The sequence below is a fragment of the Caloenas nicobarica genome, chromosome 5, assembly GCF_036013445.1.
Source record: "Caloenas nicobarica isolate bCalNic1 chromosome 5, bCalNic1.hap1, whole genome shotgun sequence".
NCBI classification, from domain to species: Eukaryota; Metazoa; Chordata; class Aves; order Columbiformes; family Columbidae; genus Caloenas; species Caloenas nicobarica.
The window spans coordinates 63897270-64473985 of NC_088249.1; the positions used below are offsets into that span (position 1 = coordinate 63897270).

The window sequence follows — 576716 nt, forward strand, 5'->3', positions numbered from 1 at the left end:
AATGTATTAGATTCCATTTGTTGGTAGCAGATGGAAACTGCCTGTTTCTCGTCAGTTTAACTCGTGCTGGTGAACTAGGAGAATGCAGTACAGGAGTGAAATATCGTTTAGGAATATATGAGTTGAAACAGTCTCTGTATTATCAAGCCACCAGAACAAAAACTGGAAAGAAACAACAAATATTAATGGGATACAATATTTAAATAATTATAAATCATCATGTTGCAGGGCATAGTCACCCTGAGCTTAAGCCAGAATTTTCTTATTGAGCCTGCTGTTCAGAATTTTTAGTTAGAATTTCTTGTACCTCTTCCATTCTGTTCAGTGCGAGGTAACTCACATTGACCACTACATACACAGGCCATAAAACTACAAGAACTGTTGGTTTGGTTCAGTAAATAATATGTTTTTCCTCTCTGGCAGCAAATGCTTCCAGAGCATATGGAGTGAAATGGCAAAAAAAAGACAAGTGGAAAAAAATTCAGCCAAAAATCTGTAGCAAGTATCAGTTCTTCCCTTTCTATGAGATAAATTTATCATGGAAAATTCTCATGTCTCTTTTTGTAGACCATGAGACAGCAGGTAGGAATTATTAAGATGAAATGTTTAATAGCTTCTTCCTCTATTAAGATCCTTCGTAACCATCTACAGTAGGTGACAGTGCCTAATGACTATCATTCCCAGTGGAGTTTTGAACCAAGAATTTACTTAATATGTTAACCAGTGAACCCACACTTCAGATTATACTTGCTTTGCTGAACCACACTTAGTAAGAAACCTAAAAGGTTGTACCGCTCATGACATTTTTATTATGTATTTTCCCTTTTTCAGTTCTCTCTTTTTCTTCTGAGCTTAAATATGCCATGAATTCACGCTTTTCCCCTGTGTGTCAGGATCTGGATGCTGGCCCTTTCACTGCTGCTGGCTTTCAGAATGTAGCTGCAACTGTTTATACTTCAGTATGTTTCTTTTCCCTCTTCTGCCAGAGTTCAGATTTGCTCAGCCTTGTCCAGATACCGAGTTAAAGTGACAATGAATTCACAACTTGGGTTTGACGAGCTTCACATTCAAGATCCAATAATTAGATAATCCTGTGATTAAACCTCCAAAGGGATTCCACCTAGTTGAGTGCCTTATGAACTGGAAAGATTGGACAAACTCAGTAGGAGATGTGATTTTCCTTCAGAAGGAAGATAGTCTTACCCTACCCTTCCCTTTGTACATAGCAGCCTCTAATTGCAAAATAATGATCTTCACCTTTCCTTCCCGTCTAACAGAGTTGAGACCCACATGCCCCATTTTCTTGCCCAGTTTAGGTGTCTGTGATTAATGAGGTATATACATGGGCAGCGCTCTTCAGCCATCCTCTTGAATCTGGATTATTGTGTGGAAATTAACTCAAGATTCACTGGGCCAGTAAGATAATGGGAGAACGAATGTATCTTCATGAGTAGGGCACTACAGGATAGATGGATATCTTGAATTCTGCTCCAAGGATTCATATTTTATTCAATGCTGTTTCATCATCTCCCCTTTCAACTCTGTTTTAAAAGGAACAGAATAGTCCCTGCTTAGCTATATCAAAGACAGGTCACAGACCCCTTCTTTCAGGAAAGGGCTAAAAGCTGTGGATCTGCAGTAGATAAAAGCATTTTTCTGCAAAATGTGAAGCACACAGTAGGTCAGGGTCACATTTCAAAACCATCTTTGTGCTTAGTGTTTCCTAAAACAGCTGCTTTCAAAAAGTGCCTCCTCCCCGCCTTCCCCCACGGCACAGAGTAAATTCTTGAAATACATTTCTCAGGAGCGTGAGGAGGCCCAAGGAAAGATCTTTGACTCTACCTTTCCCTTTTTCCTCTGCCTTTCCCTCAGGTAACCGTGTGAAAAGTGTACACTAGTTACTGTGGGCTAATCATTCTGGAGGAAGAAGGCATGCAGAGGACCCAAAGCTCCAGAGCGCCCTATCCTTGTGGCAGCAGTTGGGTGAGGATGGTCGGTCTGTCCTGCCCTTCTCCAGCCTGCCTGGCTCTGCACTGGCTGCACCACCACTGGCAGATCTCTACTGACCCGGTGAGGTAAGGTAGCAATGAAGCCAGGCTGTGAGAAAACAGTTTACACAAGGAGAAGACAATTTTCCAAGAAATCTCTGCATGAATAGGGACAAAAGGCCTGAGGTTAGTGATGGAAGGCCATGTGAGTCCTCAAGTTTGGCAGGAGCTTAGGTCTCTGAGTCGCCAGGTGGTCAACAAGAGCTGGAGACAAGAAGAAGGGCCGAATTACCTTGAGAACAGCCATAATCCTAGTGCTTAGCCATAGGACCACGTGTGCATTTTAAGAGTCTTTGGATGCCCATTTTGAGGTACTTCACCTCCTTGTGCACTGCCTGTGGAGCAGTGGCATCTTGGGCAGATAATCTGGAGACCTTTGGGAGAGCTGGACACTTGCAAGCACAAGTTTGACCGTGGAGTGCCTGACTTGCAGGTGCTTGCTCTCCTTGTTAGACCTGGCTTTGATACCGTGCAAGAAGAAAAGAGAGCTGAAGGTAAACCAGAAGAAACCAGCACTACTTTAGTAGCACACGTTTTCATTGTCGATGTGCCATCTAATGCTGGTTGCTCTTCAACTGCTGGTTGCTCTTCAACTTCTGGTTACTTTCTTCAGGTTTTTCTTTTCCCTGAAACTCTTCGGGCACTGCGCAGGGCTCATCCTCCTAAAAAAACCCAATCACGGTACGCTGTACTTGTGGTTTGTGATGGAGAGCAATCTTTTTCTAGATTTTTTCCAAACCAGCCCTCCCAAAATTAGATTTTCTGCCAGCTTGCAGAGAGGATAAGGCTAATACGTCACCTTCGACCTGAGAGCTGACCTACATCTTTTAAGTAAGCGAAGAATATCCATTTAATTGACTTTAGTGGTGTGTTGGCTCTGGGTGCACTGCAAAGCACTATGGGCAGTGGGAGAAAATAAGTTGTAATAGTTCAACTGACATTCACGTGTGACTGTGTAGGTCATCAGGATATTTAAATGAAAACTGAGTGACTTGAAGTGTGATAAATGAGAAAAGGTTATTTCATTGAGCAAATTCCAGCTTCACTGTGCTTTGACTTTAAATAGTTACGGTAGGAAAGAGTGTAAGGTAAAAGACAGCGAAGGGCAAAACTGCAGCTTTCTTCTAATTTACTTTGTAACCCAAAATACTTGGCTTATCACATGAAACAATGCAAGGGGATGTGAAGGCCTTGCAACATTTTTATGATACTACCGAAGATATTTTCTCATATATTTTCTCCGTATACGTGAAGGTCCTCTGACAGAAATGCAAATATATAAATTCAAATATTGATATAGATACAAGCGTAGTGATAATGAAAGTAGCTGTCAGGACTACACTGCTTTCAAAAGCTGGTAGAACTGTGGAAAGACATTTTGGTGATGACAATCAAATCCCATCTGTCTTTTTACATAGGGCTGGAGAACAGTCTGAAGTGCTATAATTTATCTACTTGTATCACTGGAGAAGAGTGTTGGAACATGTTGCATCTGTTTGTGTGAGCTGCGCTTGTTCTTCAGTTTTGCTCCCTTGTCGGTTCTTCCTTTTATACCGGAGGTCAGGAAAGAGGAAGGACAGTGGGAAAAGAAAATAGACATTTCTAACTTCTTAGAGTCAGTGCCTGGGAAAAGAAACATACAATATATAGGATCTTTTTTGTCTGAATATATGTATTCGTAAAGATTTGAAGAACGTTTGAGTTTCTTGTATCCCAGTTTCCATGCAGGCATAATGTCTTTCAAATTTGATGAAGACATCTTCGTGGTGTAAATAAAAATACATGAAATAAAATCATGTGAAATACACGATCCTATTACTCATAGTGTGTGGATAATGACCTGAATGAGAGAACATCAGCTCTGAAATCTGCTGTGCTTCATTCATTATTTTTTTTGTGTCAGGTTTTTTACTTTTTGGGCCAGCTTTTCCTTTTAATGTGCTGCATTTCAAGTATTCCATCAAGTATCATGTAGTGAATGCCTTTCAGTTTTAGTTTTGCATTTTTATTCACTTGCTTTCTTTCTGTCTATTTATAATTTCTCTTTTATCAGAAAAGCAAATGCTTGACCTCTTTTCTTACCCTAATTACTAACCTTTTTTGAAACTAAAATCGTAAAAGGGCGGCCAGATTTTATGATCCTTCATGAATATTTGGTGTGAAACTCAGATAACAATGGCAAGATCAAAATGCAGTTTTAACGTATTTCCAATGTATTTTGAGCATATCCTTGATCCTGTCATCTGGTACTGCAGTTGTCTCCGATGAGCAGAAGCATGTCATGTCATGCTTTAAATAATATATTGCCTGTTCCTCTGCTTCGTTTCTTTTCTGTACATGGACGTGGCCTCTGAAACACTTAATTCTAGTTCAGACTTACTTACAAAGGCCTTGTAGGACTTGTAGTGCTGCTGTACCTCGGGTAACATAATCTTATCTGACTCATGGAACCGAGAGAGAGAAATACCCCTCAGGTCATCTGGGTTTTCTCACAGTGACTACAGTATTGTCTTCTTATTTTGAAGGAGTTTTTTCTTTCAGGTATTACATTTGCCAAACAAGAGTGCCTCTAAGCCTTCCTTTCGGAGATTACTCTGTAAATTCATGCAATTTACAATTAGGATTTTTTCTCATATCCGGCCTAAATTTTTTTCCCATTTCAACTACAAACGTTTATTATGCCAAGTTTTAGTTTTTCTTTTCAGTAGGTATAAATCCACCCATATATTAACAGTGATTTCCCTGATGACCCCTCCTTTACTCTTTCCCTGAATCTGATGAATTGGCAGCATTTTGGGCCATCGTTTCCTGCATTTTGAGCAGCCCCAGGGCAGATTTCATCCTGATGGCTCCCTTGGCCCCTCTCAGGACTTGATTCAATCCAGACAGACGCTTGTTTTACACAGTCGTATTTTATACTTTTGAACCTGAGTCCAGCCCAGGTCTTAATTAGCAATGACATATTCCCTGAACTCTTGGTCGGTGAGCAGAAGATAAACAACTCTTGGTTGGTGAGCAGAAGATAAACAGCAGTTGCAGCGTTCTTGGCCGGCAATCATGCCCTCAATGCCTCTGCTCGATGCGCAGCCCTCGTCTCTAAGCTGCTTACGCTCATGTCCATCTGCTGAGATGGCAAAGCGCCTCCTCACAAGTTGTTTGGACTCTCGCCTTGAGGGCAGAGGTGCCAGGCGATGATCAGCAGCCCGCACGACAACGCGAGCGCCGTTTCTTCTAAAAGAGCAGCTCCTTGAAGCAATTACTGTATTACAGGCTGCTGCCGCGGGCCTTTTGGAGCATGATGACACCTGTTGAAAATTATGTGCCAAGAAAAGAATAGATGAACCACGCCGGAGAGCGGGCCAAGCGGCGCAGCGGCATTTTTAGCTGCCAAGGAGACAGGTTGCGTTGCCGCAGGGGTATGAAAACTCATCAGTAGTTCTCAGGGTGTCAAAAGAAGATCTCAGCAGGCCAAAACGGCCTGGAGGCACATCCGAAACAGACAGTGTGGTGGCCCCAAGTAGCAACCGAAGCAAAATAACAGGAATAGAACCTGCGTGAGAGTTTTCCTCACAGAATCGCTGATTTAATCAAGAAAAACCAGGATGGCTTTGTGTTACCCTCTTCAAAGAAAAAGAGAAGATCCTGACTTTATTCTTCGCGCTGAATAAACACCTGTGATACGGGCTATAAAGGCAGAGATACAGTAGGAAAAGAAGGTAAAATTCATTTTTCGTAGGCGTAATTAGAGTGATGGGACTCAGTATAGCGCCATAGAACTACTTTGCTAACAGAAAAATCAAAGGACAAGGAGGAAATTCTAAGCCTTGCTCTATGCAAGTGCAATAGAGAGGTGAGCGCTGGACAAGCCCCATGGAAGGCAAATCCATTTTCAATCCCAGGAATCCTGAACCTCCCCTCAGTTTAGGGCACAGGAGCAATTCTGCCAGCTGGGGTTACTAAACCCACTTTGCTTTTGTCTTGAGATGTTTTCAGCCACTGGTTTTGGGAAGGACTCCAGAAGCAGCTGTGACCTGTTCTGCCAGCCTCCTGCTATCCAAAGCTCACGTCTTTAAAAAATGAGCTATGATTTTTTTGACCAAAACTGATTTTGGGGAAATGAAGTTTCAACAGCTTTTATAAGCGTTGTTCTAGTTAGCTCATGTCAAAAACAAAAAGCTGTTATTAAAAATATTTTAGGAGATTTTAAACTCAAAATTACTTTTTGGTTTTGTTTAACTGAATTATCAGACCATTTTTCTTTATTTTTTAAACTGCATTGCAAAACATTTTAAATTGAATAAATTTTGCCCTGGCTAGTAATTTGTAGAATTCTAATTATCTAAAAAGTTCATGAAATACTCATCCGAGAGAGTCTTGAAACAACATTTCATTTTTGTTTTTCTTATGCAGCAGAGAACTAAAAATCAGTTGTAACTGTGCTGCTCAGCGTTAGCCTTGAGGTAATTTTAAATCTCCTTTGAGTTGCTGGAGTGGACAAAAGGAGTCGTGAAAACCTCTCTGTGTTTCCAAGGAAGTACAATGAGCTGAAAGGCTGTTACCAGCCTGCTCTGGTTTATATGCAGCTGTCACATTCTGTCTTGGGTCCCTTTGCAGTCAGTGGGAATTCTGCCATTAACTTCATTAGGACCAAGATTTGCCCTAAGCCCCAGCTGATATTTTGTGTACACCAGTGCAGTGATTCTATTTTCTGCCAGCTGATCATTTTGAGTGCCAGATTAAGAGATTTTTGGCAAAGACTGGTGAACAAAGGCTGCTTATTCCTTATTATGGGCAAGTTTTGTTTTTGAAACAGGTAATCGTTTGCCTTTGGATTTGTACTGCAGGGCTGAGTTCAGAAACTAGTCTCTTGTGTCTGATCCATGATGAATGCTAGAGCCTTGGATCCTTGACACCTGCACTTAAAGTCATAAATGGCAAGAAAACTGTGAGTATGTAGATAATATAATTTGAACACAGATTGGACTTCATGTGAACCTTTCCCTCTAATTGGAAGGAAATACAAAATGACCTCCATAGCAAAAGAATATTGAACACCAAGTAAATAACCCATTGCATTTCTTCTGCGTGCTGTCCAAAAGACTCTGGATTGATATTTCAACATCATGTCACAGTTTCATTGACTGTAGAACTAGCTCATATATTCATCAGGAAGCATCTTAGTCTGGAATTGTTTCAGCTGGAAAGCAGAATTTACCCTACTCACTACACAGTTTTACAGTACATTAGTCGGAAATTGTTTTGAGAAAAACAATGTGAATAATTACTGCTCTACAGTGAAATGCTAGCTAGCATCTTTGTTCTGCCCTTAGATCCACATGTATAAGTCTCAGTGATAGCAATATAACTTCTTGATGCAGAAATAAGGATAAGGTTTGGTTAATGATGGTTTCTTCTTACACAAGGTAGGTATTCCTGCAGGTATTTTGGCCGCCCATGTCTTATGGTAGTACAGCTGACACACGTGTTGGTACAGAAGGAGTCATCGCTCTTATGACTAGCATCAGTATTCTTCTGTCTCTCTTGGGTAGTTGAAAACAGAAGATTGTTGTATTCTGAATAAAGTGAATCTAATCCAAAAGATAGACTTGGAGAAGGAGAAAACACTTTAGGTTCTTCATTCTACAATTTTCTGTATTAAAACCAAATGCAACTTTCATTGAAGGCAATAAGACCAATTGCATTGCTTATGTTGGAAAGAAGATCAGGCTTTAGCGTTTCTACTGAGACCAACCAAAGGTATAATTTGAGGGTCACTGTGACAATGTCAGGTAGTTATGGTCTACTAAAACTTCAGAAAAGCATAGAAAACATAACAGCAGCCATAGTCAGATCCATGCAATGCAGCATCTTGTCTCTGACAGCAGCCAACAGTGCGTGTCCAGGGCAGCTGGTGATACTTCACAGGATCTTCTCCAGTATTAAAGGAGAAACTCAAACTCCAGAACACAGAGAATCAAAAGAGTAACTATTTTCAGTCTCTTATTTCCTAGTTTGAGTTTGAAATAGCAGAAGACATGACAGCTCCATATTCCATTACCACTAGCAGCGAGTTCAAACCCTGAGCCAGGGTAAAATGATGTGCAAAGCATGTACCACACTCTCCATTGCGTGAAAAGACTCTGCTGAAATGCTTCAAAGTTTAGCAGGAAATTAGATTCGGATTAAAAGGCCCTTTAAACCAACAAACAGAAGCATTCCCCGCATGCCTGCAATCCTTTTCAAACATGCCTGACAATGCATTCCTCCTAATTTCATATTTGTGTTTGTTTTACTGTATGAAATCCTGATTTCATACATTAATGAAATGCCACAGCCCAGCATTTTACCCTGAGGAAAAAATATTTGCCATTAAAAAGAATGTTCATAAAAATGTTACTTCCTCATGTTTTGAAGGATCCTTGCTAATTAATCAGCTCCATTACTGGAAGAGTTAGTTCTATTTAAAATTAGACCTGATATCAAGACCTCTCTTGTTTGCCAGCTTTTCCACAATTTACTTGGAACCATTAGGCCTGAGAATGAGACAGACATTACAACCTTTCTCTTGAGTCACAGGGCCTTTTAGCTGTAAAAAAAGCTGAAAGCAAAGAATGTGAAAAACCGATGGCTTCTCAGCGGAAGAAAAACAGGGAGGAGGAAGAATGTAAAGGATGTTTCAGCAGTGACGATACTAATCGCTTGGTCCCTACTTCCCTACTGAGCCGAGCAAGTTGCTGAAATAAGCAAGTGTAGATCACCCCCATGGTTTTTTTTTTTTGATGTCTGTAGGGTGGAATTTAGATGTCCAGGTCTAAGAAGCAGTCTGTGTAACTCATTTTCCAATACCCTTAAAGCCCTAGAAATACCTACTACTTTCTGAACTGGAGCATTTTTGAGATTTTTAACATTTTTAACTCACGTGTTTGCAGAAATCAAAGAGAGAGGTGGATGCCTGGAACGCCTGCCTTGCTCTGCTGTGGCCCAAAACCAAAGTGCAAAGGTTCCCAATTCTGTTTTCAGGCTCTGAGTGGGATGCAGAAGTGTCCTTCAGGTACAAGGTTTGCTTCAAGGTTGACTTATTGTTTACTGCTTTCTGTCAGAGTGGGAGCCGTATACTTTACCCGAATTAGAAGCTTGCTCACAGTGTAGTTTCACTTTTCTTTAGCTGGTGACTGGGCAATTTAAAATACACAAACTATTGTGGGAACAAAATGCAAGCCTTTTGATTTTCTTCCTACTGCTGACTGACCTGTCTTCTAATCTGTGTTTGGTTTGGTCCTCTGAAGCTCGAATTTATGGCCTCACAGTAGTTTGTCTTCTGTGGAAAGGATCAAGTAGGGTTGTTCCTTCTCATGCATTAGCCAGTGATTGTGTGCTCGGTGTGGCAGCAGATATTGACTGAAGTCCCCCCTCTTGAAACTGTAAGTGTACTCAGGTTTCTTGTCACCTGGATAAATGCTTTGTGCTATTATTGTGGTTTTTTATGAAGTTGACTGTATGAAAATTGTAACTCTAGGATTTGAATTACTCTGGATTCAGTGACTTGAAGTATTTCTACATGAATGACTTAGCTCAGGAATTTTTAAAGCAAATCCCCCAAAAATCTCTTGTTTTACCATGTTGTCTTTTGTATCATTCAGTAATTTCTGAACACACAGACCAGTTTCCTTTCTGATGAAATTAAAGAGGTAAATGTATTAATATTCAATAATTACACCTAATGTACTGTAGTTGTTAATGGGTATTCAGGTTAGAGTTCCTCTTGAAACTTGTGTAGTGTGGATGTCAGTTGCCCAGCGAGAATTATTTTGCTCTACAGATATGTTCTTGTTGTGTTGCACAGCTTTTAAATCCAGAAATAGCCTTATGCTGAGCTTTGACCCTCTTCTCCTTCATTTCTATTGAAGAAACCTGGGGAGGAGGCAGGAAAGAAAATAGGAGAAAGCAGTAAAATATGGAAATAGGAAACAGATAGGACTTGAGTGGACAAAAAAGTGCTGCTGACTGAGGTAAAGGCATGACCACCTTACACAACATGGAGAAGAGAGAGAAATAGAAAGAGAAATAGGAAAATTATTCCCTCTTTCCATTAAATGGATTTTAAGTCCTATAAAAAATACGTGGTTAAATATAACGGGTTTGGTCCAATTCAAAAGGAGAATTGGTTAAAGCTGGGCAAACATACTTTGTAATGCAGCATTCACAGATGTGATTAGGGAAGAGGAGCATTCAGCTCTGAAGGACTTTGATTAATGAGAAAACCTGATTGGATTCTGGGGTAGGAAGTGTCTTCCTGGTGAACAAGCAATAGCTTGGAATCAGCTGCAATTACTGCAAAAACAGCCTGGAGAATTAGTACTGAGCTTAAGTAAGTAAATAAATAAATAAAGTTAGAAAACCAAAAATATGCTAAATGAGCCATATTTGTAAGTAATCAAAGTTTTATGGCTCTTTTAGCTTTATTAAGGTAAATATGTAAAGGCAGAATAATTTTTCAAACATACCCCTCCTAAACATCATTAGAGATTTTTTTTTTCACTATTCAGAAAGAATGAGAAAAGCAGTGGGACTCTTGGGAAGGAAATCTGTGAGAGGTTTGTGCTGTTAGTGCAAGGAGACCTCCAGAAAGGAGCTTTACTGGGCAATTACTGAGGAGTCCGGGGAGGCAGGTAAACAACCTGGGCTACTTATGGAAACAGCATTATAGAACATTTTTCTAGTAGATATCCTTACTCTACCGGCTATGCATAAGTTACATGGAAATATTCAATAATGCTCTTAGTTGTAGATGCTGATAAAGCCAACACATAGATGGCTGGTGCTAATATCTGAAGTGTGTGTTTTCGCTGAAGCTCAAGGATCAATTTTCTGTCCCGTTTGAAGGGCTGTGTGTGGCCAGAATGTGTGATTGCTCTGGCAGGAAGGAAGAACAATAGCTAGTTACACTGTCTTCCTTTTCTTAAAGCAACTCCAAAACATTTTTTTTCCTTGGGAAAATAAATTTAGGGTTCTGTTAAAAATATTAGAGTAGAGTATCTGGCCACATGTCTTTTCATCTTTGCCACCTTGGTGTACTTGGCTTTATCATGTTTCTCTTATCCTGTGTGTCTTCCTACCCAAACTTAGAGACATATTTTTGTGAGATACGACTGAATGTGATGCTTGTGCTGTCAGAAAAGGCAGTTATTCCTATTTCTGAACAGACAATAGGATGCTAGTGTAAAGGAAGAAGAGGTGAAGATAATTGATTTGTCCAAAGGAAGGACATTATGTTATCAAAGTGTATCCAGCAGTAAAAACCTACTGGGTGACACCATTTCATCTACAGAGTGACACTGTTCTTACTGCCTTCTTATGTCCCTAAAAAATAAACACAAGTAATATACTGGATACACATAGGGTGGCTGTGCTTGTAAAAATGAAAAACATAGTCAGCAACAATTAAGTTGGAATAGCAGCCATCAACACAGCATCTTCATAACAAAAGCTAATGAAATAGTTAAATTCTAATAAAGATTGCATAACAGACCATAAAATATAATCCCAATTCTCTACGCTCTGAAAAGACCAAGAATGATGATATTATTAAAGAACATCTGTCAGAGGCTTAACAAGTCTGGATCCTTTTTAGTTACTCATTAAAGCCCTGTAAAATCTTAGAGAGTTTAGGAAGAAAAAACAAACTAATCCTGCGCAAATTAAAGCAGCGAGTGCTAGTATGAGGAGATTTATACCCTTTAATGCAGCAGTTACTGGGAGAACAACAAAAAGTCACCGCTTTGGGTGTTTGGGTGGAGTAGTTTAGGTAAAACTTGCTAAATAATTGTAGTAGAAAACTGTTGTTATGTGGGTTCTTCTGGAATTCAGGTGCTCCTCACTCACTGTCAGACTTTTGCTAAGTTATTTAACCTGACTGTGCTCACCCAAACTATGCCCATAGTAAAACTCCATCTCTTAGTCTTTATCTGCAGCCTCCAATCCACAAGATCTCATCAGAACCGAATCTGAATCATCCCTGGCATTTGGACTGAATGAGAACACCACGTTCTCTGCCTTTTGAGAGGGACAGACACCGTCCTGAATTGAAAAAGCTTTTTATCTAGAGAATGCTGTAGATGTCTGCATTGTAATTTTGCGTGAGAGCAGATTAAGGCAGCTAACAAGGTGATTTTTGCAATTCATCAATGCTGGCCAAAAGGGAAGAAACTAAATGTGTTCTTTAACTGTAAAAGCATAGGCTGCTACCCAGTGAATTAAAAGTTCTGCTAGTTTGGGCTGCAAAATGAATTATCCTGGTAAGTAGGAAGATGAATAATTTATTCTTAATAGAAGTGCTCAGGGAAGGAATTTTCTGAACCTTGACTTGCACTTCAAGAAACCCAGTTTTTCATCCCATTAGGAAATAGTTATGAGTCAATAATCTTGTTTCTGCATCTGGTATTAATTCAAAATAAGCTAATTTGGAGGCCAATAAGTAATATCCATTTTTCATTTGCTTCAGGTGAATTTGGAAAATATTAGAGGACAAATTTTTTTTAAAAGCCCTTAGATTAGTTATATGGTAAAGCATGAACGATGGGGTTTTTGTTGTTGTCGTTGTTTCTTTTCCTCTGTGCCCTGCAATTCTGATGCTACGTACCTAAAGAGCAGGCAGACGCTGTCAGAACCAGGATAGGGATTGATCAGGCAAGATCTTAAAGATGTTCCAGAAAAACAAATTTGATTATAATCCTTGTCATCCTCTGCCTCCCTTTTAATTGCTACATTTTAACTTAATTTCTTGGAAATCTGAGGAAAATCTGTGTGTAGCAGCTTTATTCTTGACCTCCCTGTATAGCTCGCTTGTTCCCATGTTGTGAAATGCATATATTTATGTGTACATATGAAACAAACCCGTTTTTTCTTATCTTCCTTTCCAAGTCTTTACCTCACATCAGCCTCAGCTGCGCTCTAGAAATAATATATATTAGTCAATTGCTGCAGTTGAATCAGCAGGGAGAGTATATCTAGGTTTAGAGGTGTGTTGGAACAGTGAATTTGTATTTCTTTGACAGGCTGGCAAATAAAAAGGTGTGGAGAAAATGGAATTTAGGACATACAGCAATGTTAATGTAGGTTCTATTTGAAAAACTAAGCTTTCCGAATGTTCCTTCGAGTGCCGTAATTAATAGTAGCTTACATTTCTATAGCACTTTTCGTCCTGAAGCACTTTCATGCATACACACAATGCCTGCAGGAACTATCAGCTGTCTCTGGAATGAAGAGGTAGTTGAGGACCTTCCGGGAGCGCCGAGGAGATATTTTCATTCTGGAATTTCAGCCCTAATATAAAGGGCTGTGACTTTTTTTACTTAAAGGGAGTGCTTGTGAAAACTTGGTGCTTAATGGGGGCTCAAATGGGAAGGATTTTGCTAATGTTATTTATTCTCTTAGCTTAGGTAAGTCAGCGGGGAGAATCTCAGCCAAATATTGGTGCGCAATACTTCTTCATTCTGCAGAGAACAAAGGACTGGGTAAATATTGCAATAAACATTCTGGCTTATGTTTCTGTAAAAACTCAGGTAGTGTTTAGCCCAGAAGGTCAGCAAAATGGCCATGCGTTAACTGCATGACTTCGTGTGTGTTTTGGCTAATGAGGCTGATGAACACAACAGGAGGAAGAAGAGAGGAAAACAAACTTCACTATGCGAAAATATCAAGCGTTGAGTACACAAAGGCAGTGTATTGCTGGAAAACTTTACTGGCACATAAGAATCAAGACCCAACAGTTAAATTTTGAGAGCCATAAGAACACCCGACTAAAGGGACAAATGTGTTATTGAGTCTCATTGTCTCTACTAAAAGACAGCAGCAGATAAGATGTTAAGTCTGGAAAGGTCTTACTTGTATGTAACAAGGAAAAATGTACTTGCCATCACCTTAAACGAGTTAGATTTTCAGCAGGAGAGCGTAACCCTGAAAATCAGGCACAGAAGGGGAGGAGGAGAGGGAAAAAGAGACATTCTAGTTCCCTTGCGAGGGTTTAGCAACAGCATGGAACATATTAGGTGAAATACTCAGATAACTGTTGGTGGCACTAGCATTTATTCCTTGCTAGTTTCAACGAAAATTTGTAAGGCTCAGTTTGCTTTTGGCAGAGTTTCTGGCATTTACCAAAACTGCAAGGGTGTTGTACAAAACCCTCAGTGAAACACCATTCTGGCAGCAGTGTTGCATAGCCCACCTCTTTCAGAAAGACTCATAAACTGCGATCCCAAAAAGAGGCATGAAAAGATTTATTTTGTGACTTTTCAGACTCTTTATATGTTCTCAGATAAACATTTGCACTAGGAACTATGAGTGAATAGATCAGATATAGCAAAGCGGTCAGTTATCTCAAGAATTCACAAAGCTGTATGCTCTGATTGTTGGAAGGTGACAACATAGTCTTGCAGATCTGCTCTGCCTCTTTTTTTTCTTACGTGGGACTAGGAAAAACATAAAGCAACAGGGACAATTTCTAGGAGGATGATGAAAGGGAACAATAGCTTTTAATTTTATTGTGGCAAAAATCCTTGCCTTGACCTTGTCATCGCTGAAGTTTTAGCCTGCTGTTCTTTCACCTTGATTGATGCCTTCTCTGTGCTGGTAATGTAACTAGTGAACTTTCAGTTCTCTCTAACCTTCTGATAGAAAAATTTTCATGATAAAGTTTCAGGATTATTTATCTATGTTTCACTTGCAAGCTTTACACTGAAGATTGTTGTACTCCTTTTGAGGTAGTCTTGGGCAGCCTTCTTAAAGTTTGGCAGTCTAAAAAAAAAATAATCTGAAAAACAGATGAGTTTGTTCTTCGGGCGTTTTTTATTCCTCTCCTGGGTGTTGTTTAATTACATTATTCATCTCAGTACAAGTCATAACAGAAGATCTCTGATCTTTTAGGAGTAAACAACAACCAAGAGGCAAGTGATTTATGCATGCACAGATCACTGTAGGTGGTAATTTGTAGTTAGTGATTTTATAATTTGTGAGCAGGAATACCTGAAAGTATAGTCACAATGCAGATCAAGTGAGAGGAGTTTTCCTATGCCAGAGAAATCACAGCATATAGAAAATGTACCAAGATTGATCCTTTAAATTGCCGTAAATTCTATTACGTTTCAGGGAAGATAATGACATCATGAAATCGGGTTAGATACAGCACTGGAAGAGATAGCGATCTTATCACTGGAGCCTGAATGGTTTTATTTAAACCCATTTATCATTCTCATTAAAATCACTGTAATGAGAAAGAAGCTCTGTTCTATTTATAATCTTTCTTGACAGAGTGCAGCATACAGCGTGTTAGAAGGAAAGCAGCAAAGCACAATACTGAACCTGTTGTCATACTGAACCTGTTGTCACTGTTGCTTATTGAAAGAAAAAAGAGAAAAGCATTGGGGTGCTGCAGTGAATGTGTGTTTTAGGTCTGCGTGCAGCACAGTTCATCCATCCAGCGTAGGTGGAGATGAAAATCGTGGGGCGTGGATCGATAACTGACAAAATAAAGGGTTAAATGTATGACTAGATGAAGTTGCAATCTTTCCTCCCTCTCATTAACTCTTCTAAGAGTGTCATGCTGGTGTGAAAAGTGTGAAGTAGGGAGCACTGGAGGATGAAATCTCTCCTGTACAGAAAAAGACAACAAATCCTGCGGAGGGAATGTAGAGTTTTAAATTTTGTCAACTCAGGGGCAAGCCAACTCTACAGCATGATCCGAATAGCTTGCTTTCCCGTTCAAATAAGTCCAACTCTCACTTCAGCATAACCAAATGCGATGTTGTGCAGCTAGAAACAGTGAATGTAGGTCAAATTTTCAGACTGAGAGACTGTGTTCAAGATGGTATTGCCTCTGGAAAAGATTTTTGGGTCACCCTGCGTAATCAAAGAACCGTGAACTCCCTGTGCAAGGCTCTGGCTATGAGAACACACGTGTTGAGAGGGTTTATGAAGAAGGAACATTCCTTTGCGAATTAGGAAGTTATATTATGTGTGCGTATGGCATTAGTGAAATGACCGTTGGGCTGTTGTGTAGAGTTCAGTTGTCCAGAAGGATACAAAAGTTGCTTCCGTGAAGCCTAAAAAAGCACGGTCTGTCTATCAAAGAGAACTTTAAAAGGTGACTTGATCATGTCTGTGTGTTGCTTGGGAAGGAGTTTAACTGATTGCAAGCGCAGCGTAGTCTCGTGGCTAAAAGTTGATGTCAGACAAAACTCCGGTAGCAATTATGCTGACATTTGTAAATGAGTTTATAAACATAAAGCAATTATAAGACTTTATTAAAAGATTGGTGATTTTCTAGTGGTTTGCAGTCTCGATGAATCAGTGATGCTTTTGAAAATATACACTTCTTATCTAGAAATTAGCATAAGGGGCAGTTATATGTCATGCATTATGCAAGAACATAGATTATTTGAGTGCTAGTAGGTGGTCTCTTGTCTTCAAAATGTCTGTCATTAAATTTACTACATCTGCAAGGACCAATTGTAGGTGCAAGATGGTATAATATCATCATATAAAATCAGTGCTTCTACTGACATTAAGGACTGGTGGGAAATCTTTGTGCGTGAAATGGACACCTACCTATTTAAAGCGCAATGAAAATCTGGCAGTGCCTTTTCGCGTTAGGCCGCTGAATGGTTATCTGATTCTGTGTCTAAGAACTCTCGAATGGAAAGTTTTCCTGCTAAGTGCTTAGAGCACTTGGGGAAATTGGCACAAAATGTCATATGTGTTATAAAGACAAATAGACTGGAACATACTATTGTACTGTTTTAGGCTGCAGAGTAATAATAACAGTAGGAACTTGAGGAACAGAGCCGCAGGAACACGAGTTGGAGTCATTCAGCCATCCCAGAGAAAAACTTTAGGCCAGTTGCATATTTATTGAACATGACTTTGTCCAGGTTAAGAGAGTTTCCAGTTCCTGAGAAATCTGTATTTGCTGGAGAATAGCTCAGAAGTCAATATCTACCCTTCTACATGCCTTGAGTTACCTTGTGCCTTCCGAGGACACGCATTTCAATGTCAATACGATATTTGTTGCTTTGCTTTGGAAGAGATCTGCAAGAAATGATTACCTGTGTGATTTCATCTAAATATAATGCAAATATCCATTTAAAATACTGGGAGGAAGTGTAATAGAAAATACTTTACCTTGGACATTTATAATTTTATTCTGTCAAGAAAGGTTCATGTGTGTGCATATAAGTGAAGAAGAAATTTCCCTGGTACCATGGCAACAATCTCTCCTTATTTTATAGACTGAAATCTTGTAGTTTTTTTCATTGTAGTAGAGTAATTTTGTTTCTCTCTTTTTTTTTTTCATTTTTTGGGGGAGTTGGGAACAGTAGTTTCTCTGGGCTAATTCTGCTCACCCCACTCTCTACTGTGTGGACATCTCAGTTTCCTTCATGTATATCAGGTAACCCTGGACAGAGTTTGACAGGCCTATCTATGAGATAGACTTAAATGAAAAGAATTCAAAACCAGAAGCATTGAATTTAATCTGTCTCCTATACATGGATCTTGCTTTTTTGAATTTTCCCTTAAGATAATTAATATATTAAAATATACAGAAGAAAAGCAAAGGAGAGATAAAGGCTAAACCTAGCTCTAGGTTGCTGAAAGTCAAGGGTCAAGTGGAAAGAAAAAGAACTTTATAGTGGATGGTATTTCTGTCATGTAAAATATTCTGCTTATTAAATCATTAATTTAGAAATGCAGAGAGCCCAAAGCAAGATGTTACAAGTATAGAATCTGGCAATAGTACCAATAATATCGAAGGCCTGGTGCAATAAACATCCCGATAGAAAACAAAGAGTGGTTAGTTGCTATTCCAGCTTTCTAAAAATTTCCCGGAATTCTCCTTTATCAAAGAGTGTGTATCTCAATTTCCCAATACTAAGGAAATTTAGTAATGATTCAAAGTGGAAGTTTTCTAATAAGAATATACTCTTTCCTTCAATTTTAGGCATGTTACATAATGCCGTTATAATTCTTTCTATTTATACACAACTGCCTATTCCTCCACTGGAGAAACTGGGCTCCTAATTCAAAATTATTCCTACTCTTGTTCATTTACGTTTTTGCAGTCTGAACTGGAGTCAGAAAGGCAAGAAATGACTGTTCCTTTTGACATGACTTCTAATATCTTGCTAATTCAGCTGCCGTATACATGTTATCTAGAGGTTTACATGCTTTCTCAGATTAAATTTCTGAATACATTACCAGTTTTAGTTTCCAGCGTCATTGGCTGCCCCACCACATTTGCAGCACTTGATGAGCTGATGGTACAGAAAGAGGATGAGATGGCTGGAAAAAGATGTAGCTTTGCTAGGAGAGGTTTATACAGAATTCATTTAGGCTTCGTAAGTGAAAGGCTAATCTCACTCAGTCAGGGAGCTGTGTAAAGCTTAAAATTTCTTAAAATATCTGCTTATTCTTGCCAGTAGATTCGAAGTGGGAGAGAATAAGCATAAGATAGAGATCAGGCTGAAAAATAGCTATGGGGAGAAAGCCATTAAGAATGGATGAAGCGCAGAAAAACAGCTGCTGAGAAACCAGCCAGCCTCATAAACATTTCCACAGTTTACAAGGAATCCTGCCTGATAAAATTAAATAAAATAATAAAATAATATTTCCCCTGCAAATTATAAACTACATGCATTTCTTTGAGTGAGGGCCTTAAAATCTGCTATGGATTATAACCCAAGCCACCTGTACATTACGGCTGAAGGCAGACATATATGTTTAGGGTCCCTGCAGTCCTGGGCAGAGAAAAGGATGCACCGCCGAGACACCAGGAAGTTTTCCACTTGGAGAGTAACAAAAATGTTTTCTAATTAGAGTTGAAAACCTCGCTCCAAAAGGGTCATTATTTATGGTGAAAGTCACCCATGTGCAAAGGGCCGATGCACCGCTAGAGTCCCAATGCGAAGCTTTGATGGGATTTAAGTTGTTGGATAGGCCTTGTGAATTTTCAGGTAAACATATTGAGCATCCGCTGCACAAATCCAATGTCGGAGAAGGAACCAGGCTGATTGAACTGAATAAAATAATGCGTTCTCAGCTATTGTTCCTGATTTTTCAAGTGCAGCCTTGTACAAATAAGATAACAGCCGGATATTGGCTTGAGGCCATTTCCAATAATGTCTCTGTCAAAAAGAGTATCCATATCACATTATGGTGAAATATGCTCATTTTCATTTTCAAACATTAATTTCTTCCCATACGTGGTTGAATTTAGGAAACAATGCTCTAAGTCAGCATCAAAATGTCTGTGCAAATAGTAATCCAGTATCGCTCCATTCGTAAATTACTCGATTTGGATTAAGACCTGTGCTTTCCAATTGCTTGTGACAATACACTAATTAATAGATTGAATGCCTCCTGCTTGATAAAGTATTTTGAAATGTAATGATTATATATATTTAGTCAATTCTTCGACTGCATCATGCTTTAGCTTGATTAAAATTAATTTGTGGGAAGAAACTGAGTGGGTTTTAATTATCTTGCATTGTGGCTATTACCTAGAGTATATTCTGTAACAGTAATTCACAAACAATGCATGAAGTAGGGGCTGGGACATTGACTTGGTTGCTTCTCTCACTATGACCTACCTATGTTGCTTTATTTCAGGAAACAAAACTTGTTTTCATTTATAGTATTGATTTTTCTCTGTTGATAAAGGTGTCTAAGAACAGATATTTTTTCTTAAAATTTTTCATTAGCAATTAATTTTTGCTGTCTTCAAGTGAAAAATGTGATGCTACCCAGCGGTTGGAGTTCTGTTCTGGGAATGATGATCATACAGATCTATTTCAGCTTGTCTGTGGACACTTAAGTCACGTTATTTAAGATAAATTTTTTAAATGTCTTCTGTTGCTGAGTGCCTAACAAGAGACTTGCAGGATTAACAGATTTTTGGAGCTATTAAGAACAGCCACTCATTTACTCTGGCTACGGCAGCAAGTGATGCAGACCGCAGGCTGCAGCTCTGTGGAACATGCGGGATGAATTTCAGGAGGTTTTCCTTCATGATGGTCTAATTCTGGGTCTCGTGGAAGGAATGGATGTGGGTCTGTGTTCCTAGGTGTTCTGGATTTATTTCCACTTGAAGAAGGACCAATTCATGCAGTGCAAACCCACAGTGCGGTGAGAATGAAAGGGCAGCAAATGGGGTTGCTTAACAGATTGACATCAAATCTGCTCTCCTGATGTACACTAAAATGCTAATGCAGAGTTGCCCTATGTGGGACATGTTTTGCACAAATAAAAAGAGTATTAGTGCAGTACAGCATACTTTTGGTAGCAGAAAAAGCTACTATCTCTTTAGGTTTAGTGGTGAAGGCCTTTATTGCCTTTATTTTGGTGTTCAAGGTCTCTTTCTTATAAGGTCGTTACCTTAGAATGGCAAAATGTTTAAAACCAGGCAGCATTTTCATCAGACTAACAGTCGGACTTAGAAAGCAGACACTTTTTTTTTTTTTTCTTGGCATATAGTCCTTTATCAGGTCACATTTGGAGATGTAAGAATTCAACCCTAGGGACCTAGGTTTCTGGTAAATACCGTACACTGGTAGTTTTCATTGTTTTAAAGTGGATTTGTTGGTGCCAATTATTGCTTAAAGGGGGTGCAAAAGCACTTCAGATTGCACCCGGGGCACGAGGGAAGCATTTTGAAGACATGGGTCTAAACACCTCGAGACAGAAGGGCTTCCTACAGAAAAAAATTTTGTTGAGCAAAATACTGTAGTTTTGAGCAGCATCTCTGTGTCTTGAAATATTCTGTCATTTTGTTGAGGAAAATACTGTAGTTTTGAGCAGCATCTCTATGTCTTCAGCAAGAATGTGAGTAGCCCAAAATATTCTGTGTTTTTATTGTTTGTAACAAATGATAGCGTCACATGTTTACCAAATCACTGTAATTTAAATGAACGATGAATCTCGTTTAATGCATCCTTCACCTCAGAGTAAACCTGGAGCCTTCTTAATCAGCAGAAGATTATGTTACCCTAAGGTTATTTTGAATAGATGTTTATGGTATGTCAACGCGCTGTACAAACCAATCAATGAAAACAAATGTGATGCTGTATATATTAAAAAAAAAAAAAGCAGAGAACACATAACTAGTATTTGCAAGTAATCCCATTCAAGAATATACAAAGAAATTGCAAGTCTCAGTTTTCCTGTATAGTTGCAATTAGCTCAGATGTATAAAACTGAATTGTGGCTCTGAATTACCGTAAGCTTAGGCGAAAAAGGGCATATTAAGGAGAAGCAGCATAAGGAATGAAAATTGGGGAGAAATAAGGAAGTTGCATGTGGATATAAAAGAGAACTTAGGGAACCATGTCTGATAATGAGTGAAGATATAACTAATCTTAATAAGGAAAGAGAAGGTTACTGGTAAATCTGACTTGCTCACTTCCAGTACATTTAAATTAGGGTAAGAATGAGAAGTAGCAGGGGGCATAGGGAGTGGAAAAAAACAAAACCACACCACCACCACCACTTTTAATTAATAAAATAATCTGGCAAGATGGGTGGGTGAATTACAGAGTACCCTTGCATTAATGTTAGAAAAAGTTGCCTAGAGGTATAAAATGAGCACGGTAGGATTAAGATGAAATATGCTGAATGAGTAAGTCTCTCGATGTCCTGTGTGGTTTGTTGAGGCGAACAGAATACTACTCATGTACGAAAAGCAGTTTGGAATAAATGTCTGACCAAAATATAGATCAGATAGCAAAAAGGTTTGTCAGCTGAAATTCTATAGTCCTAATTTACCCAAAGAGATGAGCTCCCTATAAACATTAGTTCTCTTGGCAATGTTTGATTATCTTTGATCAATAACTAAACCTTGTCTATACAAGTAGGAGGTTTAAAGTATTTTTCAGCTATGTAGTTCTAGTCAAAATTATAACTACTGTACTTTGACCTTCATTCAGTTTGTTTTAAGATGGAAGTTTTGGATCTTGAAGGTATTTCTATTTCAGTAACCTCTGAAAACATCAAAATAACTAAGTCTACAATCCACAATATATCAGTGGAACAGTTCCAGTGTCCACAGTTAGCAATAGAAATGGTCATATTGTGTTTGTTCTGTAGAACTTTAAAAATAATATATTGTTTGCCTTATAATTCTTAATATGGAGACGTGCAATTCAGGCGTTCATCCTGACTTTATTAGTCTTAGATTTTTGAATTTTGGACTTCTATAATCTCTATTTGAATAATGGAAAAGATGTCTCCAAAAAGAGTTTGCCTTTTGTCTATATTAATTATTATTTAAATTACAGTATTACATTTTATATTATTCATTATAGGGACATGTGAAAAAGAGACCACTTCGTCTTGAGAGCTTGCATATTGGGATTTATTTCTGGGTTCAGTAAATGCTGTTACATTATCAACTTCGCGCATACCATTCCTCATGAGAAAATATATAATACCTTTTATTGCTGTGAGACACTCGGAGTGCTCCAAAGTATGATGCATTGTGCCAATGTGTAGTATATTTATTACTTAAAGTGTAGGAAACCTTATATCAAAAGAAAATCTAAACTGTGCAAAAGTTCACAGACACAAGCCAAGAAAAAAAGCAAGCTCTTACTGCAAGTGGTGAGTATTCAAGAGCGCCTGGATGTCAGAGCCTTGGCTATTTCTTACCAGTCTTCTTAAATCATGTCGATAGAGTTTGACATATTCTATAAGATGTACTCAAATGCATGGTGTTATTGCTTGTACTATAACAGGTAAACAGGATAACACGGTGCTCTCATCTACTAGCGAACATGAAGCTCGTGACATTTTTCAGGCTGTTACACAGGAAGAAAATTACTTGTGTCCTCATGTCCCCCTCCTACAGAACAGATTTATTTAAACATAAATCTTTTCTGCAAATTTCCATCTTGACTTAATATCCTTCTGATGCTGCATTTTCTGTAGAAAAGGGAATCAAGCAGTCATTCTTAATTCTTAAAATTTGATAAAGATGGAAATAGTGATTCATTACTGTTCGGCTCCGTATCAGCCCTTGAGTTTGGTAGTTTTCCAGTATTCCAGTGAAGTTAAAGACAAGGGAAATCAAAGAAAGTCCTTGATCGTGTTCCAGAATATCACAGTTATTCTCAGCTTGGCATTCATTGAAATATTACTGGCATGAATTCATTGCCTGAAGATGCAACTTGCAAGTGGAAATGGGTCAAGGAAGACCCACACTTGATTTGCCAAAGGACTGCTTTGATGAAAAGACAGAAAATGCATTTGATTAATCTTTCATTTCCCCAATGTCAATTCAAGTCCATTACACAAGAGTAAGTGATTAGAGGAAAAAAAAAAAAGGCCTAACAGCTTTCAGTGTTTCTGCTGAGCTCAAGAAATGTCTATATTCTGCTGAATGGTACTAACTTTTGGAGACTTTCCATCCACTGAAGACTGTTTCGAAAGCGCTTTGACTTTTGTAATAATTTCTTGTTCCTAGCTTGTTGCCATTCTTCAGGCACATATCCATATTTAGATTACACACACCATACAATATAATAATCAATGTGATATTTAAAAATGCTAAGCAAATAGTTTTCTTGATTTCTGCAGTATTGGCCTGTACCATTACTGTGAGTTGTGGCATCTTCCAGTTACATAAAGCATTTTCTAACCAAGGATATAAAGGAACTATGCAGTTATTGTGATTTATGGTGCACTCATCCAAATTGCATCAACTCAGCTACGACAGTTCAAAGTATTAATGACAAATAACCACAGATGACTAAATGAGAAGTTAATAAGTATATTATTGTTGATGAAGAATGTGTAAATTATTGGCTAAGGAAAAAAAAGGGTTACAACAAAGTGACTACTATATTTGTACATATTATCAACTGAAACTGTTAGTCATCACGAGCAGGGAACAGGCGTGGAGGGCAACAGCATTTGGTAATGAGTCTAATAGAGAGAGGAATAGTCAATACAAAGCTGGAATGGGCAATAAAGTTTGGAATAGCTTTGATTGACTTGGAACATGGGCATACTAAGCGTTTTGGCGTTGAGAAGTGGAAGCTAATGAGCCTTTGGAAAAAAAAAGGATGGGAAATTTATTCTTAAAGGCCATATGTTGTGAAAGTTTGAGTAGGAGTAGAATGTAGCATGGTGGTGGATAAAACTAAATACTGGCACTGTGCTTGAGAGTGCTATAAAGAAAATCGAAAGAATGCAAGTGCAAATTTCAGAAGATACTGGAACAATTTCAGCTCTGGTGTGAGAAGGTGAAACTCCCACAATGAACAGTTCTCTGGTACAACGTGACACACTTTGGCTAAATACAGGACAAGAAGACTTGGGAAAAATTTCAGGACACATGGGAGTCTGTAATGTTACAAAACTTACCAGCATGTGTCTATACGAAGACTTCTATTTTTTCTGTTTTACTTCTGATTCATCAACATTTCATGAGAAATTCTTGGCCCGGACTGTGCAATTCATTAATTCACAGATCACATAACTTATGCATGGGCATCCATTCTCTGAGCAGAACATAAATTTTAGTATCAGTTTCTTTCAAAGGAATGCTTTGAGCAAGCTTTTAATGTGCTCTGTGTAATTTCAGAATTGTTGCCATGATTATTCATACTGCTGGGCTTACTATAATATTTAATGAAAGCAATTAAAAAGAAAAAAAAAAAGAGGTACAGTCTTTTCTGGTTTTCACACAAAGACCTTTTCACTACCATAAATTCTGCAAGGTCTGAAGATAGAATAAGTCGTTTTGGGAAGCACACGCTTTATTCTTTCTTTCATTTTTTTCCTCTAGCACTTGAGAAAACTCCGTTCCCGTACAGCACTTTTTAAAAATGTTGGGAACCATATTCTGCATCTAGCTCAGATGGTCTGATTTGTTCTGGCTTCTGTTCATGTCATTTCTCCATGGTTACAGCTACATGACTGTAAGTGTCAAAAGTTCAAAAGCACTCAAAGGACAAAATGCTGCTTCTGTCACTATTTGATAACAATTTGGGCCATAATCTTTAAAATATTCAACTTCAGTTACTATTTTGGCTACTGAGAGGTATAGGGAAGAAAAGGAAAGAGGGTTTTCCAAAAATGAGTAAGGCAGCAGAACTGCCATGGAACTCCATGGGAAAAGACAAATATACTCTCTTATTTCTGAGGTATTATCCCTGTTAAGTATCAGAAAACCATAAATAAAGGTAACATTGGAGCTTCCCAAAAGGACTGCAGCTTTCTATCATCTTCGATATTTTATGTCTTATCTTTGTATTCATATTTCCTTTCACTGATATGAGGTCATTGCCAAAAGTAATTAGATTTTTATCTACCATTAGTTCCATATAATGCTCCTTTTTAATTTAGTGGAGCCTGTGGTCATTAAAGATATACAGAACTCTCTCAGCCTTGTTCTGCGTTTTCCTCACTTTGATATGTTGTTAATATCTGAACACAAAGACATGAAACTGAGAATACAAATTAAAAAAAAAAAAAATCAAAGTTCTCATTGCTGATTGTTTCCAAGCCATGTTGTCACTTTGTTTAATTTCCATTCTGTTTTAGGTAAAAAGGTCTTGTACTGGACTATTTGTGAATATTGGTATAAAGTAACATCAAAGAAATATGTTATGTATACTGGAGAGTTTCTGTAAACCTTTAAAGTTGCTCTTTATTGATATACTACAGGTACAAGTATTAGTTGCAAATAATAGTACAAATTCCTGTTAATACTTTTTTTTTTTTTATCCCTGAAGTCAATCTCTTCTAGTGGTTATCTATTCTGACCCTAAAAGATCTTATGACTCTTTGATCCTCATAGTTTTGAAGGAGCAGCTCACAAGAAAGAACATTCTGGTGTTGCCCTGCGTTCGGACTTCTGTACTGGCCAAGTCTGCACAGAGGTGTCTTGAAGCAGTGGAGACCAACCTGGAGTCAAGCTGCCAGGTCAACCTGCACAAATCTGGCTCTTTGCCTTATCTCGTGTTGTACATTTAGACCATCCTAAAGCAGATAATAGTCAGCTGTTAATGATCTGTATTTTTAGCTCTGCAGATGTTTAGTAACATCTTAAAAGATCAAATACATATGAAATTATTTAAAATATAAGAAAAAAATAGTCTGCAACCCCAATAGCATAGATTCAGTTGATATGATGTTGGGCCATTTGCAAGCAGTTTAATTCTAGGTATGTGAAAAATAAAAATGGCCATTGGCTTGAGTAGCTTGTGCTTCAACAAAGCCCAAGCAGGAGATATAACTGCTCAGGACTTGACTTCTTTCCGTTTGCATCCTCACAGCACTGGTGACAATCACCAGGATTTAATCTCCAGTGTTGGCCCAGTTAGGAAGCAAAAGACTTTAATTAACAGATGGATGGAAAGGCCTGAATTAGGTTTTGTTTTCCTTAAATGCATAGATCAGCAAGCGTCATAATTTCCGTAATAAGGCCAAGACATTTTAAGGAAATCGTAACAATTTTTCTCATCTTTGTGCATATCAGTTTTTGCATACAAATATAATTTGCAGAAGGATAGACTTGACAATATTCCAACATAACTTCAGAACAGGGGAGACTACAAGCAAACATACACCAACGATGCAAGCAAGTACACCAGGACTTTCTGGTTCCTTCAGAAATGAATCACGCTTTGATACTATGTGCGGTTTTCAAAACCGCTCTGATTTATTTGAAAAGCCACATTTACCCTTGGAGCAGCAATGCGATACCTCAAAGCCTTCTTTGTGTAACTTTCCCTGTAATTTAGACCATAGGCATACTTCATGCATTGACCATGCTTCCAGACAGCCCACCGCAGATACTTTTCAGTTTTTATATTTATGTAGGATGCCACAGTCATATTTTTTACAGGGAAGTAGCTCAAAGACAATTGTAAAATCAGGCTGCCCGCTAGGTGGCAAAGAGAGACAGTGATTTGCAATGTATTTCTGCACATGGGAAAAAGAGGGTGAAAAGCAGCCAGCTAAAGAGCCAGGTTTACAGAGATATATTGTGTTTTACTGGTCTGGACTTTCAGAGTGAGAAGACTGAATAAGTGTGATTCTGAAAGACTGGAAGGAGCAGATTGATTAAGGCAGTCTAGACTAGTGAAGAAAGCTATCTGCATGTAAGGAAAATGATCTAATTTCAGTTTGTCCTTTTTAGTAACCTACTTGAAAGGTATTTACTTCTCCAACTAATTTCTTACAAATTGTAATATTCAGTGTAGAGGACCATGATGTTGTGGTCAGCTCAGCTGAACTGCTGAAGCAATAAGCTGTTTTAAAAAGCAATCTTTGTAATGACGGAATTCCACTAGCCACACTACAGAATATTTGAAATACGGGCTATCTCAACCGCAGCTGTTAGAGTTATCATAGAAATCCATTGCTGCAGGTAAAGCCATATATAATTTGTGCATTTACAGCCCACAGCTGCAAGGTACTTCCTTGACCTTTCAGGGTCATACCCCAAGAATGTGAAGTGGAGCCTTTCATAATGGAAACAATTGAAGAATTTTGGGGGATTTTTTCTTTTTTTTTTTAGTGTTTTTCTATACCAGCTCAAGGCTCAGCAGAGCTTTCCGTGGGTTTGGATATAAGGTGATTGTGACATAATATTTATTATAAAACAGCAGCTATATCGAGCAGTTCAAATTTCTTGTCAGCATTCTTTTTGTTGCACTGTTGAAATGAATTCTTTTCAGGTTTATAAAGAATTCTAACTTTCCCGTAGAATGAAAAGAATGAAAGAGCTTCATTTGTTGAATGTTAACAAAGCACTGCTATTGATTTTGTTAAAACTGTATGATTTTTTGCAAAATTCAGCTTGTGTTTCGTGTATTCTTCCTCTTTGTAAGGTAATAGTGAAGCTCAAGAAACTTTATTATAGGAAATGGGAGAAAACCTTATATTTAGTTTACCTGTACTTTCTATTGTGAAATTATTTTTGCTTAGTTTGAAGAGCTCTAATATCTCAATGAATTATAACAAGAGCTTGAAATTTGGAAGGGCCAAATAATCCTGACACAGAGCTAGTCTTTTTGTTCAGAAAAAAAATTGCTGTGCTTCTCAGGAAAAATTCTGAGGCAGTAAAAAAAAGTGGTTGCACCTCAGTTACTTAAGAATATTAGGCTCATGTTTATAAACTTATTACATAGAGAATGAGAATAGAACATGGTGGGAACAGATCATGGAGAAAGAGAAAAGTAGTCTTAAAAGAAGGTATTTCCAGTGAAAAGAGATGATGAAGTTTGCTTTATGTCTTTCATGGTGTGGCACAGGAATAGGTAGTTCTTCTCACTGTCTATTGAGGGAATTTCTGTGCTAGGAAGTTTAAAGAAGTGTATTTGATGAGGATCTTGGAAGAACAAAGCTGAAAGTACTTTTTTTTTGTAGGAAAAAGGTTGAGAGTTCAAGTGTAAGGAAACTAGTAACAAGAGTGACAGAGGGGGAGAAAAAAGGACTATGAAGATAAAGAATATAGAGGATGACAGTAAGACCTGAAAGCTGAAACGTTCAAGTCACTAGGTCTACATATAACTTTTCAGATAAATATGAGGAGTTTATTACTGATACAGGAAGTGCCAGGAAGCCTTGAAGACACTCAGATAAGTCAAGGTGAGAGCATGACTTGATGGAAATTGAAGTGCTGCAATTTGAACAAAATAAGGAAAATAAGTAGCAAAGGCAAGAGGCTTCAGCGTTTGACACACAAGCTCGATTATAGACTGTGTATGTGGAAGAAGAGGAAGAAACTGCTTTTAGAACCATCGAGGAAAAAAATTAAAATGTTTATTTGATAGAAACCGTGCCTATGCAGGATGAAAAAGTCAAGGACAAAATTTCACTGTGCCTGAAGAAGAAATTGCCTGCTGAAAAACACTCCCATACATTATGCAGAATTAGCACAATGGCTTTAATCCTGTTGTGACAAAGAAAATGTAGTTTATTACAAAGAGGATTGTTTTGGAAAGGCAGTCTCAGGTTTTTTCTACATAGGAGAGAAAATGTTCTCTTGGCTTCCCACTGGTATCTGAGCATCCAATAGAAGTGAACTAATCAAAGAGAAACTCTAAAATAGCAAGAATAAAGCTTGTGTGAAAACTCATTGTTCTGTATAAAATACAGTAAGTTGGGTTTTTTTGAGGAATAACTATAGAACCCTATTAAAAGTGTATCATCCAACTGGATTCATCAGTATTAGATTCAGTAGATTTTATTCCAAAAGGGTACCTTGAAGAAAAAAATCTTCCCCGAAATATGAAAATATGAACTGCATAATTCACACTTACTCAAAGCTTTCTTATATCTGGGAAAACAATTTTTCTTCATTTAAAAGCAAAATCTTTGATTATTTTACAGGCCTTTTCACCTGTTTCCACAGGGGTTGGTTATTTCACTGATGACCACTTTGTCAGTCAAGATTTGGCGGAAAAACCATTTTCCCTATAATGTGTTTCTTCAGTAGAGAAATTTAAAATGCACAGCCTATTCTCTACTCTCTTCTAATGAGGAGATAATCTGAAAAAGTCCAGAAGGATACTTAGGAGCATGGTTCTGGAATTTTAGATATGCTTTGAATGCTGATTTCTCCTCATGGTGCAGCAGCTCACTGGAGAGCTAAATATTCAGGCCAGTGCAGTCAACATAACAAACATCTAGAGGATAAGTAAGGTCCAAATCTTTGGCTGACTGAATACTTACAGAAACCCAGTGAAATCACATTCCAATTTGATTTCACTTAAACTAGGTGAATTGAACTGTGTTTTAAAGTAGGTCGGCAAAGAAACATTTCACGATTGCCAAAGGGTCCTCGGGAAAGCCGAGCGTGCCAATGCTTTTGAGATAAAGCGAATAATTACTGGAAGATGTCTGATGGTACTTTCTACCTCCAATTTAGTTTTATCGTATGACTAGAACTGTAACTCAGAGGGCTCTTAAAAGCTACTGGAGTGATCTAAAAGTTTTCTCTGAAAATGTTCAGTTGACAGAATCCACTGATATAGCTCCAGGTAACGTACAGTATTACAGACATCCTGATAAGTGTTAAAAAATATTGAAGAGGACATTTTAGAAAAACAATAAAATGATAAAGAATCCCCCCAAAGCATTGTTTCTAGGTAATATCTATGTGTCACTTAAACATCTATACTCAGCTTACAGTAGAGCTCTGGCTGCAAAAGTCCCATTGATCTCCGTGGTACAAATTCTAAAATACTGTTACAGATTATATATGTGTGTGTGTAATGTTATATTTCTATATACTTATATAAATATATTTATATTTTAAAATGGTGATGACATGCTTGCCCTTACAAGACTAACTACATAAATTGAATCCCTTAAAACCTAACCATCATTGAATGAGTTTTAAACCAGCTAGCAAAGGAGCTTTCTGGATTGTTAATATTGATTTTTTCTATACATATTGGAAAAACACAGACATTTCGAGGATTAGAATCAAGCTAGTACTGTGACAGGTTTTTTTTGTTTAAGTTAATGGACAGCCATCTCACAATCTGATCTCTGACGAAATAATGGATGGATTGATACAGGACTCTATAGAGACTTAAAGGACAGTTATTACTAATAACTAATTGAAGCACAAAATTTTGTAAGAAAAGGCTTTTTAGTCAGGCAGAGAAGTCCAGGAAAAACAAAAGGCTAAAAGTCAAGAGAGTGAATGTTGAGAATGTTATTCTGCGTATATTTTAAATGGTGAGGATAATTTAAAATAGGAGCAGTTTACAAAGAGTTCTGATGTATTTTTTCATCACTGCAAAATCGTAAAAATAACACTGGTTATATTTCTGAAATAAAATGTCTTGTTCAAACTCAACTGTTGGACTCTGAAGCTGGAATTAATGCATGAAAATCAGCTAGTGCTAAACAAGAGGTTAGAGTACATAGTTAAAATGAGTTTTTCTAGACTTAAAAGGCTGTGATGTGTGAAAGAGAAACATTGCAATACCTAATGGTGAACTCAGTGAATCAGTCCCCCTTGTACTCTTATAAGTACATATTTATAGTAAGCAACAGTTCTGGCTTCAGCCTCACATTAATTTATTTTCATGACAATTCTTTTATGTTGGAATAAGTTAAATGGTGAAACTCTGTGTTTGAAGTGCAATGCTCAAAATGTGTGTATGGTAAAAAAAAAAAAAAGCAGCCTGGTGGTCTTTGACATTTTATGTTTAATTTGCAGTGAGAATCCAACTTTTTATTATAGTTGCTACTAAAACAGTGATTTTGTAGACAGCTGAGCCAAATTCCGTTCTGTCAAAAAGGGCAATTTCAGATTTGCACTGCAAAATTGTTATTTGTAGTGGTGCAAGAAGTACAATGAGCACAGGCTGATTTTCAGATCTTGGGGATTTTGTATGCTGGAGATGACATTTAGAAAAATCATTTGTTTTGCAAGCCTATCGGATTTGATGTAGTGTCACTGGGGGGAGAACAAAACACGGAGCTCTATGAAGTAATTTCTTTTCTTACTTGAAACGCATTTTAAAGCTCAAACTTTGCTTTGTTGTGCTGTTGAAGTGCTACTGCCGTTCAACTGATGCTGTTTACTGTCAGAGCAATAGTCAAAGGCAAAAAGACGCCGGTGTCCCCAGCGTGTGCTTCGTCATTCTTCCGTCCTGGCAGTGCTGAGCGGCTCGGTGTCTTCTCTTCTTCATCCCTGAGCCTGCTGGGTTGCACAGGTTGGACATCTCAGCGCCCATCTCATCCAGAGAAGGCACTTGATGAAATCTGTTGGAAAAGCTCTGCTGAAAGCGTGTCTGGATGGTGCAGGGATCAGAGCATTTCTGCTGTGTGCCAGAGACCCAGTTTGATTTTGCTGAACTGGGTTGTAGCCCATATCTCCAGTCACCCAAGAGAGTGTCCTCCCTCTCACAGCGTGGGGTGTTCTGGGTTCTTCTCAGTCTCAGACGACTGAGCACAAGTCTGATGAGGAGCAGCTGAGGGATCTGGGGGCTCAGCCTGGAGAAAAGGAGATTGAGGGGAGACCTTATTGCTGTCTACAACCATCTGAAAGAAGGCTGGAGCATGGAGGGGGTTGGTCTCTTCTCTCAAGTGGCAAGTGATAGCACAAGAGGAAATGGTCTCAAGTTGCACCAGCGGAGGTTTAGCTTGAATGTTAGGAAAAAATTCTTCACAGAAAGGGTTGTCAGGCATTGGAACAGGCTGCCCAGGGAAGTGGTGGAGTCACCATCCCTGGAGGGGTTTAAAAGATGTATAGATGAGGTTCTCAGGGAGATGGTTTAGTGTCAGAGTTAGGTTATGGTTCTTAGGGACATGGTTTAGTGCCAGAGTTAAGATAACGGTTGGACTCCATGATCTTGATGTCTTTTCCAACCAAAATGATTCTGTGATTCTATGACTGTTCATACCTATTACTGGCTTGGGACTCTCTCTTTACTTAGGGACTAACCCGAGTCAATTGCCCTTCCTGGCTTTAAGAAAGAGAAAGAAATCTCACATGACTTTATGTTCTTAAGTCCTAAAGCTGATTTATGTCCTACACAGCATGCATAAAGAGCATGTACAGGGCTGCAATTGTCATTTTTGGGTCATCCTTGCACAGGTGCAGAGGTGCATTGTGCCCTGAGCGTGTAGCATCACACTTGGCTCAAGCCCCTCATTTTGAAGTCCTCGCTCTTTCCATGCGTGGTGGAAGGAGGACTAAATACTTTACTCTTTGGTCTGGATTTCAGCTAGTGTAATGGCAATCCCAGCATGAGTCCTGGTGCAAACCTAGTCCTTTAGCCTGTGTGTGCTTTTATCTGTTAAAAGTTGTGACCTGTTATATAAATGCACAGAGGAGCATTTTGGAAGAAAGATAGAAACATAGAACATCTTGAGTTGGAAGTGACCCGTAAGGATCCTTGCAGGAGCATAACTGTAACTTTACATAACTTTACATAACAGTAAAAGATTTCAGTTTGCTTTAAATCATCTTATCTTTTTAATTATGACATTAAATAGGAGCAATCAATGCAGGGTTAAGAAAGTGTGCAGAGCAAGTAGGTATGAAAGCTGTTGCACAATGCATCTGCTGAATCTCCTGTGACCCAAGGCTTCGGATTTTGGGTTTTGGCACTGGATTCCAACAGGTCTTTTGCTTTATTCAGTTATTTCATTCATTTATTTATTGTTACATCATAAGATACACATTATAACCAGCAGACCATAACATTTGCACATAAAACATTATGGTATGTCATGAAAACATTTACAACTAATTAGTTTAAAGCAATAGACTACCATAATTATCATCTACTAAATAATTAGTATTAATTACTTAGAGGTTTAATTAGTTTGCTTCTGAAGTACTTTGAAGATGCAAAGCAAAGAGTAACTGCCATGTATCATGACCTGTGTTTCCTTCCAACTGAATATAACATATTGTCTAAAATGTGTCATCTTGTTTATGCAAACTTGTACTTCATTAGGCTGGCATGTGGCAGCATTATTGACTGGGTCTAAAAGGATTTTGTTTCTATGAAACCCATCAGAAAAGTGGGTCCTTTCACCCCTCTAAATGAGCAATCGCAGCTCTCCTATGGGGAGATCTGAGACTCAGAGGAGAACGCAATTAAGATTCATCATGCGTAGGGAGTGAAATTCATCCCCATGCATTGATCTGTGATATATTTTTATATGCATACTAGCATTAAGAATCTAATTACTAGGTACTGAGAGCAAAATTCACCCCTGGAAGAATTAACTCTAACCAGTTCAAAGGTGCTGTTTAAGAATCCCTGTAGCACTTGTGACTCTCAGAAGCCCCACATTAAAGTTCCTGATTTTCTGAAGTACCAAATGCCAAGATGTCTTAATGATCTTAGTGGGAACAGTGGTTGCTTTTCAAAGACTCTGAATCCAGGGCCCTTTGAGGCAGGAGGGACACAGACAGCTTTGCAAAGGCTCTGAATTTATCTAGTATGAAACAGAAATTCGGGTATGTGAGATATTCGTTGGCTTGTCGGTGCTTCTTAGCAGGTATGCAAGACTGTGCAGAACTGAAGTAACTGCTTAACCGTCATTTTCTTTAGTATTCCTTGAATATAAGAAAGCAGAATGATGGGCTTAGACATCTGCGAAGGTTTGTATGCTGACCTCTAATCTGAAAGCAGTAGTCTTCTGAAAAGTGAAAATAATCTGACTCGTCTCTTCCACAAATGGAGAAAAAAAATCTAGTAATTAAATCTCATTGTCCATGGTGGCAAATTTACTGCATTAATATTAAAGGATGATTAATGGAGTTATAAATCTCTAAACCCGAGGACTGATAAGGAAAATCATGTGATAAACCCATCACGTCAGCAGCACTGGCAGACAGCGTTATATCTGGATATTGCAACAGGCTTGATCAGTTTACTGTCAAGAGACAGAGGCCAACTGCATTATATTCTTAGATATGAAGGGTCAGCATGCGACCTTCAGCTCTTTTAAGTATTTTTAGAGCAATTATGTTAATACTTGTTCTTAAGCACCGAAACCCTCCCTGACAGTTTCATTTATTCCTTCTAAAATTATGTCAAAGTGCGCCTTTTGTATATTAACTACAGACAAGTGATGAGCTATTCAGCGGGATCTTAAAGCTCAGTGAAGAAGAGGTGTAATCATCTGAATGTGAGGTCTGTATTATAACGCCTACAATCCTTAAATATTCCCTATTTCCTTCAGTTCTTTGCTGAAGGAGATTAAAAGCACACAGGAGAGTGTGCTGCATATGGCCCACAGTTAACATAAGATGTTTCTAACTTCACTGAATTATATATCAGTTGCAACAGTGTCATTTTGTTGTTTTTTGTTTGTTTGTGAGTTGGTTTTGGTTTTATTTGTTTGTTTCCAAATGAAAGCATACTCTTCATTCACTGGGAGTTCTGATTATACTTATGGACTTATAACTCTGAGGAATTCATTAAAAATGTTTGTAGCCCTTTGAAGTTCCATGTGTTCTACCATACAGAATTACTAATCCATACATTTATTCTTCGCTCTTTCCTAGTTTCAAGAAAGGTTGGTTATTCAATCTGGAGGTTTATAAAGACCGTAGACTGAGATGATAAATCGCGTGACATAGCTATCGAAAAATAAATGCCGAATATCTGACATAAATAATATGTGAGCAGTCACAGTATAAATTCTATGTAGCTAAACCATGTACAACGTACTTTTAAAGTAATTAATACATTAGAATCATAGAATGGTTTGGGTTGGAAGAGACTTTTACAGGTCAACTAGTCCAACCCACCTGCAATGAGCAGGGACATCTTCAGCTAGGTCAGATTGGTTAGATTAGTGGACATCTGCTTCGGTTTGCAGTTTTCTCCTCTGTACAAGCATTTGCAATGCCTTTGTTTGAACCAACTGTTAAAAGCACAGCTGGTTTGAAAACTTGACTTGCACCTTTTTCCCCAATTCTGCTGCCCATTCTTCCAGGATCAGCCCAGCTTGGCAAGAGTTTCCTTCTCCTTCTCCTCAAACAGGCTTGGATCTGGAAGGTCTCTGGCTCAGGTGAGGGGAAACAGGAAAAAAATCCCTACCAGCAACTTGTTCTGACATCTGTCTCATTTTCCTATTGCTCTCCAAAATCCTCCTGCAGTTAGGCTTGGGTAAATCCCCACCCTGACCTTGAGTCCGTAGGAATCTCCTCTTCATCCTGCTTCCTACCACCCCCCACCTATTCTGATTTAAATCTGGAAGCTGCCAGATGATTTTTAAAGAGCAGATCTCCCCTCTAAATGGTAGACCGTCTTACCCCTAAAGGGAGAAATCACAGCTGGAGGCACTTACGTTCATTACAGTTTCTCATGTGCCTGTTCTTGGAGCACTTCCACCTTTTTGTTTCAAATGATAGATACTTGTCGAGTTTAGACAAATTCTAAGGCCTCTGTTCCAATGGCAGCAGCAGCATGTACAGAATTAGTCTCCCACTAATTAACACGTTTGTTGGCATTTTCTGCAGTGAGATCCAGAAGTGAATAGAGCTGAAGATGAATACGTTCCACCCTTTTCAGAATAGCTGTTTCTGGCCAAGGCTGGTTTGCTGTAGTGGGAAAGAAAACTGGTCCAGGTTCTGCCTCTGGTGTAACGATCCTCTGAGTAAAATAAATAATCTGTCTTCAAGACCATCAGTTTGATGTCATCAGTAAGCATTTCATTTGCTTTTATAACAGGTAATAAAGAAGGAAATTATTTCTAGTAATAGCAAATTCCCTGCTATCTGAAGCATTACAGGTTTTTCAGTGCGAGTGATAACAAAGAAACCTGGCGGACAATGGTTTTCCCTGGCTGCTTCTGCTGAGGAGGCAAAGATACGGCACATTGTATCTTTGAGTCACATAACTGCTGAATGTAAATCAGCATTACTGCCTCATTCGTCAGCATGATATCTTTAATTGTGGAGCTGGAAGATTAATTTACAATGCCTGGAAAATCACCCGATTTTAAGAGAAGCATTTGTATTAAATGATCAACGTGGCAATGAAAAAGTGATTGTACATAACCCTTAAATCTTATTTTGATCCAAGAAAAAAAGCAAAGACTATAGCCATGAATAACAACTATTTTTATTCCTATAGGCTCTTGGATCCATTAAGATTATCATGATATTTAAGTGTTACAACATTGTACCTGTCGTCAAGTGCATTAATATTTATTTTTGCTGACTGAACAAACAAAAATGGTAGTATATTAGATACTAAGTTGTATTAAGAGCTGGATAGTATTCTTTTCTTTGTTGCCCACAGTCTTACAAACCTAGAAGCTTTGTTCTTAACTCTTGAACTGTTATTGAAATGTCTCTTTTCCTTTTGTGAATCCCTAATAGAAACAGGAAAAAATCTCAATATGGATCAACAGGTCGGACTTTCTTTTGATAATTAGTTGCAGTGACATGTTCCTTCTGTCTGGTCCTGTCCATAACAACATCTCCAGGATGTATGTTTTACTGCGATTAAAACGTATAAAAATAGTAACTGTGTCCACATATGACAGGAGATGAGCATGAGGAAATATTTTCCTTATTTTCTCCCTTGTAGAAAGCAGAACAGATATCAGGATTCACCTGAAAGCCTCTTTCATATCGCTGATGTTTATTTAGTCATTCAAGCATACATTGTTGTCCCTCTTTCATTTCATCTGATCTGAAATCCTGGAAGAGTGGACAGAAACAAAACACAATTTCTACCAAATAAAATGAAGCAGAGGGAGGAAGGCAGAGTGAGGTTGTGTGAGTAAAAGGCCATGAAACCAATTGTAATCAAAGATGGCACAACCTCCTCTGGCTGTTCAGTTTCTTATTAGCTGAATATTTTACTACTATTGGGAAAAAAACCAACACCACAGACTAGATGTACATCTACTGTCTTTTGAGAACTGGCTGAAGTGACTTTATCCTGATGGGTGATCCTTTCCAAACTGAAGCACAGGAGGGTTCCACCTGAACATCAGGAAACACTTTTTTACTGTGGGGGTGACCGAGCACTGGAACAGGTTGCCCAGGGAGGTCATGGAGTCTCCAGTCTTGGTGATATTCAAAAGCCATCTGGACATGGTCCTGGGCAAGCAGCTGTAGGTGGCCTTGCTTGGGGAGGCAGAGTAGACCAGATGATCTCTGGGGGTCTGTTCCAACCTCTGCCTTTCTCTGATTCTGTGATGTCTTTAATAAACTTGGCACCCTACATGGATGTTCATACAGCAGCAACAGCTATTATTTATTTCATTTGCAGCTTCTTATTGAGAAAATTAATACGTTGTTTGTAGCTGATCCTTGCTCATCAAAGAGTCTGTTAAGAATATTAAGCATATTGTTTCAGGAGGTACGGAGTAGAAAGAAACAGCTGCACAAGAGCAGTAGCTCTTGATGAGACCATCCTTCCACTTATCTGCTGGATGTCTTCATCAGATGGCAGTACGGTGTGACATCTTTCCTTGGCACATTGCTAACACAGTATTTTAGCATTCATTCTTCACTTTTAAGCCTTCCACTGATAGGGAGGCTCCTGACGACAGCTTAAAAGTTCTTAGAAGTTTCAGAATCACTTTCATCACATACTGAATAAATGGCACCAGAAAGATCACGCTTGTGTTGTCACCTGCAAGTTGTCATTTCACATGGATGGAGTATGTTAACAGTGAGGATAACATGGTCCTAGTGGGTGGTACGCAGGACAACATCTTTTTTTTCTCCGTTGATTGCCAAATGCTATAAACACAAAAGGATTTTTGGTGTTTTTCATTATGTCCCTGAAGCATGTAGAAAAAGGATTTCCAACAAGTTTTACCTTCCAGCTTAGATAACTATCTTAATTGACTTGCTTTCTCTAGTTGACTCAACATTTTTCCCCTTTTTGGGTACTAGAAAAGGGGCTTTCCAGGAATTTGCAAAGAATCCATAATGGATGCTGAATGATTGTTCAAAGCCTTTTAGCATTATTTTTGGGTTGGAATTATGCCATACAAATTGCAATGAGTTGTTACCTGGGGAATTTTAAGCTCAGCTCATAGAAACTGTTTTTCAAACTGTACTATCAGTATGTTTGGATCTTAACATTAAACTACTTATAAGATAGGAAAAGCACAGAAAGAACTGGAAACCGAATTACTTTCTATTTTGTGTTGACATTTTTCTTGATTATTCTTTGCTGTAGACACTAGATACACATGTAATTTTCCCAGTGTCATCTCTGTTTTCTCTTCTATGTTTGGCCCTTGAAGGCTGTTAGATCAGGGAAAGCTTAAGTTTTCTCATCATTCAAATTGCAGAACACGTGGAAAGCGAATCAGGTTGAATTGCTGGTTGGCCAGTTAACTGACTTATGTTTTAGTGTAGTAGATCTCGGTTTGCACTTTGTTTTTTTGTTCAGTTGTAAACTACTCTTTTTTCTGTACTAGTTCAGGATTTTATAGATCGGTGGTCGGCTCTAATCAATTCTTACCACATTTTCTCATGTCTTTCAGTCACCACTTAGCCATGTTTTGTACACTAATTTTGCTTAGTTGCCCTTTATAACTCAGTCCTCCTAGCTGTAGATATCCTTGAGACAGAAGACTGGAATGTGGCAGGCTCTAAAAGAAATTATTTTAACTTTTAAAAAATGCTATTTGGCTCAGTAGTGCCTGTCTCAATTTTCTCCCATCACTACCCAGAGTCCGTAAGCCAGGCACATGCACTTTTAATACCTCCTCCAAATTCTGAAATCATACAGCTCCCATTTAAATTTTATTTCAGTATTTTCCTACTACGGATTCTAGGCATCCTGAGTAACACCGGCTTCATTGCGTAAGCTTGTTGCGCACATCTGCCTTGCATTGTGTGCCTGATAAGTGTTTTATTTGGTCTCATTATCCTGTGCACGTTCTATGTGTCTTGTCTTTTTTCAGATGGAATTTTTGTTTTATTTGACTTGCTCTGCAGAAGTTTTTAGGGGTTTTTTATTTTACCTGGCATGTGTAGAGTTTAACAATTATTACAATATAAAGCCAGATTCTGTGTGTCCCAAAAAATATTTTATCTTATGTGTCTGTTAACTATATTCTTACATGTGTATATTAATATATATAAGCACTAAAATGATGTTCTAGGTAGTGCAAGCATTTGGTCTAAACAGTTACTTTTACACTGTAGCTGCAAAGAGAGTTCTCTGACAGGATTTAAGAGAATGAATCCTTCACTATTCCTAACCCTAAAATAATATTAAAACAATATACATATATTTATAACATTGCCGAAAGCCTTTTATAGAAGGTTCTAATATTTTTTTGAATGTTTAGGGATTTCCTTCATCTAATAATATGAATAATGTTTCCATGAGTCATAATTTGCCTTGGAAGAAATTCTAGCTGGTGACAGTCCTATCTAGACAAATAAATGAAATATTGAGGTGATCCTCATACGTATTCTTCTAGGAATGAATCACATGCCTGTCCTTTCCTCCAATTGCTTTTCCTGTGCTTTTCTAGAGTAAATATGTATATATAATGCAAACCAAACAATTATCACCAGATAATCCCATTTCTACAAGGCTCCACATTTTTGTTTGAAACTTTCATTGGAAACATGCCAGACTTTTTCGTTATTATGATTATTTCCACATTTAGGACATAGTCTCTATGTAGAGTAGATCTATCTATTAAATATACAGAAAAAAGATTTTATTACCTGAACATTAATAGAATGAGGAACTTTGAAACAAAAGGAGCATTAGCAAAATTATGGCTATAATTTACTGGAGGAGGGCTAACCTTTGAAAATTATGTTGTTATTCACTGTAGTAAAATAAATTATGGTTGCCTTTGACAATTAGAGGGGATATCTTGAGTTACTAAGAATTCTCATATCATTTGACGTTACAAAACTCTCTTCTCCCACTGCAAGATATGAATGCAATTTCCATGACCATCACTGGGAATTACTGTGGGCTGCCATGTCAGAATAAGATCAGGTATGTCCACTGCCAAAATTATATTGTAGCTGTGCTGTAATACATCTGCAATGTCTGAACAGGTACCATAAACTCTGATATACCAGGAGAACCCCGCTAAACTTTTCAGAAAAATAGCTAGATCCTAGATGGACAGAAAAGCTGGAAAGTCTACCTGCTGTCTGAAATACACTTTTTGTTTAAAAGCAAATTTACTTTTCCCCGTTCCAGCCGATTATAGTGCATTATATGGACTGATACAGACTTAACACGAACTTGAGCTGTAAGGTATGGTCCCCACTGGGGCTAAGGAATTGCCCCAAATCATCCGCGCCATTAAACTGTTCATGTGTTTTCCAGCAGAGGTGTCTTGGACCACCCAACTTCAGATGGCGAAAATGCTGCTTTAGAAGAATTAAGAAAGAGTAGTAAACTTTTTATCTTTGCGCACTGTAAATAATTGCAGCTTAAATGCATTTTCTTGAGTGTTTGCACACTCTCTGGATTTGCATTTTTACCTCAATAAAATCTATCACTTAGACCTAGCAAGCATTTGTTCTGCTTTGCATCACCTATAAACCGCATTGACTGATTTTCAGTATTCTCTATTGCAACCAATATAATTTTACATACTATAAATCAGGATGGAATTGTCTTTATGTCTGTCTACAGCTGTAATATTTCCTACTGTTTGTCACCTACAGTACAATTATTTTATCCAGGGCTTCTGTAGATTTACTCATTCTAGGGTCACAAAAACGAGTTCTGCGTAGTGGAAAGCATATTACCTGGATGATGCACAGGAATCTTTTCCCCACGCCACTCAGAAAAGCACAAGTTTCTCTCTGTGGTATTGTTTGATGCTGGTCAGGTAGTATGCTAAAAAATAATGCTTAGATAATTTCCAATTACATCACTAATGTTGAAGTAGTATCATGTATATGATGTTTAGTAATTCATTGAAATTTTCGTCTTATTTTTTTCATGGAGATTAGTATTTATCATCCAGAATATTTTTAATTGCTGTGACATATTGCCACCGTTTTGTTGTTTACTTTTTAAATTTCAGGCACTGTGCCCCGCATTCTTCTGTTTACTTCAGTTCTGCCATCTTAAATCCAGCAAGTGAAAGAGTAGACCAAGGATAACTTATGAAACTATGTAAAAATCTTACATTTTTGTTTTAAGAAAATTAATTTCTGTGTGCAGTTTGGCATCTTTGCGACAGTTATAGGAAACCAAAAAAACCTGCATGCTTTACTGAAGTGCTTAAGCTGTCGTGTGTGCTACTTTATGTTATAGGTCCTTTGATAGTAATGTCACATGGAAATCATCTTTTAGTCATTTCGATGGGTAGATCCAGATTCTCTGTACACTTGATCCATGAAGATCTACATGAAGCCAACGTTGTGAATCGCTATGGGGGAATCACTGAGTGCACACAGACTTTTTCTGATGTTATCTCTTGAGTGTTGCAAGGAAGTTACAGAAACACAGTGTCCTGCAGTTACGTTTTCTGTTGCTATAATTGTCACAACCAGCAATAAAAAAAATTATTAACATTGTCTGCCATTGAGCAGTGATGCGTAATGTTCCAAAAGGCTTTCTAGAGAACCTGCTTAGCAGGTAGGAACAATTCTTTTTAGCTTGACTATGGATTTGTAACACGAATACCACCTTTCTACAGTTTATGCAAGCAAGTTTTCTAAATTCCTATTGAAAAGAGCAAGGGAATGTGTTTTGCAGGCAAACCAGACTTCATCTTACCACTGTTGCCCTGGTGAAATATTTTCAGTAAATCACAGTCTCTGTGCCATCCTTGGATCTTGTGCAATTTCAGCGGCCACTGCAGTATAATGTACATTGATTTCTAGTTGGTATTCAGACAGAGAGAAAGCTGTTTAATCATTTGGTTTCTGACTTGTTAATAAAAAATCTGTCTTCTTTAATAAGTTTATTTTAGATAAAACTACAGTCTCTGCCACAATTTGACATACTTTCTTATGTTTTTTAAAGTAACAAATGATGCTGAGGATGAGACAATATCACTGTAATTTCTTCTTACCAAGCGAATGCCTTTGTGATTTGCAGTGCTGTTCAGCATACAGAGAATGAAAGCTATTTAATCATTCTCCATATGAATTGTAAATAAAGTTTTACAGTTGTCCCACATGGACAGAAATGAAAGAAGAAAAAGGAGAGAGAGACCTTTGCTCATTGTAAGGAAACCTTTTCTAATAGTGCAGAATGACATGTCTCTTCTAGAAGGTGAACATCTTTAACATCACTAACAGTTTTCCACCCCATCACATCTCATTGATATTCTGCTTCATTGGTGTCTCATGATAGAAAATTTATTAATATGCAGAGATAATTTTGTTGGATTGGGAAAAAAAAAAAACCAAGTCTAATAATATAATTACTGATGTTATATGATGAGAAATCACTAATATGATTAGAAGTGTCTGACAGATTGTCGTAAGCGATTTGATAAAGTCTACCTGGATTTGGAAGAGTGAATTGATCCACGTCCCAGCTACTGTAGGGAATAAGGAATGGAGGAAGCAGCAGGGTTGGACTCCAATTAGAAGAGCATAAATCGGTTTGTTTTAATGATTCTGCGGCAGGTTTGCACTTTGTAGCCAGACTGTTCTCTGCATTAAGGATGCTCCTCCAATTTAGCACTTGATTCCATAACAATGATTATGATCTATAAGTATAGGTAAGACTTTGTCAATAAGATAATGAATTATATTTTGAAGTATTCTCGGTTAAAGTTCTCAGCAACCTTTACTGATCCACATTTCATTGTGTATAGAAGAAAATTTAGTCTGTAGAGCCAGATAAATCCCAGTGTAAACCTGGGAGATCTACAGTGAAATTGTGGGACAGCAACTGGTTCAACTAAGAGGAGTTTCAGACAAAAGGTATTTAAAAGATTTGTTCAGTGCGAAGGCATAGGAATGCTATTGTTTTAGATGTTCAACACGCATCAGCTGAATGGACCAGAATTCTTCAGGCACGTCTAAGAATAATTTTTGAGCAAAGCAGCTGCGAGTGTGTGAGCGAATAGCTTCCCAGAGGTACCTTGTGCTCAGGTCCTACTCTGTATGATGTGCAACGGCTTGACTGAACATGCAGAATTTTCTAGATTTTGTGAAATCTCACTGGGAGTGTATTTCTGCTGCTATTGTCATGTAAGTGACAAAATAGTTGCTTAGAAATGTCTTAACGTATTTTATATTTATAACTTGAGGAAGATGCTGGCACTCTATAAACATATTTTGTGTTTCTCAGCTGGAAATTTATAACACAGTATGCTTGGCATTGTGGAAAGTTTGTCAGATATGTGTAACAAAGTTGTGATAGAAATCAATTAAAGGAGAACCAGATTTCACAGTATCTGTTGCTAACAGGTCAGAGAGAGGCATATTAACAGGGGAAAAGACAAAACTGAATATCAGAATAATACAGCAAGGGAAGAAATTAGATACTGTTCTCTATAAAAGGCTGGATAACTGAATAGAATTATTTTCTTTATGTTCTCAGAGCAGATTAAGAATATTTTTTGTCAAATTGAAATTATGTCAAGCTAGTTCAGTTCAAAGTAAGATAATGTGATTTCTGATCCCTTCAGCCCCTACCCAGCAGTTCAGTGAAAGGTTCACAGACCTGTTGACCACAATATTTAGTAATATATTTTTCTCAAGAAAGATTAAGAAAATGGTATATGTTCCTTTGTTGTTGTTGTTATTTGTTTTATTTTACTGTGCTTTTATGCACTTAAGCTCATCATCTGCTTCTTAGTGATAAACAAAATAGTGCCAAGGCACGGTTTGGGACTGTTTTCCACAGCTGCTAAATTATACTCAGAGTTTTTGGCACAGTCTTGTCTTGTGACAACGAGGAATCTCCCAGACAATTACCAGACTCAGTCTGAGGATGAACATGAGTTAGGAACTACCCACAACAGGTAGTTTGGCTGCAAACTTTCTGTTTTGGAAGGTAAGAAAAATTAACTATACAGACATGAGACATACTATGCCAGAGAGGTTCTTGTCCATTTTATTTACTAGCGTAAATGAGGCAACATTACATATGAGATTCTAACCAGGAGTAGAACAGCGCAGCTTCTTGTAGGCGTCCAAAGGTCATGACTGAAAAGTTGTCTTCTCTGAAGATCAAAAATAAACTTCAAAATAACTGTTTTTTGAAAGCAAAATATTTCAAAAGGCAGCCTTTTGCACCTCTGTGGTGCTTTTTTTTTCCCACCTTGGTTTAAGTTTCTGGTACTGCATTGATGCAACCTTATAATTGTGGGCTTACTTATATTAATTATGGAGTAGCTACCAATTATGACATAATATGCATATAGTATACAGAAAAAATAGTATTATGCAAAAAAATCATCCACAATCGTGTTTTGGACATCTGTTTAAGAGATGCTCGTCATTGATAAAACCCTCTCCTCTGCAGAGGGTGAATGTAGAGTTTCACTTAAAGCTCATTTGTGCATCCTGTCTACAAAGAAGAGTGGATTTCAGACATCTGATTGAAGAACCCTCTCTTATTTCAGAATTGTGAAATCTGAGAGATATAATGCCTATTACAGTCCTTTATTTAAACATTCACCTCACTCAATTGGTCTGGTTGCAATTGTAAGAGGTAAGTAAAAATCACTAGATTTATTTTTCTCTGGCCTCTCCTCTTACTATTGCGTAACTGTTGTTAAATTGCAAATAATGAAAAGTCTCTACTTGTGTTTTCCACCAGCTAGTGTTGATTCCACTGTGACTTGATCACAGATAAGTGGTTATTTGGACTTAGTGGACATGACCCTAGCTTAACAATCAAACTGAAAATAAGCCAGTGTTTTTCCTGCCAAATCGAGATGAAAGAGAAAGGGTCAGAGAGTCTCTGAGCTTTGGAATGATTCTGCTTTCTTCTCAAATGTTACAGTTTGCATCTTAACACTCCCGGTTTGGTGGCCCATGAAGGAAAAGCCCCTTCACAGTTGGAAAACAGTGTAACATCAGTAAGCAAGGACCCAAACTTGCAAGTGAAAATAAAAATTTGCATGCTAGTCCTGGAGACCTCGGAGCTTATTTCCTTCCAAACCAGAAATAGTTATAAGAAATCAGACTATTTAGTTAAACTTCTGCTGAGAACATGTGTTGATTAATGATTGCAAATGTTTGCAAATATTATACTGAGGAAATAAGACAGAACTGTGACGAGCAATTATTTTGCTAAAAAATGGTAGTTTATATCATTGTGAGATATGTGTAATAACTGTGGAGCATATCCTCACCTAGAGACAAACTTCATGCACTGCAGATTAGGGGACAAGAAAGAAAAAAGGTGTTTTCAAGATACTTAAAAAATTTCTTAATCCTTGGAACGTCTTCAGCCTGTGGGAGTTCTGTCAGGAATCCCTTGAGTCAAGCATTTTGAAATGCATGACAGATTGTAAAGCCATGCAAAGGTTTCGTGCCCATTCAATAAAACCTGAGGATTAATTCCTTTCATGTTTCCTGCAGAAGCACATCTTTTAGAATTAATATCGTCAGAGGCAGGTATCTGTTTCCTTCCATCCTACAGCCATGCCTGGCTCTGTCTTCTTGAGGACATCTTTACAGGTATTGGAAAGTTGCTCTTCAGTCCTTCAGCAATTGGCTCTTCTGGAGGTTGAACAAGCCCTGTTCCTCAGTCTCTCCTCATACTGCTCCAGCCTTGTGAATATCCTCATGGCCCTCTGCTGAATTTTCTTCACTTTGTTGACCTCTTCGCTGCATTGGGAGGCCCAAAACTGGGTAGAGCATGCTAGATGCAGCCTAAAATGTTCCAAGTGAAGGGAGATAATCACTTCCCTTGATCTACCCATTGTGCCTGGGATGCTGTTGGCTTTCTTTGCTGCTTACATGGAGCCCCAGGTCCTTTCCAGCAGAAATGCTGCCCAGCCAGTCAGTACGCAGCCTATTTTGTCATTGCAAGATGTTATTTTTTCTCAGTTGCAGGACTTTGCCTTTATCCTTGCTGAATTTCATTATGTTCCTGTTGGCCTGTTCCTCCAACATGTTGAGGTCCTTCTGAATGGCAGCCCTGCCCACCCTGCTGTTGAGAGTTATCAGCTGGTCCCCCCATTTATAGTCATCTGCGACTTTGCTGAGCTCCAGCATCTCTTCCTCATCCTTGGAGGAGGCGAGTGAGCATCAACAAAGATGTTACACAGGAAAGGTCCCAATACAGTCCCCAGAGGTACCACTTTGTCACACTATAGACCCCTGCCAGGTGCTCTACCCCATCCAGGTAGAAAATGGCCATTAACTTCTGCCCTCTGAACCCAGCCAGCCAGTGGTTTTACTCTTCTAATTGTTCACCTGTACAGATCGTAGTGTCCTAACTGGGCTACAAGAATATAGGGGGAGACAGTGTCAAAACTCTTGCTAGAGTCAAGGCAAATGACAACGACAGCTCTTCCCTTGTCCACAAATCTACCCATTTATTTTTAGAGGGCAGTCAGGTTGGTCAGGCATTATTTACACTTGGTAAACCCATGCTGGCTGTTCCTGATCACCTCCTTCCCCTTGATGTGCCTAGAAATGTGCTACCGTGATACGCTGCCTTTATTCAACACCATCAATTCAGAAATTCTTTATAAAAAACAAAAATGAGGCATATGTTTACAAAATCTGTATGTCATGTGTTTTATATCATTTTATAGCAAAATATATCTATTATCCCTCATTTTTTTGATACTTCAGTAATGCAGGTACTTTATGGATTATATTTTCTGATCCAGTAGTCAGCAATAATTAAATTGAAGCAGGTATAATGTGCCACTTCTCACTATCAAAGCTTTATCATTTTGGTGCCTGGAAATCTCATATACGGGCTTTCATATCGAACAAGCAGATGCCTTCGTGCTGGAGACAGGGTGAGAGTTTGCACTGAAATCCTAGGGGTGTATATGGGTGTCCTACTTAGTGCCAGCTGGCTTCTGAATGATATTTACCTAAGCTCTCTTTTTTATTGATATTTTCCAGACAGCAAACATAACTGAAAGTCCCATCCCTGTGACTCCAAGATATTGTGGGTGATTGTCGATGTGATGCAGAAATTCTCTGTACCTCACTGCTTCACAGTTTTTGAAGTACAATACAAATTCTGTGGGCTTTGGGGTGTGTAATTTCAGTCTCCAGTTTTTGAAATTAATTTCCACCATTGCAAGAGAAAGGAAGCAGTATTTTTCTCACTGTCTTCCTCAATTAGTATGAAAACATGGTTTATTCCATTGAGGTTGTGACCAAGTAACTCCAGAAAAATTTAATGATCCTTCTCAGGACAAGTCAACCAGTGAGTAAATCCAGATGGTAATTTAGCACAATTTCAGGGATGTTTTGATTTACAGTGGCTGGAACAGTTCCTTGTTGCAAGTTCTGCGGCAATTACATTTTCCTTTTCATGACATATTCCTTCACTGCAATTTTGTTTTCCAAATATGATCATTTTCCACCACATGGGAGACAGTGAGCTCTAAAACATGGATTTCCCAGTGGTTTTCATTGTCCAAGGGGCAACCATGAGCCATCACAAGGCTCCATAAAGAATCCAGCCTTTAGTGGCAGAAATTCAGTCTTCAGTATTTGCTTCTGCACAGATATTGATGGTGGATGAGAGGTCTAAAATATACTTCTGAAACAAGACAGACAGGCTTATTGCTTTTTTCCTAAATCACATATTAAGATAATTGTGGCATGTATCCATCCATATGCTGTCTGAAATGAGGCGAGGAAGGACACTGAATGTGAGTACTTTGGCAATTTTGTTTTGAGATTTACACTTAATAGACCTGTGTGTGACACAATTGCTTTTTTTATGTAGTTAAAAATAAAACCTGTATATCTCAGATTTACATATACCTGTTTTCTGTAGAACATAATCTACTGGTATGTCCTGCCAGAGTATTTAAGATACATCACTTTTGCCTCTTCCAATGGCCTGGATTTATGTTTGCCATATATCCTTTACAAATATTAATTGGTGCTACTCCAGGGATGAATTTGGCTGCTCGGTAGTGAAACAAGCCAGTTGTTCATCTGGATGGATGTGCTTCCTTGAACACTGGCCAATGCCTAATGTCTGAAAGGCAAATGAAACTTATCCTCGTAAAGCTGTTTAACAGTATCACAGGTTTGTGGGGAAAAAATAATATATTTTCCTATGCCCATTAGTGTTACGGATGACTTTTTCAGATGCAAAATAGAAGCATATATTTTCAAGCAAAATACAAGGTGAGAGCAATTGTTCTGAACTAAATCCTTTCTGAGTGAAAGGATTTTTCCGAGTTAAAGAGCCGAGGTTTTGGTCATTGAGCTCCGGCTCTAATCCCAGCCTCAACAGTAACCGCAGCTGCAGCTTGTGGCCAATCCCAAAATAAAATACGAGATAGGGCACTAGGCAATGTCCAAGTCATTCTTCTTCCTGTGTATGCACGTAGAAGTTAACCAAATTTTGCTTTTAAGTTCTGTTTGGTTTTCCAAACCTTAACCCTGACCATAATTATAACTCAATGAAGTTCTCTGAGGAAAAGGAACAAGTCTAACATTATTTATAATCCCTAAAGAGATGTCTTTTGAAAAACCCAAACATAAACTTGATTCTTGATCATTTAGGTCCCTATAACTTAATTATACCCATGAGACTGATTCCTACAGTAAACAATAACATTAGGAATTGGTTACTGCTGACATCGCCCTCTTCACAATTTTGTGGACTAAGCAGTTTCCAGTCGTGTAGAGGACTTCTGATATCTTATGTTTTCAAATTCTAATTATGATCCCGACCTTAATTTTCATCTTAAATATCGCAAGGGTATCATTCTTTAGGTTAAAATGGAAAGTAAGATATTGGAATCTCTTTGACTCCAATTGTCCGACTCACTGCTGAATTTTCAGGATCCATCTGTTGTATTGTTTAAATTTTAGCTTCCACTGTCTGTAACACTATCTGGGATTTTATCTTCAGACAAGGAACCGATACTTAGACTAAAATACATGGTTTAATATGCAGAGAAAAAAAAAAATACAGTGTGTTAGCACCAGGCCTTTTCCTAATTTGTTAACTGTGTTCAGGACAAAAGCTTTACCTTTCCCAAACTTCTTTTTCAGCCCTATTCTATCCCAAATCTAAACAGATCAAAATCAACAGTGAAATAGAGAATAGGGTACTGAAGGTTACACCTACTGTCTTCCTAGTGTTTCAGCCTGTTGCGTCCAGTCATTGTTACACTGAAGTCCTAAACTTTAACCTCTACCTTGATTTTGACTTCAAATATAGCCAGGTCTGGGCAAGCAGTAGAATAAAAAAGGAGTTACTAGAAATTGTCGATAAGAGACTTCTTTCTAATTTTCCAGGTTTTGTAAAAATCAAGCTATTAAGATTAGCTGTTGTCTTTCATCTCCAAGACTTTACTCTCACAAAACTGAAATTCCAACCTTAAAATGGCCGGGGAAGTACAACGGGGGGAAATTTCATACAGTGGGGGAAATATTTCCAATCTATTAACATCATCAATTTTCCTTATTTTGTGGCACATGTAGAATCTAAACATGTAGAATCTAAACAGCTGCTGAAGATACAGTTTTCTAAACTGTGGCCAACCCTAACCCTAGATAAAACATGCTGCTAGTTTGTCTGTGCAAAAGGAGACACAACTCAATAAAGCTGCCAGTACACAGGAGTTTATATTAAATGAAACTATTACTTCATTGGTATTTATTTTCCTAACGTCTCGCTGCTGACCGGCTGTATGGTCATTACTGAATTGACTCCAAGCAAGGACCGTCCTGGGACAAAGAGATTAAATAGTTGGTTTTCTGGATCATACGCACCTGGGGATGGAGGAACAGAAGACCTTTGTTTTAGTGGACCAGGTGTGGCCAGCTGCCGTATTTCAGTGGCCTCCATGAGGATATATTCACACTGACCCAAGCCCGACCTCAGGACCATGCCCCAGTTGCCCTCGTCATGTTTTGATTCTTTTTGTTCAGATTTGTGATACAAAAAGTACATCCTGCATATAAATAAGAGCATTTGGTTTTTCTATAATGTGGGACTAGTGGCTCTTTCTCAGCTGAAAATGACTCAAGAATACTCCCCTTCCCAGATCAGTTAAAAAAAAAATAGATTTACAACCAAACAAATGGGAAACACCTGAGGACAATGAGTTCTCAGCAGGGGAGCTACTAACTACCAGCACTCCCAGCTGATTCTAATGCTGCCTCCTGTCTAGTTACAGCCTCCGCTAATGATCTCCCCTTTTGTTTCAGCAGAAAGTCAAATAGGTGAGCTTCAGTCTGTTGGATACAGCACTCTGGATGGAGTGGTGGCTCATCAGCCTGCTATACAAAGAAGTCAAGCTTTAGGAGAGTCCTTTTGTTCCTGAGGTACGTTTAATTGTGCTTACTGTGGGTCAGGGCTGCTGATGTTAAGGCAAGTTTGACTATTTGAATAGTTTGCTTGTTAAGCATCAAGCAGGAAGAGAGTCTTGAAGTGCATTGTTATTGTTCCATAATGTACTTACAGAAAATGGAACAGCTTTGTTATATGCTGAGAAGCTGGGGGCATATGGAAGAGTGGATTATTTCCAGCTCTATGGTTTCCCAATATATTTTTGGCCCCACCTGGTTTCCAGAAGGGACCAGAAACAAATGTGATATTCTCTGAAAGAAGGCAGAAAGCAAAGGTTTGTTAACAGTTGTTGGTCTCTGTGTATGTGTTGGTTGATGTTACAGCTGCTATTCTGTTATATTTAGCAGTAATTGGGCAGGCGACCTCTGAAAATTAGAAATGGGAGTTGTTATAACTACTCTAGCTGAGGCTGTAGCACGTTTCTGCTGTCTTTGGTATACAGATGAGTCAATAATGTGTTATTTGGTGGCAGCTGGAAAGGATTTGTGTTCCTAAAATCTTTGGGATTATGAATATAGCAATGATTATGATAGAGGACAGAGATCCTGTCCTTTATGTTTATCGATGTTGACTTACGTATGTTTATTATTCACATTGTGGTATTACCTGTGTATCCTAGCTCTTAAGACCTACTCAGGTGATACCATAGAACATATCAAAATACAATCCTTGCCTCAAAGAGCCTAAAAGCTAAGTAATTCAATGTAGTAGTGATGGAATGCATTCCTTTGGAGAATGCAGTGTATTTTTCTCATCTTATGTGCCTATCTTAAGTGAAAAAACTTCGTGTTACAACACTGCAGCTTATGAACTTTCTTTTTGTAGCTAGTGATTCACATAAATGCTAACATGCAGTAAAAGGAAAAACTTCTTAAGTTCAAACTGTGATTTTTTTTTTTTTTTCCTATTTCATTCTTTCTGCTGTGTAGACCATATTATGAGATGCTTGATGAGGCACAGGGCAAATTTGGAGTGTGCAGCAGCCCCCCCATCAGGGCAGACTACAAAGATCCTCCTCTTTGAAAGGCCCCTGCCCAATTCATGTTTAGAATAAACAGAGCAGTTGAAAGATTGGTATGAAAATAGCGCTGTGGCTGCTTCAATTATGATGCAAAGAGTGATGACAGAGATGACTCTCCTGCAAGAGCAGCAGAATTTGGTATTGTCCCTTTTGATGCATAAAATGCACGCAAAACTGTTTGAAGAGTGCAAGTTGATTAGTAAAAGGAAATTTGCAGTAATTGTAGTGAAATGAAAAAAGGCAAGAGCATTGGAAAGAATATGTTTAATTGCATGTAATTACTTGATGTATGTTTCAATTGGCAAGAAAGGCAAAGGAGCATACTAGACAGTGTTGGTGTGGCAATTACCCTAAGATGATTTTCTCAAATGACTGAACTTTGCATGTTGATTTTAAACTTAAAAAAATACACAAAACCACACACACGCAAAAAACAACAAGCACAATACAAAATCTATTGTGAGGTCTTTCTAGCTACAACTAAAAATGGCACTTTGAAATTTTTTGTTGTGACCAAAGTTCTCCACCACGTCCTTCATCACATGCATTTGTATGTGTAGACAAAATGAACTTTCTTTTCTGGTGTTGCTCTGTAAGCAGGTTAGGTAGAATACAAGTTTAACAAAATTTTAACTGTCAGTGTATAAGTAGAATATTGCATGTTGTTATTTTATGTCACAGGCGTTTACACGTGCAAGTGCTCTAAGATTGAGCTGCTCATTTGAACAAGTTTCTGACATATCAGGTTTGCTGTCTGTGTTAAAATTACAGTCTGGTTTGAAATTAAAAAAAAATGGATGTATGGCAGAGGGAAAAGTAGAAGCAAACTAGAGGTGAGGCAAGGTTCTTAGCACTAAGTTGAATTCGTCTCTAAAATGTAATTGGATTATGCTAAATAATTAATAAATTGGAGGTCGCATACCATCTATGATTTTAATCTGTGTTCCCCATAAGTAATAAAGTTTAGGGGTGGAATAACTTTTTTTTAATGACTTCTTATACTGAAGAAATTCATATGAACACTTTCCATTTTGGATTTAGGGGTGATGCAGAGGCATACCTCTACCAGTGACAAGCAAACATGTGGACTCTGTGATCCCAAGGGTCTTCCCCAGCCTAAATGATTCTATCATATGATCTATCATCTGTCATTCTGTATTCATAAGAAGGACATTGAAGTACTGGAGAGGGTGCAGAGGAGGCAATGAAGCTGGTGAGGGGCCTGGAGCATGAGTCTGAGGAGCAGCTGAGGGAACTGGGGCTGTTCAGCCTGGAGAACAGGAGCTGAGGGGAGACCTTATCGCTGTTTACAACTACCTGAAAGGAGGTTGTAGTATGGAGGGTGTTGGTCTCTTCTTCCAAGTAACAAGTGATAAGACAAGATGAAATGGCCTCAAGTTGCACCAGGGGAGGTTGAGATTGGATATTAGGAAACATTTCTTCATGGAAAGGGTTGTCAGGCATTGGAACAGGCTGCCCCGGGGCAGTGGTGGAGTCACCATCCCTGTAGATGTTTGAAACGCGTTTAGATGAGGTTCTTAGGGACAGGGTTTAGTGCTAGAGTTAGGTTAGGTGATGACTGGACTCCATGATCCTGAGGGTCTCTTCCAACTGAAATAATTCTATGATTTTGTGATTTGGAGGGTCACAGGAATGCCCATTCTGATTTATGGGGGCATTTTTTTCTTTCTTCCTGATACCATCTAATAATCACATTATATGTTTCTAAGATGGTAAAGAAAATGTACAGAACTACTATATGGAGAAGGTGGAATCTAAACGTAGGTAGGTGGGTGGTTGCCTAAGTATGGATCTCGGCTTGTGTACGATCAGGAGACTTTGCTGGGGAACTAGACTAGCTGAGCTGGACCCATTGGGGAACTTAATAAGCAATATATGCATTTTCCCTTCTCTGCAGCAAAATAACATCTTGAGCTTTTTAAAGAGGTGAGGAGAGTTTCTACCAGCTGTGTAGCAGAGCCCTGGGGCAATACTGGTTGATGCCACCAGACTGGGCCTCTGCAGCATGCAGTGGACTGCTTAAATATACATTTATCAGAATTTGGCCCAGTATTTTATGTAAAGGTTCATCTATCACTTATCATTGGTTTGGAGAAGAATGCTCTGTAAACATCTAAGAGTTTGTATGTTTGAAGGAGCACATGGAACTCCAGTATGTTTTTTCATTGCCTTAGCTGACCTGGGAAATATTCCAATTAAAAAAAAAAAATATATATATATGTAATATAACTGGTGGTGATATATGTGTGGGTTTTTTTTCCCCTTACAATTGCTGTCTTATTTTCTAGGGAAGCCTTATCTCATCTGAATATGACACTCCAAAAAATATAAAGGGACAGGGAGGAGATCCAACAGCTAAATGCACTTCCGAAGCACCTGCTGTGCAGGTAAGTTTTCAAAATGAGCATTTTTCTTTCAGCCAGCCTGTGAGTAGGTGCAGATCAAAACCGTCACAGTGTCATTAAGTATCTTTCTCGTCTTCTAAAAGGATGAAATATCTCAAATTGATACAACTGAAGAGGAGTTGATTGATATGCAAGCTTTGAATGGAAACTGGATGGTCAAGTGTGTTAATTCTCACATATATGTTCATATGGTACATATGTGATGATTGGTTTGGTTTGATTTATTTTCTTCTGTAGCATGCTGTTCAGCTCACACATGCTCCTGAGTACCACTGTGACCTCCTTTCTGCTCTAAGTCACTAATTTGGCTGTAGATAAATAGCTGAGAGTGAGTTGTGAGTGAGGGAACTGCAGCAGCATCATGTAAGCTGTGAGAGAACATGCTACTGGGATCCTGCCCTGTTGGGCTGTTCCTTCTCCTGTCATAGCAAGACAGGCTCCACAAGGAGCTTTGAAGGGTGAAATTTTACAGTATAAAAAAAAAAAAAGGTGTAAAACCCATCCATCAGCCTTCAGTAATAAATAGGAATTTGGAATGGACATCTGATCAAGGTGATTTTTCACCATCTGGTCCTATAGTTTTCATAAAAATTGATCTGTTTGCATTGTTATGGACAAAGTGTTGACTTCAGAAACTGAGCTGCATTTCTGAAATTCCTCAGTGAAAGTGCCTTTGCCCTGAGGTAACAGGCTCAAGTTCCAAGATTTTATTAAAATAATAAACAACTAAGTAAGAATTAAATGTCAATGATGCTAAATTACTGCAGCTTTGCAAGGCTGATTAAGAGCAGATCAAATCAGCTTCCTACCATGGCGTTCAAAATTGTTACTGTAAAAAAACACTATGAAATTTCAGAAAAATGTCTTGTTTCAGTGTGAAAGCTCAGTTCTTTCTTAACCTTTCATAAACAATGTGGAAGGAATGGTTGTTTTCCATTTAACTAGGGCTCTTATTGATAATCCACTAAGAAGTGGGACATCAGCCCTGCTGGCAAAATAAATGAATGAGTCGTTATCGGGGATTGATGGTTAACTTATCTATTTAATGATATATTGGAGAAGTTAAATGATTTTTTTTTTTTTCAGTTTACCAGGTCATACTTTCTTGTTATGTATTGCTACTGTTTAAAAAGCTATTATGTATGCTTATCTTTTAATATGTAACAGTGTTGAGATTACAAAGATTTGATAGATTAGTGATTCCCATATCATAACAGCTTCTGATAATGCTTCATCTTCACTCTGGAGGCTTCCAATAAGGAAAAGACAAATGTGGGAATTTGAGACTTCCCTGCTAAGAAGTGTTGGTAATAACAACATGCTTCAACGAGCTGATGCTCATGCAATATTCGCACAGTAGTGAAGCTGTTCTTGTACAACTTCAAACTGACATCTGTCTCCAGGATTCTTTGACACATATAACTGCAGTTTCTGTGCCGCTAGACCCAAGCGATGGAGATTTATGGAAACCTTGGGTTCCCTGGGTACCCCCTGGGAGGTGATGCGCTGGTCTGGTGTAAGGAACTGATCACAAAGAAATAATCAGTGAACTAAATACTGTACTTCTTTTTCTGCTCTGTGTGTGAGATCATCTTGGTAGCTTTTAAAGGAGTATAGTTATCTTCTCTGTAGTTGTGAACTTTAAAAAAAAAAAATTCCACCTTCTTATGCCTCAAAAAACCTCTTCCTTCTTTAAGCCCAAGGCAGACACTTGTGCTTTCTGGATTCAGTAAAAAAGGTTGATTCTCCTGTGACTGTCAGGTCTTTGGCTGCTATGTCTGTACTCTTGAGATACCTGCTGTTGCAATTGATCTCCAAATTGAAATAATAACGGGAAAAAGCTAGATAAGGACAGAGGAAATGGATACTATCCTTCTGAGGAAAGAACTGAACTTGTAAATGAACTTGGGTCTGTTCCTCAGCATCTTTTAGAAACTTATCAACATATCCATTCTTAATCATGGTTACAACTCCTCTGCTGGGCAAGAAAATTAGGGGTGAATTCGAAATGGCAAATATTGAGGAGCCAGTCCAAGACTTTTAACATGAATACAGAATTCCTTATCTATCAGAATGAGTTTCCTTTATTACGATACTATTAAAGTTTTTTCAGGCTTACTAATATAAGTTTATTTCAGTATGAAATATTAGCTATGTTCTAGTCAAGTTTTGTTTGGAAAATTACCCCCTGTTGTACCAGTGTTAGAACAGGCTCACTGGTGGAATGTACTTCTGTGGATGTGTGTTTTCTTCAGGTCTTAATCTGGTGCATTATTTGTTTGTGGTGAGGGTTATCAAAGATGGGCATGTAACTGATAGCACTTTCCAGCTCAAATACAAATAACATAAGTGTGTTCCTAGAAAAATATAAAAGTGACTTTAAAAAAAAAAAAAAGGCAAAGCTCTTCTGAGCTGCATCTCTGTAGCCTTTTTTATTTCACTGTGATAGAACTCCATGCAGCTGAGTGAGGAAATATTCTCTAGTTAAGAGTGTAATGGAGTAGAATCTGGCTTATTTGGGGCTGCACAAAAAAGTGAGGATAAATCAGGGAACTAACAAGACCAGGAGTAAAGATAACTTTCCAGATCCCGGAGTGCCAGTGCTGGAAAGTTTATGGTCGTGGAATTTCGAGCCAGAACTTAGAGGTTTAGATAGTTTGGATACATTTCAGATCAGCAGAGTCTGCTTGGCATACTGTCTATTCCTATGGCAGCATTTAGTTTTTTGAGAGTGTTATACACAAGAAATAAAAGGGCCTGTGTTGGGAAACCTCAGCAGCTTTATTTTAGCATTTCCAAGAGGAAGACCCACCACTACTGTTCCCTATATCCATGGGTCAGTGTCTGTGCTGAAAATGGTTTAGAAGGATGTACAAATTAAAGATCTGTTTTCCATAGGCTGTCGGTGTCAGCTCAGCTACTGGCTGCTTTTAATATATACATTATTACAAACAGTGTGTTTGTGGTAGTGAACTCTAGAGACTTGATTATTTATCTCTCTGGCTTCTCTTTTTTTTTTCCTCTTCTTGTTGCTCTGAGATCAGCAGTTAAACTATGGGGCACGCAGCTCCCGGAGCCCGCGGAAGGCATTCTATTAGTGGAAGTTCAGCAATTATACTCTATCATGAGACCTGGAGTGGTTTATTTGTGGCGGTTGTCTTAGGAAGGCGCTCACTGGAGGATCTGCATGTTCTCACAGACTTACAAGGAAAATGTTTGCTAGCTGGGCCAAAAAACCCACAGGTACACTGCATGTGAGCAGAATTTTTGAACAGGCAGTGCAACTTGCTGTAATTGCATTTCTTTTTGTCTATGATCAGGAGAATTTATCTGCGAGGGTGTTTACCCAGTGTTTTGGGTGAGCAGACCTACTCTAAGATCCCACTTCTTTTCTTATCTTTGCTGGGACTCATCCAGCATTGAGTCCTTAGCGCTGCATTGATGTGAGAACGATTATCACAAGGTAGCACGAAGGTATTGTGAAACTCGTGATCTCTTGCCTTCCTACTCCCTCCTCTTTTCCCTGGTCCGTAAAAGTCTTTAGCCACAACAGCACTTCCATTCCGTTCATGTCCTAAGAAGCATCATAAGTGTTAGTTGTGGGCTGGTAGTGCTGAAGCAGTTGACCATGGCGTTATTAGATGACCCTTGACGTTCCTCAACTAACTGAGAAGTTAGAGATGGTGAATTTCCCATGTGTTGCCAGGTAAAATGCAAAATCACTTTTGGGAATTACTGCAAAGCCTTCCACAAAATCCATTACTTAAAGGCAGAGACAAAAATGTAGGTAGCGGTGACTGACTTCCAGCTGAGATGATTTTGCAAGGCTGGTGCTGGGGAGGAGGCAGGAGTTCAACCCCCTGACTGCACTGAAAGCAGCTCTGAGCAGCTCCTGGACCAGGAGAGAAGATCTTGCTGCTTGTTAAGCCCCTGAAAGGTGGATCTGACTCTCCGTGTGAATATAAAAGCATGAAGCACATGGTCTTTTGAGAAACTGATAGCTGGATGTTTGTTGGTTCTTTCGAAATGACTTCTAGTGCCAAGGATGTTCTATATGGAATGGCACTAGTGATATAAATAGGAGCGGATTAATTGCATATTGTGAATGAGGAAGGATTGTGGTGTTCAAAAATGGTTTCTGTTTGGCTATTAGGCTGCAAATATGCTAATTTTTCTACCTTTGGTTGACTTCGAGGTGGTGATGCCACTTAAAAATGTTTTCTCAATTCTGAAGCTAGTACTGTGGTTAGCTGGCTAACCTTTTGAGTCTCTTTAATCGGTTTTAACATATATCCTAGCCTTGGTCTTCTATCCCTAGGAGGAGCTGGTGGTTCTGTGAAATCAAAATCAATATTGTAATGTTATTCCCTTATTAACATTTTTTCCTGATATATGAAGTTGCTTTTTAATTTCTTTTAGTCCCTCAGTGGCATAAGGGAGAAAATTATTTTTAAATAAATAGATCTGGGCTGAGGCTCTAATGCCTGTCCTTTTTCTGCTAGACTCAATTGCTTTCATACTTATTTTTACATTCTCTTTTCATGAAGAGGCACTGGTCTTGTAAAGCGTGTCCTTCCCATAAGATTCTCATCAGTGAGGAATTATATTAAAGTAATGAGGCAGAAATTAGCTGGAATTCAAGAGTTATAAAAAGGGAAATTGCCAAAAATGAGGAGGTTTTCTCTGAACACAAGTATCTCAATACAGTGTTCATATAATAGCAATAAAATACAATCTAGTGATGATAAATCTGCAGAAGGAAATTATATTTGGATATATTTCCCATTTTCTTACTGTAATAGAGGAAATTGCAAGAAATTCATCGCTGTCATCACAAAATGATTCTTTCTGTTTATGATTGCTCTGCTCACTATTACTAAAAATTAAAATTGGTTTACTGAAAAAGCCTGCTATGAACTAGTCACAGCTCACTCATCTCCAAAATAACACTGTTGCATATCCTGAATCTTGGAGATGTGTGTGGGAAGGTGGAGCAGTGCAGTGAGAATATCTGCTGCTCGTCTGCTCCATCTCCTCATTTTCACATGGAAATAATATCAGACAGAGTTCCTTCCTCTTCCCTTTCCCCTGCAAACAACTCCGATAATCACAGTGATATCAACCCTGCATCAAAGCATAGAATCTTCGTAATGACTGGCTCCGTGGATATTTAAAATGTGTGAGCTAGCTCTGTCTATTCTTTACAGAAGCAGCAGAGAGAGGTTGTTTATCCAGCCATTCTTCATCTTATTCAAATTCTACTGCAAGGAAAAAAAAGAGCTTGATGAGTAGCTCAAAATTCAGCTACCAAAATCCTTGCCTTGCAAACTAAATGGTCATACTTCTACCTCCCTTGTGTTATCTGTAATGGACACTTGCCTTGCTGCATATTGCAGGAACAAATGCTCATCAAAACACTTATAAAGCTTTCATTTTTAATATTTATTATTTACATTTTCTTACACAAGTGTTTTCTGGAAATAACTGTGGATCTTCCATTAATGAAACCAAAACATAAATACATGATTTATCTGCCCAGTTGCAATTGGCCATCGGAGGAGGAAGGGTCTGTGTTTAAGCACCAAAAGAAATTGGGAAATATTAAAGTCAAAGCCAACTCCAAATTTTCTCCCTGTGAGAACATAAAGACGACACATTTCTACACCTGTGACACATAAACTATTGTATGATTACAGCTCTCAGATGTGCACCTACCCGTACCCATACCACAAGATGCCATCGGGACACTCACTGTGACATCTGGTTTCCCTTGGAATTAATCTTAGGCCCTTGGAGAGGCAGAGAGTCGTGATGAAACTGATATCATAATGTAGATATCACAGATATCTTGGTGTGGATGATTAAGAGATGGTGCCTACATCTGCAGGGCACCTCATGAGTCAATTCATGGTATCAATTTTCACAACTAGAGGGCAATTTATTTTTCTTGCAAATTATTAGTCAGATTGGAGTCTCATTTGGGCCTCATTAAATTAGAGCTGTATATACCAAATAAAGAAGTTCAATCATTTGCATATACATGGAGATGGAGCAGTTCATAATTCTTGGGTTTTAATTGTCTGAAGAGGTATTGTAATGAAAAACGAATAAGAGGAGTGAAAGGAGTTAAACTACCGATTTCTAATCTTGGATTTCTTGTAACAGGTGACTAAATTAGATTGTCTAACTTAGGTGTGGTACTGTAAAGCTACAAACGTGTGTGCAGTACATTGCCCACCTAGTAAGTTTAACAAAAGCTCTGCACACCATTTCCCAAAAGCCCATAATTTAGTCAAATGAAAGCCTTTTTTTTGTCTCCGTAATGCTATGCTAATGTTCCTCAGTAGGGACTACCATGATGACAAATTGGAACTCTTTAAATTTTCAGTTATTTAGGTTAAAACGTTGCCCAGAAAAATCTCTGCTCTTTCCTTATAATGTAGAAAGTATTATTTTTATTCTCATCACAACAAAAATGAGTGAAGTAACTTACTCAAGCTACTGAACAGATAATGGTAAATTATTAAATAGAAACCATTCTTGGATAGACACAGGAAATAGAAAATTTTGGACCAAGCAGCAACTATTTAGAGGAAACAATTTGGCAACTCCAGTTACAGTAACTACCGCTACCCTATTATAGCAAATTTATGGAAGATGAATTTTCATGCCCACTCACAGGGCTGCACATAAGTAGGGCCACTGCTTAAACAGAGTGATTTACAGGTAAAATGATGGATGTGGTTGGAACAGGGCTGCATTTCTGAATCTATTAAAATACTGTGTATTTTATTTTGTACTTCCAAATTGTTTTGTTAAAATATGGTATTACAGCATGAGTGCCAGTGGCACATCCATATCATTTTTGCTCATGTTGAACAGTTCCGTATAAACATTAATGAGGAAACTATTTTGCTCACACCAAATCCTGGCCCTTTACTCTAGAATTTGATTTCCAGCACAGCTGGGTGTCAGATTCAGTGTAGTTGTCCGCACAAATCATTGTGAGAATGCGGCCGTTGTGACTTCTGCAGAGAACTTCATTCCTGATGTACCTGTATGTGTGTCTGCACACTCACCTGTGTCTGTACACTCACAGTAGCTATGTGTAGGTGAATGTGTGTATGTACATATGTATAAAATATACATAAATGTTTACAAATAACTTCTTTTAATCTGCATCTCTCCAGATGTACCTGAATGCATATGGGCAGTATGTGTGAATCTACAGCATATGTGTATTTATCCTTACGCACATGTGGCAGGTTCCGTAAGGATCTCTAAAACATGTGGTTGTACTGGGGTACAAGTGTCACACTCCTAGGAGCACAATCTCAATTTCACTGTTTGCACTCTTTGATATATTTTTTTAGTAACTTAAAGTGGAAGAAATTTAATTCCTGTATGTTGCCTTTTGACATAGCTGTGTCCTATCACAGGGAGTGAGTAAAGAGAAATATGGGGGAAGAAGCAGCCTTGCTGCCCTGAAGGGACAAGGAGGAGGAAACCTTGAGCAGCTACTCTGTGGCCCTCTGGCCATGTTTAGCAGCTGGAGCGAGGGACATGGACCTGGAAGATGCTTCTCCCCACGGGGCAGCATCCTCGAGCATCTGTGAGTGGGGATGCAGGGATGAGTCGGCCTCAGAGTGGATGAGATGGTGAAGAATCTGATGTGAAGACCTAGCAATGATGTGCCTAGGGAAGATGCTGCTGAATAAAGTCTTAACAGTTCACTTGTTTGTTGCTTCTCCACTGTTTAAAAACTTATGTTTAAAGTAAACAAATATTATTTTATTCTTTAATCTCACCCCGTACAAAATCTTGTGATTAGTTAGGGACATGGAGCATATCCTTCAGATGAGGAATTCTTGCAGCTTCATAGTGGACCATTTTTTTTCAGACCCCACAATGCTAATGTTAACATAGTTCATTTCTGTGCAATGATGTCTGACTTACAGATTCATAACACAGTAAAACAAGTGTGTTCTAGTGATCAGCAGTGGATAGAAAATTCCCTTGGCAAGCAGTAAGATAAGGCAGAGAGCACTTGAAAAGAAACGTGGGCCTGAAACAGCTTGTGTTAATAGTGGGTTTCGTACCTTTACAAATAGCAGTGGTAGTTGAAGAACATAAGCATTCTGTAGGTAGAAATAATATCATTTAGTAAGATTTTATTTTATGTGAATAAGCGTAATTGCAAAGTACATATGCCTATGTATATGTAGATAGATTCATTTTAAGACTAAAATAATTTCCAAAAGCAACAAGTGGCACTTCTATTATACTGACTGACATTTCATTATTTAAATGCTTAATGTGCATTTTGCTTTTGGATAATTAGTTGTCAGTTTGCAAAAGCAATTACACTTTAAATGTTACCACAGTTTTTCCAAAGGGAAACTTAGTTTTGTTTTTGTTGTGTGTGATTTTTTTTTTTTTTTTTTTTTTTTTTTTTTAAATCTTGTGGCTGTGTTGGTATTCAGATCTAAGTAACGACTTGCACAAAATGCATTTTCCTCAGAGGGATGTGTTTTGGCAAACAGCGATAACGCATGGGCAGGATTCGTGTGTCCCAGAAAAGATAAATAAGGATTTATAATCAAGTTAACACATGCTGCCATGCCAAGTACAAAGTAGTGGTTCTTCATCTGATTTAACCCCATATTCCATGGACACATTTCTTACATACCTGCAGAACTTCCCTCTCTATTTTATGGATGCAAACAGTATTGTTTAGGTCCTTGCACAGTGGTTTATCCCTCGAGACATGAAAGTTTCCTCCCATCCCCACCGCCTTGGCCGATTATATTTCTTCAAATTATTATTTCATCTGTTTCATTCCTAGAGAAGATTATTTTTTTTTTACCCTTCAATGCAGCTTTATACATACAGTTCCCCTAAAAGATGTAACCATAAATAAGGGGAGTTAAAACTATCTTGTTAACATTTAGATAACAATAAGCATTTTTTGCTCTGTAGACGGGTATGCGGGCCCAATCAAAACATAGTGGAGCTGTGGACCCAGCTAAAAGTGTAGGGAACTACCTGAGAATTTACTCATAATGGTCTTGGAAAGGCACAAAGGTGAAGCAGCACCACAAGCTTTGTGTTGAAATGCTTTCCTGTGACACATCTTGGTTGCCCCTGAGGAGGGCTTGGTGCACACAGCTGGCAAGCGTAGGAAAATATGCAAAATACGGCAAATGCAGCGTTCAGTCTGGCATCTGATGAAGTTGTGTGTAGGAATGGATTTCCACATCTAGCATTTGGTTTTTTTTCCCTGAGATTTCAGAAGTGATTCTGTACCACAGTGGGACAAAACTGAGGCTTTTTAAAGCTTTCTGTGAGAAACAGGATGGAAAGAATACCTGGTGGTAAAGACATTCACCTATCCTGTCAGATATCCAAGTCAAAGTCACGTTCAAGTTGGACTTGAATTTGGCTTTTTTGATACAGTTATGCTTTTATCTGTCTCGAAGCTTTTCCATTTACTGCAAATTGATATTTCTTGAGAGAGCCCAAGTGAGATTGATAACAGCACTTACAGGAGAGGTCTAATACGAACATTCAGTTCCTGCATTCTTCCAGGTATAGATCTCAGGACTATCCTAATAATCATATGGATTTTATAGTATTTCAAAAAGCCATCAGTTAAATGGGTCTCTGCCCATCGTACTCTTTTCACTTATCGCAGAAGCTGAGTGGCAGGCAGTAGGTTTTGAACCTCCTTCTGTGCCCCAGACCAGAAAATGGAAGTTTGCCAATTAAGATCGTTTTGGTTTTGATGAATAAACTACCTGGCAGCATTGAGGCAGGCTGGTGCTGTGTGCTATTGTATCACCAGGCAAAGTGCAGCGACATTCTTAATGTCTGGATTTGTCAGGATTTTGTGTTTCTTTCTCATTGGAAAGGTGGCAGCATTAGCACCGTGTACACAGTTGGCAGTGCTGAAGGATGAACAGCTGGTTTGTTGCTCCTAGATTTTGCTTGGAAACACGTTCCCTGAGGACCTGGTTATGCAGTCGAATCTTTCTGGGCAGAGCTTTGGGCTTCTTTCAGAAGTATATGCCTGAAATCTAAAATGAAACCTCATGGTTAGGTTTTGTTGCAGGATTTGGAGTCCTCCCCTCCTGTTTTCTTATGACATCTGTAAGGGAGATGATAGGAAAGCAAGGAAACATCTAAACCATTCTTAATTACTGTGTTTACTGCCTCTGCAAATGATGGTCTTAGCTACGTTCCCACTTTATAAATGACATATGTAATTGGGTTAAACAGTCACACACACAACATTTGTTGGTCAATTACCTCTTAAATTATGTACATTTCTATAATTAGAAAATGCAATTTTTCTCCCACAGATAGCTTTTTTTCTAAATATGTACTTAGTATATCTGAAATTATTACTTGTATTTGTACACAAAAGCTAAATTGAAAAGAGTTTCCCTAGTAAGTGTGTATGATTCTATAATGAGCAAGACAACTTTATTTCTGTATGTATGGGATGTTTTCAGAATTACAGACTGAGGAATCAATGGGTGCACAATTCCTAGACAAGAAAAACCTGAAAACCAAATGTGTTCACTCAGTCAACAACAAAATCTGCATATTTATTAAAAGAGCACAGAATGGATGTTATAAAGTTAATATTATCCTAAGGCTCAATTATTTGTGAATTTACTACAATTCCAGTAAGCATGTTGAATTGTCCAGGAAAATGCATTCTTGCATGACACCTTTAGATATGCATAACATGGAATCTCATTTTACAAAAATAATTGAACTCTACCCTGAAAACATTAACTAAAGACGTTAATATTTTCGCATTTGTTTTCCCCAAAAAAACAAGATGAAAACTTATCTGACAACAGCATGTATGATGTGTATGATCACTAGCTACTCTGTGGATCTTTGGAAATGTCCTTGAAAAATTTACTGAGTGAGGGTTCGGCTTCTTTGCCTGTGTAAAAGCTGACATTCCTCCATTAGCATTGCCGTGCTTACACTGATTTGTACCCGATAATTTAGTATTGGGTTCTTATTGTGAACAACACTGATGAATTCATCCCTACTGTGAACAGCATTTAAACATGTGCTCAACCTCATACACATTTGAATGTTTTGTCCCAAGTTCGCATTCCAGCATGAATCATAACAAACAGCAGTATGAATTGGCAAATAATATTTTTACTTCTTAAACATTAATAATTTTTTCCATAATTTCCCTTTATAATTATAATTGAGTTGGCAACTTGAATGTCCAAGCCATTTGAAGAAAATATTAGGTATTTTATTTCTTTTCCATTTCAGTGCAATTTGTCAGATTTACACAAGTATCTGCGTTACTGTATGGGGCAGAGGATCACCAAGGGAAGGGAAGTTTGCAAATCATTTTGTACAAGCAGGAATCTGAAAATAAAATCAAATGCTATTTGTTATTACAGGTTGTCTCTTTGCCATGAGCCACGTACTATGGTACACAGTACCATAGAATACATTCATAGTACTATGGTACATGTACCGTAGAAATACAATAATGAATACTATAATTCTCTATTACATAAAATGTTAGAAAAGCTACAGGATGGAGCTCCTGACAGATTGTGCCAGCATTATGCCAGATTATTTTGAGAAACACAGAGAGTTTTTGCTGTACAGTCTATGCTCAAGTCTATCAACGTGCTGTGTCTAATGCATGATTTATTTAGTCTTTCAAAACCGTCCCTTCCCAGTCTCTTAATCACTTACATCAGCACGTGCACATCATCTGGAGAAAGCTTCATTCACATTCAGTTTGCTCGGTAGTCTTTGTGTTCTGTTTCTGTATTTTCTTCATGGTTTTCCTCATCCCTGTCTCTCCTTGGCATCTTTGATAAAGGTCGGACTCATCTATTTTAGAGGCTGTGAACAGGAGCATAATGTCTTAAGTGTTTGCCAGTTGTTTAAAACTCATTCTTATCAAGTCATGCAGTGTCATTATCCCCCTATCCTTCCTGTCTAGTATATTAAGTTTTTATGGAGAGAAAAGAGAAGATACAACGAATTAGTCTTAGCAGTCAATCTCTACTTACTTAATTGCAAATTAAAATTTATTTTATTGTAGTGCTGTAGGTAAAAGTCTTGTGTCTCTAAATTACGATGTCTTGACAGTTATTTCAGTGAAACGAATATCTGAGTAGCCTAACTTTCGTTATTTTTACACCAGGGAAACATGCTTGAGTTACAAGGAGTTACTAACATGTTCTTGTTTAACATAGATCTGAAAAGCTGCTATGTAAGTTTGAAGTATTTGGATTCACTTTATTTTCTCCATACCTTTCCTGCTGGCTTCCTGGCCGTACTGTATTTCTTTCTGTCAAAATGGGTGATGTGGTCATTCCACTGAGGCTACAATTTCCCTCGAGGGATAGAAGATCGTGGTGTTAAATCTGCCCTTGAGTTTACTCCTACCCTGCTAACTGGTGTACCTTTAAATTAGATTTCTATTTTCTTTCTTTTAAAAACAATGTGTTCCAAGGGTCTCCCATACCCATCCCTACTGGAAGGCTGTGTTGTAATCTGACTACACCAAAAATTAAGAAGCTTCTAATTTCTCATTGAATTTAATTATGAATGCTCTGTATCTATTTACATTTGAACTTATAGAAATATATTTAAGCAAGTAAAGATATTACCCCTCAGCCTCCACTTGCATTGACTTGTCAGATCAGTCTTTTTTTAGGTTCTGCTCCCAAGTAGGTTTTCAATTGCTTCTCCCATCTAAGTAGGCATTCATACTCAATTCAGTTTATCTCTTTGTAAAGCAGCATTTCTAGGTTGAATACCATGAGTGCCTGAGTTTGTACTAATGTTTCCAGTACCACTGTAGAGTCTATTTTCTTTACCACAGGAATACCAGTGGTGTAAAAGTAATAAGTAAGACATGCTATTCTAAAAGGACAGTACTTCATGCTCAGTCTCTACAGCCACTTTTGCTTTTCTATTACAGAGTTTTACAGCATGATATATTAATTCTCTTGAAGACTGACAATACCTCTTACCTGCTTATTGTCTGCAAATTCTGTTAGGTCATTCCTACTTCTTGTTTCAGGACCAAGAATGAAAATTTACAGTCTTACAAATCCAGTACTTAAGGTCTTCAATTGCAGTCAGATATTCCCCTTTCAGCTCTACCCGCCGTATTTCTTCGTGTTTATTTTTAGTTCTATTTCCAATCCCTAACGTGTCTGACCTTGTGTGGCACTGTAAAATAGTGATCTGGAAAACTATAGTGTCATTAGTCTGACCTCAAGAGAATGCTAGAATTTAAGAGATCTTGAAGGAAGAGAGAATGAAAGCAGTTATGGGCTTGTTATAATTGCTGTAGTTGAAGGATATGCACCAGACAAGTTGTAATTACAGAAACAGAGATAAAGAAAAAAGGGTAGAAAATGAACCAAGGATTTGGCAAAGATAGATTTTGTCTGAATAATCAAACAGCTTTAAGTATGCTAACTGATTTTCTAAGAAATGAAGTAGATTAAATCTATCTGGACTTCAAAAGTTTTACGACTCCTCTGTCTAGAAAATCAATTGTCATTTCGAAGTCTGCTGCTGTGAAACCCACAAAGAAAGGAGGATAAAGCTGCTTTCTGCTTCCACCCTGCCTCAGTAGTGGTGGAAGAAGGAAACGACCCCGGTTTCTGGCCTCCTTCTTCTGGAGAGGAAGGTTGTGTCGCTTGTCACTGCCACTTTAGACGTGTATAGGACTGAGAATCCATGTTAATTATTTCTGGTTACGAGCGCAATTCTTCTATCCCAGGAGGACTGCTGTGAACATTTTAGGGTAATAGATATAACAGTTAATCCAAAGGACTAACTTAGTAAATAATTTCTTGTTGCAAGGCGTTCAGTCATATTCATGACAGAAAGGATCTACTTTGTACAGGGTGGGGAGACAAAAACAAAAAAAAACCAACCAACTGCTATTCCTTTACCTTTCTGTGCTTGTCCTAATCTTTTCTTATTTCAGTGTTAGTCCTTTCTTCTGTTCAAGGAGGCAGAGTTGCATAGCTGATGTCCCGAGCCCTCCTTCACTGACTAATCTCATTTAAAATGATCCTATTAATGAATCATAATCAAAGAAATAGTGACTGAGAGAGGACCGCAGGAGCCAGCTCGTCCTTACACAGCTGTACACAAACTATTAATGATGTTGTCTCTCTAGTTTTTTGGTTTGTTTCAAATCTTCTGGTGGTAGAACTCCTCTCCCTTCTCAGTGAAATATTTAAATTTTTACCTGTGTTTACAGGTTTACAGTTAGGAAGACCTTATTTTAACGTGTTATCCAAGTGTCTGAGTCTATTTGTATCGATCACTTTTGGCCTCGTCCAGCTGAATATGGAGAACAGTTTATTCCCTTCCTCCTTGTGGTAACCTTTTAATAGTTGGTGCTGTCTCCTCAGCTGTCAAGAGTCTACACTAGACTGAGGGATTTTCCCATTTGTCCATGTGTATGTTCCATCTCTTCTAGAATTTTGATTATTTTTGGTGCTCTTCCATGGATTTTCTTAAATTGATTCCCACATCTTTTAAAGTGAGATGTCCCAGTCTTGACCCAGGACTCCAGGTGAGGCCTTCTCAGTATCGTGTAGAGGGGCCACTTTGGCTGTCTTTATTTATAATGCTACTTTTGTGCCATGTCAGAAGAATTATGCTTTTCTCAAGCACAATGCTACTGAAAATAAGTAAATAAAATACAGCTTGGTTACTATGGGACTTTCTCCTGAGCTTTCACAAAGATTTACAAATACCACGCTAGCAAAAAATGACTAACATGAAATTGCGTAGCTCAAATCCTTCAGACTTACCAAGGACTTCAAACCCTGTTGGCAAATGCTGCTTACACGGTCCCAGCAATTTATTACTGACAATAAAACCATAGAGAGGCTTAATGCAGTGTCAGACCTCAGTAGACTAAATGAAAATTAATTGGCCTAGCATTTCCCTACCTACAAATCCTTGATCAGCATTGTTGTCAATAATTCTATTTGCTTGGCATTAAAATGCAAAAAATCCATGAGGTATCATAACAATATAGCGTAACTTCCCACTAGCAAATAAAATTAAATCATTTTAGTACAGGAAAATAAGAGAGCAAATACAGAAGTTGTGATGGGGAAGTGAAATACACCGTTTTACAAAAGGTATTGAGTAAATATATCTACTGTGTTCACTCCCTGTTTACCAGCACGTCTCCCCGTTATGGTGGCTGCGGATGTAGTAATAAGTAGAAATTGTCCGAATGACTTATAGGCAGAAACAAAGAGGAAAAAATGCATTCAAGAAAAGTTAGAAAGTTAGTACTTTTTTGAGAAGTGTTCCAAAGGTTTTGAAAATCTACTTCTACTCAGAAGTCGACAACAATACCTTATCTAGGAGTGGCTGTAAATTTTCCTTGTACTATCAGGTGTTGTACTGGCCTAAGAGGACAATTTCTCCCCATCCAAGTTATATTTGTAACAAACTGTACTGGCCACAGAATTCTTGCAACTTAAAAATTCTTTTCTGTTTTATCCTTTCACCAGTTCTCCACTTCGGAGAATAAAAGTTCACCCAACTGTTGGGTGCATTACAGCTCGTGTGGCTCTTTGCTTGGCCGTCCCCATCTTTCCTCTGAGAAGCAGCATTAGCTTTCCAATAGAAGACAATGAAAGCGGTAAAACCAAGGACTGTCAAGAGCAGTGTGACAGACAGATGAGTTTTTACATGGGAGTTTGCCTGTGGGAGTTGGAATGAATAAAGTTTAGCAAAAAGAAAGCCGGCTGGAGGATCCGGGCTGGCAGGTTGCTGGCAAATCCCTCTAGAACTCATTTATTAAACTCTTGGGGCTTATTAATTTTGTCTTCCTCACAGACACAATGTTGTAAATGTGGAGGAACTTAAGGGAGTTGCTGAGAAATGGTATCTAGATGGTTCAACAAAACGTCTGAGTCACCATTGTGACCTTCTCAAAAAGTTCCCCATCTGCAGATTTCCCATCTAAGCAGCCAGAACCCTGGACACAGAGGACTTTGCAGGACATTTAACGGTAGTGCCTCCCCCCATCATTGTTCCCTGGAACCTTTACAGAGGAGAAGATAACAGTAGGTTTTAAACTCATCCTCTTAGATTAACCCCAATGCACAGAGAATATCTGACTTCAATGGGCTCAGCACATTCTGCTTGATGAGGGGATGATGTCAATTGCTTCTTGGGCTACTGGAGTAATAAGACGATAGTTTTTAAATAGCCCAGTGCTCCAAACTACGCTTAAATAATTCAAAACAGAATAAACCTATTAAACAATGTTTCAGTATGAACCAGGCTTGGGTATAGCTAACTTCCTTAAGCATATATGAATTACTAAAATATGTCTGTCTCTTAGAAGAAGCAGGCATTAGGCTGTTTGCAAATGTGTGCATTTAACTGGGAGTTTCTTGTTATTTCTTGCCGATGTTCTTTGTAGGTTGCGATGTTTTTGCTATTTTAAGAGCATTGATTGAATGGGTCTCCCTTGCCAGCCATGCACCAAGGATGTCAGAGAGAGGGGAACGTGTAATGAAAATCTAGTATTATCCTCGGGAACGCTGTGTGAGGAAAGCAGCTGCTCTCCGGGTAAAAACATTAATCCCGGGGACGCACAGAGGATGTGCCGACACTAACCACGGGTCACAGAGACAAACTAAATCCTTGGACAGTGCTCGTATCAGGCGTTACTGCATCACCGGGTTTCATTTTACAACTAGGTTTGTAATCGTATTAAAAAAAGACAAAATATCTGTCTGTAGTGAACCTACTAACTCAAGTCTATTCTGTAATAAGTTTGTGTCAGAAAATGACAGGTGCAGTTTTACAAGATGTTGAGCCCGCTCCTAGCATGGTTTATGGCTTTGTCTCACTGTAATCAAAATTGAATATATTGATGTGTTCATCAGCATTACACAGAAGAGCTGGGCTCCACTGAAATGCAGTTTCAATCTCACCTCACTTTTGATAGATTGGGTTTGTTTGTGAATAATTCTATTTGTTATCCCGACTCCTTAATAAACACTGCATCTTCATTCACAGCCTCTTAATCTTTCATGCGATTGCATCTTGATGTGATTCTTCAGCCTTGTTCATTATTATGTTTTATTGTATCTGCTGGATTGTATGTGGACTGGAAATAAGACAAACTCTGAGCAAGTTTCAGATAATCCTTTGCTATCCAGTCTAAAACTTTGGACAGTAGCTTGAAATACATAAGATCTTGTTGTACTCTTCTCATAGTTAAGCTGAGGTAAATCCTTATGGTGTAAATAAAATGCAGAGAATTACTACCAGGCAGATAGAATAATATAACCTCAGAAATTAGAATTTGTTTCCGAGTTCATTGTCTAGCAGTTACAAGTATTCCTCATATGGAAAAAGCATTTATTCTATGTTACTTTAATAACTTGCAAGACCCTCTGCAGGGAGTTCATATACTCACTTCATATTAGAATTCTCAAAATCTTGCAGTATAGTAATATGCTCATATTCTTCCCTAAAACTAGATTAAGTAAATAAAACTTAATACTTTTTTCTTATATATTTCTTTGGCAAAGTTGTAATGCTGGTAGACTTGCTTGTTTTGTTTGTTCTACCCTTGCTGTGTAATTCTGATGAATAAATCACTAAATGTGTGATAGCATCTATTTACTCTGAATGGCAACATTTCATCCAGACAGGAAAGGACTATTCTTGGGTGTTTTTTTTTCTTTTCCTACTGTCTGAAAAGAAATTAATCGCATTGTGTGTTGCCATTATAGAAGTATGTAAAATTACACATCACAATAAAGTAGTGGTGCATTTTCTAGTCTCAGTGTGAAGGTATTTAGCTTCTAGTTTGCAAGTAAATTGCTTTTCTCACTTTTGTTGTAGAGTGCCAGGATTGTAACAATTCTGTCAAAATGAGGCCTTTAATTACTGCACCTTTGCGATGATCGGTTATTAGTGTCCACAACATTCGTGACAGATTACATGAGAAATTCAATAGAATAAAAAGTTTAATCATCACTAAAATGTGAATGAAATAGATTCCAAATTTGATGGACCTGTCATAGGAAAAAAGTTATTAACTTGATTTTTATAGCTTTTACTTGTCCTTATGTTCTTACTGTACCAGTGACAAATGTATCTGGCGTAACAACTGCTATTCTACAGGAATATAAAGGGGAAAAGCAAGGTCTGGTCTGAAGTCTATTTAATTTATAGCAGTGCAAGTGAAGTCAGGGAGTCCAGAGGAACTCACTGTCTTACAACTCTGTGCAAGTTTCTATGACATGTATCTGGTTTCGTTCCTTACAATGAAGCACATCCATTTTTATTTTTAAAATAAAGGCTAAACTGTATATGACGCCAGATATACAATGAATAGCAATGTTAATGAATTTTTCTTTTTTCCTCTGCTTATGATTTGGCCAGAAGCAGATATAATTGCATTATATGAAAGTACCGCTCACAATATTTGAACAATTCTTGATCTGTTGAAAAAGGCCTTTTATAAATATTTGATACTTTTTTTGGGGATGTGTAGTAGGGTTATACTCTGATCGCAGATTTGTACAAGTGTTGGATTCTGCAAACAACTAATGTTATGAATTTTAATTTCCTATGAATATAACCATCAATTCTGTAATGCAGTAAAATACCCCTGAAACCTGCTGATTTTTTAAGCAAACAGAAATACTGTTCTTTCCTTTGGAAGGACAACTCTGGTTTAATGGCACCTGTAAGAAAGCATGAGATACTTTGCCCCCATCTTTCACTTGTCCTTTAGTTTTCATATCTAGTAAAAGGTCTGAAAAGGAGAACAGCTGCAGTTTCTAGTAAGTAAATTGTCTGTGGTGAAATTCTGGTTTATGCTGAGTAAAGGAATTTGTTCTTGCAACGTATTTACTTTTTCCCTTGTCATGGATTCTAGTAGAAATTTTCACCCAGAAGTTTATTATATAGAAGAATCTCTTTAAGGGAAGCAACAGGAAAGCAATGGCAGAACAACTGGCTGTTACATTTTCAGAGTGTGTTACTGTACAGATGTAAAGTACTACAAAACAAGTATGCTTAAGTCTATTAAAATGCCAAAAAATCCATCTGAAAAGCCAGAAGAAACCCAAATTCTTCCTTCGTTTTCAGGCTACATGTTCTACAGGAGACAAAGTTATCAAAAGTTTCTGAATAGTGAAAAGTTGTGATGTTTCAGGTGGGGCTTACTGTACTAGTGAGATATACAGAGGAAATTTTTGGGAGCCTGAGGACAGAACAGATTATTAGAAGGGAGAAAGCTCTAATTTTGCAGAAATGGACCTACCAGCTGGTTTGGTAGACTGGCTAGGATTCCTGCTGCATGAAAATTTTACAGACATTGCCTCCAGGATTACAGAAAAATCAGGAGAACTTTGACGAAATGCTGGACTAAGCAGAGGGTGATTGATATCCACAGACGGCCACTAACCCATCTCCTTGCAAAAGCAGCACAAGTTTCCCTGGAAAGGACAGAAGAGTGGCTAAAAATTGAAGTTTTAATGTTTTACTGCCAATGATTTACTTAATTTATGTTCACCATGACTTTTATTCATGCCCCAAGGATCTAGGAGGTTTGTAAACATCCTAGAAAAGAAATCACTGGTACCTGGTGACTGAAGCAGTTAGAGTGAAGTCAAACTAATGAGGCCAGTAAAATGTAAACTCTGGTAGTGAGGGTATAAATAAAAGCAAGTGCATTCGTGCAATCCATTCACAAATTGCAGGTTATCTGCACATAGTCATGCTTGGAAGATGGATCACTCCATAATCATTGATAACGGTAAAGCTAATACTATGAAACTGGCCACACTGGGTTTTTTTTATTCCTCCTCGCACTTGTAAGGTGCGAGACTGAGTATTGTCTGCTCTAAGGTTTCTTCTCAAGGTTATTTTCTCACTCTGTATCTAGGTCAGGATCAGAAAAAAAAATGGGGGGTCTTTTGGAGTCAGTTGGGTCTGGGTAGTGTCAGAAGTGCCTTCCAACCATCTGAATTTCCATTTCTGAACAGCTCCTTGGTGTTCTTCATTTTGCTGGTCTGTTCCTGGCATTGGAATTGAAGGTACTGGATGACTGATTGTGCCAAAATAACTTTGCGATAGTGTATGTAATGTCTTCTCCATTTAACACAGGGTCAAATTCTATGTGTTTATAAGGCTCCTTGACCTCTTTTTGACTATTTAGTAGCTCACAAGACTCAAAACTGACACTAGCAGCGAGCAGACAATATGGAGTAGGCAAATGATGAATGAAGTAACTGAAAAGTGCAGGGAATAGAGGGGAAAGGTACATAAGTGTTATCGTTTAACTCGGCAAGCAGCTAAACACCACACAGCCGTTCGCTTACTCCAACCCCTCACCCCACCGAGGGATGGGGGAGAGAATCGGAAAAAAAAAGGTAAAACTCATCAGTTGAGATAAAGATAGTTTAATAGGACAGAAAAGGAAGGGAAAATAAAAAATACACAAAACTAGTGATGCATAATGCAGTTGCTCATCACCTTTGGTCAGTTGCGGTCAGTTGTCCCAGTCGTGTCCCCTCCCAGCTGCTTGTACACCCCTGGCCTCCTCACTGGCAGGGCAGGATGAGAAACTGAAAAGTCCTTGACTTGGTGTGAGCGCTGCTCAGCGACAACTAAACCATCAGTGGGTTATCAACGTTATTTCTACCCTAAATTCAAACCCCAGTACTACACCAGCTACTAGGAAGAAAATTAACTCCACCCCAGTTGAAAACAGGACAGTAAGCGGCAGTATATGGAGGGTAAATGATCTGTGGGAACACCATGGGAAGACTTTTTGTATTTCATTGGAATAATTCAGTATGGCAAAATTTCACATATGTGTCTTGTAAGAGTGTTGATATACAACAAAAGCTACTCTTACTGAAAAGAGCACTGACTCATCTAAGTAGGACTATTCACATAAGCAAGATTTATCCACTATCTCCTCCTTTCTTTGAATAGTAATATTGTACAGTATTAAGTAAATGTCAGCTGATGATACTTTTGTGGCTCCTTTAGGTAAATATTTCATGATTTAGTCTAGATTCTGCACCTTTTCTTGCAGGGTTCATATATATATTATTATTTTTTTTAGCTTTGTTGCTTCATGCTACTGCTAGCTTCTTCTGTGTTCTCTTTTTTACATTATGTCCAAAGAAAATACTAATTCATTTAGGAAAATTGCCTGTACAAGCAGACTTTGATGGCAATAGCTGTGAAAATAGTTGCATTCGCTGGGAGAAGCACTCTGCAAATCGCCGGACTATTTCAGCAAAACTCACGTAGCATCTCGGTGAGCAAAATGATAGGGTTCAATTTTCCTGTGTTTCCAGCGCTGAAGCACGTAGACTACCTAATTTGAACCTTTAGATAATTAATAACAGCCTTATATCATTAATGACTATATGCATGTTTCAGTGCTACTTTCTCTTTTTAAACTGTTGGCCGTCTTTAATTAATACAGGTACAGCAGAGAGCACTTTGCTGGCATTTGACTAATCCGCACCGAGCTGCAGTGATTTGCTGGGTAAATTACATCTTCTGAGGTTCTAGAGTTTATGTTAGGACATAGTAGCACTTGGTAACAATTGATGCCCCAGTTTTGAGTTCCAGTATCTATATGATAGGGGCAGGATTGTTCTCTTTAATAGACCTGGGGTATTACTACTAAAATAAATGCTTTTCTTCTGTGAATAAGCAGCAATAAGTGCAGATTTTCAGTAATGGTAACTGGGTGACTGAAAATGGTAGTGTATTTGTTTGATTTGTGACTCTAATGGGTAATTGTGTGATCAAGTGTCAGATTTTATCTGTATCTCGGTCCCAGAGATAGTTCTAAGGAATACACGGAATAAACAGAAGCACAAGTTTGAGGAATGTGTGGTCTCTGTTGCTTCGCTTTGGCCAGATTAACAAATTGAGAGAGAATGCTCAAGTAACTCTGGTAGTTTAGACTTGCTCATAAAGCTTTTTTCTTTAAACTTCCATCGTAGTGACCAGTCTCTTGGGTTTTCTACCTCCTTTTCCTTATTGAAGACTAACATAGAAGTCCAGGCTTCTATTCTTTCCATTTTTCTCAAAGGCATCACTGAAATTAAGTGGCCTCAGCTCAGCTGAAACTAGTGGAATTACTGCCACAAGTCTTCTTAATGGGTTGTGTCTGTGCCGTGTACCTCATTCCGCAGATTCACCTTTTCTGAGTAATTTGATGCCATGCAATACATCATTGCTGGTTTACACTGGCACTTTCTTATTAATGTCCAATTTAAGAAAGATCCACACTTGGAGAACTTATCCTTTCCTTTATGACATAATTATAAACAAACCAGTTAGTGCAGAAAAGAACGTATTTTTTTCCCATCTGGAGCTGAGGTGTTGAGGCTGCTGGACTGTTCCTTGTTGGGCTTTAGGCTTAAAAAGCAAATCCAAAGTAAGCTGAGGCATTTTTCAAAATTTATTCTCTTTAAATTAAAAATAAGCATCCCAATACTTAATTTAACATTACGTTTTTGATTAAATTAATAGTTGTCTTTGACTATGTCTTGTAGATTCATGTTCCTAGTAAGCATGACTAAGTTAAATTCTCTGTTAGATGAATACCAGTGGCTTCAATTAATTTTATGCATTTGTAGCTTTGCTTAATTGTATTTTAAGGCTAGGCTATTTAAAGAAACATCAGGGAATTTAAAATTTGAGGTCCTTGATTTTGCCCCCTTTTAAAAATCTATCATACTCTAAACACTTGACTTCAGGCTTTGTACACATGTTCTTGTTTCAAGTTATTAGCCACAAGTAGATAAAAATGAAATTGATATTCTCATCTAGTTCACTGAGCAATTGTTTCATTGCAAAGACACAAATGTTAACCTTCCACAATCTGAGCACTACATACCATTAAACTCTTAGAGCAGTGATTGTTGTTGCTCGCTATCCCTCTTCAGATGCATATAGAGATAGCTTTTTTTTTTTTCCTGGATGACAGGACCAAATGACCTTTTTGATCAACAAAGCCCTCAAGATCCTTCCTCAGTTTCTACAGAAAAAGCTGTACTTTTACTAGCTCTTGTGCTTTTCTTCCCTGTTAAACTTTTTTTCCCTCCCTATAATTAAGGTAAAAGGGAAAAAAACCCAAATCAAACTGAACCAAAAAAACCCCCCGAAACCCCAACAAATCGAACCAAAACCCAACCCTACCTGCAAGTCAGCTACATTGCTACATTCACTTAAGAACATCAATTCCTTCTTGCCTGTTTGGCACACGTGGCTTTGAAACGAGATCTGCGAACTCTGCACTGCACTTGCGTTGCACTTCTACAAACCTCAACAAACACTGCCACACATAACAGAATACCCAGTAAAACAAATTAATTTACCATCTGGAACAAACAGTGAGTTTACACTAATATTTAGGGTCAGACTCGAGCTCACCCTCAATGTTTCCATGCCAGGTAGTGCAGCAGATTTAGTCTTTGGACTAAGGCCAGCCCAGCCAGGCCAGCCTGTGCAAAGCAGCAGCCGGGATCTGCGATTTGCTGCTTTCCCCTTTAGAGACTATGCAGTGTTGGAAGAGAGAAGCAGAAAACTGGGATCAGTCCGTCCCATCCCTGTTTGAGATGTAAATGCGGACGTGCTTCAGAAAAGGATGGGTGAGAGAGGAAACTGATTCAGAGCTTGACCTCCTGTCTAAAAATTAAATAGAGTTTTACAGCCCTGAGAGAGCAAAGTGCCTTAAGGTAAAACTTGGGGATTTAGAGTATTACAGGAAGGCAGATAGGACTTGAATAAGGTTTCATAATGAAGCTTAAGGTCAACATAGTCCAACATGGATCCTTCCTTGAAAGTGTCAAATCTCGTGTAAGCTCCTTTTCTTGCTATTCTTGACTCCATATCCAGACATATGAAAGATATAGCTGGCTATGATTCTTCTGGAACTGAGTAACATTAAAATACAAAGGAAAATAATCTCAAAAAAAAAAGTATTTTCTTTCTTCAGTGAAAACTAATGGTATACAAATTGTACAGAAAGTATTTAAAAGCTTATAAGAAAATCAATAAAGGTCAATTAAATAGAGTTTTGGTAGAGGCTTTTGTCCGTATGGGTTGTGGTAACTATATGCTTAAGACAGGGAAGTTTCAATGAATTTTAATTGCTGTAATTGACCATCCATTGTTCAAGAATCTTAGATAACAGACGTCCCTTCTGTTAAATTCTCTTTATTTTGTTCTGGACTAAGGTTGTAAGGTACTTTGTTAATTAAAGATAGTGGCCAAGCATGATGCTTAAGGATGATACTGCCAATGACATTCTGTATTCTAAAGAACCGGACTAAGGCTTTTAACCAACTGCTCTCTAAATTCTGTGGCCAGTTGTTAGGTACTGAGTTATAATAGGGTAGAAGACAGACCTTGTCTGCAAATCTGGACAGTAGCCTTGCATAAAAATCCAGACTGAGAGTGACCTTGCCTGTTAGAAGCAAAACTGTTGTCTAACCTGGGTAGGTTATATTTTGCCCTTTCTATTATTTCTTGGTAATCCTCTTGAAATACATGTCACTCAGCTCCTAAAATAATTCTCTTTATCTATGTTGATACTTCTGCCTCCAAATTGCTTTGCTGGCTTCTTTAGGTAAGTCCTACTCGATAGTAGACTTATTGCCAGGTTCATATTCCTTATCCCTCAGCGTGGAGGCTCAGAACAGCTTGATCAGTTTTCACCTTGAACCTTTTTCCTCCTTTATTCCTTTGCCATGGTTGGCGCATACCTGGGAGTGGTTTGCTGTCTTATTACACCAGTCCCTGACATTCATCTCATTTAATGTCCTCAAGATTCAGTTCTGCCAGCTGCCCCAAAGCAGACCCAGGCGGAATCTCCCATTGAGGTTAGTGTCAGTAATGCCATCTCATTTCATGTGTTTACAGCTTCAAGTACAATTAGCTTTCAATCTTGACTGGCACCTTTGGGCACCACAGAACACATATAATGTGCAATAAGTGAGAGGGTGGATATTTCTTCTTTTTTTTATCTTCATACCTCTTGCACTGCTGTCACAGCATGATCATGAGCTAATGAGAAACACTAGATGACAAAATCCAATTTAGTTTTTTTCCCAACAGAAAAGAGATGCTGCTTTCATAAAAGCTCTATAAATTACCTTTAAATCTTAGTACATTTAATTTATAAGACAGCTGTGAATGGCCCAGTACCCAGCCTATGCATACAGCAGTATACAATACAAAATATATATGACCTTATTAGTCACTCCATATGGCTAAAAATCAGTGTTGTATCACGGGATGTTATTTGAGAATGATCTGAAAACACTGTATTCTGCACTGTAGTATATTCCAGTGGTTTCTTTCTAGAGTCAGTTTTGTGGCAAATGTGACCTAATGTGACTACAAGACATAATAGATCTTCATGCAAAATTAAGAGCTTAACAGTTGGGGTTTTTTCTTTTTTCTTTCTTTCTTATTCTTCCTGTCTGTTTTGGAATTTCGTTTAGCTAAAAACTTCTCAGGACTCATGGAGATGCTCTTGCTTTCTCTCTCTGGAAGTCTGTATTAATCCTGTTTGCTTCCTTTAGCCTTTTGAAAGTTCTTGTAATTTTTTGTCTTTAATTGCTTTTTGGTTTTGTAAGTTCTGTAGCTTTACCATAACAGCCTGGTGGTATGATTGCTCTGCTTGCAAGTATGAGCCATCTACTGTCTGTGAACTGAGATATTTACCAGGGAGAAGACTGAATCCTTCGGAGAGTTGAGTTCTATAATAAAACAAAAGCTCTGTGATAAAAGTAACTGCCATGCATCTTTCAATAGGTCAGCTGTTCTCAGTTCACTAATATATCTTTGCTGATAACTTCTGAAACACTGTAGCCCTCTAAGGCACATCAAAGAGCTCACAAATCAGCCTTCCAGTTTTAAATGTTTCCTCTTTTTTGCCACAAAGGAGAACTTGCCTCTATTTTTTTCTCTAAAATTTGTCTGAAATTGCATTTGCATGCAGGCTGGTGTGAGATTGTTTTCTGTAAAAGCTAAACTGAAGTTCTTTCGTGAATCTTTGTTGAGGGAATTATGCAATTTAAATCCGTCGGAAGAATTGGCTTTTAGAGAGGAAGAAATGCTTGAAAACAGTATGTACATGTTACGTATGCTAATAATATGTGCACACTGACATGTAATGAACAACTGCTCTATAACTGCTATTGGACTGTCAAAGCAAGATTGCACGATACTTTGAAATATAATGCATGAAAGTCAGGAGTTGTGGGTAGTGGTTTTGTTTTGCTTTAGTTTGGTTTGGTTTTTCTCAGGTTGGTTGTTCATGTGTTGATGTGGGTTTCGATGTTTTGTTGTGGGGGTTTTTTGTGTGTGGGTTTTTTTGTTTTTCCATTTTTGTTTGGTTTTTGGTTGGTTGGTTTTGGGCAGGACATGTAATCACTTAATGAAGTGATATACTAATAAATTTTAATAAATCTTTCAAAATAATGATCTCAGCTGAGCCAGAGTTAGTTCTGCTTAAGGAGATTGCTGATTGTCACCACCATATGAAGAAATGGAAGCTGTTAGAAACAACCTACCCCCTAAGAGCAGAAAGAAGAAAACACCCGTTAAACACAGCTCAAAAATTTCAGTTTATAGGAGTTAGAAGTTATGTCCTTGTGGCCCAGAAGATAGAGAAAGGACAGCCCCATTTTGGAGGGGATGTAAGGTCAGGACAAAAAACTGCATCAGCTCTATCAGCCAATGTCCACAGGTGTTGATGGGGCTTAGAGCTGTTGTTCATAGAAACATTTTGGTTTAACCCTGATTTCAAGTGCCTGTCCAATGTCTAGGGTTCTATTAAAACCATGCATACTGCCTAAAAAAAAAAAGGAGCCTGCCAAGGTATTGGACTATTTAAATAGACTATTAGCATATGCCTGATGTCAAGGGGAATTTAAACAACAGCAGCAGGATTACCTGTGCCAGTCAGACCAGGCCGCACCGTATTGGGTTGAGGGGATGCCGTTTTGATTTTTGTTCTTGGGTGGGTTTTTTGTCTTGTTTGGTTTTTTTACTGCTCTTCCAAAGCTTCCATTTATTCACTAAAATCTAATCTGGAGAGACAGAGGCAGTGGCAGAAAATAGAGTTTTTGTTCTATTAAAAAAAGAGCACAGTAACACATTTCTATACGGTTTTGTGATTTGTGTATGTCAGGCATGCACTCTGTTGCAAACTGTTTCTGGTATTAACCACTATAGGATTCAAGCTATATTTGTTTTGTCACACAGACATATTCCTGCTATTAACTTTTGGATAACACCAGTGCCTCATCTAATGAAAAATAATGGCTTAAACAAAGGACTCAGTAGCTTGTTTCTAGAAGAATCCAACTGAAGGAGAGAAGCTCCTTATGTTGACCAGTATTTTCTGCCTTGCTCTGTTTCAGTGTATTCAGTCCTTTTGTAAGGATGTATGAGGGAAAAAATTTGTATGAATACCATTTTTTTAAAACTCCTATAGTCTCTAAGGATCTGAGCATTTGATATGGTTGATTATAACATTCTATTGGATAAATCAACCTCCTAGGGTTTGATGGTTCAGCTCTGAAATGGATCACTACAAATGCAAATCTAATATGCTAAAGAGACAAGTGTCTTTTCAGGGACTTTTCCATTTATTTTCTTTTAAAACAGCAGAACTGGTGAAATTACTACGTGTCATTTTGTCTAATATTTCTGCATTTGTGTATTTTTTTTAATGTTGATTCTGTGCTGTGATATGTTTCTGCTTGTCAATTGAATAAGTGCCCGTGTACTGATGATTCTATGAAGAGAAGCGGGGTGGAGGGAAGGATGGAAACACCCATTAAAAACTAGCCAAGGAATTCCCTGTTTATTCCTTCCATTCTAAAAATGCAGTTATTTTGGAAGTGAGACTGTTCACCGTTGCTTAAAAATGCTGAAGCTGAAAGATCCGGAGACTGAAATTCTCTGTCTGTGAAATCAGTAAGGTCAGCAGCAGCAGTGGTGGTTTCCCTCGTGTTGTTCTGCTAATACACCTTAATCTGTCCTGGGGGACCTGAGCTAATCCTGGTTTTTCTGTTGAGGCTGACAGCCGGGATTTCAGTTGCTCCCAGTGCTCTCCTGGTTTCCCTCCCTCATCTTGCTACAATAAAGACATTAGAAAGACAACAGTCATTAAGTTTCGTCATAAATACTTTTCTAGATCTATAGATACCTCTGTGAAGTAGCTAATCCCAATCTTGATCTGTGCTTGTAGCAGGAGGCACGTTGAGTTGCTGGACTCGGTGGCTTTGGGGCTTCTCTAATTTATGCAAAGTCATTTCAAGCCTCAGCCTGTTGAGAACTCGCAGAATCTTTATTTGCTGTGCTGCTGATTTGCCCTCGTCATCGAGGCGAAGGCTTTAGATCTAGGAGCAGTGTGTTCACTCCCTTCAAAGTTTTTTCAAGAGATGCCCCCTAAAACCTTGGTTTCTTGGTGATCTCCTTGCTTTGTGAAAACGATTTATTCATTTGGGTTTTTTGATTAATTTTGACCCTAGTGGCTGTTAGGCATGTACATATGAAAAAGCCTTCTCTCTTAGCCATTGTCTGTGTGAACATCATTTCATTTAAAAAATTCTCAATAAATGTTTGGCATTCAGTGTATTCTATTGCAATCTTTCTCATTATTATGACTATTGACTCCTTCAAACTTCAAGAGACTTGTAGGAAATAACTTTTTTCTACAAAAGCTGTGTTCGTTCTTTCCTGTTATATCATGTCTATCCCTATGTCTAATAAATACATTTTTACTTATTACCTTCTGTTCCTCTGGAACTGAAGGCCATTTAAGTGACGATTTACATACCAGAGGTTGTTCCTTGGAAGTTTCATATTCGTGTTTGTAAGACAAAAACCTTGTAGTAGTTGAGGGGATTTTTTCCTTGTTCGTTTTGTTGATTTTTCATCTTAAACCGTTTCCACAAATAGTTCCTGTTTACGACACCTCTTTTACTGAAGTATCTTTGAAGTCTGGGATGAGGAATCTCACTGATGCCTTTAGTGAACACTAGTGCAATAAATTAATTTCACTTTTCTGCTTTTACATTATTTTTGAGTGCACCTTTTATGCAATTGATGTTCCAATTGCCCCAGCTGGGAGATTTGCTTTTTCTGAAGGGTTGTGAGAGAAGGTGGGTGTAAAGTGAAGGGGATGCAGCTGTTTACGCTTTGTGCCATTTTGTGCTTTGCTGCTCAACATCTTTTTCATCTGACATATCTGGGTCCATTTTTAATCATTTAAGTTTTTTTTTCATTTTAACATTATTGTTAATGATTGAAGTGCTCTTCAATTATCCAATATAAGTGTTTTATCTTGGGTTTGGTCCTGTTTTACTCATTTCTGAGATAAGATATATTAATACATCAATATAAGCTCATGAAATCCCATGACCTACTCCATGCTGCTGTATTTTACCCTTTAGCTGTTGATTTTATTTTTATTGTAAGTACCTCATTTTTATGTAGCTCTGCTTTTTAAAGGTAGCCCTTAGTTTTAAAGGTAGCTTTTTCTTCTCTTTCCAGAAAAAAAAAAAAATATATATACATATATTTATATAGTCATTATTGCAGAATGACTTTTGTAAGTTATACCCTACAAGAAGCTTCTGTGTGCACTGTACTGGCTGTACACAATTCAACAGGGATTGCTCTTCTTCCTATGGGTTCTCTGGTTGCAGAGTATTAAAAAGTCGTCAAACAAATGTTGAAGAAAAATTCTTTCTGATGTGTAAAAACCATACATTACACATTAATATCTGAAGTGATATTCATGCAGTTTACCTGGAGGTGTATTTACTGCCTGCATACCTTCTTTAATGTTCCTTTGCATTTTCTCATTACTGTCCCATTCTGTTTAGGTATTTTAGTACCACAAAATTTCTGAGTTGGGCACTGATTGGCAATCCTCACATGTGCACTATATTTTAATACATTCACTTATTTACATTACTTGAGAATAACTATTCTTTAACTTTTGTTTGTCTTTCTCCTCTGTCAGCGTGATCTATGCTTTCAGTTATACCTGGGGTTTTTTTTCCTGACATTATACTCCTTTTTATCATAAACCTTCCACTAAATTCCTGGTGTACTTTTTCCATTAGTATCTGTTTAAGGAATCTTCTTGTTACTGCACCTTTTAGACTTCGAACATTTGTATTAGGTATGCTTGGTCTTGGCTAAGCTCCCTATTTCTTGCATGTCTTGCTAATTACAATTTCTGAAGAAGGATTCTTCTTTGTTTCCTACCTCACTTGGCTTATTACATTTGCCTTTTTTTTTTTTCTGAGATGGAGTTTTTATTACTTAATTACTAGAAAAATACCTCATCTGAACCTACATTCTTCATCTATTAGCCCTTCCAGTCTCTCTCATCTTCCACCTTATAAAAAAAGTAAAACCAAAAATCTTCTATAAGCTTTTAAATGCTGATGCTCTGATCCAGTTTTGGCAACCTGCTCCTTTTGTTTTGCTTTTTTTCGGTTATATACTTTTATATATTTGATCTACTAGTACTGGAGTGGGAAAGTACTACATCTATTAAACCTAGCTGATAAAACTTGATGCCTGATATTTCAGAATTCATGGGGGGGTGTGAGTATTGCCATGTGCAGCATTAGTAGCAAATTAATCTCACTAGGAATAGGATAAATTCTTATATGCTAAGGTATCCACTTGTAACTTCTTTGTACTGCTGGGAATCGGAAAATTAATAAACTTTAACATTGGGCCTGATGGTGACTCTGGGTCCTAATAATTCAGCTTTTTAGATCTAGGTCACTAATAGTAGCACCCTTGCTTGCCAATGTGTTGGGACAATCTGTAACCTGATTCATTTTCATCCTCAGCTGGATGAAGTATAGCTTAACTTCAAACAGAGAAGCACTGATTTACAGCAGGCAGAAGTAGCTATGTATTTAAAATATATTTTGAATACTGAGGTTTTCATAACTCAATGCCTGAATTTTTTCAGGCCTCCTTGAATGCGCAGAGCCTATAAAAATTCAGGATCATACAGATTGCAGTATCAGAGAAAATCATCCCGGCTGCCTGCTCATTCATTTATTCAACTGTATTAATCCAAAACACGCAAGGATGACCATATAGATGCAATAAGGACACTTATTTTTCAAGGCTATATCCTGCCTGGTCTTTCTCAGATATTTTCTGACAGTTGCTTGCACTGTCCATAAATTTAGAAACCCAGCAGCTCCTGATGTCTGTTCTGAGCCTCTGTTGGAGTGTGTCTGTATCGCTGCCCTCTCCCAATGAATCTCAGTTTCTTGCTTTGAGTCATTATAAAGGATGTTTTCTTGAGTAATTATGTGGACACCTGAAAAAAAAAGGAGGGAGTATTCTTATAGTGTATTGTGTAACTATGTTCTGCCTCAACTTTGTGCTACAGCGAGCTAGCTAGCTTAGGACATGAGACAATGATAGGAAAAAAACAAACAAAAAAACCCCACCAAACAGAGGAGGAACTAAAGGAAAGTGAACACAAACCAAAACGGGTGCGGAAGTAAACCTAAGAAAAAAAAAAAAAAGGATTTCTTTTGAGGAAGAGCAAAAAAGGAGAAAATACAGGTCAGAAAGATGGGACAGATGAGACTTGTAGATCTGTCACTTTCATAGCTGAATTTCCCATAAACTTCCATTGAAATCCGATTAGCTCTGCAGGGAGCAATCCGAGTGGGAAGGCATTAGGTGTAACTGAACTTGTGATAAATCCTCCTGCAGCCAGGCATTAGTCAGAAATATACTGATCTAATAACAAGTCATGATTACAGTTTAATCCTGACTGGTACTTTCTGAATTACAGATAAAATGGATCGTTTAGTGTTGACTTTTACAAATCCCCAAGGTAACAGTATGGGGTCCTCATTAACTAAAGTAATTATTCAATTTGAGGCTGAAGCTGTATAACTGCATGCTTTTTATGGGACTGGGAGTATTAATATTGTTGCAGAGGTGTATGTGAATTACTTCTAAATCGGGTACTAGTGTGGGATCTGGACTATATCTCTTTTGATTCACTCTGGTTAGGATCTGTCATTTTCATGGCACAGCAAAAGATAAGAAGCCCATTTGCTTGAAAATGCAGATTTAATTGCTCAATTGTCTCTCACGTAAAGTATTTTTGAACCAAGTTTCACAGTTTTCTCATAAAACTCTGTTTTCAATTTTTTTTCCCAAAAATAGGCATTTTCTGGAAGATATAAGATAAAACAATTCTCATTGTGTGACTTCACATAATTTTAAGCAGCCTTGAAGATTTAACTGAATTTACTTTGTGCTATAAACAGACATTATTGTTGAACATTTCCTGCACATATATGTTTGATTTCTGCAAGGGTTGCATGCGATATATTTTCTCAGATCATGAAGACACTTAGCATTAAACTTATTAGTAGAAAGATTAACCTGACGCCAACATCTCTTTGGTGAAACTGCAAAAAATGGTGCTTGTTTAGTACCTGCTTATCTGGCGATATACCTTAAATGATATATAACTAGGATTATTACAGATACATGTTTCTTATTCCAAAGCTTAATGTATTCTTTGTCAGCATTGTAATACCCAAGTCATTTTCATTATCGGATGACCAAATAATAGATCCCTAATATGAGTATCTTTGGGAATATTTCTCATGTACATATAAGCAAAAGTTTTCAGACCTGATCTATAGTGGGATATGAAAATAAACAAGACATTAACAGTTTTAAAGCAAAGTACCGTTTTGCGGGTATTTTTATGTTTCAGCTTTCTGAATTTCTTTAAATATCAATCACTTTCAGGTTGAAAGTATCCTAATATATTTCATGTCTCTTTTTTTCTCTTCCCTGAAATGTCTTTAAGTTTTCCCCAAAACTCTCTCAGTATCTCAGAAAATAGGGATTTATGATGAGGTGGATGTCTGACTTCATTTTTAAAAGGGAATGATTTCTGGGGCAAAGAGGTGAAGAAATCTGTCTTCAGGTAATAATTCTCATTAGTTTCAGAAGAAAAAGCACCAACATGGAAAAGGAGTGGAGTTTGGGGACCGGCTGATGGACGGAGCTGGTAGTTCTCTCTGCAGCTCAGTTTTGAATCGGGAAAGAGAAGTTAGTGAGTCTTCGGGGGAAGGAGACCAGAAGTGAGGAAATCAAGGTGTAAAAAGATGAGGGAGAAAGAGGAATCTGATGTGGTGCGGGTGCTGAAACACAGCCAAGAAAAGCCTTGAACAGTCAGTTTGAGTTCAGCACTCAGTTAGGGTTATATAAATGTAACAAAAAAATACCTTTCCAATTCATTCCTGCAAAAAAATAAACATCTTGTAAACCCGTTTAGTGCTGTAAGAACCTCTCATGAGATCCTAATTAATTTGGTGAGGCCATACCTCGAATCCTGGGTTCAGTTTTGGGCCACTCACTATAGGAAAGCCCTTGAGATGCTGGAGCAAGTTGAGAGAAGGGAACGGAGCTGGTGAGGGGTCTGGAGCACAAGTGTGATGGGAGCGGCTGAGAGACCTGGGGGGTTCAGCTGGGGAACAGGAGCTGAGGGGAGACCTTCTGATCTCTGAACTGCCCCAAAGGAGCTTGGAGCATGGAGGGGGTTGGTCTCTTCTGCCAAGTAACAAGTGATAGGACAAGAGGAAATGGCCTCAAGTTGCACCAGGGGAGGTTTAGATTGGATATTAGGAAACATTTCTTCATGGAAAGGGTTGTGAAGGATTGGAACAGGCTGCCCAGGGAAGTGTTGGAGTCACCATCCTTGGAGGTGTTTAAAAGGCAATAGATGATGCTCTTAGGGATGTGGTTTAGTGCTAGATTTAGGTTATGGTTGGACTCGATCTTAATGGTCTCTTCAAACCAAAATGATTCTATGATTCTGTATTACTGGCAAGGTGGGAGGAGAGGAGGTCCAGCCACAAGGTGCAGGAGCCATCTGGGATTTACCAAACCTCCCTAACCTGGCAGGAGAGGTGTGAGGACCTGAGGTCACCCATCTGTGTTTCTGCTGCCATCTAGAACGGGAGAGCCTGGAGGGTGGCAGCTGGGAGATGGGTCTGGCTTATAGGACCATGAGAGCAGCGAGGGCTGGACATGATCAAAGAACCAGATGTTTCTTTCCAGCTTTGCCCCTGAGGGTCAGCTGCTGAAGACCTGCTCTGGGGAAAGGGGAGAGCCTTGGGTCATCTGCACCCAGGATGTGCCATATTCCCAGGAGGTTCACTGGTTTCTTTGGTCCAACCTGGTGCCTGGGAACCGACTGACATGCAGACATCGAATCTGGTCCATGGGATCAGTGTGTCGGAGGAAAACCAGGCCAATAGTCCAAGGGGGTCCAGACCTGGTGAGGGATCAGCTGCACTCCTGGCTCATGTCAGTTTGACAGCAGAATTACACTGGCCTCAGTAAAGTAAATCCTAATTTTAAATTGTGTAACTGAAAATTGAATGGCATCTAGTGCTGTGTTAAGTGTAGGCATGGGGTTTTTTTGTTATCCATACAGACATATAAGTGTTTATTTACTTATTTATTATAATAAGTGCATAAAATATCACTTACAAGACAATCTCTGATTTAATTTCCTAGTGGTGGTGGCTTTCCTGCTGTCTTATAAGGTAGTCTGTTTTCAACATAAACACTGTTTAATAACAGAATGTTTAAACTAAGAATACATACAGTCATTCCAGCTTCTGTCCTTTTCAGTGTTAAGCAACAAATTGTTTTTTAAGATGTACATGGCAATGATTGTGTTGCTACAAATATAGGACTGGATAGAAACCATAAAGCATTTTTTTAAGGTACATGTTCATCTGAAAATCTCTTTGGTGAATAAAAACAAAGCAAAGGGACCTTGAGTCTCCCTCATATTGAGGTGATTCATATGTTGCACACTTTGACACATTTGTCACTGTCTGATAAAATGACCCTATGTATCCCAGAAAAGATTTATTTTCAGACTTTTTTTTCGTAGTCATAGTTCTGAAAGATTGAAAAACCCCGAAGTGCTGAGAATTATAACACATTAGCCTAACTGCTGAGCAAAATTGAACATTTTTTTCCAGTATGAAGTAACCAGGATTCTGATTTTGTGCAATGATTTACCTTCACTTGCAGTGTGGCCTGTTGCAAAATTGCCGTAATAAGAGTTGCAAATATTTGTCAAGCAGAAGGGAGGAATTAAGAAATAAAAGCCTGTTTAGGAAAACCCAGTGTAGAAACATGTAGATGCTGGAGGTCAGATAAGCTGCGCCTGAATGTTCCACCAAGTTCAGGTGCTCAATCAAATAGCAGCAGATTGTACCACGTCTCTGGAAAACCAGCTGCTCTGTAGCATTACTCAAGGAAACCCATTTACGTGTGAAGGCATCATAAACATTACTCCAGCTATGGGCTTCTAGTGATATCATCTCTCCTTTAGTAACCAGGGGTAATCTCTTTTAAAGAAAAACCCGGCTGTCAGATGTTTCTTTTGGCAACAAAATAAATACTCATTATGTGGGGTTTGTCTGAAACTCATCCTTCTGCTGTAGCAGTGGCTTTATCCTATAGCTTTTTTTTAAGACTCTTCCAGCAATATTTTAAGGAATTTTATAATAGGAAACGATTTTGGTATTTTCTTATAAACAGAATTATTTTAAGTAATGTTGTTTTTTTTTTTTTAATGAAGCAAATAGTAAAAGAGTCGCTGTAAGAACAGGCGTGCTCCTGTTAATTTCCAAGGCAGTGGATTTGAGTTGTCTTCTGAAGTTGTCATGCTATGTATATTCCTATCTATAGATCCAGCATAAAGAAATAATAATAATTTAGATTAGACATGTAACTTTTAGACAGCTAAAACTGAGCCTGACTTTTAATCGTTATTTTAAAGAGTTGTCATTGTTGTTGAGAACCCTTGATTGCTTTGTAATTGCATGTGATAGAAATCTATTTAAATCAACCTCTTTTTGTATTCTTGTTTCAGAACCTGAAGAGCTGCTATTTGTCAATCCTTTTCACTGTCAGTGTTTGTATAAATTCTTTTATACCCAAATTGATACCGTCAGAGGAAGGTAGCTGGCAAGCTCATTGGTTTGGGGATGTTAAAACTTGATATCAAGAGGAAGTTCAGAGAGTTTTAGGGAAGAGAGAATCCACTGAGGGTTTTTGTGTACGTAGAGATGATCTCTTGAAGTGGAAATAATGAAGGTACTTGTATCCTGGATCCTGGGCTAGAGGATCCTTTGTTCTGAAGCGCTATGGCCATATTTTTGTTTTTAATGAAGTTTCACCTCGTGAACATAAGAATTGACAGCTCTGGACATGACTCTCAGTCCAGTAAAGACAATAAAGTGAAGGCCTGGATTTTTCGCCTGAGAGAACTAATTTCTAGGGGATGCGGTGAGGCCAATTCTTGCCAGATTCATATGGAAATAAACCACATGGGAGGGCTCCATTGCTTTTGGGTATATCTATTTTGCTTTTTAGTCATAAACTGCCCTCTGAGGAGCACTCTTCATAGTTCTCCTGCCTGCAACCTCTGTATATCCCATTTTCAAATAGCTGAGCTTGTCAAGGCATTTGTGGAAAGCACAGAAAAATGTGTGGAAAATGTCTGGGTTGGCGATTAATTTGTTTCACCTTTGTTTGGAACCACAGATCGAAGGCTTCTGTAATTTTCACTGATAGAAATAATTTGCTAGTACAGAGATCCATCTAATACAATCAAGTTGGTGCTTCACCGTATGCGTTTGCACACGCCGGTACAGACGTATCCCCATACCCAGGACACAGGCATGGATTTTATTCTTTCCTGTTTTCACTAAAGTGTTTGGAGACTGAAATTATGGAGGGGTTTTTGTCTTCCTTGTTTATAGAGAGATGTTAAAAATGTTAATGGAACTCTGTGCTTTGTAGACATCTTTTTAATACATTGTTAAGAAAACAACCAGTGCAGATTGTTGAAATGACAGTTTCAAAACCTGATTTTATTCTATATGTCTACAGTTTGCAAGCATAAAATAGAAACAAGTTTAACAAGTAGGACTTTAATTCAGCTACAAACATTAGTGGTTTTAAATGCTGTTGATGACCTAATAGCCAAATATGCAGAGTTCCTAAATCCCTGAGTTTCCTTCAAAAATCCTTGCTTTCATAGTACTTGTTCATAAAAAATAGTGGCTACATCCCTGAAACCAATGGTCTTGATAAGCCTAGGTTGCAAATAAAGTTTATCTTCATGGACTTTCAAGCTAAGTTTTAAAATATCCATAGGTTTCTGTTGTTTACTTGGAGGTTATTAGAGGACTGTCTTTAAGCTTCTGATTTTTCTGACTCTCTCACCAGTTCAGTAGATGTGCTTCCATCACCTCCACTTAGTGAGACTGTCCTTGGGTCATCTGGTTCAGTGTATTGTATACAAGGTAAAAGAATATATAAGGTATTAGTGTGCCTGTCAGAGAGAAGTCAACAACAGTACAAAAGCAGAGGTAGTTATGAAAAGACTCCGTGCTGCTCTTAACCTGCCACCATCGCCACATTTGAAATTGCTCCTATGAAAAGCACCATTAGCAGGGTTTTCAAAGGCAAAACTCTGCTTAAAAGGGTTCCTTAGGTCCCTTAAGGCAAAAATCTTAAGCAAAAGACAGCCGAGTGAACAGAGACCTGATAATGAATATCCAATATGCTGAATAAACAATAATCTGTTGTATTCAAAATTATTCTTAGAATTGTTAGCTAAGATACTTTAAACATCCAACAGTAATGCTCACTGCAGATAAAACACTGCAATGTCTGGTACTGATGGTTTTTAAGGTCTTTTCTAAAGTCTTTGCTTGTACAACAAGTGCTCATAGGTGGCTCTTAGCGAAAGAGTTCGTATCATCGTCTCGGTAATTTCCAAACAGGTAGTTCCATTCCGGATTTTTTCCCAGAAAAAAAAAAAAAGGTATTGGCCACAAACAACTTGTCTGCACTGTTCCAGTATTAAATATTTGTATGTTCTTGTCTTGTCCACAACCGAAAATATTCATTCGAAACCTCACCACTTTCCTAGCAGTCAGTTTCCCTGGTAACAAAGCCAAAGATATAAGTTTCTGCTGCAAATTTAGACCGGGGTAAGTATGGAGCCATATTACTGACTGAATTCGAGGCTATATTCTGATGCACCTGGAAACAGAACTGGTATTAGTAACATGGCATGATCTCTTATTTAAAGCTTTTTTTCACCTGAAGTAGCTAATCCATGACCAGTGAGCCAAATGAAACACTAACCTGCTCCATGCCTCCTTTTGCCTTCGGACCCCTGGGTCTCTCCCCTGTCAAATGAGTAAAACGCATGAAAAAAGAAAAAACATTCAAAGGTTTGGTTTTGTTCCTGGACTGCTGCCATGTCTGTCCCAGGATAAGGCCTTTTAGCACGTCTGTTAGAGAGTATGTGTCTGTTCTTCTGATTAGGATACATAAGGTGAGACTTTTTTCTCAGAAGTATCCTAATTCCCTTCCACGTTTCCCCTAGAGAGCCAATCCCCACATAATCCTATTAAAATTAGAGTTATAAGGCACATCTACCAACGAGACTTAACCAAGTTTCAGTGAGGGTTACAGTCCCAAAATTTGAGACCAGCCGATTATGTCCTCTTGCCTTGTTACCCCACCACCTGGATGTTCACCCTGGCTTCAGGCGTGCCCATCAACTAACCTTGCCATGTGTCAATTTTTTAATTGCCTTTATTTAATTCCCTGTCCCTTCCATGCGTAGCAGGCAGCCCTTCGTTTCCTACCCTCCACACTCCCAGCTCTGACTTAGAGGAACAGTGCTTCAGTTCTTCATTTTATGACTCTTTACTTGCTTTTTCGCATGCTTTTGTAAGCAGTGGCATACTATTTGGCTTCTTGTCAGCAGTTGCTGAATTGAAGTCGCTCTATTCAATCCAGAGTGCTCAAGAGAGAATAGCCAAATAATAAAACAGCACATGATCTATGCCTAGCAATTGAATTTGCTCACTTCAGCTTGTAATCTGTAGCTGCTTTTGCATGATGCTGCTAATTCAGACATCGGCACTACTTGAGCTTTGTTTCATGGCTTTTTGATAGGCCAGCTATTTGGAGTTTATAGAATTACTTAAACCAATTTTGTTGTACAAATGTTCAAGTCATATCTTGACTCAACACTGCACTGAATGGAAGCCAAAATTAGAAACACTTGTAATTACAGTACCATCGTTGTCATCTAAATCACTGCCCATCCGAATGGATGCAGGCTGAAGTGCAGGATGTGCAGGTATGCAGAGAGACAGTTTCAGACTCCGCAAATTCAAGCATTTCTGCATATTTCTGTATCAGCTACACTCTACTTGATAAAGTTTAAAGTTTACTCAAAGCGTTACTTTGCTTTAAAGAACATGCAATAACTGAGAGAAGTACCCAGGCCTGACACATGTGTGAGATGCTGCCGCACTCTCAAGGCACCAAGCCAAGGCCAGAACAGCTGCCACAGCATCTCCTGCCCTGCCTCTTCCCCTGCTTGCCAAAATTCGGCTTGCATGAGTGCCAACATCTGGTGCAAACCACACTGTACTCTGGATCTCTGCCTGGCCACCACCTGGAAGAAAGACTGCAGATGAAAGCCTGGAATTGAAAGGCATTTGATTTTGTGAGCTGTAGGGAACGTAACATTTCTGTTTGCGTCTGCTGCTCTGTGTATTTCACATTAGATCATAAACTGAGAGGACTGTACGTGTCTAAAACTAAACTAGCTACTTAATGATGAAACGTTATAAATTAAACAGCAGCTAGCAGTCAAACCTAATGGCAGCAGATGGACTTCATGATGCCTATTCCAAACGGTTTGCTAGTGTGTTACTCCCTCCAAATTCCACTGTGGTTGTGACCTCTTTGTTTTAAATACAAGCACAGTTGCTTTCTTTTTCCTAATATTTACTTGGTTGCTTTACCCAGAGGATTCTATTGTGAGGGATTGCAAAGGCTTATGTGCCTGCTGGACCACTGTGTCCTCTCTGGCTTCATTCTCCTCCAATGTGCTGGTTTTTGAGCGAGTGTCCAGCTTCTCATCTCTAGTCTCAAATTTGATGAAGGATTTTCTCAGTGCTATGACCATATTTCTTCTCTGGGAGGTTTCTCACTTGTCCTTTCTAGTCGCATTGACGTTGCCATGTGCCCCGTGGTGCTAATCCCCTCATCATCCAGAGCTGGCCCCCTCCTGTCTGTTAGTCAGGATCCTCTACAACAGAGTAGGTAATAATAAAAAACAGGTACTGACATGCAGCTGTTATTTAACCTATTGACAAGTATGAACTGTGAACTCCACAGCTGTTACACCAGCTTCACTGTTTGGTTTGGGGTTTGGGTTGGGTTGTGTTGTTGTTGATGGAAGTTTTTTTGTTTGTGGGGTTTTTTTGTTTGTTTGGTTGGGTGTTTGGTTTTATTTTTTGTTGTTTGAGGATTTTTGGGGGGTCTTTGGGTTTTTTGCCTTTTTTTTTGTTATTTTTTCTTTTTTGTTACATGATTGGGGGTGAGTTTGTGTGTTTTCTTTGGGGGGGTGTTCTTTGTTTTTTGTTGTTGACCCACTCGATGGCTAGGATTTTTGTAAGCTTGCTTGTTGTGTCTCTGTCCCTGTGTTAGCTGTCTGTCCCTTAGCAGCAGCATTCAGTTATGGTTGGTACTTGCAGCTTCTTGAGCATGACGGTCCCTCAGCTGTTGTCCATGAACTGCTGTTCTACACCTGCCTCTGGCCATACACTGTCCTGCTGTGCTTAGGACTCCTGTCCTTGGCTACTGATCTGTGAATCCATTTGACAGATGGGTCTTGGTGTCTCCTAGCCTGTGATGCCTTCTGTAGTGGGCTGTGTCAGGCTACCGTGGTCTCCATCACATCTTGCAATATGCCTCTGTAGTCATTCTGCCACACTGCTACAAGAGGTTTACTCCTCCTTGGAAGCAGGGTCTTTACTAGGTCCATGCGTCATGAACCTCGGTTGCTTGTGTCCCTCAGTGATGCTGGGTGGGAGTTTTTCCTGGCTGTCACATTCTGTATTGTCCTTAGTACCAACCCTGCTCTCCTGTTACTCTGTGGGCGAAAAAGGGAGGAGAGCTGGGAGAGGACTTCACGTTTGTACTCGCTGTTTGAATTCTGCTCCTGGGAAGTGGGCTTGTTACCTGAGCTCAGTATGGTGGGTCTCCTGTATCTTACAAATGGGATTTGGAGTATTTCTATTTATTACATTTATTGTCAAATCCAAATCTAGGTGGCCTGAACACTTCCTTGTCTCTGTGCTCAAGTTGCGCCAGGGAAGGTTCAGATTGGACATTAGGAAACATTTCTTCACAGAAAGGGTTGTGAAGCACTGGAACAGGCTGCCCAGGGAAGTGGTGGAGTCACCATCCCTGGAGGGGTTTAAAAGATGCGTAGATGAAGCTCTTAGGGACACGATTTAGTGCTAGATTTAGGTTGTGGTTGGATTTGATCTTAAGGGTCTCTTCCAACCAAAATGTTTCTATGATTCTATGTAAGTTGAAGAGACTGTTAGTAATAAATGCAAAGCACGTGGAATCAGACAGAAAATGGACAATCTGAATTTGAGTGCTAGTTTTCCATCTTACAAAATAGACTAATACCATGTAGTTTCTTGTCAAACTATCCCCTGGGCTTTATGGGGTCATTCCTGGGCAGTGAAGGAGCTTTACTCTTTGTACATAATCTGCTGTTCCTTACATGTGCCGGAAGAAATCAGACATGCTATTCCAGAATATCCCAAGAAAATGTTGAAGTCCAATATTAGACTGCACTGGTGAACAATTTCCTCTGGCAGTCTGAACAATAGTGCATGCCCCTTAAAATCTCAATTTGTCTCATGGATGAGAATAGTGCAAATTGAATCATCAAATAGAAAGGCAAACCCTCCAAAGACTATACTATTCTTATTCTGTGAGGAGACCAAACTCCTTCATAACCAGCTAATGAGGAGTTATCTCTCAAGCGGGTCACTTCAGTTAATGCCACACCATGGACAACTCCAAAGCAGATCAGATACTGAGAGAGAGAGAGTTAATTTGTGTAGCAATTCACTTTGCAAGGCTCTGAAGTAAATAGTACATTAACACTGGTTTTATAAAAGCAAAAAAAACCCAACAAAACCTCACACTATTATTATAGAAATGATTTTGCTAAAATAAATCAAAGCGTAAGAAAATTTAGATAGGATTAAGCATGAGAAAGTGCTATGCCATTTTAAAATGATTTGGTACAACACAGAAAAAAATAACACTGAGATTATTTCTCATGTTCTTGTAAAAAGTAGATCCACTTCTGTGAGCATCAGACTTGAAACATTCTGAGAGCATCTGATGTAATCAAAGGGATGGAAATGGTTTACTGGCATTTGCAAGTAGATGCTGTACTTTCCTCATTTACAAAATCTTCTCAGATGTTGTACTTCAAACCGTCTCTGGATATTTGATTCTGTGAACGGCTGCTGAACATTCAGATTGATTGCTTCTCCTCCACATACTGTTGAAGAGTTCATTTAAGCCTCTGATGTCTGGCGTGGTTTATATTTGAGCGCCATCCCGAGCCTGTGTTCAAGCCCAAAGCCATTCTGTAGATTCAACATCCATCTGTGCTGCTCAGGCCTAAAGCTGCGCTCAGCAGCAGACTTAGGAGACCTCGAGGGCCCAGAAGAACATGTGAAGAGCCCTAAGTGAAGGTCTTCAGGGTGTAGAGGAGCTGGATGGGGCCTGGCTGAATCCTTCACCGAGTGCCTAGTGCATGGTCTGTGTCCTCCTTAGCAGCAGCTATAAGAAGCAGCACTGTGCCTCTGGACAAAATATTATGGTTGGGCAAGCATGCTCAGCAGCCCACATGTATAGAAAATGTAGATTTTTTTCAATAGCCCATCAGAGGCAGCGTGCAACAGGCGTTACTGCCGCTCGGTCCTTGCTGAGCTCACCTGGCCCGGGTCTTCATGCTGCTTTGCTATTCAGTCAGCTCAGCACTTTAAAAACTGTAAAATAGTTCCCAGTACTTTTCCAAAATCTTCATGCTGGCATGAAGGTTTCTTTTAAAAGTAGTTTTAAAATATATATATATCTCTTTTTTTTTTTTTTTACTGTTTGTTTTTCCTTAGTTTTAAAGGCAATGATGCAACATTTAATAAAAGGGCTGCTTGACAAGACACAGTAAAGAACTTCTTCAGCCCCAGCCCGTTGGTGCTTGGCAGTAATATGCAAAGCTGGGTTTGGTTTAATGTTAGAGCAGAACAGAAGCCCCTGTAACTTTCCTAGAGACTGGCTTGACAATTACCTGTGGCTTGTAATAATATCTCCAGAGCAGTCATGTAAAGGTACCAGTCTAGATATAAATCTATATAAACAATGAGGCGGCTAGCATAATCACAGAGTGGCTGGGGTTGGAAGGGACCAAGGAGATCATCCAGTCCAACCCACCTGCTAAAGCAGGGTCACCAGAGCAGATCACACAGGAAGGTGTCCAGGCAGGTCTTGAATGTCTCCAGAGCAGGAGACTCCACAACCTCTCTGGGCAGCCTATTCCAGGCTCTGACACCTCAAAGTAAAGAAGTTTCTCCTCATATTCAGATGGAACCTCCTGTGCTTCAGTCTGTGCCCATTACCCCTCATCCTATTGTTGGGCATCACTGAAAGGGGCCTGGTCCCATCCTCTTGACATCCACCCAGGAGATATTTATAAACATTGATGAGATCCACTCTCAGCTTCTTTTCTCCAGGCTGAACAGACCCAGCTCTCTCAGTCTTTCCTCATAAGAAAGATGCTCCAGACCCCTAATAATATATATATATATATTTTTTTAATAAGACAGGCTGTTTCAAAAAGACAGACCAAATTTCAAAGACATTATTTCAAATTCGGTCCATCTTTTTGAAACACCCTGTATATAATTTCCGTTTTTCTTGTCACAAAGTCTCATCTTAGATGAAGGAAGAAGCTGGATTTTCTGCCAAGATAAGCTGAAACGCAGCAAGACCTCAGTGTCCGTGCTGCCCAATTGCTGGAAGGGCTTGGCTCAGCCGTGCTGGCTGGAAATCCTCTGCCCAGAGAAGACGAGCCCAGTTTGGCTTTTGTACTGGTGCCTGCTGGACCAGAGAGTTGCCACCCCTTGGGCATTGCTGCCACGCATCAAGAAAACCATCCAAGAGGCTGGAGCTTCTGTGGTGGAACATATGTGATTATAGGTAACAGGAGTGCGGGCTGTAGGGGGCTGTAAAAAGACTAAGAAGACTTAGAGACCCCAGGTCCACACAATTTCACATTGTAGTTCTTTTTTTTAGTTTTATTTTTATTTGTGAGGAATAAGTAAATGTATTAGAAATTGCAAAATTCTTATTCTTCTTTCTGTATCAATAATAGTGCCAGCTTAATAGAAATAATTGGAGAGAGATCTACCCTTCCCACCAATGCCTTCTAGCTAGTACTTTTTTTCACAAGAGTAGTTTTTCTTATTTTTCTTAAAAAAAAAAAAACCAAAACACCACCAAACCAGAATCAAATCAAGATAGAGTGATTAGAATAGTTTTCATTGACTCTTGAAAAACCATAAAGGCCATCATTATTTTTAGCCAAAATATCATTTTTGTCTTGAATAATAGTGATAAAAAGCAGAGATTTGCCTGGTTATTTTAATGGTTGTGGTGCTTTGGTGTGTGGCTGGATGGGGCATTTTAGACACTGCTGAAATGGTTCTGGCAGATGACACAAAACTACAGTTTTGAAGTCCTTCCTTCACTTTTTCCTATTTTCGTGTGAAAGATTCTTCAAATCTTATAATGAGCTAAAATATTTGCTTACTAGATAATCATTCGGAAATCAATTTTACATTATATAAAATGTAACTAAAAATGTAAATCAATAAAACGCAATAGCGGATCACCATTTTACAACTTTAAGAGCCAACTAATCAGTATCAAATAAACGCAGCAATTTTTAATGCATTCGGTATCATTGCAGAGGTTCTCAGTCAGGGCACATTAATTTTCACATTAGAGATGGGCTGTTGGAGAAAATGTAACATTTTAAATGTAGAAATGTTTTCTTTCAAGGAAGTGAGGTAAATTCAGAATTTTTACCTGACTTGAAGTTAGGTTACTTCAAAAGTTGTGTTTTGTACCAGCACATTTCAATACAGGAAAACTCTTACCCTGTTTGTGGAGATCTCCTGTTCATAGCCACGTACAGTCAAATTCTTGAATTCTTTTGCCTAAAGCTGTTTTCCATTGCTAAATAGGTAGATCTTAAGGTGGATATTCTAGCAAGTCTTTCAGCATATCTTTAAGATGTATCTTCTACAAAATGTCCTTATGTCCTGTGCTTTGCTGAGAGTTCTCAGTGCCTTTATTTGGCCACTTATTTAAATGCCTGATCCAGAGCACATTGATGTTACTTATATCTTTTTTTTTTTTTTTCCTAAACTTCAGACTGTTCTACTGCAGTTTCATGCAATCCTGGTAGCAACTTAAAATCCATTATTGCTTCATTTTTTGACTGTCAGCACTACGAATTTGTTCTCTGATGCAGGCATGTAAGAGCACAGAGCAAAATATTCACAAACATACTTCTAAATTCATTTAAGCCTCTTCTCTGCAAGCAGCTCCCTTCACAGCTGTGTTTAAAGATTTTTAGTTATTTTAGTCCAGTAGCAGGAATGGCTCTCAGACAGAGCTCCATTGCATCAGATACTGAATAAATACAAAGACACATTTTGGTCCCCAAAATACATAGTGTACAGTAAGTCTACATGAAGAAGTCAGGTAGGACTAGATTGATGCCCTGATGGGTTTTTCCAGTGATCTTGCAGTAAGGTGATGGGTGCCTTTTCTGGATAGAAAGTGGTGTGAAATGCAGTGAAATGATCTCCCTGCCGGCATATTTAGACACATGCTCAAAATGCAGAACAGAGTTCAAAAAGTGATGTTGATATTGTTCCACCGGTCTGGAACCCAAAATCCAGATATTTGAGATATGAAGAAGTGATGTGTCTTCATTTTCCTGGTTTGGTTTGGTGTTTTCCTTTTCATTTCTGGTTCTGAAAACACCTTGTCTAAATATCTCACTAGCTTTAGAATTACCTCCAAAAATCTACTACCACTCTTTAACAAGAGAGAAAATTCTGCTATTTTTCTGTGGTGTAATTGCTCTTCCCAATGAAGCCTGAATAAAGCCCGAATTTGGAATAATGTTGATACATTGGCTCACTTAGAAAAGCATTGTTAGCAGCTGATTGCTTATATAATCTCCTTGGCAATTTTTTACATTTACATTGTCCTTATTTTGTTACAATAAAAGAACATAGGGGTTTTTACTTCAATTGGGTCCATTAATTTTCGTAAGTCATTTCGACAGCAGAGTATTTAAGCAACCTCCTATGCAGTTTCAATGAGACGCTATTTCTAAAGGACCTAAATTGAGTGCTTTTAGTCTGAGGCTTAAGGCTTTTATTAGAAGCAGGCCACGTTATCCGTGAAAGATTAATGCCCATATGAACAAGAAGGGGTAATGTAATCAGGAATAGTGGTCTTATATCATCATAAAAAATGTGGCTTACTAAAAAAATCACAGTAAAAAAGATTTGGAGGTTTGAGCAAACCCTCATCACTGGTTCTTTTATCGTTATCAACAAATTAAAACTAATTATCTTCTAATCACGGAAGAACATATTCTGATGTTCTACTCAGTTTGTGGTGATTATAAAGGCAGGTGCGGAGCAACGGGAATGCTCAACTAACATGTGTGAAAGATGTGAATGACTAGAATTAGTTCTGTACGTTGTGCGAATTTTCTTTCGGGTTTTCTGATCAGTATGGAAGTAGGAGGATTTATACTTCTTTTTTTTCCAAAGCTGCTCTATTCAGAGAAGTATGTTTTAGTGATTTGTAGACACATGGCATTTCAGCCAAGCAATTTGAAGATGTATTCAAGCTGGATGCACTTCCCTGAAATTCTAGGAACTCTAATGATAGAGAAGGTAAAGAGCAACTCCAAAATCCCTCATGCCCATTCAACTTCCTTTTGTTAAATTTTCTAATATTATGTTGGAGAATGAAGGAGCCTTTGAAACAGCCAAAGAAGCAAAAAATCCAAGTGAAAACTTTGATTGCAGTTTACTGCAAAGTCTCGCTCTAATCAGTGTGCTTTTGATTTTGCTCTACATGGTATATAATATTTTGCTGAATATTTACTTTTTTTCTTTTTTCCTGTATGAATGGTGAATATTCTCACTGTCATACATGGGTATTATGGAACTTGGTTCTCACTCATTTTGGTTAATAATCATGTCAGTTTTGTTTTGATTTCTTTTCCAGTGAGACTATTCATTCAAGAAAGTTCAGCTTTTCTGGTCAAACAATATCTTCTTGGCTCCCAAGTATAAGCAAGGAAACTAGTTCCTAGGGGAAAAAGAATTCCAAAGAACAGATTAAAAAACAAATCAAAACATAAAAAACACAACACAAAAGCAAACAAACAAACACAAACCACCTTGCTAACCCGATCATTAATTATAACAAAATAACGTCAGTAAATATTGTGTTAAAGAAATATGTAAGAGATGCAATTTTGGAAACTTAAAGGAACGGGAAAGTCCTAATGCTGAATATTTTAAGAGGTTGAGACATGTTAGCACGTGGCTGGCCAAGTGCCAAGCCATGAGTAGAGGAGGGTGTCGTTGCACCTGTAGATGGAAACCCCAGAACAGATTTGAGCCGGTGTCAGAGGAGCCCTGCTCCAGGCCAGAGTGCATCTCTGATGGGGTGTTCAACAATATAAGGCGTTTGACTCCAGCTACAGTCAATAGATGTAATAATGGGTGCATTTATTTTTTTTCCTGCCTGTTTCTAAGCAGTTTGATGTAACTCTTCTATTAGTCAGCTCTAAGTATGGAGATGAAGAGTTCCTTCTTCCTACAATCCTTTGCTTAGGCTTTCTTTGCGTTATTCATCCCCTGATACATCTTTCTGACTAAGTTAAACTAAAAATTTTTACTTGTAAAGCCATACATTATGGACATCTTACTAAACAGTCTACAAAAATGAATTTTCTCCAGTGTTACCTGGGTATATTTCTAATTTTTTTTTTTTTAGAATACTAACAATCTTTTGATTTTACATTTGCAAAGCTTCTAGCATAACAGAATTGTGCTATATGACTTGGACTTCTAAATATTTCTCGAGGTCCACACTCCTTCCAGAGAGAGAGATTCTTAGCAGATCATCTGGCATTTTTACGAGTCAAGCTCTCACTTTACATCAAAGCACATTTGTGCTATTTGTGCAATGCCAAGCATTAGAGCTGAAGAGATGCCTGGATTCTGCCAGGAGCTGAGGAAGGTGCCAGAAAGATGCCTTGGTGTAGGACCCTCTCTCACCTCCATATAGGAGATATGTTGGGAGTGAACTTAGTTGGCTGAACCAACTCCATTGGTCCTCCAACATCATCTCCACCCTGCAGATCTTTTCTTAAATAGTCTAAACTTATGGCCAGCTATGCAAAGACCAGCTCTGGTAATCCCGTCTTTCCCAGAATTTCGTGGAGCCTAGTGCAAAAGAGAAATTATCTTACTATTTTATTTTTTGTGTTCTTTGCCCCCATACTGCATTATTTAGGCATAGCAACATTTCATGATTTTTTTAATATCCTTATTGATCATTAAATACCCTCTGAGGGTAGTCTAGTCCAACCCCTTGATCAAAGCAGGACCAACTTTGAAATTAGAGCAGGTTGCACAGGGCCACGTCTTGGCCAGATTTTAATTATCTCCAGTGGCAGAGTGGACAACCAGGTCTTCACCACTCTGATCATGAAAATATTTTGCCTTATATCTGGTTGGATTCCCTGTCCTATAACTTGTGGACATTACCTCTTGTCTCTTCACTGTGTGCCTCTGAGAAGAGTCTGGCACTGCCTTCTCTCTGTAATCTTCCTTCTGGCAGCGGAAGACTGGAATTAAATACCATCTTACCCTTTTCTGCTCAAGGCCAAGCAAATCCAGCTCTCTCATTGTACCTTGTGTGCTCCAGCCACCTAACTACCCTCATGGGTATGTTGGATATGTTTTGCTTGTACTGGGACAGTCAGCCAATGTACTGTCCTAACTGGATAATATTTTGCTTGTACTTTTCATTATTTCATTTCATAGCATTCTTGTCAGTCTGTTCCTCCAGACAAGGTAAACATCATCCAGTCTTCTCTTCCTGTTTCATCACTGAAGTCAATCAGATCAGTCAAGCACAAATTGCCCTTTGTAAATCCATGCTGGTTGTCCCCAGTTACCTTCTCGTCTGACAGGCCTGTGGTTCACTTGATCTTCCTCCTTATCTTTTTTATACATTAACCTTTTTTGTTGTTGTTGTTGTTGTTTTCCCGAGTCATCAGGACCCTTCCAATCTTTAAAATGTGGAACTTGTGAAAAAAAGTGTTTAGTCTTTACTGAACAATGTGCGATTTCAGGCAGAGTAACTGGGTGAATGTCTTATTAATAACTCAAGTGACCATCTAGGTGCAGGATAACTGTGTTATCTATTCCATGAGGAGCACACATACAGGAGCCCAACATCAGATATTCTGTGTACTGAACATGTGGAATTGAGTGAAATGTGTAGAGTTTGGCCTGATGTTTTCCGTTGTTACTTCCACTGACTTTTGTACTTCTACTTGGATTTCAAGTACTCAGACGTTTTGTGAATCAACTGCAAGACCTTTTGTGAGGTTACGAGGATTTCCTAACATCTGAAATGTCATGCAGAAGCACCAACTTTGGCAATGCTGACTTAAGGAAAAAAGGAGGGAGAATAGCGCGGATTCTGTGTCACAGCTGAAATCCACCAAAGAGAGATTCTTCTCTTTTCAGTTTAAATTTCATGCGGCTTTATGATTGTTTTGACTTTTTATGTCTTGGCACTGCTGTAAGTAGCAGATTTAGTTAATGCCAGACACTTGATAAGTTATGATATTCTCAGCATGCCAAATCCCTGTTAAATCCACGTATTTTAAGCTCTTTTGTAATTTTAAAATTCTCAATCAACAGCACACAATGCGATTACCAACAGACTCTAGTTGTTTTTTTGAAAATAAACAATTATATTTGATAAGATATAATATTGTTATAGTATATTATATATATACACTATATATGCTTCATTTTGTGTCTGGTAATGATAAAAATAAAAATTTAAAAAAAATCCCCAAACCACAATCATGATTGAGATTAGTTGTCAGGCAATTATGTACTTAAGTAATTAAAACTATTATCCATTACATCGAATGCTCTAAAAATTGTCTCATAATTGATGTCAGTTTTGTCCAGAGAGTAGGTTTTGTCTCCAGTGGAAAAAAAAAATATTATTCCCAGATTTTAAAATTAAGTGCCTGGCTTTTACTGCATCCTCTTCTTCCCTCAGCACGGCTTCCCACCCCCGCAAGCAAGTACGCAAATCCTGAGTGGCTCAAAAATAAATTCTGTGCTTTTAAATAAATGTAACTTGAAATGTAGCAAAGCATTTTCAGATCATGCTTCCCAGATCCTATCCCTGTGTACTATTATAAAAAGCACAATGATATCATTTTCTTGAAAACAATAGCAGCGGTGAACAAGAATTTGCATAAACAAATGCGGTTGAGAAATGAGAAACGAGGTTGAATGTCAGCATACAAATGCAAATTTTGACCAAGAAATCAATTTCTTCTTTGTATTCATATGAAACATATCAAAAGCAGAAAGGTGCTCAATACCACTTGCAAACAGAAAAACATTGGTAGCCAATTTAGTTTTTGAGACACTGAGATGACACTGTTGTGTCAATGGTTTAGAAATGCCATCTGGGGCTGGAACCTGCATTCACATTGTCTTTTCAGAGGACTTGCACTCAAAAGCTTTTGCTAATTGGTTTTATTAATATGCTGTCTCTTTATATTCCATCCCTAACTGAGGAGACCCACCTTTCTCCAACCCACCTTACCTGGCGTTGTGCTGTTTTAATCATGCTGTATTTAATCATGGTTCATTAGGAACACAGAATCCAAACTCGAGTGAACAATGAAACCCCCAAAGATGTGAAATGCGACAGAGAATAGTGGAGTCAGTAGCAAAGTTTCCCTGTCTTCTATACTCTTAATGTTCTTCCAGGCAGATGCCATAGGGCTTGTAGTACCAACTGTGTGGGTGAAAATTTCATGTCCACAGTATTATGCAGAAGACTACTGGGACAGTCCTTCCTCGCTTGAAGCCAGTAACTCTCATGTGTAGCACTAAATATGTGTTAATAAGGTCATTACTTACCTTCAATGATTTGCTTTAATATACTTGTTTTAAAAAGAAAAAAGTAGAAAAGGACCAAAACCGTGGAAACCGTTCACTTGTGAGAATATGTTTGTTGAAGATGTTTGTTGAAGGTGTGAATAAAATTATGAAGGTTTCCTTAGCTTTTGATTTTCATGAAGGTCAAAAAAAATTTCCCCTACTTCTGTATACTAAAACTTCATAGGAATTTTGATTTCCACATGGCTTCATTTGATGTTTTGTGAGATCGATATGTCTGGATATTAGGATAGTTTATTGAAAGACAAGTGGAGCGTGCTACTGCTCTATCACCAGCAAGGGACCATCGTTCTGGTTTAATCAGTTAAACTTGGCTCGTCATAACTTCGTTTAAATGAACATTAAGGGAATGGCCTCCCTTTTAAATAGTGCAGCATGCAGACAACTTGGGATTTCAGTTTCTTCTCATTAAAAAAATCATTAGTGGCAAAATAATCTTGCCATGTTATCATAAACACATACTATTAGCAGATATATATTTATATATTTATATTAAAAAATCTGATAATAGCTTATGATGAGATAATTTTGGCTAGTGCTCTTGAACAGTGTCCATCTGATCTTTCATTACCTTTTTCATAGACTCTAACAACCACTCAACCAAGTATCAGCCCCCACCTTACAAAATTACATGAATTAAATTAAAATTTACATTTTCTAGTATTTCTTTTTCAAGGTTCTTGCTTTCCAAACTTATCCATCCTGCATTCCTTAGAACTGTAGTGTAGATTAAACAGCCTGCAAGCAGCCCTTATCTCCAAGGAGTCTGAATGGCTGAGTAATCTAACTGGACAGTTAAGGATTTTCTGTCTAAGATGACTGATGTTAATTTTAATAATCCTAGACTTTTTTTCCCTTAATGTTTCAGAGAGTTGTTAGCAGAGTTCAGCCTTTTTTTTTTTCCCCTCTCCATTAGGAATAACGCTATATACCTGCTGACCCTTGGGGTAAGGAGTCGCCTTGCTTGAAAAAAGATGTGATGATAGTAATATAAATGTAGAGCCATGATTTGGCATAAGGACTGTTGCTTTTAATGGCATATCTTTGGTACTGTATTATCTGTGTTCCAGTTGATCATGTATTCTATTCAAATTCCTAAAGATAATTTAAAAAATAAATAAACAATTATACACTACACTTTATATACAAGATAAATTTGAATTTTGTAGACTGGTCACTGCTGTGAAACATGAGATCCAGAACCAACGTGTTCTTAAGGTCATGAACTACATTCATTTGTAGTCACTATAAGTTTATATTCATCTGCCTAAAGAAAAGTGGTTTCATTTTCTTCAACCTGAGTAACAGACAAAAGTACTTCTAACAACTTTAATTAGTTATAGAATTGATATTCCTTGGGATCTTTTTTAGGATGAGATTCACTTCATTACATTCCGGAAACTGGCTTAGGTTTCATCCTATTATTCCTGGTCTGTAGAATAATTCAGGTGAAAAACCACACTTTATTTCCAAGCAGGGAACAGTAAGTGTCCCTTTTAGGACAGTGCAGGCACAAGGTTCTGCCTGTGGCCATTCATCCCACTTTTTGGGTGATAGTATTAGGTGCAAATTTATTACAGGCTATTCCTTTTTTTAAAAGACAAACCAAAAAACCAATCAAACAACAAAAACCAAACCAACCAACCAAAAAACCCCACAAAAAACCAAAACACAACCACAGAAAAACCCACATAGTCCTACAATTACAATTGAAAGAGAGTTTATTCAAAAATTGCATAGCCCTAACAATAATTCTCTGATTCTGGACCATATTGGGCCTGTTCATTCAGTAATGACTTTGGTATTTTTCTAGTTGTATCAGTTACTATTGGATCAATTCGTCCATTTTAAGTAGTCAGCCTTCAAACACAGAAATATGTGATTTTGGAAGACCAAATTAGTTTGTAGATTGGTTCACACATCAAAATTGATAGTTGAATTCAGACTGCAGAGTCTTCTGTATTATTTATTCATGTTTTCAGTAAGTACCCAGCAAGACTCTAGGCCCTGAGTGTGTAAACTTATAAAATGAATTAACTTGATTTAAGACCTGGAGAGGAAAATAAAGTACAAATTGTCATATCCACACACAATAAATTTTCCTCCACGTACAAACCTACATGTATATATAGGGATATGACCTGCACATAAATATTGCCGGCTTTTATGCTACAATATATTATCATTTATGTCATGAGGAGCTAACGCTTTATTCTTAACAATATATGTCCCCATTATGTTATTTTTTAAGATTCATTTTACGTTTCTTTTTGCTTGGTTTGAAGCCTGAAATTATGTTTTTATGGGGATATCCTTAGTAGTTATACAGAAGTCACAAACAAGACGTGTACGTGATCCAGGTCTAGAACTACTGGGTTTAGTAGCGCTAAGGATCGTAGTATTAGAAGCCAAAGTTTTCTCCAGCATGTTTTAACCTTGACATTCAGCAAGTAGAAATGAGAGTAATGTGTCACACAATCCTCTTTAGCCTTGTATCTTTTTCAAACCCAGAGTTGAAATTACACTTTTTTCGTATCAATTTGTTCTACTACAAATGGAATTAATTTGATTGTAATTTTAATTTACTTTGTAGAAGAAAGTTGCACTTCTTAATCACATATAGTAAAAACTCATTAGCTAAGAATGAGGTTTTAGCTAAGGATGAATTAGTTAAGAATACACTTGATTCCGTCATTGAGAAAGAAAATGTTCTTGGTGTCTCTCACACCTGTAAGTGTATTTTCTAACTCCTCATTTCGTCTCTAATTACGTCTTGATTGTGGGGTAAATTCTCTAAGCTGCATTGGAAGGAAAATCATTGTCTTTTTATGCTCTCTGTGGGGAATTCATTCCACTTGTTTACTGATGTGTGTGGCAGAATGAATAAAATGATTCCTAATTAGCATATATGAAATAATCATTGGTCTATCTGGAGTCATAATTAATGCATTAGGAAGAATTTACTGAGTGTCAAGGAGAAAGACATTAGCATAAATGAGCTTATTTTAGATGGGCTGCAATTGAGAGACTACTTTCCGGTGAGAATGTTTACCAAAATTAAGCAATAATAACATATCAATTTACTAAGAACCATTAGCGCGCGTGATCTGAACTATTAGCTTCCGCAAAGAAGCTCTGCTCTGAGCACCTTGCTAGCCAAAAGATTTTGTCGGCATCCTAATAAAAGTCACAGCAGCACCAAAGGGAGTGGGGATGAGGAGTGAGAGTTTGTGAATGCACAGAGAGACTTTATTTAATGTGCTCATGGACCCTGAGAAAAGCAGATGCTGCAGGATCCTATTATCATCCTACTCAGTAGGTCTGAGGTTTTATTGATTAAAGCAAGTTCCAACTGAGAGTGTAACCTGTAGACAATAGCAAAATGAAGATTATCCTTACACAGGCAAAGGTGTTTAAATAACTTTAATTTCTATATTGATACTCTGTGAGTGGGGAAGCGACAAACTGCTACACACTGTAACTATTTTAATTCCTTTTTTCCTTAGTCAGTCACAAGGCATCTGATAGCCTGAAAGTAGATTTCGATCTTTAGAGGAATAAATGCTCTACCCAGGAAAGAGGTGAGATTCAGTAGACTTAAAAACAGGTTTAGGCTTGTAGGACTTCAGTTTTTAGGACTTACATCTAACATCTTCTAGCAGAGTCATCATTATACTTAATGTTGAAAAGATGTGATGGCAGATAGAGCCTGGCAGTGGGTCTGTAAGCCGTTGGCTTTGGCCTAACTTGAAGCGCAAGGAACTGACTGAAAACTGTTAAACCTGACTTGTCTGACTCTAATGAGAGTCACTTCAGCCAAACTAGTGTCAAGTTAGTAGAAGTGGCCTTCAGTATTGCACTTGCTACAAGAAATGGTGAGCCATTACAGGATTATAAATTTACAGTGGTCCATCAACAATCATAACCACGGTCATTAATTCATGTGGGGAAAGCATCAGTCCGATTGGTATCTCCTTTGCTGTCACCAGCTTCTGTACCACTTTCCCTGTGTGTTTTCAGTAAGACAAATCACTGCTACGTACTTTAAATCTTTACAGCGGTTTTTGCTTCATATTCTTTGCTGTTGACATTTAAGTGACACACCACAGATCGCCAGTATATCGGCAAGGCTACTGATGGTAAGAAACCCACAAAACACAACTCTCTGTATAGAAAGCAGAGTCTTTTTACAGCTAAATTAGAACAGAGAAGTGTTTTGTCAGTCGTCATAATGTTTGTGCTTCATTAAGTGCTATGCAAGACAACTGATAACATAGGAAAATGTGTCTTTTGGTTGATGAGGTCTTTGTTGTTATAGTCAGAACACCCAGTTTATTGATTCTCTGGGGTATTGACTTTTGAAAATGAATTGAAAAGTGGCATTATTGAGGGGGACTCAAGAAGGAAGAAGGCAGTCTTAATAATGCACCGCGGTTCAGATGAATGCAGCCATTCAGATTATTGAACAAATCAGTACAAAGTGTAAGGAAAAAAAAAAACAAGACAGGGAAACTGTCAGAGTCACAGTACTGGTAAAGAAAACCTATTTAGGCTTCCTCGCTGCCACCTTTATTGCCTTCATAGACATAATATATTTAGCAATAACAATCTTCCCTGACCTTTTTTCTAATCAAGTTGTGAGTCTTTATACTGGGGAAAAGTGACTGTGATATTCCATTCCGTTCATGCCCCTTCTGGAGGAGATACCATATCTACCAGCACGTCAGAAGCTCTATTTCCAGCCATTGTAACCGTGCGGTTAAAAACCACCATCTACAGTGCTGACATTTTGGCCCGGTGATAAATGTTGTAGCAAAATAAGACTATTTCCTCCAAAAAGGTCAAAGCCAAGGGAATCGATTAACATAGCACCTGCTTAAGGAGGAAAGTTGGTGTGTTAGAATAAAAAACTGCTTTCAGTTTTCTTTTGTCCTTCCATATGAGATTATTTTCTGCTTCCACAAAGTAAAGGAGGAAGAATGCAAAGAAATCCCCTTAGGCTTCATCCTGCCCACCTCCGTAACTGATAAGTCCCAGAAAAACCATGAGTTATAGTCCTTCATATCAGTTGGTCTTGGTCCTGTTCTGCAACAAGGCCAACACGCTTATTCATTTGCAGTGTCTACATAAACTGCTTCCTTAAAATATCTTTAAGAGATTAATACATATAGAAGAAGGATTACAGAGAGCCCTAATAACCAAGAGAAGGGTGATGGCCCTCAGAAAAGCTTGCTTTGTTCTTGCCTTCCCCTCTCCTCTTCCCATCTTGGCCAAACAGCTCTTTTCCATCAGTCTCACTTCTGAAGGACACGCTGGGATTATCATGGAGGGGGAGTTCTCCTGCCTCACTTTTGCTACTAAAATTTAAGAATTCATCCTCTGGTCTTGCTCACCTTGAATGTTTGCAATTCAGTAAATCACTGTCAGGTTATGAATTTTTAGGCACCATCTTCCAGATTTGTGGATGCAGCCTAACTCCAGGTACTTGGCATGAGAATCAAAATGTGCTGTTGTACATTTCTGTTTCACACTGGCTTTCTTTTTAATTGTCGTTTTCAGACACTGCTATTGCTGGGCTTCTTCTTAATAGTATTTCCTTTCTTTAATGAGTTCTGATGTATTTTTCTGAGAATCTTTCACTTTGCTGCCAAAAGCTAGGATGACAGGTATGGAGAATTATCCTCAGAAAATGTAAGACTTTTACAATTAAAAAAAAAAAAAAATTCTATTCAGAGTAGTGGAGATGTCATGCCTTGCTTGTGGGAGACTGTTATGGATTCTGTGTAAGATTTTCCTGTCCCAAGAGGAGCTTTAACAAATCTCGTCACTACTGGTGTTCTGTATTCAGAGTGATACCCTGATCCTCTCTGCACCGCATCTCTGACCACCAGTCCCCCTCCTTTTGGTAACGAGAACATCGCTTTGGTAATTCTGCTTTCTCCTCATCTCTATTCTCTCCTGACCTCTGCTCATTTGATCAGAAGATGTCATGTAAAAGGCGGCAAACTTTTTATTTTAGGAGAGAACTAGGACATGATTTTGTGTAGTCTATGCATGACAGAGATGGTGAATGAAGGATTCTTAGTGGTGGAAGAAAGCAGCAACACAGGCAGCCACAAACCGTTGTCTATCCGATACAAAGCAAGTAAATACCTTTTCAAACAGTGACTGAATTTACCGCTGGCATGAAGTCAACTCGAAGGAGGTGCAGCTTTTGGCCCTGGTGATGGTATCTCTCTTAAAGATGTATGTATTTCTGCTAATCTGACTTCAAACCCCAGCATTCTCATTTGATTTCACATTCACCGTGTAATTGCAAAATAAGAATGAAGATGCTTTTTATAATGTAATTCATAAAGCAGCTTATGGCCTTTCATAATTAAAATGGCTAAATGGTAACAGCTCGCTGCACTTTGAAATGCATACTAAGCTAACCAGAAATTTATCACTGAGCGTAGTTTCTATGAGACTGTGGAAACTTTGGAAATATTTGATAAGGTTGCAACCTACATTACTCCAGGAGGTGCATAAAATTAGCAGTAATTATTACATGAGAGTTGTATCACTGTATCATCATAAATGGCATATTAGATCTGGCAAAAAGCCTTTCAGATTATTATAAGCAAATTGGATTGGTTCTGCATTTTGTTCTCTGGCTTGCAACCGCTTTTATCTGTATGCATGTGATCTTGAACTTCCAGGCTGTTTTTCTTAAAGAAATTCAACAGTGATTTGACTCACATGCTTTATTTTTAACAGAGGCCTAACCGTATATGCAAGTGATGTGAGAAAATTTGCATGATTGACCAGAGCTTCCTCCAGCCCATCAAATTCACTTCTCTCCTGCCCAGCTAGAAAGACAGAGAAGACACAAAAGCTTTGCTGCTGTGACTAATTAATTAGGAACCATGTAAATGTCTGCAAACTGAAACTTAGGAGCCTACTTACCATGAGTCAGACTCATCCTGAAGTGTCAATCTTTGGAGCGTATTTTCAATGTATAATATAGCTTTATTTAACACAATTAAATGTGTAATTAATCACCTAAAGTAATTATTTTTCCTATCCCAGTATGAAACTGGAGAAGCTGGGGCATTGACTTAATCAAGCTACAGTGTACCCAGAAATCAGGACCTGCTGTTTCTCAGCCTGGCGTTCCTGAGATGCTACGTACCATTCTTCTCCTTCCCGACAGGACACCATACGGCATCTCCTGTAGCTTTGTACATCACTTACACATAAACAGCAGCAGATAATATAGTTCTCCATGGTCTGCCACCGTGTCAGGGCTTTCCATGAGGTTCACCCGTCCTTCCAGAGGCTGTCAACACCACGTTCCCATCTGTGGGTCTCTGTTCCAGTTTTTACAGGCAGCTGCATTAGTCTTTTTTGAGACACGAAGATTCACAGAGCAGCTGTACTATTAAATCCTGAATAGTGTCATTCTGAACGCGTGCTTTTTTTTTTTTCTTTTTTAATTAAGCCCATTTTCATGGAAATGGGAGGTTTTGTTCATGGAAAACAAATAAATGGTGTATTCCCCCCCCTTCCACCCCCTTCAGTGTGCTGTCACGATTCATGAAAATTCTTCTTCTTCTTCCCCCCCTCCCAGTTAATGGACTCTAATTATCATGCATATGAGGGATGTGAACTTCCAGCATAAATGGGTGGATACTGCCAATAAAAATCCTACACTGCTTTCAGCGAATGCTGTGCATGTGTCACCTCCCCATATCATTAATTTTCGAGCGCTGAGATTGCAGTAATTTCTGCTCATAAGTGGCATGTTGATGTGTTTATTACTCCGCAGTTGAGTTCAGGGCTGTTTCTCACATCTTTTTGCAGTGCTCATCACCACCTCAGTAGCTATAGACTAACAAAGCTTGGGCCCTGTCTAAGACCCAAAGTAGCTGATGCCTGGGGAATTGTTGATATCAGCCTGCTGTTCAAACAAACTTTCTCTGTTGCTAGTTCTTCAAGCAGTCACAGTCTTTCAGACCTTAATATGAGGGCCGTACCATGGAATTTGAGCTTCATATTACGCATTTTTAAGGATTATCCTGTTTCAAACAGTGATTCCTGATTGTTTAATTGCATGTTCTTCGGGAAATACTGCAGGCATATCGCTGTCTGAGAGCTCCAGGTGTTCTCATAAATGTGACAGAGCAGATACTGATCCTAAAAAACAATGTGGCGAGGCGCAAAGAGGGATTATTCTGTCTCCCTTATAACCCTCCACGAGCTTCCCAACTCTTCAATGCGTCATCTGTGTTCATCTCCCAGTAAGTGTTGGCCGCTTTTGAGCCAGCATGAGTTCTGTGCAGGCCCTGGGTGTGCAGGACTTTGTAACTGCTGCAATGCCACGTTGCTTTCTGCTAGATCCTTCCTGCTGCAGACATCTCTCTGCTGGCATCGGCAGGAGAACCTGGCCTATCTCCATTGCTACCATATGGCAACCGGTTGATACACAGATGCCTCGTAGTCCATGCTGCAATAGGGTGGCGGACTCCTCTGTCAGCCCTCCACGTTAGCACATATTGAAAATTTGGAATGCTTGGAAACATTGACTCTGAAGGATGCTTAACCTAGATTTGCGAGGGCTGCTCTTAAGTCTAAACTGCTGTCTGGAGGGCCCGGGACACTCCAGGGCAGAGCCCCTCTGGTAGCGTAACCCTCTGTGGGTGGCGGGGGGGACGGTCCCTGCTTGCCTCTGCCAGGGCCTGTTGAGATAGGACAAGGAGTGGTGGTTTTAAACTAATGGAGAGGAGATTCAGGCTGGACATGAGGAAGAAATTTTTTACAATGAGGGTGGTAAAACATGGGCCCAGGTTGCCCAGAGAGGTGGTGGATGCCCCATCCCTGGAGACATCCCAGGCCAGGCTGGACGGGGCTTTGAGCAACCTGAGCTGGTGAAGGTGTCCCTGCCAATGGCAGGGGGATTGGACTAGATGAGCTTTGAAGGTCCCTTCCAACCCAAACCATTCCATGATTCTATCAGAGCAGGCAGAGTGCAGGCTGTTCCCCAGACACCCATCGGGATGTCCGTCAGGCAGATCATGGAGCACGTTGTGCCCGCGAACAGACCTTGAGCTTTCCCGAGGTGTAACCGTTGATTTCCGAGGCAATGTATTAACCCTGCACTTCGTTGTTAATGATCAAAACAAAAAGAGCTAAGGCCTGCAACTGAGACATCTGAAAGGAAACCTAAGCAGCACATTATGTTTCAGAGCTTCATGCTGTGGCTTTCATTGGGATTTTATTGGAGTTTGAATTGCTAGTAAAAGAAGAATCACAGAATGGGAAGTGGAGTCAGGCACCAATGCTGGAGTACAGTTCTCACAAATGAATTTTATTGTTGGATATTCAAACAGGACCAATCTGAAAAGTACCAGAAGATCATTACCATTCACAGATTGTTGATAGCATCTTGGTTTTAGACACTGATTCTGAACGATCCTTCCCCAGTAAATTGTAAGGAACTTCTTTTACTGCTCCAGAAGACTTAAGGACAGAGGCAGCTTTGCCAGGACCTGAGCAGAATTTTGCAGGGACCCAGGTGATGCCAGCCTCAGGGTTGTGCCAATAAAACCATAATGACATTCTTTAGGACTGTATACCTCTCCTGAATGGCTCCTAGTCTGATGGTTTTAGGGTACAAAGCTGTTTCAATGGTAGTGGATGGGATAGGAGCACTTTAAAAGCAGTATTTCCCATCTTGATGCTTGTCTAAGTTTGAGATTTCTAGACATAGCAGACAATCTCAAAAGTTTACCATTTTCCTCTATTATGATTACACATTTCCATTCTGGGATTCTCTACACACACAAAGGGAAAATTATTTCACTCACAATTTAAAGAGCTGAAAAAAAGTACAACTAAGTTCGGATCATTTTGTAAGCCAAATTAAGTAATTTAGATACACAAGCAAACATATATGCATCTTTATGATACACAAAAAACCTTTGAAAGAGCCAAATTATATGATGATGTTATGAGCGGCCTGTACGGTGTAACCGTTTTGATTCTGGAAGTTCTGTACTCAGGGTGGTACTCCAATATTATCTCATGACACCTAAAATGAACTCAGGAGTCTCTAAAACTATTTAGCAAGCAATGACTGCCTTGAAAATGAGGATGAGAGATGGTGGTTAACAGTGGACAATTCTGATTTTTGTTACTGTTATGTACGAGTCATTCCCACTCAACTAATGAGTCAGGTGGCTCTCAGCATGCCTGAAAATTAGTCATCAAGTGTTATTTCTTTTCCAGTTAGAATGAACACATTTGTGGGATTTCTGGGAAAATGGGATTTTAAAATGAGATGTAGCAAAGAAGCAATAGAACAACCATATTTGTGTACCTTCTTGTGAGCCCAGAAACCCATAAAATGTTGTGCCTGACTCTAGGATTAAGCAATTAAGTTATTTTGCAATACTTTTATGATAGTCAGAAAACTTTAACCTATGCTTATGAATGCGAGTCAAATTATTGGTGAGGTCTTGAGGTGCTTGAATAAATCACGCTATTTTGTAGCTTTTGGGAACCAAGAATAGAAATGTGTTTGGCTTCTGTCCTCTCCTCCCAAACAGCCTCTTTGCTTCCCCACCTCCTCCCTCATCCCCAACGCCACAAGACTGAGGCAGATGAAGGCTTGGGTCTTTGTAAATACTCCTTGCATCATCTCGAAGTCAAGATTATTCGATATCTTATTGCATACAAGAAGTATGACTTCAGTTCTGCCTTCATATCCTAGGTCTACCGCAATAAAAATGGTCCGCTTACATTTCACATGGCATCAGGAGAAAACACAAGAGCAAAAAGGTTGAGTCTTACTTTCTATCTGTCTTCCCTCTCAAAGAATCAGAGAGTATATCAGGTTTATGAAAATGCTGGATGGAAGAAGAGAAAGAAGGGCTGATACTCCAAATAATGGCATGTGAAACACTGTGAGGTTTTTGAGTGGCGGCCTCTTCTGCACAAAGTGTTGTGAGGTTTCTGAGATAGGTGAAGAAAGATGAGAAATAACAGGTTTGTAAGGAAATTACCTGTGTAATCTGTGCAGACATAAATGCCATCTAAACCAAATCCAAATTTATAACATGGTTTGAATCACAATTTCCTCTGTAGAATTTATGTATTTCATATTTAAAATGAAGTATTGTTTAGCTATCCTCTTTAGAGCTTACTTAAATAATTTATATGGAGTAGTCCAAAATTAAAACCTTGCTGTCCTGATCCTCCGTGGTTTGGAAAGAATGGAATTCATTCTTCCTTTTCGTTCTTATTTTCAGAAGGTTGTCTAAATCTGAGAAGTGAGAACAAGGGGATCTGAATGCCGTCCTTGATTTTGCCGATGATGTATTGTACTTCTTTGGAAACTTACTCTATTCTGTGCCTCAGTTTCACCATTAACAGTGGGTTCAGTGCTTCTGTACTTCATATTGTGGATAGTGATAGTTTATTAATATTTACTATCACCTCGTGAATTTTAGGTAGAAGGCTGTATTCAGATACAAAACATTACTTGTCTACAATTATTATTTCCATGCCAAAGCTCTACAAATAAGCTTGGCAAAGCCGAATCGCTGTGTTGTGCACCCAGCTTTAGTTGGTACTGCATGTCACTGTAGAGAAAAAATTGCACTTCTTGTTCTTCCTCCTACAGAACTTCTGATAAACATTTCAAATGGCAGTGGTGTAATTATCTTTGATTAGTGACTGTGCTAACTTTAAAATAAAAAAAGTAAAGTAGATGTTGATTACCGAGCACTAATGTAGTGCTTTCATGCACAGCTATAATTCTACTCATGAATATACATTAATCTTATGCATCGGTTGTTATCTTTATCTACAATCAGAAGACACTAACCAGTGCAGCTTCGTTCTGGTTTATGGAATGTAAAGGAAACGTAGCAATGACCACAGTGCAGGATATTTCTGGATGATATAAAATCCTCAGATGTCTTTGGAGCCTTGCTGTTTTGGAATGAACCCTGCATATTTTTCCACAATCAAAATGTTTCGGAATAAAATCTTGCAAAAGGTCACAACCAGAATAACACTGAGAGAGACGAGAGCGCAAGCGCATGCGGAAACAGAGGCTGGAAGGAGCAATGCTGGGAAATTGCGTGTGATGGGGGAATCAAGCAGTGATTCCTGTATGGTACATGAATGCTTAACAGGGAAAAATATCTCCTAGGGTAATCTGGGGAGGGGGAAAAACTGACCTACAGGTGAAAATAAAGTGCTTGGGTTAGGATTTGTATCGTCTAATGCTGATATATGTTATTATCAACATCTGAACTAATTGTCTAAATTTGTTTTCTAGTCAGAGGAAAGAAAAAAGCTACTTATGGGGCATGACTCAGTTCTTCTTGGAGTGAATATGTAAATACAAGCAGATGAGTTGTGCTCTAGAAATTCTTAAATCTGCCCTCTGACTCTCACGTGGGGACATCTAATTCTTGCTCTCAGAGTCCTCCCGAGCTCCAACTCCAACATTATTACTGTGGTTGTTCTGAAGTTAAAAAATAGCAATTAAAATCAGCATGTTTCAAATAAAACCTTGAGTGACAACAGGTTCTAGAGAGCTTCTGCTCTGCTGCCATTTTTGAGTCTTTCACTGTAACCCGTCTCAGCACTGTGCAGGCTTAAGTGCTGGGCTTGAAATCGCTGCTGCCGCTGCTAATTTCCAGATCAGGGATAATTGTTGCATCCAGCGTGCCGGGGGCTCTCGAGGGACACAAGTGCTGTGGGGCTCAAAAACCCAGAAGAGCTCGTTGCCATAGTAGCCTCCCATGGAGCGTTTGCTCCTTTGGTTGCTTTTCTGATACATCTCAATCTTGTGCTGTGTCAAAGTTAGTTTTTATTCTGTAGTGGGCTGTATCACATTTGATTGAACCTGTCAGATCTCCCTAATCAGTTTTTTAAACATCAGTTTTCTTATGCAATGTGTTAGGGCAATCTAAATGCTTGAATCTAATTGGAAAGGTGCTTTTTTTTTTTCTTTTACCATCAGTACAGAAGGTAAGAACAAGAGCTGAGTGAAAACCAGTCCAGGAAGTGTGTAGTCAGCAGATTAAGGGGTCTGTTCTGAGTCTTCATTTTCCACTCTCATTACTCTGACTGACCTTTGGCAAAGCAAAGCAGATGCGTGGGCTGTATTTCCAACCCAAATTTTTTCGACAGCTGTGCAGCAGACTCTGAGACGGCAATTGATGGTAGCACTGTACAACTTAAGCGTGCCTGTGAACTGCAGGAACTGCGCGACGGCTCCCCTGGGTTTTCTAAAGCAGATCTCAAAGTTTCATACACGCATTCTGTGTTTTCCTGCGGAGCTGAATCTGACAAAATGTTCTTTGCGGTGACGGTGCTTAAGTGCTCATGGTTGCAGGAGGGACACAGACACAGAGGGTCTCCTCTCCTTCAAAGAATGATGCAGAAAGGTGTTTGCATTTCACAGCCTATTGCTTCACTACACAACTCAGTCCGATTTAGTTGTTGTATACAAGAAATGGTCGTTCCCATCACTCCGAAAGAGTAAATTTCTTTTCATATGGGTGTTCCTTGTGTCTTTCACATTGAAGTGCAAAACGTCTTGTTATTGCTGCCCCAAAAGGTACTGTGAGTAATTCTTATTGAAAGTAGAGCGAGGGGAAAATATGGTTTCAAAGCAAGTTCTGCTAGTTGGTCTGTGAAAATGTCGATTAAAAGGTATTCACAAGAAGAGCAGAGTGATTCCTTTACTGGCATGATTTGGCGCCTTGTTTTTAAGCAGACTCGGTGTTTTCCAGGGAGAAATAAGATTGTTTTGTACTTGTCTTTAAAAAGGGCTAGACCAAGAAAATAAAGAGGTAAAACACAGTGGCTCAAGGTTGCTGACTGCATGTGTTTAATCTGTCAAGATAAGCCCAGGAAGCACTCGGCTCTGATTTTTCTTTCGGTAATTTTACACCTATTTGATAACTCTGAATGCAGTAATAAGACTCCTATTTTAAATGAATATGAGATGAGTTTCAAGCCTTATTCACAATTCTGACTTCACAGCTCAGACCTGTCGCTACTAAAAGATTGAAGAAATGTACAAGAATGATTCATTCCTAAGAATAAAAGCCCACAATGAAACCCCAAGGCAGTAGGTTTCTAGGATGCTTGAGCCTTGCCCACCGTACCAGATTATCTTTGAATTCAGAAAAAATTGCCTTTTTTCTTTTCCGCGTGACATCCAAGATACAGCTTTTCATGGTCAGAGAACTGCTAAAGCTCATCCAGTGAGTCTCTTTTTTAACATTTTGGTAGATAGGAGGGAGCAAAGGGAATCTGTTGCTTTTGTGACATTCTCAGTTTGTTAAACTAGATTTGCAGTTATATCTGGCCGCGTTTTTAGATGTCTTTATTCTTCCCGGGCTTCCAATTTGAGCCAGTGACTGAAGGCAGCAAAATGCTGGTTTTACAGCAATGACAAGAGAGCTGAGTTCAGCTAGTTTTTCATTTAAAATTATCCTACTCCCCCAAACTGGATTTACATTAGGCTTGAATCCATTCTGAATAAGAGTCTTGACCTTTCTGAGTTTATCATGCTGTGGGATGGATGGATTTTCTCAAATTCATTGCATTATACATGTAAAAAGAATAAGGTTCAGGTGCTTTGTTGGAGTTACTGTTTCTGGCAATGTACCTTTAAACTACTCCTTATCTGATTTGATATTCCCATGGACAACGTATTTCCTTTGCCTGCAAAATACAGTTGTACCCATGCAGCTATTTTTAAATATCTTGTAAAACCAAGCGGAATTTTTCTTCCTTCTTCTCATTAACTGAATTCAGTGAGTAATTGTTGATATATTCTACATTGTGGCAACATGCCTGTAACGATGAGGTTATGACACTAGCTCAGCTGGATTTAATAGAATGCTTTACGGTCAGTGGCTTTGAAATCAGGACCATAGTGAAAATAAAGAAGGTTAAAACCAATTGGACTTTTTTTTACCCAGTTGCCTTAGTAAAGGCTGATATGCACATTGCAGGCACTGACATAGAGCTCTGCAAAGCCTAACCCCTTGACCTTGATTCTATAGGTGCAGCAGACTTTTGGACTCAAGAAAATAGAGCATATTTGTTTGACTATGCAGAACCGAGTGTGTTACCCCCCAGGGCTCTAGAGAAAGACCTGCTTTTTTGTATGCCAAAACCAGAACTGAATTATTGTGTTCTCTAGCATATGGCATGTCAGGTTTTCTCACGTAACAATTAGTGCAAAGGGATAAAAATATGAACGCAAAGGTTGCAGGTTCATAAATTGGTGTTTTAAAGTGTATCACTTAATCATATGTTCAGTGTTAGACCAAAGGTATATATATTAATATATCTGAATGCGATTTGACTTGTAACGTTGAACAAAGCCTGGTTATTTCTGAGGCAGAGAGACAAAACTCATAACATAATTGCACTTGCCAAACAAATGTGCTATTATTTGATGTTCATTTAGAGCAAGCCTTCCTGAATAAGCAAGTAGAATATTTACACATTCAAGCCTCTGTGTCTAATTGTGTTTGTGCGCGTAGTTACATATTGCAATTACTGTTCATTGACGCTATGCATGCATTTTTTAAAATCTAACTTCATAAATTCATATCTTTAATCTTATCGCCTCTCACAGATGTATCTGAGACTGGTGTATATATGTAGATGAAATGACTTCTAACTAAAGGTGGCACAGAACCACCAGTTACATACTGGTTTCTCTTCAAGAAAGGGTCATTTAGTAAATGAATAAACCAAGAGAAAAGTTGCAGGAGGAAGTGACATAAAGAATGTTAATGTAAAGAATGAGGAGGAGAGATTGAGCCTCAAAGTTTGGGGTGGGTTTTGGTAGTAGCTGAGGTTTTTCTTTAGGTAATTTTCTTTGGTAATTCATTAAGCTTCGAACCTCAGGTGACCCTGAATCTCACCACACAAAACATGCTGACGCCTTCCTTGTGGCGTTAAAAAAAAAATAATTCCCTTTAAAAATTAGGTCTCTTTTGACTTACCCATAATGGAGTTTTAGGCAGTACATAACTAATCTTTGTGCCATAAATTTTTCCCCAAGTGAGTAGGGTTGGATTTTGATTTAGAAGCACAAATCACTTCACAGTTACAGTTTAGGGACTGTACAGAATAGTATTTGGAATACAAAATATTGAATAAAAAATATATTACTGCCTGGTAAGGTATAGTAAGGCAGTGTACCCTTTAAAATGGCATTAGTCAAGATAAGTTAAACTGTTGAAAATATACTTTTATTCCAGTACTTAAAACTAATCAAGTATGTAAATTAAAGATGGAGGAGATAACTGATTTGAAATCTGAAAAACTGCAAAGTCACCAGCAACCAGGACAGGACATGGAATTCTTAACTAAAAATGAGCTATTAAAATTTGGAAAGCATAGGCTCTGGACAGGCCAAAAGACTAAATGAAAAGCCTTGATGCCAAGTTGTAGCAGATGAAAATGACCTCACCAAAAGTCTTCAAGCTTCCTTTTTTACTTCTTTTCTTAACATATGTATGGCTATGATAATATATATAAGTATCCAAGGAATGTTAGTGTTTGTGACCTCTTTTGAAAGTTATCAATCCTTAGTCACAGATCTACATGAACAAAAAGTCTTAATTTCTATTCACATTGGTTTTAGGGTTAGAGAAGGAGAATTTCAAGTGAAAAAAAAGATTTCTTGTCACCTACTGACTTCCCCTTTTGTGACTAAAAATCTTCCTTGGATATCTGTATTTGTTTATATTACGCTTCTGGAAAGATCTAAATTTTTCATTTGTTTCCGCCAGTGGGGCTATTTGAATCACGATGTGAAAATTCCTTGATGTCTTTCCAGAATCGAGTTGCAAAGAATAGTCAAAAAGGTAATCAGTAGAGCTAGTTAGGGAAAGAGTTTCTGTGATGTGCTTCATGGAACTATGGCAAAACCAGCCAAAATTAGAAAATTACTGAAAAACCATCAGCAAGTGGCCTCTTTGATCCCTTTCCATCAGGATATGTGCCAATACAACAACAACCTGTGTTCACTTTCCTACAGCATCTGTTTGCATAATATTGGGGTACATGTTGTAGTATTTATCAAAACATATGATATATTAAATAAATTTCAAAAATGTGTCTCTCTAGACAGGAGTCCCCAAATCACTTTGCATAATCGTTCTAAACGAGTCTAGAAATACAGAGAAAGTCTCTGTTGGTGCGTGGGGAACCACCTCATCAGTGTTCAGCAACACACAGATCCCAATTACAAGAGAAACCCCCGTTAACTCCTTTTGATGTACACACAAAGGAAACCACAGTGCCGCAGAAACCGTTGCCTGTAATCATGGCTAGTGAATTTTCTGGTAACTGCAGAATGCACAGAGCTTGACTGGTTTTTTTTAAAAGGCTAAATTCAAAATACAGATTCTCCAAAGCCTTCTCAGAACCTGACTAGTTAATCCTGCAGAGTCCTACTTGTCCGCCAACTAGGATACCTCAGTACGCGTCCACCGAACCAACGTGTCTTTTCTTTAGTGAGCAGCATGGTGCTTAATCTCCAGCAGGATTCAGAAATGAAATTTTCCCTTCCCCATAACACCTGCAAAGGCTGATCAAATGAATACTCTTAGAACAGAAAGCCAGGTGAGATTTCGTGCTGAACACAGGGGAAAGGAAGAGAAAACGTGCTGTGTATTTCCCTTCTTTTTTTACTTACCACCTGGTGTTTATAGCTTCTACTCAGAGGATAAGAAACTGAGCTTCAAATCCTCCTATTGTTTGTTTAAAGCAGGAGTCTGCTTCTAGAAGCATGCGCTTGCACGGTCCGAGATAAAGTTCTTAAAATTGCTGCTATCAAAGCCGTCCTGCGGCCTTTCCCTTCATAGGAGGTGAAACTTAAGCCCGTCTCCTTAGGATTCCCTGCCAAGAGTTTAGATAATTGAGAGTGCCAGCTTCTCTGGATTAACGCAATTTTAGCACTTGTGTCGGGAAGATTATGGCGCAGACAATAGCGAGGCATTTAGGGGTAGGTGTGGTTAAGCTGTGCCTAGCTCTCTTTCGCAGACCTACTCACTGAGATTGCTTTAGTCCCCCATGGGTAAAAATTCAGTCGGTGTCTCAAAGATTTGAACTTATGCAACAGCTTTTCAGTAGAAAATATAGAAAAATGTTTCCAGTATAAATTAGAGGTTGAAAAATGAAACTGCTTAGGACAGGGTGGCGAACACACCTGTTTGTGCATAAATTTTCTATCTTGATTGTGAGAATTGGGATGTCTGTAGCATGTGATCTCCTCAAAAGAGGTGGAGCTGTCACAGCTGTTCAAGACCTGATCCTCTCCTGTTTAAGATGAAGAATGCAGTTGGCTCCTGCATGGCCACTTCTGCTCAGCTCCGGCTCTGGCACATCCTCAGAGAACTGCAGGACCATAAGGATGCATCTAGATTATTCTCTTTCTCAGCTGGCAAGAAAGATAAAGCTTTAAAGGAAATTAAGCATACCATAGTAATCAAAAGTGGGTAAGATGCATATATATATTAAGTAAAAGGTATTAGCTCATTGTTTAGTAGATCCAATAAAGCAAATGTATTCCTAGATGTTTCATGGTATTATGGCACGTGTTTCATGGTACTCAATATGAGAGTATGGCTTCTAAGCATTGTCAGGAATGAGAACCAAGTCCTACCTCGTTGTCATGTTAACTTTTTGATTAAGACTGAAATTAGATATTTGGATGAGCCTCTATTTTAGTAAAGTCCTTTGCTACAAAGGCTTCCCTCTTCCTCCTTTTTTATAATAGATCTCAGGAGTTCATGAGCAAAAGACAGAATTCTTTCCATGGGATCAATGAGCACCTGTTGAGTTCTGTTGTTATGGTGGACATCAGATAGTATATCCAACAACGAATACGGTTTAATTTTAATCATTCAAGAATATTTTGTGCTGTTTGTAGTAGAATATCAGTCGTCACCCAGATAGTGTTTATAATGGTCACAAAAACAGGATCATAATTTCCTTTCCATCCACATCCATTTACAGACATATTCAAGATACTGTAACATGCCCTAAATAATTCACATCTCTTTTAATTTTAGAGCCCATAGTAAACTTTGTATTTTTATTTAGTATATGTAGATTTTATTGGTTTAAAAACTTATGAGGAGAGATGTTTTCTGTTGTGTTTAGGGCAAGGCACCTTGTTTAATTTTTAAGAAATGGTCTAGACTCTTTATATAACTATCCAGCTTTGGGCTGAACAGCTTCCAGAAACATCAACGTCTTGCAGCATTTTAATGCCTCCAGTAGCTTTGAGTGTACCCAGTTGCTCTGCAAATCAAGTCATGGTTATGAATCATAAGACTCTCAAGAACTTTGCCATGGAAACTTGTCCCTTCCACTTCACCCTGTCTAATTTACGGTGAATAGCACTTACCTAGTTCACATAACTGCCAAAATGCCTAATTCATTAATTAATCCACCCTGTTAGCGCTTTCAGAAGCCTGCGATATGTTCATTATTAGTTTAAGCCTTTTTTGTATTCTACTGCTGGAGACTGAAGTGTCCTCATATATTTTGGTCATCTTCTCTGATAAACTCGAGAGAACTTTGTAGTTTATTCCTGGAGTTTGTTTTCTCTGGGAATCAGTAGGTAGGACTACACAGGGATGTCTCTCATTTCACCAGATATATGAAATGTCCCAGGGGATGATGTGAGATGGTTTGGTTTACCATCCTAAGTGAGTAACTCTTAACTATACTGCTATTTTTCAAGAGGTTTAAACAATGTTGTGTCTCATCGCCCCCATATCCAAGCAAAGATTTTGAAGAGATCATGTAGTAAAGGCTGCATGTATTAAAATGTAACCAACTTTTTTTCCCAGTGAAAGTTTTGTTATAGCCAATGAAAACTCTGCCACAGAATGCTACTCTAGATTTTATCACCAAATGGAAAAACTGTTCTGTTGATGCATATTATACGTTTTAGCCAACTGTAATTATTGCACTCCAGAAAGAGCCTGAAGTCTAACAGAGAAAGGGCCCTCCCAGTCTTTTCTTGGCTGTAACGTGAATTCTGTAGCCTAGCACAGGTAGGCTGCCTAGGATAGACAGCAATTGCAGTGGTGGGTTTTTAATAAACATGATAAACATGTTCTACTAGAAAGGTCTATGGTCTGCAAGACACGCTAGAATCTAGTGATGGAAAATAATAGGTTTCTGGTTACGGGCATCCCTGTCTGAATTCAAGCTGGAATCCTGCAGATGACTGTCTCCTGCTACCCATCACCTGTCTCAAAGGAAATCTTTAGGTGAAGAAATAAAGAGAGAAATAATAACAGACGTAATTGCTCTGGTCTTAATATGTCAAGAAAATAAGATTGTCAAGAATGTTGAAACAGCAGAGCTACTTTTGCTGAAATATTGTCAGGGCAAATTGCAGCATTAGCAACTAATTAACAGTTGAATATTGACAGTTCAGTAACTACTGTGTGACCCATCCCTATCATTTTGCAGGGCAGCTTTTTGCAAGCAGAGTGAGGTAGAGGTTAATACTGTACATTGACAATGAAAAGGAAAAAAGATACGAACAGGAAAATCCTCTTGGACTTCCTTATGGCAGCTCATTTCGAGTTTTTAAAGGGCCTGAAAGAGGAACTCCTTTAGAGAAGAAAGTACCAATCTGCACAGATGCAGGTTCTGATGTACAACAGCTTCCTTGGCCTGATGCTTTGAAGTTAAATGTTTAAGCCACCATAACCCTAGAAAGAGAATTAGCATTATTTTAATTCTCAGGATGGTGAGATAGTATTAATTTTCCATTTTTAAAAAAGTTTATAATATTAGAAAAGTCAAGGAGAATATATCACGTTATCCCCTTTGAGGCCTTCTGCATTACAGCTGTTTTCCTCACTAGTGGATTTTATGATGTATTTGGGCACACAAATAGAGTCAGGAACATAGGGGAGAATGTGGAAGGGGACTACTGCTCTCAAACATCATTTATACATCTAAAATCTACTATAACCTTTACAAAGAATTTGTAGTATCAGAAGAGGAAAATTTTCCCAGTTTGGGTCTACATTCCCTGCCAGAAAACACATGTATGGCTTGGGCTATGCAGGAAAAGGAATGTACCCCAACTGAAACTGTGAACAATGTTCGTTTGCATTTATAATTGTAAGGTGAAACAGATGGTGACAACGTAGTTGAATGTGAACAGTCCATTGAAAGAAACTAAACTGACAATCTATTCTTCTATAGAAAGTGGTCTATGCACCATTTGAACAAATTGAAAGTAGCCTTCATGCTATTGAATCCGCTGGAATTGCCTTACGCTCTGAGTTACGTGGGGCTTACAGGATTTTGCAGAGTCTAAGCTGTTTCATTTTGGTAGCTGTGAATGCTGCAGAGCTGGGGAAGAAGTCTCACAAGTTAATAAAAAAATCCATAACCATTCTACTCTCTGACTCATTTCGCTGTAGAAAAACTTTGAGGGAGATATCTGATGAGATTAGCGACGTTAACAAAAATGTCATGTCTTCAGTTTTAAGCCCAAGGCCAGACTGCTCTTATCAATAGGTTCCAGATCTGCAAGGCAAGGCAGCAGCCCAGATCAAAACAAGCTCCAGCAAAAGATCGTTCTCCACTTTGGTTAATGTAATGTGTTTACACTCAGCATTTTAAAAGCAGGTGGCCAAGTGTCTTTGTGTTGCACGGCATGTGGAATGACAGTAGGCTGGTTTGGTTGTCGCATGACAGATTTTTATTCAGAGTTTCCGTGCATGATGTGAGCAGCAGGTGAAGCACTGAGGGTGCTCCCGGCAGCCCCGATTCCCGAGCCAGCCCTGCAGAGAACGGGCCCAGCTCTGCTGGACAAAGTGAGAAGAAAACTGTACTTGCAGGGCCAGTGTGCACCATAAAAAACTAAATTGCATTGAGCAGAAGATACCTGAGATAGACACTAAAATCTTAAGGAGAGGCTGCGGCTTAATAAATAATTGTATTCTATTAGATTCAATTATTCTAATTCTATCCTATTCTTATTCTGTTTTAGTCTATTTGATTCTATTCATCTATTTGATTATTCTATTAGATTATTCTATTTGATTCAATTTTCCTATTCTATTTGATTATTCTATTCTATTCTTCTATTTTATTTGATTATTTCTATTCTATTCTATTCTACGGAGTTCCTGGGATGTCATTTGCTGCCACTGCACTACAGCAGCTGGTTTTGTTAAACTTCCATGTGCGTGTTCTTTTCCTGTGATAAATTTGCTGAATGCACAGTAGTTTGTGTTTTTTAAAATTTATTTCTCTTTTCATGCCATTATGCCTTTCTCTGATCAGGGATAGGAACTCTTCCTTTTGCTGTGATTCCACAGTAGCTGTTTCTGTGTCTGGGATTCCTCTCCAGCATGAGGTTAAGTGTATAAGTGGCAACTGTCCCTCCTCAAAAAGGAGAGAGAACCACCAATTGCCCTTCTACCCGTGTACCACAATATCCCTTTCAGTCAGCAGCAGAGATTTGAATCCTGTTGTCCTATACTAAAACTGAATGTCCCCCCCAAGACGTTACATGTGATTTTGAGTGGAGATCCTTATCAGTGTCTCCTTTACAAATTTCTGAGTATTTAAGCAAGTAGCCACTTGGAGCTTACTGCAAATCCAGAGCTAGGGAAGTAATTTCTATTTTTCACATACAAAAATTGGAAGCGAACAGAGAAGAAAAATCCTCTCTCTAACTAAGAATTGTGCCTCTGTGTCTTACAAATGCAACCAATAATGTATAAGATTAAAAGAGGGGATGAGTTGGAGACAGAAACCTGTTGTTTCAGTCTTAATCAATTTATACTTCAGAGCTTTCTCTTTCCTCTATTTCTAGGGGAGTGTTGAATATTTGCAAAAATACACTAAGGTTTCAAAACCAAGATGGAAAGCTTTTCCTAAATCACAGCTCAAAAAGTGTGAACGTGTTGGCATATCCAGCTGTTTTCTAGTCCCGGATAATTAATCCTTCCTTCGAAATGGCTGGCAAAGGTCTAAGATTACTGTTCTTTAAATAATATATAGCATATTCTTAAAGAACTGTGAGGACTTGTATAAATTTTGCATACTGCATTCATTTAGCCTATTAAATTGCATTTAGCAGTGGTCAACAACTGAAGTATATAGCACTTTGCATATATATATTTTTTTAAGAATATAACGAATCCGATATTCTTCCTCTTGACACTTTTGATTCTGAGTTAAAAGGAAGTAGGATCAAGCCCCAGGAATGTAGTTGTTTGTTTTGTACTGTGTGCTTAAAAAAAAGGATGACATTCATAGCTGGTCTGTGTGTACCATGAAAACTACCTGTTAACAAACCTTGTCGGAGCCTAAACAGATACAAAAGATAACATTCCTGTATTTTGCAAATATACGTGTGCGTGGTTGTGTGTGTAAGTACAATTTTCTTCAGGCTCTTTCTTTTATCTTGAATACGAAAATGACTGTGTTGCTCGACTGATAAGGTGAAATGCTGTTCTAAAATTCCCATGCAGAGGTTTCGATAAGGATATCTCTCAAGAATAAACATACCTTTTTTAGCCATTGGGTTTAATAAACATTGGGAAAACATTGGCTTGTTTGCCTGTAGCACATTCTAAGTCTGCATAAAGAAAAGGAAGCTTAACTTATCGTAATTTCAGTTTCTTGACTTAAAAAAAAAAATACTGTGAAATGTAACACAAGGGCTTGTTGTGAGGACTTTCTTTAAGAAGGAAAGGAAACCCTACTGACTAGTATGATGTGTTGTAAATGCTTTTTTGTCATTTGAAGAGCTTTTCTATAGGTATTTCAAACACAGATTGCCCTGCAAACCTGCCAAGTTGTGTTTTTTAAAGAAACAAAAGCACTAGAAACAAGAGAAGCTTTCAGACATTTATTTGTTGTGGTGCTGTTACACACACAGCTCTGCGTGTTACAATAGGGGAAGAATGTTAACAGAAATGCAATAAAAATGGAAATTAAATAAAAACAAGATTAGATCTCTTTAATAATTGCAAAGCCTGGGTCCCTTCAATCCCCGGAGCCAAAGTAAGGATAGGAAAAGGCAAGTCCTTCAATTATTCATGGATACACATCAGCAGCGAGCAATTATTGCCTTTGGTTATGAGGATTCAGTTGGCATTGAGCACTCAAACCAGATGTCTTTTTCAAAAAGAATCTATACAACTTTGACAAGACATTAGCACCCACCCCGAATTATCTCCTTAGCAGATCCAAGCTGTCATCCAGGAGAACATTTCCTATTATAGCTGTGATCAAAATAAAATGCAGTGAGTTATAGTTGTGTTGATGTGGAATAGTGGTCCCTATACACATATACCTCCTCTTTGTGATGGTTTAATCATAATTTCATTGCAACAAGGCATCTTTTTAGGAGAAAACTCCATTTGTCCCTCCCTACTGTGGAGGTCTGATTCAGTCTTCTTCTCTCCTATAAACTGGATAAGTTTAAGGAGGCCCAATGTTTCAGACTGCTCAGAAAAACATGTAAATATCTTTAAATTGCCACAAAGAGTATTCCATAAATACATGAAAGGAGAGAAAAACAAAAAACCTCTCTGCTTATTGAGAGCGATAACAAAAGAAATTAGGTTCGGTTAGTCATTTAAATTCTCCAGTATGTTTTTCTTTCCAATGTCTTCACAGGAGATTTGCATTTCTTCCTATCTCAGAGTAGCTTATCTGTCTCTCTAAGCTTTTGTTTTCACCCTCTGTTTTCTTTATGTCCAATTTTAGTGTGCTTTGACACTCCTTTTCAAATAAAAATGTAAAACATTGGATTAATGAATTAGATGAAGTGTTCACCTTACTATCTGCTCCTGTCTGTTGTGAATTTAAAACTTTATGGGGAATATAGGATTAAATAGATATTTTAATGAAGTTTATACAGAATCCTTCGTTCTTCAGAAGCTGCTCTATAAAGTCCAGCAGGACAAATCTGCCAGGTGGTCTGAGCAAGGTGCTCCCACTTAAGACTGTGGAGATGACCTTAAATTCCCAAACTTATTATGTACCTTAAATTCCCAAACTTTGTAGACAAACATGCAAATGTGTTGTGTGTGTTTTACTGCCTCTAGAGACAAATATCAATTTGGTTCTCTTCACTTTGCCATTTCCAAGTCAGGCCACTTCCAGAGGACAGAAAAGTACATTTTAATATATTCTAACCTGGGGCATGAGGACCCAAATATAATGGCCTCTCCTCTTCTCCTCTCCTCTTCTCTTCTCCCCTCCTCTTCTCTTCTCCCCTGCCCTCCTCTCCTCCTTCTTCCTCTCCTCCCCCTTCCCTTCCCTTCCCTTCCCTTCCCTTCCCTTCCCTTCCCTTCCCTTCCCTTCCCTTCCCTTCCCTTCCCTTCCCTTCCCTTCCCTTCCCTTCCCTTCCCTTCCCTTCCCTTCCCTTCCCTTCCCTTCCCTTCCCTTCCCTTCCCTTCCCTTCCCTTCCCTTCCCTTCCCTTCCCTTCCCTTCCCTTCCCTTCCCTTCTTCTCCTTTTTCCTCTCTTCCTTCTTTCTCTCCTCTCCTCCTTTTTCCTCTCTTCCTTCTTTCTCTCCTCTCCTCCTTTTTCCTCTCTTCCTTCTTCCTCTCCTCTCCTCCTCCTCCAATGCTACTGAAATATTAAGGTAGGATGTTGAGCTTATAGGTTAAGTTACTGCTTTGTAGAGCAGAAGAATACACCTCAGTCAAAAGGATTGCCTGTTTTCAGGCATGTAAGGTTTATCTCTCTCATCCAAAATCATAAGGTTATAGACAAGTGCTAAAGATTGTGCTTATAAAACTGTTGGAAAATCAATCTTATTTCGATAGATATATCATTTGGTATAAGTGATTTTTCTTGTAGTCTTGCTTAGGACCACAAGGAGCACAATTTCAGCCAGCCAAAGCAGATATCTCAGCACCTTCAGAGCGTCTGATGGTTTGCATCATGCTGAGTGAAATGGAAAATTGCTACTGCTAAACTAGAAGTCTATAATTCTGTCTAGAGTTTTAAGATTGACTAATGAAAAGGGTGACAGGTCACAAATAGCTTGTACTGTCAGTTAAATGACACCCAAAATAGACCAGATATGTTATTGCTGGTTCTTCTGTAATCCCTGTGGACTTTTTCAAGGAAGTTTAATTAATACCTCTGGTAAACACAGGGCCTGGCAAAGGTCATTTGAAATATTTACTTTTGTTAATAACTATATTGCAAGGGATGCATGTTCAATATATTCTGCCTGTATTATTTCAGAAAAATGTCATTTGGGCTTTGGGGATAGACTGCTGCCTCATTAATGTTAGTGAGAAGGGAAGGATTGGTTTTCCTGGAGACCTGAAGCAGAACAATGCATTTTTTCCTCCCCAGTCCAAAATAGCAGATCTTTAAACCATAAGAAATTTGAATATACAGTATTAACATGCACACTGCCAGAATTTGGTTAGTAAACTCTCTCAAAAAAAGGAAAAAAAAAAAAAAAAGACACCAGTGCAATAAACAATATCGATCAAAGGTTATAATCAGACTCCCTGAGAAAAAGGTGTAGTTAACAGGTCTGGAGTCCCACTTCTCAGAGAATGCAAATCTGCTGGATTAACAAAGTCAAATCAGTGTTGTACGTGCCCCAGGAAATCTATACACGTGGACAGCCCAGTAATCAAACAGCTTATAGCCCATATTCCTTATAGCCCTTATTCCTTCTGCCTCAAGCCATTATTTGTTACCTTGGAGAGAATCAGCACAAAGATCGGTTCCTCCTGCACAGATTTCCCAAGTATTAATACATCCTCTCTGCAGCTTGTTTCTACCCCTGTGCTCTGGTACAACAAAGGTAAAAGCACTTTTTTTTTTCTTTTTCTTTTGTCTTTTAGAGTATATCCTTTCAAACAATAACTGAGCATCCAAGAAAGCAACACTTTGCATTTGAAATATAAATCTGCAGGGGAGGGAAATAAAAGACAGCAACAAATTAAATCCTCCTCTTCTCTAGAAAAGAATACTGCTTTTGTCTTAGTGAACATCCTTTATCATTCAGATACGCTGCTGCAGCACTCAGCCGTGCCAAACATCTATTCAAAGGGAATTCCTTTTGATTTTTCCTTTTATTCCATACCTCATACAATGTTCCAAGACAGCAATCATTATCTAAATGATTATTCAGCTGGATAGTCCCACCATTATCTTAATTGTTCACCCAACCTTGCTGCAGTCCTTGCAACCACCACTGCTTATTTCAAAACCCCGTTTTCAGCTACTGGGTGGAAATAAAAAGCTTTAACCTTGGGGTAGAAACAGTGAAGGAAAAATATTATATTAAATGTTTAAAAGGTTATTTAAAAGAGAGAACAGAGGAGCAAATGATGTGGTTATTAGTAACTATCTTCAATCAATTTTAACACTGAATGAACAGATACTATAAGATACTGATATCTATGCATATTATCAAGCTAAAGTTTTGGAATCTTTTACCGGAGATCTTCCCTAAGTTTGTAGGAAAGGATATTTCTATTATATATATGTGTTTTATTTGTCTATTTGGGTATTGCTGATTGTTTTAAACATGTCTTTCATGAAAGGATCATCTGTTAAAAGGAGTATAGTGCTCCTGACAACTTTTAAATTGTGAGTTAACAGCATATATTGATGAAAAAAAAAAATCCCCCTGCAAGTGCATCTTCACCAATTCATAGAAAATAAAATGTGGGGCGAAGGAAAAATCTAAGCAAAGACTGGGCAATATGCAGAAAATTGGAACCAGTGGGATTATCTGATTAAAAAAGCTTTACTGCTGTAACTATTTCTTGTGAGGGGGTTAGGTCTGCTGTTTCTCATCACTCATCATGTGCCAACACTACTATATTCCTCTAAATGTTTCCCTTTATGTTCTTCCAGTTTATAGATTGCCTTAGTGAAGAAACACAAGGGAGGTGACAGCAGGGTGGAAGGTTTTTTCCTTCTCAGATTTACTTAGCAACAGCTTCAGCAAACAGCAGTCGGTGCAAGTTTACCTACTTGATTCTGCTGAAGTCGGAGCCTCTGATACCTTCTCCTGCATGCACATACACGGCACTCCTAGCAGGACTGCAAAAATGAAAATGTAGTTATTCTGCCTTTCCCGAGGGAGTGTAAGGACAGGGCTACAGGTCCAGGCCACTTCATTCTTACTGGTGAGGGGAACCCAGAAATGGGGGTGTCTGGAGCATCTTCCCACCAAGCTGAGCAGCCCCTTCGAAAGCAAAGAACAGAGAATCTCTGAAGCTGTTTTCTCTCCCAGCAGATGATGATTTACTCCTGAGTAAAGAATACTTATAGAGGGAAGGTCACCTTTGCATCCCTCTCACATCACGGGCTGGATGAGACCGAGCCAGGCACGAGGGCTGTGCCCAAACCCCTGTCCTGTCAGGTGGTTCTTCTGCTCCATTCCCAACTCCTACCTTACTTTCTGAACAACTCCATAGAAAACAATGACTTAAAAGTGGGTGACATCTCTGCATAACATTTTGTCATTTTTCACTAATTTTCTGTCTCTACTTTTCTAATCACTGCCAATGCTCTCTTCAGGTCTCAATTGCTCGATTTTTTATCTAAGCCTACACAAGCCATTTCTATTTCATTTTCCCATTATTTCTTAGCTAAAAATGTTCCAATTATTTTGTCTTTAGTTAAAAGACTTCGCTGCTTCAAATTCACCCTGGGCAACTTCATTATTTTCCTTTCCAGCTATCTATCCTGTGTCAATTATGGGACCATTTTTTTTTGCTGTGTTACCAAAGCAATGATATTCCAGTCCAGTTTTCTAATACAGTGATAACGGTGTTCGACTCACCATTTTTTTTTCAACTGCTCATGGATTTCAATCTAATTTGTGAAATTCATTTGTGTTTTAAATGTAATGAAGTGGAAATGTGGTGATGTTTTAAATGACTGGAGGACATGGATACAGGCATCATTGCCACCGTGTTAACTTTGACCTCACTTTGCATGTTGACCAAGCTGTCTACTGTAAAAAAGGCTCAATAAGTGGCTGATTTTTATTGATACATGTGCCTAGTTAGAGGCATCTCTAAGGCACTTGGCAGCAGAGACTCAAAGAGCTGACCTTGATATAAGAATATTGTACCTCATTACAGCGAGAATAACACTGACAATAAACACCTATTTTGTAGGTGCTTATTTCCCACCGTATTTTGTAATCCTTTAAGTTTACAATGCATAAGTTATTATTAGAAACATAGCAAAATAACAGCTTCAAATGTTTTGGAGGTACTTAGATCTGGAGCAGAAACCAATATTTGCCTGTAATAATTGCCTCTAATTGAAGTTCAGTCTTAATTTCCTTGAAATTTCAAGAAATCTTTTAATCTGGAGCCAAAATGGTAGTTTTTCAGATTCCCCTGTGGTTTTCACTGTAAGGTGCTTTGCTGCAGTGGGACGAATGATGCTGATTCATGTTCCTTGGTCTGCGTGATGTAATCAAATTCTCATTCTTTCTGTAGGAGCTGTTTACTGCAGTTAACAAGGTAGAGCAAGGTGGCGTCTTTGGGGACGGGAATAGGGGAAGGAGACCCAGCCTGTGACTGCTGAGCCCTGGAGCCTTCCCCTGTCGGAGGATGCAGCTCCTGGGGATAGATGTGACTCCCACCTGCCCGTACGTAGACACAATTTCTAAACCACTGGGGTGCTCAGAGAGTTGGAAGTCTATGTGAACTAAATATTTAAAATATTACTTTTTTTTTTTTTTTTTTTTTTAATTTAGAAATTCAACGATTTCCTAAAAATGCTGCTAAAACCTAATGCAAGGGCTGTACATTTCATATAAATTACACTTGTTTTTTCCAACCTTTAGAAGGATATATCACCTTTACTTCAAATACTATACTATAAATATTCTAAGATAGAATTAAGCTGTCGCAGGTGTCTGGCCTGTTTTCACTTTGCTTGAGAGATCCTTTTTGAACAGTGTTCAGAAGGGGGACTTATCCCAAGGCAAAAGGAAAAACAAATTAAGGGAAAAGAACTGCATTTCGGTCCTTGTGACCCCGTTGGGCTGACAAACGCCCGAAGCAGAAGCATGGCCTTCAGTTTTCCTTGGTGGCTCCAGCAGATCTGACAACACCCATTCCTCTCTGTCAGAAATTTCATAGCCTGCTTTGAAAGCACAAGAACTTTGTCTACGGCCAATAAAGCCACAAAGGAGGCCTTTATTTCAAGCTGTTAGAGGTTTGGATTTCTACCGAAAACACAAATAAGTGTGTGTCCTTTGGTGGCACATGCTGTTTGGAATTTGTACCACACACACTGCTGCTATCCAATACGTCTCTTTTCAGATAATTGGAAAACGTTACCCAATCTGTTAATTAAATTCCAGTGGGGTATGAATTAGAACACAGCCGTACCTGCCTCACACATTTTTGTTTCCTTCACAGCAGCTCTTTGTAAAATGGTACATGCCAGGAGTCTCTATTACTACCCTTTTTTTTTTTTTTTCTTTTCTTTCCCCCTTCCTTACCTTGCCTCCTTACCTAGTCATTCAGTGCATCTCACAGAGTCTTTCATAGCTTAATAAAATAAATGCTTCGCTAGCGTGTTTCATAGTAACGTACATACATAGGCTTTGTGCTTCCTACGAGCCACCACTATTAATTTACATCAGGAAACAATCTTGCTTCAAAAATACATGATAAGACAAAGTCATTGCTCAAAGTCACTGCAGCCTGAGTAGTCATATTAAGAATTGTCTAATAGTGAGTGCTCTGGAAAATAAGGAATTTAAGTATCATTATCCGTTTGATGCAAGTGACTAGTGAAAGAATGGTATATCTTGATTAAGTGTAGAAACTGGTGATGGAGCCTGACATCCTTGATGAATTATGTTCAGTCACAGAATGCGCAGTTTCACATGTGAGAGGGACACAAACCGCAGCTCTCAGCTCATGGCTGCAACCAGACCACCAGCCCTGAAGGTGGTTCTTCTGAGGTCTTCGTGGAGAGAGAGAGAGAGAGAGAGAGAGATAAAATACAGATATATACATATATCTCAGGGCTCAGTCTTGTGAACATATCAAAGCTTTCCTTTCCAACAGTCTTTCTGTTGCTGATTCACTGATTCCCTTCCTGAGCTACTTCTCTCTTCTTTACTGCAAACCAGTTCCAAGAAGGTTTAGCTCAGAATCTACCAAAGTTGCTCTCTTATTATTTTAAATGACCAACAGGAGATAATCAGCTCATGCTAAAATAATCTCTCACTGAGAAACGTGGAATAATTTAGGAGAGAGTTGAAGATCCTGTCGTTATGCATATCTGGGGGAGTCTGTATTTGAATAATGCCAATTAAAAGTGCTCTTAGAACTAGATGAAATAGGAATAACTTTTGAGGCCTGTGTTGCTTTCTAATTATAGCCTGCTCAGAACTCGCAGTCCCGTGGCACCCGGCACTAACAGGGGTTAGAAATGGCACACACTTCCTAGATGACTTTCACTGAATATTTATTTCTGTCGTGTTGAATTTCTAGTGGTTCCGTAAGCCTGCGTTTGACTGCTCCATCAATGGGTGGCCAGCGTTTCCTCTAGGAATTAGTTCTGTACACTCATACATTTTTTTTTTGTCAGAAAGGTTTTCTGCTATGAAACCAATGCTGGATTTTGATACCATTTTGTTGTTTCTAATCTTCTCTCTTTGATGTCTGCATTTTTAGCTGTTGCTATCTCATTTAGACTTCACTTAGTTTAGCCCTTTATCATTTAATAACTCATGGCTCCCAACAGGTTTTGTTGCTCTTTGACTAAACGCCAAAGTTCCAGTAGCAGCTTTACTGATGCAGAAGTGCCAGAGAAGAACTAGCTATTTTTTTGAGTTGGAGATACCATGGTGAGACTGAATTTTCCACATATTAAAATACTCTTGATAGATCTGAAAGACATTGCACCTCCATAAGAAAATTCTTCTGAAGTCATATGAAGGTAGGGGCAAAGATGGGTGTTGTCCATGTTATTGGAGTCATCATCACCAATTCTCATCCTTCGGGATGTTTTACCAGAAGCAGAGCCTTGGGCAGCCTTTGGGGTGTTCAAAAACCACGTCAAAGACGTAGCAAGGAAGGGAACCAGCTCTATCAGCTCTCCTTCACTTCCTTCTGATGCAGCGGTTGGTACTTGCTCAATATTGCTTTGAATATTCCCACTTCAGTCAAAGAATACCTTGAAATAAGAGAGTTGCACTCTACTTCTTCAGTGAATGCATTTCTTTTCACAAGGCAAAGTAGCTACAACTTCCCTACAAGCAACCCACTGAATTTGCTTTTATCTTCTACCACTGCTGCTTTCCAGGCTTCTTCCTTCAGCCTTGCAAGTTCCTTAGGGCCTTATCTGAGGAACTCATTTTAAGCCCCAGCTCCTGCAAGCTGAGATACCGACACAGACTAAGCCCAGAGTCCCGCAGGAGCAGCCAGCATTCCCTAAACATTAAATTTCAATAAGATGAGAACTCTCTATCCAGAGCATATGTCACATCATCTACTTGGCTTTATCTGTTGAATAAGCACAAATCAGCAGGGAACATCATAGTACATTTAGGGGGATCCACTGTCTTCTCATCTCATTTCCGGCTGACGTGGGTGTCTGTCTGTACAGGCAGGGATGGAGCAGCCCTGCTAAGCTCCAGAAGACAAAGGGCTGTTTTGCTGTGTGGTGGTAGTGAGTCAATAGGACAATTGCAAGTGACGTTTGTTCTTCAATGCTTGTTATTCCAGAAACAACTTAAGCTGCTGGAAATGGCTCTGCAACTGCAGGATTTCAGGCATTTCCCCCCAGCACAAACTACACGTGGACACACGGAGTTCATCTGGCTTGGAGCATCGGTGTGAAGGTGGCATAACCGCATGGATTTTGCGGCGATATCCCGTGGTGACAGGCAGGTTGCTGGGAGCTGGACACGACTCCTGTTCTCCTGCAGATCAGGTAGGTGTTCGGTTTCAGTTCTAGTGCTTTTTCTTCCATGAGTACATGGTTGTCTTGGATGTTTTACTATCAAGTTCTAGCAAAAAAAAAAAAAAACAAACCATACGAATAAGATGCCAGAGAAAAGCAGAACATTCATAATTTAAGGATAAATAATAATGTTGCTAGAGGGTAAAAGCACTATGGAAGTTATTAACTACAGTGGTAATGTCTATTTAAAATGGTAATGAAAAGCAGTCTGCTCTATAACCAGACTACTAAATCAAGGCCCAGGGTAAATTTTCAATCAAAGCAACACCACTGGTATTACCTAGCTTGCCCAGAGTTTACCCAAGAACCTGGTATTTTCCTTTCCTGCATATTGCATTCTGAAGAAGGTCTGGCAGACTCACAGAGTTGATGGGCACCACCTGATGCTCTGCTCTGACCATTGGTTTTGTTGGAGTCACACTGTGCCCCCCTTTTCTGCTGAGATACAGCTCAGGTCACGTACCTTCTCTTGACTGTGCTTAGAGCTTTCTGAGGGAAAAAGGTGCGGCAGCTGTGCCCAGGTACATCCTTGGGTCTCTCTGCTTTAAGTCACTCAGCAAGTTCCTCCGGTTCTCTTACATTACACAATTCTTTATGCCCTTCATTCAGTTTTCTTTTTCGCCAGTTTGTGTTATCATCCTCCTTTTGCCTTCTGTTCCCATCCATTATTTTGTTGGCTACTTAAAATGCACAGATATTGGTATTGTGCCCAGGGAAAATGGAACAAAACCAGCCCTGCTCAGACATGAACAGGGAACCAGTGGCCTGTAGAGAAGCCTGGGAGGAAATGATTTACATAGAACAGGCAGATTAATGAAATTAAGAAACTGATCTCACTGGGAGAAGGACAGTGAAGACCCCTTAACAGTTGCAGAGATCTCAGCTGATGCTAAATAAAAAGACATAATTAGTATTTCTCCTCACACATCCATGTCATCTCCAGAAATGCAAGACACTAAACCCTTGATTAAGTTATAAAAATGAGAGTCTCTGCTGAGTGTTATACAAAGACATAAAGCAGACTTAGTGCTGGGGAGAGTGTCGAACACATTTATTTTATTCCATTGTTATTTATTTCAAAAATCACTCTCCCTCCAGCTGCTTCCCTTCCATTCATTCACCACTATTTTAACGCTCTGTGTGTATTTTCAACTTCATTGTGAGGTGAAAGCAAATGCCTGATATTTTCTTAAAATACTGAGAGTGAGGTCAGGAAAAACAGAGAAGAACTAGTACTAATAATTTTAGGAAGGATGATTTTTCCCAGCCATCTAACTCCTTAACCATGCTCTGTTTAACAAACGGCTCTCTAGACTTCATCACCTACTGTGCAAATAAGAATGCAAATACTCATACAGGTGTCATAGAGGGTCTTATTCTAAACAGGGGAAATCACGGCAGGTATTTGCAATCTATGTAATGATACAGGCCCTGAAAAATTCAATTTAAAATGCACCTACCTCAGTGTAGGAATCTATGCAAAGCCAACAAAAAATCAAGAGTTCTATGGACTATTATAATAATAAGTACAAACTGCCCCATATGTAACCAAGCTCATACGGAACTGCAATAGCAGCTGCCAGTACAGCTCAGACACACACATTTGGTTGCTAGACCTCCTCTGTAGCACAGAATTCAAAAGACATTTTTCAACCATAAGAAGAAAATCAAAGCCTGCTGTGTTGAGATCTCCTTGTCTTTAGCCAGAATTTAGCAGATATGTTGGAGATGACTCGATTCCAGTGAAACTGTCAGTGTAGGGATGCAGAGCAAACACAAGTCGTCTTTTACTGCCTCAAGGCACTAACGGCTGCAGCAAGGAGAATAAGGTCCGTGTGGAAGGATAAAATTGTTCGATCAGTTCAGAAACATTTTTCAGGAGCCTAAAACTCAGAAGCCAGGGAGCAAAAATTATTTTTTTTTTTAATCAACCAAAATGTGCTTAGCCTGGCTTTGGTTTTTAAAGAAATGAGTAAGTTGTCAATATTGAGTCAGCTCAGTACTGCAACCAAGACAGTGAGTGTGATTCTTCCCCCTTCAATTAGCCACAGCATGTTCATTAGTGTCAGCTGAGACAGCTGGGCCTACAAACTCTAAATCCCATGAGGAACTGCTGCTTAAGTTAGTTTAATGCTGAACTAATTAACTGTAGGCGGTAAATAACCCATGAAGTAATGCAATGATTTAGATCACATTTAACACCACAGCAATCCTAACACCCATGGTCATGTTGGTCAGATCAGAGTAGAGGGTGATTCTGGGTTTGGTATCTATTGGCATCCACAGTCATTGGGATAACTTGACTATTTAGATGACGATGTTCTCCTTGCCCACCCACATCCCTTCAGCTGAAACCCTACAGCACAAAGGCAAAGTCTGATGTCCCGATTAGAACCCAGCAGCTCACATAAACGGGATCTTAGCGCTCATCCAACAAATAAATCCCACCTTCTGCTTGCCTCCTACTTTCACCTTTCCACACTGTTCTCCACCTTCAATCCCTGAAATCCAAGCTCCTCCACCTCCCCCTTTCACTTTGGGCCAGCACATTTCCCACGGTGGGAATACGACCATGTACTGAGATCCATCTGGAGCACAGCAGCTCTGCAACCCCCTAGATGGGAAGAAAACAGCCCCCCCCAAAGGAGGGAGCCATCGCTGGTGCTGTGCTAATGAAGGGCTGTAGCTGATTTCATTGTAATGCTTAAACAAAAGCAGAAAAGGTACATAACCACGAGCCTGAGGGAACAGAGCTGCTTCATAGAAATAAAGGGAGGAGATGAATAGGTGAGACAGTCTCTCATTACCAGACATGACTTCACCTATCGGCCTTCCTCTTGCCTCACAGCAATGACACTGGCCTTCTTTCACAGCAATTCATGCATTTCAAAGGGCCAGCAGCACAAAAGGAATCTAAAAATAGGTTAAAGCCTGAAACTGAAGAGCAGCTGTTTCATTAGCAACAAGAGAAGCAGAAGAGGAAAGAATTGTAGGAGAGAGCTCCCTAAGTGTGCCAAATGACTGGTATTTTATGCTGTCTAACAGAAATTCTAGTATCTAGACACATTTGAGATGTGCAATAACTGATACAGGTAGGACCTGCCATGTTTGTGCTCTTGTTTTTACACTGAGGAAGATCACTGGGAATCAGGGTCTTAGGACATGAACACATATCAGCACTCTGTATGATCAGATATCCCACAGGACCATCTTGCACTGGTAGAGGAAGCTCGCAGAAGCTCAAATGACAGCAGGAGGTCACCAGATGGGGAAAGATCCCAGTAAAAGAGAGACAGAGCCTGCTGGGAGCTGTATCAGTGCTGTGCTCTGACACAACAGCTGGACTGACACTTGCAACTCAGGTTTATGAAGTACCAGTTGCACAAGGTAGATTCTCTGCATCCCACCCATCCTTGGACATCTGCACTTCTCCTCTAGAGAAGAAATCCATTCCATGCAGATCAATGTTCACCCTTTATCCAAAGACTCTGCAATTCATCCAAATGCTGATCACAACCTTGAAAGCACCTGTACAGGCCACATTCTTCAACTATCTCAGAATGATGACCTGAAAGCAGAATATAAATGGTGAGCAGAACAAAGTGAGATTCAGCATGCTCAGTCCAGCCAGGATTCTCTGTGTTATCTGGGAAGAAAGCACGTGGAATCCCATCCTATGTGTGAGTACACAGATATTCCAATTCAGAGTAGTTACTAGATTCAGTAAGACTGACTTTAGGAATGAGAGCTCTCAGACCTTGTGATTATACCATCACTAAACACTGGTATGAACAATTAAAAAAAAAAAAATCAAACCCCAAAACAAGCAGAATTTTAGGCCACTGACAACTGTGTGGTGTGAGAAAGGATGAAACAAGTTAAAGCTAAATCTTTCAGATTACAGAGCAAGGAGAGAAGCTGGAGAACACATGGGGACTACGTTGCTCTTAGACTAGGACCAACAATACTCTTGACAGTACAAAATGACCAGAGCCATCTCAAGCATTTGGCTGCCAAAGTCACACCTGAAGAAATGCTGCTATCTGGGAAGAGCAAAGCACAGGACAGCTTTCTGCACCGCTTTTCTCTCACTGTTTGCCTTGGCTTTAGCCTTGGAAGATACCTGGTGCTTTCAAGACCTTGGCAGACAGGGGTAGAACTGATCCAAGTAAATCAATTAAGAGGTCCACATCTGAGCTACTTGGATTAGACTCTTTAAAGCTAATGGACATCGTACAATTCATCATGCACTAAAACAGACAGCTAGAATAGGACAGGTGAGTCATGCCTAAAAATATCTAATCACCTCCATTAACTAATCAGGGAAGCCTAGAGTGCCCAGTTCAGCTGCAGATGTGTATACATTGCCGGGTTTCTGAGGTGGGGAGAAGTGAATCCCACCCCAGGTTCCTGTCAGTCACGCAGCAGCAGGAACAACCCCTTCTTTTCCAACACTGCCTGCATATCAGCTGGGGAAGATACTTGTTTTATGCTTTGCTGCCTTTCTCTGGCTGCCTCCCCCCCCAGACACTTGAGTGCAAAGCCCAAGAATGTGCCAGTCAAGGCTGAGAGCACACACAGCTCCTTCCTTTTTTAAGGTATGAGGTATACATCACTCCCGCAGATCAGAGGTACTGAAAACCGAGGCTTTCTGCCCTGGCTCTGCATCCACACCACCGCAGAAGAGCAAAGCACCATATGTCAGATGAATGGGATAAATCCCTGGCCAGCCAATGGCATGCGGTGCTGCCTGTTGTTCCTGACAGCCCCCTCCTGCTGCTAATGAAGAATCAGCCCCGCAGTCGGCTCCTGGGGCTGAGGCTTTAACGCGATCCAGTGAGGAGGAGCCGTAGTGAGAGAGATGGTTACCTTGTGATTATCTTCAAGGTAGGTGGGGAAGAAGAGAGAGGGTCCTGGTGTATCAGGCCAGGAGGGTTTAAAGATAAAACTCTCTGGCGGTGGCCTGCAGGGATCATTATTTGCAGGAAAGTCACCTTTGGGGCTGGGAATCACATAGTGCTCTAGGAAAGAAGAGCTTTTATAACCGAGAAGAAAAGGCTTTCCCTCGCAGGGCCTGACAATATCAGCGGGAAGACTTGCATGTGTCTGAAAGCTTCATTTATGCATGTTGTTAGCATCACCTCCAGAGAGGCTGCAGCGGGGGACAGAATTCTGCTGCCAAGAAAGGATGGGAAAACGGTTTGGGCAGCACAGCCCAACCCGGAAACCATACGTGACTTCTGTGCCAATTCCAAAAATAACAGCGTTTTTTTCATCAAATCTTCTTCCCACATCCCCCTAATATCACAGCGTATTTCTCATGATCAGTGCTGCTCCATGACTACACTGGTACCCAAGATCTGTTTTCTCCATGGCAGACCATGACTTCCCAGATCAGGATACACTGAGCGCTACTGGGAAAGCCCTCGGTTCACTCTCTGGGTTGCCCAACCCAAATCCTTTTCTTCAGGCATGAGATCTGTGATATTCTTGCTGTGTTAAGATTTTTTATCTTGAGTTATTATGAGCAGTTAGGATGCCTTCTCAGCACTGCTAGACAACTGGCTGTCAGGGAACATATACAGCAGCCTTCCAGTACCTAAAGGGGGCCTACAAGAAAGCTGCAGAGGGACTTTTTACAAGGGCATGTAGTGATAGGAGAAGGGGTGATGGCTTTAGACTGAAAGAGGGTAGATTTAGATTAGATGTAAGGAAGAAATTGTTCACCATGAGGGTGGTGAGACCCTGGAACAGGCTGCTCAGAGAAGTTCTTGATGTCCCATCCCTGGAAGTGTTCAAGGGCAGGTTGGACAGGGCTTTGAGCAACCTGATCTGATAGAAGATGTTCCTGCCCATGGCAGGGGGGTTGAAACTACATGATCTCTAAGGTCCCCTCCAACCCAAACCATTCTATGATATACATCTATGGACTGTTTCCCTGTTCCCCGTCTCTGGACCATTCATCTCACCTGAGATAACCCTCTGCAGAGCATCTCCCAGCACAGTGCTGAACTCACCACAGTAAATCCTGATGCTGGCCAGCTGTCCTCTGCTAGTGTGCAGGAACGAAGGAACAACACTCCCTGTTTATGCTCCAAGGGAATTGTGGGCATGATCGTGGATATTTCCACTTCTAAGTACCCATTTGTACATATACTTAATATAAAGCATTTAGTCAAAGCTAATTTGGAGTTATCAATAACTTACCGTTGCAAAAATGGATGCCTTTTGGGTGACTATGCCAATGAGTGCTGTGCAGATTCTTGGTAATTAGCCCTACAAATACCATCATTAAACTTTAAACTAATATAAAGGAAATGTGCAACTGAGCATGCTAATAATAGCACCAGCCAGTTTCTTGTACTGAATGTCTCCATAAAGATATTCTTTATACACCTTTGGCACAACTGGGACCTTGCATAATTAAATTTGATTTCACTTTCTTACAAGTCTAAGCAGAACTGGAGATTTCTTAATTAGTTACAATTATTCTTTTCAGAAATGTGTTCTATTTAGTATAATCTTGTATTCATCTAGCCAAACACCATATGTATTTATTATTATTATTATCTCCTACTGATAGCTTTTTAGCTGAGACATTTTGACCGAGATAAATAACTACATGCCTCCCAACCAGAACTCTTTGTGTGGCATCTGCTTTGGGTGGTAAAATAATTTACTAAGTGAAAAATAGCAGTTTATGGAGATAAGATAATTTGCCATTCCACCATTTTAAGTAGAGATAAAAATGCAGGCTGATTATCATCTAAATCTAACATTTCCACACCCTACCTCACCAAAAGCTGCTAATAAAGTGGCCTGGAGAGAACTTCCATTCTCTTTAATGAAACTTCCTCACCTAATTGTTTTTCCCTTCTGCTAGAAGACAGCAGAAAAGTGGGCTACGGTTTTCTCTCCATGGCGTCTCGGGGGGGAGATGCAAATATTGCCAGGCTAGTACCACCCACCCCCAAGAAGCCCACCCCAGTATCAGTAAAAGACGTTTACTGGTCTGTGTGGGTGCGACGCTCGGCGAGATGCCCCAACCGCAACCCACACCTGTGTGCTACCTGCGGTCCTGGAGCCGTGCGGTGCCAATTACAAGAGCAACAAGGCAAAAAATACTTCTGTTTTGCGCACAATTGTGCCCCGAGCTGAAAAAGCCCAGATGCGATCTCTCACAGAGTTCACTCAAGCAAGAGGCAGAGGCTGAATTACCAGCTAAAATGGAAATAAATGAAAAGCGGTAAATTTGAGGACAAAACACCGGAACTTATTTACTTCTCAGGAAATTAATGAGCCTCATGAGCTCATAGGTTGCCGAGCAAATTAAATAAACATCTTTCCCTTTTAAAATCTGGGGAATTGCAGCAAGTAGAATTGACTTTGTGCTTGTCTTCCCTCTAATTCACTACAGGTACCAATCTGGTGAAATATAGAAGGGAAATGGCTGGACAAATCTATAAACAACATTAAACAAAGGAGCTGGAGCAGGTCAGGGAGTAGTACATAACTTTACATATTATGTAAGTTATTTTGCCATAGTGATGCTTACCATTTCTTTAGTGCTTTCTACTCACAGATGTAGGACACAGTTTGCCTTTGGAGGTGATTCTATCACACATGAGGCTTTGAAAAGATCCACCAGCAAGTTAAAAGTAATTGAATTTAGAAAAGCATTTGTACTTACCAAATATACTGCAGGGTCTCAGCGCTTTCTAGGTCAATGCTGTATCTGACTTAGTTTGGAGTTTTCTCAACACCAACCACTCAGAAATCCTAAGTATAACACCAACATCATGTTACTTACATAGATAATTAGATCATTTTATTTACTTGCAGATTTTTATGAGTACATGTTGTTTATTCTCTATGCTTTCCACATTTTTTTTTCTGGACAGGAGCATTAGAAATTTACTTGGGGGTTAGGGGTAAAAGAAACTGAAATTTTAGGTTACTGTGTTTCAGGACATCAAGAAGCGTACCAAGCCCTTCCCCCATTTTTTTTAGGTTAATGAAACAATTGCAGCCATTGACAACTATTTGAAAACTACCAATTACATTGATTTTGGTAGGCTTAGTCTCAGTCTCTTTCATCAAGAAATATACTTGACAAAATTGGTTTCAACAATTCAAAAAGTTTAAATGTTGAAATATAGTGTCTATCATGATACTTCTAGATGAACACACTTGAAAGACAACCCCCCGACTGTACAAAAATTATTTTGGTACCAAAAGTTACTGGTTTATGGAATATGGTAGAATCCAGTCCACAAATTTTAATATGCCAATGTCAAATAGAACAGATTAAACCAGGGGTTTCATGTTCAGCATATAAAGCTCTCTTCTAGGTCACTGACAGCAACCCTCCGTCATAAAGCAGTAATGAGCTTTATAGTTTCATTAAAATATTACTTCTTGTTGTGTATATTAAGGATGATTTCTTATCCTGTTCTCTTTATCTGTTTGTATTTGGTGCAGCTATTTCATTATTGATGTCAAGAAGCAATTCAAAATTTAATGATTAATTTTCATGTAAATCTTTCTTGTTTAAATAATTGATGGGAAAGATGAGCATAAGCATTTGCAGTCAGCAATTGTTATTCCTTCTGCCTTTTCTGATCTTTGCAGCAGTCCTCTCCATCAAGCCCCCTAGAGAACACACCCTTGGGGGGAAATGGCTTGAATTACCCAGCCTTGTATCATTCCAGATGGGGAATTACCTTAATACAAATCTCTGCTCTGTCCTCCAAAATCTATACGTTCATCCTGCCTCCCATATGGCTGAGTACCTGAATTTGCATAAAGTCCTCAATCTTCTGCATCATGAGGAGCCTGGAAAGCCACAGACAGCTGATCCTGCAGCTGGCCTCTTTGGCCAAATGTCTGTCTAAAATCGCTCGCATTTAGTAAACGAGGCAAAAGGCCGGGCAGCAAAATGCTATTGCCCCACAGCATCATCTGTGCTCAACAGTCAGGATGGAGTCGTGTTCCATTCCTTTGCAAAGATCTTCCTCTGCTGGGTTCATGGATGTTGTTTCTGGAGACCCCAAACTACTACCGTAGCACTGAAAACTCCATCCAAACTCTTCCAACTCTGCTTTTCATTATTCAGTAAATCATCTTTACGTATGTGGCCCAAGCCCATCAATAAATCTCTGATGGCCCCTTAAGCCCCAAGGGAGAAAATATCTGGATCTACCAGGGCATCTCCTGGGAGACAAACAGAGCCTCTTCCATGGTTTTAATACAGCTTGCATTATATGATTTTCACAGCAATTAATGTATTTAATAAAGTCATAGAATGACCTCCTTTCAGAGTGTTCAAGTTTAAAATTTCATTAAAATCTGAAGAAAATACTCTGGACTAGAAAACAGACTATTCTGCGCAAGATAAGTTAGCGGCTTCCTCCTACTCTGCCCTGCTAACATTTCAATATATAAGTATTTTCTTTTCAAGTTAAATAGAATTGTAAGCTGTTACAGGGAATAAATGCTATAAAGATAGAAATCTCTACTGCCATTTACATGACGAGTTAAAAAAAAGTAACCATCTTTTCATGCTTGGGGGTATTTTTCCCTCAGAAGTCACTTTTTAATCTGATTTAAATCCAATTAAGTCCGAACATCTAAAACGAAGAGCAAGTTTTTGAATTTATGTATAACTGATTTAACTAATCACTGTCTTACTGCAGAGGTACTAAGCAAACAAACTATGAAAAATAAATGTGAAATTAGATCCAAATCATAAGACAGCCTTGATTTTGTTTTTAAAATAAATAAATAACCATTCTGCACAGAGCACGGGCCTCTGTTTGCTACCAGCAAGTCAAAGCTGCAGTTACTAGATTGGAAAACTAATGGTGAATAATGATTTTATAGTTGGGAAAAAAAAAAACCCACCACAACCAAAACCAAACCAACAACAACAACAACAAACCACCAAAAAAAAACCCAAACCAAAGCATTTTTTTACCTTCCCATTTAGGACAGAAGGCACTTATATTCCTCGATAAACCCTTCTCCAGACAGTCTGAGGACGCTGCAGCCACTGGGGAAACCCCGCTGCTCCAACAGCTCTCCCCTCGTTTTGGCTGGTGACACATGTAGCACTTGGCTTCTTCAATTTCATGGAATCACAGAACCATTTAGGTTGGAAGAGACCCTTAAGGTCATCGAGTCCAACCATAATCTAACTCTGGCACTAAACCATGTCACTAAGAACCTTCATCTACACATCTTTTAAACCACTCCAGGGATGGTGACTCCACCACTGCCCCTGGCAGCCTCTTCCAACGCCTGACAACCCCTTCTGGGAAGAAATGTTTCCTGATGCCCAATCTAAACCTTCCCTGGTGCAACTTGAGGCCATTTCCTCTCATCCTATCACTTGTTACTTGAGAGGAGAGACCAGCACTCTCCATGCTCCAACCTCCTTTCAGACAGTTGTAGAAGACAGCGAGAAGGTCTCCCCTTGTACACCGTCATTAACCAAGAGTTCTGGGACCTTGCTGGCCGGTTGCTCCCAGCCTGGGAGGTGTCCCACCAGTCCCACCATCCCTCGCACCCTCCTTCCTCCCCTCAAAGGAGCAGACGGGCACCGGGGCTGGAGACGTGGCTCTGACATGATGGGCATCCACATGCCCCACGGCTCCCTGACCCATACGAAATATCCGCCAACGCCTGAGCAACACATCTCATCATCGAGCCACCTCCCGAGCAGGCTGCAAGTGCTGCAGAGGGGGTTCGTTAGGGAGAAGGGTTTGAAGGACAGGTAGGAAGCTCAACGCTTCCATGTCTGTGTCTAGGAGCTTCTGTTTTTCCTCATTTGCCAGCACGGACACTGAACACTAACCGCATCGGGCTCTAGCCAGCCTCACACCGCCATTTCCAGGTAACCCACACTTTACTCTGACTTCCTCGTATATCAAGCAACTTTGGTAATCCAGGAATATTTCAGAAACATGTCTGAGACCCAGAAATCTCAGTTCCTGCCACGTCTTATCTATAAGTTGAAGAAAGAATGTGTTACTGTCATCACAACTGCAGCACGCCACACCTTACAGAATACCATAATTGTGTAGCTACAGGATAATGGAACAACTTTTAAAGCTCCCTGTCACCAAATATCTTCCATTAAAGTTGCTGTCTGCTTCATACGTGGAAGCCACTATCTCATCGGTGGGATGACATGGAAATGCTGCCAGACACCGTGCAGCTCAATGCCTGATAAAGCAGCTTTCTCCGTGTGGGTCACAAGCTCCATAGCTGCAGGCAGAGCTCCTCCCAAACTGGCGATTACAAATAAATCTGTGCATCCAGCTTTCTTGAAGTAATCTCGCTGACATTTTTCCTTCCCCTCTCACAGATGCTCACGTACATTGGAACTGGGCTCCCGGAGATTGCATCTGGAAAAGCACTGTGCAGAAGCAGCTCTATCCTGAAATACCTGTCAGCTGCCTATCAAAGTTCACGTCCAGCTACAAATTCAGCTTGCAACAGCTCAGAAACCCTGCAGCTATTCAACCTGGGCCGTAAGAGTAAAGATGGCAAGCCCAAAATGACAGCTCTTAACTCATTGCCTCATTCCTTTCAATGAAATAAAGTTTTTTCTCCTCCTCTTTTGAACTATGTAACAGATTATGAAGCTTTCAGAGAGCAGAAAGTGGGAAAACTCACATCCATGCCTTGGAGTTACGTCTTAGTTGTGCATACAGGGAAAGAAACGTACTCAGACTGTTTCTTAAACCGTGGCACAATTCTGCGCATCCAGCTTGGTGCTGTGGCAACAGGCAGCAGTCAGCTTGTGCTGTGATTTGCCACTGATTTTTCTCAAGGTTTAAGGGAAAGGATTGCTCAGCTAGAGTTTGTCTTAATTTTTTTATGATACTTGTTTTGATTATCCAAAATCTACCACAGGTTAAAAAAAGCCTTCAAGGATTTTTAAGCTGCTTGAAGATTCTCCCGTTCAGTCCATAACATATAAATGTTGCAATTTCTCATCTTGTTTGCAATCCCTACCTAATAACCCTTGGCACTGAAGAGGATTAAGCAACAGGATGATTTTTACAAATCATATCACACTTGCCAAGCATTAACCAAATGCCATTAAAGGGCCCAGCATCTGAGTTGAATTTGCAGGTGTTTCTCTTCCTCTATAAACAGTATTGAGGAGCCCACAGGCAACAGCAGAAATGCAAGAGGCTGATATGCAAACAAACCCCAGGTTTGCTCCCAGTGTTTGTCAGAGCTGGTTTTTAGTCCTGGACCTCTGCAGCACAGGAATCAGCCAGCCATATGAAATTGGATTCCTAAATTGCCACGGTGCACTGTAAGCTCCAGCGTTGCTATTTTACCTGGTATCTGTAGGTATGTTATACTCCAGTTAGCCCAGGTGTCGCGAGGGAACACATTTCTGTCCTTCTTTCCTTTAAGGCTGATACACTGGGAGACTTTTTTTTTTTCTGGGTAATTTCTTCCTCTAAATATTGACAGCCAGGAAAACTGAAAGAAAAACAAACCATCAAGAGATGTGAACAGTTTCCTCTCCGTTCTGGAAAAAGGTGACTTAGTTAAAAGGTAATAAAAAGTGATGGATTTGTGAGAGAGGAAAATTAGCTATGATATATTTTAAAGCACTTTTGATATATTTATTAAAAGTCAAGATGTGCTTCAAAAGAAATCCTAGTGCACTCTCAAAAATTGCATGGTTTAAAAAAGATGCACTTAAGAAACGAACCAACCGTTTTTTTAAAAAAAAATATACATATTTGGATGTATCATTTTGGTACCAATAGTAGAGAACGTTTTGCTGCAGCATTCTAATTAGCACAACTAGATCTATAAACTTGAGCACTCCAGCCTTAGAACAATAGGGAGAGACGGGTTTATGCACAAAGCATTTTTACAGTATTTATTATAGAACAGCTCTCCCTCACCTGCCTATACTGCAGTCACCGTAGGAAATGCAGAGAAAGGAAAACAGGATGGACATTGCTGATGGCGTTGCTCCTTACTGATGAGGTGGCATTCATTATCATCCCCTGCATAATTGGATTTAGGTATGTAACCATTTTAAATATGGCATAAAGTGTCAATTAAGTTCTATTTCCCACTTATAGGCCCATAAACAGAATAAAGAAAGCCAATGCAGGGGGAGGAGGAGCAGGGGAGTGAGGCAGGGAAGGAGGAAAGCACAAGTTCGGAATTGCTTGAGCCTGCATTTGATTAAGAAAAACAAGGTATGGCAATTCACAGACACACAAACATGCTCCTATTATTCAAGGCTCAGCAAATCTCCCAGAGGACAGTTTAACAGCCACTATCTAACTTGTCCAGATGAAGTCCTTTTTCCTAATCCCCAGTCCTCCTGAACTTTAATCCACCGCTATTTAAATTTGTCATAAAATCTTTTATTTGCCTTGCCATGTTATTACCCAATCAGTAAGTATATTATGTCCTAATAACTTGTACGAGTTCACTTTGCTACGTGAGTCGAGGATAGGTTACTGTGCCTCCTGAGCCAGCCGTAAATAACAACACCGTGTTTAAAAACTAAAGAATTCGTGCAGCAAGATCAGAAGACCCCGGTCCTCATCCTAGATTAGTATCACGAAAAGACAGATCCTTTCTTCTTTGGCAAAGCAATGTTCTTTTTCTCTTCTCCCCACTATTTACTCAGTGCCACATTAACCCCTTCACTGCCTGCACCAGGCAGAAGGAGCCATTTACCTCTCAGACGTGCACTGGGATAACACCGCGCAACAAGTCGACTCGCAGGCTGGGTCAGAATCCAGCAAGTTGGAGACGCTGACCTGCAAAAGAGGCAACAATCAGAAACTGAATTAAATTGATAGTGAAAAACCTATTAGCGTTCCCAGATCTGCTGCAGTTTAGGTGCACAACTCACGGCAGGTGTGCGTCACTGACTTGCGAGAAGTCTGTTTTCTGAGAAGAACAACAGTTTGAGTGAAAACAACCTTGTCAAGAGATAATGGTCTCCCTTCCCCCGGCCTGAACCAAGCAGCTATTAAAAGCTACCAGAATATAACAGGCAAATATTTACTGCATGTTTATTTAAATGTGCTACACAGTCATCTTGAATTATAATATCACTCCTGCTTCTAGCTGCATTTTTAACCTTCTAGAATTTTCTTCAAGAGAATAAATCAGGCAGGGAAACAATACTGACCCTAATACTTCTCTGTATGCTCAGTGGCTGCTAAATATCCTGTCACCTCTTGAGTTCTGCTAAAATAGAACATGTTCAGTATTTTACTAAACTAACTGTATGTATTGAAAGTAAACGGTAAAACAACAGGACTCTGACTGCATCTGATATTAGGAGAACTGTGAACTTTTGATTTGAAGTTTTTTGACAGAGACAGAAGTTATAAATATCAGCAAGTGTTCTGCAGCCCTTCACTAATGTTCCCCCAGTGCAGTTTGTTTACTGCTTCGAGATACTAGACAGCCATATATTTTATTTTCCTTGCTAGTAGCCAATTTGCAAGAAAGCAAGTAATATAAAAATAGCTGTTTACTCTGTAACAAGAAGTATAGTACATTATCACTCAACATTGATGTTGTTAGAGGATAGCAAATCAATAATCAGTTCTTATTCAGTAACTTTGTAAACCATCTGCTTCTATCATTGCAAAGCATGTTCTGCTGCAGCAAAGCCTTTACGGCCATACTAACAAACAATTTCCTTTATAAAAACTCTAAGACAATGTTGTATCAAAAGCTTTCTAATTGCCTTACCATTAAGTAAGCGAAACAGTTCGGTTATCCAGAAATTCTGCATAAAGAGATGAATTGTAACTCCCTGTGAAAGTTCATCCCCATCAGAAAATGTTTTCTTTACCTTTCAAACTCAGAGTTTGTGATTAGATGATCTATTACATTATTATTTGATCCTATATGGCAATTTTATTATTACCATTTACCATCTGATCGCAGTGGGCCCAAGACGTGCACCGACCTCCTCGCTCCAAAGAGTTCCCTCTCTGCACAGCTCTGTCCGGAGGTGACTGCTCGGCTCACCCACGTGCCTCAATTTAGGCACCCAGGACTACTTGTAGCGGCCTCAAAGGTACCGTCTGCTCCTCACTAACCATCTAGGGAGCTCAGCACTCATTTCAAGGTACTGTTTTGTTAAGTATCTAACATCTGAACAACTTGGGAACAAATATACGGTCACTGCAAAGCCTCGGGCATCCCACAGAATATTTAAGAAATGTTCTACCAGGGATGAATGTGGGATGGGGAGGGCAGATCTGCAAGCAGAACTTAATTTGGAGCTGCCAGCCTCCAGTAATCACTTTTAAGCTGCCAATAGTCATTGGTTTCCTCAGCGAGTTGACTGCTTGTTAGAAAGCAATGAACAATGTAGAGACTCGCAATCCCAGTCCTGCTCTGTTTTACTTACAGCCCTTTTCTTCACCAATAAATCTTGCCTTTCCATCCCCAACCAGGCAGAGCCAGCCCCACTTTCACCACACGCATCCCCGGCAACTAAACCTCAGGCTCCATAAATTTTACAAAGCCAGAGTTTTTGCCTCCTTATCTTCTGTAAATAATTCTGCGCGCAGATACAAATTAGAATACAGAAACACCTTGTTCCAGCCTCCTGCTCCCATGGTGCAGCCGTGGAGGAGCTGAGGGCACCCCCGGGCCGTGCCCACCCCCAGAGCATCCTCCCCAGGACGGGGAAGCCGCAGCTCCAGGACCCAAACTCCTGCTCCTGGACCTTCTCCCAGGGGCCAGGGTCAGCAGCCACTTGCCACAACCCAGCCAGAAGGTGTTGTCGGGGTTTATTCCCAAATAAAACCACAGCATCCAAAGCTGAAATGGTTTTAAACCTCGAGTGCCCACATTCTAAAGACAAAGGAAAAAAAAAATCTAATAATTTTTTAGTGTATTGACTCCTTTGGACTACTTTTTTTGGTCTCCTTGGCTTAGGAGTCTTTCCTATAAATCACTTCCACATTTAGTGTCACCAGCTTCATGAATACATTTGTCTTTGCTAAAAGCATCATTGCCTGTGTGTATATTACCCGGCTCTTCAAGCCATGTGTTTCTCTTGCACACTCCTCTTGGAATTTAAACTGCCCAATGACACCGTATTTCCAACATTAAATAATATTAGTTTGAATTGCTTGATTTCAGCTCCACTTTTCTCTCACGCAGAAAGCCAAAGGAATGTTTGTAACCTAGAATATTCAGTGATGTCCCATTACACATTTGATAACAGCTTTCCAGTTTGTGAACTGTTACCTCTTCTTTGCGTCTGGTGCTAGCCCGAGCTTAACAAACCAGTTATTTTTGCTATAGGCAGTACTCTCATGTCATAAAAAATGCAGAAATCTCATTCTGGAGTCACTGCTCACTTTGACATAATGCTTTATTTTCCTTTGGGTTCTCTCCTTTCCATTTGCAAGCTTTGGGGTGATGATTTCTCTTGCCTCAGTTACTGAACACCACCCCATATAGAGAGAAAATTCCATTAACCGGGATCTTTTTTACTACACTACTCTGAAATTCTTTTGTCCACCTCTAAACTATCTTCGTTTAAGCTCCCAAACCTCTTCTTATTTTTAAGCTATCGCAAATCATTTAGCTAATTTAAATTAAGACGTAATAAGCACACAACCCAGTCACACATCATGACTTTTTAAATTTAATGTTTTGCTGATCAATTTATTTCACTTTGCTTACACTTGCTGAAAGATACTTTTTAGATAGGATGTATTTTCTGAGTTGAAAATGCTTCAGCATGCACTTTTCTGATATGCCACGGAGCAGTTAGACCACACCATGACTTACCGGCAGGCTGCTACGTGACTAGTTTTTCTCCATTAAAGCCAGTACTATGAATTTGGCACTGCTACTATACTATGACATTCCCGTTATGAACTAAAATTGCTAAATGTATACACTGTTGTATTTGTCTGCTCGGTGACAAAGATTTAACGTGTTTATCTTTAGGCTCTTTTTCTTACTGTCTGGGGTTTTGGGGGAGGGTTTTCCCTCACAGGTTGTTGGGGTTTTTTTTTTATTTTTGCTTACACTTGGGCACAAGAGTTGGTCATAAATTCAGAGTACAAACACTGAAAGGAAAGTAGGTCAGCACAAGCACCATGTTTCACTCCTTCCCAAACACAGACCCATCTCCAGCATCAGCTGCCTCCCAAAAGCTCTCAAACTCCCATAAAGGGTATTAGATATCTCTAGCCCATTATTCTCAAGGAAAGCTCAGATGCATATTCAATCTTGGCAACATTGAGCTTGGGCTGGACCAGAAACATCAATCAGAAATTTGAGTTACTTGGGCATCTGCCTTTCCAGTGGCCTCTGTGGCCCAGGACAGGTTGGAGTCTTACCAACAGTAATAAGACAAGTTCAGCAGTGAAACCTCCCAGATCACTGAAAAATGTATACATTTTTCAAAACACTAAAGCTTATATCTTAATTTTAGCACAGCTGGTGCATGATTTTTGAGCACCTGTGACCGGCATTTCTCATTCCTACCCTTGTAGTGGATCAACTCACCTGAAATAGATGGCATACATTTATTTTCACTTGAAATAGTATTACTTAATCTAAACAAGCTTGCTCTGTAAATAGTATCTCAAACATCGACAGGTGACACAGAATGAGATGGCTACTCAGAGGTGAAAGGGTCATCAGGGATAATTTCTTTTTCCCCTGTTTTAGAGGATATATATGTGCACACCATAATCCCATATAGCTGAACAATAATGCTTTAATTCGGGAAGAGAAATAGCTTTGAACTCCCACTGAGCAATAGCTAGAGAATGAAAACCTTCATCTCAATGCCTCTGAATTTTGCAGGCATACCAAACTGCGGCCAACATTCACGATTTACACCGTCCTGCCTGTCCCTAAATACGTTCTGGTGATGTCTGAAGTTCTGTTAGGGTTTGATGTGAGACTGCTATAACATCAATAACAGGCTCACCTATCCCCCTTCTATGGGTCTATCAACGTGGCTTCAGGTACAGACATATTCTTGGTTTACAAAATGCATTTTTGGAGACTGCCGGGGCAGTTCTGAGAACTCCAGGCAGAAAGGACACAGAACACACCATGCTCAGGGACAGCCTGGAGTAATTCAAATGGCAGACGTATAGATCCCTGGTTCCCTGAGAGAGTAAATATTTATGCAAGAGGTCATCAGAAAAAATCTGGGGTGCTATACCTGCAAGTTAGGTAATTGATTTGGTCTGGCTTCCTTCAATATTAACAATGTTTGAGACCGAGGTCCAGACCACACTTTAATTATAGCTATGACTAGAATTAAAAAGAGTGACATCTGAATGAAAACAAAGCAGTTATGGTTCCAAATTTCCTCTTACTATAGGCATGAAAACAAATATTTATTTTACTTACTTTTCCTGTTACCTGCTCAGTCCCTGGTTCAGATTGTAGGACGGTAGTGACGGGGGGCGCACTCAGGGAGCAGCAAAAAAACTGAGAAAACTGAAGAATAAACTGTAAAGAAGAGAACAGTCACATCACTAATTAGCCCAGTGAGGTAAGGATTGCTTTGTCACGCTCCCACCATTCCATCCAGTCTCAGATCCTCCATCCGGGCCTGGGAAGCTCCTCCTTCACCATCCCACACCCTAAGAAAAACAGATCATTCCTGACATTCCTGACATTTCCAAGGCACCAGCAGAAGACCTCTCTGGTCCCAGTACATCATGCCAGCAGCAACCACCTCCTCCCACCGCCGCACTTGCGAGCAGCGGTTGCTCATGCACAAGAGAAAGTGCAAAGCAGCAGCTAAATAGCATTTTGTCTCGCCGGTTTAATCTCTTTCCAAAGACTTGCTGTGCCGTGCCAGTAGAAAAAAAAAAGAAAAATATGGCAACCACACAAAAGGTATTTGCTTCTGATTTTGAGAAAGTGCTGGTGGTGTTTCTGTGGTAGTTTCTAACTACTGTTCTTGCATGAAAACCCATTCATTGGGATGACTTTGTGCAGTAGTTACCTAGTTCTCAAAGCTGCCTTCTACGCAAATCACAGAATAAATATGTGGCTAGTAAGTGAACTAATCAGCTTATGATTTAATATAAATGTGAGGGAATGGCAAAACCTGTGGTCAGGCTGAAAAAAATCACCTCTACAGCTGCAAATGTACGTTTAAAATACATATTCCCTTTCCCTTAACCTTTATCTTAACAGGTAAGAGTTTACCCTTAAAGTTAGTGCTTACCTGAACATACTTCACTGATTCTCTAATCCTAATTTCATAGACATTACGTAAAGAAATGCTTGCTTTGAGTGTAGAGCCACAACAGTAGCCAAGCCTGCACGTTCGAGCACCTGGATGAGAATTTTGCATACTATTCAGGTAGGAAAACAAATCTGCATATGTAATACTGAAGTGAAAGGGAATCTGTCAAACTAGTATATAGAAGCACTGGATTAAATCAAATACATTTGCAATTCTGGTGACAGAAAAAGTAGATTTAGAGTTACAGTACAGGTACATACAAGAAAGAAGCTTGAATTGCTCCAGATCCTGTTGTAGCTACTTCAGTCTCAAAGAGAATATGATAAGCCTTGCTTCCAAACACCGCTCAACGCCAATCAAACCACTTAAATAAAACAATCTCACGTACAAATGGAGGGAGGAAAATAATTCAAGTGTGAGGCACTGCTGAAGCAAAAGATTTGGCTCCCAGTCAGGAATCCGCTCATCAGAATTCAGTGCATCCCTCTCACTGTGTCGCTGAAGTAACAGTAAAGGATTTAAATGACACATATATCGTTTTGGGGGCCCATGGTTTTTTTTGACTGGCTATAATTTTTGACATCACGTGCCCATGTGTTATGGATCTCCCAGTGACGGCTTTATTAAAAAAACCCCTGAATCTGACCCTTTTTATCAGTTCATTAATATATATCCTTCTCAGGTATACCTAAACCTGTGTACTTGGGACTGTCCGCTGGCAGCAAGAAATAATCCTGTTAGCACCTACAAGTAATATTTGCAGATCACAAGCAACACCAGCACTTCACTAACACCTCTCTGAGGTGAATGACAAGCTGAAACAGAATTATTGCTGATTTCTACCAGTAAGAAAGAACTGAATATAATGCATTCAGACACCCCAGGCTGGATTTTTTTTTTTTTTTAATTTATACCACTATGAGTCTACCTTACACCAGTTTAAATTTCAATGAGCGCTGAAGATCTACCTTAGGAGGAACAGTAGCTTGTTGGCAGGTACATATTTCTGATGGCAGGATATGTTCCTCAAACAATTATGTCTTATCACAACACTCACTTAAAATTTTACATCGAACTGTATCATGGGGCCCTTTTAAAACCCTCTCATTAATGATGATTATGTAAGTACCATTAGATGTGAGACATTCCCATATTGCTCGTAGGAGTTATGATTTAATTCTATTACAAGCTACTCCACCATTTGTATAATCACTCCTGACACGTTACCTTTTGTTTTGTAAAACACTATTGCCTGTCGTAGAGGAAAAACAAAAAAAAAAGCCAACACCTAAACCAAAACCAAACTATTGTCATTGCAATCTGATTGAAAAGATGTTATTAATTAAATGATGTACACAGTTATACCTGAAAACTCACTGACAGCTCTTGGGAGAAGGATATATTACTGGAAGACAGTTGTTATTTAGGTCTCTGAGGCAACACAGAGACACTAATAAATCTTCCGCACACGTTCCTGTGAATCGGGCAGATATTATTCAGCATTTGTGGGGAACAGTTTGGATTTTCTTTGACCTGTAATAGTGATGAGCGTGGCTGAGTGTGGTCTGTGACTCCAGGAGCCACTAAAAAGTAACACGCGCACTTGCTTTATCTCAGTAGGTGAGTTGGCAAATACACAGGGAGCAGAACTAAGAAGTTGCTTCCCTCACAAGACACAACACAATGTCCTGGTTTAGTACCTAGGCTGAGCTTTTTGCCAAAAGGAGGAGGCAAAGACATTTTATCAGAGCTGGAATTTTCATTTTCCGTTTCTCACTCATTTATTTTTTGTCATCAGAAGCGTTCCACACAGGGAAAATATTCCTTTAGAGAACAAATAAGTAGAAACAGCTGCAAAATTCCAACTGCCTATAGCAACAGTTTTGACCAAGTCCCTTAAGTAGCAGAAAGTTTCCTTTCATAGAAGTTACACTGGTAGTCCTCCTCACGTTAATACTATTGTTCTTATCTTCTAATCAGAGAGAAGATCCATTGCACGAAAAAGAGAAAAATTTTCAGAAATTATTATAATAAACTTGGTTAAAATCTTTTTTTTTTTCAGCATTTTCAACTGTAGTTTTATAGGAAATAGGGAATTTCATCAAGAAAGAAGTTTTGAAAGTTCTTACCTTGGTCATTGAGGAACACGGTGAGTTAAATTTTCCTCCTCGGTGCGCTCTTTGAGCTGGGGCTGCGGCTTCCAAGTACTTTGAAGGTAAATGTGATATGACCAGAGATCAAATTGCTTCGTAAGGAAAAGTTCATCACAGTCAGGGTACCTGCTTAAAACGCAACATAAATAAACAGGTCTGCGTCAAAATTTTGACTTCGAATAAACAATTCAAGCCGTATCACTCTGGAGATAATGACACATAATGCGGTATAAAATTAATTAATCTGCATTTGAGTTCTGGAAAATAATTGGTCTGTGCAGTGGAAAAATGTGAACTTCTGTGTTCCTGTTGAATATGATCCTGACAAGGTCTGGGACTTCCAAAAAGCATCCTGGGAAAGGTAAATCAGAAAATAATGATTTTCGGACCCTGCCCTGCATTTAACCCATTCACAGAGCTTCGGAAATTGGTGTGCATGACAGACTGGAATATATTATTTTTGTCCAAGTATAAATGAAGTGTTTCTTACAACTCTGATGCTACACCTCTGAGCAAACACTCTTTCTCCTTTTAGCAACATCAGGAGTTCAAGTCTGGAAAGGACAGTGATTAGTGTTTTAAAACTCTTCTAATAAAACTAAGGGAAAGCAATCTGTACATAGGAGTTTATTTAGATGCCCACAAGTTTTAAATCATTCCCCTTTATATCTCAGCCCACTGGATATCTCATCCAACTGAATTACCATTGGGTTTTACAATGATATACAAAATGAGCTGACATTATGATTTACAAACATCCTTTGAGTATCATATAAAACACAACTGTTTCCCTTATTGTACAATCATTAGGGCAATGCAAATATAGTCAATACATTAGTAGCTGAAAATGATGGGGCATTTTAAGAAAATAAATTTAGCTTTACCACACAAACCTGTTCGATAAAACAAATCCTGTTTAAAAAATGGGAATAAAGTTATCTGAATGATTACAAGGAATTTTTATATCGTTTTGCCACTGTCCCTTTATAAGAAACATAATAGTACTTCATTTAAAAGACGACTAATTTTTTCACTGTATAGTCACACTTCATTCTTATTAATCAGTTTCACATTTTCTGCATGAAACTATGAAAAACTCACAAATGTAGACTTTCCAAACTGCAGCCACTATACTTATTTCTGCACTCTTTTCATATGTGTGTTTAATTAAATTAACAAAAAGCAAAAAAACTACACGAATGAGCAGAACAAAACACAACAGCGCGTTAAAAGTTGACATTTAAGCTGTAGATGCCACCGTTGTAGAAATATGTTCTTGTTCTAATGCCACAAACCTTCTAGCCGCATGAAAAATAGACATTAGCTGAAGAGAATCTAAACCCTAACCTCGATTTAGAGCTAAGAGTTTTGATTTGTATTTATGTCTAAACTTAGGTACTAAACAACACTGTGCGCGTGGGAAATTTAAAACTAAAGATTTTTTTAATGTCGTAAAATCTGAAAGGAGAAAAATCTGTTTCTGAGTTGTTAATTGGGTAATACAAGTTACCAACTGTTAAGGTCTCGTGTCCCGCGTGTCGCTGGTGCTTCTGCAGTAACTGAGACTGGCAGATATCGCTATTATACTGTAAATACAAAAAAAAAAAGCAAAATTTCTGAACTTATCAATGATGTAACAACTGAAAGCAAATTCTAACCTCGACAATTTAAATTATACCACCTCGAGGGCCTCTCGCTGTTTTATTACTGCACAATCCAGAGGGATTATAAACCCTTTTCCAACACTTGCAGTTTCTCTTGCAAAACAGAATGCTGACAATGACCGGTGATTCTTTCCTGACTATGTGTTGAATTTGCAGCGGAATGTGTTTTTAGTTCCATTTCTCACTATAGGAGTCTTCCTGCTGCTCCACATGTTTGGAGAAGAAAGTGCTTTTTTTGCCATTTCGCTAAGTTCATGGCATTTAATTTCATAAATTTTTAAGACAGACTTATTTTGATTACTTCCAGTCTGTCCAATCAAATATACCTTTGAATGCTTTAGAATGTCGGACAGCTGTGAAATATAAGTACTATGTAATTTGACTGTACATACATACATATTTTCATAAATACATCTGACAGGGACCTTGGAACTAAGTATGTGATATCATGGGACAAAACCACAACAGGCTGTCTTATTTGTAAAATCTAGATTCAAAGTAAGAAGAGCTGAATTCTATCATGTCGTCAATACACAAATTAAAACAAAAATACAGCATTAGTTTACCCATGAGATAAGTTAAACATGTTTGCAAACGTCTCGACAGGAAAAGTGTGTCATTTACAACACTGGAAACTTTAAACAACCATTGACTTCTATGCGCTGTACTGTAAGTCACCCGGACACGGCTAGCAAGGATGAGCATAGTGAAAGGTCCCAAAGGCAACTCCCAAACATCTTCCTCATGCGGAGACTTTGGTAATTGTCTGTTGTATAAAACGCCAACGCATAACGGCTTCATTTCAGGTGTTCGCTTCATCAGTTTTCCTCCCTCGGCACAGTCCAGTCTGACTACGTCAGTTGTTGGTGAGACACTCTAGATCCACCGAGCAGCAGACGTTCCCGTTCTGCAGGGACAAACAATCGGGTGTCAGTCACCTCCGCACAACAGGGCACAAAGAGCAAAGGGCTCGGTGGCACGCAGAAGTAGATACATCTCTGACACATCTACCGCATACAAAAGTCTGCTTAAGCCAAGGTGTCCTCATCAGTCACAACTCTGGTGGCTTTTTGAGGAGGCTCTTTGCCAAATAACACCGAACTGGCCCGAACCACACATGAACTAGAAACTTGGATGGGAAAGACTCAGCGCTCCCCACAATAAAATACAGCACAACTATGGCAACAGAGATTATTTTATTTTTTCTCCCATACAAGAAAGTTAATGGAGTGAGTTTTGATGTGATCCATGGGGGGAAACTTTCTGTTCGTCTGAAATAAGCAGAGAGTTCAGATTCTGAATTCATGGCAGATATGTATGAGGGGTGGGAAATACATGGCTTTGGAGTTTAATCCATTGTTAAATATGTTTGTGCTACAACCAGTCAAACTATCTTGTGTATTTAAAACTACAGCAACCACCAAAACCCCAAATGAGAATTTTTTTCCTTTTTTTTTAAATCCAACAAAAACAACAGGAAAAACTCCGAAGAACAGCAGAAAAGCTACCTTCAATAATTTAAAGCCCTGGAGCAACAGCTTGGTTTCCCACAGTGATCAGAAGAACATTTTATGAAATCCAACACAACATCTTCATAATTCTGATATTAGCGCAGTGGGGACATCGCTGCACGGAGCAGACAGGCTGCACTTCTGCGTTAAAGCCATCGCTTCAAACACATCTCGAGGAGATCGGGGAACAGAAACCGTGACGTTCCCTTCCCGCTTGTGTTGTGGGAGTGCCTTCATCTCTGAGCTGCAACGAGCTTCTACTTGTGTACTCGCTGGTGAAACTTTTATTAGTGTTTTTGCCTCTGCTTACCAGCTCTATAAAACACATGACATTAGGCAATTGTTAAAATATTAGCCTAGATTCATACTGAGAATGCCTGAAGGGCTCTCCGGCAGAATGTCTGAAAGTCGCACTAGGATATTACATATTTGTGCTCAACATCTTCAACAAGCACAGAATGGTTTTGTTTCTACCCTGCGAAACACAAAAGCTGTGGGTTTTCTGTAGGCTCCTGCCCTTGGGTCTCATTTAGTTCCCCAAAATCTGAATGTGAGTTTCTGAGGGTGGAAAGTGACCCTGATTTTATGCAGCAACACACATTTCCATTACCATTCCCTTGCCCAGCGTACCTTGCATTTGCAGGTTGTACAAGGAGATCCCACCATTGTCCATACAGCGCCGCTAAGTCTTGTGATTCCATAACCATCTAGACAGGTTTTCCTGATGTCGTAGGTGATGTTGTCAGCCAGACAGGGGTCGGCGACGCAGTGGGGACAGCACTCCCCGTCTGAGATGGCTGTGTACTCGCAGTTCAGCTTCGGGCACAGAAGAGGCCAACAATCCACCTCTCCTTCCTGTAAAAATTGAAGCAAAGCTCATTGAATTTGTTGCCATTTATTAACTACCATGAAACTTCACATCCTGTTGAACAGAAAAGTTTTATCTTGCCAAAAATGAAATAAATTTAATGGATCAACTCTCAGTTCGGTTGATCATATAAATGCACTTTTGAGTACTGAGATAAAGTTTCCTAAACTAAACTATCCCAAACTATCATTTGCTTGTTTCTTGGCTAAATAACAACACGGTCATCATCGTAGCAGGGGAACTTGAGTTCTGTGGGGTTTTTAAAGGCAGCATTAAATCCTGGGTTCCAATATTCACCATAAACTGTAATTTTTGCAGTCATTGCCTTGCAGACTCATGTACTCTTTCTACGCATGGTCACATAAACATCTCTGCGGGATCGCAGCAACAGTTTAAATAGAAAATTAACACTGCAGATAGACGTAGGTTGGTATGTTTGAGAAGCACTGGACATTGATCTAACAAGCAACAGCCAAAATTGATTTTACTGTCAACTCCTAAAGGAATTGTTAGAGCTATACCAGTTATGTTCCATTGAGTCGTTTTATTTTATTATTTAGCTTTGTAAAAAAAAAGCAGTTTAGTAGACAGAAACATGGAGAATAGAGGATCATCAGGTCACTTCTGTAGAGTATTGCTCTGTGTGTCTAAACTCAACCTGTGAAGGGCGCCGATAACTTGTATTAATGCTACTCTGTGAGCACTTCGGGTGCTGGTAACATCACCCACTGCACAGAACCTCACATGCAGAACTGATTCAGGGCATCACTGGTTTTTAGCATTGTATGTTAACCAAATCATAAAATTAGGCAAAGAACTGCTAGCCACAAACACAGCATCCCTTGTAAAACATGTCACACCTAATACTGCTGGCTGCAAATGTTTCTTGCTGTTCTTTTGCAAACACTAAAAAAAAAATCTTAGGAGAATACGAAATACAATACTTACTTCTGTATGTTATGGATAATTATCTCTTCACAGTAACTTAGCTTTGAATGTAATTTGTTTCCTGATGCTCAGACACCTCTTGATTAATATCATATATAAAGACGATGTTACACAGACAGCTATAAATGGAAAACTGATAATTTTAATGAAGTTCATTGCTGCACTAATTAGTATATCTGTGCAAAACTTAAAGCTTTAGGGAAATAATCTACAGTGCCTAACGAGAAAATAAATGTTCTTTATTTTGCATGTTTGTCTAGTAATTTCATTTTCTTCACCCTTCTTTTTTGGTTAATTTTTGCTAATTCACCACGTGGCACTGGCACCCCATTTTTCCAGCATTTGCTGAATGAAAAAATAATAATTGTATTGTCTGTTTGGGTAAGACAGGTACATCAGGTGATGTAATTAAAAGCTGAAACTCCTCCAACCAAATCTATTGGAAGGTAAAAAAAATTTTTTTAGGTCACTTAAAGATCAGACGACCTTATAAAAGTTCTCAGAAGTAGACTAATGCTAAAGTTAATATAGTGTCAAGGCTTCTATGCTTTTGTCAAGCTTTTCATTTTGCTCATTAGACCTACTTATTCAGCAGCAAGAGGAAAACTGATGGTGTGGCTTTCAGTTCTCTGGTGCTCTGCGAGTGCTTTATCATCATCCCCAGTCTGAAAAGCAGGTGAAGAGAGAGCCAAGAGTCTGCTTCCAGGTACACTTTGCTAAAAACCATAATCCTTATTATTCTCGCTCCTTTCCGAAACACTTTCCCCATACCAGGCAGCGGCACTGCTGGCAGCTGTAGGTCCAGTTGTCCCCGCTGCGGTAGAGCTTGTGCCCAGTCTGGTCGAGGCACTGGCTGGTGACACGGGTGTCGCACTCGGGGCAGCAGAAGAGGTCGGCGCTGGGGTTCTCGCAGTCGCAGGCCGTCCTCCGGCAGAAAATCCTCCCGTCCTGCGAGGACACATTGCCCTGATGTCAGCCACGAACTGCCAGACAGCAGCCCGGATAAGGTCACAGGTTATGTGTATATATATATGTGTATGTATAACTATCAAAAGGTACATCTTTCACATCTTACCGGCTACATCAACAAACTCTTCAAGCAGTTGCCACTCTGATACATGTAGTATTTATTTAGCACTATTTTAACTGACTGTATCACTGTGAAGAAAATAACTCGAATAAATAAATTAAAGTTATGAAGGTAGTCTCTTTAACTTCATATGACCACAATATAGCAAAATCACAGTAGCACTGATCATTCTTCACCCTCAATTCACCACTGGTTCTGTTCCACATCTGGACCTACAGTACAGCAGCTTAAAGCTAAATGGACTTACTATCATCCGTTATAATTCACTTCATGTATTAAAGAGGGCCTGTATTCCACAGGTTCTCCAAAATATGATTTTGCTAAATATTTGCTTACAATATTGGATGGCTCATTTTGTTAAAGACCATTAAACAGAACTGTTTGAGATAAACAAAGAATTGCTTCTGCACGTGAAGGGAAAATAATATATTCTCTTTGCATCACAGCAAAACAAATTGATTCTAATTCCAGTTATGAAAATTGGACAGATGATCATGTTTGAAATTACATCTCTTACTGTAGGTGAGCCAACATACTGATATGCCAGAGAGAACTGAAATTACAGTTAACAATGAGGAGATTATTGAAAAATTTTGACATTCATTTCTGTTGCATTCAGTGTGTTATTGGACTAGTCCTTATTCAAGCAAAGCATCTCCTGCAGCCAGTTTGAAGGTAGAGCTGTGACAGGAATGAAGCCATATTCTGCTTTGGATCACAACTGTACAATTCCTAAACCAACTCCACTCATTTCACTGCAGTTTTTCCACATTCTTATCCTAACTTTGTTCTGAGTCTATAAACTTGTACCTGATGTAAGGAGGAAAAGTTTTTTTCATTGCTGCCAAATAATGGACAACTTATCAAAGCACAGGAATTTATTTCCTCTTGATCCTTTTAAAAAGTGATTACTAAAGAGTGACAGCAGCCCAGGATGTCTTTTCTGCAGGCAGACAAAATAGCCATCACCACAGCATGTAGCACAGCAGGTTGTTTTGTTTGCATTTTGATGCAGGAATCAGTGTTTGGCTGTTTTTAAGCAGAGCCTGGCTTGGCAACAAGGCAACACGTACAAAATCAGCATCAGGGAATCGCAATACCCACGTCAGTCAGTGTCACTGATGCATTTCATCATAGTTTTGAATTTATGAGAATATCACTTTCTGTTGTAAGAATAACTAAAATGATTTCTTATGCTTAACGAGGAAAGCTGAAGAGAACACAGAATTACAGAAACGTAGAACACATGCTAGGTTAACATAGATCTGAACTGCTTTTGCCAACCACAGGGCATAAGACTAGACTGCCCTGCAGTATTTGTTCAGTTTTGTATCACATTAAGATAACTAAGGATTCTCTGCTCATGGCTAGTTTTCTACTCCAGCTGTGGGAGAAGGAATAGACAAGCTTTATTTCTTTACTCAGCAGTTTGAGTAAATCCTAAGATAAGGAAGATTGGGTTGGAAGGGACCTTCAAACTCACCCAGTGGCACCCTTGCCACGAGCAGGGACATCTTCACCAGCTCAGGTTGCTCAGAGCCCCATCCAGCCTGGCCTGGGATGTCTCCAGGGATGGAGCATCCAGCACCCTCATTGTAAAAAACTCCTCCTTCATTGCTAGCCTGACGGTGAATTATGACTAAATCTCCATTCTGGCGGGTGTTTCCCACAACCATCGTCCACCCTGTGCTGCGGACAGACATCAGCGGCAGCTCGGCACAAAAGCTCTGCCAGGCTGAGCAGCTCCAGGCACCTGGGTTGTGCCAGGGTGGCCGGGCAACTCGACACCCTCGACAATGCCAGCCTCTCTCCTTCCCATAATGGAGGTCTGATTAATAATAGCTATCAATAACCTGTCTGCCTCGTTCCAGTTCAGCTTCCAAGCTTTCAAGATTAGTCTTCAAATTCTCCCTTCAGCTGGTGACAATGCTGGTAGTTCTGTGCTTCTCTGAGCTCCCGTGCTCTTGCCTCTGGGGAGCAGCTAACCTTTTACGTTGCCTTTACCCTCTGTATTTCAGAACATTGACAAAGCCTGATGATTTTGCCCGAGACATTTTGGTAACCATAATACACTGATACTCTACTCTTTAGCAACTGTGTTTTATCTACAACCTCATTAGTTCCATGCCTTTCAAAAGACATTTTTATCCCTACACTGCAGTGACACAAAGCCTCTTAAGCTACATCTCACTTGCATCTTTGCAGTTCTGTAGTAGAATTGAGAAATATAGAGAAAACTGGGAAATATACAGAAAGCAACTTATTTCCTTTCAGTGGGTAATCACGTACAGCACCTTAGTAGTACCTCTCCATCCCCCCCTTCCTCACTGAATCAGTTCTACATGCTTCCTATAAATCAGCGGTAAGAACACAAAATTCTTCTTACCAAAGAAAAAACTGACGCACATGGAATTGCTGTAAATGGTGAGTCAAGTTTCCACAAGCCCCAAGGCCAATTTGGACAGAAATCACACCCTGCAGAAACCAAACCACCCAACCGTTCTCACCGTCAGGAACACGCTTCACCTCGGCACATCCCCCCATTGCCTGGGCTGTGCTTATCCCCGGGCTTTTTTCATACAGGGACTGGAGCAGTGTCTTTAAAATTAGAGGACAGACTCAAAAGCCCAGATATCGCCAGACTGTACAGCCAGGCTTAGTTTTTGCATGGGAGAGAGAAACAGCTTCCAGCTCCCCATCAAATTTTTACCAGTCTTGTGTATTAAATCCACAGTGGTTCAGGAAGATTCCTGTAGAAGATACATCAAGTATATTTAAGGTACTGTATTAATTTATAGTTGTGAGAACTTGTTTTCAGAAACTTTACATTTACTCAGATGAACGAGGATGGTTTGAAGAGACTGAGTCTGATGAAACACTGAAATAATCCCCTGTGCTTCCATAATGACACTTTGTTTCATTATGTAAATGAGTAGTATAATTTCTCATACTCCATAGTATCATACTCCACAAAGAACAAGTTTCAAAAGTTAAGGTATTTCATTTCCCTTACACCACATTTTAAGTTAAAACATATTCAAGACGGGGCCTATGTGTTTCAGCCACTGCACATAATACATCCACCGGGCCTTTCCTAAAATAACCACAACAAAAGAAAAGCCAAAAGAAAACACATCATTTCAAATCTGAAATGGTGATTTTTGAGTAGGATCATTTCAAAGCTTGAGTAAGGAGTATACAGAATGATTTGGTTACACTCTGCCCTTTTCCTCACTAAAATGCGAGGCGGCCGCAGAAAGGTCGCGCGGGGCCGGCTCCCCGTGCGGCTGCAGCAAAGGGAGAGTCCTGCCCCGGGTTTGAGCAGCAGCCTGGTGTACAAAGGTTATCGCAATTTATAAAATAGGCTTCAATAACATATTTCAACAAACACCGAGTGAAGACTTTACATCCTGCCTGGGATATAATAGAGAAGGAGGTCTCCCTGTTTTCCCTGACAAGAATTTGGCTTTTGAAACAAGGCAGTGACTGGAGAGAAATTAAATGTGTTGCTAATTCACAGGGGAAAAAAACTGGAAAGTGACGTAGATATAAAAGAAGAGTCATAGCAACAAACAGTGTCAGGCCTGGTTTAAAATATCTAAGTACTAGTTAATCATTTTGTATATTTTCATATATTAATAAGAACATCCAACATAAGAAATAAGTGCAATGAGAAACGGCAAATAAAGCAAATCACAAGCAATCTCAAATGGGACTACTAATAGTCGTAATTCTGCAAAGGTAGACCATATATTCTTCACGTATATTAAACTGTTTATTCTATTGACTGGAAATCCTTTCATAAGCCAGCCAGTTCCCCAAGATTACAATAAAAGCTTGATATATATTCAGTGGAGTTGCACGCTTCGGCTTCTGAAGGGAGGAGTTTTAGGGAGCTTGAGGCTACTTGAAGTAAAAAATATAGCAAGTAACAAGAACTTATTCCCTTTTGAGCCCCAAACAGCAGTGTACTTTGCAGGTTCTATTCACTCTCAAAATCTTCATTTTCCTTTCTGCTATATTATTGCAATACAGAAATTATGAGGCTTTCAGCTTCTTGCAACTTCAAAACACCTCTTCCCCCTTGTGCCTCCCAAACCCTTTACTGCTTCTCTGGCTCAGCAGCATTAAGACTTGGGGACTGAAAGGCCACTTCTCATGCTGTATGTTCGGCTTTTCACAGTGGTCAAAATCTCATTTTACTTGGACTTAACACAAGGGCCAACAGTGCTCAGCTGTGTCTAAGGACAGCCTCACCGGTGCTATGAATGCCTCAGGTCAAAGCGGCCATAAAACATCAACCATTTCTCAGATTGGTGCATTCCTAAAATTCTTCTATTTCAACGACAGCACTCCTTTTCTAATTAGTGAAAATGAAGAAAGGAGAGTTAAATGTTCTTTTAGATTAGTTTCAACACTCAGAAAATAACTACTAATTTCCAAGCGGGACAGGGAGGGAAACAACCCACGCAAACAAACAACAAACCCCTGATTTAAGAGTTAACTATAAAGTATATCTACTTATACTACACGTGGCTTCTCCAAGGTGCGGAGAGAGTTGCATTGCTCACCTGGGAGAGCTGCCACCACAGCCGAGCTGGGATGAGGAGGATTAAGCTGCTCGTCACCCTTCTTCACTTGAGGAATTAAGTGCCTGCTGCCAGGTCCTCTAAACTTTGACTCACCCTCAGGCCTTCCTTCTCACCCGGTTAATTCACATGTATTCCAAGTCAATGGAAACACCACCAAAAGGAAGATGGTTGACTACAGTACTTGTCCTGAGAGACGGGTACTCGCGTCAAACAGAAATTGAAAACAGTTTTCAACGTTCCCAGAAGATTTCCCCATCACAGCTTCAGTGCCCACAGCAGAACTTACCTTTTGCCTCAGCGCCCTGGGCTTGGGCTGGTATTTCTGCCAACACCGTGGCAATATTGAGTTTCGGACACGAGCCCAGGGCATTAAAAGACTCCTGAAACCCAGACCAGCTGGACCTCACCTTGCAAGAGCAAACGGAGCATCTGTCCTCCCTCAGGGTCCACACCTGCCCGTTCCGCTTGAAGCCGCCTTCGTGGGGACAGTCTCCAGTGCAAGATGGTCCGGACGGACAGAGGCAATCGAACCCTCCTGCCAGGTTCACGCAGGCAGAATCGTTCCAACAGGTGTGGGTCTTTAAGGCACACTCATCGATATCTGCAAAACAGCAGATTTATAATGCTTTGCACATCTCTTTTTTTTCTCACAGGGCAAATTTTATTTCTGTATTAAATTGCCGCCCATCTGCCTTGCTGGTAGAAAAGGGTGCCTTCTTTCTGATATTTTCCATATTTACTTGCCAGACATTAAACACTAATTTTTTTATATATATATACACATATATATACACGCACACATGTATATAAATATACACACACACATATATATATTTTTTTAAGGTTATTCTTCAGTGTTTGTTTTGATTCCATCAAGAATTCTTAAACTATCTCCAGCAGGCTAAATTGTAAATGCTGTGTCTGACATAACTAGTGGAACCACATACCAATGATGAACTTGAACCTTCAGACAGGGGTAAATGCTTTTGCAGTGACTGGAAGCTAGTAAACAAGCAGAGTGACTTTCTGTCAGCTAAACCGCTCTCTGTGCTGGATTTTACCCCAAAATAGAAGGGCACTATACTTCATAAGTTCCTAGCATAATCAACATTTCCCATAATAAAAGTGGTCAATTGTATAATTTTCCCATTGCTGGAAGGTACAAGTGAATGAAAAAAAAAAAAAGCAAGCAAGCAAGCAAGCAGAGGCACATTATACAGGAAAAAAAAATCTTAGAACGAAGTTATGGGGAAAAAGTGTGATTTAGCAATGACACAAAGAAATAACTAACAAAAGAAAATCATTATACACTAGAGAAAAGGGAAATACAGTATCCCATTAAAATTGCTTTTGGAGGATAAAATATAATTATGCAATATGAATTTATCTAGGGTTTCTTGCAGTGAAAGCCACGAGTGTTTTTTCAAGCATGTTATAAAAAACAGGTGTTTCTTTCAGAAAATAACTTTGGGCTGTTCTTAAACAATATATTGACAGATTGTCCAGAGAAAATACCAGTAAATTGGTAGGTCTGTCTTGTTCCAACATGAACAATGAAACCAAAGCAACGCTGGGAGGAAGACTGGAGAACAAAATCCTTTAGAAGTATGCAACGATTTCTATCACAAAAATTCCAGAACACTATTATATTAATTCAGAAACTACAAGGAAGAATCCTCACACTTACCATTTAAAATTAATTGCTAGTGTGAAGTCTATAATTCTTCAATATTACTCAAGAGTACTCTTAATTCCTTTCTGAAACACCACATTTAAAAATTCAATAGAATTTACAAAAGAAATTACTTAAAAGTCTGGTTTAGGTGGATGTGATAGCTAGTTGCCCTACTTTTTGGACAACTGCCATGAGTTCAACAAGTCATCTCCTCAGAAAACCAGACCTTTAAAAGATGTTAAAAATTCTCTCAATCTGCGGAAGGAAACTCTGTAACACTCAAATCTCTAAATTCCCTCTGACCTGGTTAGTAAAATTCCTAATTTCTATTGATAAATAGTCCAGCAACAAGGGGAAATGTGGTAGCGCCCTTGGATTTGATCAAATGCGAACTCGGTTGGCACAACGGAGCCAGAGGAGCAGCGGCTGCTCCTCTTTGTGCCTGTAGACCCGAAGGGGAGCTGGAGGCAATTCCACTACAGAAGCTTCATCCCAGGCTGAGCTGTGGGCCAGTCCTTTCTCAGACACGTTCCCAGGGGCCTGAGAGCACGATTCAACTGCTCATCGCTCAGACTTCCCTAAAAATGGTCTATTTTGCTGCCCTGACAATTGCCAAGAAATAACATTATTGCTCTAATGCGTAGCTTAACAGTACTGAGTACTTGAAAGATCCACTATCAGTGGTGTAAAAGGTGCTGAACTAAGAGAAAGTAAAACTTGTAGTGTATTGTTTAACAAGTGCCAGAGTATCACAGGAGGTAAAAGCCATTAAGAGCAACGTGAAGAGAACTATGAAGGGGCTGGTATGAAATGAATTATACCCAAACAGCTACTTCAAATATTCTTTAACATATCCCATTTTCCTTTCAACAGACTATGACTTGTATTTATCAATATTCTCTTCCCCATCATATTAAGGGCTCCTTGAATAACATATATATATATATGCATATATATATAGGAGGTAGCAGGATCATGGTGCAGATTAGAAGGGTTGCTCTCACAGTTCAAAACTAAAAGGATTTCACAGATGAATATAAAGCCATATTGCCTACAGAGTTCCATGTAATTGCTTTACTTATGACACAGAAATCTAATTCTGTTTCCATGTAATTTAACAGATTTATGGAAAGCCAGATGTTAGCAATTACTAGAAACTAACATTATTCATATTCTCAGTAGCACAGACCTGTTCACACTGCACAAAGCCAACTTAATCTGTTATCCATATCCAAAAGGGAAGAACACCCTATTTACGAACTGCTACTGCTGTTCTCCATTTAGCACACATAAAAAGGATGCTCCCATTAAGAGCAGCCCAAACTGGTAAATAGGACATTCTTGACAAAGAAACCAATCAAGCAGAGCTGAGTAACATAGCGTGAACATAAATTCCTAATTGCTACTCAGTTTGCTCATTTTTTTGGCGTTCTTTATGCAAATGATGGTTTCTTATTATTTTATGGCATGTATTATTTTAAAGTTTTGGTCATTAATCAAATACAAAAGGCTTGGATACTGCACTTACTGCCAGCTGAACTTTTAATAGCGCTAATTTTCCGAGAACATCCCTTTGGCAGTTTTTTCTTGTCGCTGATTGCATTTCTACAAGTCAGAACAAACAGCCAACGTTCCCAGTCACTTGAGGAAAAGAAGTTATAAACCTAACAAGTTTTTGTCCTTTTCACTCTTCCAGCCTCAAACCAGATGGGGAGGGGGAAGAAAAAAATCCCCAGACAAAAACTCCCTTATTGTCAGTCCCCAGTTAGCTTAAGAAAGTATTTCAATTTAATGGAGATCAAATGAACCTGCTCATATTGATACGAGATCAGCACGTAGATAGCTATGCAAAACACTGAAGAAAATATTCATATTTAGTGTGAAATTTCTCTTAAGAACTGGAATTAAAGTGTCTACTTAGGTGTTGAAATATTAGCTTAAAATTAGTCTAAAATTCTGAACATGTCCAAAACAATCTTTTAATGAATATGAAAATTCTATTATAAGACACTTGCATGTAGATTATTTTTATATTATTCAAATCCTTGCTCATCTCAAATCCCCCACACTCCCATCAGGTTTCGTTTACTTTTCCACAACTGCTCTCAGAAGATGGGGCCCAAAACTGGAATGTTTAACGACGACCAAGGCAAAACTCCACACAAATTTCCCACTATAACAACACTAGGTAGGAAGAAGACGAAATATTCATTCATAAATCAAGCAGCTTTGAAGAACAATGGACAAGTACATATATGAAATAGCAAGGAGACTCCATAGTCTCTCCACGCACATGACACAAGAACAAGATCTCTGTCTTGATTTTGGGGGGGATTAGTTCATGTATCCTGTCAGCCTGTGAAAACTCATCTTCAGTCCTGAAATAGGACTTTGCAATCTTATTAATTTTATTGAGATAATGTGTGGCAGACTACTAATTAATCCAAGTAAAAGTGGCAAAGCTTTACTTCCCCCCTCCACACCGTTCCTTTTCAAGGAAAAATGAGAATACAGTAGAAATAACAATAATCAGAACCTTGCTGGTAACGCTAACCTTATGCTATTTTCTATCAACAACATACAGCCGACAGCAAAGTGACTGTTTCCAAGCCATGTCACCTCAAATATTGCACAGGACTACAGTAAAACTGATCTTCACTCTTCAAACACTCCTAATCTGTGCTGCTTTAAGCAAATGTACAGCAACGAGCACCTGATTATATGAATTTTAGCCAGAATGCAACTTAGTCACACTTTGTGGATGGGAAAAGAAAGAAAACCAACCACCCAAGACGTGCTCATTTCCCAATATACTCTCAAAGTATATAAATATAGCTTGGTAGTGTGGGCAGACAAGAAATCAGAATCAAAATGGAACAGAATAATCCCCTGAGATGCAATTTCCTTTTCCATCCCTTTTGGCTGTAAGGAGAAGTAATTTGCCTCAGATATTATGAGAGGTCCCATGGCCACAGTATTTGAATGGGGTAGAAGACAAGCGTGACTGTACATAGCAACACAAGTTCATTAACTTGGTTTCACTGAAATTTTAAACCAGTCCCCAGCTACTTCATTTCTTCTTTTCAAGGCTGTTCAGGTTTTAAGGGTATGACTTTTCTATAGCACCTTAATAAATGTGTGCAAGCAAGTCATGCAGTGTGCTGCTCTATAATATCATGACAAGCTGTTGCAGAAGAAAGAATCCTACTAATGTGCTAATTTTAACTGTTATGGTACATTAAGCCATTACAGTATAATGTTAACGTGAAAAATGTATGCTGGGCTCCCAAACCAATGTATGTACAAGTTAACTAAACACTGTTTTGACATATCATTTTTCACAGGCAACTTGCTACTTAATGTATCTGCCTTCTTTCTAAATCAAAGTGATTGGGACTCATCTTTGAAAAAAAAAAACAAAACAAAACACTAAACAGATTCATTTTTAGTTCGAAAATATTTTATGATAGTACTTTTATTCTACAGAGACATAATGGTCTATTAAAGAACATCGCATAGTAAATTAGTTTCCGAATACAGGATTTACTAATGCTTTCTAGAAAAATAGAAATGACTAAACACAATTACTTTGAAGACATGTAATGCAACCTTCTTTCAGAATACAAGAATCAGAATTTACTAAGTAGAAAGTAAGCAAGATAATTTCTATTTTGCAGGATAAAATCCACAGACACTGACTCTGATGTTATGAGCTTTAAGAAATTCTCTGAGCAGAAGAAAGCTGTAAACCAGCAGGTTCTAGAGTTGGTGTTGGATACTCTGTTCCACACACAAGCCTTTCTGTGTATGTCCCACTTCTCGAAGGATAGATAGAAAAGCAATTCTCAGGCATATAAGAAGATTTTCAAAGGATGAGTCTAGCTCTTTGTGTGTCACAGAAGGGGGCCAAAAGCAACAAAGAACAAACCTCATTTTCTCTGACTTTCTAATCCAGGTAACAGACAACACTGCGGCATACTATGGAGTATATGAAAGCTTCAGGAATTGATTTTAAACCAAATTTACCCTTCGCCCTGGAGCACTGCTGAACCCCTGGCTGTGGGCGCCTGACACACGTGGAGTTTTCTCTCCCAAGCTGCTACTCTGACCTTTTTCCAGCCTTTACTTCCCCACTAACCCTGCAGCAAGGTTTAGCTATGCAACCCTTCAGGATAAAAACTGTGGTGAATCCTGTGGGGTTTTGGTTGGAGGAAGATCTGTGTTAGGCTTTGCTACAAAATGTGCATGATTCTCACAAAAAAAAAAAAAAAAAAAAAAAATCAACAACTGACAGGGACCGCTGCCTTGGTTGTTCTTCCTTCTGTGCTTGCAAGTCACAATGTAGAAGACTCAGAAACACAAAGCATCATGAAAAAAATGGAATGAGGAATCCTGCACACCAGGGTCTGAACAGCTCTCTCCAGAGCAGAAATATCTCACTTAGAGATGGAGATTTAAAAGTATAATTTCATGTGCTTTAATTTTTCTGCTGTAGGTGGGAATGAACTTCGTGGGACATTATTAACTTCCCAGAATCCAGCATTTCTTTGCCAGTTTTCCCCTTCTTTTTGTTCTGGTAATCTTAAATGTTACCACTGAAAATTCAGTGGTGAGAATTTATTCAATGATTACCCTATGACAAGAAGTATTTGGCAACAGGTACTTAGTGCAGGGAAAAAACAATATGTGCCAGTTGCTTCGACATGGTATCAGTAGATGGTAGTTAATACTGGGACATGTATCATATGACAACTCATAGTTCTCTATAAAGTGTTTTTGTTTGTTTACCTTAAAGTGTAGAAAAGCACTTATTAAAAAAAAAAGAAAGTAAAACACAACACAGCAACTATAGCCTACAAGTTTTAATTGCCAAGCAAACTTTGGTAGCAACTTAATATAGCAATTGCCTTTTGTCTGCAAGCAGTATTCTTAATAACATATTGTGAAAGGCCAGTGCCTCATAAAAACGTTACCGCTGGAAATTGAATTACATTTTCTTAATTTGAGCCTGCTCACCATCAACTTACGAAGCTGACATATTTGATAAAAGCATGCCCATGGAAATATATTACCTTTTCAAAGCTGCCTTCGGTTGATATTTTAAGCAATAAAAGAATTTTCCCAAGCTTGAAGTGGCCTGGCTAAGTCATACATCCTTATTACCCAAGCTCTGGTGCAATACTATGACCTTCTCCGCCACATCCATTGATTTACACATTTGTCCCTTGCCAGGTGACAAACTCCACTGTTTTCTCCTAGTCAATGAGAATAAAGCTTTTAGAAGCACTGAGGTATCACGGCGCTTCTCAAATAGATGTTATTTTTTAAAAAATGTTCTGCAACACTGCAGAGACACTGCAAGCAATGACTCAGCTCCAGGACCACCTACATACAAATGGGGGGAGAAGGGTCAACCAACATACAAATGGGGGGAGAAGGGTCAACCAACAGGTACAAAAACACATCCAGCAAAAACCACCAGCTGCCCGAGCTTTGTGCAACCTGTCAGAGCTGAGTCTTCCCTCCCACTGCCTTCTGATTTTCATATATCATTATTATTTTGAGGGGGAAGGTTAATTTCTTTAATTTATGTTCTTAGCCTAATTATCGTTCTCCGAATTTTGTCCCTCATGGATAAAGAAGAAACATTTCAAAACATACTGAGAGGCAATGGCCCAAATCCACCTCAGGTACGCCCCAGGATTTCACAGTATACAGGCTGTAAAATATGCCAGGAAAAAAATCCTGTTGCTAAGCAGATGCACCCTCTTTTATCCGAAATAGAGTGAATGACTCTGGCCCTGACTCTAAATACTCCACCATGCAAACAGGCACTTCAACATGATGAAAGTCAGTGTTCAAGAAACTGAGTCTTAGCTGGAATGTGTACAGTGTTCTCTGTCATTTTAACCAATTCTAAGTTGCACTTTCAAATAAACACCATGGTTTGAAATTTCTTTGTCAATACAGGTTTAGCAGAATCTTCCGATTAATTTTTAATTAGTTAACCAGTATAATGGAATAAAATAAGCTGGTTTATTCTCTTCCTCGCTGGTACCCTGCAGCAGATGGTTGAGGATAGCTATCTCGTTAAAATAACCCTGCTAATTTCACATTCTCTTTACAACTTGTGTACGGCAAGATGAGCCCCTCACCTCACCAACTTCCAGCATGCTGCGCAGGTCAAAACAAGGGCAGTTTGTTTGCACAAAAACTTCAGTCTCCACAGAATACAGAGTATTTTGGGCTCCTTTTTGCTGAGAGGTAGCCAAGCGCCCTTCCCTTTAACAGCGATGTGAGCAATGGTGACCTTTTCAGCAACTGAACCAGCTGCTGAAAACAAGTCTTGTCCATGTAGTGGTCTTTTCTGTAGACCACCCTGAATCTTAGATCTTCCTAGTCCCAAACCAGCAAGATAAGCTCAGCCTGACAAGGTATGGGGCATCAGGAGTGCTGCAAATGCCCGTTACCCCCAGTTGCAATCAGGGTTTTTCAAAGATTATGTCGTGTTGCTTTGACTTCTCGTAAAGCAAATATTTTCACCATTGCTCTGTCCCATCACTCCTTTTACAGTATTTAAATAAACCAGAGGAAAACTCTTAACATTTGGGTATCTGCGATTTTACTGAGCTCCACACCAGCTTAGGACAATGTGTAAGAAGCTAACATAGCTGGACAATCTACAAAGTATTGGCTTTGAAAATAATTATTGCTGCATTTTAAAATCACAATGCTATCTTATCCCAAGGACTTCTGAGAGCCAAACTTTGTAAAAGATGGGAATTTTTGCTACAAGTTACAAATAAATGTATGTATTTTCAGTGCAAATTTTTATTTTAACTTTAGTTGTATACTTTAACTATTTTAGAAAGAGCTCTTCACTCTTATGGACATGATAAACGAAATTTACTGTGTTTATTTTTTTTAAAAAAAGTGTATTTCACAGAAGCAGCAGAAAAAGCTTCTATAGAAAATTCATATAACTGAGTAGAGATGAATTAACTGAAATTTCAAAGAAAAGACATAAAACTATGATCTGTACGTAGTACTATGAGGAGCTGATCCTTAACTCTATAGAAGCTAAAACGGGATCCTTGCTAAACAGCTTTAAACTCATCTGATAAAATATCGTATAGAAATTATGTGTAAGGCTTCCGAGAATAAGTAAAAGGTGGAAAACTTGTAAGGTAGAGGTAAGGCACAATTACCATCTTCATGACGGTTTTATTAGTGCAGCCTTGCTGTGGTGGCACACGTCTTACGGACAGTCAGGGGCACCCAGAGAGCAAGAACCAGCACTAACTGCTCATGGAGCCTCATCCTTTGTCCTCCCATAGAAACAACTGACAAACCCCTCCACATCTTCTAAAAACTCCTCTCCATTCACGCTCTTAGGGTCTTGTTCTGCAAACATGGTGCATAAAGAGCTTGATGCTATTTGCGTAATTCTAAAAATAAAATGATGAAAATGCCAAGCAATGGAAAACAAACAAATCAAAGCAACACAGATATAGCCCAAATGCGTTCCCATGTCACTCTGCTGAAATTTGAAAATTGAAAACCAACTCTTCCCCTCTTGTGGCCTATTACGCTCCCCAGAAAGCCTACTTGACTTCAGGTTTTACAGCAACTTATTATGATAAATGGCAAAGGGCAGTAAGTCACACTTTGGACCTCCAAATGCCTCCCTCCTGTAATACCCATTCAAAAAACGTGACACGTCTTGAACGAGCACCCACACCGCGCAGCCCGGGATGCTGACAAACACAGACACGCTCGCTTGCGTTCTCATTTTAGCCGTAAACACAGTCACTGCTCAGGACAGTGGCTCAGTAGTCACTTTATAACACCATGCAGAAGGAGGAGGAGGGGGAAAAAAAAAAAAAAGGCGCTATGGTGATCATTGCTTACCAACACAGGACTCCCCGGAAAGAGAATAGCTTCCATTGTCATGGAAACCGCTTCTGCACTCACAGTGGTACCACCCTGGGAGGTTAACACAGCGTGAATGGTTGTGACACTCAATGATCCCCTCTGCACACTCATCAATATCTGCCTCAGAGAAAAACACAAGCCAGCCAGGAAATTAATTTCCTTTGACATCAACGCTTCAGGTGTTGTTGTTGTTGTTGTTAGGTGGGTTTTTTTAATTATTATTTTTAATCTTCCTTTAATAGATGGATTAAGGTTTATTATGGTTCCCAACAACAGACATTTAAAACATGACTCACATAACAATAAAAAAGAACAATTACACATCATGGAATTTGCCACACACAAGCCATTTGTTTATACCATGATTTGTTTAAAAATGCAAACATGCAGATTTTTTGGTTCTTTGTTTTTAACTCGGAACTTAATTTATCTGTGCATATAAAGCATCGCAGAGCAGGTTCTCCAGTTTCGGTGCATTCCTGAAATAATCTTGCTTTACAAACTGCATGTCCCAGGACATCTTGGAAAAAACGAGCATTCTCCTCAGGACTTGTGTTTTGAGCGTTCAGCTGTGGTATTTGCAGCTACCTGGCACTTAAGGTGCTCAGAGCACTTTGCAAACAATAGTTAATCTCTTTCATTTATATGATCAAAAGAAACACCTCATATATGTATAACAGTGTGTGACAAACAGGAAAAGCAATCCATGTTTCAGCTGCAATCAAACATTTAGCTGGAAAAGAGTGAAGCAAATGACAGCAAGTCTGTAGCAATGGAAAAGTATAGCAAGATGAAAACCCCGTGGAGTTTCTATAAATGTGCTGGTTTTACAGAGGATTTTTAAAAATTTCTGGAATATGGTTAATAGAGACCTCATAATTGCCAGCAATCTTGGTTAATCGCGGCTGGCACCTGGCTGCTTCTCCCCTTTGAGCATTTTTTGTAGGGTTATAATTAAAATTAGCAAATTAATTATATGTTAACCTTGCAGTAATTTAAGAAGCTATTATATTTTCATTCCTCTGTTTCGCTCAAGGTATTTTTTTTTTTTAAATCTTGGACAGTTTTCAAGTGGGTACCTTATCAATTAAAATGCATCTCAAATTATCCACAAATATTAGCTGTTTTCATCCACTGAGATTTCTTTTTCTTGGCAATCAGCACATTTAAAAGATGCATAAAATTGTGTACACCAAACACACAATTTTTGGGGAAAATAGGTTCTGAAACTGCATTTAGTTCTGCAAGCAAAGTACGAATGTCTCATGATCCTGATGCAAGACTGAGTTAGGATTATTAAGTAACCACAAAGTGTAGCTTTTGCCTCAATTTACAAAATACATAGAACAATATGGTTTCATGGATTGCAGTGAGGTCACGTTGATGTACGTTGAAATTGATCTGAATGAAGTATCCTTCCATACGGTTCAATTTTCTTACAACTTAGAAGCAATACCATAGAAAAGTTTGATTTTTCCTCATTTAAGTAGCCATACTTATTCTTGTTGAAATACAGCTTTGAAACCTAAACAAATGCCTTTTTCCAGTTTTGTGTTCACCCTTACTAAACAATTAAGAAAATTATCTACATAACAGGGCTATAATTGCTATTTATTTCTGGCTTAATTCAGGTTCCATCTAACAATATAGTCATTTTTTTTTAATGCTTTAAAATCTGTCACTGCTGCCACCTTTTCTGTACTTTTTATTTTGTAGAAGCTAATTTTAGTGTTAAAACACTGTGCAGATCTAGCTGTCCATCAACGAGGAGTGCTGCTTGCAAACTCAGACACTTTCAATTCATTACAGCAAATGGAATTTATAACCATGATCTTTTCACATGTCATGGCTGATGGAACAAGTTTAATCCCATTTGGAAAGTGAACGACTTTGCTATCGCGGGTCAACTGCAAATGAATCCTTCTTGCTTTCTTGTCTTTCCCAGTTGAATCAGAGAACGTTCCTGTTTAAAGATTGCTTCCTCGGGTCAGTCCTGGTCTGGACCTCTATCCATTCCATTTTACATTTTTAATTTACAAAAATCAATGGAGTTTTTCTAAAGTTCATTTCTAAACTTCAGCCCTTTTGAAAGTGTATTTGATTTAGGCTCATGGTATAGGATATTAATTGACTGGTAGATGACTTTTCTGAAAGCCTGTCTGCCAGGATACCAAAACTAAGCAACAGTTTACTTAATGGAAGAAGAAGAAGAGTGTCTGTATGAGTTTCTCGAGATTACATCAGAAAAGTAAAACAAGACCTAGAACTATTTCAAGGCTTAGATGACTTCATTGTGGCAGTACCACACCTGTCTCTAGCTTTTGTCCACTGATGTTTAGGGAGACACAAACCAATTTCTTACACCAGCAGAGCTGGGAAAATAGGACTCGCTTTTAGTTGTGTGGATTCTTGCTTTACATCCTCGATCTCCTTAAACCAGTGGAGTTCCACCAGCACTGCCCTGTGCCAGGGGCAGCAGGCAAGGGAAAAGGAGGCGGTATGTGGGTTGCTTTTGGAAAATCTTCCACAGAAGACACCATTGATACGGAAAAAAGTAGTTAAAAAAAAAAAAAAAAAAATCTATCTCTCAAGCTCTGCTCCCTCCTACTACCTCTCCTCTCCCAGAGTCATCTCCGGCTTGCAGAAGGTGCCCTGTGTCTCTTCTTTCTGGGTTAAACTCAGCCCAGCCTGCTCCTCAGGTTAAACTCAGCCCAGGTGCAGGGAGGGGAATGGAGAAGCATCCCTTCCTCTGTGGCTGCAGCACGTCAGTATTTCTTTGGCAACAGGTCATTAGCAGCACCATGTAATACAAAATGCATGAAGAGGGGGTGTATAAACAGGGAAAACCATTAGCAGCTTCTCCATTTGTCTAATACATTGCCGTTTCTTATTCCCATGCTTAAAATGATGTACATAAAGAGAAAAAGGGAAGAAAATATTATGATTAGGTCTGTAAGCTTCTCCTGTGGTCTTGTGCATTACTTGTAGCAGATGTATAAACATAACTCTGCAGGTATAGGAAAATATTAAGGATTTGGTTTAGAAATTCAGAATTATTTAAGATGCTTGTAATACCAAGACGGAACCGCAAATAGCAGCTTTATAAAATGGTGTGTCATACACCGTGACGTTACTTAGTTCAATTAATAGATCATTTCCATCTGGACGTACTATGGCTTTTGAAAACACTTGTTTGAGGATTTTTTTCTGCATAGGAAGATGTTGCTGTAGATAATGGCCAGTTCAGAGAATTAGAATCAATTCACTTTTCTTCATCTTAGCTTTTCCATCTTCTTTAGATCCTAACACTTTATTTGCATACTTGCCTCAGAATGAATAGCTTTCTATCCAAGCCTGGTTTGGGGTTTTGCTATAGAATCTGAGGTATATAGGCACTATTTCTGTGTATGTTTTGCGTGTGCATACGCTTACCAGAATATGCTATGTAAACATTCTTCATAAAGCTATGTTAAGCTGAAATGAAGAGTATACCTCTGACCTAAGAGTGAAAACAGAACAAAAATTATAATCATTCTTCAAAGGAGCACAGAAACACCTGTTCGGAAATGTTGTAATGACTCAGGCCAAAGGAAACAAGGGGTGGACATTTTTTGGCTGAGCAATGCTCAGAGAAGTCCGTGAAAACACGTTCACCGACTCACAGATTTGCATGGGCCTTCTGTATATTTGTCTTAATAGCTACATAGTCTAAACCAGACTGCTTGTGAGAAACAGCCGATCTAATATTTCCTTGGGAACCAAAAATTTGCCATAACTTTAATTTGCCTCTGTAGTCTTCACCTAAATATCTGCACTATCTTTGCATTAAATGTAGTACTTTTTGTTTCTAGCCGTAATTCAACATAAGACATCACTGCTCTCACCCCTGTATAACTATTTTTTCGGTTTTTTCATTCTTATGGCAGTTATGCAAAACAAAATCCTGTACAGACCGTTCCATTGCCTGCTTTTACGCCAGTCAGTTATTTGTCAATAGTACAGAATTGTTAATGGATCTGGCAACACTCCACTATAATGGCACATCTTTCTAGTGTAGAATAAAGGCACCAGTTGGTTTTAAATAAGCTCTTGCAGGATGTTAATCCTGTCCTTTAAGGACACGTCTGTAATTTTTACTTTTAGCATCTCAGCTTCTTGCATTATTCATAAAGGTATTTATGCAGACAAGATAAATAGGATAATTTACCTCAAAATAAAACACAATGGCTTCAGAACCCAGCGAAAAAGTAAAATTAAAATAATTCAATCTTTTCTAACGCCTCATCACATTTAAGTCACTGTGTGATAATACTGAAAGGAAAACTGTTCAGTGTCATGTAATAGCTAGCAATCTGCAGTTTCAATGAGACCAAAGAGTTTTATTATTAAAGTGTCTGTTCATCAAACTCTTACTGTGCTCTATTAAAAAATATATATATAAGATCCTTATCTTTAGCTCTCTGTTGATCAGGAGGCCTATAAGCAGGAAAAGCTTGTACTAATAAGAAAGGATCACACAGGTCTCGAGCTTTCTGAATTAAAATTGTACCCCGACAGTTAACTCCGCTAGTTCCAGAGCAATTACAGCTTTGTTTTCTGCCTTGTTCTTCAACATAAAAACACCAGAAAAAAATCACCCAGTCAACAGAGGCATAAGTTCTATGCAACGTACAGCTTCTTCCCATCTCCAGCTCTCGCATGAGCCTCACTTCTATGAGACAGAGAGAGCAAGAAAGGGACGTCAGTGACAGCACTATGCAAACAGCTTCCCCGCTGCAAAGGAGTCGTTCGACTACTTCAAATAAACCCTGAAAACAGAGACAACTACTTTGGATTAGCAGAGATGAAAAAATTCTCTCTAAAAAAAAAAAAAAAATAAATAAAAATAAAAATCTCCCACCTGCCCACGTTTATGCCAAATTCAGTTGACGTAAGCAAATAATAATTCTGCTATTTTACATAAACTTATACAAAGGCTGGGTTTTATCCTTCATTATTCACTCTTACATCAGCTCGACTATTACACCTCTACACTAGCTTTCACAGTTGGTATCCAGAAGGGCCTGCATTTATTTTTAAACAGATGCAAAACAAGGCAGAAATACATGGACAACGGCCATCCTTAAAGTCTGCCAGATTTTCTCAGTGCAAGGTAGAAAAGACTACAACACTCTGACCTTGTCACAGGTTTACAATCCAGCGTGTTCAGAATACTAACGATCCAGCAACAGTACAGCAATATATCTATTAAGCAAATGGTAACTTAGAAGAACACAGATAACTGTATAATTTACTTACATTCAAATAATGACTCATGGCTGCTGCTCAACTTTATGCAGCCAGTTTATTCTTAAGACTACAGGGATACTAAAAATCAGAAAGGACAGGAAAGATTTATGTCTGAGCCTTATTTATTGACATTTTTAATCATCAGTTTCTTGCCTCATAGCTTTAAGTGTCTCTCTAACTGAAGCCAGTAGCAGGCCTTAGATTAGTTGCTCAGGAAATTTTTCCTTGACATTTAGCCTCTTTTTTAATTACTTTCATTTTAACTCATTAGGAGATTTTGGGCAAACAATCAGCACCAAATAACATATTCCCCACCCCTCAGCAGTCACGTCTGTTTTGACACACTGATTTTAATTGCGTTATATTTATATCGGCCTTTGCAGCTCCTTCTCAGGCAGTTTTGCTGGAATAAGTGGTACAGGCTTGGGTCCGTTTTTCTATTTTGAGGACACAGCAGTAAACCATAAAACTTTAAATTTGTTGAGATAGTTAATACAACTCCAATTCATGAATAATCAAACCCACGCAACAGTTTAATGGTACTAAATAGCTTTCAGGGATGAAAGGTGTGCCCACCAGTCATTATAATTAAAGAACAGCTGTAATATGCTTTATTGTGTAATTCTGGATTGGTGTTATCAGGATTTTTAATCATCTGAAACTCGTGTGCAAATTTAGAATGATGAATTTAACAAGAACAAATGGAATTAAATTGGTATCAGAATGATAACACAGACTAGTTGTACCAGCAATTTTTAAGATTAATTATTTTAATATATAACATCTAATTTACTGAAATTAATTTTTAATATACACTCCAAGATGATGTCTTTATCAGTTTTGTGCATGTCTCTCTTACACCCTCATCTTTGTCTATTTGTATGCTAAATACGCAGCACACTCGAAGTATGAAACCTAAAGGTCCTGGATGGTTCAAATAAATATCACTTTGCAACACTGGAGCTGAAACAAGAGTTTTTCATTCTCATATTTAAAGATTGCTGGGTGATGTAGGAAATAAGAATTGCAGCCAGACTGCTCAATGGAAAGCATGGCAGGAATATACTAGGCAGGGTGAAGAACCATTTCATATTTATTATTGCATTTGACTTCCCATTGCAAACAGGATTTTAATTATCACTCCATGAGCCAGAAACAAACTGACTTCACAATTAGTAGGTTAAGTTTCAAACTGAGGCAGCGACTTTCTGGCAAATTGGAGGCCTATGGTCAACATGTGTCTCAAATTACATTATTCTGAAAACAGCAGGGCTATTAGCCCAATGGTTATTGTATTTTGGCTCTTCCCACGCCTTGGAAAATGCTGCCAGCATGCTTCATGTAGCTGGCTTGGAGGGAGGTGCAGGGAACACATAATTCCAAAGAGCCTGTTGGCCAACTCCAGCCATCGCTGGACCGATGACTTACAACGTCAGGACACAAGTTGAGTTCGTTGCCTACCAGCACCTCGTACCTGCTGGCACTGTCTCACAGTTCTCCACAAATGCTCCTCTCATGCTTTTTTGACATTATGTTCTTCCTAAATGTACCAGAGCACTTTGTCAGGACCCCAAATTTGGGGTTTTTTTACCTATTTAGGTAGAAATAGTGTGCGGTCTCCATGCTAAGGTTACCCATGTAAATCAATCTGGTAGCATTTTTGTACAGAAACTCAACTGCAGACCGCTAGTAAAGTGCTTTTTATTTGATTTCTTTACATCATTTGCTACAGTAGAATAGAGAGGTATCATGTGCAATTTACAGGTGAGATAACTAAGGCAGAGAGATACAACAAATTGCCCAAAGTTGCCCAAAGCCAATGTGCGAGAAGCTCCTCAATTTTGTAATTCCAGCCCACTGTCCTGTCATTTAGGTCACCATTTCTCTACTCCCTATGAAAATGTTCTCAAATAACCAGATAGAGGCAAGGCCAACCTTCAGTCCCGTCATGACACAAGGCTTTATTTTTGCAGAGTGTTCAGTATCTTCATCCCTGTTTACTAATTCAATTAAATTGTGATACTGGAGTTGTATCTGCATATATTATACATGAGCAGCTATTCAGAATATTAGATAACCATACTAGAATAAAATGAGAGAACAAGATCAACAGGAGAGGTCTATCGTGTCAACAGACTGCAATCAATGAAGCCCTCAGCACACAGAGGTATACTTCTGCACAGCTAGGATTATGCAAATTAAAAAAAAAAAAAATCTCTATTTTTACACACAAAGCTGCTTTAAGCCAGTTCAAAGCATAACTGCTGTAAATTCAGATTCATTTAATTTAAAATGACTAGTAAGACCATACTAAAAACATAATACAGATTGCAGAATTAAATTTCTGCAAATCTGCGTGGCAAAATGCATTAAGTATCTGATAAAAAGATTAATATATCCATGAGAATAAAAATATTTTTGACAATTGATTTTGGCATCCTGCACTTAAAGAGTTGCACATTTTCTTGCCAAGATCACAAAATTTAAGAAGAATTATCTAATGGGGATACATGTTCAAACAAAATAGTTGATGAGGGCCAACCAGCTGTGAAGCAGCTGGGCAGAAAAGGAGGTGAGGCTCCCAGTGGACACCAAGTTGAACATGAGCCTGCAATGTGACTGTGCTAAAGGTCAATGGTCTCTTCAGCTTCATTAGACAAAGTATTGCAGCAGGTTGAGTGAAATGGTCCTTCCCCTCTGCTCAGCGCTGGTGAGACCACACCTGGAGTGCTGGGTCCAGTTCTGGCCTCTCCAGTACAAGAGAGAGACACGGTCATACCGAAGAGAATTCAGTGAAGAGCCACAAGGATGATTAAGGCTCTGGAGTATGTCATATATGAGGAAAAGCTGAGAGAGTTGGGACTGTTTAGCCTAGAGAAGACTCAGGGGTGGATCTTACCAATTCATATAAATACCCAAAGGGAAGGTACAAAGAAGATGGAACAAGGTTCTTTTCAGTGGTGCCCAGTGGCAGGACCAGAAGCTATGGGCAGAAACTGAAGCACAAGAGGTTCCTTCTGAACATCAGGAAACGCTTTTTTACTGTAAGAGTGACTACGCACTGGCACAGGTTGCCCAGGGAGATGTTGCAACGTCCATCCTTGGAGATATTCAAAAGCCATCTGGACATGTCTCTGGGCAACTGGCTCTAGATGGCCTTGCCTGAGCAGTGGGCTTGGACAAGATGACCTCCAGAGGTCCCTTCCAACCTCAACCATCCTGTCATTCTCTGATGCTGTTTCAGAACGGATGCTCATTCCAAAGAAAACTGCTGAAGTAAACTGGATGCCGGGTGAAAATTGGTTCAGAGTTACAAAATATCATTGTAACCTCTTATAAAACAGGACGCCAAAAACCAGCATTCTCTACCCAACGTACCAATTGTGCATTGCACAAAAAGAATCGTTTAAATGACACTGGCTTTATATATAAAAGCTTCATTGATGAGCCTTAACATTATTATCCAATGCTAGCAGACTACTTCATGCACAGTCTTTAGGTACATAACAAATATATCACTCTATATAGCTCTTGAAATGTTAGCACAAAGCTCAACATCAAAAAGCCATAAATAGCCTATTATCTTATCTAGCACATCCTGTGACAGAGAATAAATGCTGCCTACTATATGTTTTTCAGTGATTTGCCTCAACCAATTTTCAAATGACTCACGTGATGAGTCTCCATTCATTTCATGGGGAAGATTACATTGCAGCTCAACAGTCCACAATGTTAGGAAGTTCTTTAGATTAGTTTTGAGCCCTTCCATAATTGAATATGGTCAGACGAAATAACACTTGTCAAAACAATTTCATTGATAACAGGAGGCAGCAGCTGATGAGAAAACTATAAAAAGTACATTTTCTTCACCGTGGCTGGGGCGGGGGAGTGTCGGCCATTATCCTTAAAATTCCCATGTAAAATTCCTGTGCCAAAGGGCACAAAAAGCGAGGTCAAATTGCAGGTTTAGATTATAATAGTGTGCACACCCTATAGCACTCCTGAGAGTTTAATGGGAAATATTCTCAATTAGTTTTTTTTAAATCTTGAAATGATTAAAAGCTTCAGAAAAGCATTTTCATTCATACAGAAATAAACTCTCCCAAGGAAGCAAATCCCCAAACAAGCAGTGTAAAAAGAGCTCTTGAAATCGTAAGCAGAATAATGTAAAGCTCTCTGCATCCTCAATTAGGGGAAAAAAATGGTTCGGGAAGTGCTGATCTATACAGTGAAATTGATGAAAATGCATATTTTCAGAGAACGTACAAACACAGTTTCACAAAAACAATGACATTTGTGGCAGGCCTTCCACATAGTGAGCTCGGTTGCAACTACTCACTCAGTGGAAGATCCCCATCCACCTTGAAATATATATATTTATTTCCGATAATTAGAAAGGTACACAAAAAGACCCTACGCAAAAAAATATCAAATAATAAAAGACTGGAAGGGTTGTTTAAGATGAGAAAACAGGACTCTTGCATCACTTTGCCTATCTCCTTTTGTTTCTAATGCAAGTAAAAGCCATTCTTTATTTCAGTCTGCTTCAACTTTCTCCAGTCCCCCCACCTTCCATCTGTCCCCCCTGCCAGTGCAGTTAAATTTACCCATGTTCCAAACTCCATCGCGTCATATGTGCATTCATAAAAGACAGTTTGCTGTTGTAATTTCCCATGCACAATTGAGTAAGTTTGAGGAACCTGAAAAAAGTGCAGTTTCCCACATTTGTCCTGTGCATCCTCACTAGTTAACGAGTTGAGATACAGACTTCCAAAAGGCAACACTGACTGCTTAATATCTTGGTTTTTTAAATCAACTTCAGTCAGAATTCATTTGAAGGTTAAACTTATTTGTTCTACATGTTATAACACATTTTAAAATTATAAACATTTGTATGTACTTTCAATCAAACTAAAAAAGTTCCCCTGTGGAAGATTCAAAATTCTTGGTTTCCATTACCAAAAAAAAAAAAAAAAAAAATCCAAAAATCTTGAAGCCCTTCTTAAAATGAACTTCCTATTTTACAGGCAGTTCTAACTATAACTAAAGAGAATAAAGCATACCAGCAAGTATGAAAGCACAGTGCTGCATCCAGTAGAATCTTCCAGGTGCAAAACTGAACAAATATTCAGGATTAAAAACTTCAGTCATTACTGCTACTCTTCTTTTTGAATATCGCAATGAGTATTTCCAAATAAATAAGAAGCGACTGTTTCCTTAGCATAAAATGTGCACTTTGAAAGTGCACGCTCTCTCTTTCATTTTTTAATTACAGACTGAATTTTTAACTTCGCTAAACCATTAGTTGCAGACTTTGATCAGACCCCAGTTTTCCCAGTCTGGGCGCTGCTTCAGACATCAATAATTCCAATTAAACCAACTCTGAGATATGACTACATCATTTCACTAAGCAATTAAAAATGTGCAACTGAAATAAGTAGAAAATCCTGAAAGAAAAGCCAGGGGACTCATCAAATGTTAATAACAATAATAATAAGTACATTGCACTTCTACACCCTCTTTCGTCCTGTGCTCTCAAAACATTTCCTAAGTATTATGCAATATTACAATACTTTGTAAAAAAGTAACAATATAACAAAACTTTACTTATTTGATTATCTAAAAGGGGGTTGATTATTCAGGATGAAGATACACTCGTCAATGCTCACTGCATGAATAGGACCGCCAACTCATTAAAAACCCCACATTTATCCAAATAGGTTTTGTGCTCCCCATTTCATTGAATTAACTAAGTTTTATTATACATAAGTTGAATGTAATTGCTTTTCAACAGCATTCCCAAAGTTAGGAGTTTCTTATAATGGTTGGTTTTATTATTTGCACACCACAATGTAATTTACTTTCTTAAAATGCACTAACCTATACAACTGTTCTGCAAAAACATACCTGCAAAAGCTGGCATATAAAACTAGAATTTATGGCACCAGAAGAATAATTTTGAACTTTGTAAAATCTCAGCTACATGATCTATATACTAGCGCATGGGTTTTTTGGGCGGTTCCAAGGACACAATGAATCTAGCTGAGGATTAAAAGCAACAGCTACCTGAGGTTTAACATTGGTGCTACTATTGCTTGTGTGTTCCATCTTGAAAAATGTCTCTCCATTTCTGCTTATTTGTAAGCACATTTTTTTGATAGATACTACAGAAACCTTTAGTAGCTCTTCAGTGTATACTTCAGATAGTATGTAGATTAATGAATGAACATAAAGAATGTTATAGTTTTACAGAGTTCTTACACATGCACATATGTGTATGCAGCTACTCTGTTTCAGAGCTTGGTTATCCGTGAAATGAGTTTGATCTCTGGGACATGAGATACCAGAACATCAAGAATCCAAAAAAGCGAGCTCTGAAAAAAGTTGTCCTATACGTATTTATGTACTTAGGAAGAAGACTACTTTGGGGGAGGGTACGAAAAACCAAAACAAATAAACCAACCAACGCCCAAACAAACCAACCCCGCAACCAAACTACAACACATCAAACGAACTGAAAACAAAGCACTGCTCCTGACTAGGACTCATCTCTTGAACAAGGACAATGGCAGCGGTGGGGTAGCCACCAATATCAGTTTGTAGGAGAAGCTTTTCCACAGTAGGAAATATGACCTAAGCCAACAAATGGTAATAGGCAGCGGAAATTATTCTTAGGGCCGCATGAAAGCACCTAATACAGAATCATAGAGTCTTTTAGGTTGGAGAAGACCTTTAAGATCAAGTCCAACTGTAAACCTAGCGCTGTCAAGTCCACCACTAAACCATGTCCATGTCACAGTCTGTAAGATTTACATCACCTGAGAGTCAGTAAAAAAAACCAAACAAAACAAAACAGCGACTTATGCCAGTGGTCACTCTACAATAGATGAACACTAAATACGAGTCAAGCATGCGGTGTGCAGTTGTTAGGGATCTTGGGACCACCGAAACCAAGTATAAGGCATCTGCCTTTCCAAAGCAAGGTTTTCACAGATACACTGATTGTGAAATACAGCAGAGAAAAAGCAAATTGCGAGATATATGTATTTCATTTCGTTCTTAAGCTGTGCCAACTTTGAGATCCTACAGACTATCGTCTAATGTACTAAATAGAGTAAAAAAAGATACCTTGATTACTTATCCTTCAGTTACATATCGCCCCAAAATTCACCAGTGTTTTAGACGCAAATCTTATTTTCTTCAACCTAAAGTCAAAATATCTACCATTTGTTAGGCTCTTAGTGACATTTTCTTAGGAAAACTACCTCATTCTTCAGTAACCGAAAATTCGGCCTCTGGCCTCAAGAATTTCCAGTCATCAAAATAATTCCTGTTCAAACCACATCACAGCCTACACATGGCTGTTCCAGAAATGCATCCAAATGTACATCTAAATCGTAATCCAATCCAATATGGTCACTTCGATATGGCCTCCTGGTTAGATGAGCCCTCCTGAGAAATCATGTTGTTGGCTGATGCATTAAATCATTAGCAGCAATATTGACTGTAACAGACCACATCAGCTATGGGGAAGGGCTGCACAGGACCAACGTGAGGTCATCTGCTCAGCAAGCTGAAGATGAATTAGAAGGTGTTGTTTGGCTTGTACGTAGGTAAAGAAGCTACTGGGGCTGTTTTGGCCTCTTTAATGGTCCAGTGGGAGACACTGGAGGGAGGAAACAGTTTGAAAGATGTGAAAACAGTGCTTCTAACAATGCCTTAAAGGAGGTATATTTTATAATAAACCCTGGCCTGCTTTTTATTGTTCTTTTACCTATTTTTATAGCTTCCTGTTTTCTTTTTCTTTCCTTTTTTTTTTTCCCCCCTGGTATAGAATAAAAAGTTCAGGTGACAGTACAAAGAAAAGTCTTAGCGCAAGGAAGGATTCGATACACTGAGCAACACAATATCTTCCTTTTTGTTGGACATGCTTTGAGGCTTTGTCCTACACTGGAGGTTTTTTGGGTTGCTCTGACTGTTCCAGAAAAGTATTCCTTACCCTTTTCAAAGCCAAACAACCCACACATGCTCTGCTGGCAAATGCATGAACAAGCTCTGTGCCTTCTTGCACATGCCAGTGATCATTCATCCCTCATTCGAATTCTTCTTTGTAAAAGACCTCCACAACAGAGAGGTTTTGGCATAGAACACCTCCATTTCTGAGGTGGGACTAGAACCTTCTGAACTGCTTTAACAGCTTTCATATTTTATAACCTTTCTCATCAAAGTTTATCTTTTTTTCCTTCATTTATATTGCTTTAGAGTCAAAAGTGCCTCTTTTAAAGTTGTTAGAATTATACCAAAGACACAAAGTAAGAATTGGGCTTCCTGGTAAGAACTGAATATTTATGTATTTATTTTTCGGGTTCACTGTGACTCAATTCAAAAATCTTTAAAAAAATAAAAATTGCTTCCTCCATTAAAAGCCATTAAAAATAGCAGACAGTATACAAAGAAATCCCTTTACCAATCACTGCTAGCCCTGGAGCTATCTACAGCAATTTTGTGGCATATAGTTATGCAGGCAAGGGCAAAGAGAAAGCGTCCTTGACCAAAGACATTTCATTTACTTTGTGAAGCGTAATTTTCCAGAGAGGAATTTTTCAAGACCCGAACCCTGGCTGTATTAATACCTTAGACCATACTGCGGAGAAAAAAAGTTTCGCTTCCCATCTTAAGTCTGTTGTGTTTTCGCCTTCGTGTAACAACTGTAAAGGTACCGTGTGTCCTCTAATGCCGTTCCCATCTTGAGGTGGAGATACAGGGACACGCTTGAGCTTCATGGACCCGATACTGCAGCTAGAGCACTACCTTCCAAATACGTCATTTAATAATTCACATATAATTAATACATTAAAAAGCCAGGATGGAAAACTTAGTTGTGAATGAAATTTCCCTTTTTTTTTTTTTTACCACATCAAAGTGCATCCTGTTTGTAACAAAGGAGCAGTTCGGCACTTAGATCAAAGCATCTCCTGGCTGTGTTGTGCTGAAACTGAAGTGCCAAACCGATTCCCTGCAACGCTAATAAGAAATGCTTTGATGTACGTGTGTGTGTGTGTAAAGCACTTTAGTCACTACTTAGTAGCTACCCATAATACTTTAGAAATAGATTACCCTAAAATGTAATTTCACGTTACGGTATATCACTGGAAGTAACACATATCTTTACATTACCATTACTGATGTGTTATTAAGATGGAGAAGAACACTAAAGCAACGTTTTGAAAAACAGGCATTCCATGTGAAAGGGTATTTGGTGCGTTCATCACAGAACACTATGGAAGGGAACAATGACAGGGCCAAGGAACATCACTCAGGTACCTTCTTTGATTAAATTAGCATCAGGGGACATGCGCATCCTGAGCCAATCCTCAACGAAGACAAGGAAAAGCGTACAAAGAATTGGCCTGGAGCCTGTCCCCAGATATCACAGAATCACAGAATGTTAGGGATTGGAAGGGACCTCGAAAGATCATCTAGTCCAATCCTCCTGCCAGGGCAGGAACACCTAGGTGAGGTTACACAGGAAGGCGTCCAGGCGGGTTTTGAATGTCTCCAGAGAAGGAGAATCCACAACTTCCCTGGGCAGCCTGGTCCAGTGTTCCGTCACCCTCACTGAGAAGAAGTTTCTTCTCAAATTTAAGTGGAACCTCTTGTGTTCCAGCTTGAACCCATTACCCCTTGTCTTACTGTTGGTTGTCACCGAGAAGAGCCTGGCTCCATCCTCGTGACACCCACCCTTTATATATTTATAAACATTGATGAGGTCACTCCTCAGTCTCCTCTTCTCCAAGCTAAAGAGCCCCAGCTCCCTCAGCCTTTCCTCATAAGGGAGATGCTCCACTCCCTTCATCATCTTCGTTGCCCTGCGCTGGACTGTCTCCAGCAGTTCCCTATCCTTCTTGAACTGAGGGGCCCAGAACTGGACACAATATTCCAGATGAGGTCTCACCAGGGCAGAGTAGAGGGAAAGGAGAGCCTCTCTCAACCTACTAACCACCCCCCTTCTAATACACCCCAAGATGCCATTGGCCTTCTTGGCCACAAGGGCACAGTGCTGGCTCATGGTCACCCTGCTGTCCACCAGGACCCCCAGGTCCCTTTCCCCTACACTGCTCTCTAATAGGTCATTCCCCAACCTATACTGGAACCTGGGGTTGTTCCTGCCCACCAGATATGTCCACCAGAACAACGCCACAGCACCATCTTCTACCCTTGGTAAATAGCATCTCCACAGGTTAACATCAAATCACATCTCATCTCCTTCCAAAATATGTACCTACAAATTCTCACTATTATAAAAACATATGTGCATCCCAAACTGTCTCATCAGGTAGCAGAGACCCACCTGTTGGCAGAGCCTCCTCTCCCCAGCACAGAGAGCAGCTCCCGCGCCCCTCCCAGAGCTCCGTACATCTTCCCGGCTCCAGGAGGCAATTAGCCCTCCCATCAGCAATCAGGGACAGCGCAGGGATGCAGGAAGGGAAATTGAGACATTCACCTGAACGTGAGTCAGCCTTCCATCTCGGGGGAGAACGATTACCACATATGTGCAGTCATCAAATATCTTTGCAATCTCATTTTTTGTGTGTGTGTGCACAAAATATTAAAAAGTCAATTTCAGGCAGCACACTAAGACTCCTGAAAATTTAATTAAAAGTAAATCCAATGTTATAATAATTCTCCTGATTTTTTACTACTGCTTTATAGTTCCAATGACTATAGCAAGGGAGAGTAGAGTGTATTATTGTTTTAGCTCTACAGAGGATCCAGCTCTGAAACTGCTGAGAAACACAGACCATGCTGCCAGTCACTCCTTTTAAGTTGAAACAGTTTCTGTCATTTCCAAGAAAACTGAAAGGACTTTCATGTGCAATTAACCAGTTGGATTGCTCACATTCACATTAATTATCCTTCTTATTATTCATCACTTTCTTATTTGTCTACACTGCCCTTTTTAGCATGAGAACACCATATATTTTTCTTTGGATTTTAAAAGTTGTCTTCAGCTCTACAGATCACAAAATTCTGCCTTTGAACAGAACGTTATTATTTTGTGTTTTTCTCTACCACTGCATAGCTTATTTCTAAAGCTTGTGGTCCTCATTAATTTATAATTGCCTACCAATTACTATATTGATAATTAGGATGATTTACTGATATGCATTAGTAAAAGGACAGCAAAACAGTTGTCTATTTGAATAACTGGTCGAAAATATATCTGAAGAGTATAAAAAAAATCTGATCCATATTCTATAGATTGATTGTCAAATGCTGTTTTCTCTTACATCAAAAAAAATTCATCAATTATATATTCTATGATTGTCTTTTGAAAAGTCATTTGAAATTTTATTTTATGAGGATTTAGAACTTCTGTATTTTTCTCTTTTAGATTCCTTCATAACACAGTATGCAGTCCTAGTGCTGACACACGGTATTTTAATTAATTTTTTTTTTTTTTTAAATAGGATTTAAGCAGTTGCTACTTGTTACTGTTTCTCCGATTTGTACTATAATTAAATATATGCGCTAGCATCACTGGAAAGCCATGAAAAGCCAACAAGAAAAACAAGATATAGCGAGCAACTATTGTGATTTTGATTGCTGGCTGGGGTTAAACAGCAAATACAAACAGCAATACCAAGAATGAAATTTTAATATTTCTATTCCTGAAGAGTTTCCAAAAAAGTTTTAAAATTCACAGGACAAAATACTTCCCATCAAAACTTAGTTTTGGGCATGTTACCATTTTCTTTAATAGCATAATCCAGCATCTTAGTTGCATCAACAACTTGAGTTAAGTCATTCACCCAACATGTTATAGGTATTTGCCATGATATACGTTCCATAGACAGAGAAAAATGAGCTTGGAGCAATGAGGGAAGCACCTCCAGTCACTTAAGTTAGTGGCCTAGTCAGGACTGAAATCTATAGTCTATGAATTTATTTCCTGACAGTAGACATTAAATTACACTCCTGCATGCAGCAACACTTCGTAAATGTGACAGTGTGGATCTCACTTAATATTTAATATAGAACTTTAAACTGCATTAAGCAGCCTGAACAAAATTTGCAATCCAGCAAAGACTGGATAATTTCATAGATAGAAAATAGAGTAATTTCATTCCTGCTATTTGGTAGTAAATGAAATGTCTTGTCTTTTCTAGATATAAATCATTTCCTATTTGCATTATAATTAAACTATGTGACACTTTCTGCGAATAATGAAAGAACATTAGGGTGCAGTATTTTGGCCCTTTAATCTTTTGAGAAGCAAAGAGATGGAAGCAAGGTGGTCAGAGAAAGAAAACAGAAGAAAAAAATGAGAACAAATGGTGAAGTTACAGAAATTATGTGTGAAATTATGATAACAGTTCAGACCAGCCCCAAATAGCCTATCATTATAAAGATATATTTCCATGTATTAGTACTTCTAATAAAGAAGAAACTTCTGCTCTGAAATGAGCCTAATGGTAAAACTTTGTTTAAAGACTGCTCCACACCTCACTCCTTCAGCTCCAACATCAGCAAACTAATCCCTCTACAAAGAAAGGAGGATGCTTTGAAATAAGGAGGAACATCCTTGCATTCCTCCCACAGCCCACTAGGATTTTGACAGGCATGTTAAGTTATTGGCATTTATATCCACAAAGACTGTTTGGGGATGGGAAGAGGCAGAGCCAGAGTGCAAATAGGAGCATTACTCTCAGTCCTCAGGTAGCACGTGAGAGACAGGGAGAGATGAGCAGTGAGAGAACCATGGACGTGTAACCATCCTTGGATTAAACAGTTCTTGTTACTGGAGGCCAGCAGTCACCTAACTCCTAGGAAAACATGTTTATTACCCTGGGCAAATCAATCTTTATTGGCTTCTGCAGTGCGGAACACCAACATCAGGAGACACGACAAGGGACCCTCCTGCAGACCCTTCCCTGGGAAGAGAGAGAGAGATGCGCAATGCCTCAAGCACAGGGAATCATCCCGAATCAAAACCTGGAGGTTAAAAATATCATCATCAGTCTGCAAGACATGTGCATTCACAAACAGAAATGTTCTGTCTAATGTTCTCTGACCAAGCAGCAGCTGCTGTTGGGTCAAGGGTGGGCTCACCCAGCTCCAGGGATGGATTCTTGAAGAGCTCTGGGTTAGTTTGTTGCGTCTCAATAAAGCCGGTTTTGGGGTTTCAATCACAATGAATTTGGCATGAACGAAGTGCAGTGCTGGGCATCCCTGGTAAGACACATAAATCAGATACATACAGAAGTAAAATTTATGGCCTCTAGGACATTTTACCTGTGAAAATAGGAGTGTTCACAGACATCTAATTACAGAGTTTAATGAGGGACTGCACAGTAGGACATCTAACTTTGTCACAGCCCCATTACAAGTGACTAAATTGCCTTGGAGATCTTGGCTTTTCCAACTATGCCATCTTAGTATGCGCACCAATAAAGATGGAATAACAATATCCTTAAAGTTCCTGGAAGTCTATTGATAAAAAAAGGGAACTGGAGAAGAGATTTTGGATCTTTGAGACATCTTGTCTCAAATTTTCAGCAAAGACACAAAAAAGGGGGCGCAACTTTGGTCAGTAGGACTGGTACAACTTTGGGAAGTGCTGCCAATGCCAGGGAATATCGGAATTTCATTTTGAAAGAAGGGAAAGGCCATAAGGACTTACCTAATAGAAAAAGAATGAAAACTAATGATATGCCTTGTGATTCTGCTTGAGAGTCTAGTAATAAGCATTTCTGCTAAAAGATGGGAAATTATCAGAGAGAAATGGCTGGGGAAGATAAAGACTATATTAATCAATCAGAGGATCATAGGATAAGGAGGATTAGCTTTGATGAAAAAGGCAAAAACTATCTCAAATTTATCAACAGAAGCATGTGTAACGGAAACACAAAAGTATTAATGACATAAAACAAGGTACAGTGTGACACTTATCTCAATACAATTTTCTCAACTCTGCTCATAAAAAAAGGACAACAAAACCAAGCAAACAAACAAAAAAAATCCCAACAAACCGAGCCACTAGGTGAGTCTACAATCTATTCTATGAAATATAGTGTTCCTCACTTATTTTGCCTAGCACATTCGAAGCCAAGTGGAGATATAATTCCTTTGTGTAAGCTCATTAGGAAGAAGTAATAAAAAGATTTTTTTTAATTTTTTTTTTTAATTTAAGACAAAGAATGACAAGTGGCAGAACACCAATGCAAATGAGTATTCTCTGTCAGGAATAAGCCTATTCTGGAAATCAGTGGAATGTTCGTAGCCAAGGGACCAGCAATGTCTAGAATATCTTTTCAGGCTGAGTAGCAAGATATTTATTACTTTTTTTTTTTTTCTTTTTTTTTTTTTCCAAAAAAAAGAAGCTAATTTTAGGACAGATCTGACAAATCCATAAAGAGGATTATGTGACACAGTCACTCATGGTGAGAACTAAGATCATCTGAGAGCCCCTTATGTGCTATAAAATGCCAGAGACTTTATTATTTTATTAATAATTGTTAATATGCGATAAAATTCTAAAGAAGCCAGCACTGTTTACTCTTCATAATACCAGATACTATAGGTCAGACTCTTTGATCCACTTGCCCTTCTCTGTGTAACAAGACCTTGCCCAATTTCCATTATAATTGTTCCATTAGCTATCAAGAACCAGCTATCACATACTAAGAACACTTGTTTATTCATAGACTAGCCTAACAGCACTTTGAGTAGAAAATATGGCTGTCTTTGAGACAGGAAAAGACAGGAAGGACTGGGGAAAGTAAAGCTATTGATGTTTCAATATATGCTTTTCAAAAATATTTGTTACATTTGCAACTTCTCCTACAATGTTCCTGGGAATCAGCCAGGTCTATCTATATATAAACCACAGAGCTTACAAGTAACTATCTTCTCCTTCACATAAGGCCCAATAGATTTTAAGAGCTAATTTAAAAACATTACAATTTCTTGTTCAAATGTGCAATTAAGAAGAGAAATGAAGATTGAGATTACCAATGGCAGAAGATCTCTCAACTTTATATTACACAATTAACATTTTAAGTAGAGCGGGTCAAAATAACTACGCTTTTTACTTGCTTGCAATGCTGGAAAGTGAAATCATCATGCTTCAGGTCAAATAATGCTTCATTTATTTTTTTAGCATTATTTTAATGTTTTCAAGTGTTTGTAAAAGCCATTTCACATTTAAAATTGGAAACATTTACCAGGGTTGTCAGTGCTGCTCATAAGCTTACAAACAGGTACAAAAGTATGTTGGACTTTTACACCTGGAATAGCCACACATGAAATCTTGGTGTGTTGTTAATTAAGTTCTATATGTGTGCAGACAGAGTAAGGATAAATCTGCTGGAAAAACGAAACAGTTCATTTAACCAAAGATAGGTCCTTCTGACTACTGAAATAAATGGAAGTTAAAGGCTCAGGGTTACAAATTATCATCTTGCAATGCTCATTAAGAGTACTGCTAAGGAGCCATGTCATACAGAAATGTTCTGATTTACTTAGCAGAAAATGAGTAAATAATGCAGGCCAATTTTCAGGAAATTAATAGAGATGACATAGAGGTGAGTCATTGTGTTCAGACTGTTCTGTCTTGAACATCGCTGCTGGCCCAGCTTCCCTGACCACCCTCACAAGGGCAACTACGCAGCCAGAGCAAGACCCGGAGCAGATCATGGTCTGAATGTGATGCCACACCAAAGTGAAATCAAAGCCATCACCACCTTGGAAGGAACAGACAAAAGTACTGTGCATCCTTCCCTTCTCTTCAGTGCTCCTGAGAGGGTCTTAGCTGCAGCAGCATGTCCACCTAAGAGTAGGCAAAAAGTTTAATGGCAAATATGGACCAGCTGAAGATGCAGAGGAGAGGATAGCAAGAATAATGAGAGGTCTGGAAAACGTGACTTCAAGGAAATACAGGAGCAAAAAAAAAAAAAAAAAAGATGAAAATAATATATAGATGAATATAAATTGAAGATACAAAATGAAAAAGGCTGAAGTAATATGCTTAAATTAAAACAAAATAGACTGAAGACATTAAGAAAATACTAGTGAAGACAGAGAAGCATGTGAACAGGCTATCTAGGGCATCTCTGCAATTTCCATCCATGAAGGTTTTTTAAAAACAGGTTACATAGACATGCAAAGAAAAGAGGAAGATCATCCTGCAACAGGTCAAAAAGACCTGTCTAAGGTCACATCCAGGCTTATTTTCTGAGTCTATTTTTGTCTTTTGACCAGCACACTTGGCCCTAAGCCATTTTTTTTTCCTCAAGTTCTACTTACTCAGTTATTGACTTCAGCAAACTCAGTATCAGGGAGCAAGAAAATATTCATTTCCTTACACCTCTTTCATTACTTCAGAGTTCTGCTAAATGCAGTTAACTGAGGAGGAAGAAGCAATAGCAACACAGATTCCTGAATTCTTGGCATTAAAGAAAAAAAAGGAGCCAAATGTCCCAGATATACCATTTAAAATTCTTTCTGGCCCATTAAGAGATACATTTATATATTCTACTATGAACTTAAGCACAGTTAGGTATTTGTGAAAGCCCTCCTAATCCTATTCCTCCTGGAAAAGCTCAGTAGCTTGCACTTTTGTTAGTAACCCACCAGATTCAACTTGGAAGGATTCTTTTCTCTTTCAGGTTTTACCTTGGTTTTCCCATGGCATCTCACAGATCACGAAGTGTCTGGGATTTTGCTGAAGAACGTTCCTGTTAAAGAGTTTTACCTCAGAGAACTGGAGCTTGCCAGCTCCCTAGAACCAGGATCTACCAACCTCCTGAGCAGAGGATGACGCTTCTGTTCAGCCAGGTTCACAGGTGAAGTATTACACATCGTGTTACGGAGAAACACCAACACAAGGATGAAAAACATGACGTCACGGATTCCGAGAAAATTTACTCCACTATCATTCATTACTGCCAACTAACTCAACAAAAATTATAGTAGTATAAAAAGAGTTTAAGTCAGAAAAAAAAAATCATCAAATTATTTCCCTCAAAGACAGCAACATATTCGATCATATTTTAAGGCAGTTATATGCATTCTTTATTTGGTAAATAGCAATTTTAAGAGTGTTAGATGCCAAGTGCCACAAACCACACATTAAATTGAATACATAAATTACATTACAAGATACTGAAGGCTATCACCATGACATTTTCAGTGAACAAACCAACAGTTCTCTTATTGTCTAGAACGGTGTCTGTCAAGTCCTACATAACATCTGAGACTTAATTAAAATAACACAAGCATATCCCATTTACATATTTTTTATGACTTTCCAAAAATACTTTGGACTTGGTGATACTGTGGGTGGAAAGAAATATGAGCTCTTCTGCACAAGTATCAATGAAGAGAGAAGAATCAGAACTGAAAAGAGTAAAGTTTAACCACAAATGTAGCCAACATGGAGGCACAGCGTGGGAAAAGAGAACAAATCCACCCCTCACACCAGCACTCACATTTCTTGACTGCTAGAAGGCAACTTGGTTTTTGGAGAGGAGTGGTACTGTAAAGGTGGTGTTAAGCCTGAGTTTATGCCTTTTCCCATCTCCCTTTACGCCATAACATGCCTTACCACGCAGCGTTAGGCTGTCTGAAAACAACGGCCATTTCTGAGAGGAGGTTTAGGAAACACCTCTTACTGCTTCTCTGCTATTATTTGCCTCTTCTGGGCTGTGCCAGGAGAGGAATTCGAAAGTCCTCCTCCTCTCCCCCATCTCACAGAGGCAACAGACACCTTGCTGGGCTGGGGTCATATCACCTCCCAGCTGTGCTGGCCTTACAGCAACAGGCAGGGATAAAATTCAGTGTAAAACTACCCTGAAATATAACCAGCCGTTTGGGCTGCTCCTCTCAAAGAAGAAACACTGCTTTGTTCTAACCATCAAACCTTCTGGTTAAAACATAGCGGTGGAAGGGATATGAGAAGGTGACGTCTCAAAAAAACTATACATTTTCTTCTTTTATTACGGAGGTAAAAGATAGTAAAGTATATTTTTTGAACCTTTCTATTAGGGAAGGAAGAAAAGGCTCTCAGGGAGAGACCTTGAATGTCAAGTGATTTTTATGGCTATGTAATGGACCCTGAAAAACAGAGGGGTTTAATAGAAGTGTCAGTCACAGTCTGTAACTACTTCCACGCAAACTTATGACATCGGTGCTTAGAGAGATTTTTAAAGCAACACATGCAACAATACTAGACCACTAATCTGCAGGTTACTAGGACCAAGAAAATTCACTCAGGAACTTTGTGTATTTGCAGCATTCATGCCTTGTACTTACTGTTCATGAGGTCAGCTGAACATATTACAAACTAGGCTCTTGTTTGGACTTATTTTAATCACTTCTAAATTGGATAAGGTTCTCTCTTCACCTTGTACTTGTACAGTACTACCTAATCTAAAATTCATGACAAATCACCTGTGAAGGTTAGTCATTAGCGTTCTTTCAGGACTAAGACTAATAACTCATAAACGTTGTCAAAATGAACACACTGAGGGGGGGAGAAGTTATTTTGAATTGGAAAAAAATAATTGCCTTTTAATTGCGAGGCATTTTCTAAGAAACTTTTTTATGTGAAAGAACAATGCTCTCACATGAATTAACAGCTGCAGTTCTATCACATCTCTCCATGTTCATTTTGTGAACGGAACTACATTTTTCTCCAGCCCATACATAACTCTAAATGATGGTAAAAAAACCCTGATTTTCTCCAGATCAAAGGACTACAGAGGTTCCGTGGGTAACTGGCCATACCAAATTTTGCAATAGCAAAATTGGATGTAGGGTACCTTGTGGAGATATTACTTTTTAACAACAGTAATGATACTCCTGCATTCTTCTGTACTGTAAAGAAGTGTTGCTGATCTTGCTCGTCTTGACATCTAAAATGCATCAACACATTGTTCAATGCAGATGGTTTTGAAATACACACAAAATCAGAACTGACCCAAATTCTTGTAATTAAAGAAAGGAAAACATTGTTCAACACCACTCTGTTTCCAAGCCTCAGAATTTTTTGTAGAAATTTTTCTGTAGAATTGTCAAGTTAAAAATACGCAGATTACATACTAAACAGTGACAAAATGTACTTGCCAAGTCTCTACTATTATTAGTACACTTAGTCCTCCCATCCAGCTAAATCTCCTGTGTTCACCATGATTTTTTTCTAAGAGAATATTTGTGCCAGTTCTCTAGCACTGGAGGAGATGAGCTTTGAGCCCAAGCTATGACCAATTTTCCCATTCCACATACAACCCTCCAGGTTATTTCTTCAGCAGCTCGCCCATACCGAGCAGCTACCAGTCAGCTTTCCCTCAATTTGTGGGTTAGGTGGAAAAAAGATACAGACTGCAAAACTGTGCACTTCATGTAAGGCAGCACATTTAATACCATTTCTTTAGCTCTCCTGGTGCTCAAGTGGCTGAAAGGCCTTCCAAAAATAGAAAAAGACAGTGTTTTGGCAAAAAGGTGAAATCACCCTATGTGTTCTGTCTTCTGGGAGAGGAAACTATGCAAAAAGAACTCCATCCATAACTACTATGAACAAGCACAACAGTAAAAACTGAATAAGAACATTTTAATGTCCAAAATAATCTAATTCGAAGTACCAGGAGCAATGATCTGATATTCAGGAGGTTACATATGGCTCTTAATTAGCACAGCCAATACTCTTGTTCTGTATCCTTGACTGGAAAGACCAAATAAGCATAGTCTTATAGGATACATACACAAGCTTGTGGGTTTTCTTAATATATATATAGACACCTTCCATAAGTCTGAGATTATTCTGCTTCCTAAAAATACAACTGACAATGGTACAGCAATGAGGCATGGCAAAACACAGCCTTGTTTTCTTTGGAAGAAAGAAATTCATCTGGAATGCTAGTCAACGAGGAGGAGAGTGCCTCCTGAAACTCGAGACCTACAAAATCTCCCTGATAAGGCCATCTTTTTTCATTATTTCTTTGTTACATGGTCTCAGACTAGATGAGGAAAGATCAACAGACAACCCGGGGCGGCCAGGGAAACAGACAATAATCTTGTTTTCAGCGGAGGATCAAAACAAGCTTCGAGAAAACTAACTCTGGGTTTTATTTTCTCATAGAAGAAATGCATTTGTTTCCCAGTGTGCTCGAGCAGCAGGAGATCTATGAGCAACCAAACTAATGTGTACCTCAAGCCCAAAGGGGCCATAATTTATTTTAGTCACAGAGCACAAGAAGCTGTCTCCACAAAGCAGCCTCTTTCCACCCCTTCCAGAGACGGACTACTCGTTGCATTTTAAGAACAGAAACACAAAACCACATGGAAGATCATATCTAATTAGTATTTGCTGAAGCGCATGTAGCATTCCCTGAGCATTATATGGATTTAAAACAATCTAAGCCTCTAGTTCAGCTGTCTGTTAAAGTTAAAAATACTTAAGCTAAGGTCTCCCTCCCTGTTTTCCCCTTTCTCCTATGTTGATTCTGTAAAATAAGACAAATGCCAAAGAAATCCACTGTTTAGCTGCAGAGATTAACAACAGTCAAGGGCAGAGGAGATGGGTGAGAGAATCAAAAATAACTCAAACGCCCTGGCTCACCAAGAACGAAGCACACATAAAATCGAGCAAAAAGATCAGTAAATAAGAGTCGTCATCATCATAACATTCTTAATCCAGACCCTAGCAGGCTCCACTACAGTCGAAAGCTGTCAATCTAGAGTGCTTAAAACTGATGAAGCTGCTTCCTTTTATCGGTTACACACCAACACACTACATTCTCATTCTAAACCTGGAGAAAGCATCTCTCTTCTTTCTGCTCTGGGAAAATCAGTCTTTTTGCGCTGAGACAACAACCCACAGAAGAGTGAGCCACAATGAAGATTACTATCTCATCAGTACCATGAAGAGCCACGTCTGACTCTATTAACAACCGCCTTCCAGTAAAAAGAACAAATTCAAACAACAGCAGCCACGAAATTCGTGATTTTCAGTGGCACGAACACCACACTCCCACATAGCAGCTGACTGCCATCAGTTTTATGAGATGCTCTATTTCCAGATACGCCCTGCAAAATCAAACAGAAAGTTTGCAGTAGGAAGAAACAGGGAAAGGAGTTCAAAGACCTCTGTTGACAAAGCAAATCGCAGCCTCTTTTCAATTATGGAACCATTTTTCATCTTATACTCACATAGGAAAGAAGGAAGAGGCAAAGAAGAAAGAGCAATTATAGTTTATAGCTTGTATCAAAGGGTTTTGTATAATCCATGTTTCAGCACTGTTTTTCTTTCAATCCACCAAAAAGAAAAAAAATACCAATAAAGCAGCTAAATGTATGAAGTTCAGCGATTTTAATTGGAACCCAGGAAAAGCAGCATCGCATATGGAGTACGACAATTCTTCATTTTGCATTGCTTTTGTAGCAGATAAATGATGATTTTAGAGGAGTAGCTTCCATAGTATTCATGGAGGTGAACAATCCAGTTTCAAAGCACTGAAACCATAAGAACAGTTTCAAACAGTTCTTGCTCAGTCTTCCAGCAGGCAGACCACTGATACATCTCCTAGACTTTCTTCCTCAAGGCATCTTGTTTTAAGTTAAGAACAGATACTAACCTCTGTCTGTCACACAATAAAATCAAGGTTAGAAAGCAGTACGCGTTGTCGGAGAAATACATCCCACAGTTTCAATTTTAAGAAAACGCTCAAGCACTCTCACTGTCATTCTGTATGAGGAGGCTTCTCTGGTTTTATCTCCATTATGTCTTGTTCACACACACAAAACCCAGAGCAGATAATAATGGACAACAATGAATATGTCTGAATTTTACCACCTTTAACACAGTATTACTCATCTATCAGACTAACTGAACAGCCAGTGAAAACATTTCCGTACCAGTATGGTGGAAACAAGAGGTCACAAGATGCCAAGAGTTTTCTTTTGAGAGAAGTTAAAAATCTTTATTCAGAATCCGACACCTTGCTCCACCCTCTGTCTGAGGACTGGTGACGTAAAATTCCTCCCCTTTTGAACAGACACCTATATTCAAGCCGTGCTTCAGACAGGTCACGTTGAGCAGTGCACAGACAAGCCACAGCCAGGCTTGTCCACAATGGACAAAAACCACCAGTACAAAATGTGGCACGGAAGAGCATCAAGGAAGTCTGATGGCTCAAGTATCAGGAACCTGGAGAAGAGAAGGCTCCAGGGAGACATTATTGAGGCCTTTCAGTACTTAAAAGGGGCCTACGAGAAGGATGGGGACAGACTTTTTAGCAGGCCCTGTTGCCATAGGACAAGGGGTGATGGTTTTAAACTAAAAGAGATAAGATTCAGGCCAGACATGAGGAAGAAATGTTTTATACTGAGGGTGGTGGGAGCCTGGTCCAGGTTGCCCAGAGAGGTGGTGGATGAAGCATCCCTGGAGACATCCCAGGCCAGGCTGGACGAGGCTCTGAGCAACCTGAGCTGGTGCAGATGTCCCTGCTCATGGCAGGGGGGGCACTGCGGGAGCTCTGAAGGTCCCTTCCAACCCAAACCATTCTAAGATTCTACGCAGGATGTTCACCTGGCACTTGTTGCATTATATCAAGTCCTAACCACTTCTACGGGTACTCTGTTGGCAGAAACTTCAGATCTACTCAAAATGCTAAAACAGAAGTCTCTAAAATATTGAAGAGCAAAGGAAGTAAATCTAGGCAAGTGGCTGCATTCTCAGAAATAGGAGAGCTAAAATAAAGTTTTGGGTCGCAAGACTACATTGTTTCTTGTGCAAAACCGTATTCTTTTCACAAGTCTTGAAAGTTAATTAGAGAATATAGTTTAATATTAGAAACAATATAAAGCATTTGAAAGCATGATTTGATACTAATATATGTCAAGAGCAAATTACGTTGAGTAAGAAATTCTGCCAAAACAGCTTGAAGTTAATGAAAAGGCTAATCAAAGGAAATACACATCTTTTAATTTCCAAACTTTGAACACTTACTGCAGAAATATCTTCAGCAATACATTCCTCTCTTGGTTTCAGTGCAAACAAGTAATATGAATAGTGTAATACAAGAGCCTACAAAGTCACACAAAGATATATGCACACAAAACTAGTGGCTTTTGTTCTGAGATGATTTTCTATGACATTAAATTCTTGCCAGTTTCATTATTTATACACTTCTGATGTAAACAGATTTCAGTAATAAAGACATCAAAAACAAAGGCAAGTTGCAGGCTAGTGTTATATCTCTCAGAGTGAGGGACCTATGAGAATTGTATTTAATAACATAAATTGCATTACAGTGTAAACAAAATTTAACCTAGGTGAAATGAATAAAACAGAAAATGACTGTATTAAATGAAGATGACATGGCGGGAATGTTTTCTATAAAGATATAGCTCTATAATATATTCATAGCCAGCGGCATTAGGACAGTTCCACACCAACAGACAATTTCTCATTTTTAAACCTCTTTGCTAAAACAAATAATTACATCTACTCATTGATTTTTAGAGAAAATATTCTCCTCTTAAATATTAATAAGCTGGGTTTTATACTGAATTCTAAATTACAGTAAGAAGTCCAATAGATGGGTTGTTTGGGTTTTTTAAATCTAAAATATTTTCACAGTATTATTTACTTGATAATTCTTACACAATTATAATACATGTTTACAGTCTGAAGCCAAATTTGCAGTAGATGATTTTAGAAATCCTCATATCTAAATGCTGTAATATTCTCAGTATCGTGCTCAGAGCAAATGAACAATGAAATCAAAAGCTTGATCTATGAAGCACCGCAAGGATAGAATTATCTATGCCACATTATCTACCCACATGATCACGTAATCCATCTATCCAAAGAGGCAAAAGGAAAAAAAAGATTTAAAAAAAATCACAACTCAAGTGCATCTTAATTCTTCTCACCACTCAGTTTCAAGCATTGCAGACACCCTCCCCAGCTCCAAGGAAAAGGAATTGTCCATGCTCATTGCAGGGGGTTGGACTAGGTGACCTTTGAAAGTCCCTTCCAACCTCAACTATTATGTGATTCTATGATTCTATGAATTCACAGTCCTTTCTAATGTCAGCCTAGCCAACATGCATACTTTGCCATTCATACAATCATCTAAGGGGGTTTTCTATCGTCATTATCCGCATTGGGGTAAAATAATAATTAACGGAGAGAAGGCTAAATAACTAGAAACTGTTTTGCACCACATCAGCACATGGTTTCCCTGAGGAGCTGACTTTCCAGCTACGGAGGTGCTATTAGAGAAGCAACATTTTGGCTAAACGTCACAGGTCTTGGAAAAATCACAATACCGACATTGTAACTAACGTTGTGCCTCTGACACCAGCACACACAGACCGACCAGATGAAAAATACCATGAGTTCTCCTTTCCTCATATGTTTTTACTTGACGGTGCAGCCCTTATGTCCTTTGTCAGCCATCCTCTCCCACCTAAGTCACTCTAAATGTATATACATGCGCAAAGGTTGCACAGATAAATCCCAGAACTAGAATAATGAAAATATGATTTTATTCCACTTCTTCACTACTATATAGGAATCCTTCGCCACGAAGGCTAGCCAGACTCACCTGCCTCATTCTACAGATCTAGGATATGTTCTTTCAACACACGTACACATTATCAGAAAACAAAAGAAAAATAAATCAGAAGTGGTTGACTATGTGACATTTCATCTGTGCTGATCTCCAGAGAGCAGACACAAGAATCACAAATTATGGTTTAGAATTAGTAATGTACAACTTAGACATAGAAATCCTTGTTTTCTGAAAACAAGCAATGACCTACACCCCGCAGTATGCACATAATCCTACGTTAGTCTTGAAACCATATTTTAGCAGTATTTACATTTACACTGAATTTAGATTAGATTATCTCACTTTCGAATTAATTTCTGGAAGTAACAGAATGCTCACAACAACACTGGGTATTTTTGAGAGAGAAGGAGAAGAAAAATAAATGAGAACTCATGAATACTATGATTATCTGCCAACACTTACAAGCAATTTTTGCACTCCTTTCTCAGGAGTTCTTAAAAGACACAACACTTCAGGCAAATACAAGCTGTATTATACATACATTAGACATCCGCAAAATATACAGGTGTAACTAGAAGAGGTTGCTTGTGATTTTCTTTCGGAAAGTAGGAGGAACCATGTACAGCCAAGTCAGCCCTTAATAACAGAGTAATCAATTCATCTTTCCAGTATAAACTTAGCTTTTAGGAAGGCTTTACCTTGGCTTTTAAAAACCCAAAGAAACGGAAAAATCTTCTGTCTGGCTGTCTTAGGACAGCTGTGTCCTTGAAGATGACCTTGCCAAATTCTCAGGATCTTTGCTCATGGAAGGGAAGCCAAGACTTGCCATGACTTTATACCAGGTCTTTTTTCGTGCCTTGCCTTACAATGTGTGTGCCTGGTGTCTCAGGATAAAATCTGCAGGGAATTTCATAAAATAGCTGATTATTAAGATTGATATAGACCTATAATCTCCACCCTTTTTATATAATAAATCCATTAGCAATTTTTTCCAAAGAGGAAATAATCCCTATACTCAGAAATTGCCATGCTCCTGCACATTAGTGCTATTTCATACGGTACAACAAAAAAGATGCTGTTTTAAATTAACAACATCACAACTGAGTTACATCGTTATGGCTGACCTGCTCAAAATTGGAATCTATTGCTAAAATTTGTTTGAAATACATCTTGTCAATATAATTTTTCTTGTTTATAGTCCCTAAATGGGATTGTAAACAGACTGTATACTCATGCAATGCACTTTATAAATTACATTCTACGCTAACTCCTCAATCAACTTTCAGGAATGTCAAGGGCTTTTTTTCCCCCTTCTTCTATCCTCTATGCTGTAAAAATAAACTAATAACACTCCAAGCATATTTCAATATGCTATGTTTTTTCCATAATCTAGAGAAAAGATTTTTCTGTGCTAAGTAAGCTTCTGCCACCTTACTTGTGGCAGCATTCCCAAACAGTACATAATGTGCTAATATATATGTGATGTACACTGGAAAAAGACTGGAACTAGACCCTCCATTCTTTGGTTTTGCTTCTCTGCATACATTCCTCAATAAGCATCACTTATTTTCTGCATGTGCATGATCTGATATGTCAGAATGCCAACATTGCGGGGCATTTATTCTCTTTACACCTCCAACTTAAACACTACACAACACTGTACACTAACACAAGTTTTTTTCTTGTAAAGGTTAAAACTACTCAAGACAAAATCTTCAGAGCCAGGAAACAAGGTATTCAGTGCCTCTTAGTTCCAGATAGTGCTTATTTGTTCACTTTCAAAAAGTTGTTCTGAATACATATTACTACTTAATATTCTTTCTAGTAATTATGCATTTTTGATTAATTTATCCTTGGCTAGCATTTTCAGCCACCTGCTCTCACACTGAGCTGTATAACTCAGCAGGGTAAAGACTAACAAAGCCTTTTATGACTGTTGGATAAATTAAGTTTTTATAAAATCTCTTTTCACCAAATTTAATAGGTTAAAGTTCTCAGCCTGTTTCAACACAACCAATGGTATAAACCAAAAGGTTATAGAAACAAGCAAACCTCTAAAGCTTTACATATTCCCAAAGTATTTTGGGTTTTACGTTAAGGTTCTGATATGGTCAGTCCTTCAGCTTAAGTATCACGTTTAATTTATACTCAAAAGTGATATATTCTAATAGAGAAAAGAAAAAAAAAAAAAAGGGATTTACTTCCTGGTTTGGTTGGACCCTTTTCTTCGTGTCTCAAAAATAGTATCTTTCAGTGGAAAACTGAAATTTGTTGGTGCTCATATAGACAGTTTATGAAATTTGTCATTTTTAGATTTGATTGACACAAAATTCTTCCCTTAATTCTCTCCTAATTTTCTCAATTTGGTTTAGAAAAACTGCACTTTGAGTCTGGTGCTTAATATACAGTGATGTAAAGAAAAATGAAACACCCAATCTAGAAATGTCAATATACTCTATATATATAGATAGACAGATATAGAGATATATATATATATATGTATATCTGTTTCTTCAGCTAGACTGAATTTAGCATTCATGGAAAAACACATTAAATGAATGAAGTGAGGTGTCTTCCTCTTTTCCACAAGCACCAACAGAGTAGCAATATCAACTGCACTGTATTTCCCATTTTGGATATTCCTTCTCCCAGGAAGAATTTCTTCCAAAGGAGTTATTGCAATTTATTTTTACAGTCAATCAGTTCACTGTTGAAACTATTCAGCAAATGGACCAATTTCATTTTGCCGATTGTAGCAAGAAGATACAATAATGGATTTAACGCATTAGTTAATTTATTTAACGCCCAGTAAGGAAACTGTTACTAGAACCAGGACAACCTACAACTTGAACAGAGAGAGAAGTCTTTCTGTAGCGGCTGAAAAAGTGAGCAGTGGACTCCCTCCTTCTTGTGTAATTTTGTATTTAATTCTTCTTATATTTGTAAATTATACATCGTGGGGGGATCTGAAAAAATCCCCCATAGTCAAATCAGCAAGACAGACATTAGATATCAGGAAATTCTGGTCATTATTGATCAGATTCTGTATCCTCAGTGACCTACCCCCATCCATCTACACATGCAGCTTTCTTTCATCTTATTCAGTGATGAATACACCTAATAAAGCCTGCTGAGAAAAGATGGGGGAAGAGGAGATAGGGAGAAAAAAAAAAAAGAAAAAAAAATCAAAGCTCTCTTCAAAAAGAAACACATGACTCGGTTGTCTCAAAAGGGAGGCCTTAGGAATAGCAAGGCGTTATCACACCGTATCTGACTCCCCAGCCTATAAATGATTAACGGGACTGCTGAGGGAGTTGTTGTTGCTATCAGCACACACATCTCACAAACTGCATCAGCTCTGAACTCTATAAAAGTTGGAGGAGAAACAAGATTTCAGATGAGAAAACGGAAGAAAATTTCTGAGGTATGAATCTCTACTTTCTCCATGCAGTTAACAGAAAGAATTGAAAAATTCTGTGTTGGACATCCCAAGGGTAAGAAATAAAATAATTACAGGTGGGGACAGAAAGATAGCCTTTAGCAGGCAATGAAAGTGCCATCCCAAAAAGCAGCTTCCATTAACTGTAGGATTCACAATCTGCCTGGGTTGTAACAAGGTGAAACAAAAATCCCTTGTGGTATGCAGAGGGGTTTTTTTCCCCATTTTTAATTCATTTTGGACAGACTGATAGCTTTCCAGAGCTAGGGCTGACACAAGGAGTATTTGGCAGAAAAAAAGAAACTGTCCTGTCATACCACTAAACTTACTTTCTGCAGGGGCTAACACAGCTCATGGAACATTCTTTACACAGTCTATGGTAAAGAGAAAACAAAACAAACAAATAAACAAAACCCACCAAGCGAAACAAAACCAGAGAAACCACTCAGTCTCTTTCTAGGAAATATAATCACAAATAATTACCAGAATAGCTTTTTTCCTTAAATAAATCATTACTGATAGCTAAACATCTCTCCCACACTATAGTACCACCTGTGCTCCAAAGCATCAAATGGGAACCAAGGAGATCTTCACGAAACATTTCTTCATTGGAATTTGGTCTTCATAAATGGTCATGTTAGCAAGTAAAATACGTGTACTGGCTATATCTTCTGACTGATCAACACCAGACCAGTTTCACTGTTTTGGTAACACTCAAGAGAAGAACCAACCTTCTTGTGGCTACAAAGTTATTTGACTTCTGAGCCTGAAAACTTTCATTGGATTTCAAGGTCAGTGGCTTAACTGCAAAAGGACTCATAGAATCATTTTGATCGCAAGAGACCCTTAAGATTGAGGCCAACCATAACCTAAACCTAGCACTAAACCATGTACCTAAGAGCCTCATCTACACATCTTTCAAACAGCTCCAGGGGTGGTGACTCAACCACTGCCCTGGGCAGCCTGTTCCAATGCCCGACAACCCTTTCTGGGAAGAAATTTTCCCTAATATCCAATCTAAACCTTCCCTGGTGCAACTTGAGGCCATTTCCTCTTGTCCTATTGCTTGCTACTTGGGAGAAGAGACCAACCCGCTCCGTGCTACAACCTCCTTTCAGGTAGGTGTTGAGAGCGAGGAGGTCTCCCTTCAACCTTCTTTTCTCCACGCTGAACACCCCATTTCCCTCAAGCCACTCCTCATCAGACTTATTCTCCATACCCCTCACCAGCCTCTTTGCCCTAAGGAAGGAAAGACCCATCCTGGCTACTTGTGAAAATACTGTCTTGGAAATGAGAACAATCTATGTAATCTCTCCTAAACCACGGAGTATCTAGAGCCCAAGCTGGCAGTAAACCAGTTGGCTATTATGAAGAAGCTGGGTGGCTGCAGCACATGTGAGGGTGATGCATAGGATCCTAAGCAGAATTTCAGTGCCCCTCCACTCTTGTCAGCTCAAAGAGCCCCGCTGCCTACCAGCTTACAAGAAGATGTGGTAGGTGTGCAAGAACCTAGAACTGGCCCTGGTGAACTGTGCCATCCTGATTAGAGATGTCACTGCTTCCAAGACAGTGCAATGAGGACAGTGGATGAGTTGAGCGCACCCTCACACACCTGAGTGCTTGTACTCCATCAAAGAGTCACTCGCATTAAATACTGTGTAATTACCATCAAAACCTGTAAGGATCTGCAACCGATCACAGCAATGGAGCTATCTATGAAGTTACAGCATGGGTGCCACTCCTTGCTAACCAGACAGCTATTTCAAATGAGAAATTTCTCCGACTGACATAGCCAAAAGAAGGAGGAATGTAATTATCTGGTTTGTAATAGGATACAGGTTCAACTGGATCTTTAACGACCAGAAGTGTTCAGGGGTTTCATTCCATGTCTCATTCAAAAGATAAATGAGGACTGTTCCAAAGATTAGATTGCCAGCTACAGAGAACGTCTCTTCAGGGAAAAAAAAAAAAAAAAAAAAAAAGAAAAGAAAAAAATCAAATAAGAAAGGGGACTTCATTCTTTCAAATAAAACTCCATCATTTATGTTTGCCTCTGAAATTACCGATTTACTTAGTAGATATTACATGTTGAAAGAAATAATTCAGATGTTACACAGCTTAAGTAATAGAAAACTCCATCTATTGAACTGCCTGAGTTGCTAAATCAGATATTCTTTTCTTAAGAGCAAAAGAAATGATTGATGTATTTAGGAAGAACCCTGTTTCTGCAGATGTGAAGGACTGAACAGATTTTTATCATAACATCATAAAAAGTTTGAAAATAACTTTGACACATAGTTCCTTGAGGTTGAGTATAAATGTTATTTTAAAGCTACTTCAATCATAATGGAAGTAGCAAAGAAAACATTCATCCAGAATAATCCAAGTTACTTTTATGCTTCATATGTACCTTAGAGTAAGCATAGTATTATTTTAACATCTTGCATATTCTTTCTCTGGGGACTACAGGCACGAACAAAAGCCTAACAAAAGCAAGAAGAATCTGCACAGTTAGTGAGCTCTGAATCTGGAATAGGCTTTAATACCACACTTTGTAGGAGATGGATTCATAGGCCTTTTTCACACCCAACGGGTATAGCTCTATTGATTTTTTTGTTATTTCACCAGGCAAGATATGCTGAATTATCCAGAAAAAAAGTCAACAGTGAAGGGGAGTCTTAGGGTACACCATGTACTTTCTGTAGCAGAACAGACACATCACTATCAAACAGACTACCGACAACAAAAATGTCTCACCCGATACACAAAAAGCCTTGGAACGGGAAAAGAAAGTTTGTAAGGTTCCATATCAGCAAAACTTCCTGTTTCCTTTCTTTTCTGTAAATACACATAAGTACAATCCTAAAGACAGACTTGTTTTCTTGGGTCCCCGCACTAATTTTAATTCAGCAGATTCTCAAAGAGCCACCTCCTTCTGTTGTAGGCTCTTCTTCGCTCTAGTGTTGTATAAAAACAACCTAATTCTGCTATCTTCCTGGAGCAAACTGTTGAAAAGCACGGGTGTTAGTCTTACAAAAACAGATACCGAAAAGGACTGACGTTAAACAAAATTGTAGATGTTGCAAAGGCTATCTCAGCTAATAAAGAAAGGATGACACTCCCTTCAATAAGGGTTTAACTCACGTTTTCACCCTGACTTCTAAAGCAGAATAATTGGATTACTTATCCTCATTGTACGTAAGCTGCCATCTAAATAAGTCACATAAGGGAGTGATTTATGCCATTTTATTCACCTTCCAAGGATTATATGAATGGGGACACGATCTCTTCCTCCGACTGTCAGCTCAATGAAAGCAACTGAAGGCGACTATTGTTTTTCTGGTGATGAATTCCTATCAACATGGGCAAAGATCTTGCTGGATACACCTACTTTTTTTTTTTTTCCTGTTGCATCGCAGTTTAAAGTGTTCTTCTCATACCATAGTTTTTCAGCGGAAAAGATCTTAAATCAGAAAAGAAAAAACGCAGGAAAACCAACTTTTTGTCAGAATTAAATACACAATAGCCCCTACAACTTCAGCTTGTTGTTTTGCTTCGTTCTCAAAAAAAAAAAAATTGCTTTCTGATGCTAGTTGGGATGACTAAGGCACCTTTTCTCTCATTACAATAACTTCAACGAGATCACTCATTAAATGTGTTGGCATTCACTGTATTAAGCTTCAGCAGAAATGTGGCTCTAGATAGTAAAATTCTCTGAGTTGTAAAAATTTTCTAAAGAGACTGAATTCTGTGCCCAGTTTGAATCTGCTCTTACTCCCAGATTAGCTAGTTAGATTTGTACCACAGGTCAATGAGTTAAAGATAGCATATTTATCATTGGTAACTGGAACTAACACATCTTGTTCCACATAAAAACCCCACTCTAAATGCTCTTTTGTTTCACACTGGAGCCATTTATTTTTCACTTCACCTAATTCAATTCCACCAGATTCTAAAGCTTCCATTCAGCTGAAATTCCCACTGAAATCAAGATTTCTGACTTAAAAAAAGTCTAAGTTCCTCTCTGCGCCTGCTCTGAAAATCCCGAGTTATATTTCTAGGTTATCAGCAAATATTCATTGTTGAGTCTCCAGTCCAGACCAGGCTATTAATAAGAAAAATAAAAGTGGCAAAGAGCTTATTAAACTCAGTAATGTCCCTAAATAAATGCAGTTGGACAGACTGAGGTAGTTTTCATTTAATATTTAGTCAGTCCACTACCTATTCTGATATTTCTCCTTTTTCGCTGACGTAGGCATCTGCTCAGAAGAACCAAAAAAGGTGGTCAGAATGTCCCAACAAACTAGGCAATAAAATTAGCATTACTGCACTGCACTCCAAGCAGACTTGTTGGGATTTTTTAATTAACCATAGTAAAATGAGAGACAAGGTTTGTGGTTAAGCCATCATGAAGTAGGTATTTTAAAGCAACTGTCTTGTCTGTACAAGAAATGCTTCATATAAGCAAATTTCTTAGCTGCAAAATGGAAATTTCATTACCATATGAGTATATCTAGTTGCTCAAATATAAATATTTGCTGACACTTTTGAGTGCTCTGTAGTTCTCTCTTTAATAAAATGCAAGTGGTGATTCTGCCACTTGAAACAAATTTAAATTCCACTGCCTGGTTCTCAGAATCCAAGAGGACACTGAGTAGGAATGACTGCACAGAAGGTGTGGGAGATGTTCCTGGTGATAAACTGGATGAACACTTAGTCAGGGACTGAGCACTTCCAGAAAAGGCCAAAGCAACACGGTCTCCAGCAGAGAACAAATTCCAATGCCTCAGTTTGAGCAAAGGTTTTGCACAAAATTTGGCTAGAGAGGCTGAGGACTGTAGAAGTTCAGGAGGAATACACAGCTTTTATATTTAGAGCTTAGGAGTTTGTTAATGCCTATTTACCCATATTTTTCTAAACATGATGTTGCTCCTGTAGTACATAATTAGAACTTATGGATGAATAAACATCTAACACTGTGTGTAGCTGGAGCCGAAACAAGGAAACAGGAACAAACAAACCTCCCTTTCCCCTAGTAATTTCCAGGTGCCAAGTAGAGGGCAAAGAGAGGCGCTGACAATTTTTACCTGTTTAGCTAGAACAGCCTATATTCCCCACAGCATGTTTTTATCTCAGCCAGGAAACACGGACACCTCCTTTTTGCCTGCAAATAGTATTTTCAGCCCATGCACTACGCTCTGCATCTCCCAGGCACATTATGGAAACAAACTATACAAGCTCAGGGGTTATACAAGCAAGGAGTTCAGCTGGAGAACAGGAGCTGAGGGGAGACCTTCTGATCTCTGAACTGCCCGAAAGGAGCTTGGGGCATGGAGGGGGTTGGTGTCTTCTCCCAAGTAACAAGTGATAGGATTAGAGGAAACGGCCTCAAGTTGCACCAGGGGAGGTTTAGATTGAATATCAGGAAAAATTTCTTCACGGTTGTGAAGCATTGGAACAGGTTGCCCAGGGAAGTGGTGGAGTCACCATCCCTGGAGGTGTTTATAAGACGTATAGATGAGGTTCTTAGGGACTTGGTTTAGTACTAGATTTAGGTTATGGTTGTACTCAATGATCTTAAGGGTCTCTTCAATCAAAATGATTCTATTTCGATAGTTACATTCAACCTGAGGAAATGCGCTGTATCTTTCTGACACGCATTCCTCTAGCACCAAAAGAGAACTTCTCCTTCACAAAGGTAGAAGGTGCCCAATTGTGTGGTAGCACCCGAAGCACCATAAGGCACAACTCAACGGGGGGCTGTCTTCGCCAAGAGGCTCCCTATGGAGCAGGGTGTGCAGCCAGCCTGGCCCCATGGAAACACCGGGACTCTCACTCTACATCCCCCTTCGCTTGGATCGGGAAGCTCCTCCAAGCCAGACAAGGGCTGGCTGGCTCCACTGGCTGCCACATACAGCTTGTGACATGGCAACGGGAACACATGGGGCTCCCAGAACATGTTGGGGGGAAGGATGCTTGCAGAGACACATCAACTGGCACAGTTCATGGAAGCATTCATCCGAACAGTGCTCTTATATTCCTGCGTTTTCTTACACTCCCCATAGTTTATGAAGCCTTGGCCTGTGAACGGTCTTTTGGAAATTCAACTCAATTGTGGTAGAACATGTTTCTCATGTAGAACTTGACTCAAACAATCACTAAATTCTAAAGAGCCATTTTGCTTTAAAATGGTTCTATGAAAGCCATGTTTATTAGTCCTTACTACATCAAAAAGTCAATTTTTAATATAAATTCAGTCAGCTCTCTCCATACTGCTACGAAGACCATTCATCTCTAATTTCAAGACAATTGTTAACAGCTTTTTAACAGATTGAACACAGGTTACTATTCAACACTTTGGCAGGGTACCTGAATCTAAAGGAGATGGCATAATTTTGTTTGAAGTTTCTCCTTCTGTTAATTGCTTCTGTATCACTGGAGGTCTAGGTGAGACATCAATCTCCTCCTTCCTTTCCCACTCTTTTCCTTCCCTTCCAAAGCATTTACCATCAAGGAGTCAAATCTATTGCTCCATAAGAAAAGGAAGATGCAAAGCCATGAAATCCCATCCACTAATTTCTTTAAATACTACATGTATTTTCAGTTCACTATTAGGATAACTAAGGAATAATAAAACATAGCAGCTATTTTTGTAAACTCTATAGTAAGTTCTACCATAGGCCTTCAAAAGATATTAATCCAAGAACATCCAGAACAGAAAATGGAAGACAAAGAAAGATAGTATGCCAAGGCACTATCTAAAGGTATTTTTCTTAACATTTAAGGCAAGAGAATAAAGATTTTAGAATCCAGGTTTAGATCTTGTGTGCGCTATAAAGTTTGATCGACAGAAACTACCTCTTGATTATATTGTTTTGCATGAATCTAAATGCTAATCAAACGGCAACTAGTTAAATCTTGTCTTTCTCTTGTACAGATAAAACTGCGTTCTTCAGTAACACCTGACATGTCCAGCTGGCAGGTAGACATTGGTCAGGGTGAGAAAAATGGAATTTGAGTGGAGAAATTCAAATTGAAGGAGCCTAGAATAGCAAGCATAATCCCAGCCAGGATAAGCAATATAATACTACCCAATTTCTAAGTGCAAGCTTTGGGGACCAAAGGCAGAAAAAAATCTATGGCTTTAAAAAAAAACCCAAACAATTATGTCCCTCATGAAGTCAGAAGACTATGAAAGAAATATTTTACAACCACAAGTGATACAAATAATAAAACATTAGAATATTAGAACCATTTGTTACCTGGAATGTCAAGATATCATCCCAGCTAACATAAAAGATTAATATACCAGATATTCCTTTCATTGCAAACAAAAATATATAGACCCAGACACCTAAACAAAACAAACAAATTATGCATCAACATAAAAATATACCTTTTTAAAAAAAAAAGTGTCTGTTCAGTGTTTTTCCTGGCTTTTAAAAAATAAACTTTTACAGTATATAAGGCAGTGTAAGCACTACAAAAATGAGTCCAGTCTCGCCATGCTATGGTCAGCTGGGGGGATAAATGGAGTTCTTGGTCTGGGAGATTTCACTTTTCTTTGGCTGGGTGTTGTGTGCCATGGAGAGTTATTTGTTGATTTGCAGACAGATGTCTCCTTGATCCTCAGAGGCCGTCTTAATCGGATTTTTCTAGTAGATATTCTTTGATCTATTCCCTGATATCTTTACAAATGACAGCTTTGTTTCTTCTATCACATTAAGATATCACCCCTTGCCATTTTGCGATAAGGACCAGTGGGGCAAATGCAGTAAACAGCTTGGCAGCAAATGGAGCAAGGTAACCTCAGCCACCTGGAGCATCTGCCTTCTCTGGATCTGTCACACCCTCAGGAGTGTTATATCAACCATGGCCATCATTTTCTGTAATAAGCTAAGCATCATTCACTTCACCCCTCCTATCTCACACTGTCCTGGCTTTGCATCACCTTGAAATGAGAGGCTTAAGAAAGAATCTCATGCGAAGCCGCCCGCCCACAGCTGCTCAGCTGGTTTGTTTCCCAAAATAAACCTTGCTTTGTATTTTACAAAAGACCTGAGATAGAGAAAGGTAGGGAGTTTTGACATTTAGCTTACTGTACTCGCTGAAAAATCTCTTTCTTCGCTTTGCTTTGGGTTTTGTTTGCTTATTTTTTAAACCAGGTTTCTCAAGCAAAATCTCTGTGATAGCTACACACCTAAAGACTGATCCAGCTCAGGAATCAAAGAAATAGCACACAGAAATACAATTCTCACTTTTTTTTTTTCCCTATCTCCAGGGCCCAAAGGAATACAGACTGTAGGGAATTTTACTCAAAGGACTGCAGAAGACAATATATTCCAGAAGAAGCAATTTAAGAGACAAGTACACAAAGCAGTATGTGGTTTCTTAGACAACAACTCCGGATACTGCCAACTATTATGAAACAAATCAGCTAAATTCTTCCTCATTTTCATGACGTATACATGACAGATCCAACTTCAAGATAACAAGCATAGCAGCAGTTTATTGCACACCTGTAAAATCTACGACTGCACTGAAGAATCCATATGTAACTATTATGCAATACTAAAAGTGCTGATTTTTTTTTGACTCACAATGTAGTTTTTCGGATCCAAAGCCCATTTCTCGGCCACGGGACATACTGAAAAATGACCTCTCACCCGAGTATCAGCCAATCTTTTGTACACACAGTCCAAAACAACACAGAGAATAACCCCAGTAATTATCACATCCTGATGCTTCACTGCCATGCCTTATCCTTGCTTCTGGTGGTTTACAATCAGCAGGTAATTCTCTGACAGCATCCTATTATTCTGTGTGAAAACTGTTCTCCGGTGCTTTATGAAGACTATAAATACACATGCGGGTACCACAAAACTATTTAGGTGTCTGAGCTCCAGCCTACACAACGTCCTTCTAATCTACCAGAATCATATTCCCCATTCATTGTGTACCATCTCAGAGCATCGCTTGCAGGAGCCAGGGGAGCAAAATGTGGTGCAATTGTTGTGGATCCTTTTTGGAGGTTATGTCCCACCACTGCCAAAAGCCCTCCTGCAGCTTTTAGAAAAATACCGCCCTTTCTTTGACTTGCTCCTAGTTGGGAACCCATTACTTCAAACCCTTCTGCTGTTTCCTGCTCATTGCCCAAAGTTATAACTCATATGGGCAGATACTGGGATTAACTCCCTTAGCTGAAACTTCTGCCACCACTGGTCACCATCCCAGAGCTGTAGAGAAGCTGTTGTGTATTTTGTAGGCCCACATAGAGGACTCCACCACATGCAGGTAGGTGTTCAAGGAATGCCTGCAATTCCTAGACAATCATCTGTTTACTCCTGCCTTTGATATCAGATTGTCCTGCCTACCTCATCCTCACCACTTCAGTGGCAGTAGTGACTAATACTCCACAAACACAGAATAACAGCCAACCCTGTCTAAAAAAAACAGCATTAAAACTCCACTGACCTGCTCGTCCACAGAGAGGGAAACGCAGCTCAAGGAATGACAGGATTTTCTTTTAGTGTTGCAAAAACACGAGATGGAGAAAACATGACTGGATGGAAAATTAGGGCATTTGAATCCATGTTGCCAACAACTCACACAGAGTACAGCGTTTGCATTCCCCTCTGCACACCAGAATGTCTCTCAGAAGCCTTTAACAGGATCCCTGCCAAGGATGCACCTGGGCTTGAGCCAACAGTGTAACATCAGGTTAAGGATGCATATCTCCAGATCAGCCGTCAGGCATGTATGCGCCAGAACCATACAGCAATATCAGCAAAAATTCTAACATAAGAAAAAAATCCTAGCACAGTTATCGGAACTGTGTTAAATATGATCACAAACGGTAATGATCACAGAGATCATTGATTTCAGCCCTGGCCAGCTAAACACAAAACCAACCAACAAAAAATTGATTAGAAGATAGAATCAGATCCTAAATAGAAAATGGTAACAATTCCGTAAGAAGCATCGAGCACACGCTTAAAGAAACAGCATTATAAAGAACGGATGGAAGGAGGAATTACTTGATATCTCTGGATATCAATCTGCAGTTCACCTTCAAAAAGAAAAGGCAGCCCCTCAACCGTTAAGATGATTCCTCGTCTCAGGCAAAGCAACTGGCGAGAGGTAATTCTTAGCAGTATGTTGAATTATGTATTTGTACATAAGCCTTAAATGTGTATTTTCATTTCACCTGAGTAAAATATTGACATAAATCCTACCCTTCTCAAATACCTCTGAATTTTTAATTAATCCAATATCATCATTTCAACCAGGCAGTCAGAAATGATAAGTAACATATGATTCACATTCAGAAGTAAATGCAACTGTTTTTAAACAACGTTTCTAATTACTGGTTCATTTTACCCTTTACATGACGTTGAAGACAATCTGGGTCATACTGTTTTTAGCCAGTGACGAGTCCTTTCAGCTCACAAATAATATATGATGAATTGCTGTGTTGTTGGTTTGAAGGACACTTTTAAATGCACCATGGCAAATAGAATACATTACCAAAACACATAATTTTACTTCTGATACGCATCAGATCACCATGAGCTTCAGAGAAGATCTTACCAGGAACATTTAAGCTTTGATTTAAAGTGATGTCCCACCATTTCACTGGCTTCAGCCTATGTCATAACAACTGAGGGAGTGCTACCGTATGTTAAATTTAACAAAGTGCTTGTTTCTAACATTACGGATAAGGAAAAAAAAAAATCATGTTTTTTTATTTTAATATTTTAAATGTCCTCTAAAAACACTGCAGCAAACTGCAGTGAGACTATGCGGGAAGTATTTTCCCTTCTTGAGAGCATTCTGTCATCAAGGAGTGAGCAGGTAAGGCAAGGGAAGCTTTGCCTCAAAGGTGGTTCATCACGTTTCTACTCTCAACATTTAGTTTCTCCAGGACTTGCACCTTCGGAAGGCTGAAGCTCTTCTCACACAGATCTGATATGCACTTGGCCACTGAAGTATGCACATGACATCTGAAACTTTCAAACCTCTAACACAACTAAAATGTGCTAACTTCTCATACACAAAGGTTCATTCTCAAGCAAGTTTGCACGTTGTATTTCTCAAAGTTACCATCATTAGTTTGACTTGTAGCATACTGGTAAATCCTATACATCTTTAAAGGAAGAAATAATTGTCTTTCTGGTTCAGGTCATATAGATTTTATACACAGAAGCTAACTCCTTCTGACATCTACCTCTAAATTTCTTGATAAAGTGAGAGTACCATGCCTGCCATCTTTCCTTTACTTGGTGCACTAACTCATATTTTAGATCAAAACAATACAAAAGACATGAAAAACATAGGAGTCAACAATGGTTATGTCGCCCCTCCATCAATTTTAAACCATCACTTCAACAGTTTAAAGACTCCATGTTCTAGTTATGAAAGTCTCTCTACTGCTGTAAGGAAAAAAAGACAGTTTTAAGATTCTCAGGAGAAAGAAACCCAATGTGGGCAGTTGAGCCCAAAGCTCCTGGGCGGCCAGGGCACCATGGGGCAAAGCAGGTCCTGGTTTTACAGTATTAGATTTTCAGCTACGTAGAACACATCTCTGGTATCGTGCATCCCTCTGAAGTACAGTTCCCCCTGAATAATAGATGCTTTACAAAGGAATGAGAAGATTATAAATGGAAGAGGGTAACTAGCAGAAAGGATGAGAGGCTAGGGAGCTATAGTAGGTGGGGCTCTGAGGCTGGAACTTCTTGTATTACTTTCTCGTGTATATTGCTGGTACTTACTGCTGAATGTCAGGAGGCTTGGGAGCTTTTTTCTATTTAAAACAAATAACCCAAAGGCTATAGGCAAGAAAAATGCAGTACTGAAATTTATTCAAGATTATATGAAAATATTAATGTCCTAGTTCGTTCTCAAGTAATTAGAAACAACGCTGGCAACTAGAAACTATGGGATTTTAGTATGCAGTGATTTAAGTACATCCATAAAAAGCTCTAGCAGTTTTCAGAAGCTATTCAAAGCAAATTTGTTGACAAGTGGGCTTAAGTTACTCTGTATTATAATAGAACTGCCAGGTACTAAACAGACACTGCTACACACAAATTACTGAACAATCTCTAGGTAACAAGTGGTTCCAGTGATTTAACATATCCTTTAACAGTTATTTCTTGGTTTTCTTTTTTTCTTCCTTAAAAAAAACTCATCGATTTTAATCTCATCCATACTAGCATCGTGCAACCTATGTTAACAACTCACTTTATTTCCACCAGTAAAGACAAGTGCAAAAGGTTTATTCACAAACACGCAATGCAGAAAACTCTATCATTGGGTTATTTAACTGAAACACCACCTCAATAAATACTAACCAAAATAAAACCCCAAATCTGCTGTATAACGGATCTAATTACAGTCCTACATGGAATTCTGTAAGATCCCTTCCTTCTCATTTAAGGTAAACAAGGAACCAGATCTTTGTGAAATGAACAGAAAGCTGAGCCCATGAGGCTGTCAGAAGCAAATCTTGAAACAGAAAATATCTGGGAAAAGGCAGAAACAAATCATCACTAGTGAGATACATTTGAATAGGCTGTGATTCTATGAAAATTGGTGGCCTCAGTGACTTAAAAACAAACCAAATGTTAAGAATTCAATAACTTTAAGTGAAAAATAATCTTCCAAATTCTGGGATAATTTGCAAAACAGATTCAGGAAAAGCAGAAGGTGACCTTGAGCTTGCACCACAGGAAACAGGTGGAGTAAATATTTTTCATTTGCCATCCCCTCTAATTAACTAAATGTCTGCTGGAAACGAAAGCAAATACATCCCTGACTGTCTAAAACTGTCAATGTTTATTTTGAGACTAGCTTTCAGTTAGGAAAAGGCAGCTATGGAACAGTTATATATTCAATGAAGAGAAAATATCAAGCAGAATGAATGAATGGAAAGTAATTCTTTCTTAATTCAGCATATCATATTTCTCATTACCGAAGAAGAAAGTGTGTTTCAGGAAGGCTTTACCTTTCTCACAATGACTTCCTGTGAACCCAGAAGGACAGACACACTTGTTAGGGGCTACACAAGTTCCACCATATCTGCACCCCTCTTCACAGAATGCTGAAAAATAAAAGGAATACAGGGGTACTATTTAAATTTTTAAATATTTACTATACATTTGCAAGAGACTAAGAAAAACATCTAAATTCTGAGCAATTAACAATTCAACATATTAAAATTCGATCCACCTGCAAACACAAAGAGAAGTAACTCAAATGACATGAGGAAAAGTCTTGGATTACACCCTAGGCAAACCACCTCACCAATAAAACATTAATAACCATCTGGAAGAAAAAGAGAGGGAAAAATACAACGTACCATTTTAATGGGGCTGATCTTCTTTCAATTATACCCAATACGAGTACTACAATTACACTGCTCTGGTGATGCACAGAAAACAGGCTGGTCAGATGGTGTTAACTGCTTTGTTTCTCGCTTTGATCAAAGACACGTTACTGAATTTTCTATGAACACATCAAGTGTTCCTATTTTTTAAGTGTAAAGTACATTTTGTGGAATCGAGACATGAAATAGGGTGAGACTCAACTGAGAACAGAGGAGAAGGGCTCAACCACAAAAGATAACGCCTCTACTGAAGTGTGATTCTTGACAACAATACGAAAATACTTTAAAAGTGAAGTTGTCCAATAACCAGGATTTGAAAAAAATGTTGGATCTCATGTCTTTTCTTGCGAGACAAGCATCAGGACATGATCTATTTTGTACTGTTAACTCAAGACCTTCACTAAGACTAAGGTCAGGCCCGACCCACAACACACTCCCCACGCTCTCCTACGTATTTATTGAACTTCACAAATTACTCAGTGGGTTTGACGGCACTTACAAGGGAAGTCACAATTAATATTTAAACAGCAGCTCTCTGCATCTAAGCTAATAACAGAATTGCAAAGTGTTTCCTGCAAGCTAAAATCACAGATGGAGCGTTGGCAAAGAGATGTTACAAATGCTATGAAAAGGCTTAAAGTGCTAGATAACAGAAGAAATGTTTAAGATTTATTTTCCAATGCCCAAAAAAGAAAAATAAACTTAATAAAGCATTAAGCATTAAAAAGAACCTTTTGCAATTGTTAACCACTTAGAGGCAAAAAAGCGCGTAACCCATCTCTTGATTGAACTGATAGACAGATCTGCCTTACTCTAAATATACAATTTGTAGCATGTCATACTGTTTCATGGAGGATAACATGGGAGAAAAATGCTGAAGTGCTTTTGAGATGGTAGTAGAACATATTAAGTTGTCCTGTGACTGGCACAAGGCCGTGGTGTGGAGGGAATGCCGTTCTTGCCCAGTAATTCCTCCTGCTAATCAATATATTCACTCCATATGGGAAACTTCTGAAATACATCTATTTTGAAACCAGACAATTTCTACTGTACGGGGAAAAAAATAAGATAAATACAGGTTTGCATATAAATATTTGTAGAAAAGTATAACTGTTCAGCAAGCAGAAAGTATTAGTACAGAATACAGCTGGAAAATACATGAAAAACACGATGAGACTCAAAAGATTTCCTGCTGTAGCTCTTGCAAAAATGTTTGCTCATTTCTAGTCTCAGCCTTCTCAAAGAAGGTACAAGTTAAAGTCTCCATCCCATTTTTTTCTGGTTTGAAACTGAGAAAAAGCAGAGACTTCTGTGAAGAAGTAATACATTTCTGCACGACATCAAAAGAATTAGAATTTGTGGCAGATTAACTGTGCTCATCATTGTTGCTCGGGCTTTGGTGGATTTGGGGGGGTGGTTCATTCATATATTTTTATGCAATAAAAGAAAACCCCAAGGAAGAGTGTCAGAATTACCCTGCTGTTGCCCAGATGGTTCTACAAACCCTCTATAATTCCTGCATTGCAGGAAGTAGCAGCATCAAACCCACAAATCTCAGAATGTAGTTACAACACCGAAACGTTTGTCTAAAGGCTACTTTTCCTTCACTGCTAGAGAAACAGCTCACAGTTCTATATACTGAAAGCACTACTCTGAATTTTAAGAATGCTCCATACCTCTTATAATAGGAACTCAGTTTCAATTGTTAGCAATTTTACCAAATTTCACCTATTTGAACTATTTTCTCTAATGGTTCTGCCCCCGGCTGAAGCCTTTTGGAACATTTTATCAAAATTCATTCATTTCCAACAATGAAGTTTTTCATTTACACCCTTAGCAGAAGGCATTAATTAAGGAAAGTCTTTACATCACTTCTGTACCTATGCCTTACGGACAAGAAGACCCAACAGGGAGCAGCTCAGCGACTGAATAGTAAATCAACTGGAGTGCCTGTGTTCTCATGAAACTACCTGCTTTGGGGCTTATGCTTTGGATCCGAGACTTCCACTGTGGTTTAGACCCTTCAAAATCAAAATTCTATTTGGGGGAGGGACAGGGACCCACCAGTACCGCAGAACTATCAGGTATAAACCTTGCTTGCAGACTCCTTCCTACTCAGAGAAAGTTAACACAAGACAAATAGTGGCTGGATCGTATTTTGCTAATGGATTCCCATAAATAGATCCTGTCTCTGGAACTGTTTGCAGGCTGGCAAACTTGTTAAAAAGGAGGATTGGTTACTGAATTCACAATAAAGGTTTTAGCAGGAAAATTAAGTGAAGATGCCATTAGGGTAAAGTTTACAAGGGTAAACTTCCATCATTAAGAGTCTTACTCAGTATTCCATATGTAAAAGAAACCACATCTATTGATTTCAGGAGGCTTCTGCCAAAGTGAACAGACCTCTATAGTGTTAACAGATTTCTTCCTCCAAAGTAAAAGCCTTTATCATATAAAGACCTTTCCTTAATAGACATAATTTCTCTGCAGAGGAGAAGTTTAATTTTTTATGTATCTTCTCTTTGATGATAGATCCGTAGAGAATGGAAACAGTCAAAATATCTGCTGGATTTGTTATTTTTGTGATAACATTGCGCAGACAGGAGAGTCTCACTGCAGAGCTCCACAAAGAGCATCTTGAAGGTCCTCACAAACCTGGCACTGCGCTCCTGGATGGGTGCAAGCTGGGGTACACTTTCTTTTCCCCTGTCCAGTAAACAGAGGTATCAATATCTCCTCTCCCAATGGGGCTTTTACAGACATCCCCAGGAAGGAAAACGAGAAGCCAGCAGAGTTAGAGCCTCTTGGAGCGGAAGGTGTGGAACGTGTCTGATATTTTCCTTCAGTTCCTTTTGTTCTTCCCTAGATCTAAGCAGTAATGTGCAAGAAAGCCTATGTGAGGCAGGCTTGCCAACAGTAGCTTCAAATATTTTATACTGCCTGCTACCGCAAACTGTAGTCTCTTTTTAGCCCCTCTGCTTACAACACTCGTGGAACGGTGAAGAGTTTGGGTTCCAGCCTCCTTTCTTACAGAGTGGAAGGAATCGGCTTAATTAATCTAATTGTTTGTATCGCAGCACAGTAGCAGGTACCACAGCATGGAACCCCCATGTTCAGCAAACATGTCTTATTTCCAAATGTAACACAGTAATCATTATAAAATAAAATACAAATATTTATAACTATGTAAAAATATTTGTATTGAAAGAAAACCACAAATAAAAGAAAAACAAGTAAATATCCTACAAATTTAAAGGAAAGTCACTGGACTGTGAAGAGACACAAAAGTCACCTTCCCAAAACCCCAGATATATATTAATTATTTCTTGATACACGCAAAACTTAAATTTTCAATAAAGCTATAATAAAACATGACAATATTAATATTACTGTTGCATTCCTATTTTATAAAACCTCATCAACTGAGATATATTTATTAAATGCACCTCTTAATAGGACAATTTCTTGATGTTGCCCTGGCATAGCATAACCCACGCTTTTACAGCTAAATGTATCACCTACTACAATGTTACCACAGGCATATATGACGACCTACTGTAAAGCAACCATAGGCATAATATACTGTACTCCCTTCTTTTCCTTTATATTATCTACCCATTATTTTTCAAGAAAGAAAACAATTAAAATCGATGTATTTTATTATTCAAGTTCATCGTCTTCTATTTGAGAACGAGTAAATTCTCAAATTCTGAGAATTTGAACTCAGAAGCAACTGTCTAGAATTCTATCAAGTGGATAATCCCCATTTCCACTTCATCTCAACACCGCCACCAAGTAACGAACAGCAGTGTTTTAAGAACTCCTTTACAAATTGTTTACTAAGCAGCTGACCTCTTCGACTTGTCGGCAAAGAGAAGGAAGAGGTTCAAAAGCAGCCTTAGCAATGGGTATTTTTGGTTTCTTCCACTGTTTTTCTCTCCCTCATGATCTTCCCTGTTTCTTTGGTAGTCAAGAAAGAAACAGCATTGAAAACAAACAAACAAAGGTTCCACTAGTACCAAAACAAAAACCACTGTAGAAAAAGTGTACCATAGTTTGTATACAAGGAAATAATATAGCAATACTAAAAATGTAAATAACTCCAGCCTCTCTATCACAGAAAAACTCTTAATTAAAGAAACCAAACACAGGTTTGTTCAACAGGGCCTACTGTATGTGTTTATAGGGGCCAAATCCACACCTACTCCTGTATTGTACTGGATTTACCACAGATAAACCCAACCACTAACCCATAAACAGAGTTCTCCTCAGCTTGTCCAGACAGCTGCAGAGCAGAGTCGCCACCAGCCTGGTTTGCAGTGGGAATTGCAATGTGGCTCGAGGTGAGACCACGTCCTTCAGACAGCATACGAGATAACAGCTTCTGGTGTGGAGCAGCGATATTGCAACATGCAGCTATTCTGCATTTTTACCCAAAGTACTGGGTGCTCACGTTCATCCCAAACCAGCTGGTAGCCAGCCGCATATGCATACATCAGCTTCAGGGGCATTACATACCTACGGCAAGGAGCATACATTGAATTTCATGATCAAATACAGCAGCAGGTATACTGCCAGTGTTGCACTATATTTAAACCTACGGCAGTTTTCTAGAAGACTGGAATTAAAAGGGATTTGAATCCGACACCTTTACTTGCTTAAAGATTATGTACTGGCACAGTAAAAAAACGAAAAAAAAAGAAGGTGGGCAAATCCATCCTTTGGAGGTGCTTACCGCAGGTGCTTTGTTCCATGCTGCATCCCCCACCCAAAATGCAAACCACAGTTCCTCCTCTCCTCACTTCCCCGGCAAAAACCGTCATCTTTGTTCACCTTGTAAATCGTCAGGTGTCTGGGACTGCTATACTGGGCAGCATAAGCCAGAAAGTCATACTAGGCTGCTCTTGCACTTTTGAAATGCTTTTTTTGTGGTTTATTTTCAGCTGGGTGACCAGTAAAATCACCGTGAAGTCCACTGGTATTTGGCCAGACTCAAATGCACGTCAGGTGAAAAAAGAAAATGCATTTCCATTCAGGTAAGGCAAGGAAGGGGTCAGGCACAGACTGTCTGGGTAAACAAAAATGTGCGGCTTTGGAAAAGAGATGGGCTAGCGGAACTACACAAGCAATTTGATAATCAATTGACGGAAAGACCACAATTTCATTAGCTGATTGAATTTACTCAGCCAAGTACGCACAAGGTCACAGCTGATAACAATCCAACTATGGAAGCCAAATACCGGAATAATCAGATGATACCAGTTGCTGAGGCAGGTTTAGAGGACAGCTGAGAAAGTGAGGAGAAAGCACGCAAACAAAATAAGGGAGCAGCAAAGCTTCTGCTCTTTTTCTCCATCCTCAAGTGTGACGTTATCATCTATAGAAGTACAAAACTCTTCTTGGTTCAGTGAACTACATCCATTGGATACAGGGTGCGACTTATTTAACACCAAGTCTGCCAAATGCCACCGGACTCTTTTCACAGCTGGATGGAGTCAGAGAAGGACGAATCTGGCAGGAGTGAACTTTGGGCAAAAGAACTGTCCTGGAAAACGTTCATCCCACGTGTTGGAGCAGGAAGGGGAGAGCGGGTCAGTCTGGCAATCAGGATGCGAACACATCCGAGACCGGAAGATAAATCCTTAGCTGAGCAGTTCATCACTTTTGTGAGTGGCTTCCAACCTAATTTAAGCTTCAGATTTTGTGTGTGGTACGTATGAGGGTTAGTTTAGTTCAGGAAGATCCTATAAATCTTAGGTCTTCTAACAGCTGATCATAAAGTTATTATTCCTGATTTATATTTCTAGAGATTTTGCATATAACAGGTACTTTAGAAATGTAATTAGCACAACGGCTGCCTAGCATAATCGAATTCTAAATCCTGGCAGCACAAAACTACTACTTAGAGCTAAATGTGAACAAAGATCAATGATCTTGGAATCAAGGTTTGCAGATAGGGTTTTTTTCAAAGCACTCAGAAAAGCATGAAGGAATTCTTTCAAATTTGGGGGGCAACACACAGTGAGAGTAAAGAAGGAAAAAGGGCAAACCAGAAAAGTACCTGGAAGGACTATAAAAAATAATTAATATATCAGGAAGAAGTGATGTCAAAGATATGGGACACAGCCATATACTTACATACTGTGAGTTTGTGTGCGTACGTATTTGCATACTATATAGTATTTATCAAAGTGGTGAACTAATATTGTAGATTTTTGTCTCTGGGCTATTTTAGCTGATGTAGCAGCGAATCTTTTCAAGTACCCAGTGCTCTGTCACACAGCACTTGCAAAATTAAGATTGAGGTGAATTTGGAAGGCTGAGCATATCTCTCAGAAGGCACCGGACCTGCCGCAGCGGGCCCTTTCTTTGCTATTCGATGATGTTAAATTCTCTCGGTGCCCGGTGTTCTGCTTGAATGATAAGCTATCAAGCTGTAGTAATTTGTACTCAAAGAACAGGCCGTTCATCTGGATGTTTTCATGGTGGGCTCAAGTGCTGTTTGGTTGGAGATGTCGGATTTTTTTTGAAAAATGAGACATGACTTAAAATTAGTACAATGAATCACAGTGATAAATACTAATAATTTCCGTTGTATGATGCCAATAACGGAACTTACTTTTGAGTGTGTAAGTTATCCACGTTCATGAATACATTGTCACCTAAAATCTTTTCTAATGAACAAGTTGTATTTTATTAAATTAATTCAGACAGCATACTGAGTGGACAGAATCCGTCCATTCTACTTTATTGGTAAAAAGACATCTATGAAACACTTTTTGATGTCGAGCTTATTTTATGGCTCTGAGGACAGATATGTGACAATTTTCTAAAATGTATATGAAAAAGATCAATAGAAGCAGTAAGAGACAAAAGTAATATAATGAAATGTGTCCTGTGATATATTACGCTCTTGAAAGCATCTCTCACATCCCCAGATGATTCTGTGCTAAATAAATATTCTTGTTGCAATTTTACTGCCCTGCTTCCTCAAGGCTAGACTCTTAATATTTTTAGTGGACCATTTTAAGTCCACTGCAGCTGTCTTTCTAGTAACCTAATACTAAGCTTGACAGAATAGGGCAGAATACTTCTTCTGCAAACCAGCCGAACATCATCTTTCGAAATTCAATTCAACAGCTAGAACTGTAAAACCAAACTGAAATTTACTTTGAGAAATGACATGACACATCATATTATTGGAGTGTTTCTTTGCACCACATCAATGTGCTGCTTATACTCCCACTTCTGTTTTTTAACAAAGGAGTATAAAATCATTTCTATTTACAAACATAACAACTAAATTCTATTTTTATACATTTTAATAGAAAGTTCAGTGGAGTTATCAAAACAAATCGGAGAAAAGAACACTTTACTAAAAACTGCAGTCATTACAGAACAAGATAGAATGCGAAACTTCTGATGCGCTTCCACTTCAGCTGCAATACTGTAGCTCACCGTTTCTTTAGAAATCAGTTATGCTTAATCAATCTTAATTTAAGGATAACGAAGCATGTTCCGGAAGCACAATAGAAGCGTTTTCCCTTGCCTGATCTATTATCACAATGTTAGAAAGACCTTGATTCAAATACCATTGAAGTCATTGAAGAAAAAAAGAAAAAAAAAAAAATCAGTAAAGAGTGGATGCAATCTCGGGTCTGTTTGACCTTAGTACAGTATATGGAATATTCAGACAACACAATAGTTTCCTAGCTGTGTTTGACAGTTCTCTGATCTTAGCCTTCCAGTCCCCACCATTGCACTGCAGACACACTGAGCTCAAGAACAGCTGGACTCTACCCTAACGTAACAGGTACCCAGTCTTTAAATTCCCTCTTCTTGCTTTACCCTGTAGCACCTCACCAATAAAACACAAGTCTATTTACCTGTAAGAAACATTCTGTCTCAGTGTGAAAGATTTACTCTGTATTGCTTAATGAAATGATACCTAGCATCCTCAAATAATCATGTGTTATTAAAAACAGTGGAATGTTGAATAAGCTGTAACAATAATATGTCTAACAAGTCAATAAAATGCTATTTTATGGTAATTCTCTGTATGAGGAATGCTATCTTTCTAAATGGTAAATGAACTTCAGAAAGCAGCGCGGCTGGAAGCAAGAACGTTGCTTGGGTGCAATCACAACCTCGAGTGTTACATTCAGTGGTATATTTTGAGGATATGCTTGCAATAAGATAGCAGCAAACAACTGGAACCGAAAACAAATACTTGTTTGATAGCTGCACAAAACATGCAATAAGAGATCAGGGAATTATTGATAGCATTTAGCGATCTGAAAGTGACATTACTGGCAGGGAAAAAATACAGAATGGCAATGGGTTTTTCTGCTCTGGATATGGATGTATAAAGATAAATAACTTATAAAGACATTAAGAGAGCTTAAGCAGTGTATCTTTAAACAAGCACACTAAAATGTAGGTGTTCTCATTGTCTTAATATGACACTTCTCGTACACTGCAAGAAACAGCTACAGTGGAATCTCTGCAAACATTTTCTAATGGGCTTTTGCATCATCTTTCCAATCTCACTCATTCTGCCAAGACAGTTCACCCAAAATAAAATGCCCTTTTCAAAACATAATTGCTTTCTATTGCCCAACACCAGAGCGATGGGAATTGTCAGTTCTGGAGATCAGAGTCCTCTGACTACACAAGATGAAGGACTTGAGCAGGTGAAGCTTTCAGAGCTCATCCACAATACCCATCCAGTCTTTATTCTCTATCAAGAAAGATGCTCTGTCAGATATAGATGTTTTCCCATTAAAGAACGGAACTAAGAGTTAATCTCAATTTACAGAATCTAGTTTACCTTGCAGTCTCTAACAGATAAAAGTTTGAATTCACTAAAGACACCGCCAAGAAGGCAATCAAGAGATGAAAAGCTCTGTATCCCATCAGCAATGCCCCAGGGCATTCTGTCTCATTCCAATCAAGTTTATAGAAGGAAAAGAAAGAATAACAAAGAAAACAATGAAGCGATGGATTGGAGAGCTGGGGGAAGAGGGATTCAAACGCACTGCTACAACAAACCACACTAAATTAGGGATTCTCTCAGGTCTGGCTAACTCTTGCTATCTTCTACACTTCTTCTGACCTTTGCATTTGTTGGCTTAAAAAGATAATGCAAATAACTATTAATATGACACAATCTCCGTGCTTATCTGCATTTTAAATCAGAAAGTTTTTCAGTAGCTAAAATATTACCACAAAAGCAGAGTTTTCTCAAAACCCCCCCCCCACACACACAAAAAAAACACCCACCAAAAAAACCAGTAGATTTTTAGCTATTCCTTTTTCCCACTGGCAAAAGACATGTTCATCTTAACACCTGGATTCCACTAAAATAACCTCACCAAACAAATTTTACCCTGAAGTGTAAGGCTCATCCAGAAGTAAAAAGAACAAACTTAAATATTTTGACTTATCTGAGAGAGTCACCAGATTTTTCAACAAGGAAAAAAAGAAACACTGAAAAGTGATATTGTTCTTGCTGTTACACAGAAATTTCGGTCTAAAGGCAGAGATTGCTTTTGCTCAAGCTGGCGTGACAGCAGGTGTGATATGCATCACCATCAGCCTTATAATCATCATAATACGTTGCTTTTACATAAATCCTTTCATCTCAAGCTTTTACACATTATGAACAATTAAGCCTTACAACCCCCCAGCGAGGAAGACGCATTAAGAACCTGAACCTGCCAGGCACTTTTTCAGATCAGAGTTAACTACAGAAATATCATTTAATAAAGTATGCCTTTAACAAGTAAGAGCAGAAAAGCAAATATAATCTTTGTGTGTATAATCTTTGACTGAGCCAAGAGCATTTTAGAAACCCAAGGGGCCACACTCTGTGCTACTGTCGATTAGTAAATCTATATCAATTTACACAGTGACTAAGAATTTACCCCCTAAATTCTTAAGCTACAAGACTCTAAGGAGTACAGTTCTGCCACAATTTATAAGAACATGATGCTGACTTGTGTCCTGACATATACACAGAGTGATGCAAAAATTTTAGCTAATATCTAGAAAGTATGTGCAATGTTGACTTAAGTTTCTGTAACCTGTCCCCTCTCTATAGAGAACTCACTGGGTAGGAACAGGTAGGTGAATGGGAAAGGAAAATGGAATATACATCCTCAGTTGCTGCTTATAGAGCAACACCACTGTGGTCACAAACCTAACATCAATGATTCTGTGTCGGTGCACTCTGTACTTTGCCGCATGGGTCTCATCACAATGTCACGTGCTTCAAGAAATCAAAATAATGGCAAATCTCCACAATTGGCTTGAGCGTGCCTTTAAGTACTGCCCTTCTGAAAAGTCCCAGCACCTTTAAGCTTGGTGTGTCTGGCCCAAATTGTCTGTCCCAACACATGCGAACCATTGTAGACAGAGTTTGTTTGCCTCGCAACCCGATAACAGCACTTCAGTAGCAGCACAGAGCACACGCCATATGGATTTTTTTAGTACTTCAGATTCATTTAGAATGACAGGGTTCAACATAAATGTGAAGTATCCTTCTTATGCTTTAGTCTACTAATGGTACATAGCATATTCATCATGGAGAAAAAATAAAGCACCATAAATGGCAGCTCTAACCTTTCCATCAAGTACAGGGTGTCTTCCTAAGGGAATAGGTTTTGAAAACAGATTTCTAGTACCTCTCTCTTATAATATCATTTTCCAATGTTTAGTTTGCAAAAATTGACTACAGGAATACTTGCTACATTGCTTGGCAATGCAACATTTAATTTTATGGTGCACAGAATGCATTTCTCTTAACAGATGTATCCGTTCCCTGATATCATGACTAAACTGCTTCATATCCATTAAACGCCGTGTAGAGAACTAGCAAAACTATGGTGTTTATTTTCGTTGTTGTAGCACACACTTCTACTTGCTCATAACATCATGCTGCCCTGAATAACAACAGATAGCTTCACTTGCTTTTAGCAGACTTGAGCACGTGTGTACCATTTATCTTCTTACATACATGTGGTGGTTATGCACAAAAGTGTCCCAGCTATAGATGCTAAAGTATAGAAGAATTATAAGAGCGTTTGTAGCTATTACTCAAAAATAAATAAATCATAATATCAAAAAATTTTCCACAAAATGAAATTCAGAGAGGTTAGCTTCCTTCTCAAGTCTGGGTTAAGCATCCCATTTAATCACGTCCTCATAAAAAAAATTTTGCTCTATGTTGGAAATTTTTAGAACAGAGAGAACATAATTTAATTGCAATATTCCCTGGCTAAATTCAGGGAAAACCACGCATGTACAGTTCACAGTTCTTGGAGATGAACAGCTCTGGGGATCTACCACAGCCACACGGCAGTTGTACCAACGCGCAGTCCCTGGCACACACACCGCAGTTACATGACCCAACTCGTGGAAATTCTTCCTATATAAGCTGCGCCATGGAAGAAGGTAAGATTCATTTAATCGTTAGGTTTTCCAGTTGCCTGCTGTGACTGGCTTCTATAAAGGAGAGAGAGGCAGTTTTGAAAACAGGTACTCTTTCCGCACATACGTTTCTGTTCTCAAAATCCCTCATATCGAAGGTTTCTGCAATCCGCTAACAGCGCCTCTGGCAGATGATGAGCTCCTGATTTTATAAAACACAAACAATCTTAACCTCCTCACATCGTGCTCTTCAGTGCAGCTTAATGGAGCTTCAATAGGTTTCCATAAAATCTTTGTTGTAAAAGTAGTAGACTCAAAGAATGTGTTTTATGAAACAAGTACCATCTTAAAATAACAAGCAAATGAGCTCCACAAAGCACGTTTTCTTTGAAACAAGCCACAAATAGTAGGAGTGACTTCAGTGAGAATTAACTTGTTTAAAATAGTGGGGTTCAACATCAGACAGCTTCAGAAAAAACACATGAAGGTGACGAGAAAATTATTAGATTTACGCATTGATGCAAAGGCATCTTCAAATATTTCAACACTGTGGGTAACTAGAATCTGGACTAGAAAGGAAACTACTTCAGGTCATGTTTATTTTATCTATCCAATGTGACCGATGCTAAAGGAGACCGTACTTTCCAATGCAACAGTGCAATATTTTGGTACTCATGTCCATATTAAAATGTCATTCATCAGGTATAAGAAATATAGCAATGCTACACCATGATTCCTAAAATCATCATAGACATAATACATTTTAGTATTTTTTCTCATATATTACCTGGTCTTTGTATATCTCATTGTATATCACACTGGAAATTGGTGTATCCAAAGCATAATTCTATATGACAGTTCTTGTAACACCAAAGTATATTACTCAAGCCAAGAACGAGATACAGATGTGTAGCATGGAGACATACAGACACAACAGTTTTGTTTAACACATTCATGTTTCCAGTTACACAAGTGCTACGTTGAAAACATACCTAATTCCAGGTAGAAAAATACAATCATAGCAGCAGCAGCAGCACTGCATGCAGTTAAATATTCTATTGCCTCACCAATCCTAACGCCAGCAGAGTAAAGAAACCTTTTGAAATCATTTCATCTCCATTCAAGCAAAAATAAAAGTCCTAAAACCTTAAACTTCGAATGTTCTCACACAATTGGCTGAGTACAAAAGTAGTTTCTGTTTAAAGACACTTTTTGAGTCAAATAAATTTTGACCTTTTTGAAAAAAAAAAGTATGTTTCACTGAGCAGCAATCAAGCGGCCATCTCTAATGTATACTGCCAAAACAAGTGAAATTGTGGGGAAAAGATGCTCTCTGAACTGCTCTGTAAAGCTTTCTATTGTTATGTTGTTGCTGTTTTCTTCCTTTTCCCCAAAAAAAAAATCTCAGTAAAATTACTAGGTTTGCTCTACACTATGAATAACACTGCATAGCAAAAGGAAATAAAACTCCTACTGTGTATAATATCAATCATTAACAGCAAACAAATATTACTGCTGCTGGATGGTGTCAGAATAATGGTGTCCTGTAAACAGAAAACTTAAAAAATATACACTGGGCAGAAAGCAAGCTTCTAGTTAAAATGAGTATTGTTCCTGTGCATACTAGAGCTGACATGTCAAGATTTCAGGAGCTGACACGTCATTATGAAGCTAGAGTTCTGGTGACCATACGGGCACCAAATGGGCTTAAGGAAAGGAAGGGACAGCAGCACCAAACCCTTACAGAGAGAATTCCGCTGCCCAGGAGTGCACAGCCTGACGGGTCTGGGGTTTCTCTCTTCTCGATGGCAACCCAGAGTCTGAAATCACCTATTCATTCATAGAATAGTTAGTGTCAGCAAAAGGCAAGATTCTGTAGACTGCCATGCCTGTAGCGTATGGCCACAGACTATTACATCTCTCTAAAATAAACCTTTTAAATTGTGGTCTGTATGGCATGTTAGCCAGTACAGTAATTCTCAAGTTCTAAGGGGTTGGCAGAACATCAGAAACTATAGGGTAAGATAAAGACAGTGCATTTCTTACAGTGGAGTATCAGATACAAACAACACCGGGATTTCACTATTTCCATTAAAAAGCTCTGCTTTTTCAGGATCCACAACCACATTTACTTGATTGACCAGTATCAGGACATTTAAATACCCATTGAAGACATTAAGAAGCTGAACAAAGACACTTAAGGAAGAATTGATTTTTCTTGTTTCCAAAAGAAGCATAAGGGAATAAGATACTTCTGTATCAGTGAGATACTCAAGGGAATTCAGCCTGGGTCGTTCACCTCTTGCGTTGTATTTTGTTACTGTTGAATAAATCAACAAATCCAGCATCACAATACCATTTTTACAGTGACTTGTATCTACCTTTATCTGTCTTATGCCACCGACGAGATACTTCAGTGAAATGGGAATGTTTCTCAGAGCTGCATATGAAGTTGGGTGAAGCAAATGAGATTACAAGACTCGCCATGTGCAAACTTGTGAGTAATCTGCATCAAACTAAAAATGTTGTGACAGGCCAGAAGCAAGACGAACAAGGTATCCCATGGGAACAATAAATACTCCAAGCATCCAGGCAAAATGTGATACTATTCAGTAATGAAAAAGCAAAAGATTACAGTGCAATAACACAATAGAACAACCTCCAAAATAATTTTGCAGCAAAGATAAACAGAGGTAGTTTCTCCAAGTTGAATCATCTTAATCATGTTATCTGGCAGATAAAATTCACATACTGTACTGTGGTAATGTATATGTCCCAAATAAAACCACAGCAAGCATTGCTTTACATTAATAACTATAAGCCGATGCTGCCAATGCTCTCGAGCAGAGGGCAGGAATAGTTTCTATTAGGACCTGAAACAATACTAAATATACTCTATTGTACTTGAAAAGTGATGCAATAAAATTCATGTCTCCCATTTGCTTTTTACATCAAGTAATTCTCTAAACCAAAAATGAAACATGAAAACTTAGAACAACTTTGACCGTCTCTTACGACATGCAGCAGGTCACAGAGATCCAATGAAACAGAAATCTAACACATTAGCGTTTCGATTATGCACCAAGTAAGACAACGCAGCTCAGGTTTGGAGAGGTTGTCTTCTCTGGTGTCCTAATCCCTGGGTGTTTTAAATTCCAAGACGATGACGTAAAGATGCTTACTGACAAAAGAAAGCTGAATGTAATCTCAGCTGGTTTACAACAGCATTGCCGTCACACCGGGAAGTCTTTCTAAACCCTTGCAGTTTTGAAGCAGTCCTTTTTCTTCTCCCCTTTTATCTTTTTCGCTGAACATTCTGTGCCTCTACCTCTATTATTACCTTGTGTGTATTCCTGTTAAGTACAATCTTCAGAAGAATATGTGTATTGTGGGGCAGTGGAGATCTTGAAGCCAACTTGTCACTAGAAGAATTGGTTGAGAAGTCATTGGAGTGAGAAAATAGATCCACTAGACAGGTATCCAACATGGAACTTTTGTTTGCACTTGGCCAGCCTCTGAGATTTGCCATTTGGACTAATCAGAGACTCTGGAGGAACTCCAGATTCTTTAATACACTGCAAATCCATCCTGTTGTTCCTCTTGTTTTAAATAGGCAGAGGCAAACAGTGCATTATCATCAAGTGCGCTAATTGATCCAAATGCAGTGTAAACTAAATTAATGGGGCTGGAAATGCTGGAAAAATTAAACACAGCATTCTTAATAAAGCTGAAAATAGCTTAATAAAGCTGAAAATAGGATCCAAGCATCCTAAGGCATGTTTATTTCTGTTTAAATAGATGTCTTCCTGTAGACTGTTATCAGCTCAGCAGGAGCCTTACAAGAGAGGCATTTTTCTCATTCTGTGCATTTTAAGTTGGGTTTCTATGAAGTTCGGCCTGCCTGTAAAAGCTGCTGCCAATCCATATAAAAACCGTAACTGTGGCAAAGTAATGATAATATCCTGAGAGCAAGTGAGCTGCAATACTGAGCTGCAAATTCAATCAAAACCTTTATCTCAAAAATGGAAGTCTGCCGACCCATCTTCCAGATAGCGCGTTACTGCACACAAAAGGAAGAACACACCTAAACGAACGAGAAGGAATCAATCCTCATTAGAAAGATTTTCATTTATAAAAGTGGATTATGAAAGTCCTTGGCTGGCAGCAAGGCACTGATTCCACCTTTCTTCTCTGATGCTGAAAAGGGTCATGAGCATCAGGAGGCATCACAACGGATGGGGTTTAATAGAACTCTGCTTGGTAAGCACATGCTAAATTAGATGTGAGAGGACAAAGCACCCCAGATCCAGGTGAGAAATGGCCAAGGGGTCTCTCTGACATTTTGAATTCAATCTCTTGTGCTATTTCTGAGGAGAAGGAATGTCAGCTGGGCTTCAAGAGGAGCGAGAGTCTCCAGCAGGAAACTTGGAGCTCTGCTCAAACTCAGTGCAAGAGAAGGGACAGATGTATTGTATTTCTCTTTTTCAAAAGTTTCAAGAAGTAACACAAAGCAGAAAGTAGCAGGGGAAAAGAAAAAAGCAAATGAAACAAGTGAGAAACTGAAAATACAGAAAAATGAAAGCACCTCTAGATACTTTAAATCTGATTGACAACCAATCACCAGAAAAAGGGAATGCTGTTGGCTACAGAGGAATTTCGGCCACAGCTTTTAATATTTAAATTTTAAGAATCAAAGAGCAGAGCCGGCTGCCTTCAAAAGGCAGAAAAATCCCAAACAGGGAAGAACTAATCTGCAACACCTAAAACTGTACAGAAATTAAAAGAAAAAGCAGTTATCTTTGGAAAAGACACCAAGGACAAAGTCATTGTGTCATTAGGCATAAGATGTGCATAAAAGCAAAGCATATCTGAAAGCAGATTCTGATAACTAAAGGCGATCGGAACAGATATAAAACAACGCTCCTGACTCAGTTTGGAATTATCATTCTCAACTGTACAGATTATGAAAGGACTTCACCTGGAAAATTAAGGATGAAGATACTGTCCCACTACTTCCACCCCTCACAAACTGGTCATTCACTCCAGTGACTAAAGCTTTTCAAGACATTTCGTAGCAAAGATGTTACACATAGATGAACTTCATAAACTGTCAGTGCAGATGCACTACAAGTAACTGAAAAAGAACATTCAGCGGGTCGGGTGAAAATAAGAAATATCAGCTCCCATGACTGACAAACCAATGAGCGCTCTCCCAAATAAGCAACTGAGTTGGCAGATCAGTCTAAGGCATAATGCTTGCAAGTCCAGAAGGCGATTGCACGCTGCTGTCTTCCCTATTTATGCCACTGGCACATCCCCAACACAGATCCAGAGCTGTTTAGTTACAGCTTGGCCTTTTGCACGGTTAATGATGGCCACAGATGTAAGGGGTGGCAATTTGAGTGGTACGGTCCTGCAATAAAGCTAACATCATATATTTCTAATATGCACCAGAGCTTTTCCCCAAAGCCTACTGCAGCTTTGCTAAGTACACATATCACTGATGTACAAAATTTAACCTCTAAATTAAATTTCAAGGGAGATATGAATAACAAAATACTTAAGTTAAAAGGAGAAAGGCTAAATATTATCTACAAGAATCTACAGTCCAGCTTATTCTCTTGTAGAAGAACAGAAAACAGAATCATTACAAGGCTTGCACAGAAACCTGCTTGTTAAGGACTTAAGGTCACACTGAGACAAGTCTGCCACAGCACGTAACACACACCTGTTGGGAACCAGGTGGCCACCTTGCACATGAACTCACCTGTTCACAGGCAATCCCATGGACAGGTGAAGAGGGCACAGAGCACAACACGTTTGACTGTTCAGAGACTGTCTTCTCAATGACAAAATACACAAGCCTCAGAAGAATTAAACTGAGGAATTAAACAGAAGCCCATAATATACTGAAACAAATGAAAAAATCCTTATAGGAAGATGAACTTTAATGAAGATGAACAAAAGCCTCGGTGAGACTAAAGCAGAGTACAAAATAGTCTAGATCTAGGCTGGTATTCTAATATAACCTTTTACGAGTAGGAAAGCTGTGACAAATCACAACTCAGCTAGTTCTAACCAGTCTGGTCTATCCGTACTCAGAACCTCTTCTGCTACTTACACTCTGACCTTACTTCAATAGGTAAGTTTTTCTAAGAGGGCCTATCCTCATTTAAAGCAGGATTTCCTTTTCCCAGGACACAGCTGCTGCCTGAACAAGTCAATCACACTGTCAGAAGAAACCTGGCTGCAGCAATGATTCCAAACCTGGAACATGCAGGAGCTGAAAAGAAAGGGCATCTCTGAGACATTCATTAACGAAAGAAGTTTCAACAAATTTAGAGCATATCATCTTCTGGATGTTTTCATCGAGGTTACCAACTGCTATGAAAATCAGAGGAGTAACTGAGAAGTAGCTAGAGCATTGACATAACGCTTCCGTTCCTCTCCAAAACCAAAATATCCAGCAATGCTTCCGGAAAGGCATCATCTCGCCAGTAGAAGTTTTCAGTCTTGGTATCGACCAAGATGATCAGCAAGGATACTAAAAAGTGGCTTCAAAAATGAAATAATGATTTTTGTTTGTTTGTTTCAAGAGTCCTACTCATTTGCTGCTCTGAAGTCTTTTAGGCAGATGTATTTTCTTTACCAAAGTAGAACAGAAACTACATAGAAGGTTTCAGAAACAGTCAGGTGCACATAAAGCTTTATCTTCCTGCCATGGAATGCAAGTGGAATAAAGGAGAGTATAATCACTCAGTCTGTAATATGTTTGCAGGGTGCCCTTCCTGAGCAGGCGTCTGAAGAACTTCTACATTTCACTTCTATGCTTTGTCTGGCCTTGACTATGTTTGAATCTTTTGAGAAAATGACACCTGGAAATGCAAGAAGCTAAGAGCAGACAGGCAATCCCCAGGATTTGCAGTTTCCCATACGCGATCCCTCATGCAAAGGTGCACTCACACCAAGGTCTACATTGTCTTGTTCATTTGGTATCATGAAAACAGACATGAACATTTTGATCAGGAGGAAAAATTAGAGGATATCATTGTGATGCATTCACGAGAAAGCTTACTGCTGGATTTCTGCGAATTTCAGTGCCTCTAATAGTGGAAGTACTTCAAATCTGACAAGGTAGTTCAAAATGGATAAGCAAGATACTGAAACTTAGCTTTCATACTGCATGTTTTGCGGTTCAGTTTACTGAAGACAAATATTTTACATCGTAATTCACAACTTCTTAGCTAACACCATAGGCCAAGGTCCTATTCCTTCTCAACAGCCATGATGGCAAATTTTATGCTTGCAAAGGACCAACTAAATACCAGGCTCCCACTGAGAAGATATAAAAAGCAGGGAGGGAGAAGAAACTCTCAGTCACCATGCACAATGGTATTTTTGATAACAGAAATAATTCTTTCTTTGAAATGGCTGTACTTGATTAGTGGTAGACAGCCAGAGAAGTAAAAGGGAGGGAATTGTTCTGCAGGTATATAATACAGGGGCAAATTACAGGACTTTGCCAACTTCCAACAAGCCCACCGCCCAGACATAAGTGGAAGACTCCAACGGTTGCTGTTACAAACCTTTCAACCTGTAAATACTGCAGCAATAAAAATACAATTAACCCATAAGATACATCTAGTGATATCGCAACAGTGACATTTGTCATCTTCTGAAGTCTGGATCTGAGACTTTAAGCTTTTCCTCATGGTCCAAGGAGAAACTGCAGGGAGGAGCTGTGACTATTTCAGTTCCAAACTTGTGACCTCTTTGCAGGGTTGGTGGCGGAGAGGACAGGAGGAATTTCTAGAGTCTTCACAGGGACCAGCCAAGTCCCTTTTGCCCCCTGGCTCAGCCCTGCCTTTCCTCCTGCTCGCCTGCCCATCTGCTGGATGGAGAACACCACCACTCAAGCGATTGTATCCCTTCTGCCTAGATCCATGTTAGAGCTGATATGATCTTGTGCAAAGCAGAAAGGAAAATCTTCCTCTAAGATAAATACTGGTTTACCTTGCCTTTAGCTCTGGAAGAGAATCTGTGCATTTAGAACGCTGACTGGAATTAAGCAAAATGTAACAGATATGGTTTAGCTAGTCTCTTAAAGAGCAAAAATGCATTTTCCTGAAACATTGACTGCATTTCTTCCAAAGAGATGCTGGAATCTTGTCTGTTAACCTCGCTGCAGCTGCAGAAAACGCTGTTGCCTTTTGAGATTTCTGCACAATAATTTTGAAATCTCTTGTCACTCTGCCACAGCAACATTCCATTTAGCAGATATTCACTTTTTAGTCTCTTTTGCAACAGACATTCATTTACATCTATTTTACATGAACTAAATTTGGCATTAACTGTAGCAGACCAGATGCTTAAATGATACAAGAGCTGACTGCAGTGCTCATCTTTATTTACTGCTCTGGCTTGAGCTGTACTGATTTCCAAACATTTGCATATCTGCTGGTGAGATCTGAATTTTTTTTTCAGTATCTTTTATCCCGTGAATTTAGTTTTTCCTCATTCGGGTCAGGTCACTGACTTTGATTTTTGGTTTTACCTTCTCTTTAGATAGCTCAGAATAAATGCAGCTATGGATAAGCATCAATTTAATCTTTACAGTCAGTATTTTTTCTTAGATAAGAGCAGGATGAGTGCAGGGAGATGTTTTCCTCGGTTGGCTTTTTAAGCTCCACCTGAGTTAGATCACTTTTCCTCATTTCTCTCTTTAAAGACCACATACAACATTGAGTGTTACAGCTGCACTTCATCAGCAGATGAAGTGAGGCTTTTTTCATTGAGAGTTTTCTTTCAATGAAAGAACGGGGTAAGCATTTTCTTCTGGTTTTCTTTTTTTTTTTTTTCCTTGCTTTTCCATGTAGCTACTTGTATACTGAGATCCATGTGTGTACCATAGATACCTGAACAATAACAGCCATGTAAAAAAGAAGATAAACTAGCATCACATTGATCACATCTAAGTTAACACATGGAACATATTCTGAGAAGAGTCAGATTTCTGTTACATGCATCCTTGTGTTACCTCATCCACACACAGTTACTTGTGTCACAAAACAAAACCTGTTTCTCTAAACTTCTAGTTTCTGCCAGAAATAAGATATAGATGTTTTCATCTCTTAATTTTCTGCTTCCCCCAAATAGTTTCATTCACATTTTTAGTTCAATGCATTTAACTGTTAGGTTAGATTTCTTATTCAATAATCCAATTATTAAACATACATAAAGATTTTCTCTTTTCGATCCTTTTCATTGAACAGGCTGCCCAGGGAAATGGTGGAGTCACCATCCCTGGAGGGTTTAAAAGACGTGTAGATGAAGTTCTTAGGGACATGGTTTAGTGCTCAAGTTAGGTTATGGCTGGACGTGATCTTAAGAGTCTCTTCCAACCAAAATGACTCTATGACAAATGCACACCACATCTTTACTATGTCTTTTTAACACCTTAAAATAGCACAGTTCACCTAAAAAGCACTTGTCATTTTGCACCTCCTCTTTGGCAAAAGACCTTGACCTAGTAAATACATTATAACTTATCACTGTCAGAAAACGGTTTCTTCCCTCCTTTTTGGAACCCTGTTCATGGTGTGACAGATACTTGACATTGTCTTAGTCTGGTAGATTAATCACTCCACCACCTTATTGGTCATCAAGTAGAAAATACCACATACCAGTCATGGAGAACTTTTATGTGCAGAGTTGGATTCAGTCATCGCGTCTATGAACAGGCCCAGAGATCATTCCCATCCCCAAACCACCCCAGCTATTGCCACCAAGGAAGGACACCAACAAACAGGACAGCACCACAGCTGGTTTCATTCCTAACGTGGTGCCAGGGGACACAGCTGAGACCAGGGGCCAGAGGAACTGCTTGATGTAAGATATTAGTGGATATCATCCCTCGTGCAGATGGTGTCCCACCCCTCACCAGGTGCACACAGAAGTAGCAAACCACTAAGACCTTACCCATAAACATTTTTCGTGAACATCACTGTGGTGTCTTTTAATGGCAATCACCTCTCCTCATTCACACACAGACAACAGTGAAGCAGAGCATAAGAAATTACCAAATCCTTGCACCTCATCTCTGCCCTTTCCCATCATAAGGCTATTGCCCCTTCAGATTTGTCAATGAAATAACTGTATATGGAATAAACAATTGTTAAAATTCTGGTATGTTTAATCCTGGAATGGTTAAAAACCTCATTCTCATTTCCAAGTTGAATTAATTCTTTAAAATTTTGTATACTTTACTCTTGTAACAGCAGCGTCCTTTAAAATTTTCTTCTTCTTCCTTGATGTTTATCTCTCACTGGATTTGTACATGGTACGAATAACTCTTCACAGGCTTCCTTCTGCTAGGCTAAAAAAAGCAACTCTTTTTAATCCACTTTTATCAGATGGACTCTGCATTCCTGCACACATCCTCGCAGCCATCGCTGAACATGTTCCCAGTTTAAAACTATCTTTTTGGAACAGACGTGACAGAACCAGACACAGTATCTCCAATGAGGTCTTACATGATTTCTTATACAATTTAAAAGCCTCTTTGCTTTTAGTAAGAATACTTCACCCTTCTCTCAGCTGTATCACGGTAGCAGCTCACTCCCACCTCCCGATCAAGCAGCAGACCAATACCACCTCACTTTCTGTTACTTCGAAATGAGAAGCCCTAGTTGTACAGAAAAATTCCCTGTAATCAGCTTCTAAGAGCTTTTAGGCTATTATAGTATTTAAAGTGGATGATTACTCTAATCCACAAGGTCGTATAATTCTTCCTGGTGGAGAACTCAGGGCGAAAGTCTTCACAAAACCCCCATAATTCATCATTAATATATTAATTGTGAAGATTAATGGGGTATTTTAAATGGCGACCTACGGTGCTATCTACTGGCTTTCACACCATGCTCTCAGTACTACACTCTAATCAAGTAATACCCTGCAACAGATCTAGATCCATCCTCACTAATTCAGTGCAAAGGCTCCTCCTGAATTTCAAAGACTTGCATAGGGCCCATAGTGGCACAGTTAACACTGCTGAAAGATGCACTCTGCATTTTGGTGTGCACAGTATCAATGTTCCCAGAAAACCTTTTGCACTAAGAGACTACTTAGACCTATAAGGATCAATAATTTCATGGACATCAGACTTCGCTCAAGGGTCATTCCAACCACCACAATAAAGAACTTTACCCAAAGACCTCAGGGTAACAAATGTCAGAAATCAAGACGCCTGTAAAACCTTCTGGGAACCAGGCTGCTAAAACATAAGCAGCAGACACCGAGCATATATGTTTTTCCAATGCCAAACATAAAGAGATTTTATTCAGAGCATCTACAAACATATTACTGAAACAAGGCAACACGCTTTTATGTTGTGAGGCCCTGCCTCAAAGTTCAGGAGCACTCAAGCTTTCAGAACAAAGCTCTCTGTACTTGTGTATTTTATGCAGAAGTTGCAGTAATGAGGAAGCCTACTGAGCGCCAAGTTTTCTTTCTATGGCATCATTTCTCAGCAGAGATTGCTTTTTAAGATTACTGTCATGCTGCCGATAGACAACAGAAATCTACTATTATTTTCCCATTCCATAGAAATTTACTACCAACAAAAAAATGCTGCAGTCTTTCAAAAAAATCAATCTTTCCAATTCATATATATCAGCATGAAGCAAGGCCTGCGTAAATTTCAAGCCAACATTCTGTTCACAGGGGAATTTAATAAATATTCAATTCTTTGGATTGTATAATCTCCAATAAACATGGCTACTAACATGTAAAACCATCATAATGGATGACCAAGCAAAACAGGTATTCCAAAACAGGAGAGAAAAAGGGTAAAAGTTCAAGCAGACTGAGCAGTAATTCTAATCAAGGAAAAACAAAACCACTACAGTTCTAATAAGGTAATATAAAACTGATACATTACTGCACTACAATCTGGGTACTAGATCCCTGTTTATGTTCATTGTACTAATTAACTCATTAACAACATCTTCAGATAAGGTATCGTTTTATCTGTACCTGACTTTCTGATAATAAAGAGAGATACAAAGAAGATCTGTAAACGTGTGCAAGACTCAGATGCTACAAATGGGAATTACTTCTCTAGCAATATGATATTATTACAGGAAAGCTGTGAATTATGGACATTACAGAGGACAAAGTTTTAACCTTGCTGTAACCCATTTAAGTCACTGTAGGACACAATGATTGAGTTTTTAAAACAAGAAACATCTGTTGTGCTACAGCGGGTGGTGTTGTCACAACCATTTGTGAGTTTTTCTACTAATTTTTGCACTCGAGGCACAATTTTGCTATGTAACACAAGCAATAATAAATTATTCCCCATTTACAAGTGCTAGAAATACGTACCATGAAGACATTCTGCACTAGTAAAGATGACAAGAAGGAATCTAAAACAACGCCAAGATGCATGCAGGTATTTTCAACAACTGCAAGCCTCTCATTAAAAAACTTTCTCTAGCTCTGATTTCTGTGATTCCCAAGACCTTACGCTTCAGGTGACTGGTGCAACAGGAGGATGTAGAAACCATTGCACTCTATAAACATGTCACTATCTTAAACTGAGATGGGTTTCTGTCCGTTCCGCCCCCCGCCCCGCAAGCTCCTGGATTGCTATTTACTGTATTATAATATTCAACTGCGCAATTTAAACTAAGACAACTCAGGAAGCAATAAGGTCCTAAAGTTACAGTTTATATCATCAGCACCAAAATCCAGAGTTTACAAAATCTTGGGTCTACTTACTTTTCAACAGTCACCTATAAACCCACATCTGCACTTCCAAACAATAACCTTTGGCTTGCAGATGGGCACAAGCAAACGGCCCACACCAACCCCAAACCCAAAGAGACTTCAAACGCAACAAACCTACCAATTCACTGCCACCCACCCAGGAGGATCTTACATTTGTTCTTGGTCATTCATTCTCTTCCTGTATGTTCCTATAACACGGAAGCTTTAAATACAACGGAAGTTTTATCAGCATATTGCCTCTGTGGAGTATATTATTACAAATTAATGGACCTAAAATGTTTACACCCCACCTCATGCTCTGTTTCTGAATCATTTTGCTGAATGAAAGATGTATTAGCACCTACCTTCAACTTAAAATCCTCACCTGTGCTAAATGTAGACTTTCTGTCACTTGAAGGTCAGAAACAGAAAAAAGAACAAGCTGAACTTAGTTTATGTGAGGAGTTACTACATTTGTGCCATTTCCATCCAGGCTCCGAGGAGGAATAAACAGAGTCTCTCGCAACATAAAACAAAAGCATCACTCGAGAGAGAAAATCTGCTGAGGTACAAAACAAACCCCAGGGATATATATCCCAGCGGTCTGAAAGCCACAGATGAGTGAGTAGAGCTGTCAAGACAGAGAGAATCCCTGAAATGGTCGGCATCTATCACCACCATCAGCTACATCTTAGTGGTGGGATCATTCCCTTTCAGGACGGATTAAAATGTTAAGAAGGATGAGGATGATCACTTAAGTTCATACAGTAGTGGGTGTCAGTTTTATTACTATATTTTGTTATTTGGAGCAGTTAGAGTAACCATAGTAGTGCTTTCATCAATGTAAGTGTGCATTTCCCTATATTACTTCATCGTTTACATTTTTAATTTGCGTCCTTTAAATTGTATGATTTAACTCATGCACCATCTAACTCAGTAACACTCCTAAACCCGAAACCATGTTGTAAACATGTCGTGGAGGAATTGTTTCATCCACTGCTGAAATACACATCTCTGGAGCTCACCAATGCTGAACAGCAACTGGAATTTCCCCAGGACACTTGGGGATCCCATTTCCATGATTCCAAATGCTCTCCATATTGCATCTTTGATGTTTATGGTTCACATCAGAGATGGGACAATCAGCAGCACAATGTGACCTCATGACAAAACAGCATCGGATGAACTGTCATGGATCAGATCACATAGGTATGGGCTGGGGTTCTGCTGATAAGCCTGGCTTAGGGCACTATTATAACTCATTTCATTTCTGACAGGTCAGATATTTAAGTCCATCTTTCTTCCACCTTCCTCAGCCTTTACCACTGTTACTTTTTTAATATGGCATAATGTAGACAATGTAGTTTCTTCTTGCTTGGCCCAGACTGTAAGATTTAGAAGTTTTGCTTCTTAAATTCTTACATTTTAATTAAAAGAAAAAGCATAAAATACTAGACTTCCAGACATAATTAAACCTAATACACTGTTCCAGATCAGAAACTCTAATTAAGTTTCAGTATCTGCTATCGCTAATAATCACCCAGTCAGCAAATACCACTGACTAATTCCTCCCTCCTCTTGCCTTTCTGCCCCCAAGGCATTGCTGCCCCAATATTTAATTGCAAATTAAACATTTTCTCACTGTACAAGCTGGCCACACTTGTTCTCCTATTTAAAGTTCACAATTGGAGATGCTTCTAATGTTGGAAAAGAAATAATCAGCGTAAGAGAAAAATGTCTTTCTTGAAATCTGTAAAATTGACATTCTGTGACCAACTTTTTGTAGCAAAGAACTCTGAAATAGAAGTTTCACCAGAATATTCACAAATTTCTTGCTTGGAAAGAGGAAACAGAAGGTGAAGAATCAAAAATGAAGGTGCATGAGAACGACAAAAGCTTCATGCAGATAGGAAGATAAAGATTCTAATACTAACACAGATTGTAAAAATAAAGTAATTCTTCTAGTGGTGGCCCAGTAACAAAGCCTAATAAAAACAACTGATCATATTTTACAAGTTTATCGTTGGTCATTGAGGACTAGGCCTCCTGGCATTTACAGCCTGCCCCTCCCCAAGGGAACGACAGTTTTCCTTCTTACTGCCAGTGTTACACTATGTATAAACTGAGCTGAGAACTTCTGCCTTTACGACTGTCAATCTAGATTTCATTCATGCTAAATCAATGAGAGGAAAAAAAAAAAAAAATTGTCTATTTAGTTTGTGGTGGTACGCTGAATTTAAAATGGGAAGTATTTTTCTCGATAAATTCTAACCTAAAAGACACTAAAGGAACATTTCTTCCTAACAGTTTAGTATTTAACTATTCATTTAACTTCACAGCATGTATTTGTCAAAAAAAAAAAAAAAAAAAAATCAAATACACTGAGGTATCCTTCTACCCGGCCAGCTAAAAAGCAGGGCTAACCCCCAGCATGGCATGACAACAAAAAAGAAATGCTGTCCTGGTGGCGAAGCAACATTTTATGTTGCCAGCTGGGAGACTCGGGAGAAAAAGTGACCTTAATATACAACTTTACTGAAGGTAGTAGAAAACAAATGCACTGAAACAGTTAATATGCTTCATTCTGTGGAAGAGCAAACCTAAACCCCTTGCTCTATTAACACCCTCGCGACAGTCCACAGGTCCTGCCCTTTCCGCAGAGGCTCCTGGGCAACCACGGCAGCAATTTGAAAGTCAAAAAAAAAAAAGAAAGAAAAAAAGAAGGAAAAAAAAAAAAAGGCAATTCAAAATAACTCCAAGGGTTATATTATATATAACTCCAGCCTGTCCACTGGCTGTGTCATTAAAATTAGAAAGGAAAACATGAGACAAGAAGGGAAACAGACAATTGTGTTCTATTCCTTCCTTGGATTACTCCGTCTCCTGCATCTCACCAGTCCACCCACTGCCGCGATGGCTGCGGGCAGTGACAGGCATTAGTCACAGACTTGTTTCGTGCCCTTATTAACTGCTGTTCTAAGACACTGACAATAATGTGTACAAAATATAGTCTCCATTTGTTCTGTGTACAGACGCATCGAACAACCGGATAAGCCAGGGCTCCCGCAGGGGAGAGGAGACAATTTTGACCTGACCGATCCGATTGACTCGATGAGCACTGAGCAGATCATGGGTGAGGTTTCTGTATCTGTCTCACGGAGATACTGAATTTGCTTCTCCCTCCACCTATATATTTATCAAGTCAATATTGATCACATCACACAGAAGCATACAGGGACCAAGCAACTCAGCAGCACAGAACTCACACAACCTGGAATTGAAGGGATCACACAAAAAAGGCTGATGAAAGAAAACAGCCTGCATTCAGCAAGTCAGGTTTAGTATCACCCTCATCCGAGCACCGCAACCACTTACGGTTGGACTCAAGGTTAAGGGTGTTTTCCCAGCCTAAATGATTCCACGATTGTACAAGCAACATCACAAGAGACGGTGTCATTTTCAGAAAATTTGTCCTAAACCCAGAAATTCCACAGAGTATGTTATCAATATATCAAATCTATACAGTGTAGCAAACGCCTCAGTCTAAAAAGAAACCATTAATAAATCATACTTTTCCCTTGTCCCAAAATCCAGGTAATTGCACTGAGTTGTGTGTGATTGTGGCAGCAACAAAACTGTAGTATTGGGCCTTACAGGTTTCCTAATGGATCATTTTGTGATTTGTTCTTATACCTCTAGATAAAGTGGATGCTATTCAAGTGATACAAGCCACAAAAGCTGCTCCACATCTTAAGAGCTGATCTCAGGATGTATTTGACTACACAATGAAAACAGTTTCATGTCAGAAGAAGATGGGTCAACTCTTTTTTTGATTTGTGGGTTATATAGTTTTCATTTCTTTCAAAGGAACTGACCAGCTCAACAAATTATTACTGTTTTGCACTGAAATGTACTTGAATTTCTTACATTTAATTTAACAGCAACATTCAACAACAGATTCTGGCTTCTAACATACAATTTTGAAGAAGCAGACTTGCAATAAAACCATATTTTGGCAATGCAGCAGTCACAGCTCAAACATAACAACAACATTGCAATTATGTTGCACAAACACTTCATCCAGCATTGTTTAAATGCACAACTACATAGTGAAATTAATAAATACGATCTGCATAGGATCAGATTTGAACCTTCCAAACGTTTGCACTGATTTTGGGCTTGGAAGACAAAAATCACAATAAGCTTTGTGCTTGTTCAAACTTACAAGATCTATGAGTCTTCATGTCATTTTATACCCACCGCTCACTTCCCTGCATCCTTGAAATAACGCAATAAAAAGAGATTTCATGTCAGCTAGTCGACATCACAAGTGAAATGCAAATAACCCTGCTAGCAGAAGATATTTTTATATGATCTATCACTGACATAATTATCATACATTCATGAGAACGTCTCACCTGACTTACTGGAAGACTTTTCAGATTATTACAGTTTAATGAGAAATACCTAACATGACTGAATAAGGTTGATTATTTAACTGGGGACTTTCATGAAAAGGCAGGTAGGCTGGGTTCAGCAATATGTCTGGTAATTATATTAGCATCTTAATTACATAAAAATAATAGTAGAAACATGACAGAAAATATTAAATTGACTTCAGGTTGCTAAAGCTTGGCATGTCGTCGGCTTTAGGCACCCAGTGCCCTTTGAGCACTTGGGCCACCATGGCAGAACCGGAGCTGCCCACAATACCAGCCCAACGTGGAGATGCTCTCAGTGCTCTCCCTTTGCTAAGTGTGAGCAAAATTCAAATATCACCGCTTGAGAGCTTCTACTTTCTTCCTTTCAAGTCAGATCGCTTGGTTTTCTGTCATTTCCACATCTACAGCCATTTGTCACTGCACGGGCTAAAAAGGCTGTGTTAGAGCCTCTGAATGTGTGTTCAACAGTTCTCACAAAGAAATGTCACCGTCCACATAAACGTGAATAACTGCCTGCAGAGGCACCAACTTCTGCGTCTGCCGTCTACTGCACATTTCATAAACCAGTGTGTCACCAGCTGCAGGGTTAAAATAATTTCCTTTAATTTAGAACTATTTTCATCCTTGTACAGCAGAGTCAGTCTGTGGATGAGAGAAGCGTTTAAGTGGCTCAGCTAAGTGGAGATAAATGTTGCTTTTGCAGTACATTGAAGTCACCAATATGAGACACATGAACGCCACCTATGACACTTCAGAGCAATCAGTCCCGCAGAGCATTTCAGCATTGCCGTACGCTACAAATAAACAGTGGGAAGTGTCAAAAGAGCACATGTATTCTTTACATGGCACAAATTCTTAATGAAGATGCTTTTTCTCATGATACTGGCAAAATTTCATGAGAAGTAACAGCTTAAGCTCTTGCAGCAGTCTGAAATACTATCCACCAAATGTAATTTTCAAGGCAAGAACAGACTATCTGTCCTTTTATATATTACCTCATTAACACATACCTAGTGTGTCTACCTAGAACAGATGGGAGCCTGACCGGACCTGTCTTGTATGACCTAGGGGATATTTTACAAAGTTTATCAGGGTCGCAGTGTCAGAAAGAATATTAAGGTTTAAATAACAATTAATAAATATATTCAGATGCAAACACACTTCTGTCAGGTTTGCGAACATCAAGCTCAGTCACATTCCACAGCACATTTTATTTGCACTGAAGGCCAACATATTTCTCACTGACTGCAGGAACACAGCAATATAAAAGATTTTGAAGCCTACACAAAAATCACAGTTCGGAGCTTAGAAACACATCATAAAAGCACCTGAAATTATATTTCAAGATGTATATCATACTTCTGTTTAATGCGCAATCTTCGGGTTTAAGTATTCAGCACAAAGAAGCACTGCTTACAAATTTCTAACATCTACCTTTATCAGTTGACAGTTAATTACACCTGTTTTCATGCATCTGATTTCATGCATTAGGTATAATTTACTGTATCGCTAGGTGTAACTCTCCCAGTAGGTACCCAGATGAACAGGAATAGTAACATAAGCAATACGTAAAGGAAACACACATAAGGAAAAATCCAAAAAAGCACTTGCACGCCTCAAATGCAATGTGGACAGAATTTAGGTAACTGCGTGTAAAAATGCCACTCAGGACCCCTCCCCAAGTCTTCTCTCTGAGCCCCATCAGAGACACCAGGCACCCATGTTCTGCACAGAAACTTTGAGACACTGCCCAAAGCTCGGGCACACAATGAGGTGGAATAAGCAGAAAAGAAGCTGCCTCAGTCTGTGTCGGGCTCCCAACCCCTACTGTCCTGCTGGCCAAGTGTCCCAAGAGCCGGGCAGGGAGTCCCACAGAAAGCACTGACTTCCACAAAGAGCCTCCGCCTGAAGCCACCCAGGTCCACGCGAACCAAGGCAAGGGGGACACTTTATCACCAACGGCCTGAGTGATTGCCCGCTGCTGAAGAGCTTGTTCAGGAAGTGTGAGGATTAATCCTCACTCTAAAAGAAACTAAACCCAGAACTCTGTTCCTTTAAACAAAAACAAAGCCCATCTTTATCCCTCTCATCCCACAACTGAGCACGTGGGAAACATGGGAGCCGAAAAGCAGGCGCAAAGATGCGTAATTCCGTGTTAGTGGTTACAGCCAGCAGCCATAAGATGGGAAGAATATTGCCTGTCCTCCACTCCAGCTGTGTGCAGGTGCTTTTTCGTTTCTTTTTCTTTCCCTCAATGAACATTTAATGCAATGGGTATAAATACTCAGTGGATCAGACCTTAACATCTGAGCCATTTCTGAATTCCAGTGCTTTTATAACAGTGAAAGAATAAATAAATAATAGAGCACTCAAAATCACTTGGCAATAACCATTAGCAACCACTTACAGATTGCCACTCATTTTTCTTTTGGCTCCGACTACTTCTCTGTGATGTCACTGAAAATTAGCTTCTAAATCTTCTTCTAAGCCCACTCTGTTTGCTGAGGATTCAAAGATAAGTGATAGGTGGATTTGGCTATTCAGTTATCCTTTCTTCAGATGTGATGAATTCAACCTCCCCTTGACACCCACAGCAAAAGATAAATGCTTACTGTCTGTGTTTATCCTAACCCGTGTGATATAAATACAGCAACACATATTCAGCATGAAACTAAAAAACCAAGTGCCTAATTATGTAAGTAGTCTCACTGGAGTCAATCACTGATTTTCAGTTAGACACATACCTTGCTCAGTCAGGTCTAAAATTACCACATTAAGAATTTTCTCACTTGCCTCTCTCCAAAGGCTAAGGGAATACTGGGCCGTGCATGCAGGACTGATTTGATTACCTCAATCTTTTATTGGGAAATAATGTATGTCATGGCAATGTCAGATGACTATTGTTTCCTTTGTTCTGTTCAGAGGGAGGAAATAATAGGTGTCAGGAAAGCAGTACAACCATGTGTCGCAGTAATAAACGTGGCATATTAATGAGTATCTGTAAACTATTATAATTAATGCAGAGGAATGGCTATCGCCTACTTAAACTCTGTAAGTGTTCTAGTAGCTCCACACCCAACTGCCATTTTATTCCATCCCAGGGCGCTCTGCTCACAGCAGCTCCTTCGCAAAGCCACCAGTGTGAAATATCTGCTCAAGGGATTGGGCGGATGCATTTTCATAGTAGACGTGGCAGTTGAGAACTGTTACCCAGTCTGTTCAGCAGCAGCAGCAAACGCATCCCACAGTCTACGGGCAGCATATACTTGTGCCCTTGAGGCTGTAACATAATTAACAGGCTATGAAGGTGGATAAGATGGACGTGCACAAAGATATGGATGCGTATTGCTTTTACTTTTTTAAACAACAAAGGTACGTTTGTGAATTTTACATCATTTTAGAGTTTCAAGCCCTGCTTGATGTCTCTGTGTAGCATGTAGCCTTCAAATAAATAGTCAGGTTTGAAGTTTAGCTTCAAAAATCCAGCCTGACAATTCCCATCTTCAGGCACACAACAGAAAAAACGACAGAAAACCGCAAGCCCCATCAAGGTGACACACTAAGATGCCCGAGTATTTATCGGCAGAATAACAACATAGGTCACACAGCTCTGGCTCTTCAGGAATACCTAAATAAAAGCTCTTAGTTTTTATGACATACAAATTGTTCATTTTTACTCTTGGGTGACTGAATTTCGAATCACATTGAAAAGTGGGACCCCTTGAGTCCCCACCTCCACTTGGTTCACTTTAACTTCCAATTCCCCCGCACTTACTGTGTTCTAAGCTATTTTAACTCACATTCTTGTAGTTCGCGTACTGAATTCACCTAATATAATTCATTTTGATGATACAATCTTCAAAGCGCCATTTGCTTTTTTTAGTAGGTTCTGGAACAGATTCTTTTTCACTGCAACATTTCTTTCAGGTACCATTCGCAGTATACTGTTTAAGCTTGCTATTAGTCTTCTACTTAGCATATGCTCGCTTTCCGTAGCCACATTTATTATTTTTATCGTTGAACACTTTAGATAAGAACTCTATCCACACACAGGGGTGCCTCAATTTTTCAGCATGTTGCAGAGGCTAAAACACCAGAACCACTACGAAAGAGTTGAATTGGAGAATCTTTCCAGATAAAAATATGCAAATCGTTCCAGCAAACATCCTGCATGGCTTCCAGATTTGCCATTCCTAGTGCTCAACAAATAAATGCAGCTTCCAAAACTAAGTAAGCCAACCAACATAACTCATGCAAACAAAGTAGTACCTACATGCAGGGCAATCCAAGTTTTCATTGCTGTGAAAAAACATTTTCGGCAATGTGCTCGAGTAAACCATTCGTAATTAAGTTTTTCCCACGCTGGATATCTACTACCAGAAGCTGTATTATTGAGAAATAGATGGATTTTTTTTTCCATCTAAGTAACAGGTAGATTTTTTTTTTAATAGACTCTCCCCTGTCCCTCCACTTTGACAGAGATTTGAAGAATATGCCTTTGACGATGTATCTGAAAATCCAACCAAATTCGGCCAAATCATGCCAGTTTGTAGATGTTTAATTGCACCTTCTTAATATTCTTCCAGCATCCCTTACATTTCACGATGGTCCACAAGCCAGACTCAAGGCAGGAGAGGACAAAGCCACAGAGGAAAGATGCAGCTGCGGAACAGAGGGAACGGGAGGACAACGAGGACTGTGGGAGCTGCAGAGAGGAAAGTTAACCATAACACACTTGCCTGAGTACCTGGAACTGAATCCCTTTTCCCACTAATGTAAAAGCAACTAAGGTCCATTTTCACTCCATTGCAATAATTTGATAAGAGCAATATAGACTGGTTTCTGAAGGACCTGGTAACATCCTAAATTCAATACAGACACTGGGATGGTAGCAAATAGTAACAGGGTCACACAATGAACAACGAAAATAATACACACTGAATAGCTACTTCCAGGACTTCATCTCTTTCACTGATTGATGTGTCTGTACTGTGCACTGAATGAGGCAGAGGGATCAAAGAAAACCCACACCACCTGAGATTTTAGCAGTAACAACTGTTTTTCAGCAGTGGATACAAGTGACTTACGACTGAATAGGTGACCTAAATTTTAAATATCCCCAAATGCTTGATTTTGGAGTCTTGATTTTTTTTGTTGTTTCATTCCTTAGGTATTTTTAAAATACTTTCAATAGTTTCTGTAGAGAAATCACAGCCTAATGATTGAGGAACAGATCTGTCAGTCTGGGAACACAGTCTGAATTCTGGATCACGTACTGAATGCGTGTACCATGTTTGACAAATCACTTCATGTGTGTACCTTGGTTTACTGTAGTGTGGGAAATTCATAGGAAGAGGAAACTGGAAGTTTTCTGGCTGGTGACTATTCCACTGCTATGGTAAAGAACAGCCCCACAAAGCTCCTTTGAGAATCTCAGTGATCCCTTTGTACAAATAAAAAAATACATAAATAAATCACTAGTACTATCTTCACCCAAAAGGGATTGTTCTAATAATCGTCTCAGCCAGAACAACATTAAAATACACCAACTAGGTAATTCCAGAGGGCCTACTAGCTCAGCATCCTTTCTTTGACTACAGCCCCTAACGAATGTCAAAGGAAAGAAGTGAGCAGAGATCTGGCATCGTTTCCTAAGGATTCCCCACGACATTCCTCAAACCAAACACCGTGCACTCACTGTTTGGGATTTTCTTCTGACGTGCAGCAGCTTTTTCCATCTGTGTAGCCTCTTCTCCACCCTGTGACCAAGGGTTCTCCAGATGTATTACGTCCTGTGTGAAAAAGTAATTCCTCCCGCATTGGGATGACTGTGCGGTGGTACTACTGTTGTCAAAACCAACAGCTGCAATGCTCTTATTTTACATTTAAGCAAGGTATTGATACTCACTTTTCAATACTGTTTGGTCATGTTCTACAAGGAACAGAAAGAATTTCATGGTTTTGGCATCATCTTGCTTTTTAATGAGCCTATTCCATATACCTTAATCCTGAAACAGTTGCACACTGTAACTGATTTGAGCTCTGCGCTGCTATTGCTATTGTGCTTCTGTTGCGGCACAGAGTCAAGCCCACGCTGCCACGGGGCTTGTGCGGCAAGATATTTCAAGATGCTCTTACTGAACTGATTTTTCACAGCCGCCATGGAAAAAGTAAGTACTTTGTTCCAAATAATTGCATGGCAAGCTCCAAGGGCAGGCCAAGAGAGTTACAGATCTAAACAGACTGGGTTTTACACATCATAAGGATTACACATTTAAAGCAGCCAGTTCTGCAGATCAAATCTCTGACCACAATGCCTGTCGCTCTACTGTCGAAAAAGCAGTAGAGCACAGCAAATGAGTCCTTTGAATGAAGGGCCTGTTTAAAGATTTGATAACTGATAAACTTTGTTCAAATTTTAGATTTTAATACTACGGGAAGAAAGAAAAATGTAGTAGTTTGTGTAGTAGTTTGGGTAACATGAAAGAACCATTCTAGTAGCATTAGAAAACTTCGTGCAGATTTTGGGAGACCCTGGACTGGGCTCCTCAAGGGTTCAGTGACACACTTGCTGCAAACAGGAGGAGTTACTCATTGAGATGGACTCAGTGTGTAGAAAATAAATACAATGCATAGTGCAGGCACTAAATATAAAGTAAAACCTTCACATTTTTGCTTTTATTACCTACTCTTTTAAAAGAGAAAGTATTGAATATTGAAACAGTCCCATGTTCCTATACAACCCGGTTTTACTGCCCAGGAGATCGCGAGGAACGTATTTCAACTTGTCATCACCTTGCAGTTCTTTTGTACGTGCCATATAGGACTGAGACCCTAGAATGAACTGCTGATGCTAAACAAGCCAATGTAAACCAAAGCAACAGGAGACAACAAGCGACCGAGTCAATGGGAGAATCTCCAGTTCAGAATCTGAACCTGGGAACCCTCATAAACATTCATGAGAAGGTCTGCTGAGCCTTTTGGACTTACTCATACAAGCAGAAAAATCTGTCAGATCAAGTTTTAAATATTTCACCAGCAGGTAACGACAGCATTTCCATCCTTTTACACAGATATAACGGTTGCTCTGGACCAGACCACTTCCCTAGCAAGCACAGAGGAGCGCTATGTGCTTTTTAAACTACCCGTACACCTAGAGCAGTGAGACAATCTGTGACAGCAAAGACATCAGGATCTGGATTCCGACAAGTTACATTAACTGTGGTTTTTAAATGATCTATTTCCGTAACTGATGTGCATTCTAAATCATCTGGAACATTCTCACACATAGAACAGGATCCAACCAGCAGGAAATATTGTGCCTTTAGAGAGGCTGTAACAGTGGACCCCGTAGTGGTGGATATGTACAACGTAGCTCTTAATGCAAAAATAATTATGCCTGAATTTCAGCACCTCACACAATTAAATCTAGGCAATGACATTTTAAGGGCAAGAAAAAATTATCGTAAATCATCTTAATTTCATCAAAAATATTTTAAATTGTTACAGCCCAAAACGAAACCAGGAACAACATTAGAATTAAATGAGCTTAAAAAGCATGTGGCAAATAATTTACAAAGGGGGCTTATATAACTCAAAAAACAATACACAAACGTAGTAATTATAATAAACATACCACACTCAGTAACTATCTAATCATGAACAGAAATACCGAGATTCTTACATTAAAACTTCAACTTTATTAATATAGTGGATTTAGGGCTATAGAAAATTTAGTGGCTTCAATCATTTTGCCTTGATTCTGAGTCCAATCATGCTGGTTTTAGAATTAAAAAAATCTATAATTCCAATTACACTGTTGTATATCTGTATATTGGTTTTAAATTATTAAGTCAGTTACAACTAGAATGCTTCACCCAAAAAGTATAACTATCCATCCAATGTCCTACACTTGCCATGGGATTTTCCACATGTGCCAAGTGACACTGAACTGTATGTGAACACATCTATCTGATTTGTATTGGTTTATTCACAACGCATTAGCTATTAAAAAACTACACAAAGGGAAACAGAGAGAATGAAGATGAGAATCTCAGCACAAGTCAAAACTCCCATATTTTTCAATAAAACCTTTGAATGTTACACAAAACCATGCAATTAAAGCCGCTATAAGGCACATCAACCATTCAAAGCCTTACAACTACAAAAAGCAAAGGCTATGGGGAAAGACGTGTTTGTTCCTCTCGACTTTAGTGTTGGCCTACATATTATTCATAACTCATTCCAATGCCCCATAAAGGCTTTCAACTCCACCTCCAACAGACACACATGCAAAAAACCCTATAAATCTAAGTGTCAGTTACCTTATAGTGACCTGATACGCTTTAATATCCAGGTATCAGCACATCTGACTGTCCCACCCTGCTGGCATTTAAAGTTAATCTACCTTAGCACTGCTCATGTCAATGTAGGAGGGACACAAAAAAGGCAGAAAACACCACACAGAAATAGCCAGAGTGATTTTTTTTTGCTTCCTTTTTAAGCTCTTACTAAAAATACTGTATATTTTTCATAGCATGTAAAATTTCACTAACAGATGAAAATTTCTTTGTCTTTAATCATATATTTACTACACTATAACTTTACTGCTTACACACAGGAAGAGATACAATTTCTTTCACGGGCATGTCTTTCAGATTATTAAATATATTTCAGACTATGAATTACTTTAAAAAAAAATACCTGCTTGGAAACACAGAAAATTACAATGAAATAAAGTTCTCAGACTGCCATTTGTTAAAACATGTCCATCCAGTTACAATTTGTGATTAAAACAGTGTAAAATAGGCCAACTTACTGATTTACATCCAACAGAAGCAACTTTCAATCTCATTACCTACTCTGGTCATCAGTAAACATTCTGAGAGCATTTTGAATAAAGACTCCATATTATTATTCCCACTATATTATAAAATATAAGAATATCTGTTCAAAATCTGGTTACTTTCCAAATCAAGTTCCCAATAAGTTCTTCATGAAGTGACCAGTAAGTTCATCAGTAACAACTGCGCTTCTCAAGCACACCTTCCAAGGCAAATATATAGGAAGTAATGCAGTACAATTAAGAAACTAATCTGGATTTCCAGAATACACCAGAAGAACTGAGCCACTTAAAAATAATGGCTTTCATCTTTAAGACTCCACCATACACTGAGTTGTAATAATGCTTTAAGTGTCTGCCTCTGAAATGCTTCAGAAGAATATAACAAGTTAAAAAAAATCATATTCTATACTCTGGCAGAAATAAGCCATTCTACAATCTGAATACTAATTAGAATAAACACTGTTTTGCTTTTTATTTCACAGTACCTGGTGTTTCTCTGCCCAGGCATCAGTCATATTGGACACATTTGCCTTCAGGTTTATGACTGTAACTAAATCCATCTCATTTAATCATTCTAATAAATCTGCAACTCAGTAGAAACCACTAAATGAGATATTAATAGCACACTAAATATACCTGTTAGACAGACTATACAAGTAAAATATCGAAGTACAATGAAAAATATTTGCACTTGTTTAAGTGCTAGCCTTCTGTTCATTCCTCAGTACAGAGATATAAAATAAAATTTAAAAAAAGACTAGCAAACACACCTTGTCCATGCTTCAGAAGAACTGCTCCTGTTTATCATTCGAATATATTCAAGGCCACTCTGTTTTTCTAATAATATGTAAGGACTTCAACAGGCAGAATTTATACTTCAAAACAAACATTCGGGACAAAATATCAAGAGCTAAGACATGGCAGGTATAATATATCGAGGTCTTCTTGGACAAAAGTAAACAACTGATTGCAACAAAACCTTGATGGAGACTTGCACATTGCTCAAGCAGAAACTCAAATCTATAGCCCCTACAAAACCCGGTGGGTGCGGTTTTAAGGCACTTAAGCCCCAAACATCATCAATTATTTTAGGAAACCCGCTGATGTTTCAGTTTACCTGGGCTCCTTTCTTTGACTTCAGTCAGTGGTACAAGGCACAAGCTCCTAAATAAGCTCCTGCTAAACTGTGGGACTGTGGGTCCTACAGCAAACACCCTCTGGCTTCCATCTCACTAAGGTAAAGCAGATGGTGGAGCACAAGGTCCTTTATGTTTTAACAAATGGCACATCCCACTTCAACATGTCACTTCCACAGCATGTGGTGCAAGGCTGCCAAGTGGAACTGGAACTAGAACTTAGCAGGACAAAAAGCAGAAAAAGATGTTTTCCCTGTACACGTTTTCCAGCCTCTCAGCTTCAAGCCCTGCCAAGTTGTCACACGGACACAGACCAAGAGCCTCTCTAGTCTAAAAGTGATATTTATCTCCGTATTCAGTATCCCCGGTTCTTCGGCTAGAGTCATGACAGTGAGTTTTATTCATTTTATACATAACAGACTTTTACTCCTGCACACACAACCTTGTCCACAGGTGACGGCTTATTCATAAACCTGGTTGTCCTAGGAAGATAAGACTTCTTTCATCTGACCATAGCGGCTAAACACAGATTTCCCCCAGAGTCCATCCTGACAGGGACACTGCAAAGTGCCGTGTTGTGCCAGGTACTCATTTGCCCACCACACCTTTTTTCTTTTTTTTTTCCTTAACTAGAACATTCAGTTGCTAAATCAATTTTTAGGACCTTTCCATTCCACCCTAAGTCAATTGCCTTTATGCTGCATTATTAAATCCTATCCTTAAGTTTAGCAAAATTGCTACAATTGTCCTTATTTCACACCCTTACCTATGAATTCTATAAATCATTTAAAGAATTCCAGTAAATGGGCATAGCATGAGTCTCCCACTATCCACCTACAACTTCTTCTGTTTCCTGAATCACTCTCAGTTCTTTTGAATTTTTTCAAAGTTTCCTGCAAAGAAAAGATCAACTTAACAAATGTGTAGGTTCAGAATCTCTCTCTATTCAACTAGTTATACCCTTGTCTTCTGCCTTTCATGCTGTAATCCCTTCCAGGAAAGATTTCCCTATTTTATTTTTCATTTTCTGAAGAAATCCTAAGATATAATCTGTCTGATTCTGGGTCCAGCACTCTGTCAAATTCACTAGTGGTGATGGCAGAGCATTGTCCTGCCTTGTCATTTCAGGTCACGTCAGCCTCCTCCTGTTCCGATCTATTGCCAAAATTCAGTGTCTTCCTGAAGTGCCAAAGCCCAATTCTTACCCTAAAACTGAGAGCATCCATAGGAAATAAGTCTTATTTGTCTCTATTAGATGGTCTGGCTGTCTATGTATTGGTAACTATGTATTATGAAGATTTTATTGTGTTCTTCTCCACTCCTCTTTCCATTTTTATCACTTCAACTATGGCAGTATCTATTTTAATGCGGAAGTGCATTTGGTCTTGGTCTGCACCCTTTTTCTCCATCATCCCTCATAAGAATTTTCACATCTAGTTTGACACAAGTCCTTAATTGCAGAGTCTCATCTGCCACATTTACAGTAAAGCAATTCCTTATGCATATAATTTATTTTTCTACTCAAGAAGTGGGACAGCATGATTACACAGGTGGTTTTTTTAAATATTTGCTTTCCTCTTCAATATTTATTTTTATTTCTAAATCCCCAGCAATCATAATATTGAATATCCAGATTATGTCTGGCCTTTTTATTTCTCCATACTTTTCACAAAAAATGCAAACATCACAAATTCCTGCCAGAGTAATTTCATTATATTTACCAGTAGTTCACCGTGCAATTTAATTTAAGTACACATACATTTTCTTTTTAAAAATACAAATAGCAGTATTCTGGGTTTTTTTATAAGGACTATCACAGTGTTAACCAGTAAAGTCAAAGAGAAACATTACTCTGGCTTTCTTTGTTATAATATTGCTAAAATGGATTGTTGTAATAGATTGCAGAATCAGGCACAAAGCCAGTCCTTTTCTCTCATCATCAAATTATCATTTCTCTATTAATGGTCTTGCTGGACAGTATTAATAAGATTTCTTATTGAACTACAGAGATGTTATTTCGGCAGTGGTTGGAACAACAGTTCTGTGTATGCACAGATCTATAACATGTAAAGGTTTATAAAGCACTTACAGATGACTCAAGGAAAGATGTTTATCATACCTTCAGACAGTATTACATTAACCTTGTCACCTTGACTTATGTCTATTTTTTTCCCCATTTATATCACCTGAAGATAAAGCCCCAAAATTACTACAGGACAACAAAAGCAGTTGTCCAGACAAGTTCCCACTTCTCTTTCCTTGTGCCAACTGCAGCAATTTGTGCAATGAAACCTCTGCAACTGGTAACTGAGAATTTTTCTGTTACCTGCTCATTTTTAGCCAGATTCCACTCACATGACTGTTAAACTTGGTAAAAAAGGGGCAAAAGTGATGTTTCTGGTGCTACTGTGGGTAGAATTAGAAAGTTTCTCAAATTAGCTGTCCAAACTAATAAAAACCCCAAGTGACAGAGAGAGAACAGAACCACAGGCTGAGAAACTCAGACCTCTACTTTCCTATTCAAAAAAATGCACAGAATTCTAATATTAGCTGGATTGCATTAGTAACTGTTCCATGCAGTGTCAGATTATTCTTATCCCTAGTGACTCTAATAATTATTAGACTACAAATCCCTTTCTATAATCTCCGGTATTCTTTTCAATTTTTTTTTTTTTCTTCCCAGTCAGAACCTAGAGAAAGCACTTTGTTTCCTCTATTTCCACGTACATCTATCTCAAAAAGGCTACTATAACTACACTCATGTGTGCAATTCAAGGCATACTAAAAAAAAAATATGTGTAATATATATTTTATCCACAACTCCGATTTCAACGGAACTTTGAGGGCAAGAAACATTATCGCATTTCTCCAGTGAAGTTTCATTAGTTCAACACAACCAGATCAATAAATATGCAGTAGGAGTTTCGCTTGGAGTTTTTGGTACATTAAACCAAATATCCGGGTGTCCATATGAAGAAAACCAGTGTGGAAACATGTTTTTTAATGGACTAATCCAAACCTCCCTTTTTCAAAGAAATATGATTAAGGGTTTATCTTGCTGTGTTACCCTCCAAAAAAAATCACAGTCAGACATGATGCTTAGTCAGATTTCCCTCTAACTATAGTTGTCTATGCTGCAGTTTGCATTCACTGTAACCAAACATTGAAAACATACGAGTTTCTCCCCAGTATCACCCGTTGATCTTCAACATAGATCAAGATTTAACTTGCTCACCATTTTCATAACATTTCTGTATTCCTTTACAAATCATTTAACGGTTTTAAACACAGTAACGCTCTTGTGTGGATGAGGAGTACCCAAAAAAAGTAATATCAAAAGGCAATCAGATGGCATATGATAATTCAGCAGGTGACAGGCTAATCTTGGTGAAGAACTTTATCTTGAAACACAAATTACATCAATCTTCCTCCTCCTCAGAAGGAATTGCTTGGCCAATTTACAACTTCCTGAAAAATTAATATCCAAGTCTCTCATGCTCCCAAACTAAGTACAGGATATTTTACCCTGTACATCCCCCAATTGCAATAGTTGTCATTTCAAAAAAATTGAAAGTTATTTTTCTATTGTTGCTAGTCTGTTTAGAAAATCATAAAGTATGAAATCCCAGACAAAAAAAAGCTTTTTATGGGACAAATTTAATTCATAAATGCATGAGTTACAACTCACTAGTATTCATGACACAGCCCTCACTAAGCCAACTAGTTAATATATTCTCTCCTCTGGTTTCATGTAATGTATTTGCTTCTCTTCCTCTACAGAAACAAAACCAAAAAACCACGCCTAATAAATGACCTACCACTTCACAGACAGCATGGCTGACTATCACTGCTTCTTGTTTACATAACAGAGAAATCTTCAAAATACACATTTAAAGGTAAAGATTTAAAAAAATAAAATCCCTGTTCTGCTGTGAGTAGTCAAATAACAACCATATGATGTTAGCATAAAAGACAATTATTCTAATTTAAAAGGCATCTGATTAAGTTTTAAAAGCCAAAGGTGATAGCACAAACCACCCATGGTTTATAAAACAACGAACATCATTTAAAAGTGAATGATACTCGTTCAAATGACAGTATTCGGTGACAGTAAATGAAAAGTACTTTTCTTCTAGCATTCCAAAAATATTTCCTTCTTGCTGAGAACTCACGCACGAATCAATTCCCATCATCTCCATGCATACTCCCATTTTCCAGATGGTAAATCTTACAGCGAACCACTGACAGAATCCAGCCATCACAAGTTACCAGAACATAGGGGAGTGTCAGAAAATATTAACAGAGTCTCCCACTTTGCCGGTGTTGCCAGACTAACAGACTCACCTCGGCAGATGGTTCCGTTCCCCACGTAGCCAGGTTTGCAGGTGCAGGTATGTCCCCTGACGGTGTTTGTACAGATCGCATTCTCGTCACAGTTATGCTGTCCGCTGCCACACTCGTCGTGCTCTATGAGAGGGGGGGAAATATATATATATATGAAAAAATTACACAAGAGACAGTGAGCTTCTCAGGGTGATGATGCAGCATTTGAAAACCAAGGGAATAGCGACGGTGCCCCAATGGCTGAACGCTGGGGGTTTGGTGCGGGAGTCAGGTATGGGTCTACTTCAGTTACCAAACTCAACATCATCTGCATGGGGACAGTAGATTATTTAGGAACAAAGACGTAGAGAAAAAAAGGAACTGTGAAAAGGCAAAATATAGTTATGATAAAAAACCCATGAAGAATATTACCACAAAAAATATCTGCTGTGAATACAAACCTTTACATCACTGTCCCTCACCAACAGTAACAAGCATAAATACACAGTAAGTGGACACAAGAGGGACCTCAACAGCGCGCCCTTTAAATACATAGCTCAGGTGTCACAGCCACTTGCTCTAATCCACGCTGAGCTGACTCCTTCTCCAACACCGTGTAATAATATTTTATATTTTTAGAGTACCATTCATAGCACCGAACCCCAAAAGGACTCCCAGACAAATGGGCCATATTTTGCTTTCATCCTACAACTCTAACTGCTGCCACTCAGCCCAATTTGCTGCTGCTCCTGCACTTTACTCTCCTGCTACATTTTGTTCTAGGAAAGCATCAGTTAGAGGTGGTGAGTTACCTGACCCTGAAGTTCCTCGCTTCTTCCTGCAATTACTAAGAGCTTCCCTCATGCGGTAGGATTACAAAAAGAAGACATGAATATTTTACACCTTTGCACTGGTGGATTTACAGTTTTGTTCAGTGGAATCAAGAGGGTGCAATGAAGTGTCTTAAAACCACACAAAGGACAACAGATAATCAAAAATCAGAATCTGAAACCCTTCTCAGCAGTCTTCAGTTATGCAACTGCAATCATCAGGCTGGTATCCATATATACAGAGGTAAAAGGTATGGCTCTCTGGAATTGGGGATTTGCTTAAACATAGCAGTGAATAAGGGGTTTTCAAAGGACTACGGACTAAATTTAGCCTTCTGTAGACCATAGAGAAAGAGCATGCCTCTAAAACATGAGCAAAATATTCATTTTTACAGACTCTGATTAACTATTTGAAAAAGCATCTCTGTTGAGAGCAACAGGAACACGGGGTTCTGTGATTCACCAGGCTGAAGTTAACCTCTGCCATGACCTCACTTTACCAGAGTATGGAATGGAAGCCAATTGCAAGATAACTCAAGACATATATGGATTTGAATGGTGGATCCCAAGGAACCCTTCATAGCAAATACTTCTGGAACACCATTGACAACTATTTGCAGAACATACATCTGACATACGTTTTCTATTTTTCAGATTCATTTGACAGCAAAACAACATGGATTGCAACCATTTTCTTTTAAAGAGCATCAAAACAATATATCACTCGCTCACTTTGCTTTTAGAAAGAAACTCTCATCCACACACACTCAAATGTGCCTGGCTTGAGCTGATAAATTCAGGCTTAAATTTACACTTGTTAGTTTATGCTGGTCCCTAGCTCTGCTTAGTAATTCACTTCAGCTCCTCTCCAATTTTCAGATGCCTTACACACTCTGAGCACTACACTTCTTCAAGGGCTGCCTGTTGTCACCATCATTTAGGAAGTGTACCACAGCCTTATTCTTGCCGCCCCAGTCTCACAGTGCTCAGACCACTGGGTCAGACACAAAATTATGGAGCTCCAGGCCCCAGGGAAGTGCTCAGCAGGCAACTGAGGCTAAATGATGCTTTCCTTTAAGAAACACCCTCTCCGCAATCCCTACTTTGATTAGTTATTGCCATTAGCTTTCACGTGCTCATGTTCAAACTATAATGAGAATGACTTTGTGACAGGCTTCTGTACACACAAGAACATACCTACTCAAACAATTGCAAAAATTAGATTATTACTTTCTCAGCACTTCAACAAAAGATGTCCCGGGGTAACATACGTGTTTTTGCCAAAATACACAAGAGATTATACTCTCCTATGTTATTCTAGGACTTAGACAATGTGAATCATGGTATTTACCACTCCTGCAGATGTACAGATGCTGGCAATACTGAAAAGATTTAATACTGACAAAGCTGCGTTCCCACAGTCATCTTAAAATAGAGGTCAGTTTTTTCTAAGGAGATATCGTTGAAGAGTTAGCAACAAATCTGATTATGGGAACCTGTCTTTCGTGAGACACCCTGATGCTGCTAGCACAAGGAAGACTAAGGGAATCTCATCTACATGAGGAATCCCAAGATTTCTGAGTAGCAGTATGGCTGCAACGATGGGAAATGTAAATGGAATTTTCCCCTGGTGTAGAGATGTCTACAGATGATGTTGCTACAGGCCTAATAAGAATGAGAAAGCATTGATTTTCTATCAAGCTACAAAAATCTTTTATTCCAGATGGAAAAATCCTTCAGATTCTGTCAGTAGTGAGTTATCTTGCGTTCCCTTCTCCCTCAGAAGAGTTCATCCTTTGGAGTGCTTGGTGTTCACATTGGGTAGCCAGCATAGAAGGTGGGCTCATGTTTTGTTTAAACTCAAAGGAGATGACAGCTAATTTGCAAAGAACCACTTTCTTACACACATCACTTTCCAAAATCTCCCATTCAAGCACATCAAACAGAACCTGCTTTTGCTTTAATGTTATAGTAAATACTATCTCACTAGAGAGCAAAGACTGGACCTGAGAAACAAGTGAGAAGAGTCACAAACAGCGTCATTGCAAAGAGGGGTAGAGCTAAGACAAAAATATCAAAGCCGTATCTTATTTAGACAATTTCCCTTTCAGCTGAAAATGAGAAGCACAAGAAAGGGTTCTTCTAAAAGACAAAACCAAAAGACATTCTTAATTTTTTTGGTTTTGTTTTTCGGTTTGTGTGTGGTTGGTTTTTTGTTTTTTGGTTTTTTTACACACACATTTATGTAGATAGAAATAAATATGCTGCCATGCTCCAAAATGAAACTGGCATCAAGTTTGATTGAAGTCATCCATCTCTCCATGACTTCTACTTGTATATAACATACACAAAAGGAGCTTATGATCAAAGACAAAAAGAACTGGCAGGCTCACTGGGAAGGACAGTACTGCAGGATGCAACTCCCTCACCCAACACTCATTCTGCTGCATTATTAATATCCATCTCAAGAAACAGGTACCATTTCAGACCAGTTACAACCGCAGCACCATTCTTTGATTACAGACAAGTTAGTTTATTTATGAAATCTATAAATTTTCTTCAGCATTAGTAGTCCTGTTACTCAGGAATCCTAGCTCTTGCCACCTCTATTCTGAGCTTTGTCTTTGATAAAGCAAAAGAGATCAGTTACTTTTTTGTGGCTCTGTTTCCCCCATTATACAGAATATTATGAGATTTTTTTTATTATTATTCGTCATTCTCTGAAATCCTCAAATACTAAAGATTTTACAGAAAATTAAAGGACATCAGTCTTCTATTAAAAAAAAAAAAAAAAAAAAAAAAAAGGAAGGCTCAAATATTAACTGCTTGTTTACCTTCTACTACATTTATTTTTCCTGCAAGCAGAGACGAGGAGCTCCAGCTCACCTGCCCCTATTTCCTAGCCACCAAGCTACAGCTGAGGCTAGCAAACTGCACATTCAAACCCAAAATTTTCCTTCTGGATAAACACCTTCTAGAATTTCCGAAAGCTTTCGTGAACTTTTCCAAAATCCTCAAGACTATCTTATTTTCCGAGTTCACACCTGAACCAGGCCAGCTTGTGAAGCAACGACTGCAAAGTTCATTTTTTCCTCAGCCTGAGGACGGCCGTCAGCCTCCAAAAGCACTTGAGAGATCACTGGTGAGAAATTAGTCATCCTTTTACAAAATCATCTCTCTGCCACCTGTGTTGTATGACTGTGAAATCATGGTGTATCAACTGTGGGTGTCCTCTCTGCACACATTAAGCAATGCTTCAGTTTTGAAGAATTAAGGCCGTTAAAATAAAATCTCTGCAGAAAACTTCTATTAGAAAAAGCTGTCCCTGGAAAGTCAACCCAGCAAACTGCTTGCCTCAGGCAACTGAAATGGCATCAACATGAACAGAAGTCCCCTCTGATGGCACCAAGGGTCTGGGGACACTGATGTTTAAATGTAGGCAGTGGTACATGACCGCACATACACAGTGGCTGAAGAGAAGTATTATAGTTCTCTCTGCTTTGTTCACAGGCAACCTAATAAAAAAAAGAGTTTATCTTGACGACTAGAATACTCAGAAGCTGTCGGACAAGATTCATTTCAATATTATATAGCCTTACAGAGATAACAATCACATAAATAGCAAAGTTAATTCACCAGAAAGTAGTTTCAGGGAGATGGTTAGTTACATATCCTATTACAAAAAGCACCAACGCATCCTACAAATGGCAGAAAACCATTTTATACCAAAACACAGGCTGGTCCGTAAGCACATTGATATATGGGCACGTGCAATATTTCCTTTTTCCTGAAATCCCAGTGAAGAAATGAGTTACAGTGCAATGGAAAAACACAGACCATTTCCTGGTAAAGTCTCAGTGACACCAAGCTAATAAAAAACTGCTGAAATAAGCACAATTACCAGACTGCCATGGAGAGAGCCGTGACCACACAGCATCCCCACGCCGCATCCCCCTGTACTGTGTGGTTGTTCGAGACAGACAGACCCCAGCCAAGCAAACAGCACAGACCCCAACATCTGCAACACCCGCAGCCAACATCTACAGCTCACAAATGGAAAAAACAAGTTGAAAAATACCTGAGGCAGCAGGAGAGCAGGAACGCAACTAAACTCTGCGTCTAAGAGCATTCACTACAAAAGGTCAAGCCTGTGCTAATAGCTGCATTAGCTGCACCTTCAGCAATGGCAGAATAATCAATCATGATGCACTTCAGCTGTGAAGCCACCTGCTTAAATTTTAAAGAGACCTTTAGCTGTCTTCAAAACACAGATACCTATTTAGGCTAACGAAGTCAAAGCACCTGCAGGTTGTAACAGCTCCTGCCTACCCCAAATGAGCCAGAGTTCCAGCAGCTCCACCACTCACACATAACCCTGCTGGTGGGTGAAGTAAAAATAAAAATGTTCAAATAAGGACAAAAAAGTCAGCAACCTTCAGGTGCCCGTATTTCTGTCAAATCTTCCACACCTGCATTTTTCTAGCTTAATGTTACTGAGGAATCTCATGGCTACTTTTGGTTTGTGATACTTGGAGAACAGCATTTGTTCTGGGCTCAACTGAGCTGGTAGAACATGGTAGGCAAAGCTCTGGGGGCAAGGGGGAGGGTGCAATGAAAGATTTTTGTCTGCCTGAGGTAATGTATTCTGCATTAAGCCCTCCACACCATATTGCAAAACTGTTTGTGAGTAAAAACAGCTACAGAAAAATGATCCAGAACATATTGCAAAATGAAAAAGAATATATTTGTCATGTATTTATAAATGCCTAAACATATAAATAAACAATTATAGGTAAATACAAATTTTCTCCATTCGTATGTACATGAAATAGGGTGTTTGTGAAAGGCTCTAGGAAGCTCTGACGATTTAGCATCAGAAAAACTGTAATAAAAGTGGCATATTTCTATACTCTTGAAGTTTGGCGTATTATAAATACCCACATCTTTACTAAAGAAGTAAATATAATAATAAAATCTTATTCTATTCATCATACAAGACAAAGATGGACTTTGCTTACACTTTGTGCATTTATTTTTAAAAATATAATTTTCAGAGGCACTACAGAATTTCTGGATGCTTCCACTCTCATATACTGAAAGAAAAAAAAAATAGATTTACTGGATTTGTAAGGGCTCTAAAAGCCAGATCTACTTTGCCTTAGCTTTCTTTTCTTTTTTTTCTTTTCTGTATATGCTTGGAATAACTCAAGTACTTGTATTGTTGTACACTTGATCTAAAATATTTAATAAAAAATTAGAAGCATAGATTGAAAACATATAGCAAACAAGACATAGTAAAGCTAAGAACCTTTTGGTCAAGAGCCATAACTAACTGGAGCATCAGAATAGCTTTCCCTTGCACAGTTCAAAAGCCTGTAATGGATTTCAAACTTATAATTTCTAAAAGGTACATCTGACACCAGATTTATTTTTCAGCAAGAGTGATGACCTTTATATCTTTATTTTCTTTAAATAAGGATGCACTTTGAGAAAAGGACCGACACCGGAATGCAATTACTGGAGACACATCCCATTGAGCGGTCTCTCACCATAGCTACTCTCACTCCTCATTACAAGAAAAGGCCCCAATTTAAACTTGCTTACAAGATGAAAACAATTTTCTTATGGTAGGGATTTTCTTCCATTAGTTCCCCCAAGCCTTCATACTTTAATGATAAAACATTTATCTTTGAAAAACATTGTCCAAAGATTCTGACTATTTCTATTTATTCTTATTTTTACAACACTGAAAGGAAATCTAAGGTTGTCTCTGAATTGTTGAGATGAGACTGGCTTCTCAGGTGCGTAACAACAAATACCGCAAACATTTCTATACGCCAAGAGACCTACAATAGAGAGACAAGTCACAGAATAGCAATGTCATCAGATGCCACCATTGTTTATTCACACAGAGGCCATTTGTATAGAATACATGCCCTAATGTAAAATTAATTAGCTATCTGGCAACAGTTAAGTAATGGCCCTTGAAAACTCAGAAAGGAGAAAGCCATCTCTCCAAATACTTTTCAAAACAAGCAGCGCTTTGTTGCATGGCATTAGGATTCAAATGCCAATGTAATAATTAAGGCTTTAAAAATGAGATGTTAAAAAATTGAATTCATGAAGAACTGTGGAATAGTGGAATCAGGACTTCAGCTCATAAGAAGTTCTGATGAAATGAAGGGGACAGTTTTTAAATAGACTAAATAAAAGGAAGCATTATTCTGAACACAGGGGAAGAACCTCCCCTAGAAGAGCAGGGCAATTAGAAACAAGATGCATACACCAAACAAGAAATTACACTGCAGATGGTAAGCTGGTGAAAAGATAACCGCTAATTGTGACTCCAGACAAACCTGAGGGAGATGGGGAAAAAAAAAAAGGCACCAAAAAAAGCCGCAAAAAAAACCCTCAACCCAACAACACACACACAAAACTAACCGACACAAGACACCATCACAACCCGAACAACACAACTGTATTTTTCCCCACTCACAAGAATTAAAGAAACAAAGTAAAGTTTATGCCCATTCTGCACTTCAGTCACACGGGAAGAAAGAACAGGACGTAGCTCGGAAAAGCCCCACTGTTCCTCGACATAAGGATATGCTGCAGCTTTATCCTTATGAGCCGATAAACATAAAAAGTACTGGCAGAAATATCTGATTTGCACTTCTTTTAATAAGACACTAAAATGCTATTGTAATTTACAACACAACGAACAGCTTCTGGTGTTAAACGTGGAATTATTTAGACTGCATTCTGAAAGAGCAGACATATGTTACTCTTGGGTAATTGGGAAGAAATAGTGGGATTTAATTTGAATATACAATTCTGAATGTGCATGCAGTTGCCTGTCTGAATAAAACCTCTTGAATGTTTCTTTTTGAATTATAAACTAAAATTCTTTCTTTGGTTTTCTGGCATCTCATTAGATTTTAATCACATTCACCCATCTACAATCAAGTTCATGAAATAAACTACTAATGTTAGCCATGCTTATTCTTTTTATTTTATTTTGTTCTAATTTACTCTAATAAACTAATCTGCTTAGGACTGTCTTGAAACCAGTGTAACAAAATAATAAAATTCATGTTGCTAAACTGGTATTTAGAGAGAATCCCTGAGATTTGTCTCAGTGATTCAGCTTTAATTATTAGTTGGTTTCTTTTAGATTTTCACATAACAATGAAATCTTCTTTGCAGTCATGTATTAGAAGATCATGAACAAAACCAATGTAATCTTATTCATGCACTTAATATGTATCATAACTAACATGATATATGGATATGTTCAAGGCCAGGCTTATATGTCATATATACTGTGAAATAATAACAATATTGATATAGACAGAAATTTCAGGATGTATCCTTAACAAACAAGCAGGCTGATAATACAATGGCAATGCATCTGACATCACCTCAATTTAAACTGGACACTTCATTGCAGTTTTGTGGACTTATTTTTGAAAGCCAGATTATTCCTGTCTGGATGTCATATTGTCTAGTTGCCTAATGCTGAAAAGGGATCTTAAGAAAAAAATCAGTACCTATACACCACACATTAGGACAGCTTGTACGATTGTGCTGGAGGATTAATAATCCACTGTAATTTCCACATCTTCCATCTGAACGTATTTCTCACACAAGAAAATTACGTGAGGCAACTTTGTCATTAGTAATGTATATCTTGAACTAAAACTTGCCACCCAACTTTGAGCCTGGAGACAGGCAGAAAATTCAGTTCAGACCAGATCTAGACAAGAAGCTCATTGCAAGCGTTTGGAGAGGTCTGAGTATTGCAAATTTAAAGATGCAAATGAAAAAAATCCAGTATGGAACAAACCACACTCCATTGTCAAAAAACTCTTTTTGTTATCTTTATACTTTGAAGAGTTGGCAAATGAACAAATTCTTTTGCAGGGACAGTTTCTCACTGAGCCAAGAGCTGGCACATCCAGACCACTCGGTCTTCCAGCCTGAGGCTCAACTTCATGAAGATGAGATGATCTTTCAGCACTAAAACTAAGTAATAAGGATTGCCCGCTTTCAGTCTTACAGACTCAGAGTAATTCCTAAATTTAATGGTAATAGAGAGCATAAGAGCTCCATTTCTGGTCCTACAGCTCAGAATGACTTTCTCATTATGCAAACTTTTGCACAGGGTGAGGGGAGCAGACAACATATTGCCAATGAAACATAGCCCAATATAAACCTGTTTTTTAAGACTAAGGGTTATAAATTATTAAGTCTCAGAGGAACAAGAAATTGTTTACAAAGTTATCAAAAATTTAAAATTGTACACATGGGAAACACATGTGATGTTGAAGAGCAAATGGCTACACTCTCATCTGCAAGAACCAAAACATCTTAAAAGTGTTTCTCCTCATTGGATTTATGAACCAGAATGACCAGTTCATGCACTGTATGTCTAGAGGTTTGCAGTAACCTGGTCTGCATGCCACTCTCTTATTTATTTATTTATTCATTTATTTTAGGAAGCCAGAAGAAATTCCAGATTTTGTATGGCCTTGAAGTGCAATGGTCAGAGCACAGATCCACGGTACTTCACATAAGTCATATTGTCATGCCTGAATTATAATGCAACCAACATATTTGAATGGGAACACACTAAGCAATATGGTCATCTTGATTATTATTATGGGATATTAAACTTCTAATACAATCCCTGTCTTTTCCACAAACCAGTCAGGCATCAAGGCATTGGAGTGTTATGAGGTATATTCTATGTATGGCCTTTAGTCTGATTCCAAATGGTCAATGTGATTTTTACAGTTGACTTTAGTGGAATCAGGAGTCAGCCCCACAAAAGCCAAATCCCAGGCCCAGATCCACAAGTTGGGTCCATTTATATATATTTGTAAACCAGTAGTTATTCCAAATTTTTTTTAAGTATTGTTTTTCTTGACATGGTTACAAAGCAGAGAATTTCGTTCAGAGAGCAAATAAAGCCTTGAAGTCAATGTGGTGTACCACACTGAAAGAGAGCAACTACACAGTTCCAGCTAGACTGGAGCAGTGACATTAATATTGATAGAGGAATGGTAAAAAAAACAGTTTATGAAGTTCTCAGCTTCTCTAAATGACAAGACACTCACTTAGGGAAATAAAGAAATCACACATAATGACACAATCTGAAAAACTGAGATTTGTCTGTCAGTTGCCACTGCCTAATTTACAGCTTTCAGGAGAGATGCCCATTACCATTTCATCGTAAGATACAGTTTTATTTCGCCTCTGTGTTGCTAAAAGCTGAATATGGTCCAAGTACCTGCATTGTATTGGAAAAGAAACCCTAAAGCAATATGGTACTGATTTATTTATGCAGCAATATAACTTAATCTAAAAGAACAGGCTGCTTTTTATCCATAAAATTGTAAAAACTGCATATTTTATGAAGTTGATATCAGAACTTCATCTTTCAGATATTTTCAGTTCAACAATAGCTGCAAGCTTTAGTTTGCGGAAATCTTGAAATCACTAATACAAAAAGTATGAAATAGATGTTTGGATGCAATTTTTAGCCAGCATTTCATCATGGCTTGATGAACTGACATTGGCGATACAAGTGCAGACGAGTTTCAGATTTCAGAACTCCATGATACTTTCGCTTCCCTATTAAAAAAAAAAAATACAAAAAGCAATACATACTCTATTTCAAACTTGCACAAAAGTCTATTAGTGCTATTGCTATATAGAAAAGTGGAATTGTTTCTAAATGAACCCACATGTGTGACAGATGTGTCGATCTGCTGATACAAGAAGACATAAAATCACAGGTAAGGTTTTGTAGCAGAGCAAGTATAACAAGGACAGGAGACATATTATTCCTTTGCATCTATCAGAGATGCAATGAAAAGGCTTGTGGAGCATTGGAGCATTTACTGCAGGTGATAGGAAAGTCACAAAGACTTAGCAGACTTTTCTCAGCGTTCTGTTTACAAAGTTAGAATCGAGCAGACTTAGCACCTTTATGTTTTATGTACAATTTTTTAATTAAGCAAATGTTGCAAAAAGGATGGACTTAGATCTTTTCAAGCTTTTGACAGAGTAGAAATGGACTGTTGCTTCTCACTGAAAATAAACAGAATACTTGCCTAGTTTCAGCTCACCCATTCTTAAAAACGGATGTCTAAAAACTGGCTTTTAAGACAGTATTTAGGCATCTAAATTACTAACTAGTTTGCTCCCTCAGCGTGCTGAAAACCTAACTTCCCCAAATGCGTGTTTATGTCACACCTGCATATTAGTTTTCAAGTTTACTCCTTTTAGCCTCGCAAAAATACCATGGAATTTTCACATGGAAAGAAGTGATCAAATCATTTTACCTCTCAAAGTGTGCAACTTCAGCATGATATTTACTCTCAACACACAGAATCAATCTTGATTTGAAAGCAGAAGTGGCAACTAGTGCATCATCATCTCCTAAGGCACCTACATTTTTCCCTGAAGATATTCTACCATAACAGCAATCACAATAGACCATACTTGTCTTATGAGATCTGACAAGATCACAACCTGAGTTCCTTTGGATGCAGCTATACCTCCTTATATCAGCAAAACACTGCACAGTATGAAGATTCCACTGCTGAGACAAAAGCCAGATCAAACAGAATTTATATGAATTTATATGCTGTGCATTGCTCAGGCTTTCACAACTAACTTACCAAAAGATAATGACAATACAACTTGATTTTGCACTTTTATCAGTCAAGTTAAGATTAACAAAAATTACTTAGATACACAAACATATCCATGAGATTGAAAAAAAGATGCATGGTTGGTTGATGTTCACTCAAGCAGGGAATTCCTCTCTAAAGACTTCTGCTCCAAATGCATTTAAAAAGTCACAGAAAAGTAATAACAAACAGTATGTATTACTACGTAAGAAAACCAGGGATTTAAGTACAATATTATCCATGAAAACTGATGATGCAAGTAAGATGTCTTATCTCGAACAAAAAAACTTAAACTAAACAAAATTATTTTAGGGAGGATAGAGGCAGTAACCTGCAGTACCTAAAATCAACCACCATGGAAAGCACTGCAGAAACACACTGGAGATTCAGAGCAGGAGTCTCTACGGGATAAGGTCACGCTGATTTCCTCAGTACCTCTTCAGTGTTAAGCAGTGACAGACTCAAAAAGCGCCACCCGAAGCCTCTCTGCTGTGGCTACAGCAATACTGCATTCAGCCTTGGGCAAAGCACGAGATAATTAAGAAGGAAAGCAAAACACCAGGTGTGAGGAACGTCTGCAAAAATCAATTTACAGAAGAAAGCACAATGGAACTCCATATTTAGCTTGAGTACCTAATACTGACGAAACAGGTTCATGTATATGCACCCACGAGACAGAAAAAGTGGGGTTAAATGACCACAAATCATGAAGGAAGCATGAAACTTGAGGATGAGCATTAGAATGTTTCACTAGAAAAAGTGAGATAAAGTAAAACGAGGGAGAAAATGAGAAATGAGAATCAAGCAATGGTGAAGTTGGAAAGAAGAAGTTTTCTGTTCACAAGAAACGACCTCCACAAAACACATGTAGCTGTGCCTACCACATGCTATTGTACTGCTTAAAATTTAATTCCAGCATATATTCCAGGGAAGAAAAGCAGGATTATATAGAGCACACCAGATCAGAAAAGGGAGCAAAGATGCTCTTAGCTAAACTGAGCACAGACCTTCCTGCAGAACATGCCCAGAGGAGAAAGCACAACCCAGAGGTCACAACATCTGGCGCAATCTGAATTCCAGACCCCTCTGTCTCACTAACTGACTGTGTCACTCAGGCACTAAGATACTTTTGCCACCTCTTTTGTAAAGCAATGGTTAGAAAGATGTTATGCCAGTGCAAAACACATCTAATATAATTAAATTATTTACCAACAAACTAGAATGAGAAAGAGACTGGATTTGGAATATTTGAACCATTTGAAACAAAAAAGGTAAGAATCGAAACAAAACCTGACATCTGTCACTGTTAGGTGACAGGTAAACATTATGACATGCTGGAACACTACTGACGTTTCAGGGATAACTTGTATGTACGAGAGTTAGCAAATAATCATAGCATCATTTTGGTTGGAAGAGACCCTCAAGATCACTGAGCCCAACCATAACCTAACTCTGGTACTAAACCGTGTCCCTAAGAACCTCATCTAAACACCTTTTAAACCCCTCAGGGATAGTGACTCAACTACTTCCCTGGGCAGCCTGTTCCAGTGCTTGACAAGCCTTTTCAATGAAGAAATTTTTCCTCATATCCAATCTGAACCTCCCCTGGTGCAACTTGAGGCCATTTCCTCTTGTCCTATCACTTGCTACTTGGGAGAAGAGACCAACCCCCTCCATGCTACAACCTCCTTTCAGGCAGTTGTAGACAGTGATAAGGTCTCCCCTCAGCCTCCTTTTCTCCAGGCTGAACAGCCCCAGGTACCTCAGCTGCTCCTCATCAGACTTGTGCTCCAGGCCCCTCACCAGCTTCATTGCCCTTCTCTGAACTCACTCCAGCACCTCAAGGTCTTTCTTCTTGTGAGGGGCCCAAAACTGAATATAGGATTTGATGTGCAGCCTCACCAGTGCCCAGCACAGGGGGACAATCACTCCCCTGGTCCTGCTGGCCACACTATTGCTGATACAATTGGCCTTTTTGGCCACCTGGGCACACACTGGCTCATATTCATCCACTGTTGACCAACACCCCCAGGTCTTTTTCCACCAGGCGGTTTTCCAGCCGTTCTTGCCCGAGCCTGTAGCGCTGCCTGGGGTTGTTGTGACCCAAGTGCAGGACGCGGCACTTGGCCTTGTTGAACCTCATAGAACTGGCCTCAGGCCATCAGTCCAGCCGGTCCAGATCTCTCTGTATGGCCATCCTGCCCTCCAGCAGATCAGCACTGCCACCCCACCTGCTGTCATCTGCAAACTTCCTGAGGGTGCACTCAATCCCCTCATCCAGATCACTGATAAAGAGATTAAACAGAACTGGCCCCCGTACTGAGCCTTGGGGACCACTGGTGACCGGCCTCCAACTGGGTTTGGCTCCATTCACCACAACTCTTTGGGCCTGTCCAACCAGCCAGTTCTTTACCCTGGAGAATGCTGTGGGAACCAGTGTCAAAGGCTTTACTGAAGTCTAAGTACACAACATCCACAGCCTTTCCCTCATCCACTAAGCCAGTCCACTCATCCACTAGCATCATGATTAATTGTCAAGAGAGAATTTGAAAAAGGTTGCTGATAATCACGTAATGATATAAGGAACGGTTGAAACAAGTCTGACAAAAGCCCATTGGGAAAGTGATAGATGTAAATGTATTGTCACAGGTTAAGCATCAGACAGACAATCACCATGAAATTATTCAGAGGAAAGTGTCAGGAGGTGCATACTCAGATGTTAGCTTCACAGAATTGCAAGAAATAAAAAGATCAAATGTTTTTATTATTTAAATGAAGACATACCTTACACATCAAATAACATTCCTGCTCTAGATACTATCTTTAACCCCTGCAAAGACATTTTGTGTCTTTGTTAACTATTTTCTAGAAGAACAACCCTAGATGGAGAGGAAGACAAGGTCCCTGGTTCCCCTTCCCCGTCCTCCACGTCCCACAGGCAGGAGAAGGAAGTTCTGTAAGTACTGCCTGCACACAGTGTTCATAAAGACTCAAATTTCAGTCCTTTCAACATCTTCCAGTTAAGGGGCTCAAACCCAATTATGATCATTAGCAATTGGTGTCTCACATGTCCCTTCTGTGATACATGACAAATGTCCACGAACAGAAAATACACTGCCACAGACAAGAGGCATAAGCCTTTCCAAAGGATCCCAGAGCTGTGTTACACAAGTGCTAAAATCAGCACTAAATTAGCATTAGAGTAATTAAGTAACTTTTTCCCACAGACGACTATGGAGCTTTTGACTTTAACTACTCCTCAGAAAACCTGAACACACAGACAGAGCCGGCAGCATCACGGTGATAAATTCCCCGGAGGAACTCTCCTGCCACAAGCTCCCACGTGTACAGATCGGATGTCAGCCGACAAAAGCAGGATCAGTCGCGAGCACTCCAATGCCACAGAAAAGGATCAGTGAATTAATAATAATTCGAATAGCTAAATATTAATAGTTTCATTTGGAAGGAGAGAAAAAAGGATTTCTTTTGATAACTAATTTGACCTTACATCCTAGGTGATGAAGATGACAGGTGAAACAAAGTAGTGGAACAGAACAGTTGTCTGGAACTGAATTTCAATGGGATACCTCATGCCACTACAACCCAAGGAAGTCATCTTGTGGGACACATCTCACTGGGTTCACATGCAGTTTACAAAATTAGTAGGATAAAAATGTGTTTCAGATATTTAATAAGAGGCAAGGTCAACGAGGAATAATCCTTTAGATGAAAAATTATACATATACAGTACTGATTGTTTTAACTCACCTGCAATGAGAGGAAAGTAATCTTTTTCAACCAGAGATTTTCTAATTGACATGTTTGGCATCCTAAAACATATCCACACTGAGAAAGAGAAATGATATGACACTAGTCCTTGTCACCAGTGACCACACCAAAACTGGCAAAACTGCTGTATTTCCAAAGAGCTGACAAAAAGCAGCCACACAAAGTAGGAAGAAAAGTTCAGCTGAGTTAATCCTATGAGAGACTCAAATGACAACACATAATGCCGCCTAGTATTAAATTCTTACTTCCAAGAAGAATTGTGTCTAAGCATGGGCCTTCAGAAATAGTCAGACACAGCTCAGCAGGTCCCTGTGGAGGAGTGACAATGAGGGAACATAAGGAGAAAATACGCACCTAGAGATCTCTCCGTTTCTTTCACCAAAAAATGTGAATAAATAACTGTCGCACAATAAAGGGGAAATGCATCTTAAAAATTGAGTATGTTTAACATGGACAAATGCTGGCTTAAGATGAGCCTGTGGCACCCTGTAGTGAAGAGTCAGCTGCACAAGGCATCTTCTAAATTCAGCATTTCCTGAAACTTCACCAGCCCAAGCACCCGTGGGGAAGAGGTACATTCAGACTTGGTGAACCAATGGTTCTAGACCCAAAATAATTTCCATCTTTTGTTTCTAACATATAGAACAGTGACAATTTTTGGCTCATGTTCCTATTTTCTATTCTTTTTCAGAACAATTCATGGGGAAGATTCATATTTTAGGTTTATCCTCTTTGAAATACTTACTTGGCATTATTACAGCCTCTGGCTTTGTGTTGTAAGGTTTTCAAAAACCCTTTCAAAAGGAAACATTTGTTAATCTGTGATGCTCACTGAGTGCCATTTCTTGCTTGAGAAGGCACAATGTAGGTTGCATAATAATAACAGAGCTATCAAAAGAAGATCATTAACTACAGCAGGATTACCACTTTGTCTTGGGACGAGTTTTTCTCATTTTCTGTGTAGGCTGGAAGGGATCACCGCATCTCTGATCAATGCTGGTATAACTGTTGGGCCAGCCATAGAGATAGAATGGGATTAAAAAACGATAAACAGCACTAAAGGAAAAAAAACCTGAAAATGGGGTGGTCTTGAACTGCATGTCCAAAGGAGGAATCCTCACAAGTCAGACTTCTATCAGCTGTACATGGAAAGAGGAGGTGGCATGAGAATAAGATGCAAATCAGTTCCATTTGCAAGTAAGAAAAGATAAGGAGGACAATAGCCATGGAACGTAATACAACAGAATAGTTTGAGCTCTGAAAAAACTGAGCTAACGAGTAACAAACACAACTCCACACTAACAAAAAAAAGAAAAAAAAAAAAGATAACAGTGAGGCTCAGAGTTCAGAAAGAATAAACTCAAATGAAAACGAACTCAGACAAACAGGAACAGAATATTTAACAGTATTTTCTGGAAAGCAAAACAAAAGTATGCTAATTGAAAAATAAAAAAAAATGCAAGAGTGGATCTCTACAAGAATGACTGTAATTCTTACAAAGTTTTGCATATTCTTTCCAGTTATTAAAAGGAAAGATGAGACAGCATTTAAAAAGCAGAGGAGAATCAGGAGCATCACTGTCTGCAACAATTCATAAATGCCACAAAACTATAGAAAAAACGTAGACATCATCATATAATGTCTGAAATCTATATTTCAGTAAGGCTAAACTTTCCTACCCTTCCATTGCATTTATATGCAGTTTAGGGTTATAATCTGAACAGTTACAGACAGAAGATAAGACACATTTATAGATATCTGTGGGAGCAAAAAATCCCACTTTTGTGTGTAACCCGTACTTCAGTGGAAAACTAAGGCAACTGATTCACAAAAATACTAAGATGCTCAATGCACTCTTGTTTTGAAGGATCCTGAAGGATTCAAATGGAAATATCTTAGGACTATAATTATTATTGTTGTGGTTGTTAAATACTCTCTGGCTGTTATTCTCTTTTGACTGTTGCTTCTAACAGATTGGTTTAAGTCACATCAAATTCACTTAATCTAATTAGATTAGATATTTCATAATAACCTGACTGCCTTTCCAGACACAATTTTACTTTTATCATCTATTAATTAATCATTTTTTTATATTAAATCTTAAAACGCAAGGACATTGAAAATAAGGCATTATGGCCAATTGAAATTATACCAACAAATAGCATTTGAAGGATTTAAACAGATAGCAGCAATTATCCTCCTCTTTGTAGAGCATGAAAGTGATAAAAATGATTATTTTTCCAAGATCACTATAATATTCATGTATCTACTTAACTTTCTTCCTTGGAAGGTCCCATTTGTTTTCTTCTAAGAGATGTATAAAAAGATTTTAAAGATTATGATTACTCAGTACTTACGAGAAAATGAATAGCAGCTACGACAAAGGTATGTAAAATGAGTAACAGAACGTAGAAAACTCTCTTACCCAATATTAAGAAAAAAGGCTCTCTTGCTGGTGGAATTAAAGGGAACAAAAAATCAGAGTGGACAGACGGAAACAGTCATTTTACAGAAGAGGTCTAACTGATAAAAGACTTCAGATGGTATTGAGTTTAAGTCCAATAATATTCAAAAATACCAGCCCTTTAATGTACAAGGAGAGCATGAGTAGTTTCACTGCCTAGGATTTCATTATGAAACTATTGATCATTATGGTTCAAGGCACAGAATGATCATTAGATGGAACCAAAAGATTCCTTCCATGATGTATTAGAGTTGCAGGGAGATCTACATTTTCTCTGAAGCAACCACCTTTGCTGTCAGAGAATAAAGACTGGGTCAACTGCAGGTCAAGGTGCCAAGTTCTAACACAAAGGTAATTAATTTTATCTGAAGAAAAGAAACAATTGTGGATTTTAGACTGCTATCTAAAGAGATCTCGGGTAGGAGGATATCCAGGAACATTGTACACAATAATGGGCCTTCCAGCCTACACCACTGTAATTATTTGGTTTTTACGAGTTCAGCTAACAGAAGACCAAGTTTACACTCTGGTTGTAGGAAAGAGGAAGAGTAGAAGTTGTCCTTCTTCCCTTCATCTAAGGCGAGCTGAACCACTCCACGCAGCAGTATAGGACTACTCAAATTAATTCAAGTAGGTGTTACATGAGACCAGACTCTGACCGTGCACCCCAAACTCTTCTTCCTTCTGATCCTCAGCTAACACAGAAAGGGCAGGCAATGCACTTACCTATAAATCATGCAAATATAGACACCATTGAAGGCAAAAGGATAGCACGCACTTCCAAGATTAGATTTGCATTTTTATTTATCAGGAGGCGTTGAGTAAAAGGAATTTTCTGGTTGCTTTGCATTAGAAAAGGCTAATGTGTTCAGTTGCACTATAAAAAGATTTAACATACTCAATGAACAAAAATGATAATCTTTCATTTCAGGCAAAGCAATGAATTGGGAAGAAATTATTAAATCTTTCCTAACAGCGGAGAGGACTTTTAATTTTAGTTTCTGAAATGCTGATCTTAAAGAGCTTGCACAAAAATTTTGAGCAGCAATGTAAGTTTGCCTGGGCAGGGTGCTGGACTAATTCAGTACTTACATATCATTTTTAGGCTACCCTGTGCCATAACAAGCAGGCAATAGTTTAGGTTTATTCTTCCTATGGTACTTATTGTGCCTTTTCTTTACAATGTTTGTTTCTAAAAGGTAACATCATACTAAATTGTGAATAATCAGAGAGTGAAAAAACTATCATAGAACCTTCAGACCACCATTGCTTATATAGCAAATCTGATTTCTGTAAAAATGCACATCTAATACTAGGAATTAATAGCACTAACCATGAACAGAAATAAGGAAACACCACCTATGTAGATTTCATAGCTTGAAAAAGGGACTCTACTTTAGATTGCTAAGACTTGATGGAATAATATTAAAAAAAAAATCTGAGACAATCACCCGAAGTGCTATTTTCAGAAGATAGCAAACATAAGGTCAGAAGACATTTCTCTGCACAAAGTTATTGTGGTCGTAGAGCTGTGAACAAGGAGAAACACAAGACAGATTCAATAAAGAAATCACCGGAAAAAGTCCTCAATGCTAGCAATTCACTTTTTTAAAAATTTTTTTACATTATAAGAGAGATGTGGCTTTCTTTTTATAAGCAACCTCTGTTCAGAAAGTAGCTTGCACTCAAATCTGTTTAGAGGAAAAAACAATGGAGGTATTAAAAGACTAAAATAATAATATGGTGAGATCCAGCTGTTTGCACATTTAATGCCCTCAATCACCACCTACACTTGTTTAATTTCTAGTCCCATGTAGCACAGAAAGAGAGAAAAGTTCATCAAAGCAGAGACCAAAACATACCTAGTATGGAGTCCTTTCAGAGATTTGCTGACAACCCACTACCCACAGTTATGTTTAGAAAGGGAAGGAACTTAACACATTGCGGCAGATGATTAATACTTGGCAGGCTCAGACCCAGCTTGACAAGTTTTGCTTTTGACTGGAAAGCCAACACACGCCTGCAGGAGCATCCAGCAGCAACCAGCAGCTCCGCACTTTGCAAAATCTCTCCAATTATTTGAATATTTCCTAAGTCTCCTCCTGACTTTCTGTAAGGCACATTTACATATTGACTTTGTTTAGTATATAAATCATGAACTATTAAGAGTTGCATCATGCTAAAAAAAAACCCAGGAATAACAGCTTTTCATATTGGTAGTGATTTATCCTTAAACCATCTGTTGCTGGAAAACATGTATAACTGGGACAATCTACAAAACTGATCTGTTAATGTCCTTCAAGATCTGTCTGAATGTACTGATATGCCAAGAAAAATAAGCACTTAACCTTAATGCCGCATTATTTTCTACAGTTTTCTGTATTTTACTGTTTTAACTCAACAGCTCAAGTTAAGTGTGTACGAAAACTAAGCTTTCCAATGGAACAGAAATTTGGACTATAAAGGCAGTTAATCCATTGAAATAATGTAAGAAAATCTTCTTTATGGACTTCAGAAAAAAATATCAGGTAAGGGCTTCATATTTCAAAAGAAGCATGAATTCATTTTGTCAGTGAATTAATTAGCCTCTTTTCTGCAGCGCAAAAACCAAAATCCACACGGGGTAATAACTGCTCTTGGTCCCCAATCCGATTTATGGATCCTGACAGGCAGCCTAATGGCACAGATTATTTTTAATAAATCAACAATCTCAGAGCAACAAATCAAAAGCAGTAGCAACTAAAAAGACTTCAGAATCCAGTCTGACAGTAGACCTAAATAAGCATATCTAGTTTGATTTATGCCACGTATAAACCCAGCCTCTGGATTTTTTGGATTTGTAGGTAACCCCACTTTTAGCAACCTCAATGTTGACTGTTACCCGAGTGAGTATTTAGCCATGTAACTTTTTAATATCAAGGAAAGCAAACAAACAAAATTTCTCCCTCCTTGCTAATTAACATGACTGAATTTGTTCCAAGTTGAAAATGCTTATGTGACGATATATTGATAAAACATATGCCAAAAGAAGCTTGTATATATTACATATCAGAATACTAAAGGGCTGTTAAATTCTCCAGCCTCATTACAGCTTTTTTGTTTCCAGGTTCCTTTAAAAAAACGTTACATTTCCAATTCCGTTACTGCTTTGGATTAAGTCTTGCCAGCTCACTTTTTATACAACTTTTTCACTTTCTGTGCAATAAAGAAGCCTCTTGCTGCCTTTGCAAGTATCATCCATAATGTTCAGCTGTGGATACCCAATCACTCAAAACTGGCCATAAATTCTGGCAATCCAGATGGAACAAGGCTGCTCTGTTGCCCTTTAAAACAGTCCTTTCTGCTTCTGCATTATGAAAAGCACAAAGCATAAACCAAGTCCCTATGATCCTGAAAACATGGAAACTTTTCTTCAGCATAAATAAACAAGAAAAAAAAGATTTTACCCTTACAGGTCATTAAGCTGTCTCTGCGTGGCCATCCTTAGCCTTTGCTTGGCAGCTCTGTTCTCTGCCCCCTTTTGCTATCATCTGCCAGAACAGGATTCCTTCCCCAAAACACCTGATTATCTCAGTCTAGCAGCACAAACCGTATTTTCTAAACCGAACCTTATTTGTAAACTCTGAAAAGAAAAAAAACGAAACCAAACAAACAAAAAAATCGAAGCACGTACGAATGGTAGCGGACTGTTCTAATGGGAGCATGATTAGCAAGACTGGGTCATTCATTTGCCTTGCTCTGTCCCACTTCTCTGGCAATGAAGAATATGAGTTACTTCTGGAAGAGTCAGAAAAATCCCCAGTTTGAGCAATTATTACATGCAATCATGTAACTAAATAGGAAGTTTCATACTAGGAGGCAAAAAGCCTAGAGTAAAAAGCATGAAAATATTAACTACAAAGTGATAGATCAAAGCACCTCTCTTTTTCCCCCTCCCTGCGCTATTCCCCACGGCTGCATTTCTTAAGGACCAAGCCAGTCTGCTTGCCAGTGGCAGCTCCTCTACACCCTTTAAAATTACTTCACAAACATTTCAGACAGGCAGCATTACCAGATTTATGGTTATTCACTGATGTCTAAAAATCCGGAAATAAAGTTCGGATAGCTAGGCTATCAGACATACTAGCACTCACCTGCAAATATCACCGATAATATATCTGTATATTCCTGTTCATAGACTGAACACAAATTTCCTCCAAAAGCAGAATGAGTCCACCCAAAAGAGCAAACCACAGCGCACACCTTCGGAGCAATAGAAAATCTGCCCTGTTCCTCACCCCATCGCACACACATTTGTGCTCGGAAAAAGCCATTTTTTAAGTTGTTGGAAAAGCTGCACAACTAGCAAAGTGAGAGTTGGACAATCTACAACTTATGTCTACACAGGGCTTGCACAAAACCTCAGCCACTTCAAACAAATAACAGATGCCCATCATTGAACCAGGGTCCAAAGGTCTTTTCATTATCAAACACTCCTCAGAAGGTGATTCTTTGATCACTTGTATACAGTAATTGATACTCAAGAATCAATAATTATTAATAAAATATCAGCTTTCTCCCAATCAATATGCACACTTCTATGAAATATTCAGCACAGGTATAAAAATGAGATCACGGCAAAATAAAATATATTAGTATATTACTTCCTTGTGTATAAAATACACCTTTAGATTAAAAAAGGAAAAAACAAGGCCTACAAAAGCCTCTGCCATACACATTTCTCACTAGCAGAAGAGCCCATCAGACATAAGCATCATGAACTTCATGGAAAATTTTCTGTCGAGCTTAACAAGCTTTATGTAATTCCTTTGTTTCAGAAATAAAGGCCTTACTCAGGAAATCTTAAATCCAAGCAGCAAATACCAAGATAGAACAGCAGAGCAGCAAAGTGCTGCACATTTCACAGACAAGCCAGTTGTTCCTGGGCAGACTGGCCTCATCCACCACGAAACACTGTCTTTCAGGTGGAAATCCCCAAGTTCCACACTTGTCAAAGCCAAGTTAATACACTGCAAGTTTCTGGCCTTCCTAGGGGTCCAGTGATTGCATCCCTTATCATTTCCACCATTCCTTAAATCAAAGTGGTAGGAATTTGGCACTTCCATGGGGCTCCTCTTCCTCTGTTTGGGTTTTCTTTGCAAGAAATGCATATTTATATGCCATACACTGGGCAGATTTGGGTCACAACAGACTCCAGACACTGCAAGATATTGGAAGATCATTTGAGCCTTTTTTCCTGATGTTTTCCAGCAGTACTGTGCTCCCTATTACTGAAATCGGACAAGCCACGTAAGCCGTTCAGGCACCAAAAGCAAGCGCTATGGAGAGGCTGTACCTGGCCATTAGTCATCCGTCTGACATTTCTTCTTTGTCTAGCTGAACAATGTGTTTGGATAGAAAAAGAGGATATAGCAGGGAAAACAGAGAATTCCTCTCCAGTGTGGTCGGTGCTGTGTCTGGCTAACCAGCCTCTGGCAGCAGATGTGAACACAGCCCAGGACTCTGAGAATCAATATGGGACGTTTCGGCCACATCTGTCTGTCTGACTTGCTGACCCCAGGCACGTCGCACCTCTCACTTGGGACCATTCTTTAGAGCATCTTCCTTGACACACGCCAACAATCCTGCAGCTGAATGCAAAATAAACTTGGGGGTGCAGGTTCAGAATTTTCTGAAGGGAAAATAACAAGTTATGCTGAAAATTCCCTCAGAATATTTTTGTACTGTTCAACCATAAACCTAAAAATAGGTTTTAGGTTACAGATGAGAAGAATAAAGCATATTGATGAAAAGAGATTTTAAATATTAAAAAGGGCTGCAAATAGAAAGGTCAAAGCATTCTCATCTTTACTGAGAACACAACGAGGTGATAGGCTTAAATTGTGGCAAGGGAGATGTAAAGTAGCGTTAAGTAAACCTTTCTAAATGGCTGAGTAAGTACTACATTTCCCTCACTGAAGTTGTTTGGGTTTTTCTAAGAACAGGTAAGACAAAGGATGCTTCAAGATCCATGGATCCTGCCTTGAGGAGGAATGGTGAACCAGACGCCCTTCTCTATGATTCAGTTACTTCCATGATCTAGTAAGAGAGTTCAATTCTATGTCTGAAGAACAAAGAGTTTGTTACAAGTGGTTTCTAGAAACAGAATACAGCAGGAGGGAATTCTTTGCTTTTCTGGACAGAGAAGACGACAAACCCTGACTGTAAGAGCACCAAAAAAAGATCAGAACTTGATTGAATAAACTCTTTCCCCAAAGCAAGTTACACTCCTGAAGGCATTAACACTTACTGGGGAAGCAGATGACTAAAACATGAGAGTTTTTGCTTCCAGCCACCGATATTGATCCTGCAGCCACTGCATGTTTTCAAGATAGCACGTTCCCACTAAGAAATTAGCGTGGTGGCTCTAATTTCATCTCTCACCTCATGGACTGTTCGTAATAATTGCCAGATTTATGAAAGAGATCAACTGTTCGTGGGCCATAGTAATGGATTTAGTCCTATTGTATCAAGGAGAAGTCCTGCCATGAGAGAGCTCAGGACAAACGCTGACCAGGTGAGATGGACAAGCTTGCCCTGGCTTGTTCTTTTTTGACAGCTTCATTCACGGGTCATGAATGATTATTAAACCAATATTATTATTTTTAAGCATGAGCTTAATGCTTAAGTTTATACATAAGCACAAACGTGCATATGCAAAACAATTTGTAATACTACATTTTTGTGATAGAATATTTACCCCCACAAAAGTCTGCAGCTAAGAAATCATGTAAAAATGCTAATTACGCCTAAAGTCAAGAAATACAACTATCAGCATGATTTGCGGTCAGCTCTTTAATTAATTTTAGTATTAATAAAGTTACAGAAAATCAATGTGTCAAAAAGGACTTGAAAGGATTACCAACTGCTCTGGACAAATTAGCAACACTTCCATGCCTAGAGCACAGGAAAGCACAAAGATGTTTAAATAAACTATTTACCAGTGAGGAATTTAAATCACTATAAATATTACATTTTTAGTACTTTTTTTCCTCAGATTGAAAGCACTTAGGAGCAAATAACATGCAGCTTCCCGGCGGCATTTTTTTAAAGTAAGGAATGTAAAAAATGTTGCAGTTACATCCAGTAAATGAAGGTGAATTCAGGAACAAAAGAATATGGCTTTTAAAATTAGAGGACTGGGGAATAATTCAACTCCAAACTAACAAAAGATGTTACAAATCCGCATGGAAAGAGGAAGGAGAAGATTTATAAACATGAAGGTCCCGTGGTTACCCAGGCCCACGCACACTGTACTTCAATGAACCGCTATTGTTTCTTGTGAAAATACCAATACATATAAAAAAGCCCTCACTGTTCACTGAATCCTGTTGATACGTCTGTGTTTTTCCCACATCTAATTTTTCTGACTCTGTTTACTAGACCCTGCAACACTGTCACTGTCTCAGCATGAATTTGGGCTAGATGCTCCACTTCTCTGTGCCTCAGCTTTCCCTGTTCCAAAACTGCAATTAAATACTTATCAGCCTTCTAGGGATGCACTGAGATGCTACCTTATCCATGTTGGCACAGCATCCTCTGACAATACAAAAGAATCATCCTTTTTTTCATTATTCTAAACAGAGCTTTGCCGTGGCAAGAGCACACTAGTTATCTCTCTGTGGGACTTACCTAAAGCCAAAATGAATGCAACTGAAAGCTTTCTATTGACTTAATGGGTTTTGAGTCAAGACCTGTGCGAGTATCAGTTATCTGACGTGGAGTCGCTCCGTTTTTGTTTTGCTGGATTGATTCAATCCTTTTCTAGTCTTCTGTTGACTTGTCCTGCGGAGCAAAGAAATGCTCTGTGGTGCAGGCAATACCCACCGGTGCATAGATTACATGCTGCTGAACTTGGCCAACAGCCCACGGAGGGCCTTGAAACAAATGTTTCTGCATTTCAAGGCACCCAGAACTAAACAATATTTCTCTTCACAGTTCTGGGAACAGAAACGCGATTGACTATTGAGTTAAGTCCTGTCTTGCCTTATAGCACCTGACGCATAAGGATCTCGGGAAAGGAGAGACCAGCATAAGAGTTTTTTGTGCCTGCTGAGTTAGTACGATCATAGTGTCGTCCGTTCAGGTTGGCTTAAAACCAAGTTCCAAATGCATTTGGAAATGCCTGAGTGCTGCCCTGAAGATACAGTGCGGTGAGAGGACAAGCACACAAATCAAGACGTAGCTTGTAGAAGGGCAATGGGCTGTTCTCAGCCTGTAGAGGACAGAGGGGACTTTGAAGCAGGAAATGCTTCAGAGAAGTGTACTGATATATTAGTATATATTGATATATTAGTGCCAGGCAAAATCAGGAGGGTCCAGATCTGCCTGAGGTCCTTAACCCCAGTCACACCTATTGTGCTGAATATCGGCTGCCTAATCTATAAATGGTGACACATAACTATGACCTCAACCCAATTAATATTTTCATAAAGTTTCTTTAAAAATTATGTAGTGTTAGGCAAGATACTTACTAATGAAATCCTTTAGAACAGCAACATCTGAAGTGGGCTCTTCCCTAAAACATACCTGAAAACTATGCCACCACAGACCTACCTCTCCTGCCCATGAACCCAGATTTGGGTTTCCAGCTCACAGACATGTCCCTCAATTCACCAGCTCCGGGGCATCATGTGAACGGTGGTAACATTTGTTTACTGAGCTCATCCGAGCTCATCCGAGACCCTGCACAGTACTTCAAAAGTTCAAATGCCACACGAAAAAATGTTATTCTTTCCTTCTTGAATGCTAATTTAGTTCACCGAAAAGGAAGAGGGGGAAAAGAGGGTCAGTGGATTAGACTGCAGACACAGCACTGTCTTTCAAAAAGTGACTGTATTTTCAACTGACTGCCTAAAACCTCCTATTCAGGTCTTTTTCAAACTCATACAGTGGTTCTGGATGAGAGGCCAGCAACCTGTCCTTTGAGACCTCATCATTGTGAAATTTGTTGCATTATTAGTATTATTATGGGGTCAACTACACCACCTTGAACCTGACTGGTAAACTCCAGCAACAAAAATCTAAAGGCATCAATTTCAGTGACAGCAAACAATTTGAACAATGTTTGTTCTAACCATAGCAGGAAATTCCTGCAGTTGAGTTGCCTTTCGCAGGTAAGGGAGGGGAAGAAGGGAAGAGCAGAAGGGGGCTGATGGGTTTTTTTTCCTTGAAATTGAGATTTCTCAGAGCTCTACATTCTTCTGTGCTTTAGGCACAACTTTTCCAATAACATGCTGCAGAAAGGCTTGTTCTGAGAGGTGCATTAGATTCAAAACTCAATGTTACTCCAGAAACCACACAGGACAGAAGTGAAGGGGCTTATGGGATAACCTGTCAAAATCATTAGGTTTTCTCACAACTTCTCTACCCATACTGTAAAACAAATTTGCACATAAAGTGCAGACTAGCATTTAAATTCTATGACTTCTTCTAAACAATATATTTCTATATAACACCGGTTCTCCCACAGAATTAAAATACTGAATGATGTATTTGGAAAATACTTCCTGCTTCTGCAATACAGGTTTGATTTTTGCACATAACAAATGATGATTTTAGTGACTCATTGCTTAGAGAAGCCAAAGGTGAAAGAAGCTCTGTGAGCATTATCACACAAAATAAGGACTGAAAAAGGGTTAAAAGCACAGTGCAGTATTCAAACTGTGCAGAACTGCAAAACTCCACAGTAAAATCTGGAGATGGATTATTTGCATGGAGGAAAAACATCTGTCAGCATAGCTTGGTGCATAAAGAGGAGGATGTCTGCATATAAGTCGCACCACATTTTGGCAGAACGTGCTGCTGACATATGTTGGGTGGCCAAATAACTTTCCATATTATTAATATTTCTCGAAAAGATGCCTCTAGAGCAAAATGGGCCGAGTCATTCTCATGTCCAAAGGAAGTTTCATTTTGGAAAAGGTCTGTGAGTAATACATGCAAATAAAGGAATAAAAATCTCTTGGTATTCTCATTTGTAAAGGTCTTTTTTAAACTTTCGTGCATACTTAGTGAATATTTGTATGAAATTAAAAAAAAAAAAAAAAAAGAGAGAGCATCCAAGCCCAGTAGCAACTACAGAAAATGAGACAAACAGCTCATTCTTTGAATGACTGCAGGATTTTAGGAATTTTTCAGCATCTCACGCAGCCCCAAGGAAAACATTGCAAAATGAGGGTATATTTTTAAAAATCATTATCATAGACATTCAAGGCCAGGAATCTTTATCATGATTATCATGATTTTCTTCACAAAAAATGCCAGTATTATGCAAAAACAGATGAGACCCAACTACACTGTTACCTCATCATATCAGCATCATATACTTAGTTATTACAGATAACTTATAGGCTACTAAGATGAAACAGCATTTATTTACTTGATTGAATAGCGGTGAGACACAGAAACTATATATGCAGTTTCAAGCTGCAGAAAATCAGACATATACATGCATTTCCAAGATCGTACCAGAGAACAGACGCAGCCCATCAAAAATAAAATTCTGAGATTTTTATTATGTAATTTATAATGCTTCAAAGACTATGAAACTAAGTAATGCACTTTCAAAGCAAACTCCCCAACTCATATGTTAGAAGAAGGCAACCCAAGAAAACTTATTTTTCAAGACTCAAGCAAGGTAAAAACCTGTGGAAGTCAATAAAATGGTTTAAATCAGTAGATTCCAGTAAATGAGAGCATCTGGAGCAGCAAATCTTGCTGCCATTTTTCAGAATGCGTAAGACTGTGATTTACCTGAGAACCAATAAATAACCTGTCAGTGTCACAGGAAGAGACTGAAAGAAGCTTCCTATTCAAGGGTAACTTTTCTTAATAAAAGTGTCTTTCATTCAACAACTTAATTAACATTCCAAGCTCAAAGCTCTAGGACTAGGTGAGCAGAAAATCACTAATGTACCTTTCTTGGTGAACACAGGTTAAATTTATTGCTGGGCTGACTAACCTGTCACAAAACACCATGGGATGATCCTCAACACACAAAGTCTTTTGTTTATGTGAGACTGAATATTGATTATTTATTAAAATAGCCACTACTTAAATAATATTTCAGAATTTAATGTAATCATAGGCTTCATATAGAATATTATTTTAGGCACTCTGTCTCTGTGACTGCATTTTCTATAAAATCAGCACTGCTCCCACCACAGGAGCTTCTTACTGATAACCACAGCAAGTTCCGACTCCACAGTTCTCATAATCAGAAATGGGAAATATTATTCAAAAATTGTTTTCGGAAAAAAAGTTTCATCAACACGAAACCTTCACAAATCAGTTTGAGAAATATGCAGAATTATAAGAAAACACACTGTAAGCTTCACATTTAAAATTCAGAAATATCCAAATTAATTTTCCTCAATTCAAATTTGACCTAGCATTTCAATATTCACTTCATTTCTTTTTATAAAGATAAAACCCCCAATATAAAATTGAAATATTTCTTTCTGACTTAGGGCTTCCACACATCACTGCTTCCCACCTTTTGAAAGCCTCCAGAGCACAGGGACCAGCCACTAAGGCCACCGAGGCCACCTGCCCACGAACACCCGGAGTAGACGGTGACTTTGTACCTCAACGAATTAGACTCAGACTTCCCAAAACATGATATCTCCTGCTCTACAGAATAACTCTGCTTTTAGGTCAACAGTGTAGAAAATACATGCAATGCCATGCACGTGCCTTAAGCACTTACATTTGGAACTTGTTAACCCTTATCCTGAACCCATCAGAGCCTGACCCCACAGATACAAAATTCAGCTGTAATCAGAATGCAAACTCGTCTCAGGCTTTCAGATTTGTCCCCAAATGCACGATTCGATAACCAGATAATGTCTCATTATTTTGTTTGAATAAAGAGGAATAAATTTTAAAAACTGAGTAATAGCCACGATCTATTTTGCTTGTGCCTGCGTGAGGGGGAACTAGTTAAGTATTTGCTGCCTGATTTTTTATTATTATTATTGTTATTTATTTTTTTAAGATTCATGAGAAGAAAAGTCTGTATAAATATAATGCAAGATTCAAAAACAGGACTAGTGCTTCTAATGCACAATACTTTTTTTAAATACTCTTATTATTACAAAATACTATTATTTCTAGATATAACTGAGTTTCTCCCCATCTGTGTTACATACTTGCTGTGCTTTTTAACTGTGATGTCAAACAAGAATTCATTTTCGCAAGGTAATAAATCTGCAAGAAACAGTTATCTCACTCATTCTATTATTTCATTCTTATACCAGTTCTGGATCTTTTGTGTGCATGCAGTTTAAACAAGTGTTCACCCCTTACTGTCAAGCAGCTTGTCTTACTACTTTTTATTTTTTCTGCAAATCACAAATACCCTGGTTTCTAAACTATGTGCATGCCTAATGACAGTGCCTTGCTGGAAGGAAAGGAATATTAGAAAATTAGTAGTGCATGTAAGAAAAGCATCAGTTTATCAAAAACACTTTTCTTATCACTGTGAAGGCTGCTACTTCATGCAGCACACACATTTAGAACAAAATTTAAGTCTGAAACTTTTCTGAAATGGCAGATTGTAAAAGATCAAGAAAAACTCAAAAGTTTACTCAAGAGACACAGATCATATAGAAATAATGACTCTCTGGGCAAAATTAAAATCCATTTCCTGACAGCTATTTAGTATCAGCCTCTCTCAAGAGGTGGGCAGGACTTCACTACAGTTTTTATAAACTACATAATCTTTGCTACAAGACATGTTGTAACCATGAAAGTCAACATTTCCTATGACATTCCCTAAGGATAACATGCGTTACAACATAAAATAATTATTTCGGTCTGGAAATCATTCTCATATTGAATACCCCTGTGCCATCTTTCCACTTGAGAAAATAGCTCACCCAACACAACTCTAAACATGGTCTTGTGTGAAGCTGACTTACTTCCATTCCAATAAATCTACCTGATTTTCTCCTCCTTTGCCAGACAGGTGCACCATCAAAATAATCCTGAGATCAGCCTTTCTGGAGGGTTCTGACTGAAAGATGTTATCCAGTTAAGTTCAGTTGGACTGAGCATTTCAGCAGCTTCTCAAGCATTTCTCAGAGATTGCCAGGGAAGGTTCCTTAAAAAGCTCTAGATGGAAATGAGACCTAACCACTTTCCACTAAGAATTTTTAGCACTCTATTTGCTGGCAGGTATTAAAAAAGAATCACTGGATTTATTGTCTAATGCTATCACACTTGTTCTCTTTTCTAAATAAGATGTGTCACAGTCGTGGAGACATTTAATTCTCAGCATTAATAATAACAAATTCCAAATCACTTAACAATAAATGGGTTTCAGAACTTCACACATTTTCAGTTTTGCGTTTGTATATTTGCCTCCGCTCTGTTCAGAAAGCTTCTCCTCCTGGATAATTTCTCAGGTTTCAATTAACTGACGAGTTTCAAAACAAAGGTAATGAAACAGCATTTTATCTCATTACATGTGTGATCTGATCTCGGCCTTTGCACCTTGTACACGAGCCAACCTTGGCCATGGAACGTTCAGATTAGATAACAGGAAAAATTTATGCATGGAAAGGATTGTGAAGCACTGGAACAGGCTGCCCAGGGAAGCGGTGAAGTCACCATCTCTGGAGGGGTTTAAAAGACGTATAGATGAGGCTCTTATGGACATGGTTTAGTGCTAGAGTTAGGTTATGGTTGGACTCCATGATCTTCAGGGTCTCTTTCAACCAAAACGATTCTATGATTCTATGAAGGGACCATGTCCTGGTTGACAACAGCACTCAGTGTCTGAACCACGGGGCTTCTTGAGCCGCCTTCCAAGTTAGTCCCAGAGGGCCCGTAAAAAGCAAATGGACCTCATATCGCATTTATTTATCTCACTTGTGCCTAAATTTTATGTCAGCAGTGGGGCAGCTAGTATGTGGCATTTGGTATGGCACAGGGGCCAAGTAAAAGCTAAGCAATACACACAACACAGAGCGTAACGCTACTATTGTTGTGTGTATATATCTATATACCTATATATATATAGATATGTAAGAGCTCACCTGTACAGGAGAAATCATCCACACGGACATATCCCATGACACAGTCACAACGATAGGATCCAGGCAAGTTAACACACACCGTATTGGCGTGACAATAATGCATCTTGGCAGCACACTCATCAATATCTGCAGGGAAGAACAACCAAAGAAAGTCCCAGTCAGGCTTAGTGAAATCAATAACACGACACAATATTAGAATAAGAGAAAACAATTCCCATTTACAACTCCAAAGGCAATCTGGTTTAACTCTGGCACTAAAGAACATTTTTAGTAGGAAAGTATTGCTTAAAATAGAGCTAAAACTCCTGATAATATGATAGCAATGCGTTCCTTCCACTGTTCTTGAAATCCTAAAACTTTTTTAACTCTGTAAAAGTAACACATACATGGGAGTTTTTTTCCTATGACAATATTAAAAGACAAAAACCAACGCAAATTTTTCAAACACATAAAGCAGCGCCAGAAGTACGAAAATCCTAACTCTGGCTTATCGAGAAACTAAAGCACAAAGGCACAGTAGCTCTGTACAACAATCTATCAGCTGCAGTGCTGGATAGATATGGCACATCAACATTTGTCAGGGCAACACAGCAGATGCAGAGTTATCAAATATTCCAGCCATCCGGATGTACCCAAGTGCCCTGACAGTGCCCTGTCCCTGGAACCCACTCCTGGAGTTACTGAGTCTGTGCCACTTCCACATCTCGCACAAGCAGAAGATAGAGCCAGTCACCGAATCCCATTTAAAACCTGCTTTACATCATCTCAATGCAAAAAAAAAAAAAAAAGAAAGAGTGGTAGCAACTTGACCCCATGTTCTCTTTTTGCTTGAGCAATCTCTCTTGCTGCTGCAAATCCAAAATTCAAAACTATTTTCACAATGGTGAATCAAACCTATCATTTACCTGCCTGTTTAACAATCCCAAAGCTCTGTGATATTGTAATCTGTGAAATCTTCTCTCTTCCTTCCCCACAAAACCAGGTATTATACTGAAGAATTCTCTTTATTTTTTTCTCAGCAGGATAGATTTTCTGCTTAGTAGCACATATTTTACATAAAGTAATGCACGGTTTTCAGAAGATTAATTCTAGTGTTACATATGGCCACACAAAGAAAGATGAATCAGAGTCATTTTTTCCCCCTTTCACTTTCTCCTTGTTATTGATTGCTCACACTCGAGAAGGGTGTTAATTGACAACACAGCTGAAGAACTTCCTCGGTTGGTGGGGTATAGATGAGAGCAGAGCTACCTGTAGAGACTGAGCTACAACCTCCTCCCACATGGTGCTTACGGGGGACACGATGGAAGTACCACAAGGAGTTAGTACCAAAACACCAGGATTTAATCCCAGAAGATGGGGGAGTTTAATTGTGCGCATGCTGAGTTCTTGGTTGCCTAAATTCCGAGTATCCTGTTTAACCTCCCTAAACCAAAGTAGCTGCAGTTGAGATACATCCACACTTCCCAGTCTCTAAAAATGAAACACATGCCAGCTAGACTCACACTTTCTACACTACAGACATCTGCCCAGTAGGAATGACTAGCTAAATGACTTTGTGTTGGCCACCAAACAGCTGTCAATTGGCAGCGATTTCTGACTGCTGCCAACTTGAGCTGAATTAGAAATGATGGCCTGGAGGCAAAAGACTGTATACCATTGCAAACACCTTGAACTATCTCGTTCCCGCACTTCTGTTATTTCTATTGCAGTGCCACTTGATGAAATAAATTTTAAAGAGTCGGGAGCATCAATATATGGAAGATAAAAGCCAAGAAAAATCCTCCCACATGTCTTGTTATCACACGACTGAGCGCTAGAGCCACTTGGGAAACACTCAGGTGTTGACGTGTGTTCGCACTGTTCTGCTTGCAGCCTCTTTTTAATAGGCTTTTGGAGCATAGCTTTGAGGAGCTTTGTTCTTGCATATCTAATAATTTTCTAGCATAAAAGGGAAAGGAAGGAAAAGATGTCTGAAAAGAAAGTAAGAATGTCAAAACAGCAACCAACTCACCTGAAAATTAACCTTATGCACTACAGTCTATCTCCAGCTTCCTTCTTGAATTTGCCAGACAACACTCCTCCTCTTTCTTCCCCCAAAGGGAAGCGAGAGGATTAAAAGTCTCAAAGGTGAAGGAATTGAAACTTTGATTCATTGCAAGCAAGGCCCACATTACCGTAACACAAAACATTAGAATACCCAGACATAAAAAGAAAATTCACAACCTGTATGAAAATACAGCTGCGGGAGAAGTTCTCAAAAGGAGACTAAGGACTTCAAGTGATGACTTGGCTATAAATAGCGGAACTGAGAACAACTGACACTGGAGTGCTGCAGAAGTCCTTGAATCCACGAAGAAAAAGTCTGGGCCTAACAAGGAAACCAGAAGGAACAAAAGATCCCTCTCTTCAAACTTTGCTCATTTATTTAACTCTCTTCTCAATTTTCCTTGGTGCACTTTCCATAAAACCTTTTGGTATTTCACATTTTCTTTCACCTTTGCAGTATTAGCCTTCTACTAACGCACACATTTCCTTTATAGAGAATATATTGAGAGGTCAAAACCAGCAATAGTATTTTCTTATTAAAGCCTGTAGGGCAGTGCTAAAGCTGTTGTTCTGGACCACAATTCTACAAATTCTTGTAAAAGGTTAGGTATTCATCACAAAAAGCTGTGGGTTTTTACTTAATATTGTTAGAGTAAAATCCATAAAGCACATAGTGGTATATATCAGCTCAGTTGTAATGGAACTCAAATTGTGATTCATGTGTATAGATTGCTTGTCGCATTTGAAATATTAGAGCTCATCTTCTAGTGGTCTTTTGAGGTGATAAAAATACATGATTTATGTTTCTCTCCAGACTGGTGAAGTAGTTTGTTTTTCTTTTAAAAAGGTATACTTATGGTCTTTAAAATGAGACTTGACACAACATAATGAACATTCACATATCACCAGCTCCCATCTACATAATCCAGCTCTTTGCAACAACAAAGACTTTGGGGCTTCACTTCTTCAGTGAGGATGGTTACATTACAGGTGGGCTGGGTTGGTAAGCAAGTGCTGTTCTACTGGGTTCAAGTGTTCCCTTAATAGTCAGCAAAATAGAGTTCAGTGCCTATACAGAGCTCTCTTTACCACAGTACTCACCTACCCTATAGCTCATCAGTTATCACTGTTACTCCTTAGAGTTCTAAAGAGTGTTTGTGAGTGTATAGGGAAATATACACTTATTATCTTTTATTATTTGTGCCAGTGCACTCAGCAATGCTATGAGTACATTGAGACAAAACACGAGAACAGTATCTCAGTGGAGCTCCCTGCTCCACACCTGACACGCATTTTACAGCACACGCTCATACCAACAACCAAACAAAACAAGGTGGGATGGAAAGAAAATACCAATGGTGTTCAACCCATGGCCAGCGAAAGAGGTTTTCTCACCTGCAAATGTACTTGACAAACCTTATAAACCCCTTAACCCTTTTCACACCTGACTTGGAATCCTATTGCTAAATATTTAAAATATTTAAAGATGACGAGATGCCAAATCACAACTAGAGAAACTTTTTATTGTTTATCCCCTCCAACAAGTGTCACATCAACCCGAACCGATCTCTGCTGTAAAGAGGGCACAGTTCTTGTTAATGGCAATGAGTTCTATCCACACAGAAGGTAAAATGCACCAACGATTTTTCAAATGGTTACTCCTGTAATAACCACAAGTGAGCAATCTTGAAACAAAGCACGCTCTGCCCCTGGAATTGCAGAGCACTGTTTGCAGGCATTTAATAACAAACCATTTGGACATTTGCAGCATCGCTACCCGTGGTTTGGGCCTTCATAGTTTAACTACTGGAAAATAATAACATTCAGATCAAAAACAAATTAAACAAACTATTAAGTGTTCCAGAGTACCAACAGATGATGGATTTGGAAATCTGCTAAGTCTCAGAATCAATTACTCCATTTGCAAATGTCTCTCAATTACTCGCTTTCTAGTTAGGAAGCAACTTTCCCAAACTTAACTCTAATTTTCGAGTACTCTGTAAGGAAGCAAAGACAGAAAAGCAAACACGGCAGGAGGAGGAAGAAAAGAAAAAAAAATAAAAGGACAACTTTGCAGAAAGTTCTGATCTCTAATTCATTACTCCCAACTAGAAAACATTATTAGTCGGGGGTAAATTCCCCTCCCTGCTTTTTATTCAAGTTAATACAATGCCTTGACTTGAACTATATTAAACCCTAGTGTAAATAACCTGGATTTTTTTAAAATGTAAAATCAAACCATGTTGTTATTTAAATAATACAAAATCTTAAAATATGTTCACAAGCTGATGGAATCATATAAACAGTTTCCAAACAGTGGAGCATAACAGTAGTGGAGCATAAGAGAGGTCCTACAATTTCAGTCACCCTATGCTTATGCAAAAATGAACACGTTATCTTCCTTGATCTTTACATTTACTTTTCGTTCTCCAGATTCTCCCCGATTCTGTCCTTTCCTGCTCTTATCTCCTTTCCACTGCCAGACTCACTTTTCAGTTCTCCTTGCTTTATTTTTTCCCCCTCCCTGTCTTCTCTCACATATATCTAACATACCCCACACCTGTTCTGTACCTTTAGCACAGGGCTGGTTTCTCAAATCGTGCAACACAAGCCTCAGAGAGCCAGAAAGCATCAGACAGCAGCAATCGGCAGTTCCCTGTGGGCTGGCAGCAGCTCAGCTTCCCGCCATTGCCTAAGAACAGACTAATTATTGCCTGCAAATGTTTAGGCTAGCCTTAAAACCATTTACCAACTTGGACTCCTTGATAGCAATTCATCTCCTCCAAGGCAGGGCTGCCATGCAAACGCAGGCGACCCTCATCATTCCTCTGACTTGGACAGACGGAGCTGGTGCCTGCTCAGAGCCAGGGAAACAACTCAAAACAAAAGCAGATCAGCCAAAGGAAAAAGTCCCTTTCCATAAGGCTGAGAACCATTACCCTAATGTTGTTAAGGCACTAACTAGCTAAAAATACCTTCATAAATTAGGGCTGCTGTAACATCACCTGAGAATCCATAAGCAATAAAATAACTATCAATATAATAACATCAGGAAGTATTATCACTTTGACTTTTAGAGCTTCATTAAGACGGTGCAGCCTCTCCCTCTAGGCAGAGCGTAAAACTGCTTTACATACCTACTTAATGATCAGGACAAGAGTATCAATATTTCAAATCTTTCTATCAATTTAACTGCCCCTCTAGGGATGACAACTGTATAACTATCAAGTTAAACAAACAAACAAACAAATATTTAAAAACACACACTCACATGCAAATCACACCTGAACAGTCACACTTTCCAGAGCAGACCAGCCCTGAACTAATGTAACATTACTGAGAAGGACAAAAAAAAAAAATTGAGTCAGGTTACCTCCTTCCTCTTTATTTCAATACCTCAAAATCCTCTCTGGTGAAATTCAGCCTTAGACATTCAAATATCACTTAGGCACATGAGCTCCTCTTCTCCATCCTTGTTAATGCTTACAATAATCTACAAATCATTAGTCTAAGTTACGGCTTTTTGCTTTTAAAAATAGAGTGTTTCGTAACCTGAGTCTCCAATAATCTGGCCAACTCTTTGGAGCCAGGATAATTCAGCTACAGTCATTTCACTCAACATCCCTCAAAATATCACAATCCTATCACGAAAGACAGCACCAGACATTTTGAAGTTTGCTGTCCACACTATCTAGTGATCCTCTGAGAAGATCTTCCTTTTATTATTCTACTAAATTCTGCTCCTCTCTAAGGAAAACTAAAAGTTTGCTGTTCCAGTCTCCCTTGCACTTTCCATCATTACGCTGACAATTTACGATGCATTATTAAATGTCTGTGTGGTTGGTTTGGGGGGGATGGTCCATCCTCAAGAGCCTTGAGATCTCTTAGGATACCAGCAGTTTATTTAAATTGAACTTTACATAAAAGCTTATATAAACTAGTAAGAAAGCTGCCACTGACATGTCAGCATTAAAGAAAATACAAGTAACGAGGTGTTACTTTTAATAGAAAGGAGCTGTTTTCTTAACCCTAAGTGAACAACTGCATTCGTTTTATAAATACATTAATAGAAAATGTTCACAGACTTATAAATATTACTTTTTTAATGTTTGCAGCTATAGCTCTTAGGGATGATTGATAACTTATTCATAAGGTATCTCTGACAGTTGCAAATAAGTTATTTTAAAAAATACGTGGCCAGAATTCACATATGATAACGCAGCTTAGAGAACACAGATTAAAAATAATCACAAAAAGCAGAATGAAACATTTGGGGGAACAGGTTTTGGCTAACAGCAGCAGATCAGTCATTTGCTCAAACATGTCAAAGCAACTAGCAAAAACAAGTCACGATTCTTCACCTATAACAGCAGACACGATGATGCTTCAAACCTAAATGAAATCCAGATTGCTTTATCCAGGATTATTCAAGACACAATTTATTCTTTCTAATTATTATTTGAAAACATACTGATATTTGTTATTTAAGATGCATGGCGGCAAAATGGCCTACTAAGCTGTGTGCCTGAGTGGGCGTAAAGACTTTTCTTCAAAGATGCCGCTTAATTTGCCCTTCCACTAAGTGGTTTATGAGCGGCCACGTAACAAACAAGCTACTTTTCTCTTTCAGAGTCCATTTGGCCAACAGGATTCAGAACTTTCAGCCAAGTCAGTCCCACCATCCCTGCTCTCCAGCTCTGGCCTCTGAAATTCCATCAAAGCAAATCAATGCCTTTGAGGATAATTTGCTATAAGTGATTAATGGATTCTGAGGAACATTCATTACATCTTCTCATAGACATTATGGCAGAGAGGTTCTTCACCACCCCCAGGTATTTTAAGATACTCAGGAATACCAGCAGCTACTTCAAGAAAGAATTCTATATTTCAAGAAAATGACCTGGTGTTTATTAGAAAACAAGCAAAGAACACTTATGCCCTCTCGAGTTGTATTAAACCCTCTGAGCAGTAAAGAACAAGATGTTGAATGCTTCTGATTATAATGAGACCACTTCAACTAAAATGGAGTTAATCCCAAATAAGTTGGTGTTGGTCCTACAGGAGTTGTTGGCTCTCAGAACCTGGCAGGAGGAGCGAGCCTACAACAGGAGAAGTTGTCCACTCCTTGGTTCAGAGTATCCAGGGGATTTCATGGGTTACAGAACTATTGCTGCATCTCTCGAGAACAGGCCAATGTAATGACCCAGCTGGGATTTGTGCCGCCTCTCTCTACAGTCAGAGTAACAATATTCTTGGCAATATTGCCAAGGACACCACAGCAGATAAGAGGCAAATTCACAGAAAGATAAAAGATAAGCTCAGAAAAAGGATGCAATTCAAATACAATGCGTTTGGTAAATTTCTCTTATAAAAATGTGAAATCAGAAATAAGCCCATGTGTTTGTGAACCCCATGATGGCATTAGCGTGTTCTTCAGTATTAGTTTTATCTCAAAACCAGCTCAAAAACTTTTTAATGTTCTTTTTTTATTCTTTTTTAGAGGTGGAATGTTTCATCCATCCATCACCTATTATTCAAAGTTAGGAAATAATCATATTTGTATATCGTACCTTTCTCAGAATGGAAGTTTTCGTAAAATTTCACTCCCAATGCTAATTTTGGAATTAATAAAAATTCCTACAGATATGATAACTAAACTGTTGGGGTACCCAAGGTCCATCCTTGTAAATGTAATAAATGCCTGCATGGGTATAGCGGCAAGTATCTCAATAAAGAAAATATTGCTTAACTTCACCATAGTAATCACATTTGGCAGTTAATCAGAAATGAAACAGTACACAAAACATGAACAGCCACTGGCTCTTTGGCAGGCAACAGACTGAAAAAAAAATTATGACATTCCTCCCTAGGCATCCTATATATCTTTCCCTAAAGCAGGAGATGTTTGGGGAATCTCGTAGCTGTTGAGGAAAAGATGGTGAAAAAATGAGGCTTGTCATAAGGCAGATGAAGGACAAATTCTTGCCACCAAAGACGATTTGATAAGCCAAACCATGAATCGAGAGCTACACTGTCAGAGTCTGTCAACACAGCACAGCACATCTCTGGGCAACTGCAGGCTCCAAAGCTTGGAATCAGCGGTTTGACACTGTTCTCCATCGCAAAGACCCTGAGCATGATGACAAGGGTCTGACTGGCTCCTCCAACGAATCCGTACAGATCAACAAAAATGTATCTGAAAAGTTTATTCCCTTACATAAATGGTGCTCATCCATGCATTACTATTTGCCTATTCAGGACACAGAGAGTTAACTATTTTCCCCTGGCTAGAACCCATAACATAAACCTCAAGAAATTACTACAAGGACAGGAGAAGGAAGAGTTATATGTAATAAATCTAACTGGACTACTCTCCCTTAGTATTTAGTACCACTCTTTCACTCATTTTTCTTCTTCAAAGGCTCTTAATGCACAAGATTCCATTCTAAATCTAACTACTTCATGCTTGGCTGTAAGAGTTACCATTACATAAGTCTACGTCAAATAAAAGGCTATGCTACTACTGCTCCTAAATACATTACAGCCCATTAGAAAACAAAGCAATACAATCACCTCATTCTTACAAAAATAGCTCTGTTCCTTAGAAAGATTGCCTCTAGTTTACTGATTCTATCAATCTGCTCCCAAAGCTCTGCTTGCCTTGGCTTTGATTTCAGTTATGAAAGAAACTCCCCTTTGGATCTCAGTAAGCACTGATGAAGTAAATACTGTCGGTGGAAAAGGAATGTCAGATTTGTGTAACAGATTCACCTCCTTTTTATCATTATTTTTTAATCTTTCCAGACATTCATAGAGATACCAGTGGATGCTTATATGGGGAGGGAAGAAGGGACGGGGAGAGGTGAGGTGAGTGGGTTTTTCCTCTAATCTTTCATTCACCTACATTAGCCAAGCATTATGACACACTGAAGTAACTACATCCATTTTCACTCAGCCGGTACCTTACCTTTTCAATCCCTTTTATCTGATTTTACGAATGGCTAAGGGGGAACAATGGATTACTGTATGAAAATGAACAATTATTTCTTCATGCTGCTACACCAAGAGCAATTACATTAAATACCTGGTTCCATCTACACTTGTCTTGTAGCATTGTCCCAAATTTTCGCTTCACTGGTCTATTTTTATCCCTAATACTCTTACCCAGTTTGTCTCCTATCTATGTCCTGCAATATTGACTGGCTTACTCTTTTAAATCCACTCAGATGCTATCTTCAAATGATAAATTGTAGAAGGCTACCCATATAATTGATCTAGAATCCCTGTGCCCACAGCAACCTTTTACTGTGGCATTTAGAAGGACACTATCTCTCTGAAAAATTAAATGCTAATGCAAACTGTATGGGTTTGGGGTTTTTTTTGGGGGGTGGTGTCCTTACCATGTCTAAAAAAACTTACAGTTCCTGGAAAAGTACTGGTCTTTCATTTTATAATTATTTTTAATATAAATATTGTTATAATAAATGAGATGCGATATGTTAGTGGCAAAAAAACATGCAAAATTAATACTCCACCATTTTCGCACTGAATTTCTGCAGGGCAAAGCAGCACACAGGTAATGGAAAAATATTGTCCCACGCTGGTAAACACTCACCGTGCCCTCCTCTTCTCCATTTATGGCCTTCACAACTCTATTTGCATTTTCCTAAATGTTGTCTCTTAACATCTTTTCAAGTATTCATTATTCATCTGTTTCCATCCCATTTTGTTCCTCTGTGCAACTCTGCTCAAAAACCCATGTGGAAACACTGAACTTAAAGTGGCAGACCTGTCACCATCGCTAAGTCAATGCCACGCAACCCAAACTAGGTGGTTTTACATGATAGAGGATTTACTGATTTTATTTTCATGGGTCCGGACTATTCCCTGTTAATCAGGTTCCACAAAGGGTTAGAGACAAACATCTTGCATAAGAAGATTACAGGTCATTGAGAAACAGTTCCTTTCCTAGTATCCCTCTAAGCCATGCTAAACACCTTTCTTTGTTCTACATCCTTGCAACACAACCTAGTCTTATTGTTTGTGCCCTTTTAAATTTAATTTAATCGATAATGTAAAACTAAATACACACACAAACATCAGCAGAAGAAAAACGCCTAATTTTATATATTATAAATATTTTTCCCTATAAACATAACCTTAATTGACATAACTGAAAACTGCAAGATGCATTTTTGATCTGAGCAAATATGGTAATCAGGTGTGATTTATAGCACTAGTTACCGACAGAGGCATTTCTGGTTTGGAGATTGCAACAACGTTGTATTCCTTAGGCATAATTTGAGGTGATCTAAGCAACAGGAACAATAAAAGGGGGCAGGGGAAGAATCCAACAGAAGATCATAAAAATATTCTTTACCTGCAACCCTAATTCCTGCCTCAACGCTTAGTAGGAAATTTTATTTTAATTGCTTTGCTTTTGGCTATGAAATTGAACCAGTGATTTAACGCTTTCCCCTTTGATAACACAGTCAAAGTTTAGCTGCAGTTAAAAAAAAATGAAACTGGGACACTCAGGTCCTGACTATTTCATCTCTAACAACTCTGCATCTGAATTACCATATCCACTGTCATCATAGCGAGACAACGATGTCTTTACTCACATTTCCTTTACCCTTGCCAGCTACTGAGGAATTCATTCACACAGATTCCCTCAAATTCCACCAAGACCAGGGGTCAGTGCACAACGAACGGAGGAAGGAGAGAGATGCTGACCCAAACCTCCCCAGTCATGAAAACTGACTGCGAGCATGGCTGTTTGGCTGATGTTTTAACGAAGGCTCTTGGAGGGGCATGAGCCATCCCACAAAGGGCCGTACCGCAAACAGGCTTTCTGAGAGCCTTCCAGAAGCAGGACTTTAATTTGTGGTACACAGCACTCTGACCGTTGGGAGCGGAGGTCAGGTACAGAGGCAGTATTGTTATTTGTGATACTAAATTACTATTTTATTACCAGCACTGTTATGTATATTTCAGAGCAGGTTATCAGCAATAAGTCCCAGTTTGAGCATGACCAAGACAGGCTTTTACTGACTATAAGCAATTCTCTGAAATACAGGACTGTACAGCAGGGCAGTGGCAGAAGCGGACATCAGGTTGAAATAATCCTTGTGAAAATTAAAGACATTAAGAGTTCAATGGGCTCTGATTTTAACGGACCTACTGAAGAGCGTGTATATATGTCTGTGTGTGTGCATACACAAATTTGTGCACTGCAGAGGGAGGTGAATCAACAAAGATCTCACACTGAACGAGGAGAAAGAACAGGAGAGTTGAACCAACATCACGGCTTTCAATCGCTGTTCTCTGTCTTAATTTTTTAAGCTAGGTTAAGTTTTACTTAAAAGCAAAATAGTGACTGTTAGATTGCTGCTGGAGAAAGCTTCATGTTTTTTGGCCTTGGAGATAACCATTAAGAAAACGATATGAGCTTCCACTATCACTATAAGGAGGGAGACCTCTATAGATATCTAAAATGCATTTTCAACAGCTCTATTAAGAAGCAAAATTCTGGCCTGTTTTCATCATTCATTCCACATTATTTGTAAATAATGCCTCACTCAGGGCAAGGAGGTAGAAGAACAGTGAATGAAGTTGAGCCTGGGAAGAAGGGAGGGGTGGAGAGAAGATGCTTCTCGGATTTGTTCTTATTTCTCATTATCTTACTGTGATTTGATTAGCGACAAATTTAATTTCCTCAAGTCAAGTCTGTTCTGCTCAATGGCAATTTCTGAGTGATCTCTCTGTCCTTATCTCCCTGCATGAGCTTTTCATTGTATTTTCTCCCCCTCATCCCATTGAGGAGGGGGAGTGACAGAGCAGCTTGGTGAGCACCTGGCAGCCACCAAGGTCAACCCACTTCATTTACTTATCATTTTAAACTAAGAATTTTATTTCCTTTAGCCTGTGAAAAAGTAATCTAAGCAATTATATCACCACATTTGGTATCTCTCAAGTACTAAAGAATGAAGAATCAGAAACCCATTTAAGAGGGAGAGACTAAATCAAGATTTTTCAAGTTTCCACTCAAGTCCTGTAAAAATGATGCTAATAACTGTAATTTTAACAGCCAATAGATGCAATTTTAATTAGTTAGGCATTGTTTTTCATTAAGGTGAGTGATGTATTGAAACCCTATTGAGTCATAAAACCATCATTTAACACAACTGCCAGGCTTTTTGAGGCAATTCACTTGACATTCTATTAAATCAAAGGAAAGGTGTGACTACTGTATCTAAGACTGCATCTGTATTTCTGGGTATAATAAGTATCAAGGAAAAATCAGTAATGCACAATAACAAGATCTGTACACAGTACATACGCTCCTTTCTCACAAAAAAATGACATTCGAGATTAAAAAAAGACTTTTTTTCTCAGAGTCATCCACCTTTCTCCAATAAAGAACAGCTTCTCATCCTCCTGTAGCGCTTTCACAAACCCAAATATAAATGAGGGAAATAATCTGTTGACACAATAGAACGATCAATCCTATGGTATAACAAAACTGAATACATATAGAAATTTCTTCTTAACAATCAGTTTCTATTTACCTTCCAATTTTTCAGAAATCCTAACAACTTTGTTCCTTAGTTCTACCTTCTCATTATCTTGGTAGCACTAAAACACTTCTTTTGTCTAGTCCATAATCCTGAATTCACAAAAAGCTGCTGTCTGACTGTTCATGCACATATTTGAAGACAGTTATGTTCATTCTATCCCTTCAATCTAGCTATACATATCTAACTTCTGGTCTTGCCTCATAAATCAGTTCCTACAACCCCTTCATCATTTTTACAGTCCTTTCTGAATAGCTTTCTATTTATTAATTTTAAATTATCTAACTGTACATGCCATTTGCCTCAATGTGACACACGCTCTGAACTCTGCTTCTGAATCTTCACAAAGATTTTGGAAGGGTAAAATCATGTGCTGCTTTGACCTTGGAAAATTATCCCAGAACCAGATTCTGTTAAAACAGAAAATATAAATGAAAAAAATTACACAGGAATAGGGAAATCACTGGGGTTTCATTATTTTGAGGTTTACAGAGTGGCATAAAGACCTTCTAACCAAAGAAAGACCAATATGAATTTCTTATAAAGACAATTATAGAGCACATAGTTTGCACTGATTCTAAGCTATACATATGTTGCTGTTTTCCAACTAGGTACTAGATTCTCATACTCTGATAAATCCCCCATAAATGCACTATTATTTAAAATACAAGGAAGACACAGCACCCCAAGGATGATGGGTAGACAATGTTCTCTTTGGCTCAAGGACAAGACTCAGCTCATGAGCTGCACTAGAATATCTGCACGCCAAATCTTCAGCTGATAAATAACAACAGACAGTTGATGTCTGTAGTATTTAAAAAGTTGGTGTATACACACATATTCATATATATGTGAATTAAACCAATCCTCAGTTCCCCCAGCAGATGCAGGAGGGGCTATGTTCCCTGTGCATGCTGTGTTCATCTTAAATAAAGGCATCTTTTCACACTTTAAAACCCTAAACTCTCTATCTGGGCATCTAAGCACAGGCACATAATTAAAGCGACATCACATACTGCAATTTGTTCAGGAATCAGTAACAAAAGATAAGCGCTAACATGAAGGAGATAAAAATTCAAAAGCATTCATCTTCATTCAGTCACAGGGAGTTTTTAAGACTTGGCTAGTAAATACTAAGAGCATATCCAGGGTATTATCACTCATATGCTAAAATCCCTATTTGGTTCTATGCCAGTAAATTAATTTGTTTTAGTATCACGTATTAAAACATCTGATTAGTGATGTTGTTGATATAATAACAAAATATTTGACTAATAATTCAAATATCTACTGACAGATGAACAGCTTGTTTCCGAGGTGACCAAAGTGAATCTTAATCCTTACCAAATTTCCCTTAGGTACAGCCAACTTATTACTACCTTAAAAATATAAATTCTTCCTCTACTCACAACATCTTTCGATTTTCTCAATTTCTGTTCCTTTTTTTTTTTTAAAGATTTCTTGCTGTTTTCTCGAGTGGGAAAATTGTTCCTATTTTTGAGTACAAATCTCACCAGTTTATATTTTTGCAGTGCTGCAATTTATCAATCTTACTTTAACCTGCCATTTTATCTAGTGTCCATGTATATAAATACTGAGAGTTGACGTCTTATAATTAACCCCAAAGGCCCAAACATCCTGAAGACACAAAGGAGTTAGTTTGACGATAGCTACTGATGCAAGCTGATGTATAGTATGAAGAAATACATATTATGGCTTAAAACGATATGTGAGTCTGACTGCTAGACTTCTGAATTAGCCATAAATCACAGAAGACACATTTCTGAACTCAAAAGCAAGGCTACACAGACTGCTGGAGACCTAAGCTATGATCTCCTTCAGAAAGAGAGAGGTTCTCCATCCAGTTGGACTAGACTATCCATCCAACTACAGGTGTCAGTATGCCAAGCATGACATCGTACCTGGACATCTATCCTCTACAGTGCATTATACAGAAAAAGGAAAGTCCTGATGTCGACAGTCTGGGTTTGGATGTCTTAGTTATACTATTAAACGTAAAATCATCTCATTGCATTGCTAGAGAGAAAAGTTCCACAATTCAAAGATTATTTGGTTCTCTGCTACGAGCCTACTGTTTGCCCCAAACTTACCACAAAAAAGAAGTGAACATAAGATGACAGTGTCATAACAAAAACACAGGAGTCAAACAAACACATTCCCACAGAAAATAAAAGAACTGTCAATTCGTCTGCCATTGCTTCCTGGGTTGGCCACCGCAGTGCAGAGACACAGGATCATATCCCACTTCAATTCATTTCAGCCTGGCAAATTGTAACAAAGTTTTTTTTGTGCAAAAGACAAAAGCACACAGGAGAAGCCCTCCTAGATATGGATTTGACAGGGCACCTAGACCACCAGACATGTGGTGATAGGCTGAGTCCTGACTCAATGGGCTTCAGCAGCAGAAGTTGGCTGTGATATGTTCAGCTGAAAGGAGAGGAGGAACGTGACCGTATCTGCCCTTTCTCATTCCTCACCTCATCAGCCACATTGTTTTCCCAGCATTGAAGAGCACTGGGGTCACAATGGCAGGAGGCTGCAGGACCATCGGATTCCTTTGGACGCAAACCACCAGGAATAGCCCAAGTCAACATGGTGCCTTAAGCAATTCAGGAGAAAATTAGGCTTCTTCCAAATTTGTGAGAGAGACAAAAGGCAACCTACAGATATAGTCACTTCAGAAATCAGTTCCTAAGTCTTCTCTGATTTCTGTCAACAGCCTACCCTACCAACATGGATTGTAAAAGCAGTTTTTAAACCCTGTCATCATCCCTGTCTCTCAAACCTGGAGCTCAAAGAGAGCGATCTCTCTACCTGCGATCTCTCAGAGGAAGAGACAACTTCTCAGAGCACATCAATGAATGGTTTTTACACTGTGAAACTATTTCTCATGCAATTAACAGTCTTTTGGTAAAGTATATTTGCTTCAGTGTTCAGATGCCATTTTCCCCTTAAGCCCCTGAAAGAAAAAACCTGTCCATTTTGTAGAAAAAGAGGGAGGTCAAGACTAAAAGATTTAACATTGCGCAGTCCTTCACGCTCCCTCACTGCTGTTAGTGCTTTTTCTCAGTGCGCAAATGCAAACGGGGGATGATCTTTCTCTTCACAGTAGGCAATTTCTCACATTTTTGAGATGATAGCCATGTGTGTTTATAATGCAGATTTACTCTTGGATCTTAATCAGGCTGCATTTTTTTTAAAATAAATGCCACTATTCACATATTACACTGACACAGACTCCAAGGCAGTAGCAATATCTTGCTTAATTTCTCCAACTGTGTATTTATTTCCATTGCCTTTTTCAGGGGTTGTAAGGTTCACAGTATACTGTAGCATGTGTTATTATAGCAGTGGCAAGTGTGAAATGATCATTATACTAGACCTATTCCTCCCTAACAGCTAGTTATGCCAAAAGTACTCATTTAAAAAAAGTGTGCATACTAAATACACGCATAATTCAAAAGTCTAATATTTATTCCCTACCAAACTGATATCCCCAGTTTGTGCTGTTAGGTACAGAGAGATTATCAGGCATTTTCAGACTCCTAAATATTTTAGAAAGCTTTCCAAAGATCACAGACACAACCTGGAGTTTCTCCCTGAGGAATGGAAGCAGACAAATTTGGTACAAGAACATGCAGGGGATAAATATGACTTTCTGTATGGGGAATGCAGAATAGGCAGCTTTTCAGGAACACTCAGTTCACAGAACCTGAACTAATCTCTCACAAATCAAAAAGAGCAAAGTAGTCCAGTACTAGAAACTATTTATTGGGTTTTAGGGAGGTATTTAGCAGATTTGGGTTATTTATTTTTATTTTTAGTAAATGGGTCACATGTCAAAAATAGAGTTTCAGCTTACCAGAAATCATTCATGAATTTGGAACAAATTAAGAAAGCTGAGCTCAGTAATACAAATAAACTACTTTTTGGAGAGTGTGACATTTCTGAAATAACGTCTTTCAGTCTCGCAAGGGAACAAGTGCCACGCACAGAAGTGGATGCAGAGAGGTTTGAACAAGGGTCAATCCCACCAGGAGACCATCGCAACCACGGCTCAGAGAAACAGAAATAGAGACAACATCAAAATGTTTTCCCGTCTGGTGTGGTGAGTTGACTCTCCTGGGATTTTGTTTGTTTGTCTTACAACGCTCCCCAACGATTTGCCATTCTTCATCCAATTTCTATACATTTCTTAACATCTTAATACTTGTTAATTACTCTATAAAAAGCTGAAACATTTGCTACTGATTCTGCAGAATAACTTTTAAGAGTAATAATATGCATTTCCTGATACCTATTTCAAGATATATTAATGGCCACACAAACCTAAGGAGTGACAACTGGCTTTATACAAGTAAACAAAAGTAATTCAAATACTCAAAAAATGTGTAACCTCCATTACTAGAAGAATTGGGAATTATAACCTTTTAAAAGCACACATTATTCCGGTCACATTTTAGCTGTTATTCCCTATTCCTCTCCCAAGAGTAGACTCTTTTTTTTTTTTTTTTGGAGCCCACAGGCTCCCCCAGCATTCTAGTCTCTCTGATCCCTCCATCCTGGGCATCACATTGTTTGCTACATTAGTGCTTTTCACTAATTTTGACAATGAGTTCTCTTAAAGACAGTCTTCTATGAATTTTGAATTGTCTCTTTCTTCCCTTCAACCTGAGCCTGTCTGCAAAGGTAATCTTGCCCCTATATTAGCTCTTTCTAGTCTAATTTATTGATATGAACACTGCTTAAAAATGTAAGACATTCTATAAATCAAACACCTAAAATCCCAGTCTTTAATTTCCCTTGAGCAGGCCAAATCTAGGACACCTGAGAAATTGCTGTGACCAGATATTCCTCTTGAACACTTCTTCATGTTTTTCGTTTATAAATATGTTTTAAGATGTAGAGTTTGTCACTCAGTCTTCAAAATATTATTTAAGTGGAAAGACTATAACAAATTTACATATAAAAAGCCCTTGTACATATGCTTATGAAGTCGTCAGGAAAGTCTGGGTCAGAATTTAGATGGAAAACTTCCAAAAAAATGGGTAGAATGGATCTTGAATTAAACATTAAGTTGAATGACCAGTATGCAATGCCTGCCTCATGTGAAAAAGAGCTGTTCTGGTTCTGGTTCTGAGAATGAGCTTTCTTAGGCCACTAATTCAAAGGTTAATAAAACCCAATGGGTTTCTTTGTTTTGCCATACTGCTATTGGCAAATTACACATAATTTTCAAACTGGGATTTTACTGAGGTTTGGCATGTTTTGCAATAGGAAACAAACAAATCGATGCTGCATAGCCATAGAGTTCTTACACTCTGACTAGCCATGACCTTCCATAGAAGAGAATTGTAGCAACAAGTGAAATAATTTGATTGTGGATACAATAATTATATGGAAAGACCCCATTATACTTTTTTCTGCTCATAACATTGCATAAAATAAGTCTGTATACCATTTGTTCTCACTTCACGTTACCTCATTTTTAATTATATTTTAGTACTAAGTAGTATGCTCACTATCCAGATAATGTTTTCCTTTAAAACTACAGGTGGGTCAAACAGAGGTTCTTCTGAATCCCCAGATTTTAAAAATTCATAATCTCATTACCAAAAACCATTTCAAAGTGAATTAAGGTGCAACAGAATTTGATTAACTACAGTTATAAATCTGAAACTAAAATGAAGACAGTTCTAAATCAAATAAAATACCTTATTAAAAGATACAACTTCAGATATTTATCAATTGCCAGAAATTAAGACTAGAAAACAGAAAACTACACATGTACATGAAGCTGGAAATAATCCTGTCACCACATCCCATTGACTGAGAGTAAATCAAAAGATAAGAATAGACTGAAAACATCATGGAATAGTTTGGGTTGGAAGGGACCTTCAAAGGTCACCTAGTCCAATCCTCCTGCAATGAGCAGGGTGATCTCCAACCAGATCAGTTTGCTCAGAGCCTCAGTCATCATCTTTTAAGTATTTTTTTGGTGGCAGCTTGCAATTTTTTAACCCACAATGTGAAGTCTTCCTGTTTGTTCTTTACCTCTAATTACAGCTGAGCCTCACTGGGGACCACATCAGGGGTGAAGAATTTAAAAGCTGCAATAAACCTATAGAAAAGCTGGCTAAACAAAGAAATGGATCAAATGATTGTGTACTGACTCGTCTTTTGATGAGTTCAACAATATGTAATGGATATATAAAAATAAGTCTACAAAGAAGGTTTGGGTTTTAACAGGGCCAACTCTGAGTGCCTAAGAAAGTTAACACAACTGATTGGACTGCACTGAGCTCAAGAATATAGGGAACTAACCTTAATAAAAGGCTGAAAGTATTTGGAATGAAAGTGAGAAAAACACAGCAAGGATGAAAAACACTTCAAAGAAGACATCAGGAGTAAGCAAAAAACTTACAAGGATGGGAAAAGATAGATTTATTAACAAGATAAGCTGCGTCTCCTATGTTAGCCACATAGTAAAAATAGTAGCTGAGCTAAATCTTTCAAAGGAAAACAGAATAAACAGTGAAAGACTCTTTTTCACTTAGGCAGAAGAGAATGAGGAAAATAAAGAGAACAACTAGTTATAGATTCTCTTACTCTCATAAGGATTCGATGAGAAGCTAACTTTGTGTAACCCCAAACCTGGGCAAATGTCCCCTTTCCTCATAAGAATAAAGACACATGGACAGGAGCATTTCCAGCACACTGAAAGAACCAGAAAATGAGAATACAAATTCAGTGGCAAGTTTTTTACTGAAACCTATAAACCAATGGGAACTAAAGTTTTCCGATTATATCAGTTAGTTTCATAAACCTTTACTTGAAAGCTTTGGTCTTTGTGCATCCCAGATCATAATTTCTAAAGCAAAAATAACACTGGGAAATACTAAACATAGGATCTGTGTTCCGAGAAAGGAGAAGTGATAAACACATATTCGCATCATTTTGACACTGCATGCTGCAGACTTTGGAAGAGGCAGTAATTGACGGCATGGAGGTATACCTGAAGTAGGATAAAAAAAATATACTCTCATTACTAGTAGATCACCTGAAAATAATAATGTGTTTTCTTAGTAAGATACCTGACTACTTGGAGAAGGGCAGTAAAGTGCAACTAATACATCTAGATTTAACTTGAGCATCTGATAGTGTCCTACAATAACTTATTATTTAAAAGGCAGACAATGAGGAATAATACAAGAATACATCATAATATGGATAAAAAACTGTCTGTGTGAGGTGCTATATATGGAGTCTATACTGAAAAAAAGCAGTTCTGAAGATGGAGAAATTTACTAACAGTGTTTCTCAAGAACCACCCTTGGGATTCATCCTGCTTAATATATTCATTAGCAACCTTAGTTCAAGGACTCGATTATGAAATGCAAACATGACAGAGTTATCAGTACAGAAGAAGTCAAGATCGTCACACTGGCAGAACAAGATGACCTTCAGAGCTAGAAAACTGAATGGAATGAAATTTAAAAGCAAAAAGTGCACCATCATGACAAGAGAAACTAATGACAAGGATTTCTCCTTTAAACTGGAGGTTCATCAGTTTTAAGAAATAGAAAAGAAGAAAGCTGGTCGATAGAATGATTATAACGTACCAATGGGTCGCAGCTGCAAAAAGGTCTAATGAATTCCTGGAAAATGTAAGACATTTTCAGCTGACTCAGAAAAGGACTACTCAGACCTCATACAAAATAGTGAGGAGATTCCTGATCACCTGTGTTGAAAACAAAACATGTAAATGTGTCCAGAAAGGGTTTCTAAGATGATTAAGAGAATGGGAAAATAACCATGAAAAGAAGCAAGGAAACCTTGGCCCTTTCAGCCTAGTTGAACAAAGACTAAGTATATATATTTTATTAGATATATGGTTATTATGTTCAGCTTTTTCTCGCGGCTAGCTCTAAACACAGAATGTAGAAGTATTAAATAGCCATGTGGAAGCTGGGTCTAATCCATCAGGGCAGAGAAGACCTCGGACAGGAGCCAGCAGTGCCTGACAACCGTGGCACTGACTGCAGATGCAGTCAGGATCAGCTTTGACTCTTGAGCCCAAGTGTCCACCTGCCAACTCCTGTGAAATCAAAGTCCACACCTGCCAACCATGGTCTGATGGTGGCTCCAAGTGGGAGCGAGGCAGAAGAGAACACCAAGTAAGCAAACAAGAATTATTCATATATATATACATATAATAACAGTAAGCATCTCACAGCAGAAAAAGAATTACTGAGTCCAAAATGGGAATAGCTCGCTTTTATATGATTTTTTTAGTGAAGCAATATTCCTGTAAGCAACAGCTTAGATTATGTGATGCAACAAAACTCTTTCATATAGAAACACATATCCCCTGGATGGCTAATATGAGATTTGTCTTAGTAACCTGTTCACCCATCAAGTGTCACCTCTTTGGCTAATGGTTTAGATCGAAGGAAAGAACACAGCTCATAATGTACATAACCAACTGTGTAATGCAGCTCAGTGGGGAAATATCCCTCCTGTAACACTGCAGTGATGACCTTATGCCTTGAAGCATGAGAGCTGATGATCTTTATCTTACCTTTCATAACTACAAATGTTACTATTGGTCATAAAATTATCCAAGCACTTCAAAAATTCAGCCACAATATTTGATTTGATGACCCTCTGCACTAGGGACTAGCACAAGCTCACTAGGCATTCAATGTCTGGCAAGTCATTTGTTTTAAATTACACTTTTATTTTCATATTGCGGAACAGGATTGGAATAACCTTCTGAATAAGTTTCACTATAGCCTTCATAAAAAACTGTGAGTAGCTAAATCAAACCTCGCTTAAGGGCTTGACTATGACTTCAGCTTATGCTATATGTCATAATAAATCCACTCTCGCAGTAGATGCCAACACCTTCCCACCCAGAGCAGGTGGACTAGAAATGTGGAGAACACACAGGAACAATATTCCACTTCTCCAGCTTTCCACATATGAGCCAGCACAGCCATCACCATTTGCTGCAGGTGTTTCACCACTTCCCTGCTGCTTCCAAAACCCTGCAGCCCAGGAACAAGGGCTCACGGAGAGAGAGGTTCCTGGGCTACACCACCTCCTGTGATAATCTGGAGCTATTCAGTTTAAGCAGCACTTCTTGTCTGAAAAAGTGCCAAAAGGTACAGTTCAAGCCTTCAGTCCTTTCCTTTTAATTCCACTACCGTGGATGCTCAGGTGTGAAGAATACAAATATCTTCATTTTCAGAAGAAATTCCCACATCTTTTTCTTTGCTTATTAAGACACAAATTAAGCAAGACTCTCATCTGAAGAAAACAACTTTTTTTTTTTTTCCAGGCAGCTCAGAAGATAGGAAAAAAAAAAAAACCAGACTTGATTATTAAACATCAAGTAGCTGACACATCCTCCTACCCACCCTCCCCACACACACAAACGCGCATACGTGCACACACAGGCTGTTCTTCTGCTTGATATCCCAGAAGTTAACAAGGGAAAAAGGACAGATTGCAAACAAAATTAAAGCAGGTATTCTCAACAAGCAAATCACATGTCTGAAAATTCATTTCTCAGTAAGATTATGTAAGTGGAGCCAGCTTGCCTCAGTCACACTTGCATATCAGTTACCAAAACAGCTTCTATAAAAGAGAAAGACTGGGGGAGAGGGGACAGGAGGTTTATACATTTATTGAATTAAAAAAGAAAGAAGGAAAAAAAAGGCAAAGCTAACTCAGAAACTTACTTAGTCAAAAGTAATGATGTTTCAGAAGACAAGGACATTTTATCTCCAAAATCAAACCATTCAGTGTAGAATATTCTATAAAATGAGCATCTGTCAAAGCGATCAAAAAGATACCATTTCTTTGCCAGTGGTAACGTATTTAAGAGGTTCTTGCTAGCAAAGTGCCATGGCAACCACAGTAATACCTGGGGTAGAGTGTTCTCCTGAGAAACAAAACACTTTCCCTTGAGAAATAAAATAATTTTGCAAAGGTGCAACAGAAAAGTAGTTTTCAAACAAGGTAAGTAACTTCAGTGACTGTAGAGTCAATGAACTCCAGAATCAGGCCCCCATCAACTCTATTTCTTTACTCAACATCCATGTTAAGCCCGGCATAGCAGAATGCTTTAAACGCATACCAGTCATTCTCCACTTCCACATCTAATTTCATTTAGAATGGCACAACTGTAGGACAACCCAATGCATTTTGGAAAGAAGTCAGTAATACCAGATGCCATTTCAGTGTCAAAAGCAGAGCAAAAATAGGCCACAATGAAATAAATGGTCAAAACCAGTTCCTAGTCAAGGCACTCATGCTCACACTTCTTAAAACAAGAGCCAGGAGGGGACATGTGCCTCAATTCTGAGCTGACAATGTAGCTTTAGTTGAAAAATGTAAGCTACTTCACCAAGACCTATTTCTGCAATTTGAAAGACTATATCCAGAAATAGCCTAACCCAATCTAATTATCAAGAGACAGAAGAATAAAAATAAAAATACTGGAAATAGAGGTTTTTATGTTGAGTTGACCAACAGTGCACATGCCTTAGATCAGCTCTTTTCTACAGCAGACTGCATGTAGTGATTAAGTCAACTTTTGAGAAAAAGCAATTCGAAACTCATGTTATTCTGAAGACTAACTTTATAGAATGCATTATCCTTGAGTGCATTCTATCTCAACTCCCATTTCTAGAAGACTTTTATTATTATATTATTATATACCAGCACCAGCAGGGGAGGAGGGGAGAGGGTTGAAACGCATCACTCTCGGAAAGCTTTCCTTCCCTTGCTTTTTTGGCTTTCCTTCTATTCTCCATTCTCAAGGCTAAAGGAGAAAGAAATTACACAGATCATCTCAAGCAACAAAAGGGAAAAATACTGAAGATAAATAATACTACTGACAATGGCAGACACCAATTACTTCCTTTTTTTGATACCAAATAAGCTTCCAGTGCATTTAACTCGCAGTTTATGAATGTCACTGACTGACATTCAACTTTTGTGTTTCTAGCAGACTCACTTATTGTCATGCTAACATTTTATTAAGCTTCTTTTTTTTCTTTTTCCCCTCTTTTACCTTAACTTTAAAGCCTTGCCTGGAATCACTGTGCAGGCTGATGCCATTAATAAAGACAACAATGGGAACCCAAGACATTATTAGTGATCTCCACCTTCCACTTCATTTTATAGGACGTTTTTGTTTGTTTGTTTTGAAAAAGTGAAACAATAATTTGTTCTAACCATGCATTCGGGAATAACATTCACTTATAATGGGTAAAATATTTCTTGGTCTTTTTTTTCCCTTTGGTCTTCGACTTACTTTAAAACCACAGTTTTACAGTATTAGACATTTGCTATTAACAGGTACCATACCTGAAAGATGATTAATATATACAATTAATGTGTTGACTGATTCTCTTATCACTGCATCAAAAACCTATAATTAAATTAAAAGTTTTCTATTATAGCATGTAATTCTTGCATCAAGCATTTGTCAATGCTTTGAATTTTTCATTTAATTTATAAATGGAAAAAGCTTAAGCCACACAAAAGTGAACACTCGACTGGTGCAAAAAATCCCATATTTAAATCAACTGCTTTTCAGGCATTCTGAACAAAGATTATTTTTTTCACATGTAGCCTAACTTCAGTTTAACTTGCAACTGTGCTGTCTACCTCATACATTATTAGAAGTGAGTGACATCTACAATAAACAGCACTTACTTATATTTAAGATCTAAGATTTTTCTTTGATTTTGACAATGCAGCGTGGGGAACCTCTGAATACAAACCACCTGCCACAAGGGCTTCCCCAAGACTGACAGACATGACTGACAGTCCAGTCAGGCTTCAAAATGCAGAAGGATCTTTAACCATCTTCAACAGTATCTATAATTAATCTACTTTAATTCCTCTTAGACACAACGCTTTAAATTCCAAAGTGCTCACAGGTGTGAATTTGTTGAAGCTAAAAAGTGAAAATGCCGGTGACAAATATGACATTGACTGAAAGAGCGCAAGGGAAGTAAATCAAGACCCAGCTTCTTCATCATATAAATATGACTCCAGTTTTCTTTGCACCACTATACAAAAAGTTTCTATAGTAAGAGCTAGAGCAGTTAATAGGAGTTGCAAGCTATTTAAGAGTTTCATGTACAAAAGTTTTCCAATGCTGGAAGTTCAGAAAGTCATGATCCCGCAAAGCTGAAAATTTTGAAGATAATATCTTCATTCAACAGAAAAATCTTCAAAGTGTTTAACAGTCACCAAGTGCAAAGGTACAGACTGGCGAAGCACTCACACCACCACATTTTCAACTTTAAGCACCTGAGTAGTTCCAGCTAACTCAATGGGACTACTCACAAGATTAAAAGCTAAACCGAAGCTGCCTTAGCTGACTGAACTGGGACACGGGAGTCAGATGCTGAAGCAAAGATTCAGATACCTCGGCTGAACATCCCACCTTCCTCACTCCCAAAGGATGCCCTGATCACCTGGAGCATTTACACAGCAATGGACACAGTCAATATAAAATATATTTTGAGGTGAGATTGAACAGTAGCTGGAAGTCCTAGCACAGTGGTTACTTTATTCATGGTGGGACCTGTGACATTTTAGCCCTTTTCCTCTTTTATTTGTCACTGAAGACCCCAAAGTTATTACAAGACATTACCAGACCAGCTAAGACTCTAAGGATTTCTTGTGACATACTTTGTGTCCTAAAAGAATTTGAACTGTGCATGCAGCTTGTATTTGTTTTACTAATCAAACTCTGTATTATTAAGCACAGTTTCCTGACAGTTTGTCCTGACTCTCATATTTTCAGTGGTTTCACCTGGATAATGAAACACAGAGTACACAGAAAAAAATTGCCAACAATGCTAACCTGGCAGGAATTGCAAGAATGTTGGTGAATACGTCTTGACAAATTGGAGAAACAATTCTTTAAAAATAGAATGCAATCTGAAAAGGGCAAGGTGCTACATCTACACAGAAATAATAAACTACTGTCATAATGGGTGGGAGCAAAAAATGACACTGCTTGTTTTTACAGTAAAACAACCAAAACAAAAAAATCCCACATCAAACACAAGGGTTAAAAAGGACTATTTCATACTTATTTGCAGCTGCCTTTTATGTATTTGAAGGTTGTTACAAAGTGTCCTCATCAACAGCGTAACATCACCATCTCTTCCAGTGAAAACTATGTTAGTCTAACATCTGCTTCTTCCTTAGACTTTTTCCAGTAAATCCAAATCTGATATGTAGTGCCCAGATCTGAAGGAAACGCTCTAAGTGATGTGTTGCAATGCCGAGGGGAGCAAAAAATTTATTATGTTTTGTATTTCTTTCATGATGGAGCTTACCTAATTTTGCAACAACATGACCCTGACTCATTGGACCCCCAGATATAACCCTGACTTTCTAGGCACTCATTTTTTTCCTTTTCTGAACTATCCTATTAAATTAGGATTGAGACTGCAGCGTAGTTTAGATTAAGTGTTAGGAAAGACCTTCTAATGGTAAGACCAACAAAGCACTGGAATGGATTTCCAAGTAGAAGCTGTAAGGTTTCCATCTCTAGAGGTTTTTTAAGACAAGATTAGGCAAATACCTGTCAGGAACTGTTTTTCTTAAGATAATCCATTGCTGAGCAAGCAAAATGTTCTATACTAACCTCTCAGACCAGTTTCCTCTCTTTGAGCCCTGGTTCTTCCTGCAAAAGCATTAAGTGGAGATACAAAAATATAGGAAGGAAATGACAAATGAGGCTGATCAATTTTATTGTTCACTGTCACAGCTCTATGGCTCTGTCAGTGCATCTGAGCATTACCAGCCTGAACAGGACAATCATACAATCAGGTCTTGAAATTTTGTACAACTCATAGAAGTTTAATCTGAACATACTAAAGGATGAACAAAAAGGGAAGTAGCAGCACGGACCTGAAAAGACAGTGTATTTATGTAACATAAAATACTGACAGTCTTCCCTTCCACACAAAATTCTCTCTTTAAACTCCCCTTGAAGAAGATCCGCAACTCATCTCTTGAGGTAATAATTAGAAGAAATTATGAGGAACTGTATTCAGTTCCTCAGGACGTGCATTCAACACCGAGAGATCTTTGATGTGCGGATGGAACATCTACTGGCATTTTGACAAATCTCACATCTCATTATGGAGGTGAGGCCACCTGAGCAGTGAAGTAGGTGCTAATTTGTGAGAACAGGTACAAAATCTTAGGTATTGGTATAGATTCTGCTTAAACATTCTAATGGGTAAAACATGGTAAAGACAAGAACTCTGTGCTGTCAAATTGGCTCAAATATTCTATTTCATATGATGTGCAGAAAACTGGAAGGACTTCTAAGAGACCTTGGATCTCCATAGGTGGTAAAGAATAGCACTTTAAAATCCAGCTTTTGAATCTTGGCATTGCAAAAAGAGTATTCTGTTCTCAAAGGGTATAAAAGAATTCAAATGAGCAAGCTTATAAATAGTCTGAGCCAAACAATTTTCAATTTGACTTTTGGAATTTTTTTCAAGTTAGGATATAGTTACTCAGCCTTTAATGAAGACAGTAAATTAAGCATGAGCCATAAACAAGTTTAATATTATAGAAGTCTGATGAAATTAAAATTCCTTCTTTCTTTCTAACATAACACCATATTCCAGTGTCTTCTATTTCAACATGAAGTTTCTACTTTCTGTTGTTTGCTGGTTCTAATACCATCAATCAGAATATTCATCTATCCACAACCATACTGTCAATGCATGTAATTAAAATATCACCTTTTCAGATAAGGAATGCCAGGACACCCATAGATACAGATTTCTAGTTTTCTGTCACTGGTTTTATATTTTTTTTTTCTGGGTGGGACTTCACTTTTTATGAAAAATTAAGTCCAGAGATGAAGGACAATAGCCAAGTATTTCAAGGGGCATTTCCTCACCTACTGCACACAGAAAGCACCTGTTCTTTATATAATTATTTCCTATCACCTTCTTCTTCCACTAATATCAGTAATGATGATGGGTTACAAGGATTTCAAATATGTTACTAGAGGCATCAAAAATTAAACTGGTAAGCAAAGGACCAATCTTTCAACTAGTCACCAATTCTTCATCTAAATCATTCATCACTCAAATACAATCTGGATATCTCCTACCTGCCCTTAAAATTAATCCAAATGTTACACCAAATTCTACAAGAAATTATGCTATAACTCTTAGAATGTTGGAATCTTACATTGTGTACCTAATTTAAGATCTTAAACTAGGACTATTCTCAAGTTATGTTCATCTTTCACATGGAGAAAATTATCTGTGCACCAGCTCATAACACAAGCACAAACATAAATCACTTCTATTGAATTTATTTATTGATACACATGTTCATGAATTTTTTTTGGCTGCGTTGAGTGATTGATTCAGTAGACAACATCCCTCAGAAAAGGCTTGGCCCACTTCATCTTAGTTTCCTCATTTTCACGGATATAGACACTTACTATCCTAAACGAGTACCCACATTTTGTTCTTTGTGCTGAGCTGGCCAAGAGGAGTGCTACGCTGTGCTATCTTTTAATAATTATTGCAAGAGTTTACTCCTTGGGCTGTTACTAAGAACAACTCACCTCATATGCTCACAATCTTTGCAAATATTAAAAATATTTAGTCAAATAACATAAAGGCAGTTGCACCAAATGCTTGAGCCCCAACTGCTATTTCAGAGGTCACAATTCCCACATAACTATTACTAGCCACAAAACACCAAAACACCACACAAACAAACACCACCACAACACACAAACAACATAATTGCAAGGGTTTAGCTCAAATCCCACCTCTTCTCCAGGTTTAATGGCTGCACTCCTTTCAACACGGAGACATCTCCACCTCACATTTTCCTGATAAAATAGACACAATGGGCCAAAGTGTGTCAGCTCCTAATTCCTACTTAAGCACTTAAAACATCAGTTGAAGTCATGAGATTTTAAGGATTTAAATCGAAGATTCAGAGCTGAAATACCTTTAGGGATTGATCTTCTCTCTTTCTCTCTCAAAAGGTGAACAACTTTTTTTTTTTTTTTTTTTCCCCAAATAGAGGAGAAAGCAGCAGCTTCTTCCCTTTGTGCAACAGCCCAACCATTAAATGTCTTCAGATACGTCCTCTACTTCAGAGGATTCACGCAGCCATTTCTCTGGACACCCTCTCAACAATCAGAGCAAACCCATCTGTAGGTGAAGTCAGAACTAGTTTATGTTTGCTCATAAAAAGATATATCAAGAGAGTGACATTTCCTTTGTAAGGTCAACAGAAAAGAACTGCCAGCTGGCCTCCGACATGAGAATTGTACATTTTCTTTATGCTGCACTCATTTTCATCACATGCTGTAACTGGCCCACTACTTGTACACAAGAAAAACTCAACTATTCTCTCCTTCTCATATGGCATATTCTTATTTGACTATACCACAGCATTTACTGGATACAAAAAGTTTGGTCCTAAGGGGGCTGTGAGCCCTTTCATCCCCTGGAGAAACAAAAACAGAGAGATTGCTTAGCTGAGGATCTTAAAAAACTTTGGTATTATGTATGGGTTTTTGTTTTTTTTTTTTAATCTGGACCCACATGTTTCAAAACACTAGAATAACACACTGATGACGAAAGAAACATATAACAAAACGAAGAATGACTTCAGCCCAACTGCCACATCAGGAAGCTGTCAGTAGAGAAGCCCTGTTATGATTTAAATAGTAGTTTCTTACTATATATTGCATGTCCATGAAAACCTCATTTGCTGACCTTAAAAGCAGTATCCCATGTGACTTTTAAGTTCAGTCCAACTAATATTCAAGGACCCAGGCTGTCACCTGAGATGTGCAAATAACCGTCATTTGAAGTGTCATAATACATCTTACATAACTTGATTCAGCTCTGCCTTACTAACTCAAAAGAGCCATGCTGAGGTTTTTTAATCATGCCAAACAGCTCGTGGAGTGTGTACTTTTGTCAGGGGGGAAAAAAAAAAAGTCTGCTGTGGCAAATTATACTCTTAAGTATAATTTTGTTTTATGAGAGCGTATCAATTACTCTGCATGTACCGTGCTTTTTCATCTCCTTTGCAAACAGTAAAGATTTTTTTTTTTTTAATCTGTTGGTTGCGAGCACTGCTCCTGTCCCTATAGTAATCAGCAAGTCGCTGTATCGTTAGCGCTTTGTGAAGTCGACTCCAGGTACCCTGGGAGACGCGTTCTTGGGATCCAGCATGTAGGGGACTGCGGCAACACAACAATGCTTGGCCCCGGCAATCAGCTGCCCCTTTTGTTGGACCACACTGAGCTCTGGTTCCACTGGAACTGGAATTGAAGGAGCCCATGGAGAGACTAGGAAGCCTTTTCAGTAACTTTGAAAAATGAGACGTTAGAAAACTATTGTCAATGCACAGACAATTGGAAAAATAATGTTAAAAGGCTTGGGAAACTATTTCATTCTGCTTAAACCACTGGTAAATGGCTCTTCAAATCTCCGTCCTCCTATAGACTGTACAGCGAGCACAGTTAAAACCCGAATGTTTAACTATTCACTTCTAGTTCAAGGGCCAGTGACCAGCGAGAAAAACTGCTGGCCTAAGCTTTAGAGAAAATAGATGCTGATCACAGGATACAAGAAAGTTATCAAAAATCTCAGCTAAAATCGAGGCGCCTATAAAAATGAATAAAAAATTATGGGAAGTCTAGATAGTCGACCTATCCAAACAAATAAAAAAGTCAATCATGCAGCAAGAACCTGGGGTTTGCATCAAGCTTGATGAGACATTTAGAAAAAAAACACGACTGGCACCTTTTGAAAGGAAAGACACCATTTGCAGTAAATGAGAATTTAGTAAACAATGCAATGAAAGCAGCTGGTGAGTAACTAGGCTTTGCTCAGATGTGACAAATGCAGCCTCTCAGTACAAACAAATACTGGAAAGCAACAAACAAGAAAACCCAAATGTGTCCTGTATCAGTAAGTTCCATGCAGTTCAAGTGTACTTAGTGCCTCCTCAACACAGTTTGGTTAGTGCACAGTTTTGACAGCATTCCTATTGTATGCTTTTCATGCAAAAATTAATTACTTCTATCTGTTAGGCATCATAAGCTCTATTACACTAAAACAAGGTTTTGTTTGTTTGTTTGTGTCTCTCATGTTTTAATTATTGCAACATGATTACAACAGACGAAACAACAGCCTAAAGGTACGATGCAGCTAACATCTAAAATATACTAGTGTATAAATATGTATGAGTATGCATGCAGCTATGGACGAGGCTTCTTTTCATAAATAAGCAATTCACATAATCAAAGCTTAGAACACTTTTTCTGGTGCCTTCATATTTGGTTTATTAACAGCCTTCAAAATTGCTCCTCATCACAGGAAAGTGACTTTGAGGTAATGAATAAACATCACTCATTCTCTTACAGGGGTGAAAAAGAAAAAAGGTGATGGAGGGAAACACATGAAACTTGGTGTGAGATACTTGTAGTCATTAAATGGAAATGCTCAACACACAAACTGTGAAGAACATTATGATTTGATCACGCACCAACATTTAGCCTCTTGCTTACATCTCACTATTCACACATTGTTCAAGACAACCTGGACAGTTAAATATTAAAAGAGTTGGCTTCTAAGTGCAGAGGAACATGAGAACAGACATTGCATTTAAGACAAAATTCATCTAAACTCTTCAGGTTACGTTTGGTTCAATACTTCACAGCTGCAACCCAAGGATAATCCCTGGCTTGCTATTTAATGAGGACTCTGTTCTGTGTTTCTCTCGCACTACAGTGCTTGATACCCACAGGAAAAAGCTTTTAAAACTTTTAATAAGTCATACTTCATCCATACATATACTGTCATGTCAGCACACAATTATCACAAGCCATCTCATGAGTAACAAAACTAACTAGCATTCTGATTACTGAGCTGAACACCAGAAGCTACAAAATGCTACAGAAATCAAGAAGGTGTGCCGCAGAGAAGTCCTCCCAGATCAAACCAATGCTACCTCTCGTATCAGAAAAGCCAGCAGAAGTGTAACAGGGAACAGCTTTCAGCTCCAGCTTCTTCCCCAGCGGCCAAGAGGGGAGAAGCAACACATGAAAGGATGTACCACACAGCACTTGGCAGCTCTTTTCAGCTCTGTCACGCGAAGCTACACACGTCAATATGTATGAGTTCAAGTTCACGTTATTCAGATTCAACAAAAGATTTAATCGTACCTTCTCTATACTTTCCTTGACTGATTTGCCATTTGCTACGATATCTATCTTCGATTTCAAGGGCTATCACATACTCTTCCAATTTTACCTATAATCACACATTTGGTGCCAAGAGGCTGACTCCTAACTAGAATCAAATCATGAGAGTCACCTTCTATGATTACTAATAAAAAAGCACAGTCACTTATTCTCTTAAATTGCATTCAAGATTAGTTTTGCATTAACAGCACCATCCCAAGCATCTCCCTTCAAAACCTCCTAGGAATAAACCTTTTCCATGACATGTAAAGGCCCTGACAAATGACTCAGCTAAAGGTGTATTCCAACCACATTTTTGCATTTTTCCACCTGTCTGTGGTTCTGTGTTGTTACCTCCTGACAGTATTTGGCATGGGGCAGTAAATGCCACACGGCAGCTCTCTCTGGGGTAGAAATTAGCCACCACTACCTTGGAGGAACAAAATCTGTTGTAGAGGCTGACAGCTCTTACTGAAGTAAGAACTTACCGCAAACTTCCTACTTGTTCAGAGAGAGATGTCTCTGCCTTACTTTCATCACCACGATTCAATGCAAGTTTAGATTTACAAAAATAACTTTTAAAGCAGAAACTGTTCACTTAAAAAAAGCAGGATTTTACTTAAGGAAAAAGGAAGCTGTTCTAGGATTTCAGCTTCAAACCACATTCCCACATTTTTTTTTTTCCTCCCACCTAAAACACGGTCTCTTGTCTTTGGTTAGAAAGCCTCCTGGAAAATGAATCCTATTTTCATCATACATCTGAATAACACCTATCACAGCGATAGCCTGTGTAGAAAAACATAAGTTCCAGACACTGTAGAAATAACAGCAGTGATAAGCATATATAACTCCTCTGTCTTTAGATCTTCCCATGCCATGCGATACATACACACACTTACTGATACATCTTATGTGGAAGAAAAAACCCCAAGACTACAATGGCATCCTACAGCTACCCTAAAATTGCAATGGCATCTCTTAAGGAAGGTTAACTCTAAAACTAGCAAAAAACCAAAACACTGGAACTTCAGTGGTAAACTACAAGCATATTGATTCAGGTCAAGTTAATATTTTATGGTATATATACTTATATACATATACAGGTTACTTCCTGTCTATATACCTACCATAACCACATTATTCTTGCAGTTCAGCTAAACATTACACAGCAGTTCAGCGCTGCTGTTGGTTGAATAACTGCAAGAAAAATATATTCTCCATTTTTTCAAGAAGCATTTTTTTCTTGATATAGCCAAGCAAGAATCCAATATGCCTCACCACATAAAATCGGCCTATGATAAGACATATAACTGACATACGTTCAAAGAAAATTCCTCTAGGGTTTAAATGCCCCCCGATCAGCAATATCAAAGAATAGCATCTGACGCTGCTGCAGTTAAGACAGTCCAAACTCAGTTTATCCCCTGTAGCTCCGAACAGTTTAACAGATGATACAGCCTGTTTATCTATGGGTCAAAATACCTCCTACTGCTATATATATATATATATATATATATATAAAAAGGAATAACAGTGCCAGCTTTTATGCTAGTTGTTGGATATTTATTTTTATGTCACAACAAAAAATTTCCAGTATCATCTCTTCAACTTAAATAATCTTCTCCAAGACTTAAGTCAAAGAAATTGCACCAATCAACCACATTATAGACTAAAAAAAAAAAAAAAAAATAATCAACTAATTCAGTTTAAAATGGAATAGACAGCTTATTTCCCCTGTATCTTTAAATTAGAAGGAGGGTATAATGCCTGTGTCCCAACTCTCCAGTCCCAGAAGGACCATCTCAGTCTCCTTCAAGTTTTTCTTTTGAAGGAAAGAAAACTGTCTCAACCCACATGAGTTAAAATCAAGAAAAAACCTCACTTTTCGCTCAAGAATTCTGATTTTCTTGCAGTTTCTAACTTTGACACTTTCTGGCTGTCTCAGTTTTTCTCAGCATCACCAATTCTTGAGAAGTCAGTATACCTGCTGATTTCACAGGGGTCAGATTAAGGCTGTGAACAAAACATGGGAGAATTTCTCCGTTTTAGTAATAAATTAAAGGAAGAGTTCTCAAGTCGGTCATTTTAGAATTAATTAAAATACAGGAGAAACTACCAAGGAAGGATTTATATTCAAAGGGGATTATGGCTAGTGCTAAAATGCTTATAAAATCCATGAGAACCTAGCACAAAACAGGTAATAGCTCAGGGGAATTCATATTGATTAGGTTCCCGTGCAGCCTGAGATACAGTTCTCTATTCCATGTTACTCATTAGTTCATTTCAAGATTTATGTGAATTGTAATGTAGATTTAACTGAGCTCCAGTTATTTATATTGTGTTACCTAAGGAAAAAAAAGAACTCTACTCACCTGAAACAGAAATTCATTTGTTTCCAAATGTTTAATGAGAGAAGATGGTTCAGTCCGCCTCCACATTCATCATCTGTTGCACATTAATGAATATCCAATAATGCCAATACTAACCAAGAAACAACTGATAAGAATCTGTTAGCACTCAGACTGAGTTGCCACTTTCCCCATGTAACACAACACAAAACCAAGTACTCCTGGCAACCAAAACAGCATACAGCAAAAGCCGAATATCTTTATAATACCCAATGTTTTGTAGCCTTTTATGCAGGATAGCGCTGACAGTAAAAACAGCAAGGTGCTAATTACTAAAAGGTACGTTGGTGCATTGCAGCTGCTGCGTTGTCAAACATCAGCCACCCTGCCAGCCACGAAGGTGTATTGGTTTTTAGCCAAATTTGATATTATTGTTTGTATGGAAAATCATTAGATGAAAACCACACAAGGTGGCAGTGCCAGGCTCTGCATTGATCCTCATAGAAAAGAAAGATTGGAAATTGTGCCTTACGTTCTTTCAGAAAAACTGAATGCACTTCAGATTGCTGCTGACCTTTTCACAATGGCACTGATTCAGCTAGCTGGACTGAAAGCCAAAAAGCAAATAAAGTCACCTAAGGGGTTACAGGTTAAAGCAAGCTCCAGAACAGAGGCAAAGGCCTGACCTTCCAAAGGTTAATGTCGCTTGTGCCCAAGTAAATGGAGGAAACTTTTCATCATCAACATAGTGGTTCCTAAATAGAAGTTAGAATTCCAGTAAAATAGTGCTTAACTGAAGAACGATTCGCATGCATTACTGTCTTAAGAGTCTGATTTAGCCTAAATGTTGGCTACACAGATTCTACTAGCCAGCAATTATCTTGATGTTCCCAGTATGCTTGTCCGATTTTCCATTTTTCTCAGTTAAGTTTCCATACAAGTCCATAGAAATACTGCAAAATTCTTCCTGTTTTGCCTAAGAAACTCACAATGGAAAACAACACCCATATTTTAGCAGTAAGGAAGAGCTTCATGGAGAGAAAAATAATCAGGATCGTTCCTAATCCTGGAAACGGGAATGCATCAGCAACAATTTCAGGCTCACGTGGGATCTCTATTGCCCAAATGTCACGCTATGGTCTTTGCAATGGTCTGGAGAAGAAGAAACGCAAACCAGCCAGCAGCACAGTCATGACACTGCAAAGCACTTAATCAATTGAGTTTTACTGCCTTATGGATGGGCAACTGGAAAAGCAAGGAAATAAAGACCCAAGTGACACGCTCCTGAGGGAACAGAAAAAGTGGGAATGGCAACAGCTATTTCTTGACCATCCACCATGCCGACAGGCCCTACTTTATCATCTCTCCCCTGGGCAGCAGAAGCAGGAGCACCACCAAGCCCTGCATCTTCTGCATCATGGGCTCCACTAGATGGAAGGCAGAGTTTGGGCATGGTCAACCTGCCAGGACAGAGATTTGCTGCCCGCTTGGCCCGTGCCTGGAGCCAGACCTCAGGCAACCGGTCATTTTTCAGTGCAAACTCTTTGCAAATTAGTTCTTCTCTCTTTTTGCAAAACATAGCACGTCTCTGAGCCGATGCCAACTCACACTCACGTCTGAAGATGCTATTGTGTATTCATATAATTATCTCAGCACTAATAGCTACCGATATGTAGAGATGCATTCTCCGGTGAAAGACTGAAGGGAAAATACGAGTCATAAGAATTAGGGAAACAAAATAATGAAAATGAAGATGAGAGGGAAGCCATCCTAAGGAAGATGAGAGATAAAAAGGAGTTTGTATTTCATGTGAAAGGGTTTATTTTGTTTGTTTTTACTGCACATTAAGCACAACAATAACATATTTAAAGAAATCAGATCAAGGAAAAAAAAGAAGTACGACTGAGAATATGAAAACCTAACTTATATTTATTATAGCCAATTCCATCCTAATCATTTCCAAGCACTTTCTTAAGCCTGTAAGTAGAGAGAAAGTAATTTTCTACTATTGAAACACAGTGATCGTGACATGGACAACTGGTATGAGACATACACGGCTTCAGTGAGGGAGTTCGGGACAAGACAGAAGCACAGCAACATCTTCGAAAGAACCAATGAAAAAATTAGATTAATAAAATGCAATTAATCAGAAACTATCAATAGGGAGAAGGAAAACTGAGATGTCTAATCTAGAAATGAATTGAGGAAATCGAAAGTGCTAAGAAGGACAGTGAAAAAATTTCTAGAACACCCAAAGGGTATTTTGAAACTTACCCTTTAGATACAAAGAATAGATACACTAACTGGAAAAAATGGCAAGATATCTTTATAGAAAAAAAAAATGAATACTAAAAATATTGTAAGAGTCAGCAAATCAATAGGAAAGTAACATCAATATGAGTTATCTTTGTAGATGTTGTAGATACTTTAGTGCTCATTTCAATTACTTGAATCAAAGTCTCTTTCTAACTTTTTTTTAACTCTTTTCCCCAGTCTCCAAAAAGATTCAGGTACAAAGCAGCAGATTATTAAATAGAGGTAGATTTCTTAGAAAAATGCATTTTTGGGGAGTTTTTTCAGAGGCGGTTACCTACCTAAATTAAACTGATTTGCCTGTCAAAAATCTTACAGAATAAGAGGAATTACCTTTCGAAAAATTAAATGTGTAAATGAATATTTTCTAGGCTGCTTTTCCTCAGCTGTCAATAACACTTGGTTAATAAAAATTTTAAAACTAAATAAATGGGGTTTTTTTTAAAAAAAAAAGCAACCACTTTGCTTCTTGCTGTATAAGCAGTTTGCTTACTTTTCTACACTTACTTCAGTCTATTTTGTGGTATTACTGTGCTATCCCCCTTATCAATTACCTTCATCCAGTAAACCTCACAATACCGCATGCAAGACAACCAAGGGGTTTGTTAAGACCGTTATCCCAGTTTCCAGACAGCAAACTGAAAAAGAGAAAACTGTGCAGAGATACACCGGGAAACGGACAGATTTGACATCCATGAAGGCCCAAGTAATACTTCCTTTTCTTGCTAGGACAGTGCAACCAGACAAAGCAGTCTTACTTTTAGTTTGTGTTCAAATACAGCTTCTCATCCAATACAGTAAGAAAATATGTTCTCTTTTTCTTTGCTAAATTTATAAATGTGTTTCCATAAAGGAATTGCACTGAAAAAACTGGGAATTGATACATTGTTTGAAAATAAAACTTAATATAAATATCTAAAGCAAATGTGTTTCAATTTCAGTGGTGAGCAGAAAGACATATATTAAAATTGCTCTGCATCAGGGTAACCCTACTGCATCTGGATAATGCCAAAAGCTCAACGCCTCTGAACAAATTCACAGTGATTTGTACTTAATAGAGACACACCCTGTACAACTCCATTCCATGTTAATCTGAACAAAAGCCATAAGGAGAAATGCTGGGAACAGATGCAAAATGCGCATGTGGAAATCCAAAAAGAAAGTAGAGAGTTAACCATCTAGCAAAGCCCTCGGTTAGCAATAACATCCTTGCCAATGATTACTTAACTTTTGTGCTTTGTTTTTTATATGCACATTAGTTTTGAATACCCAGAACCATCTCAGTAAGTCACTTATTAAATCTTGCAGGAAGAAATGTGTCAGTATAAACTGACATTTGTCATGATTTAGAGACTCTTGTACTTTCAGAACCAATTTAGTTTTTCCATCTACTGGAAACAAAATATGTTCGCATAAGGAAAAAGGCAATAGATAATATTTACTGGAACAGCCTCCAGTTATACTATTACCAAGGGCAAAACACATTTTCCATTAAAAATAATAACAAATAAATATTTCTACGAGAAAACGGATGATTTTTCCATTTAGGTTTTTTTTTTGACTGAAGGATAAAAACTTAATTTTGTTCAGCAGTTTAAAAGGAAAAAAAAAAAAAAAAACCAACACAACAAACATCAGTTGTGGGGAGAAGGGACAACAACGGTTTGTTGTCCTTTTTTTGTTTTTCTTTTGGAACTGTCTTTAGGTAGAGCAAAGCCTTTAATTTTAATTTTAAACTGGTCAATACAAAACATCTACTAGACACCCTTCTCTGAATGCAGCAAAGCTGCTGTATTTGCAACCTATATTACAGACCCCAGGCACTGTAAGTCTCCTAGCTCCCAAAGTCCTGAGCTTTTCACTATCATCTTCGTTGTAGCCACACTCATCCCTGGTACCTTCTTCCAAGATGTGGTGTTGTGGCTTCACGGCCAAAGTGCCACTCTGTCCCACGGGGTCCCTTCCCGTTTACGCCTCAGCATCTGCTCAAGAAGCACCAGAACCTCAGACCCACTTGTACAGAAGCAGTTGAAACTGCTTAAAAGAGTCATGAAAGAAATTTTTAGAGAAAAATTTCCTTGACACACCACAGCGATGAGAACATCCCTGAGGAGTTTAATGCCCTTTTTTCCCCCCACAATCCCTAACACCTATATACAAATCTGAACAAAATTATTTTCTACATGTACTTTATTGCATCCGTTACCTGAGGACTCAACACTCTCTAGGCTGAGATCAGAGTCCTCTAAGTCCTTCACATGGTCCTCTCGTGAATCAAGTTCTTTTCAGTGTTCCCAAAACTGACGGGGTGGACAGTGGGTTGTTCAGTTTGTAACTGATCTTGCTGCAGAATAAACGCACATCCTTCCCTCTTCTGGTCCAACAGGTTATCTATAAACTGGCTACGAGAACTGCCATTTGGACAAGGAGCTCCATGCCCTCAAAGTCATTCTTTAAGAGCAATGGAAAGACAGCCTGAGCATCAAAACTGCACATCGAGTTTCTTTTGAGTAACTGAAAAAAACTTTACAAGTACCAGCAGTTAAGAGATCACATTTTTCTCATTTCAAGACTTTCAGCTACGCAAAATAGTTGCCCTCTCTGCATCCTCAAGCACTGCAAAGGTAACCGCAGAGATTCAACAGCACCTAATGTCCCTCCAGTGCTCTTGATGCAAAACACAGTACTGGAATAAGAGATGACAGAATAATACAAAAATATAGGTTGGAAGTTACTTCTGGAGGTTTTCTATTCCAACCCCATTTGAAGGCAGTGCTAACTTTGGAATTACATTTGGTTATACGGGACCCATCTAACCCCAGGTACACAGTTGTCCCAAACTGCAGCAATTGCCCAGTCATAACCAGAATCTATTCCAGCAATAGTCCCCAAAGCATGCTAGACAAGCCTTGCTCAGCCATCCAGAATAAATATACTGGTCCATTACTGGCATTTGTTTTTCAGTTAATACTTTTTATTACTGAATTTTTTTGTCAAGTTAAATCGTGAACACCCCGTAGCTTTTAAAAAGACTTGACCTTCTAGGCAGTGAAAAACAATTAGCGATATACTCTAGAGTAATGATGTCCTTTACAAACCAGGTATCACAACAAAAGAAAAAGCCTAAGTAATCTTATCTCATGTTGATTGACATTTCCATTTGCTAGAGCTTTAAAACTATGTTCTCAAAATGTATTGCTCTTGCTGTTGTGTGATATTGAGGCTAGTTGGACTTGGCTGTAGTACTTAATCCCATAGCTTCTCCAAAATAATCACAGAGTGTATGGCTCAGCAAAAGCAGCTGTACAAGGTATATTGAAACTATCATTTCTGAGCCCACTCCATATGTTTCTCCTGCCTACAGGAAAGAATTCAGAAACAGCTCGCTAAACAGTATTCAACCAAAAGATTCTAAAATCAGCTTTAATCATTAATGCTCTTTGCTACTAGGAAGAGAAAATGGCCTGAAGACAAGATGATTTCTTATACTGTCTGATAAAACAACAGTACTTTGGGGGAGGAAAGAGGGAACCAGATCTGGATTCCTCTCTGACATGGGCAGACCCCCAGCTGTGAACAGCTGGTTATGGAGCGATGTGAACTCACCGCACCCCAGAGCCTTTGGCCCTGTCACAGCCCTTTCCCATTCTCAAGGCCTCATGGGAAGCCAATGGATCGAGTTTAAAACTAAACACATCACTGGGCTCCCTAACACAAAGTCAATGGCAAACAGGACCCTACGACTCAAATATACATATATTAGTTCCACCAAAATTGCCTAAAACACAATTTAAATTCAAACCTTGCAGTCTTCAGCTTGACTTCGCAGGCCCTTGGGAAAGCTGCTATTCCATCTGATCCCGGTTAACTAAAGCCTTTTGTGCACCAACAGGAAAACTCCATTTTACATATACGCACACACACAGATATGTCACAGGTACATACACACACACATCATTTTCAATGAGTCTAGTTATGCTCCAGATTTTAAAAAGAGCAAAACCTCGACATCTAAGTTTTAAGAGCTAAGTGCACAATTTTTAGCAATTTGTATAAAAGCACTGCAAGTGGCTCGCATTCAAGTGGAAGCATTACATACAAATATTTCTCAGCATTTATCAGTCTGCTTCAATCACTCGCAAACTTCTGATCATCATTACAAAAACAACACAGAATTTTTTTCTTTGCTTTGCTGCCAGCTGTTTGATACAACCACTTACCTGGTCTAAACTGCCATAGCACCACTAAAAACTCTTCCAATTTTTTCCCTTATTTGCTGATGTCAGCAGAAACATGACAAGAGCTATACTGTCCTAATTTGAAGAAAGAATTTTGATGATATCAGGATCAATACAAGGGCTTAATGGGTAAAGTGCAGAAAGAGCTCTTTCTGCTCACAAGGGCTACTACATACATATCGAGTCACCATTTATGGCACAGATTTCTCCCTCTCAGTGCTGGAACATGCCATGGGGACAATTTCCCTTAAGAGTCGTTACAGTGCAAAGATAATGATGCTGACCCAGCAGGAATATACAATTTTTTTTTTTTTTTTTTTTTACTGGTCAGCTTTAAAGTCAGATTCTACTACAATTAGTAGCCAACACATCACCGAGCTTTTCTTTAAGTCATCTAAAAATGGGATAAAGTCCTATTTTTAAAAAGGAGTTAGAAGCATGAATGCAGCCCTGCACCCAAATCTGGAATGTGGACACACAAAGAGATCTTGGAGGATGAATGCAAATATAGATTGAAGAGACAGAAAAGTGCTTAAAGAGAGGCAGTGAACTAGACCACTATTGTTTCATTCTGTCTTAGGAATGATCAGTCTGTTCCTGGCAGATAACAAAAGGTAAAAACCACAGCTTTATATATGAGATATTAAACTACGTGCAATGCAATTCATAAGAATGCAACCCTAACACGTGTGAGCAATTGTTGAAGGAGAGACAGCATCCGCAATCCCTCCATTCGAACAAAAAGTCTAAACAGCCTCAGAGCAGGATTTTCATCGTCATTCTGAAGAGGTAAAGAGGGTTTTTTTCCTTTAATAGCAATGATCGTAATCTATTCAAATGCAAGTTACTAACATAAGAACTGACAGTTGCAAGGCTGAATTTCTTTGGAACCATAATTATTTATGACACTTTATTACAGTAACTCCAAAACATATGGTTACACCTTATTAGAAATTAAAATTTTTTTCATATAAATCTCAGCACGACATTACACCAAAAGAGCTAAAGTTACTCCAGGGGATGGCAAATAATTTCACTTTCCTGGGTTTGGTAGTTGGAATATTAAACTAATTCACTTGGAAATATAAAAGCACTTTTGATAACACAAATAATCCATCTAGAGCCATATAAGGCATAAACATAATTTTCTAACAAGCTCATGAACCTTCTTAGTATAAAAATTTTAACATTTTGTTTGAAAACTTTCCATCCACTAGCATGTATATCATCTCTGCCTTTGGATGTATGCACTTGGTAGGGGGAAGGGTCTGTTTTGTTTTTAATTCAGTCTCCTCCACTGGCAGCTCACAGCAGAAGGAAACTGCAGTCTCATTCATTGAAGTCCATGAACCCACAAATGAAGGAGACTGACAAGTGTCTGCCTTTATAAAAGCTGAATTTGAGTTCATTTAAAATAAAAAGTCTTTATGAAAACAGTAGACAGGACCAATGTATTATTTGCATTATATCAGCAAGAGGAGGGACTTTCACTGATAAATAAGATTAAAAATTAGGTTAACAAGGGTCTCTCAAAGAAATTGTGAAACTCTTAAAAAACAAACCTGGCACCAAGTTATATGTTTATAAAAAGGGGGGAAGGTGGGATAGGTTGTTTGGGTTTTTAGCAGTGCAGGGGGGTGGTGGTTTGGGGTTTTTTCTTGTTTTGTTGTGGTATTTTGTTTGTTTGTGGGTTTGTTGGGATTTTTTTGTTTTGTTTGTGGTTTGTTTGGTTTTGGTTTGGGTTGGATTTTTTTAGTGGGGTTTTTTGGTTGGTTGGTTTTGGTTTTTTTAGTCTCCATGGGAGAACTTGGTCCTAACTGAAATGCTGCCACTGACACAGTCTTTGCGGCAGAGATGGTGACGTTGGCTGTAACACTTTTAGATTCTTCCCCTGCCCTCCTCTTTGGTACAGTTTCAGAGTAGAGGAAAATTGAGTGAATTTGCAACGAACAGTTATTTGCCATAAACATTTTTTCCATTTTCTTAACTTTAGGTAATTTCATGAAGTATCTGATATGTACAGTTATGCAGAAGGATTATCCTTAAAAACTGACCCAGAAGTCAAACCAATGGACATCATCCAAAACCACAGTCATACCTCACTGCCCCATGGAAGGTTTATAGGATACCACACAATGTCCACGTCACATCCCAAGCCACAATGCAGTGAAATTAGAACAGCTGCATTGAAATCACTGCAGAGGAGGGAGGGGAAATTCAACAAAGTCCAATTTATTTCATACAGCAAGAAAAACAGCAGCTGTGGAAACCCTGTGGATTGCCAGCAGACTTCTACTCTGAAGGTGGTTTGTTTTTTTGTTTCTTTTGTTTGGATTTTTTGTTGGCTGCTCGGGTTTTTTTAATATTCTTATAAAATACCTTTATTTTGTCACCTGTTCCTAAAAGACCAACTCAGATTCACACCATTTGTTTACACTCTTTACATCAACAGGTGGAAGACACCTTACAGACCATGTGCAATCCTACCTCTCCACAGAGGGAAAACACACCCTATGATGAGAACAATAATCTTGTAGGCCCACTTTAGTCAATGTATCCTTTCCTATATCATACCCATTAACACGGGAACATTCTCTGGTGACACTGGTTAAGCAGAAAGGGAAAATAATACTCCTGTATAACATGACATCTCATGGTGTGCTACTGTATCAGTTTTACTAGATGTTTCATGGCGGCATAAGTAGTTGTGCATGAAGGACAGAAGGTTAATACTAATTTTCTTGTTTAATGCATTCTTGTCAGCGAGAAGATACATTTATCCTAACTGGGAGATTCATCCTGCTTCGGCTTTAAACAGCTATCACGATGAATCTGAGCTCAACAGCCACTAGGTAATAATCATTTTTGCACCAATATAACAACTCTGCAGGTAGGAAAGGGCTGTTAATCTTTCAAGTTAAAAAGGTAATAAAGAATGCAGAACTGAAATGTGGTGGGGAAAAAATAATTCTGCTTTTGTTCCTCACTGTGAAATATATAGCAGAAAAATCACCAAATTCTTTTCAGAAGAGATGGCTGTTTGCTTGTTAGCATCTAGAAAGTGCGGATAACCACACTAACGACAAACTTAACTTTCAGCTGATTTGGCTTGATTTTTCTCATTTTACCTCTGAGCTGCAGACTCTCCATGTGCTGACACAGCACGGACTGTCCCCTTAGTATTTGTGAAGTAGTCACAGACTGCGGAGTTTTCTGGCTTTGAAGAAGTGCTGTACAGACCACATAACATGTCTGGAAGAATCAGCACTAGTCAGACTCAAACTAACCCCCCATTTCAGTCTTGGTTTTGCCACTGAACTGCTGTGTCATCTCTAAATCTCAGGGGTGCAACTTCCAGCCCTCAACACGGGTGCTCCCATGTCATGTGCTAAAAAGTCCCAGCTGCAAGTGTGCACACGCTGCTACATTTAACATGAATGTTTGCATCCTGCAGACATGGGACTTTCTAGCTACTTGGGCAATTCCCAGAATTTATCCATGAATATGGGGCAGAGATAAATGGACAGTGGTTCAACACTTGTGCCTAAGTATCCCCATCAGTAGTTAAACCCCAGTCAACATGATTAACAGAAATACCTCCATACGTCTCTCTGAAAATGATGAATGCCCTAATTACGTCTCATACATGCAAGACAAGAACGCAAATGTAAAAAAACCCCAACTTTTCTGTTTTCAAGTGAAATACATTGCTTTTACAGAACACAGAGAATCTCCACTTATCTCCTTCATTCAATATAAGCTTCATTTACTTGTTTATTTTCAGAAACCGTATTTCCTAAACACATTTATGTTATTTCAAGAATTAAATACATAAAGTGGGTGGTTATCCTACATATATATTTTGACATAAGGAGCTGCTAACTACGTGAAAAGGAGTTACTGAGAAGGAATACTAAAAGCCTCCCAGGTTTTTGTTATTTATTTTACAAATTTGCTGATGCCAATTCTCTGACAAAAGTTAGAATCTTTTAAATTTTTTCCACTGTACTGCAAATGTGAATATGGAATGTTAAAAAAGAGACACAAATATATGTGAAAAGGCAAACAGACTCAAACGCAGTTCTTCAGAAATCTTACAACATCAAAATGACGCTATAAGTTCCAGCAGGATAAAACCGTACAAGACAGAGTAGAAATAACAGTAAAAACACAGGTAAGGTAAAATAATACCACATATTACAATTTACACGCACAAGCAGTTCAAATACATTGGGAGAGATGAGAAATCTGGAAAGCTCTAACTTAATGATCTGGAGCACTCTGAACTAAGGTGCCACTTACCAGCACGTCACGAGTATGAAATAGTTCAACCTCAACATCTCAAAGGCAACGGCAATCTTACATGCTTTTTAAGTTTAAAGGCTTAGGAATGACAAAGACAAATTCAGAACCACGGCTGAGCACGAGATCTTCCTTGCTTCCACAGGTGTTTTGTACGTTTACTATTTGTTGTTCAGGTGGTTTGTATATTTAATTCTTACGCAATACACACAGAAATCCAAAACCACTAGAAAAAAAATCTACCCCTATACAATACCAACATACTGCCACATTATTCTACCTTCAGACACATGCCTTTGAGCTCATTTCTTTAAATCACAGCTTCACCATGCATTTGAGGATGTTATACGGGCAACTAAGAAGTGACTCTGTTTAGCGGATTAAACACACAAATGAAATCAGAGAGGCCTATAAAGAGATGTTGCAGAAAGCTGTTCTGAGGAGTGAAAGGGTTTCACAGGGCTGAAAGGAGTCACCTCTTGGCTAATCGATTCGTCAGTCTGTAGATCCCTTTGCTCCAGGGCCTTCTCTTTTCTACTTTACCTCCTAAAAACTTTGCTCCTTCTAGCAAATTTATAATTTCATAACATGCAGAAAGCCTCTCTCTCATCTATCCCGTGGTCTCAGGCACTAAAAGGAGCTTTGTTCTGTTTCCTCATGTTTCACCCACATGCACAGAAGTCAGGGATTTGATTTGCCCTTCCGAAACTGAATGCAACATACACCAGATATGTTGTAATTCCCATTAATTCCTTCAAAAAGCTCCTTCCCCACCACTACCCCTAATGCACTGCCAACATCTGCAAAATCGAGTCAAGATGTTTAATTTTTTTCCATAGAGGTAAATAAAAAGGTTAAGCACTGATTTTATGTAAAACGGCAAAAAAGAACAAATACTGGATTCTATATCATAGCTGATAAAGAGCCTTGTTACTGTTTTCTGACTTGTGAGTAGTCCTTGCAATATGTAAAGAGCAGCTCTTCTCACAGTTCTTTTGTACAAAAAAAAGCTTTTCTATATACATCTTCTGCCTAACTTTAAAAAGAAACTTGTAAACTGTTTTCCCAGTCACTGAAAGTGCATATATAGGGCCATTTGAATTTTAATTTGTAGAGAACTAAATACCACAAGATTTATAGCTGCAATTTACTGAGCAGTTTTGTAAACTGCTTTTTAAAGTAGTCCTGTTCACTTACATACACCAAAAAGTCTTTTTTATGAAAGTGGGATCATTTAAGCCCAGTCCATGCATGTCTTTTTTATTCTTTCATCCTGTCTTCCAATTCTTACAGTATATCTTAACAGCTTGTCAAAAGTGCCATCTCCCATCACCAGTACCGTTGGAAAAAGAATTGAGGGAAATATTTTTTACAAAGTAGTTCAAAAACTTACTATGATGGCCAAGATTAAATATTGCAGCCTGACATACAAGGGCATTACAAAAAAAAAAAATAAAACCCACAATGTAAAGGCAGGAAGGAATGTGGTATATGTTGATTCATCAATTTAGTTTGCAGTAAGTACCATCACAGCTACGAATAACAGCAAGCTCTAGAAAACACCAAGAAACAAAAAGGAGAATGATGCCCCGTTGCATTTGTTCCTGTGATGGAATAATACATCAAAAGAAGTACCTCAGCTACACTCTTCTAAGAAATAGGTCTCTTCTGTATCATAGGAAAAACATTTCAGTAAAGTACCTGGCCCACAGACGCACTTCAGGAAGGACGGCAGATCATCATTTCTGTATCATACACCTCAGCACACCTTCACACTTACCTTTCTCACAAATGTCAGCAGAATTCCCCCTTCCTAAATGAAATGTTTCTTATAAAGATGTTGTTCTCTAAAAAAAAAACACTTTAGAAGGTGGGTCCTATTGTCTGAAAAAAAAAGTTATTTTAAAAATGGTACTGACATGGTGTTCCATGAAGTATGCCCATAAATAGGTAATCTGAGTGATCCAGCGCCACTTGCCATCTTCAATCCATATTTATGAACACAAAGAGGACCCTTGTGATATTCACTATCATGAAACCGAACTTTTCAATGAAATTAATTTGTCAACCATTTATTTGACACTATGTTTCTAAGTAGGCTGTCAAGGGGACAGGTCTTTAAATATTTTGTTTACCTTCACAATATGCAGAGTCCCCTTGGACAGAGAGGTAACCACTCTTGCATTCACAAGTAGCTTTTGTGTTCCAGTTCTTGCATTCTGAATTTTCACCACATTTGTGTCCCTCTGCACAGAAGTTATGGCCTGAAATACAAGGAACACGCAAAATTATATTAAAACATGTTTATTTCAGATATTCAGGTTTTATATTTACATTGATTGTATTACTCTGAAGAACTTTGGCATGCTACATTCCAGAAATTCTCTCTATAAACCTATCTGGTGCACACAGGCTTTTTGGATTCCTCCACCAACTCATTCTCAGTAAAAGCGTTTTGTTGAAAAATGTATTTGTATGACTAGTTTTAGTCAGGAGAAAAGACAACTTCAAAGCAAGAAGCCATGAAAACACACCAGTCTTCTACTTAACCCGTGCAGGACAAAAGGCCGCCTTACCTCTGATTGCCAAGAAGTGTAACATAAAAAAATCCTTCATAGTTCTCTTATTACACATAATCAAGCATGGTTTTAGAAGAGCAAAAATGAGATGTTACATTAGAACACAAAACTATACTGGTAGTCAAAACAACCTCATGCACTGCCTTGTAGTTCTGTCATCCAGAACTACTTGGATTGTTTCTACAGTTTACACTTAATCCATGCATCATGTTTTGTAGGGGAGAATTTACATTAATCTATCCTTTTTTCTGAGCAGCTTCTTCGTGAACAGTTTCTTTTATTCCATACAAAGTCATTTCTACAAACACAATGAAGTTTCCCACTTTTCTGTAAAGGCACAACTGGCTGACGTTCTTCCTTCCTGATTTTCATTATTTCTCAAAGATGTGTCAAAATCTCTCCCTGCTGAAGGCTAAAGTGAAAGTAATTGCAACTCTGTCTCTTTAAAGGCACACCACTGGAAGTACTGTAAGAGATAAATAAATACATTACAGAATTTGACAACAATTTTTTTCCCCCTATTGGTGTATTTTTGTATTTTCTCTATTAATATCCAAGAGTCAATTTCTATTTGCCTGAGATATATAAGCGGTCATTTCAGTAATTCTTATTTTTTCTGGATTTTCTCTCCTAGAAGGAGGGAAACCAGAAACCCCGACACAGAATCAGCTACTTGTATTCCAATTTGCCCTTATATGAATATAAGAACAGTTCCTGCCAATTCTGCCTGGTCATAAAGGAGCAAAGTAAAAGTTCTAGTTCACTGATCCTAAACTTTCCCAACATCCCCTAACGACAGCCAAGAAAGAGACGACCTGGACTCCTGAGATCTAAAGGCCAGATGCAGATCTTTGTTCATATCCCTTGCTTTGATATTCTTTATTGAACTTTGGAAGACTTCAGCTTATACTAAATGTAGTATTCGTCTACAGTAAGCAAATTTTCATGGGGTATCCTGAAGCTGCTGTTCACTGAGGGGTTTTTTATTTGTTTCTAAACATGCACTTCAGTCATCTACTAACTTAAAAATCAGGTTTCAGCATTTTAGGGCATTCCAACTTTAGAAGTACAATCTCCTAACTTTGGGTTTTGAGGTCATTTTTTTAAAAAATGTAACATTTGTTAGCAAGGACATTTTCTCAGTGACAACGTCCAACTCTACACTTAAATTTCAGATTAACTTTATTAAGAACCAAGGTATCCTCCTTGTGCTCCTTTAGCACGTCCTTTTGTTGTAATCCAACTTGCAAAAAAGAACGAACTCCATTAACGAAAACTGCAGATATCTCCCTCTAGTCTTCATTCATTTCACAGTCTGGTAAAAAACACTTAAGTATTCCAGATACAGCCTTGTCAAGGCCGGGTACATTTTATACTGGTAAAAAAGGGTGCAGTTACACTGCCTTTAGCCATTTATGCAATCACAGTATTTGACTTCTCATTTTTGCCTTTATAATTATAATCGAAAGTGAACAATAGAATCCATCTCCCCAAACTCATCCATTCAGCATCTAATTTATACTCCCCAAGCAGGATTACTATTCTGTTGGAGTTCTAGATAATATCCAAGAGACAACAAGTTTTATAACATTTTCTTTGTCACCGTTTCCCCTAAGACTATGACATCCTAGTCTAGTTCTTGCTCCTTTAGAATAATAATACTCCTTTGAACTCATACACAGTATTAGTTTTGTATTTGATTATTACTGGTAGATACTACTACTCAGAACCAATGTAACATATCAGTGTGTTAAGCGACGCACCATAAAAATATCACATTTTCATCTTATGTGGACTGTTACTACTGTCTTACGATATTTTAATTTTATTTATTTATATTTCCCTCGTGTCCAAACATGTAAAAATTATTTATTCTTTCTCAGTATGTTTTGGTTACAATAGTCCTTATACAACTTTCTGCACCAAAAAAAAACCCCTTGATTCTGGCCTCTCTTTAAACCAGTCAGTCAACATTTTACCCTGTGATCAGTTCATGGCAAATTTAACACAATTAGCCCTGGGGATGGCTTCTCAGGGTTAACTTTCATCACATGTCCTCAGTCCCAGATCAGCTGCTCTCTTCTAACAGCACTTTCTCCCAAGCACAAGCTGTTGATTACGTTCAATATCCCATTATAGCTCTAAGAATTCTTCACTGTTTATTATAAATTCATCAGTAGTTATGATGACTATCCTGACTACCCATTTTGTAGCACTAGAGCTGTCACCTTTTGTTAAAAATTACCTGGAAAAACCTGTATTGCTTTTGTTCCCTTATTATCAACTCAAATATGAACTGTCTCCATTCAGAATCAGACTCTTTCTTATGTTTTCAAGCTTGAAGGGCGTTAAAAGAGCATAGAAGAAAAAAAAATAATGCTACAGTTCTGTAACTTGGGTAATTAGAAGCTCTAAAGAACTTTTCATTGTTCTCCTCTCATTAGGAATACACAACGGTAGAACACCTACTACATCTCTAGATTGCCTTGGCATTTATTATTATAAAAGACCTGTGAAACACCATTTCCCACCTTTTAAAAATGCTGACTAAAAGTGACTCAACTTCAATTTCCCACAGCATTTCAGAAAACATGTTCAATACCTCCGTAAGTGGAAAGTGGAAGCCATTCCTGTTAAGAACACACATGGTGCTACAACACTGTATGTTACTGTATTTTAAGGTTAACCAACATAAGGAAACAAACAAAAAAAATTATTTATTGGTATAGAAGAGTGAGGGTTCACTGTGCCTCTGTCAGAGCTGACATACCATGGATTGGATCAGAGGCTCTTCCAAGTACTTTGGCAGTGCAGATGCACATTTAGCACTTCAAAAGAGCTAAAAGTTGCACACCAAGGAAGTGCAGGTCTCGCATTTCTCAGAGCCTGGTCTGCATTCCCTCAGCTGGGGTTTTGGAGGCAAGAAAGGAATAAAATGGCATCTACTCTTAGCTCCTACTAGGCCCAAGTGCTTTTCCTGTTCTTCTGGCAAATAAAGGCCACCTCATATCTATGATTCTATGATTCTGTATTTGGACTGTAATGTGAAGAAATGAGCTAGCTATGTTCTTCTTACATTTAACAATCCCAATTCAACATCTAATTTAGCTAAATATTTGATTTTATTCTTATTCAGCAAAACACTCAGAAATGCACAAAGGGCCACTGACTGCAACAGCTCTGCTTATATTCCTGACTAAATAGACAGGGACGTAAGCACTGACTTAAACATCAATCTATTCATGCCCAGTCTATTCATGGGAGCAATTACTTATCCCCAAGTAAGCAGAATGGAAAAGAATGCAAACATCTGATTTTTATTAATTCTTTGCTGTGAAATGGATTATGGGGCTCCCTTAAAATACCTACACAGATGGCAAAACCACCCGCTGGTACCGCGGTGGGATCTCTGAATCTCAGCTAGCAGAGGGCACACATTCCAGTTGCCCAGGTGAAAATAACTGAATTACCGAGACTCGAGAATATTCAGCAAAGTCTTATCTGAGACAGTCAGCTCCCCTCTAAACATGAGACATGGCTTAAAATAGAATCACCACATCCAAGCAAGCAGGCAATTGGAGAGGATTTGACAGAAGCACAAAAAAATCTTAAATACTTCTGATAATCTAAACTAATTTCAGGCCAACACAGATGACAAGACAAGTGAGCATGAATTAAAATCACAGATAAACACATTCAGAACAGATGTCAGAAACCATTTTCCCCACACATACACAGCCATAAATGTGCACAATAGTCCTTCAAAGTCATTCAAGACATTCAAGATACAATTAGATTCTACCAACAGGGGAATTAAATATTGAAGAGTGTGTTTAGATTTTTGATGGGCCTGATGACCTCTGCTCCTTCCCCAAACATTTCTGATAACATTACTCTCCTCCTTTAACAAGGCTGCTGAAATGTTTGCTCCAATTTTTCTTAAGAATATACTTGTATCTTCCTACTTCTTCTGACTGTAGAATGACCATTAATAAATATACTAAGACAATTATGAAAAGGATTCCATGCTAGCAGACATACAACTATTACTTCTGCAGCATCATCAAGTGCACAACCAGCTAGGATTTAGCAGTCTCAAGTCAGATTATCTAAAATTAAACATTTATTCCATTTTGGGACATGTGAACTTTGCTCTTATTTCTCCAAGCTTCTGAATATCTTCAGGTTCCACCTCCCAGAATCCCAGGATCTGCTTTTTCAGATCAGCGTGCTAAGCTGGTTTGTGCTGTCACCCAGGTTTTTTAAGCATTTAACATATTTGGTAATGTGGCTTAATTACTGACTGAAGAATGCAAGAACTCATTTAAGACTACAGCTGGAATCAATGTATCTTATATCCATATATCTTTTTTTTATGGGCAACACTAATATGCCTCTCATTTTTCTGAGGGTTTCCTGATAGTATCTGTAATGCTTTCTGTACTTCTTACAATATCTCTATCTATTTACTTCAAAAAACCTGCAAAACCTCTGTTCTCTTACTGTTCAAGAAGGTACCCTTCAGCAATCTACATTTCACTGTTTCCCTTTTCAGCAGCTTCTAAAAAGAACACTGACGATGTTTCCATTAATAGCATTAGCAATGTTCAAAAGGTCCAAGGTAATTTCAACCTCAAAATCTTTACTGTTTTTGTGATTTAACCCCACAGTTACTACATAAATGTATAAAGTAAATGTGAGGGACAACTCATAGGAAGAGTCATAAAATTTGCACTAGCAATTATGCTCTTTCATGATCTGAATCAGTTTTTAATGAGTCATGAGCAACGAAGCACTTTGAACAGCAGTTTTTACGCCTTCAGAGACTGTGGTCCCAGAACTCAGTGGTCTGACATAAAACAGTAACTTCATTAATTCTTTCAAGCTTCTATATCAATACAGACCTTATAATTTACTGCTTATTTGTGTGCATTAGAATTATGGTGCTGCACAGCCTAACAAGCTTATAAAGATTTTTTTTTTCAGATACAAAGCTCTCCTAAATACTAAGTAACATTATAACTATCTTTAGAAATAAACTAATTCATATTTAACAACCTCTATTAAATCTTAATAAAACTAAAACCTCGAACGAATGTGAAATATTTGATTTCTGAAAAAGTAAAACTCAGTTTCGCAGCTAGACAAGGAAAGGTGAGGAACATGCTAACTCAAGAGCTCTCTCATCCTCTAATTGAAAGAACCAAAACTTCTTTAAAACAAAACAAAGCAATAGACGTAAGGGTGGCAGAAGCACCATTTTTAGAAATAAATGCTGTAAAATGCAAACTTCAGCTCACCAATGGGATTCTCCACTTGCTGCAAACCAGCATCACCAGTCCATCTAAATTCACCAGCCGACCCATGTTACAGGACAATAAATAAAAATTACTTCCTCCGGAAACCAAACAGCTCTCACTACTTCATTCTTTCCTCAAACTCTTTTTTAAGGGGAGCATGACTGAAGTGCTTGGGCTGTTAAGGCTGTTCTTACAAATTAAAATTGTGAGCATAACAACATAAAAATTCTCCTATGAAACTTTATTTGCATCACTCATTCAAAAGAGAAAAAAATCCACTCTTTCAAAATTATACACTGTCTTTGGCAAGGAGAAAAACAGCTAAAGGGAACAATAAAACACTTTTATGACACTATTTTTTGTATTAGATTTGTCTCTGGGCTATAAAAAAAGTAGCAGGCATGCTGTAAGAAAAATGACTGATTCTCAAAAAAGTAGTAAAAAAATATATTTTATTACACAATGATTCTTTGTAAAATTTTAAAATTACCTAAAATTTCTGTATGCCTAAAAGAGAGTTTAATAATAGCACATTGTCCTGCTGAAAAGTATAAAGTAGCCACATAGTTTAAGCAGACATTTATCTTAAAGCACACAAGATGAAGGGCAAAACTAGGTATATTCTACATAACATTCAAGGATAGAGATCTGATGAGGCCCATTTTTGCATTCAGATACACCAATTCACAAAACCAAGCTGTCATTGTACAGCAGGGTTTTTCCATACTACGCCTGCCTTGCAGAACACCTTATACAATCATTTGACTAAAATCTAGAATTGGCTTTCAGCAACATGTTGGCTTTTGCTATATTATAAGCTCATATAGCAAACCTGAAGAAGAAAGGGTATTATTTGCTGTCTTTCCTTTTCTAACCATCTACAAACAATAATGACTATCAGGCAGCCCACCAGCTGTGTACATTACAGTTTTCAACTCGGTCCTTTGCTGACTCGCAATTTCCATCGCCATAAACACCACGGATTTATTTTTTTTTCCTTGCATACCCTATTTTATTTTAGGCACTTATCTATTATTGTGGTACATATTACAGAGATCGCTGAATAGTCTCATATCACAGCATCATGAAGTTTCCACATTTCTCTGCATTTTTTTTCCTTTCTGTTGATCTCCCACATTTATCCTTTTATTAAATGGAAATTCCTCTGCTGCAGCTAGAAAAGCACAAGCTGCAAACCTTCTACCCTTGCCCAGTTCAGCAAAGGTATCCTAGAATTCTACAAAACATTAAATTCAGCAGCAGTTTTCTGTTTCCACAACTAGATATTAAAGAAAGCACAAACTGATACAAACCCAGAACCTACCAGTCACTAGCATGCAATAATAAACTTTACACAGAATTATTGTTCTCATTTAACATTACTAGTAAATGTTCACTAATCATCCTGTTGACTAAGGGCTAATGCAAAGAATCATCTGTATCAGCACACATCTAATGATCCATATGGGCTTACAACAGACACCCTGATTACTCAGAACTACATTTACTACAGTATTTCTTCCTCACTGCTTTTGCTTGGACAATAAAAGCTGAATATAGTCTCAAAAAAAGGTCATTATTGCAAACCAGAGGGGCACTCTACCCATTCCCAGTGAAGAACATGTTGACACAAGCTGGGACCAGAAACTATGGCCTGTTTGTCATATAAGAGGGCACCTGTTTGCATGATAAACCCCATACCAAATATGGAATTCTGAATAAATCTCCATTTTTAACAACAGCACTCTACATATGATAGAACTATATAACTATATATATAGTGCTGACTGGGGCTGCATGCAACTGGAGCAAAAATGTCAGGTAGCGTATCTTCTACTTCAAAGTATAAAAAGCAATTTAGGAGTGCTAACTTCAATTTATGCATTTGTAAAGTTGACAAAATTAATCATATATTCAAGTATAATTTTAAAAATAATTTTAAAAAGCAAAGATGAAATCCAAAAGGAGGTGGTACTGTTTTAGTAGTCAGCTAAAGGAGAACTGAAGTGGAAGTTTAACGTATCAATTTGAAAGCACCATGTATCAGAATTCATAGGAAGTGAAGCTGCAATTCCTTCCTTTGCTCCTAAAGACCATTACATAAGTACACATATTCACGCTGTTTTATAAATAATAAAAACAGGCTTGGGATGAATATATAAAAAGAGTACCTATCATTAACAATAACATAGAACTGAATAAGCACAGAGCCTGTCTTTCATCAACTTTGAAGCTTTCCGATTTCTAATGCTTTTAAGTAATGAAGATTTTTTTTTCTGTACTGCACTACATCAAACTGGGCCATCTGTTAAGAAGTATCATTAAGACATATGAGTCCTCTGAGGGACAACGAAGCAACACTTACTGCTTGCTTAAATAGCTACAGATGTTTCTAGAAACTGTTCAAAAAATTGATGTGTGTATTCTTAGACCATGATCCAGCAAGCAGTCTGAAACACGCTGGCCTCTGCAACCATGTGCATACGATTGCAAGTTCAAGGCCTTAGTAAATATTTAACTACACATACTTATTAATTAAAATTTACTGACTAAGGGAGAGATTCAGAGACCCTTCATTGGCACGAGAAGAATTTACACACATGCAAGGAAAGTTGTCCAGAAGGCCACAATAATCATCTAAGCCTGGAAATGCCTAATGCTCATTTGGCAAAGCTCTCGCTTGAAGTTTCTGAGCTGCATCGCTAAAGGCTGACACGGGAGTCCTGCTCTGAGAGACCAGGCTCCCCTTAAGCTCAGTTTAGACTCAGCACCAAGGGAGAGGCATGGAACAAAAGGTACAACACAGACATACACAGGGAGTTATTATTCTAACACCTTTCACCAAACAGCTCACTGATGCCAACACCTTTAAAAAGGAAGACTGTTTTGAGTTCTCCATCCTTGTGACACGTGCATTTTCCTCATTTAAGGGAATTTCCCCAAGATTTTAGCTATGGCTGTTCAGTCTGGTCCAGCATGTAATCAGGATTCAGCCAGGGCTGCAAGTGAACAAGCAAGAGGAATCTGCATCTCAATACCCCACTGGAAGGAAGAAAAATGGGGTTCTGGGCTCTAGGCTTATTTTTTTCATTTTTATTCTGTAATTGTCCAGCTTAACTCATTTATGAGTCCTGAGAGCACTCAGATCTAAATCAATCTCAAAACATCCATCAAACTGGAATCTTAACATTATTGTGATTTCAAAATAGAAAGCTTAAAAAAACATTTCCAAACCCCTGTACATTTAGTGCAGTTGCAAGCTGAAGCAACAGAAAATAATCTCTTTTGCAAACATAACTTCTTCCTAATGGGAATTCTTAAAAGATACTGGGCTCTTTCTCCCCCAACTCTTCCTTCGCTCCCTCCCCCTCTCTAATTCAGAGCAATTACAGCTCTGTATCTGCTAAGTCTTCTACCCAAAGGAATATCACAGACTGGTTTTACATGAAGGCTAATTATAGACTCAGGTTTATAGAGGTACCTAATGTCTCATTAAAAAGGAATTGTTCCTTCCAGTGTGCCCCCCTGTTGAATCAGCAACTTATATTCCTTCCAAGAATGCACAGTCACTGGCTTACCTCTACAAACATTGCAACATTGGTTCTCTGGAAGAACGTGATCGTTTTCTGAGCAGTTCAATGGTGGACAAGTCTCTGTTACTTTTACTAAAACTCCATTCTGAAAAGCAAACAACATTTAAAAAATTACAAATTGATTAAACATGTAAAACGACAAGGTACACATAATTTTCAATTTATAACTCTGGTAATCTCTAGCAACAACACTTGTAAACTAGCACGCAGCAAGTTAAATTAATTCTCTACGCCATAACATCTAAAGTAATCTACTTGGACATTTCTATGCCCAGATTCAGAAGAATGGGGGGGAGGGGAAAAAAAAGGCACTTAAGCTCAGAATTCTACAGTAGTTTTTCCGAATATGTTGTCTCCAAGTATAGTTGGTTTCCTTCCACGTACTTGAAGGATTTAAAGAATTTCACTCCAGGTTTTTGTTAGAGACAGCCTTCCTGCTTTACACAAGTCCAAGTTTTACTCCTCTTATTTCATATTCTACGTAACTCACTGATAAATTATTCAACTCAAACACAGCAGACAGAAGACCAATATTTTCAAGTGTCATGTGTTGGTCTGCTGTGTCCAATTAAAAGGGTCTGTTCTTTAGAATTACTGATCATCTAATTTCCAGAAATGAGGTTCTTCAAAGGTATGGCAAAGCAGAAATTCCATTTTGAGGCTGTATAAAAAGTAAATCAAGGTAAAGATATTTCTATATTTTTGATTTCTGCTAGATTTAGAATAAGACTGTGTATAGGAGGTCTAGCTGCTGGTAGAAATTTTCTAAAATAATGAACTTAAAGCCTTTTTGGGGACATTTTACACCATCTTCTTCCCATCCGGGAAATCAGCTTCACCCTGTCTCCAGCCCAAACAGCTGTCCTGCTCTTCAGACAGTTGTTTCTTAACATCTTGTCCCAAAACAGCCTCCTCTGTTCCCTTATCCCCCTCCAGCCTTCTCCATACCACAATTTACTTCTTCAGCATCCCATCTGAAGCTATCCCATCACTGTGAACTGGCAAGTGAAGCAGAGATTAACTACCAGGATTTTTGCTCAGTAGGAGCTACAATAACTATCCCACAGGACTCTCCATACCTGAGTAATCCAATTTTCCAAAGGGCTGTGAAACTCCACTAAGCAAGCAGGCAGCCTGCTATATTGCCAATACAACTTATTCATATGAATCTAGTCCCCAGTCCTCCCAAAATATTGTTCATGATGCCTCAGATAGTGGAACAAGAAGATGGAACAAGAATTTCTGCTTTCTTGAAATAAATAAATTACATTTTCTAGCTATCACGATTGCAGAGAAAATTTTTAAAGTATGATCCAAACACACCTAGGGCTAAGAAAGCAGAAGAAAACCCATACCAAACCAAAGACAAAATGTTATTAAAGCCATCATTCTCAGTAATCTGAGGGATCAGATAAGTGACTTTGAACAGAGGATGTTAAAAATACCCACGTCTACCCTCTATGAAGAAACACCCCTACACAGGGACACCCTTGTTAGCCAAAAGCTATGAGATGAGGAGCCACATCACGCCAAAAGACCAGCTCAGGTGCCAGAACCAGGACAGTAAAACCCTTACTGGTAATTCACCTCAGCATCCATCCCATGTTGATTAAACCTGTGTTGCTTCAGGCTCCAGAATTAGCTCTCCCAGCACGGTTACGTACACAGAAAAACAAGGTGCAAACGATGCAAAAGGTGCCTGGCAGCTCACAGTATTATATAACAATTGAGAGCTGCAGCAGAGGTAGGGAACGCAAACCCAGCCGTTCTACAATCATGGCATGTGACTGCCCTTGAGATGGCAATCTTAAGGTTAAACAGGGACGAGCTGTTTTTCTCACTTCCAATTGTCTTCACTGGCAAGGTGCATCAGTTGCTGTCATGAAAAATAATATTAAAAAAAAAAAAAAACAAACCACAAAAAACACCACACAGGCATCAGATTCTCTTTTTTACTTTTTAAAAAAGCAGGTCCCTACAGTATCACATACAGCATGCATCATTGAAATAAGTGCCCACACAAGAACAGTGAAGTTAATGGAGGTATTAGGTCTCCTTCTGATCTCACTTCCATAAGTGAAAGGGAGGAATCCCCCACGGTTGCCGGTGCAACTGCAGCAGCAAAGGTGATAAAAGAACCCGACACGCTGAGCCGTCATTTACCATCATGTTATCAAACTACCAGCTGGAAAAGCTCTGGCTATAACTCATCGCCTATTCAAGCTCAGACAAGGCAATTGCAACAGAAAGGGTACAGGATGTCAACATATGGACAAAAAGCGTTGACTGATGATAAATCTGGTCAAAAAGATAGCAAGAAATCAAGAAATCATACAGAAGTCAAATCAGTGATCAGGATGAATCAAAAAGCTAAAGATAAATTCAATCCAAGCTCACACCTTTAGTGAATCATAAGGAGACTAAAAAAAGAGAGAATTCCATTAATTTAATGACAGAAAGATTTTATTTCCCTAAAGTTTCCCTTTTTCTGTAGAATTTTTATCTTGGGAAAACAAATGGAAGATATTTATAATTAAGTTTTAAAACAATTAAAATGTTTCCATGTTGAGTATTCTTTGGATAAAAATCAATTTGTTATAAACTAGTACAGATCCAACTATAAGAATTATCATCATTAGATTTCAGATTTTATCTACTGAGATAAGCAAAAGTAGTTCACATTTCAGAATTCTTGCATCAGGCGGCCTCAGAAAAATTACTAACTTTTTATACTCAATTCACGTATGTAGTCATAGATCCTGGACATCAATAGATGTCAAAAAGACATTCTTTTGGAATAAATAGGTCAAGTTCCAACTGTGACACACAATCCACAAAGAATGAGATCTGGAGTCAAACATTTACAACAAGATAATTAAATCTATTGTTATTACAAAGGTAAGTACACTAAAAAGAATTGACTATAAGCCTAATCTGTGACTTGCAGTGAATATTTGAACCACAAACAGCTCATCTCAGATGATCAGCTCTGGAAAATTATAGCGAGATTTCATATAAGGTTATTTTGAGGTTTTGTTGTTGCTTGGGGTTGCCCTCCCATCCCTCTTGTTTTAGCTGTTATTGATCAGCCTTTCGGGAGAAGTTCCAAATAGTGTCCTCAGCCGTCACTCTAGGAACCATAATGTTCCTTATCTCTGTGAAAAGCTTTTTAGTTAAGCTTCCTGAAAAGGCAGTGGAGCCCTGTCCATCATTCTAGCATTTGTATGGCACTCTCTGACTGCCCCTCCCAGCATTAGGGAAGAGGAATTTATTCTTGTACCCTTTGCTGTCAGACACATGGTCTGGTTATGAACAGGTGTCATGTCATTCACGGGCATTAACCCCGTCAGCTGATGAGCAGTAAACTCCCCATCCAACAGACATCTTTCCATTGACTTCAAATGAGCCACGTCCTCATATTGGTGAAATCCGAACCTCAGGAAACACTTCTTCAGTGTGAGGGTGACCGAGCACCGGCACAGGTTGCCCAAGGAGGTTGTGGGGTCTCCATCCTTGGAGATATTCAAAGGTTGTCTGGACATGGTCCTGGGCAACTGGCTCTAGGTGGTCGTGCTCAAGCAGGGGAGTCAGACAAGATGACCTCGAGAGGTCCCTGCCAACTTCAACCATCCCGTGGTTCTTAGAAACACCTGTGGACTAATTTTGTCACTTTGTCATTGTGGATTATCTAGAGAATGTTTGTGGGCAGGATTCCAACTGAGAACGGCTGTCCGTCAGCAACATCTGTGCCTATGGTTAAGAGGATGTGCATCAAATAGTTTTAGTCTGGATTAGTTTTCAGAAATAAAAAATCTGCTCACAGCATGACAAAGAAAAATCTTTGATTTATCTGGATCCATCAGTATAATTGTTATTTTTGTTAGATGGAAAAAACATAAAAGTTAAAAGCCCCTTATGCTTGGATCAGTACCAATGCAAAGAATAAAACAACTATCTTCGAATAAAAAATGAAATGTGAAATTTTTACTTTATGTTTTTGACATTACCCTACCTACAACTACATCCTCTCCTTTACAAACACAAGAGCTACTACCAAAGATTTTTAAGTCATCTTTATCAACACTAATAAACTGACAGTTGATGTGTACCCTCTATTGTATTCCTTCATGGATCAACAGCTTTTCTAACCTAACGTCTGTTTTTCAAGTCTGGGAATTAAACTACAGTCAATTTTTTATAGTCCTTCCCCTAGCACAAAGCCCCTCCTTTATTTATACACCATCTTACCCACCAGTAGACCCACATGGTATAGAAAACATTGAGCACAGTCACAGCTTGACCCATCACCATTCATCCTTCATCTAGCAAGCGTTCTTAATTGAGGCAGTAAATAAGTAGCTGTTTTCCTTACAGCTTTTAAGAGGTCATGCTGAAGACTCATGGAATGAACCTTCTGTCTGCAGAAACATTATCTCATAGAAGCAGAGGTAAGCACCCACCTAAAAACTCTCTTGAGTATAGAAGCACAAGCTTTGCCAGTCAGGTTTAATGTCTTACTGAAACATGGCTGTGGAAATCTTTTTTCTTCTTTTTTTTTGAGACATGGGCTCATTTTTTTTCATGGTATTACATTCACATGTGCTGTTTCAAACACTTATCAACATAAACTGCAACATTAGTGCAATTAGCATTGCCATACCAATTTCCTTTAACAATGAGGAAAATGCAAAAGCTCTTTTCATTGCTATTTTAGTCATTTCTGATATGACAGATATTCAATGGTCAGTATTTGCTTTTAACCTTCGTCAATGTATTATCATACTCATAATGATGAAGATAGCACTGTAATTTATAGCACAGATAAGCTCCACACACATAATTCAGATCACTCTCTCTGGTTTCACTTTAATGTGAAAATCCTTCAGTTCTCATCTTATTTCACACAGGCACCTTCCCTCCTAAATAAACATTCTATGTCATATTATAAATAACAGGCACCTTAGTCTGTCTTCAAGGCAACGACCTTGCCCACGTATTTGTATATACAATGTTGAGCACCCCTATACAGCTAAACACTAACAGCAGCAAAGTAATTCTGCATAACAAGCTGCTTTCACAACATCTGCAACCAGTTATCGTCCATTTCCATTAGTGAACATAAAATTGCTACTCTGTACACTCAGCCACAAGCACAATAACTAGATCATTGTAATCTTTTCCCAATGTTTTTCATAATTGTTCTAGTACATTGATCTGTCAGTAACATTGTAAGCCTCCCCTGTATCACCCTTCCCCCTCTACAAATTCAACAAGATGCAAAACAAAAAATAATTGAAAATTACACGTGAGAGCAAATGTGTTTAAAATAGCTGTGCCTCTCTGAAGTGATAAATCATATTTAAAGCACACGCACACTCACAAAAAATACACGTCTCAGCAGAGCAATGGGTCTTCTATAATTATTTACTAGTACTGTCTTCTTTTAAGGATAGTCTTGGCAACAACTGGTTTCTGCCAAACTTAACACACCATACAGCATTCGTATTCCCTAACACTCCCTGAATGTTCCTACCTAACACAGCCTCCAATTACCTATGTTCTTAACTACTGACTGCAGCTAAGTATTATGAACTTGTCAAGAAAGACCCCAGTCCAGTCCAATACTCAGTAATTTACCTCAATTGTTAGCAGGGCTACATAGAGTTTCAATAATACTAGGGTAAATCTAGAGTAACTCAAGCAATATAAGCCAGATTGCTTCAAATTTTAGCAATTTGGCTGAAATTAGTAACTGGCTCAAGATGCTGCTGCCTTGTTCTAGAGCTCATGAAATCAGGAGAGAAAAGATAAAACATCCCTCCAAGTCATTTTGCCCATTTTTTTACTATCCTACAAGGGTCACACTCCTGTCTTGGTTTTGTATTTGTGGCTTTCACTGACTTCAAGTTCACCTTTTCAAGACCACAGATATCACACTTGCATGAAGGAAGCCTAAAGAAATGCACTAACTTTTCGTTGTCACTTTCGAACACCACACATACATTTAAAATCAGGAAAAGTTTATACAGCTGAAACTTACTCGACATTCCCTGCAGCTCTTGGTTAATACTCGCTGACCTTCCGCTAGCACTTTGCCTCCATAGATGCACTTTGCTGTAATTTGAGAGGAGAAGGACGAAGATTAAAAATAAATTCATAAATAAGTAGCGAACAAAAGCAAGGTATAACACAAAACTAAAACCAATCTTCGCATACACTGAAAAAATATAGACACGTTAAAAATATGATGCATTTTGCACTCATCAGAAGTCAGTATCATATATAATTACAAATAAAGTAACTAACAATGAATTCATGTTAAGAGCAAGTAGCACGTTTAACCATATTAAAAAGGAGGAATAAGAGCATAAGACAATACATACTGGATCAAATTCATTAGTGTTTGATAAAAAAAATATTTTCATTACTGACATTCTGGAGATTAGCCACAGTATTTGTGTTACTAGAGGTCTCCATGACTCAAAGAACTGGAGACATTTATTAGTGTATTGCTCATCAAGAGAATAACATAAGCACAGAATCTAATTAAACCTCCAGATTTTTTGTGGGCACAAAAGCGAACTCTTCAACTTGCTGGAGCACTGCAAAAATGGATTAGATGCAGTGAATGACTCTACTGAATCAACAAACTGTAAAAATCTATTCCAGAAAAATATTCTTAAAATGTACATGAAATGAGGAGATTTCCCAGGAAACTCAAACCTCCTACTAAAAAATTCTTGTTTGAAGTTTTGACCCTTCTGCTAAAAATAACCAGCTCCACAAGCAAACCAACAGACTAAAGCCTATGAGCACTCCTCACTCCTTTCAAGGCCAAGTCAAGGTGTGAATCCTGTGTTGCAACTGAACAAAGCCTTAAAAGTTTCCTGAGTCAAAGCACATGTACAGTCAAAGTGGAAGTGTTCAAAGTACTTGGTTCTCAAAATAATAGAAGTCTCAGACTGTCTAGTAATTGTTTTACCTCAATTTCTCTCTTGAGTACCACTGTAAGGGAGCCAAGCACTTACAGGTGCATGTGTGTACCCTTTAGGGGTGACACCAATAGGAATATTCCACAGCAGCAACTGTCATAGTCACTTTGATTCCCAAATTCTAAAACATGAAGGACTGCTAGATGAATCTTCATAAACTTTCAGATGTAAATTTGCTTTTAAGGACTTGTTGAAACTTACGCTCTCGAAAATACTAATTTCTTTAAAAAAAATAATAATATCTCTGTTTTCATTATCAACGATGCATTAAAAAAGACAGGCTTCTTCCTTTTGGTATCCTAGTTTTCTTCATTTTTCTAAATCTGCCCTAGTTTTTATGCCTGAGTTGTTGTGATCTCACTTATGAAGAAAACTTCAGATCAAGTAGCTTTGTTTAAAGTAGGAATCTCAGTAAATATTTTTGGGAGAGGATGAATTAGAGAAATTTCCTTTCCATCTGTTCTCCTGATATGACTGCTTTTAACAAAAGAATGGACACACCAGGAAGCAAGCTAATGCACAACTCAGAAAAAATGACAAGATTTTAAACAAAATTACAGTCTTTTGTCAAATATTAGTTGGAAGGCTAACACAAGATGGCAGGGATCAAAACAGAACTGCCTCATTTTTAAAACCTTTAACATATCAGACATTACAGCAACTTTTTCATTAACCCTCAGCTAAGACAGGAAAGTGTTCAATAATCCAGCCATTCAATAATCCCTAGAGAGAGCAAATTACAGCTGATGATTCTATCAGAGCTAAATAGGAAAAGCACAGAGAAATTAACACCTGCAGAGCAGCTCTTTGGAAAAGCCTCGGCAATTACTCCTATCTACCCCAGAGTGACTGACTGTGGCCCTGGCACATCATTCTGTCAAGGAGTTGGCATTTACAATCAATTTCAATCAACTTCCATCCATCTCCTCCCATTGACTGACATGCTGAGTTCTTGTCAGAATAATAAGTCAAGTTTGTGCCAATCACTGACAAAAGGCAAGTTGGATTGTTCATCTTTCCCTTACAAATAACGGGAACACAGTTTTATTTATGAGCATATACGTTGAATCTACAATTTTGTGCATTGCAATTCCTCAGTGCCGGATTTGACCATTGTGCGTACACGCATGTCAAAGGCATCCAGTTTCAGGAAAGAACTTTGTAGGCTCTCAACGTTACAAACAAAAATACTTCGAGACAAAAAATACAGGCCAGCACGGCCACTTTACCACCCAAGTACTCTGTTCATAAACATCTTTTAGTAAGTGGAATACTGACATACACTGAGACAAATGAGATGACATGAGGAAACAAGAGCAAGTGCAAGATCACAGCTAAAGGATGTCTGCACATGGGACTAATGAATTCAGCAACTGAAGAAAGTTGACAGAATGCTAAAAAAAGTTATTATTTTCCTAATAAATCTTACAATAATTCAACATTCCTGTCCTATGAATTATTGAAAAACTCGTGCATGACATTTACTAGTCTCCAAGAATGGGGGCGGGGGGGGAAGATAATTTGTGCTGCTTAGGTAAGACTGGCATCAGTATTCAGCTAAAATTTCCATATATAAATTGTCTTTGTCCCTTGTACTACCATTAAGGCAACAAATATTGAATATCCTTTCCAGAAACGTTACTTGCATCTTCCATTTCCAGAAGAAGAAACTGAAAGCTGACAATAACACAGATACAAAATTTATTTTTTTTTTCTTTCTTCTCATAAATTTATTTTTAAATTAATTACAGCAAACTATCACTCCATACAGTGATACTAACTCCACGTCTCAAATTCTGCCAGGTTTATTTTAAAGACCAACCTTCCAACCCAAAATAAAAGATAGGCAAAAAGATAACAGCTCAGTTTATTACTCATTGCTTCAGAAAGTTCAGACCACAGGCTTGATGCTCCTCAAAATCAGCAGGAGATAAATGCTGGAGCCAAGCAAGACTTCCCAATCTCAAACACATAGATGAATCATTTTCCACTGACAACAGGGAAAAAGAAAATCTTAGAAATCTGCTAAGCTCGTTCATTTCTCACCGATTACTTATTTTCTTCTTAAATCAAGTCATTATAAAAGCACCTGCTTTGAGGACAAGTTTCACTCTGCTGAAATAGCGGGTGAAGCTGAGAGGTGGGTGTGATGGACTTACCCTTGCACACTTTGCAGCACTGGCTTTCCACATGCACCGGGAGAGCGTCAGGAGGACAATCGAGAGGGGGACAGGACATCCTTCGGCACTCCACAACTCCACTCTGAGCAAAGGTTTTTAAGACAAAACTGAACTACAACTGTTGTGACTAGTATTTTATACAAAACACAGAAGACAGGCGACTATTTAAGTAAATGAAAACAGCATTGTGGATTGCAGACCCATCCTTCAAGTAACAAGTTTAATCGTATCCAACTACAAACTTGAATCAAAATGCATCTGAAGGTGAATCGCCCCCTTTTGATACATATTATTGGTTTTACCCCACTTCCCCTGAGCAAAGTGCATTAAGCGGAAAATCTAAGCCTATCTTTACAAGAACACAAGCACCACTTTCTGTAGGCTCTGACAATCATCTTTGAGATTTTTAACGATTGGTTTTCTATTTTCTTGAGCAAACAAAGGCTCTCTTCAGATATTTATCAAATAATTTCAACGAGACAAGATTTACATACTAATTCTCTTCTGTTCCTGCGTTTTTGAGAGTGATGAACACTGAAAACAGAATCTGCATGTTGTTACCATGCAAGCTGCAACTAAGCATCTATGAATACTATTAAGATAATGCTTTCTTTTGAAAAAACTACTGCAGTGAAAACAATTTCAAACCAAACAAAGACAATGCCATGCTTTCACCCCCAAACCATAAAGTTCTCACACATATAATTAGAGCAAATAAGAAAGCGTTGTCAAGGGAAAGCATTTTATTTATGAAGCTTGCACATAAGCAATGTCAAATTTTTATTTATTTTACCATTTCTTTCCTTATTGTTCATATTGCCACTATATGCATACTAAAAATTCTCCAAGTTAATACTACGTATTCAGGGGCCATTTTCACATTTTAATTAGGTCCCGCTCTTTAGAAATTCTTACTTGGCATGTGCAATTCCTGCAATGATCATCTTCAACCCATGAGTCTTTGTCTCTATAGAGCAATCCATTTACTTGACAAGTCTTCTCGCAATGACAGTCTTCCAATTGACTCAGTCTTGTTTCTGCATAATTTAACTATAAATGAAAGTAACTTGATGAGATTTCTGCAATTCAAACACATGACTTAAAAAAGCAAATATGAGAAAGCAGTACACTTATTTTTAGCCAAACCAAGTTTGACTACAACCTCTGAAACACTGAACCGGGATGTCAGCAGGTATAAACTCATGCTACTCAGACTTTGATGGAGCTCTCCGTGCCAACTGACCACAGCTTATGATTCACGCAACTGTCTCTTGTACTGTAACGAACCCCACTAAGATCCCCTCAGGAATGCACTACCAAAAGTTCAAGAACTACAATCGTTTTTAAAACAAATTTCATAATTGCTCATCAACCTGATTACAAGTCTAAAATCATGAAGACTGGCAGACTGACTTTTCCTTTTCATCCCCATCTCATCATTGTTAAGCATCAGCCAGACTAAAGCTTTTGGACTGCTAGGAAGGTCTTAACCTTATAACAGCAAGTGAGATTTAGAGGGGGAAAAGTGTTTTAATTCAGTGTAGAACAAAACAATCCCAGACTCCGATTAACAGAGAAGCCATGCTCCTTGCTGTTCCCATTACCTCCTCAATTCAAACTACTAAAATGTGTATTTTTCCAAGTATTACATCTGCAGGCATGCAATTGCTATGTTTACTGATGAGATACTATGCAGTAATAAGCAAGGATAATGCGCATTCATGTAGCAGAAGAAAAGGAAGAGGCTTTTTGAATCACCCGCTCCTAAACCATATCACAGACCTCCCCTTCATATGAGGTACCATCTTACCATCCTCCAGAGAGGAACAACCCCCATTTATCCCTCCTCATACCCAGTGCTATCATCTCTAATCCCTAAGAGCACTCAAAATTACCTTCCCATTTACTATTTCTAAAAATAAATATAGAAATACATACTTTACATATATATACACACAATACGTGCATTCTTCAGACCCCAGAACTGCCATTGCTCAAAAAAATACCATGGTGCCAGCTGGATGGGAGTTTCTCAAGGTGTTGATTTTTTACACTCACATTTGTCTTTTGTGTATAAGCCGCCACACTGAAGCCACTGCAAATAGCAAGGCTACCTAAATATGGCGCAAGAAAAGATGAATGCATACTCGATTCTGCTATAAATAGGATGCTATTATCCTACATTATAGGTTGCTACATTTTAATAGTGGCAAATTTTATTTAAAAAAGAATGCACAGTGCTACAGTATTTTTTACATAATGGCATATATCTGAATTTCATATACTTCCATCCTCTAAAATTCCATCCACTTTTAATGAAAGTATTCTAATATGCCTTTTTTCATTCCTGCCAGTAAAAGAGCAACATATTTAGGGGAAGAAAAAGAAAATAAATACTAGGCCAATTTCTGTGATATTTTTTCCTCTGCAGTCCTCAGGAGAGAAATCCCTCAATAAAAGCTCTTTATTTCTTAAGTTGTTATTCTAGGATAATAGGCGATTGATACTCTGGTGACTTCAAAACTGCTTTTCACATTTTAGAGGCAAAACTATCCTCTTAGTGAGCTGCTTGTTTCCAGCAGAAACTCTTTTCAGGTCATTGTATTTAGTCATTATATTTAGAGTATGTAAAATACGTTCAGTTTTGTTTAAAAAGTGTTTGATTTGTCTTACACTTCTACTTTATTTATCTTGTATTTTCTTTTGAAATGAATATTCCCATATAAATGGGCCATATAAATTTTAGAGAAAGGATTTTAGAAATACCTAGGTTTTAAAGAGGTAATTTGTATTGTCCTCTGTCTGTCCTACAAATTGTTCCGTAGAAAAAGAAGACAGCTCTAAGAGAATAAATATTTTGAAAGTATTAACTTCTTCTGACAATTGCGTTACCTTGGTAAGTTTTATTTACCTCCTAAGAAATATCTTTAAATGTAGCAGATCAATCAAGCAGATCACCAGGAGGGCATCCAACAACAGACTCTCCAATACTCAGAGGCCAATGAATATATCTCAGCCCACAGAATCGGTTCAGAAACAACATTCAACTGTTACCTGTTCTACTAAGGTGACCAGAAACATAGTTTGAACATAGTTTGGTTCTGAACTTCATGCCTTAATTTCTACTTAATTCTACTATTCTTAATTTCTACTGAGCTCAATAAAGCAAAGAATTCCTTAAAATTAGCTGAAACATCCTTCCAAATGTTGCCAAATGCACACAACTAGAGTTGTTAAACATTTAAAACATCAGTTGAAAATTCTCAAGCTTTGAACATTTGTTTAGGTTATAAATAGAAATAAACTCATGAGGGAGAAGTGTGTACCATACCAAGCATTTTCCATATACTAACCAAACCCTAAGTTCTTAACATTCAGGAATATCTGGCCAACTGTTATTCACAAATCTTATTTTGCACTTTCCTTGCTGCTTTTCTGCCCACACGAGTAATTGAAAGATGACAGACTTCTATTAAAAATGTATTGTTTCTGGCAAAACTAACAATTAAAACATCAAGAAAGCCTAAAAACTATCAAAAATTTACATGGACAACTTTGTTAACCATAAAAGTATTCATGGCCATATTAAACCATGACATAAACAAACCAGATTAACTAGTCCATCAATGAATTCAAGAGCTTGTTTTTTCTTAGTTTTGATCAAACTCAAGCTTTAACCTTTCTGATCTCAAATGAGGAAAGTTTCAGTAGAAAGTTTCGTGCTGCAAGTCTTCATTTAACAAGTACATCTGAATATAAAGCACACCCCAGTGTGGGCCCATAATCTACCAAAAAGAAATTATATTCCATTCAAAGAAATGCAGGAGATGCTCAGACTGATTTCAGTTAGAGTTGCATGAATTATTTTAGTCATTATATTTAAAGAGGAACTAACAGTGTTCCAATGTGGCAGTTGGGAATGCTGAAATATAACAAGATCCTTTTCTCCTGTAGCAAATTAATATTTTAGCCAGATATCTAACACTCTGACGTATCGTGTCTATTTAAGGACACAAGATTAAATCAATTGAAGATATATACTGGAAAGATTCAGGATTCAAACTATGACAAAAATAAAACAGGCTTAAAAAGCCAGCATTTATTCATCTTTAAAAGCTATGTCCTTACAAGGCACAGTTAGGAAGAGGATGGAATGGTGGTTAGCTTGTTACAGGTCATGACCAAATGCTCCTGCACGTAGCACTCCATGACAATCTGCTATAAATAATGCTCTGCTGGGACCCCCTATAGAGCACCCATGTCCCATCCTGAGCCAGCACTTGGCTCACAGGACCCCGAGGTAAAGCCCAAGTGAGAGGGTTCTCTGTACTCCTGCCTACATACTGCAAAATTTGCACTGTTACCAAAATTATTGGAGCCGGAAGCCGCTAGTCTGATGTTTTCTTCCCAGGTAAGCCCTGGTCTGAGTCTTCATGGTTTTACATTCTAGAAACTGCACATACACATTCATTACAAAAAACATTCACTGGACTGTTCAATGCTGTAAAACAGCTGTAACCAAACACTGATTGAGGGATAAACTGAAATCCTAGATATAGCAGAGCCTAAAACCAACAACTGGACATCAAAGCAGGGAGCCCACTTTCCCAAAATGTCATGTTCATGCTCCGCATCTCTTGGTGCAGGGCCAGGAGCTAGGGCTCGTTGCTCCTGTACAAGAGCAAGCCATTTTCTGACCACCTGTCCTGGCAGACAGGAGCCCTGCAGGCAGCTGCGCAGCCCATTGAAGCCTCACTCTGCCTCGCCATACATCATCCCCATATATGTACCTGTTCCTACATTAGTACCACTGGTGGCTATTGTGGGCAGCACTGAAAAGGCAAATACAAACCTTAATGCTTCCCCTCGAGTCCCTCCATTTTTAACATGCATTTGTCTACCAAATTAACTTCCTTTCCTGCTGCATCCATTCTCCTGGACAACGATATTTCTGTAAGAACTGCAACAAAACAGTGAGTGCACTGCTACAACAGAAAAGGAACTCGCAAAGAAGGATTATCCCAGCACCACTTTATGGAAGCACAGAGTCTTTGCAGCAGAAATACTGTGTTATTTGCTTCCCCTTGTACAGTACTAGCAAGCAAAAATATAATTAACAGCAGAGAAAGCAAGTTACTCAGTACAGTGCATAATTGGGACTTGCTCATAACACCAGCAGGGCTCAAAATAATTGCCTCTTTTTCACAGTACAAGCAGCAAACTGAACTAAAAGCTTCCATTTCGCATTCAGAGTCAGACAGTCCAAAGTATGTCAGCTGAGCAAGTGGATTGTCAGTATAATGCGCACACACTCTAAAAACAAAGTTTCCCTTTCCTATTAGGAAGGAAACGGGCACTTAAAGGCAGCACAGTAAAGAGTATAAAGCTTTTACACTAGGAGTACTACTATGTAAATCCTGGTTTTGAAATTCCTGCTCAGTAACTACACTGAGATTAAAGGAGTCTACAGGTTGTTGTAGCTGCACTTAAATCTGTAAGTAATTAGAACGTAAGTGCTGTTTCAGATGAGATGATTAATTGCCTTTTACCACAGACCAGATGGTTCACTAACATCAACCTCAAAAAGTGTTCACAGGTTGCCCTTTAACACACACCAGGGGTTCAGTCACCTCTAAAACACATCTTCCTACCCTAAAATTTCACCACAACCTTGGCTGAAGGACCTTGGCTAACACCGAGATTGACTGTTTAACGTGGGAGCAGAGCCTAAAGAAAATCTCCGAAACTCCAAACAAAAAACCACTGTAGCTTCCCATTCATCCTACTCACAATCAAAAAAAAAAAGCAGCTTCACAGGAATTTCCATTTTGGGTCCTCATTTCAGTTCCCAGGAAGGAGACTACACCAGTCCTGAAGACTTCACAGGACTTCCCACAGGCAAACACGCACCCTCTGACAGCATCACACGGTGAGGAAATTGTTGAGAGATTTCAGTCCTTTGTTTCTGCATTATAGAAACCGTATAAGGCTTAAGTGACATCCGTGAAGCTATATCCCTAAGTCCACTGCAGATGGGGGTACCGGCAGAAGGAGAAAGAAAAATGGCTCTGCCATGAAAATATAGAATAATTGTAAAAGGAATAAATACTTTCACGTCAGTCTTAGCAAATGGGCAACTGACAAAGAAGCTTAGGTACCTACTTTTGCAGTCATTTTTGCCAGGAGTTCTTGCAAATCCATGATTCCTTGCACCAGACTTAAGAAATCACTGCAGGTCGGGCATGCTCAATAAAGGAAGAGTAAAAAGACATGGAAAGGAAGAGAAGGAAAGACACAATAACCTGTAAATAACCAACAGTATATCAAACTTGATTAATCTGAACACAAAATACAATCCGTTTACAGAGAATTTTTGCCTTCTACAAGTCAGGACATGCAAAAATGGCAAGCCTGAAAATATTGTTTTTAAAACAAAGAAGTAATTTGTATGAAAAAATCTAAAATAGAGAGAATAAAGACAATGCTACTTACTGCGATTCAGATTAGGACACTGCATTATATATCCATTAGGTATAAAGATGATTTTCACATCTTGAATAACACCCTTTGTAAAAGAAGAGAAAACTAGTAACGCAGATGACAAGCATTCACTTAGTTCTGTACAAGCTGTTTCACAAGTCTTTTCTTAAGCAGGTACCAAAAAAATTACCAGCTCACTCTTCTGATGAAGAAAATAACTGAAGAGGGACAAAACATAACAACTCCTATCTTCCTGTGTGTCTGGATATTAATCTTCATAAAACACAGAAATAATACTGCTTTGTCTTTTGCAATCACCAAATATAAGCTGCTTAAATGTCTTAAAATGGGATGAGACTGGTGCAAAACCAGAGAAATAATATCCATTATTCAAGCCTATGATACACTTTTCCGTAAGACAAAAAGAAAACGCAACGATACTCTTTAGTGATTTAGCCAAATAAGACTGTGAAATCAAACATTACGAAAAGAGAAATATATAGTGCAAGAGGTACAAGTCTACATTTCAGTTGTTTGGTTTAGTTTAGTCGACCAGCTTTGTACCTCAACAGGCGGTTCACGTAATTGTGCCATCAGTTAGAATCAAATCCTCTCTCTAAGCCAGACAGATGGAAAGATCCCTTGTGCAGGACTGGCAGGAATCAGGACTCCAAGGTCAGAGCCAGCTAGTGCAGGTTGTACGAGGCCCAGAAATGGAACTGGACAGGGATGGAGAGAGGAAGGACCAAAAGGTCCAGTGCCAGCTGCATCCTCTGTTGTTCCCGACTTGCCAGGATATCCCTGACAGAAGCAGCAGACACGAAGGGTTGCCCAGTGTCCCTGCAGAATTCTAGATCCTTCAAAGAGCCTAGAGAATGCTGAAGCTTGTGTTTGCTTTTCAGCTCTGTGTAAAGCTCTTGCTCCATCTTTGCCTGTGACACACTCCATGAGATCCACCCACCAGTTTTAATAATGTCACGGTCACTAAGAGAGAGGAGAAAAGGAAAACAGGGGTCTTCTAGTGCTGCTATTTGGACTTTCCCTGGCTGTTAATCAGATCATATGACATGGGTCTATCTCCTCCCAGACACAGAAGAATTTCTTTAATTTAAAAGGAAATTTATCATCACTGCAGTTATTATCTAATTAAATTACTGATTTGTAAGACTATGTTTTAATTTTCCATTAAATTGCAATAGAGCGAATTTTGCAGACCAAGGACATGGCCACTTGCTCAAAATGTTGAACTTCACCCATAAATAAAATATAGGCCTCAGATAGCCCTTGAATCCTTGCAAATATAGTAACATTTAACATTTACATGTTCATTTGCTAGAACAGCAGAAGGTAAGCAACAAGCACTGTTTCCTGCTTACTGTTTCATGATCAAATATTAACTAAAAATATTAATAGACATAATCAGATCACACTGTCTTTCTTGTAGAAGTACATACATTTATTAACCTTTTCATCTATGAGAATAATGAAACCATCATAATAATGAGAAGCAATACTGTCACTGGAAATGGAACATCCTGAAAGCCATTTTACATACGTTCTGCCAGCAGTCATCAGCAAGAAATTAGGTGAGGCACAAAAATATAATTCAATGCTTAAGCCTCTCCAGTGAAAAGCTCAACCAAGAGTAAATGAGATTACAAAGCTTCACCAGAGCATATCGCACAGCTAACAAGACATCATCCAGAGAGAAGTGATGTTTTCCTCAGTCTTTTTTTTAGAAGTGCATATTGAACCTCAAATATGGTTTGTTGCATCAGAGCCCCACTGCTCAACTGTCTTTTGGATAGATTTGCATTTTAATACAACCTGAAAAGGAAACACAACTATTTTTGTGTGTTAATTTCCGGCTACATGAAAGCATGTTACCATGGAAAAATATATGAACTTCAATTCACCAATAGAGATGCCTTGTAAGTCTATAAACCCTCTGAAACAGAATTAATACGATCAAATACAGGAGTGAACCTTCAAAGAGCAGAAATTTTGCTGATGTATCTTTTTAATAGAAAGACTTCATTATAGGCAAACACTTATTACAGCCATAATTATTGTAACACCACGAACAATCTTGGACTATTCCTCCCTCAGCATCAAGTCTCGGCTGCTGAGAGCTTTCTGTGACCACAGCCAGGAGAATTAGGCACAGGCAGCTCCCCAGGGGCAGCTCAGGGCTCTGGTTCACTTTGGCACAGGGTGGAGTTCTTCAGTCCACATTCCATGAAAATCAGGATTTGGCCTTGACAGGGAGATGTCAGCGGTCAAAATCTTCCTGGCTTTTCCCTTCCCAAGCAGACGTCACCTTTAGCACTTGGCTAATTACAACTAAAGCTTCAATTCAGCATCAAGACTCACTAGCTTGAAGAGCCTTCATCTGCGCAGGCAGATTACCAGCTACAAGACGAAATTCAGGCCTGCAGCGCTAAATATCAAGCCCATCCCATGAGGATGTAATACAAAAGCTCTGTTTATTGCACTTCTCATGTCTCTATTAAACTCCTCCCACATGGTGTGAAAAGGCTCATATATTCCACGAGCTCTCCACTGCTGCGTTTTCATTTCCTCCATCGCCTTTCACCCTCTTTAAAAGCTCCTTCTCCCACAGAGATAACTCGTGCCACACAGCTGTGCGAGCTGCACCAGCCAGGGCTGGTGACAGGTTCTGCAGAGGCACCAGCAGACGTCCCAAAGCCCCGTGTCGAGGCGATGCTGCACCAGCACCACGAGGGCCAGCGTGTCCCACGCCGGGTGCTGGAACAGCCCTTGGCACGGTATTGACCTCACCTCAGTCTGTACAACTCGAGACCAAAATGACTACAGAGCCCCAGGTATACACATGATGCTCTGCAGTAAAAATATCAACATGCTTCTCAAGCACCTGCCATACAATCCCCAGGCGCAGCTGCAGGATCAATAGAGCCTGCTGTAGCAGATATGAAAATTACCATCTTTCGACATGAATCACCTAGTCAGCAATGCATTAATAAGCTCATTTCTGCAGCAGCTCTTTGGAGGGAGCCTTAGGGGGAAGAGTTCTCCCCAGAGATAAAATGAATTTTGCAGATAATTCTGACCCTGACGGCAATCACATTCATCCCAGAGCGAAGGTTCCCTGGGTGACTGGCATCACTCTCTGCCTCCTTTCAGTTGCATTTACTTTGGTTTCCTAATCTGATTATAATGTTATTCTTCAGCCCTAAAACAGATCATGGGTTTGGGCCACACAAAGAAACCTGAAGGGTCAACATGTATTTTTCAAAGGAAGTAATTCATGAGATTCCCTTGAAAGCAAACAGACAAAGCTATCTTCAGTCTGTTCTGCATTTGCTCCCGACACTGCCGTGCTAAAAACCGTTCCATCTCGTCTGAACTCCACATGCTTGGTCGTCGCAGGTAAGTTGCAATGAGTAAGAGATACCAGTTGTAAGGGGCGAGACTTCAATTCCCTTGATTATGCCATAGAGCACTTCATTCCCCAGCAAGGCCACAGGCACAGCAGGGCTACTTATGGAATAATCACTGCAAGTAAGGATGTGGAACAAAAGCACAAATAAGAAAAATGGCAGAAACCAGCCACAGTGACTTAGGAATATCATATCCCCTCATTCCTCTTCTGATATACTGAAGAATTATGATCCAAAATAGGCATGAGAATATAGCTCAAAATGTGCTTTAGCACTATTCATTTACAGAAGGACACAACGATTAATTAACTATCATTAAGAAAATTTTTGGAAGAGCAAAGATGATAATCAGAACAGTACTCAGGGCTTTTTGTTACACACATTATCATGGCTCCAACACACATACAAAAATGCTAATTATTTTTTAACGCTCTTATTTCCCTGCAGATCTCTGTTTACATTAAGGAAAATAGATCTATCTCTTTACATGCTAAAACAATGAAACAAATCGCTCTGGGAAAAAAAGGGAGGTCCTGCTTAGCATGTAAATGTATGGAAAGAGATGTGTACTCTTTATAAACTGGCAAAATCCCAAGTTTTTGCAATAAGTAACATAAACAAAAATAAGATTTCTGAAACTCTCAAGCAGGATTTAAAAAATATAACCAATTATATTTCTGCCCTGAAGAAAGTTAGTAAAATATTCAAGCATGCATAAAGCAAAGTAAGACACTTGTCGGCTTTCATTATGATCAATAAAAACTGTCAGCTCATTAGCATATCATTAGCTACCCTGCTGTTTCCAAAGTGTTAACGTGTGGAAATATTAATTTATAAACATATAATGTCCCAGAGTTCTGAGGCTCTGACTGCCTGCATAAAATAAGAATTTAAGATGGGCGAATCCAACACAACTTCTTTTTTTCCTATGTAGCTATAAACATATGTTTACCATCTGTGGAATTATGGGAAGCAGCTGAGGTAAAAAAAACAACAGCTGTAGAATGAAATAATACTATCAATTTCACTTCGCAGTGACAGCTCAGCTGCTGGAGGATGAAATGTGCTGTAGGTTCAGAACAACTCTCGGACAGCCATTTAAGTTTAAAGTTGGGTTTTAGCTCTGCTTCACTGTTAAAATTGTGAGTTGCTACAACAATCTTACCGTAAATAATTTCAGCATAAAATAATTGTCTTAGGTTGTTAGAATCTCGAGATTTTGAGAAGAGGTCCTCAGAAAAACAGCAACTTGTAAAATTGTCTTAGGAACCGACAGCTTCAAAGGGAAACTGAGTGGGTGGTAAATCACCTTGGCAACAAATCCATGCCAATATCGAGGACAGGCAGATTGGCCAATCACTGCGCTATAGACTCTTTCACTGGTAAACATTTGCACCATGGCTTGTTACCCAAAACCAGAAAAAACATCCAAAACTTTTCTGTAGCTTTTTTACAAAGTAAAATATTTAATTTTCAGGTGGAAGGGGTGATTTTCATTTGTTAGTGGATTTTGTGTGTTGGTTGGTTCAGCAGTTCAACCTTGACTAGAAAACCATATAGCCTCACCAGAGGCCAAAAAAGCTGAAAGAAAACACACAGGAGCGTGCTTTTCAAGTTGTAAGTCATTTCTCTGTCCTTTGAAATTTTGGAAATAAATTGGCATTCATTGAATCTGGAATATATTGCCATTACTTGAACCCTCTTTCTCCTCTGAAAAGTTCCCCATGTCCATACTGGTGTTCTCAATAATGATGTCTTGAGGAGCCCGATAAATGGAAAAAGGCTTTCCAGCTAGAGGTAGGAGCAGCCCGAGCCCTGCCAGCCATTCAGCCTGGGCTCTTCGGAAGAAATAGAAGCTCCGAAGGACAAAGAAGTTCATGAACAAAATTCAGTGACCCACTATTTACTCTCTGTTGAGAAACACAGTGACACATTTAGTTGAGAAAAATAGAAAGGTACTCCAGGAACAGAAAAATCCACTGTTTAGCAGCAAGGCAAAGGCAGTGTGTACCGTATCTAGTATTTGCCACAGCTGGAAGGATCAAAGGCCAGGAGACCTTCTCTGCTCCAGAAGTCAATGCTGACAGAAAACAAGGAAGAGTCACTCAAGGCAAACAGCACACGAATGAGGGTATTTTGCACATGAAATCAAGGAGGAAACCACCTTTGAGAGTGATTAAGACCACCACTGTCCAGCCAGGAGACCACAGCAAAGCTGTTTTTTCATGAAGGTTTAAAGATGAAAGCCAGGAATAGATTCTGACACTGCTTACACAGTCTCTGTCCCCAGGAGTGGCGAGGCAGAGCACAGCAGATAGGTGAGACCTAAAGTAAGGAAACCAAATAAAATCCTCAAATACTGGGCACTGCAGTCAGTAACTACGAGAAAAGACCCTTTTCTCTAAGTGCTGGACCTGCCTCAAATCCCAAGTCCACAGTTTCTACTAAAATTCATACAAATCAGATTTCAGGAGTGTAAGACAACTGATCAGAAATATCTTGTTGATTATTTATTAATATCCTTCTTCATGCACCATTTCACATCTGCTTACCTTAAAGAAACCATGTTTCCTGTTTCTCTGTCCGAGCCATAAATTGCTTTCAGGTGTCAAATTGGTTTCTGGAGGATCAATGATGCGTTCATAAATCCTGCAGAGGGAATACATTGCCATTACTTGAATTCTCTTTTTCTTCTGAGAAGTTCCTAATCAAAATCAGTTAATGATAAAAGATGGAAAGTAGAACCAAAAAAAAAAATTCATTAAACATCATATTTATCATTGATAGTTATAACGGTATACCACAACTTAAAATATTTTTTTTTTTAAAAAAAGGAGAAAAACTATTAAAAATCACTAACGTATGAAGACGGGATAAAGCTGAAACTCCCCTTGTGCAACTGTGCAGCACTAGGCTAAAGAAACACAATGCCAGAACCCGCTGCAGTAGGAAAAACAATAAAATGGAACCATCCTATCCTAAGGGTGGCCTTCGAATTCAACTACTCATTCTGGAGAAAAAGTGCAGTCACACACAACATTCAACCGGAGAAACACCACTTAGGGATTTTCAGACTGTTTAGAATTTTGAATAGACGACACAAAGAAACTTTATCTCACCCCTACTCTCATGGACTTTTTGTCTCTACATTTGTGTTATTCATCCCTGCACCCGGATCTTTTGTTTTATCCATGTCTCCCATTTGCTGCTGTTATTGACTTAATTTGGCCTGGGTGCTCACATCTGCTGCCGCTAGAAGAAATGGCCTCAATTTGTACCAGGGGAGGTTCAGATTGGATATGAGGAAAAAATTCTGCCCAGAAAGGGTTGTCAGGCATTGGAACAGGCTGCCCAGGGCAGTGGTGGAGTCACCATCCCTGGAAGGGTTTAAAAAGTGTTTATATGAGGTTCTTAGGGACATGGTTTAGTGCTAGAGTTAGGTTATGGTTGGACTCGATGATCCTGAGGGTCTCTTCCAACTGAAATGATTCTATGATTCTACTCTACATGCAGCTTGCCCATGTCTCCAGCAGGTCTGGCACAGAATAGAACATCTTTGTATTAATATATGTTTGGTATCTAGCACTACAGGGACATTTTCTCAATTATTCTTCAAGGAACTAGAAAGAATAGCAATAAGAAATAACAATAACAAGAGATAACATGAAGTTTATAGGCAAACTTTATGTACTGCTGTGATAGTGTGCTTCCTCCAGCCCCCAACGTGGCCTTTTCTGGTAACTCTGATCAAGTGACAACCACCAGTGGCACTCATGATGGGTGCATCTGGCCTTGATATTAATAGTTGTATCCGGCTCAAGGCTGGTTCAGGGGAGAAAAATAACAAAAGAGCCAAGGGGTAATTTCTGGCAATGCACCCACCTGGCCACAGTGCTGGTCCGTGCTCAACTCAAGCCAGATTTGGAAAAAACTGGCATCTGTGGTCGGTATGTAAATATGACTATGAGTCAATCATTTTATTCCATAAACAGCAGAGAGTCCAGAGGCCACTAGGCTCTCCTGTACAGCAGCAGCTGCACGACGGAATGTCCCCTTGAGCAGGGATGTGTCTCAGGGTTACACCTTGTGACTGAGACAATCCTTATCACATCAGATACTTGCTAAGTGAATTTGGACAAAGTGCACGGGAACTTTCCAATCTTAGCTAAGTGATATAAAGGATTGATTGTGCAGATACAATCCTTTAGACATAAACCACTGACCAAGTTTGGGGCTAAGTCTGGATCCAGCTCCATCTGGACTCCTCTCTGAGAAGGAGTTTGGAAAGTAAGGGGCTCCTTTCTCAACCTCGGGACTCAACAAGAGGGTCTCGCTGACACTCTTGGCTGACCCTGTCCCCCATGCAGTGAATAATCCAGCATACCTTGCCATCAAATCTCATTAAACCACTGTTGCATTTACTATCAAAATTTGTTATTAATAAACATATTGCTGCTTCTGTCTTACAACTGGAGGGCATCACTCCATCCACAACAACTGCATAAACTTGCACGTGAATGCAACAATCAACATACCAAATTTCTAAAATTAGTTCATTAAAACGTTGCTGTAACACAGCATTTTTAAATTCACAAAAATAAGTATCGGGAGTTTTAAAAAGGATTTGCTTGGTGTTTCTATGTGTTAATTTTTAGGAAGGCTGTAATAAAGTTTCCACAACACCTTTTTCAGGAACTCGGACCACTGCAACAATGATATCATTGTTTTAGAATATGAAAAATTCAAGAACAAAGTTACTGACTCTGGATTCTCATATCATCATGTCACATCGGTGGGAGCCATGAACTTACTGCTTCATAACAAAAACAGCACGCTCAATAAGGATTGTGGAGAAGATGATGAAATATACTTCCATTGCTATCCAGCTCACAGGGAGTATGTATTGCTGTGTAACTGCACCAGCGTGACAGCCAGCAGAAAAATTCTGAATATGTCAAGACCTGTAGCTTAAAGGGGTGAAATTACCTGTCTGTTTAAAAGAGGTGAAATTATTTTTCTTCTTTCTTTAAAGCTATGGCTTTAAAATGAACACGAAGGGTGAACACCAAAGAAAAATACAAATCAATCTACACAACTCACTGCAGAGTTATCTTCCCATTTACAAGCCAGGGGGATAAGGCAGAAAAAACTGGGAGTGAAGTTGAGCCCAGGATGAAGGGAGGTTGGGAGAAAGGTGTTTTAAGATTTAGTTTTACTTCTCATTACCCTACTCTAATTTGATTGGTAATAAATTAAATTAATTTCCCTGAGTGGAGTCTGTTTTGCCCATGAAAGTAATTGGTGAACGATCTCTCCCTGTCCTTATCTCAACCCATGAGCCTTTCATTATATTTTCTCTCCCTTGTCGAGCTGAGGAAGGGGAGTGATAGAGCAGCTTGGTGGGCATCTGGTGTCCAGCCAGGGTCAAACCCACCATACCATGTTTTTGGAAAACTCATCCATTTGCAGAGACCTAGAATAACCTCCCAGTATTAAACAACTTCAAGAAAGCTCTATAAAGTTTTTTATAAGAAAGTACAAAGAGCTATATCTTCTGTCCACTTTTGCTTATCCAAAAAAGAAAGAAGCCATTTGTCAAAACCAAATGGTAGCAGTCTAAAAAACTAGAGGCAAACTTACTATTTCCTTAAAAAGAAACAACAAAAAAAATCTTGAAGCTGAGAACAAAATAGTTACATGAAAATTCCAGCTTAAGAATGTGAGTACAGGAGTCAGAAGATTTCTTCTAATACTCATGATTTTATTGCTCAAGTTTATTATAATTATCATCAGCCCTAATTCATCACATTTCATCAACACGATACATTCAAAGCTCTAGGAAATTCTGCCTCCACTAGTTAATTACTTCTTACTATTTATAAAATTATCACACTGAGCTGTTATACCTGTTCAAAAAGCAAAACAAGATGATATTCTTTTAAACCATGTTTTGAGAATTACAGGAATTTTGCATGCACCATCTCTATCAATATTTTGAAGTGTAAGTAGACCTCTTCTGCCATGCCTCACACAAAATTGAAGATCTACTCAAATGCAAAACTGCTGTAAAATGCGGAAAAAGGAGCAAGGAATTCGCATGCTCCTTGAGAAAACCAATGGCTAAATTGCACTATCATGTTAGTAATTTCTCTTTGGATATATAATACATCTTTGTTCATGACTTATGTTAATAAAGTTCTCACCAGAAAATTTCTAATCTCATAAAAAGACTAGTCAATATTCCATAAAGAACTCAGTTTCTGCTAACAGATAAAATCCCAGTGCTGACCAGGTTCAACAACGCTGCTTATTGAAGAATATTTGATTTTTATTCACCTGGCCTAGCTAAAGTTTATGAAGGAACTCTACAATATCTATCTGCAATTACATATTAAAAAAAAAACCACAAACCTAACTGACATTATTATATGACAGTTCAAGAATAGCAAGTAAGGAAGTCAAATTAGAGACAAGCTCAAGTGGTTTATCTTGTCTTTTCTGATGATATAACAAAAACTTATAACCTACGTGGAAAAGGCTGTAGTGACCTTGCTTCCAGAGTCTCTTCAGAAAGCACCATTCAAAAGACACATGCTCACGATTCCCTTTATTCCTCTACTGTTTTACTCTAATTCCATTTCGAAAGCAGGTATTTACCTTAAATTAATGGATTAACTAAAGGTTGGTTTGTGCCTTATCCCATATAGGTCTAAGAGACCAGTTGGTTTTCTTCTCTGTAGAATTGTCCATGAAGTAACAGGCTTAGGATTGAAGAGAAGGCATGAGATGTAGATCAGTCCTTACTTCCTATATAAGAAGTTGTTTGGGTTGACACTGGTTTGTGAAGAGCATGAGCTTACTTTATATCTGTATACTATTAGGCATCAGCAAAAAAGCCCCAGCAAGCATACGCACATCTTATTGCTACCCCTATAATCACCGCTATAGAGAAATTAAAAGGCCAAAAAGCACAAATAAATTCATAATAGTAAAAAAAAAAAGGAAGCATAAGGAACATGGTTCACTATATACTACCTCTACAAGTGATTTTTTTTTTTTTTTTTTTTTAAAGTAACAAAAAATAAGAGCCCTGCAACTCCTGACAAAAATGGAGAGTGATGCAAAAACATCCAAGGGACTTTTCCAGCAAGACAGGAAGCTGTTACATAAAGGCAAAACAGCTACACAACAAAAAACAGAACTACACGGAAGCGGCTTTTGAATTAACATGAGCAAAGAAACATTACAGTATTACTAACTCTCAATCAGTGGATTTAATAAAGATGAAAGCAAACATTTTCAAGTATCGGTGAAGAGAGCATCGCCAGCTACACACATTGGCAGCTGAAAGCCAGCAGAGTTGACTGATGTGCAGCGGAGTAACGCTGGAGTAACGCTGGGAACTGGGCACGTCTTCTGGCCACCAGGTTCATGTTTTAAGTCATGAGAACGTCATTCTCATAGCAGGTTTTTGAGAAGGGAGACTTCATGGGTATTGAAGACACCCTGTCCATACAAAATTATCAAGGTGGCTCTTGGCTAAGCAATCAGGAATAGCGTTTCAACCAGACATTAGGTTACCCACATATGTACGCCACTTACAAATCTATCAAATATTACCAATTGTTCAGGTGACTTTTCAGGAGTTTTCTATGCTTCGACAAACCCATAAAGCATGAACATTTTGTAATGTATCTCAAAGTGTAATGAGAAAAGTTACTACTTAAAGGTGATATTCTCTTATAACTATTGCTTGTGAAGTGGGAAAAACCCTCGCTCCGCTCCCCATCCTGTATTGGTTTTCTTCTGGAAGAAAAGAGGTGTTTTTCAGGCTGAAAAACTACTGTTGCTGAATAGGTACAAAAGGATCCTTCTTTTTTTGTACAGCTGCACTAAGCTTCCACATCATTCTCCTTCCCTTGCTTTATTTTCTGGGCTGCGCTGTCTCACCTTCTACGACTTTATCCACGCCTGACCAATACTTTGTATTTGGCACATGAATAGCTGAATTATGTCTACTATGCTTCCAGTTTATGACGCACTGGTCTAGAGCTCCTTGGAGATCCATTTCCAATACACTTGGCTTTGATACCCACACAGAGAAGTGCACAATACACTTCACAAGAACAGGAATGCTTAGAAAGAGGTCTCCAGGGAACTGCGGTCTCTAAAATCACCGCAGACTGAATAGTCCCTCCAGCATGAGGAGACCCAGGTCTCCAGGTTAATGGAAGCTCTATTCCATACTTCAGACTTTCAGATTTATGATTACTGCATTCACTTGCCAGGAGAAAGCTTGATTCACTCCTACTTTATGCTGACATATTTTAAAGAAGCTAAACCATAAACTTGGAGTAATGTAACCATGAACCAATCCTTCTTGAAATGTTCATGCTTAGAATACCCTCACTAACCACTGATCCATTTAACTAAACATAGTAAGAAAAACATCTGTTAATTGAGAAAGACCCATGATGTCATTGTGTTTTGTACCAATATCTCCACGCTTTGATTTATTAAGTATTCTTACACAATCCTCAGAAACACCTTTTTCATGTATGCTTTCCAAACAGGCGTGTGCAATATACAGACAACAGAAAATCTATTAAATAATCGGTAGATTCCTGAAAGGAAGCATACGTAAAATATTTGTATGCAAATATACACACACATCTTTCTCTGCGTAGCGGGACAGCCTCTCTAGAAATAAAGCTCTGTTGGACACGGAGATAGTTCCTTTCCACGCTCTCAATCTAAAATTATTTTTATCATCTTTATAATGCTCTGGTAAAATAGGGAAATATCCTCATTTTACATAAATGCGACCTGAAACAAAGACTAACTGATTAACCAAGATCACAAAGAGAGTCAGGGAGGGACATTGCCCAAGATCTAAGCCGTTAGACTGGGCACAACTGAGGCTTAACCGCCTCACGCGCTTGGCCGCATACCCCCTGGAAAAACGTGACATGGAATTGTCTCTTGCAGTGAAGAAAATTTCTTACACACAACTTTATCAAACAAAAGTTGACACTTGGAGGGTATTTCCAGTTTTGTGGAGATGCAGCTCTACTTCATACATACAATATTTGCCATGCCAGAAGCATTTTGGAAATAGCTGAAATATTTAGCAGAACATGAAAATAAACTTTGTGTCTGTTCGCATTACAACACAATAGCCAACATGGACTGATCAGGAGAAGCAACTGCCTTAGAATTCTGAACAATAAAATAGACTACATCTCTAACAAAGTAGCACACCAAATCAGAAAACTTCCAAATTCTTTCCATCTAAACTATGAGTAGGTTGCTAAAATAGGAACATGCTTCCTCAAATTTGCAGTCTAGATAGGAACCAGAGAGATTTATTAGTAGTACAATTAAGAAACAAATAGCTGCAATCTAAATATTCTTGTGGCTGGGGCATGGCAGGAACCTCATTTCTCAGTTGCTGGTCTCTATTAACCCAAGAAGAGGGTGTTTTTGTTCCTGATACAGCTGCCATACTTCTTACTCTGTTGAAGGTAAAAATTTCCATATAGTGCTCAGGTGTTGAATTCATCACATCTAATTTTAGATGTCTCACAAGTTTACACCTACAGTGGAGCTGGTCCTCTAGATTCACTTATTTAATGAAGAGACACAAGTGTTTCTAGGGTGTGATTCATCTTCCAGCAAATGAATCACTCTCTGAAGGCCACTCCAGTGACTGCACAGGAGCCCTTGCTGACAGCAGGGTGAATCATCAAAACAGATTTTTGCAATTCAAAACCTGATCCTCAAAACTGACATTCTCCAGCAACCATTCGTTACCCTGTATACATCCATCTGGATCCTCAGATCCTTTAAATAAACCAAAGGGTATGGAGAAGTCACACAAAATAACACGCTGTTCACAGCAGAGTCTTTGAAATAACGTGCTCAACTTTTGTCATGGAAAGTCAGGGGAGAGAGAGAGGTTCTCCCATGTTTTGTCTTTCTCCCAACCTAATTTGCAGAGGCATTGACCATCTTGGCCATTGTTACCATCTCCAGCTGAGGCTGCAAAAACTCAATGTATCTGAAATATCACATGTCAGGTCTCATAACACAGCTCACTAGACAAAAATAACCAGCTACTTCAAAAAGTTTGTCCAACACTTCCTGAATCCCAGCTGCCTAAAGAAACAGTCAGTCTCTAGCTTTAAGATACAGTACTGGCATTTGTCTTCATGTCTATTCTTCTAAAGGGATTAAGAACCAATTTTGAAAAGAAACACTAGGATGGCTTTACACATTTCTCTTTCAACCTATTTTCTATATACTTCCCAATGAAAATATGTCAATACCAACATGATTGGATTTTCTTGATAGTGTTTACAGATAGCATGCATTATTTGACATGCATTCAGTTCTGGAGCAACTTTAACTGAATTATTCATTCAGTTTCCAGTGTTCTCCTTCAAAAAAATAATCTTCCTGAGGGAAATTTTGATTTTTCATGCTATCTGTCATAGTATAGGAGTTCACAATCACTTAACAGAGGAAAGCTATTTAGATTAAAATCTCAGGTTTTGAGGGAAGCCTTTTGTTATTAAATTTTGAATATACAATAGTAACTGCCAACTATTTAATCAAAAGTTATTGTTCAGCTCTGGGAGGAAAAAAAAGAAAATAGGTGGGTCCAGTAATATTATATGTTAGGTAAAAGACTCAAGAGTGCATGCTCAGTTAAGTTCTCTTCAAACTCTGTTACCCAAACGGTTTCATTGATTTTCCTGTATAATCACAGAGATAAAGTTAATGTACTCTTCAGTTTAATTATTCCAACTACAAATACAAAGTAAAAAATAAAAATGTATCTAACTAAAACTCTATAAGTAATCTCTTTTTTCATTCAAGAAAAACACAAATTAACTTTCAAGACCCTCTAACAGGAGGAAATTACACAAACGCAAGTAAAGATGGCTAGAAAAGCACATGTCACTGTCAGATTTGGGGCTTTATTCTCCATACATAAATTGAATAAGGGCAAATTCACAGAGATATTATCTGCCTGTGCAAGGCTTTCTTTACAAAACAAATTTGGCTTTTCAGTTTCCTACAGACTTATCAATGAATTGTAGCAGTATTTCTTGGGCATTAAACTAAAACAAATCATTGTTAATGATTCAAAGTAAAGGATTGGACCCAGTAGATGATATGACATCGGCCAGATGAAGGGCAGAAATCCATCTTTCTCAGAGTACTACACTTGTATGGTGTCTTTCATCTGGAGATCGTGAGGTAAATTCAAACACCTTTACAAACAAGGTTAATATTATTAACTTTACTTTCCATTTTGACCTGGTAAATCTGAGCTAAACAGCTTGTGGTTCATGGTCCTGGCATTGCCTATGGAACTTGCACATAATCTACATGTAGCATAAACACAAGAGGAATGGACTTGTCGTCGTTTCTGGTGAAGATGCCAACTTTTACCACATTCAGTTTGCTTGGCTCCAGCAGTGCTTAAGGTGGTGTCTGGGCCAAAATAATGTCTCTTCTGAAGTGCTCAGGGAGATGTCACCTACATACACAGACTTTTCTTACAAAAATCAACATCCACAACTCTTATAAATTAATGTGAATGTAGGTACCTGTCTTTAAACATCTCAATATAGAGTCAAGAGTCACGTAGCTCAAATACCACTTTTCAAATAAATATCTGGCTCACCAAAGGTATTTTGGCATCTTTTTACCACTTGTGAGCAACCATCGCTATCCAAGTACCAGAGCATAAAACACGCAGTAGGGTTTGGGGTTTTTTATGATGCACACAAGTATCCACTACAGACAAGGAGACAAATCCACTTATAAATGAAGACAACCCTAAAACTCACAGGGTCACTAAAAGACACCTTTTAACATCAGCAAGCTTTGAATCAGGTTCTAAACCAGAATACTGAATAAAGCGAACTGTTAACAAGCAAGCTAAAAGCACAGCACACTCATTTATTACCATCCCAAACATCATACCAAAAGCCCATCTCAGATGAACCAAATGTTCAGAGCACAGATGCCAAATATCAGTAAACCAAGACTGAGCAAGCAAAAACAAATTCTAGAAATAAGAGGAAGAAAATAATTCAATGGGTTCTTCCAAGATATAAAAAGAACAAAAGCTCTGCTCTCACAAATTAAACAATAAGCCCTTAGAATAAGATGGCTATGAGATTAAAAAAAACTATATTAAAGTATCTATGACACAAGTAGTAAGCAATTAAGCCTATTTTACCTCACAAAGCAAGTGGGTAAAAATGTGCATCATAATAATGGCACAAAGCAGCACTGGTAAAATTCAGGTCTTGCAGCAAAATTAACCCCAAAGTAAAATTCTACCAGAACAAAGAGGTAAACCCATGGTTACATGGCTTGTGCCATCTCCATTTTGTCATGGGAGGGGAAGAAATCTAAGATTAATCTTGGTGTTTGTCACAAGATGTTTGTTGAGTGAGAACTGGCAGTGCTGAAACTTTGCTTATTTTATAATACATCTACCTGCATTGCACAGGGACATGCCGATCCCTGGCCCAAGATCCATAGCACAAAGGTCTTCACAACTGGCAATTACAGTAGAACCTGAAGTACAGTACACTTAAAGCTTAGAAACAGCCCTTTTTCACAAAAATATATGCAGCCTTCCTCTTGTCTGTCTCATGCTACTCTCAATCCCAAATTCGCTTTACCTAGTACAGTAACGCAAGTGCAAGAAAAATCGGGCTTCTGATTCCAATGCCATTCTGCACCACTACAAAAAATAAATTTAAAATGAAGACAGCCACAAGCATCCTTTCTGCTAAACAGCTTCTCCCCCATCTCCAAAAAATCATCTGCTGAGAAGTTAATTGCCTTACGGTGTATCTTGTCACAGGATCATCTCATCAAGGGGTTCATATCATCACTAAATGATTTGTGTATCATCACAAAATAACCTCATCCATATTCCAGAGCCAATTTCCTTTCGTGACGGAAGGGAACTGCAGGCTGAGGGCCACGGGGCTTTGCTTGTTAACACCCTGCCTGTGCTGCCCCGCTCCCAGCAGAGCCCTCCAGTTCGCGCTGTCTCGTTAGCCACCATCTCTGCAACCCCACGGAGGGACGACTCATTCCGTGTTCCTCAGTTAGTTCTTACTGCAGGTTCAGCGCCGATAACCCACGCCTCCATTTTCCCATGGTATTTTTCAGCTGCCCATTTTGAAATATAACATTGCACTCTCTCCATAATAACTAATTGGCCATGACTGAGGAGGTGTATGAAGCATACAGTAAACATAGAACAAGCCATTATATTGGTTCTAAAATTAAGTTTTGATGGAAACTGCCAAGCAGACAGACAGAAAAGCTCTCTCCAGGGACAGCACTCAGGTTTGGAGCTCATTTCTCACAACATCTGACACGCTCGGGAGGTGAAAGCACAGCTCAGCTGGAGTCAATGAGAGTTTTCACTGCAGACTTCACTGGGGCCAGGATTTCACCCCAGGGATGCTGCGCAGCACATCTTGCAGTCGAGTTTAAGGTAACTGGCTGGTGTGACACGGAAAGATTCGATAGGGCTGAGGAAGTCCTAGTTGCATTAGCCGACAGAGTGCTAGTTACTTGCTTTTACTTTTGACATGCTGAAGGGAACGCCACTAAAATTGCAGCTCAATTAAGTCATGCAGCTTTCGCTGGTTATTTCATTACTGACTAGTCTCAGATATGAAAACAATTTATAGGACTGCAAATTGCACGTTACCTTCCTCCTATGAGGAGGATCAAACTATCATGGAGTTCTTCAACTCCCAGAAATATCTCACTGTCCAAAGCGTGAGGCAGGACTGCCTCTGCCATTCTCTCAATTGGCACATTTGCAAAGCAGCTCCCACCCACGGCACAGAACCACAAATTCAGCTGTCCCCACACTCAGTACCAAACACACTTGACCCTCTCACACACTGCAAGACCATCCAACCATAACGGAGGCCTGGACAAGTGGCTCCGCACGACATCTGAAGTGAGAGAGGACGCTACACAACGGCTGCAGCAAGACCTGTGCCACCACCTGAGCCATGACAGCCACACTCCCAGCATTTCCAAGCCTTGACACCTTCCACCTCTGAGCACCCACATTGAAGGAACAACCACGACTGCTCCTGCACTCTCTGCTGTTGAATGTCTGTCACCCAGTGCTGCACTGATGGGGACTGTCAGGTTTTGGGTAGTAATAAATGCAGACAAGTAGCGTCCACCTCCCTGCAGTCAACTTGATTTTGACAAGATTTGATTTCTAAAAATAATTACCTTTTGGGAATTATTGCTGTTCTAAATTGTCAAAGAGACTACCCAAGTATTAGACCACTTGATAAAACCCTGGGCTAGTTTCACAGACTTGAGCGGTCTCGGTCCTGTTTGCTCAGTCGCCCTCTCGCACCCCACAGCACCCAGGAGGTTTCAGATCGTTCGGAAAGACTCTGTACTATTTGCTCTACGGAGACTCAGATCTCAAGTCAGCTTCTAAACGGTTCAGAGGGGCTCTTATCTGCTCTTTGGCAAAGGTCCAATGCTTTATAATAGTAGTTAGCTAAAATTATACCACCATTTTTCAGTTCAGCTCCTGTATTACCCTATGTGATTTCCAGCTCTAAACTCCAGAGTTTAGCTAACCACTTCAAACAGAACAGTTCATTTATGTTTTGGACTCAGTTAATCTGCCTGGTTGGAGCAAGATAATTTTTTTTATAATCCGAGAGGAAAAAACTCAAAACATTTGCTCTACCTAGTTGATTCTCAAATTACCATGATCGTCTCTGTGTCCATATGACCCTCATCAGCACTCCAACAAATGAAAAGAAAATAGAACTAAATAACAGGAGATTTCCCCTGAAAAAATTCCATAGAAATAGATGTCCAGATACATTTCAATCTATGCAGGCTAAATTTTCAGAGACTGCTCTATTAAGTAAATCACCCCACTTTAAGGGTTTATTGCTCTGACATTTAAAGGGGAAAAAAAATCTAAATGTATACTGGACCAATGCAAAAATATTTTAAAATGGGATAATACACCTACTCACACACTTTAGGAAATGACTAAATCATTTCAGGCTTGCTGGTCTTGATTTAAGATTATTTCCTCTGCCATTATCTATCCTTTCCCTCTGACACACCCACAGCATACAAATACTATGAAGGCAAGATGGCAATGGTAAAGCATAACACATTAGCCCTGCTCTGTTGAAGTCATCAACTTGTCTATCAACATTTGCAATTCAACAGAAAGCACTGCAAGTCCCCCATTATAAATTAGGAAAAAAAAAAAAAAAAAGAAGAAAAAACACTGTTAAGTCTGTATTCAGCAGTAGCTGGGCTTTGCAGCTTCCAAACTCTGCCTCCATGGGTCCCTAAAACTCAGGAGAGTGCCACAAGCTCCCATTTAAGACTTTTAAGGAAAAAAAAACAGAGGCTGACTTCTGCTCTTCAGTAACCAACATCAGCAGGACCTGGACCAGTTCCTAAAAGAAACCCAAGCAGATGCCCGACCCACTCTGCAGCCCAGTGCCCCAGGTACCTGCACTGACTCTAAGTGGTTGCTGCCTTCTAGGGGTGCTCACGGCCAGGCATGGGTACAGATTTGTTTTTACTACAGTACTTTTTCAGCTTTTTCATAAATGTTCATGGCCTTCTCCCAGTTCTATCAATGTAGTATACAAAAAAAGTTCAATTGATTCATCCAGGATGCAAAAAATAAATTTTCATCGTAATTAGGGACTGGGTTAAGACATATCATCATTCGGTCTTCGGTCATGCCCATACTACCATTTTGCTGATGCATTAGCCATTGGATGAAAAATCATGGCTACTAAAAATGTCTTTAAAAAAAAAAATCTTTCCTCAAGCAATACTAAATGCATCCTGAACATTTCCTTGCAGCATGGCTACAATAACTGTAATGATACAGGCCTGACAGCAGCTGGAGATCTCTTTTATGCTAAAAAGTTTATAGCCTTTCTGTCAAACAAAAGGGACAATCGGTAGGTAAAAATTAACTTCCAATCCACAACACCACAGATCTGAAGTTGGGTGCACCTGTAATGCACAATTATAGCACTCAACCCAAGTGACCATTGCTCTGACAGCTTCTGCTACAGCTTAAAGAGCAGAGAAGCAATCTGGGTCACAAAATCATATTCAAATGTTGGGAGTAAATTACCTAGCTGCATCACACTACCATCACGCCATCTTCTCTCTCAAGAGAAAGTGTTTCACAGTAAGTAAAGCGGTGAATCCCTGTTTTAAATACATTCCTTAGCCTTCTTTAAATTTGTTACATTTTAATTAAAGTCATAGGACTTTGTCTAGATAAGTTGAAAACTTCACATTGGCAGCCAGAATATCTTATTTATAAGAACTCTGAGGTCTTGGATTCCCATATTTGGATTACGTTGCTTTAATTTATTTATTTTTCCAATTAAAAAGTTCTCAGTGCTCATGCATTTTTTAATTCCCTAATGCACTCTTCTAGCAGGAGAAACATAAAAGAAGCAGACAACATGTTTTTTCAGTTAAAGACTACTTCCTAGCCTGCTCCAGTTTTATAATCTATTCTCTTATGCTCTTACCAACCCCCTCCATCACACAGCTGAGAGTATCCATCAAAACCACAAGCTGTATTCAATAGTAAAAGGCACTCCGGCACGTATTTTCGCTGGAAAGCGTTAATTTTTACAGGAAAGTGCCTTTCTCCCTTTTACACCTGCAGAGAGAGTTCAAGTAGAGGAATACTGATTCTGTCTGAACAGATGTAGCAATATGGTTGCTGAGAAATAAAAAAAAATAAAAATGTAAAGCAAGCAACCACCAGGCTCACCTCCCCAGGTTAATTAGACACACTGAGAACAATTTGGAATTTATAGTTCTTAAATAAATTGTCAATAAATACATTTTTATACAGCTCCTACTACTTCTTAAATTGTCACCTCTGTACTATTCTCACAATCTGCTCTTAATGCTATTAAATATAACATTTTTCTGTGTTGTTACTGTTGTAACACAGTTGTGAACACATTGCAACGGACAGTCAGGTACCACAGGGAACATTACAGACTCTACGGCTGAAACCAATTCCTGGTAAAGTGAAGACAAACAGCAGCTCTTGCAGGACTAGGACAGTCTCTCGGGGTTGCAAGTCTCCTGACAGCACAGGTTTGAACAGCAGGATCCTTTTCCTCTGCTCCCTTAAAACACAAAATGTGGGAAGGTGCATGGCAGAGTTTATTTCATTTCATATTAACCCTTTAGTGCCACAGGTTATTTAAGGACCCTCTGACAATGACGCAGTTGATCTGGCTTAACTTCAACCCCCACCAGAAAGCCCCTGACAACCCCTTTTCCCTGGAGTAGGGCAGCACAGATCCTACACGCAACCAATATCTGGAAACAAGATTTGTTTGCCACTAGTGGCCTCAGCATTGGAGGTGCCAGGAAATTAACAGCAGCATACTTAATTTCCATGTTACTTTCAGCACAGGTTTTACTTGTGCATCAGTTGTACATTCATAATTAATGTAGCCTTTTAGGTTTTCTAAGCTTTTGGAACTTTACTAGAATGTTAAAAGCATGTTAGCAAGTACACTCGCATTTTATTATGCCAGTTGTCGGAGATGTATCCCCGGCTAGAGGTAACTGCCGAGGCCCAACACAAAGGCTCTCCAAGCCTGTGAGAAGAGTCCAGTGACATTCAACAGGTTTTTAGCCTGGGCTCTAACGACTCGTCCTGTGTCGGCAACTCCAAGCTTAAGCATCAAACTCAGCTACAATTCTCACTCCGTGCTCTCAAAGGAGCAAGAAATACACAGCAGGAGCCGATTTCGAAAGGACACATACTTGGGAAATATACCTCCTTTGATCTGTACGCCTCCCCCCATCATATCACATCTCATCAGAACAGAGGCAATTATACTGTTTTAAAGATGACTCTTAAAAGCACTAAAGGCTTTTACCAATTCTCAAGTACTTCTCCCTAACCTATCCAGGTCTGAAAAACAAAGTCAACTTTGAATTGAATCCAAAAGACAATCAAGCACCAAATGTCAAAGCAATTTTATGAATCAGAGTAATGTGGATGATAAGGCTGGAAGAATAAAAGTAGCTTCGACTATCTGTTTGCAAATTAAAAGTTTCTCCAATCTCCAATGCTTTCTGATCCACTGCAGTCTTTGGAGGCCAGAGACAGCAATACAAATCCTGTAGCAAAATTTGGTTGTGGCTGAATATTTTTCCCAATGCAAACACTTTCAATGCACTCTCAGATCCAGGTTAACTTTAATAACACTGCATTCAGAAATCACTCAGAATAGCCTTCCAAATGTCTAACATATTACCACAGTCCTAAGCAAAAGGAAGAATGCATTTATATAAATTCATGCAGAACTGTAGGGAAGCAATGTTGCAACTCCCTTAAAGAAATCCAGCAGGAATCCAAGGGATTAAATTTTGTTGGTCATTTTTTTTTTTCCTTTTTGCTTTGTTTTTATTTTTTACAAAGGAAAGAACAGTAAGTAAAAAGCACAGAACTTCTTTAACTAGACAGGTACATTTCAGGCTAAATGCTTGTTCTGATGACACTGAATTGCTGCAGGAGGTGGGACAGGTAAAACTATCGACTGCAGTCGTATTTTCTTCCCTGTGACTTGTTCAATTAAGTCTGCACAAGTATCACTTCTCATTAGGCATCCTGAACTCTGCTGAGAGCCAGTGACACCCACAAGCCTAAAATGTTGAGATTTATATGTAAAGTCTACAGCTCTTAACAGTGGATTCTGTGCATACTTTCAGCTACAGCTTTCCTAATGCTAACATGAGGGAGGTTCATGATTTTCAGTACAAGTACCCCTCAATGGCTTCTGAGTGCAAAGATGTAGGGGGGTAAGATACAATAAAGGAAACTGTAACACCAACATTCACAAAATGCTCTAATTGACTGAACAAAGATGCTATAGGTGAGTGAGGAACTTGAAAGACTTTTTTTTTTTTTCATTTAAACTTCTACTATGATCTGCCCTCAAGTCATGCTTTCAGAACTATCCCCATTACTTTTCCACACGAGTTGCCATAAACTCCCACAAATTCACAGCCAAACAGAGGCATTTAGGTATTGATTTATGCTGGGAGCAGCCTTGAGACATACCTGAAGGTACACCCTTAGATGGATCGGCCCTGTTTAGGGCTACCTGATAGAGACAGCTATGCACATTTATCACCTCATGCACCATCACAGCTCATTCTGTAATTCTACTTATCTATTGCTAACTGCTGCTGTAAAGAAAATTGGGGCACGACCACAGCTCTGTGCAGCTCTCCTGCCCTGGATAGACTTCTCCACCAGGCAGGCTTTTTGTGTTGTCTTCCTTTCACATTGTGTGCAAGAGGCACCCAGCAAAACAATCTGCTCACAAGGGTCTTCCTAAAACACATTTGCTGTCCATTGAAAACAAAACAAACAAATAAAAAAATCATAGGAGACAATGAAGAACCTGTCCCAAAACACAGTGTGTCAATAAACAAACAAAAAAGTATACTCTTGTAAGCAAAGAAATAATATAGCAGAAACAAATAGTGGTAAGATAAATAAATCAGATGACTGAAATGAAGATGATCTTTACAAATTGTAGATTTCATGCCTCAGTGAAATTAAAATTGCTCTAAGGATTTAATTGCTTCTAGGATCCAAATAAAAGGATTCAATAAGAAACATTTCTTCAAATTATATTTTTACTGTCAGTAGTTAATGCAGTTGCAGAAAATGGTTGTAACTTTTTTCTCAAAACAGTATCTCATAATTGCTTCGGTCAAAATTAAAACTTCTTCAAATGTTCCAATATGACATACTCCCGTAATACCCACATAACTTTATTCTGCCCGTCTAAACAAAATGAAGACTTTAGAAAAAAATATCTGCCACCATCACTCTATCTATTTAAGTGCCACAATTCCACTATGCATATGCTGATCTCACTGAAGGCAAAGGATAATTTTATATTCATTTCAGTGCGAGAAGACATAAAAGTAGTGGATCATTTTCCTCATTCCTAAAGACTATTTTGAAGGTGCCAATTTCAAGTTTTCTGAGTTCCCTCATCAACCACCAAGTTCGCAAAAGCCAAAGTCTTCAATACGTTGTGAGATCAAGTCTCAAGGGAACAGAGATTCTAGGGAAGAGAGATTCTAGGTTTGCTGCTTTTTATTCCTTGAAATCCTGACAATCTGCCATCTTGCAGTCTTCACAACTTTTAAAAGGAAAAAAGTGCGATGACAGACAGAATACCCTTCAGAAAATAAAAAACACAAGTTCTAAAAATGCAAAAAGAAGCTTTCAGGGTTCTCGGAAGTTTCCAAGTGGGGTAGTAGGTGGAAAAATCAGTAAAAAGTGCATTGCTTGATTATGCAAAATAAAATTAAGATGCCCCTGACACATCTAAGTCTTCAAGTTTTCAGGTATGCTGAGTGAAGCAGCTCACAACAGAACCGACTGCACACCAATCTATCACACTTAAATGCAATCACAGTCAAACATAACATCAGCTAGTGCCTAAACTACAGAGATGCGTTTAATACTCCCCAGTCAGCAATCAACCTTTTCCACATTTGTTCATAATCACAATGAATTGTTTCATTTTAATGCTTTGTTTTCCTTTTCTTATCCCAAGGCAGTTTACCGTGCTTTTTAAATTAGATCTTTAAAAAAAAAAAGTCTTCCAATTTTATACCTGTGTGTAAGTAGAGAGCATTTTTAAAAGAAATATAAATCACTGAACATATTTTCTTACCTGTTGCAGTCCACGTGGAGCAGAAGGTGGGATGCACTAAGTGACACAGCAATCTTGTGCCACTGTCCGTCTGCCAGACGGTACGGGAACACCTCTGTTCTTGACTTCCCATTAAACCTGTAGTGATATCTGATCTCATCCCTTAGGCCGCTGCTCTCCAGTTCAAAATAGCTGTATTTAAAACATGAAGAAGAATCAGTGCTATTTTTCAGTTTAATCATTGCTGCTGTCACTTTGTTCTTAATTCACAGATTTCTTTAAGCAAACACCACATGGACGGTCACAACCTAAAGGGGTTACTCAGCATGGATTCGCTACTAGCTCATTTTTTAAAAAAGACAGAAAGACAAGACTATACATTCAGTGCACTACAAAAATAGCAATACCATTTACACAAAAACAGCTCAAGTTCAAAACACCATTTGATGGTCCTGGAAACTGAGGTCCTCTTTTTACCCATAGACCAGGTTAAACTACAAGAAAGTGACCCTTATTCTTTTCATCGAAATGTTTTTATGAACACAGGATTTGTAGGAAATGCAAAAATAAAGAACTGTAAGCATCATTACCAATGAACAAACGAAAGCCATTCAAGTAAGAAAGTGACGAGTAATCATTAAATTTGTATTTACTATTTGCAATTCCACCATTTAAAAAACTGTTTACTCTCAGGACTCCCCTACATGCAATTGTGCTTAACTCCTTTTCTGACTTGTACTGTTCCAGCTGTGATTGTTCAGCTTTACAAGGGAACAAAACCTCCTGGCCAGATGAGCTGTCTCAACATCTGGCGTACACAACCCAAACCTCCAGACAGTTCTCACCAGAGCTACCAAAATACGGCATACAGGTGGTAGCACATTGACAGTGTAAACAGCGAAGCCTTCTCCCGGACCTCAGATCACACAAAGTACTTGCAGCATATCAAGTCAAGGCTCACTTTTTCCTGCTCAAATGAAGCCCTGGATATAGAATGAAGGAGATGCAGACCTCCTTTTGTAATAGGAATAACTAAACGTAGATGTGTTAGGTTGTCCAGCCCATCCCTACCTGTGTCTGCCTCCACAGTGTCATGTTTTTCCCTACTGGATAATGACAACTTAACATGGCAGTTGAAAGATGGGTGCTAGTTTGGGGTATTTAAAAAATAAAAAATAAAAAAAAATCAAAAAATCAAAAACTTGGTAATGAAATCTACTTCCCCAAAAAAAAAAAGTATCCAGGTGCTGATTTTCATTTTCGCGCAAGCCTTTTCCACTGCTCAGCTGTACACAGACCTTAATAGCCAGTATGCACAAGAGTTCCATGAGGTGTGTGCACTTCATCAAGAATAGCTCTTACCAGTGGAGACTTTTTAGAACATAATAACTAAAAAAAAAAGAGAAAGAAAAAAACCAACACACCACACACCAAAACACCACTACAGAGATCTTTGGGAGGAACTTACTTATAAGATAAAATGCTAGCTGAGAATTTTGCAACAGAATGGGAAGGGGAACACCGACAATAAATTTTGACCAAAAGTCGACCTCCATGCTGTCAATACCTTGCCATTACATTCATCGTGCAACAAATGAGCTTTATCAGGTCACCCAAATCAAAGACTCTAGTGGCAAAGTAAAACCAGCCACACGCAGATAAAGGCAAAACCAAGAGAGAACGGAAACACAGCAGGCATACGTACAAATAAAATGCATGCAGTACAGAGTGGAGAAAAAAATAAGAAAGGCTGGTGTTGTGAAGGAACTGGCCTGCTTCATGCATGTAAAGACACAAGGAGGGCAAAGTAACAAGATTTTTCTAAATGGGAGAGCAGAATGTTGATTAATTACCGCCACCACCCATTAAAATACTGTAATACATCAATAAGAAATGTGGAGAGGATTTTTTTATTATTTTCTTTTTGATGCTCAGTAAGAGCACAGTCAATATAGAGAACATAGTGCTGCTGGCATTTCCAAGCCAGGAAAGCACTAGGACAAGCACTGTCAGTGAAGTCATACTTACAAAGTTAAACTTTTCGTAATTGCCATCTGCTGTCAAAGCACAAAAGGAAGTCATTAAAGAGACTTTCTTTCTCTCTGTTCAGATGAACAGCAGCGAGGCAGAGAACTTCAAAAAATGAGGGAGAGCTACATAACATACTGGTATCTCTCTCTCGCACAAAGTATTATATAAATATATTTTTATATCTCTTAAGAGCAAGACAAGCTCCTGTTGCAGGAAACACATGGCTTTCTTCAGTCGTTCTTCATTATCTCTTCTAGTCACAGAGCTAATCACTTACCACACGATGTTTGTGTTCTTAATAAAAAGGCAACAGTCCAGCCCTGGAAAGGTCAGTCAGATACTGTACTTAATCACGTCTGCTCTATTATTTGAACAGTATAGGGAATCGCAAAGCAACGTCGTTTCTCATCTGACAAGCTTTAGTGTCAATAGTTACTTCAGGATAAAAACCAGCTTCTTGTTAATGCACTGAGGTTGTTGTCGATCTCCTGACTAATTTATATAATACAGAAGTGACTAGTTAAAGTTTACTGTTAAAACAAGCACTAACATTTTTATATATGTACAGCTAATACACGGCTAAGTGCCACAGAACTATGTAGAACACCACATTTTACCTCTTCAGTGACAGGAAAGGAGGATGACAGCAGACAAATTCTGCACCTATTTTTCACCACTCTTCAATAAGTGCAAATCAGAAGTAATTACGCTCAGACAAACATTAGTAAACAACAGTCAACAAAATCCCAACAGCAGAAACTGGCTGGATTAGCCCAACATACATCTCAAGTATTTAAAAAGCACAAGGCAATAATGTAAACCAACACTCTTGCATTGTTGGTTTTGGTTTGTTGTTTTGGTTTTGTTGTTGTTGTTGTTTGTTTGTTTTAAGATGCACAAATTCACATCAAGATCTTGACTACACACACACACTTCACCACGTTCACAGTTCAGAAGATGTAGTTGTCTTTTCTCTACCAGAATATAGTTCACGTGCAAATAGCTTTCTCAATAGCAAACATCATCTTTTCTTTCCTCCTCCCACCACACTCTGGAGGAAAAGCCTCTTCAAAAGAAACAACATGAAGGCCATTCACTCCTGGAAATAAATGCACCTGCTCTGTGCTCAAGTTCTAATCTGCAAATTATGAAATGGAAGACAAATGAATGGAAAAACATAAGCTAAGGCAAGAAATTATCAACTTGTGAGAAAATAATTTGTAAAGCCAGAGGAAGTGATTTTTTTTTTTTAATATCTAATCTTTGACTTGAAATGCCACTGCACAAGTTTTTCTCTACTATAAGCCAACGTGTAAACCACAGGGGAAAATTAACAGAAGCTACCATACAAGAGGCAAGAAAATGAACTAATCTCTAACAGGTGTTTTGTAGGTACTTCCCAGTATTTTGCAAGGAAAAAGAAAACACAGGAACAGAACAAATCAGGGTTGCTGAAAGGATTTCAGCGTCTGGGACCACCTGAATAAATCTGTCACCAGTAGTCAAGTGTGAACTTTCAAGGTTGCCATGAGATTCATATCAAGAACCCAAGGGAGGTCCCCGAGTATTACAACCAGTTCTGCTTCTGCATCGCAGCCACGAAGCCCATGTGTCAACTTGCCGCTCCAGTTATCCCCCTGCTCCCCTCCTCGAGACCTTTTCCAGGAGAGAGAGATGAGACAGTATTCAACTTGTCAACTTGTTAGTACCAAGAGACGGTTTCTTGTTTTATTTGTCATTTCTCAATGAGGATTTATACATTCTTATTTTTAAACAGGCGTGATCAAAAGTAACATGCATTTTGACAGATTAAATTCTCAGGACACATGTTAAGAAAGCTCGTTGTTCATGGAACAGCAATACAATATGACCTTGGCTGAAATTTTCCCAATACCAGAATTTCCATATTTGCTAACATGTAAGCTACTGCTAGCTTCTTTTATACAATTATAGAATCCAAATGCTTTTTAGAGACCTGCAGTCTCTCATTCAAATCCCAATGTGTAAGAGAAAAACACGTTGCTAAATTCAGATTAATTTTATGCACATCAAAAAAGTTGGGATATTTTATGATCATGCAATGTGCTTCACAGAAGGACAATATTATTCCACAATCAACTCCAAATGCTTTGCAATTTTTTCTGACAACTTTTGCAACCCCCTATGTACCTCACAACCAATATTGTTATAAGAGGATAAAGCTTGACTCAGTAATAGTTAATGCACTTTTTTTGGCCTTCTTTTAGTCCCAACCATAGCGAATATTTAACTGTGCATTTGACAGTTCATTTGACTTCCAGATCAGGACAAAAAGGTGTCTAAAAGTATACTGTAAGTTAGAAACGGTTGCTGTGGATGTAATGACCAAAAAATCAGAAAAGTCATTATCATCATTGAATAAGAGCATGTAAGACACCTAAAGTAGAAAAAGCAGAGTATTTCTATTATATAAAGTGAGTTGGCTTAATCCACCATCTGCATTAAAGAAACATACTCATGTATTCATCATATCTAGCACAGCAGTGATCTTAACTTGTGACAAACACCACCATGTTCCATTCAGATTTTACTGCTGTCAGGTTGTGGAAGTGGCAAAAGGAGGGAGGGCTCCAAATAAGACACAACCCCAAGAATGCTGAGATATATGTCCTTCTCAATTTCCTTTTTATTCTCCTTTATCAGCACTTTTTATTCTTATCTTTTCAATGCTAATGCCTATCACAAGACACTAAAATATCCCACAATGAAGACAGGTCACCATCTGGTAAGCACGATACTGATTAAATGCTCTAATATGAGCTCTAATAACTAAAGCAAAACTACTTTTTGCATTCAGTTCTGCTAATCTTCTCCTTTATCACTTTCAAACATAAATAAAGCAGAGATCATTCTGATTTTACAACTTCCACCATCCCTGATCAAGTGCCAAATAAAGCCCCACAGCCTCTTTCAAGGAGCAGCACCAGCACTTAGAGCAGATGCTCTCAGAGCTACTGAACAGATGTCCCAGGGCAAGGCAGCAGGCACAGATGGCATCTCTGCGAATATGTACAAACTTGGGGTTGCCATCTAGTCAAAACACTCGTGCATCTGTTTAACATTGTGTGGGAGAAGGTCACAAAACCACAGGAGTTCAAGGATAGAAGCACTGTTCAACCTTGCACATGCTGCAGCAACACTACTCTGTCAAGTCTCTCAGCTGCTGGGAAAAAAAAAAAGAAGTCACTGCCATAATAAGAATCAGGCTGGCATTGAACAGAAGCTTCCGGAAAGTTCTGTCAGTCTGGTCAAGGCACAATTTCTTATGGTTTTTTTTAATAGCAAAGCAAATTCAAGGAAAGTTCAGAGAGCAGCCCGTTTGATGTCATCAGGTAGAAGTTCAGGAAGCTTCTGTACAAATGTGCCTATTTGGATGTGTTTGTGCACACAGTTTTTCATTTCACAATAGCGTCGTGCCAGGCAGAATATCAGAACATTTAATGATGTTTAATGATAAAAATGGCTTCAGGCACGACTGTGCTTTAGCATCTTTGTGGAAACACTTCTTGATGTATTCGGAGACAAACACACAATGAATCTGTATCTATTATCACACAGATTTCATTATTTTCAATCTACAGTGATCCTGTGATTAATCACAGATCATTACACTTCCAGCCTTTCGCTGTTCCTTACCGCTGGTTGAATCTGTGCGCACAGGGGTACACACCATACTTTGTTATTTCAGTTGTGCTGCCAGGTGGCTCAAGCCTGGACGGCAACATAAAAGAAGGTGAGATCTTGTTCTAACACTCCCCGGTAGGAAGCAAGTCAGGCCAGGGGCACAGAGTGGGTACATGATGCTGCAGAGAAGCTGGCAGGTGTGTGGCCAAGAGCATCGCCACCATCAGAGAAGCCATGCAGAGCAAAAGCTGTGCCACTGAAACAAGAGAATCATCTGACTCCAAACAAAAGCAAACACCCACCTTGCAGTTGTCACCACGGTTCTGAATGGATGCCAAACTAGCACAAGTTGCAGTTGTCAAGGCAAATATTTCAGTCACTTCCACAGGCTCTGTTCTTGTACCCCAGTTGCTATAAAGTGACAGAGTAAGATCCAGGCTCTGAAGCATTACACGTTGTCAGACACTGGATTTTGAAGAAATACCCTCACACGCTCAAGCGTACAGATCTAGTCCTCTGCTACATATGTGTACTTACAAACCATAAAAAGCTACTTGTCACAGCTAGTTTAAATAGAGACAGATTGAGAGGCTGCACAGCAAAACCATACAGGGCAAAATTCACTTATGTGGCGTTAAAGACTTACTACTGTAGCAGAGATTAAGTACTGATATCATCAAAGCTTATGAGCAGAATCGGACTGACACTGACACTAGGTAGCACAAAAGGCATCATGAACAGAAGAAGGCTCATCTGTGACAACGGAGGTATCTTGCTGAAAAATCAGATTAACTTTCTACAAAAGAAAATGCAAAAGCTGAAGCCCATATGTTGTACAAACACTCTATCATCACCTACTGCATTCCAAAAGTAATCCTCCTATACAAGCAAATCCAAAATAAGCCACAACGTAATACTCAATTCTTTCAAATCTCTCAAGTAAAAGCCTGAAAGTTCAACTTCTTTGTGCTGTTGGTTACCTAAACAAGATTCTTTCAAACATTTGTATCCTTTCCTTTCAAACAAAAGGAACTAAATCCAGTCAAATAAACAACTTTATTTTTCCATTCAGACCACTCTGAGGACAACAGGAATCACGTTATATCAGCCCAGCTTGAAACTTTTAGCAATAAAAACCCCTACGCTGACATTTTCTGTAACAAACATTTAGTCTTTTGTTCTACAAATCTTCTACATGGCAGCTGGGCATACAACCTGCAAGGCATTAAGCATTTATGATGCTCAAAATATGCATTTGTTTACCTGCAACCAGGCAAAGGCCATCCAAATACAAATTTACTTTCTTCTTTGATCATATAAAGAAAAAAAGTAACCCCAACTTCTGCCTGCCAGCTTGAGTCAGAGCTCATACGAAGCAGCTACTCATTTTCGTGGCATGTAAGGCTTGACCTTCAGCATTTTTGTTTCCATTTCATATATCTGAAGGTCTATCCTCACTGTGGCTGCTACCTGCTTGCTATCTAAAAAAGACCTGGTCTCTCCACTACTCATAGTGAAGCAAGTAGGTCATACATCCTCATACACACATAGACACAAACACCTACAAGAACCAAGACATCTCTCTAAAGGCAGGTTTCCGCAAGAAGCAGCCAAGTAATGGGAGAAATTTGTTTATACTGCCTCATGAAAAGCAGAGGTTGGTCTCGCAGTCTAGTGTAACCACTCCTGAAAGAGATGGCCTCACTCTCCTGCAAGCTTATTCCTCCCTCAGCCCTTGCACCAGATTTAGCCATTCAGTTGCAATGACACATGTCAACCCAATGAACTAGCCTGACGGAAAAGTAACCTGACAAAAGAAAAGAATCATTTCTTCATGTATCACCATTCCAAAACCAAGTGACCTTGTACTCACACAATCACTGTAACTCTAGCAAGGAACGCAATCCACAGTTACACTCTGAGCTAGTCCTTGAAGGGCTCATCACCCACAACCTTTGACCAAAGGTTAGTTTCCCCAGTCACCAGCGGACCATTCGCAGACCACAAAGCATTTGTATCTGAGGACATCCTGAATGAGGGCTGCCAATTTTTTAAGGCAAACCTGGGACTCTGAGCTGGCATTAGCTCAGGGATCACTGTGGGTACACAGAAGCCTGGAGCTGCCCCTGTGACCAGAGAGCCCCAGCAGAGCTGTGACTAAAGCAGAGCATGGCCCTGGTCCCTCCTGCTCATCACTGCAGCAACAACTCAGCTCAGGGGATCCTCAAATCCATCATCTCCAAATACCAGATTTTAATAAAACAAGAGAGGATAACGTAGCCTTTTAAACTAATGAGGTCTGCCACCCGAGTCAAACTCCAATATTTGAAAACAAATTACCCTAATTGCTGTGTCCTTACAAGGAAGGTTCTTCCCTCTGATCTTGCTCTCAAATTCACCAGCTTTTCAGTGACTTCTTATATTACTACAAATTCCACACATTTCTGCTAGATTCCCAGCAAAAAAAGATTTTCCTTTCCACTCTCTTAAGGCCCAAGCACATGTCTGTTCCCTGCTGCTCTCTGGATGCCCTCGGCCCCCTCCTGCCCTGCAGGTCTCCTCCTTCCCTCCCCACTGACATCCCAGCTCCAGCAGCTTCCCACAGTGTAAGTTTGAGACATTTCGGTGCTTTGCCTATATCAGGAGGTCATAAAACAAACAGAATAATTTAGCACATTGGAGAAGACTCCTGGGGGACCCACACACCCTGCTCCTGGCTGACCACAACATTTCTGCGCTGACCCAATTCAGTTTTAAAGAGTTTCAAACTGTCAGCCATTGTGCTCCAATCACCAGCAAGGTCCAATCAATATGTTTCAACAGCTGGTTATCAGCAGCATGTTAATGCTTCAGAGAGACAACAGTTGTCAGCCTGGTGTCCATAAAACACCTGCTCTCAGCAGGGAGCCGCAAGATGGAAGGGAGATCCTCAAGCAGTAACTCCCCTTTCACGACTCTTAAATCAGTGGAAGATGTATAGAATGTAACAATTTGGCCTCAAGTTTCCTCTTTTGCATACTTTAACACAAAGCACAGAAGCAGATGCACCCAATTTCATTTCCATTTGCAGCTCTGAAGACCTTTATCAGAAAAAAAAAAAAAAAAAAAACCTAGAAGAAATAAAGTCCACCTGCTTGTTCCTCTGTGACAAAAAAAAGTGCACAGATGCCTCATATATTTCATATCACCTCATTAAGAGGGAAGGAAGTAAGGCTGGATCTTTATATTCTCTGTATAGCTTTCCAGTTTAGCAATTCTACATATAAATATTAATGAAGATGTGACCTCTACCCTAAAAGAAAAAGGTTAATGCACACATTTGCAGAGTTTTCCCCTCACTTTTTGAATTCTGGGCATCTTAGAATCCAATATGCATATATATATCTTGCAGAGAATAATCTAAAACATAGTATGGAGTAAACCCAATCTCTCAGATTTACAGCTAGGGTCAGAAGTCACTTGCATAGGTTTCCTTTCATTAATTAGGTTTCAGCATTTAATTTAACTAGCTTGTTTTGTGTTTTAAGGAAGCATATTATGGCCTGGTAGCCTTCCAACTGTTATTTGTGAACATCCAGTTTTTTATCTGCTCCTCAACAGTCTCAGAAGTTGTTCGTGGTGTCACTGGGGGGAAGTATTCAAGAATGTACTAGAGAGTCCCATGCCTTTTCCCCTCTCCACCCAATTCTGACTTGCTAGGAATAAAAATCTTTCACTATGAGCCTAATGCTTTTATCAGAATCTCCCTGAATATTTATACCAATACAACGCACTGTTACATAGTGAAGGGCCAAATTCTCCACTCGATAAATCATTTCATCCAAGCAGTACAATTAGCTTGCAAGGTTACACATATCTGGTGTGGCAGAAATTTACTGAAGTTCAGGTCATGGGCATAAGTTATAAGAATAAAAATAAAGAATAAAAAGAAAAAACACTCAGAAAATTTAGAAAAAGTTTTTACTGCTTCCTGTAAGAAGATCTTGGAAACATTAATCTTATTACTCGGTCCCTAGTTCTATCGTGGTGGAATGTCCCATTTTGAAACACTCTTCAGAAAGAATGACAACACATGGATAGCAAGTTAGTGCTAACAGATGTCAAGAAAATAGAGGAGACACACACACAAAATAGTAGGACGAATAAACAACTTGGCATCTTACAAAACAATTAGTTTTTCATCCTGCCTCTTTAGCAACTAGTACCATCAACAAAAGCAACAATGACTTCTTTGGGAAAGCAAGAGAAGGAGGAGGGGTGGAAACAACACACAAGACTCAGGGACATTAAAAAATGCACATAAGGAGACCTTGAGGAGAAGGTCAATAAGGATATTATCTTATTTCTTATTGGTAGCTCATGGCTCCTCTGCTTACTAGTTTAATTTTGCATATTCTGCATTACAGTGTCCAGTTTCTCTGCTTTCCACAAAAATAAACCAATGGTTAAGGGGAAAAATCTTTAGGAATCAGCTTGTTACAGAGCATGTAAATAACCAGCAGGTTACTTTCAAAAAGTCAAAGGGAATTTTGCCCGATGAAGGATTAGAAAACTTGATCCAGAATTATTGCCTCCCACATCATGACCAGATGATGAGTTGGTGGCTGCCTCACAGTTACGTGTAACACACTGTAAAGACTATATTTCCTCTTACTTCCTTTCAGGTAAGTACCAGAGTCCCAGGTGATGTGTACTTGTGCTATCTGTCTGATTTATGGAGGTTCAGACTTGTACACCAGCAGAAAAATCATTCTGGACTCAATACTTCTTGATACCTTAGGCCTACGATGCTTAGCCACAAGTTGTGGTTCAATGATGTATACCTCCAAAAAATCCCCAGCAATTAAAAGGTCATTATTGAAAGTTTGCACAGTAAATGATTTGAAAATGTTACAAGCTGGTCCGCAGGGTGATGACTCACCAAAAGAACACTCTCCATTCTTCCAACTTCAGATGAAACCATTAAATCACTGTTGAAATAAGGATTCATTATGGGTGGGATTTTAAATATCTCAATGGCCTTTTCCAAGTGTCTGAAGAGTCAAACACCATGAGCAAAACAGCTCACAAAGATCTTCTAGAAAGAACTGGCTAGCATAATTCTCCAATAAAGAAAATAGTTTCCACTTTCTGCATTCCCAAGTAACATGTTTGTCCATCCTGTATTACATTTTTTTAATCTATAATTTGGAAAAAATTATAATCTTCAGATTTACCACTCTATTCCAGATAACTATGTACACAGTCTGCACATAGTATCACACTGTTCAGTTGGACTTAATCTGTGTTATTTAAGCTTCCCATTTTCCCAGTTGTATTTTAATACATTTGGATCATGAAAACAAAGTCTTTATTATCACTAAGTTGATTCAACAAGATAATATATTAACCATGATGCATTTATCATCATTGTAATATAAATCCTGTCCATCAAATGATGATATAAATTAACAACAAATTTCCAATTGTTGCAAAATATCTATTTAGTATAACAAAACAGCATATCTGAATTACTAACCTCAAGAAAAGTTGTATTCATGTTATTTTAATACCTTTAGTTTCAGAGTTCCATGCTACTAAAGAAAAATAAAATCCTGCTAAAACTTACTAGACAAATTAGATATAAACCAGGCACTCTATAGATTACCACCTTATGGCAATCATCTCCACTACACACATCATGCAAAACTGCCTTTTGAACGAGTTATGCTGGCATATTTAACTTAGAATATTTATATATGTGTGTCTGTGTGTGTACACATACCTATACACATGCCTTTTTGTTGTTTGCAATAAAACCTATTTGTCAACTATTAAATCTGTGCACAACAAAAAGTCAACTCCCACAAAGATATGAACACTTGTACCAATAGCTGACAGCTTCTTTTATTCAGTGTTGTTGACCTCCTGCATGTTCTGAAGTCTTGAACTTTTAATTTAGCCGCTTTTAGCACTTACCAGCCTAAGTTCAAAAACTTAACTACAATCCTTAAGTACAGTCCCTAACTACGATATCTCCCATTTTGTGCATAAGGGAAGAGTTCTTGACTTCTCCATGGTAAAAATCTACACTGGCTAGACAATAAATGTACCCTTATACTTGTTCCCATAGGTCTTAATCATGCTGAAATATAATTATGTTTCTTATTATTCTCTTTGCATTTCCTGGAGTGACCCGGGCAATTAGAGCAACATCAAAAAAATATCAAGCTGGAAGTTCTGCTATTGCATCGATCATAATGTAAGCGCGGTCCTCCTCAGTAGTGCCCCAAATCTTTGTTCTCTCCTCCTCAATGTTAAACAGCATTTTCACCACTGTCATCCACTTTATTAATTTCTGTCAATACAGACCTGTGCGTTTGAAAGCATGATCCTTATCATGGTCCAAGTAGCAACTTAAGAAAATAAAGAAACAAACAGTGACTCTGTTTTAAGTGATCCATGAGAAGCGCAGAAAAGAAGGACAATCACAGTAATCCATCTGACATTCAGAATGTAACAGCAGCCATTAGCAACACTGGACATACCTGTTTCAACCCTCACATAGAACCACAGAGGCTGAAACTACCTCAGTTAGTACACAGAACTACAAAGGTTCAAGCGAGACTAGCACCCACTCCTTCAACTATATATATATTTTTAAAGATGTCTATTAACTTCAAATACTAGAGGTAATCTCAGTGCCAAGGAGGCCATCAGCAGCACATTGTGTTCAATCAAGATTACTTCTGGATAGCGCATCTCTCTACGAGCCTCTGTCTCTGCCCATCAAGATAGAGAAGTAGCTAAATTCAAAAGAGGCCATATCTAAAAATCCACGTGCTTTGCATTGTGTAATCATCACTGCTTGTCTAGTTTGACCTTGGATTTTGCCAAGTGCATGCGTGTGTCCCTGTGTGTGACAGTGTTCCTCTGTCAAGGACTCTCCTCAATGTCTTCTTTCTCAAATACAAAAAGAAAAATCCCTTAACATGGCAAACTGATCCTGTTAACCACGACTTTGGAGAGCCTTGAAAAGCTTGGAGGAATTAAAACATAATGACAAAAGGAATGATAGAGCGAGAGAAGGAAAACAGGAAGTGTTGGAGGGAAGGATCCTTGCATAATACAAAACAATATTCTTATATATTGAGACAATGACCTGGAAAAAGGAAAGAATGAATAAAGTTAGAGACCAATAAGAAAGTAGAGGCGACAGAAAAGTACGATGATAGAGTAAGGAAGTGGCAGAGCCCTCCCCTTAGCTATCCGTGTCCAGATATCCCTGCTCTTGTGCTGGCAAGAGCCATCACTGACGATTTGCTCATAATAAAGCCACTGCCTTCTTCATATACCTTCTCAACAAAAGGCAAAAAATTGGGCTAACAGTTGTGTACCATGCACATGGTTAACAAAACTAAATACCAATAGGATTTTTTTTCCTAAAAGAAACACTGCAGAATGACTGATATTAAATTTTAAGTAGGAGCAACCAAACAACATCCTATTACTTGTATTAAAACAGAAAGACAGACTAGACACATAGGTCCCTCAAGCCCTAAGAAATTATGAAAAAAAGCATTCATAATGTTACAAGTAGGAGACTATTTGATGCAAAGCACATTTTGAAACATCAAAACATCATTGGAATTGTACTATGAGCCACAATACAAGGTACTTTATTTTTTTTAAATAAATTATGCCTGCCACTATAATAGCTAATGAAAGGAACCTCTTTTTTTTTCCCTCCTACACTGACAATAGAAAGAAAAAAAAAAAAAAAAAGAGACAAACACATGAAATAAGAATATACTGTATTTACGCCAGGAAGAAAAGATACACATCATCATACGGAAGCACAAGTAACTTAATTGCTTAATAACTTAATTGCTGAATCTCAAAAAACATATTATTTTAAAATGTTATATAACATAGCAAAGCAGGAAACACGTAAGTTTAACTTTTATGAAAAAGTAAACTCCAAAGTGCATACGATAAACTAGCAAGGGAAATTGCATTACGAGGTTTGTGACTTCCAAAGTGCATTGCATCAATACTACATTGGTTTTGATCTTTCCATTTAAGTTAATTTGTTTTATAGACCAGAATACGTAAATAGTGCATTCCTCCTGTAACAAAAAACAATGAGCAAAATGTAGCAAATTGCAAACTATGAAGAAAGGCTTTACCTTGCATGTCAGATTGTACATCTACCATTTGAGCACACTGTCAAAATGGACCCCTGAGCGCTCAGTATCTTTTATGTTATTACTGCTGCAATTTCCTCTTACCTGTGCTCTAATTCTCGGATGGACAGTATAACTCCAGAAGTCGATGCCTTCTGTTGCAGGGTGGCCAGAAACGTGAATTCACTTTTATTCCGGAAGAGCTGAATTAACTTCTCACTCACGTGGGGTGCTGCATGGATTTCTCTTTCTATATCTAGGAATTAAAAAAAGAAAAAAGAAAATAGTCCAGTATAAATGCTAAGTCAGAAAGACTCAGATTACATTTTTCATTTTCCCATCAGTATTTTTCATTTTTGAGAGCCATCTACCATGCTCCACCACTGTATTTGCTCCATGAAAAAACCCAAATGCCATCTCTGTCAGCATGCCCACTCGTCACTTTGACAAGTTCACAACTGGTCAACGACTGATTTTCTGACAGAATTTTTAACGGGATGCTGAGCCATTTGTGTCTGCTGTGAGCAGATTAAGTTGCTGTAAATAAGGTGTGCTGCAGTCAGATAAATAGACTCCTAAATTCTGTAGAATCTCAGGCGCTGCCTCTCCCAACACAATTCACCGAGCTCCAATTGCAGTTTTTACCACTGACTCCATTACCACCTCTCCATCGTACATCAGAGGAAACCTGTCCTTGCACGGCGTAAGGCAGAGATGTATTATTGCTAATAATGCTATACAGCTGCGCTTCTGCCCAAGAAATAAATACAAGACATGCTTACAATCCACTATCGTTTCGGGGATTTCTCAGTTTAAACAAGCAAAGCGTGACAGCTCATACAATATTTATTAAACTACAGTCTGACCAGGCAGATCCAGGAATATTTCAGTCTCGCTAATCCTGCTGATGTCCAAGCGGCAGCACCGCCACCTTATATTTGATCTTCTACAATTCAAATGTGCTGCCTCCCAACACATTCATTTTTATCTCATCCTTTTATTCGCAATATATCACCACTCTGAAAGATGATTAACGACAAAAGGGAGAAATCACGGCATTTCACCTTCCCACCCCTTGCTATGTCTCTCATGCTGGGCCTTTGTCACACATTTGCAAGACCTGTGCCACTTGTGATTCCTGGATGTCACAACCAATTAGAAACCCAGGGCGCTTCCTTTTGAAAGGTTTACTTTGAAGCCAAAAATGCCGGCGCAAATTCTCAGCTGGTAAAAAAACATATAATTCTACTGAATCCTGAGAATCCGGCCCAGCATGAATGCTGTAACACACAAAGGAGTGATGACATTTACAATTCAGAATTTCACTGCAGGAAGAAAAAACACCATTGTGTCATTAAGTGACGCTTTGCAGACAGAAAGAGGAGAGACTGGCTTGAAAAACAACCTGGAACTCAGAAATGCAACTACTGAGGGAATGCCATGGACTGAAACCAAACTCCAAGGAAAAAGTATTCAAGCATGTTTTGTAATTGGGTGTCTCAGTTTTTCCTGTGCAGCTTACAGCCCTTCAAATGAGACTACACACTCAGAATCCATAACACAATTGCACTCTGAAGAGCTCACCTCTGAAAAGTACTGCAAATTAGACATCAAAAAAATCACTAGTCATCACTGAAAAATCTTTGCCAGGGGTTTAAATTCACCCAATACATAAATATAATGCCCACTATACAACAACAAACTATTTGTCTGTCCAATGCCACTTTTATCGTGGCAGAAGATAAAGAACACAAATCATTTCCACTGCCATCGGAAAGGGAAATAGCGGAAGAGACGATCCAGCACAGAAGACTGGAGTTTGTCTTTATCTACAGAATTTCATTATCTATATCATTCTCTTCACCCAGAAAGCGTTATTACTAGTCATAAATATTACCTAGTTCCTTTAAGAAAAAGCTGATGCAGGAGCCACAAAACTATGTGTCTCAAACACCAGTAAGTTCTCCGATATCCAGTTTGCTGCCTACACAGACAGACAATCCACTGGTACTAACTTCCAAGGTACAAGTAGGACTCAGAGATAAAATGTCCAAGAGCTGACAGTTGAAGATTATTATTCTTGTTCTGAAGTTTAAGAACCTTAGTATCTTAGAATTTTTTTTTTCCTTAAAGGTGCCACAATTGCCAGAAATAAAATATGACTTATCGAAGCTTTCAGAAACTCTTTCACGTGAAATCATAAGTAATGGAACATACATGTTAAAGCTTCAGTCAAGCCTTGCAAAATCTGACATTTTCTCATTATAGGAGGACCCAGATATAAAGCCACATCCTGCCACCCATCCACTGAATTTTATACGAAAATATGGGACTCCTTGGTCAGAATCATGAAGGAATAATCAATGCACTGACTACTTCAGACAGAAACATACTTGAAAATATTGTGCTATACTCCACCACCTCTTCATTGTCACGAATACACCAAGCCACACACACACCTTATATTCATTCTCTGTTGATTTGAATCTATAAGATCCAAAATTCAGAAATTCCAGAATCTTGGGTCCAAACTAATAGATGACAAACGGTATCTCCGTACTGCTTTGCAACATTATTCTAGTATAATTCATACAAAGAAAGTTATATAACTAAGTTTTAAAAAAATTAACACACTTCTAAGTATGGTGCTATTTATTTGGATTAGGTCTACTCATCACCAGTGCCTGGAACATGCCCTACCACTAGAAAAATGTACTTGCAGATGCAAAAATGTCTACACAAATGCTGTTCTTCATAACTCCACCTCAGTAACTACAACAAGGGGAGTTTCCCAGCAATTCCACAGTGAGATGCCAAACACAACCCAAAAGCCTACAAAGGAACTCAAAGTGAGGAGCCCAGAGATGCTCACAAGGATCTGGGGGCACACGACGCGGCATTATGGAGATGAAAAACCCCCTGGGGTGCTGAGTGCAACCCTGGGCTCACAACCTGGGGTCCAAATTCTGGGAAGCAGCCGCATGAGGCCTCGCTAAGGACACGGCCCAGCCAGTGCTGCATCACCCCAGATCCCCTGCCCCACGGGACAGCCCCCCACATCTCCGGCAGTGCCCTCCTCACGCTGCGCCATCGCCGGCTGCGTCAGCTGTTTGCATTCTGCTCGATTTCTACAAAAAGTACCATACAAATGAACTGGGAATACAATCCATTTAGAATAAGAGCTTTCTATTTTCAGGTTGATTTTCACACTTCGGGAAAAAAAAAAGAAAAATTGAGTATACATACACCCCCTCACCACAGGTGCCTGAAAGGGAAAATACTTTTTATGCTCTCTATAAAAATAACTGTCTGCTCATAATGAAATGCCATATTTCCTACATAATATAGAACAATATAGGTTTATACAGTAATCTTCAGTGAAACATTACTTCATGCTTGAATGATAATGCAATCTCAGCAAAATAAATAAATAAACATACATAGATGTGACTTTCATATGCCCTTCTATGTGATTATATTTTCTTAATTTGAAATATTGACTGTCTGGAGGGGTTTTTTTTAAACATACCAGAGTGTTTCTAAAATAAAACAAGCAAAAAAAGCAAGCATACACAGTTATTTGAAAGTACAACAGATACAAATCACATCATAGCATCAAGTAAAGGCAACTTTCTTCAGCAAAACAGAGAAGCAGAAGACACATCTATGTCAAAGGGAGAGCACATTTGTTGCTTGATTTTAATCCCTTTTTTTTTTTTTTAAGCCGCAGGCCCAAGGAAGAAGTGCCAAACCCAATGCAATGGTGCAGTTTGTCAGGACACCCAAACTGTTAGGAAATACAGACTGCCTTAGCTTGTTGAACTATTTGGTATACTGTTTCTTACAGAGCTTGCTCAGAAACCGCTCATATAGAACTTGTTGAGCATAACTCACTTAGCATCAGTAACTAAGTTTGCTTAGGTCACAAACTGTGAACTTTCAAAACTTTCTGCCTAGAAGGGCATCAAGAGTCAATTCAAGCGAGAAGGGAGCTTTCGATAGTCAACACGAGCTGCATCCCTAGAGATAAGTAAAGGAACAGAACAGTGTGTCCAAAGCAGCTGAGAAAAAAGAAGAATGTTTTGGTTATTGACAAGGTCGTCTTTTTTTTTTTCCCAGCCACAGGTGCAAAACAGCAACTGGAGGACTTAAACTGACAACCCATCTCGTCAGTGAAAGACAAACTACCCACAGAGATAAGAAAAGGCCCAGCTGATGAAAATTAAGGGATGCAGTGAACAACAGGGAGACTCCAGACTCTAATTCTACAACTGGCCCAAACTGACACACAAGGGGTGAGAACCTTAGATTGTAAGGGTATAATTACCCAGAGTTTTCTTTATTTAGGGTCCCTCTTCTGGAGCCACCCAGCTTGAGCTACTCCCCACGCTGCGCCTAACAAGTGAATTCTTTCTTTTAGAGGAACTTCTGGAATTCATGTCTGACACTTTGTTTTGGGATACCCAGAGCAAAGAAACTTCCTTAACACAAACCCATGTAGCCCCTGCCATCCCACATTGCCCTGTTCAACACCATCTCCCCTGTTCCCAGGGACACCACTTTGCCTTGTCCTGGCTGCCTTGTCCCATGTGAGCCCACTCAGCCCCCAACCGGCACAACCCTACCAAGCCAAAAGGAGCTACCAGAGGAACCAGCACCCAGGGCTACGCTTACACGGGGGCTCAGCAGCCACCTGATTTAGGCACTCAAGTCACATCATCTTGCATGGATCCACTGCTCCACGCATCACCAGCTCTGGCAACTGAAAATTCAAACCTCGGGCTTTTGCCACTTGTAGCCCAGAACATATGAGAGGCCCAAAATAAGAGAAAGGGAGAATCTGGCATCAGCTCCATTAGAAACAGTGTAAAAAAATTATCATCATGCAGAAGCAGACAAAGCAAGTTAGAGAAAGAAAATAATTACACTAGGAAAATAGGCAAAATTCTTGCCAAACTTATTTTGGTGATAGTGTCAACAAGCCGTGGTCCAAGGGGAAGTATATGACCATTTAGGGTGGATTTTTAAGCCACGAAAAATGTGCACAACTTCTTACAAACTGAATTCCAATTTGTCTGGGAAATTGTTATTCTTTAACAGATGCTTCCATTAGAGAAAAAGATTCAGTTCTAAATCAACTCATGTTTTCTAAAGCAACAGATATGTTTCATCATTCACCAGCCTGCTTGAATACCTTTTCCTTTTACTTCCTTAATTTGGTAGGGGACATACTGCAGAACACATTGCTTTATTGGTACCTTCAATCATTTTAAAGCTGTTTGTTTCAGGAGAACCTTTGCACAGTCACTCTGGACAAGTAAGTAGAAATTAACCCGGCAACAACAGGGAATCTGGATTTCAGCTACAGCAATTAAAGAATAGAATATTGCAGCATATTGGCTTTTACCTTGCTATGGGCAAAAAGCAATAAAACTGAAATCTCTATTTAGAAAAAAAAAAAAAAGAAAACACACAACAAAAAAACACACAACACCCAGCAAACATAGTGCCCCACTTTAAGTCATCAGCTTTCCATAAACGAAACCAAGAGTGGAAGGAGGAACAAAAACGAGCAACTCTCAGTGTAGGCAGTTTCTAAAAGTTGCTCGGGATGAAAACACATGACAGCGTCACAAAACCCTTCTGCTCGCTGAAGGCAGGTGTTTCATCAAAGTCCCTGAGTCCAAATGGGATCCAGTGCACTGACTCCTTTCCACACATTGGTCCCACAAATGACCTTTCGAAGAACTACTCAAAAAAATCCTAACAACCCCAAACACTACCACTAATTGATGCCCATTCCTTCCTGCTCCTCTAAAACCACTCCTCAGTCCACAAAAGTCACAAACACATCCCAAGTTTCATAGAAGGATGTTGACACCATCCACAGGGGTCTTCTCCAGTCATCTCACTGCCAAGAAGTCCTTCTCTTCAAGACTGTGCTACTAGGGAAGACTAAAGAAGGCACGATGTTTTCTCACCAGCACATCTCTGCTGCTAGGTATTCTCACTGGTACAAAAAGACATTGTAAATGCTTTTGCCTTGCTAGCTCCACTCACAGTCAGTAATAAACAGTAGGAAATCATGCTCAACAGCACAGCTTTCTAAATTATGACTATTCATTATAAATCACTTTTTACATGTTGCTTCAAACACTGTTTCTTAAGAATAAGATCCATCTGCAGTGAAATGCTTGGTGATTTTAATATGCAAACCTCCTACAGAGATGATGTCTCATTTTAATTATTGTTTCGGTTTAATGGGTTTTCATTAAATTAGAGGATGGAGCAATTACCAGGGTGAATAGCTAATGTTACAAAGGTAAGTTCCCATGACTATACAGCAAAAGCAGTTCTGCTAGAGAAGGTGGAAAAAATAGAGTAACTCAATGTAAACTCTCCTTTTGCATGATGCAAAACTACCCTGGCAATAGCGTTCATATATTGCTGTCATTTTGATATACATGTTCGTAAACTAATTTACAACTAGGTCTCTCCTAACAAAATTAATCTAGCATTTAAAATTGTATATATATTTCATTCCTTTCAGGAAGCTATTGCAAACCCAATCCTGAAACTCCAGATGCCAGGGACAGCAGAATTTTGAGTCATTAAAGAAATCAAACAGACACTACTTATCAAATCACAGTTTCTCCCCAACCAATAATTTAGTTGATTTAGTGGATTAATGTCGGACTCTTCACTTCTTGAAAATTGGCCCAACTTAAGCACTAGCTAGAATGACCACATTCCTGTTAATTAAGTAGTTGTCAGAGAGTCTAAGTCCTTTGTTTGCTCTATCAGCATTTCAAACTGAACCACGGAAATTGAGTATTCTGGAACAAACAGAGCAGCGAATATCACACGAGACATGGAAACGAATACGTGCCAAGAGAGAAGGTGGCCACCCATGTTTCTCAAGCCCCGGCCAGCAAAACGTGCCCTAGGTGACAGGGAAAGCATGGTGGCAGAAGTAGCAAAGCCTACATTGAGAAACTGCCTGTCTTTTGCTGCATATGGGCTTCATACCTCCAGGGTCTCTACTTTTCCACCCAAATGGACAGAATGGCCATGGAAAGCGCTGGAGTCACCTCTCCAGCAGCGGAAGGATGAGCAGCAGGACTGGGCACACACACAGCTCCGGGACTGACACCGTCTTCAAACCACTTGGCCATGATGGAGCAAAACCAGAGGAAGCCAAATGGCTTTGCAACAAGAGCCCTGCTGAGAACACCGGTGGTCACCTTGCTGAGGCCACACATCACCTGTTACTCAAGGCAGCCACTTTAACACGTTTCAAATACTTTAAGGGGCTACCAAGCTCAGGCTCGCCTTCTCAAGTAGGCTCTGTCATTTCCTCAAGGGACTCATGCTGTCATCAAGACTACTTACAAACAGTTGATCCCTTAAATTAAATGCGTGGTAGAAACCTTCCTGAAGTTACACTACCACTAAAAGCATATAATCTGCTCTTAAATTATGCAAGTTAATCAAATTACATGTGTTGTTAGTTAATTAGCTCAGGAGTCACTGACTATAACATCTTTTCCACTGTTTATCTATATTGGATAAAGTATCACATCACAGAATCACAGAATCACAGAATGTTAGGGATTGGAAGGGACCTCGAAAGATCATCTAGTCCAATCCGCCTGCCAGGGCAGGAACACCTAGGTGAGGTTACACAGGAAGGCGTCCAGGCAGGTTTTGAATGTCTCCAGAGAAGGAGAATCCACAACCCCCCTGGGCAGCCTGTTCCAGTGTTCCGTCACCCTCACTGAGAAGAAGTTTCTTCTCAAATTTAAGTGGAACCTCTTGTGTTCCAGCTTGAACCCATTACCCCTTGTCTTACTGTTGGTTGTCACCGAGAAGAGCCTGGCTCCATCCTCGTGACACCCACCCTTTATATATTTATAAACATTGATGAGGTCACCCCTCAGTCTCCTCCAAGCTAAAGAGTCACATGACTGTGACTATAACGTTAAAGATTGCTGTTTGCAAATTTGGAAAATAATAACATTTTAACAGAAAGAATATGTACACCACCAGCAACACTGTCATGTTTGAACACAGCCAGAAGTGATGTATGTAACTTCGGGGAAAAAGCAGTAATTCCTAAGAATTGTCACTGATATGTTGTCCATTTTGCAGGAGTACTGTCCGCTTCGGGGATCTATTTTAAGAGAGTATATTAAATGTTATTGTTGTGCAAAATAATGAGCCACCCAAAAATACTGTTTCTGTTGTGGCTTCATGCAAAAACAAGCTAAGCATTTTTTTTCCTCCTCTTCTACAGAACATTTTCAGGTATGCTCAGAGTCATATACCCGCAAAATTAGAAGTTACTTTAAAAAAAAATATATACTGAACTTGACAAAACATGTTCTCCAGACGCATTTGTTTAAAAGAAGCTTAAGATGGCACCAGAAGGTGAGTAGCATCTAGAACCAAAAATGAGACATAGAAGCCAGTAACTACTAATTGTAGTTTGGATTTATTTCCTCCCACTATAACCCTTAGCATGTTCATAATCCAGAAACAAAATTTGAGATTTTTCAATAGAGCATGCAGAGACTGATCCATTTGCATTTTTAAGGAATATGTAATAATTCTGATTTGTCATTTAGCACTCTTCTTTTTTACAGGTAATAATAAATGCTGCTCGTACTTTATGGCAACAGTATTAAAAATAAATAATAATACCAAGTACTTCTGAAGTGCTTTAGGATTCCTAAGTTTAACATGAATATGACAGATACTGTCAACAAGTAATCCATAACCTGGATTTTCAAAGAAATTACAAGTACAAGATCCTGCTGAAGCAGGAGAGAAGCTGAATGCCTAAATCATTTTGACTCTGTTGAAAATCCCAGTCTAACTTCAGCAAGGCCACACAGAAATCAGAATTTGCCTCCCTAGTGAAAACCTGTATTCTTATACATGTAAATCAAAACACTAGCTTTAAATAGTTCATTAACAGGAAAGTTTCAGCAAAACAGAAAACTCTGACTCAGGTTTGTCACTTGCACAGAGAGGTTACAATGCCTAACGCTACTTATGGCAGCCAACAGACCTGGCTACACCTACACAAAGGTTTTAATTTCCAGTCCAGTAAAGCCTTTTATCACATGAATAATCCAACTAAAGGAAATGAAATTATCCGTAAAGTTCAAAGTAAGCATGTGCTGAAGTGCTCTCCTGGTTCAAAAACTCCCAATGACTTGACAATAAATAGTTTTTTAATTACTTTTAAAGCGTTTAGCTCATTTATTACTAAAAATCTTATGTTTTCTCTTTATTCTCTGTATATAATTTGTAGAAGTATTAAACAAATGTGTTTCATGAACTAATTCTCCCTTCTGTTTTCTTTCCCTCAGAAAAAATCACTTCCATGTTATTGCTAAAGCAAATTAAATCCTGGGTGTCTGTTTTATTTATTAACTGCATGATAATAACATGAGGCATAATACATTTGTCAAAGCCTTTCTCTACTGAAGTATAATTTCTGCTGTCAGCCTCTTTACAATTATGTTTATATTCAATATTCTAGTTGTCTTTGTTTCTTGGAACACACATAAGCACACATTTATATACTCTCCCAAAATATGTACAAATTCTGTTTGTGAAGTGTTCCACACAGTCCCCCAACAAAGAATCATAAATACAGCTAACATACTTAGTCATTCCCTGCAAGTTTTATACAAATTATTTGAGGGATTGAAGAATTTTCAAAAATGTCACAATAATAACTGTTTTATCTTTTTACACCATAATTATGATTTGGAGCATTGCTTTTCTTATTTCACCCAAGCATACCACAACTCATGAATAAAATATGACAACTTTGATAGCATCCATTGCTGTGGGTTCATCCGTAACAGCAAACGTGCTTGGGGTACTAAGCACTCCCTTTTGCTCCATAAGCCTTTGTTTCTGAAAATAAGCTTTTATTTAAATAGAACTGCCACATGTGTCCCCCTTTTTTGCATTTCTTGCCATTAGCAATAACACCAGCAATAATGTTGACTTTTTTTTTTAATGACTACATTTTGAAACAATTAGGATGGCATAAAGCTGGAAAGGCAGAATATCCAATCTCAAAGCTGGTACTCGCGAGACATCAAAAAACATTAAAAGCATTGCCAGCATCAGAGAACAAAAGGCTAGCACAGAGGACCATGACTTTTAAATGTGTGGGTAATGATATTACAAAAAAGAACTTTAATTTTGTTCTGGCTTCATAATTAATTACAATGAAGTAAACGTAAACTCCCACCATTGCCCTAATACGATGACTGTAACTAATACTGCACAGGGTCCTCCTACCACAACTTCTCAGTAGACTCCCTTAAAAGGAAGATTTGAGATAAAGCGCAGTACGTAAGGCTTGCAAATCATTGGCATTTACCAAATTATTCTGCAAATATCATGTTTTAAGCCTGTGCTGGTTCATTTTCCAAGCAGCATGATGAACATCCGTAGAGACCTCCGCAGACCAAGAAAAATCATGACACACACGCACAAACCCCACTTCTCCTCCCACACATCTTGGCTTTGTTATTTTCCACAGTCCCCAAGAATAGGCTTTAAAATTTCGACATTGTTATGCATGATGAGCCAAAGCAAAGAGAGAAAAGCAGAGGCAGGTCTGAATGCCATCTGTGGATAGTCTTTCATCACAGAAGCAACGAGTATTTAACCTCCGAGATCTAGTTTTATACATGTTGTGCTCTCCAAGCATCTTTGCTGCCTTCCAGTTTACAAAAGATAAAATAAAAATTAAAATTTAAAAAAAAAAAAAAAAAAAAAAGAGGTGGCACAACACAGAACTAAGCTTTAGAACACAAATTTGTCCGCTGTAGGAGGTGTCTGTTCCCACTGATGCCAAATGGAAAACTCGGCTTCGGAGGTAGGAGTCACCCCTATGTGCAAGGGGAGGACACACTCGGTAAAATAATCTGTGCAGCTGTAGAGATCCTATAGTATTTTTCCCTATTTATAGCACAGAGGACCAACAGGAAACTCAGCTGTAACTATGTAAGAAATGTTACCACACGAGGAGGGAGGACGGCCTGCAAGAAAAGATTTTTAGGAAGCCAAAACACCAATGCTCAGCTACAGTACTTACTGCTCCAAAATAGTGATTCACAGATCCCTGTTGTCAGAATTACAGAACCAACTTCGCTCTTTTAGCAGGTATGCAACCTACGTAACTACTGATTTAGACGAATGGTTTAGCGGACATCAGCTGCCAAAAACAATTTTTTTGTCCATTCTATCAAAAAAAAAAAAATCCAATGTTCTGCATTTTGTATCACTGAAAAGGCCACAGAAGCAAAGGCAATCACATGATATAACGCCATGAACCAGCACAGCATGACATGATTACTTCACACCATTTATGTGGCAAAAATGAAAAATAAGAGAAAAAATGTCCCCCTCGTGTCATTTATACACCCACACTGCAGGTAGCAAGATTAATCTAGAATTTGGCACAGAAGTGGGTTGAGGCCTCAAGTAGCATCTAATTTTTATTCTTGATAGGTAGTTCAAGCCAGCGGGGTTTTTCACCACAGGAAATGGTCCATGCCTGGCTCTTGCATTGGGTCTGATTATATCTGCCTTTGTGTACTTTTTAAAGATACAAAATCTTTAAAAAAAAAACCATTGTAGATGTTTAAATTTGTGTGATAGTAATTTCAAATAACACCACTTCTTTTCAGACAGAAGATGCAGCTCTGTTTAGAAGTAATATAATCAAGTAGGATGAATGTAAATATTCTTATCAAATGGATATTAACACATTTCTACTAAAACGGTTTTGAAAATTAAGAGATCCCTCTTGGGGTCAAAACCAACTATAATGGGCCACTTTGATTCATTGCCTAGAGTGAGAACTCAATTCTTCAGCATTGCTTTTCCCTCCCGCTGCGTTTCAAGCAGTTTTAACTCAGCAGCGCCAAGTAACGCCCCGATTCTGCTCTCTTTTGCCCCAGAATCTGTCCAGTGACCCAGACCTGCGGGGTCAGGTGCCGGGACTTGACCTGAACTTGGGCAGGGTTCCGCACCCAGAGACGGTCAGCGCTGTGCAGGGACTCACCTCAGGGCAGCACAACTCAAGTACTGGTTCTGCTTCGCCAAAACTCTGACTAGCCCATGTCCCGTTTGATAAGATACTATAGAATTATGTTCTTACTCCAGTTCAATACTCGTTTGCTGAAGAAGCAGCTAATAAAACCTGATTACATGCAGTATGATATGACTTAAGAGCACCAGTTAGCCAAAATCCTCTGCAGGAAAAAAGACAATTCTTGTTGCCTTTCTGTTCTGATGAAGATACAAGAAACTCAAACTGTTATTCTTTTATCTAAATTGATTTACTTTCATTGTAAGGACCAAGATGCTTATGCGGTGTGGAAGCAAGCTATGCTTACTGCCAGTATCAGAAACTAATTTCTGCATCCCCCTCTGCCCACTGAAGAGCAGAGACCTTTTATTTTATTTCTGCTCATCTTCATTACAGGACTTTGTCAACAGGTTGCCAAAAGCATTTGAGGCTTTCAGCATACTACAGGAATACTGAAGTGCTTATCCCTCTTCCCCTCTGTACTTACCACCGTGGCAATGAAGACAGACAAGCAGCACAATTATTGTCTCCCAGGAAAGTAAAAATAACTGCCAAGGACAGAAGCAACGTGTGCTCTGAATCCTTTCCTGATCATTACAGACATGATGGGAAACCCAAAAAATGTCAAGTAACAGAAGGCCGCATGTCAACATTCAGGATGGAAAAAAAAGAAAAGTAGAAATTGGTCACTGTCATTTAATATGAGTAGGTTTCTATTTTAGTCTATACTTTGGGTGGAGTAGTGGTGTTTTAACAAAAGAATATGGAACAAGAAGCTCTGCGAGGACTTACAGTTTATACCTTCATATCAATATGCTGGATAAATTTTACTCCTAGACAGGTTTCCAACATAATTCAACTATTAAACAGGAGTGAAAACAGCCAACACTGGATGGGTATATATGAGTATTTTAAAACCCACTTCTGGGAACTGACAAAGTTAACAGTAGTTTATGTATCTTTAGAGCCTCAAAGCATTGTTCAATAATTATGTCTCAAGTGATCTTTAATTTCCTCCACTGGAGATTATTCATCTCCCTCATCCCCTCCTAGCTCATTGTGTTCCAACTCCAGATCATTTCTCTGGTCTGAAAATGGCCAGGTTTACAAATGAAATAAACAAAAAAAACCCCACAACACACCACACTTAGCCTAATGATTTCATTGCCAAAAAACATATATGACATTGTGTATACAAAACAAATTAAAACATTACTTATATTTTTAAAAAAAAATGTTAGATGGATGTTATGGTTAAAGTCTCACAGGAAAACCTTGCTCGACCCTCCAGGTTCCAACATCTTTCTCACACCAGCTTTCCAAAGGGCCCTGTCTCAGTCAGTGCACAAAGTAAAGAACAAAGAGCAAAAAATACTTATTTAACAAACAAGGATCTGAACTTTTGCTTTATTTTTATTGTTCGAGGCTCACCCTGAACAGTAAATCTGCCCTATTCGAATCCTCCTCTGAAGACAGAACAGACCATGACCAAGTTAATTATTCCAGAACGGTATCTGAGACCTCTACAAAAATTCATGAATTCTTTTCACACCACTGTTGTTAGAGAAAAGGGCATTAGGACTTCAACCTTACAGATGAGCCACCCAAGCACAGCAGAAATAAGGTTCTAAATCACTAACCAAAAAAAGCACATTATCCAAGTTGTATCCTCCAAAAACACTTGTTAAAAATTAGCACGCATCACAGACACTTTACTGGTGCCCCACAGGCAACATGGGGCAAAACCCCAAATTTACCTCACCCTTGTGGAAACTGGCGCAGACCTGCACCACTCGGCAGGTAACAGGGAAAAATCTCTCTTTAAAAATAATAATAATAATAAAGTTCACAAGTTTGAGGAGCCTGCAGAGCTTCCATGAAGAGACACCTGTTTTGGCACCTCCGTGAGGAGAGGCGGGAGCTGCCTCATGCCGGACGCGGCCGGTTCCGGCCGGTTCCAACCGCCAGCCTGCTGACGCCTCAGGAAAAGCGTATTTTAAAAGGGAAAAAAAAAACCTAATCAGCCTGGAAAAAAGCAGCAAGTGAGCGGCTGTGCAGGCGCTCAGCTGCCAGCCCAGGAGGGCGGTGGGCAATATTTAGTAAAAAATAAATTAAAAAAAATAATAATAATAAATGTTCCTTTTATTTCCAAGAGCGCAAGGGTCATCGCCTGCTTTGCCAAGCGCGTGGCAGAGCGGGACGCCGGCACCCCGGTGTGCCCACAGGTTCTGCTCCGCTGCCACCCCTAAACCTCCCACCAAAACGGGGTATTTGGATACCACAGGGCATGGAAAACGTACTAGAGCTACCCTGTTTTACGACAGCTGAAGGTAGCACAAAGATTTCGAGCCACCCATGTTGCGCCTTCCCAATTTTTCTGCTACAGTGAGACCTGTGCTCTGTAAAAACAATACTGCTTATACTTAACATTTGCTATAAACATACCAGGAGAGATCACACAGAAGGCAATGACTCTCATTGTGTTATCTCATGTTAAGAGGGACCGACGCCTGGAACTCTCAAAATCAAAGTTTATCTCTGCTACTCACCGCAGACCTCCCTGCTGTCCACCCCAAGAAGGGTAATTGCAAGTTTCCTCCTCCAGTCCTTACCTGCCGCCTCGCGTTCGGCTCTGCGGCTCGCACACCTCGCACATTACGCCGAGCTTTAACACTTGAAGTGGATTAAAACCTCAGCTGTTGCACACAGGTCACCAAGACCCGGGGTGAGAAGATGTTCGAAGGCCGCGGCCGACTCACCCTTTGCATTTACTGAGCGCACCTCGGTGCTGAGCTGCTGCCCCACAGCCAGGGTGTAAAAAGTGTATCCTGAAGACCACCCCAGCAGAAGCGCACTTAAAGTTCCTGATATAAAGGGTATGTGGCCAGTCCTGACAACAACATCAAACCCCTTAGACTTTGTACTGCAAAAGCTGGCTTTTAGGACTCAGACTTCTAGAGCGGGATCTGGAAACACCTCTGCTCTGTAAGCGAGGAATTAGCAAGTCAAGGAGGAAGGTGTCAAAAAAAAAAAAAAACACACCAAACCAGGATTCATAACACACTGAGAGGAAACACCAAGAAAGAGGGATGCACATCATCTAGAAGCTCAAGTGAGCCTGCTGGAAGGCACCTCTACCTCCCTTGGGACCGCAGCTTTGCTCTCTCTTCTGCCCTGAAGCAGGACAGCTCTTTTGTTTCAGGAACTCAACAAGATTCACTCTTTTCTCACAAAATCGTTGCCTTTCTTTGTGCTTTAAGATACTCACTATTCTTTCACATCTCCTGTTGGAGCTACGACTGTGCAGAAAAGAACTCGGCAGTCACTGGTACGAACTGGGAAGAAGGACCGAACTCTGTGCTGCAGGGCAGGCGTTTCACTTATAAATCCAGTGGTTGCTTAATGCAAGTAAAGGAACAGTCAAGGAAGAAGGGACTACATATAAATAGACTTTTAAAAGTACTTGCTGGTTTATTTTCCTGCATGCTATCCATTATAAAAGGCCATTCCTAATTCAAAGATTAAGTTGAAAAATACTGCCAGATTGCTAGGAAAAGAAGCAGCAAAACATTTATAAACTTATTGGGGGAACTGCTTTATAAGTAAAGGCTTCAAGCCTCTGTTAGTTCAAAAGAGATTTTGAGATAAGAGGAATTAAAAAGAAATGGGCATGGCTGACAGGTTGTAAAAGGTATAAAATTTTACTTCCCCAACAAGAACTGAGCACAGAATAAAAGTCAGACTGGTTAAGGTAATCAGAGAATGTAACAGCTAGGCTAAACATTGGGCTCAGTGTAGCTAAAAACCGGACAGCCCGTTAGCACCTCCTCTTGCCTTATTTGTAGTGAAAGCCTTTCTCTGCCACAGGACTCAAGATCCTGCTGAGCTTTCCACTTACAGGGCCAAAACAAGCCCTGCTTCCCTGCCATCTGAAATAGAACAGGACTGAGCTGCACTAAGCAAGACATGGCTCGGTGTTTCTTAATGTACTAAAAGTTTGTATTATAAACCCATTCTAGGAATTTCAGTATAATTTTGTCACGTTTGTAAGATACCATTTACAGATGCAACGTTTGTAAGATGTTATTGTAATGCATTAGGTGGATGATACACTTCTCTGAGGTACATTACCTACCCGCCCCCAGAACTGTTTCCTTGAATTCTTTGGACTCTTGGTTGGAGGTGAGGAGATGTGAGGTCAGACACCAGGATCTTGAATGCACTCTAGCCAAGAATCCATTCGCCCTCCTTTGTCTCTTTGTGCTAAAACAACCCATCTGGACACAAAGCCTATTTACCCCGCTCGTATATAAATAAATAAATAATATATAAATATATTTATATAAATATAAATAATAAATAAAAGGTAAATAATTAAGACACCATAATGTTGGGAACCTGAAGAGTCAGGCTGTTTGCAGAATTCTGAGTTAGATGTCTACATTTTATCTAATTCACACTGTCAGTGCTTACACCACTTTTTAGGTTCCCTCATCTCCGTTTCAGAGAGAATGGAACAGAAACACACAAATAATAAAACTGATCAATCAAAAATCCAGCTGAAATACTCTAATAATCGAAGTCCATGCCCAACAGGACCACTCAGATAACAACACTTAATTATAGGTTTCTACACTTTTCTGAATTAGGAGCAGATTTGCTCGCCCAAAGGCAACCCACATCTCTCAGTTCCCACTTTGGTTCTATCATGCTGTCACACAATTTGCAACCGAGCTGAATTTGTTTCTTTGCCTGTAAAGCCGCTGCCCACAGAAATCTGAGTTTCAGCTGTTGCTACCAATATTATCATAAAATCAGAATACATAACTGGCTTCACTGAGGTTGTCTTGAACTGAAATTGCTAACTCTTCAGGGGGGAAAAAAAAAAAAAAAAAAAAAGTCCTTCTACATTTTCTCTGGGATAAATCAAATCATGCCATAATTCCCCAGAAACTTTGTAACAAACAGTATGTCACTTGCTGTAAGAGAGCTAACATCGCTGATCAAAAATCTAATTAAAAACAATAGTTTCTTTTGTGCATATCTTCCCAACACCTTGCTCCTTCCTTTTTTTGGTCTCTAAATGCAACCAAAATAATGCCCAAAATTTAAAAACCTTTCAATTTCAAAGAGTTTAATTCACAGAAAAAGAATCTCACTTAGGAGAAACAATCCATTTTTTCACTCCAGCAGCACACATAACTGTCTGAGTTGGGGAAAAATTACCATTTCTCTACCTCAAAGATGTAGACTTCCAGAGGCACACAAAGGAACATTCTCAGTTTGAACAGCTCTAGTAAAGCCATAAATACATCTTACAAGACAGAAAACCATCCACGGGGAAACCTTTGTGGACGCTCAGAGCCCTGTTACGTCGCTGTGAGGACACTGCCAAAGGCACGGGCAAAACTGTCCCTATGAAACCGAACACCAAAGAACGTGCTCAAACTCTTCTTCTCATTTCCTAAACTAGGAAATCCTCAGTGGTGAAGGCACATGAGTGAAGCCGTCTTCTAAGGTGGCTCCATGCTCAGCAATGAGCCTGCACGGTGACAAAGGTCCTCCCGTCCCTGCCCAGCGAGGCACAGCGTGCATCAACTACTCACGGTAAGAACTCATCTAAGCAAGGCTTCGCTGAAAGGATTGCATCTCGGAGACTGGGAGAGCTGGTCCAGGAGGATACAGTAATTTTAAAACTAAGCACTAACTTCCAGTCTCTTCTCTCCTCTGGGAGCATCACGTTTGCTACTTGAATCTCTGTTAGACATAGCAGTTGCCCATTCATTGCCCCGAGTCCTATATCGGTTTTACACTACGGCAAGATAAAAATCGAAACTTGAGTATCTCCTGGTTCCAGCCAAAGGACCTGGCACACAGCCAAACTGTAGTTGGAAAGTAAGTCACCTCTGTTAGTAAAACCCGTACAGCTGCCGACACATTGCTGACATTTAACAAGTAACCGATAGGAACAAGTAGGGAAGCAGCCAATGAAGCAGCCTTGGATTTCCATCCTGTCTGACAGCAGCAGCAAAAGACCCGTCGCAGACCTTTCTCAGGATAGAGTAATAGACCAAAGGTCTCCAGTCTTCTCCCAGCCCAAAGGCTGATGAGCTTAACTAAAGACAATAATCTTCCTGAGCCATCTTCCAAGAAGTTTCATACTAGAGGTGATATCCAAGCACAAGGCTATTCCTGCGCGCGTTTGCAAGAACAACTTCTATTGTGGGAATTAAAAAAAAAAAAAAAAAAACACAACTAACCACAGACTTCAAATTGTTTACCCACTTCATACAGTGAATTTCTGTTCAGTGCTTCCCACAAACATCTTCCAATTTATCCGCTCGTCTGAACTTTACAAGCTCTACCTTTTTTACGCTAGCCTTCTCCAAGTTTGTAAACTATAGGTGGGGTCCCCCAAGGCAAAAATAACTGAATATCCATAACATCTTCACCATTAGCCTTTCAAAGCTCCTTTCAGTATAAATGGTTTCAATAATGGTTTCAATCGGTGCACTGAAAAACACATCTTGGTCTTCTTCCCTGCAGCTTTGACCACCAGCATGTTAAAACTCAGCATCACAGCTCATCAGTGCGGTTGTGACTAACTGCACAGAATAGCAATTGGAAATACTAAAATATTTTAAGTCACTTAGGCCAATGCAGGCTTCCGAGGAATTTGTTTGTCCGTAATAGACAAACCTGGATTTGGGGTATCGGAAGAAAAACAATTTGTAACTTTAAATCAATAAATTAACGGACATTAATCCAGGAACAAGTGAAAACTATGCTACTCAATTTAGCACGAAAGATTGGAAATACAACTAACAAATTCTGAGAAGGTCTCCAGAAGTCTCTCTGCTCTGGCTCCTACACTGGCCTTGGCCAGGTAAAGAACAAACTAAGATTATGGACCCGCTTCTCTTATTACTTAAAGTCGGTTAGCGTTGCAGATCCGGAACTAAAGCTAAATGAGATTGTAGTAATTTGCTTCTAAAAACAGCTAGAGGACAGATATCAAACACACTACCAAGCACACTTCAACACAGAGTAAAGCACGGTAAAGGAAAAACATGGGAAGTTTCCACAACAAAAATGTTCCTAACTGTGCTTTGATGTGCATGTTAATCTCAACTGATATAAATGTCTTTCTTCCCTAATAAGCATATTGTAATAAATCAGTGCTTCCAGCCCGTAGGACATTGTGTCATAATCTGGACCTTACTTGAGTCCACGGTAAAACTTAATTGATCCAGAATTTCACTCACTTAAAAAAAAATACATATAAATAAAAAAATTAAAACACTTCACAAGCATTATCTTAGAATACTGAACGAAAAAAAAAAAATCCAAGTGACTTGTTCTATACCTGGTACTCAGCTTGGACAGTTAAATGCAATACTGTTCAATTTTCTCACTTTAACAGTTTTGACAAAGCTGATGGAAGACTTGCTACGTGTTACCAATCAGTGTCAACACATCAAATACTTTCTCACAGTTCCACTGCTTCAGCTGTGTCTCTGCATGTATACAATCCCAACCTACAAAAGAATACAACCGCGCCCTGGAACTGCTTTGATGTATTTAGTTACAAATAAATATCGGGGAGTGTTGAAAACCTACCCAAACAAACTTCCCTAAAGATCTCTAACCTCAAGTGCCTGATGGCACACTAAAAAAAATGCCATATGTATCTCAGGAAAGTAACTATTTCCAAAACATAAAAATTAAATTAAGCAACAGTTAAGTAAGACCAGCAGTACAGGGAACCAGTTAGGCACCAAAGCTCTTATGAGCTCTTGCAAGCAGAAGTGAGATGAGAGAAACGAGGATGCTCATCTTACCTTGGAATAAAAACGCTTTGCTGGCATTGTGTAGTCCCAACACTTGTGTTACCCCAAGAGTTGTATTCACAAGATCCAGTTCTGTGATTACATCAATTTGTAAGTCAGGATCCATTCCAAATCCTACAGCTGTTGGAGGCACAGAGAAAGAGAGACACAGCATTAGATCAATTTTTATTTCAAATCAGGTAATGAAAAGAAGGGAGGAGAATATCTAGTGCAGACATTTCTAGTACCTTCACACTCACACATTGTATACAGTAATTACTTATAAGACAGCACCTCTGCTGCAGAAAAGAGAAGATATTCTTTCCCATTTCTTTCAATTGAACTATTTCCTTTCCACAGATCTTGCTACACACAAGTTAAAACATTCTGAAACTGATACATTAATCCAGTATCTTCGTAAGGCTACAGAGTAATAAATAAATAAAAGCATAACCACCTATGCAAAAAGATGAAAAAGATTTGCAGCATTCATCTATTGGCTACACGATTTCCAGGGAGACGTGAGGACTGAAAATTCCTCTCACATTTCACACCTAGCTGTGACTAACAGATCAGGCCCCACAGCTCCTGGTCTAAACATAATCTGTTTTCTCAACTGGTCAAAATGACCCGGGGGAAATACGGTAGCAGGGCAAAGGATGCCACCCGGTAACCTAAGAGCCTGGGGTGACTCATGAAACGGATTTTTCTTTGGAAGCGCACCTCCGTATTTCAGCACAGTCGGTGCCTGTGCAGCGTGCCAAAGCCTACAGACAAATAGCAGACATTCATTCACCTGAACCAGCAGTAGCACCTGCTGGAGAAGCACAAATCTAAACCTAAATTTAGAAACGGCTTATGCCCGGGAAAAGACTGGGCACTCCTTGAAGTAGTAGGGACTTCATGGGATTGACAAGAAAGACACACACTCTAGCAGTTTGAAGTTGTTCTGTTCAAAAGTTCAGGGCAACTCGATGGTTATGGCGCGCCAAGTTCATTAAACGTATCTCCATTCTCTAGGGATGACGATGGGAAGAGACCAGCCTGACCACCACGTCTCTCTCAACACAGCAATAAGGGTGGCATGAGATCTGTGCCCGAGATACAGGTCAAATATCTCCTGTGGGATGCAAGCACCTTCCTAATGAAATTTTTCACTAACAGGCTCCAAGAATGAAATCCTGACAGAGCTGAAGTCAATGCTAAAAGTCCCACTAACTTCCATGGAACAAGGACATGACCTGTAAAGCACATCCAGACTGATTTCCACTGAGTGGGCTTCACGTTCAGATCTAAATTGATTCATTTGCTATTCCAGGACTGTGCTTCTGGATCAGTTAAGCAGCAAATATTCTAGTTTTATTCTTGGAGAAGCTCAAAGAAATTACCAAGGTGTACAGAATGAACAAGAAGTTACACATTCTATTCATAAATCATCTGTACCACAGCACTTTTGCCTTTCCTTTACTCAAGTATTAAAACTTGTTGGAATAATGCGCTGTGCTAATGCAGAGGATGCTATTTCATAAGGGGCAGAGTAGTAAAAAAATATTGAAAAGACAACTTTAGGAGGTCTCTAGCAACCTTGCCCTACAATGATAATTAAGATCTAGAGGCACTTGGCAGAACTAAAGCTCAAAGAGTGCTGACATATCCAAGTGAATACACGTATAATGCCTTCATAAGGATGTGGGCATAAACACCTTTTTGTAGAAAATTAACATTACAGAATATAAACCCAGATAAACTTCTTCAAAAGTAAAAACTTCCCAGATAATCAGCAGCAGCATCAAGCTTTTAGTACCATCTTTGACTTCACCTGCCCTAGACACTCATGCACTGAAGGACCACAACAGATGCTGTGCACACTGACGGACCAGCTGATCAACAGGAGAGAATTTATCTACCTCTTAATTCCCAGCCACAGCAACTCTTCCAGTGCAGGGGCTGCAACCTACAAACTACAGACGCAAACACACACACACACATATATATATAGGGAGAGGCCTTTCTGGGGGAAAAAAAACCCAAAACAAACAAACAAAACCAAAATAAAAGCACAAATAAAAGCAAAAGTTGCTTTGGAAGAAAAACAGGAGGACTTATTATTTCTTCTAAGGTTTTTATTCAAATGAAAAGCAGCACAGTGTAAATTGTGTGAACTTATCTATTAGAAAAGATAGTATCTGCTGTCTCTGCCAAGAACGGTGATGCTGTTCCTCGTTTGAAAGAGGTTAGATCTATTCAGATCAGCAAAAACCTACTAATATGAAGGAAGGTCAAGTAGGGACTAAAATTTGCTCAACTCAAAGGACAAACTATGTCCAGTAAGGCAAGTCCTGACCCCATAAAAGTCAGTGAAAGCTCGGCCACAGACATCAACAGGATGAGGACGGAAACCACATCTAGCAAGTATAGGCACTCCCATAAATCACAGTAGCTCCACTGCTCTATTAAAGCTGTTTATTCCAGCCTGAACACCCAAGGCTCAACATGTATAGATCACCGCAGCTCCACAGGCTTCGATTTATGCCAGTGAAGGATCTTGTGTGACAACTTCAGTGTGCCCCCTTCCAGCTTTTAAAATGCTTTCAAAACCAGAGACTATTTCTAATGTCACAGCAACTGTTTAGCAAGAGCATACACTGCATTAAATACCTAGTCCTTCTCCTGTGCTGTCTCTTGGAACTGCAGCAGGCACTCAAAAGCCTGGTTAATAATTAATAAACAACAAATCAGCAGCTTTGGTATGATAACCAAGTTTCCTTTTCCCTTGTGGTCTCTCACAGTCTATCAGAAAGATACCACAGGCATATCAACCGCACTTGCATGTAGTATTTTACGCTGTCTCTCTTCAGTGGAATGAGAAGCTGGAAAGAGCATTTCTTTCTGAAGTAAAAATTAACCATCAACCCACCTGCTCTCACTGGAGAACAGTGCAAAGCTTGGGCCCGATTCTGACTGATGTTGCTTTTAATTCCTATTTAAAGTAATTGGGCCATTCCCCTTAAATCAGTGGCTTACACAAGCAAAACTCCAAATGGTTCAGTCAGGTGGGTGGGAATAGAAATCATCTCGGGACTTGGTGGATTTGGCCCAATGTGAACTGAAGGCACTACAGCAGATTAGAGGATTAAGCAATATAATTATGAATGATGTCACCAGGAAATCCCTAAAAAGAAATTAATTCTGCCTTACAGTTCTGACAGCTTGTATTCTCTGCTTACGCCTTTATCACCTACACCCCAGCACCAGCAACCATGTCACACTCCATCTAGCTAACGTGCAGCTATACAACGAATGCAGCACAGTTATAATTTCCTCAACATGTGCAACGTGCTATTTGGGGATGGGAAAAAACTTCAAGCAAAAGCACACTCGACACAACCAAGTCATTCCCACGTACCCATGTGCAATCATTCAAATGGTAAAGAGTAGGCTCTGGCAGAGGCATTTTGCTCTTTCACAGCTTCAGCGGCAATTGTTGCACACAAAGAACTTTCCAAGTGGCTTCGCAATTCCAGGTAGTGGAGTTTTGGGTCCTACTGACCATTTCCAGCATTTCTGTGTGCAATATTAGTAGTAACACCACTACGAAATGGACAAGCAGTATTTTCCTCCAGCTATTTTTATGTCACGCCTCTCAAGATGTGCAGATTTTGAGGAGGTAATAATTACCATAATTGTAATTTTAAAACATGGAATCCTTTGCACTTCTGATAATTGTGCTGCGTAATTCCCCTGAGAATAGCTACGAGCACCATCGAGAAACGTCCCCCCTCATGAGCTCCACCAAGGCAGAGCGTTACCCGGGGCAAGAGGACAGAGAACAAAGCCTCCACAAGGAACAAGAAACGCTACTTAGGTCGCGCAACGCCGCAGAAATAAGGCGGCGGGCACAGCACCGGCAGGAATAACGCGCTCGCAGCCGGTAACGCGGCTTCCCCGCTACCGCGGGCAGCACCGCGCAGCGCCCGGCCGGACCCCGGCGCGGCCACCCCGCTCCACCCGCGCCCCGTCCCCGCGGGGCGCAGCGCACACGCCGCTTCCCGAAAACTTTCCCTCGCTCGTCCCCCGGGGGTCCCCGCTGGGGACATGCAGGCTGCGCCCCCGCGGAGACCCGCGCAGCGAGGGATGCCCAGCCCCACCGGAGTGCCTCCCCGCTCCACCCGCTCCCCGCAGCGGGCACAACCCGCCGCCGCCGCCCCGCGAAGTTTCCGCCCGCCACCAACGCACGCCGGGCGGCGGCCCCAGCCCTCGCTTTCCCCCCGCGCGGGGAGGCGGCAGGAGCGGACACCGGCCCCTCACCTGCCCCGGCGGCGGCCGCACACGCCCAGAGGAGCAGGAGGAGACCCATCGGCGCGGCCAGGGCGGCGGCGCCCGCCTCCCTCCCCGGCAGCTGCTGCGGAGCCGCGCCGAGCCCAGCGGAGCCCAGCGCAGCCTCCGACGCGCGGAGCGGCTCCGGCAGGCGGCGGCGGCTCCGCCCGCTGCCCAGGCGCGGCCCCGACGCCCCCGCAGCGGGGGCTCCCCGCCCGCCCCCCGCCGTGACGCGCGGCCCCCCCCGGGCCTCGCCAGCGCCGCCGCCCGGTCACGGCCACCGAGCGGCCCGCGGCGCAGGGAGAGCGCAGCGCCCGCCCCGTCTCCCAAACGGTTCAGGTGGGGGGCGGCCCCGACCCTTCTCCCCGCAAAAGACGAATTCCCCGGGGACCAGCGGTCCCCGCTGCGGGGCAGGTTCCGCAGCCGCTGGTGCGATCACCCAGCTCCGCAGGGGACTGTGCGTGCTTTCGCGCCTGCTCCGGGCATAAAAATAGTAAGACTCGACCCTTATTAACTATTTAGTCTTAGTAATAATTTATGCCTGGAATGAATAAACAAAAAAGTTCTGAGATATAATAGGGAAATCTGTACCGTTCATGGGCTTTTCACGTGCCCTTGCTCAAGTCAACCGCTGCTCTTTCATAGCTCTAAAGTGTAAAAGGGAGATAAAGTATTTAAACATACTCATGAGTCATCTGAGAATCTGTTCTGATGGCTGTTTTAAAACCTATCTTTAAATATTTCTTCCCTCCAGCCTTTAATTTGCCTCAATCCTTGGCAAGAAACATGGCATCGATTACATGCAATGACTCTCCCCTAGAACACACCTGATTTAAATTTGAAGTGGAGATTATAGGCCCCACCTGAAGTTCCCATCCCACTGAACAGGAGCAGAGTGAGATTTCCAGCAGGTTTAGCTTTGCTACAGTTCAAATGAAACCATTTCAGCTGTAAAGCCAGAGGAATCTCCTCTCCGCTGCCTCTCCTCATCACGTTACGATTTGGTTCTACATCACGCAAATTCCAGCCATCTTAAATGTAAAGTAATAAGCTGTACATTTGGATAAAGTTTGGATGACACAAAAAAACCGATGCCCATCTTAGGGGGTAGTTGCGTTTGCACGCCTTTACATTAGCAAGAGCAAAGGGTATAACTTGGTTGCCTAATTACTTAATTAGTAAGATCTCTGGAAACAGCTGTTCCTGGCTGTGAGCGACTTAATGCAATGCACTCCAGGAAATCTCTGGGGTGGTCATTTCAGAAGCATCTCAGTAATTTATTGTCAGTGTCTCAAAATAGCCTTTACTCAAATACAACTTTGTATATTCATACTTTTGTTTAGGGTGCCGTGTCATTAGCACCTCTCTTACCCATGTGGCATCGGGAGAAGTATATAGATGTTATACAAGAGTATGTGTGTATACATAAATCTATGTTATATATCCATAGCAATAAGCAAAAAAGGCAGTGGTACATCAGCAGGTGAAGACACACCCTTCTATCCCATCCTGATAAAATCATTTTTCTGCATAGTATTTACTAGATTTGAGAGATTTCTTTCTGTGAAATAGGTCTATACATCTGAATTAAGCTATGTTTGTGCTTATCTGATAGAAAAAACAGGGTCTATCCACACACAAAACTGAATCTAATTCAACTCAAGTTTTCCAATTTTCCACTTTGTGTGGAGTCTTTGGTAGATATCCAATTTAAACTGGTCATAGATATATTCTTGAACAGATCTCTTATTAGCTTAACATAAATCTGGATTAAATGCTATTTTAAAAATTACTCTGGGTACATACCTGATAACTCAGTGCAAATTTTTGTATCAAGCACAGCTTCAAGCACATCCTGAACAATCTCATGGGTAAAGAATGCCCTTATCATTCCTGACTCGCTCTTCTGTTGATCAGAAACACCCAAAAGCCTACAGGTACTGCAAAAAGTAACACAAGCAACTTGGTAGGAAGCTCTCTGAGCAGAGCTGGTCCAATAAACATGAGTCCTTCTATAGTCCAGCACTGTCCCCAAATGATCACACATTGGGAGAACATTAGTAACCTTACAAGAATTTTCATTTGTTCATTTTGGAAAAGGATAGGAAAAGCAGACAGACAAAAAAAAAAATCACATTCTCCCAGCCAACACTATTTTTACACCTCCTCTAATGGCAACAAATCATCTTCCCTTATCACCAAAAAATCTGATATTCTGATATGATCTTCTTGGAAGTCTAAATAGCTGAAAGGCATGACATTCAGCTAAGAATTAAAATGGTGTTCCTGAACATTCATAGCAATTAAAAAAATAATATCTGGTGGCACTTTCACAAGAGTGAAGTGTTAGTCCTGGCAAGCTAGCTGGATTTCAGCTCGGATAATATTCCTGTGAAAGATTGTTCTTGCACTCTCAGTTGGACGTTGAATGCTTCTCAATTTTGACCTAAATTATTGTGATGTTGCTAACTGTGTGGTGTTAAACTCTTAGTTCTGTCAGCTACAAAGCTTGTGGCACTTTTTTAGTTTGATGAGTTATTTTTGACTAGGCCCAGTATCTCTCAGAGCAGTTGTAAGTTTGTTTGCTTTCTCTCGATGAAAGGCAATTAAAACTACTAAGTATTACTTTAAGCATAGCTGAATGTGTGGACTCAGTTGTAAATAAATAAAAATAAAAATAATAATAAAGAAACACACCTCATAGCTCATAGGATAGAAAATTTCCTCAATTTCTCCTGGCTCTGAAGAGATGCTTGTGGTCCATGTGGGCAAAGTTCTCTTTGCGGCCAGGAGAGGGCAGGAATTAATAACAGCATTTACACATAAATACTAAGAAAAAGAGCAGATGTAAAGGGAGGGGGGGGAATTCTGTGTGCCATGCCTGTCCTACCAACAGATAAATAGTTGCAAAGGACTAGATCATAAGTCAAACGGCCTAAAAGTATCCACATAAAGATTTATAATTACATAAATAATAATAAATGCACCACAATGAGGCCTTACAGAGAGAAATCACTTATCTACTTTTGTACTCAGTCATGGAGCAATACATACTGCTTTTTTTTTTTTTTTTAATTCCCAAATGCATGGTTAGCTAATGTTTGAAAACTACAAAGTCTAAATTAAACTTTTCAACTGATTAATCTATTTCATTAATATAACATGTGCCCTTCAGTCTCCACCCTGACCATAGGAATTTCGGTACCCAAAAGCATAAAATTATTTCAAACTAAGTGCATCTGCTAGTGCTGCAATAGAAGATGTGCCTGTCTTCTAGTAATTTAAGTGACATACACTGGTTTAAAGCATGGCCTGGGTGAATCCATACAACCAAGTTAAAAAGGACATGGGTTTTTATCCGTTCCCATGAGTTTAAAGATTTAAAGCAGCAGTGCCTAATGCTGACAGCAAATGACTGTCTCTTACTCCCCAAATCAATGTGTTTTATCATTGACTCACATTGGTTGACTCTGGAGATTTGACATATGCCACGTGCCTCAGTTTTTCCTCCTGAAAAGGGGACTAATGACACTTACCTGCCTCTCGAGACTCTTACGATGCTCGCTGGTAACTTCAGACTTCTCCAAGATGAAAACTGCTTTACACATGCAAAGAATTACTGTAGCCTTCCATCATGGGGTCCTGCCATCTCCTTCATCTGCACATACACATCGCAGAGAAATGCAAGTTTACAGACAGAATAAAGTACTTTTTTTGGGGGGGAACTGATTGCCAGAGCTGCTGAAACAGTCCTGCCATGTAGCTATTGAGCTGTCTGCAGGATTAAGCCCTCACCTAGAATCCCTGTCACGCTCTTGGCACCACGCTAGTTAGAGTTTCTTGTGTTACCCACGTTTGATGCCACATCATGATCAGACATCGTACTTCAGCTGCTGTATTTGGGGAAAGCTCAGCAAAGCTCGTGTCTGCCAGCAGCGAAGCAGGTTGGATCGGGACTGTTTCCAGAGCAGGGTGCTGGGAAGGGAGGAACCTGCTTCCCACATCGGGTGTTGTGGAATTCAGCTTTAAACAAAAGGTGCAATAAGATCCTTACACTTTCCTGCTTCAGTTCCTCCTCCCTTACACCTCTCATTTGCATCTCCAGCTGATACGAACCTCTATTGCTTTTAACAGCTCAACAACCTTTGGGATGATTGAATTGATAGGATGAGAAGGATTTGAGCAATTCCAGTTGGTGTTTTGATAAGCAATCAATTATTCCACCAGCTACAGAGCACTCAAATAGTTAAGAATCCAACCATTTAATTGATACTTGTTTCTGCAACTGTGCAATATCTCCATTTCCCAAGAGGGCTGTTTCCAGTTGCTGCCCGAGGTTTCTAACAATCAAACGGATCAATTCTGCAGATATCTTAAGGCCGTGTGTTAAGTAAGAATGATGTTTGTGGTGTGTATTGGGTGGGGAAGGAAGTGGTGGGAAAAGAGAAACTCCAGTCACCAGAAAATGTCAACATATTTTCTGTTTTAAACACTGGACATTTATTTAGAGTCTTTAGAGCCCATACATTATTGAATAATTTTATCACATCCAAATATAATAGGCAAATATATAATACAATAAATTGCATTTGTACACATAAATACAAAATTTGAGGTAGGGCCTCAAGAATAATGATTTCTTAAATTAATAACATACAGCATTATAATATGCACTACATGAGTTATATATGATGCATCCTTTGTAACATAATATATCTTCTCCACATATAGCTAAGGAAAAAATTATAATGACCTGGTTAGGGTACAAATCTTTATCCATAGGCAGCAGTACCCCATAGAATGCCTGTAAATATATATATATATTTATATATGACATTACGCAAGTAATTAAGATTTAACCCATCAGCGATGGGTCCGTAATAAAGTGCCATAGGACACAGGGCGCCAATTCTCAGCTGGTGTAAATTGTCACAGCTCCAAACGAAGCTGTGACAATTTATACCAGCTAAGCATCTTCCTTACAAGGTAATACTACATAATATAAATGACAGATAACAACATGTTTTAGTCGATTGATAATTTTCCTAACAATGGAACATAGCTATAAGGCAAATGGTTACCTGAAGATGTATTTAAACATTATGGGCAAATAATAATATTGCAAGCAATAAGGTCCAGCCCGGTTCTCACATTATGCTAAACCCGCCAGGAAAAACCTCTCTTTGGCAACAGGCTGCCTGAGGGTGACAAAGGCAGAAACCCCAAATACCCCCACCCTCCCCCCTTGAGTCATCAACCCGAGTCCCTCGGGAATGTCAAGTTCTGACCATTTTATAGATATCTTATTTAACTACAAACTAAGAAACAAGTGTCTCTTACAGAGTTAACAGCAAAACAGAAGCGCTCTCTGGGATGCCAGGTGCCAAAGCTCCGCAGCCTGCGACTCACAGCCCCTACGAGTCTTCCTTTGATTGCAAGAAGTGGAGCTGCAGAACAGAAAACCAAGAGGAAACCAACGTCTGCCAGAAATAAGCAATGGCTCTATCACAGGCAACAAGAAATCATGGCCATCCATACAGCTATACACATAGGCAGAGACACCAAAGTTAACTAAAACAAATCAGGTGCCAGAATTTCATGGTGAGAGCCACACAGTGTATTGGAGGCAATGATCTTCAGTGCTGAGGCACATCTAACGTGGTCAGTGGAGCAGAACCTAATCAAAAGACTATTGGACCCAATTGAAACGTCGTATAAAGACAATCCAAGTCTTTCTCAATCAAAGGTCATTTTGTTAAACCCTTCTTTGTGAAACAAAGTGCTGCCATGTCTAGCTGAAACACAGGTTTCGAACGTTGCATATCAAAAACACTCCAAAGAATTTGAAGATGGCAAGCATTTGCATTAAGTATAACCTTTAATGCATACGATAATGCATTTCAGCTCATCCAGAAATTCAATTTTGTTTCAAAGAAAAAATATGCAACATAAGAAATTTCACCAAATTTGAATATTTTTTACTCACAAGATGGACAGATCTGCAAGTACATACATCACATTTTTACTAATATGGCTTTTTCCCCTCCTTTTTTTTAAGATCTTAATTGGTATTTAATTAGTTACTAAATTTATTTTTAGAAAATTATCAAAGTACATGCAAACTTTTCCTAGAGTATGGTAAATGAAGTGCATTCCCAAACTTCAAGGTTACTTCTCATTTAAAGAGGACACTGCTGGTTAATTTAATCTCAACATTCAGATTTGGCCAGTAAAATACTTTTAAAAGGCTAACGTGAAAAAACTCTGCTTTTAACGCACAATGAAAACATCATATCTTCTGTGATTTTTGTATTCATTTCTCCTCTCTCTCCAAATGTTTTTGCAAGCCTAGTGATGGAGATCAAAGCTGAAGACAAATATCGGCTAGAACAAAATCATTATCATCTGTTTTCTGAGTTTCAAAGTCAAGCCTAATCCTGCGCTAATGACTTAGCAGGCACAGGAACAACATCTAAATTAAAAGTATGCAGATTAATTACATAAACCATGGAAAGCAATTCAATTTTTCTTATGCATTCTGGTTTGGTAATCCAAGCCATAGGAAGATATCATAACCTAGCAGTATTCCTTCAAATGATATCTCTTTTATTCTTAAGGTAGGCAGTAGCTGACATCCTTACACCGAGGTAATTTTATTGCAATTAGTTAATCCCTGTCCCAATGCATATCCTGAGACAAGTTAGTGAGTGAAAGGATTCAGAACTGTTAAGCTATTGGAGTGTTTTCTTTTTTTTAAAAGAGGAACAAATGTATAGATTTGTTTGTTTGTTTTAATCACAATATTAGTGAAAAGAAACTGGCCTGGACTCCAAAAATCAAACCAAGACGCTAGCTAATATTGGTAAAGAGAGGCCTAAAGCTATTTATCCTGACAAAAATACCCAATATTACCACTAGAGATGCTGATTTAGGTTCCTTTCTTCATCCCTCAGCCCCACATAGACATAGGGGCCACATTTCCAGCTCATCTTTATGGGCCTTCATCCCATCGAACAGACCATGGCATCTCAAACCTGCCTCTGCTAGGAAAACAAAAGCCAGGAGTAAGAATAGCGACCCCCTTTTTAAAAGAGCAGGCGAAGCTGAAACGAGGGGGCTCAGCTTTAAGGCAGAGAAGCTCACGGTCCCATCGCGCTGCCGTGCGACACGGGGACCGACAGAGCCCGCGGACTGGAAATTTTTCACTAAATGTTGCAAAATCTGCCGTGGCTTTGCTCGGTGACAACCCTCGATGGCGCTTCGCTTGTCCCGTATGAGGATTAAAGGTCTCCAGCAGTGCCTAGAACTGGCAACACTAATTGCCCCGTGAAAGAGGAAGTTCAGCAAAATGATTAATATATTTAATATACATATATATATACACACACACAGAGAAAATAAGTTAATTTCGTGGAAGAGTTACATTAAGGTTTAGGTTTTGTTTCTGTCAATGGGATGAAACAAGACATCTACTGATCTACAGACACACGTTAACTGAAGATTTACCTGAGACCCTGTATTATGAAGACAGACAGAGACAGAAGAACGGGATAGAAACAGTCCCCTGAAAGGAAAGAACATTTACTGGCTACTACAGTAGTGTGTGTGGGGAGGGAAAAAACAGGCTAAACTACTCTAAGCTTACCATCTCTACACTGATTGATAAGATATTTATAGGGACATAAAACATCACTAGTACACACTACGTGAACACCGATCACTGTTAAAAAATATCATATATGTATGTATAGGATATAACAAGATAGTAAAGGTTACAGTTTTGCCAATTATTGAAGATATATTTTTCTCCCTCATTCTAGTGCATTTACAATAAATTGGGCTAATTTTCTATTCAGGTAAATAAATATACTCTTTAAAAGCTCTATTTTTATTCTGCCCAATAGGTAACAAAACTATTTAAATCTAACATTTATATCACAACTTATATTTGATTTCTAAAATGTAATGATTTAGAATGTCCTATTGTTATGCAATGTTATAATGGCCATCTACTACAATCTCCCTTCCCCCCAACCCTCGCATTTTGTATATCTAATATTGCATCCATGTGGATGATTGCAGCAGTTAATTGTTGGGGGTTTGGGGTTTTTATTTAATGAAAATGTTTTAAATGAAAAAAAAAAACCCAACAAACAAACCTATGTACATTTCAGAGAGAATACTGCTTTGAAGAATTTACGTGCTATATATATAATATATAGACAAGTGGGGTTCTGCTATTTCCCCATTGGTTGAAAGAGAAGAATACATCATCTAAAGTTTATATAAAGATGTTTATAGGAGAATGAATGGGGAGTCACAAAGTTGAACAGCACATCTAACTTCTAATAACTGTTGTCAGGTGGTAACTAGACTACACTTTCCACTGTAAGAATACAAAGTTAGGCACAAATTATATGATGGCTTCTTGAGATACTGTAAACAAAAGCAGAGAAGCAAGGAAAACTATGTTCAGAGTATTGGAGTGAGTATAACCACAGGGGTACTTGGTGTGGAGCAAGGCTTCAGACACTTGGTATCACTGAAGCATTTTTGATTTAAATGACAGATTTCAAATTAGCAAAAGAAACGTATGACAGTACTTTAAACAGTGATGCCCATACACGTACTCAGTCTGGCACCATTTCCAAACCGCTTCCAGACTCAAATGCAGTTTTGTCCAAATCGCAGAGGATCCATTCTTTAAATTTTTGCTTTTATTTTTCTACTTAAAAAGATCAAATGGATTACGGTGCTTCTGTTCTGATCTGATACTGCTTCCTGGTGCGCTGTTTAAAGGGTCTCCACTCGTTTAGATAACAAGTCCTCAAAGTTAGTGTAAATCATAGAAGAATTGCACAGACACAATGAGTCAGGGTCTGCTGTCAGTGTAGACAAAGCGACCCCTGCTTGCTGCTTGAGCCTTATTCTGGATTTCTACCAGGACTGCAGGAGATCCCCTTCTTTGCTCACTTCCATCCCCTCCGAGGGATGACCTTCCCTTCGATTACACTGGTAACAAAACCCCCGTCCCATCATAGCTACCTGTTACAAGGCTGCTTGTGCGGAACAGGTCAAATTCTACACTTAAGTTCCTTATAAGATTTTTCCCTTGTGTTTTGTTTATTCCTGCACGGCCTGAAAAAACCTGGGATGTCGCCCACTGCGCAATACGCTTTTGCTATTTCACCGGGTACAGAACACGTCATGGGCATCTCCTACACCTGGAAGTGGTCTCGGTAGGTCTTCCCTATGGCATGCAACAGGAGGTCCTACTGTCCTGAGCAACCACTTTCAGGCACTGCAAAAAAAGAAAAGAAGAAACAGTGGGAAAACAAAATGGGAAAAAAAAAAAAAATCAGAAAAGGCTGACAATGTTATCACCACCCATGTAATAATTATTAGCATTGTGTCCCCAGTTCTATATCCTTCACTGGCAGTTTAAGTCCCAGGGAAGAGGTTCCCAGCGGATCAATCATATTCATGTAACGTTCACCGCGGTGCTTGGCCAAAAACGGACCCCAGTCCGGCTGTGGAGAGCACACCAACTTGAGTCTCTGCAATGCGGGGAGAGAAAAAGAGAGTTTCATTCGAAGTTACGGAGCAGAATTATAAGGCAGAAGAAACAAAGATAGGCTCATTTGAGATTATTGATGATGGCCCTGCAATGCTCCACTGCTCAATGTTTGTTTTGCACGAAGTTTGCAAGATTAATAGAGGATAAAGTGCCCAGATTTTAATTATACATTCTCCCCTGCACCATATGAGGGGAACTCAGAACCACAGCTACAGATTGTGAGGCTCACTTACTGAAGGACATGTGCACAATTACTTAGCCCAATGGTCTAAGCAGTGAGTAACTGCATTAAAATAATTGGATTTCTGTTTAGCATATTTCCCAAAGGTATACAAATGACCAAAAAGAAATACATTGCTATGAATGAGCAAAGATTTTAATTTTGAGATTAAAAAATGTTTCATTTCTATCTGCAGGAAAAAAAGAAAGAGGAGAACATTAACCTGGCAAACAACAAACATGTCCTAATCTTTCTGCTGATTTCTTTATTAAATATATAATTTGATTGGCGCATTTACAGATAAAAAGGAAAGAAAACATATTTCTGATGACTTAAGAGGGAACAATTATATGTTTATTACCTAATAAAGTGAATCAGACCTCTATATCAGTTATTTTAATCTCTGCTTAATTACCAGTTTGCAACTCTTACCTCCCAAATCAACCATAATAATTTTATGCAACAGACTCTGTATTCAGGAAATACGAGGCTACGGCTGAAATAGCTCCAGCAAAAGCCTCTTCAAAACAGACCCAACTTTTTGGCGTTTCTTTGGGTGCACTTACTAGGGGGACAGTAAGGAGTGCACCCTATTTTTGCAGCAATACATATGCCAGTACTATGCATAAAAGTTAGAAGATTTGAAGTAGAACAATTTGTCTCAGTGTGAGAAACTCATGAGATGATGAACAAGTCAGTCTAATTTCACATTAGCTCGTTTCCAGTAGGAGCAGTTGTCTCCTGACCTACACACTCTAACGTGCTCCACACAAGGGCTGAACGGCCCTTTAAATAAGTGGCCTCGTTGCCTCGTGCCAACCATGTATTCAGATGTTCTCCCTGGCGTGTCCCACCACTTCATATTAAACTCCTTTGCTCCACGTGAAGCAGAAAAGCACGGGCTTTTCCCTTGGGCGTGTGTAGTGTGACATATTGAGAGACAAAAAGATTGTTCTATTTTAGTACATTTTCTCTCCTTTTCATTTTTGAGGCACGTAACAGCCCTGATGGGTTTTGCAGGAGAGCTGAGCTGCAGAAGTGGCTGTGAAAAGAGGTGGCGAGTGTCTGTTCCTTATCCTGAGGAGGGAGCAGCACAAGCAGCGAGGAGAGGACACAACTAAACAAGCCTCAAAGGCCAAAAATAAGACCACCGAACTTCTTCAGATGACAAGGGGAATGCAACGAAGGGATGAAATTCTGACACGAGAAAGACATGGCTGTACCGCACCCTGCGAGGAGCTGAGGAGCCAACGGGATGGGGACGGCCAGGGTGGCCGGCAGGAATTCGATTTGCAAAATAAACAACAGCAGCATAAAAAGAAAGCGCTGCTTGGAATTTTTTTAAGCCCAGGTGCCAGAGAGGACCAGCATAATCAAGAAAAATAGAGAGATGAAGAAAGGGGAAAGATTGTCAGCAAAGCATTATATTGAGTAGTTTGAGCTGTAGAGCGCGAGGTCTTTTCATATGTTTTATTCCTGAACTTTACCAAGTGGCACAACCTCCTGGAGCGCATCCCGGATGACTCGGGTACCCAACCACCTCGCAAACAGGCGACTCCTGATTTTCGTCTCCCAGCACTGACTGCTGGGCTCGCTGCCACACGACTCACACCGGCAGTTGGTGGTTCCTACACCTACACATGGCTTTTGCGAAAAGGCCAACGGAGCCAGGAGAACAACTTTTTCTCAGTAACGCCACACCGGGGCTTATGAAATTTGTAACTCCTCCTAGTTCTCATAAAAGCAATCACTTAACAGTTTAGGAGCATTTTTTTGAGGAATGGAGAACAGCAGGTCTGCATTTTAAATCAACCGAGCATCTCTTTGCAACACAACAACAAGCTTACCGGAAAGTAATCTTAGCACTATTAGACATTCAATACCACAAAAATCGATGTAAAATAAAACAGTCTCCTGTGACCATATTTTTAAGCAGAAAAAAAAAAAAAAAAAAGACAGAAGCATTACCTCAATAAATTTGCCTGGGGCTAGATGCATTTTTATCACAAACATAACTGGGATCCAGATAACGGAGCAGGCCAGCATCAGCCATCCAAGCACCATGGACCAGCCTGGATAGTGGTAAGCTCCGTAAGTCATCGGTTCCCATTGGTAAAAACTGAAGCAAAGAATAAACTGGAAACAAGGAAGGAAAGCAAAAACAAATATGTTTGAATAAGCAAAACGAGCCTGCTACGCAACAAATGGTAGGTATCCACACGCAGAGAATGGTGAAAGAGTTGGTATATATGGAATACAGATAAAAGTACATAAAGTACATACACCTAAGGCAGGGCACTCCCACAAGGTGTAATAAACAGGTCAGAGTCTGAATCTAATGAGTTTCATGCAAATCTTGCAAAATCCCACAAAAATCACTGTATTTATGCCAGAATAATTGGAATTAGAATCTTGCCCCTAGAGTAACATGCTTTATTACATGGTCTATTGGCAGTTTTACCTAATGTGATTATGCTAAGTTACTCCATTTCACTTACTGTATGAATAGCAATATATCTGCTTACATTTGTGCATAATGCAGTAACTTTTGGGAAATGCCTGTGCTTGCCATAATTGCACACAGAAGATTTATAGCAGTATAGCTAGGTGAAGGCACGTGTAAAAATTATCCGTTTGATTTCCAGAGATGTGGAGTAACTGAAAGTCTAATATTGGACTATCCGAATGTATCAAATATTAGCTTTACAGAAGCAATAACAGACAAGAATATATTGCTTGGTTTTGCTTTGTCTGTTTCCATTGCATAAAAATTGCATTACCACTGATCAGTGTCAATTTATTTCGCACCATAAGTTCACTAAATATTACATTTGGAGGGAACAACAACAGAACATGCAAGTTTGAAGTGACTTTGTTTGCTTTCCAAATTTGCTTTCCTCAAGAGACAACATAATTTCCTATTCCCTGGTCGTGATTACTAAGAGTGTGAGTCTGATCAGTAAAGGAATCGAGCAATTTGTACAAAAGCCTTACAGTTCCCTTCAGAAGCGTAACAATGGGTCTAAGGCAGCATCTTGAACATAGCCATGGGAAGACAAAAAGATATAAAAAACCCCACATGCACCTGTCTTTGTTTTTAACAAGGCCCTGAAGAGAAAAAATACATTGCTATTGATGTTATCCTAATACTATAGATTAAACTGGGCTTTGTCTTCAAACTTTAAAAAACGGATTTACGAGCTATACCTATGTATTGTCACAATCAAACAACAGTTACCACTGGATAGGTAAGACAGATCTACCTGTTTTTCATGCACAACAATAATATTCTTCAGTGAAGATAACTGGTAAAGCAAATCTATGCAAGAAGCTGGAATATCTTCATTATGCCCATTGGAGACATTGTTCTCATTGTAGGAAGTTTCTTTTCCTTGCAACTCAGGATTTTGCGGAGACTGCCAAAACTCCCTTGTCCCTTCACACATGCATTCCTGTCCGCAAAAACTAAACCTTTTCAGTTTTCAGGCAAAAAAAAAAAAAAATCTCATTCCTGAATTAAAAATACCGAAAAGGACTAAAGAGTCACCGTTTTGGTGTTTCACCCCACCCAGATGACACTATATTTACAGTTTCAAAATGTGTCTTTTCAGAAATTCGAATAACTTTTCTTATTTTGTACCTAAAAATCTATGAATACCCATAAGAACTATTCAGCACTGCTGTGAAATGCTGAGTTTTTACACCCCTGATCATCTTGCCGCACTCGTGGCCCAGGCCTGAGGACTCGCAGACTGAAGTACCTGCTCTCAAACAGAAAATCCTGCTGAAAGAAGGCTCGGTGGTTTTATACGGACTTATCAAGCTGAAGGCTTTTGAAACGGCTGCAAGAATTATTTCCTTCTTGTGCCAAAACATGATACGCAATTAAAGATTGCATCTGTACTTAGGTTAAAATATAAAGGAGACATTGTGTTAGAGAGCCAGCCGCTAAATGTGGATACGGTTATTATACTTGGACTCTTGGACTCGGAAAAAAAAAAAACACAAACCATGCGTAGCGCTGGGAAAATTGAGAAGGTTCTATCTTTGAGATTAAATGGAGACCTGAATTTGAAGTGAAGCGTTACGCCGGGGTTTGGGGTGGAAATAAAAATTTAAAAGAAAATAATTTTTTTGAAAAAGCCCACCAAAATGAGCAGCGCCCAGCCGCTGTCGCGCAGCGCCCCCTGCTGGTGGTGAGACGGGGAAGCGGCCGCGTCCCCTCCGGCTCCGGGGCCTGGAAACAAAAGTTCCGGTTTTCCTCTTTTTTTTTTTTTTTTTTTTTTTGTCCTTTTCTTTTGCCTTTTCCTTTTTTCTTTTTTTTTTTTTTTTTCCCCTCTTACTTTTTCTTCTTTTCCTTTTTTTTAGAGAAACTGAAGGGATTTCTATTTGTTATCGAGCTCATAGCTATTTCGACCTTTCCTAAAAATAGCTCCATCTTTGCGCCTAAAACTTTGTCATTCAAATTTCCATGTAAAACTTTCCAAAGTGCATCTCTTCAATTAGTTTATGACTCTATAAATGTTTTTTCCCCAGCTCAGCCTGAGGACAGACAGGAGAATCCTATAATTTCCTCTCCCTATGTATATATATGTATGTACAGATATATTGCACACACACATATACAATAATCAAAAATTCTGCAGTATGCCATACGAGCATTTTGGACAGACAGGGACAGGCTACTACAGCAGCATTTGGAGGATCACCATCCATCTCTACAAAAAATACCATTAGCTATGATCTGTTTTGTGTGCTACATACACATACAAGCACACACGTGCACACATGTGTGTCTAGGTATCAGCATCCAAAATCTAATTACTACCACTCAGAAACATCATGAACGATGAAGAAAGAACAACAAAAGTCTTTGGAGAAGATAATAAAAAAGTTCTTACTGTTAAAATAGTTGGGGTCACAAATGCCCAACAGACTCTCCAGAATTTACTTGGCTGGAATCCAATCATCATTTCTATATCTTCGCAAAATCTTTGCAATCCTGTGAACAGCAAATGTAAATGCAATTAGGTGTGAAAGAAACCAGCTGCTATTTACAACATTGCTCTTGTGACATTCCTTGTGTCTAATCAGAAAAACAAACTGATTTGTTGGTTGAAAATTTCAATGGAGGATCTAACCACACAGTAAAAAATTAGTCTGTTATGGTGGGAAGCATTCTAACAAAATATTTACTTCCTAAGGATTAAAGCAAAATTGAGCTTTTACATAGAGATTAAGTGTTCAGTATGTTTTGGGTTAAAGCATAAATAGTATATACATAGTATATACTTAGGTTAGGTGCAATTATGTGCCTACTTGTTATAGTTTGCTGTGAAGATAAACTTAATTAATATCTGTATACCTGTTTCAGCATGGACAATATCTGAGCTTCTCTAGACCCACTATGTAATGGGGGTACAACTGTATCACTTACTAGCGAAACTGATAATGGCCTGACATTTTTCAACTGATATTTAAGCAATACTTAGAATTATTACCGAGCACCTGTAACTATTTTAAATTATATTTGATACTGTTTGAACAAACAGATCGACTGACATGTTCGTTCTTCAGATTATTGTATTGATTGCATCTATGAAGTTACTGGAGTTGATAAAAAGATGCAAGATTCAGAACAAAAGAAATAAACTGCATTATGTTCTTATTGCCCTTCTAGCCAGCCATGCAGTTGCCGAATATAAGAAGGGATCATCCCCAGGCTTGATCCACCTAATTTTGAAGAGTTTCTGATGTCAAGGAGAAATAAATCTACCCACTTGACCGTTCCAAGAATTAAAAAGGGAAAAAATAGCATTATTCAGTGTCTTGTGATGCACCTTTAGGTGCAGCAGGAGGGATAAATGGTGCTAGGGCAGCCCTAAAGGCCCAGCTCAGAGGGTGAGCACAGACTAAGCTGGTCCAAGCAGATAGCATGTCAGAGAAAAGCTAAAAAACTGAGTTATGATAAGAAATAGAGAAGAAAAATCCAGAAATTAAACAAGAAGATGGTATTGCAAGAGCTGTGTTTAGAGGAGGGGAAAAGTACAACATGCAGTAGATGAAAGCTTAGAAAACTAACTTGAGGTGACCCAAATGTCACTTTTTTTTTTCATGTAACAGTAATTTCTCTCCCTCTTTTTCTCTTTTCTAGTGACCACAGCAAATGCTGTTCTTCAGAAACCCTCTTCTCTGTAAAATACATGTAATTTTTATGACCCATGGAACCACTGTGCTTCAGCGCCCATCTGACCCACCGTGTGTTTCTCCATTTTGTAGCAGAGCCTTGTACACCTGGACCGACCATAACCCCCAAGGTCACCGTGTTATGGACCTGAAAGCGGATCTTTGCTGCAACCGAATGATTTACCCCTGTGTTTTATTTATAATACCTTATTACAGTTCAGTGCACCATTTCCACTGAGCTACCTGGGAGGTGCTCACACAGGGGTCGTCCCTTCAGCAGCACAAGGTACGGGCTGAAGGGTCTTTCCACGAAGTTTAAAGCTCATCTGAATGTCTTTACTCCAACCACACTTGCTGCTGCAAAGTGAACTGGACAGTTATCGGGGCTTCTGCCTCCAAAATTCGTGCAAGCTTCATGCAAACCTGCACAGATTTGTTTGAAACTCCACCAATTAAAAAATGTAGTCCCTTCTTGGAATCATCAGTAGATACTCACGGTCTAAGGCACTTTTAAATATTAGCAGTTCAGGAGTCAAATGCATGTAAACAGACACAGGGATTACACAGTACTCATCCCTTTCCCAGTGGAAGACTGAAAATAGGATCGTCAAGTTCCACAGGAAAAAAAAAAAAAGGATGCTTTACTTAACAGAATGACAATTAAATCCAGTATATCTGTTCTCCTTCTCAGATCAGTCAGGCCTGCTGAATAACTTCAGGAAATAAACAATACATGATATTCCTTATCTCAACGTCTGCTCTCTAAAGTAGTATGATGCATTCACAGGTGCTGCAGGTATAAAATTCATTAAAAAGGAGAATGCAAACCTAGACAGACAATATTCTGCTAGAGGTAAAATGTTCAAAATTACTAGCACTTTCTACAAACACACTGCAGCAGTTACCACTCCCTCTGATGACAAACTTTCCCAACAACAGACCGTCAAAAACCAGATGTTGAAGGAGCATGAACAAAGTGAAGGTCGTACATTTTCGGTTTCCAACAGCGTTTCAGTCAAGCACAAGGATTTTTGTATTTAGCCTCATGTTACAAAATGCAACAGTGGGAATTATGCTGATGATTAAATTAATATCCACAGCTCTAGGCTATTATTTACTAATCCTGCATCATAATCCAAACAACTGGAGAATAAACAGCTATACCAGGATGTGAAATAAAAGCAGAATTTGGCTGGATTATATAGCACTGACTATACCGAAAAAATAAACAATTGCAAGGAAGTAACCAAGTGTGCCCCTTTTCAATTTAAAAATCTCAACAAGCTCAGCAAGCAGAACATGTAACGAGAACTAAAGACAGATTTATTTCATCATAAAAGCACCTGCCACTATTGTGCCAACCTGCTTGCCATGAAGAGTACATGTATATGGAGAAAGGTGTCAGTGGAGTGTAAAACAGCAATTGTCAGGGCTTGAAAATATATTATGCCAATTTTAAGCACTGCTTGTAGTAATGTAACAAGAGCAGCAGCTTCACTTGTGTTTACAACATGCAAATCACAAATATACAAGCTGTATTGCTATGAATGCTCCTTAGAAAAGTCGCTTTAATGCAGTAGAAGTGGCTACAATACATTAGTCAAGCAAATGATGATTGTAAAGTAACCCTTTCCTTTTTTGTCTAAAAGACTGGAAGCTCTTTAGTCTAGCAAAAGGTTAATTCCAGGGAACACTCTTTGAAGTAGTTTGTGTCAAAGGTTTTACTAACTTCTGATGATTAGCAATCAGTTGGTACAGAAAGCACGGGAAGAATGATTTGTAATAGACAGATCTTTCCCAAGTCTGATTACATTGAAGTAATAGGTAACTCCAAAAAAACGTTCTCCTCTATTCAAGTCCATCCTTTGCAGTGCTCTAACTATTTCTGTATTATTTTATGGTTTTCATATAAGCTAGTATTTTAAGGGATACTGAATTTGTTGGTCAAAGCAGGCACTAGCAGGAACAATTTTACTTAGAAGCTGAATAAGATGTTGTTCCACAGAGGCAGGTTTGTGGTGCTTCTGCCACACAGTGTTCAGAGGAGGAACAGAGCCAGAAATTTCCTCCCTATTTACCTTCATCCTTCTTTAAAAACATCCAGAACAAAGAACGCAATGGCTTTAAAGGGGACAACCTTTTTGGCACAGACCGTGGATAATGCCGGCAAGGAAGAGTGACCACATCTAGTGCTTTAGCGCAGCTTTTTTCAGGCATGATCCCAGCAAAAAGATGAGGAAGAAGAAGGAAAAAAAAAAATCAGACTCTTATACTCTTCTTGAGCATTCCCACTCACCATCTCTTATGGAATTCTATTGACTTTAGGTAAGCTGGGAAATTGGTCAGTATGATAACCAGATATAATGTCTCAGATGACACATGCCTGGTGGGGTTTCCAGAGGAACAGGTAAATGCTAAACCTGGTAGTGACTGGGGAAGGGAATGGGCAAACCTTGTGTCTTCATGGAAAAGGAATCACAGAGCAATGGCAAAACTTGCCAGCATTTATTTTACAAACCAGGAGTTCTGCTAAATAACCCTCAAGATCCATCTCTCAACTTAAGGAGATATCTCGAAGCATCACGCTCAGGTCCTTTGAGATGACTGGTTGAATGTAAAGCTGATAGCAGTTACCAATGTAATTTCACTCATGGAGAGTACACTTCTAAACTGACTCTAATTAAAATACTTACATTTCAGGGACATAAAAAACAACAAACATTTTGATCGACCAAACCATGATCAATCTAAATCAACTTTTCTCTCAGTGCTTTCACTTTTCCCATTGTATCCTGTAACATCTCCTCACTAGTTCACATCTGACTCAGCTTACAAACCACTCAAGCCTGCTTACTGGATTGGATGTCAGTGGAGATAAAATACACTTCTGTATTTCCATGAAATTACAAGGAAGGGCTGATTCCCTGTCCTGTCTATAACATTCATTTCTCAAGCAAAAGCAACAAATTCTGTATGTTTTGAATTACCTGCAATTTTTTTAATGCATTAATATTACAGCGTGGACCCCACAATGTAGGTAGATCTCAGTATCCAGTGCACAGGACTAGAGCCTAAGATCATGCTCCTAATATGCACCTTCAACAAAACATCTTGGGATTGGTTTTGTCTAGCTGACAGAAAATATATAATTCCTTCTTGCCCATAGCAACAGGAGAAATAGCCTTATCTTTGTTGTCTTTAACACTGACATTCAGATCTTCCTTTGCCTTTAAAGACAAGTCTTACGTGGCACCACCACACTTTAGACATAAATCAATCATCTGTTATGTAGGGAGTTCTTCACGTTTCCCACCACAACCATCTGAGATCACACATTTCCAAGAATCAATTTCCTAAAAGCCCTGGACGAGTTTGGGAGCAAATCACCAGCTGATATGAATTGATGTAGCTACAGTAGCACCAAGGTAATTGTGCTGCTTTATATTACCTGAGGATCTTCCTTCTAATTTAATGTACGTCAGCATGGATTGATATAACTGGTGTTGCTCCTGTGCGTAATTAAACAGTCTGAGCGGCTGCATAGTCTGTTACGGACAGATGGGCTAAAGGGAAAGCTGGATGTGTATGTGAAAAATAAATCCTTCAAAAGTTGTTAAATGCAAAGATACCGCTTCTGGCTCAGGAAGTCTCTAACCCTAAAACTGTTGGAGTGTGAAAGAGCCCCTGGAGAAGTGTCACTAAATGCTCCGTCTGTTCTTATACTCATTTCTTAGCATTGGTTTTAAGCTATTGGTGAGAAAAGGACATCAGACCATATGAAAGTCTTTTGAATACATGTTAATAAAGGAATTCTATAGTAATGAAGCAGTTTTATGCTTCCATTGAAAATAAAGGAATTATGAGACTTTTTATTTAAAAAATGAAAAAAAGTTACTTCTTTCCTTAAGAATTTCACATTACCAGCTACCTTACCATGTGCTAAAATGTTAATTTGACATAGGCTGTCCAATAGCAGTATTTTTTCTTACCATATATATAGGAAACTCCAACAAGCTCAAAGATGGCAATTATGACAAGAGAGTAAGAAGCTGCATAAGTGTCCACAAGCTGTAACATATACATTCCACCCTAAAGAAAAAGAAAACAGCCATTACTTGTGTTGTATAGCTGATCTCAGAGTTTATAATGCTGGAGGAATTAGTGGACAAAATACAGTGAAGACTATCAACGATAGATGAGAATTTCATTATTAACTCTACAGTTTGCCAGACTATCAGTATATACCTAATTTGGGAGGGAAGGCGTCCAAAACTGGTGTGAATGTCTGTATGACATACAATTTTTTTTTTTCTGAAATGAATGCCTAACTCCTTTGAGTGCTTTAGGCACGTGTGGCTAAGGATTAACTTTAAAATTCTGATTCTCAGAAAGAATTGGACAGCTAAGTCTTTTAAATATATCTCAGAGCATCCATTTGAAAAAAAAAAAAAGAGAAAAAAAAAAAAAAGGCTTTTGGTCTCACCCGGTGTCTTTGCGCTTGTGGCAGAATTCAGCTTAATCTTTTGCAGCTTGCATAGGAGGAAAACGGCCACCAGAGGGGCACTGGGGACAGAGAGTGATGCTCAAAGACAACGTTATTACCTGAGTGATCATAGGAAATCCCATGATGAAAAAGGAGATGCAGCACCCAAGAGTGAACAGTGCCTTGTGTGTCCGTAAGTATTTGGGGAACTCATCCGAAACAGAGGTCACTATAGTCTCGATAGTGGCAAACTGAAAGACAAAATAAAAGGAGTCATTTCAGTGCACACTGGGCACAAAGCAGTCCAACTGAATATTGTGGAATATAAGATTATTTTGAATCCAAGGTGTTAAATGCTCAGATGTCAACAACAAAGCTTCACCCAAATGATTTCAGCATCGATGGCCTTACTTCATTCCTCTGTTTGTAAAGCGGTTCACTGACCACATGGAAAACAGTGGGTAATCTCATGGTCCTCCAAACAAATAATTAGGAAACGCAGAAGGAAAAGAAGGGGAAACAAAAGCAGTTTACCATAGTGTCCAATCCAAGTGTCAGAAGCATCAGAAAGAATATTATAGCCCAGAACGGAGAGAGGGGAAGCCTGGTTAAGGCTTCTGGGTAAACCACAAAAGCAATTCCGGGACCTAAAAATGAGAAAAATAAAGGCTGTGATATCTTGCATAATATTAACATTGTTGACTGAATGGAAAAGAGGGAGACGTGAAGAGTCATGTTTCATAGTATAATACAATATTACTTTGCTTGATAAAAGTAAAAAAATATCAGATGCAGTCTCTCCTATTTACAGAAAGATTTAACCATTGCAGAATTTAGCCTCACATGACTAATTTCTATTTTGGCTGCAAGTTTCAAAACACTCCTACTTTCCAAGCTGCAGGATACGTATTTTTCCAGTAAACTAATATGTAGATCCAAATATGAAAGACAAGGAAAGATCATGTACTGCAGTTGTTTCTTTCCTGCTCTGTGATTGAATTCCTACCACTGTCCCTGCCAATTAGCAACCCAGCCCTAGATTAACACAGCGATCATCCACCCCTCAGTACAACAAGGATGAACGTAAAATAAAATACTCCTCTTCAACTCATCAGCACACAGTCAAACGAACAGGAGAGAACATCATGAATGCACAGAGTTGATACGAGACACAAGATAATAATAACCATGAATGAAAAAAAAAAAAAGAAATTCTGAAATAATGGACAGCAGAAAAAATAAGGCGATGAGGCCTTTTAAAGTCTTAACCAGGAATTTTCCTTTCTCTGTGGGTTTGATATCTTGGGCTATAATTTTTATTGGCTGTAAAGAAAAATTAAAATATAAACAATATAAAATAACAAGTATGTTTAGATCTGCCTGGGACAAAAGGCCGGATGAATGTGGCAGTAGCACTACAGTAGGTGGCACTTCTCCTCCATTTATCCCAGCTAAAGGAGCATCCACTTCAAATGCTCTGGGGGATGTTTCCTGTCAGGTGAGATACAAATGGGAGCCAAGTTGTGCCGGTTCCATGACCCACGCCACAAGAAGGGGCTCCAAATTCACTTTGTCCTGGCCATTTCTAATCCGGATTATTGAATCCCATTTCCTACAGCTCCCCAAACTGCTCCTGCTCCAGAGCGAGCTGTTGCTGTCTCATGTACAGCAGAAAAACAGAGTTTTAGCAGCATGTGAAATAATCTCCACAGGCAACTTTGTGAAGCGTATGGAGCTCCTTCTGAACAAAAGAAAAAAACGAGAATTAACAACATTCTTAAAAAAAAAAAAAATCAAAACACCACAACACTATACCTGACTCAGTGTTACTGCCTTTAAAATGTGCTGCAGAAAAATGGCTTTTTGGAACAGGAAGGTGCACGTAGAACTACTGTATATTCATGAACATGTCCTTTCGTCTTTTGATTAAAGATTTATTCTTGACTATTAGACATAAGGGCTCTGTGTGCACTTGCTTCCTGTGTGTACAAGTTTAATTAAGTCTCAGAATAATGAGTTCCCATTAATCACACTTTTAGGCAAAGTTTAATTACAGAATATGAAAGTGCACACTTATCCATCTCAGGCCCTCATAACTCTCCAAGGCATCACATGCCAGGGAGGCTGGTTCCCATCCTCGCCATCTTCAGAGACTTAGGTGGGCATGAACACTTTCTAAAAGTCTGTCTATTAAAGCCAGGAAAACTCCAAAGGTTTTATATGTGTTGAAATGAAAAAAAGTCAAATGATACTGAACTTTCATTTTAAATAACTAAAATATTTCAACTGCAGCATGTTCTTAAACTGTGAGAGCAGAACAAAAGTAGATCATCCAGTCTTTCCCTCCATGAAGAGTGTTTTATTTGTTCATCAGGTTCATGAGGGTTTTTTTCCTGAAAGGAAGAATCTAAATGAAAAAAAATGCTATGTATTTCAGATGCATACTTTAGGAGGAAAAAAAAAAGAAAAATCTCTTCCCATTTGCATTGCCAATTTAATTCAAGATTTTAAAAACCTGAAGGGAGATCACCATTTTTCTGTTATCTCCCTCACTACAAAGAGAAACACAACTTCAGAATAAAAAGAAAGGTGACCAGGGCTCGCTCTTTTCCCCACTTGCCGAGTCTGATTTTTAATTCTGTTAATTTAATGTGCTAACTCAGTCTGCAATTATCCCTAATCTTCACTCTGTGCCTACTGTACAGTCATCTTCTACTGTGGGACTAAATTTTGTCTCCCCTACCATGACGAGCAGTGAAGTCTCACCCTTGTGGACTATTTTTAAACAGCCTAAATGTGCTCTTACAAGCGCACTGACAGCCCTGCAGAAAGATTCTCTCCTGACAGCTCTTTTCACATCCCCTGGAACAGCTGCTGAAACAGCTGGGAACAGGGAGCTCCAGCCTGTGAACAGCCACTCACTCAAAGGCCACCAACAAGCACCCAACAGAAAGGGCTTGTGACCCCCTGTGCTAAATATTCCGTCATCTCCAGGGAGATGAACCAGCTGAACCAAGTGTTTCCTCCACCATCCCCAGCAGCTGTGTCTCTCCGTGCCTCCTCTGTCCATCCCTTTCTAGAGTCAAGCAGCTGTGCTGGAGTGAAGCTGACTCCTTACAAATAATTTCGAGAAGTGTAGTGTGGTCTTCAAGTAATATCTCGACTTCCCAGTGTACCTTCTGCCATACAGAAATGCCTACATACAAGTGGTTTACTAATCCGCTCCACTTTGAAGGCATGGTTTCCACCTCCAACATCAAGATTATCATTAATGACAGAGCTGAAGGTGCCAGCAGGTGTCTAAGTAGCGGAACGGCAGCGTACCCTACCTTGGTCTGCCACAGCTTCGATATTCACTTTGAGCTCATTCGCCATGAAGCCAATAACTGAGAAGATGACAAAGCCTGCAAATATACTCGTGGCACTGTTGGTACATGTGACTATCAATGTGTCCCTGAAAAGAAAACACAAAAGACATGTCACCTTGTTGTAACACATGCAAGGGAAGGGATGGGATTCCCTGGTGTAGTTTTCCAGTGTTGGTATTATGGGAATCCGAAGAAAACCATACCTGAATACTGGGCTATACTGGGAAAATACATGTGACTTGACAGGAAACCAGCCCTCATTATCCCCATCCATAATTATTACATTCTTGATAGGATTTTTATTATTTTCTTCATGATACATGTGTCCAAAAGACTTCACCTTTAACTACTACGACTGAGGAACAAACGAGTCACTTGCTTTATTTATTTATTTTTAATTTTTCCTAGAATTGCTTGTTCATTCTGCTATTTGTTTGTCAGGATCAGAACAAAACACAATCTGAAAAGCTGTCAAAAACCTCACTGAGCTGGAAAACTTCTGGAATCTCTAACAGAGCATCTCTTAACAGGAATGATTAGGTTAATTCTTCAGGTCTATAGAAAAAAAAACAGACAATGTTCTTTTTGGAGTCATCACATGCTAATCTTGTTCCAAAACCCGGATAAAATTTAAGTAAAGTATTTTAGGTATGCGTTATGAAGTGAATTTATGTAAATTTAATGCAATTAGAGATCATTTAGTGATGTTTAAAAAGAATATGTAGCTGAAAACTACAATTTTGTCTGCAATATTATAATCTAATGAATATAAAAATTAAAAGGGAAAATAGTCTTCCTTCATTGCAGTACTCAAGATGTGTTGTAAAATTAACCAGATCAGAAGTAACTAAGCTTTTCTAATTATTTCTGCTTCAGTCTCCCATATCCCTCTCTATCACAGGTGAAGCATGTATTTAGTATCAGACCTGTAAGTTTTTTATACTTCATTAGCATGTATTTAATTTAAAATTTTAATTAACATTTTCCAAACTCAAAAAAAATTGCTAAATTAGTTCAGAAAGATAGCATGATGCTTCTCCCATTTTTGCCCTGATATTCTGAACATAAAAAAACAGCCCAGGACAAGCATTTTTTAAAATTAGACCCAAAGGATTGCTGGGTGGGACTTACTGTTACATTTTAATCCATATTTTAGGATAATTATATTACATTACTTTTGAATACTAGTGGGAAACACTTCTAAAATTCCTTTTTAAAATCCAAATCCACCTTTATTTTTAAAGGTATTTTGTATACAGTACTTAGAGGTTACGGGATAGGGGAGTTCAAATCCCAAGGACTGTGTGCTTTAAAGTCTTAATTCAGCAAAGATTTTAAGGCTGCCCTTGGGACAGCCCCTGTCCTGAATCAGCACGTCTGCTATTGCAGGAATCAGGAACGTTTTGCTCCAGTGAAAACAAGATTGGCTTTAGAGACAATAAAACAGCAGTGAAGCATTCTACGAATGCCACTTGCATTTGTTTTTTCTGTCTGCAGACATTCCTCTTGCACGCTTTTTGATGAAAAACTATCCCATGCCACCAGAACAATGACTTTTCCTTGCAAAAATAACTTTTGGCGATTTCAGATAGAAGCGATTTTAAATTTCGCAACTTGCAATAACTTTGTACATGTAAAAACACTGTAAGGGGAAGTGGAAAAAATAACAACAATTAGGAGAGACTAGAATCGTATATGTAGAAACTGGGTGTTAAAATCGCACGTGTCTCCCAACAGCAAACCTCAGCCCATTCTGCACAGGGGCTGCTCTTCAGCAGAAGCTGCCAAGTGGCACGGTTGGAATGAACCACTGCTCACAGCTCCTGACAGCTTCCCAGATTGCCTTGCAATCTCAAACTGCTGATTCTGAAAGTAAAGAGCCAACGGGGACTACAATGAGCCTCGGGCTTATTTTGAGACTAGCAGATTTGGAACTGGGGAGAAGATACAATACATAAAGCAAAAAAAAAAAAAAAAGATTAAAGAAACAAAACAAAACAAACCACACACAAACAACCTCCCCCCAAATATATTGAAAAAACCACCACCCCTAAAAAAAGAGGAAATTTTTAAAAATAAATAAATAAAAACAGGACAGTTTTCAAACCAGATTTCTGCAAGTTGAAAGACAACTGGGTTTGGACAACACTTGTTTAATAAGGCAAATGGATTTCACTCTCACATACCTGTAGCAATTATTATGGAATTTGTTGTAAGAAGAGAGAGTAATTAGACCTCCCCATGCTGCAGATAAGGAGAAGAATATCTGAGTGGCAGCATCCTTCCAAACCTAAGTAAGATGGACAGGAGAGGAAATAACCAGCTTCAGGAAAGAGTATTAGAAAGATCAATACCACTATTAAATGTTACTGTTAGGAGATTAGCATATAAGTAGGTTAATGAACTTTAGAGTAACGGATGTCAATTAAATGTTTAAAAGCAAAATCCTGCCCTGCCACACATAGTGCCCATTTGATGAGGAGTGCTGTGCTTGCTGAGCCCATATAAAATAACAATATAACCTTTGCTCTATATAGAAGGCACAAATATTCAAACTATATTGCTTGATATATATCAGTTCAAATACATTCAGCAAAGAAAATATAAATCAAGAGGAAAAATCTGCATCGGGTGCTGATGGTTTGTCCACCAGTGGTCCTAAATAATACTTTATCTTCTTGATAGAAGTAAGAGCCTCAGTGTTGCTTCATGCGCTACGTATGAGTGAGAGTACATTAAAATTAGGGTAAACTTCTGTCATTAGGTGTGCCTCAAACAGCATAGCATAAGTTAGGGCTATTTAGACACCAGGGCCCAGTTTCCTCCCATCAGAAGAAAACACATGTTCAACCAAGTGTCTCTTAAAAAAAAAAAAAAAAAAAAATTTTTTTTGTTCTGTAATGAAGTTCTTCAAAGCCTAAAATTCATTTAGTTAAAACATTTCCGAATTGTCTGGAATTTCAAAAGAGCTGATTTCACTTATCACTTGCAAAATGTTTGAAGCATTAATATTTCTATAGACAAGATTTCCTACAAAGTCTGATTTTCCACTCAGTTCCACAGTGCAGAAGTGGAGATACATGTCCCTGCATAGATATACAGTGGACCTATATATATCCTAACAAGTTTGAAGCTATTGCTTAAACAGGACTTTAAAAGCTACCAGCCAGCAAGTAGTCTGTCCTTCATCTAGCTGACTGTAATATACAGCTCTTAATTCATGTTAAAACTGCAAATAAAATCAAAACCAGAAACTCACCTCAATATTATCCAACACTTACCCAGGGTTATACAGATACTTAGCGTATTCAGACAGCCCCATTTTGCAAAAGGCAACAATTCTTGCCTCCTTTATTGCATAATGTGGGATCCAAAAATGCTCATATTTAATGCAAAACTAATTTCTGTATTGTTTGCAAGATGTAATACTCCCATCACCAAAGAATCAAAATACCCATTATTGCAGAGATACTAAGGAAATGAAGATCTGCACAATTCACCCGGCAAACCGCTTTCAGCTTTAATTATCAATCTACCAGTGTGACATCACATCTCTATTAATAGAGGAAAAAAATTCTTAAGGAAAAAAAATGTCAGTAGACTTCCTGAGGTGTTGCTAAAAATCCCTCTTAAATTTCTAGAGAAAAGAGTCCGAATTGTAACTCTCAATTCAGTCTCCTGACTCCTGCCTCAAGGCACTTCAGAATGACACGTATCAAACAGACAATCCATGGGTGGATTCATGTCTACGCAAACACAAATCTGTGTGTATTTTTGGAACATGTTTGATTGGCTTCATTGGCATCAAATGGCTTTTTAGAAATCAGTTGAAATCAAGAGCAAGACAAAGCAGAGCTGAAGCTCCATCTCACACAATCAAAGTTTAAAGAGCAAAACCAGGTACCAAGTTTCTTAATTCTGTTCTCTCCTGCACAGCAAATAGCCTTGTTTTTAAAACACAAGTGGGATAATGATCCCAGACATTCTCTGTATGTGTATGTGCTACTGGGGAGTTCGATTAGGATGTACAATTTGATTTTGTTTAATCTAACATCTCAGATGCATTATTCAGAACAATCTTCTTTGCTCAATGAGTAAAATACACCTATTCTGAGCATTCTTCAAGAAATGTAGATGGATTTATTATGCAACCTACTGAAAGCTCCCTGTGCTTGTTCAAGTCCAGGCAGCATCCATCAGACACCAGTGTATGAAAATGTACGTTTCCTTTCTAATTCCCTATTTTCCAAATGCACCTGCTCTGAGAGATTCAGGTGAAATACTAAACATAAAGTACACACCTTATCTATAATACTATGCATTAAAAATGTTATGTGCACAAATAACAAACATCCATTGCAACAACATTCCACGTAAGACGAAGAACAAGTTTCCACAGTTGACAATATTTGTCTCTGCACACAGAAAATCTGTACGAATTATTCGCCCTGGCAGAGTTATGAGTGCAATAATAAGCCCACCATAGCATCAATTAGCTTCTCCCACTTGGGCGTGATGAAGTACCAGATCCCAGCTCCAGCTCCGGGCAGAGTTACTCCTCTTATAAGGAGGATGATGAGAACTACATATGGGAATGTAGCTGTGAAGTACACCACCTGGACAGACAAAAAAAAAAAAGATTATTGAAAGGGCTTATTTGGATGTATAAGAAGAGGGGAAGGGAAACACAAGTGCTACATTACTGCCTGAAGAAAGCAATTACTCAGTCTCAAGGACAATAGCCAGAGGATAAAATTAGAAAGACAACATGACTATTTCCCAGGAAATCTGAAATTTTACAGCTCTTCTTGCTGCTGGAAACAGGAAGAATGTCAACAGCAACAGAGGTGAAATTTTGGATTCTAGACAGGGAGAAGAAAAGGCAGAAAAGAAAGCCTGGAGAGGAACAATAGGAATTTAGAGCTAACTGGAAATATCACATTCGATCCTTGCCCAGAGTAAACTGACAAAGCTCAATGGAAACTAAATAGGCAGTGCCATTCAGTATCACTTAGAGTTCTGATTTTTTTTATATATTTCTCTGTATTTCACTAGGCCTAAAGATTTTTATTACTGTTTGTACCTCTTAATAATTACATATCACCATGAAAATACATATGGTCCAAATAAAAATAAATAAATAAATAAATTTAAAAGTCAGTGGAACAATCCAGATAGATCTAATCATCATTATGTCTAAATACACAACAGAGGTTGTCTGTTTAATGTCTTAATAATTACCCAGTACAGAGCAGAGCTCTCTCTATGGTCAAATTAAATGGCTGGATTATGGCCAGTGAAGCTGTACACTATACCCAAAAGCATTTCAAATCCTTTTCACATTAACCTCTGAATCTTACAGGGTCCAGAATCCTCCGAGCTGAAGTGACTTTTCAAACTGCTTTCCCAACCTTCTCTTTGCTGTTTCAAGAAGTTGTCCTGATGAATTGTTGTGCAGTGAATAGACTGAACTCATCCATGCATAAATAAAGGGTTTCGATCCCTGACAACAAGGAGTCAACATTTTTCTTGGCCACTAAGACTCACTTAAAGAAATATCTATTGCCACATACAAACCCAAGTTATTCACCTGTTTCTTGGCTCTGGCCTTCATGAAACAGTTTTTCCTCTCACACTAAGGTAGGAAAAAAAAAGAAAAAAATCTCAAATTTCCCCTGGCACCCTGAGTCTCTGGATTTTCTGCTAATTCCCAAGCTACCTCCCAACAGATCATGTCAGCTTCTGGATGTGAAGAGATGGCTCAGAATCAGAAACCCTGTGGCCAGCTCTAGAAAACTCACAGCTATTTCTGCATATCCACTATCTTTATCCCAGGAAATATCTAGTTATTTTACTTCAGCTTTTTTTCTAATCTTTGCAATCCACTCTGGGTAAATAAGCTGGATTTTTGCTATGTTGTCATCTGACACTTTAACCTGCATGCTAATTGCAATGGCATTGATGGAGAAGTCTCAGATACTGCATTCCTGCAAGTTTAAAAAAAAAAAAAAAGAGAAGAAGAAGAAGATAAAAAAACGGAACACCACCCAAACCACTGCTGCTGCTGAAGAAAAATCTGCATTTCTGTGCTCAGGTGGCTGCCTGGCCAATTCGAATGCCTGTACTTCCATGTCAGTAATAGAACGTGCTCCTCTTGACACGGTTGCTCGTTAGGAGGCATGGCAGAAACTGCAGATTTGAAGGGCGAGGGAGAGGATGACGTGCGAGATGTCAGAGAAACAAAGCAAGAAGCCGAGTTACCGCAAGGAGGAGTTTTGGAGAGATGACACACAGATATATGGGAAAAGGGGAGACACACTGTCACTGCTCACACTCACCATAGCGCAATTTGAGTTCAGTTCTGGTTTTAAAACGTGTTACTTAACACCTTAATTTATATAATAATTTCCATGATTGCAGTGACACATAAGGTCTTTAATGAAACCCACACAGAATAGGGAAAGCTGCTGAAGGGACCTTTTTGCCACCTAACTCCTGAGCACAGCAAAAAGGCTCATTTTAAAGTTACTGAAGATTAGGGAACAAACGCTAAACCAAAATAATATATTTTTTTGCTTTGACTAGACAGGAAAACATTGACAGGAAAAGGTCACTTCATTAATACTTAGCCATTCACTGAAAAGAATTGTCAGTAATTCACCATCTCGAACAAGAATGTGATTCCCTTGAAGCAGCACACTGTTTTCTGGTAAATGTATGATCACAAATATTTTTCTTACTTTTCCTGATGACTTGATTCCTTTAGCAAGGGAGGCATATACAATCACCCAAGCTAGGAAAAGAGACAGTGCCAAGGGCCATCTGATCTCACCAGGATATTCAATCCCTGCTGAAATCTTCAATACAAAGTACCTAAGAATAAAATAAAAAAAACAACCACTTTTTTAAAAAGGAAAAAAATTAATGACAGCAACTGCAGGCTGTCAGTGTTTTGTTTTGCTCCAGTGTCCTCAGTGGTTTCTCTAGAAGGTTCCAGTGATGCTCACCATGTATTATTTTATTTATCTGCATTGCAGTAGTAGATAAAAATATCAGGCATGGGCCAACACCCCAGCTGTGCTGAGCACCATAGGAACAGAACACAAATAATCCAGTGTTTGAAATTTAGCTTTCTTCATTCCTACACATTAAAAAGAATGGGTATCATTTGTTGTCCTTAACTATCGTGCTTCTAGTCTTCCAAACAGTGAAGTTTTGTCTGTTAGATTGGATTTTAGAGAAAGATTAAAATAAGATCTCCAAACAACGACAGATCTTACTTGAAGTATTCTTCACTTCCACTGACAAACGTTTTGTTCCCTTCACTGGTGAAGTTAACCATAGTCAAGTTTGGATAGGCACTCATACAGAAAGTAGAGTTCTTGATTTGGATCTTTGGGTGGTCACCAATAATGCAGGAATCTAGGAATTAAAAAAGAAAAAAAAAGGCTAGGGTTTGGGTTTTTTTTTTCAAGTTGGGTGTAAAATGACAATGAAAAACATTAGATCACACACATTACTTGAACTTTTGCTCTGTGTTTTAGATTGCTGGAACGGTTTGCTTACAGAAGCTCTAAGGGTCTGAGAAAACTGGATCTTAAAACATTTCACGGTTTTCCTCCTTTATCCCAAATGTTTAAGGTGCCGGGGTCAGGCAGGGAGGGGATCCCGGTCCCGGCAGCTCTTCCAGGAGGGGGTTTGCTCGGTTTACTTTTCAGGTCATTGCATGTTTTGGGTCGTTTGCAAAAGTGGGTTTCGTTTTATATTTTTTGGTTATTTGTGGTTTCGTTTTCGTTTGGTCTGGGGTTCTTTAATTTTTATTTCTGTTTTCTTGTTTTGTTGGGGTTTTTTTGGCGGTTTTCTTTCGGTGAAAATAAACCCCGCTAAAGCCCAAGAAGTTGTCTTTAACAAAAATCAGAGTTAACTATAGCATTATGTTCTGTGCTTTCTCCCCTGCACAGTTTTTACCGAGGGGAAAAAAAAAAAAAAAAAAAAAAAAAAAAAAAAAAAAAGTTGGGCTTTTTTTAAGCATTATAGTGGAAATATCCCATTTATCCTCTAGGAGGAAAAATTTAAATAAAAGGAGGGGAAGCGCCCATATGATGCAGATCGCTTCAAAGAGCTTTGGGAAGCGGCGGTTCCTCCGTGCTGGGACGGGCACCCGCATTTTCCGCTGGCATCTCCCAGGGGCGCAGCTGAACCAGAGAAAGCTCTGGAACCCACCACGGCCACAAAGAGGGAGGGAAATTAAAAAAAAAAAAAAAATTAAAAAGCGCCTGTCCCAACTTACCTAACAAAAGTTTGTTTTTATCTTTACAGTCCGGCGTATTCCACGGGTTGCTACAGGACGCCCAAGGTAGCACAGGTACAAAGGACGCAAAAAGGTAGAAAAGTGTGTAGCACAGAATAATATTGTAATATATGGCTATTAGAACCGAGATGATCAGCATGGCAATGCCGCAGCCTGCGAGAAGAGAGAAGGAGAGAGGAGAATAAAGCGGTTAATGCGGGGGGGGGAGGCGGGGAGCAAAGCAACGGCTTCGTGTGGCGCAGGCACTGAGCGCATCCACCCGCGCAAGTTGCGCGCTTGGCGCTGCCGAAACACCAGCGGGAGAGCCCGTAGCATGCGGCTGCGCGCCTGCGGACGCGCTGCGGAGCTGGGGCGGAGGGAGGCGGCGGTGCTTAAGCCATGCAAGAAGGGGGGTGCAGGTCATGCTCCCCAAAAACCGGGCCGGCTCCTGCTCCGCTCACCTTGCAGGGCGGGGATGGCTTTCCAGACCGACACGGGCCCCTGACTAGCAAACTGCCCCAGGGAGACTTCCAGGAAGAAAATGGGGATCCCAGCTAGAGCCAACATCATCAAATAGGGGATGAGAAACGCACCTTGTGGGGGAAGAGGGGGAGAAAAGAACAACCTGAATCATGGCGCACAGGCGGGCCGCCCGCGGAGGGGCCGCACCTCCCCCTTCACCGCATCGGGGTGAACGCGGAGAGGCCCGCGTAGCCTCCGCGGGGCAGCGGTAGGCTGGGAATGGGCTCTCCCCGGGCCGAAACGGGTCCGTTTCTGCCCGTGACACCGGGCACAACGTAGCCAAGACCTACGATTATTAAATTTTTCTCTTTGTTATCGATCTCCGGTGCCCCCAGCCCCGACAGGGAGGAGAAGCTTTCTGCATTTCCAGCATTTGCTCGAGACTATTATTATTAAATTAGTATTTTAACACCTCGCACTTAAAAGGTCTCAAGCGTAAAAAGGAAAAAAAACCCCACACCTCTCCATTTTTTTTAAAGATTGATTTTCGTTTTAAATCGCTAGTTCTCGCACATAAAATAGCTCTTAGAGCCTCCACAGAACTGTTTTCAATGTCCACAGCACCAACATTCCCTGCTGATAGCCCTGCGCAGGGGAAAGAGGTTTACAGCTGCAGTAGGCTTTAGCAGTAACACCCACCGGTTGTCAGTTTAGACAAGAGCCTCTGTTAGGAGAACCTCCGCAAATCAACTTAGAAACTATTAACGGCACAACCCCTCTTCCAAGTTTTCTTCTCCTCTGTTCTGCTGAGCAGCATTCGCTCTATTTCAAACGATTACTTTTCAATCAGCTCATTGGGGGATTTAGAAGAAATTCCCCAAACTTCAACAAATAACACAAGGGCTCGACTCGGGTTCAAAAGTCCTCATGTGACTTTCCCGAATCGAAATTCCTTTGTATCGTCTCCTCCTCCCTCCACTTCCCCCATGCCGAACCGGTTGCGGATTCAAACCTGATTGCGTTTAAACTGGGGGAAGGGGGAGCCCTCACTCTGCGCCAGCCGGGATCAGCCCGGCTCTTCATTTTCCTCCCTCTCCGACCAGCACCAATTAATTGCGGGTGTTTTTAGAGAAAGCGCTATATTTTAACGAAATCTTGCCGGAGCTTGCCTACTTTCAGAGCTGAACATCAGAAAAACCCAGCCAGGGTCTTCACTAAATCGCTGAGGGTCTGGATGAGCCCCCAGACCTCAGCTCAGCCTAAGACTTGCTGCCCGGCTTTGCCAGGCAAGAGGGAGTTGCCAGCTCCCGTTTCCCTGGTGTTTCTCCCTGCCAAAAAGGCGGGGACCGGCCCAGCCACGCACGGTTCTGCAGGTAGAGAGACAGGAAAAAGCCATCATACCTCCCCCATTCTTAAAGGCCAGGTACGGGAACCTCCAGACATTGCCCAGCCCCACTGCATAACCCACCATGGAGAGGATGAAATCCAGCTTGCTAGACCAGTTCCCTCGGGCTTTATTTTCATCCCCTACATCGTCTTCCTATAAGGGGGGAGAGGAGGGAGGGGAAAAAAAAAAAAAAAAAGAAGAGAGATCGGAAAACAGCCACTTTTGCAAACAAGCATCGCGGTGCTGTGGCTGCCGGGTTCACCGGAGGGAGACCGGGGGAATACGGGAGGGGGAACCTCTCCCCTGCAGCCCCCGCCCGGGCTTTCTTCTGCCAGAGAAAACAGAGAGGGGCTTTTAAACCCTGGCCCTCTCTCAGGCTGCTCCCGAGGGAGGGGAGGGGGCGATTGCAGCCCGGGGGGGCTGTGGGGGGGTGTCAATCCCCGCCCGCCCAGACCCCCCCGGGGCGAAACGCGCAGGGCTCGGCTGGCCGGTTCACTTCCCGGAGACTCCGGCCACTGCAATGCGCATCTCCCGGCGGTGCCGGCATCTACACAAGGCCTCGAGGGGTTCGCCTGGTTCCTCATTCCCGGTGCACGGGAGGTCCCACCGCTTTCTCTGGGGAGAGGAGCTCTTGGTGCCCTTGGACGGGTACGGTCCCCAGCAAAGCCCGCGGGGGCCCAGCCCTTTCCCCCGGCACACGCAAACGAAGTAAAACCCGCTTTTACAGGATAAACCCGCCCCCCTACCCTCCTTCCAGCGCAAACCCGGAAAGGCAGGAGGGCAGGGAGAGAGAACCCTTCCCGGGGCGCAGGGCCAGGGTCTGGGAGGGGGGACTGGTTTGATTGATTTGGCCTTATTTTTGGTTACAGGCTCCAAGGAATTCAGCCCTCAGGGGCTGGAGCCGAGGCTGCGGAGGGGAAAAGCGGGGCAGCCGTTCGCCTCTGATGCTGGGGACAGGACGCGGCCCCTTGCGGGGAGGCGCAGCGGGTTTGCGCACACACGTACCCGGAGCTGGGTGACACTGACGGGCACGGCTCAGTGAACACATGGGAGTCAGCCGGGAACTATTGATTGTCGTTTATACCGATATTACATGACTAGCGATCGCCAGCAGTACAGCACTTTATCTGAGACCCTCTCTCCCTCTCCTCTCCCCCGCCTCCCCGTGGCACAGCCCTATCCCTGACTGATTTGGTCCTGATTTTAGAGCTTCAGCCCTAAATGGGTGCTGAGTGGCAAAAGCCTCCCACTCCCACGAGCTGAAGTGGGGGAAAGAAACCCTATAAGGAACCAACTTACCCCCTCCACTCTGCCAGGAAGAACAGAAGTGTTGCCATCTGTGCCCAGTACCACGGTGCTCTGGCTCAAGGTCACCCAGGCGCCTTTGGCGTTGTTTTGTTCCAATGTGCTCTTACCAAGGGTTAGGTTAGCGTCCCCGTCTGTGCTTTGCAAAGCGGGAATTTTGCAGTGAGGGATGGCAGCTTGCCCGGCGGCCCCTGCCCCAGGGGTGTGTTTGCACGGAAAGGTTTCCAGAGATTCCCTCCGGAGAGTGGAGTTGGCTTGCACTGGGGTGCTGCTGAGCTTGCAGATCCCGACTTTGGTCCTCTCAAAACCATTTGGTTTAGGTTCTTCGGAGGGAAGTGTTTTGTTGTCGTTAGAGAGCGATCGGGGAAGCTTCACCATCGTGGCAGGGGCTTGCGATGGGGCATTCTGCGGCTCATTTTCGGGGCTGATTCTTACAACTCCCGCACCTTCACTGGGTCCAGGAGCAACGGTTTCAGGACTGTTCACAACCTGCCTGCTCATATCCCTTTGACTGGCGTAATCCTAAAATGACAACATCACATACTTTACCAAAAGAAAAAAAATGTTGGGACTGCAGAGATTCTACGTTTTTCTTTCCTTGTGCACAAAATGCATGTGCGAGAAAATATGATTACAACCCCTAATTCGAGTTTAAATAAGTGTTTTTACAGCACTGCGCCACCAGACCTCGTTAGATTTCACATCACGACTGTAGGATGCTCCCTTCCCTATCACCAGTGTAGAAAGATTCTTTAATTTTACGCCCCATTTCCTTTCTGTCATTCAACAATGCACATCGGCTTTTTTTTTCTTTTTTTAAATATATATAGGCAATAGACAAGCTGCCCCGTAGGCAGCTGGCGATATTAAAAAACAAGCAAAATAGTGCTGGTGAGCATTTCTGAGCTGGCTGACACTCTTCAAAACCCGTCAGGACGACAGCGAAACACAAAAAATAACCACACCACCACGGTGGAATTAATGTCAATAACAGCTAGCTTTCTCTATTATTTTTTGTTATTTTTTTCGACTCACACACCCCCAGAGATTTTTTTAAGCATTCCCATGTGCATTAAATAGATTACTGACAACATTCCCACACCACAGCCCTGCCTTTCTCTCGAGTTCAAAATTATAATTTCAAATGCATCTTCTTTTTATACCTTAAACAACTCGCAGACGAACCCTACCTTTTCCATCAGTTTAATATTAGCTTCAAAAACACCTCCTCTTTTTAGAGGAAGGTTTCACAAAACCACCCGTCAATGCTTCCTTTGCAAGTTTTCTCCTCCTCATAATCCCATCTCCCAGCTTCAGGAGTAGGATTTGCTAGGACTCGGTCTCAAGGTGAGTGAAATATCGGGGTGCCACCGTTTCCTCTGCGCCCCTTTCCCACGCTGGTTGCGCGGGCAGCACCGCGGACAGCTCCGCCAGCACCGCGGACAGCTCCCCCTCCGCCACTCCTTTTCAATATCAAAAATAAAAGAAATCAAGCACTTACCATGTCTTAAATAGCCACAGATTGACTCGGTAGAGGTAAAACCAGCAGTACAGACAATTGACAGACTGGATTTTGCTCAGTCCGGAGCAAAGCTTTCTATACTTCCTTGGGAAAGACTGGGTTTGCGTCAGTGCATAGGAAGGTGCCCTTCGTTTGACATTTTCTTGATAATAAGAGTTTGATAAATCATTACCCTTGGTTTCAGATTTTAAAGGGACAAGAAGCAGCCAGAGCGCCGGCTAGCTGTCACTCACGCGGTGGTGGGATTGCGTGTTCTGTGTGACTCATATGGGGGCTGATTACTAAACCAAATCCAGCAAGAGCACGGAAGAACTTTCTTGCTGGTAATTAGAGGGAACATGTGAGAAACACGTCCTACTGCACCCAAAGCAAGAGAGAAGTGGGGAGAAACCTTCCATTTCTAACCCCCTCCTCCCTCCCGGTTACTGTAGTGTGTGATTCATCTCACTTTTTTCTGCATTCCTGCAGTTCACAGTTGGATCAGACGTTATGATAGCTTTTGTATATATACACATTATATTTTTATATGTATATCTCCACATACCTCCACAGAGAGAGAGGTTCACTGCGTTTGAAGTACAAACACATTTTAATTGTGTCTTCCTTGTTCTCGTTGCACCAGACAACACTATGTCGTCTATTTTTACTGTGCCTCGTGGGGGGAAACCCTCAGACCTATTGAAATTAAAACGATACACACAATAAAGTAATCTTATCTTTCATCAAAATTATCTTTAAAACAGTTAAGTAGGAGCAAATATGACGGCAACTGCAGTCAAGTTGTTGGTGTTTTTTCCCCCACCTATCAAAGCATTTCTGTTTGAGAACTGGGGGCGAGGGAGGGGGCGGAATTACTCAAAACTAAAAGTCAGATGTTAACCCACAATCGTTTTTGCAACACACTCATTCACCCATAATTACCTCTCGTAAGTGTTATTTGCTATCTGAGGGGCTTTCTCAAAGATTTGTTGCGCACAAGGTAACCTCGTTCACACTGACAAAAATTTTGAAAAAGCGCATTGGCAAACCGGGATGCTCCCTAAGCAACCTTCCCTGCTGTGCGGCGTCAGAGAGGCTGTTCCTCCGCATACACTCTGCTGGCGTCAGCTTCTCCGGGGATTATTTTATCTTTTAGCGTAAGCAACGTGAAGTGTGCACCTATTCGGGGGAGGGGACGAGAGGAGAGGGCTAAACTCACCAGCACCACATGTATTTCTTGTACGTCCTTGATTTTACGGGTTACTAGTGTTCGTTTCAGCGGATAAATAATACAAAAAATAAAAATAAAAATTAAAAAAAAAAATCGCAGTAGCTCAGACAATTCTGCAAAGCCTCTGGCTGCCCGGTGCCGTCAGGAGCTACCAGCCCCAACCAGGGGACTGAAAAAGCTTTTTGTGCCACTGCAGGCAGCGCGGCTGCGGGTCCCCTGTAATTCACCCCCAAATCCTTCACATCACACCTGGTCATTGGACGGCAGGAGAAATTCACCTGCGAGAATTATTAAAAGTATCGCGACAGCCGAGGAGATTTGGGCTAGCAAAGCAGGACATGGAAAAATCATTTTTCACAGGAAAAAAAAAAAAGTCATCCCTTCTCCCCAATGAAAAATGCTTTCGCCTTACAGCAAAGCTTCAGACCAGCTTTTTACCACAACTACTTATTATGCTGCTGCTTCGAACATATTCAATCACGACGGCCTACCTATACTATAGGTATATAATTATAATGCGCACATACATGTATTTTTACACATACACACTGTGTGTGTAGATTGTGGTACGTTTCTCTCTTCAAACACACTCCTCTGCCTCTATTCTGCAATATACTCTCTCCCGGGCTGTTCAGAAATCGAAGGGCACACACAGAAAGTAATTTTATTGGGGAGGGGGAGAAATCAGCGGTATTTTGCAGTGTTCCCTTCCCAGTGCCTCCTCCGGCCGCAGAACAATCTGTTCGGAGCCCGGGAAGAGAGAGGGGTCGTTATCTCAGTTATGCTGCCCTTCAGATTACATTAATGCCTCTAAAGGCACGAACCAAATTGAAAGAGACAAGGCAGCGGTCCAAGAAGTATTGTGGTCGCGAAGACCCCCCCAAACCTCTTCTAGATTCACTGAGCTGACTTTTTTTTTCCCCTCTCCTCAGAAAATTGACAGTTTTAATTCTTCACCTTCTTTTCTAAGCGATATTTTTGCTTCACTGCAACGTGAAAATTAAGTTTCAACCCTGAAAAAGAGGAATCGACCTCCCGTACTTTGAGAAAAGACAAGGGCACCCCTTTTTCCCCTACACCCCCGGGAAGGGGGCTCTCGGTGGGGTGAGGACCAGAGCCAAGGACCCGTGCTTGGTCAAGAGGGAAATCCACAGAGAAACGCGGCTCGAATTCAAATATTTTCTCTTATCTTAACAGCCCCGACGTCGGCAATCGAGCCTGCAAAGCCGAGATTTCCCAGAGCCGTGCGGGTCCTGCCCTTCGCTTCTCAACCATGGTTTCAGATGGAGACACCTGCTCTTGGTCGAAACTCCTGGTCTGGAGTTACGGTTCCTTTCAAAAACAACCCAAATCCTTCCAACGTGGGGTTTTAACGCCCCAATAAACTACCAGTAAAGTCATTAGAATGACTTTTCTGAACTCTCTCATGGTCCCTTCCCAACGGGAACCGCCCTCCACAGCCCCGAGCAAATACCGAAGGGATAAAGGACCTGGCTGCAGCTCACACCAACCACACACCAACCTCTCCCTCCCTCGGAGGGGGTCATCTCCCCCAAGCCTGCTCTATCTGTAGGGGTCCCTGCCCACTCCCCAACGCCATTGACCACCGGCACAGCCCCCCCGGGCCGGCCACACCGCCGCTGGGAGGGAGGGCGGCTGCTCCGGGTTGGAGGGGCTCATGGTCTTTCCAAAAAAAAAAAAAAAAAAAAAAGGAAGACCCCCCCCTTCTCCGAAACGGCCCCCTGCGGTGATCCCCGCGCAACCCGGCTCCCTCCGCAGTCCGCGGAGCGGCCGAGCAAGTGGTGCCTCCATCTTAATTACTTTGTCAAAGATGAAAAATAGCAATCGATTCCCACTCTCCGCGCCGCCCCCCCCGCCCCTGCTTTGCTTTTCCCCTGCCTCCTCTTTGCAGATAAGCAAATGCGCAAGCTGTGAGGGGAGCTGGCACTGGGAGAGGGAGTCGGGCTGTGTCGGGACTCCCGGAGCATGTCCCCTTGTCCTCCCCGCCCTCATAACAGGCACTTTTCTGCCTTTACGCCGCGTTCGTGTCGTGCCTCAGCGGAAAAAGCAAGCCACGACAAAAGCGAGAGACGACACCTCCCCACAAACACCCCGACGGACACCCGCGCAGTTCCCATCCCTGCGCTAAAATCCCGCGTCTTGGCCACCGGGTTAAGCATCGCAGCTATTGATCTTAAACGTGTCTCCTTCTCCTTCCTTCCCACTGGAAAGTTTGCCTAAAATTGATGGAGATAGTCGCAGCAAGAAGCTGCATCCTCTTTGCTCCCCCCGTGTTCTCCCGGGACTTGCCGCCTTTGCAACATCTGCAAGTGCCACACTCTGGAGTCACAGCTTGTCCCGGAGTCCTCACTTAGAAGAGGAAATCAGCTTGTGTCAACCCTTTCACACAGCACATCAATCCATGCAACTAGCGGGAGGTTTCCTTCTTCCCTCCTCTCCTTGGTCTCACCTTAATTTTTTTTTTTTTTTTCACGGAGCTTTCCGGCAAATCCCGAGAAAGCCGCTTTGGGGGGAGTTCTCCACAGCAGACGGCCATTTAAACTCTCTTCTCCCTTAAAGCTAAAAGGCAAACACAATGGTAAGGATGAAGGAGGGTGTGAAGACCTCGGGAAATGCCTTTAAATGCCCAGTTAGGAATGCGAGTGAATGGCCTTTTGTTCAAGGTAATTAGATTAGAGAGGTGTTAAAAGCGAGCTGTGAAACGCGCTGATTCAAGCTGTACCGGGCACGTTGTAGATTTGACTCGCAGTCAAATGTGGTTTTCCTCTGATCATTTCCCTTTGGGGCAGGTGACACTGAATTCACGCAACTCCCCGGCAAGTGCGAAAAGCAATTTCTGCAGCCCAGGACAGTGGCGTCTGCAGCCCGAGAGATGGGCAGGATCCCATGGGGTCTCTGAGGATGCAGAGAGAACATCCAGCTGCTCCCTGGTGAATAAACCCGCCCTCACCCGGGGCTCTGTCATCTTGCAGAGAAAGTCCGGGTTTGGGCAACGCAGAAATGTTAAAACGTGTAAAAAAAGTTTAAGGCTTTTCTTATAACCAGCAACGGTTTTAAACCATTATAAAGATTTAACTACAGCGATACATAATGCAAAGCCAAGCACAACAGTGTATTCACTCAGCTGAGTTAGAAGTCAAACCCAGCAAAAGCAGGTATCAAATAAGACAGACCTTGCAAAGTGATATTTCACCTCCAATTTATTCCATTTCCCTTTTCATTTTAACTATATACGTGGGTTTTATAGCCCTAATTAATCTGAACAGTTTTCTCATGCAGAGAGCATGGACCCTTTCCTAAGACAAAGATTCACCTTATCAGGCTGCAATATTCTGCCTCTCTCAGTTAATTATGTTCAAATAATGAAGAGACTGTAAAATCTTTCAAGTGGTAATTACCTGTTATTTTTCTGCCGTGAAATGCCTGAGGCTCATCCTGCTATTTATTAGCTCTACTGTACACTTTCTGATGAGCTTGCTTCCAATTGTCTTAACCCATGTAACTCGCTGGATGGCCCTTGGATTTTCAGGTAATTGTCAAAGTCCAGCAGCCTCACTGAGAAAAAAATGAGTCAGTTCCGCGAGAAATTTAACTCTTTCAATGGAGATCACTGTAAATAAGAGAAAATTAAAAGAAAGGGGGATCAGGTGGGGAGAAAACAGAAGCATCTGGAGGACATTTCTGCACCACTGGCCAGGCATTTATGCTCCTAACAGCTATTTAATCCATACCTACATGTCTCTTCATTTGTCCAGACATTTTCCTTAACCACAGGGTATAATCTCAATACAAGGTGTAATGAACACAGGTTTTAACCCCCACTTTGCAATAGGACACAGCTTAAAAAACATCCAAACCCACATATTTCATGAAAAATGATAAGTAGGTGCTATTTAGAGCACTAAATATATTTCCATTATTTACCTGTGTGCAATCAAATCAAGGATTTTTTATTATTATTTTTTTTTCTTTCCCCAGTGCCACAGTAAACTCCAGATTGAGGCTAGTCCAGTCATTGAACTCAACACTTCTTACTATTCAGGTAAGAATGTACCTGGTCCTTACACTGCAAAAAAAGATAAGAATAGGTACTTTTGAACTAGTGGTGCTCAAAACCATGATTAAGAGCAGTAGTTTCTTCTAACTGTACAAATACACAATAAGTCAGTTTAGCACAGAGAACAGACAAATAACTCTCCTTCAATATATGCTGGCTCTGTGCAGGGAGCCCTGCAGAACCAACACATAGAAGAGTGTTCTGTAGAGCAATCCAAGGGGTTCTGGATGTCAACAACCAGGTGTTTTTATCTCAGTCTTGGCACAAATCTGAGAGGTGATGGACAGAGGCAGACTCTGGCTGAGAAGAGCCTGGCAGCAGCCCTGATACCCGATTCAGCAGGTTGGGGACACAGGGCCAAGGAACTGCACATGGACACTGAACCCCAGCACATTCACTGGGGAGATTCGCCTGCAGAAAGGTGCCTAAACCACCTGCAAGGTCGTTTTGTTGTGCAATCGGGGAAGTTTTGAGGCACGCAGACTCATTGTTCAACTGTGAAGCATCAGCTCAGCTCAATTTCAATATTAATAAAGATTAACACTATAAATAATATTATCTGAAAAGAATAACTCTCCAAACTGGGGTATCTTGGTCACTTGTTACCATGTGAACACACCACACTTAGATTTTCCTGATTAGGAACTTCGAAAGAAAAATATCACAAGTATCACAAAATGAAAGTTAATTTTCTAGGCAGATACTCCAGGGAAACACCATGAGCATCACACAGAAAATACACCAGATTCTTGCAGAAAACCAGCCCATTTTAACACCTTTCATTCACTGCCTTAATTCACTTTTGACTGTCGAGTCAAAACCAGTAAGAATGAAAAACCGTGGCACGCACTTCTGCGAGGCTATGGGAGCTTTCCCAGGAGTCAGCAACAACACTGACTACGTAGTCCCATTTTAAGCAAAAACTTGATAAACATAGCAATGTAACTACTTCAGTATTTCATAAGGCAAGTCATGATAGTCATTTGGATTCTTCCAATTTCTGACCAGAAAAACAAAAAAAAGCCTTAAACCTTTCTGTGGTCTCCCATAGGAAGTTCTTGGTTTGATTAAACCAGAGATCTCCCCATTCATTTTATTCCTCTGTTACTGTGAAAGGGGAAATCCCCCAACACACAGTGAAATGGTTATGGCCATTGTCATACAGAGATAACAATCTGCAGCATGAAAAATCCCATACTTATTCTTGCAGAGCGCCAGATGAAGAAACCCACCTCTTCAAGGTTGATAAGTCAACCTGGTGTTGGGATGCGAGTCTGAATCAGTGAGTGGCTTGTAGGACGTTCATAGAAGCAGTGAACTTTGAAGGTCATAGGTTAAATGTAAGTTGATTTTGGCTAAAGAATAAATGCTAAGCACAAATTTTCAGCTACAGCTTCTCTCACTGGGACACCCATTTGGAAGACATTAGTAATGAACTGAGCTGGACCCACTGTACTTTGAAAAGCTCTGAGGGAATATACTGATAGAAAAGCTTCACCTAATCACATCCTCCTTAGCAGACACCTAGTGCAAGTCCAGACAGAGTCCCTATTCTGGGGCCTAAGGCTCGGGTATAAGAAAGCCGGGTTTGCCAACACTGTGGCAGATGGGAACTACCCCGTGGTTGAGGAACAGAAGATGGGGATATATTACACAGCCACTTTTCAGCTCCATTACACCGTCAGATGGCTCAAAGGAGCTGGCATCACAGCAGAGAATCTGGCTTACAGCTTGTACACATGTGGCTGTTACTCAAAGCCTTGTCAGCTGTTAGTCAAAGCTACATAATCCCGCAAAGTCTGCGCTTCACTGAGCGCAGACCTACGTTCTATCATCCCACAGTGCTGAACTAGACTTGAATTGTAGCATACCTCCAACTTTAATTCTGAAGAGACAACTCCAGCAATATTTGCAATAAAAAAAACCCATTACAAGTATTACTTGCTCCCCAAGACAATCTGTGCATTCCATTTAAGGTATTGGATTTAAAACAAAAAGTTAGAAAAAGCAAGTAAGCTTCCACCAGTTTACATATTGAAATCAGGTTTAAGCATTCCCTTGAGCATAAATCTCCGAATAATTAGGACAACATTGTTATTCTAAGGTAAGAGGCGCATTGTTTAAAAGACCACTCTGCTGTTTTCTATGGTTCATCTTCTGAAATTCTGGGCAGCTTCAAGGCTGAGCTCCAAATATACTTAATGTCTTCGTCATATGAAAAATTCAAGGCGATCCACTATCTAACGTGATGGAAAACTGAAGCTGGACTTGGGTGCCAAGACCATTTTCTTATTAAGCTTCCCAGCTCACTCCTACACTTGTCAGCGAGATAGTAAGAGATGAGAAAAAAGATCACCAGAGGTATTTCAATAGCCAGTTTCTCCTGAGTACCTTTTTCATTTAATCTTTCTTTACACCTGCCTATTAAAGCCACATTTATCTAGGACACTCAGAAGATGTTTTCTTATCACACTGCAGAGAACTTAACAAAATATAGCTAAATACCACCATTTCTCTTCTGCAGCTAAAGAAGCAGACAAACAGGTCCATCACAGACAGGCAGTGAATTAAAATGCAGAAAGAAGGAACCTACTAAGGTTCTAGTACCTAAAGATTACCTACAGGAAAACTGGAGAGGGACTTTTCACAAGGGTATGTAGTGATAGGACAAGGGGTGATGGCTTGTAACTGAAAGAGGGTAGATTTAGATCAGATATAAGAAACTGTTCAATACGGGGGTGGTGAGGCCCTGCAACAGGCTGCCCAGAGAAGCTGTGGATGTCCCAGCCCTGGAAGTGTTTCAAGGCCAGGTTGGATGGGGCTTTGAGCAGCCTGGTCTAGTGGAAGGTGTCCCTGCCCATGGCAGGGGGGTTGGAACACCATGATCTTTAAGGTCTCTTCCAACCCAAACCATTCCATGATGCAAGACTGGAGCTTAGCTCTGCCACAGGCCTCCCAGGTGACCTCAGGGACATCACTTCAACAGAGAGTTTGAATGAACATGGGCAGGAACCTCTGCTCTCTCTCCTCCTGTTCAGCCATGATTCTTCTGAGATCAAGTCTGACTCCAAGGACTTAACAAGCCAGTTTCTTATCCCCCTGTGTGACCTCTCAGTAGAGAGGCCAAAAGTCTGGGATAAAAGCATTTACATGAGTAACTGAAAAAGTATTAGTCACCGTAAGTTTAGGCAAATGCATGACTATAGTTTTGTTATGCTGGCAGCCAGGATGAGGTTTCACAGGTTTAAGAAATTAAGTTCAACCCTCCTCACTCCTCCAAAAAACTCTTTCTGTCAAGCCTTAACTGAAAATTCACACAAAAACCTGCCTATGAATCAGTCTTTATTACGTATTTTCATAGTCTCTATAGCCCTGCAATACAATTACATCTCAAGGCCATGGTGCAATGGTTAACACATACTATGCTTTCCAAATTGCACCATACTGCTAGAAAACCTTCCTCAAATCTTTAGCATTTCTAGCATCTTGGCATGAAATACCTCCTTTCCAATCCAGCAATTAATTTATTTCTTGTCCTTTCCACAGAACATCAATTGACTTGGCTTTATTTGCATTGTCCCTTCAATTTAGCATCCCCTAATGACACCAGAGATTGACCCTATGTTCAAAAATAGCTGGATGGTATTAGGAAGCAATCTGAATCAGCAAAACCAGATTGCTCAGAGTTGTAGAAAAAAAATCTAGTACTTCAGCAGCCAATTCTATATGGATCCCAAGATCAGGTAAATGAGGCATCTTGAGTGCCAAGCACAAGACAAAAAAAGAGCCTCATCTTTGTCCAAGGTAACAGCTACCCCACTTGATCTGCACTTATAATCACAAAGAAAACAACAACATTCTCCAGCTGAAAGAATCCATCCTGGATCTGAAGCAATTCAAAAGTAGTTTCAAAATCATGCTTGGTGGACAGGCACAAGGGATTAGAAATTAATGGAGAATTCGTGATGTGGAAATGAGGTGTCAGCAGTCAAAAAGTAAAGTTTGCCATCTGCTCCTGGTCTTTAAATGTCAAGTTAGGCAAGTGACACTAGAGCAAGAGGAACGGGTTCAAAAGAGTAAGATTTAACACCAGAGCAGCCAGTACCTCCAATATGCTGGAGTCTCAGATCTTCACCTATCTGAAACTTAAAGTTCAGTCCCAGACAGAAAGGACTCAGTTTCTAGGGAAACAAGACATCACATCAAATTCTGGTTTGTTAGACTGCATATTAAAGGGCTTTGCTCCAACTTAGCATCTAAGCATCTCCAGATATCTGTACTGCAGAATTGTACATTTTTGGATTACAGGCTTCAAGTATAGTGGTTCATTGAGTGACAGGATGAAGAATTTTTTTTCCCTTCTCTTTTTTAAAGTGTTTTGCTCTGCTGCTTTGAAACTAATCCCTCAGTTCAAGTTGATCAAAAAAATCAGAGGGAAACCTAAAATTCATATATCTACATCTCCTGCATTGCGACAATGATTTCTTTCACAATCATAAACACATCTCCCTTTAACTGTAACTGGGCAAATCGATATGAAACACATATTTAGTAAGATAATATGTTTGGAAGGGACTTTTTGACAGTGGAGATATTTGCTTTTCTGTTCTGGCACCTCAGTGTGGGACTTGGCCATGTGAGGAGGGGGCTGGCTCACTCCTGCTGTCACCATCCCCAGCCCTGAAGAGAAAAAGGCCACAGGGCCATTCAAACTATAGGGTCCTGCATGGTATGGTGAGCTATATGGTCAAACACCGCGGACAGTTTATGCCTGCAGAGATGTCTGCAATATATCCACCTGGACAAACCAATTACTTCAGTGTCAGTATTCTCATCTCTCCTATGTCAGAGGAAATTTTTCAGAGCCGTAGTTGTTACTTCACAGGAATTTTACAAAATCAACACCAAGACATCTTTGATGCAGAGGGTGGCTCCTGCCTCTTTCTACCCAATTTGCTCGTCTTTGAGCAACACATCATTACTCAACTTGGAGCAATAACATTTAGACAGATAAATTAAATTGATTTTGATGTCTGGAGACTTTAACCTGGAGAATTTCACAGAACTTGGCCAGACGTTCCCTTCTCCACTTTCCTGCTGGGACTGACAATTATTAGTGGTTTCACTTCAGACATAAAGAAACCCAGTTTGCTTGGTCTACAGCAGACAGAGGGGCAAATTCCAGGTATCCCGCAGCCCTGATCCTGAGGAAAAGTAAAAAAATCCCCAAAGAAAGTGAAGGAACATGCAAACACGCACTTCAATGCAATTTTCATTGAGACAAATACAATTTGGGAGCATGTGTCAGATATAGGAAAGAAAAACCCAAACCAAAAGCAGACTGGAAATGAATGTATAGTCCAGGGAGGAGCAGCAAAAATGTCTGCAAGTCAGAACTGTTTAAACTACCAGCTCATGCTATCAGCTAACAGAGTCAGCAATGTTCAAACCGGGCTGACGCAGGATCTCTTTATTTGATTTTTTTTTTTTTTAGCCTAACAAGATCATAAAAAACTGCTTCAAACCTCAGATTTATTTATAACAGGGAAGCGGACCTGAAATATGGCTTTCCCTTGGACAGTCCCAGGCAAGTGAGATACAAGCATGCTCAATATTTACTTTTAGTGTGATTACCACCAAACATACTAAGCATGAAAAGTTTGTATGTGGAGCCAGAATATTATCAACACCTATGGCAAGTCTTCATATCCCTTTCAAATCTCACACAATCAGAGGGATGCAAGCTGGTGCAAACTGCAGTCCAGGGGATGTGCTACAAAAAGATTGTCATCTGCACAATTTACAGCTGGCCTCTCATCAGATCCAGTGTAACCTCCTGTAAAAACCCTCCAGGTGATCGCTCAGACTCTCCTTTCTGTTTCCATGCTACTGAGCATGAAAAATAGCTTTGCAGTGTAAGCTGCAACAGGCTGGCAGGGAATGAAGAAGAAAAAGAAAGAAGACTTGCAGAGGCTCTGTGAAGTACAGGAAAACATAATAATGATGTTTTCTTAAACCACACGGAGCACTAAGTTGAGATAATTAGTATACTAAGTTCCCGGTATGTATTTTATTGTCTTTTATTAACTTTATCATCCACACTCTTGTTATGAGCTAGGCTCATGCATGCCTTAATTCGGCTTAATTTGTAGAAAAAAGGTAAATTGCACTTGGCTAACTCTATGGAAGGCAGGGAAGTACAGGTAGAGGTAAGGTGATCTGGAAAGAGACTTTGTATTTAAAATATTTATGCAAAAAAAAAAAAAAGCACATGACAGATTGACCTAGTCCCTCACCTCCTCTGGTTCTCCACACCACCACCTTTTCAAACAGACTGACTAAGTTTCACTTAGTGTATAGTCAATGTCAAACAAACTAATCAAACGGTTTGACTCTGGACCACTCCCCTTCCTCTCCAAAATAATGAAAGCCGCACTTATCAGAGTGAATGCAGATGGAGAAAGAGACCTGAAAATATGTATTTATCCTCTTCCAAAAGATCAGTACGCTCCAGAGTTTTAAAAATACGGCTGGCAATAACAGAACTTGCTGAAAAACAGATCAACTAGCAACGACCTACTGAAAATAAGGTTTGCGGTACTGGTAATAAATTAACTGGGCATATTGACTGAAAGGAATGGCTTCCATGCTGCTTGCAGTGCTGTAACAAGATGTACAAAAAAGTGGAGTTATTGAAAACATTCAAGCAAAGAGTGGACCCAGAGGAGCAATGGCACAACTCAGGAAAAACAACCATACTCTGGCAGGCACATGAAAGAGTAGTATTTTATCAAAAGGCCATTAAACTCCCCTGTAAGTTTATTTAATGCCTTTTCCCAACTCTGTGGACTATTCAAGGCAATTTCTTGCTAGGAATAAATTAAGGCACACAGAGAAATGGTGAGACTGTTGTAACAGCCTGGCCATTGCTTGTTTTTTCCAGGGACTGAAGCAGAGGTTTCAGATGGCAGCTACAAAAACTGACTACAAGATCATCTTATAGCGCTGATTTTGCAAAGGTTTTCCTGTTGGTAGCTGTCTTACCCCCTTCCTTCAATAATGTCTCAATTACCACAAAAGTAATTAACTGTCATATGGAGGAGTAAGTCAGGCATGAAATATCGGATTCAAAAAAATATTTGTGTGAAAACCATAAAATTCCATTAAAGGAATGGGCTGAGCCACAGCCCTAACTACACAGTATATTCCTTAGCCAGATGTTGCACCTAGGTTTTAACTTAAGAGCTGACCAAAATCATGGATTAAAAGACAATCTGAAAGCCATGAAAAATGGAAACTTTACTACCACCGTTATAGCACCTGTCATCCTACCTGTGTGGTGGTTTTTTTTTTTTTAAACATAGGAAGATGAGAAAAAGCATGACACCCTTTAAATATTAAAACATAGATCAAGTTGTTATGAAGAAATACTATTCAGAAAGTCTGTTTCAGAGAAAACAACCTTAAGCTGTCCTTCACTTAAGACACTACAAAGGGGCCTTCACGTGAGCTTTTTAGAAAGGAAAACTCTTCTAAAGACAAGAAATCTCAGTTTCAGCAGAGGAATAAAGAAATTAAAATCACTGGTCAATTCAGAAAATTTTGATCACAGCTGAATGGTTTGACAGTTAAAGAAGCCTGCCATTTTTTCCTGAACACCCTCTGTTTCTGACAGCATTAGCCTTCCTCGGCATGTGCGTATTTCCACAAAAGCACTCTCCTTCAGTTTTCCTCAAATCACAGTGCGTTTCCTGCTGCTCTTTGCTGTTGTTCGCAAGAGACGTTGGTCTGTTCTAGGTGACAAGTAAAAAAGATGGGGGCCACCCATCTCCAGCTGGGTTGCACAGTCCAGGGTCATTATCATCTAGTACCCTAAAGGTAGTCAAAATTACATGCAAACATTACAATTACAAACATTGCAATTTCAAGAGCATTATCTCTACCTCTAGGGACACTACATCATATCTGTAATTCTCTAAGCTAAATCTGTTTTGGGGTCTATGTAGATATAAGGGCTGTGAATGCTCTAAGAACACAACATTTCCAAAATTAACATCAACACATATATTAACACGAGGCAAGAGACCTGAGTTCCCTACTGCTCTATCTTCTCAGTGTAAGGCTTTGTATTAACTCACAAACAACAGCTATAACATCCTTGTTGCAGAGAAGTCCTCCTCCTCTACATCCAATTTTCCACTTGAGTAGACTTTGCTTCAAGAATGACCAGTGTTGTGACACAAGTCAATATTATTATGAAACTCCCCTCCCTTCAATGCTCTTCTCTTTGCATAACCCATCAGAAGGTTTAACCAAAGTTCAGTTCTACTTACTGAATCCTACTTGTATTTCAGGCTTAATTATCTAAACCATCATTACCCAAAGTGGATCAACACTCCTTCGAGGGAGCTCTCTTTGCGGTACATGTCACCCGGGACCTGTAGCTCTTCAGTGTGTCTCCCATCAGCTCACCCTTCTCTCCTGCCACCCTAGAGCTCCCTTCTTTCATCCAGGCAGACTGCAATGCTCAGGGAAATATAAAGCAGAGAGAGTTGGTAATTCTTAGCAAAACTGATTTTTTTAAAAATGAAAATTATTGCAGACAGCAGTAGTGGAGAGTGATAGTACTGAAGAGCTAAGTAAATGTGTAGTAATTTGGATAGTTCTGTTGATTATACAGATTTTAATTTTTTAAAAATCTAGCTCATTAAATATACACTGTGAATATCACCTGCTAAAGTGGAAAAAATTAAAGCCAGCTGTGATGATAAGAGGAGCATACATAGCACAGATTAGATTCTGGTAACATGGCATTTTGTCCATGAGATGGGTTTTCACCAGTGGAAATTTCCCAGACGTGAGTATCTTCTAAGTACTTGAATCACTCACATCCCTGTTACTCACTGCACATTACCATTGTGTACAGATGTGATCTCACCCAGTTAATCCAAGTCACTTTGGAAAAATCTATCCCTCATTTTGTATAGACCATAATATGCCTCAATATGCTGGAGTGGTAAGAAAAAACAACCAACCAACCAACAACAACCACTACAAGAAAATGGGCATCCCCAGCTTCACCTGGCTCTCTTTGGAAGAAAATATTTGAAAAGAATCTCAATTGCCATGTAAAGCAGGATTATTTTAGCATCTGCCAATTGAATCTAAGGAGAATACTTTTATTTGGGTTACAGCTCTCATTTGCGAAAGACTAAATTCAGTTACTTTGTTCTCCATGGAACATATTTGCTCCCACTCTGTTTCCACTATGTTTTGAGTAGTACCCAAGTGGAAAATAGAATTAACATGTTGAGTAAGCTTTATTCCTCTTTAATTTGTTATTGGTGTCATTAAGAGTCTTTTATTTTACTTTGGCTAATTGTTACAGGAACAGCAATAGAAATGCTATAAATTTGTAAGTTGTTCCATGGTACAGTTTTTGCAAGGGGGGAGTCTTTCTTTCACCATGGAGTCCAGAGAGTGCTGGAACCGAGAGGGCCTAGTAAGGCAAAGAAAGGGACATAAATGAAGTTTGTTGCTATTTTAATATATGAAAATTAGAAAAGTAGATAAAAATTCAGAATGAGTTGATTGACATCAGGGAATAGACTGATACTTACAGATTAATGTACTGGGAAAGTACAAGCTTTTGAATTATTCGAGTAACAAACCAATTTCTATTAGCAGTTTCTATTAGCTTACTAGCAGTAAGCTTTTTCCTTGTCTCTTTTGTCTTTGCCACTCAACAATACCATTAAAAATACTGCTTTTAACTGCGAAGTTAATTACCTATGAACTTTATACAAGGTCAAAAAATTTATCAAACAGTATGTGTTTAAACTCTTCTACTAAACCTGGAAAACTGAACCACCTTCAGGTTCCAGTCCAACTAGATAAATATAACTCAAACTGGCTGCTTTTTAAACCTATTTAATCACATAAGCCCTCCTGCAAATTTATCTGCAACGGTTGTAACATTAAATTCTAGCTTTCCTCTATGTTTTTCCTTGCCTTCTCATGTAATCCAATATTTGCCTTTTAACTGGATGTCACTGTTTCACCAGCATTAACATCTGACAATATCTGTACAAACAGAATAGCATAAAATCTCTTCGACATCTCTCTCAAAGTTTGTATATTCAGAGATATGCCCACGACTTTATCTTTGCTTGCCTTTGAAAACTCTTGGATTCCATCTATTATGCAGTTAATCAATGTTGTAACAGCAGTGCCAAATTGTACCCCCAAACCTGGTTTCTAAAAATAAAATAGTCACTTTAGTCTTCATACAGGCCTTTAGTTTCAACTCTTGATCTTCCAACTTCCCTTCCAGGAAAAGATTTATGCTTTTCCTACTTCTAATTCAGTCACAGCTGGCCTGTGGCATCCTACTAATCTTGGTAAATACACACTTCTGCAATTTTTTCTTCAAATTATTTAAGCCAGAGACAGAAAATGTTAAGAGTCATTACTACAGGGAACTTCAGACACTATTAAACAGATAGCAGAAAAACATCCTTGAAAAAACAAAACAAAAAACCTAAACTTAAAACCTTACTAGCAGCCTACCTGCTTTAGTTAGCAGCTCTATTTCCCAAACCAGCTTTCTGAATCCTCTGTAGAGCTTTATCTATTTGAAGTTGAGACTTTGCTTTTATCCGGATCACAGAAGCTGGGTCTCTCTCATTACAGCACACCCCATGGGACAGAATGTAGATCGAACTAAGGTGCACATGGAAAAATCCTATTAGAGACCCCAGCATGATGCTCACTGAAGAGACGTTCAGTAAGGAAGGACCAGGAGCTTCCAAGTTTGTCTTTCTTGCTTAGCTGCCCTCTGATGGGAAAAGCCAGGAAGAGAGTTTTACAGCTTAGCAAGCAAAACATTTAAAAATACTGCACAAGACAAGGAAAATTAAATAAGTAACAGATCACAAAAGGGGGAAAACCCTGTAGTTTAGCACTGAAATCAGAAGTGGAGCTGTGAGCATCCACACTCTTTTCAGGTGAGGTTATTCATCTTCAAGTATATAGACTTCGGGCAAGGATTTGAAGGCAGGCCAACCTTCAGTTTTATCTGAATATTAGAACAACTTTTATGAATCGCTTTTCAATCTTAACATCTCTGACCTTGGGCTAAGTATAATGTAAACTACTTAAGCACGAATAAAGATTGATAATTGAGAATATTCCTTGTGAAAAAGGTTAACTCTTAGATTAAACATTAAAACCTTCTGTACAACGTTCTTCAGAACTCCTGGACTTCATTATTAAGCGCAACAAAAACATACTTTCCCAGTCAAAAAAAAATTATTTATAGCCAAACCAGCATTTTTTCTAAATTATTTCCCATTCAATAGAGTAAGTGCAGAAATAATTATGGGATATTAAATATAATTAAATAGGATCACAATCATACTAATAAATCTACAAGTGTATTTTTATAGAAAAAAATGTAGTTTAACTACAAAACATTCAGTGAATATAACATGCACTTACAAACAGTATCATTAGAATTACTATCTCTCACTGGGCAAATTCAGGGGTCTCTCTACTCAAAGCAGTTACTTTCCACTTTTCTGCCTCTGACTGAATCATTAGGGTCCCTTTAAAAGAGTATTTATTTATCACGTTTCCGATAATATTTAATTCACACAATTACAATTAGGAAACATAAATAACTGATCCTGCCGTCAGATGAACCCCGCATTATTCAACTGCTAGGTTCAGAAAAGCCACTTATAATTGATGGGCTATTTCCACAGGACGCCGTGCAACACTGGCTATTAGATCAACTCCCACTCATGTATTTGAAGTTCTTTGAAACTCCAGTGTCTTTATCAAATGACCCTCCTCAGACCTTTCATTAATTAAGGTCTTTTCAGGGCATTTTTGTCCTGGTTAGATGCTACTAAATCTGCTCTTCCTGATGCAGTTTTTTGTTTGTTTTTTTAAAATAATAATAGCTAGCATTTCCTTTTTTCTTCTACACATTTTCAACCACTTTTTCACTTCTAGTCCCCTGTTACTGAAGGCTACACAAACTCCATCTAGGCCGTTGCATTCTTTTTCTTCCTTTCTTGCCTTCTATGCAAACATTTATGCAAACATACAATCTGCATTTCTACAGAAGCCATAGAAATATTGAAAAATTACAGTTGGAAGGGACCTCAACAAGATCATCTAGTCCAACACCAATACGTCCAAGTATTAGTCACACTAAAAAGACATGAAGCTCTCACGGCCAACTACATATTAGATGATCAAAAAGACACGGATTCTTCCAACTTCTAGTTGCCATAGTACTGAGAATTTTGTTCAGTCTGTCAAGATCCTCTATTTCTACAGCACCTCTTGGCAAAGGACCAAGTTCACAGTTCATCCCCCCTGCCTGCCTATTTACTATCTAACACTGGTAACTCCATCACAAACTCCATTGATCAGTCCAATGCCAACTGCTGCCGTCTCATCTACAAGGCCAATTTTTGTAGAGTTGAACAGTCTTTAGTTTCAGATAACCAGGCTCAAGTGTTTGAACAAAGATAACCCACGTACTTTCAAAAGAAATCTACGTCACCAAGTTAGAAAAACGTTAGCAGATCAGAGACTTACACATCAACTATAACACTGCCAAGCATTAAGACTTGTCAGATACTCCTGAGAAATAAATTTTGCACCTTTTTTTTGTGTGTGCAATTGTCTCATTTAAGTTTTTATAGCAAAGCCTATACTGAAAATTCTGAAAATACGTAGAATTTATAAAATGTGTGCAGTCCCACTTGCATAAAATCAAAGTCTCTAAAAATCAGGGCGAGCGATGAATTCATACTTATTACTAGGTGAACATTAATAGCCAAGGTGTCAATATGGGTGGTCAAGCCCTTATTTAGACCATTAAAATGAGTTAACCAGACTAAGTGCTCAGGACCTGAACACTCCCATTAAGCTGCATATGTGAGCTGAGCTCCTGAACATCTAGATGTTAATTGGGACATACAAGAGTTCAATGGTGACTCAATAGTTTTCGCAGAGGAAAGAATCCGCACCCCCTCCAAGCCAAGGAAATTATTTGGATGCAAATTAGTAAGCCACACGTTTCCACAAGAGAGGATAAAAGCGGTGAGACGAAACAAAATCCACAAATCTTTTTTCAGTTGAAAATACAGTAGCACTGTAGGAACTGTCACTTCCTGTGCAATGCCCCCTTTACTGTATGAAATCAACTGCTGCGTTGCAGAAGAAACTCAGATTTTGGAATACAAGTTTCCATTTCTCTGCCAAATTGGCATTACCACTGGTAACACTCTTTAGTTAGAGGCAACAGAGTAAGTATTTTACCCCATTTAATATACAATTATCCAAACTTTGTGGAGCAGATGCCAAGGGAAAGAACTTCCTTCTTGTCTTAGTCCTTTAAAAAAGGTCCTAACATTATTTTAACAGCAGTTCAGAGACAACCATCAAAACACTGTCATCTTTGCTTCTTGAAATGATTTTTGAAACCACTTTCAACACAAATATCCATGTACAATACAAGCACACAAACTGCATGCTGTCACACTCCATTCCAACTCTACTGCAGTTTAAAATGTTTAAACAACATGACATACGTCAACCCTTGATTGTTCATAGTCTGCTTCTTTAAGCAGTCAAACTAAATCCACTGTTGCAGCAACTGCTGCTATTTGTTCATGGTATTTTTCCTAAAGCTCCTAAAATATACACTTCCATCCACTCACGCTCCAATAGGCTAGAATAGAAAAAACTGTAGCCACAAATAAATGAGTCATCACTGGATAGGTAGAAGAATTTCCAATTACATCGAAAACAAGGAAACTGGCAACTGCATTATATAGCATACTTGGTTCATTTATTTAGATAAATGTAACTGAAATGTGATACAACTTTTTAATTATAGAAGTGTAATAAAAATAAAGTGTTTGTTGTTGCAATCCTGCAATTGGAATTCCAAACTTATTCCCACTGGGATTTTCCAGCTACTGCTGAGGTGCACTGGCACATGATTTAGCTGCTTCTTTCCTGAAAAAAAAAATTGCACAAGGATTTTGCCAGTTGGAGAATAAAAAACAAAGTATTGAGAGATCATATTTATTGCTGCTCACAGCAAGACTTCAATCTGATTTCTCTCACCTGGCAGTCTCACGTAACCCAAAACCATCTGTCTTGCCTTCCCCACATCACGTGAAACAGTAGAATCTGATTTTTTTGTCAGTCTCCATATCCCAGTGCAAAAGCATCTAAACAGTACTCTCTCAATTCTAGGGAAACTTTTCATGTTCTTGTGTGCGCGTATGCATACACGAATACAAGAGCTGACCATTCTTTGATATTTAGAAACAGTTGCCCACAGTTCAATCTAACATTCCAATTTGATGTTTCCCCAAGTTATATGCACAGAATTTTCACTGCAGGCTGTAGGTCTGCTGGGTGTCCTTCACTGACAGGGTTATGAAGAGGGACCGTGGATCCTTTCTGTTTTTGCGGACTGTTATCTTCCCTCTTAGGGCCTCTCCTGTAAAAGAAAGAAGGAAATTAGTATACTAACATTACTGAATCACACACAGGAACAGCAAAGATACATTACATACCACTATGTTGCATGAGAATCTGTTCCAAATTAATCAGAATTAAACCAAGCTGCAAAGGCTTCCTTTGTGCTTTCGAAGCTCTAAACAATGGTCTCAACAACAAAGGTTAAGGCAAACTGTTCAACCTGGTGAGGTGCTGAGTTATGTCTGATGCTCTGCTTCTCAGACCACCCAACCAAAGAGCTGATATGCCAATTATTTACTTACAATTGTACTATTCCCCACCTCCTCGCCCCAGTTTAAAATACCAATATACTCATGAAGTGATATAAATTAAATTATCTTTAAATTCCTGAATATAGCTTTCTGGGCATGAAAGAAGAAACAAAATTAGGAATAACACAAAAGCATAAAAAATGCAAAATTGCCAGTCTGTAAAATTCCTTTGCTGAGCTCCCTAATTTTTAATTATGCATCACTATGCAAATAATGCATCACTATGATCAACGCTGAGTAAAACCAAGTAACCACACAACTCTCTACTTCAGATGCCACGTGATTTATAATTGAACTGTATTTCATTTAAGCTCTAACTAGTTTGTAAAACAAAATATCAGGCTTTTCTGACCACGTCACTCTGCCTGTGTGGGCTTCTGCTAAAACCAGAGAGAACTCCTTGACACAGAAGAGCTGAGAGACATCTCCCCAAGGAGAGACACAGCCGCCACTTTCAGTGTTCATAAACTTAAGCACAAGCTTTCCTCCTAGAGAAATTCCAGGCCTTGTTGTTTCTATGTTTAACATTTTGTCCTAGATTGTGCTGATCAAGTCTGGTTCCACTCCAAGAGCAGCTACAGTTCCACAGCACATCAAGTTTTTCCACGTTTATTCCTTACAGAATTCAAAGGTCTGTTCTAGCTTGTAAAACCACTTTCAGATTCTGAAATAAATGATGAGAAAAATTCAACCTGCTGTGCCAATTTAGGAACTTATGTATACAAGGAAGAGATGTTTGACATTTCATATACAAGATACGAGACTATTTGGGGATCTCTAAGTCCAATTTAATGATCTGACAGTCCATTTTCTTGTCATACAAACATACTCTATGGGTAAGATGTGAAAAGCCCTTATAGCCATGCAACATTCTGACACCTTACACAGGACTAAACGTTCATCTTCATCCCTCACACCAACCACTGTTACTACTTTTCTATCTCACTGGATCCAAAGTATTTCCCAGGTGTTCACTACTTACTGTGATTGTAACAACAAACCACGGCTTTTTAAAAGTTGAAATTTTCAAGATTCTTATAGCAAAAATGAAAACAAACAGCCATTTGTAAACTAACCCAGTTTCAACTTCAGTAAGAAATTTAGAATTCTCCATTTGGCACAATTCTCAGTTGCACCCACAAACAGTAAATTGACACATGATCCATGTTACAAATAAGAAATGCTGGACATTTTGTCAAAGGCTGCAGTATAAACACCAAAGAAAGCTTTTCAACAAGAATGACTGTGGTACGAATACTATGCAAGAAACTAAAAAAAAAAAAAAAGCTTTTTTTTTTTTCCCCCATAGTTTAACAGTTGGAGATTCCACTTCAATTCTTGTCCAGCTTTATTATTAGGACACACATGATGGACATAATACAATGTGATTTGCAAAGAATTGCAAAAATGGTTTCGCAGATCATTTAAACAGAGATTTGCCAGATAGAAGGACAAAGAAAAAAGGGCGTTACAGCTTCTATCCAGCTAAGAAGTTTAACCTAGTTTGAACATACAGATTTTCAGAACTGCTGCAAAATGATTTGATATATTTTAACATCCTAGAATAACTATTTAAGACATTCAGTAAGACTAAAGAGCTTCTGAGAACCAAAATTCCATGATTTAAGTTAATCTATACATCAGCCTTACCATTTAAAACATTAATACAAAGCAACACAATAAATGAAGTACAAGTCTAAATGTAATTCCATAAATTAAAGCTGACTTCATAGAACAGAACCCTCAGATTCTGTCTGTAAAGGTAGTTAATGAAACAAAGCATTCCATTTTTCCATTCAGCTATTTCTTACGCAGTAACCACATTAAAGCTGCTTTTCTAAACAGTCTTTTCTGAGGGCCGAAGCAAACAACAGCAGTGCAACCAAGTCACAGAAAGGCAGTTCTGAACAATTAATCAATGTCACATAGATAGACCATGACTGATGTTTTTTCAGCATCGTGCTGTCCTGCGAGCTGCCTGGAGGAAGCCGTCCCGGGGACTCAGCTGCATCACCTTGCTCTTATCACGCTCAGCTGAATGCAAGTAAACCACACAGTGCCATTGCAGTTTGATTAGGACAAAACTGAATCCATTACGATCCCGCTCCCACAATTTTATTATCCCCTGGGGAGCCCTGAAATTTGTCTCCAAAAAGAAAAAAAAAAAGAATTCAGCAGAAATGCTGGACGAGCTTGCTAGTACAGGAAAAACGGCAGCCCTAGGTCCATACTGACCCACTGCTGATTACACGCTCTACAGTAAACCCTATACATGCGCTCTGAACACTCAAACCGGTTTATTTTGATTCTGACTTTTACCATCAGTGAAGCTGTACACACTCATCTTTCATCTTATGTCTGTGCAATACAATCATGCAAAGGGCAAGCCTGCAGGTTAAGAGAGAAGATACTTCTCCATGCAAGAGCCTCCATCACCAAGAGTGTTTAGGCCCCGTAAACCATATTTTTTTTAGTCTATAACTTGATTCATCTGAAAGGATTTGACTGAACCCAAAGACTGCATGCAGTCTCCTGTACACATATCCATAACATCTGCTTAAAGCTCAAAATGATCCATGGCAATGAACTTGTAATGTAAAGAACTACTCCACCTTTCAGTACAATTTGTTGTACTCTTTCTCTTTGATCACAAAAAGATGCAAAGAGATACTGAAGGTAGCCAGTAATCAAGGTCTTTCAGGTTTCCTTCTTTTCTTCCTGTGGAAAAGCTTTATGAAGCTAACAGTGAGACAAGTTAAGAATATGGTACTCAAAACATTCTTTATTCTGAACACCATTAAAATTTAAGAACCTTACGAAAGATCTCACTGGAATTGCTTCAAAGAGAGCTGCTAGAAAACTGCAGTGGATTTGGGCTAAAGAAACCTTAACTACCTAACAGCCGGTGAGCAGTATCTTTGCAAAACTCCTACGCTGTAAGAACCACAAGCTTCTAAGTGGTTCATATGTGCCTTCACAGTTCCACGGCAGTAAGCTTTGACACCGCTCTCCATGACAAGGCTGTCCTTCTTTGAGGCTGACAATTTAAACATTATCTAGTTTTCCACTCTAGTTTAGACTAACTTGAACCACTATCACATGCAGCACTGAGGTCTCGCATGTAACCAAAAACCAAAAAAAACCACGCAAAAAAACAAGTCTCAAAAGCATTACTCTGGAAGACCTGGCTAGAAAGTAGTTTCCAAATACCATCTATTTTCTGAAAATGAAAAAGAACAATGAGAGACAGAAATTGTTTGTGGTAGGACCAAAAGCATTTGAGACATCCTTCTTCCACTGGCTGGTTGCTTTTATAAACTAAGCAGCAGTTTGCCAACTCTTGTTGAATCACTTTTTGGCCTCTTCTGAAACTATGTTGAGGTTCTGTCCTTCCCTTTCATGCTCTGAGTACATTCTCTGAGGAGTTTTTTTGTACCAAATTGGATGTTTTGACTCCCCAAGACAAACTAGGCTGTTGAGTAGGGTAAGACAACCTTGTATGGCTACTTAAGACAACACGCACACCCTGCCAGTGTCCGAGATTCCAAAGATAGCTCAGGTACCAGAAATAGTTGCCACAGGGAACAGGAAAGACCAGATACATGGTCCTCCAAAGTGTATAGCTGTAGAAGCCAAACTCACTCACCTAGAACTAGTCTTAATTCACTAGTTTTCATAATAGAGATCCTAAACTGTATAGCTGTGTCCCAATCTTTCTCTCTCAGCAGTTCTGAAAAAAATAGATTGTTGTTGCTGTATGATCCATATCACCTTGCAGTTGCAACTTAAAAAGGGAGGTGCACAGAACGGCACAAGAAGTCCATCCAAGTTTTCCTGTCTAGATACAGGACTTCTATTATCTTTCAATGACATAAAACAGCCATGGGAAGAGATTATCTCAATTTAGTGCCTGAAATACGCACTTAGAAATGGTTCTGGAAAGTCCGAAGGATGATTTTAAACTGCAGATTTCAAAAGGTGTGGCGTAAGACACGCAAGATTAAAGTGTGACCACAACATTCAAGTTTTAACAACTACTACATTTTAAAAGCTAGCATCATTTTTGGAGGTATCGCTTGTAAGTAAACAAGTGACAGCATTCTATAGACATCATGTTGCAGCTGTAGACAGGCAAAACAGACACTAAAATCTCAATTAGGAACCAAATTATCCATCTGGGATACACAATATTGAAGTATTTCAGTATAAGATCAAAACATTCAGACAGATTAATTGTGCCAGTGTTGTTTTCCCATTTTTAACAAAGCTCTGTAGGTAGACAAATTAACATTTTTCAGTTTGTAAATTCACAGCTACCCAATTATGGAGACTGGGGAGTTAAAGATAATCGAGGATTTTACAGGGGCTTAGCCATGTGAGTTCGGTTTTGGTTCTGCTGTGCTGGTGCCTTTTAGCACCAAAGAAAACAAATCCAGGTTTTATTTCCACTGCAAGGCGATATCAAGAACACAAAATGCCAACAATATGCTGTTTTATTGCTAATAGAATTTGCTTGCCTACATATCTGGGTTTTAACTTAACGCACCACGACTGAAAAGATTCTGTGGGCCCTTTAAAATAATATTTGTAAGCATTTTATTTATTTAGTAAATGCTTGAGACAACCAAATAAGGATGATTATTCTGTATACAACTTTTTGTTTATGAAACATAGCAGGAATATTTCAACAAACAACAAAAGGAAAATACTTATGTTTGGACCATGAATAAGAAAAAGATACTACTTTGGCCTCTCAATTTTAATTTTCAAAAGCTATTAAAAGGGCTGCTAAGTGAAGCTTTCTCCTCTGTAGGGAGTCTACAATACAATACTCTTTTGTCTAAGAAAACCCAGTTTTTATGGCAATAAAATATCATCTGGCTTTTTCCCCGTTTCTTTAATTTTACTGCTTGCTAAGCAGTTAAAGCATATTCAACATGCTGACACTATTTCGTTTTACTTCATTGTATACCAGCTTCAAGTCTCTCATCACAGTCTGTGAGGAGGAAAACTACCTTTTCATAATACCTAAGTAATAAAAGATTATCTTCCACTCTCACATTAACTCTAAACCAAATCAACATAAATTAGCCATTAAAACTATATACAAAGCTGTCTACCATAGTTAGGTATCAAGATGAAACTTAGTGGCAAATCAGAAGTATTAATTAGGTGTAACTTTTATTGTCTCACTCTCCAGATCTTTGGATCTAGGGGAAACCTCTCCCATTTCATCCCAGAAAATTTGCAAACATCGCACACCCAGCACAGGCTGCGGCACGGATGGCAAAGGACAGAGGACTAGTTTCAAGCCCCATCTTTTGGCTCGTAACGGCTTGATTCTGTTATTACTAGAACAGAGATCAAAACGTTCAGTCTTTTTTATGACTGAGAAAATAGATCTATTTTTACAACACATAACCTGGTATCAAACAGCTGAGAAAATAAGCTAGTTCACACTGCAGAACAAAACAATTTTGCCATGGCATAAAGGAGCCTTTCCCTGTTAAATACCCAGCAGGTTCAGATATTTGTAAGCTCAACCTCTTTTACAGAGCAAATCCAAATACAATCAGTGCTTTATAACCACTTCAGGCATATTCCCAGAAGCTATAAAGCATCTGATAGACTTTAAGACAGCTTTCCTATTTTACTGAGAATTAGAAAAGTGAGGGAACCATTTTTCTCTACTGGGGGGAAAAAAACCCCAAACACCACACACTGCCCAGCTTGAAAAAAGCTTTCAAAACAGGAAAACATTTTAAATATATTTTATGCCACCACATTCCTCTTTCACAACCTATTAAAATAACGAAAGCAAATATCACCATGGGTACACCGGTCAGATTATTGCAAGACTCAAATAATATTTTTATTCATTTTCCAGTATTTACTATGAAAAGAGTTTGTCCTGACTCAAACAATCTTGCAGACAACACCAAGTTGGGTGGGAGTGTTGATCTGCTGGAGGGTGGGAAGGCTCTACAAGGGGATTTAGACCAGCTGGATCGATGGGCTGAGGCCAATTGTATGAGGTCAAGTGCCAGGTCCTGCACTTGGGTCACAACCACCCCAGGCAGCGCTACAGCCTGGGGAAGAGTGGCTGGAAAGCTGCCTGGCAGAAAGGGATCTGGGGGTATTTACATTGGATATTAGGAAAATTTTTTTTCACGGAAAGCGTTGTCAGGCATTGGAACAGGCTGCCCGGGGAAGTGGTTAAATCGCCATCCCCGGGCGGGTTTAAAAGACACGTAGATTAGGTTCTTAGGGACATGGTTTAGTGGACTTGCCAGTGTTAGGTTTACGGTTGGACACAATGATCTTATACGTCTTTTCCAACCAAAATGGTTCCATGAATACATTTAGTCACAAGCAGGTCATCTTTGTTGTGTTTCCCAGTGTCATATATACATTTCTTATTCTAAGAATTTATACAGAGGATTGATGAATATTGGTAAACACAGGGATGGGCATAAAAACTGAAGCCTTCAAAAGATACAAACGTGCTTAATCTAATATAGTTACTTTTTTCTTCAGTTAACTTGCATTGAGAAAAGTCCATTTGAAGAAAGTTTCCCCCAAAGTTGAGTACATTTGGAGTGGAGCTCTGTCCAACATGTTTGGCAGAAACAACACATGGTAAGATAGTAACAAGCAGTGCTAATTCATTAACCTGTGACAGATGAGAAACACCTGGAAGCACAACTTTACATATATTGCAAAAGAAGTTTGAGCAGTTTGTTTAGCTGTTAAAATGGAAAGACTGAAGAAATCACATATATTTAACTACAAAATTACCAAGATGAATATTTGAGCCACTATTTTTACAAAGGAAAAAAACCCACAATATGAAAAAATGGAAAATGTGGAAATCTGTACTTATAGTAAGATGTCTTGACGAAACAAGAGTTTTGGAACAATGAAGGAGAAGGACCCAAGTCAGAGAGAATGGTTTAAAAAAAAAAAAAAAACCAAACCACACACCACACACAGAAAACCCCCAAACAAACCAACCAGCCAACAAAAATCACTTAAATTAAGCAACATAACTATCTAAGTTTGGGGAAACACCTTCTGCCCTGATGGGCTTATGTCATTAATGACAACAAATATTGCACAGAAGTTAAAACTTGGATTACAAAGGAAAAGGAAATGACATCAAAAGTTTATCTCAGAATCTTCTCTAATACCAGAAATAACAGGCAGAGAATCCTAGACTAAAGTGGTGGTTTTATATAAAATATAAAACCAGACAGAATGGGTAAAAGGATGGGAAAAGGGACCTTAAGTAATTACAAAGAGAAGACGACAGAAAGAGAAGCATAGCTGTAACAAGATCTGTTACAGGAATAACTTTAAGAATTGAGCTACTAAAGGAAAAGGAAGGAGTTAGAGCAAAAGTGATCTTGAAAGTCAACTAGGTTGTGTTCACTGTTTCAAAGCACACCGTTTCTGCAGCTACCTTCAGAAAGTCACTGCACCCAGACTCGAGTTCTAGAGTCAGGCACATCTCCCACTAATTTCACACATTTGGTAAATGTCAAATGATCTATGTAATATTAAATAATGTGCATATTCTAACAAATGTCACTGCACTTCAAAAAAATTCACTTCACACTCTATGACATTGAAATTTAATGAGTTGCGGCAAGGAGACCTTGGCCAGCCTTGTCTAGAAGAAGAAACTCAACACAAGCCAAGTACAAATGCACCAATGCATATGTGCACCTAAGAAGTGACAGGACCCAAGAAAATAAAATAATTTTTATTTGCATATAAGACTATAAAGTAAAAGCATGAAAGAGAGAAACGATTTGTCAGATAACACAGATCATAGTACCTTTAGGAAAGAAGCTCCTGGTAAGAAGTTGTCATGGCTGATAGCTAGAAGGGGCGACTGCAAAAGCAATTGAGTGCAAAGGCTGCTTTCACCAAGGTACATTCATAATTAGGACTGTTAAGACAGACACAATATTCCATCTACCTCAATACTCCTCTACAGCACCTCTAAGTCTCCTGATTCCAGTTTCTTTTGCAGTATCTAGAAAAGTTTTTGTATGCTTTCACCCCATATGTCTGGTCTATTTATAAACTGTTCAGGTTGGGGCCATATATTACTATGAGTTTATTAACCGATCAGCAGGTCCTGCTAGCCTGTAAAGAAGAATGGCCCTCAAATATGAATAATTCACCATTGGTTAAGAGTTCAACAGTGGTGAGCAAATACATAGAGGTTAAGTGGGCAAAGTAATAAAAATAAAGAAGCATAAAAATATAACTATTTCCTTTGATCATAAAAATACTTGGAGAGTCTGAAAGAAAGTGCAGTTACACAGGCATAAGAGCGCAAGACTTATAAATCTTGCCCTGTTCTATGTCCAGCCTCTTGCATGACTACCCTGTGAGGGTCATGGACATATTTCTGTGTCTATAAAGCACAGAATATTTGACTACTTGCATACAAATGTATTTTCAAGGCTTACCAAATAGAACCAATTAAAACCACTAACAAGCATCACTTTAGTCTTCAAAACCTTACATCAACAACTTATCATCTGAATTTTGGGTTATTCCTGGTGACAACAAAAGTCTTTTTACCTGCATCAAATTCAAGGTGAAACACATTATGGTACTTATGCATTTCATAAAAATTTAAAGTGTACCAAAATAATGTCTTCCATATTTCAATATATCAAGTTCACGGTTGTGAGTTCTTTGAAACTGTTTTCAATTTACGGAGTAATCCTGCAGTACCAGGTACAACACCCTTGCATATATTCATTATTTATTTAACAAATAGAGTATAATTCAGGAGTGCTACAAAAAAACTCCTGTGCAATCACTTGACAAATACGATACTTAAGAACATTAGTAATGTTAAAGTTAAAATAACGTTAATAGCAGTTTTCTGGTCTTATATTTTTCTGCCTCAGAAATGTTTTGATACACAAGTTTTCTCATCAAAATTACAGTACAGAGCTAAGTATAAGGCATATGCCCACTTACATATACATATACAGACATTTATATGTATTTTTACGTGACTTTTGTAGAATATATATATTTCCTGTTGCTTTGCTTAGACAAAAAAAATTCTTTAACAGCAGCTGAAAGACTTACCTTTTTTTTTTTTTTTTCAACACTTACGCTATTCTTCAAGTATTTAAGATTTGAATTTAATGATAACAGCAGTGTAACACAGCCACTGTTGTACCACAACTGAATTTAAATATACCTGCTTCTACAGGAATTGGTTTCTCCAGGAAAAATAATGTCTGTTTCCAGTGTGTTTTGGCACACAGGGGACCAGTCGAAAACAAGACCTGCAATGGAAGAGTTCAAGAGTTTGATTAAGAACAACATTTTTGATATCACATCACATCAATCAATTACCAAACACACATGCACGTGAAGTGTTTGCTAGAGAAAAATCAGACTCACTGCCAAACAACTTGAGGCAGAATAAAACTCAAAAATACCCTAATCTCTCAGACATTTTTAAAACACGTAACTCCAAATACTCACCTTGTTGTGACAGTTCTTCTCAAAAAATATATCAAAATAACCAGCAACTGCCTATTAAGAAAACAGAGGAAAACACAAATATGATAAAGGAATAACAGTGACGCTCAAGAAAAAGTATATAATTAATATGTGCATTTATTGGGATTTCTATTCCTTTTCAAGCCCTTAATAATGGAAACAAGCTTAGATTTATGCTTTGGAGCATGCTAGAAATCCTAAGGCAAGAAAATAAGCTGTCATCACACCTTTGTTCTACTAAAGAATATTCAGCCCACTGTAATTGCATTTATGACATATCCAATTTTAGTCCGAGTTTCAAAAATAACCTGCACAACCTAACTGCAACTAGAATAACATGTGAGGAAACAGACTTTCAGATGTGCAAACCCACAAGCATAAAGTTCAGTCCCTGTCCTCTACGACTCCCATGACCCTCACTAAATACAGAAGGATCCTGCATGCTGTGTCACTCTTTGCGTGGATTAACATCATTTTCCATAAAAGCTGCCTGTGAACAGAGGCACAGCATAACCAAGCAGGGAATATTAATATTTTTCTTCTTCTAGTACACACACAGATAAGGAAAAAGATTCACAAATACCTCATGCTGGCCTTTTCAGCAGTTAATAGTGTCTAATAGTAACTCTCCACAGGATTCCTTCTTCTGTTCCTCCTGCCATCCTACTCTTAACCTCAAAGAACCTTTCTCTTCAGTGCATAATTAATTAGCGGGACTTTTCTTTCAGCTTGAAGAGGAAAAGAAAACCAAAATGTCTGCACACAAAACAGTATATCAACACTACTAGTTATACTGTCCTGCTTTTTTGACAAAAAAGCCTTGTGAGAGTCCCAGAAATTCAAATTAAGAACCGGAAGATGCTCATAGAGGACCACCAACGCCGCAGTTTTTCCTCTGAAATCCTGTTCACGCTCACCTTTATTTGCTTTCTACTGTCTCCTAGGAAAAGGCTAAAGCAAATCAGATGGTGGGCCCAAGGCACTTACGCTTCTCTATTACATGTCAGCCTGAAGAAATGACCCGGAATAGAGCTTTTGAGGAACTCTAAATACAGAAGCTGGGGACTCTCTGTCCCTCTGGCAGCAGGAGGGGATTCTCCCCACGTCAGCTGTTGTACATTCAAACAAGATGCACACAAATTCAATGATGGCAAGCCCACGGCATGAAAATTCACTGCAAACAACTGATTACAACCTTTCTTTCATAGCACCAGTGTTTTTCTCCTGGTCTAAGTCTAGGAAATGAGTTGTTTTGAGTAGTTACAAAGGACAAGTTCTGTAGCTTGTCCTTCATATTGACCGAGAGATGGATTGTGATGGAAAAAGTCACACATACTTACAAAATTAAGGTGAAAAACTGAATGGCACAGGGTTTTATCATTATGAAATATGTGATCTGAATGGTTGATAAACCATTCTGGTATTTTTCTTCTGTAGTCTAAATCCAGAACAGATTTCACTAACACAGTGGTGAATACATCTTAAAGCATGTAAGTCTGTGTTAATGTGCCTTTGTCAGCTTTTAACTTACTGACACTCCAGAGAAGCCTGGAAAGTTCCAAATTCCGATGTGGGCAAAAATTCTTAAAAAAAAAAAAAAAGAAAAAGAACCAAGGAGACACTGAGGGACCTTTGTGACAAATGAGGAACAGATGTTGGAAACTGTGACTCTTCTATCCCTTTAGCGAAGTCCTATCACTCAATGCTGAGAATCTCATTCCCAAGTGAATTACAGCCTTGTCTCTAATATGCCTTTTTGAGTAAAGATTGAGAAGGTTTTGACAAAGCTTTTTTGACCCAGACTACTGTTATTGATGCACAATCTTTTCTGGACATTAGACAGAGACCCACTAAGTCATACAAATATTTTTCAATCATCAGGTCAATACTGTTGATATGTTTACAAATAAGACTTAGGATATGATTACTGAAGAAAGGAAAACAAGGTTGAGACAACAAAAATACGTGAAGAACTGAGGGAAAAAAGATTGGCTTCCAGAGAAAATGAGACAGTCAAGCTACATTTTGGACCAGAAAGCTAGAAGCTCCAAGCAGATATACTATAGCTAAGGTGGATGTGATTATCTATAAACTTGGCAGCAAGAAGTAATAGAAACACCCTACATACTACCCTGAGAAAATAAAAATCAGTCAATGAGACCGCATCTCTAACACAAAGTTTTCTTTGCCACGTCACTGGCAAAGTATTGGAGGATTCAAAGCTTCACCACAGTTCTAGTTATTTCTCCTTTTGATGTTTTGTGAAAAGCTTGACATAAAATGTTATAACTTCTGCTTCTACATGAAGACCTAGGAAGTCTTCCTTGAAAGAGCTATGAAAAACTAAAATCTCTGACTGCATTTAAGAAGCCTATGTCAATACTCCCAAGTGAAAGCGCTAAAAAACCCTACACCAAACGAAAAAAGAGCCCACTCTTAAGGTATATTAGCTAAGCCTTGCACCGCTACATAAATGATCTGGTTTCCCATATTAACATCTTGGGAGAAGACAGAGAAAGAAAAAAGCCAGAAGTGAAGTACAGGCAGATGATGCTTTCTACAATTTTATCTACATTCACTAGCCCTGTATATTTAAAAACCAAATTTCACAAATCTAAAAACCTACACAAATCAAAGTTGAAATAACCTGATAATACAAAACTAGCCATAAAATTGTGGTTTCGGCTACTACCTTCTTTTTAGGAATTTATATATTCTCTTACTTTTTCACTTTTTAAAAAAATTCATTACCTGTTGGTGGTTTTATGCTGAAATGCACAATACATATCGTCTATGTTTAAGTACATTTCAGTGAAATAACTCTGTAAAAAGTGAAGTTCAAAACATTTTCCTTTCATTTCTCTTTTGAACACTACCACAAATTGCAGCAGCTATAACAGTCAATCATAAACTTCTATTAAATATGCAACATTACAAAGACAGACGTTTCCAACATTTACAGTGTGAAGTAAGATTAAGTCCTCCCTTCTTCTTGTAACATTTAACATGCAGCTAAGAAGCAAAATATAAGGGGAAAAAATGATTCACAAGTGGCATGCTAGAAACAATCACAGACACAAGCATATTAATATGGAATACAGAGCTGGTCAGATTTTTATTAAAGGTGTCATTTTTTTTTAATGAGAAGGCAAACTAAGGAAAAGGAACAAGCAAATAACACCCCCATAAATTCCAGATGATGCTTTACAACTACTGCCTTAGTCTCTCTGTCTCTATTTTATTTTAAGCATAAGAACAGTTATTTCCTCCATTGTGGTTTTCCTCATCTTTTTGCTCCACCTTTGACAGCTCATTTACAACTTCACCAATGACTAATCAGCAAGAATTTAAACCTTCTCTGGAAGAATCTTTCAAGTGCCAGCCTCTCAAATACCATGGAAGAGGAAAACACAACTAATGACCTCTAAACTGGTAATAAATAACTGTAACTCTAGCCTGACACATGCTCTAGCCTCAAAGGATGTTAAATATTAGGAAACTGCAGAAATATTATTCTTCCTGGTCTCAAATAAATTGCCCGGAGAAAAGCAGGACTATGGGGACAAAATCTCCAACCCCAGAACAAAGTCTCCATATCTCCCCAGGGAACTAATACGGTTAAATAAAGAACTAAGGAAATACTTAAGAATAGATGTGCATTACTGAGACTGCAGAGCAGTATTCTGTAAGGGTCAACTAAATTCAGTCAACAACTAAGAATAAAACATTCCTAAAATTACAATAGCAGTTGCACTAACTTCTACCTGATTTTGTCAAAAATGGGTTTTGATGAAGAGTTCCTGTAAAGTAGCTTAAGGTCTTAATCCATCGCTGATAAAAAAAAAAGCTGCAAAAGCAGCACTTCCTCCCAGTAACATTCGCTTGTCTTGAATAAATTCTTCTTGTCTCCCCGATAACTTGAGTCTATTTTTTTCCCCCCATTTATTCACGTAACATGTACTAAGTATAATAAGATACAAAAAGCTTTAACATATGTAATAGATGAATATTAGGACATATTCCTTATTTATACTCTTCCACTTAGAGTACTTAGGTGAAAGGGGAAGAGAAGACTAAATTTTAATTCCAGTATATGTGAATACTAAGACTTTTTTTCTAAAGAAAATGGCTGTCTACATGCAGCATTTTAACAGGATAAAACAAATGAGACTGCTCAACTCCTTATGAGAACTCATAAAGGCAACCTTACCAATTCACTTAGGAACAAGGAAATTAAAAATTATCATCATCGCTATCACCTACAGTGAGTAATTTATCATTCTTGCTCTTCAGTAGTATCATGTTCCAGCAGTGAGTGGCTACAACAAATACAATTAGACAGCTGGCCACAGAAGTGGGAGATAATGTGCTTTTGATGGAGTTTACCCAAGCATGGAGATGGAATGTTTGTCACCCACGCGGCAGAGTTGCTGCATTTTTATCACAAAGAAACCCCTCACTATTAAAACCCAACAATTTTGTGCTTTAAAAAGAATAAGAATCTGGCGATCACTGTAGGGGAAGCTACCGAAAACCAAATAGATCAGAATAATAAATCTTGCTTTGCAACATGATAGAGTAGTCTTTCCTTTAAACACACCTTGAATGTCTGATTTCTGTTTAACAGTGGTATCCAAAGCCAGATTTCCAACTTTTAGCTTAAAAAATTTAGTTTCTCACCTAAGGTTGAAATTAAAGACTTAGATGCTAATACTTATTGTTGGCTCCCAAGCGGAAGACTGGACATAGGAAATAAAACTGCCTAACATGTACAAAGATTTCAACAAGCAAAGATCTTCCCTTTTCAAAATAATTTTCTCTAGTCAACTCAACTTCTTTTTTCCTTCCTAAACATTTTAATACATCAGTCACGTCCTCTGGTTCATTATCCTTCTTTCATCCCCTTCCTCCCCCCCACTTTTTATCCACATCCCCTGCTCTGTGACAAGATCTCCTGGGAGCAATGAAGAGCTACTGCCACTTTCCTCCCAGGGGATATTGTTATTCAGCGAGGAATGATCAACCTTGATGGACTCACTGGGGAAACGCTGGCAAACAAAAGAGAAAGTTTGTCAATTGATTTCTACACTGAGGGTAATCACCACTATATTTTATGTCAAAAGCTCACACAGTGATCAACTCAGAATACAATTAATAGAATATTTTCCTAGCAACATTTACTAACTGATATTAGCCAGATGTCTCATTAAAAACAGCAGTGACAAACCGTAGCTCTTTACCAGGGAAACGCTCTTTCTTTCACAAGCTAATTAAATTTATTTTTGGCCATTATCTTTGTAAGAATGAAATCAAGTCAACTTGCACCACAAGTGCTTTGAAACAATTTCATAGAATGATCCCATGCAACCATTTTGTGCTTTGAAAATCTTCAATCCTTGAAAGCTAAAATAATGATAAACAAGCATAATTCTAAAAGATACTAATCGGTGGCAAACCACAGGAGGGAAAAATCAACAGAAAGAATGTGCGCTCTGAGAAAAACCTTGGCTTCCCCGCACCTCCAAAAAACTTCCGCAAAACTAAGAAGCACATTTAATGTATTTATTTTTGGTCAATCTTTCTGTATTTCTCAGGTGTATTACGATTTCTTTTTCTTGAAGACTTTTCTAATTCCTTGAAGAGGAAGAGAAGAAGAGAAACCTATTTAGAGCATTAAGTGTTTATTTTAAGGATATGCTGTATATATAATGCATATAAAATGCATTACAGGATCATCTGCAATAAACTTAAGATGCACTTACAGAGAGGCATCAGGTTGATCTGTTATGAGCATGACTTAACACTCTGCTAGGTTGAAGGGTTTGTTGTCACACCTGGGGGCTTCAGCCTGGAGAACAGGAGCTGAGGGGAGACCTTCTCGCTCTCTACAACTGCCTGGAAGGAGGTTGGAGCATGGAGGGGGTTGGTCTCTTCTCCCAAGAAAGAAGTGATACGACAAGAGGAAATGGCCTCAAGTTGCACCAGTGAAGGTTCAGATTGGATATTAGGGAAAACTACTTCACAGAAAGGGTTGTGATGCACTGGAACAGGCTGCCCAGGGAAGTAGTTGAGCCACCATCCCTGGAGATGTTTAGAAAGACCCATAGATGAGGTTCTTAGGGACGTAGTTTAGTGATGGACTTGGCAGTGTTAGGCTAATGGTTGGACTCTACGATCTTAAAGGTCTTTTCCAAATGATTCTATGAGGTTCATCACATACTCCTCTGCACCCATGCAGTGCCTCAGAAAGAAGCAGCATGGAAACCCACTCCCCACCACCCAATGACACGGTGTAAACTAGGAGGTGATCTGCAACAGGAACCATAAAACAACTAACATCTCACCATGCACCCCAGCTTTCCGCTTGTTCAGTTGTTGAAGACAGACCACTTAACAGAAGGAGTCAGAGTTCTGATGGTAACACTACCCTGAAGTTGCTTTGCTGTTGATAGCAACATTAGCAATAAGACAACCAAATCTGTCTTCATACTTTTATGGCACAGAAAGGGCTGAGAAAAAGCTGCTCTGAAATGAACATTAGATTGTGAGCTAAAAACCCCTGATACATATAAACAGATAAGGATGGATTTCCAGACTGCTATTTCTGTGAAATATATTTTTTTTGTAAATAAAGCAAAAATTTTCTAAAACATTCATATTTTAAAAATGCAAAACTCAGAACAGCCACGTACAAAATGCTAGAATTTTGGGACATGTAAGCAGCTTCCTCTTTTTGTGCAAAAAAGCCAAAAGCCAGTAAAACAACAAAACACAGATGCAAACAAGAAAAACATCAAATATCATTTTCAAAGGACAAATTGCAATCTTAAAGCATCTCCTCAAAAATTCCCAATATAAATAATGGACTTTTATTGTTCATTTACTGCAAGGTTAGGCAGCCTGATATGATGGATGAACTGTCAACCCCCAACTAAACTTGTACAATCCATCATAGAAAGAGTGGAAATTTCACTCAAAGTGTCAATAAACCTAAATGATGAAGTGCAAAATACTTTACAGAGTTCTGATCATTTTTTAGAACCTGCATTCACCGCAAAATTTCAGAAACACTGCTCTTCTCCCAGCTCCCTCCCCTTCTCCCTGGAAATCATAAAATGCAGGTGTACATCTTCATTTATAAGTCAATGATACCACAGAATCATAGAACAGAAATGAAGTTATCATGAAGGTTCAGTGCTAGCGAAAACAATATTTACAAAATAAGCTATTTTACTCTACCCAAACATCAAAAAGATTGCCAAGATTTTGTAAAGATTTCTGTTTAACTAATCAGTTATTGGAAAGTGGCCATATTAAGAAAATTAACGCAGGGCTGCACTGGAGCTTGGTCTGAAATCAAAGCTGACCCTGCCCTGAGGCAACTAGAATTATTATATGATTCCATGACAACTAAAGCCAGGAGATTTTTTTTTATGACTGCACAATAAAAATTAAATATTTCCATTTAATAAAAACCAAGAGGTTATTGTGTCTTAATTTGGTGATAACTGACAAATAATTATGAAGTATGTGTACATAGCTACTGACGCTAATAACAATTCTTTAAGGTATACATGTGAAAACTTCAGTTTATATCACGAACAAATTCTTATGCATCCTGTTATACCGCAGAAGCGGTAGCAAATGCAGCAGCATCAACTAACAGGCAGACCCATCCGAAAATGAAGTAGTATGTTGTTTTGTGTAGGTATCCAAGATTTTTACATTATATAGTAACATTTTTTGTATCAGAAGAAGCCTGCATCTCTTCTTCATATACACACACGAAAGCCAAATAAACCAGCTGCAGCAGACTTAACACAATATATTAAAAATGAGCTACAATTATCCCTCTGGACTTGATTCTGTATATGCTGTGACTTACATAAAGCTAAGCATGGAACTCCCAGCAGAAGTATCACAACACACCAGACTACAAACATTTTAGATTTTACTACAGATCTCAGAGCCTGCTACAAACTTTTGCCAAATTTGAGGAGGATATTTAAATTGGTAGAAAGCATTTATAATTGATGTTGAATGTAGAAGCATATTACGTCAATCATAAAATCTGTAAAAATTAGGTCATCCTGCCTTTGCTTATTATTTAGTGTTTAAAAATATAATCCATTACTTTAACCTGAATGGCCACCAGACTCTCTCATCTGAACCTAATTTTTATCTCAAGTGCCCTACCTAATGATAATGCTACAAAAATCCTCTATTTGATTCCAACAAAGAAAGCAAGCTGCGCATCATACCTAGGTCAAAGCAAAAAGTTATCCTCACACAGGTACCAGTCTAAACATTTCTAAATATTCATGTTGAAATATCTAATTTGCTTTAGCTTTAAACACATTCATAGCATCTTTATTTCAGAAGTCACTTACACCCTTACATGAATTATGTTAAATAAAAATATTTAGCTATCTTCCTCGACTTATACTTCAAAAATGGAACACAAAACACACAACATAAATTGCATGAGCACTTGCAGAAAAAATAGGGGACATTTTTCATTAATCCAAAACTCAGTGTTTTCCTCTGTTTTCTCATAGCTAGCAAATACTGAATGAGCAAGAAGAAAAGCAGCAAAATAAATGTGTATTTATGTAAACTCATTTTGAGCAACGTAGGCACAAATTCAAAGAAGTGTTTGAAAGATGCCCCAGTACTGAGTTTTCATTTAATTCTAGAGCTCGGACTGAAAACTTTTTTCTTTTCTTTCTTTTCATATTGACTAGTGTTTGACAGATGAATAATATTTGAGTGAGATGACAGATTTGCTGGAGATTCTTCACTCAATGCAGTATAGTCTGGAAGATGAATATGCTTGTGTTTCCCGTAATTAGAAATTCTCTTCAATCAAATTCCACAGCCTTTCTAGAAGTAGTGTTGTTCTGAATATCAGTCATATTAACTTACATAAAGTAAAAGTACCAGCTTGCATCCAGTAAATAAAATACATGTAAACACCCTGGTTATCAACCAGTGATTTAATAGATGCAGATTTTAATTATCTATTTGTTCCCCCTCAGTTTTCACATATAAAGTTAATGAACTTCCCTGTCTGAGAAACAGTTTGCTATATGACCTGCTATATGTTTGTTACATGAGCTGTAGTCTACCTTTCCCATACCTATTTTGTTTTCCACTCTTTTTACTAAACTCAGAAAAGCTCTTCTGTGAATAGCGAATGCATCATTCTTGAGCACAACGGTAACAACATGTCTGAACAGAAAACTCTTATTTCAGAAAATGTGCTAGAGAACAGAACAGAACAACCTCAGTGCTAAGGCTCCTTATCTATTACTTTCCTCATCACCTGTATGATACCATAACACTATTACTGGAGTTTTACATTCATCTCTCTTCGCAAAAAGGGCTCATTTTACACCTCTGTACTGCAGAAATGAATGTTTCAAGGCAAGAACTGATGATAAATGAAGCTTAAATTAATGCACTGTCTATTAGTCCAAGGCGATACTGACCATAGATGAAGAAACTAAAATTGTCTTACCGTACACTTCGTGCTCGCTGTAATGGTCAGGGTGAAATCTGAAGAGAATTGTAAGTCTGGAGTGGATGCAGTGTTACAGTCGATATGCTGTCAAAAGGAATAATACAATTCTATTGGTAACTGCTGAATTTAAATTAAGATCTTTCTTTGGATGAAGGTTGTTCAGTTGCTTCCATAAAAGGCAGTTCTCCTAGGGCAATATTAATTCAGCTCTCCAAAAATGGGCAAAGACTTAAAAACCACCTAATCCTGTGTGCACACTGACAAAATACCTAAAACTCCTCTTCCCCAAATGTCACAGTAAACAGATATTTTGACTAGTAGTGGTTTGGAACTAGATATAGTAGCTCACTATGTCCAATAAAGTTCCTCTTGAGTAACTTTCTTGATGACAGCTGCCCACTGTTGAGATTAAGTAGCTTTCCAGGCATCCAAACCGATATCCTCAGCAGCAATTAGTTTATAGGGCCACAATTTCTCTAGTCACTTCAGCTATATGAATAAATTCAGAGTTTTTATAGAGCAATAAGCTTCGGTTTTCAGTTCTTCACAAAAATTTCACCACATTTTTTCACTGTACGAAGTTCAGTTGACATACTCAGCTAAAATGCATTATCTGAGATCATCATATACTGCAGAAATTGTCATATAAATTATTAATCCGTGTTTTTATGTTGCCTCATCTTTCCTTATGGAATGTTTTTCTTCCTGAAAAGTTACACTATAAAGTATTCAAAACGAGCAGCAGCTAATCTGAGAACACACACTAAAACATCTTCTGTAATAATCATATGATAAATTGCAACATTTTTAAACTTTCCCTTAAAAATACAATCCATTTGTTCTGTGGAAAGGCTACTGATTAAAACAATTTACCTATAATGCCACTGTTGCTCAACTCATTAATTTTACTACTTTGTACTGTTAACTCCAGCAAATGAGCTCATGCATTGACTTGAGGTTATATTAAAAATCATGATTGTTACTGAGAACAAATGAGTATGAAACCATTAAGCACAACAGTGAAATGCTGCATGATGACAAACTCCACTAAGCACACACACCTGAGCCGGACAGTGACTGCTCATGATGGTATATATTAGAAAAGGACATGTGCTATTACCAGTAAAGCATTTTCCTTCTAAAATGACAGCAGTTTGTAGACTACATCGGGCAAATTTAAGTATAGTTATTGTTATCAACACTTTCCAGATGTTGTTTTAATTTATTTGTTTGCCTAACGAACTGATAAGAGCTCGACTTACCCACACAGCTGTTAATTTTGAGCATGTTACATGTTCATTTTCTGTATACCAAATGTGAGACCTATTTGCAAAAATCATTCAACTACACTTCCACTTGAATCAGAACAGGAAAAGTTATATTAAAAAAGGGCAGGTGAGAAAAATGCTTATGTTTCACTCTTTGCATAATCTGACCTCTCAGATGCCCAACAATTACGGCCTCAGATTTTTGATCTCATTACCTGTCTTGCGCATCTTCAATCACTTAAAGTAGAATTTATCTTCCCTATAATGACATATTTCAACAACTGTGTTGATCCTTACACTCAAAGAAAACAGACACTTGTAAGCCTCAAAGTCACTCAACTTATTATAGGTGTCCTTAGAAATTTTATTTCACTAACTCTAGAGGGAGTCTAGTCAACAAGCTCAGAACATAAGACCTATCCATAATCATCTATGAATAAAGAATCCTGAATAAAAAATAAATAAATAAAAGGATAGAAGGACAAAAATGAAGACGTACCTGAACAGAACAATTAATACAAGTCTTACAGTCTTATAACCAGGAACCTCATTGTATCTGTATAATTTTGAAGGTGTCAAAGTTTATGTGTGCGTGCATTTCCCCACCAACCCTCCACAAATAAAAAAGGGAAATTTCTAATCTGACTACTAAAAATTGGAGAAGGCTCTAGTATGGTACCTTAATGACACTGGCTGTAGATATCAGTGTGTTTGGATGCAGCACCTCCACAACAGCTTCTGGAATTACAGCCTTCTTCATGCAAGACATGTCAAAGCCATACACATCTTCCCAGAACAGTAGCTTGTCTGCATGCTTATTCAAATCCCCCACAGCTACTAGACTAATGGTGCAAATGTCAGGATAAACTGTAACAACAGAAACAGATCAGTGACATTTTCTTTTAGACACACAGAAAGAAGACTTCTTTTCTAGTGATTAATATCATAAAAGAACAAAGAACTTTTTTTCAACTCAGGGACAATGAACTTTTTCTGCTACATCATTTTCTGGAGTCCCATTTGTCCACAGAGGAGACTGGACACTGGAACTTAATTTTCCAACACTACTCTAGTAACAGTATTTCCTGTTCCTGAAAAAAATCTCTGTAGTTGAATCTTGCTGCCAGAAAATAACTGGAAACTTGATGTCTGAAGAAAATAATTTGGAACATCCTATTCTGGCTTCTATACAGAGACTGACCTAAAATATATTTAGTAACTGTAGACAGACACCCAAAGGAAAATTCAGGGGAGGCCTTTGCAATAACAAGAAACTTCTGTGAAAAGACCTTATTTCCAGAAAAGAACAAAATATTCTTACTCAAGAGTTCTATTCCTGTTTCTTATCAGCTCTGGTTGGTACTTGCTTTACAACCTAAAGAATTATTTCTGGGTACTGGAAAAGAATAACCACTGTGTCTGCATCTGAAGAGTATGGAAGTGACCCAACAGACAGAAGAGAACTTTCTCACTGATTTCCCCCCCACCCAGTTTTAGGATGACAGCTAACATTTAGGAATATCTTTGGATCACACACCTATTTACAGCTTTTCCAAGTAGTAATGGAAGACTAACATTTGCCTTTTTAGCAGCTGACGACAGCAAAGCCAATCAAGCTCTTGGAAATCTCCGATTGGAAAAGACACAAGGAACAGCTGTTATGAACACAGCTGTCTACAGCACTATTAAATAGTAAGAGAAGCTCCATTTATTTTCAGGTAGGTTTCTTTCCACAAAGAAATTGCTATGTTTTGTTTTTAGCGTTTTAAAGCATTTAAAGCCACATATTCTTGATGTGGCTTCAGAGAAAAGTGCCTACTAATAAACACCTTTATTTTTTTATTGATACACGAATGTGGCAGTGTTAATAAAACTGAAGATGAGTTTCTCTTTTCCTCCCCAAAATCTGTTGAACTGTAAAATTAATTTTGTCTTCAGCTCTGCTTGAAATTGTAGCTTATCAAAATTGAGTATGGAGAAATCATTCATATAACACGGTAACTCAGAAAATGCAGATTTTTTTTGCCTTGTAAAATATTGAAGGCCGAAACACCAAGTTGAAATTAAACCTTTTATAAAGCGAGAGTAGATTAGCCTAAAGGAAATAATCTTATAAATATTAATGATAAAGAAGTCTTCTCTAAAGAAACTTTTTTTTATATGAAGACATTTGGAATGACTAGTTTATGCAAAATATGACCACACTCACGTTTCTTGATTTCTGACTGTTTAAAACAGTATAAATAAATATCAGCAAGTTTAAACTGGAATCACACTGGTAAACTATCATCATCCGTACTTTGCAGATAAGGAACTCAAGGCAGAAGGTTTCTCCAGGAACAGCCTACAATTAACTCCACAGTTAAAAGGCAGTTTGATGAGAATTCAAAACAGGGAAGTGTTCAAACTGTCTTGTCTGAAACAAATCATTTGGTTCTGCACACCTGACAGCTGTCACATGCACAAAAATTAACATCTGGTGGTAGGAGGATTTGTAAGTAGTTTCTGGAGCCATCAATAAGGGATTTCCATTTCTCAAAGCTTTCATATTGCTGTTTACTACTGTGACAACTGCATTATGTTTGGCTTTACCTTCCAGTGTTTCAGACCTTCAAGAGACACCACTGATGCTTCAAAAAATAAAAGACAGTGTGAAACAGACAACAAGAGCAAGTGACTACAGCCTTTGAAGGAATATTTTTCAGGAAAATGCTCTTCATAGGATGCAAGGGGTATGGCAAGAACATTCAAGAGGGATGAGAAGAGACCAAATGCCCCTAGTTATAGAATGCACTTACAGGAGTGCGCTAACAGCACTACAAACAAAAATGAAAACCACAGCAAAAAGTGATCAACTGCTTTATAACCTTCCTTCCTCAGACTAGCCCATATTTCTGGGACACTCTGTTAACAGGAAAAAGCTTACCACGTCTATCAAGTGCAAAATATTTGAGTGGGATCATAATCAGTTTTTACTAAATCTCTTTATCTGCATAGCAAATCCTTAAATCAGCAGGGGAACTTCTGATTGATTATACAAAGTGCTTAAGAACAAGCAAAAAGGTAAACACTAATGCTCTGACCTAATCTGCATTTTCAGTTTAGCCTGTCAATAGCAACAGAACAGTAGACAATGTCTGTTCAGACTTCACAAAAAGAAATCCATGTTCCAGCAAGAGAGCCCAGGCAAATGACTAGCGATACATTAACTTTCAGATTCACAAACCCACTTATGTCCAGAAGCCTCTGCTGCATTGAAGTTTGCCTGGAAATGTAAGCATTTTATCTAAATATTAGCCTAAATAATCTGAATGCTATGGAGTTTTGTAAATGTTTAAAAGCATCTGCTTAAAATTTCATTTGCCATTTCACCCATTATCCTCAATCCCCCTGAAAATCCTCTGCTCTGTCTGCAACCCTGTAACACTTCCCTGTGCAATCCTGAGACTTGTCATTTTTTTTTCTGATTAAGCCTTTAATTTAATAATTATTCCTTCTCACAGGTGAAATGAACAAAATGCTGATTGGACAAAAGCACATATTCCTCAATGCTCTCACAGATTCATCGTTTTGACCATCTGTGTCCTTCTCGACTCAGTGCCCACAAGTCATCTGTCACTAGTAACAGCTCACGTGGTGAACAGAATACGATGGGAAATCCTTCAGCCCTTAGCAATGCCTCACAAACTCCAGGACGCTGAAGGGTAAAGGCAGCAATCCTCCAGATATGCAGGAATAATTCCAAGTGAATACCATCATCATTTTGATGTGAGCAAGCAAATAGTATTACATTTTGAATGATGCCTTCCTTATCACACCTCATCAATGTGCGCTGCACGCAAGTGTGTGCAAATATCAACACTGAACCAAGCAACGGCTCTAAAGAACAAACAGATGGGTCCTGGACAGTCAGAATTTTATGTTCCCAAATAAAGCTATTATATACTGTACACATTACCCTAGATAGTTTGGCATAATCCACTTCAACATGTCAATAGGCTAAATTGAAGTCATGATGATCTGACTGACTGAACACAAATCTAGACATTTGGATTCAGTTCCCAGCTCTGTCACTAAAAGATCTGGCCAAATTGCAGCTGCTTCTATTGCTTTTCTCAGCTTTCAAACAGTCCCTGTAATAATGATCTTGGGCTCAATAGTAAAAAGTGGCTTGAGACGAAATTTAAGCTTTATGGCAGATTCAGGAGCTTCTCTGGTAGGACTTCACCTCCGAATGAGCTCTTAGTTTTGGCTCATGTGAATTTGGACATGCCCACAGTTCTGCTGCTATTCATCTACACCGCAGAATGTCCATCTTGCTAAGCTGCCCCCTGAGCAACTTTCTCAGGAATCTCAGGCACAGCCATTTACCTGCTACACAAGCTGGCGGAAAAGCAGTCATTATAAGCATCTTAAGGAAACAGCGTTCCATTTAAAAATATTGAACTTCTGGTGCTTTTCAGAAGGCTTTGGTAGCAGCTAAACATAAAAGGATCCCTTAACAATTTTAGGGGATGTCCCCAAATCTAATTATATAGCAATGTAAAATTACCGGCATATACCTATACAGAGCACGCTACAACAGTGTTCCAGATCTGGCTGGACTATGCTGTGTTACTGAAAATAAAAAAAGCTTGTATTCTGTCATACTGTTCAAGTGGCTTCTACATATTTTAACACATGAACAGTAATCTCTTGCTCATATATTCAGCTCTGTGACTGAATGTTGAACAATTGCATAAAACTGCCTTTTTTTCTGCTGCACTCAGTAGCATACAAAAGCTCACTGCAATCAAAGGGAAGCGCTGCAGCGAGCACTGTTACATAGTCATTAATCCAATCATTAAGTCACTGTAGTGAAACTAACTGTGTGCATGGTTAGCACAAAAGGGAAAAAAAAAAACCAACCCAGACTGATGACTACAATTGAAAAGGTCAATATGAAATACGATACTGACAAAGGAATTAAGCACAAGGAATAAAATATACGCAGAACTCGTGCAGAAAACTGCATCACACGAGGAATAAATGTTTACAGGCATTTAGACACTGTGTACGATGATGCTACCTAAGCTACTTAAAAGGATAAAAAGAACTCTACTTCAAAATAAAACCTTTTTTTTCTGTCACTTCCCTACCCTCCAACCACAAAGAAAAAGGATATAGTCCTACCAGGATGGGATAGATACGCTGAACAAAACAATGTGATTCCGTTAGTTATTTCATGTGGCTTCTTCGGTTTGAAACTATGTCCTCCCCAACGCAACCCCCCTTGTCCAGGAAAACATCCTATGTATTTTTCCCCTAATTCATAGTAGCTTACCGAGTGCCACATCTTACAGAATAAAACTTATCCTCTGTTCATAGCTATGCAGAAACTGGGATCTGAGAGGGGAAAACAAATGCCAACATGTGTGGGCAGAAGTAGGGAGGAAAAATTTAGACTGTACTTAAGAATAAATAACCCCCTCTATTCTTAAAAATACTATGAACTTGAGACCTTGCTACCATATCCAATGTTCTTCTATTACCCATACAGTAAATTAATGCCTTGAAGCTCATGCTAATGGAAACATTTTTCATTCAGACTGGCAACTTTCTCATCCATGCATAGCTTATTCTAAGTCTCCCAGTTCATTTAGTTTCCCCCCCAGAGCTAAATTTATTAAGAGAATTATGCGCACCAACCTGAGCCTCCCTCTGCCAGGTACTTGTCCTTTGCATAGATGACAGAATCCAGCATTGACTCAAAGAGAAGGAAATAACCCTGTTTATAGAAAAGGGAAAGAATTTAGAAATCATCAAGTTTCTTATGTAGCCTATTTAATCAATATACAGATAGACTTCATCATCACAGTTTAAAAGACTTTATATGCCCATACACCTCAATAAGAATCAGCAGCCAGTGAATTTCTCAACAATAGCATTGTCACTTCAAACCTTTAGTTTCATCAAGTACGATCTTTAATTTCCTAAAGTGCAATTATCTAGCACCTACTAAATTAATAAACTATAGGCAATAAATACCCATCTACAATGATGATTATCGCATAAGAGTCCTACAACATCAAAAGAAACAAAATTCATCTCAAGTCTAATGAAAAGCTGTATGTATTGATTTTTTAGTAATAACTCTGAGGCTCCATACAGAAAAAAAAAAAAAAACACACACCAAGAAAATCCCTTCCCACTTAGAACTGCAAGTAACATTAAAATTATTGTCAGAGAAACACCAAGTAGACTGCGTCTTTTCTTCACATTTGCCCTGCACCAGCTTGGGCAGTGCTTACAAAGACAGGCGGAAATAAATCATATACCAAAGACACAAGTTCTCTGGATGTTCTACATGATTTAGCAGCACCTGAACTTAAAGCGTTCTCAGGATAAAAATGGTTAGAACTAGATTTGTGTAGGTTTTTTGGTGCTGGGCTTAATTTTATAGCAGGTTAATCATACTGCTTCAGTTGCTTAGAATAACTTATTGTAAACTTAATCAAGTCAGACACTTTTCAAAACAGAAAAAAAATATTAAACGTTTCTGAGATAAAAAACATATAGCAGCATTACAAAAAGTTAGTATTTTATATAAAACATCTGGTTTCTCAACTACTTTTAAGTAAACTGAAAATTTCTAAGAGATACAAAGCCCTTTGCTTTCCTATTGATTTACTGATTTTACACCCTTCCTATCATTCATGTTCGAGTGTGAACCTTATTCTTGCTGAATATGATAACATTTCATCCACATACACATGTTTACGACATCAAATAAATTAAGACAAATCATACAGGCATACATTTTGGATTTTCACTTAGCATCCCAATTCTCATTTTGCTTAAAACACAGCTTAGTCATATGGCTTGATTTATACACTGATTGCTAGTAGGAAAGAACAAAAAAAAGACAACTGGAAGGCCGGACTTTGGAGCTGCAGTCCTACAAGCCCAGTCAGCAGTAACCAAACAAAGCAAAGAAGAATTTTTTTCCTTCATCTTTGCACAGTCATAAGGATTAGTATTTTCTTTATTTTGTATTTTTGAAGTCATGTCACATTATTGAAGACAGACAGCACTGCATGGGAACTGCACTGCTACGATACTAAGTTTACTTCATGTTTATGCCATCTTGGATGTTTATTTTGCATCAGGCTCTCACAACAAAAAAATACTGCAAGTTCAGAATTGCTTATAAACATCACCACGCACACTGCAGCCTTCAGAACTCAAAACAAAACTAGAAAACCAGGAGCTTGAAGCATGATGTACTTGTATTCAACAAGAGCACAGTTTGAAAATAATGGAAATGCCCTTTTCTTCTGGAAACAGGACAGCACTCTAATGGGCACCTTTCTTCCAAATATTGCCTGTTCTTCCACTTTACTTGTATGAAGTCCTTAGAGTAAGTCCCAGAATAAAGACTACTGCTTTGCAAGCAATCTGACTTTTACTAAGCTTTGCAAAATAGTTGAAAAGACCAAGAGCTCCTATTGCATCAGGCAGAGATGATTTTTTTTTTTGCCTACAGCAAGCCAAAAGCACAGAATGGAACCAGAGTGTTCTTTCTTTAATTATTCTTATTCTTGCAGTTTTAAAAATAGAATATGTTTGGTACATGAAAATTATTTTCAGATGCTTTTGACTGAAAATGAGTCGTTTTCACAGTATTTTAAATGTGACCTCTAGGACCTATCTTAAGACCAGTTACCAATAAGTTACAGAATGACATTTTTATGGGTCAGCTTTTCACTTATTTCTTCCTGCCCTAAATGCCCATCACCTACAACATCTGCCAATCAAGTGTCAGAAGTACAGCTGGAAGACATACCTTCTCATGAGAAATACACTGTCCTTTCCCTGACCTTTCCACTCTGGCATCGTTGGTTCTCAACCCCCCTCCCAGTTCTATCTCCCCCCCGCTCCCATTCATTACACCGTTCCTGTAAGTTACATAAACCGTCAATGGTACTGAATCAAGTCATTTATTACTTATACTAAAGTATTTTGCTCAGTGTGCTGTGCTCATCTATAGTGTAATTTAGAATGTAATTTCACAGGCGGGTGCCTCACCTGTAGGGGTGCTATCTGGAAAGAGAATTATATACCCGACGTCTTTTCCCCATGATGCTGTGGGGCACTCTTGCTTCCACCCCAATAATGTTCGGGGCTTTGGTTTTTTTCTTAAGCCTGCATTAGCATCCTCAAAATTAATTACTGCAAAGAGATCTCCAGGATACAAATCTGTGAGCTGAATATTAATAATTCAATCTTGCTACTGGCTAAACTAAGACACATAAAAGGTGATGGGTTCTCTGCTACACAGCACATCTTAAATGTTAAGCTGTCATATGACGCATTTTCTACTAAAAAGCTTGCCATTTCTTTCTCAAAATGAACATGAAGTTCCTTATTTTTATTTTTTTCAAAACTTAAATTATGTTCTCCAGCTAACAAAACACACCCCCACACACATAGAAACAGATTTGGACAGGAACAGAAACACACAGCACTATCAAGTTACATCCAAGCACATGTCTGTCCTATGTCATGTCCATCCAAGAAATCACCTATTAAAGTGCATGAATCTACTGACAAATTTGAATCCAGAGGAATCACCACATCTCTTCTATGTCCCTTACATCTGTATTTTGCATTTGTAACAGAATTAAAAAAGGCTCTCAAAGCTTTGATGGCTTAATATCCTGCATTGTTAAATTTTTTCTGTTATTTGAATACGCTACAGCACTCTAAAATTTATTTTCGTTTTAATTCAAAACTACATTAAAGTATTTTACCAGGAGATGAAAATGTAAGTATAGGAAGTTCTTTTAACATTAGCACTACAGTATTTATCATGGTATTCTTCATGAAGTGAAGGAGATTAAGCTCTTTAAAAGCTTCAAGACACAAGAACAACATTGAATTTCAAAATATACCTGATTGTGTGGGAAGTATTAAAGAAACACGCTTTGCTTAAAACACAAATGACTTCAGATTAAAAAATGCCCCTTCATGTACATTTCTCTTACCCATTCCTATCAAATACCTTAGTGGAACTTGGTTTTGCCTTCACTTATTTTCTATTTATTACTGAAAGCCACATATATATTAAGAACCCTTTTCAAAAAGTGGTATCAGCATGTTCACAACAGCAAGAATTAGCAGAATTTTTAGTACAGCGGAAAAAACATATAAGGATAGAATTGAGAAGAAATATTTAGCTACTGGAATAAGCGTTGTGTCTCCCTCCCACCTTCCATCAAAGACCCATTTCTTTATTTTCTGTAACGTAACTGAACCCAGTTTCGTACTCCAGATTCAGTAAGGCACAACAGTGAATATTCAATAAAATGAAAGGCAGCTATCAAACCACTTGCCCAAAAAGTGAACCTTTTTTTTCTAAAACCCTATCAGTATAAAAAAAATGTATTATTTTCTTAACCTTAAGTTTCTAACTACAAGGTTTCCATTGGATGTTACAGAGAGTAAGTGAAACAGACCGGACAATGGATTCTGATTTATAACGTAAAATGTAATCCTGCATTAACAGATGCACAAAACTGATGCAGCCCACTCAATTCTGTGAAAGATTACTTTTTATTCGACAAAATCCCCCCAAAACCTGTAGCAGATTTAAATGAGAAGGAGTAGCTACACAAACTCTTCCACATACCCTGCTGCAGCACCATTTCCCTCATGCTAAGTCAGCCTTCATGCTGATCTCCCATGTAGGATTTCATTAAAAAAAAAAAAAAAAGATAAATAATTCATTACTGACAGAGCAAGCCCACACATTTCAAACCCACAGCTTGACTTTGTTATTATGCACACCCTGTTGTGTCCTTAAGCACATGTAAGATGTGTGAGAACACCAAAGCGACAATCTGATGAGCAGAAAAGTGATACCCATTATTAGTGTTGGCAAAAAAGAAAATATTTTCATGCAAGAAAATATAATTCCTTTATAAAAAACATTTTGATGTAAAGAAATTAGAGCATTCAGATACTTAGTACACTCTTTTCTCAGCATTTTTAATAAACACAAAAAAGCTCAATTCTTACGTAAAATTATAAATTACTGTGTTATAGAAAGAGAAGGAGATGCATTAATGCATCTCCAAGTACTAACAGAAACAATAGAGAATATTAACACTACATATAGACCAGTAAGTGTTTAAAAAGTACCATCACTGTATATTTCCATCACAGAAATGGGGGGAAGGAAGGAGGAAAGAAAAGATTGCTTCCAGTGTTACAGCCATGCTCACTTCCTAGTCCTTTTCCCTGGATCCTGAATACCTCCCATTCACAGCCCATCCTAATATCACTTCAAAATTATCTAACACACACACAAAAAAGGAAGAAAACAGATATTAGCTACCTGAGAAATGATAAAATTAAGAGACAAGAGCACTGGATTCCATCCTTGGTTTGGTTTAATTTGAGAGTCCATCTCTTTCCCAGTTTTTCCTTGTGTAAAACTATTTCATATTCAGTATTGTAAAGCACTGCATAAAAATGCAATTTATGACAAACCATTATACTCTTAACATTATATTTGAAACAACCATCTCAGACAATTGTCTCTCACAGTAAAACCCCTTACAAACAAGAAATGTAGATATTTCTCAAGTTAATAAAACTCTCAGCCTCTAGCTTTATATTCTTAGCTAAAGAAAGGAAGTAAAAGTATATTGAAAAAAAAAAATCTGCACACAGATGCAGCTGGGTAAGAACATCCCAGAAAAAACATATATATTTTGTTTCTTTCTGCACCCATCCTTTCAATAAGCAGCCTATTAAGTTTACAGTTACGCTACCAAAATCCACATGGGCAATAACACAGCCACCTTTGGATGTTGACAGCAAATATTTTCCTGTCAAGCATTCAATTTAACAAAAAAATGAGCTTCAGCACTTTGCAGAGCATCTCTCTTTTCAAACTTACATGCTGCGTGTAAAATTACTCTAATTTCAGTAAAACATCACTGTTTCTTAAAATTCGGTATCTATGGGGAGAAAATATATATGCGATCCTGGCTGAGAGCAAGCCTACGGTGTATACAACTTGCAAGTCCTTTCCCACCACCTGTAAAAACAGTAGTACCTTCAAAACAAAATTCTAAACTTCTTAAGAAACTTGAGTATTTGAAAACCATTTTTGGGTCTAGTCACTAACTGACAAGGTTTTTCATTCATTACGCGAAGGTGCAAACAAATCACTGATGTGGGTTCAAATAGGCATCTGCATCAGATTGCCACTAGGCAGTGTATACAAATAACCAATTATTTGTACCTTTTCTTAGAAACTGAATTCATGGAAGTCTACGGTTTGAATAAGAAGTTAAGAGTTTTGCTTTGTAGGTGTCCTACCACACAAGCAGACAAGTAAAAAATGTTAGAGGCTGTCACCTGTAACGTGAACACTAACAATAACTTACTGTTTCACAAACTAAGGTATCAAAAGTTTCACAAATCAGAGCTCCAGGCAAGGACTGTGCATCAGACGCTTACGGCCCTGCTATTGAGTATTAATCAGTCCTCGACAGGGAAACCTCTATAAAAACAAGGTCACCAGTGAGATCTTCTATAAAATTAACCCATTCTTACATTCAAATAACCTTTCTCCATGAACTGGAAGACTCTCTCCTTACAGAATCAGTTTTGTGAGCAGAACAGGCTATTACTTGGCCATCCGTGTGTTCTTTCTTAAGGCAACTTGGTTTATTGGATGAAGCAGCTCTTCACCTGCGCATCCTTGCTCTCCTGGATCCCAGCAGACAAGAAGTCCTAGTGTCACTCAGGCTGCACGCTTCGCCCATGTTTTTTTAAGAGGAATCCAGAGCTGTCCTCAGAGCGAAAAGGTCTAAATTGATGTTTTTTTCAGGGTATTCAGTAGTCCAACAGGTCCTCAATCGTCAGCTATCTGCCTTTTGGACACCAACAGAGCAGCTCGCAGCTCATCACACCTTCCACCGTCTTTCTCAGCAGTTTACATACTGGTTTTCATCACACACAGTCACACGGGTGCCATGCTCATGGTGTGATTTTAACAATGTCAAATGCGTATACTTCAGATGTCACAAACAACACATTTAGTCTTTACATTAAAAGCAAGATCACTGCTCATTTCTTTGATGGGCTTAAATAAAGCCACTGAAGAGACAGTTGCTCATAATTTGGTCTCTAAACCTGGAATGTGACAAAACCATATCCAGATGAATTTAAAACTGAAAAAAATATTACTTTGGAAGATGGCAAATATAGATCTGAAACATAATTTGGCTATATATATACGCAGTGTAACATTTAAAATGCTTCTCCCATTTTTTGGATATTTTTAAGGGAACAAATCTAAATACGAAGGAGAAGCAGAAGTAGCAAGCAGTTTGCAGAAGCCATAGGTCACACAATTAATGGTCAACAGAAGCCCTTACATTGGAGATGCTCATAATGCAACCCCTGTAGCTTTTACAATAGATTGTTCTATGTGCCATCTTTCTCAAAAATCCTGTTCTAGAAACATTTCTGGAGGACGCAGTATTTTTCCTCTCTCCAGCCTCAATTCTTTTGCTTCACACCTGTTTTTAATTTTCTGATATTCCACACACAGCTCTAAAAAAGCTGATAGTCTTAAGCACTGCTCTGTACCAAGCAAAACAAAGCTATGGCTCCACAAAAGGATTTGATGTTTATTAGTCTAAAAGCAGTTTGTTTGCTAAACAGAATAGCAACTTTTCCTGGTTTTGTTACAAAGAAGAAACATTGTTGCCATTAGAATGTTCCTCCTAGTCCATCCATATTCTCTAAATAAAGGGCTGAAAATTGACACATACAGAATTCCTTTTTACTCTCACACTTGGCATTTCTAACATTTTCAAGCAGTTACATTCACACATAAACCACAGATTTCACACTGATATCATGTAGGGAAGGAAAAGAAAAAGCAAATTCACATGAAAAAGCTAGACAAAGAGGAATCTTCATTTGCATCTAGGCAACATAATGTTCCTTTCTGGACAGCGTTGGAACAGTGTGTACGCTGTCCAGCTATCAATCTTACTTCTGTGGCATTGTCCTCTTAATCTCTGTAGTGCAGCAACCCATAAAAATGCTAACATTCCTAAATATTTAGAATACCTAATTAAGTGAAATGCACATGGCTATGTAATTATGACATTGAAAGGTAAATTAGCACACAAACGGGAAACATGGAACATTTGATACTTCATTTCTTACGAGAGCTGCTTTTTGAAATCCTCTACTTCACCTTAGAGGCACTGATTTACAACATGACTTGAGCTCTTAAGCACCCAAATTGCATTTAAAACCAAATCTTGGGCTCTAGAATGAGAAATGGGATTTTGGGAACATTATTCTTGGTGCATGTTTTAGGCATCTGATTAGAAGTTTCCCTGAAAGAACTATAATTACATTCTAGCAAAGTCACTATACTGTCAGAAATTATCAACCATAACGCACTATTTTTAAACCACTAGTTTAAGCCAATGGTTTAAACCTTCCTTGAAACTAGTGACCTAAACACTAAATTGAGCTCATGCTTCAAATAACATTCATTATAGCACTGGAGGAAAAACTTCACAGATTTGCGGCACACTAGAATACATAATATTTAAAAAACCCCAACCAAACAACAAAGCCACAGAAAAACCAAAGCAAACAGTTTATTTGCACCTTTACCTGGAAACTAGTTAGATACATATGGATATGACCTCTCTCCCAAAGGCCCTTGTGTATAGTAGAACAGCCACGGTTTGGAGAAAAAACACCCAAACAGGTAACTTTGAATGTCAGTTATCATTATTGATCTTAAATTTGAAGATCAAAAGAATTTTTCCTTTAAGTCCAAACAGTGGGAATTACCATGAAAAACCCCTGTATTTTAAAGCACTTTTTGAAGGTCTGTGATATGAGAAGACTAAATAGAACTCCACAAAAAAAGAGTCACAAGGGGTGTTTCCTACCACATTTTTGATAGGGAACAGACTTAGTCGCTATGAAGTTCAGCCTGGCACTGGGTCTTCTCACAGAGATTTCTTTATTCGGATCAACGGCAGGTAGCAAGCACAACTTGTGTAAGTGATCAGTCAGTACGTGAAAGAAAGGTAACAGGCCAAGAGGCTGAAATCCATTGGATTCTAGGAAATGGCTCCTTTATACCCTGCATGCTGCATTTCCCATTGCCCATCATCTCTACTATGTAGGTTTAAAATCAGTTATTCTTATACTTAGAACAATGCAGTGAATAGTAACACTGGTTTTTAAGCTCTCCATGTATTTGCAGATTTCCCAGCATGTGTCTGCTCCTCACCTCCTTATCACCTTCCCTCACAGCCAGCAGTCTTTAGCTGTCTTTGCAGTCTAAAGTATTTTACTCTTCAGAATGATCTAGCTAGATGACTAATACAATATTTCACCACTACTTTCAGCTGAGCAACCACAATAGTTTTATTCAGGAATACAGAGTACATCTGTAGACTTGTACACTAACTACATAACAGAAACTTACTGCTGTACCCAAACCAGCTCAACTGTACTCTAAGAACTTTGGCTGAAAGACTGTGATCAGGAATGGTACCCGAGTACCATATAATCAGGACCGACATCCCATCTCCCACATTGTCAAAGACACTGTTTGCAAGCATGACAATTTTTTTGTTAAAAAAAAAAAAAAAAGAGCATCGCTTATAGAACAGTTTTTCAAATTAAAAAAAAAACCACATTTTTTCCTGAAAATAACTATGTTTCTAAAAGAATATTCATGAACCTTACCATCCATTCAGATATAATTACATCCACTTTTTCCAAAGGCAGATCTACTTCTTCAATTCTTCCTTTGACTAACGTAATGATATTTTCAAGTTTATTTAATCTGCAAGTCACAACATAAACAAATGAGTTTATATTTCCAATTTATGCTGTCAAGAGAGATATACTGATGTCTATATTTTGCATTTTCCCCCCCCATAATGGTTGTTTTTTAACTTATCAAGAAAGCATTAAAATGTAATACTTGTCAGTTATATTTCAGAGGGAATGTTTCCGAGTATCCAAAAACTGCAGCAGATTAAGTGCCAGGCAAAGATGGCCGATAGTAGATCTGTGCTGTGCATACAAATGTGTAAGCTTCAGAAAGCAGGCAAAAAGAGAAAAGGACAATTTAAAATGATGCTTGTCTTTAGAGTTGCTTGTTCCCAGTTCTCCTTCTTTGACCCTCGTAGCATAGGTATGTGGTGATTAGAGCCCACTCATCACACTGGGACAGCGATGGAAATTAGCTTCCTCACAAAGCTGTTTTGCACGACTTGGTTTTTTATTTAACAAAACTAGCTGCAAAGTCACAGAGAACAAACATTCCCTCTGGATCAGTATTACAGTTATTCCACAATAAAGGCATCCTCCCCACTGCGATTTTGGCCAGAATCAACTGCAGTAATCAGGTATTACCTCATATGCAAGTAATGGTACAATCATCTCGCGTAAGGAGAAAGGTACTGTGAGGTGACTACAGTTTTTAAAACAAAAACTGCATGACAGTGAAATTACTAAATACGTAAATGCTTGAAATTTAGTATTTTTCTCCTTGGCAAACCATACTAGTCTTGCACATACCATTATCGTGATAGCTATCCTTATGGAGGGCAGAAAAGTATTCCTACCAAAGAAATTTATCTTTCCACTGCAGTTATCTCTGCCCTTTCCCTCCCTATCCTGATATCTTACTCTTACATTCTGTCTGGCTTTCAATGCAGACTAGTAATCACATTAAAAATTCCATCTAAAAGACAATGGGAGAAACATCAGAATGAAGGGAGGAAAAGAAAAGGGTCAAAGGGCTACTTGAACATGTGGGCTGTTGGAAAGATCAATTAAATACTCTACACACGACTGTCTTATGTTAGAAGAGTAGCAGTTCATCACTAATATCATATTTAATGCTGTAAACAGAAAAAACCCCAGAAGTTCAAACTGAAAAATAAAAGACTAAAGGCTATCACCCACAACAATATTTTAAGAAGGACAAAAAGAGAATTAAGGATAACTTCCTAGATTACCACATACAAGGACATGCTTTAAAACAAAAGAGGAAAAAGATTGATTTGTTACATACTTGTTTTCAAATGTAAGGTACAAAAAAACCTAAAGCAAAACAATGTCGTTTACACATTATATAAAAAACTGCTGAGATGCTATTTAGGAAGTATACTTCAACTTTCTATTCCAGCATAACAGTGATGAACAACAAAAATAAGTCATTCACTGCACTCAAAATTTTACAGGCAGCTGTTCAATGTAAGAAAAATAGAAAGTATGCATTTAGTGAAAAATAACTTTACTATGTGACCTTGGGAAAGAATCATGCCACTCAGGCCACTTATTCCAGTTTACTTACATGCAAGGGTTGGACTGTTTCTAGTAATTCACATGCTAGAAATGAACCTGAATTCTGGGAGGGACAAAAGCTTGAGGATATACTTTAATCACAGGTGGAAGTGCACTGCAGTAGTCATTTTTATGCAGAGTTTTTAGTATTCCAATAAATATTTGTTACCCCATTACAAGTTTGTTAGCTTTATTCCTTTAGGAAAAGCAGCATGTTTAACAAGACAAATATAAATTTTTATGTGAATTGAAAACTTTAATGTGAATGGAACCTTTCATAGCAGAAGGTATCGATAAACGTGTAGCCTTAGCAATGGTTCACTGTGTACTTCAAGTGGCAATTCATCACTCTCAAAGTTTAAGAGTTTTTATTTGTTGTTTTTCTTAAAGGCTTGCCCTTCTCACCAAAGGTAATACATGTTGGCTTATACTTCTATTCCCCTCGAAGTATAAATAACACATAAAGGACTTTTTGTGCACTCGTTGAAAGATATAAACAATCCTAAGTTTGCCATCTAGTACATTAGAAATAAAACACAATTTCACATTTGTAACCACCCTGAAGATGTCAAGGATTCCTGGGAAAAGTTTTCTTTAAAGAATGAGTTCTTGTACCATAAAAGTATTTGTTGAAGTTGCACCTAACACTTAACATGGTACTTTTCTTAAACAGGCCTTTATTTAACAGAATAACTTGACAGCATCCAAGTGTGCAGTGCTGCATCTCCCATGTGTGAAGTGGTATCTAATCTAAAACTTGTGCCTAGACAATCTTATTTCTGCATGATGTAAGCTTCCCTAAAAACTGTCAGTCCCCAATTCCTCAGCATCTGCTTTGACTTTCTTTTCCACAGTTGCTCTTACAAAACCAATCAAACCAAAAAAACCCCTACACACCTAAACTATTAACAGTTCACATTTTCACCTACATTTCTCCTACCTCATGTTAGGAAATACTTTTTATGTCTTCAGATGCCATTGCTTCATTTTTACATATACTCACAGTCTCCCATAATATCCGCTATAGGTACATTAGTGAAATGTGGAATGTATAAATGAACCATTAGATGGGTGGAAAGCTGTCTAGACTATGAGGTTCAAGAAATCAGAGGACGAGTACAAAGTCTGGCAGCCGGGTGCCAGAGGTGTCCCTCAGGGTTCACAAATTAAATTATAGAAATTATATAATTATGGAAAATGTCTATATACAAGCATATATATATATTTTTAAATTTTTATACAATTAAACGACTTTTACTGAATTTATCTACATCAGAACTGTTTCTTAAAGTAGTGCAGCCAGGAAAAGTTTCTCACATCCTCTTGGAATGCATCTCAATTCTTGTTAGTTGCCTAAAAAATCTACAGTATTATCAGTAGCAACATGTAAAGCAGAAGAATAGAAAATGGACTGGCAGCAGTCAGAGTCTCCGCAGCAAGGCAGCAGTGGCTGTGTGCTAATATGAGGAGGAAGGTCTGGGAGACATCCTGCCTCACCTTCAGGCCTGTTTTAATTCCCTCCATCAGAGGAGCAAACAACATGACTGCAGATCAGGACCTGTTCTAATTTGTAGGACAAAGGAGGACTTCAGTAAAAGACATAATGAATGACAGATGACCATTAACTGTAACAACATTTTAATAACTTCTTAGAGCAACATTTACCATATTTTTCTCAAAACTTTTCCTACCTAATGATGTCCATGGCCTGATAGATTATTTCAGACTGGTCGACTCCAATCACCTTCTTTGCACCTGCTTTGGCAGCAAACATGGAGAGTATTCCAGTTCCACAGCCAACATCCAAAACCACCTGAAACGAGTATGATGTTTATTTTTACCTCCATTCATTTCCTTTGCTATGATTTTTCTACACATCTTTCTACATCAGTGAGATATCATCTTCTAACAGAAGGAACAAACAGTAGCATCAAGTCTTGCTATTACATTTAGAGATATCCAAGTCAACCTGTAGCTCTAATTCGATGCCCTTTACTTTTACAGATAGACGGTGAAGCAGATGAGCTCCAGCCACAGATGATCTCAGTCACATAGGAAACAAATCACAAGCAATTACTCGAGCATCAACTAAAAAGTTATATGAACAGGAGAAACAGGAAATTAGAACCTGAGCAATTTTAATCAGTGATTCTGTAACAACTGAATTTAGCACTGGCACTGAAAAAACATATTCTAACTGCAGTTTCTCATTAAAAGTCTATTCAGAAACTTTATTTAGGAACTCTCTGCTAGAAATTGCCACAGTGCCTCAAAGCACCTGTGGCTCAAGATGACTAAATTTCAAAACAGCAACTGGCACGGTTTAAACACCTGGAAATAAACTTCATCACTACACTTGAAAAAAAGTACCCCCAACATAGGAATAAGACTCATGCAAATAGTTGGGTTTTGATATCACACATATTAGCTACTGTGGGAAGACTGACAAGTTTAAAAATGCAAAACAACTAAGAAAACAGTACCAAATATATTAATTAGTAGAGTGATCTGCCAGCAGCATTGAACTTCATAAAGCAGAGATTTTGCCAAGCAGCTTTGTTCAGGCCTCAGTATCATAACAATAATAATCAATCCCACACTTGAGAATTATAACCCCGTTTTACAAAATATTTGAAGGCAACAATGCACCCTGCTGACAAACTTCCCAGCTTATGACCTATTGAGCATTCTTGCTTTGGCACGACAAAGACTTGCATGTACACTTTTAAATTTCACCTGACAAACAGTATCAAAGTAAATACTTGAGCACTCTGCATATTAGGTATGCTTGCCTTGGCTTGCATACAATTCTATACATTTTGACGATGGATACACAACAGCGATTCTGAAGCCAACATGAATAAAAATAGCCATTTATCCTTAGCAGCACAGTGTAAGCGAGCTTCTGCTGTGGTGTACCAGAAAGCAATGACCGAAGAGTTGACTATCATCTCTCTTCATAGAGCAACTTACAACCTGAAATCAGACTAGAAAACAGCGTGATGAATTTTTTACAGCATCTTGTGTAGAGGCTGGCCATGGAGACTGCGAACAGAATTACTTGTTCCATTTGGAACTCCTTGCAGCTGTGTTCCAATAGAAGTCAATTCTACAACTCATTCAAAAGTTACATATGAGTATGTAATGGCTACAGAAATACCTAGGCCGAAGTCTTCTGGAGCTGCTGAAATCTGATGCCCCCTAACATCATCTATTCTAACAATTTATTCATGATAGTTAACAAAATTGCTGAGCCATGAAAGCTTGAAGCTAAAGCCAAAAATAAACCTCTGTGAAAGAATGATCTTGATGTACAGTTGCATGAAAGAGAGCAATCACCACAAATTGGAAAAAAATCAAAACAGACACCACTTTGGACAGCTGCCCTGGTCACTTAAAAACCCAGATGGAACTCATCTAGCCTTAGGCAGGGGATGGGGGTGGAGAAAAAGGCACAGGAGAGAAAATATACAAGCTGGAACACATCTGAGGAACAGGAAGACAAGCAGAATGATCACCAATTAGCCTAAGGACAAGGGTCTACAGCGAGTGCATTCTTGCAGTGATCACATATGGCCTCTCACCAGAGCACTGGAGCAGCTGGACCGGCGATTTGACTACACCAGAATGTACCACAGCATCACATCCTTCTCTGTAGTCTAATCAAAACTGATATTTTGCTTTTAGTAACAGAAAAAAAAATACTTCAAATTCAGAAAAATAGAAGGTCAGGTAATATGGCCAGTTAAACTAATTCCATCAAGGAATTTTTAGTAGGAACAATGTTTAAAAACTCATTTTTTCCCCTCAATATGGCATTAACACCTGCCTCAGACTTCTATTCTACAACAAAAACTAAGCGTGGCAACAGTCTAACCAATTATTTTTCCACCATAAAATATTCTTGCTGTATAACGGACCACACTTCCTTTAACTGAGTAAGGCTATCTTAAGTACTGCTGGTAATCTAAATTGTCCTGTTCTCATGTCAAGTACATCTGACAGCTTGAAAATAAAGGCAGCAAGCAGGACTCATTCAAGTTTTAATAATTCTTTTGAAAGCTGAGAGGGAACAAATCGGCTGGTTCTGAATAAAGTATGCCTAATAAACAAGCCTAGATTTTCTGTTATCATCTGCTATTGTGTGATCACACTTCTTTGGGACACTGCAGATTTGCATCAAAAGCTGGTACGATCAAGCAGGCTCTTTGAACAAGCTCCTCCCAACCCACGTCAAATGTGTCCTTTCAGACACAACAACATCATCATCATCACTATGTATTTTCTAGGGAGGAATATCATATGGGAGTTCTAGGAAATATAGTATCAGACTATTACTCACCCTTTTTTCTTTCTTTAAATTGTAATCAAACTTCAAAGGAAAACAGCCTATTTCTTCAAATTGCAAGTTTCACTCACTAATATGGTTGTGAGAGCATCATATGATATGTAACTTAAGCAAAACATCTTAACAGTTCCTCCAGCAGAAGTCTGTAAAAGATGTCACTTCAAACTAGATCTCTGAAAACACACCCCATATATTCTCTATAACAGCATACCAAGTGAAAGCTACATCGACATTTAGTCAGATGCAGAAGCGGGGAACTGGTCACCGGGATTCAAGTTGTTGGGAACGCAAAGCAATTGAGAATTTTTCTTTCCATTCAACCTCAACACACTATGATGGGTTTGGATACACTATGAATTTGAGGTAAGAGGTATCTTGATCAAAAAACTGCTACAAGAACAGTTCGGAAACCAGTTTGCAGATTTTGCGATAACAGACAAGCTTTTCTTTAGAAGTTGAATGCTTTCATGTGAAGTAAAAAAACCAGAGTAAATACATATGATTTCTAGACGGTTCTTGAGCAAGTGCATCTACAGCTGGGGTTGAAGCAACATTGTCTATAACAGTTCACTCACATGTTGTTTTGAATGTTACCAATATGTCCATAGGAGATATACAACCAATTCTGAAAAATTACTGTTCCACTAGGACATACATTCCACATAACTTATGATCACTTTTGCCCTGTGAAAACCTGCAGTTATCAATTTTAGGAGCGTCTGTGAAACTACATGTCTCCCAAGAAAGTTTTATTTCTTTTATTGGTCTTTCTGCATTGCTGGATTAGCTACCCAGCTACACGATCACCTGCATCTTTTAATAGCTGGTAGCATTATGTTTCTATAACACTTCTGCTTGTTCTCTCATTATAACTAAAGAACTTAGAAATGTTTAGTAGAAACAAGCTTGTGATGTGGATCGAAGCAAAAAGGAAGAAAACTATTTTCCTGATATTTTTCTGCTTCGGTTGTCGAAAGAAAAATGAAGACATACAAAGAGTACGCATTATCTACCCTGAAATATCTCCCACCTAGTACAAAATGGTATCTAGCGCAATTTCCAACTGAGGAACTAGCAGATGGATGTACTTTTATTACTTCAACAACTATTCTGAATCCTTGTATTATCACTTACTAACGAAGTTGCAATCAAAACCAAACCAAAAATCAACAGTAATTGCCTTTTATAAACCTAGACATCCTGGTTTCACATTAAATGATATCCATACATAGGTTAAGAATGGTAAGCACTAAGTGGAGGAAAAAGCTAATCCAGAACAGAAGGCTGCAGAGCATAACTCAGAACATCACAAATTCATCAGCAATAGCCAGCAGAAACAAAGGACAAGAAAAGGATCACAACTCTGCAGGGGTTATAACCACAGTTAGGATCATGAACAAAAGTCAGTGCAATCTCTCCTGACTGCAAGTGAAATACTAGTTCCTGGCTCTAAGTCCCTTAATAATAACAGAGTTCAGAGAGACTAAACAACACTAACTCAATAAATCAGTTGCATATGAATTCTTCCCCAGTTCTAGGATGTTTTTACTGTATCAGGCACAAACTGAAATTCACTTAAATTCTGGTAAAGAGGCCCTCTAAGGTAGATTCCACTTAATACACTGGAAAGGCTCAACTTAACCCCGCCAACATAATTAATGAACATCCCGACATGGCACACAAAGCAATGACAATAGCGATGAGCACGTCTGTTATCAGCACTCTGCACCCTCCAGCAGCTGAATAGCACTCTACCACCTCATAAAGCCAGAGCACATTAAATCAATTCTCGTCAGTGCGATACTCCATCCCCAAAGCTACAAAGTAGCCAATCTGAAGGACTTCTACCACTTGAGAAAAAAAATAAGTGCAGAAATTATTTTCGTTTCTGAGGCATTCTACCTACCTTGTCCTTGAAGATATGTGGATTTTGATAGATGAAGTCACGATAGCTTTCTGTACGCACTTTATCCTATGATTTAGAGAATAAAAGACGATGTTCACTTTTTCTATTTATGTACACCATATCGTTCAAAAATGCTGAGAAACTTGCTTTTTAACTGGGCCTAAATACGTTTTGTGGCTACTGTACTTATAAGGGCTCTGCCATCATGACACTTCCTACACTATATTCTTTTAGAATTCATTGTCTTTGCAAACTAAGCAGCTTACACTTTTCTGACCTGCTGCATTTAATTGTGGACGTTTAAAAGTTCTTGATACCTCTTCACCACCTTCCAGGAACAGCAGTAATAGAGTAGCAATACTGCATCAACTTCACGTAACCACCATCCACACAATGGTAAAAATTTGAGTCATGAGCTCAAATTTATGTTTTGTATCAATTTATTCTCTGACACAGATTCCCTCAAAAACAAGTTATGAATTAGATTAACTTTTTCTATCTTTGAACAAACTGCAAATTTGCAAGACAAGCTAGTAATTGAAGGTGTACAGCCTATTCTATGAAAGCCCAACATAATAAATAAACTTAACTGTAATACAACATGACTTGAGAAGCTGAAATGTTTTCAAACATGTGACTAAACATTAATAGTATTTTAGCATATGAAAGCTAGCAGCATAGCTCAATCCGCCAGCAAGGTAACGTATTAAAACATCAATTCTCTTAATATGCATCAGCAGATAGACAAATAGCCAAGTATAGGTTTTGGAATTGCTGTTGCAATTCAAGTGTTAGAGCAAAGTTAACGAAAAATGTAAAGCAATTTTTTAATCTAGTAAAGACAAGTCTAGAAATAGTACTGAAGTATAAAATCCAACTGCTTAAATATAAGTTAATATTTTTCTACTATGGCAGGTAAGAATTTTTAGAAGCAACAAGGAAACTGAAGAAATTTTCTCTAGTAAGAAAGAACAAAGTATATTTTATTAGAAAAACGAGATCAAAACCAGAGACTGAGAACAAACAATATATTCATAAAAATTCTAGAGACAAAATAAATTAATTTTGAGGCTTGAAAATCCTAAAATCCAGTTTTCAATTTAGTAGGATTACAACACACACAGAGCCCAAAGAAACAGATAGGGATGATTTTATACACAATGAACATGAATTAAAAAAAAAAAAAAAGGGATCCTTTAAAATCATATTGGTTTACTATGACATTATATTCGGTGCAACTATTTTTAGTACGTCACCTCTATTGCAGTATATAATAGGATTTGCTGAAACGACCAAAGAAGTTAAAAAAAAAAAAAACTCGGAAGGTTCAGCATCAATCGAGAAAGCAGTGAGCTGGAAAGCTTTCAGCCTCCCATCCTGCCCACGTGCTGCCCCAACGGAATCGATACAATTCTTGCTGCTGTCTCTACTATATGCACTGCTGCTCCAGCGAACCACGGTCACTCACTTCAGGTCTCTCTATTCATCAATTCCATTCGCTCACTCCCCATTTCTATGTAATGTGGTTTTTGTTTGGTTGGGGTTTTCTTGTTTTGTTTGTAAATAAAATAGAAATGAAGTTTATTAATGTAATAGTAAAAAATTCTTGAGGGGAAAAAAACCCCAAACAAACAAGGCAAGCACTAGCCATCCAGCCAGTGTAAAGTAACAATACTCTTCCCCCACCTCTGAAGTATTTGCAGCAGAAAACTGAATTGAAACTTCATCCTACCACTACCAGGCATAAATTAAAAATAAAAACCAAAACTGAACTGTGTCAGAAACAGACTTAAAATTCAGATAGTAAGGCATCTTCTTGAAAATGTCAGTGTAGCAAACCAATATACTGATATAAATAAGGTAGACATATAAAAAACCCCAACCAAAGTAAACGCATAGCATACGGGAAAAAATTCAATGCACATATAAAAAACCCAAAACAACTGTTTTCTATGTTTAGGAAAGTCAGGAGTCTTCTTAAAAGCATTCTGACAAGCATTCCCTGAAGCCAATAAAATACAATTTTGTACCAATCTCCTTGTGCAGATGTAGAATTATCATAAACTTTATTTGCAAACAGAAACACTTTGTCATCTTATACCCTACAACATCCCAAACGACACATTTATACAACTGCAAAACCAAATCTCTATTATTTTTATCTTCAAGATTTAAATTATGTTTCTGTAGACTATACATTTTAGAGAACATTCTTCCACTTCTGCAGACATCTCTGTGCTTCTGTAAAGTCCTCCTCCCTTAAAATTAACCTCACGCTTATACTGTTCTTAACACAGATTCATACATATTTCTAGATCGGGGCCACTAAGTGATTTACAAAGCAGAAAACTTTACATGCTACCTGTATGGACAAAGTCACTTAACTCTGTCTTCTATCACTACATTAGGCAGGAATTTTATTTATTTATGCCTTAAAAAAATAAAACTGTTTATGACTTTCACAACTACGATACCTTCTCTGAAAGGAAGCATTAAAAATTTTGATTTACATGTCAGTTATAATTTGTTGGAGTCTGTGTTTGGTTTTTTTAAGTTAAAAGGGCATACATAGGTTTGCCTTTGAAGAGTTATTAATTTTTTGAAGAGTATTAATTTTTTATCTTTACCATATAAAAGAAGCATATAATTTTTCCAGCTGTTCAATGTCATGTTATCAACACACTGAACTGTGCACAGATACCAACAATTTCTGTTTACCTACTGCAACAGCAAATGACAATATTTGAGAAATGGTTCCCCTAAGATTTCAATTGTTAGGAAAATATAAACTGAAGAAAAACATTCACTGTCTGTACCATGTTTTATCCTTTATAAGCACCCAGGAAAAAGCTGCTTTTGGCAAGGTAAGGTTGTGGTACAGATATTGTGATATATCTTCAAGCGTATCTGTAGAGTAAATGATTTTATGCTCCTAATGGTTCCTGTAAACAGAATTTATACAAAGGGAATAAAACCAAAAAAAGCTCTCTCAACCCAACTCCTAGGAAAAAACTTATCATGTATAGCAAGGGTTAAAAATGCAGCTGCTCTGCAGTATATTTATGGGCACACAGCCCACTTCATTCCACCTTTCCTCTTTAGTCCTACTAAGATGCAGTTGAGATGACTTTCTAACCTTTAGCATCTCTTCATGTATCCCATAATGCCCATAGGAGCTGAAGTAAACACCATCCTCATCCTCCTGAAGGTCTGCAATGGCGCTGGACGATGAGCTGCTTCTGACATCTGCGTTCATCACAAAATCCTGCGCAAATTGCCTGTAATCAATTTGAAATATACCCTTGAGACATGCTTATGGGACCATGAAAAGGAGGTGGGGGTAGGAGGGGGAGAAAGGGCTTAAAAAAGATTAGGAATCCAGCCTGCACAGGGGCTTTGACAACAATAGAACCGGTTTTAAGTGTGCACAACCCCCCTCTGCCGGCTCCTCCGGGCTGCTGCACCACCATTCTCCATCACTCTTCTGCAATGACTCCTTTCTGCTTTCAGCCAGCAAATATCAGCAGTGAAATATTCGGACTTCATTTCTATTTTTAAGGAGGAATTACCTATTTTGTGCTCGCTAGTACAAAATCTAGTACCACAGTGGTCAAAGTCAACGCCTGTTTTAGGCTGTGTAATGCAGATATGGACTCAATACAACAAACACCACAAGAAATATAAACTACACATCACTGCACAACTAGTGCAAGGTAGAAGAAAGTAATTTAAAATTGAAGCATTTGGGTGCAAAAACCCAGAGCTTAAAATTCCATTTATTTTCGTTTCATTTTTATTCACATGCTGCAACTTATTTTTCCTCCTTTGTGGCCTTGCATTCCTAACACGCATGTTATCTTCTCATTTCTCAAAGCAGTTTTGATGACAAAATACACAAATCAAGGGGTTTAATCACAAAACCACAAAAGTTGAGAAGCAAACAGCTCATACTATACTCACAATGAGAGAAAAAGCCAACATGCTTCAGCCAGACCATATTCCTCCAAGGTCTACAGTCCAACATCAAACCTTGCATCCTAGACCACTCCAAAGCAGCCAAAGCTCACCTTTAACACGGGTCACGTTTTCTTAAATAGCTGAAGACAAAACTGTTCATTTTTGACATGCATAATTGTTCATAGCTTATAGGATTTGAACAAATACATACATTTGTTTTGGTATAGTCAAGTGTATGCTCTCTAAACATACAATTAACCCTTAAGCGTATTTTACAAAACAAGGTTTTTGATGCTTTACTTTTACACAAAAAACATGAATTATTTTCCAAGTTTCTTACATACAATTTCAGTTCTTCCGTACCCAGTGTGATCTTCAAGTGACATGCCTGTAAAGGATTTAAACCTATGTGACCCAAAAATAAGTTTATATTCTCACTTTATCCATGAGCATCAGCAATCTATATTTTGAAGAATTCAAGATTTAGAAGTAGCGTATACAGCTACATGGGGATGTCCTGGTTGCGATGCATTGAATATTCTTACTAACAGAACCCACACCTGAGACTGAAAATAGAAGTAGCTGAAAAGTTGGTTTATTCATTTCACCGAAGGTTTCTCTGAACTAGAACCGGATTCTACTATGAGAAATCAATGTTTGGAGCCATCTCTCGAAGCGTTTAGAGTCCCACATTTAATTTGTTAATACCTCCCCCTTCTCCACTATACACATCTTCAATGTTTAAATTCACATTTATAGAATCATAGAATGTCCTGAGTTGGAAGCGACCCACAAGGATCATTGAGTCCAACTCCTGTCCCTGCATGTGTCAACCTCACAGTTCACACCATGTGTCTGAGGGCGTTGTCCAGTCTCTTCTTGAACACTGTCAGGCTTGGGGCCAGGACACCTCCCTGGGCAGCCTGTTCCCCTCTGGGTGAAAAACCTTTTCCTAATGTCCAACCTAAACTTCCCCTGGCACATCTTCCTGTCATTCCTTCGGGTTCTGTCACCGGTCACTAAAGAGAAAAGTTCAGCGCCTGCCCCTTCTCCTCCCCTTGTGAGGAAGCTGTAGGCCATGATGAGGTCTTCTCTTCTTCAAGCTGAACAAACCAAGCGACTTTAGCCACTCCTCATACGGCTTCCTCTCCAAACCCTTCAGCAACTTCATAGCCCTCTTCTGGACACTTCCTAGTAGCTTGATATCTTTTTTATCCTGTGGTGCCCAGAACTGCACACAATGCTCCAGGTGAGGCTGCACCAGTGCGGAGCGGAGCAGGACAATCACTTCCCTGCCTGGCTGGCAATGCTGCACTTGATGGACCCCAGGACATGGTTGGCCCTCTTGGCTGCCCGGGACACTGTTGGCTCATGTTCAACTTGACGTTTACCAGAACACCCAGATCGTCTCCACGGAGCTGCTCTCCAGCATCTCGTCCCCTGATCTGTATGTACAGCCAGGGTTGCCATGTCCCAGGTGCAAAATCTGGCACTTTCTCTCGTTGAACTTCATGCAGCTGGTGATTGCCCCGTTCTCCAATTTGTTCAGATCCCTCTGCAGGGCCCCTCTTGCCCTCAAATGTGTTGACAGCTCCTCCCAATTTTGTGTCATCAGCAAACTTACTAAGCAATCTGTCAAGTCCCATGTCTAATTTATAAAGACATTGAAGAGTGCTGGCCCTAAGATGGATCCCTGCAGAACCCCACTAGTGACCGGTCACCAGAGGACTAACAGAAAGGAGGACTAACAGAAGGACTAGCAGAAAAGGGTCTGAAAAACAGAGAGTGCTCTGAAGCAAAATACATGTTTCTTGGACACGTGCTTATTTAGCTTTCCTAAGCCTACTTTGCTCTTTTGATTTGTGTAGTTTTTACTAATCATCTACAAGATAGAAGTGAAACCTGCAGTCCCAGCATAAGTAATGAGTTTTACTCCATAGTTACATTCTACCATTTATTTGAATTTCCATTGGTCTTTAAACATGAACATCTCATCTCACCTAAAACCACATCAAATAAAAAAACCCCTAAAACTTCAGTGCAAATACTTACTTCATTTTTTGAAGATCATCTTGTGCTCTAGCCAAGGCTGCTTCTGCAAGTTGTGCTCTGTGTTCTGCACGTTTTAGTTGTTCAAGGAGAATCGTGGTATCATTTAAACCATTAGAAGGCAAAACATTTGCAGGTTCACAAAGATCTTCTATGTCTGATGAAGCAGGGAGGAAGAAAAAAAGCTAAATACCCACCACGAGTTGCTTCACAGAAGCTCATAAACATATGATGTTTTCAATGTTGCTATTTCTGGTTTTGGATGATTAAAATAGTCTGTTTTACAAGAAGCATCACTGAACTTCATAGGACTAACTGCAGAAAACAATACTACTCAGTAAAAGCAAGTATGCTAGAAGCAAGCTCTTAAGTTAACAAAGCAAATATATCCAGAATTTGAACTTCTCTAAATGTCAGTGTTTGATTATTGATAAGAGGGACACTATTTTTCCAGTTACGTTATTCTGAGGCCAAAAGGGCTGTCAATGGTAATGGTAAAAGGTAAGAAGGTATATACATTTAAAATGTCTTAATAATTAGACAGCAACTCTTAATTTTCCAACTAATTCCTTGTGCTTTTATAAAGCTTACGAACACACAAAACACGGAAGAGCATAAAAAATTTAATTTAAATGAAACATTGCTTTTTAACTACTAAATCTTAGACTCGGGCCTAGGTCCCATTCACCTCTTGCTAAATTCAGCTGGCGATTTCAACAGATGTCAACGCATAAAAAGTAATATGCTCCTGTGGTTTTGGATATAGTAAGAAGTTACTGCCAGCTTGTCAGGCAATTACTACATACAGCATCTCTGCTATGAACATCTTATTTACCATAAGCCAATATAGATAATAAAACAGGGCTAAGGAAACCTCAGCCATTAAAAACCATCATATAAGACATGGTAAAAATTTCACAGTGTGACTTGATTTCATTACTCCAACTTCTCCATGGACTTTCTCATGTATCTACATAAACTGAATAATAGTGATGATGCTTTTTATGACAGAAACTCTCTCAATACCACATTTACCCCACAAGGCAGAACAGTCATACTGAAACATGTATTTACCAAACTGAAGCAGAAGATCATCTTCTAGCTCCGGTTTCAAATATTCCTCTCCTTCCCAAGGCAGTGGGCTGCTGAGTGAACTCAAATATGCTGTTGTTGGTTTCTAGACAGAAGAAGAGCACCTAAGCTAAGTTTCTTCAAAAACACCACCCCTTCAATTTCATTTAAGAAAATAAGCAAAGACCTGTTCTTCCAGCTATTACTATTAAAGTAACTTTGTAGCAAAGGCTGAGAAAGATACTACTTCAAAGCATGACTAGCAAGAATAGTGAAGAAATCAACTTCTGGCTTCCATCCTGGTTCTGACAAGTACTCACCTTGGCATACTGACCCCACAACCACGGTGACCAGAGAAGAGCACAAAACTACACCTACGAGCTAGTCTGGGTCCTCAAGCCCAGGAAGCCACATGATCACAGAATTCAGTACAAGCAGTAAAGCAGCACAGACAGACAAACATTGAAGGATACTTTTAGGATTACACTGCTATCAGGAACAAAGTCTACTCAGGCGTTTGGCTATGCCAGACACATAGCTTACAACAGGGCTGATCCATAAAGACAAAATACTAATCATGCAAAGGATTTTTACACAAATGTCACAGATACTTTATTATCTTCCCTTTGCATCCAGACAGTTAATACTTTGTCAGGAAAGGAGAGGTCAGATACTGGACTTCAGTTTTTCCATTTCTGTGCTTATTCTGCATAGCTAGTTATGCCTTAAATAACTATTTGAGGATTTAAAAAAATATTTGAAGATTTAAGTCAAAAATGTTTGATTACATAAGATGGTATTAAGCCTAAACCTAAACTTTTAAGGAACAACCAAAGAACATACTTCAAAGTCACAGAACACATAAAATATACCCAGGCCTAACTTAAAACTGCAGGTTCCCATCAGCTTTCTTGTTTCTGGTGTCATTTTAGCTGAGACTAATTTTAGGTTCTACGACCTAAGGGATCATGTGTTGTCCTTACTAACAGTGCCGTAGAGGTCTGGCCAGCTCACATCCTCAGGAAAGGCTCTTTTGCACCAACACACACGCAAGGACTGAGAAACTTCAGTTATCAAGAAGTAACTCGTTACTGGAGTTAGCCAGCAGAGCTAAAGGCCAAGATAATTTAACAAAACAACATGGTACTACATAGGGTAGGTTTTTTGCAACTCTGAATATCCTCTTCTGTACATGATAAAACTGACATTACTTAAATTTTAAATGAAACCAACTTAACATCTAAATAAACAGTTATCTTAATTCCTGTGATTTCTTATTTCTAGAAATATAACACTAAGTTTCATACAGTTATGAAAAAAAAGGCAAATAGAAAACACAGCACCCTGATTTCCCATTCTCCAGACACAGATTATGGAAGTTATACATGGCACACCTACCTTTAATCTAACAAAGTTTATTAGTTTAACGTATCCATAAAAATCAAGTCCTAAAAAGAAAGAAAAGGGGGAGGGAAGAGAGTGCTTGCATTACAGAAAATCCACATGGATTTTTACAATGAAATTAATGCTAATTACTTGTTCAATCGGTCAGCTTCCCCTTGGGGTGTACATCATTATCTAGCGCACTCTTCCTATCTTAAATTTAACATTTACATTTTTTTCTCTTCAGGACCAAACCAGGAAATTCTTACCCTCAATACAAATACGTTTGCTGCAAATTAAGAATGGAACACATGTGAATGTTGCTTATGAACATGGATTTCATTTATTTAATTCAGATTTCTAAACGCTTTGTGTGATTCCCATCCCCTTATCTCTCTCTCTCGTTTTAGTGCACATTCTTAACACAGTATTTCTCCAGCTCCGTTTCCCTTTCCCTGTTTTCCTCTATATGCAGCAAGATACATATTTCAGGCTCAACAGTTCAGCAGTTCTCTAACTCTTCCAAAGTCCACCCACACTTTACATACATCTTTCTATATGTACCTTTCTTCAGTCACCCTCTTGATCTAAACAGATGGCAGCTTCAAGTGAAATCAAATCTTAAACTTCACTTGGAAAAAATGAAACAGACATTGGAGGGCGGGGACTGAGCATGGCAGAGATCAACCTTGCTTTTGTAACAGGTCAAGAGCTTTACCAGTCAATAAAGCATAAAGAAAATGGCCAGCATAAAGATAACATATAAGCATTCTTCTAGAATAGTTTATCTTCTTCAATCTTGGAATCTTCAACTACAACCAGGAAATCAGTTAGAAACAAGGTAATCTTTGCAACTTATTTTAAACAAGATGCTGATATGCAGAAGAAAATAACGACTCATGAAAAAAACTTACCATGTTTCTTGACCGCATCACAAATATTAAACTGATGCTCTGTTCTGCAGTGGGAGAACACATCTTCAGCAGAACTAAACAACCTGGAAATAACAAATTATTGAATATTCAGTATTAACATGCTTAGAAATTGTAATGCTCCTGTGAGTTTAATATGCACTGTTCTGACCTGCTAAGTAATGTGTTCAGAACACATCGGTTTTGCCTTTAAGAAAGGAAGAACAAGTACCTTATTTGCGTACCTCACAAAGCAGCTTTTACCTTGCTTGCAAAACATTTTGCAAAAAAAGGCAATAAACCCAAAATTTTGTTTGACAAAACCACAAACACTGTTAACTTTCAAAAACTCCTTGAAAGCAAAGACAGCATTGAACCTGAAATCTAAGAACTGCATGTATACGAGTTGGCCAGGTAGATCTGCTGCATCAAAGTAGAGACTCTCATCTCTTTACTGACAGAGGAAAAAGATGATACAGAGAAATAAATTTATAAGCTTCCATGCTAATTCAGAGTGAGGGCAATTACCTGCTTTCCACTTTTTTTCCTCCCTCCTTTAGTCTAGACTTAACAGAACTTTGGCTGCATTTAAGACCTTTAGCTCTGGAAACGCCACATCCAAGACCACCAAGCCCCTGAGCACTGTTACAAACTACATATCATTTATTTTTCCGACATGCTGCCTCCCGCGGGCCGAGTTCCGGCCCTCGCCCCCCGCCGCCCTTCCCCGGGGGGCTCCGCGGGTACGATCGCGCCTCACGATGTCCTCAGCCGGGCGGGGGGGGGCTCCCCTCACCTCCCCTCACCGCCCCACCTGTCGCAGAAGAGGCAGCGGGTCCGCGGGCCCTCGGTGTCAGCGCTTTCCTCCTCCTCTTCTTCTTCCTCCTCCTCCTCCTCCCAGGCCTCCTCACCGTCGGACAGCTCGGGCATCTCCTCCTCAGCGGGCGGCCCGCCGGCCCCTGCGGAGCCCGGAGCGGGGACCGTTACCGACCGTTACGGACTGTTACCGGGGAGGCGGGAAGGGGATTGAAGGGGGGGCGGTACCCACCCGCGTGCGCGGCGCCCGCCGCCCGCGAGCCCATGAGCCCCGCCGCCGCTGCCACCGCCCCACGTGCGCCGCTTCCGGGGACGCCGCCCCGCCCCTGCCTACGTCCCCGCCTACGTCAGCGCGGAAGGGGCTGGCGCGCCCCCTAGCGGGACCCTCCGGCCGCTGGCGGCGCCGGGCCGTTATTTTTCAAACGCGCGGGAGCGGCGTTAACGGCCGCGGTGAGGGGGGGCGGGGGGCGCCATCTTGTGGAGCGGGGTGAGGCGGCAGCGCCCCTGTCAGCTCCGCTAATCACAGAATTGTATAAGCATTTTGGTTCGAAGAGACCCTTCGGATCATGGAGTCCAGCCATAACCTCACTCTGCCACTAAGCCATGTCCCTTAAGAAACTCATCTATACATCTTATAAACCCCTCCAGGGACGGTGACTCCACCACTGCCCTGGGCAGCCTGTTCCAGTGCCCGACAGCCCTTTCCGTGAAGAAATTTTCCCTGATATCCAATATAAACCTTCCTTGGTGCAACTTGAGGCCACTTCCTCTCGTCGTATCACTTCACAGGATCACACAATGTCAGGGGTTGGAAGGGACCTCGAAAGCTCATCCAGCCCAATCCCCCGCCGGAGCAGGAACACCCAGATGAGGTTACACAGAAGGCGTCCAGGCGGGTTGGAATGTCTGCAGAGAAGGAGACTCCACAACCTCCCTGGGCAGCCTGGGCCAGGCTCTGGCACCCTCACTGAGAAGAAGTTTCTTCTTTAAGTGGAACCCCCTGTGTTCCAGTTTGCACCCATCGCCCCTTGTCCTGTCATTGGTTGTCACTGAATCACTTGCTACTTGGGAGAAGACACCAACCCCCTCCATGCCCCAAGCTCCTTTCAGGCAGTTCAGAGATCAGAAGGTCTCCCCTCAGCTCCTGTTCTCCAGCTGAACCCCCCAGGTCCCTCAGCCGCTCCCATCACACTCATGCTCCAGACACAGTGCCTGGCAGCTTCATGGGAGGGAAAACTAGGCAGACGGATGAAGGGTCACACACCCCGCCAACCTAAAATATAAGAGGTTGTTCCTGCTTGGAGGTGGAATTGTACTTTGTGCGCTTGGCTGGTGTCTGGCAGCCAAGTTTCTGTTACAAACAGCATGGCTGCGATGGGACTGTTAAAGGAAATAACACGTGTATTGGCTGTTAAACAAGGTTCAGCAACAGACTTTCAGAACTGAGAGTTTCAGTCAAATGAAGTTAAAAATGGTTTAAAAATTATATAGAAAAACAAAGCTTGAGGCTTATCATCTGAGGAAGAGAGTATTTGGTATTCTGGGTGGGTTACTGAGTCACCTTTTTCCCTCTGCATTTTGTGTCCGACAGAAACCGACATCTCATTAGAACAAAACAGTGCCTTCCCACGGGTTCACGTGCTGCTCCAAAGTAGCACATGGTAGAGGGAATGCCAAAGCTAGGATTTTCCAGTTTGTACCCCTAAAGTGTAGAAATTCACATCTGTGCTGCGACAAGTACTTCCAAAAATAATGAAATTACTCTTTTGCCTTGAACCCAGCAGCCTGATATATTCGCAATAACGGGTATGCTGTGTATCCTGTTAGCGCTGGTCTGGATCAGATGGCCAAATACCGTATTTGTGCAGCGTCTCATAACAGAACAAGGGTACATTTCTAAAATAACATCTTGTACCTTTTGATCAAATCAGATATCTGTGAGAAGGTTAAAAATAATGCTATTCTCTTCGCCCATTGGATTAGCAAAGTTACGGTGTCTCTGCACTGGGGCTCGAGTTCAGATCGGGAGGTCCAACATGTGCTTTACAACCTGATTTGCCAAACTCCCCCCCTTCCCGTGCTTTGGCCCACATCACAGCGTGGTCTTACAGCTCATTAAATGTGTTATTTTCTCAAATAAAACTACCAGGCTGCTCCAGGACTGCAGGTCACAAAACCAAACTACAGCTGCTAGCCCAAAGTTAAAATCTTGAAGCATCCAGGCACTGGATTTTCTCATCTTTGTTGAATGTAAAAACACAGAGATTTGAATTGATCAGTAAGAAAAAAAAAAAGAAAAAAGAAAAAAGAGAGGGATGCAGAATTCAAGAGGGAAGTCTGAAAGTCTGAATTTCCTTGCCTGGATTACAATCTCTGACTTCTAACCTGTACTTGTAAATCTGTCCCATGCATTTGAATTTCCCTTTTCCTTACCCTCTTATCTCTCAAAGCTAGCAAGGCTTTTAAGTACTGTACTAATTAAACACAACAGGCATGCCTAGTTTTAGGCAAATCCAAAGGGACATCGAAAATCTAAATACAGAAGCTGGTTTTAGATAAGACCAGAATGACAGGTTTGAGAAAGGAAATTTGATCCAAGACCTATTAAATCAGACTCTTTCAGAAATTGGTTTGTATTTTGTTCCGTACCCCCTCAGAATTGCTTCTATAGGTATGGCAAGACAACACCAATTCCACGAATGCTACCTAGTGGTATAAACCGATGCTTCTCATGGATTTTTTTTCTTACATAGTGACTCAGTAGTAGTCATTCAGTTAGAGTCAGCGCAAAATGCTGGCAAAATGCTGCATACCCTTAACGTACAGAAGAAATCTAGGCAAATCAGATGCTTCTACCTTTCCTCCCAAAGCAGGCTCAGGTCTAATGAAAGAAAAAAATCCACATAAAATGTACTTTTCCCCTACTCCTGCTTGAGCAGCTAATGGCAGAACTAGATTTAACAGCCACTGCTCTGTGGGGTGATAGCAGCAACAGCAGAAACAGCAGCTTCTTTGTGTTTTTCTGGAATTCTCCCCCACCGATGGGGCGAGGGGTCACTGATTGCATAGTCTTTGCTCCGTTGCACACCCCCGGCTATTGTTGAGTCCACTCAGAGAGCAACAGACTGAATGTGCCGCCCAGCCTTGTAACCAAATCTTTTTTATTGTTGCGTGAATTAAAATTCTCAATAAATGCAAAGCACCTGTTCCTTTGGGTCAGTGTGTATAACATGTTGGGTGAAGACTGTAGGAAACCCTGCAGCAGAAGCGTATAACTTACACCGGTACCTCTTGAAATATGACCATCTTTGTTACAATCTCCTAATCCTTGTAAAGGGATTTGCATGGTACAGGAAGATTTACAATGTAATGGATCACTATTTCATAATCCGGGCCAAGGGGAAGAAACTTCAAATATTTACAGTTCTTAACTGCTTTTCAAACTTTTTTCTGTATCTGGAAACACAGCTCTGTGTGTTAGAGAGTGTTCGCACACAAAATATGGTATCACCATATCGCTTGGGGGCTTTGTTTCGTCTAGATTTCCAAGCATGTGTAACTTTATTCTCTACCTGCGTCATTCTTTTGTGACCACAGTGCTTCTCATTGTTCAAAAGCAAAGAAAATATGTTAAGAGAAATTGCATAGGAAGCAAGTGAAGCATTTTTAAGCAAACTATTATTAAATGGCCGTGACTTTACCTTCTGTAAAATATGTTGGAAAAAAAGATAGAGAAAATGTTTTAAAATTAATATTAGGAAATCTAATTACTTTTTAGTCACGTAGTCAGAGTTATATTTTCAATTTTAACCACTCAGGGTCTCCAACAGAACAGGCAACTGCACGGAGCCATGAAACTCAAGACTGAAGACAATTTTTCAGAAGCATTTTCTGTCTAAGCAAGTCAAATTTTACACTACACTTCTTGGATACTAAACCCAGCCCGCTACATGTAAGTACCAAGAATGACACCCCCAAAAACAGTATGGTCGCAAATATCTCGTGTTCAGTCCTCCCATCCCAGTTTGTTTCATTTTTTATTAAATTAACGATGCGAACTCTTTGTAGCAAGCATTCCAAAAGCAGACAGTGGCTTTTTCGTTAAGTCTTTGAGATGTGTAGTGATGAGGAGGTTCTCACAAAGCTGTCACTTCCCAGCATCACACTGCAGCGGTGATGGGTGCAGCAGAAAGAGGTCCAGAAACCTCATACTTTGCAGAGGGGCGTCACTGCAAGTAAAACATCATGAAATCCAGGGACCTCCTTACACATTTATTACCTGCTCAGCTGAAGGGTGAATAAGTGCTTGGAAAGATTTAAATTAAATAACTCTGAAAAATTGAGTTTCAGTTAGTGTAGAGAGGGAACAAACTGTAGTCCAAAAATATTTTTTATTCCTGTCATCAGGAAAAATGAGCAATATTAAAAGCAGAGTTGCCAGCTTGGATTTACATGCTCGGTCACCATGCTCAGTCAGTTTAAAAGTTTCATAAAACGCTGGCCATATTCCCCTTTATACAATTCTGCACTAGGATAACTGACGGACATATTTTTCATCTGGGCAAAGCCCAGGGCCCCCTGTGTAGGGCTTACCCTGAAGGTAGGCTTAGATTTAAGCTTGAGAGAGAAAACAAGCCTAGATCTGCTGCTGAAGCGGGGCTGGAACGGGCTGCCAAAGGAAAGCGTGGGCCACAAGATAGGATTTTTTCATCTGGGAAGGGGCAGGATTTGGTTTGTTGTGATTTTTTTTTTTTTTAATGGGGGGTTTCTGTTTTGTCTGGGAATTCGGAGCTTTTTTTGTTTGGTTGGTTTGTTTTTAACAAAAACTCACCCTGGAACTAGGGCTGGGGTTCTGTTACAAAGTATGGGACTCAGTATGCTACACAGATAATTTTCAGTGCCCTCCTTTCTCTATTTTCTCTGCTTTAACATTAAAGCAGCATTTCTCAATCTGTCAGAAAGGCAAAGGAAATATAAATATCACCTTGTCACCCAATAAAATACTTTGAGGCTTAGAAAATCACTGCTCTTCAGAGTTACCTTCACTGTTGATGTCCAAAAGGTAAATACAGATAAAAGTACTCGTAAGCATCTTAAGGGTAAACCAGTGTTCACATGGAAAGCATCTATAAATAATTCAGATTTTTCTATCTGTTAATATCTGTGTTTTTACAGGGAAAAGATATCTGGACTTAGAGTAAATGATTGTAAAGTTTAACTACAAAATAAATTGTATCCCTTTTGAAGTAAAATGAAGTTTTTACCGTAGATCATATCTTTACCATGAGAATTTATGATCTCTATTCATTCACAGTAGGAAAACAAGTGAGGACAGGCACTTGGTGGCATTCAGATCAGCTAACAGATCAAACTAGTGGAACCAGGAGGGCTGTGCATTGAAAACATAATGTCTTTTAATTATCTACAAGATATTTAGTGTCACAACAGTGGATGTGAAGCATTTAGCAGGCTTGACGTAAATACCTAGATGAGTTACTTTGAAACTAAAGCCCTTCTTGTCAGGGTCTGAGCTTCTGAGAACAGTCAACTCCACCAGAACCATCTCTGGTCTGTCTTCATGAGGAGCAACAGACGGAAGTCAGCGGAAACAAATCGTTTGAGCCCTAAATAGCAATATCATAGCTGAAAAACAATTTAGAAGTCATAAATGAAAATAGCATCCGTAGGTGTTTCTGTAGGTATTTAAGGAATCTAGTGCTTAGTGCCAAGATTTCCAAGGGTTTGATAAGAACGTCTTTAAGAGCAGAACTGAAATGCAAGTAGGGGAAGAGTGTGTAATTTGGTACATGACAGGATAACAGGGACCAACATCAGACAGTCCTACTTGTCTTTTCTTTTACACATACAGAGTAAATGATGTACCCTAGTGCCCATCAGATCACAGCCCAGCCCCATCTCTCCATTTTGATGGATGTAACAAAATACAAGTGTTTGTTCAGCTCCACTTTCCCTACGTTGTGATTGCCCCAGCAGAATGAGGAACAATATTGACAATCATGAGCAGACAAAAAACAAGTTCACAGAGAAAAAGATAAAAGTCAGAAAGTAAAACCACATCCACTGGCGCTGCTCTTCTTGCAAAACCATTTTTACTTTTCCAAAGATGGGAGTATCCATCACGTTGTGTTCTTCAAAAATAAATTTCATAGTTAACTGGGATGAATTCGTTTAGTTGTATGCAGCAAAGGATGTACTACTTTATTTCATTTCTCTATCTAGAAAACCAGAGAGACTTATACAACGATTTTGACAACGCACAGATTGGGAATATTTCAGGAGTTCAAGGTTTCAAAAGATTTATTGTAACGGTTCAGTTAAATCTTTGTATAAGATCTGTAAACACAGGATTTCTTCATATTATTAGTAATGAAAAGATAGTTACTGGCTCTTGCTGTAAACTTCTAATGAAAAACACTTTGCAGGAGAAGATAGCAGACAGCTCGGAAACTTAATTTCTCAGAGACGATCCAGCTACCCCAAAGGCTTCTCCTGGAGGTCTAAAGAATGTAGCAAGGAGGAAAAAGAATGAGACATCCTGCACAAATAATATAAGTAAACAATAGCAAAACTGAAATGTGCAATCAAACGATTTTTAAAGCAGGTAAAAACTACCTGTTTTGAGTCAAACACAAAGTCATTAAGCAGCATTAGGCTGGTGTTTTGATTCTTTTGCCAGATTGTTATAATTTCTCTCATTTTAGCTTTCCTGTTGACAGATTTTTGCCTCATTTTCAGTTAATTTCACTGAATAAAACTAATGTAAAAATGGAAATATCCCTCAGTAAAACTGCACATTCTCCTGATAAATATTAATTCCCACTTCTTTTAAAGGTACTTGTTTGAGGTATTATGAGTAGTAGCTATGTGTGTTAAATCTCCCATTCTTTGTACCAGCTTCTTTAAAAAAAAATAAATAAATCAGCCAATGAAAAGTGCCTAGACCGACGCTGTCTCCCTCGGTTAATCCAAGGCCAGTAGAGGGATAATTTGATTAAACTGAGACCCTAATTTATTTAGCTTTAGTTCTGGATCAACTTCTTCTTAATAGAGTGCTGTCGTCTCCAATTGTTTGATGAAAATTAAAGTGACATAAATACCATGGGACTTTTTCAATCTGATTAGTCAGCTAACTTGCCTCAATACTACCCCAGCCATCAGGCGCTGGCGTCCTTCCTTTCACCAGCCTCGCTAACAACTGACAAGTTCTCCTTGAAGACCGGGCACCCACGCTGCCACTCAGACCCCCACACTTAACCCATCATCCCTCCTCAATGGGCCTTGTTTGACAAGGTGCCCACACCTTTTTCCATTGCTGTTCATCAGACAAAGCTAAATATTGTTTTATTAGCAATCAATAGCCTGTTAATCCCAAACGATTTCGCAAATCCACTGAGCTTTCAAGCTGATTATAAACGTTTGGGTTTTTTTTTGTTTAAGCTGCTAAATTTCAGATGGATTTTCTCCTCTCCTCCCAACCCTCCCACTCTGATATGGGACATTGTAGCTGGTAAGCGAAGCCACAAAAGCAAATGAGCTCTGTTGTCTCTAAGGTTGCCTTTAACTGGACATTTACGAATGCCAAAGTTTTGCAGTTGAAACATGATGAAACCTATGCCATCAAACCCTCAACAGATTTCCTAGCTCCTCTTTCTGTCCATTAGTTTGAAACTTAAGAATAAGAGACATTCTGAGCCTTCCTTTTTCTTTTGCAGCAATATGGTAAATTCTTGCTTAGTCTGTGGGCTGGGGAACTAAAGAGCAAGAGAAAGAGAGAAGTAAGCTTCTTTGGTTTACAATATATAAAATGCTAACAAAGCTGGCCATTGCACTATTGAACGATGTACCATTCATGTCCAAGTTGCAGACAAAACGCTTGGGCATGCCTGGTACACTCTGGTGATCCCTTTGTTTGTGTGTTGGGTCATGGATATGTCTTCCGTGAGGCACAAGGGGAATGGCATGACAAACACACTTCCTCTTGGATTTACCCATCCTCGCATACACATACTGTTCTGCCTTTGCCCTGGAGACATTGATCACGATAGCTGCTAATATAACGATAATTCATTTACGTGATGTACTCTAAATCCCCAGGTCAAGGCAGACAGGTAGTATTGGTCGGCATGTGCTGAGCTTATGAAGCTCCCCAAAACCAGATGCTGACTTTCAAGGTCTGGCGAGATGACTTTGCAAGGCTGAGTTGTTCCTTGCATGTCCTGGCTGAATCATTGCTCCTGTAGAACATCCTTAGTGATGTTTGCACATACCCCGCCTGAAACAAGTCTTGAAACGGGTGGTATTTGCTCTTCAGCACAAGAAAGTTAAGTCTAATAAAGGTTCTTGTTGAACTAAGCTAAGTAAAAAGCAAAATGGACTAAACACACATTTTATGTTTTCTGTGCGGGGACTTAACGTACTCAAATTGTGTGTTAAATAGAAGGGAGAAAGTTATTTCAGTTAATACAATCCTTTGGGTCATCTACTGAAATAAAACATGGGTTTCCTAAGTCATCAGCTTCAACAGCAGAGTACAGACCGTAAATGTAAAATTTCAGAGGCAACATTTCAAACCAGTTAAATTCCAAAAGTTGGTATAATCTTGGCACAATATGAATTTATCTGCTTCAAGCATAATGTTAAAATAGTTCCAAATTTGGCTGTTCACTATCTGTTTTAAATGTCGCTTTCGTATAAGCTCGGGTCTTTTATGGGTTTATCTCAAATTTTTCTTTCAACATTTTTTTTCTGTCCTATCAAAAGTATTCATCAAAACACTGGAACATACTGACAAAAAAATACACCTAATCATAATTTTCAAAAAAGGTTGACATTTTAAATCTCAGACATTTTAAATGGAACACGCAAGTTTGTGCCAGGCTGAATAAAGCAGCAACTTTTTGTTATTCTCTCTTTGGCTACTGTGCATGACCCTGTTGCATTTGTCAGTGGTAAAAATGGACCTGAAATGTTGAATAATATTTTTCAGTTTTGTATTCTTAACAGCAAAAATTAACAAGAAACAATATTAAAACTAATACTCACTATAGTAAGTACTTACTGTAATTTTCAATTCATCTCTAAAACTTCTATTTGTAAGGCCAGTGATGTTAACCGTAGAAAATGCTCGCTGGTTCAAGATTTGAACAGCTTTCTACTGCTCTTGAATTCTAGTATAAAGTAATATGTATTTTGTTTCAAACTTTTTACAAGCTTTTGGTGTATTCTCAAGTTGGAAACTCTGCACAGCAACAACCGTGTAGTTATTTTTTTAAAAAAATCATAATTAAATCTGCAGATGATGTATTATGCAATAGCATGCACTTTCAAGCTGAAGAAGAGTTTGCTGTTTTTTCATAAAATAATTTTTATGTAATAATGGGGAGCGGGGAATGACACTGATATCTTAACCTTTTACCTGGGCATTCTGTAAGGAATATTTGAACATCTAAAAACACACAGGGAATGAAACCTGAAAGATTTTGTTTGCCAGCACGGTAAGAAACCCATCATCATCATAAGGATGTGCTGAAGCATTTTGATTTGCGTTAGAGAAACGTTATACTTTTGAAGTGATTACCATTTCTTATTTATCATTTGGATCTGCAGAACGCTTTTGATGGGCACACACAAGATTCTTTCCAGGAGATGTGAAACCAGAGTCTCCTCACCAGGTGCTCAGCAGATATGGTCCAGCAGCAGAGCTTGTTCAGACAGCTCCAAACCACAAGTGTGATACAGATTGCGAATCCAGGGGACCAGACTAAATCTGAGCTGGCATATAAACCTCTTGAACTTAGAATCATAGAGTAATGTGGGTTGGAAACGACTTCCAAAGGCCATCTAGTCCAACCCCTGCCATGAGCAGGGACATCTTCACCAGCTCAGGTTGCTCAGACCCCCCTCCAGCCTGGCCTGGGATGTCTCCAGGGACGGGGCATCCACCACCTCTCTGGGCAACTTGGGCCAGGGTCTCACCACCTTCATAGTAAAAATTTTCTTCCTTATATCTAGTCCAAGTCTCCCCTCTTTTAAAATCATTACCCCTTGTCCTATGGCAACAGGTCCTACTAAAAAGTCTGTCCCCATCTTTCTTATAAGCCCCCTTTAAGTACTGAAAGGCCACAATAAGCTCTCCCCAGAACCTTCTCTTCTCCAGGCTGAACAATCCCAACCCTCCCAGACTGTCCTCACAGCAGAGCTGTTCCAGCCCTCTGATCGTCTTTGTGGCCTCATCTGGACCCTCTCCATGAGAGCTTCTACATCTTTTGCTTCTGTTTATTGATCTGCTCCTAAGAAACCACTGACTAATGTAAATACATTTTTTGCTGTCGGTCTGAGCATGCTATTATTCCGGAGTTCTTCCCCAGAGGAATAATCCCTGTGAATCATTACAAATTGTCACAATTGAGAGTCATTCATCTAACGTTTCACTTAGTGCTAGGGGTCACCTGCCTCTGCAAATTGAGCCATAGTGTTCACTGATGCTCACACACTGGTACAAATTTAGGTCACCCAACTTGTTTACTGGAACTCTTCGACTGCTAGCCAAATCATACAGCTGGAAGCCGAGGCAGATGCTCAGCAGCTGTTGTCCAAGTTACATGAGCAGGAAGAAGATTTACTGCTTTGCTCAAGTTCTCCAAACCACCAGTTTATTTCTTTGGCAACATTGAGAGCACACTGGAGATAGCAGTTAGGCAGTTTTGCTATTAATTGATTGGGCATTTTTATTTCTTAACCATGGTTTTGTGTAGATATGATTTGGTTTCTTTAAGGGCCATATCATTTGCATCCTGAAATTCTGTTTCCTGAACTTTAAAACCTCAAGACTGAACATGGCACTCAGAGAAGCTTGAGACAAAATCCAGACCCAGATCCAGGGTAAAATTTGAGCCAACAGGGAATGTAATTCCCAAGCAGACTCAGCTGGATATATAGTGATTCAATAAAATTAAAATTGAGTCTCAGTGGCTTTAAAAATAGTGGCTTGACTTTTGGCTTCCATGCTCAGAAATATCAGACAATACATAATTCTTCTATTGATATTATTTTTGTCCCCTAGAAGAAATCTGTGATTGCAAAAACCTGGAAAATTCTTCTTCAAAAGTGTGGAATTATTGTAGTGAGGGGCCCAAAACTGAACACAGGATTCGAGGTGCAGCCTCACCAGTGTCCAGTACAGGGCCTGCATGGACATCTCTGTTATATATTCTATTTTCAGAGGTTTCAGGCTGAGCCCTTCCTTTCTGCTGTCCAGAAATTTTTGAATTTCCTGAACCCAGCATTTGGAATGGTCAGCAGATACAACTGGGCAACCTCATGTCTGAGTTAAAAGCTTTCTACCACTGCATTTATTTTCAATGATGGCTTTGGAATCTGAACTGTAAAATAACATGCTTTAACTTTTGGTCAGCCCTGAAGTGGTCAGGCAGTTGGACTAGATGAACATTGTAGGTCCCTTCCAATTGAAAATATTCTATTCCATTCCGAAATGGATCCCTAAAATCTTTACACAAGGCTTCACCACAGCCTGAACTGGCTGCCTTGCAGAGCATCTTGCAAAACTTCCAAATTGTTTAGGCAATGAATACAAAATACACAAACAAGTACAGCTAACACCCCACACAGATTGGACTATCTGCCTTTTTCTGTACGTTGTGGGTGAAACTGAGAGCAGGATCTGCCCTAAGCAGGCTAAATTAACTTAGTTATACGCTCTTCTAAGTAGCCAGGCACAGGAATCATTTTGTTCTGTTTGTTGGTATTCATGGTACAAAACGAAACGCTTCCTTTGCACTGGGGATGTGTTTCCCAAATCCTTTTTCCTTTTCACAGGCAATCTTTCTGCTGTGGACGCGGGAGGGCAGTGCAGTTCTAATTTGGATTCAAACACCTATGAAGCAGATGGTCTCGACATAAAGCAAACTCAGCCCAAGTTCAAGCAAAGCCTCCATTCCAGTGAGAGTTTCTACTCTTTCCTTCAATATTACACTTGGCAACCCACCTGTTGTGACACTTTAAAAATAAATATATTTCCCCAAACTCTACATGCACAGCTAATATCTGTAATGCCAAAAGATTAAAAAAAAAGGGGGGGGCGGAATGGGGAGAGAAGGGGAGAAACAAGGGAGGGGGAAAGAGGGGCGGAGAAAAAAGGGGGGAGAAAAAAGGGGGGAGGAAGAAGAGGGAGAAAGAGAGGGTGAAAGAAGGGGAGAAAGAAGGGGGAGAAGGGGGCAAGAGGAAGAAAAGCAGAGATAAAAAGAGGGGTGAAGAGGGGGATAAAGGGGATAAGAGAGGAAAAAGAGAGGGGAAAACGAGAAGAAAAAACGGGGAGAAGAAAGGGGGAGAAATAAGGGGGATAAAGAGTGGGGAAAAAGAGGGGTGAAGAGGGGGGAAAAAGTGGTGGAAAAGGAGGGAGAAGGTGTGGGAGGGAAGAACAGAGATGGGAGGAAGACAGCAAATATTCCTGTAGGTGTAAGGATGTGACTCTGTCAGTGCTACTGGGGACCAAATCCTGGAGGATGCTGATCACTCATCATCGCTCTGGAGTCCTGTGTCATCTGTAAGTGCTCAGGCCTCCCTGGGCTGGACTCAAAATCAGACCGAGCGTCTCTGCGATTGATCGTCCCAAAGACACCGAGTCACAGCTCTGCGAGAGAGAGCTCTTCAAACTTCTTCCAGGCTGCGATCGGTGTTCACATGTAACGACCACGCTGAATTCCATTTCTACAAGGCAGGGGTTAGTGCAGTAGCCTCTCCCCCATAGCGAAGGGAGCCCATCGTGGGTTTGGGATTAAAATAAAATAAATCGAGTTGCTTTCTTACGTGTCTCTCAGTTTTTTTCAACATCTTAAAAACAACTGTGTAACACAGTATAGGCAGAGTCTATGAAGAGACTTGAAGTCTCTAATAAAAAGGCAGCACTAGAGGATGTGTGAAATAGGTAAAGAAAATTACCACTAAAAAAATAATTATAAAAAATAAAAGGTTAGTGATTATTTTTTCCTGGTAACTCTTTCAGTAGATTTTTTCTGATCCCTTCTGATGGGTCAGTCTCCTTGTTCAAATTTTCTCTGGAAAATGTATTTCCAGTGTCACATTCTGTTTATTTTAGCGGATTCATTTCGCAGTGGTTCTTCCAGCCAGATACCCTAGTCTAAAGGCATTTTGCAAAGTAAATGACTGATACCACCCAAACAAAATAGTCACTGAAGTAAATTAGTAGTTTTGGATAATAAAGATTGCCTTGTTTGGTGCAATAATTGGTTTGGTTTTGTTTTTAAGCACATCATTTTTTTTCCCAGCACACTGAGGCAAAGCAAATTATTTAGTATGAACACAAGTCTGTAGTTGGCAGGATATTGACTTTAACCAGGCTCTTACCTGCTGCAGAACCTGAGGAATGGGGTGGTTCTGAAACCTTCCCAGCGCCGCTCAAGGTCTGGATCCCATCACATACCAGAGCTGAGAAACCTTTAGAGCATCTGGCTGCATGAGCTGGGTGATATTTCACCGAGGGTACCACGTAGGATGCACAGCATCTGTGCCATTACACGAGATCTCACAGAATCTCTTGTAGCCACATGAGCGGAGAAGGTTTTGTGCTGAAATACTCCAAATCTGAATCTGTATTCATTACATTCTGTAGGTCATCCCTTTGTGACACTTCCTAGTCTTTTTCTGTTTGGACATTTTCGTGGATGGTTTTGTTCCTTGGTAATATATATACTCATAGATATACAGAAATTTGGGAAATCACTGATGATATCTGCGGCCATTATTTTATACTGTTATTTTATGAGCATTTCTAGTTAATATTTTAGTGAGTTGTATTGTATCATAATACATATTTCTACATTTGCTTTTTCTGTATTTCAAATTTCAGCTTACTAAGTATCAAGACTGAGGTGTTGTCAAGAAATCACACGATCACATAGCACATTTCATTTTGGCTCCTTGGTTCATCTCCAGCGTGAAGCAACGCGATGATTCATTGAAGGCAGATTAAAAAAATAACTGTAGTAGTTTAAAATAGTTATTCCAATCAGGTAAAAAAAATAAAGACATATCAGTAGAATTATCACCTTTACAAACACCTCATAAGATATAAAATAATAATAATTTGGTTTCTGACGAAAGAGGAGGGTACCCTGCTTCTGTTTCTGGTTTCATGTTCCTATGACACGCTAAGACGTTCCCATATGAATGAAAACCTAATTCAACCGAAAACTAAACCTGCAAGAAATGGATCACCTGGGTTGGTCTAAAACATCATGGTAAAGGAGGAGAGGAGCGATGATGCTACCGAGGGCAGGGCGGGAGGAACTTCTCTTAGGAGCAGCATCTTCAATTTGGGCTGGTGTAAACCTGAGCCTGTAACCTGAGCCCAGCTCCTGCTGAATTCAAGGGAATCACAGCGCTCGGATGACCTTTCACTGGAGCCACTTATAAAGTCCTTCAAAAAAATACTAGGTCCACTGAAAAAAGTAGATTTGAAAATATCAAGGTAATAACATAGTGTATATACCTCCTTCTGAAGGTATATTTCTCCAGTTAAGGTGAATGTGACATTAAAAAAGGGAAGAAATGTCTAAAAGTCAGGTGGTAAAAGAAAAATCACAGCAAAATCAAGAAAATAAGTCACTGAAATTGAGAAGATGCACTTCAAAAACAAATACTTTGACAACTGAAAGGCATTTATGGAGCTGATACTTTGGAACTCACTTGCACCGGTATAAAAATATTTAGCAGCTCACTCTGCCTCTCCTTTTGTAACAGATTTGTCATGTGCAAAGCTAACAAAATAATCAGTTTTTTAAAAGGAAGGACCCACAGAATATTGGTAGTTTGAAAGACTGACATTCTTCAGTGGGATGCCAGAATTTTTTAATCTGCATTCTATCAGTATCTGTGTTACCACTGCAACATATGTTGCTAGTTAATGTAATCTATGTACCTACTTAGGTAGCCAATACCATTGCAATTAATAAAATCTATAATCAATAATTCCTTTTGAATTTTGACTAAAACCATCTTGTCAAGGAACAGAATGATACAAGGACTTATACACAGCAGAAAGCATACAGTGAAACGCTGGAAATTTGGTTACCTCAGTATTGCATTTTTTCAGCAAATTAAGTTTTTGTATTTTCTCAGAAAGAAAAATAATGATGCCTCTGAGCCTTTTTTTTCCCCTCACAGATAGCAAGCATAAAAGTAAAAGAAATTGATCAAGTTCAGACACAGAATCTTCATTAACATTTCAGCTGCAATTATCAACTAAAGGATTTTTATTTTCTTCCACGTTAATGCAACTATGAAAAACAAAATGTTTTCACTGTTGTTGAGTTGGTTTTGGAAAACTTTAAAGATGGCAGGGTGGCAGGACTGGATTTTGGGCTAGATCATCCTTATGAGGTATATACTTATGTTGTGACAATTTTTGTTTATAGAAAACCACACTTACTGTGGAATTAAATAGCGGAAATCTTTATGAGGTTGCAATGAGCAACCAGTCATTGCAAATAATTGTTCCCAAGTGGGTTTCTGAACTGTACAAAACATTCAGAAAAATAAAGTAGAACTAAACTGTAGAAAATTATTTGGGCTTTTAAAGAGAGGCTGCATTAATTCATACTTTTGTGTTTGGTTGGTTTCGTCATTCTGTTACGGTAATCATAACAACATTTTTAATTTTTAATTGAATTTGGAGAGAGTTGGTTTTTTTTTTTTTTTTTGTAAAAAGAAATGTGAAAACTAATCTTTCACTCCTTTCCTGTTTTACTGCCTAATTCTGCTTTCGTTTGCAATCTCTGTGAAACCCCTCCTGATACATAGGGGGAAAAAAAACTCCAAACTCACAGAGCCTTTTTTAAAAGATTATTCAAAATGATGGGATTGTATTTTTGTTTTAATATTTCATGCAGCGCATTCCTCAAACAGCCATGCCCTCCCACTACCCTTCGGGAAGCTGGTTGGATAACTGTGAAGGTTAGCAAATAATAAATGTCCAGAATATTAAAATAATGAAATAATTGCCTGGCAGACAAACTGTTTTGAAAATGAAGAACCATGATACGTCTCCTGTGCAGCCAGATGATATAACTGAGATAAAGGGACGACCGTACAGAAATATACCCCAAACCCCTATAATCTGTTTGTCCATAACTATTTCCAGCCACCAGAATCGAGAACAAACAAACAAAGCAATCTGGCCTCAGTAGAAAAGATAAAGTGAACTGCAAACAAATCTCAAATTCCAACTCCCTCATCACCACACTCAAAATGTCCTCGGCAGCCGCGCCGGAGAGCAGCGGGAGAGCCCAACCAGCGAGCTCTGCAAAAAACACCCTTGGGACCAAAAAAAAAGAAAGAAATCTCAACAGCAGGATGAAAGAAAGTGCCATATCAATTTCATTTCCATTCATCATTGTTAAGCGTCGAGTTTAAGAAAGTATCATTCCCCATAAATAGTCAGATCATAAGCAGCTGCACATGATATCATTTAGAGCCGGGTTGCACAACACGGATTTCCCCTGAGCTTTGTCCCTAAGCTGCAGCCTGACAGGCATCACCCAGATCCAGCTTCTTTTTTTAAAAAAAAAAAAAAGCCTGCGCAGCGTTTTTACATTTAGCAGCTGAACCAAACTTCACAAAAGCAGCCGAAAAGAATTGGTAAAAGGTTCGGATAGATTGACTGTTTCCAAATTGGAATACTAATGATGATCTTTAATGAAGCCTGACAGTACAATCTGTTTCTTATTGTTCCCTAAGTGCTTGCGACTGATCATATTCACTGGCTTTAGGTGACGGGGACAGACAGGGACAAATGGGCCCCACTAGTGAGCAGGACTGTGCACAGATGATCTTTCAACAAGGATTAAATTAATTAAAATGATTCTCCCATCAGAAGAATCAATCTTTTGGTTTGTTATCATCGTAGTGGTTATTAATTTTGAATGATGCCTAATTGGTGCCACTGCTGTTTGGGTCGGCTGGCTTAGTAATAATCTTCTTAAAAAGCAGTAAAGAATATGTAATTTTAGTAGCTCTGGCAGGGAGCAGGGGAGCTGAAGGAGGAAAAAAATGACCAATTTGATTTAATACCTCTGATAATGTGGAAGAACAAGAGAGAAAATAGGCAAAATACCTGCAAGACCCAACTGTTCAAAACTGACTTTTCTTTATTCATTTCACTGCTTTCAATACAAAACGAAGGCACTTGATCTTAAGGGTAGTCTTAAAGAAATGTTTTGCTTTAGTGTTGATAATCAAATTGGAACAATTTCATTTTCTGGGCAAAGACAGTGTGCTGGGGACTGGGCAGGACTCGGGGAAGCCCAGGCTCACCAAGGAGGTCACCACTAGACTTGAGACACAGAACTTGCGCAGGTTGCTCGGTGTCTGGCCCAACCATTTCAGGATTTGGCCCCAGCTCCACAAACAACATCTCCCATCTATTCGCACAACCAGTCTTTTGAAGCCGATGTAAACGACCACAAGAGCAGAACCAGGAGGATCTGACCTACTCAAGTTTATAAGGTATTTAAGCACTTTAAAACATCAATGGGAGTTAAGAAGAAATCACAGAAGCACCTGTATGTCAAGCAAAGTTTTCCATCTGCGTGGTTTTAAATTTTGGGCTAGATGTGTTATCTCCACAGCTACGTGCTCCAATAATGCCTAAATCATCCCTGCAAGTGGATGTGGGGCTTCTTGTTTGTGTTAAATCAGAGTGACAGAGTAAGAGAAAGGCAACGCTCTGTGCCTTATGATGACAGGTGTCTTAATGAGGTGAAGACACGACTGCTCCTGGCAGAGCTGGTGTAATACAGAGTTTTTCCTCCTGTTCACTTTTGAAAGATAAATATATGACTGCCACGGATGATCTGAAGGAGAGCTAAATCCTGAATTTTGGATCATATTCACACAAATTAAAGCCCCGGAGATTTCTACTGAAGCAAGTGATACCCACATCTCACTCAGATGAGAACAGGAACATAATTCTTACTTGTCGTTAGCTTGTCTTCTACACGTAGGAAATTGTTTCCATCTTACTTGTCATCATAAATATACAAAAGCAATAACATTACTTTGTGAAGGGAGCGTCTTGGAAAGCATCTATTTCATCGGTGGAATAGGTGTTTAGATGATACATATCCATATAATCTAACAAATTTGGGGGCTGAATGTGTTACCTGCCTCTTCCCTGCAGCTGGCAACAGGAGGCATCACTTTCTTTGCAAACCCACAGTTTCACATTCCCTTTCTCCAGTCTCACTCTCCAGCTCCACAACTCACTGTCTCTTAGGAAAAGGAAATAAATTGCAAGACAAGGGACAGTGGTGCAATCCTGACTTCTCTTGCAGCTGTCTCTTCTTCTCTAGGAGGATGGCACAATTGTTGTAATTCACGTGTTTTATCTAAAACCTCAGACTGGAATACTAACACTTGAGTAAAAATTATTTCAGGCATGTTAGCTGTTTGAAGTCAACAGCAAAACCATCGAACCAGGAGCATCTGTCCAGTACATCAGATGAAAAACAGGCGTTTTGCAATCTTAGCTACGTTTTTAAGAAATTCTGCTGAACCTGATCTTGTCAGGGTTTACTATAGGCCACAATTCCCACCAAACCATCTTCATAACTCAAGTAATAAAAAGAGGTCAAACCCCCCGGTTTTAACTCCTCATCCTTCAGATGGTCATTCTTCAGCTCTAAGAAAGCAAGATAAACCTCAACCAAATCAACGGTCATTATAACAGAATAAACAAATAACTTTTATATCAGATCTTTATGCAAGTTTGGGGAGCTGGAATATCCAAACCTGGGTCGTTTTTCATTTAAAAGTGTTTCTACTTGTTAGATGAAGTTTATTTTTATCTTTTCTCCTCACACATTCCCAACTTCTTCTGTCACAATGAGAAGAGTCTGAGAGAAGGAAAAAAAAAAGATATTTTACAAGCTACACAAGGCTATGATTGTTTAGTTAGTTTTTGAATGATGCTTGAGCTCAAATCATCTTATTATATTCTGCCTAGAGACACAACTGACTAATTTGATTGGTGTTTCAAAATCCCTCTAAGTACAAAAGTGTACGTTAACGCAAGCACATTAAAGAATCCACTTAATTCTAAATTCAGTTCTCCAAAATGTGTGTGTGGCATTGCTATCTGGTATTGCTTTTTGTCCAAATATATCTAAATATAAGACCTCCTATTCTGCTTTACAAACATGATGCCTTCAATTTAAGCCTCATAGTTGCGTTGTAGCTAAAAGCTGTTTTACACACTGAGAGGCTGTGGTATAGATCTGGCACAGAAAATTCAAAATGCAACCGCTAGCACAGCAGATGTTCATTTCCCTGAATCAAAACAGTGATTTACCAGCAGGTGGAATGAACACCTTCCCCGCATGACGGCAGTGGAATCCAGTATTTATATTTTTGTAAACACATTACTGGAATCCAGTACGTTCACCTTTCTGCACACACAAAGTTTTAGTCCTGAGAACCATTTTGGTCCTTTAAGGCTGGATAAGTGCCTATCTTTTCTTCTCTAAATCCTGCTGAAAACCACTTTGAACATTTCCATATCCAACAAACAAGGTAACAGTGTTGTCCATAACAGCCGGCGACTCCAAAAACCAGAAGATCCCAGGAACACACAAAAAAATTAGAAAAGAAACCTTGCAACCCAGATCAGAAAAGAGATCCAAGAGCTGTACCCACTGCTTAAACAGTATGAATATTTTCTGGCTATCTACTTTATAAACTCTTCTTCAAAACTGGACAGTATAACCTGGAGAATTGTTATTGTTTTGAGATCCCCCCAAGTAAACTCCAATCCCTGATGAGGTACTGCTTCAAATGGTGCATGATCAGAAACCTCCAACAGCTCCTGCCTTTGATTCTGATCTGACTGTAAAATTACCACTTACTTTACAAGCTCTAAAGAAGAAGTCAGATAGATCTTGAGAGGCATAACTACATCAAAGGAAAGCAACATGGGAAGAGAAAACTCGTGTGTACATTGAAAACAGAGCTTAAATAGAGCCCAGCTGCACTGTTTGCAGAGAAGGCTCTCGTCTCTCTCTAGCAACCATGATTTCCACACAACTTATTTGGATACTGTCAGATTTTTGTAAAGAAAACTCAGCTTCTAATGGTGGTTTTTAGTTTATATGGCGACAGGCTTTCTGGAATTCCCCGTCTCCGCACTCTTTTTGTTCCCCTAAATACTTTCCCTGCTGGAAAATGCACTGATTCCAAACAGCTATAATGGGTAAGTCCTCTAGCAAATGTCTTAAGTACCTGATTTTGAATAACACCTTGTCCAAGGAATTGGTCAGTTGTTAACCTTTAACCCTGTGTACTGCCATGCAGGAGGAATCCGCTTAAAATTCTCATTGTGAAGATACACAAGTAGTAGCATTAAGGCTGTTTGACCTCAGGATTTTCTAAAGGCAACTTTTGGACCTAATTTTCTCACATCTTTTTACATTTGCAAATAATTCCTTAAAGAACAATCCAAACGAACTCATTTATCATGGTGAATTTTTTTTTTTCTATTTTGTGACCCATTTAGCAGTGAGGGAACTGAGAATTCTTTCCAGAAAAAGTTGCAAACAATTTAGGATTCAGAAGGGCCTAAGAAAAGAAGCTGTATTTACTTTCCCTGGGACAGGGGACACAAGCTGCCTTTGACAACTGGTCTTTCTGATAATAAAGTCATCCCAAGTGACCAGAAATCGTTCACAGGGAAAGGTGAAAAGCTAGGTATAGACTTACTATATGCATGTAACTAGAAAGAAACCCATATAATGCAGACAGATGCCATAACATTTTTATATAATAGAAAAGGACCATTTATAAAAAATACACAGAATATAACCATTGCAGACAGAGAATGAAGTTTGCTTGAAAAAGAAGCTATGGTAATTCCACCTTACCACACAAGGTTCTCTTTGAGTAAGAAGTCAGACTTATCAGTTATCTGAAAGGAGCTGTGAAATGTGTATAAACCAAGTTACAATGTGGGATGTGAAGTTACAACTTCCCTCCAATGGCACTTATTAGAAAACACCATCGACCTGCTCTATATTTTGGTGTCGTCTTCTCATTAACTCTATTTCCAGCGGCTCTGTTGAAACCACAGCAGGGAATGAGGCCAAAGATCCCAGAGCAGGTTAGATGCTCCATAGACCCTCCTCTACCACCTGCTTCTGGGACACATCTTGAGACATAGGTCGGGACAAAATTCAGTTGGTTCAAGCTAAATTCATAGTCTGGATCTCCAATGTTATCTTAGCCCCATTTCTTGATTAGGCACCTCTTGTCAGAAATACTTTACTGTGTTAGTGAGCAGAGCACAGGATTTCTTTAAGCAATGTACAATTGCTTGCCAATGGTCCTACAAAATAGAAGCTCTTAAAGATACTCTGGTAGCCTGGGAATAATATATTCTCTTTAGCACTGGGTAGGGCTATCATCAAAGTTAAGGAGGGCAAAAATGGGTTATCTTTTCTGTGAATATGTCTGTTTTCATTCAGTAATTTAAAAATTACTCACAGAAAAGCCAGCAGCTGTAAACAGATGCCAGCATCTGAAATTCAAATTGAAACTCTCAGGGAGACTGATTCATAAAAAGCTATGTGTCCTCTTTGTAAGGGTGGCTTGTGGCTTTTTGTTTGCTTTGTTTTGTTTAAAATGATTATTTATTATTTACTCTGCACACATGGGAAAGAAATGTTTTACAGTGAGTTTCTGAAAAGAGATGCGTGATTCATCCAATCTCTAGTTTCTATTGGCAAAAAAAATTACTTCAAGGGCGACCAAGGAGACACCTGTTGTCCAAAGCATAAGTAAAACCGCAGGCTACAAAACTTATTTTCCTGACCTCTAGAAGATGATGTTTAAACTAAAAAGCCTATGAACCCTGGCAATATCATCGTGCTGTTTCCGTTTTAGAGCCAAAGAAGTAGATTTCAAAGAGCATTTGTAATAAAACAGGATAAAATTGAATACTTGAAGTTGTGATATCACTGATTACAACTAAATTCCTAGTACCAGTACTGGGTTTGTTTACAAAGTACAACTGCTGATTTAGTTACCACAAGTGATCGCTGTGTGTTGAGTCCTGAATATGATCTGAGGAGTCTCCCATTTGAACGGACATATACATATTCAGTAAGAAAATAAGAACTGCATGGCAGTAATTATTTTGCTCTTTAGTGATTTTGAGTGAAGTTCTGATCCCAGCAAAGTCAAAAGGATTTTTTTTTTTGGCAGAAGACTTCCACAGAGGCCAGCTTTCATCTTTAATGGCTAGTGGTCCTTTTGCTTGTACCAGTCTCAGAATCTCACATCTCAGATTGTCTGTCTTTGCCAGTGATACCCTGCAGACAGCACATCACCTGGCAGCTGGTTTTGTCATCCAGTGGAAATCAGCATGGCTTGGTTCTTAATTTAATTTAGTTTAATTTAAATTCAATATTTCCGGTTACAATTTCATCCCTCAACATGTGTACATTCTTATAGCCCATGTATTTCTCTCTAGTGGAGTACAGACACTTTTTCACACACACATTCACTTTTGAACACTATATTAGTCTACTTTCTTGACCAAATCAAGCAATAACCTTTTTCTTGGATGCAGTATGCATTTTCCCCAAACTGCCAGAAGTAGCGATCCTGTATTAAATAGGAAGAAGAAAAAAAATCACAGCAAATGTATAGTGTAACTGTGCTCTTAGAAACAATTATTTTGCTCCCACTTAAGACAACTATTACCAATGTTGTTATCAAATCAGGTATTTTTATTTAAGGTTTCCACAATATTTCTAACCTGTTCTGTCCAAGTACATGTAGGCTTTTTTTTTTTTTTGCCATGTGTTCTGCATTCATTTAGGTCCAGTGCATTTCACAAATACAATATCCTTCACCATCTCAGATCTCAAACAAAACAGAGTCATCAGCCTTTGGAGATGTTGCTGTTTTACTGAAATATCCATTAAAAGAAAATTATTTTTTCACTTGTTCTAAGGAGTTCCTTAATCTTGCTGAGGATTTATGTTCTTTGTGAACATTCAGGGATTCTGGCTCCTGGGATTTTCAGTAGTTCCAAACTTGAAACACTTTTCTCACCTTTTCAATATTTGAAGCGAGACCATGCAGATAATAAAGCAAAAGGATGAACAAACAGTGGTCCCTTTGCTGTCTAGAAACAGCACAACAACATTCTGCCAGCAGGACACCACTGGGCTGTAATCAATGTGATTCAAATTCTCCTTATTTCTTCCAGGTTATTTTAGAGGTGAACAAAGAGCAGGATGACAGAACAGTAAAGAAATAAAAAAATGCATGTTCTGTTTAAACCATTCCACTATGTCTGGCTTTTCCTCATCCATTAGTCAGTGCTTTTTTTTGCTTACACAAGATCCAGTCTATCATTTGCAAATTCATTACACAGAGCAACAGGTTATCCTGAGAACAACCTGAACAAGACCAGTGTCCGGGAGCCACCTCAGGTTCCAGTTTATGGACCAGGAAAGCAAGGTAACCTTAACCTGAGTGCCATATAAAGAGATGAGCCAGCCTCATTTATCCAGAATCCTTAGGTTCAAGAAATTCATCACTGATCTGAATCTGCAAATCTTGGACTCATGTTTGATTTTCAAATGCCTTAAAGTGAAAAGGCACAAGAAAAGTTCAGATGCAGAACCTTCTTCTAAAGATACGCCGTTAGTTAGGGTCAGTCAGAGCAAACAGATGAACAATAGATATGTACGCCTTAAATCTCAGAGGCTTTGCGTATTTACATTTGTGAACCCACTTTCTAACACTTTACCCTTAAAATCTTTGTCTCAATCTCCCCACGTCATCAGCTGATGACAATTCCAACTCAGTCGTTTTAAAGATGAAATCGAAGTTTTGAACTCATTAAAGGCTACCTGTGCCCCTGAAAATCTGTCTGTTCCTAGGACAGCTCAAGAGTCTAGTAAGGTCCTTGAATTTTAAGTAATATTTACATGAAGGCAAGAGTAATTGGAGGTATTACTATTGTAATGAAAACAAAACCGTACATCACACCTTTTTTATCAAAATCCTCAAATGTGCCTTAAACAAAGATTTACTTTACAATATCTCCTTTCCTCTGCTGACTGGAGATGATAAAAGCTGTCATTCATTGGGCATCTTCTATTTAATTTTGAAACTTTTCAGGTGATGTACTTTTGGATTTCTGCTATATTCTGGGTCCTCCATACGTGGAAATGGCTCTACTTCTGTATCTCATTGCTTGTAAAGCAGATATCTTTAGAATTGTTTGCTAATCCTGTCTTAATTTCTGCTGTAGGCTTATATAAGCTGGCACCAAATTCCTTCAGGGAAATACTGAAAATTGCTGTAGACGTGACATCATATCTTTATGTGTATAGAATATTTGCTGGTTATGAAATAAGTGTACTCAAGGAAATTTTAAACAACCGAGTAGCAGGTATATGAGCTAACAAATTGTTCACATCACATGCTCTGCTCTATGAATACCTTACTAATGTCACTTCACTTTTCTTCACTGACATGGCAAGTAAATGCACTGCAATGTAGTATTGCTTGCACGGCGAAGGAACTTTTGAAAGAAATATCATCAAATAAGAAAAACGAGAAAGTAGAAATTTGTACTGACCATTGAAACAGCCAAAGCCCCAGAATGGTCGTTCATCCCCAGAAGAGGTGTATTTTGTTCTCACCGCATACGTTTAGGCCACATGTTCTTTCACAGAAGAGAGAGTTGACTAGTAGTGATCAAGAGAAAATATAGGTTAATCGTATTGCTGTACTTTACATTTTATTCAAAAGTATGTGAAAAGTTCATATAAACGTTAAGAAACTGTTAATTAAACTCCTCTTTTGCCCTCCTGCGGCAATTTCCCAGGCAGCTGGGGTGGAGGGGGAAACCCCCATTTCAGCCGTGGGTTGTTGTGTATGGCTAAAGACCAACCCAACCGGATTTATTAACTTCATATCTGGTGGTGAGGAGTTTGTGTCAGACCCACCGCAGCCCTAATAGATCTCCTACTGGGCCACAAACCAGTACAAATGGCAGGGCTGCCAGCACAATCCCGGCATGAATGGGCCTAAATTAGCCAGCGCCTAATAACCAGTTTACCAACACCTGTATTAGTACTGTATCACTGTGGGGAGGACTGCTGTTAGACAAGGCATAATCCCATAAGCTTGGCATTTGCATATCCCTCATTAGCTGATTAAAACCTGAAGGAGGCAGGTTTTTGCAGCCGGTGGGTCCATTCCAATGCTCCGGCTGCCTGGGTGGCTTGATAATGAAGTAACGGTGGTGAATGTGAGGTTTATATGTATGGAAGGGATTAAGTATTAGAGTTTGTGTGAACCAATGTTGCCATATTCTCTCTACTGGATCATTGTAATTGGATGGGAGGAGCAGGAGTGGATCCATTAGTTTTGTCTGTTTGCCCAGGAGCTGGGTGCTGGAGATTCAATTTTGCTTCCTTTTGCTCCTTTGCTTTTGTGAAGCATGGCTGCTTTGTCTAGGCGAGCCCTTAGCACCTCTGTACACTACCCACGCTAAGGCGATTCAGCCACAAAGAAGAAAACCTCGGAGACAGCCAGCAGAAAATGCAGCCCGGACTCAAGTACTACTTGAGGGCAGCACAATCCTGCCTAGCCCAATCCTGGGAGAGAAAGCGAGAGATAATTGAAATCTATAAACACCTCTGGAGCCTTTTTATTATTTTATTAGTTCTCCACATTTGGGCTTAACAAACCTCATCATCAAAGAAGCCGTGAGCCCCTTACAAGAAAACTGAATGGCTTGAAATTTCACTGACTTAAGGAGCAATTGTTGAGAGTATTTGCTGGGCTTGCATAATTCTAATGCAAAAAAAATCCATTTCCTACATTATTTGTACAGCTGGAGTAATCACTCCGTGTGACCAATGAGGTAGAAAAAAATTTGCAAGATTGTCTCTCCCATAGATCCGACAATGCGTGTTCGGCAACAGCAAGAAGAAAACATACTAAACAGTTCAGGAAAACCTGATGCCAAAGATGGGCTTGGGAGGATGGGACGCCGCAAGTTATACACAATAGACATTGATTAGAAACACAGCGGTTTTTTTGGAAAATATTTTAGACATTCTAACATGGTCAGATCATTTCAGGAAGAATTTGGAGAATGCTTTCTTCTGTTTGGGATAGCTTAACATTTGAAAAATGAAGCAGTGGGGCACAGAGAAGATGGAACTATTCAGATATAATAAGAGAAACAACACCCACAGGCAGCATATTTTTTCTGATTTTTTAAAAATATTGTTTTTTCCCCCAAAATTAACACCATCATTCTATTAATTACGCTTCCCTGACTTTTGGTAGTAAAATCTCTGTTTGTTTTATGACTTCTTATTTTGTGTTTTTTATCCTAAACAATGGCAGTTGTTTGCACAATAAAAGAAACTAAAAGTTCCTTTAGTTAGAGATGTGAGAAAATCGAAAATATTGGGGTTGTCATGAATAAATAAACTTTAGAATGACTGAGCGCACAGTGGCAGTGCGACATTAAGGAGTAACATGTGATTCGTCCTTGTGTTACTCCAAGATTTCCTCATTGGAACAGTTTTATCATCACGAAGCTATAATGACACAGATCGTTTTGATTAAGCAGTGATTGAATCTGCATTACTGCCTCCACGTACAGTCACTGAGGGTTTTCAAGATGCATTTGGAGAGGGTGCTAGATAATCTCATCTAGGCTTCCTTTCCCAGGAAAGGTTGGCCCAGAGGATATTTTAAGGTCTCTTCCAACCTGGGCTATTCTATATTTCTAAGTGAGGTAGTACAGAATAGAAGACTTAAGTCATCAGGCTGTAAAAGACAGAGAGAGCTCTAGCAGGAGAGGTTAACACGAAAGCGCTTGGTAGCTTCAGAAATAGCCTAAGGAACAGGGCACTGTCTGCAGAGCACAGACAGCAATGAGTCCCATAGTCCTCTCACTAGAGGAAAGCCCTCGGGCCCCACTACAGCTGTGTCTTTGCAGAAAATAAAAACTGAAATCCAGAATGCACACTTCATGGAATTCAGGAAAACGAATTACTTAAATTAATGAAATGACTTTGGGGAAAACAAGGGTGTTCTTTGTGTCCCAAAGTGAAAGAAGTTCAGCCCCTCTTCAACTCAAAATTTTTTGTTAAGAATTCACAATTACTTTGGAGTAGATTATTATTAAGGATCACACACTTTACTTGTGGGATACGTCTTACTATCAAGCTGACTTTGTGTGGAAAAAGATCCACAGTCTTCTAAAATGACTGCAGCAAGCTGTAGGAGAAGGCTGCCAAATGAATCAAGCTGTGGCTGCACTGTGGTGAATTCCAGAGCACATAATAATGCTCCCAGTTGTTTGTTTGAATCATCTTATGATGCTGCACGCACATTTAGCTGATGTACCAACACTAATGTACCGTGCTGTTCTTGGAGCTGGAATTCTAAAATCTCTCATAAAAATAAACAGCTTTATTGCCAGGCTCATGAATGATAATCCCACAGATGCAAATCATTAATCACAGAATGTATCAAGGCAATTACCAAACCAAGGATCTGTTTTATGGAGTTTGTGGGTATGTGGTTGGATTCTGCTCTTTTTGCACAAAGCAGACAGCAGTTGCCTGCTGCTGGAATCACTCTGTACCCACAAGGATCAGGTCCTAATAAAACCACAGTGTTCAGCCGACCCATATTCATCATAGAACTGTCAATGTGCTGCCTGCACAGAACATTTTCCTGTCACTTTTACTTAGCATGCATGCAGACATCTCAACACTGCTGCTGATTTGAAAGAGAATAAAAAAAATCCTCATCGCATGCTCATGCTTAACAGGGCGCAATTCTGAAATCAGGAGAAGACCCTAACCCGCACAGACCTGTTGTCTGTCTATTTAATTTGTCCCAACAGTATAACAGAAATCTTGGTTTAGAAATATCTGATCCGAGGTTTAGCCACAAATTATGTTTCTCGCCCATAGAAGTATAGATTGAGATCAGGGGGTTGTACTTCTCCTCACTTCAAACCTTTTTGTACGAAGACTGAAATAACTTCTAAAAGTGGAAGCATTTTGCATGAAGTTATTTGCTAATATTTTTAAATTTTGCCAGCTTTGACAATTTAGTTTGTTCCAGTCAGCATTACCATCCCATTTTCAAGTAACACTGTGATGTGGCACCTGGGTTTAGCAACATTCATATTCCTCACTCCCCATTCTCTTCATTTCATATCTTCTCCTTTACCACCACACCAACTCCCCCCCTCAAAAAACAAACAAACAAACAAACCACCACCACCACAAGTGAGGAAATAGTGTTACAAACTTCAACCTAGGCAGGTCTCCAAAGCACAGCTCACTAGGACTCTGGGCAGCCAAGAAACACACATTGAAAGAAATCTCCACTGTCTCATTAACCCTATGTCTGCATATCGACGAAGGACGAACATGAAGGACCTTGGTCCAGAACTGTTAACTCTCACAGGTGTTGGAATCATTCCAAGCATTTATCTGGCTTTTCATCACTATTGTGTATAACAAGGTATCCCTAGAGAGGCCTGTGGCTCACACCTAAAATGGGTGGCAGGCTCATTCTCCATATTGCCCTCATTTTCCATCCTTATCCTGGAATTCTCTTAAGCAAAAAAACCCACGTACAGCAAAAATAAAGGGATCTTGCATCATGCAGGGCCTTCAAATAGCGAACTCTCATTGAAGGCTGTGGTGCCTGGTGTGGCCATCAGAGAAAGGCTGCAATATCATTTCCAATAGGAAATGGCCTCACGTTGTACCAGGGGAGGTTTAGATTGGATATTAGGAAATATTTCTTCATGGAAAGGGCTGTCAGGCATTGGAACAGGCTGCCCAGGGAATTAGTTGAATCACCATCCCTAGAGGTGTTTAAAAGACATGTCGATGAGATTCTTAGGGACCTGGTTTAGTGCTAGAGTTAAGTTATGGCTGGACTCAATGATCTTAAGGGTCTCTTCCAACCAAAATGATTCTATGATTAATACCTGGAGCACGGGAATCTTCCCGATCTGAGCTGGTCAGTATTGCCACAGACTCGTGGATTTTTTCTTTAATGGTTTGCTGTAGAATAGGCAAGGTGGCTGGAGACATATGTTGAACCCTGAAACATTGGGACAGTTTGTGGAGGGCACCTCCATCTTCACAGCGATGAGAACCACCCAACCCGAACGGCTGACTCCATGCAGCTGTGCTGGCCCCTCTCCCCTCAGGAAACAGATTCCCACTGCCCAAGTCCCCACAGCTGTGCAGGATCAGCTGTGAAGGACACCCAGTGAGAATCATTTCAGCTCTGAAAGGAAAAATCAAAGTGTCAGCTCGGGATGACATTGGAGAGCACAGCTGAGGCTCAGCTGCATGTACAAGCCATCACCAAGTCATCAAGGCTGATTAAATTCTTTTTAAGTTAACTGTTTCTCCCTGTCTCTTTATGCTACCTACTAGTCACTTCTAGGGGTCTGCATTTTCTTCTGCCTAGTGAAAAGGAATAGACTTTTATACACCTTTATAACATAGAAGTAGATTTTGTGCCTCCATTGAACCACTACAATTTGGTTTTCACATCCTGGGGTATTTTGGTGAGTGACACCTGAAAAACTCACAACACTTTACTATTGTACAGCATCGTTGTCTTAGCATTACATGACAAGTACACAAATAAGATAATTTAAAGGACAGAAGCTGAGGCCATGTGACCTATATGAACAACTAGATGAAGTGCAATCAAGAGAACCTATTTAATGTGCTCTGGTCCATTTAAACAGAATTACAATGGCTTTAATCATATTT

At 39.0% G+C, this 576716-nt stretch overlaps 3 protein-coding genes across 6 annotated transcripts; all 3 read right to left on the bottom strand.

The window, feature by feature from the left end:
* Positions 1-160956: 160956 nt before the first annotated feature.
* NELL1 (neural EGFL like 1) lies at positions 160957-436788 on the bottom strand. Of its 3 annotated transcripts, XM_065635364.1 has the most exons (20): positions 436710-436788; positions 432414-432542; positions 412551-412701; positions 398608-398778; positions 380335-380431; positions 374373-374445; positions 374043-374125; positions 368796-368930; positions 367860-367962; positions 364749-364822; positions 358694-358793; positions 349372-349500; positions 302098-302223; positions 270255-270377; positions 226909-227004; positions 180570-180710; positions 171391-171584; positions 166073-166249; positions 164116-164340; positions 160957-162881 (listed from the first exon to the last, which is right to left on the bottom strand). In XM_065635364.1, exons 1-20 carry the CDS (start codon positions 436756-436758, stop codon positions 162831-162833), a joined length of 2427 nt encoding a protein of 808 aa, XP_065491436.1. In that variant the 5' UTR covers positions 436759-436788; the 3' UTR covers positions 160957-162830. The 3 variants fall into 3 exon arrangements, with proteins under 3 accessions (XP_065491436.1, XP_065491437.1, XP_065491438.1); XM_065635365.1 differs by lacking the exon at positions 180570-180710; XM_065635366.1 differs by lacking the exons at positions 180570-180710; positions 226909-227004.
* A 9331-nt stretch (positions 436789-446119) lies between these two features.
* On the bottom strand, positions 446120-472155 carry SLC6A5 (solute carrier family 6 member 5). Its single transcript, XM_065637015.1, has 16 exons — positions 471987-472155; positions 471718-471725; positions 470706-470844; positions 469304-469435; positions 468843-469016; positions 467833-467974; positions 467293-467425; positions 465034-465168; positions 462739-462842; positions 460514-460638; positions 457719-457831; positions 457304-457435; positions 456691-456790; positions 451417-451517; positions 448484-448651; positions 446120-446275 (listed from the first exon to the last, which is right to left on the bottom strand). Exons 3-16 carry the CDS (start codon positions 470773-470775, stop codon positions 446120-446122), a joined length of 1785 nt encoding a protein of 594 aa, XP_065493087.1. The 5' UTR covers positions 470776-470844; positions 471718-471725; positions 471987-472155.
* Positions 472156-492666: 20511 nt separating this feature from the next.
* Positions 492667-547076, bottom strand: PRMT3 (protein arginine methyltransferase 3). Of its 2 annotated transcripts, XM_065635924.1 has the most exons (16): positions 547040-547076; positions 546806-546950; positions 545995-546077; positions 545096-545145; positions 543701-543803; positions 542630-542783; positions 539757-539898; positions 536621-536686; positions 532058-532179; positions 528756-528855; positions 519654-519732; positions 514645-514832; positions 512695-512781; positions 503157-503207; positions 502867-502954; positions 492667-493339 (listed from the first exon to the last, which is right to left on the bottom strand). In XM_065635924.1, exons 1-16 carry the CDS (start codon positions 547071-547073, stop codon positions 493230-493232), a joined length of 1602 nt encoding a protein of 533 aa, XP_065491996.1. In that variant the 5' UTR covers positions 547074-547076; the 3' UTR covers positions 492667-493229. The 2 variants fall into 2 exon arrangements, with proteins under 2 accessions (XP_065491996.1, XP_065491997.1); XM_065635925.1 differs by lacking the exon at positions 503157-503207.
* Positions 547077-576716: the final 29640 nt, after the last annotated feature.

Coding starts and splice junctions, on each gene's coding strand:
- PRMT3 (XM_065635924.1), bottom strand. CDS start 547,073: ATGGGCTCGCGGGCGGCGGGCGCCGCGCACGCGG. Junction 543,804..545,095: donor TAAACTTTGTTAGATTAAAG/GTAGGTGTGCCA, acceptor TCTTCTGTCTAG/AAACCAACAACAGCATATTT. Junction 539,899..542,629: donor GATGATCTTCAAAAAATGAA/GTAAGTATTTGC, acceptor AATTGATTACAG/GCAATTTGCGCAGGATTTTG.
- SLC6A5 (XM_065637015.1), bottom strand. CDS start 470,775: ATGGTGGGTTATGCAGTGGGGCTGGGCAATGTCTGGAGGTTCCCGTAC. Junction 451,518..456,690: donor TGGAGTTTCCTATATATATG/GTAAGAAAAAAT, acceptor TGCTGTTCACAG/GATTGCAAAGATTTTGCGAA. Junction 446,276..448,483: donor CCCCAGGCAAATTTATTGAG/GTAATGCTTCTG, acceptor CCCGCATTGCAG/AGACTCAAGTTGGTGTGCTC.
- NELL1 (XM_065635364.1), bottom strand. CDS start 436,758: ATGGGTCTCCTCCTGCTCCTCTGGGCGTGTGCGGCCGCCGCCGGGGCA. Junction 412,702..432,413: donor CAAAGCGTTTTTATTCCAAG/GTAAGATGAGCA, acceptor TTTAATTCCTAG/ATATAGAAAGAGAAATCCAT. Junction 380,432..398,607: donor CTCCACGTGGACTGCAACAG/GTAAGAAAATAT, acceptor TTCCCTCTGCAG/GATTTATGAACGCATCATTG.